We start from the raw sequence: 574,188 nt of genomic DNA on the forward strand, positions 1-574,188 counted from the left end.
GAGAGTGGAGAACAGGTAGTTTCCCAAAGTAAAAGTAAGGGTTGGTTACCAAAATAAGGAGGAAGGGATTCTGGGCAAACCAGAACCACCATTATCCAGATAGGCTCCGAAGAGTTTATCTCATGGACAGACTCTAAGCAGCTAAGCCTGGGATTCGAAGCGAAGGAGTGATTCTAGGTGCAGTGTAAGGGCTAGACCTTGGGCTCACCTCAGATGACCTTGCCCATGTCCACTCACCCTGAGGAGGAACAGGCTGTGAGTATAACATGGACAGTCGTCTCTCCAAGCACAGCGCCATGTCATGCCACCAGCAGCTCACTGGGGTGACCTCCACTAGTACGTGCCCCAAAGGCAGGAGCCCTCCCCTCCTTAGCTGCTGGGCCAACCCGTTACCGTGCAGATGGAAATCTGGTGGTCAGGGTGACCAAAGGCCCTGCTCCTCAGCATGGGCAGGACCAGCAGGGCTTAGAATCAAGCACCATCCCAGAAGAGGCCCCAAAACGGGCTGTGGAAGCCACATGCACTTTGGGACAGATGTATGTGTGCACACGTGAAGCCCCGGATACAGTCAGAAACATTTGACAAACCAGCAAACTCAGGCAGGAGTAGTAATAACTATAATCCACCTTGCCCCAGGCACCACGCTGGGCAACCTGACAACAGCCCCACAAGAATCATGACCTTTCACAGATGAGGACACTGAGGTTCAAAGGCATTACTTCACTTTCCCAAAGTCAAACAACCAGAGCTGGGATTCGAACCCAGCTCTTCTTGGCCACAAAGTTGTGCTCTCACTTGGTTATGTCACCCACTCCCCAGTCAAACGCTTCATACACATCCACTGGGGCGGGGGGGGGGGGCAGACCATCCAGGTTACAGAGAAAATAAAGAAACATCCACAGTCCAAAAGCAGACATTTCACCGATGGGGGCTGACATTTAGATCCTGGCTGCACCTGATCTGAGCTGTTGGCATTTAACAGCTCACTTAAGTCTCTCCGAGCTGCTTTTGTTTTAAGGTGGCTCCACACCCAGCGTGGAGCCCAGTGTGGGGCTTGAACTCACAACCCTGAGATCAAGAGCTGGAAGCTTAATGGACTGAGCCCCCCGGGTGCCCATCTCCAAGTGGCTCTATCACCCATACCAAGGGGATGATAATCCCTTGGTGATCCCATAGGGCGCCGCATGATAGCGCATGTGGTGTGCTTGCAGGCCGAGGAGCGCCGCCCAGAGCAAGTACCCGGAACAACACCCCGCGAGGAGGAGGCCCCGGCTAATGTGCGAAATGCTTCTGAGGGAGGAGATGGTGTGTGTTGATATCGCCGTACTTTCTCAGCCAGAACAATGCCATCTGCCAGCAAATATTGTGATGTGGGAAGGAAGAAACAATCTTTACCCAATTATCTTCCTTATAAAGAAGTACCAAAGTACAATTAATTCTCTAACTATTCAGTAATATTCTCTTAATTAGCAGTAAAAATAGGCATTTCTTCCCGCTGCCTCTGCCATTATATACTAAACGCTGCTTCCCCGTTCGTAATATGCTAATATACTGGTAATTAAAAGCTTCATGATCCCATTTAATGACTGTGTCCGTTTATTGAGGATAGCTGCGTCTCTTCCAGAGTTCCTAGCTGGAACCTAGGAGCTGGATGGCACAGAGGGATGACGGGGGTCCTGCGCTGCTGAAGGTGGGGACTCCTTCCAGATGTGTCTCTTCTGGACTCTAAGGAGGTGGAAGCTTGGGAGCTTTCCTCTCCTTTCTGGAAGGAGGAGCATCCTCCCTGCAAGAGCATTCGTGCCTTTGGAGGCAACACCTCATTCTTCCCTGATTCCCCACACCCAGCCTACGTGCTGGAGATATCATTGAGCACGGGCCTCCTCAGCCTTGGCACTGCTGTCCTTCTAGGCTAGAACATTCTTTGTTGCAGGTGGCTCTCCCGTGCATCATGGAGTGTTCACCAGCATCCCCGGCCTCTATCTACTAAAAGCCAATAGCACCGCCCTCACCAGTTTGTAACAACCAAAAGTCTCTCCAAATGTTGTCACATGTCGTCTGGGGGAGGCACAAAACCCGGCCTGAGTTGGGGGCCACTCAACTTTAAGAAGATTAAAACTTTTAAAATTCAGATTAAAAACTTTGAGAAGATGAGAAACAATTGAACAATTGTTTTGAGCAATCGCTTAACAAAACAATTTAAAAGTCCATGCGTAGGCAATCTATGGAATAAATCATGGCACGTGCATCCAGTGAAATTTATTCGGCAGGTAAAAATCAGCCCTTTGTGAAAGGACACCGAGCAATCGTCATGCAAGAGAGTCAGGGTGCATAATAGTATATGTAGTAAGCTAATTTCTATGTTCACCTTATTTGCATCGTTGTTATAGATCTATAGGATGTCAGTAGAGGGACACAGGAAATGAACCCTGGTCACCTCCTGGGAGGGTACCTGACCAGCTGGGCATACACGTGGGAGGGATGGTTCACATTTGTGTATGAATTTTGTGCCCTGGTAATGTATTACTTATTTAAAGAGTAAACATAATTTAAAAAATAAACACCTGGCACATTGTCTGGCTGTGAACAGTCTCAATCCATTCCATTCCCACTCCCAACTCCCCTGTCATTCACTCTCAGAGCCTCAGACAGGATATTTCTTTATCGGTTACATTCTGTCTACATGAACATTATCAACCATTCACATCTTGAGAGCAGCTTCCAAGCCCTACAGACCGACACCCCCAGGCAAGGAAGCCATGCCACTCTTCAGTTTTCAGAGACAAAAACTGGTCTCTGAGGCTTGGCAATGTCAGATTCTGGATTCTGAGATGGTTTCTCAAGTCCTCTGAGACCCTTCCAAGCCCGGGCAAATGCAAAAGCTGAAATATGAAATCCAGACATACAAATGATAAACTGGAGGGGGAGGTGGAATCATTGCTTTATTAAAAACAAATATGAAATGAGACTCTTCCAGTGAAACCCTAAGAGAATAAAAATGTGGTTTGCTTCAAAAGGAGTTTGATTTACTTCACCCTTTCTAGGAAAGGCTCTCTCAGCTGACAGACATTTAAGTCCTGGCTCATGTAAGGGTGCTAATTAGGATATGTTAAGCAAAAGGCAAGGCCTCCTCATAAAATGACCTTGGAAAAACTGGATTAAAGGAAATGAGGTTATGTTTCTTTATTGCAGGACTTCTCGGAGCCTTTCTTGAGGATGAAAGAATACTTTAAAAGAAAAATTAATGTGCGGGTTTCTTCCTTCCTACCTTTTCCCAGATCCTTTACCTAGAAGGCTTGGAGACTCATTTGTGCTTCCTGGCCTTGGGGGGTTATTATAGGTGGGAACTGAGGCAGCCTCTAACCAAAGTCCCTTTAGTGAGTCAGGTGAAAGAGCATGGGGATGAACACAAGGGGTCCTCTGGCAGCAGGGAAAGGGCAGTGGGTTTCAAAGGTGTGGACTGAATGTGTCCTCCCTAAGTTCATGTTGAAATTCTCACCTCATCATGATGGAGTTAGGAGGTGGAGGCCTTTGGAAGGTGATTGGGTCATGAGGGTAGACCCCTGGTGAATGGGATTAGTGCTTTTAGAAAAGAAACCCTAGAGAGCCCTCTTGCCCTTTCCCCCATGGAGGATCCAGTGAGAAGACAGCCGTCTATGAACCAGGAAACGGGGCCTCACCAGACACCGAATCTGTTGGTGCACTGACCTTGGACTTTCTGGCCTCCAGAACCATAGGAGATAAATCTGTTGTTAAGCCCCCTGATCTGGAGTATTCTGTTACAGCAGCCCACGTGGAGGAAACAAAAAGCAAGGAGAGAGATGCAAGAATCTGCAAAATGAGGGGCAGATGATGCTCTAGGGCTCCAGTGCCCTACTTGGCAGCAGTCCCTGCCCCCTCCAAGTAGATGGCAAGACCCCAGAGAAGTAGGACCTTTGGCAAAGAATTCTATTCCCTGGAGAGAGCAGAGCTTCCGGCCAAAAGGAGGGATAGTTGGGAAGGAGGTTCACCCTCAAACACAACGGCTTGTTGCTAAGACAGCCTCCCCAGACTCTACGGTACCAGGTGATGCCACCTGCCCAAAGGGACAGCGGCTCAGAGAAGGCATGAGTGGCTTTAAGATACATCAACAACAAGCATGAAATGCAGTATTGAGGGGACACCTCAAGGCTGTGGGCTGGGTTCCAGTTCTGACAAGGGCTAAACGGCAGAGTGAATCTCCTAGGTGGATGGTGATACACGGCTTCCCAAACCCCCTCCCTTTCTGCCTACAGAGCAGTTGTCATGAGGATTCCAGGAGGCCGAAGAAGGACAAGAGGACGCTGGGCGGTGCTCACAGAACACCCAGTGGGTGCCCAGCCCTGCAGGACTCCTAGGAGGAGACAGAGAAGACATCAGATCCTCTACCACCCTTTGGGAGCAAGATGAAACTGCTTAGACCATGCCCAAGAACTGGGGGTAATTCAGCATTGGTATCAAGAGACTCAAAAAAGTGTGTGTGCCTTTGGACTACGAATTTTTCTTCTGGGAACCTGTGATAGTTATGTAGTATAAAACACCGGGGAGATATTGATGTAAAACAAATTCTTCATCATCGGGGAAGAGAAGGAAGGATGTAAAATAAAGTCCAGGAATGGGAGAAGGGACAATGACAATACCCCCATCAGGTGAACTATCGGCAGGTGTCAGAAGTGAGGTTTGTGAAGACCTCAGCATGTGAGAATACTTCATGGAAGGAACAAAGCGGGATACACACTCATACATTTTGTGCATCTCAACTTTGTGACTAAAATGCAGAGAAAAAGAACTGAAAGGAAATACACTAAAATGGTAGCTGGGGGTGGAGGTGACAAAGCCAGGGACGACGACTGTGTAACAATCCAAGGGAACACATGAGGGGCAGGGGGGTACTCTGTGCGTTATAACCTCATTTCTTAAGAGCCCACCCGAAAAGGCTGGAAGGAGAGAATGAGTAGATGTCATGGTGAAGGTCCTTTCCCGGATTCTGGATTGGGACCCTGGGTTAGTTTTCCGTGGCTGCCACAACAAATGCCACAGACATTATGGCTTAAAACAACACAGATTTATTATCTCATAGTCTGCGATGGTCAGAAGTCCAGGTGGGCTGGACGGGGTCCTCCCCTTAGGGTCTCAAAGATCAAAATCAAGTTGGGAGCAGGGAAGCATTCCTTACCGAAAGCTCTGGATAAGAATCCACTTCCAAGTTCATTCAGGTTGCTGCCTGAATTCAGTTCCCTGTGGTTGTAGGACTGAGGTCCCCATTTCCTGCTGGCCGTCACCCAGCTGGCCCGTGCTCCTTACATCCTTCTCATGGCTGCCACATGGGCTCTCCATCAATGGCAGCTCGAGCCCCCTCATGTTTCAACTCTTACTGAACGCACCTTCCGCTGCGTCTGACCTGACTCCAGTTGGAGAAATTTCTCCACTTTCAAGGGCTCACGTGATTAGATTGGGTCCACCTGCCTAAATCTAGGCTACTGTCCCTATTTTAAGATCTATAACCTTAATAATATCTGCAAAGTCCCTTTTGCCAAGTAGCATAATGTACTGACAGATTCCAGAGATTAGGATGTGGATGTCTTTGCAGGGCCATTCTGCCTAACAGAGACCCGAGACTCTTTCCTCTTAATTTCAAAACTTCTTGACCTTTCTTTTTTTTTTTTTTTTTTAAAGATTTTATTCATTTGAGACACACAGAGATAGGCAGAGGCAGAGGGAGAAGCAGGCTTCCTGCAGGGAGACCGATGTGAGACTCGATCCCAGGACCCCGGGATCACACCCTGGGCCGACGGCAGGTGCTAAACCGCTGAGCCACCCAGGCATCCATTGATCTCCCTTCTTGATCACCTGACTCCACACATCAGAGTGGGCCTGTTAGTCCACATCCAATCCAGATGAGTCCCAGCTGTCCCAACTCCAAACGTTTGCTTGGAGATGAACACACCCACCAATTCCAGCCTCCTGAATTGGGATCCATACAGAGGTGTTCGCTTGTTTTTGCCACAAGAAAACTGCATTCACAGAGGATTTCAGTGTGTTTTTATGCAGCCAACACTAAGCAGCCTGCAACTACCCAGAGAAAACATTAATCAAGTGGCTGTGGGAGGGGAAAAAAATGTGTCTTTCACATTTCATCTGCCATCCTCATTTCCCTGCCAAACTTTTCCAGCGGGGATGAGTGTGTCCCAGATGTGATCCTAGAAGGCATCTGGAAGGCTGATTCCTGGGGCCTCACCCAGTCCTGCTGAATCAGACCCTCTGGGCATTCAGGCCTTTGAATCTGGCTTTTAAATGCATCTGCCCCTCCCTCGGGTGATTCTCCTGCACACTATTTAAAGGGGTGTCTATCTCCCACTTTAAAGCCTGAAGGTAACAGATGAGAAAGGCTTGCATGCCTGTGTGAAGGGAGTCAGAGAGTGCTCTCCTCTGAGCTCTGAAGCTAATCGGGCAGCACTAGCTGAAGAGCAGGATTGCTGGCGAAAAGATAGAGAGGCCAGTGCTACAAGGCAAGACAGATGGGGTAGGGCTGAGCAGGGATCTGTGCTCAGGGGCCAGGGGGAGGGGGAGGCCCTTCTGAGTGGCAGTGATGGCTGTGCGGCTGGCTGATAGGATACCCCGAAGGAGAGCCATGGTGACAGGGAGCACAGCACCGTGCCCCAGAGCCCAGGTCCAGAGGCCAGCCTGACCCAGGTTCACCAAGGTCACCAGTCTTACCCCGGGAAATAGTGTGGAGATTGTTTCCTCATCTGTAAAATGGGGCCAGTAGATAAAATAGTCCTTTCTTCATAGAGCGCTTGGGTAGGTTAAGGGGGTGTTTTACATAAGGCTGTTTGGCTTATAAGTGCTTATATCAGCTAAGAATCCTTTTGGTGACAAGTAACAAACAGAAAACCTCTGTTAAAAAACTTCCAGGGGCACTCTGGTCACTCAGTCATTTAAACAAACACCTGACTCTTGATTTGGCTCAGGTCATGATCTCAGGGTTGTGAGACCCAGCCCTGCGTTGGGCTCTGGGCTAGGAGCAGAGCCTGCTTCAGATTCTCTCTCTCTCCCTCTTAAAAACAAAACCAACCAACCAAACAAACAAAAAACCCAGAAGTTGGTTCTTACTGGCAATGATTCAGCAACACCTTCAAGACAGAGCTCTTTGTGGGACTCTCTAGGAGGGCTTCCCAAACCCCAGGGTGCACACAGATCACCTGGAGATCCTATTAAAATGGAGATTTGGATTCAGGAGATGTGAAGTGGAGTCAGATCCTGCCTTTGTAACAATCTGGCCCTGAGGCCACACTTCCAATGACAAGATACTTAGCCTTTCTCTTGTGGCTACAAAGTGGCTGCTCCAGCTCCAGCCATCACATTTGCAAGCTAGGGACTGAGCATGACAGAGGGCTGTGCCAGTCATATCGGCTTCTTTCACCTAAGAAAAATGAAGCTTTCTCAAGAGCCACCAGCACAGACCTCTGCATAAGTTTCACTGGTCTACAACAGTCCTCGAAGCCTTTCACAGATTCCTAGGAAGCTGGGGTGGGGGTGGGGGGAGTGAGGGGTGATGAGAAACAGGGTTGTGAGGATGGGCCTAAAATTTAAGCCTTAAAACAATCATGATTTCCCCCAGAGCTGGGCATGTGGCCCCCCAGCAGGAGATGGGGTCTAGTTAGCAGGCAAGGAAAGGATGGACATTGGGAAGCAACTAGCAACGTGGCAGCAACACTCCACACTGTTATATAACACTTAACACAGAGTGAACTCCCAGCCTGGGTAGCAGTTTTCTCATCAGCATCTCATGAATATGTGATGAGAGGACACCATGCAGCTTCCCTGCCACGCTCTGTCATCCGGAAGCCACACAACCCCACGTGGAACGGGGCTGGCGGCAGCTTGCCAGGGGCACAGGCCCTTGTGCCCAACCAGAGCTGGTCTTCTGAGCTGAGCATCCAGGGCCGTGGGAACTGCTTCCTACAGCTCAAGGAAAGCGTTTACACTCCCCAATCCCTACGCTTCCCCGAACTGAGCAGTTAGTCCCAGAGTAAGTGGCCTGGTTGCCTCGGCTCCTCTGTTGCTCACAGCAACCTACCTGAGCAGGTGGATTTTCAACTTCATCGGTTGACCTTGTGCTTGACTCCAGCCGAAAACTCAATAAAAGGCAACATGGGGCCCCTCCTTGAGGCTGCTGCCTTCTTCTGAGTTGTATAAAAGAGACAGTACCCAGCAGATGTACTTTGTGCGTGAACTTAGCTGAGAAGAGAGAGCAGCTTCTTGCAAAGGGAGTCTGAGTTGATTCCCTTTTTCAGGGTCAAAACAAGGACAACCGGGGAACCTGGAAACTCTGGAATCTGAACTTCAATGCCCGGCTGCTTTTTAGGACATTCCCAGTTTTCCTATGGAAAATCAGCTGACCTTCCAGGGCCCAGGGGACAGTGGCCTGGTTGCTTCTGACCTCCCTGCAGATTGTCATTTCAGATTGGTTTGGAGCTGAGCTCCTGCCCCGAGCAATGTCGTGTCATGGTTTTGATCACAAAGACGATTCTACGGAGAGAGGGAAATGCAGAGGACCAGGAAGGTAGGTTCGAAAAGTTTGGGAGTCCTCCGACTGTGGAGGACTTTGTATCTAGGTCTAGTTGACGCTATAAACAGTTTTTGCAAATAATGAACACCTGTCACAACACAACCATGGAGCATAAAGAAAATTCAACAAGATTTGGAGTCCGAAGTCCTGAGTTTCAATCCTGGGTTTTTTCCACTTGGCAGTTCTGGGGTGAAACCAAGCCAGTTTTGCTGACTTGGTCTATTTGGATATTGGTGAAGAAAAACGTAATCATAATAACGAACATAAGAGAGTGCCTAGGAGACACTGTTCTGATTGCTTTAGATGTATTAACTCATTTTGCAGCAATTGTAAGGCAAGTAAATAACATTATCACCCTCGTTCTTTTCAGATGGGATGATGGGGGCTCAGAGAGATTAAGTAATTTGCCCAAGGTCACACAGCGGCTAAACAGCAGAGCTAAGATGCCAACCCAGGCACTTGGGCCCTTCAGCCCAAGCTCATTTCCACTCCACACTACTGCACTTTGCAACCTTTAAAGTGCAAGGCCACTTGGGGTATAATTTTGATATTTAAGTATTATTATCCCCATCTTGCACAGAAAGGTCTTACCCAGGGCGCCTGGATAGCTCAGTCGGTGAAGCACCTGCCATTGGCTCAGGTCATGATCTCAGGTCCTGGGATTGAGCCTCACATTAGGCTCCCTCCTCAGCGGGGAGTCTGCTTCTCCCTCTCCCTCTGCCCCTCCTTCCCACCCCCCTTCATTCTCTTTCTCGCTCTCAAATAAAATATTTAAGAAAAAAAAAGATCTTATCCAAAGGCACAGAGACCAGCTACCGTCTGAGCCAAGGGACTCACAAGAAAGCATCTCCTCTGAGCTTCCTTCTGCCTCCCTCCACCTCTGCAGCCCAAGTCCCCACAAAGGCCCCCACAATGGAGCCATCCGTCTCCAGTCCTCAGGGTCTCCACTGGAGCTGCGCACAGTCCCTACAGCACTGACCTCAACTCAAGAGCACAGGCATCCATTCATCCCACTGGCAGGAAAACCGTCTAAACATTTGGCTATTTTTATTTCTGCCAAGCCATAGGGGTTTTGCAAAGAACAATTTTTTTCTCTTTTTTGTTTTTTTTGCATTTAATAATACGTAATTACCTTCCCTCAATCATCCTGTTGGGATGTGTGCTTTTCAATCCAACACCGAGGCTTTTTAAAAAATGGGGTGGGGAGTGGGTGAGACATATCTTCAATGTCCAGAAAGAACCTCCCGTGGTCCCTGGAGGGGCGAGTGAGCAGAGACAGTTGTCATGTTTGTGTTACTGATTGCTGTTCCTCGTGAAAGACAGTCATGAATAAAAAATACGAGGCAGGGGGTGGGGTAGGGAGGAGGTAGACTGGGCCGTATGGCTGCTTGCTCTTCACCCTCTATGAAACCACTGGCCTGAGAAGCAGCCTCGGGTACCCTAATTAATCCATCCCGTGAGTACGGGGCATTTGATGCCAAAACCCAAGTGTTCCAGCTGCTCTTGCCCAACATGTTTATTGCTATTCAGGTCTTCGTTCTAAAATGATGCAAGTATACATAATCCACAGGAAGAGGGGGAAAAGCACACAGAACAAATATTCCCCAGTGGACTTAGCATGGCACATCTGATGGGCGCCAGCCTGCAAAGCTGAATCTCAATTGAAGGAGGGTTTTCTTTAAAGGGCCCCAATGGGAGATTTATGAAAAAGGAGCGAGAGAAGCATGCCTACACAATGTAGGTTATAAAATAACAAGATTAGTGGTTCAGAAATCTGTGTAGGAACTATGCGAGAAGGAATATAATAGTGGTGAGGATTAAGTGAGAAAATGTGCACATCACACTCGGCGCACACCTGGCTGCGTGTTAACTATTTCGGCCACAGCTCTGCCCCCAGCCCGTTCATAGGGATGTAAGTTATTGTACCACAGTGGAGTTGAGCCTTTCTACCCCTACCTAACATTTATCCGAGGGTTACGATGTTACAAGCACTGCAGGAGTCCTGACTTCGTTCCCGGTTCCAACAACCCCAAGAGCTAGGCACTATGGCTGTCTCTGATTTGGCCGATGAGGAAACTGAGGCATGGACAGCTGCATTACTTGCCCAGGTGACTCCACTAGAAGATGGCAGATTCTAACCCAAGGACACTGACTTCAGAGGCCACAGGTTCTGTAATGATCACAACAGCAGGCATTAGGACAGTGGCTGCAAGGACAAGCTCTGGGGTCAGGCCTCCCCGGATGCACAGGCCAGGTTCGTAACTCTCAATTCTGCTACAGAATCACAGTATTTAAATCCTTGGTAAGTGCTGGAGACGGTCTATTTAAACTCTTTGATTTCATAAGTACAGACCCTTGGGAGCATGAGGGAAACTCCTGCCTCGGCTCTCACAGCTAGACCTCTGATGTCTGCCTGGGGATTGAATGGGTTCCCCATGATCATCCCTGGCTCACCTGTCTGGGGGACTCGGGGGAGGAGAGCCCTCAGCCCCAATGCACCTGCTCTTCAGTGATTCTGCAGCCTGACTGTCCCCAGATCTGGAAAAGGGTGCTGGGGTGCAGGAGGCTGAGCAGGACCTGGGACTTCATGAGCATCACAGCAGCTGCTTAGGGCCCAAGGAATCTGCAGTTATCTGGTGTCTCCCTGAGAGCCTCCCCAACCAAACCCCAGGGGCTCCTCTCCAGATGACACTCCCTACTCCTGGGTTAACCCAACAGGCTCCATTTCCGGTTCTTGGTTTGAGCAATACCATGTAGCCAAGTAGGAAATGTGAAACAAAGTTACTCACAGCTCAAAGAATTCCTTAAATTTTTATCTTTTTTTTTAAAGATTTTATTTATTTATTTATGAGAGATGCAGAGAAAGAGACAGAGACATAGGCAGAGGGAGAAGCAGGTGGGGAGCCCAATGTGGGACTCGATCCCAGGACCCCGGGATCACGACCTGAGCCCAAGGCAGATGCTCAACCACTGAGCTGCCCGAGTGTCCCAAAAGTTTGATCTTTTAACTAAAACAAAACAAAACAAAACTGACTATTCCCCTCCTCGTTTCCTCATTGGCCCAAAGGACATCACAATAATATCTACTTCACAGGCTCATTGGGAGAAAGAAATGAAATAAAGATTTATTCTTCTAAGGGCCTAGTAAACATATCTTAACCCTCACAACACATCTATAGTGAAGCTTAATTCCTTCTCCTCTCCCCATTTTGCAGCTGTGAGAACTAAAGCACAAACAGGTTAAGTCACTTGCCTGAGGTCCAGCAGCTGGCAGGCTGCAAGCCGGGATGTGAACCCAGGTATTCTGGCTGCAGAGCCCAGGAGTGTAACCACGGTACACACTACCTCTCACGGCCCCCAAAACCACCAGTCAGTGATGCCTGCATCCCAGCCGTGCCCACCACCCTCAAAGCCTCCTCCTGCCACCCTGATTCCCTAATTCCTCTTTGTTTTCATTATTTCATTTGTTTTCCTTATGATTTTTAGAGGAGGAAAAAAAAATCAATCCTGAATGAAACCAAGTTTAGTTGCAAATGAAACTGAATTGTCCACAACCAAAGCGTATAATTAGAGAATGTTAATCTCAGGGCGGTTCTCCACCCCCTACCCCAGCCCCAAAATACACTAACACTTGCAAAAGAGAATTCATCTTTACCTAAAACTATAATTAAGCGGCTGCTGGCGGTTACCTTGGTGACATTAAAAAAAAAAATCTTCCACGACAGCTCCCCACACTGGATAATACTAACTAGGCAGCCAAATAAGTCAACAGGTTGTCCTAGAAACTGTTTCCTTGACAACCAGGAAGATGGAGGGAAGTGGAGAGTTGGGGAAATGTCAGAGCAACAATGCTACATTAAAGAAGAAAAAAAGCCCCTTTGGCATGACTGAGCAGATCCCCGACTTGTACTGAGCTGCAGAGCACGGAACGAAAATGACTCCTCGTTTACACCAAAAAAGGAGACTGGGGGGTAATGTCAGAACCCAAGCTCGCTCTGGTTGCTCACCCACTGGATGGGTTTCCTCTTCGGGGCATGGAGTCTGACTTTGCAAAGAAAAAGCACCATGCACGCTCTCGCTCACCAAACGTTTATTGAGCACTTACTATGCACCAGCACCGTCCGCATCTCCTGGCTCTGGTCTTGCATGGATTCTCCATGCTTGGCAAGCTTGGCCAGGTGGACCAAGAATTCTGGACTCGACCGATAGAACGCAGGACCTTTTTTTGAAATTTTAATGCCTGGGTTTTGGCCGACGTATTCACTTTCCCGTCCCCCGTTCCAGCAAAGTCAGTTCTGTGCCGGCTTGTCTGGGCTGTGCGGAGAAAAGAAGATGGGGAGTTTGTAGGAGCATAGAAGCTAGAATGGTCTGGAAGGCGATCTCATCACTAGCTTGGTTTGTAAAGGACAAATAACCCTTGGTTGAGATTCAGCCATGTATCCTGGAAAACCAGGAGAGGACACGAGCACCCTGAAAGAATGCAAAAGGGGAGAGGGAGGGAGGACCCCAGGGCACAAAGAGTTTCCTGGAGGCTGTGGGCCTTTAAGAAGGGGTCCGGGACCCGGGCCCTGGGCTGTGCTACAGGTGCATGGAGGAGTGTCGTGTCCTTGGAAAGGACAGATTGGTCCTCAATCTGACAAAGAATGGCCAGGACATGGGAACATCTGGGTGATACCCATCTCCAAAGTGACCAGTGTGAACAAATGACCACAGGGCCTGGCCTGGGCTTTGAGGCTACATCCCTCAAACCCCCCTTCGCCCTGGGGCGATGGTGGTGCAGGGAGTCCCAAGAACAAGGAGGAGGGCCTGAAGCAGACTTAAGAAAATAAAGAAATGTTCTATTTCTTGTCCTCCTGAGTGCCTGGACAAAGAGCCATACTTGCCAAGTATAATTTTCAGTGCTGCATTTTCCCAAACTACTTGAGAAGTTCCTGCAGCTGAATTCTGCAGGGAAGAGAAGGGAGGTAGGAGGGGCGATCCAGAGGCATCTCCACCTGGAAATCCCAAATCTATTTTCCCTTCCACAAAACCCTCTCACCGCTGGCTGCATTGCTCCTTATCCAAATATGCCTTTGATCAGATCATTTCCTGGGACGCCTGGGTGGCTCAGTGGTTAAGCATCTGCCTTCAGCTCAGGTGGTGATCCCAGGGTCCTGGGATCGAGTTCCACATCAGGCTCCCCAGAGGGAGCCTGCTTCTCCCTCTGCCTTTCTCTGTGGCTCTCATGAATAAATAAATAAAATCTTTAAAAATATATTTTTTACAGGGAATTAGTATTAGGGAATTAAAAAAAAGAAAAAATCAGATTATTTCGGGATTATAAATGAGAATGCCATGATATACTCCTAATCCTCACAGAGTGGACAAGAGTAGCCTCTTTGTTCACCCAAATGACTTGGACAAAGATAACCGATCTGACTCCATGTGCACATTGTTAACACTCAGGCAGAAATTAGAATTATAAAAAAAAAGAAAAGAAATTAGAATTATGAGGATCTGGGGCACCTGGGTGGCTCAGTCAGTTAAGCATCTGACTCTTGGTTTCAACTCAAGTCATGATCTCATGATCTTGTGAAATCGAGCCCCACATCAGGCTCCTCACTCAGTGGGGAGTTGGCTTGAGATTCTTTCTCTCTCTCCCTCTCCCCTGCCCACCCTCTCTCCCTGTCTCCAAAATAAATAAATTAAAAAAAAAAGAATTATGTGGATCTGCAGTACACTTTCCCTACTCGCTATTCATGTGCTCCATACAACAAACCTTGTGTGCCAGATGCCCATTCTACAGATGAGAAAACCAAGGCACAAAAAAGATGAAGACTTACCTAGGGTGCCCACAGCCAATTCAGTCTTGGGGTGGAGCCCCAAGGCCAGGTCTCCTGAGCCCCGCTCTGCCTTTACCTGTCTCCCTCTGTGCTCACACCTCACCTTTCCTCTATTTGGGTTTCTCTCCTATCTTCCTCTTTCACCTTTCCGTACTGGTTTTCTTCCACTTCTTTTTTACCTCCTCAAATGCTCCAGTGATCCTCAGCTATGGGTGATTGCCACCCCCAGGAGACATTTGGTGATGTCTGCAGACCCTTGCGGTTGTCATGAGGGGAGTGGGTGCAGTAGGGCTGGTGACACCATCAGCATCAGGACAGCCACATGCAACAAAGAGTTGTCTGCCCCAAATATCAACAGTGCCCAAACCGAGAAACCCTGCCATCTCGGAAGATAAAAAGTTTGTTCATGTAAAGTACATGGAAGGCTGCCTCCCTTATTATTATTATAATAATAAGGAGCTATTATTATTATAAGGGAGCTATTATTATTTTGGAGAATAATGTTGTTCACACACTCTTGCAACTGGGGGGTCAGAGTTATTGACAATAAGAAGAAAAGGCACCAGGAGCATCCTTGCGCCTAGTCCCAAAGTTTATTCATTTAACAAATATTCACTGACTTCCCTCCACGGGAAGGGCCTGCAGTCCACAGAGAAGAGAAACATCCTGTTCGAAGGCCAAGGTCAAGCCCTGGTCTCTCTCTCTCTCTCTTTTTTAAGATTTTATTTACTCTTTCATGGGAGAGAGAGAGAGAGAAGCAGAGACACAGGCAGAGGGAGAAGCAGGCTCCATGCAGGGAGACTCGACGTGGGACTCGACGTGGGACTTGATGTGGGACTCAGCGTGGGATTTAATGTGGGATTTGATCCCAGGTCTCCAGGATCACACCCTGGGCTGAAGGCGGTGCTAAACCCCTGGGCCACCGGGGCTGCCCCAAGCCCTGGTCTTTAAGCCTGAATATACCACCCGGGATGTAATCCCCAAGGGCACTGGGATGAGGGTCCCTGAAGGCCTTTTATGGGTCTTGAGATGGGCCTAGGACTGGGTCTTTCTCTTACTGTGGGATCCATTAGAATTTTGCTGAAATTCTTTCTTTCCAAATATCCACAGAATTCACTGCCCCCCCCCCAAAAAAAAAGCCTCCAGGAAACGTGCATTCACCTACAAGGCACCGCTTACAAATAGAAAGACTCTCGGTCTCAAACACAACCAATGCTAAATTATTTTGCCCACCACATTTTTCTTCTTCACACCTGCCACTGAGGAACAAAGAAAAAGTCTGAAAGGTGAGGGCCAGCGAACGTGATTTGCATGTTTAAACAGCCCCAAGGAAGGTGAAAGAACAGAAGCAGAGATTATCACGTGAGAAGCGTCCTGGGGGTGGGGAGTGCTTTCTGAGGCTGGGGAGCTAAAAATAGCCCCCCCACGTGTCATTTATAAATTAAAAGGGCTGTTTAGACAATTCTATGATCAGATGGCAATTGATGCCTATACCCCCCCTTTGCCCCCTCCCGCCTCTACCCCCCCCCCCCGGGATTAAACCCAGCCTGATTTTTAAGTACCAAACAGCAGCCTCCAGGTTTGTCTGGAAAAATCACTCATTCATTTCTATATTTGATTGGCGCACCAGGGGGTCCCAATCACAGCTCCTTGACTCGGTGCCTGAAATCAGATGATATTTGACGGTGGGAAGGGGCAGCTGAGAGGAGGCAGGGGACTAGGAGAGCAAAAGCTTTCACCAGAAGGGCTTCTAATCAGAGGCAAAGAGGGTACCAGTGCTCCCCACTTGCCTCCTTTCTCCAAAAACCAGGAAAGATGTGCGAGGAGACAGAGCCAGGCAACAAAATGAGAAGGGCCCGTGGCCCTGGAAATAATTAAATTGTCTCCCTTCACACTGGGGGCAGGGGACAGAATAAATGGCTCCGGAGAATCAGGCGATGCTTCCTGGGATTGGACAAGGTGTCAATGAATGTGGACAAAAGACTCCTGCTCCACGGTGCCCACACGTCCCCAGGCGGCTGGGCCGAGGCTGGTTTCTGTGCCAGCCGAGAGAGCCGTCCAGTGTCTCTTGAGTTTCTTTGGGGGGGCCTCTGGGTTTTCTTTTTAGGGTGATGGGAAGGTTCTAAAATTAGACAAGGATGATGTTTGCACTGCTCTGTGAATATATTAAAAATCCAGTTGCACACTTGAAAAGGAATTTTATGTATGTAAATTTAATTTCAATAAACGGCTATAAAAAAAAGGAATAAAGAACACCAGGAAATTAAGTAAATGGGCTTTTTCCTGTAAAAAACAACAACAAAACCAGTGGGGGGTTTTGCAGCTATGACACTCACTTAAGTCTCCCTGGATCTCAATTGTCCCATCTGTAAAATGGGAATAGTAAAAGTGTACTTCCTTCACAGGGCTGCTGTGAGGGATTAAGTGAGGTGCTATCTGTGAGGACCCTGGTCCATGGCAAGGGCTCTGAGCTCAGCAGGACAAGATGAATAAATGATGTGTATGTAAAAAGCTGGGTGCCCGGGAGGGGCCTGAGCAGGAAATGGGGTGAGCCAACAACTTTCAGAGGACAGGGACCGGGTAACCCTGGGGTGTGAGTGTGTCTACACACACCCTCGCACCATCAGTTGAGCAAGCGATGTAGCATGAATAACAACAGCTGGTGGTCCTTCATGAGCACTTTCCACGTAGGAAACACCTCATACCCATGATCTCTTTTAATCTTTGTTTCAGGTACTATTTTATCCCCATTTTACAGATGAGGCACAAGAATCACAGACGTAGTCAGAGGCAGAGCTGGTTCCAATCCAGGCAGTCTGATACCCGAGCTGGGCCAGGGTGAGCTGGAGCTGGCTCTTACCTGCTTGAGAAAGCCAGCTGTTCGATACCCAGGAATCCAGTCACTGCTCATGCAAGAATTTTACAAGCGGGTTATGAAATCATTGGTGGCAACCGTGGTGGAAATCAGCAGTGATGTGAGGATTTGCACCAAGGAAATCTGCAACTGTTATAAAGCTGGGCTCTTTCTCCCTTCCTCCCAACCTCACAGCACCCCACCCACGGCCATCATCAACTACTAGACGAGGAGGGTCCATCAGGCCCTCCTTCCTACCCATAATGATAAGAAACCCTGACATTTTCATCGCACTTTAGGGTTCACACCATGCTTTTAAATCCATCAAAATCCAACAAAACTGTGAAATAAAAATTTATTTGCACTGAGGACGATGAAAATAGGCTCCAGAGAGTGAGGAGCCTCAGGGACGGGGTGAGCCATGGACCTTCCGAGCACTAGCCAGGCCCTTCTGTCGTGAAAGGCGGCGGCCCCTGAAATGGGGTGCAGGTAGGGTCTCCTAAAGCTACCTAGCATCTCCATGGCAACAGGCAATGATGCCCCATGGGCTTTGGGAAGTGGACCCTCCTCCTCCCCACTCCACGGATTACGACTCCACGGGCCCTCTAGCTCCCCCAGAAGAGTGAGCAAAAGCTTTTCACAGTTTCCACATGGAGACGGTCTGGAGGTGGAATTTAAGTGGGTGTGAATCTTGCAGCAAGTGAAACGTCCAAGTAAAGTCTGACAGAGCCTGGTGCTTTGCATAAAAGAAAGACAATTAATGTTTCATGAATGAATGAGTGACTGAGTGAATGAATGTAAGAGTCCTCCCTATCCTCAGAGATTTATAGACGCAGCCTCAAGCTCTAAGTCAGGGCCGTGCTGTCGACTGGTCTTCCCAGGGGCCCCAGTGACAGGCCTCCCCGCATCCGGACCCTGTGTTCCAACTCTGCTGTCCCTCCCTCTGCTGGGCTTGGGCGTATGACTTGCTATGGCCTGTGGGATACGTTAGCGAATGTGATCCAAGCAAAGCTTGAGAAGCAGGTGGAGATTCCTGCCTGTCCTCCTCCGTGGCCACCTCGCAGACCACGGCCACCACCATGAGAACACGCCTGGACTGTGAGGAACATGGAAATACGCGCAGGAAAGCTGAGCTATCCCAGCCGAGGCCACGCTAGATCGCCCGGCCAACCCGCCTGCTGACCACAGACACGTGAGAGGGTCCAGCTGAGATCGGCGAACCTGTGCAGCTTACCCTTGAACATGTGAGAAGTAAGAAAAGGTTGTTGCATCAATCCACTAAGTTTTGGGGTGGTTTGTTACCCAGCACAAGCTACCTGATACAGCCTGCCCGCTGTGCGATTCTCCAGAAAGCTCAGAGGGGCCTTCTTCTTTCTCTCCTCCAAATCTGCCACTTCATTGAGAATTCTGATGAAATTCTTCAGCGTGGTTCTTATCCAACATGTCAGATACAAGATCATCCCCCAGTGAGGAGCACAGAGAAATCTGCCTTTAGCGAAACGAAAGGAGACATTACTGAATATCACCTCTCCCCCGGGGAACACAGTCCCCTCAGTTAAGAAAGATTCTTAAGGAAATTCTGAAGGAACAACAGGCTTCATTTCCATCCGTGCTTTGAAAGATGAGTGTTGCCTGAATCATCACTGATCTGTCCTCTCTCTCTCTCTCTCTCTCTCTCTCTCTCTCTCTCTCTCTCGCTCTCTGTCTCGCCTTGCAGCCTCATCCTCTGCCAGGATCAGAACATCATCTAGCGCCTCCGATTTAGACAGCGTCTGGGCCTAGCCCTTCGTATGGGATTTCTCTTCCAGGTGTGACGTCAAGTTCCAAGCCAGAGCCAGCCCTGCTGAAGACCGGCAGATGCCAAAATATGATTTTTCAGGCTCTTTCCCAGTGGAGGTGAAACGAAGATGCGGCCTACCATCTCCCTGCTCCAAGTGTGGCCCACAGACCAGCAGCACGGGGACCAGCCGGGAGTTGGCTACAGACCCAACCAGCCCAGGCACCCAACCCGGGCACCAACCAGCCCAGAGCGACTGCATCAGAACATGCATTTGAACAAGATGAGATGCCTTGTTCAAGGTGACGTGATGCGCTCCAGGTTGGGAAGCACTGCTCTACAACACTGGTGCCCCAATCTCCATGTGCATCTCAGCCCCTCCTGAGGTCAAGGCCTCTGGAGTGGCCGCACAGGGGTGCTCTAAAGCCAGACGTCAACCTTCCATCCAGCAACAGAACGCAGACAACTCCTCCCACGTGGCGCCCATAAGCACACTTTCCACAACCAGGCTTGTCAAAGTCCCTCATTTCTGACCCCATCTTGAAAGGTTTTCTCTTCCGAAGCCCAAGGTTTATCTTAAAGGGCTCCTCAAACAACCCACAGAGAGCCCAGGATTCATTCACGAGAAACACTTAGTCTTGCCAGGAGATTAAAGGTTTCAGATGATTGCCTTTTGATCCCAACACGACAGCTCCTTGCTCAAAACATAAGAGCTTCGCTCAGAGTAATCTCCATGGAAATCAGTAACCCAGTTTATTAAGAAGGAAAAAAATTCCTAAGGATATTTTAAACTTTCAAATATCTGTGCAAGCTAACAACCATGAAAACAAGGCGTTCTTACAGCGAACGAGCGCCAATCGCAGAAATTAAATTTGAACTAAAACGCTCTCTGAATTTTAACAATCCGATTTTAAGCTCTTAATAAGCCCTGGACATCCAGTTAATTTAAATTACTGGCCGCACACCAACACGCTCCCTGAAATAATTCACACCTTCAATCATCTCAGGGAATATTTTTTTTCTGAAAAAAAAAAACTATATTTGGTTGTCTATGGGCTGTTTCTGCTGACACATGGTTTTCTAGAAATCTCTGAACTTTGGGATGAAAAGACAATTGAAAAACAGACCTCGGCTGTGTTTCCCAATGATTTTTTTTGTCCCCTGTTCAGAATAACCTTTTCAAAGAGGAACTGCTGAGGCTGAAGGTGACTGTAATTATAGAAATACCAGCACAGAAAAGAAAAGACTGTGCAGTGACAAAGATAAGACACGGGTTTAAAATGTTTTAGGTAACATGCAAATGTATTCTGATTTTTTTTCAACTCCCTTCAGAAGAAAAAAAAAACTCGTTTGAAAAATGTTCTTGAGGTGGAGCTGGTTGCGGATTAATTAGAAAAATGAAATGGGAAGGGAAAACAGAGCTCTCTCTGCCCAAGCTGGGAGGAAGCAGCTTTTAAGGGCCAAGGCTCTAATTCTAGAATGTGGTCAGATGGGTGACTGGCCAGTGCCGGGATCATACCTCTCCCCCATTTTTCTATTGCTGCCTACTGATTTTCCTCTATGGAAATTATTCCTTCCCGCCCTGTCTGTGGAGGCTGGGAGTTGCTGACCTCACCTCTGACCCCAAAGGTGAGCATCTTATCCAGGCCTGGTCCATCCATCATGTCATTCCCCAAGGTTCCCAGTGATTTATCCATGTGGCCAAGGTCAGTCCCATTAGTGTTATCCCCAGGAAGGTACCTAGAACTGTTAGGAAAAGGGTACTTTCCTTCCACCAAAGATGCTTAGTTAGAAGCTGCAGAGGATAAGGCTGGAAACTACTTCATGAGATGAGTCAATACAGAGAATGAAGAAGAACACAGTGGAATGGAGCCAACATGGTGGAAAGCTAAGCTCTCATGAGCCCTGGATCCAGCCATACCTGAAACCTCCAGACTTCTAAAATAGAAGAACTAATATATCCCACTCCTCCTTTTTTTGTTTTCTGTTTTTTGTTTTTTTCTTAACCAGTTTTGAGTTAGATTTCTGTCACTTGTAACCAAAATCACCTATTTGGTTCTAGTAAGAAACCCTCGTGGTTTTCACGGGCAACTAGAGGGAAACCACAAATCCCTGCACCAAAAATCTGAAGAGACCATCTAGTCCATCCCCTTGTATCTGAGCATACAAGCGAACTAAAATTTTTAAATGCTATATTCCCAGTAAAGACTTGAAGCTCTATAACCTCCACCCAGAGCCCATATGACAACACACTATGAGATGAAAATTTGAGCCTAAAGATGCAACATACGTCTGTAGGTGGCCTGGGAAATATTCTTCTGGCTGACAAAAAAAAAAAAAAATCCACCAACAAAACCAAAATCCTAATATTAGATTTCATGTGCTACCAAGTAAACTTTTCTCTTATAGAACGAATTGTTTCTATAGAAACGAATGCTTTTCTAGCAACCCAATCTCTATTAAGGTTGCTATAGGAACTGTCGAGAAATTGGAAAAATGGAGAAAAAAGTAAATGACTGTTCAATGTCTTCCCCGCCCCACCCCGGAATCCCACAGAGGGCAAATGCCCTTTTAATTTGAAATACTTTGGACCTTGGAGCAGGCTCTGGGGACACTTGGGAGTATAATTCTACTTCTGCTGCACTCTCGTTCTCCGGGAAGGGTTTCATCAAGTCGTCAAAATGTAATTCAGAATATGGCAAGTTTTACATTTCATTTTCAAAGACCAGGGGGTATGAAATAAGAAGGTACGGGGCTATGGATGTAAAAATGCCATAATAAGTGCTGTTAGCTACACATGTGCTACAGATATACTGTCTTTTGAGAGAAACCCTTCATTTGGAGCAATACAAGTGCACACGTTTTTCTGCAAGCTCTGTTGTACGCAGGAAGCCCATGCGGCGTGCTGCCCGGGCCTTATGGTGCACGTGACCTACACGCAAGTGAATGTTTTCCTTTCTTTACTGGTGAGTGGGAAGAGAATCCGAACAGAACTCTCGGTTACTCTGTTTCTGGAATGATCTACTTACAAGTAGGGTATGACATCTGTCTGATGAAGGGAGAATTCTCTCTCAAGTCTCACTAACTACAAAAGGCAGTAGATTGGAGAGAGATTTGAAACCAGAGAGTCATAATCAACAGCTAAAACCACGTGGCCTTAGGTTAGTCATTTCGCCACCCTGAGCCAGCTTATTTGGCCCCATCTATAAAATGGGGTTAACAAGATCTGTATAACACAGATTCCAGCCGGTGCAAAGTGGAATTAGCAACAGCACTTCACGGTAGCCGCGTGTGTCTTCTTCAGAAACCGCGTAACGTCAACAGGTGGAACTGGCAGCGTGTGAAAGGCGATAGAGAGCAGTGGGGTCTGTGGCAAAAAACAGTGGCTCAAGCTCCTGTAAAGGAAGTTCAAATATTTTGAACTCCTTGTCCGTAGGCTAGTTTCACCTTGAACCCTGCCACTGGGCCCCCACATCTGCATCCACTAAGAACTTGGGGGGTTGAGCCTTGTCCACAATGGGATTAACACAGCTAGACCTCTGATGGAGTGGAGCTTCTCACGTGGAAACCAAGAGGGCATATATGGCACCACTAAAAAGGCTCTCAGGGTGAAAAGCGAAAAGACTGTCATGTCAAGCCAAACTGCAACTCCTCACCTCGCCCTCTGCCTCTACCTTGGTCCAAGCCATGGTCATCTCTCACCAGAAAGGAACCAATAGAATATATAGTGATATATGGGAAGGGATTCTGAGGGATTGGCTCATGCTCTTATGGATGGACATCTGCCGTCCACAAGTCCTAGGCCCACTGAAGCCGGCGGCACAGATCTGATCCAAACCTGAGGGCCTGAGAACAGGGAGGCTGACAGAGTAAGTCCTGGTCCAGGTCTGAAAGTGCAAAACCCAGGAGCATCATTGTGCAAAGGCAGGAGAAGGCGGATGTATCAGCTCCAGTAACAGCAGATTCGCTCTTCCTCTGCCTTTTTGTTCTATTCAGGCCCTCGGTGGATAGACGGTGCCCACCTGCGCCGGTGAGGGCGGTCTTCTTTCTCAATCCACCAGTTCAAAGCCTGATCTTCTCCAGAGGCACACTCAGAAATAATGTTTCACCAGCCTTCTGGGCATCCCTTAGCCCAGCCAAGTTGACATACAGACTTGACCTTCAGAAGGCAGTAGTTCCTCACCCATGTCCCTGCTTATACTCTCACCCCACACAGCCAATCCACAACACACAGCCAGAGGAATCCTTTTACAAGTCAAATCACGCCCCATCTCTTCTCCAAACTCTCCAATGGCTTCCCATCGCCGTCAGAATACAAACTAAAGTTCTGACAGTGATCTCACAGGCCCTCTTGTTGTTCTCCTGCTCCTGAGGCCTTAGGGCCTTTGCACTTACTGTTCCCGCTGCCTGGAACATTTTTAATCTAGATGTCCACGGCTGGCCCCCAGCTCCTTCAGGTCTTTGCTGCACTCTTACCACTTCAGTGTGAAGCCTCCCTTTGGCCACTCTATATAAATGACAACACGCCAGTCCCAGAACTTAGCCCCCTCCCTGCTTTGGTTTGCTCCCCACTATGGATCATCAGCTGACATATATATTTGTGTCCCTCCCCTCATTAGAAGATAAACTCCATGAGAGTAGGGTTGTTGGTTTTTTGTGTGGTTTTTTTGTGGGTTTTTTTGGCTTCTTTGCTTCCTGCTGGATTCCTGGTGCCCAGGACAGCAACCCAGCACAGAGTAGGTTCTCAACAACCCTCTGCCGAATGACTGTTAATGAAGCCAGACAGCTAAGGTGCATAGAGCAGAATGTGAGAGCCGGGAGGAGGTACCAGAGCCCATGCTCGTCCAACCTCCCCGTGGCTGCTATTCATACATGAGGTCACTCATTCAACACGCAGGGGCGCCCACCACCTGCCAGGCATGAAATGCTGCGGATGCTGGAGACAGGATGCCAGGAGACAGAGGGACAAGGAAGTTCCTGCCTCCCCTACAGCTTACACGGTAGCAGGGGAGACAGACAATAGTCAGGAGAGCTACAGGCAGTGAGATGTGCTTAACGGGGAAAATAGCCCAAGGAGAGTAAAAGTGGGGCAGAAGGAAAGGAGGCTGGATGTCTAGATCCAGGGATCAGGGCAGCTTTTCTAAGGAAAGACTAACTTGTACAGAGACACCCGGTACTGTGAGGAAAACAGGTGTATGGGACACAGGATGCACAAAGCTGCTAGATCCCCTCCATCCCTTCCCTCATGACCCTCTCGCTTGATCAGAGCCCCATGTGTGCAGGGATGACCCACCCCTTTCAGACCTGGATGAAGCTCCACACCCCAGGTGAGGGACCTGCAGGGGGACTCTGTCCACCCAGCTGGCTCCTATCTCCCTCTTGCTCAACGTGTTCGCCGTAGAGAAAGCTACGGCCTCCTTCCTTCTACGTTGCGCGCCCTGGCCCTATGCTTCCCTTCCTTGGTATAAACTCACCTCTTATCTGGAAAGGCAATGCATCCGACCAAAACACATTTCCTGCAACCTCCCCCTCCCACTGCCCCCCCCCCCCGCACCTTGTAGCTAACCTGTGGCCTTGAGACCACAAATTTGGTGTGCAAAAATTCTTTGGATATTCCTCAAAGGGAGCTGTCCGAGCTGAGAAGTGGGTTCCTTTTGCCCTTTGCCCCTTCTTCCTTCCTGATGCCTGGAACACAGACATGATGCCTAACACTTAGCAGCCATTTGGGGCCATGAGGCAAATTTGAGGGAGGTGCTGCAGAAAAATAAAACTCCAAGGCCTTGAAGACCAAGCAGTTGCTAAACCAACCTCAGTTTGCTGACTTCTGGACTTCTTTTACATGAGAGAAAAGTAAACTTCCATTTGTTGAAGCTATTGCTATTGGGTAATCTAATCCCAGCTATTACACACCAGGCCTGCCTTATGATCTTTATGGATCCTGGACACATTTGCCTTCATGAGCTCCTTCCTTCATTAAAAAAATATTGAAAATTATGTTTTATGATTATGTTGATAGAAGGACAAATGTAACCTGGGCTACATATATTATTATGTATTCATTATTCTATTCATATTTTTCGTCTGATTTTAAAAAAATTAAAATGGAAACATTTTTGTAGGTCCCTAAAAGGATTATGGGTCCTAGATCCTGTGCTATCTGTGCCTAAGGAAGACAACCACCCTGATACTCATGCCTTCCTTTGCTTTGCCCCTGATAGAACTTGACGGGGCAGGTAACATTATCCTTCCCATTTTTCAGATCGGGAAACTGAATCCAGAGAGGTTGAGTGGCTTGCCCAGATCTGAATCCCAGTACATGCAACTCCAAAGTCTATGCTCTTAGCTTCTGAACCCTAGGAAAGGAGCTATTACAACCACCCAAAGGCAATTCTTGGTAGAGCTATTAATTATTAGTAATACAAACAGCCCTGACTACTTAAGAAAATAGATCTGATAGATGGTAACAAAGTATATTGGACACAACAACTTTCTGGTAGCTCCTAGTTATTTAAATCCACAAGATAAACCCAACTACGAGCCTCGTGTCTGCAGGAATGGTCTTAAATCCCTATTTTTTAGGGACTGGATTTACTCGTCCACCTCCAGAAAGAAAATAACTCCACTTAGCTTGACAGACTCCACAATGAAAAGTAAATTATTTTTCTGGAAATGACCCTAAAAATAGCTTGGAATGAATCTGCTTACAGATACCAGAGGCAATAAGACTGAATATGTTAGTTTTAAGAACACAAATATGTTTTGAAACACAGAGACTCTTCTGTGGGCTCGGGGGGAAAAAATTGATTTTCTAGATAGCACAATAAATCACTCGGGGAAACAACTCGGGAGTAAAACCAGCGTGAACTTTGAGAGGATGGCAGAGTGCTCCATCCATCTTGCACGCCTTGCCCCCGATGGGAGCCAAGAAGTCTTTCCTCACCTCATGGCTTTGTTTAATTCTTTTCACGTCCTCTTACCACAGATTAACACAGGGAAATGTTGAGGAAGCAGAGACCTAGGGATTGTTTATGCCTTGCAACCCGCTGCCTCACAGGCAGACGTGCAAATGGTTGGCTTTTTTTTTTTTTTAATTTTTTTTAAATGGTTGGCTTCTTGAAAATAACTACAAACTATTGCCCTTTGTGTAGCTTTTTCTCCCCAAGCCAGGATCTGAGTAGACAATTTATGCCTCAGACAATGGCATTTTGTTTTGTCGTTTATCCATCCAGCATTTATTAGGCGCCTTCTGGATGCCCTGTGCCATATCTGACACCAAAGACCACTACGAGATCCCACTTTTGGAAAGTAGAATTGGCATTCGGTGAGGGCTTGGAATATACAGAGGAACCAAGTGCTCGATACTTTCCCAGGCAAAAGGAGAGGAGTCGGGATGCTGGAGCGAGGTGGCCTCAGATTCAAATCCTGCCTCCACCACCTGCAGAAACAATTTGGGCAAATTAACCTAAGCCTTGATAACCTCGTCTGTAAAATGGGGACAAGGAGAGTAGCGTTCTCTTAGAATAAGTGGGGAGATGAAGTGAGATGATGCATATAAAGCGTGGAGTGCCCAGCAGACGGTCTCTGATTAGCCACATGCTGTATGCACAGTACATGGAAAGGAGAAGAATAGGGAAGGGCTTCTGAGTTTGGGGGGGGCTTGTCGGGTGCTAGAATGCTCGACTCCCAGTCCAGGCACTGATTACACATGAGTGTGTTCACTTTGTGGAAAATTCATTAACCTGTACATTCATGACTTACTTTCTGTTCGTACGGGAATAAAAAGTTTACCTTCAACAGGATGCCTAATATTCAGCAGAAAATCGTTGGACTTTGGGCCACAGAACCCACCTCCTCACCTTCCCCTGAACTTCCTGTGTGCACAAATGTCTGGGGTGAGCGGGTGCCATCCAGTGGGCCTGCTCCATCCCACTTGAGTCAACTGCGTGGGGAGCAGGAGCAGCAGGACCACCAGCCAGGAGAGCCAGAACAGCCCAACTCAAGAAGTGAGGGCCTCCAGGGACGTCTCTGGAACCTTGGGCAGTGCTGGCCCCCAGCATAAAATGAGGCTTGAGACAAACTCTAACTAGACCTTGAAAGATGGGTTCACCGCAGCTGAGGGCAGAGACACCATAGGCAAGAGCTGAGCTTTGCCACGTGCCCAGGACAGGCAGTGGGCAGAGCAGCCGCCGGACCCATGTGGGGTCGACTTGGGGAAGGCGGTAGCCTGCTCTCCCAGCACAAAGCACAGACTCAGATTCCTGGTAGACCCTGGGTCAAATGCCATTTCTGCAGTTTACTCCACAGATGACCTTGGGCAAGTCCTGATCACCTTCCGGCCTCAGTTTTCCCATCTGTAAAATGGAGCCTAGCAAAACACACTGTGCAGGCGAGAATCACAGAGAGCGTCTGGCGTGCAGGAGTGAGGCCAGCAAAGGGAGCTATTATTGTTGAACTCAGTTCGATCTGGCGGGAAGACAGCTCCGTGGGAACATGGCAAGGCTGGGGCCTGTTGAAACCACTTTGCTCCTTTCCTACATTTCTGGCGGAAATGTCCACCAGCTAAGAAAGACATGACCTTTACGTGAGTAGCTCAAGAAGAGCGGCTATTCCCACGCGGACAGCCCCGCGGTCCTCCCGGGAAGCCGGCTGTGGCAAAGGGGACGGGCTAACCCGGGGCCCGGCGCTGCAGGAGCTGGGGTGCACCGGGGTGGATAATGGAAACACGGATATAATTAAGAGGTGGTTCATTTGCAGTAATTATGCACTGGTTGGTTAATTCTTTCAAGATGCTAAACAGCCCTTCCCTGGAGCTAGAGTAATTGACTCTGTCAACGGCATTGCACACCGCCGTCTAGAGACTTCTGCTTGGACAACCTGCTGACTCATTTTAACGCATGCACACACACACAAGCTCACTTTCTTTGCTCAGTAAAGGACAGGTGTGAGCGGGAGCACGGGGGGGGCCCCCAGGTTCTGCCTGGGAGGAGCGGGGAGGAGGAGAGGTCTGGGGACAGGCTGGGCGGGGAAGAAGTGCTGTCCTCAGGGAGAGCCAGGGAGGGAGAGAGGGGAGCTCCCATGCCGAGCTCAGACTGGATTCAGAGCTGCTTCCATGGCTCACCAGCTGTATGACCTCGAAACAAATCCTTTCAGCTCTCGGAGCCTCAACTCTTCATCTGTGAAATGGGGATAAATACGTTCACTTGGAATGGGTAGTTGCAAGGATTGGAGATGACGTGATGGCCAGTGGCTGGCACCGTGAGGGTGTTTAATAAACACTGGCTGTTTTGCTGGCACGAGGGCATAGGCTGAGCAATGATCATGTACCTGGGAGAAAGTCAGCAGAGCTTGCAGCTGGTCCAGGAGAACCAGCTCGGCCTTTGCCTGTTGCAGGGGGACTCTGCTATGTGACCTTAGGCAAGGTCCTTAATCTCTCTCTGCCTCAGGGTCTCCTTTGGAAATTAAAAAAATAACACTTCGCTGAGGGCCCTGGGAGGCTCAGCGATTGAGCATCTGCTTTCAGCCCAGGTTGTGATCCTGTGGTCTTGGGATGGAGGCCCACATCGGGCTCCCCACAGCGAGCCTGCTTCTCCCTCTGCCTATGCCTCTGCCTCTCTGTGTGTGTCTCTCATGAATAAATAAATGAAATCTTTAAAAAATAAATTAAAATAACACTTCCCTGGGAGGGTTGCATAAGGATTAAACAAGAGGGCTCCTGGCACATAACAGATCCTCAAGAAATGGGGGATCCATGACTTTGTCTACCTTCAAGTTAGGCTCCACTTGAAAGCCTGTCCTCCAGGCACCATTGGGCAGGCAGCTGCTGACTGTGGAGTTCACAGGTAGTAAAACTAGCAGTTCATTCCCCACAGAGCCCAGCTTACCTTGATTTTTTTTTTTAATCAACTCCATTGATTGCCCTTTCTGGTTCCATCCTGCACTTCTCCTAAACTGCTTCGACCTATCTTAGACCCAGATAGGGGAGCAGAGCCTCAGTCAGGAGGAGCCCTCACATCTGGTGGGAGGAAGAGGAGACATCTCCCAGTGGCCCCCACCCGGGCACCGAGATGACAGCTAAGGTGATGGGAACGTCCCCTCACGATGCACGCTGATGCTGGCTCCGCTTCCTCCCGCCGTCCCTCCCAGTGGAGCTGGGCTGGTGTAAGGGTGGCCACCACCCTCCCTCTTCCTGCACTAGGAGTTAGAGGTAAGGATGGGAAGCAGCCTTCCAGACATTTCCCAGTGAGCGCTAATATCCTCCCAGCCCAGGGACGCCTGGGTGGCTCAGTGGTGGAGCGTCTGCCTTTGGCTCAGGGCATGATCCTGGGGCCCTGGGATCGAGTCCCACATCAGTTCCCCACAAGGAGCCTGCTTCTCCCTCTGCCTGTGTCTCTGCCTCTCTCTCTCTCTGTGTGTGTGTTTCTCATGAATAAATAAATAAAATCTTTTTAAAAAAAAAATCCTCCCAGCCCAGGCTCCTCTCTTGATTCCTGCCCCTCCTAGCCACCAAATATGCCAGTCATATTTCTACAGCACAAATTCCACCCTCTCACCCACCTGCTCACAAACACCCAGTAGCTTCCAATGACCTTCAGGGTAAAGCCCACAACCAAGCACACAGCTCACGAGGTGCTTTGCACTGATCTTGGCCGACCCTCCTCGGACTCACTGACAGCACTCTCTGCCCTAACACCTTTCCCCAGACTTACTGCACAAATTGCTCTACAAGCACGTTGTTCTCTTCCATGCCCTCAGGCATTTGCACATGCTCCTCATTCTTCCTGCAAACCCCCCTCCTTCTCCATTTGAAAAATTCCTACCCAGCCCTTAGTATCCAACTGACATCCCCTCCTCCTGTGACTCTCCTGCCCCTCCCCAGAGTCAGCTACTCCCTCTGCATTTCCATTATGCTTGTGAATCTTTTTTTTTTAATTTATTTATTTATGATAGTCACAGAGAGAGAGAGAGAGAGGCAGAGACATAGGCAGAGGGAGAAGCAGGCTCCATGCACCGGGAACCCGATATGGGATTCGATCCCGGGTCTCCAGGATCGCGCCCTGAGCCAAAGGCAGGCGCCAAACCGCTGCGCCACCCAGGGATCCCAATGCTTGTGAATCTTCAGTCATTCTTTCTCTATATATTTGTTGAGCCCCTGCCATGTGCCAGCCACTGAGCTAGACCCTGAAGTCAGAGAACGAAAAAAGACCAGCCCTGTGCCACGAAGCCCTGGTGTGGCTGCTGGAGGAGACTAGCAGAAAAGACGGGTATATCAGTAAGTCATCAGGGTGCGTGGTGGTGATGATGGAGACATGCAGGGCTTTAGGAAAGCCTGGGAGGAGGGTCTCAGCCTAATTTGGGGAGCAGCAACCCCCTACCCCAAGGATGTGCTGTTTTAACTAAAACATATGGAATGAATGAGCACCAGCCAGAGAAAGAAGAGGAAGGAGGGAAAGAGCTCCAGGCAGAAAGAAAATCAAGGTGAAGCCCCATGATGAGGCAGGAGAGACGCTGGCCCCTCCTGGAAGGGCGGGAGGCTGGAGCCCAAATAGTCCAGGGAGGAAGGAGGGCGCAATGGGGTGGGAGGAGTGCTACAGGCCACAGGCAAGGGATGGAGGGCGCCTAGGGCCAAGCACAGGATCCTGTCCTAAAGGCAATAGGAAGCCAGGAGGGTTTTTTAAATGCAGAGAAGAGAGTTGCTCGACATGCATGTGAGTTGAGGTCATTCTCACTGCTGAGGGCGCAGGAAGAGCAGTGGGAGCACAGCTAACAGCCCATCCTGGCCATCAGGGCAGCTCAGAGAGGGTAGCAGTGCTGGAGGTGGAGCACAGTGCCTGGGCCTGCTGGAGACAGGAGAGGAAACATCTGCTGGACCCCACAAGGCGCCCCCCCTCCCCCGGTGGAAGAGGGCGAGGTGGGAAGTGAGGAGGACGCCCCAGCACCTGTCTGAGCTACCTGGTGCCCGGTGATGTTCACTGAGATGGGGACGGCCAGGGAGGATCAGGCTGCCCGGTCCTGTGTTCGGGCTTTGGGTTTTGTGCACTGGGCACTTGCTGTGCCCGTGGGTGTCCCAGGGAGAGTCCAGCAGCCCCTACACACACTGGATAGAGGAGACTTTGCATATATTTTTGTGGCACTTACCTGGATGCTCACCAGCCAGAAAGAGAGGGGGGCTTCAGTGCTGCTTCGACTTGCCGGTTCTCCTTTCCAGCACAGCTGCCACCTCCCGTCCCCAGCCACCCCACAGTTAACGCCAGCAGCCACCTCTGTGTCCCACACAGCAAGGAGGGAGAAAGGCCCCTCCTCAACCACTATTGAACAAGCCACTGAAGCTTCAGGTGTCTTGAACCCTAAGTATCCCAAAATGGCCCCTTTAGCTGGGACCTCTAACTTCTCTCTACCAAAGAGACTCTCAGGCCAGCTGGGAAGCAGAAGCCATTGGTTACCCAACAGTCATGTCTCTTTCCTCCTTGGTGATCGAATGTTGATTTTGTTCACGTAGCAGTGTGCCCAGCACCAATGTAAGCCCATCATGGTAGTCCTTTCCCACTTTGCCAGTGAAGGGTCCAGGCTGGGCATATGACCTGCTTCTAGCCAGTGAGCTATAAAGGGAGATCTGTGAGAGGTTTCTCGGAGAGATTGCTCCCCCAGTAAAAGGGAGAGGCACAGGAGGAGAAAAGCTTTTGTTGCCCTTCTTACCTTTCCCTCTGGGATCATCGACATAGGTAGATGCAATGCCTGGAGCTACAGCAGCTATTCTGTGACCATGAAGCAACAAGCCTAAGGATGAAAAGGCACCCCACCAAGAGAGGTATAGCTGAAGTATACCAGGACCTCGGTGGCCTCATTGAGTTGTAAAGCATAGGACCATCTATCCTAGCAAATAATGGCTGATTTATGATTTCAGCTGCTCTTGGTTGGGTGTTCTCTTACTTTTAGCTGAAAGCCTGCCCACATCCAAGTCTCCTTTTATCCATCTGTATCCATGGATCTCCTTCACCATCCTTCACCATTTATCCATCACTTCACAGACTAGAATATCAGATCCTTGAGAAGGGATTTTGTCTGTTGTGTGCCTCATGCTAGAACAGTGCCTGGAACCTACAGGGCACTCGGGAAGTGTCCAGTGGATGGGTGTTCTCTGGACCCATGCCTGGTCACCAGTCTCCAGCCACGTTCATTTGGAAAACCAACACCGTAAGCACATCAGCTCATGTGGGTACAACAGGACTGCCACTTACTGAATGCTGATCATGCACTAGGACGGTGCTAACCTTTTATTTGTGCCACCTCTTTGAATCCTCACGATGGACATAGGAGATAGGTCCTATCGTTATCTTCATTCCACCAAGAGGGAAACTGAGACTCCACGAGGACAGGCGACATACCCAAAGGCATCAAGCCAGAAGAGCTGGGATTCAAACCCCAGGCCATTCACTCCACATCTTGTGCGCTGACCTGTCATGCTACATGGCCTGCCCAGTCAGTGACAGCCACGAGCCACCTGGGGCAGCTGAGACACAGAGTCGAGGGGAGGCACAGGGTGGAGGCCCAGAAGGGAGGAAGGAGCGTGCCTTACTCCAAAAGAGTATAGTCACTGGAAGGAGGCGGTGGTCAATATCATTCATTAATAGGCAGTTGGGGATTAAGGGAAAGCAATGAGACCCTGAGGTGTGGGAGAAACAGAGGGAAGGCAAAGGCCCCACAGTGTAGACTCCAGGCTGGCCGCTGCCTCCTTTTACCCATGCCTGCCCTGCCCTGCCCTGCTAGGGGGTCTTCAGGGTTAGAGTCCCATGGCATCCCTGACATATCCATTCTACCCCCCACTCTGGCCAGGTTTTCATTGATTTGGGGTTAAATCATGATCAGGGCAGAAAGGTGAGGAGGTCTAAGCTCTTACTTACAATGGAGTGGAGCAAACAGACATGGGCAATAGGGGGGAGTGAAAGCTCTGCACCCTACATCTGCATCCTATGGGTGCTGTTTAACCAGCCCAGGCACAAAGCTTGAGTTAAATAAACAATGTCACCAGTATTTTTAAACCCGCCTTGGCGACGTGATGCATGGCACGTCGTAGGGACGGCTCATCACAGCCTGGGCGGCATCTGAACAAGATGGGATCTGTCAGCCAAAATGTTCAAACTAGTTAGATTTATGTCACGGAATCAGATAAACAGACCAAGGTTTACACTGTGATAAACTTGGAATCAGTGCAAATAATGACCTCTGCACACTTGCCTTCCTTGGCGGCCGAGCTCATTGACCTCTGAATTATTTAACAAGGAAAGAGTTGGTACGATGTGTCTTGGTGTCGCTGGGAAACAGTTCACTGGAGGTTTTCTGAGGCCAAAGGCAAAGTCTAACTCAGTTTCAAAGGAACAACAGAAACGCCGCTGCTCTGCCCCAACCGCTCTTCCCAAACGTCCTTTAACACAAACAGCTACTCCCAGGCCCCACCGGCTCCTTCCATCTCCGGGTCCTCAAGGTGCTTCCAAAAACAAGGGAGGCTTCCACACCACAGTTCCCACTGCTTCGATTTACTCTTCCCGTGGACATGCACTCAAAGGAGAGAGGCGTGAGGTTCAACGTGAGTCTGGGCAGCTCGCTGTCCAGCTGGGATCCCTCGCTCCCTGCTCCTCATGGGTTTCACCTACCGCTGCGGTGGGTTCCCTTCTGGGCTGCCCATGACACTCACTTGCCCCCGATGGAGCCCTGTGGCATCAGACATATTACCCTAGCCACGGCCCCCCCACCCAACTCCATTCCTGTTGAACTTTCTAGAGGAGAGAAAGCTTCTTTTTTTTTTTTTTTTTTTTTTGAGAAAGCTTCTTTCAGGGAGGAAGGGAGAGAAGGGAACTAACACAGGGTGAGTGTCTACTAGAAGGTCCCACTGGCAGACATCCTCATTTAATGACCATAGTGAACCCAAGAGGGAGACAGAGTCATTCCTCCTTCTGTGCTGCACAGACTTAGAAATGAGGCTCAGAGAAAGGAATTCTTTTTTTTTTTTTTTTTGAGAAAGGAATTCTTTAACTGGGTTATAATCCTGGGTTTGCATTCTAACACCTGAACTCATTCTTTTTCTCATTCTCCAGGGTGCCTCTTATGACCACGAGCTGAGCACTTTGCCCTCTGCATGCTGTCCCGGGATTAACAGAACACAGATAAAGATCCTTAACTGGGAATTTAACAGGGACAGTGGATGTAACACTACCAGCGGCCAGATAAATAATGGGTTCAGGTACCAGAGAAAAATGACTATATCAGCATTTTGTATTTAATACTGCTATTTTATCAAAAAGTGTATGGAATTAATAAAATTATTTCATCTTATTTATTTTAGAGACAGAAAGAATGAGCACAAGCAGGGGGAGCGGCAGGTAGAAGGAGAGAGAGGAGCAAGCCCTGCACTAAGCAAGGAGCCTGATGCAGAGCTCGATCGCAGGATCCTGGAATGGTGACCTGAGCTGAAGGCAGACATTTAACAAACTGAGCCACCCCAGTGCCCAATAAAATTATTTTAAGTCTCTGCAATGAATCATCCAATATGTTTTGAATGCATACATTTATAAACACTACAAATGCTAAGCCCTACAAGGAACATATAAAATATAAGTGGTACACATTACACATGTAATACAAATTACAAACAGGTAAAATTTGATAAGGCATGACAAACATAACAAATTCAATATTGAGTACAAATAAAAAGAATTCTTAAAAACTGGGACTTTTTAAATGAAAATTATTTGATTCTTTAAGTGCGATCATTAAAGATAAAAGTGTACATAATGATGTCACAATTGAGTCCCAAACATTTTATTGTGGACATTTTTCCAGCTATTAAAAAAATGCTTGTGGAGCACCTGGGTGGCTCAGTTGGTTCAGCGTCTGACTCTTGATTTCAGCTTATGATTTCAGGGTTGTGAGGTCAAGCTCCACACTGGGCTCTGCACTAGGCGTGGAGTCTGCTTAAGATTCTCTCTCTCCCCCTCTCCCTCTGTCCACCCCTACTTTTTTCTCTCCCTAAAAAAAAAAAAAAAAAAAAAAAAAACTTGGGGAAAAATTTTTTGGAAAAAAAAATGTTTGTACCCACATAAGATCAGAGGAATGGAGAGAAGAGATCTAGCTAATCCAAACGTCCTCCTTTGACAGCCTCATACTCAACTAACTTTGAGAGCTCTTGGAATAAGTCATTTCTTCACTGGGAATGTAATTTTTATTGATAGAAGACTGGGGTTTTTGTTTTAAGGAAATTGCTACCAATTCACGTTCCTTCATTTTGTCACTACGGTCACAGAATCACGCACGTCAGCTGCAGCAGAGGTACCTGTATCCATCTCAAGACTGTCATATGCACATCCCACTGACAGGGAGAATTTTCATTAGTATGATCTTTGCAACACAAGCTTTGCCTTGTCCAATATAACTCCTTTCTTTCTCTTGAGGATAGAGGAGATGAGAAAGATATTTTCTAAATGATCTTTTGTTCAATTAGAATTTTTAATGCAGCAAAAATTCTCTTGGAATGTCTCAAGATATAAATGATTCAGCTTTAAGACTTCTTAAAATACCACAATAACAGTATTACATTTTTAAAAAACGGTATTTCGATCCTTAAAAATAGCATAGTATACTGAAATACAAAAAAAAAAATTTAACTGCAATCATTAGCCCAGTTGCTAGGAAACCTGTGAATAAAACTAAAGCTAAGGTACAGGTAGGGAAAAGGGTGCTTCTTCTAGCAAAATAGGAAAAGCCAGAATTAATTTTAGCAACCACAGGTAATAAAGCATGCAAGATGATGGAATGCTACTCAATTGTCTTAGGGGTTTGTGTTCCTTTAGAACATGCTCTTAATTCCATCGCCCACTGAGTAAGCATGCAAATATTAATCACTAGAAATAATTAGATATGCTTGTTTTCCTTCTTTTTTAAAGATTTATTTATTTATTTATTTAAGAGAGAGTACGCAAGTGCATGAGCAGGGGGAGTAGAGGGAGAGGGATAGAAAAAAATCTCAAGCAGACTCCCCGCTGAGCACAGAGCCTGATGTGGGGCTTGATCCCAAGTCCCTGAGACCATAAGCTGAGCGGAAACCAAAAGTCAGATGCTCAACCGACTGAGCCACCCAGATGTCCCACATGCTTGTTATTCTTTTAAATATCATCCTTATTTTCACACAGCACAGTGACGTTCTCATTTTCCGTGGCTAAATAAAAACTCTATGGTTGGGTCCAACCACACAGAAAAGGCCCCATGGATCTAAGAACAGCTACCCAAGCTGCACTTTGTAGGTGACAGCTATGGGCAACCTGACCAATAACATATGACAAGTGAACAAGGAGCCAGTTCTTAATGAAGAGGGAAAAACTGAAAATGTCTTTAAAGGATTGATAATTGAGTTCTGCTTATTTTTTTTAAGATTTTTTTAAATTTGAGAGAGAGAGAGAGAGAGAGAGAAAGAGAGAGCATGAGCAGGGGGAAAGGCAGAGGGAGAAGCAGAGTTCCTGCGGGGAGCCAATGCAGGACTCGATCCCAGGGCCCTGGGATCATGACCTGAGCTTAAGGCAGACACTCAGCCACTGAGCCCTTCAGGTGCCCCTGCAGTTCTGCTTATCGTGGAGTAAGCTCCTATTGGACTGGTCTCCCCACAAATAGCAGCTACACACTTAGAGGGCAGAGGGCACAGCTACATGAAGGCCCTGGAAAGTCAGCCGGAACAGGCAGATTGAAGGAAGGAGGTGACATCTGGAGGAAAGGACTGGCAGGAGGTTAATTCCTGGCATTTTGTGTTTTTCAGCCTGAGGTCAGACCACAGTCAGTGCTGCATGGACAACTAAAACTGATTAAAAACCCACAATCTTTCTGGCCTGAACAACCAGCAGGCAGAGTTCAGAACAAGCACAGCCATTGGAAAGTGAAGCGTAGAATGAAATTCGGAAAGAAGAGATGCAGAGGGAAGACCCTCAAATTCTGTATGCAACCTCTGCACAAATCTCCATCTCATCTAACCACTGAATTACATGGAGAAGATTCCAAGGAGCCTTGATATGGTTAAAAACAAAACAAACAAACAAAAAACCTGAACTGAGATATTAGCTGCCACGCAGGAGATAAACTTTGCAGTTTGGGTTCAACCAAGTTAATTGCCTGCTTAAAAAGCAACAACAACAATAACAACATTCTGGGGCACCTGGGTGTCTCAGTTGGTTAAGCATCTGCCTTTGGTCCAGGTCATGATCTCCAGGGTCCTAGGATCAAGCCCCGAGTTGGGCTACCTACTCAGCGGGGAGTCTGCTTCTCCCTCTGCCTCTCCCCTCTGCTCATGCTCTGTGTGTGTGTGTGTGTGTGTGTGTGTGTGTGTGTGTGTGTCAAATAAATATATAAAATCTTTTTAAAAAATCAACATTCTTTGGAAAAGTAGAAGAATCTAAGTTCCATGATATAATATTCATAATATACGGTATAAACCAAAATTACTCATCATACAAAGAAATGGGAAAATGTAACCCATTCTCAAGAACTACTAAAACTGCTTGAAGATATAAAGGAAAATATGCTCATGGCAATAAAAAGATAGGAAAAGGAAAAAATGCAAAAGAAATAGAAACTATCGAACCAAAAAATATATGAAATAAACTCAGTGGACAAGTTTAACAGCTGGATAGAAATAACAGAGGGAAGAGTGACTTACTTTGTGAGGCTAGGTCAAGAGAAATGATCCAATCTAAAAATGAGAGAAAAAAATGATTTCTAAAAGAAGAAAATCAACAGAACTTACAAAACTTTCAGAACAATGTTAAGAGGTCTAAGAAGATCACTCAGGCAGCAGAGGGTCAAAAAATCTGGCGTCCAGAGAATGGATCTCACAGCCATGTGGGCACAATGCCTAAGATGTTACTCATGCATCTGTATAAAGGAAACACCAGATTCAAGAAACATGAGGAAAAAGAAAACATCAAATTTGATAATTCATTGAATGAACACATGCGAAAGAATGAGAAATCTCAAAATTAGCCTTAGAGTTCATGAGACTGTGAAAACCATGAATCAAAATGAGGAAATTAAAATTATGCTCAACTTTACTTATAATAAGGGAAATGCAGATTAAAACTATACTCCCTTGGGGGCACCTGCGTGTCTCAGTCTGTTAAGTGTCTGCCTTCAGCTCAGGTCATGATCCCGGGGTCCTGGGATTCAGCCCCACTTTGGGCTCCCTGTTCAGTTGGGAAGTCTGTTTCTCTCTTTCCCTCTTCCCCTCCTCCATCTCTCTCAAGTGCCTCCCTCTTCTGCCTCTCAAATGAATAAAAACAAAACAAAACAAAAAAAAAAAACACACTCCCCTTGGCAAGTTCAAACCTTAACAGCAAATTCTGAGGGCAAATCTGCAGGGAAATAGGTACTTTGTATATTGCTAGTAGTTGTCCATAATGCTACCATCCCTAGGAAAGGAACTTGGGCAGTGTCTAACAAAATGACACATAATTTACTCTTTGAAAAAATGTTTAAAAAAAAAAAAAGGGATCCCTGGATGGCGCAGCGGTTTGGCGCCTGCCTTTGGCCCAGGGCGCGATCCTGGAGACCCGGGATCGAATCCCACGTCGGGCTCCCAGTGCGTGGAGCCTGCTTCTCCCTCTGCCTGTGTCTCTGCCTCTCTCTCTCTCTCTCTCTCTCTCTCTCTCTCTCTCTGTGTGTGTGTGTGACTATCATAAATAAATTTAAAAAATGTTTAAAAAAAAAATTTACTCTTTGACCCAGAAATCCCAATTCCTAATCTGACCCACCAATTCCTTCATTTCTTCACACAGGACTATCAGCTAATAAATGTGAAAGGAACGACAAAATGAGATGATTGTAACTACCAGTGTTATCATTGATTCAGGTAAGGATACTTGAGTAGACATTAAAACCACTGAGGAGGGATCCCTGGGTGGCACAGTGGTTTGGCGCCTGCCTTTGGCCCAGGGCGCGATCCTGGAGATCGGGGATCGAATCCCACATCGGGCTCCCGGTGCATGGAGCCTGCTTCTCCCTCTGCCTGTGTCTCTGCCTCTCTCTCTCTCTCTCTCTGTGACTATCATAAAAAAAAAACCCCACTGAGGAAAGGCCTTTGGGAACAGAATAGTCACATGGCCTCAACTGTCCATTAGAAAAGGAAAGAAGTACCTTTACAGGGAGAGATGGAGCAGACCTCAGTGCTCAAATGCAACATTACCAATAATGGATCATGACTGACATTCTGAGCCTCCCCATGTGACATGGAGGGAAGTAAAAACCACTCCCTGTCCCTGTGTTCACTTGCCAGAAAGGCTTATCCTCAATCTAATCAAAAGAAATAACCAGACAAACCCAAGCCACTGGACATTCTAGAAGGCAATTGGCTGGCTCTTCAAAAATGCCAATGTCATGAGAGACAGAAAGAACAAAGGCTAGGGGAGGAAGATGTGGTGAGCATTCTAGATTAAAGAAACCAAGGAGACATGACAACTAAATGCAATCTGGGATCCTTGACTGGATACCCAATCAAAAAAGAAAAAAAAAAAAAGCAGCTGCAAAGGACAATAGTGAGATAATTGAGAAAATTTGAATATAAACTCTACCTCAGAGAAAATTATAATATCCATTATTAAATTTTGGAGCCTGATAATGGTATTGTGGTGATATAGGAGAATGCCCTCGTTCTCAGGGGCGGCAGAGTGCAGTATTTGGAGGTGAAGGATCATAACGTCTGCAATCCACTTTCAAATAGTCTGGGAAAAAAATGAAAAACATGGCAAAAATGTCAAATTGCCATGATGAGTCTAAATGAAAGCTATAAAGAGGGGTATTATACTATTCTTTTACCTTTCCTATAGATTTGAAACGTGTCGAAATTAAAGTTGGGGGAAATGACGAATTGGGCCTAAAAACCCATTTATGTTTGTGGATAAAGGGAGCCCTCTTTCATCAGTAGGTGTGAGCACTGTTAGAATAACAACAGGTAAATTGTTAATGGCTCAGTTGTGAAAAACTGATTACTCAGCAGCATCAGGGGAAAATGCCCTGTTGGTTTGTTTGGAGGAGTGGAGAAGCAGGAAAGAAAACAATGCTCGACCAAGTTATGCAATAAAACTCCAGCAGTTCCTACTCAGAAAATAAAAACTAGACCTTACTGCTGTTTGATTTCTGCGAAGCCAATTGGCAGAATTTTTCAAAGCTTTTGTCCGTGATTATCTGCTATCAGCCTGGTTCTTGAAACATAGATGACTCAACCAAAGCTTGTGAAGGCTGGCACAGCTGTCATTTGTGTCTTTAAAACGTGCTAAACGACCAAGGCACAGAATAGAGAGTATAGTTTGCTGACATTTGTCTATACAGATACATTGCGTGCACACACAATATTTGTGGAAAGAACTGAAAGAAATTACTAACTTTTTTTCTGGGGAGGAAAACCAAGTCACTAAAGTATGGGGTTTATGTTTTATCCTTTTGTTCTATTTTAATTTTTTGCATGTGAGTGTGTTAACTACTCCAAATTTTTTAAATTAATGTTAGGGAAGAGATGGGAAGATGGATGGATGGATGGATGGATGGATGGATGGATGGATGGATGATGAGTAGATGGATGGGTGGGTGGGTGGGTGGATGGATATTTGGATAATGGATAGTTGAACAGGTAGATAGAAAAATGAGTTTATGAACAACTTGCATTCCAAACATTTGCTTCATGCTGCTTCCCCTTTTCCACACCACAATTACAAGGATGGGCTGCTCCCAGGTTCATCTCTGATTTGAGGCTCTGTACCCTTTTGGGGTCGTTAGCTTATGAGACACAACTTCTCTCAGTTCCACATCTCCTCTGTTTCCAAGGGCTCTCCCCCGCCCCCTAACAGCCCTGAGATGTTTCTTCTCACCCTCTGCTGTTACATCCCTAGCTAAAGGGACTTCATCTGTCAAATTCTAACACCCATCCACTTTATCTGCAAGGACAGAACGGAATTGCAGCAAATCTTGTAGACAGGACTTGCTCAACCTCTAGCACAAAGAAGAATTCTATTCACACCCCCTGAGAAGCCTTCTGATGAGTTGCCAAGGCCCCCTACTTCCCTAGGGACTGCTTGGTGACATCCATTTCTCTGTCTTTGTGGTAATGTGCTTTTTACAGCTATTTCGCTCACATCAAGCAGCCCCCAGGATCTCATCTCTCTGGCCTCTGCACGGGCAATATTTCTGGCTGCTTTTATTTCTAGCAGAGGGCAAGAAGGACTGTGCAAAGGGCGGAGACACCTTTTCTGCTGCCCGACACTGCCAGGGCTGTGGAAATAAAGAAAAATCAACTCCAAGTGGAGGACACCACTGAGAGGGCAGAACTGATCAATAAGCCGGCTACTACCTCCATCACGGGCCACAATCTTACAAGAGTTTCATAGAAACAGCAAGTGCCGCCATACCTCAATCTTTTAGGAATGAAAAGGAGGTGTTGACGGTCTTGTTGGGGCCCACCCAGATCCCCTTCGCCAGGCATGTACTCATCCCCACCTACTGTGGATGTGCAGGGATTGGCTTCTAATGGCTCCTACCTGTCCCCTTCCCCAGCAAAGTGCCTTCTTCCATGAGAGTCCTCCAACTTTTATCCCAAGAGGCAGCCCAGGAGCAACAACAGGCTGACAGGGTTACAAAGGCTAGTCCCTTGCCTCAAGGTGGAACCGGCTCTATGCATGTCACAAGTGCAATTCACGCTCCAGAGCCCCACCCGCCTACCCACCAGTGGATTCAGGCTTTTCCCCTGTCCCATCCCGTCTCCCTCACTCCCTTTATCATGAGAGCGCACCCTCAGTAAACCACAGGTACTGCCATCCCCTGAGGGCTCTGTCTTTTGAGGGCCCAGGAAGGGACAGCATTCTCTTCTCACTGCCAGCATCAATACTATTTGTTGAGCTCACACTGGGCACCTGACACCCTGCAAAGCTTTAAGAGCATTATCACAATAATCCTGTGATGTAGGGACAATTATTGAGCCCATTTTACAGATGAGGGCACAAAGGTGAGGGAGGTGAACCCACTTGCCCAGAGGCATATGGTCCATGGTGGTAGAGCTAACCCAGCTCTTAGAGCCAGGAAGGAGCTCTTGACCCTGGCTACTCATTTTACGTGCAGAGAAACTGAAAGAATAGGATAGAATGTCTGACAGCCTCCAGCCAGACGTTTAGATTCCCACTACAGTGCCCTTTCCATCATATTACATCTTTTAGCTTCTAGTCAGAATTGTATCTTTAAGCACAAAATAAGGCATGCGTGTGCGCACACACACACACACACACTCACACGACACACGAATCAGATTGGGTCTTTCATTTTTTTTTTAAACAGTAAGATTCTTTTTTTAATTATTTATTTATGATAGTCACACAGAGAGAGAGAGAGAGGCAGAGACACAGGCAGAGGGAGAAGCAGGCTGCATGCACCGGGAGCCCGACGTGGGATTCGATCCCGGGTCTCCAGGATCGCACCCTGGGCCAAAGGCAGGCGCCAAACCACTGCGCCACCCAGGGATCAGATTGGGTCTTTCATTTCAAACAATCCAGGACAAATAGATAGCAGTCTGCAGTCTCCTTAATCTCCAAGCATAGGTTCTACAAACCTGGATCCCCTGGGACATTTCACACATTTTAATAACCACCAATTAATATTACCCATCATGGAGAGCAAGCAGGACAGCACTGTTCCCATTTTTAAGGAGGCCCAAGGGTTGGCATTCCTGGGAGGACATCCTGCCATTCAGGAAAGCAAAGTGAGACCCATGGGCATGATCCCAGAGGATCACAGGGCTTCCCCTATTTCATCATCCCCAACTGCCCCCTACCCCAGTCCCCACTAGTATCAATATCTTGCTGAAAATGTTAGATTGCTTAGTGTATACGCCAGGCACTGTGCCAAGTGCTTTCCCAGCATCATCCCTGTTAATCCTTACGACCACCTGCTCAGTAGGTACGACCATTTGACAGGTCCAAAAACCAAAGCTCAGAAAAATCAGGTAACTGCCCAGGTTCTTGCAACTAGAAGATTCCAGCACCAAATCCTAATTCTGATGTCCGGTCTTGCCTAGCTCTGCACAATCCCTCTGCAACGGACCTCAGATATGTTCTAGCAAAATGGCCCCAGGAAGCAAAAGAAATGGAGAGAGCAGATGGTACCATTGGGCCCATGCAGAAATGTGAAACCAAATCAAAACTCTCAGCCTGTGAAGTGGGTCCCTTTGCATCCCCGTGGCAGAAATATAGAGGCGAAATAAACAGAGCCAAGGCTGTTCGCAAACCTGTCAGCTATTTCCATTCGAAGAGGAAGATACTGAAGGGAGCAAGGCTATTTTTATTATTTTTTCCCCTTTTTCTGGAAAGCCATTGGTGGATGCTTCTGCCCTTGCTGGCGATAGAGTGTTCCTTTAATTATCAGTTTGGGGCTGAGGCCAGAAAGCTATTTTCTTCCACTGTTGTCACAGGGAAATGAAAGGCATCAGCCTCCCAAGAGGCTCATTTGGGGCCACATGTGGTCGCAGATATGCTGCCCGTGCAGGAGAGTGGGCTGTGTGTTGTGATCAAGCCCGCTGCAGGGACCGTCCAAGCTCAGATCACACCACCGTCCTGCCTGTTACTATCACAGAACACAGCGCCAGGGCCTTGCGTCGGCCTTCTACTCCACCTTGCCTTCCCTCTGGACCTCACGCCTCTTCAGAAAACCATGATGGGAAAGAGACCAATGGGGGATTGATTTTTCCACCTTTGGCTCTCAGCTCTCAGCAGCTCCTAAGAGTATTCCAAGGTCTCGCCAGCGTGATCCAGATGCCCCAAGCCCCCAGGCTAGCCATTGAGGGCTGGAGTCTCAGGAGGACGCGGCCTTTCCCTTACCCCACATCACCCCCAGAAACTTTCAGTGGCTTGCTAATGCTTTCCTGAAAGGGGCCATCCTCCTGCAGCCAGCATCTTAGGTGACTGTCGTCTAGACTCTCGAGGCACAAAGGTGGTGATAAAGAAGGTTGAGCTGAGGGGGTTCACACACCGGCTTTGGAATCTTAGCCGTGTGGCCTTCACCAAGTCTCTTCATGAGCTACTCTGGTCCTGAAGTAGTCATCTATTGCTGCATTCCAAAACTACCCCCCAAAGTTAGATGCTTAAAACAACACATTTGTTATCTTGCACTTTTGGTGGGGCAGGAATCCAGGCGTGGCTTCTCTGACTCCTCTACTCTAGATCTTTCCAGACCACAGTCCAGGTGTGAGCCCAAGTTGTGGTCTTACCTGAAGGCTCAGCTGGGAAGGGATCCATGTCAAAACTCACTCTTGTGGTGAGAACAGGATCCAGATCCTCAGAGGCAATTGGACTGAGGACCTCACTGCCCTGCTGACACCTGACACATGGGTCTCTCCTGCTTGCTTCAACAGAGCAACTTCAGGAGAAGACCCAGAAAGTGCCAGAAGAGAGTGCCATTTACACGAGTAGGTTATAAACAAAATCTATCTTTATAACCTAGTCAAAGAAGTGATATCTCATACCCTCTGCCATATTCCATTTATTAGAAGCTGGTCACAAGATCCAGCCCACATTCAAGGGGAGGGACATAAACACCAGAGGATGGGGATCGTGGGGGGCCATCTCAGTTTTCTTCTCCCTAAAATGCAGACAATAGATACAGGGTTGTTACAAGTTTGAGTGATAGGATATATACAAAACGCTCAACACTTTAGCATGAAACACTTGTAGTCTGATAGGTTATAAGTAGTCAATATATGTTTCTCTGACTTCTCTAGACCAATATATCTTGACTTCTCTTTATTGTCACCCCCAGCCCAAGGATACTGTTGGGCAGTTTTTTCCTAATCAACTGAGATTCTCCTCATGAAAATTAAACAGGAGGGATATATTGTACAGGGTTGAGTTCTGTAGGACCATAAATCACTGTAAAATCTAAGATTTTTCCCTCCCCACAAGAACCAATTTGTCTCCCTGTTGGTGATATCACCCATATGACAAATGCATGCTCTAGATTTATCTCTCTTTTCTCATGTCTCCCTATAACCACAGATGTGTGCACGTGGGTGCATGTAACCATGAACACACACACACAATCTCTATGCCAGCCACATAGGACACTGCTTTCCCCCCTGCAGCATGTGTTCTAAACCTGTGCTTCTGCTCACCTGGTTCTCTACCTAAGAGCTACACTCTTGTGACTCTTATTCACCTGATTAACTCCCGGTCCCCTGTAAAGGCTCAGCTGAAGAATCCATGTGACAAGCAGCCTCTAGGTTGGCTTTCAGAGATCCCACTTCCTGGTATTCACACCCTTGTGTCATTGCCTCCCCTGGAGGGTAGGCTGGACCCACTGACTCACTTCTAACAAATGGAATATAGCAAAAGTGATGTGATGTTACTTCTAAAATTAGGTTATAAAGACTGGCCTCCACCTTGCTCTTTCTGCTTTGCCCTTGCTAGCTCATTTGCTCCATTGGAAGCCAGCTGCTGGGGCACCTGCGTGGCTTAGTGGTTGAACATCTGCTTTTGGCTCAGGGTGTGATCCCAGGGTCCTGGGATCGAATCCTACATCAGGCTCCCTGCTGGAGCCTGTTTCTCCCTCTGCCTGTCTCTGCCTCTCTCTGTGTGTCTTTCACAGATAATTTTTTTTTAAAAGGAAGCCAGTTACCATGGTATGAGATGTCCCACAGAGAAGTTCACATGACAAGAAATTGAAGGTGGGCTCAGTCCTATGGCCCACAAGAACTAAGTCCTGCTCGTAACCACGTTAAATGAGCATGGAAGCAGAATCTTCCCCAGTTGAGCCTTCAGATGAGATCCGCAGGCTTGATGGTGGCCTTGTCCGAAATGGGGTGGGTTCAACCAGCTAAGCCTTGATTTCTGACCCATAGAAACTGTGAGATAACAAATGTTTGCAGTTTGAGGCCACTCCATCTCATTCTTTGTGACCCAGCAACACATAATTAAAACAATCAGCTCCTCCTTTAGGAAGACTTTCTGAACACTACCATTTAGCCACAAACAGACGCAGACCAACACACACTCATTTAAACACACATACTCACACATGCATACCTGCATATGTATTCCTACCCCTACCTTCTCATACACATACACTCTCTCATCCCCATGAATGCCCGTGTACCCACACACACTTTCTCACAGACACACAATCACACATGCATGCCTACTCATACTTCCTCATAACCATGAATGCCTACATACTCATACACTTTCCCACATCCACACACTCTCACATATACTTACACACACAGGAGTACTCACATATCATGAGTATAAGAAATCCTTTCTCTGTAATGACTTGACCTTAGAATTTTTAAAAAGACTTTACTTATCTATTCATGAGAGACAGAGAGAGAGAGGGGCAGAGACACAGGCAGAGGGAGAAGTAGGCTCCCTGCAAGGAGCCTAATGTGGGACTCTATCCCGGATCATGGGATCACACCCTGAGCCAAAGGCAGTTGCTCAACCGCTGAGCCACCCAGGCATCCCATTGACCTTAGAATTTATTATACTTTCTCATCACCATGTTTTTACTTCCCAGTCCCCTTCAACTGTGAGCCCTTGAGATCAGGGACTGTGTCTTTGTCTGCCTATCTTTAGAGTCTGACACCAATATGTATCAATACATTTTCAATAATTTAATGTTAATCATCAGTCCCTTTTGAAGGTGAGGGTCAATGACTCATTCTGCTTCTTGAGTTAGCTATGTCTCCTTTCTTCTTTTACATAAACAGAAAGACTGTCTTTATAAGTCTTTTTCCACCAGCTTGCTTCCATTGATGGCAGGAAATTACTTACCCTCTTTCCTGGAAAATAGCCTGCAGATTTACTCAGAGAGAATAATGAGGCAATGACAAGAAATGTTATCCAAGCACCTGCTCTGTGCCTAAAACATTAGCAGAGGAAAAGCCATAGTGCTCTTGAGAAGGGCATCAACTTGTTGACATTAGAGACAATGCCAGGTGGTTTATGATGATGTGACAAAGTGAAGAGTTCAGACAGCCACATGGCAAGGGCAGGAAGTGGATGGTGTCAGTTTCAAGATCCCCCAGTCCAACTGCTTGAGCTTGGCACCAATCCTGCCATTGGACAGCATGGTACATTGGGGCAAGTTACTTTGCCTCTCTGTGCCTGTTCCTTCCCTTATAAAATGTAAATAACCATACTGTATGCCTCACAGGGCTTTTGTAAGAATTGTGGGGTTTTTTTGAGAATATTGATTTATTTATTTGAGAGAGAGAGAGGGAGAGAATGTGGTGGGGGAGGGGCAGAGGAAGAGAATCCCCAAGTAGACGCCCTGCTGAGCACAGAACCCATTGTAGGGCTCAATCTCACAACCCATGAGATCATGACCTGAGCCAAAGCCAAGAGTCAGAGGCTAAACTGACTGAGCCACCCAGGCACCCCACTTTTGTAAGAATTTTGTCAGAATATATGGCACCTAATACAGGACTCGATAAACAACTATCATTTATTTTTATCATCATTATTACAAGTTCAGAAAAGGGAGAGATAAGAATAGGTAGGAGTAAGCAGAGAAGGCTTCCTAGAAGAGTAGAACCAAAGCAGGAATAACTTGATGGATGAGATTGATTCATCAGAAACTACTGTGGACATGAATCTGGTAGAAGAAACTGCACAAACTAAAAGGAGGAATAACCATTGGGTTGCTGGCACCCATGACTAAAAGAGAGGACTTCACAAGAGACATGAATGATGGCACTTGAGTGTTACTCTTGCAAAATAGCCCTACGATGGGCAAAGAAAGCTGAAGCTCAGCTTGCAGGGACTGCATTTCTGTCCCTCAGTGGGTGAGAGAGAGAGGTGGGTGTGCCGTGGTCTATGGGGAGTCGCTGCCCACAGCTAAAGCGATAGAAGATAAGATCATGGGTGATCCCACGGGGGACCAATCCTTAGTCCAGTGAAATTAAACATATTAATCAAGACTATCCCCAACCCCAGAGCATTGATTTGATCAGTGTTTACCTCAGGTAAACAGTTCTGTGAGTCCACAGAGACGTGTCCAAAGACAGTCACTGCAGCACTGATTGCAGGTGAAACCAAATGGAATGGAATACTATACAAAAGTGTAAAAGGATGAGAAAAGGAAAACAGTATGGAGACTCTCCAACAGATTAAACACAGAACTACCCCATGATGCAGCAATTGTACTTCCAAATATATACTCCCAAGGGGTGAAAGCAGGAACATGAACAGAGGTGTGTTCACCCATGTTCATAGCAGCATTCAACGCAAGAGCCAAAAGGTAGAAGCAACTCAACCCATTCTAAATGGAATATATAATATTCCATTGTGTGTGTGTGCATGTGTATAGTACACATATATACTGCATATGTGTGTATGTGTGTGTGATACACATGCACAAGGGATATTATTCAGCCTTAAAAAAAGAATAAGAATCAGACACATGCTACAATATAAATGAACCCTAAGGACGTTATGCTAAGAGAAATGAGTCAGACACAAAAGAACAAGTAGTGTTATGATTCCATTTATATGAGGTACCTACAGTAGTCAAATTCATAGAGACAAGGGCACCTGGGTGGCTCAGTCGGTTAAGCGTCTGCCTTCGGCTCAGGTCATGATCCCAGGTTCACAGATCGAGTCCTGCAATGGGCCCCTGCTCAGAAGGGAGCCTGCTTCTCCCTCTTCCCCTCCCCAGTGGTCGTGGGCTCTCTCTTTCTCTCTCTCTCTCTCTTGCTCTGGGTCTCTCTCAAATAAATAAATAAAATCTTTTTAAAAAATTCATAGAGACAGAGGGTTGAATGGTGGTTGCCAGGGGCTGGGAGAGGGGGTAGGTGATTGGAAATTATTGTTTATTGGGTACAAAGTTTCAATTTAGGGAAATGAGAAAGTTCTGGAGATGGAGGATGGTAATCGTTATGGAACAGTATGAATATAATGTCCCTGAATTGTACACTTAAAAATGGTTAAAATGGGACTTACTATGAAGACAATAAAACTGATTAAAAAACAATAATGGTTGAGATGGTAAATTTTACGTTCTATGTATTTTACTACCACAGCACAAAAAAAGAATGGGATGGATCTTTGTGTGCTAACATGTAAATATTTTTTAAAGAGAAAGGTAGAGAAAAATAGGTAGTATATGATACTACTGTCTGGGCTTCTACATTATAACACACACACACACAGGCATACAGTTGGAGGGCCTGGAAACAAATATCTTTGTCTGACAAAAGGCATTATCTCGGGGGAAGGGACTAATTTGATGAGTATGGGGCCGGATGAGCCGAGGGCACAGGCTTTCAAGCCACACTGTCTAGATTCAAAGCCCTCTGAGTGACCTTCACCTCTCTGTGCCCTTTTGTTTCTTCATCTGTTAAAAAGGGAATAGTAATAGACCTATCTATGAGCTGCTGGGATTGTTAAATAAATTAAAACCTATAAAGGCCTTTAAATAGTACTAGGCCCATAATCCCTTAATAAAAATTAGCTTATTAATCTAATTATTATTAGCCCGAGTGCTGAACAGTAGGAAGAATAAAGAAAGCTATTTCAGGGGTGCCTGGGTGGCCCAGTCTGTGAAGCGTCTGCCTTCGGCTCAGGTCATGATCTCGGGGTCCTGGGATCAAGCCCTTCATCAGGTTCCCTGCTCATCGGGGAGCCTGCTTCTGCCTCTCCCTCTGCCTACAGCTCCCCTTGCTTGTGTGCTCTCTCTCTCTCTCTCTCTCTCTCTCTCTCTTTCTCTCTCTCTCCCTCTATCTCTCTGTCAAATAAATAAATAAAATATTTTTAAAATAAAAACTTAAAAAAAATGTTTTAAAAGAAAGCTGTTCCAGGAGATGGGGTTTGCTTGGAAGAGGGGCAGGTGCTGTAGGTCCCCGAAGGCCAGGCTTGCAGGCGATTCCTCTGCAATGGGAAGAGGGGCAGGTGGTTCCCTGTGATCGCCTGCCTGCCCATCCCCCCGTGGGACAGCAGGGACCCCAGATCCCACTTTGTGGTCTCCCTCTCCAGCCTCATCATTCATTCTCACGTTGCTGTCACTTTGTTCACACTTCAAGACCCACCAATGGGGCTTAATCGTGTTTACCTTGCTTTTCCTCATCCTCTTATCTGCCAGGCTCTCTGCTTCCCCGACTGTTTCAACAAACCTGATGAATCCAGATGGACTAAGTCACTCTCGGAAGCACCAGACCCAGAAAGAGAGCCCATAATGGAGCTTAAACCAACACAAAGATGGCCTTGCATGTGGGCTCTGTTCCCAACCAGCGGTGGCATCTGGGGTGTGACTTTCCATTCCTCGCGGTTCAGTCTTATCTCCAACGTGGGGACTTATCACCAGCCCTGCTTACCGTGCAGCACCGTGTCAAGGTTACGATAAGGCAAGCCTGTGAAAGCACTCTGAAAAGAGCCACAAAAGCAGAGCGCAGTGTCAGAGGCTGTCCTGCAGGTGTGGTGGCCGAGCGACTTGGCTCTGGTCTCCGACCCTGGCTTCAAACCCTGTCCCGGCACCACACAAGCCACGTCTGTCACCTTGCTGGGGTCCCTTCGCCCCTCCAGCATAAGAGTAGTGCCTGCTTCAAGGGGCTGAGAGCAGCACATTCCCCTGAAGGACCTAGAACCAGGCTTGGCCCAGGGCAAGCACTCCATAACTGGGACAGCTATCATGCCTGCTAAATTCAGTCATTTGGGTGACAGGAGACACCAACAAACCAGTGGTTCACACCACAGACACAGTAGCTTGTGGGGTGAGCTGGTTTTCATTTCAGAGCTGGTGGATGTACAGCTGTTCACTCACTAATGTACTTTGGGGGTAGGTTCCAGGCCAGGACGTCAAGAGCATCAGATTAGAGACTGCACGCCAAATGTGGCCCATTCTATGAGGTTTCACAAAAGCACTCTGATTTCAGGCTTCTCTTGGAAAAACAGAAGCTCTGGCAGCCCAGGGCTGGGTTCTCTCGTGGCAACAATCTTCTAGCTCTCCACAGCTCCCTGTCATATCTCAGCCAGACCCTTCCCCACTCACAGCTCCCTGTGGTCATGCGGATTTGTCACTCCTAGAATCACGGCAAGATATGCAGAAATGAGTCACAGGTGCCTCGTGTACCCGAGAAGCCTGGAAATCAGCCAGAGAAATACTCAGAAGTACACAGATGGTAACAGCGCAGTGTAGCAGCTGACCAGCTTGATCAAAAGCAGCAAACAGACAAGGAGTTCAGGGGTCTCCCTGCAGGAGGTCACTATTCAAGGGGACCTGGCAGGATGGACAAGATTGAGAGGGGAGGGTCTGGGATGAAGGAGTGACAAGGACAAAGGCCGGAAACAAGAAAGTGGAGCTGTGCGCAGAGAGCAGTCACGTTTGGTCAACAGCCACGTGCAAAAGACCCAAGGGGGCTAAGGTTGGGGGGGTGACTTAGGACCGCGTGGAGACCCGCAGGTGCTAAACTGAGCCCAGACTGCCTTCAGACAGAAATGCAGAGTCCAAGCTGCAATGTGGGGAGAAGGATCTGACCACGTCGTGAAGAATGCATTTGATCCCGGGTGGGAGGCAATCAGGGAAGCAATTGCAACAACCCAACAACATGCTCAGGAGCCCGAATGTGTGGGGAGCTAGAGTAACAGAGAGGCAAGCCCCCAAATCCCAGGGAGGTCTTTTAAACCCAGACAGTGTGCCAACCATAACGGGGACGACGTCCTCACTGTTTGAAGGAGGCATTGCCTCCTAGCCCTGACTCCTCAAAGGAATGAGCTTTCTAACTTGAAAGCATTCTGAAATCTAATTTCCTAGCTTCCCCGAGCATCGAAGACACAGCTGGCCTATTGATGTCACACCTGCCCAAGGGTGCAGAAGGCAGCTCTGGCCGACCCAGACCCAGACGTGAACCCTTCCATCACACCTTCCTCACGCCCCAGCTGAGCAGAGGGAAGGCGCTTTCCTGCAGAGTAACGGACATGCCTCTGGTCTGTAACCATAAAGCAGAGTCATCTTTTCTCCAATATTCAAGGTTTACTGACCCTAAGCCATCGCTTGTGCACATTGGCAGGGAGGTCAGTAATTTCCCGAGGGAGGGACCCCCCTCCAAGTTCTTTTTGTTTGTAATTGTGGTAAAATACACATAACATAAAATTTACCATCTTGGCCATTTGTAAGTGTATGGAGTTAAATATATTCACGTTGTTGTGCAACCCATCTCCAGAACTCTTTTTACCTGGCAACTCTGAAATTCTATATCCAGCCCCTGGTGACCACTATGAATTTGATGGCTCTAGGGGCCTGATCTACGTGGGATCTACAATATTTGTCCCTTTGTGACTGGTTTATTTCCCTTAGCATAAGGTCCTCAGGGTTCATCTATGTGGTAGCCTGGGTCATTTCCCTCCTTTTGAAGGCTGAACTATATTCCATTGTATGGATAGACTACATTTTGTTTATCCATTCATCAATGGCCACTTGGAATGTGATGGGTGGACATTTGGGTTGCTTCCATCTTTCAGCTATTATGAATAATGCTGCTATAATATGGGTGTGCAAATATCTTTTCTAAACCTCGCTTTCAAGTCCTTTGGGCATGTACCCAGAAGTACAATTGCTGGATCATATGTTAATTCTTTGTTTAATTTTCTGAGGACTCATCATACTGTTTTCCACAGTGTCTGCACCATTTTATATTCCCACGAACAGTGCACAAGGGTTCCAATTGCTCCACATTCTTGCCAACACTTGACATTTTATGGGCTTTGGCAGTAGCCATCTTAATGGGTGTGAGGTATATCTTATTGCAATTTTGATTTGCATTTTCCTTGTGATTAGTGATGTTGAGCATCTTTTCATATGCTTGTTGGCCACTTGCGTATCGTCTTTGGAGAAAGTTGTTTGCTCATTTTTAAATTAGGCTGTCCTTTTAGTTGTTGAGTTGTAGGAGTTCTTTATGTAGATATTAACCCTTTTTTCAGTTATATGATTTGCAAATATTTTCTCTCATTCCATAGGTTGCCTGACCCCACCACATTTTTAAGGACCACCATCCCCAAGTTGTCTATATCAATCCTTAAATCATACCTATTTCCAAAGTTGCTCTTTCTGAACAGCTCCCAACCTCATTATCAGCTCTTCTCCTAGGACAACTGATAATGAGAGTGTCTATTCCCTTCAAAAGATCTTACTCCTACCTACCATGACAATCACAAAATAATCCAAAGACAAGATAATTCCCATAGGCTGATTGATTCAGGTTCAGATTTATTCAAGGGCAATTTATTATACATATGTCTTTGAAATTGTGCATGTGAGTTGGGTGGTAGGGGTGTGAATTTTGGTCAACAATTTGAAAAGTATTGAATTTTATGCCATATTTTGCACAAAATGCAGCACTAAGAAACTGCAGCATTAAGAGTTTTCCAGAACAAGAAAGAAAAAACAATTTATAACTCTGGATGTAAACAGACTGGTTCAGTAGCATTGATTTTTCGGAAAGTCCATAACTTGCACAAGTTAAGTAATTGTGAATGCTGACCACAGAGCAGATTAGTGTTGAAAGGTATTACTGGATCCCTACATGCACTGAGAAATATTTGGGGGATTATGATAAAGAGATGTTAATAAAAATTCATAAAAAGGGGGGAAATGTTGTTAACCAGAAAGTCACACTATATTTCATAGCAATGTTCCTGTAAGTAAGCATGATAAACTGTTGAGGAATAATTAAGTATAATAATCATTTATGTCTCACTCCTATGTCAAGACTCACTACAGCATTTATGAATCTTAGGTAGTTTTCAACTTTAAATTTTTTTTACCAAGTATGATTATTCTCTTCAGTATTCCATTAAGTACAGTAAAAGTACAGCTGCATGAAAGATGATTTTAGGTAGGACACAAAAAATTATTTTATTTTAATTTAGCAATACTAGGTAATCTTGTATTGCATTTGTATTTTGGCTATGTTGGGGCACCTAGATGGCTTAGCGGTTGAGCATCTGCCTTTGGCTTAGGTCATGATCCCAGGGTCCTAGAATCAAGTCCCACATCCGGCTCCCCACAGGGAGCCTGCTTCTCCCTTTGCCTTTGTCTCTGCCTCTCTCAGTCTCTCATGAATAAATAAAAATAAAATCTTATATTTTGGTTATTTTTTTTATTCATGTCAAGTGATTTTGATTTTCCATTTACCACATTGATGTAAAGTTTCTGTTTAAAATAAAGCTATTAATCAAAAAGAGTAAGTTGGTTTAAAGAAAAACTTTAAGCCAATAATAGTACAGGTGTTGTATTACAGCATGGATGTGATAAATGGATGTGGCAAACATAAAGACAGAAGGCAGAAAACTAAAATTTGCAAAATATTGCTCTTCAATGAAAGGGAATTTTGATGACATCTAAGATAACTTCTTGAGGATTGTTTCCCTCTAATTGTGTTCTTTTCAAATAATTTCCTACCATTGCACTGTTTTGGCATGGCAGGCTTTAATGCATATTTGTTGGGAAATTGAGTGAACAATCAATCAGTAGAAGAAACTTACTGGAAGACCCACAATATCATTCCTAATTAATTCCATTCATAGGGACAGTAACAAATAGGGACAGTAACAAAAACATTTACAATACATTAAATATTTATTATGTGCCAACACTTTGACAAATTTTTACATATATCATCTCATTAAATATCCACAAAAAATGTATTCAGTATTTATTCCCCCCTTCTTACACAGAGTAAGACAGAAACCTCTTGCCCAAGTGTTTCTTTTTTTTTTTTCAAAGATTTTATTTATTTATTCATGACAGAGAGAGAGAGAGAGAGAGAGGCAGAGACACAGGCAGGGAGAAGCAGGCGCCATGCAGGGAACCCAATGTGGGACTCGATCCTGGGTCTCCAGGATCACACCCTGGGCCGAAGGGCCGAAGGTGGCGCTAAACCGCTGGGCCACCGGGGCTGCCCTTGCCCAACTGTTTCAACTGTGGTCTAAATCTTTAGGACATTTGTGGCTTATTTAACCACCTGTAGGTGGATGGTTCTGGGTTCATTCAGCGGCTCACAGAGGTCAGACATCTGTAGGATTCTCCTGACTTACCTCATGGTTGCAAGAGGGCTGCCACAGGCCCACACATCACATCCTCCCCATGAGTGCTCCTGGAGGGGATGCTATGGGGGTTGGCACCAGCCAGCTCTCCTCTCCAGAACACCTTACTCAAGGAGCAAGTTCTTTTCCAGAAGCCCCTAGCACATTTCCCCGTACATCTCATTGGCCAGAGAACTGTGTCACGTGGTAGCTCCTAGCTGCAAGAGAAGCTGGGAAAAGGCTAATATCTAGCATTGGCTTGTGGGCCTCAGGAATCACAGATCATGTCTGTTAAAGACTGAGCTCTTGGCAGGGTAAGGTACCCTAGACACTAACAGGAATGAAGACGAAAGTTACATTCAAAACAACATGAGAGGAAAGGAAAAGTGGCCCCCGGCCTAGGAAGTGGTCAGAGCTGGTGAGGAAGAGTTTTGTGACTCTCTAAAGGCAGCGTTTCTCAATCCAAGCACAACTGACATTTGGGGAAGGATAACCCTTTGTTTTGTGTGGGGCTGTCCTGTGACTGGAGGATGGTTAGCAGCATGCATGGCATTGCCCCCAGCTGAGGACCAGTGTCCTAAGATAGTGCAGTGGGATGCCCACTCTTGTGAAGGAACCTGTGCCCCAAACATGGGATAGAAACAAGGGTGTTCTCGCTGTTTTGGTGATTGTGGGGGAGATAGAGAACCCCATTAATGACTGACACTGAATTTACCACCAGCCAGAAGTGCATGCCCAGGTTTTATGGGCTAAGATTTATACCTACTGCAAAGAGACCCCTGAGAAATCAAGGAGAGACACCTGCCGAATTCCCTGGGCCTGCTGGGGGCCCCATACGATCCCACGCGAATGATCCAACAATCCCTCTGACCACCCATCACAGATGCCCTGTTTGAAAGTCTGATCACATCAGTGCCTCATTGTCCTGCCTGCCTCTGAGTTTGGCCAAAGCAGCTCTTCTCATTCAGGTGACATGGACCGGGTCCCAAATTGTGAATCCAGGTGCAAGCAGCACAACCGGACACAGGCCTGTGTGCGGACAAATCTCGGCTGGGAATGTTACACTACAGGATTATACTCATAATGGTGTGATTAATATTCCATGTGTGTTGAGTGGGAGACAAGAAGGGTTTTCTTCCCTCCTGTCAACCATTTGAAAGGTGTTGGAATCTTGTGCTGAATTTTGCAGGAAGCTGTCACATGAGGAGTTTTCCAGAACAAGAAAAAGAGAAGATACTTTATAGCTCTGGACATAAACAGCCTGGCTCAGTAACACTGATTTTTCAGGAAGTCTATAACCTGCAAAAGCTAAGTAAATGTGAATGCTGAATGCAGGGTAAATTACCGTTGACAGGCATAATAATAATGATTATTATTATTACCATAACTAATAATTAATGTAATTATTATGTGGAGGTTTTCCTAACCTCATCTGGGCATGTTGGGGTTCTTGGCCAATCCAAGACACATGTAACTCTATTATGCAGACCCAGTCATGAAAATTTTTCAGGGTTTGTGTTGGGGGCCGCTCAGCAGATCTCAGGGTTTCCCTTGGGTCTTCAGAAGAAGGTAGGAGGCTAGCACCAAGAGGGAGTCCAGGAGCAGGCAGGGAGGCACAGCCCAGTCCAGAACACCAGGGCCAGCTGCACGGGCACCTATCCTGTGGGCCCCTCTTCGGAAGGGCCCTGCGCCTTGTTGAATGTTCTGCTGTTGCCATCTCAAATTTCTTAATATTTTTTTTAACAAAGGCCCTGTATTTTCATTTTGCCCTGGACCCTGAAATTACATAGCCAGTCCAGAAGACCTCCCACCACAAGGGGCAACGTCCTTTGCGTGGCCAGGTCTGGTTCACCGCCCTCCAGGTGAGGCCCAGCGTGTGGTGTGCAGAATTAGTTACGGAGAGCAAAGCAGGTGAGCACCTTGGCTTGCGAAGCAATTTGCCTGGGTTCATTTCCTGCCTCTGCCGCTCAGCAGATAGGAGACCTTGAACCCTTACTAACCTCTGTCCCTCATTTTACTAGTTTGAGCGAGAACAGTGATCATGGCATTACCTCATAGCAGTTCTGGGAGGAACACGTGGGATAGTACGTAAAATCACATAGCCCCAGGCCTCTTATACTAGGAATCGGGAAGCGATGACACTTATCAGCTGCCGGGTAAACACTTCACAAATATAATCTCACCAATGTTGCTGAAGATACAATTACCCTCATTTTGCACATAGCATCTAAGACACACAAGCAGATTAAAGGACTCACCCAAGTCCTCCAAGCTGAGTGAGTGGCAGAGCCAGGATTCAAACCCAGGGCACCAGGCTCAAAGCCAGTCATCTTTCTGCCATGGCTCATTCCCTCTGGGCTCTTCTCATCCTTTCCAACAAGTCCCATTCTGGAATGCAAAGACCCAGATCAGGCTTGTGGGTAGAGAACAGACACAGGAATCTCCAGATAGATTTGCAGCAGCAGGGGTGGGGTGGGGTGGGCTGGTCTCAGCCGAGGCTGCGGCTGCTACAGATGTGTCTCGGGGGCGTCCATCCCAACATGCAGCTGCTGCTCAGCTTCCCAACCCTAGCCCTCACAGCAGACCTCGGCATATCAAGTTTGCTCATACTCACAAGCCTGCTCTTGCTGTTACCTTTATCGAATTGAAGGGAAATACTATCAGATTTGACTTCACCTGATAAAAATTAATGTTTACCAAGCACTAGCACTGGGTGTCTGTTGAAGTGGTCGTGGCTGGGAAACAAAGAAATAGCAGACTGCCTCAAAGAGCCCATCTTCTTCCTGGAAATTCTGATCTATTCACTCATTCACTCATTCATTCATTCACACACCTGTTCAGCTTATTCACTACAAACTTTATTAAACAATTCATAAAAAGATATGCAAATGCTTATTAGCCATACAAAAAGATGCTCAACCTCACTTAGAGTAAGAAAAATGTAAATTAAAACCACACTGGTAACCCACCTCTCTCTATCAGATTGGCTAAATTCTAAAGATCTGAAAATGTGTGGCTTTGGCCAAGTTTAGGGGGAGCTGGCGCTCTTGAACATTGTGGGTGGTGATGCAAAATGTGACAACCCTATGAAGGACATTGATCATATCTACAAAATTATGTATCACTTACTCTTTGAGTTCAGCATCTATCCTAAAGATACACGGGCAAAAGTAAGAGAAGACATACACACTGCAGTCCTATTTGCAGGAATAAGACACTAGAAGTAACACAATGTTCATCAAAAGGAGAACAACAAATAAAATACAGTACCGCAACACAATGGAATTCTAGACAGCAGTAAAAGAGAATGAAAAATATCTACATGCTTCTGTGGAGCTACCTCTACAATATATGGTTAGTGAAAGAAACAAGAGAAAGAGCATGTATAAAATGCTATTAATCTAAGAAAAGGACACATATATATGCAGTTGGTTATATATTTGTGGTTGATAATACATATATTTGATTTTTTTCTTTTTTTACTTTTTAAAGAATTTATTTGAGAGGGATGCCTGGGTGGCTCAGTGGTTGAGTATCTGCCTTAGGCTCAGGACATGATCCTGGGATCCTGGGATCAAGTTCTGCATCGGGCTCCCCACAAGGAGCCTGCTTCTTCCTCTGCCTGGGTCTCTGCCTCTCTCTGTGTCTCTCATAAATAAATAAATAAAATCTTTATTTTAAAAAAAACATATATTTCTCCTCCTACAGTTCTGGTGGTCAAAAGTCTAAAATGGGTTTTAGTCACTGGGCTAAAATCAAGGGACTAGCAGGGCTTTGTTCCTTCCGGAGGCACCAGGGGAGAGAGGCTCCTGGACCGTACCAGCCTCCAGAGGCTGCCTGCATCCCTTGGCTGGCAGCTCCATCTCCACCTTCAAAGCTGGCAGTGTAGCAAACACTCCTTCTCCTCTCTGAGCTCTGCTTGCATTATTTCCTCGTTGACTTCAGCACTCCTGCTTCCCTCTTATAAGGGCCTCTATGTTTCCATTAGGTCTTATCGAGGTGATATCTGAAATTGCACTATCACTCATGCGGTTACATGAATATTGTCCCCTCTCCCCAGGCCCTCTGTAGAATATGGGCTTTGCATGGGCAGGGATAGGCCTGTCTTATTCAATTTTATATCCCCAATGTCTGACACATCCTGGGTAATCGATCGATCAATCAGTTGATCTATCAATATGTAAACAGTAACTAATAATGATAACAAGTTACCCTCCAGAGTAATACTCAGGGGAACTATTTTCCACAACTCACAATACCTTCAGCCTACACCCAAAATCAGTAGTTCTTTACGTGGCACAAATTCGCTCTCTGAGGCATCTTTGTCTTTATTTCCTACCGGAGTAGTTTTGATTTGTCGTAACTTTTGGGGTGGGGGCCGCCAGCATCTAGTGGGTAGAGACCAGGGATGCTGCTAAACGCCCTAAGTGTCCAGAATCCGCTCCCGACTAAGAATGATCCTGCCCCAAATGTCGATATTGCCAGGTGGAGAAACCCTCCCTACAACCACAACATTTTCTAATTGGAAGAAACGTCTCATGCCAAGTATAGGTTCCTCATCTGACTAACAGGCAAACTGGGGCCCAGAAAATGAAGCAACTTGTCCAAAGATATGGGATAAGGAGGCAGCAAAGCAGGCCGCTGAGCCACAGGATCCCATGGCGGGGAAATGAGAATGTTTTCAAAGCTGCCATACAGAGAAAATGAAGGCCTCTTTCCCCATCCCCAATAACAAACATGGTTCTGACTCGTTAGCAAAGCCAGAGACTGGCAGCAGGCAGCAGGGGCTGGCTACGAACCGCCTCTAACCCTCGCATTTGGCACAATGTGCTGTACTCCGCACTGAATGCCAAATCACAGCAATTAGCCGCGGCGTGCCCACTAGCCGACTTCACACTGGGCCAGTGGCCCAGACTGCTAAAGAGACATGCCCTCTGCAGCTAAATGCCTTGGCACCCCCGGACAGTGTTCTTGCTGTCCCTGGAGCCGGGACCACAGGGGTCTGCCTGTGGGGTGTCTCCTACCTGCTGCTGAACGGCCCCTGGGCCCCTGAACCAAGAAGGGAGGATTTAGTTTTCCCTGCTTGCTCTTCCTGAAGCTTTGTAGGGAGCACACAGCCCTGCCCACCACCCTACCATCTTCCCTCACCCCCAGAGAGGTGCTCCCTTTGGCTTGAAAGAGGGAGGAATGAGGGATGGGAACCGGTCACTGCTTGAAGCATTTATCAAGCTGGAACAGAGATCTTGTCTGTAGGCCCCCAGCAAAAACAGAGTCTCTTACATACTGGTGGGTAACAGGACTGCTAGCCACACCTGGGATCTTAAGAATTTTGTGGATTTTTTTTCATCAGAAACCAATGTCAGTGGACCAGTTGCACTGAAAACATCGGTCACTCCCAGGTCCTCATAGCGACCAGTAACACATTTTGCATCGCGACGTGGAATTTCTGAGTCAACGGTGGAAGCGTGCTCTGGCAGCTGAGATGAAAACAATCAATTCCGTCCAAGATCCTGCCATTTGCAAAGCACTCCCACATCCTGAATTGTACAGAATCTTCACAACCATCCAGAAAGGGATGCAGAGCAGGGATTGTTAGCTGCAGTTAACTAAGATGAGTATCTGGGCTCAGAGGGCACCTTGTGTTGTCCAAAGTCACAGTTCTGCTTATTGGGAGAGCTGAAGTTCAAATTCAGGCCTTGTAATTCTCTGTCTTCTCTTCATCACACACATACTGGTGGAAATGTTGGTGGCCAAAGTCCAGTACTTTGGGTCACCCATTTGCCCACCGTGATGTCCCCAAAACTCTTTAGCAAACCCCTGGTGGCTCCAAATAAGAGTTTGTTAGATCAATTTCTCCCAGCTTCTCCATGCCCTTGGAGACTGGAAGACACTTGTCTCCATCTTCTGATTGGGCCTGGCCAAGTGGGAGCCTCAGCAAGATCAGAGGGAGGAGGGGAATGGGGTTACATCAGGCTGCCTGGGACCCTCAACAGAGGGTCACTGGTCCACTCAAGACAGCTCTCTCTGTCCCCACAGCATTCTTCCTCTAGATTCCGGTTAACTGCTGCCTCTTCTAATCACTTCTGACCTAAGGTAGTAACCACTAATCAAAATACAGTTTATTAAGTGGTGACAAAAAGCTAAGGAGGAAAGGAAAACAGAATAGAGGATGGAGATGTCTAGAGTGGAGGTAGGATTATTGGGAGGCCAGGAAAGGCTTCACCAAGAATGTGACATTTGAGCAAAGACTTAAATACAAGTGAGTAATCAAGCCATGCAGATATCTTGGGGAAGAACTTTCCAGATGCCTGGTATGGTAGAACAAGGGCAGCTGGAACAGATGCGCAAGGGGTGGCCCAGGGCACGAGAGGATCGAGGGATCCAGCTGAGGGATGGAATTTGGGGGAATGCAGGCAGGGCAGGAGCCAACGAGAATGGGGTAAGGGTGACCATGGCCCAGCACAGGGAGTCTCTCAGTAGCAGGAAAAGAACACAAAGCACATGCGACATGGATGCAGCATCCATGACAGAGCTCTGAGCCCTTCAAGAAATGCTGAGTGGGTTAAGCAGCACTTTCCCAGAGCTTGCCCATATCACTCACCTGGGATACATTTCTGCTCTTCGTGTATCATTATCTGTCACAGATTCATTTACTTGTTTAAAGTTTTTTGTTTAATATTTAAAGTACATGAAACAGGGACCTTAGACCTTACCTATCGTAGCCAAAGCCATAGCCTCAAGATCCAGTAGAAGACTTGGCACATAGCAGTGCTCAATGAATGTTTGTTTCAAGATGAATGTGTGGATCGATGACCATGCAAGCTATTTCTACTGCTGATGGCTAATTTTTTTTCTCCAGATTTTTCATTCCAGCCCACACGAATAGAAACACAAGAACCACAGCTTTACCACTGAGAAGAAAGTGTATCTTTTAAGCACTCAAGGTCCATGCATCAACAAAGCATTTGGCATACAATAGGTACTCAATAAACACACACGGACTTGACCAGGGATGTCACCTGGAAGCCATAATTCAGCCCCAAACCCATCCCACAATTCCTGAATGCCACAGTGTCCTATCTTAAATATGAACATTTATGTTTTTGTTGCCTTCTCTGCCCACCTTTCCCATGGAGACTCTGCCCCAATAAGTCAGAGGGACCCACATTGTGTGGAAGAGAATAAAAGCTGTTTCTGCAGAAATAAAAGGAGAAATTGGTAAGTTTCCTTTGGGTTTTTTTTTTCTTACTTCAAAAGGAAGCTCTTGAAAATAAATGGGAGGCCTCAAGGGGAACAAGGCATAAAGCATATGTCATAATAATGTTATGAAAAGAGAACAGAGAAATTGCCAGAGACCGCCATCACGGGGCAGCTGGAAGAGATTCCATCAGCCTGGGAGCCTTAGGGGACCAGACCTAAAAGAAGCAAGAATAGGATTCAAGTCAGCATTGTGAGAGTCTGGGAAGACAGGTCTACCCTGCACACCACCCACTGCCAGTGAAGTGTCCTACACAGAGCCAGGCAAGGGCCTTCCATTGACAGTTGCTCAGAGGCTCCCAAGGATCCTATTGAGTATTAACTGAACTACTGTGGGTCAACCTTCTTGTCAACAGTTTGAGATACTTCTACACTCCACCCCCAACCAGCCCTCTTGATGTTCAAAGGGCCACCAGTGGTCTATGGGAACAAAAGTCCCAGAGCTTGGACCTACCAGGGACTGGACAGTGAGTGGCCAAACCCAGGGTAAGGGCTACCTGAGACCTTTACCTCCATGAGCCTCTGTTTCCTCTCCTGTAAAATGGAGAGGGTTAAACTTGACCATCACAAGCCAAACAGCTGGCAGATTGAGAGAAGTGGGCCCTTCCTTCCCTGGAAGGGCCTTCCATAGTATTTTGTGCAGGAGGAGCTTGGGGGGGAAGAGACAAGAGCCAGCCAGGCACAAAGCAAAGATGGTTCCCCAGGAGCTTGCCTCCAAAGAGCTGGGAGAGTAAGCCAGGCTGCCTGTTCCAGAAGCACTTTTCTTGAAGAAAAGACAGTGGGATCAAGGCAACCAGCATTCATTCACCCAACTCTCCAGTCATTCATCCTACAAGTATTTATTGAGCATCTCTTATGTGCCAAGTGCACCGTGTGACCCTGAGAATAAAGCTCTGAAGAAGGGAGCATAGAGTTTGTGAGGTAGACTAAAGTACCTAAAGATACTTAAAGATACATCATAAACTTTAGTTTTAAAATGTGCTGGAAGGAAAAACAAGAGATTACTATTCTCTAGAAGGATGAAAGTTCTGAGATTTACGCTACTTGCAGCTGGCAAGTCAGCCTGTTGCAGCTTGAGGGATGCTGGCAGAAGACAGGAGACCCCTGGGTCGGAGACGAGGGACAGTTTATTATTCACGGCCCAGCAATAACCAGAGTATTAGCATTTTCCTTCTTCAGTTCCCCAAGTTGCAAAGATGTGCAATGAGTCACCTTACAGGACAGGATAGGATAGGATTTCTGAGCTTAGGAAACCCAAAGTGTGTGTGTGCGTGTGGGTGGAAGGGGAAAACACAGAACATAAAATTTACTATCTTAGCCTTTTTTTCTTTTTTTTAAGATTTATTTATTTATTTATTTTAGAAATAGAACCAGCAGTAGGGAGGGGCAGAGCAGGAGGGAGAGAGTCTCAAGCAGACTCTGCACTGAGCATGGAGCCCAATGCAGGGCTTGATCTCATGACCCTGAGATCATGACCTGAGCCGAAACCAAGAGTCGGATGCTTAACCAGCTGCACCACCCAGGCATCCCTATCTTAACCATTTCTAAGTGTACGGTTCAGTAGTGTTAAATATATTCTTATTGTTGTGCAACAGGTCTCCAGAGCGCTTCCTTCTTGTAAAACTGAAACTCCACACCCATTCAATGACAACTCCCCATTTGCCCTTCCCCCAGGTTCTGTCGACTATCCCTCTACTTTCTATCTCTCTGAATTTGACTACTCTAGAGACCTCAGGTAAGTGGAATCATACAGTATGTCTTTCTTGTGACTAGCTTGTTTCACTTAATGAAACATAATGTCCTCAAGGTTCATGCATGTTGTCACCTGTGTCAACAGAAGAATTCCCTTCCTTTTTCCGTCTGAATAGTATTTGGGAACTCAAATCTTTTTTTTTTTTTAAGATTTTACTTATATATTCATGAGAAACACAGAAAGAAAGGCAGAGACACAGGCAGAGGGAGAAGCAGGTTCCCTGTGGGGAGCCCAATGTGGGACTCGATCCCAGGATCCCAGGATCCCACCCTGGGCCAAAGGCAGTAAGCCACCCAGGTCCCCTAGGAACCCAAATCTTTTATAGTGGACAGTAAACATGCCTACCTTCTGCTCTGGAGGAGGATACTATCTCTATCTATTACTACACAAACAACCTCTAAAATACAGTGTAGAAGGAAAGTGGTTAGTAATTCTGCTTGTGAGATATGCATAAATTTAAGACACCATGGAGAATTGTCTCCAAACGACTCTCAATCCAAAACAGATTCAGCCCTCATCGATGCTGGGTATGGACCAGCTACCAAACACAGTGCTTCGGATTACAGTAGTCTGGGCCCTCACACAGTTCACATCCGGTCTTTGGTCACATCTACAGACAGAAGCCTCCAGCACAGAGGGGTGGTCTCTCATTACTATTGAGGACACAGGATTTTTCTCACCTACATTCTGCAAGTTCTCTCCTAGGAATTTATTAAAAATGAGTGCACATGTCCACAAAAAGACTCACATACAAATGTTCACAGCAGTTCTATTCACGAAGCCCATAACTGGAAACAACCGAAGTGTCTGCCAACCGATAAATAGAAAAACAAAATGTGGCGTGTCTGTACAATGGCACACTGCTCGGCATAGAGTAATAGGGGATGAACTGCTGACACTTGCAACAACGTGGACGCTGAATACCAAACTCAATGCTGAGCAAAGGAAGGCAGACACAAGAGGGTACAATGTGTATGATTCCATCTCCATGATTCCAGAAGACACAAAGCTAATGGTGAAAGAAACTGGGATAGTGTTTGCCCTCTGGGATGGCAGGGCAGGGTAAGGCAAGCTTGCCTGGAAGTGGGCACGAGGGAACTTTCTGGAGTAATGGAGATGTTCTATTCCTTGACAGGTGTGAGTTATTACACAGGTGTATGCATTTGTCAAAACTGGTCAAACCATACACATAAGATCTGCTCATTTCACTGTATATAAATTACACAATGATTTTTTGAAGATTTTATTTATTTATTCATGAGAGACACAGAGAGAGAGGCAGAGACACCAGCAGAGAGAGAAGCAGGCTCCCTATGGGTAGCCTGATAGGGACTCGGTCCCAGGACCCCGGGATCACAACCTGAGCCGAAGGCAGACGCTCAACCCCTGAGCCACCCAGGTTCCCCACACAATAATTTTTCAAGTAGTTTCAAAGGACTGTGGGCTTTGGAATCAAGCAGACCAGCAGACCAACCCCTAGACTTTTTCAACCACGTGACCCAGTGGATTCTCCTTTGTGTTTAAGCCAATTTGAGAGGATTCCTGGTGAACCCCAGCCTCTTCTCGTCTGTGCACAGCCAGCCCCCCTCACAGAGCACACAGCATGGCCCCCAAGCTTAGCAAATGGTGTCAAATGCCCCAATCAATGGCCCTGGGGCATTTTTAGGGGTGGACTTTGTTTCCACAAATAAAACCTTATCTAAAGCAAATGAAGGTGATTCTGCAGATGTTTCCATTTTCATTGCTTACTGAAAACTGTTTCCTTGTTTAAGGGCCATTTGAAGTCCCCAAAATCTACCTGGCTAGGTTTTTCCTGCATCCCACACACGGTTGTGGAGCCTCTCCAGTGCCAGGTGCTTGAGAAAGAACAGTGAATAAGCCAGCCTGCAGTCCTGCCCCCATGGGGCTTGAGTTCTGGTGGCAGAGATCATAAAAATGTAAATTAGACTTTGATAGGAGATCATTTCTGGTGCTGATCAGAGCTCTGAGGACAAAAAGTGGTGGATGTGAGAGAACGTGGCAGAGGGTGGCACTGGGGGGCATTGGGCTGCCTCTCTGAGGAGGGAACCTCTCTGAGATAACAGACTGGAAGAAGGAGCAGCCTCTTAGACAGTTGGCGGAAGAGCATGCCAGGTGGCTGGTGCATAGGGAGGGGGGTCCTTGAGGCTTGGCCTTCTGAGATCCTAAAGAGGCAGCTGGGGCCGGAGCTGCCGGTTGTGCTCTGCCTCATTTGCTGTGCAAACCCCACATCTCTCACCCTCTCTGAGCCTTGTTTGATTATCTGAGCCCTGAGACAAGGTCCAACACCACCATCTCTACGTGCCATTCCAACTGAGAGATCCAGGAGGGTTTGACAGGACACTTGCAGAGCACAGGCCACACTTTCTTAAGATTTGGAGTCCCCAGGGGCAGAAGACCGAGGGACAGAATCCACCAAGGCAGTGTCCTCTGAGGCAAAGGGGATAGAGCCGAGACTCGAAAGCTCTGACAGCTTTGCTGCTCCAAAATGAAGATGTTCTCCTGTCTCCCATCCCTGTCTGCAGGAACAAAACAAGGTGGCAAAAACCCAGAGTGCTCGGCTTAGCTGTCGGCAGCCCTCCGACTGGCTGCAGCCTTGGAGATAAATGGTCCCGTCAGCTGCCGAGGAGGGTGAGCTCAGGATTTCAGATGGAAATGAAATAAGAGGGAACGCAGCCCAGAAGCAATGCAAAGTAACGACAAGGGTACTAAAATCTTCCACTGCAGCAAGACGGATGCTCAGCGGGGCACTGACCTCAGACCTGGGGACACCGGCAATGAGCTCATGCCCAGGGGCTGTTGGTGGGCCCTGTGCTTTGGGGATCCATGGGCTGTCTAAGGGGACCTGGCCCGGGCTGGGGGGCGAGGGGCACTGCTTTCTGGCCTCACCCGCACCCTGTGCTCCCCTTGCTGAAGCCTTTTTCCCCTGCTTGTCTCCGGATCTAACAGACCTGCGGGCCGGCTCATTCAACCTGGTGCCAAGGAAGGAATGCCCCAAACCTGACAGGAGGGAGATAGGCTGCATCCCCAGAAAATGAGGCAACAACCCCAGCCAGAGAAAACAACAATAACGAATCCATCATCTATCGGTGCCTCCAATCCTGCCAAATTCGAGATCCCGGGTCATTCCGGCTGTGCTGCAATTGCAGCCTCACGCTTCCTGGCTGCATAATCCTGCACAAGTTACCAACCTGGGTCTCCGTTCCCCTGCTCTAAAATGGGGGAAATAATAGTACTGCCCGCAGAGGGTGAGAAATTTATGCGGACATCTGAGAACAGTAGGCTCTCAATAAGTTAATTTTAATTTTTTAAATGGATTGTTTTATATTCACATTAAATACATCTCTGCACGTACAGATAAAGCAAAATGGTACCAGCCAGGTTCAAACCCCCATGTGAGTTCATTGATCCTAAGAATCTATGGACTGGATTCATAGCAAGCACCCTCCTGGCTTTCCCCTCCCTCGTCTACCCAGCAAATCTTCAGCAATCATGGCCAGACCATGCTAAGCATCTGCTGGGACAGAGCGCTCTGATGAGCTGTCTCTTTTTAAAGAAAAATGCTGAAAGCAGGGGTTAAAATCTCAAATGCCTATGGGGGTCAAAACAGTAAACCGGATGAATAAAGGGAGCCCTCTGTTAGACATGAAGGAGTAGTGGGGACTCTGGCAAATCAGAGAATGAAAATTCCATCTAAAGGAAAAAGTTGTCACCAGCTCTAGCCAATTTTGGCCAGGGAGGAATATGAGGTTCGGGGTTGGCACATCTTCTGTGTTTTCAAGGGAAGCCAGAAACCCAGATTTTTATGTGAGATCCTATTTACAAATATTGCCACATAATTCATTATTTTTAAAACATGGAAGCCCTAGCAAGGTGCACCTGTTTGCATCCTGGGAGCTAAAGGACAGAGCCTCCACAGCTGTTACTGACTAGCAGACAAGTAACCTCTCCCTGCAAAACCCAGAACGCCCGGCTGCACTAGAGCAAAAGGAACTCGAGACAAATATTAATTAAACTCCAGGCAGAGAGCCTATTAGTTGATAAAGGCTTTGGACAAGAGTGAGGGAGAGTCCCCTGAGGGCTGGGGCAGTGGAGGAAAGCCAAAGAAAGTGGTGGACTTTGAGACAGGCTTTGAGGGCCATCAGGACTAGGAAAAACCACAATCTAGAGGAGGGATGGAGGGAGAAGGAGAGTTAGAAGGAACTGGAAGCTCTGACTCAGGGCTCTGCCCATTCAAACATGGATCCGAAATCCTGCAGCACTCTCGAGGAGATTCTATTAGGAAGGCGATCATAAGCTGCTCTGGGCTGATGGCATTTGGAGATAGCAGGTTGTAGGGTCCTCACAGGAGAAAGGACAGGGCCCAGTTCCCTGCATGGCCGGAAGTCCTCTACCTCATGCAGATTGCTCGAAGCACACAGATCTGCTTATGTGCAGTCTCCCTCAGTAGAATGTAAGCTCTTCTAGGGCTGGAAATGTGTCTTGTATCGCGAGTGCTTGCTGGGTGCTTGGCCTATAGAAGGTTCTTAAAGAATGTGTGTCACGTGATCCGATGAATGAAACCAAAGAATAAAAAGTAAGACATCAAAGAAGACGGTGTATGATCACACTTCCAAAACAGGAAATTTCCCCCAGGACAGGGAAAATAAGCCAGAAAATCAATGCTCATTGCTCACAGTAGCAACAAAGATGCAGTGTTTGCACAGAGGAACACCTCCCTTGGGGTGCCCAGAGAGGACGGTGGTGTCTCATAATGACCAGAGTCGGTAAGGCCTAAAAGAGCCCCAAAGCCCCCAGGAGATGGACACAACGCACAATCCATCAGCTCTACTGGGTATCTTGGAGGGCTCTGGAACTAGCGTCAGATACCACCCCTTCCCTGGATAGATGGTACAGCCGAGAGGCGCAGGGCACCACCGAGAGGACTCGTGTCCATTCACCCACCTTGTCTGGTAGCACAACCTGAACCAGAACCCAGCTCTCCTGACTGCCAGTCCCGAGCACCCTGGACGAGGAGCCAATCTGGGGCACTCAGCTGGGATGCAGAATTTCAGGAAGCACTACAAAGCTCAGCAGTCAAGATAAATAACATCTTGATGCAATATTTTTTTAAAAAATCAAAATTGAGTCCAAAACAAATCCACGATGAACAAAACACCAACTTTGAAAATAAAGACTTGACTACAGCCGTGCCCTTGCACTCCCCAACCTCACCCTCTGCACCCTGATCTGGGCCAGTAGGCCCGCAGGACCAGGTGAGATGGGGAGGACTAGTTATATGGAAAGCTTAGGGCGGGTCACTCCATGTAAAAGGACGGAGCTCTTGCTTGGGGGTGTCCAAGGCACACAAAGAGTGCCTGGGGCAGAGTGATGGGAGGTGTCAGAGGTGGCCGTGAAGCCATCCCCACCCCACCACCACTCCCAGAGCAGCACTCTTCCCACTGGGTGTGCACTCCTCAGACACCCAGTCACATCCCTGCCAGGAGCCAAGGGAGAAAATCCCATCTCCCCATGGCCCCCCTCTCCAGGATCCTTTCCTAACTCTTGCCAGTTATCTTGCAAATTGAAGCCCTCCCATCTCAAGGAGAAGGTTGCATTAAAAAAAGCTTGGACAGCTCTGGATAACCCTTCACACCATGGAAAAATGACCTGGAACTTTATGACTTACTGACAGTTGGTTATGAATGGGAAGGAAAGCATATGCTTAAACTGCTGGCAGTAAATCCCTTTTAAGGTATTTCTGAGGACCAGTGAGGCCGCATCCTCCTCCTGCCCCCATACTAATAGCAGCTTCCTTCCCATGACAGGCTTGGGCTTTTATAGGTCAGACGAGCCTGGATTCGGATCCAGCTCTGCCATCTACCGTGTGCCCCCAGACAATCCGCCAAGACGAGAGGTCAGCGATTCATGCTTCCAGGGGCCCTGCAGTCGTGCAAAAGACATGACGTGGGCTCAGGGGCTGAGGTGAAGGGGTGTCCCCAGCCCAGCACCAGTGCATGGCTCACTGGAGGGACATCAGCCAGATCTCTCCATGTTTCTAAAGAAAAAATACCATGTGAAATCTCCCCATTTTTAAAGGTTGGCAACTAATTTGCAATTTTTTAAAAAATTAATCCAGCAGAGCCAAAGAAAACAGGTCTTAGAGCCAGAGCCAGAACCCATTTTGTGCCTCTGATGCCTACAAACCACCCGGCAACCTGCCTGGCACCTAGTAGGTGCTCAGCAAGCATCGATGGTTCATCTTTCCAGAAAACCTTCCCCGGCATCGTCAACGTGCACTTCCACACAACAGCTTGGGAAGGAATGCTTCTCAGGAGGGAAATGAAGATATGATGAGACGAGCTGAAAATCTGGAAAGCTCTAAAGGGAGGGAGGAATTGCAAAGAGGGAATTCCTTAAAAGGATTTAAAAGAATTTTATTGGACATAGTTTAGCACAAGTCAGGGATAAGATCAGGCCGTAATTCAACTCCTGGGCACAGCAAGTGAGTCTGTGTATGTGGGTGGATTGGGGGGTGCGGGAGGAAAGGACTGTCCCTACTGATGGTTTCCAACCAGCGTTTCAGGGTCCTCTGTCCACAGATCACCCTAATATTTGTCTCTGGCACATAGTGTTCTGGGTGACCCAGCCCCCAGGGACAATACTCCTCTCCCAGGAGTGGTCATAAGGGTGTAGGGTCCCAGCTGACCCTACACCCCAGTGAATCCAGTAGACCATGAGGGCTCTGAAGTCAGACCCAGCTGGGATAGGCTTCAGTCTTCAACATCGATGGTTCTTTTTTTTTTTTTTTTTTGAAGATTTTATTTATTCATGAGAGACAGAGAGGGAGAGGCAGAGACACAGGCAGAGGGAGAAGCAGGCTCCACGCAGGGAGCCCAACATGGGACTTGATCCCATGTCTCACCCTGGGCTGAAGGCAGCGCTAAACCACTGAGCTACCGGGGCTGCCCCAACATCAATGGTTCTCAAAGTCCCAGACCAAGAGCATCAGAATGACCAGAGAACTTAGGAGAAGGGTCCCACCCCAAACTACTGACTCAGAAATGGGAGGGGGGGCACTTCTGCATCTTCATCCTGTGCTCTTCAGCAAGCCCTATATCTCCCTGGGACCATCACATCGACCCCTAAAAGATGGTCTTGAGTGTTCCCCCCAACAATTAATTCAGAAACCTGGTCTGTCTGTGCCTGGCAGTGTGGAAGATGCCGGAGGGAGCGCACATAGTCCCAGCCCTGATGGAGCCCGATGTCTAGTGGGGAGAGGGACAACAAGGGACAGACAACAAAGGAAAAGAAGATACAAATGCCAACTTTCAGACAGGAGAGGAAGGCAGGGGCCCACTGCATAGGGCCTTATTTCTCAAAGTGTGCTCCAGGGGCCACCTGATGCCAAAGCTCACACAGCTAGGAAGACCCTCCCCAGTACGTCCCTCTGGTGTCCCTGCGGTCCCTCAAACAGGCCTCCCTCTCCTTCCTGCTTCACAGGTCATTGCCTTTACTGGGCCGCCCACCTGGAAAGCTCTCTTAGGAGATCTTCCTTGTTTGGGGCTGTGTGAATGTCCCCGCCTCAAAGGTCTATGGAAAGTGCTCTCCCCCTCACTCTGCACCCCCCCACCCCTGCTCTGGCTTCTTCCCTGCCCCCCTCAGGGACTGCAGTCTTGCTCCCTAGCTAGCGGTTTCCTGGTTCAGCCTCTCCGTGAGCAGGTGAGTTCTTGGGGACAAGTCCTCTGTTTGCGGTCACCTCTGCGGCACCAGTAAACCACCTGCTGCCGAACGAACCCTCTTTCTCTTCAAGTCCCAGGAAACTGCGGAGCCCGCTCCCCACCCCCGAGGGTCTCGGCCCCGCCTACAGCGAGGTGCCTCCCCTGATGGCAGAAGGAGGCCCTGGAGGCTGGAAGGGGGGGGGGCGAGGCAAGCGACCCTAGGAGGCGGGCTCTGCGGGGGCGCGGGTTCAGGAAGAGCCGCCTAACCCGCCCGGCGCTAAAGGGCAACTCCTACCGACTCCCAAGCGAGGCCCGACGGGCTGCCTACGCACGGGGTGCTGGACCCCGGGACCCCAGGCCCGGTGTGAGCGCCCCGCGTCGGGCCGGGCGTGCAGGCGGCAGGGCCCCGCGGTCCGAGGGCAGGGCGCCTGGCGCGGCAGGTGCGATCCCTGAGAACTTGACGCTGCCGGGCCCGTGCGGTCCCTGCAGTGGCACCGGGGCACTCGGACCTCGCGGGAACAGCACACGACGGGCGGCAGGTGGCCCCGGGACGCGGAGCGGGGGGGGGGGCTTCACGTGGCACGTGGAGGACCCGCGGGGGGCACCCGGGCGGCGGGGGAACGCAGGTGACCAGGCGCGACCCCGGGGGGGGGGGCGCACGGACGGCCCGGGGGCAGCGAGCGCGGGGAGCGCGGGGAAGCGCGGAGGGCCGGGGGCGCGAGGGGGCGCGGGGGGGTGCGGAGGGGGTGCGGGGCGCTGGGTCCCGGCCGGAGCCCGGGGGGCGCTGGGGGTCCCGGGGAGGCGCGAGGGGTGCGCGGGGCGCGGGTTCCGGCCGGAGCGCGAAGTGGGGCGTGGGGCGCGGCGGGGGGCGCGGGGTACCGGCTGGAGCGCGCGGAGGTGCGGGGGGGACGCGGGTCCCGGCCGGAGCGCGGCCCACCCGACGCGCGGGCCCCCGGGGCGGGGGGCGAGGCCGACGCCGCGCTCCCCGCCGCGCGCCCCCTCTCCCCGCCCCGCGCGCCCCCTCTCCCCGCCCCGCGCGCAGTCCCTCCCTCCGTCCCGCCTCCTGCCCCGCTCCCTCCCTCCCTCCCTCCCTCCCTCCCTCCCTCCCTCCCTCCCTCCCTCCCCTCGGCGGCTGCGGCGCTGCGCTCCCGGCGCACTCGGCGCGCGGCGGGGACCGGGAGGCGGAGGCGGAGGCGGGGCGGCCCTGGGTCCGAGTGCGGAGCGGAGCCGGGCCCGGGGACCGAAGTTGGCCCGCGGCTCCGGGAGGCGGCCCGGGCGGCTCCCCGCCCCTGCGCGCGCCCTCGCCCGGGACCCGCCGGCCGCCCGGGGGGACGGCAGCCTCCGCCGGGCCAACTCCGCCGCGGAGCCGCCGTGACGGGAACTTGAGGTGGGAACTTTGCGCGCGGCAGCCTCGCCGGCGGCCCCCGGCGCCCGCACACTCGGCGGGGCTCGGGGCGGGGGCTGCCCGGGGCGGGGAGGCGGGGGCGACCGGGGCGACCGGGGCGGGGGGCGGCGGCGGGGGGCGCGCTCGCCACCGCCACGGCGCGGGTCCGGCTCCGGCTGACCCCGGCGGGCCCCGGGGCGAAGGGCCGGCCGTGCCTCGCCGCGGGGCCGGGGCGGGGGGCGCATCCTGGCCGCCGCGGCGGCTTCTGGATGCCGGGAGGAGGGAGAGGTGGGGGGAGGTGGAACAGGGGCCCCGGCTCTGGCTTGTTCGCGCCGCCTTGGGCAGGGACGGAGCATCTCCACCGGCGGGCTTTACTAAGTCAGTCATTTACTCAGCTTTTATGGAGCGCCCAGTGTGTGCCCGGCGCTGGGGACTCCGAGACCGCTGTGGTCACCGGAGGCTCTAGCATCTCATAGGAAAAGTGGGGGGTCGCCTCCTCAGCCTCAGGGACTCCATACACCCCCCCCCCCAGGGGCTCTGCCTGGATGGACGGGAATCTTTGGGTAAGGCAGGAAAGGAGAGAAGTTCGTGCATTCATGAATTGGACAAAGATGGGTTGAGTGAGCACCTACTAGGCGCAGGTCACCATGCCAGGTGCTGGACATGCATTATTTCATTCAACAAACAGTTCCTGAGCTGGGACATGAGGGACTCTGAAGGAGAGGGATGGGGTGGGATGGAAGCATCCTGCAGCTTGGAGCGAAGTAGGGATTAAGCCCCAGCCCTTGCCTAGAGGAGGCCCAGCCTGCGGGGGTGGCTGACTGCCGCAGCCCCCATGTCTATAGGGAGAAGCAGAAGGCCCTTCCTTGGTTCCTGTAATGCAGTCATTCTCAAAGAGAGCGGGAAAACTGAAATAGGTTCTTGAATAGGAAGAAAATGTCCTCAAAAAGCTCCTTAGGGGAGGCTGATCATGGCGGGAGGGAAGAGGGGTGGCGCGGTGTTGGGAAATACTGGCCTAACGTTCCGGATGAATGCAGGCTCGACCGATAACGGTTTATTAAAGTTGTCTGTTCAGCAGGCATTTTCTTAAGCACGTAAAGGGTGCCCGGCACCAAAGTCACCCAGAGGATGAGAGGACACAGACTTCCTTCACTGATACCTTGAGATAAGTGCTGGGGTGGGGGGCGGCCAGGAGGAAGCAGGAACTGCTCTGATTCACTGGGGGGGGGGGGGGCTCCTGCCTGTATGAATCTGAAGAGGTTTATGCACTAGGGTGATACCCACACACATGACTGCAGTCAGAGTCACTCCCGAGGAACGAGTCTCCAAGGGAAGGTCGGCATGCTGGAGACCCAACGCCAGTGCTGGGGCCAGGGCACGCTGTCTTTCTTGAGTGGATTTCTTGGGTTCTCCCAGACCTGAGCTTGACCCTGGTGTCCTCTGTCTTGGACCCCTGCAGAGGCCCCTGTGGAGTGGGGAATGAGGGAAAGGTGTGTTTGAGAGACAGGGTACGATGGCCTCTGGGGATGGCCCTTATGAGTCACTCCCTAACGCTGCCCATTCCAGTGGAAAGATGTCTGTTGTGGGACATGCCCCAAACCCATGGGGGGCGGAAACAAGGCAGCCTTGATCCCCGTCCCAAAGTTTGGGAACCCAGGCCGGGGGCACCCTGGAGCCTAGCCAGGACAGATCTGGGAGCCCGGCTCCATTCCCACTACCACTTTGAATTCTCTGCATCAGACACACAGCTGGGCCCCAGTGAGAGGCTCAATTGATGCCCCCAGGGAGCATGAGAGCAGAGAAATGTGTTCTGGATGCAGGGCTAAGACACTCAAACTAAGGAATTAATCCCCTGGACCCCTAAAAAGTGTGTTGACTGGGCTTTCTCCACCTCCCCTTTCTGAATACATGATAAAGAGTCAGCATTTCCGGTTGCCAAAGACACAGGGGTCTGGGAATCTACTCCCGGGTGATTTATTAAACCCAGAAAATGTAGTCCCTGGGTGGAAAATGGTGGCTGGAAAAGCCACTCTAAATAGAATGAATAAGAACAGAGAGGCAGGAAAGTCTAGCCTGCAAGCACTCAATCACCCTTGGCCATTTTTATTATGTAGCAGACAGTATGTGGTTAATAAAATCAGAACACAAAGTAGCATGCCACACACCGGATCTGAGCGTTTTGCCTCAGACTTGTCCCTGCTCTGTGGTGACTGTGCCTCACACCTGCGTGTCCCCAGGCAGGCATGTACAACCAGGCTCTCCCTCGTTCCTCAGTGGCCCGCCACAGCCACCAGGTGCTGCAGCCTTAACACTTATTAAGGAGAAAGAATGGAGGGACTGTGTATGCAGCTGTCCCCTTCCTGCTGCCCAACGTCCCGGCTACCGCCCCCCCCCCTCCCCGCCACCAGCCTCTTCCTCTGCCTATGCCTGTGCTCCCAGTTTTCAGGCTGCAAGGAGGCAAATAGAAAAGGACTTTTGGCTCCCCTACCCCACCCCAAAACACATCCTGGTAGAAGGCAAATGTGCATTTGGTGTTATTTTGCCACAAGCAGGATAAGGAGGCTCCAGAGGCCCCTTGGTCTTTTCCATGGTGGGAGAGGTGGACTCTGGCACGCTTACCTTGGGGAAGCAGGTAGAGATGGAGGGAAGAGCCCAGCTCCCAGCAAATACTTCACTATCACCAGTGTCTTGGGCCCAGCTCCCAAGCTGTGGGACTGAGATCCATCCGGTGTGGTTGCGTGGTGATGAGGACGGACAGCAGGTAACTAAGAAAGACAGACTCTCCATGTGGGTGCCGCATCTCGAGGTGGTCCAGCAGGCTGGGACCTGGGCCAGCCTACTGGCAGGATCCATTTTGATTAACATTTTAATTGGGAATTAATGCAGCATGACCCGCCTCTGAGTCACCCCAGCCAGGAGCCCTAACCCTGACAGATGAAGCCCCTGGCAGGGGAAGGGCAGCGTGGAGAGATCTCAGGGGAGGGACTAGCCCAGGTTGAGAATCATGATGTGAGAGGAAAAAAAACAAAGCCCAAGTTGCCCAGGAGAGAAATGCTCTTCCTTTAGAAAGTTGCATTTGAGGTTGTGTTAGTTCCCTCCTGCCACATATTACCACCAATTTAGTGGCTTAAAGCAACACGAATTTAGTATCTTACAGATTGGGGGATCAGAAGTCGAAAATGGGTCTCATTGACCTAAAACCAAGGGGTTTGCAGGGCTGTGTTCCTCGTGGCGGGGAGTGGGGGGGGGGTTGGGAATCCCACTTCCCTGCCCTGGATTTCCAGCTTCTAGAACCTGCCCACACCCTTGGCTCCTGGCCCCACATCACTCCGACCTCTGCTTTCACCATCCCATCTGCCTCTCTGGCTCTGACCCTCCTGCCTCCTCTTTAAGGATCGCTTATAATTCGATGTGGCCCCACCTGGATAATACAGGCTCATCTCTCCGCCTCAATTAAATCTCATCAATTTAATTAATCACACCAGCAAAATCTCTTTTGCCACGTAAGGGCCCATATCCTCAGGGTCTGGGGATTAGGACATAGCCCTCTTTTGGGGGACCATTACGCTGCCTACTTTAGGGGCATGCCTCATCGGTTTATGTTACAGATGGGGAAACTGAGGCCCACCAGAGTGAGTGATGTCGTGCCAGGTGAGAGGAGAGTCAGCACTGAAGCCTCCCTTCTGGAAAATGTTTTCGGCTTCACATTCCTCCTCTGAGAAAGGAAATGTTAAGGGAGGTGCCAAGCTTGCTTCACAAAAGCCATTCTAGCAAACGCAGAGCCCTAACATGTGCAGACACAGCTCCGAGCACCTACAAGGAAGTATGATAATGACCCAGGTTTATAGCTGAGAATGCTCAGGCACAGAGAGGTGAGGTTATTTTCGTCAAGGTGCACAGCTAGAAGTGGTGACACAGGCATCCCGGCCCAGAGGCCACACCGTCACCTCTGGCTGGTACCTATTCCCGGCACAGGAGGGCTCTTCCTTCAGAGGCCAAAATGGCAACTCAGAATTTGACACCACCAGGAGTTTTGTTGACTCCTTCCCCTGCTCTTATGCAAATATACAATAGGAACAAATGTGTTTCCCCCAGCCGTGGGCAACTGCCTGCTTCTCGCCATCACAGAAGACTTTCCAAAAGTGTGTCTATAGAGAGATGGGAGATCCAGTCCCTGGCTTGCTACAGGTAGTTCCCCCTGGGAACCAGTAATCCAGGGAGACAGTCAAAGAGGTCAATACCAATACCAAGGTCAAAGAGGTTTGCCTTGGAGTCCTACAGACGTAGATTGATTGTGGCCTCAACGCTCATATCCCCAGAGTCCTGAGTTTTTATTGTCAAAGCCTCAGTTTCATCATCTATGAAATGAGGGTGTTAGTGGTAGCAGCCTGGCACAGCGCCTAGCACTTTGTGTGCAATCAAGGGTGGCCATGGCTGTTGTCATTAGAGCACCGTGCGCGTCCAGCCCTCTCTTTGCCTCCCCCTCCGACTCAGAAGAGGAGCCGAGAACTCCGTCCCAGTGGAGGGGCTCAGGACTGGAAGGACAGAGTCAGGAGAGAGCGGTGGTTTGGTAAAAATACCAGGAGGTATTGTAGCAGTTAGGATCAGTGCATCACAGTTTATGGAACCCCGTTCATGACCTTGATGGGAGGTGAGCGTTCTGGCGACACTGCTAATTCCTGCAGCAAACCTCCATTCACTGGGTCATCACAGCAGCCCTCTGCATGAGCATGCTTCTCCCTCCTTTATAGGGAGAAAAGAGGCGTAGAGAGGGCAGGTGACTCGGTGGGTGCAGATGACCATCTCAGGCCAGAGGGTCATGAGCAGAAGCAGCTGTGGTGGCCGGGCAAAGCCTGACTTTGTCCCACCCCGCTATCCCCTCCTACCCTGCACCCCCGTGTCTAGCACCTCCATTTGCAGCAGACACTGACCACAGAGCGGCCTCTGCCTCAGAACTCCTTTCAGGGTCAGTGACCATTTCTCTTTGGAAATGAGTACTCAGCCCTCCGTCAGAGCTTGGGCACCTCATCATTCTCCCAGGAGGAAGGAAAAGAAGCTGCATGGGAAGTTTCAGCAAATCTGGGGGCTCCCAAAGGGGAATTGGACCAAGGCAGCCTCAGTGCAGAGGTTTTTCCCTCGAAGCAGAAGGGTTTCGACTTCTCCAGGGAAGTTCCCCAAGATTGGGACCCACAGAGCTTTCCAGAACCCCCAAAGAGATGGAGGAGTGGGTCAGGAGGCTCCCCACCAATATCCAGAGCTTCTTGCAGCCCCCAGCCCCTGGGGTATGGACTCCAGGTATTCAAGGCACCCTCTCTTTTTATCCCTTTTGAACTTGAGCGTACATGAGAATCTGTGAGGGAGCCTGTCAAAAATGCCAATTCTTGTCCCCCCCCCCCCCCCCGCCTCCTTCAGGGATTCTGACCAAGAAGATCTGGGGATGGTCCTAAGAATCTGTCTCCACTGAGCACTCAGTGCAATTCAGAACCTGGTGGCTTGGTTGGTTTTGTGTTCTTCATTTTCCTTTACCTGGATTAAATCCCAGAGCTGTGTTAACCACGCTCTTCACTTCATGCCACTATCCATCACTGGCCTGTGCCAGCCTGCCTTACCCCTTGTTCCCACATTCCACACCACCCTCCTGCTTATCCCCTTCCCCTGTCCTGCCAGGCACCCTCCCTGTAGTTGATATAGATTCTTCCATGTGCTTGAGTCTTTGTCAAATATGTAACGTGTGTGTGTGTGTGTGTGTGTTCATTTACATAAATAGCATAGTGCTATAAACTTCTGTTTCTTTTCCACTCGGCATCATGCTTTTAAGATCTAAATGTGTTGCTAAACCTACATCTAGTTCAATGCTTCTAATTCCTGTGCAGTGTATAGGAGTCCACCATCTGTGTCTACCACGACTCACTTGGCCCGCCCCCCAGCCCCAGGATGGACACCAGGGGACCGCAGGCAACGCAGGGCACGCATTCTTATACCTGGTTCCTCCCTTGGGTCTGATTCCCCAGAAGCAGACCCTGAGTCAAGAATCTGAGTATAGATAATATCCTACTGTGTGCCACAACCCCTGTGGACCCTGGGAAATACACCCAGGACTGGGATTCCCGGGTCAGACAGCAGCAACACCCTTCACTTCCCTCAGCACCCCTGATGGCTTTTCCTGAGGCTCTTCCAGACTGTACTTCCTCCAGCAGGGAGCTCTGGGGGTCCGACAAATGCTGCGTTCAAATCCCACTGGATCGGGTCAAGAGAGGAGTCACCCTTGGCTGGTGGAGAGAAAGATAAAAAACCACCCTCATAGCTAACAGTACAGCAGGTGTCTGTTGAGGGTTCACTGTGTGTCAGGCATTGGGCCAAGCATATCACCCATGTCATCTGCCTTAGTCTTCACCATAACTTGGGGAGGTAGGAGCTATTCATGCCCCCATTTTACAGACGAGGATAGTCTCAGAGGTACGGTGCGACTTGCCCAGAGTCAGCGTAACTGGCCTTGAACACAGGTCTCCTGGTTCCAGAGCCCATGGGCTCTTCTGCTTCCCCAGACTGGCCTGGGGGAGCTGTTCCCAAGCTGGAATAGGACCTGCTTTTTGTCAACATCCCTGTGTTACTCTCTCCTATTGCTGCTGTAACTGAGTACCCCAAACTGACTGGCTGAAAACAATACAAACTTCTTACCTCACATTTTGGAAGACAGAAGTCTCAAATGGGCCTTACAGGGAGGACTAAGATCAAGGGGTCAGCAGGCTGCATTCCTTTCTGGAGAGCCCAGGGGAGAGTCAGGTCTTGTCTTTTTCCAGCTTCTAGAGGCTGCTGCTGTCATCAGCCTGTCGCCCCTTTGACCTTCAAAGCCAGCGGTGGCCAGCCGAGTCTTCCTCACGCCGTATTGCACCCCTCTTTCCTGCCTCTTTCTTCCATCTCTTAAGGACCCTTGGGATGGCTTGGGCCCCTGGAGAATCCAGGATCGTCTTCCCATCTCACAGGCAGCTGATTAACAACCTTAATTCCTCCTCTTATGTAGTCTAACTTATTCACAGGTTCCAGGGATTAGGATTAGGGCATGTGGGTGGGAGCACAGCACTCTGCCTAAACATCTCCCCCAGTGGCGTCCACCTGCCTTAACCAGGCCTGGTGTGGAGTATGGCTTCTATGGGAGAAGTGGGTGCTGGGTGCTGGGCACGGGGAGCAAGCACCTTGGCCTCTGGGCTCTGCTCTTTCTCTGCTAGCCTGGCCCTCCTGCCCTCTACAGCCTAGCGCGGTCAGATAGCTGATACTATCTGGTTGGTTTTGTGCTCTTCATTTTCCTTTAATGAAACTCACCCACCCCCAACACACACACAATCATCAGGACAGCTTTGGTGTGGTCTGACTCCATCCATCCATCCATCCATCCATGCAAGCCACCCTCATCCCTACTGTCTCTCCCTGCTTTGCCCATCTGCCCTCCTGTCCATCATCCTACAGGCAGCAAATGCTGCCCGCTATGCAAGGCTCATCATAATGCCACCTAGTGTCGCCTCAGTGAATGGCACTACTGGAATCCATTCTCTTTCCCCCTTACCACACTCCCCTCCCCAATCAAGTCCTGGCAGCAGTTCCTTCAAAGTCTATCTGGAACACAGCCAGTTCTCCAGTCTCCTCCACTGGTCCAAGCTTTAGTTGACTCTTTTGAGAATGACTGCAGAGAATTCCAGCCTGGTGTGCCCGGCCTGCCTGTAATCTACTCCTGAGGACCCCCCTCCTCCATCCCATGGAGAATGAACCCCAGCCCCCTGTCATGGCTTGCTAGACTCTGTTCCATCTGGTGTCTGCTGACTCCCACACTCAGCTTCTCCCACCTTCCCCTCATTCCCTGCACCCCACCACTTGGCCTTCTTTGGCTTGACCACCCAAGCCCACCCCCAGGTCAAGGAGCAAGCTCTTCCCATTCCCTCAGCGCTAGACACCCTCCTCCAGGGCCTTATAGGGTGGATTCCTTCCCACCCAACCTCAGCCCCGAGGCTCCCTCCTCCTAGAAGCCCTCCTAGACCCTTCCAGCTCATGTTGCCATCATTTTCTTGCTCTCTTTCCTGAAATGATCTATGTACTTACTTAGAGACCACCTTCACCATTGGAATGTCCACTCCTTGAGGACAAGGGCTGGGTCTGTCATGGTCTCTGTCATGCCCATAGACCTGGCACAGGCCCAACGTGTGGAAAATGTTGAATGCCAGCCCAGGACTCCTCATCGTCCTCATCATCCTCAGTATCACAGCCCCCTTCTTGAATAGCTTTCCCTTCCTAAGCATCCATAGACCCTCAGAGACAAAATCACTAAAATCCATCATGCTTTGGACGGACAGACCTAACGCTGTAGAGAAATCTTAAAAGACCAAACTTCTCATGAGGGTATCAGGCTGGGTAGAAAGTGGCATTGCTTTCCAGAAGCAGGATTTGGGGGCCTGTTTGGTTTATGAACTTCACTGGAGACTAGAGTCTAGCATGCAGAGCCATCTCCCTACAGACCCATCAGGCTGGGTATCCCCAAGACCAAAGGCCCAGGAGAAGTGTGCCCATTCCTCCTCATTTAGCAAATCCCAGCATCTAGCCTTCCATGTACAAGCAGCTTGCATGAAGCAAGGTTTTTTTCCTTCTCCATGCCAAACAGTGTGCTGAGACAGGATAACTTTCCACATAGGATGCTGAAGCTTTAACTCACAACTGACATGGGTCATGAGAGAAAGAAATGAGGGATTGCTAATTGGGGGAGCTTTGTGCCAGAGGGAGAGCTGGGAGCTTGAAAGAAGACATTCTGTAAGAGGTGATTACAGCCAAGGGGGTTTCACAAGGGCTCTTTAGGACCTGCAGGACAAGAGGAAGGTTCCTTTTCCTCTGTCGTCATTCTTGCCAAACAGAATGTCACTTTTCCTCTTGTCTTCTGTGACAAAGATGAAACAGGGGAGCTGAAAAGCGGTACCACTAACGTGAAGTGCCTGAAAGGGATTATTCTCACTCCTCCAAGGGAGTCTGGCAGGCTGCGCCTGAGGAGATGGGTTCCAATTTTAGGTGAAGTTCAGAAACGTTCTCAACACTCTAAAATCTAATCATTTTCATTTCAAACACAGGTGTACCTAGTTTTCCAGAACCCAATCTCTGAACCTGTAGCTCTCCCCAAAGATAAATGAGTGGAGCAACGATTTGCTTTCTGTAAAAGAATTTCTGGTAGGAAGGATTCTCTTTCAAATGGAACCTCCCCTGGCTCCTGTTGAACACTTTCGTGTCCACAAAGGTGTGTATGTGCGTGCGTGTGTGCGTGTATGTGCGTTTCCCCTGAGCGTGTGTGTAACACAGATCGACGCTCAGGTATTGGAAATGGGTTTCCATCAGAATTGGTAGACCGCTGGTACCACTTTCTTCCATGGGGGACTGGGCTGGAGGGAGGGCTGGTGATTTTATAAAGCAGAGTATTAGACTCTTACTTCTTTCCTATGGATCAGCCTAATTCTGGACAGCTCTACTGCTATAATCTGGGGCTCTCAAACTCAAATGCCTACGGGAAGCCAGGAAGGAAACATACATGTGAAAGAGAATGGGTACAAGGAAGGTCCCAGGGAACAGGGGGACTGTGGTAGATTGTAACATGTACGCCCTGCCTACAGCGGGCAGTCATTTCTCAGCTGGAATTCAGGCCAAATGTTGCCAAATAGTCTTTTTTTTTTTTTTTTTTTTAAGATTTCTTCATTCATGAGAGACATAGAGGGAGAAGCAGGCTCCCTCTGGGGAGCCCAATGTGGGTCTTGATCCCAGAATGCCAAGATCGTGACCTGAGCCAAAGGCAGGTGCTCAACCACTGAGCCCCCCAGGCGCCCCAATAGTCTGACTTTTCAAGAGAAACCAAGAATATAAATTTTTACACAAAATTCTTCAATTTTCAATATCTTCTCCAAGCCAGGCATATTACGTGTGAACCAAATTCAGCCCATGAGCTATGAATGAATAAGCAGTGTCATTCTAGTAGCACACACCTTTAGTTAGCTGTGAGCACTGGGAAGGGAGGAGCCTGTGTAAGTGGACACTTTGACCTCAGGTTCTCAGAAGTGCCTTCCTCGTGTTGGCCTCATTCCGCAACTACTTCTTTGAGCTCTTACGCTGCTGGACACAGAGATGCAGAGCTGCGTAAAGCCCAGTTCTTGCCCCACAGAGCGAGCAGCCTTATAAAGGAGCCAGGCTTGCACACAGAGTAAGGATAATGCTGCAGGCACAGGGGTGAGAGGACTCACCCCTGGGAGTGAACCAAGGAAGAACCAAGGAGAGGCTTCCTGGAGAAGTGGACGTGCCTGTCCAGCTCACCCCTATAACCTCAAAGTATCACTGTTGTGATACTTAGGCATTTCTTTGGACATTGCCTCTTACTTATGGCCATTGATAATGGGCTTTCCACTTATGGAAGCAATACAAGGTGTCTCTTTAAGGTAAACACAAATAGTAATAATGGACAGCAATGATTGAGTACCTACTGTGTGCCAGGCATTGTGTTACTAAGTGTTCTTAGGCACGGGATTCATTGAATCTTCTCTAATCCTATGAAGTAGGTCAAATGGTTTTACCCACTCTCCAGATGAGGAAATTGAAACAGATCAAGGCTGAGTAGCGTGCCCAGGCCGTGAGGCTCCAGAGTCTGTGCTTGTCCCCACAAGTGCTTGGAAGTCAAGGTTCAGGGTGCCCACGTGGTTGGCTTCTGGTGAGGACTCTTCCTGGCTTGTAGGTGTCTGTCTTCTCGCTGTGTCCTCACCTGGTGGAGAGAGAGGGAGCTCTGGTGTCTCTTCCTCTTCGCACAAGGGTCCTGATGGCTTGGGCTAACCGTAATCACCCCCCACCCCAGGCTCTGCCCCCTAATACTGGCCCACAGGGGTCAGGGCTTCCACAGAGAATCTGGGGGCAGGAGCAGAGGTGGGGGTGACACAGTTCGGTCCCTAACAGCGAGTGTCTGCAGAATCAGCACTGTCGGCCGAGACTCCGGCGTCACTGAGGGTCTGTCCTCCCTTCTCCACCCCAGGCCCAAGGGCGATGTGAAGGCCCAACATGACCCTCCTACCGGGAGACAACTCTGACTACGACTACAGCGCCCTGAGCTGTGCCTCGGACGCCTCCTTCCACCCGGCCTTCTTCCCGCAGGGCCAGTCCCTCAAGGGCGTCTTCTACCGCCGGGCGCAGCGGCTGCGGCCCCGGCCCCCCGACGCACCCCGCCAGGCCGGCCAGCCCGAGGATCGGCGGCGCCAGATCATCATCAACGTGGGCGGCATCAAGTACTCGCTGCCCTGGACCACGCTCGAGGAGTTCCCGCTGACGCGCCTGGGCCAGCTCAAGGCCTGCACCAACTTCGACGACATCCTCAACGTGTGCGATGACTACGACGTGACCTGCAACGAGTTCTTCTTCGACCGCCACCCGGGCGCCTTCGGCACCATCCTGACCTTCCTGCGGGCCGGCAAGCTGCGGCTGCTGCGGGAGATGTGCGCCCTGTCCTTCCAGGAGGAGCTGCTGTACTGGGGCATCGCCGAGGACCGCCTGGACGGCTGCTGCAAGCGCCGCTACCTGCAGAAGATCGAGGAGTTCGCCGACGTGGTGGAGCGGGACGACGACGACGACGAGCCGCTGTCCAGCGAGGACCCGGGCAGCGAGGGCCCGGCCGAGGGCGAGGGTCACCTGGGCCGCTGCATGCGGAGACTGCGCGACATGGTGGAGAGGCCGCACTCGGGGCTGCCCGGCAAGGTGTTCGCCTGCCTCTCGGTGCTCTTCGTCACCGTCACGGCCATCAACCTGTCCATCAGCACCCTGCCCAGCCTGCGGGAGGAGGAGGAGCAGGTAAGAGCCACAGCTGCACGCATGGGGAGGCTCACTGCAGTGAGGGAGGGTCTCTAAGCTCAGGAAACAGAGCAGTCTGCAACCCCCTCCCCAAAATCCACATCCTTCACACAAGCGTGGTCACCTCCACCAGGAGGCCTTCCCTGACTGCGCTGGCCGAGCAGCATCTCCAGTCCCTTTCTGACAGCCTGTTTACATGTGTTGTCCACCTCCACGTTCAGAAACGAGTTCCGTGCCTGTCCTCATCTGCCCGTGCCCCCAGGGTCTAGGACAGTGTCTGCATGGACAAGGCACTTGGCCACTCTGTGGAAGGAACGAATGAGCGAGTACATGAATGATGCGATTTATGGTGTGCCTGCCCTGAGCTAAACACATGTCATCAACCTTTATTTCACCCACATGAGCCCTATCTCAACCTCCCTAATTCCCTCGTTTAAAACCCAGAACCATTTTGTAGGTCCGGCATCTAATTTTTATCGATAGTTATGCGTGCGTGCACTTGTGCTCCGATAGGGAGCATCTCTGTGTTAAACAAGAGAATGCGTGTAGCGTTTGCTCCGTGGCCTGACCGAGGTGTGTGCCCGGTTCTCAGGGGCAGCACGCGGCACGCAGTTAGCAGCAGCCAGTTCTGTCTACAGCTTAGCATTCTCGGTGACTCTTCCAGCAACCCTGTACATGAGGCGTTCTCATACCCAGCTGACAGACGAGAACAGTGAGGCGGGGCAGCTTGCCCAGACCCAGGTCTGACTGAGTCTGAATTCTACATTCTTGTCCCACCTGGCAGCCCAGGACTTCATGTAACCCCACAGAAGTGCGTGACTGGCCCACACTGTGCTCCCTAAAAATTCTACTCGGTTATCAGCATTTCAAAGTGAAGTGTTTTGCATTTAAAAATTCAAACTCTCAGCTTCTCAAAATATATACAGTCCCAGCCCCCTGGCCTGCAGTCCACACAGCAGCTGTGGGTGGCAGCTGAGTCTATGCAAAGTGCGCGTTCCCCCGTCCAGCTTCCTAATGTATGAGATCTCTGGGTTTTTTAATGGGGACCCTCTCCCCCATAGTGGGGAGCAGGGTGGGGAGGTTTCTAGAAGCATGAAAGCATACCAAAACATTTAGGCAAGTACAGATTGTACAGGCAATGGAGAAATAGGTTTGGCTGTGTGAACTCAACACAAACATCGTGCCGGCCAGCATTTATTGAGCACTGGCTGTGTACCCCGCACGTGCTAAGTGCTTCACATGAAGTGTCTGATGGAAAATCGGAACTACTCACGACACAAGGGTTTTTCTGCATAAGGGAGGAGGTAGCGATGGCTTTTGCATTTATAATACATGGGGCGGGGATGTTTCTGGCACTTTTTAATACACTGAATTTTTAAAGCAAATATTAAAAAAATGACACTCAACCAGTAAAATTAATTTTTGATCAGCAGAAGAGGGAGTGATGACAAGGGCAGGGCTAGAGCCCAGTGGCCTGAATTTGAATGCCAGTGCATCCACTCTGGCTGCGCATCTGTAGATCAGTTGCTTAACCTTGCTGTGCCTCAGTTTCCTCACGCATCCAAGGGGGCTGTGCACAGGCTCAACTTCATTGTGTTGAAAGGATTCAGTGAGTGAGTCCAAGGGAAGTGATTGGAATAGTGCCGGGCGCTTGAGCATGCGGGAAGCGCTAACTATAAGGATTACACACACCTGCCAAAGAGAGAGAGAGAGAAAGAATGCTCACCATTTGAGAACTGTCTGGAAGTACCTGCACATGGTATAAATTTTTTCTTGGCTCCAACATATGCAATCCTGATTTTATCAGGAAAATACTCATAAAGCAACTGTTTTATTCAACTTCTGACATTTACTTTTTTTTTTTTAATAATACCTGGACTTTTTCTTGATTCAGTGAAAATGCGGTTCTTTGACTTCATTCTGGAGGCCAGTGGGGTTCCCTGTTTCACTTGCTCCTTGAGCACACATTTGAGCACCTACTGTATTCAGGCATCACCAGGCATGCAGGGGGGCCAGAATGAGAATGCCAGCTACAAGGACTTCAGGTCTGGTGGAGGAGGGAAAGTGACACCCCTGTGACCATAAGTGTGAGACATAAGCCAACGGGGCTGTTAGGAAAGGCCCATCAACTGTGCTGGGGATACTTGGAGGAGGCACACTCCAGGAAGGCTTCCTAGAGGAGAGGGCTTCCTATCCCAGAGGTCTGAGACCTCAGAACCCCACCAAGTACTAGTTCATTTGTCTCCAGTCTCTAACATATTCCTAGAGAGAGAGCTGCTAGTACAGGACTCCTAGAGCCCAGCTGTGCCCAGGAATGACAGATGCCCCGGGCTAAAACCATGTGTGCCTTCCCACTCTGTCACAGGCCCCTTTGAGGTTGAGGCCCTAAGTCACTGGGGACAGTCTACTGTCCACTTCCGTTGCAGACCAGAAACAAGCTGGCAGCCTGCATGCCAAATGCAGTACACAGATGTGTTAGAGTGGTCCACAGAGTGTTTGCTTTGTATTGAATTATCACAACATTTAAAACCCAGGAGATTTCATGCAAAACTCCACATTTCCAGCCTCCAGCCTGAATTGTCCTGGCACGGCAATCAGGAGCCACTTAGCAGGACAGCTGTGCTCTCTGACCGGCCTCCACCCCGCCTGGCCCAGCTTCCTCGGGTTCCCTGTGCCCACCTGGCCTTGAGTTGGCACCCTCATTTAACACCAGTCCCACGGGCTTCCATCCACCCCAGTGACAGACATGAATTTGTCACTTGTCAGGTGCTGGGCTGTTCCAGGTACTGGGGTCCTGAGAGTGGATGATGCACAAGCTACCCCTCCCTGTGGGGCCATGATCTGCTGGGCAGGGGAGGGGGAGGGTGGATACAGATAATCAACATGACCAATAAGTAACTTATAAATCATTTTAAGAGATGATGAGTCCTCTGAACAAATAAAGCAGGAAAGGAAGAATCAGGATAGAGGACAGAGGGAGGGGGGACATTGAACTGAGGGGGTCATGAGCCAGAGGAGGGGAGGGCAGAGCCATGTGGGTGTTGAAGAGGACTCCTGCAGGGGGAGCAGAAAGTCAAGGCCTGACTTGGGGGCACGGGGGTGCGGGGAGGAGCCTGGGGTGTAGGCTGGAGCACAGGAACAAGGCAGGCAGGGGACTGGGAAGTGGGAGAGGCAGCAGCCAGGCCCTGTGCACCCCCGGAGCTATCTCTCTGAGCCGTGGAGGGTGCTGACCAGAGCACACAAGGGACCTGATTCACGCTCTCAGATCCCTCTGGCTGTGTGTGCAAAATGAACTGTAGGGACCAGGGATTCCAGGAAGGAAGTGGCTGCAACTGTCCAGGCAAGAGATGATGGTGGCTGGACCAAGGTGAGGGCAGCGGACACATGAGAAGTGGTTAGATTTCTGGAATCATTTTAAATGAAGAACCGATGGGATTTCCTGAGGACTGTATGAGAGGTGTCAGAATGAGGCCTAGTCTCCCATCCTGAGCAACTGGAAAGGTAGGATTGCTAAGAAGGGAAAGCACTGGTGGGCGGGTGTGCAGGAGAAATCAAGAGCCCGAAAAGGCTAATTGTTTCCACCCCAGAAAAAGAAATGATAATTACCTGGCATGACATGATAAAGGTGTTAGCTTAAGGCTATGGTGGTAATCCTATTGCAATATGTAGATGAATCAAATCAACATGTTGTACACCCAAAACTGACACAATATTGTATGTCAGTTATATCTCAATAAAAAGAATTTTAAAAAGGAATCAGCAGTCCAGTTTGGGATGTGAGACGCCCCTCAGACACCCTGGGGGAGCAGTCCAGGAGGCAGCCCCTTCTGGGGTCTGGAATCCAGGGCCAAGGTCTGGGCTGGGGAGGAAGATGAAGAGTGGTCGTTGTAGGTGCTTCAAGCCCTAGGCCTGGCCAGGGTCCCCGGGGAAGTGAGCTTAGCCGGGGACCGGGTGGGACCAGGGCCAAGCCCGCGGCCTTGCAGGTGGGACCACTGACGTCTCCCCTGACCTCCTTCCCCCCCACCCCCCCGCCTCGCAGGGCCAGTGCTCACAGATGTGCCACAACGTCTTCATTGTGGAGTCGGTGTGCGTGGGCTGGTTCTCCCTCGAGTTCCTCCTGCGGCTCATCCAGGCGCCCAGCAAGTTCGCCTTCCTGCGGAGCCCGCTGACGCTGATCGACATGGTGGCCATCCTGCCCTACTACATCACCCTGCTGGTGGACGGCGCGGCCGCGGGCCGCCGCAAGTCGGGCGCGGGCAACAGCTACCTGGACAAGGTGGGGCTGGTGCTGCGGGTCCTGCGGGCGCTGCGCATCCTGTACGTCATGCGGCTGGCCCGCCACTCACTGGGGCTGCAGACGCTGGGGCTCACGGCCCGTCGCTGCACCCGCGAGTTCGGGCTCCTGCTGCTCTTCCTCTGCGTGGCCATCGCCCTCTTTGCCCCCCTCCTCTACGTCATCGAGAACGAGATGGCCGATAGCCCCGAGTTCACCAGCATCCCCGCCTGCTACTGGTGGGCCGTCATCACCATGACAACTGTGGGCTATGGAGACATGGTCCCCAGGAGCACGCCGGGCCAGGTGGTGGCACTCAGCAGCATCCTCAGTGGCATCCTGCTCATGGCCTTCCCGGTGACCTCCATCTTCCACACCTTCTCCCGCTCCTACCTGGAGCTCAAGCAGGAGCAGGAGAGGGTGATGTTCCGCAGGGCCCAGTTCCTCATCAAGACCAAGTCACAGCTGAGCACCATGTCCCACGACAGTGACATCTTGTTTGGAAGTGCCTCCTCGGACACCAGAGACAACAACTGAACCCAGAGGACGTGCCCCGCTGCCGCCGCCGCCGCCACCACCACCACCGCCACCGCCAGGACACCCCCAGCCCTGCCTGCCCTCCGCGGCTTGAAGCCATCGCCGTCACTACAAGAAGCCTTCAAAGGCACGTGCTGCTCTGAGCGCGGCCCTGGCGCAGGACCCGCGCCAACCACACCCCGAGAAGGAAGGCTGGGACATCCACAGAGGGGTCCCTACCCTCCGCCCCCACAAGTGGGGCAGAAGCCGGTCAAGAGCCCAGCACACACCTATGACAGTCCCCCCCTGCCCCCCCAGCTCCCACATCTGTTTCCCCCCAACAAGGAGATGGCTTTGTCCTTTCCACCATGTAAATAACATGCCCGGCAAAGACTTGCATTATGGGTCCGCCCGGAGGGAAAAAAGACAAATTCCAGCAGCAGCGTGTCTGTGTTTAGCGTGGACCGTGTGCAGTTAAAGCAAAGCGATGAAAAAGGGAGAAGATGCCTTCCGTGGGGCTCTGAAGAGAGGACGCTGCTCTCCAGCAAAGCCAGCCATCGCGGGTACCGGGAGGCCGGGGCCTGTTTCCTTGGCTCGTTCAGGCCTGGCCGGGCCCGGCAGGGTTTGGGGAACAGGGAGAGAACAGATACCTTTGGGGAAATTGCCAGTAAATACTGCATTCTCTCCTGTTTTTCTTTGATTCCTCCTACCTCCTGGCCTCGCTTCCTCCCCTTTCCTTCTCCTCCATCCTCTGTTCTCCTGTTTTGTACCTTCAGGTTCTCAAACCTTTCCCCCAAGGCACCCCAGTGGTTAAGTGGACACGGAGGGGCCCGTCGGCATCGCCGACTATGGAAGTGAAATCGTTTCATTTTATCTTTTAAAAATACTGTGGACTTTCTTCTCTACTCCACGTGTATTGTAACAGTCTAACCAAAAAAAAAAAAGTGATTTAATCACTTACCTGAATCTAAATCTAAATCCAGAGTGGGATTGATGCTTTGGGAAGGTGGGCCGTGGTCCCCCGGGGAGTCTGAGAAGCACTGTCTGGAGCCTGCCGAGGCCTCCCTGTGCCCTCCAGAGGCCTGCAGAGCACCCACCCGGCTGGGTACTGCTCCCGATGTCACATAGCGCGGGTGAAGCCCCCGGCCAGCCAACAGACTGACCTAGTTCGAGGGCATCAGAGCCCCTCAGTGCTTCATCCCCCGGGGACAGCCACAGCCTGGCTTCACCCTCACAGGTACGACAACATTGCTGTCTTCATCCCAAACCCGCTGCTGCCCTGGCCGCGGCCGCTCCCCTGGGCTGACCGCAGGAAGCACGCTCTGACACAGATCTGACCACCTCACTGTCCTCCCTGAGTCCATTGGGGGCCATCCCCTACATTGAGAATAAAACCCTAATGCCCTGAGTGACTCAAGGGCCCTGTCCTCCCTCCAGCCTCCATCCCGCACCTCTCTCTGCTTTGCTCACTGCACCTGGCCACGGGGCCCTCCAGCCCGTTCCCATCTCAGGCCTGTGGATCCCTCTGCCTGGAATGCCCTTCCCGAAGAACCCTGCATGGCTGCCCCTTCCCTCACCTCCCTGACCACCTCTCTAAAGAAGGCACACCAGCACCTCCACCTAACTCCCTCCTACCCTGCTTGATCTTGACCGGCCTGTCCACCTGCCACGTTGTCCCATGTCTTCCCTGCCACTCGATTACTGTCTCTCTCCTGCCCAAGGAGACCAACACTCCTCTCGCGCTGTGAGTCCCTACTGAGTAATGAAGCTCGCTGCTGACTCCCAGCACCTAGCACAGGGCCTGGCACCTGGTAGGTGCTCCCGAAACGTCTGTGGAGTGAATGAATGAAGGGAAACGGGAAAGACGGCCAGAAAGTAGAAACGCCTTTGAGCATGTCATGTCTCTATCTTGGGGGGGGTGGGGAGGCATGGCCATCTCGGCATGGGGTACACACAGTGAGGCAGAGTGGAAATATCACTTGAGTCACGAGGACCTTGTGAAAGCCTCCCCTGACACCTGCTTCCCATGACTCACACCTGAAAAGTAAGTTTTCCGACTAATTATCTCTACTTTCCCCAGCCTGGTGGGTGTCACAGCCAATCAGGCATTGCTGTCATGGTAATAATACCCTAGATTTATGGAATGACCTTTAATTCTGCTCCCCCCCCCCAGAGGCTGTGAGAGACAGGAGATCACTGAAGATGCTAAATAGACAGGAACGTGACACAGAGAGGTATGCAATGGAGCCGTTTAAAACTCAATGGAGTGGATAGCAAATACCATGTGGGGTGGAGAAGCCCCAAATGGGACAGCACCTGGTGGGGGAGGACAGACTCTAGGGTCATAGAGGAAGAGCTGGGGTCTCGCACAGATTCTGATCTGCACTGGTGGCCGAGATAAAGGCCCAGAGTTAGGCACCTCTCCAGACCTCCCCTGAGGGACAGAGGGGCTCCAGACACTGACCTGCACATACAGAGGGAGCTTAGGGTCTTTGGCCCTAATAAGACTTAGGAGGCCTTGGAACTTCTAACCAGCTGCTTCTAGAGTAGAAGTGACCAACTTTACGATGGTGGCTCTTCTACTTTTTTTTTCTGGCAATGTGCAATCTGATGCAGAAAGCCCAACTATAAATCACACTGAAAGATAATGCTTCTCATTGAAGCGTGGAGGCAAATTCACGCTTCCTAGTGGGGCTAGTGGGGCTTCCCTTTTGACCGTGCTACAGGCAACTGGCCCCGTATAGCTGGGAGACGGTATGCGAAAGTCACTGTCCTAGGAGAAACAGGAAAGCAAGCCTTGCCCAATTTGTTTTCTTTCTTAGGTCACATGGTTACCCTCCATCTCCAGCTTAACTCAGAGCTCCTGTAAGACTCACAGCGGGGGTTTGGGAAAGCACATTTAACATACAGATTCTCAGGCCCCACCTCTGAGCAGGTTCAGGACTTCTCGCCTTGAACACAAAATTTAGAAGCCAAGAAAGACTCAGTAATCAAAATCAACCATATTTTAATGCAGTGTTTTGTTTTGTTTTGTTTAATCAAAATTAGGGACATCTGGGTGACTCAGTGGTTGAACGTCTGCCTTCAGCCCAGGGCATGATCCTGGAGTCCCAGGATCTAGTCCCGCATCGGGCTCCGTGCAGGAAGCCTGCTTCTCCCTCTGCCTGTGTCTCTGCCTCTGTATGTGTGTGTGTGTGTGTGTGTGTGTGTGTCTCATGAATAAATAAATAAACTCTTTATAAAAAAATAAAAATAAATAAAAATTAGGGATGCCTGGCTGCCTCAGTTGGTGAAACATGCAACTCTTGATCTTGGGGTTGTAGGTTTGAACTCCACGCTGGCTGTAGAGATTACTTAAAAAAATGAAATATTTAAGAAAGAAAAAAATCAAAATTAAGACCCTAAATCCAGAATGAACAAAATATCAGAATTTTAAGTAAAGACAGGATCTGCCTTTTCACTTAGAGACTTGGCCCCACTTGCCCCGTCACCCACCCCTCTGTTCTGATCCTGCCCCACCCCCTGGCATATCCTGCAAACCAGCTCCAATTAGCCAAGGGTCAGCCTCCCAAGAAGTGCAGGTGGGAGCCTTTAGCACCTGGCACCCACAGCTGCTGGGGCCTGAGCACCCATCCCACCGAGGGGGCTGAGAGCAGGCATGAAGACCATGTCCCACCGCAGAGCAGGGCCCACACAGCAGGCTGTGTGAACTGAAGGCGATCACTTCTGATGTGGGTAAGCACAGAGTGACCTGGCAAGGAGTGACTGGGACCAGCAAGAGGAGAGCAGCCCACCTGAGAAGATCAGGGAAGGGGCCACCTCGCTGACTCAGGGAGAGGAACCTGTGCCTCTCGACCTTGGGGTTGTGAGTTTGAGTCCCACATTGGATGTAGACATTACTTGAATTGTTTAAAAAAAAAAAAAAAGGTCAGGGCAGGACTCTCTAAGGAGGCGGCAATTAAGAGGGGACCTGGAGGAGGGGGGTGGACAGCAATCTAAGCACCGAGGGGACAGCCAGCGCAAAGGCCAAGAGGTGGGGAAGACAGAGACATTCCAGCAGGTGTCGAGGGAGCACGTGGGCATGGAAACACGTCCCTGCTGGGGACACCCTTCCTCCCAAGGAGAAACCTCAGATGCAAAGTAGATGCTCTGAGCAAACATTTCCAGAGAACTGACCCTGAAACAGGCCCTATCACAGCAGCTGGGGACCAAACAGAACAGAACCAGACTTGGTCCCTGCCCCAGAGGTGCTGATAATCTGATGGAGAAAAAGACATGGGAACAAGGTGTTTCCAAACCTATGGAATGAATGACAGGGGTGCGGGCACGGGGGCGGTAGGAGCACGTCAGTCAAAGAAAGCGTGGTTTTCACTCGTTTCCACTTGCTAAAACGGCTCCACGTATGTTTTCCTTCAGAAGCAAATAAAGCGCTCCTCCTAACGCAGGTCCTGTGGCTCCCACTGTCAAAGCTCTCCCCACCCAGGCCTGCCAGCTTATAGCAGGGACCCGTCCACTGGCTCCTCCGGTGGTGCAGCCCTCAGCCTCGCCCCCCTGGGTTGTTGCCAGAGCCTCATCCCCGGTCCCCCTGCTCTCCCGCCTCCCCTCTCACCCCTCCTCCACACGGCAGCGGAGGGGCCCCATGAGAACCCAAGTCAGCTCATGCTCATCCTCTGCTCAAAGCACCCCGCCTCCCGCAACCTGGGGACATCCCACCCCGTGCACAGTACCAGCCAGAGTCTCTCAGCCCTACCTCCCTGAGCAGCTTGGACAGACCAAATCCGGTCCCACCTCAGGGCCTTTGCACTTGCAGTTCCCTCCTCCTGCAAGACTCTTCCCTAGGATATAGCTGTTCGCTCCCTCTCTTCATTCAGTTCTCTGCTCAAATGTCACTTACACAGAGAGACTTACCTGACCTCTTCCCCCAGCCTGTGTAAAGGCCACATTCCCAGAACACCCCCGGCATATTAACTTTGTCTCTTATTGTCTGTATTCTGATGCTTTGATATCTGAGGACTCGCAGACAGTAGGGGGACTGCCCCTCCCAGGATTAACCATTTCCCAGAGATGACGAGCAATGCACCCACAAATGTGCTCTTCACATACAAAGCAATCCAGAGCCCACACCGAACCACCTCCTTTTTTCAGGCTCTCACGCACTAGGATGCTCTCCACCTGCACTAATCACCCGGGGTCAGATACCAGAGAGCCAGGAGCAGCCCTCATGCCCGGAGCCGCTGAAATCATTCAACTAGACAATCCTAAGCCTGCTTGCCCGGCTTCACCTCTTCCTTCCCTCAGAGATCACAACAAAACCTCTTGCCACGGATCTCCCCACTGCCACCTCTGTCTCTGACCAGCCCTGGGCCCCCCAATTTTGTGGTGTGCCCCCTCTTCTTGGGAACTGTATGACAAACTAGCTTTTTTTTTTTAAGATTTTATTTATTTATCCATAAGAGACACAGAGAGAGAAAGGCAGAGACACAGGCAGAGGGAGAAGCAGGCTCCATGCAGGGAGCCCAAAGGCAAGACTCGATCCCGGGACTCCAGGATCACGCCCTGGGCCAAAAGCAGATGCTGACCCACCCAGGCGTCCCCAAACTAGCTTTTTAATGGCAGGTTCTTCTGATCTTTTGGCCTCGCCATACCTGAATGATAATAAAATCTATGTTCTAAGGCACCCAGCCCCCTTACCCTGCTTCATCCTTCTCCAAAACCCTTATTATCATCTAACATGTTGTGTATTTATTTACTCGTGGTCTTTTTTTTCTCCACTAGATATTCAGTTCCATAAGGGCAGGGACTTTCACAGGAGTATCCCTGGTCTAGGACATCAGCTGGTACATAGTAGATGCTCAATAAATATTTGCTGGGTCAACGAATCCATGAATCCCTCACTTCTACACGGAGTTCTACAAAATATATGCACATATTGGGCATATCTGTTCATGCACATGGTGACATGAATCTCATTAAAATCTATTCCTATGAATTGACACCACATTTATGGCAGGCAGAAAACCTGCACCCTCCACTTCCAGGTCACCTGATGGTTTCTGCTTGGAAACAAAGTGTACTGTGTGAGTTTAGTCTTCCACCAACATCCTTATATTTCAGATTAAACGTATGAAAACATACTGTGGGATTTTGTTTGCAACCGTAAAACGGAGGCTGAAGGATTTTTTTCATTTCCTTTTCTGGAACGAATGTGCCACGTATGCAAAGGACCCATAAAATCCAAATAAATGAATTTCTTGAATAAATTTAAAGCCATCAACTGGCCTTGCTTTCAGAAATAAGGAGGGGTGGGGGGAATGTAATAGGACTAGATCCTAGGTCTCAGTTACTGGTTATTAGGTTATTATTATATACACATGGGACCCAAGAAAAAGTAATTAGAATCATTCTGTAAATGACAAGTGCATTTAATAGGCGGCCAGAATTGCTGCTAAATGGACAGAAACTGTTCCTCCGTGAAGTCGATTAAATAGGAACTGCCTCCTCACCTTAGAAGCTCAGAGGTCTTTTGCAATTGGCATAAAAATTACTCAGCAGCGACAGTCAATCACGGTATCTGGGGACAGTTGTGGGAAAGAGAGGAGAGCCTGCAGAAAAGAAGCGGTATCTTTCTCTATTCTCTTGCCCTCTACTATTCAATTTTATCCCGTCAGGGGCTGCTGGGCTATGTTTCAAAGGAGAATAAATCGGGAGGCCTCCCCCCAAAAGCACATCCCCAAATGCTGAAACTAATGGTCTGCTAGCAAGGACTCAGAGTGGGCCCTCCAGCCTCCTCCTCGTGCATAAAGCAAGAGCATGCGCCCTTCCCATGAATTGCAGGGCAGGGTAGGGTCTGGGACAGTTAGGAGGGGACAGGGTCTAACATATTTGCCTGCAGCAACCACAGAATGATCTAGAGGGGAAACGACACCACTTGTGTCTGTGATTGATTGGAAGCAGACCCTGCTGGTTGCCTACGTGAAAGCCATTCCCCCAGCTTTCCCACCAGGAGGTCGGGTGTTTGCCCTGTCCCAGGGTTCATGCCAACCGTGGTCATCCCATCCCATCACGTGAGTCCTGGGGGTGGGCACACGACCAGCCCCGGCCAACGGCACCCCAGAAGAAGCAGGCCTGAGGTTGCCGCAGCTGTCTTTCCTCTGATGAGAGAAAGCCCTGCTCTCCTCTTCCCTCCCTTCTGTCCTGGATGCTGTTGAACGGGGTCATGGGACAAAGATGCTGTGGGGGCCCAGCCCCAGCTTCTGTGTGCCGTCATGCTTCGTGGCTGCCTCCTCTCCAGGGAATCGCAGCATGCAGAGAGGTCACCCAGGCAGCTCACAGCCAGCGACCGGGCGGACCCAGGCATGCAAGTCCTCGGGGAGAACGTGTCCCGTGTTGGGGTGCGTGGCGTGCACCCCAGCTCCCCATGGGGTCAGGCTGAAACCCAGCTCCAGTTGAAACCACATCTTCACTTGTCCTCCTCCCCACCCAGTCCTGCTTCCCTCCTGCCCCCTGGTGTGCTTGGAGAGCACACCTGGAAAATCACAGCACCTCACTCCCAATCTCAGCCCATGGCTTCTGCAGCTCGGGAGCCCAAGCTCAGACAGTGGGTGCCGGAGCTGGGTGGCCACGCTCAGGACAGTGGGCTGGAGGAAGGAAACCCAGCCTGTGAAGAAGGTGGGGCTGAAAATCGCAAAGAACCTGCAGGACCCACGCAAGCGATGCCTATCCCCAAACAATAAAGGTCTTTCTGGTTTAAGTTACTGCTACTGGGATAACAACTCCTGGTTTGTCCAGCCCCGGGGGCGGTTCCTGGGATGCCGTGTTCAATTCTGACCCCGGGAAAGCTCCCGGAAAACCCAGATAATTCGGTCACCCTAGTGCTCGTCAGGCATTCTCTGCTTGCAGCCAGAAGCATATCCAGTGGATGTGATGCTCATCCCCATTTTATAGTTGAAGACACTGAGACACGAGAGGGAAAATGATGTGTATGTGATCACACAGCCAGTTAGTGGCAGAGCTGGGATTAGCGATCACGAATTTACAGCCACTATTCCAGACCTCTTTCTAAAATACCCATTTCAATGAGGAGGAACTATACGACCCCAGCACAACACCACCTGCCAACGTTAGTGGACACCTGTAGTTCTTCTCCCCACCAGCACCTGGCAATGGCCACTGAGACACTCTAGCTGCACATCCAACATCCACACTCCCCTTCTTTCTTACTAATGTCGGGATGAAATCCTACCAGTTTGGGGCAGCCCCGGTGGCGCAGCAGTTTAGCGCCACCTGCAGCCCAGGACGTGATCCTGGAGACCCAGGATCAAGCCCCACGTCGGGCTCCCTGCATGGACTGCTTCTCCCTCTGCCTGTGTCTCTGCCTCTCTCTCTCTGTGTCTCTATGAATAAATAAATAAAATCTTTAAAAAAAAAAATCCTACAAGTTGATCCAGACACACTGTCATTGAGAATGGGGATTATGTTTCCTAGCCGCCCCCCACTTGCAGCTAGATGTGGCCAAATGGAAAAGTTCTGGCCTATAAGACATAGTCTTGTGGGGAACTTTTTTTTTTAAGATTTATTTATGATAGACAGAGAGAGAGAGAGAGAGAGAGGCAGAGACACAGGAGGAGGGAGAAGCAGAATCCATGCTGGGAGCCCAATGTGGGACTTGATCCTGGGACTCCAGGATCGCGCCCTGGCCCAAAGGCAGGTGCTAAACCGCTGAGCCACCCAGGGATCCCCTCTTGTGGGGAACTTTGAGAAGGTTCTTTAAAAAGGTAAGAGTTGGTACCTCTCTTCTTCCCGTCCCTGGATCATACATGTGATTGCTGGATCTCTAACAGCCCTCTTGGACCATGAGGTGACCAAAAAGATACAAGTCAAATGCTGAGGGTGGTAGAACAAGAAGATGGGAATCTGGGTCCTTGAGGATACCTTAGAGCTGTCACCTTCCTGGACTCCATGCTCTAAATGGATGTTAGGATTCGATTCCCTACCCTCAAAGATCCCTCTTGCTCACTGAATATAAACCTGAGTGGTATACAGATGAGAGCCTGAGAGTGGAGCCAACACAGAGGAAAGAGATCCAAGGGATGGAGAGAGTGAAACTAAGTTCTAGTCAATGATGAGTCTCTGGAACCAGCCGTACCTGAAGCTATCTCTTCTCCTGGAGTTTTTTTTTTTTTTTTTTCATATGATTCAATAAATTGGGTTTCTGTCATTTTCAACCCATGGTATGTACCTGAGTCTGAATCAGAAGTTCAGGAAGGATCCTATGAACTTTAGCATCTACCAAAACAAGCTTAACAAGAAGACCGTCTTAAAGTTCAACTTAGGGGGCACCTGGGTGGCTCAGTGAGTTGAGAGTCTGGATCTTGATTTCATCTCAGGTCATGGTCTCAGGGTCCTGGGATCGAACCCCACATCAGGCTCCATGCTCAGCAGAGAGTCGGCTTGAGGATTATCTCTGCCCTTTCCCCAGTGCTCGCTTGTGTTCTCTCTCTCTCAAATAAAAATAAGTAAATCTTTAAAGCTGAATTTAGCACTCTAGCCACACTTAGGCACACTTGCCTTTGGAAGAGTCAATCCACACAATTTTCTTAATTAAACCACCCCATACCAATACATGAGTGGGATGAGCTGGAGTAGCAAACGGTGGTGCATGGACCAGAACAGAAAGGAGGATCTCGGGCTTTGGAGCCAAGGAATCTCCAGTTCGACTCCCTGACAAGCTACTGCCTTGCTGTGTGTCCCCGGGTGCGTTACTACACCTCTCATTTGTCCTCTGTGAATAAGTAATAATAATACCCATCATCCTGGAGCGTTGGGAGGATTGAGTGAAACAAAGCATATAAAGCCCCAAGAACAGAATCTGGCCCATGGTAAGTGTTCAATAAATAGTAGCTAGTGCTATTATTGTTCATTACTCGCCAAGAACTCAACTAGCAACAATGAAAAGAGTCTGGTAAATTAATAGCATACGAGATAACTAGGGTATGCGTTAGCCTGCTTTTTTATAACATTTCAGGGGACTTTCACACATTTCTCATTTGCCTGCACGGCGGCGGCTGCTAATTACAAATGCATGTTCGCGCTTTGTTCCAACAGATTTGGCAGAAGCACAATTCGGAGATCTTTTCATTAGCAGTTAGGTAATGAACGTGGGAGAGCTGCATTGTTGTACAATTACTCAGGGATCCAGATTTCGCCCCTGCCTCCCCCCTGGGACCAGGGTGTCCTCCCCTGGCTGCGATGCACGGCTCAGGCCACTTGCGAAGGCGGACAGCCAGCTTCCCTCTGCTGGGAGGCAGCCTGGGGCTCTGTCCTGCCTCTACCACTGACTAGCTGGGTGGCCTTGAGCTGCTTACCTGGCTACTCTGAGCATTGTTTTCTTTTTTCTTTTTCTTTTTTTTTTTTTAGATTTTATTTAGTTATTTGAGAGAGAGATAGAAAGCCCATACACAAGCAGCGGGGAGGGGCAGAGGAAGAGGGAGAAGCAGACTCCCCACTGAGCCCCAACACGGGACTCCATCCTAGGACCCCAAGATCATGACCTAAGCCAGAGTCAGATGCTTAACCGACTGAGCCACCTAGACACCTGAGCACTGTTCTTCTTCATCTGGGAGGGAATAATAATAATAATAACTTTCCCCAAGGCTGTTTGGGATGGGGATGGGGATGGAGAAAGGATCCCATGACATCATGCAGTCGAGTGCTTGGTGAGGGGGAGATATTTAGTCATAGTATTTTCCTACAGCCATTGTGTAAGAATTAAATGGATATTATATCAGGGAGGATTATTATATTTCTAAACAGCAGAAAACCCAACTCAAACTGGCTTAAGTGCCAGGCAGGGCCAGGGAGCGGGGTGGTGGTTATTGGTGGAGGAAGAGGTGTAGAGAAAGAACATTCATAGGTTCACATAACTGAGAAGTCCAAGTTCCTGCCAGGCTCAGGTGCAGCTCAATGTCAGGAGGAGTCACTTTCTTTCCATCTTAGAGTCTCCACCCGGTCGGCTTCACTCTCTGCTTCCACCTGGCAGCTCAAGACTCTCCCAAGTGGTGACAACGTGGCTGCACCTGCCTTGCCTCTCATCTCCCCAGATTCAAGTCCAACAAGCAAGAGCAAGGCACCTCTTGGGTAGCTCCTGCCAGAAGCTCTGAGATTCACCCTGACTCTGTGTCAATCAGGGAGGCCAGCAGAGCCTCTGGCCTGCTGATGGGCCAGGCCTGGGGACAGGCTCCACCTGATGGGGCTGAGAGGGTGCAAAGGATGAAAACCGCAGAGCCAGCTGTGGCCCTCCGGCGCCGTCTACTGATAGAGCCTGACATTGCACGCATTGCACAGGAGAGATGCTTAAGCAACCCTGGGCATGTCACAGAACAGCTAGTCCTGAAGGACGAATTTGGAGCTGAGAGGCAAAATATGCTGGTAATTGGAACACATCCTCAGGCCTGGAGCTAGAGAGGCATCTGCCCAGCAGAGAGAAATACACAGCTTCAGGCCAGAGCAGGGAGGAAACAGGTAATAAATAAATCCCCCCAGCACCCACCTCCTGCCAGTGCCTCTCTTTGCAAACCCAACCAGACTCCAGAAGGCAGGATGTCAGAGTGATGCGGTTTCTGACGGTCAGTCCCCGAGGGGCAGGGAATGGGTCTGGGGAGCAAACAAGGAATGCCCAGCTCAGAAGGCCCAGTCGCTATCCCCACATTACAGGTGGGGTAAGAATGTCACCAAGGTCACGCCCCACCCAGCTCCCCCATGCTCAGCTGCCCTGCCATCGGAGCCATCCTATGTAAGCAATAGTGCAAGGGGGGCAGAGGCGATGGGAGTGGGGCCAGGGGCTCTAACAGGCTCCTGCTCTTGGAAACAACATTTCTAGAACTCGAATATCATTGTTGTCACCTCCAGCAATTTCAACAAACCTGCCTCTACTTGCTCAGGACGGGGGTGGGGGGGTGGGGAAGAAAATCTTTATTTCAATCACTCTCCGGCAGGCAGCGCAGCAAGTGTTCTCATCTTCCCTGGGATTGGCCTCATTGGCACATGGCCCCAGGCTCCTGTGGGGTGAAAAGTAGGTGAGCTACAAGGAGGAGAAAGGAGAAGAGGTTGCCAAATGCAACCCCGCTGCATCCGGTTAGAAAGCAAAGCAAGTCAATGGTGCCTGTGAGGGGCCTTGTCTGTGAGTGGTGTGCATGGATTTTAAACTGAAATACGTTCAGCAACTGAGCTGCACTGCAAATCTGAGGCCAGAGCGACCCAGTGGAAATACCGGTGTGTTGTTTGGATGAGCAAAGCCTCTATCTCCCTCCCCTAGTTGGTTTGCAATGAGCCTACGTGTACTTTTAGCCCTTGTTACTGAAGCAATGGTGCGTGGACCAGTGGCACCCACGCCTCTCGAAGCCTGTTCAAAATGCAGATTCTCAGGTCCCATCCCAGATGTAGAATCAGTCTGCATTTCAACCAGAGTCCAGGAGCTGATGTACATGGTGAGGTTGGAAAAACACCTGTCTCAACCCACACTGGCGGGACCCAGAGCAGGCCAGGATGAAGGTGCAGGGACGCTTAGCTTCCGCTAGAATGACCACCTGTCTCTGGTTTGCCTGGGGCTTTCCTGGTTCGGCATCCTGTGCAAACCGAACAGTTGGTCACCCAGCTGCTACCCCAGCCATGTTTACCAGCTTCTGGGCCCTACATGCTTTAAAACAAAAACAAAAACAAAAAAAAAAAAAAACAGAGGAAACATCTCAGCCCTCAAGCTAACATCTAAGAGGCCTCAGGCCATCTTGAGTCATCAGCTGGCCAGGCCCCAGCTCCCCTCCCCATCCTCCTCCTTCTCTACTTGTCCTTCCTCTCTTGGAAGCTCCAGGAGGGGTCTGCAACCAGGCCATGGGCATGAAGAGGACAGGAGGCTCGGGCGCAGGCAGGCTGCAGTCGATGGCTAAGAGTTCATGTCAAACTTTTCAGGTCCTCTCGCTGCCACCTCGCCGAGCTCGCTACCTGGGAGGCCCTTCCAGCCTGCCTTCTCCTCATGCCCTGCCCCCCTGCCCAGCCCCACTGTGAGCAGCTGTGTCTCTCCCCTCCTTCACCGCGGCATCCCAGCACCGACCTGGGGCCTGCCCATCCAGCGAGTGGACGGTGTGTAAAGAGGACTCATCCCGCTGCGCTGGGACGAGATTGTTTCTGAAGGTATCCAGAGGGTCTCAGCCATGCTCCCCAGAATCTTCTAGGGGCTCTTTAAAAAATTATTGATACTGGAGGTTCTGGTCAGGAACCACTAAGATAAATCTGCAAGACACCCCCAGCCCCCATTCCTGCCCCAAAGGTCTCAGGGAACTGGGCAGGGGTTGGAAACTCAAATGTAGAACTACAGGACTCAGACCAAAGACTTGCATGTGGAAATCGGGAGCCGTGTCAGATAACAGAGAGTGGCAGGGCTGGTGAGGTACACGACCCACTCAAAGGCTGTCAACGTGGCAGCCCAAGCAGGGCACAGTCAATGAATGGCATTGACTTTTCTCAGACTTAGTTTCCTCATCTGTAAAATGGGTATGCTAAGGATAATATCTATCTCACAGGGTTGCTGTGAGGATAAAATAAGTTACTGCACAAAAAGTGCTTAGAATACTGCTTGGCACACGATGAATATTCAATTAGTCTTGCTGTAATTACTATTATCCACCAACAACCACAGCCTCCTGCCTATGCGCTGCCAGAAGTTGGCACCCACCGAGCAGCCAGGTTTATGTTAGGGTGTGTAGTAAACTTATTTTTGTTTTGTTTTGTTTTGTTTTTGTTTTGTCTTCCAAACTTCCTTCCAGTTTTGAGGAAGCCCCAACTTTACGGTGCAAAGCCAGCCCCCTACCATTAGACCCACTTTCCCAGCCTCCCTCGCCACAGGGCACAGGCACCTGACAGGATCCAGCAATGAGAGGCAGGGGCCCAGGGGTGGCCCAGAAAAGGCAGGGACTGTGCAGGATTCCTCCCATGCCTGCTCTGGGCCTGGGCCCGTCTTTGGCAGCAATAACAGGGACCTGCCAGTGTTCCATTGAACTGGGAAGGCTGCAGGGACTTTTAGGAGAATCTTTCTAAATAGGCCCAGCCATTTACACCAACACTTCTGTTACCATTTCTAGGCACGAGCATAATGGTTGGGGGCAGAGGCTCCATGTCACTCAAATCCAGGCTCTGACTTTCTACGTAGGTGACCTGAGCCAAGTAACTTTTCGGATCTTCAGTTCTATCCTCTGCAAAAAGGAAGTGCTAACAACAGCACCAGCTTCAAAAAGCTGTTGTGAAAAAGATATATAAATATAATTATATATGTAAAAGCTCGTAAGGGGGCACCTGGTTGGCTTAATCGGTAGAGCATGCAGCTTTTAATCTCAGGGCCGTGGGTTCAAGCCCTACTTTGGGCATGGAGCCTACTTAAAAAACAAACTAACAAAATAAATAAATAAGCTGTTTTGAAAGTTAAGTAAGGCAGGGCATATATGCTGCACTAAAAACCCAGGCCCTTAACCATTTTGTGCCAAGGACACCTACTCAGAACATTGCTTTTTTTTTTTTAAGATTTTTAATCTATATATTCTTGAGAGATACAGAGAGAGAGGGAGAGAGGCAGAGACACAGACAGAGGGAGAAGCAGGCTCCACCCAGGGAGCCCGTCGCGGGACTCGATCCCAGGACTCCAGGATCACGCCCTGGACCGAAGGCAGCACTAAACCGTTGAGCCACCGGAGCTGCCCAGAACATTGCTTTTCAATTCAGAAAATAAAATGCATACTATTGCAATAGAAACCCATTGTAATGAAATACAGTTACCAAAATACTTTTTTCAAACAAATTGGTGGTACAATAATACATGAGCTGGGAACTTTCCAGAAGGCTCGGTGAGACACAGAGGAGCAGTGGCTGCCTGAGCTGTGCCCAGCAACGTGCTCTTTCCCACTCCCCCAGACTGGCCTCCGTCCTCTCACCGGCTATAGAAAATGGTGAAAGAAACCACTTACTATGATGTTTTGGGGTCAAACCCAATGCCACCCTGGAGGAATTGAAAAAGGCTTATAGGAAACTGGCCTCGAAGTACTACCCTGATAAGAATCCAAATGAAGGAGACAAGTTTAAACAGATTTCTCAAGCTTATGAAGTGCTCTCTGATGCAAAGAAAAGGGAATTACGTGACGAAGGAGAACAGGCAATTAAAGGTGGAGCTGGTGGTGGTTTTGGCTCCCCCATGGACATCTTTGATATGTTTTTTGGAGGAGGAGGCAGGATGCAGAGAGAAAGGAGAGGTAAAAATGTTGTACATCAGCTCTCAGTAACCTTAGAAGATTTATATAATGGTGCAACAAGAAAACTAGCTCTGCCAAAGAATGTGATTTGTGATAAATGTGAAGGCCGAGGTGGTAAGAAAGGAGCAGTCGAATGCTGTCCCAATTGCCGAGGTACTGGAATGCAAACAAGAATTCATCAGATAGGACCTGGAATGGTTCAGCAAATTCAATCTGTGTGCATGGAGTGCCAGGGTCGTGGGGAGCGGATCAGTCCTAAAGATAGATGTAAAAGGACTGGAACCAGGAGATATTATCATTGTTTTAGATCAGAAGGACCATGCTGTTTTGAGTCCACGAGGAGAAGATCTTTACATGAGTATGGATATACAGCTGGTTGAAGCCCTGTGTGGCTTTCAAAAGCCAGTATCTACTCTTGACAACCGAACCATCGTCATCACCTCTCATCCAGGTCAGATGGTCAAGCATGGGGATATCAAGTGTGTGCTAAACGGAGGCATGCCAATTTATTGTAGACCATATGAGAAGGGTCGCCTAATCATCGGATTTAAGGTAAACGTCCCCGAGAATGGCTTTCTCTCTCCTGATAGACTTTATTTGCTGGAAAAACTCCTACCTGAGAGGAAGGAAGTAGAGGAGACTGATGAAATGGACCAGGTGGAACTGGTGGACTTTGATTCCGAACAGGAAAGATGGTGCCATTACAATGGGGAAGCATAGGAGGATGACGAACATCATCCTGGGGGGGTGTTCAGTGTCAGACCTTTTAATGGGGCACGAATAACCCTGCTGGCATTTTATATACAGTAGTGAATGAGTGAAGGACCATAATCATAGCTCACTGCTTGCTATTGTTTTTGTTTTAATATTCAACTATAGTAGTGTTTTAAAAGTTAAATGAAGAATAAACTCAAATATAAAAGAAAAAAAACAATAATACATGAGCTTCTTTATTCACCCATTAACAAGATAGAGCAGTGTTTCGAATTAAGCATAATTTGGAGATAACATGGAACATAAAGAATATTTCAAGATATCTGCAGCACGTGTAAAGAATTATGAAGAGATCTGAGATTTTATCAGTGATCCATGTAGGAGAGGAAAAAAAATCTCTTTCCTCCTACCTTCTGGGTTCTCAGCTGGGTTGTGGAACAAAAGATAGATTAACAAGAGAGAAAGCACAAAAACTTACTTAAGGGGCACCTGGGTGGCTCAGTCAGTTGAGTGTCAGACTCTTGGTCTCAGCTCAGGTCATGATCTTGGTAGTGAGATCGAGCCCCAGGTCGGGTTCCAAACTCGGTGGGGAGTCTGCTTAGGATCCTCTCTCCCCCTCTCCTCTGCCCCTCGCCCCCACTTGCTCTCTCTCTCTCTCTCTCTCAAATAAATCTTTGAAAAATTATTTAATAAGTTTTATGCGACACCAGAGCCCTCATAAGGAAGTGAAGACCCAAGAAATGGCAAGGCCTTGGCACTACACTGAGTTGAACAAAGCATAAAAATTATGGAAAAGTGACTAAAATATACGGGAAGGCTAAAGGAAGACAAGTTATTTCAACAAACTTTGTGCAGATTTTTCTCAGCCAAGGCCCCCCTGTCTCTGGCGATAAGAATGTTGCTCTCCTCCTGCTGCAGGGAGGAGACATCTTTCACGTTGGAATTTGTCCTCTGCTTTCAAAAAAAAAAAAAGGAAGGGAGGTCAGAGTGCCCTTTTTTTGCACCTGCTGTTTTTCCAGTGCCTTCCACCCAAAATAATCAATATGTCAAAGCAGCACCTTTGGATGCGGCAGGTCTAGAATTCCTTCCCGGGTCCTTAACTCCACCAGGGGCCAAGGGCACTACTCAGGCTGTGGAGGGTCGTTGCTGCGTACACGTACACGGTGGGAGAAGGTGCTAATTTCAGTTAGAGGTTAGTGAAATAAAGATGGGGTTGTTTTTCCCAAGTTCATTAAGGAAAGAAGTTCATTTGGTTCATTCCCCAAGTTCAAGCACCCTCTGAATTCTAGCTCTGAACCCTTGGCCCAACAAAGTAACACTTAACTATTAGCTAACCCCTTAGCATCAATTACTGGCCTCCCCGCCTCCGCTGAGGTTTAGTTGGCTTGAGTGAGATTAAAGTGTTGGCTCAGCCACTTACGAGGTGTAGGATTTGGCCACGTTCCTTATGAACTCTGGGCCTATTTTGCTCATTCTTAATGTACCCAGAAGTGCTCAAAGTGGTCACGGGACCTACAGCATCAGCCTCGCCTGGGATCCTGTATAAATGCAGATTCTCAGGCCCCGCCAATGACAAACTGCATCAGAAACTGCGTTTTAGGAGCTCTCCAGGTGACTGGTGTGCACCCGAAGCCTTGAGGTGATGCACAAAGGCCGTCTCAACACAAGAGGGGAGGGGAATCCCAGTCTGATTTCCCCCACCCCCAGTGGCTTTCTCTCTCTCTCTCTCTCTTTTTTTATTGTAGTAAAATACACACAATATAAGGTTTACCATCAGCAACAATCAGCACATTCACAATATTGAGCAGCCATCATTACGGCCACGTAGTTCCAGAACATTTTCATCACCCCAGACAGAAACCCCATCCCCATGAAGCATCACCCCCCATTCTCTCTCCTCCGGGCCCCTGGCAACCACGAATCTGTTTTCTGTCTCTATGGATTTGCCAACCCAGGACATTTCATAGAAATGGAATCACACGATTCAGGGCTTTTGTGTCTGGCTTCTTCCACTTGACATCATGTTCTGAAGGCACATCCATGTTGCTACATGTGTCAGAACTTCATTCCTTTTTATGACCGAGGAACATTCCATTGTGAGGGAGAGACCTCATTTGGTTTATCCACTCACCAGTTGATGGACATCTGGGCCATTTTCACCCCCCAGCTATTCTGAATAGTGCCGCTGTGAGGCAGACGAATTTCAAGTGGATGATTTCCCAATGTCCGGTCACCAACTTCTGAAGGAGGCAGTACGGTCCGGCTTCCAACTCTGCTTTGCCTCTCATTAACTAAGCAACCCCAGGCTTGAGCTTATCAGCCTACTCAGAATGGCCACTTCGTAGAGTGGATAAGACAGTAACATGAGGTGACAGGCACCAAGTCTCCTCCCAGGCACCCGGTGACACTTGCCAGGGCTCCCTTCTTCCTCTAGTCAAGAGACTAATAACAACTCTTTCCAGAGGTGGAAAACTAGTGGCATGGAGAACGCCTTTAGCCCGTGGAAGTGATCAATTTGGGCTACACACTGTATTGTGAGTCGCTAACATCTTAAAACCTGGAGCTTTTACATAATAATCTAGATTCCTGGCTTCTCTACAAAATTTGAACCTCTGGAAGCACCAGGCCTGAATTCTTGCCAAGCAGGCACTCAGGTGCAGCTGAGTAACAGGCATCCCCTTCGGATGGGCAGGTGTTGTCCTTTGGCTCAGACAGGCAGACCAGTCACGCCTGACCTCCCGCCAGAGGGCCTGTTGCTTCTCTGAAGCCTATCGTGTTTCTTATAATAGGAAAATCTTTCTCAGTGCTTGTGATGCCTACCCAAAATGGAGAAATGAAGACATCACAAAAGAGCATGAGTTTCTCACACCCCATGCCTTATCCACTCATCTACATTCCCTGCATGATCCCTGGCTTATACAGCAGTGGGAAGGAAGAGGGAGATGCTTGCATGCAAATAACCTGGAGGTGCCTCGACCCATAACAGGTGCTACATAGGCCTCCTCTGACTTGCCTCCTGTGGAGCTCGTGCACACTCAGTCATACTAATGGAGCAGAAGCTGCTATTCGTATGCAGTACTTTCCGCTGGATGCAGGGCGTGATTGGCTCAAGGGGACCTGCAACTGTCCCGATGCTGCCGTTTTGTCTGTTCCCGATCCTTCAGCCCCGCCTACAGGCCTTTCTAGGGACTACAGCCTTCAGGACCATCAAGGTCCAGACTGAGCTCTCCCCCACTGACCTTGCTTGTAAAGTATCCAGGTTTGCAAAACTCCATAAAGAAGGGAAGAACCCCAAAATATCTATGCTTCTGGAAGAAGTTCTCTCCAAATACCCCCTCCATGTCCCCCATGCTCCTCTGGACCCTTCCATAGGATTGCAGGGAGCAATCCTTCAGGCTGTCTCTATCGTGCGCTCTCTGTCACGTGGAGGCACTTGGTAGACTGTCTTCAGGATGGTTTTATGGTTTCCACCTCAGATGAGACGTCAATCCCAAAACTTGGATAATGTAAGCACCAGAGGAATACACATGCCTGCCTACTTCTGTCCTCAGACCTCAAACTCCAAGATCACCCACTCTATAGGATTACCCAGACTTTTTGTATGAAGCCACCATTCACCTGCCCACCCAGTCAAGCCCTCTTTTCACATCACCAGGAATTATTTCCTTCATAGCTAAACAAACTTATTTGTCATTTGTTTTCTATCTGCCCATAATCTGTTGACCCCAATAGAACGTAAGCACCCTTCCTACTCGAGGTACGTTATAAAAGTGCCAGTACCAGTTGCCACAATGGGACCCAGGGCAAGTCCGGCAACCTCGGCCTTGATTTCTCCATCTGTAAAGTGAGAGTAATGTTAGTACTCACCTCATAAGGTTGTCGTGTGGTTTAAATGAGGCCGTATTTATAAAGCTGTTAGAACAATGCCTGGCTCACAGGACGTGCTCTCTAAAGATTGTGGTGGTTAGGATGTATTTATTTTCACATATATTAGTCTCAGTCTCAAACTGAGACTAGAGTCTCTTTTTAATTTTAGTCTAATTTGCCCCCCCACCCTTTAGGACTAATATTATTTTTATAATATCCCCTTTTTAAATGTAAAGGCAGTGCTTTCTCCTGGTAGAAAATTGAGATCTTTGCCCCAGCCATTGCATGTCTAGAGAACTGTCCTACAGAAATAAGTAGGTATGTGTACAGGATGTTCATTGCAGCTGGGAACTGGGACCTAGACAGGGGTCCTTATTGCAGGGTCCAGACTCAACGTGCCCATGGAGAGAATTTCTATACACTGTGATCGGTTTCTCTTATACTCTTGTATATTTTTCTGTATGCACAAAAAAAAAATGTTTGTTTGTTTGTTTGTTTTGTCCTGAGAAAACGTTTGTAGGTTTCAGTGAACTGCCAGAGGGAACTATGGCCCAAGAAAGGATGATCCTTTGATCCTTCATCAAAAGAGATTGGTTAGGGGTGTCTGGGTGGCTCAGTCAGTTAAGCATCTGCCTTCGGCTCAGGTCATAATCCCAGGGTCCTGGGATGGAGCCCCGCATCTGGCTCCCTGCTCAGCGAGGAGCCTGCTTCTCCCTCTCCCTCTGCCTGCTGCTCCCTCTGCTTGTGCTCTGTCAAATAATAAATAAATAAAATCTTTTTTAAAAAGAGAAATTGGGGATCCCTGAGTGGCTCAGCAGTTTGGTGCCTGCCTTTGGCCCAGGGTGCGATCCTGGAGTCCCGGGATCGAGTTCCACGTCAGGGTCCTGGCATGGAGCCTGCTTCTCCTTCCTCCTGTGTCTCTACCTGTCTCTCTCTCTGTGCCTATTAAATAAATAAATAAATAAATAAATAAATAGATAGATAGACAAATAAATAAATAAATATATTTTATAAATAAATAAATAGAGAGATTGGTTAATGTGATTGTGGTGTGTGCATACAATGAAATTGTAATGGAACAGTTAAAATGAATTTGGCTTATGTACATGTGATGATCTGGAACCATCTCAAAAGTTCATTTGCTAAGTGAAAAAAAGCAAGGTGCAGAATGGTGTGTAGAGTGTGCTCACATGTGTAGTTAAGAGGAGGAGGCTTTCCTATGCTCACTTGGGCACACACACGAGCCATCTCAGGAAGCAGACACACAAGCCTGTTAACTGTGGCTGCTCTAGGGCATGAATGCGGGGGTCTGGTGGGGGGCTGGGGGAACAGGTACTTACTTTTTTTTTTTACTCTTTTTGTACTGTTTTTTCTTTTCTTTAAACAATGCAAGGCATCTCTTTTTAAAGAGTTATATTTGGAAAGTATAAATAAATCTGAAGCTTAATCCTTGAAGCCACAGCATTTAATAGAATCTCATTACATTTGTTGGGGAAAAGGTAAATACATACACACATGATGAAGAGACTACGTTTGTTTGTTGGTTTGTTTGTTTGTTTGTTTTAGGGCATGCTAGATCACATTCATGGTCCACCCTGCTCAGAATCCTCTCCCAAACAAGGGCCCTTGGAGTGACACCAGGAGGGCATGGATATCACACCACCAGGCCGTGAAATCTACCACTCACACCTTTCTTTTTTTTTTTAAGATTTATTTATTTATTTATGATAGAGAGAGAGAGAGAGAAGAGAGGCAGAGACACAGGCAGAGGGAGAAGCAGGCTCCATGCCGGGAGCCCGACGTGGGACTCGATCCCGGGACTCCAGGATCGCGCCCTGGGCCAAAGGCAGGCGCCAAACCGCTGAGCCACCCAGGGATCCCCCACACCTTTCTTTCTATAGTCCTTGAACGTTTCATGTCAAGGTTTTGCATTGGAAAAGATATATTCTTTATTTTGCATTGCACAATATCTAAATGGCTGGACCTCCAATAAGAAAAAAGTTTATTCTACTTCTTAAAAAATGTTCAATGGAGGCCAAAAAAAATTTACCATCTGAACCCTTTTATCTGTACAGTTCAGGAGTGTTCAGTATATTCACATTGTTATGCAACAGATCTCCACAACTTTTTCATCTTGCAAAACTGAAATTCTGAATCCATTGAACAGGCCCCCAGACCCCCTCCACCACAGCCCCTGGCAAACCACCATCCGACCCTCTGTTTCTATGGTTTTGCCTACTGGAGGTACGTCATAAAGGTGCCAGTACCAGTTGCCACAATGGGACCCAGGGCGAGTCTGGCAACCTCTGCCTCGACTTCTCCACCTGTAAAGTGAGGGTAATAATAGGACTCACCTCATAAGGTTGTCGTGTGGATTAAATGGGGCCATATTTACAAAGCTGTTAGAACAATGCCTGGCTCACAGGACGTGCTCTATAAAGATTGTGGTGGTTAGGATGTCTTTATTTTCACATGTATTAGGGAAAAGATTAGCTGGGACAGAAAATCAATGATTTCATGGATGTTATTTCTCAAACTGAGACTAGAGTCTGTTTTTAATTTTTAAAAGTTGATTTTATTTTATTTTTTTAAGTTGATTTTTAAAAAATAAAAAATAAAAGTTGATTTAAAGAACGTTACAATTTTTTAGGAGCCATCCTGACACTTTTTAAAGTGACCTAGCGCCCCCTCCTGGTGCCAAAGCGGCAGCTATCTGGCTGAGCCTCTGGTTCAGCAGCAGAAAATCAGAAAGGCGGAAGGTGTGGTGTTCTGGATGGCCAGCCCCAAGGAATGGGGCCCTTGCAGCGTTGATGCAGCTTATCATGAACCCACCTTCCACGCCGCTGTCATCCAACAGTAATTAAGGGCTCAAAGTGGCCCAGGCTGGAAGGTGACTGAGACTCAGCCAATCGCCCTGCACTTACCCAGGATCCCTCTCTGGTTTCCCAGTCTGGCCTGCCCTGGACAATGGTTTTCTCCAGGGAAAGTCTGCAGGCTTGAGGAAGCCCAAGGGAAGGCCTACCAGGTGGTCCTCCCCACTCCAGCAGGGGTCTGGGCCCCTCCAGCTAAGACCCATCAGGATGAACTCACCTTTGCTGCCCTTTTGCTCTTTATACATCATGACATTTCCTTGGTAGGTCCTTAACACATGAATTCCCCACTGGGCTCTCCAGTCCCCACATCCTCTGACCCTGACCTCATCCCACTCCCTCTCTCTCCCCAAGGCAGCACACTGGCCTCTGCCTTCCAGGGTAGGGAGCTTCTTCCCATCTTAGAGCTAGTACTCGTGCTGATTCCTCCATCCAGATTTTCACACGCTCTGTCCCTGCCTACAGGTCTCTCCTTGCTGCCATTCCCTCCTAAAGGCCCCACTAACTCTGGCCCCCAACCCAGATCACCCCCTCAGCTCTCTATGACTCTGTCCCGTTCTAGTCCATTCCTGACATTCTCAATAGGGCAGTTATTGTCTTTCTTTCCTTCCCTGTTTGTCACTATTTGTCTCACCAACTGTGAGCTCTGAGGAAACAGGTGCCCACCTGGCTGGCTCACCCGCCATCTCCAGCTCCTACATCATGGTCAATAAATATCGGTTTCCTGAATGAACGTTACACACAAGGAAACTTGGAGAAGTGGAGTGACCTCCCAGGTAGTTAGAAGTATCCCAGAAGTTCATGCCTTTGACTTAAGCCACATTGCCCAGGTCTGGCATGGCCACACCAGAGTTGGGTCAGACATCTCCAGCTGAAGTTGCTTTTTTCCCTTTCGGTGGGGAGTGGGACTGTGAGTCTGGTGACATCACATGGGGGAGATTTAGTCATCGAGCCAGCTCACTGGCCAACTCCATGGTACAATCCTCAGCCCCGTGATTCATCCCCACTGACATTTTCAAAGAATGTGTAGACACAGTATCAATGGAACTTTTCACTCACAGGCAAGAGCAATAGATTACTCATTCCCTCGGGCACCAAACTGGCAAGTGAACTGCCTCTGGGGCCATGGACAGAAGGGGAACCCTTGTGCATACTCAAAACTCAGACACATCAAGCAGATTAAAAAAAAAAAAGAGTCATTGGCTATTCCAAGCCCTTATTCAGACTGTAAGGTGGTTGCCCGGGTGATTTGATCAATCATTTGACAAATATTTATTGAGCACCTACTGTGTTCTAGGCACTGGGATACAGCAGGAAACACAACAGACACAAGTCCCCACCTTTGCAGAGCTGACACTCTAGAGACAGATGGTAAACAAATAAACAAGGGAAGCATATGGTACAGCAGAGGGTGACACACTATGGAGAAAAACAAAGCAGGAAAGCCCAAAAGGAGATGCAATTTGAAATTGCATTTTTCATTTTAAATTATTTAAATTAGCTAATTAGGGAGGACTTCCCTGAAAAGTGACATGTGGGCAAGGCAGCAACAGCCAGTGCAAAGGCCCTGAGGCACACATCTGGTGTGTTGAGGCACAGCAGTGAGGCGGTGTGACTGGGGCTGAGTGAGCAGGAGATGGGAGGAGAGCAGATGGCAGTCCTCTGGGCAATTTGGTTTTTGCTCTGAGTGAGATGGGAGCCAGCCAGGACCTCCTTAGACCTGCTATAGAGCACAGGTGTGACAGGACACCACCTAGGCTTCACAGGTTCCCTGTGGCTGCTGAGGTTGAGGTGGGCGAGGTGAAACAGGGATTCCAGGGGGCCTAGAGATGGTAATGCCTGGACTAACAGAGGCAGTGAGAAACGGGCTGGTTCTGGCTGTATTTTGAAGGGAGAGCCAACAGGGTCTGATGACAGGTGGGATGTGGGGAAAAGAGAAAGACAGGGGACAAGGGTGAGTCCCAGGTCTGTGGCCTCAGAGCCTGGGAGGATGGTGGTGGCTCTTTCAAAGCTGAGACTGCTGGAGGAGGGGCCGGTTGGGGAGATCAGTTAGCAAACCAAACTTCTTTGGGTCCAGAAAGCTCAAAATGATCCCAAACCAACCCCTCACAAAAACCCCACCATCAGGCCAGCGCCAGGGCGGCTGCTCAGCTCAGGCACTTTGTGCTAAAGGCAGAGAAAACCCGTTGAACGTGGGTGTGCAGATGCTCCTGCTGGCATCCGATGAGGAACAAAAGGAGCGGCTAAAGCCCGGGGGAGGATGAAGGTTGAGCACAAAGGCCTCCTGCGGGAGTTGGGTGGCACCAAGCCCTCTCCCCACGCGGAATCCAGGCCCCCATCCTGATGTGACAACCACAACACCGCCAAGGACGGGGCTTCGGATCTGCAGCTTCTGATGAACGCCAGGCTCCCTGGGGAAGGATCTCAGTAAGGAACGAGGCAGGAACAAAAGGGGGCAAGACCCCTTAACATGCGACGTGTCTCAAAACCTGCCAGTCTCCTCCCAGCAGCACCCTTCAGAGTGGCAGCTGCCCCGCCGCGTGTCTCTCACTTCGCCCAACGCCCACGTCTCTCAGGTGACTCCCACTCCCCTCAACGCCTGAAGACAAACATCTTAAATGGCTCAGATCACCCCCTCGCTCCCGGCGACAGCAGGCACAGTTTCTGGATGGCTGTGAATAAAGCAGGAGGGGCTGGTGCCAGGGGAGGTGAGAACTGCAGCCACTGTCAGCTTTTAAACTGACAGTGGTCCCGAATGGAGCGCAGTGGCAGGTGCACCCAGGGGCCCGTGACCTGGGGCGCAGAAGCCTGGGGAAGACCCGGACCCTCCATCAGACCCAAGGAGGGCTAACCAGGGGGCCCCGGGTGCAGGGATCCCCATCGACAGGGAGAGATGGCCCTTCCTGGGGAATGAGGGTAGAGAAAAGAGGAGAGCCGGGCTCTAATTTGGGGTCAGAAGCGGCTAGAACTGCATTTCTGTAACGTGCATCTTTTGTTTCTGCCTGCCCGGCACCTGTGTCTACTTCTGCCCACAGAAACTGGATTTTTATTTGGAGAGCTGTATTAGTTATGTCTTTTCATTATGTATTTTTTATGCCTTGCTGGCCATGGAGGGGCTGCTCTAAGTTAACCAGTTCCTAGAAAGCTTCTCTGCCCCGGAGCGCACTTTTCATATGCAGATCAACCAATCCTGAGCCGCATCCCCAACCTTCTCCTCCATCTCCTCTTATCTTCCAGGTGGCTATGCACCTGCCCTAAACCCCAGCGCCAGGTACCAAGCAGCTAGGGACAGTCCCCCTGCCCCTAAAGCCCAGGGAAATGACTCAAATTAGCCAATCCTGAGGCTGCTTACCCTGTCTCCCTGTTCCTTCTCACAGAAACCACAAGAAAGGCACTTGTCCACGTTCCCCCCACCCCCACACTTTGCCCAATTCCAGTGCTTCCCCATGTGGCTCCCCCTCCCCCATGGCATGACCCCTCCGCTTGGGAGCTGTGGGTATAAAACCATCTTATCAACAGCAGTCGTCTCCTGATCTGCTGACCTCCCCATTCCTGAATAGTAATAAACCCTGCATTAGCCAGAGCCACCTTGCAGTCCATGGCATTAGGTGGAGCTTCCCCCCTCCTAGCCCAGTTCCAGGGCAGCATAGGTAACCAGACCTGGCCAGTCAGGGCATCCCATCGCTGCTTCCCACAGTTAAATGCCCAGTGAGAGTCTGTCTTGAGGTTTGAGTTAGCGCAATGGGAAAAGTGCTTCAGAAGATGATCTCAGGTGTCTACTTTGCTCATCTGCTCACTTCTCAAGCAGACTTTCCCCCGTGGGCGGCCGGACCCCACTTGCCAGAACAGCAGCAACCAGCACATCGGTGTTTTCTCCAGTGGTGTTGAGCTGCACACGTGCAGGAGTAGACCAGAGTCTGGAGTTAGTTAGCTCTGGGATTTTGCCAACAGCACATATAACACAGCAGGAGGAGCAAGGGTGTGGAGTATGGCAGAAAGTGCTGATACTGATAGAATCTAAAATGGGTTAGAGGGAAGTGAAATTATGGGTCGGGGTACAGCGAGAAGGCTATAGGATCATGGATTTGTAGGGCCCCAGGGTCGAGGCATGGCTGGGATTGAGGCACTAGAGAAAGTGAGCTGAAAGGTAAAAACAGGGTGGATCCAGGCCTGAGGAGCCCAATGCTCATATAATCTGGGGATCATCATTAAGAAAAAAAATTACAAAATTCTAACTACAAAATTAGTAGGATCCCATCCAGGGCCTTGAAAAAGGATTCAAAGCTTCAGCTTCATTAGCTTCATGGTGAATTGGTCACTGGCTAGGGCATACCTTGACATTTGATTATGGAGGACACATGATTAATTATTGGTACTAATCAGGTCTGGGTCCAGGCTGTGATTAGGTTGGAAGCGACCACCTTCCGGTTCTAGTAAAGCTTCACCTACTAAGAGACTGAGTTTTGATAACAATGGTTGCTGATTTTATTGTGGCTTCCAGCCCAGTCTGCAGGCTAGACTTTTCAACCACATTACAGAGAGTCTGGCTTTAAATAATTGCTGCCAGGCCCACATTGGTTCTGCTTAATTGGCTGCCCCAAATTTTATGACTATTTTTGAGGGAATTACTGTTTTTAATACTTCCCTCGAAAATAGTCATAAAATTTGGGTTCTGCCTGGAGCTCTGCTTCCCAAAGTCAGATCTGATCAGGGAATTGAGGAGGAACGGAGATGGTCCAAAACCTATGAGCTTTGTTCCTAACATCAGAGCAGAAATAGTAGGAAAATGAAAACTAATATGGGTCACTCAAGTTTTTGCAACTCCAGGTGAACATATTCTTGTAGACCATGAAGGGCAGCTAACATCACAGAGAGGCACTCAGACATTATGAACCTCCTGCTGGAGGAACGTACCATCACCTATGAAAATGTTTTGTCTAAAGAAATTAGTCCTAAATCTGATTCAGCCACTAGATCTAACTACCAATTTATAGGAAACACAGAAGATAGAAGAACATTTTAAACTATAGTGCAGGGCTGCAATCAGCAAAACCCGGACTGCAGGAAACCCTACAGGACACACCTCCCAGTGTGTTCAACAAACACACTGCCAGGGAGAAGGGAAAGGTGGAGCACGAAGTCTATAGATTAAAAAATACATAAAACATATATCAATCAACTAGAATATGTGAACATTATTTAAATCTTCATTCAATTTTTAATGCTAATATTTAGGAGACAATTAGAAATTTGAATATTTACTGGATATCTATTGATGTTCACATCCAATTAATATCCAGTTAATATCCAATAATAGTTAGAATCATTATTTTTAAGATACAATAGTGGGGGCACCTGGGTGGCTCAGCCTGTTAAATGTCCCTGCTCAGTGGAAGCCTGCTTCTCCTTCTCCCCCTGCTATTCCCTCTGCTTGTGCTCTCTCTCTCGGTCAAATAAATACAATCTTTTATTTAAAAAAAAAAGATACAGGGCACCTGGGTGGCTCAGCGGTTGAGCATCTGCCTTTGGCTCAGGGAGTGATCCCAGGGTCCTGGGATCGAGTCCCACATCGGGCTCCCCGTGGGGAGCCTGCTTCTCCTTCTGCCTATGTCTCTGTGTCTCTCATGAATAAATAAGATATTTAATTTAAAAATAAATAAAAATTAAAAATTAAAAAAAAGATACAGTAGGGACACCTGGGTGGCTCAGAGGTTGAGCATCTAGTTTTGGCTCAGGTCGTGATCCCAAGGTCCTGGGATCAAATCCCTCATTGGTCTCCCCGCAGATAGCCTTCTTCTCTCTCTACCTATGTCTCTGACTCTCTCTCTCTCTCTCTCTCTCTCTCTCTCTCTCTCATGAATAAATAAATAAAATCAATCAATCAATAAATAAATAAATAAATAAATAAATAAATCCAAATGAGCCTTTCCTATGGGATAAGACTAGCAGGAGAAATCTGACTGCAGATGTTCTTAAGCTAGGTCCATAGACTTCTAGAAACACCTAAGGTGTCTCTGAACTTGGATCAGGAAAAAAAACAAAACTACTTTATTCTCACTAACCTTTAACCAACATACTATGTTTCAGTACTAGCAGATTAACAGTACCTAGGACTTGGTCACCAGCAGAAATCATAGGTATTTTTATGATGCATTAGAGTTGTTGCAAGTATTTCAAAATACTGCTTCTGCTCAGAGTTGGGGCGGTTGACTTGCCATCCGATTGCTATCCAAGGCATCAATAACACGAAAACCACAAAAAGCACAAATATCCCTACCTCACAAATTTGTCTCTATAAAAGGTAACCGTGTTTCCCTTAAGTCATACAGAGACTTACAAAGGAAACCAGTTGGATATTCTGAGAATGGATTCATGGGCAGCCCTAATCTGCCAAAGGCACTAGGGCATGCCCTCCCCCAAAATTAAGAACCCTTGTGAGCCAAGTGTAGCTCACTCCCACAGAAGAAAAAGGAGGCCAGAACGTCCAGGCCTTTTTTTTTTTTAAGATTTTATTTATTTATTCATGAGAGACACAGAGAGAAGCAGAGACAGGCCTAGGGAGAAGCAGGCTCCCTGTGAGGAGCCCAACACAGAACTCAATCCCAGGACCCTGGGATCACGACCTGAGCCACAGGCAGATGCTCAACCACTGAGCCACCCAGGTGCCCCAAGGGCCAGTCCTTGACATAGGTTCTCACCAAAAACCCATGCCTGCTTTTCGTAAAGGCCCTGGAAACACAGGCTCTCAGGGGAAGCAAACTTAGGCTTTGGACCAACTCAGGCTGCCTGGATTCAAATCCTGTCTTTACCACTACCCCCTCAGTTGTGTAGACTCGGATCCAGTTATCTAATTGCTATACAGTAGTTTCCTTCCCTGTAAAACTAGAATAATAACAGAATCTGCCTAATGAGTTCTCATGAAGATCAAATAAGTAAATATGTATAAGACATTCAAATCTGTGCAGGACACAGTGACCTGAATTGGATCATTATTTGCTGTAGATGATTATACTATGTGGGAAGGAAAAGAGCTCAAATAAGATCCTATTTTAAAGCTTGGCAAAAAAGATAGAAACAATTTAAGTGCTACTCTAAGAGGAAGAGAGTCCCATGAGTTCATGGATTTTCACCCTAGGTAGGGTAAATGGCTAGCACCAAAAGTAACTTTTTGGTGGGAGATTGCTCCCAATTAAAGGATTGGCCAATCACAGCCCACCACCTGGTTTTGTAAATAAAGTTTTATTGCCACACAGTCACACCCTTTAGCTGAATACCGTCTGTAGCTGCTTTCACGCTACAGTGGCCAAGTTGAGTAGTTGCAAGGGAGACCATATGTTTGGCAAAGCCAAAAATATTTACTTTCTGGCCCTTTACAGAACAAGCTTTCTGATTCTTTTTCCAACTGGATTTATGTTTACTAGCCGTGGGCATGTGGAAATTCAGCCTGGCTGCGTTGCATCCTGAGGAAGTTGGTATTGTCTGGTCTTGTCCTTAGCAATAATAATGTGGGCCTGGGCGATATCAGGAGGAGGGTTGTGACACAATCATTTTGCTTGAAGAGCTGCTCGGAGTGGGAATTGGCTTCCTCGGAAAATGTTGTGGGCATGGGGCTGGTGCTGCCATATGCTGGTTTCACTTTCTCTCTTTCAGCCCTGGAAGCAGGGGCCCCGGGAGACTGATTTAACCTCTGAGATCCTGTAGGAACTACACCTGTTCAGGAGGAAGCAGCCCAGACCACTGTTCCTGAAGGACTCCCAGCTCTACCTGTCATAGTAATGAGACCCTTCATGGCTCAGACTGAGCTGAGTAAGGAACTAGGGAAAATGAATTTGGAGCCTAATTGCTTTGATCCTATAACTTACAAGGCAAGTGGATTGGAGCTCAGCCTTTAGTTCCTTTGGACTTCCATTTATTTGCACTTTCAGTTACAAGGAATCTTTGGACATTAATTCATCTCAGGGAATATAATAAAGACTTTATATTCAAAGGCGGGGGAACACACTATTGGCTTTTATTCTGAGAGTATATATAATCTCATTACTGAACCCTTAATGAGCCACATTAGATAACAAGGCTGGGCATCATTTGAGGTAGGAAAATAAATAGGGGATTCATTTTCAGTGAAGAGTACTGAGTAGGTTTTGTGTGGTTTTAAAGACCAGGCTTTTCCCAGCCCACTGCTGAGCCAATCAGTCCAGGAGGATCATCAAGGAACACTAGCTGATATTGGGGTCCAGGAAGGCAGGCCCAAGTTGGGCCAGAGGGACTGCTATCCCCCACGGGGACAGCCCAACACTGGTTGTCCGCAGGCTTAATAGTTAATGCTTAATGGGTAAAGACAACCAAAGGAAGGAAAATGTGGGAGGACAACCATTTCCTACGCTTCCTGCATCCTTGGTTCAATGCGGCTCAAACTTGCCTGCAGGTGGAAATCTTCTGGAATCACAGGGTTGCCAGATTGAGCAAATCAAAAAATGAGATGCCTAGTTAACTTTGTGTTTCAGATGAACAACACACGCATTTGTATTATAAGCATGTCCCATGCAATCTTTGGGATATATTTGAACTAAAAAAAATGTATGGGTTTTTTTTATCTGAAAATTGACTGGGCATCCTGTGGGTTTTCTGACAACCCTGGGAGGGAGAACTTAAAAAAAAAAGAAATCAGTGCCCGACCCCTTAAATTCTGGCTTCATTGGGCTAGAATGCTGCCCTGGCAACAGGGCTTTTCAAAGGTCTCCAGGTTATTTTACTCAGCATCCACAGCGGGGAACACTGCCCTGGAGCAGAAGTCTGTCTTCCCTCGATCCTCACTTACCCTCTCACGCCCTGGGTCGGGGGACAACTGACCCAGCCGGTGAGTTGCAAGGGGTTGGGGGGGAAGTACTGGGCATATACTGGGCAATCTCCTCTTTTGGAGATTGGTGGGGGCTGTACTGTGGTGCAGAGCAGAGCAGCTTTGTCCCTCGGGGTGAGGCCCCCGGCTGGCACAATGAGTGCATGGCCAGGACAACATATTAGCAAGTGTGGTCACACCTGCGCACAGTCCCCAAGTAGCTTTTTTAGTTATAAAGATGGAAGTGTCACTTTTGTCCACCTAAATCCTATGTCTCTTCCTTGCTTGGTTTTGAACCACCATAGGGATGAAAAGGATGCTAAAAATTCACCTCCCACATAGGGCTCCCCCTCCCCCAGACCTCACCAGCTGACATCTCCCCTCCTGCTTGGCTCATTCATACCCATTCTTTGTGTCTCAATTTAAAGGGCCTTCCTCCAAGAAGCCTTCCCCAGACTAAGGGAGGTCTCCTGGCTGTATGCTTTCATAAAATCCTCTGAGTTTTTTTTTTTTTCTGGCACCTATTAAAACTGTCATTGAGGGGCACCTGGATGGCTCAATCGGTTAAGGGTCTGCCTTCGGCTCAGGTCATGATCCCGGGGTCCTGGGATTGAGGCCCACACTGGACTTCAGTTCAGTGGGGAGTCTGCTTCTCCCTCTCCCCCCTGCTTGTGCTCTCATAAATAAAATCTTTTAAAAAATTAAAATAAAAATCAAACTGTCATTGACTGAAGCAGGATATCTCAATGTTGATACAACTGAAATTTGGGGTCAGACGAATCATTGTTATAAGTCTGTCCTGTGCATTGCAGGATGTTTAGCAGCATCCCTGACCTCCATTCACTGGGGGCCAATACCCCACGCCCCTGCCCATCCCCAGCTGTGACATCACCAAATATCCTACATGCTGTAATTGTGCTCAAGGCCAGCTGCAACTGTACTCACAGAGTCCCACATATGGTCTAATGCTCTGCTGCCCCCATCATGAAATTTTCAGCAGTGTTTGAATAAGGGGTCCCCTAAATTATAGAGCTGGTTCTAGTTCTGTGCCTGGGTCTTTTTTTTTTAATGCTTCTCTCCCGCTACAACAAGAGCTTTAAGAGTGAAGAGCGTGTCTGCCTCATTTACTGCTGTTACCCCAGTGCTGGCACAGAGAAAGTGCTCAAAAAATATTTGAAGGAGACAAGGAGCAGGGGAGAAACTGAATCAAGGCCCTGCAGCCTCTCCTGGCAAAGAAACAGAAAGGAAATATAACCTCAGCCAACCCGCTGAAGTCGCTCTATTCAATAGCCTTCCTTCCCAAGGCTGCCGGAACATTCTTCCAAACTCCTCATGCGTGTCGAGCGGCAAGTGTACCCTGTGTGGCCCTCCATATGCCATGTCAGCTGGACTGATCAGTAATCCCCAGATGTAAGAAGACAGGGCCAGGGCGAGAGTCCTCACACTGAATTTCTAAACTCTGCCCGTTGAAAGCAGGCTTTCACTTTGCATTAATTCTGGCCAGTTTAGCTTGCGCCCCCATCCAAAAATCTGGGTCCACCAGGCTGCAATACTTAGAGCCAGACGAGCTACAGAGAGCAGGCCCTAGCTAGGCAAGGAGGACTAGCACCAGAAAAAAAAAATAATAATAATAAAAAGCCTGTTAATGGTAAATCGACTTAAAAGGGAGGCCCAAATTTCAGAGTAAATAGTGGAGGGGAAGAAATTATATTGGGGCTTTATCTTGAAAAATGAAAGCAAAATGTATTTTTAAAAATAAATCTATTTCTGTTCACAGCAGCTGTCTTCAGAAATGGCCCCAGACTGGAAATAACCAGACAAACGATGAAACAAGCCACTGTGCCCTTCGCACCATGGACCCCACTCAGCAATGAAAGGGACCCTCATAACAGCTTGGGTGGGGTTTCCATCAATTCCCTAGGACTGCTGTAACCAATTAGCATGAATTTAGTGGCTTTAAAAAGGAATTTGGGGACGCCTGGGTGGCTCAGCGGTTGGGCATCTGCCTTCGGCTCAGGACATGATCCTGGAGGCCCAGGATTGAGTCCCACATCGGGGTCCCTGCAGGGAGCCTGCTTCTCCTTCTGCCTATGTCTCTGCCTCTCTGTGTGTGTTTCTCATGAATAAATAAACAAAATCTTCAAAAAAAGGGGGGGGGATTTATCCTTGTAGCTCGGGAGGCCAGAAACCCAACACAAGGTTGGGCAGGGTTGGTTCCTACCGGAGGCTCTGAGGGGGCATCTGTTCCAGATCTGTGTCCCAGCTCCTGGGGGCTGCCAGCAATTCTTAGCATTTGGCCCTGTGGCTGAATCAGGCCAATCTCTGCCTCCGCCTCCACGTGGCCTTCCCTCTGTGTGTTTCCTTGTCTCCCCTCTCTCCTTTTCTCTTGTAAGGACCCCAATCGTAGGACTGAGGGCCCAGCATATATCTAGCATAATTTCATTGCAAGATCTTTAAATTAATTTCATCTGCAAAGACTCCATTTCCACCTAAGGTCACATTGGTAGGTTCCAAGGGTTAGGACTTAGAACTATCTGTTGTGGAGAAACTATTCAACCCACTGGTGACCTCAGGGAAATTATTCTGGGTGAAAAAGAGCCAATTGCTAAAGGTTATACACTATACAATTCTGTGTATATAACATTCTTGAAATCACAAAATTATTAGTGGCTGCCAACGCTTGGGAATAGGGGGAGGTGGGTGTGGCTATGAAGGGTTAGCTGGGCGGATGCTGGTGGTAATTGAATAGGCTTGTATCTTTGCAGCTAAGAATCTACACCTGATAAAATTGCAAAGCCACACACAAATGAATGCACATATCTGGTGAATCTGAATGAACCCTGGATTGTAATAATATTATCTCCCCAGTTTTGATATTGTTGCATAGTTATTTATGCAAGATAAAACTTGGGAGGGACGCCTGGGTGGCTCAGTGGTTGAGCATCTGCTTTTGGCTCAGGTCGTGAACCTGGGGTCCTGGGATTGAGTCCCGCATCGGGCTCCCTGCAGGGAGCCTGCTTCTGCCTCTCTCTCTCTCTCTTTCTCATGGATAAATAAATAAAATCTTTAAAAGAAAAAAAAGATAAAAACTTGGGAAACTACAGAAGGGTACATGGACTTCTTGTACATTTTCTGCAACTTCATATGCATCTATAATTACTCTAAAATAAAAATAATTTTTTGAGTAATTTGACTTAATAAGTTAGGTTATTGCAGACTATGACCTTGTTTTTAGAACAAAGGCTAGAACAGATCAGGAATAGATTTTTTTTTTTTGTAACTTTTCAACAAAAACCATTCCATGGCCCAACAAACATCCACTTTCACAGCCCAAACAGGAGGGTTATTAGTTTCTGGAATATAATTTCTGGACACTCATGGAAATTACATGAAGTTTCACTGATGTTCTAAATAACTCTCTTCATTGTTTTCATATCATTCTCCTAAAGGAGTGCCACTTGGACCATCATCCATGTGGATTTCCTCTTTGCTGTTGTCTTCCAAATCCTCATGTATCACCTTTGGGAGTTTCAAGAAGTTTTCCAACATCACCTTTATTAGCCTTCTGAAATCCTGCATCTTTTGTGAGATTTGCAATAGATTTGATTCACTGGGTGACTGTGACTGTCATTGGTCAGTCTCTTAGGGACTATCAGATGTCCCCAGCACCCAGCCAAGCAAATCTGCTAGTTTGGAGCAGCGATGGGCATGAGGAGGCATTTGTTTCTGCCTGGTCATTTCATTAGTGAAGAATCCAGTGATAGGACAGCTCTTGCCTCCTCATGCAACCTTCTGGCCGGGGGGCCTACACCAGGTGTCGGGGTAGGGGAGGCCCCAGCAGAAGTCCCTTTCGTATGCTTCCTAAAGGCCCCAGGAATAAAGTTCCAGAGAAGAAGTTTCAGTACCTGGCATGTAAAAGAAACCAGAGTATTTGTGGTGTGCATAAAATGTAATGCAGTCCATTTAGGTAAAATCCAGTATGAACCAAGACAAATATACTCTCTAGTCCTCCTTTTAAAAAGTAAGTCAAAACCAAAACAAGAAATGAAATCCTAAGCTTCCATGTCGGTCTTTCTCTATATACTTCAGCTTCCAGAGGCATTGTTCAAAGGCTTTCTGGATACCTGCTGAGTGTCAGGTCCCAGGAGAGTGTTCAGTGAGAGAAGCGGTCCTGAGACAAGAATCTGGGTGAAGCCATCCTTATGGGAGGAGATCCCAGGAAGCTCTAGTAGTGCAATGGAGGAGTGAGACCAAGGATTTGGAAAAGTGGTAAGTGCTAAAACCATTATCCCTGTATATCCTGCTTTCAGAAATTCAACCAGTGAGAACTAGTTCCCATGATATGTTTGTTTTCAAGTCAAGAACCTCAAGTGTGAAATTAGATCATAAATATGTACACAGGGAATCTTAAATAGTATATGCAACCCATGCATTGGAAATAAAGAATGTGTGTCAGAAATATCTGAGCTTAGCTTACGATCTAGGTGTCCCAAGTGCCTTGACCTCAACCATTTCCTCTTAAATTAAGACACAAGATGGCACTGACCCCATCAAGAAGCCATCAACAATGGACCAACAGGACACAAGCCTCATTACAGTGGCATTCGTTGCTTACGATGACCCACCGTGGCTCCAAGAAAAAGGTTTTCTGATGACAGGACACATAAAACACTTGGGAACACCTAAAAAGAATTCACCCAGGCTACAGTAAAATCTTTTCTAAAATGCTGTACAGGGACAAGAGAGGCTGACCTCACTAGTGATGGAAGGGTTCCACTTTGAGAATCAGGCTCCCCACCAACTAAGTTATTTCAAGGAAATCTATTACTGGTAAGAACACATAAGAGGAAACTCTGAATAAGAGTTGGTTCTCTGTATCTCAGATAAAGGACTAAATCCCTGTTGAAGAATTAGAGGAAATAATGTAGGTGGCAAAGGCTCTGTAAATTACACGTATAAAGTTGTAAAATGAAAAAATAAATAAATAAATAAATAAATAAAAATAAAAAAAAAGTTGTAAAATGAGATACAAACACATGGAAGGCAAGCTTTACATCCTAATTATCTCGTATCCAGAATGTGACCAGTGCCCAGTACATAGTAGACTTTCAATATAAATCTGCAAAATGAATTCATTCAAAACTGTTTTGCTAAGGAATATAGACTTTCTCCTCCAAGTGGTCTTTCTTAATTATATATCTCAGGGACGCCTGGGTGGCTCAGTGGTTGAGCAGAGTCTGCCTTCGATTCAGGGTGTGATCCTGGAGTCCTGGAATCGAGTTCCACATCGGGCTTTCTGCATGGAGCCTGCTTCTCCCTCTGCCCGTTTCTCTGCCTCTCTCTCTCATGAATAAATAAATAAAATCTGAAAGAAAGAAAGAAAGAAAGAAAGAAAGAAAGAAAGAAAGAAAGAAAGAAAGAAAGGTTGCTGCCTGTGTTCTCCTCTAGGATTTTGATGGATTCCTGTTTCACATTCAGGTCTTTCATCCTTTCATATTGAGTCTATTTTTGTGTATGGTATGAGAAAATGGTCCAGTTTCATTTTTCTGCATATGACTGTCCAATTTTCTCAACACCATTTGTTGAAGAGACTGTCTTTTTTTTTCTTTTCTTTTCTTTTTTGAGACTGTCTTTTCTATTGCATATTCTTTCTTGCTTTGTCAAAGATTAGTTGACCATAGAGTTAGGGGTCCATTTCTGGGTTTTCTATTCTGTTTCACTGATCTATGTGTCTGTTTTGGTGCCAGTACCATACTGTCTTCATGATGAAAGCTTGGTAATAGAGGTTGAAGTCCAGAATTGTGATGCTGCCAGTTGGGATTTTCTTTTTAACATTCCTCTGGCTATTTGGGGTCTTTTGTGGTTCCATACAAATTTTAGGTTTATTTGTTCTAGCTCTGTGAAATAAGTAGAAGGTATTTTGATAGGTATTGCATTGAATGTATAGATTGTTCTAGTAGCACAGACATTTTAACAATATTTGTTCTTCCAATCCATGAGCATAGAATGTTTTTCTATTTCTTTGTGTCTTCCTCAACTTCTTTCAGGGTGTTCTATAGTTTTCTGAGTACAGATATATTTTGTTCTTTGGTTAAGTTTATTCCTAGGTATCTTATGGTTTGGGGTGCAATTATAAATGGGGTATACTCCTTAATTTCTCTTTCTTCTGTCTTACTGTTAGTGTATAGAAATGCAACTGATTTCAGTGCATTAATTTTATATCCTGCCACTTTGCTGAATTGCTATACGAGTTCTAGCAATTTTGGGGTCAAGTCTTTTGGGTTTTCCGTATAGATTATCATGTCATCTGATAATGAATGAAAGTTTGACTTCTTTGCTGATTCAGATGCCTTTTATTTCTTTTTTGTTGTCTGATTGCTGAAGCTAGGACTTCTAGTACTCCTATGTTGAACAACAGTGGTGAGAGTGGGCATCCCAATCATGTTCCTGGCCTTAGGGGAAAAGCTCTCATTTTTTCCCCATTCAGAATGATATTCACTGTGGGCCTTTTGTATATGGCTTTTATGATAATGAGGTATGTTTCCTCCATCCCTCCACTGTGAAGAGTTTTAAGAAAGGATGCTATACTTTGTCAAATTGCTTTTTCTGCATCAAGGGGATAATATGGTTCTTGTCCTTTCTTTTATTAATGTGGTGTATTACATTGATTGATTTGTGGATGTTGAACCACCCTTGCAGCCCGGGAATAAATCCCATCTGGTCATGGTGAATAATCCTTTTAAATACTATTAGATCCTACTGGCTAGTATTTTGGTGAGAATTTTGGCATCCACATTCACCAAGGGTTTTGGTCTCTAATTCTCCTTTTTGGTGGGGTCTTTGTCTGGTTTTGGGATCAAGTTAATGCTGGCCTCACAGAAAGAGTTTGGAAGTTTTCCTTCCATTTCCATTTTTTGAAACAGTAGAATAGGTATTAATTCTTTAAATGTTTGGTAGCATTCCCCTGGGAAGCCATCTGGCCCTATACTCTTGTTGGTTGGGAGGGTTTTGATTATTGCTTCAATTTCCTTGCTGGTTATGGGTCTGTTCAGATTTTTTATTTCTTCCTGTTTCAGTTTTGGTAATTTATACACCTCTAAGAATGCATCCATTTCTTGCAGATTGCCTAATTTGTTGGCAAATAATTGCTCATAATATATTCTTAAAATTGTATTTCTTTGCTATTGGTTGTGATCTCTCCTCTTTCATTCATGATTTTATTTGTTTGGGTCCTTTCTTTTCCTTTTTTGATAAGTCTGACTAGGGGGTTATCAATCTTATTAATTCTTTCAAAGAACCAGCTCTTAGTTTCATTGATCTGTTCTACTGTTCTTTTGTTTTTTATTTCATTGATTTTGCTCTAATCTTTATTGTGTCTCTTCTCCTGCTGGGTTTAGGCCTTATTTGCTGTTCTTTCTCCAGCTCCTTTAGGTGTAATGTTAGGTTGTATATTTAAGACTTTTCTTGTTTTTGAGAAAGAAACATATACCTCCCTCTTAGGAATGTCTTTGCTGCATCCCAAATGTTTTTGAACAGCTGTGCTTTCATTGTCATTTGTTTCCATGAATTTTTAAAATTCTTCCATATAATACCCTGGTTGACCCATGCATTCTTTAGTAGGATGATCTTTAACCTCCATGTATTTGAATTATTTCCAAATTTCTTCTTGTGATTGAGTTCTAGTTTCAAAGCAGTGTAGCCCTGAAAATGTGCAGGGAATAATCCCAATCAGGTTGAGACCTAATTTGTAACCCAATATGTGATCTATTCTGGAGAAGTTCCATGTGCAATTGAGAAGAATGTGTATTCTGTTGTTTTAGGATGGAGTGCTCTGAATATATCTGTGAAGCCCATCTGGTCCAGTATATACCATTCAAAGCCCTTGTTTTCTGTTTAGATTATCTGTCCATTGCAGTGAATGAGGTATTAAAGACCTCTACTATTATTGTATTATTATCAATGTGTTTCTTTAAATTTTTTATTAATTGGCTTATATAACTGGCTGCTCCCAAATTAGGGGCATAAATATTTACAATTGTTAAATCTTTTGTTAAATAAACCCTTTAATTATGATGTCCTATTATGGTGTCCTTTTTCATCTCTTATTACAGTCTTTGGCTTAAAATCTAAATTGGTATAAGAATTTGACAAAAAGGATCACCATCCCAGCTTTCTTTAGATGTCCATTAGCATGATCAATGGTTTTCCACCACTTTACTTTAAATCTGGATGTGTCTTTGGGTCCAAAATGAGTCTCTTGCAGATAGCATATTGATGAGTCTTGCTTTTTTTTTTCTCTTTTACAGATTTTATTTATCCATTTGACAGAGAGAGAGAAAGTACAAGCAGGGGAAGCAGCAGTCAGAAGGATAGGGAGAAACAGGCTCCCTGCTGAGCAAAGAGCCCCATGTGGGGCTCAATCCCAGGACCCAAGGACCATGACCTGATCCAAAGGCACTCAACCAACTGAGCCACCCAGGCACCCCAGGTCTTGCTTTTTTTTTTATCCAACCTGATACCCTGTGTTTTTTAACTGGGGCATTTAGCCCATTTACACTCAAAGTAACTAATTGAAAGATATGGATTTAGTGCCATTGCATTTCCAGTAAAGTCACTGTTTCTGTATATTGTCTCTGTTCCTTTCTGGTTTATGTTACTTTTTGGGCTCTCTGTTTGCTTAAAGAATCCCTTTTAATATTTCTTGTAGGGCTGGTTTAGTTATCACAAATTCTTTTAGTGTGTTTTTCCTAGAAGCCCTTTATCTCTCCTTTTATTTTGAATAAGGTCCTAACTGGATAAAATATTCTTGGCATCATATATTTCTCACTTAGCACCCTGAATATATCACGCTAGTCCTTTCTGGCCTGCCACGTCTCTGTGGATGGGTCTGCTGCCAGTCTAATGTTTCTACACTTGTAGGTTACAGACCTCTTGTCCCAGGCTGCTTTCAGGCTTTTCTCTTTGAGATTTGTAAGTTTCACTATTATGTGTTGGGGTGTTGACCTATTTTTACTGATTATGAGGGGGAGTTCTCTGTGCCTCCTGGACTTTGATTCCTGTTTCCTTCCCCAAATTAGGGAAGTTCTCTGCTATAATTTGCTCTGATAGACCTTCTGTCCCTCTCTCTTTCCTCTTCTTCAGGGATCCCAATTATTCTAATATTGTTTTGCTTTATGGTATCACTTATCTATTTCTTTCCTGGTGATCCACTAGTTGTTTATCTCTCTTTTTCTCAGCTTCTTTATTCTCCAACATTTTGTCTTCTACATCACAAATTCTCTCTTCTGCCTCATTTATCCTAGCCATTAGAGCCTCTATTTTTTATGCATCTCATTAATAGCCTTTTTTATTTTGACTTGATTAGGTTTTACTTTTATTTATCCAGAAAGGGATTCTCTAGTGTCTCCTACGCTTTTTTAAAAGCCCTGCTAGCATCTTTATAATCATTATTCTGAACTCTAGTTCCTACATCTTACTTATGTCTATAATGATTAGGTCCCTGGCAGTCAGTACTGCCCCTTGTTCTCTTCTTCGAGGCAAGTTTTTCTGTCTTGTCCTTCTACCCAGAGAAGAATAGATGGATGAGAGAACAAAATACTGAAATGGCAACAATGACCCCAGAGAAATATACATTAAACAAATCCAAAGAGACCTAAAACTGAAGAGAGAGAGAGAGAGAAAGAGAGAGAGAGAGAGAGAGAGAATATAATCAAAGAGGTGAACAGAATAGACCAATTATACTGGATCCTGTGTATATTTTGGTCTGTTTCTTATAAAACTAGATTACAAACTTGTAATGAAAGAAAAACTTATATGTATAAAAAAATTAAGTACAATGAAAGGAAAGAATATGACTGTAAAAATGAAAAATAAAAAAAGAGGGAAAATAAACAAGTGAACAGAACAGAGCAACACACTATATTCTGAGTGTACTTTGGTTGGTTAGAAGAAACCATATCTCAAAATTGTAAAGAAAGAAAAACATATGAACAAAAATAAAATTAAATACATTGAAAGGATAGAATGTAACTATAAAGATGAAAATTTAAAAAGACTTAAAAAAAACAAAGAAGAAAGTGAATATGATCAAACAGGTGAAGGGACTAGAGCCATATACTAGATTCTGGGTGCATTTTGGTCTGTTAGAAGAAACTACATCCCAAAATTGTAAAGAAAGAAAAACTTGGGGCACCTGGGTGGCTCAGTTGGTTTGGCGTCTGCCTTCAGCTCAGGTGATGATGTCAGGGTCCTGGGATCAAGTCCCACATGGGGCTCTCTGCTTCTCCCTCTGCCTCTGCCCCCTGTTCATGCTGTGTCTCTCTGTGTCAAATATTTTTTAAAAAGAAAAGAAAAATATATATATGTGTGTATATTAGATAAAACCAACGAGTCTAATGTAACTAAAAATGAAAATTAAAACATATTTTTTAAAAGTTGATAAAATAAGAAGTTGGTTGAAAAAGGAAAGAGAAAAAAATTAAAATGGAAAGACTAATGAATTGTGTGTTTGGGGGGAATCCTTGAATTCTCTATGCTATATGCCCCTGGCACTGGAGTTTTGCAGGTCTCAATGTTTGGTAGACTTGGTCTTGGCTGGATGGTCTTGCTGGTCTTCTGGGAGAGGGACCTGTTGCACTGATTCTCAGGTGCCTTTGCCCCCAGGTGGATTTACGCCACCCTTGCCAGGGGGCTAGGCTAAGCAGTCTGCCCCAGATTGCTCTAGGTGGCTTTTGTTCCCTAAAGGCTTCTGGAGCTGTATTAGAGGATGAGAGTGAGAATGGTGGCTTCCCAACCTCCAGCGCCCACGAGCTTTCAGCTCCTCAGTGCACCCTCAGTGCTCAGTGCACCCCCAGGGAAAAGCAGTCCATCACTCCTGTCTCCCTGGTTGCCCACCGCACTCAGTGCTCACCCAGCCTGTGACCTAGCATTTCTTTTTCAGGCACAACACCCCTTTTCGAGTCTCCAAACCCTGCAGGCTGCTGCTGCTTGCTGGGGCACTGCTCCTCCGTGGGGAGGAAGGGAGGGTCCCCTGGTTTCACCACTTGCTGGGTCCCGCTCAGAGAGTGATTACACTGAATGCACCCGGTTCACAGTCTATGGCCACCCCCAACTGAGAGCCCGCTGCTTGGCTTGCTGATTGCAGCCCACTTCCCCACTCCCATGCCTGGAATCTCTGCCGCACTTAGGCACCCCCGGTCTCCCTGTGACCCCTGCGGATCCTGAGACCACACTGTCCCACCTGGAATTCCACCCCTGCTTGGCCACCTGTGCACCTTTCAGACAGGGATGAAAGCAAATTTCTCACCAGAGCAAATTTCTAAAAGTTCCAATTTTGTGCTCTGCTGCTCTACTTTCTGGTGCCCTTCCCTGTCTGTGGTTTATCTTCTTTTAGATCACCTCAGATTCACTTCTCTATGCCTCCTACCTTGCAGAAAGTGGTCACTTTTCTATTTGTAGAGTTGCAGCTATTCTTTTCTCTCTCCGGTTGAGAGGCACCTGGGTGGTTCAGTGGTTGAGTGTCTGCCTTTGGCTCAGGTCATGATCCCGGGGTCCTGGGATCATTCCCACATCAGGCTCCCTGCACAGGGAGCCTGCGTCTCCCTCTGCCTGTGTCTCTGCCTCTCTGTGTGTCTCTCATGAATAAATAAATAAAATCTTAAAAAAAAAAAGATCTCCGCTTGAGTTCGCAGGTGTTCAGGATTATTTCATAGATATCTAGCTGAATTCCTGCGAACTAAGGTCTCCTACTCCTCTGCCATCTTGGTCAGCTCCCCAACTTTTCAGTCTTTGAAAAATATCAGTCTTGGGATCCCTGGGTGGCTCAGCGGTTTAGCACCTGCCTTCAGCCCAGGGCGTGATCCTGGAGTCCCGGGATCGAGTCCCATATCAGGTTCCCTGCATGGAGCCTGCTTCTCCCTCTGCCTCTGTCTCTGCCTCTCTCTCTCTCTGTGTCTCTCAGGAATAAATAAATAAAATCTTACAAAAAAAGAGAAAAATATCAATCTTATACCACCATATGCGACACTCAATTTACATGGCATGAAAACAAAGAAAGAAATATAATTTCCTTCAAAACTTTAACAACCTAAGGTGATCAGCTTATAAATACGGTATAAATGAAAAGCACAAAATACAGGTGTTCAATTGTTAAACTGCTTTAAGCTATCCCCAACACTCAACTCTGTGTCCACCAAATTAAATAAGACCTAAAGCATGTCTTGTTTTGTTTTGTTTTTATTTAAACCTAAAGGCTTTATCCAGCCTATAAGTATGTTTCAACTGCTAAACAGTTTTGAAATTTTAAAATTCATCTTTAACATTTCATTTTATTTTTTTTAAGATTTATTTTAGAGAGAGACAGAGAGCACAAGTGGGAGGGGCAGGGAGAGGGAGAGAGAATTTCAAGCAGACCCCATGCTAAGTGCAGAACCCAATGTAGGGCTGGATCTCACGACCCTGAGATCAGGACCTGAGCTGAGACCAGGAGGCAGATGCTTACCTGACTGCACCAACCAGGCACCCCGTCAACATTTTAAAAAAAGAAGATTTCACAGAAAATTCCAAGGATCACATTTCAGATCTACAAATGTCCAGGTTTTTCCTTAATACAGAAAGATTTGGGAATACCCAATCCACATTCCCGCATGGCAAAGTTGGCTAAAGCTGTATTGTGGCTTTAGATGCGCTTCGTGTTCCTAGTCTACCACATTCCCTTGGTGGCCACTTTAACTGTAGTTAGCAGTTTACAAATCCCTTTAAGCTCTGTGCAAAATTGATATTTATTGTTCATTATGTCAAACGAAACTTGTGATCTTAAAGTCCTATTTTCCTTTACAGCTCTCAAGACTACTAATAAGGACACTTACGTTAACATAAATTTGAGGCTGTGGTCCCTGTACAAAGGTACCTTTTTTATTATCTTAGGACCTAAGATCTATAGCACTCTTGGTACTCAACAGTGCAATTGATGGTGTGTGTGTGTTCCTAAAAAGTTACACATTTGATGGAGAGATGGCTTGACTAGAGTGGCAGCCATGGAGATAGTGAGAAGTGAACGGATTTGAACGTATTTGATGGAAGAAATTGTTTAGAAGGGCAGTTTTTTTCAAAAACTGCAAGAGAGGCTAAGAAAGGATGTTCCAGCCCTGCCAGTGAGGAGGAAAGTGAGAGTGGGGAGGTTGTTGGATAGACAACACAGAGTTTACCCCCAGGGGATGATTAAGGCAAGATTGTAAAATACTACTTCCCTTTGTTCATACATAAAGCAAGCCTTGCTTGGGAGTTTTACTGTTTCAACACATCTGAACTTTGGGCAGCTAAATCCTACTTCATTTCTGGTCTCCCTTATCTAGAAGCATTGGGTAAAGAAAACACTGTTAATTTTTAAATATGCCCAAAATATCTTCCATCAATGTCACCCTACTCTGGCACTTTTTTAAACCAAGGTGCCACCAAGAAGGGAAATTTTAAGACAGAAGACTTTACTCTTTCCTTATCTTCAGCAGCCTGTCCAACAAATGGCATTAAGAGTTAGGAATGGGGGGATCCCTGGGTGGCGCAGTGGTTTGGCGCCTGCATTTGGCCCAGGGCGCGACCCTGGAGACCCGGGATCAAATCCCACGTCAGGCTCCCGGTGCATGGAGCCTGCTTCTCCCTCTGCCTGTGTCTCTGCCTCTCTCTCTCTCTCTCTCTCTCTCTCTCTCTCTCTCTCTCTCTGAGACTATCATAAATAAATAATTTTAAAAAAGAGTTAGGAATGGAACACCTGAACAATTCAAATTCATTGTTTTGGCTTTCTTTCTTTTTTTTTTTTTTAAACATCCTGAGTAATTGGGCTGGAGATTAAAAGCCAGAACCAGTATCACAACATAGCACATCATAATATATGGTACCCTATTTATCACCCAATTCTGGTCTGGTTAATTAGCTTTTCTCTCACATCCTCATCGAAGGTATGGATGAACCTTTTTTTTTACGATTTGCACAATACTTTACCCACCCCTGCACCATTTTTTCCCTAATATTCCAAACTGACTCCAGAATGATCCTGAATCTTAAGGCAGGTGCATGATTTCAAGTGAGATTTTACTCTTACCTGGACAGGACTACCTCATGTTACATATGGAATTCTGAGAAGATACAATCTATAAAAGCAAAGAAATTTTCTCCTGGGTAAACAGGGCTACATACCTGACCTCAGGCTCTGAGGGACCCCTCTGCTGCTGTGGGAAGGAGCAGCTAATTAAAAATAAACAACCTTGAAAAAAAAATTAATTGCTCCTCCCTCATGGGAACAGTCTCAAGAGACTTCCTGCCCCTTTTTGATCTCCTCCTTGGCAACCCTTCTATTTACCAGCTGTGACTCACGTTGAGACCTTATTTCTCAATTTCCTTGACTAAAGTGGCTCATTATTAACTGGACATTACCTAGGTGACACGCTGGTGTCAGAGGGCTCCCAGGGATTACCCTCAGGATTTCCTTCCCTAGAGAGAAGTCTGCAAGAGAAGTGTGTCAGAGTACGTTTCTTCTGCATCTGAAATCCAAGCTCTTCCCATTCTGATTCTTAGGGCATGGATTGTTTTTCAAAATTGAAAACATGTAAAACAAGTACAAAGTTCTCACTGAGAGTCAGTGTAGCATATTGCCTTGAACACGGGCTCTTCAGCCAGACCATCTGTGTTCAAATTCCAAATCATATAGTTAAGTGCCCAGTGAATGTTAGCTGTTATTTTGCTTGGAATAAAAACCAAACTTCTAGTCTACATCCTACTTGATGTGTTTCCAACCTCCATAAATCTCGCCTTGTTCTACTTTCCTCAACTGTTCACAACCCACTCGCCTCTTCAGTATCTTGAACATTTTAAGTTTAATTGCCTTAGGGTCTTCCCACTGGTTTTTCTCCCAGTCAGGGATGTTCTCCCAAATCTAACTGGCTCTTTATCACCATTTAGGTTTTGGGTTTCATGTCAAACCCTCTGCAAAGAGCTTTCCTCTAATTCATCTACCCAACATAGATCCTCCTTCACCACCCCCAATACACCAGTTTCGTGTCTTTTATGACTCTTAATGCTACTTCGTTGATTTGGCTCCCCCCATTTACATGTAAATTCCAAAATGGGAAGTCTCTTGTTTATCTTTATCCCAGAGTTTAGAATAGTAACTGGTACACTTGATGTTTGTTAAATGAAAAGGGGGAGGGGGGAGGAATCAAGTTAAAAATCCCATCTGAATGTAAAAAAAAATTGGCTATGATATCCAGAGAAAACAAAACTTCAAAGAATTAAAAAAAAAAAATCTGGGTCCTGTAACAGACACTAGTCATATCAACAGCCCAACTTTTGAAAAAATCTTTCACTAATTTGAGAAGACACCAGATTGTGTCCCAATTGCAGACCTCAGAACTCAAATACCCAGCCATTTTTGCAGCTGGGATGGAAGCATGGGACTAGGCCCTCCCCACCAGATGCACCTCAGGAGATTGACTCAGAAGAGCAATCCATGTCAAGTGATTCTGCTTCCTGTCCCCTGAGCAGTGGCCAAAGTGCTGGGCTCTCTGGAAGAGCAGTGAGGCTATTCTAGCAGTTTCCTCTAGAGCTAGATGGGGCAGCATAGCAAAGAAAGTGTTCTCAGGTCAGATCTGTGCATGGTTTGGGGCATCACTCTTGGAACTACAGCTTCAAGGCTGTCCCCAAGATTCTCAGAAGCACCTCATCTTATTTTCATAAGCCCCTTTCCTACTTAAGCAGCAAGAATCACCTGCTGTTGTTACCTGTCCTATAGAGAACCAAGTTTGGGATGCCCGGGTGGCTCAGCGGTTGAGCATCTGCCTTCTGCCCAGGGCATGATCCTAAAACCGTGGGATTAAGTCCCGCATCGGGCTCCCTGCATGAAGCCTGCTTCTCCCTCTGCCTCTCTTTGTGTCTCTCATAAATAAATAAATTAAATCTTAAAAAAAAAAAAAAAAAGAGAACCAAGTTTGCAGGAACTACCAGAATTGTTTAGGAAGTCAATCTTTAGAACAAGCAATAGTGCCCATGTTTGTCCACTTTCTTGTTTCTTGGTATTTAGCAGAAACAGCTTTTGTCCTGGAAGTAAGAAGCTGAGACACGGGCCAGCCATCTTTACTCTGCTCTCCTGGTCTCAGTTATATATTTCCACAACTCCTTGGGAAAAAGTCACAAAAAACCTGCTCCATCTTTACAAAAAAGGTTGAGGCATACCCATTCAAAACATGGGTTACAAAAACAAAACAAAACAAAACAAAAAACAAAAAACCATGGGTTACAATGTTTCACAGTTAAAAGTAAGGATTATCCTAATTTTTAATTTGATGGTTAAATAATACCATCCTTTTATGTTAAGAGTCTATGTCAGAGGTTACAAACTGATGAGTAAATCTGACCTGCAAGGGCTTTGTCTGATCCACAAGCTGTTAAACTTAAAAAAATTATAGCCAGAGATACAAAGATTTCACATTGGGGCAGCCCACGTGGCTCAGCGGTTTAGCGCCAGCCCAGGGCGTGATCCTGAAGACCTGGGATCAAATCCCACGTCAGGCTCCGTGCATGGAGCCTGCTTCTCCCTCTGCTTCTATCTGTCCCTCTCTATGTCTCTCAAGAATGAATAAAATCTTTTAAAAAAAAAAACAAAAAAAAACAAAGATTTCACATTTACATCTGTCATTTCTCAGGAATATAGACCTGGATGCGACAATCAGCTGGAGAGCAGAGACCCTTTTGACAAGGCATGTATTCTTCAACTTACCACAGATACCGACCAAATCTTTTTTTTTTTTTTTAAGATTTTATTTATTCATGAGAGACACAGAGAAAGAGGCAGAGACACAGACAGAGGGAGGAGCAGGCTCCATGCAGGGAGCCCGACGTGGGACTCGATCCCGGGACTCCAGGATCATGCCTCAGGCCGAAGGCAAGCACTCAACTGCTGAGCCATCCAGGGATCCCCCCAAACCTTTCAATTTTGTATATAGAAGTTAGGCAGACTACCTGTCATTTTAAGAAAATATTGTTTAGTAAGTAAACATAAAAACACCTACATTTTGTGCTATTATGAAATACTGGTATAAAATAGATTAAATCAAAATAGAAAAGGCAAACTGAAGGGGAGAGATGAGTAACTGTTTGGTGGTGTAACGTTTCAGCCATGCAGGATAGGGGGTTCTGGGATGTGTTACACGGCATGTGCATGTGGTTGACAGTACGTACTGTACACTTGGAAGTTAATGAGAGGGTGAAAGCTGTGTGTTTTGCCACCATAAGTAGAATCAATATTAATTGATGTTAATCACTGCATTAACCCAAGTTGAAAAAACAGGACAAAATAACGCAGAAAAAGGACTTGATGAATTCAGCAAAAACTTACCAAACTATAAAAAGAAGGAAACTTCTTTAATCTGATAAAGAGTAGCTACAGTAAAGTAACAAGTAATATTGGTCAAATAGTCAAAAGTTTTTCACCTTAGATAATGAAGGAGATAAAAATGCTTACTATTCCACTTTAATTCAAAACTGTATTTGGCATCCTTGGCCAGTAAGAAAGTAAAAGAACAAACTGGATAAGGAAGAAAGGACAAAGGAGGGCAGGAGGTTGAGGCTCAGGCTTGAAGATTCCAAAGCAAGCCAAACCACAGTAAGACAGAGTACAATCACTGCAAGAAAAAAAAAGTCTTTTTAAGCCAGCAATTTATGAGAAAACTGACAGAATGCTAAGGTAGTTTCCTTTACCTTACTAGAAATATCTTTGATATTAATTTGAAGTATTCAATAGAATGACCCTTTCCCATATAATTAAACTAATTTACATTTTTAGACATTTCTGTAGAATATATGCTATCATTTGAAGTAGAGAGAAGACCCAGTGTCTTAGTAAATAAACTGTCCTTAAGTGTATCACCTGTGATCAATTCAGGAAGACTAAGTTTACTACAACTTGCCAAGCATTAAAATAGACGATTTAACATATTTTTTGAGGGACACCTGGGTGGCTTAATCGGTTAAGTGTCTGCCTTTGACTCAGGTTGTGATCCCGGGGTCCTGGGATCGAGTCCCACATCAGGCTCCCTGCTCCATGGGAATCCTGCTTCTGCCTCTCTGTCTTTCATGGATAAATAAACAAAATCTTAAAAAAAAAAAAAAAAAAAAGTATTTTTGTTGGGGGAGGTGGAGAAAAAAAGCAGAACAGAGAAATGACCTGTCAAAACACAAAATCCTGTCACTTAACATTAAAATTCACATGTTCACAAAAACAAAAAAATAAAATTCACATGTTCAAAACAGCTTCCAAATGCTGAAAACACAAGCCACTTCTCAGAAACTGTATTAAAATCCATTAATAACTACAACATCCAATACATTACAACAGAAAAGCCCCTTATAAAAAGGAGTCCATGTATTCAGTTATTGGACAATCCCAGTCTCTCTTCCACGCATTCCTGAGGGGGAAAAAAAAAAAAAAAAAAAAAAAAAAACAAGGAACAAATGTATCTTTTGGGTAACACAGGGCAATCAATCCACATCTGGCTCCGGTCAGGCTCTACCATCCACTTCAGTACTGAGGAAATGTTCCATCGATTTTGGCAGCCCAGGCCATGAGGCCCCCCACAACATCCTGAACTGCTAAAGATTCTAACTCCTGGACTGCTGTCAAAGACTGCAGGATCTTCACGGCTCTCTGGGAGTCATTGCCCAGTTTGCAAATCACATAAACTGGGAAAGCTGCCCCTGCCTGGGCGCCCTGCTTCCCTTCCCGGATTGCGTCTCCTAAGAGTTTCAGGCTCTCCGCGTCCCTCCGCTCCAAGTGTTTCAAGGGAACGTGCAGGGCATGAGGCAAACGACAGATGTCCACCTCCACTTGAGGTCTGACGTCCAGCAGCAGGTGGGGTGAGCCTGAGTCCAGAAGTCGCTTATAGTCGGCGACCGAAACTCGCTCCTCGGGGCTCAGCAACTGCAGGGAGCGGCACTTATCGGTGGCCGAGGAGCCGCAGAAGGCTTCGTAGTCCTGCAGGGCAGTCACAGTGGGCCGCTCGCCGCAAGCCGCGCAGTCGAGCCTGCGGCTCCGAAGCTGAATACAGCGAAATTGGCCCCTGAGGGCATCAAAGATTAACAGGCTGCGACTGTAAGACGGACCCAGACCTGCTGCGATCTTCAAAACTTCCAGCGCCTGCAGGCAGCCCAGGACCCCGGTTACGACACCGAGCACCCCGCCGTCCGCGCAGCTGGTCACAGTCTCCGCTGGGGGCGGCTGGGGGAACACGCAGCGATAGCAAGGCCCGCCGTCGTAGTGGTACACGGTGACTTGGCCCTCCCAGCGCAGGGCGCTGGCGGACACGAGAGGCCGGCCGGCTAGCACACACGCGTCACTGACCAGATAGCGAGTGGGCGCGTTGTCAGAGCAGTCGGCCACCACGTCGTAGCGGCGGACTAGGCCTAGCGCCGTGGCCGGCGTCAGCGCTTGCGCATAGGGCACGCACTCTACCGCCGAATTGAGGCGGCGCAGCGACGCAGCGGCCGAGAAGGCCTTAGCCTGCCCGGCCAGCGCCTCGCCGTGCAGCACCTGCCGCGCCAAGTTGCTCATTTCTACTACGTCGTAGTCCACAAGGCCAAGGCGGCCTACGCCGGCCGCGGCCAGGTACTGCGCCAGCGGGCAGCCGAGCCCACCGCAGCCCACGACGAGCACCGACGCGGCGGCCAGGCGCAGCTGTCCGCGCACTCCCAGCTCCGGGAGCACCAGCTGCCGGCTATAACGCAAAATCTCCTCCCGAGACAGAGCGGCCTTCGGCGGCAGGGGTGACGCCGGGACCAGCCGCTCTGGCGCCTGCTCCGCCAAAAGAGCCGCTGCCAGTCTCTGCTTCAAGGAACTCAGCTCCTCCTCACGCCGGGCAACCTCTGCCTGCAGAGCGAGCACCTCCTCCCGGGAAGCCATGGCGCCACTCCTGGAAGCCGTCCTGAAAGGCATTTCCGCTTCCGGCCTGCCGTCTCCTAGCGACTGGAATAAACTAAAGCGCGGCCCCGGAGTTTGGGGGGAAAAGTGAGAAGTAGACATGAACCTCACGAAGAAACGCTCAGGTTCAACATTTATGTTTCACAGTTCCTGAATACTTCCAATGGAGCCACGAAGAGAGCTTTAGGAGAACTAGAACCCTTCCCCTAAACACACACACACACACAGAGCCCGCTTCCCCCCCTCTTTCCGGATTTGGTACGGTCCGACCCGTCCCCTTCCCGCGCCGCGTTGACGTCATTCCGCTTCCGGCGACTCGCGCAGTTCCGCGATGGCCTCCGAGGAAGCGAGCGGTAGCCCTCGTAGGTCTCGGCGGGAGCCGGAGGGACGCGCCCCGCGACAGGACAAGTATTCGGTGCTGTTGCCTACCTACAACGAGCGCGAGAACCTACCGCTCATCGTGTGGCTGCTGGTGAAAAGCTTCTCCGAGAGGTAGCGTGCCCGGCCTCCCTCCCCGAGGAGTGAGACGAGCTGGCGTGGCCGGCCCGGGTGTCGGCGGTTGGCTGCGCGAGGCGGCTCTGCGCGGCCTGCCTTCGGCTCTCGAGGGAAGCCCTGGAGAGGAGGCCACCCTTGGGGCGAGCAGACGCGGATGCTTCTGGGGTTGTCTCGGGGTCTCATGCCTGCCCTTGGGTGTTGTGAGACACCCCGTTTATTGTACACTCCCGTCCCCCTCCCCCTCCCCCTTCCCCCGTGTGCTTTCTCTTGTTTTCTTTCTTTTTTTTTTTTTTTGGTCGGGTTGGGCACCCTTTGGTTTGCAGCGAGGTTGAAAGCTTGACCTCCCTCTTTTACTCCTAGGTGGTCAGGATGCGGCAGGAGCCGGGAGTCTAAATGAGCACGCTCACTCCCGCCCCCGTGCCGAGTGCTTATGTAAGCATGAGGTTTGATCTCTGTGGGTTAGGGAGCTGCTGCTGCTGCTGCTGCTGGGCTGGGCAACTTCGTTGGTCACTCGTGGATGTCTGATAACGGTCGTTAGAAACTGGAGCTTTTAGAGTTTGAATTTGAAAGCGTTATACGATATATTTTAAAAAAAAAAATTTTTTTTTTCCCCCAGAAAAACCCTGGTATCGGTAGAGAAGTAACTTGTTTTAGGGTTGCACCAGCGGGATCATGGGTGGGACGGATGGATCTCTGAAGGCCTTTCCATTATCAACACGGACCAACTTAGGAAATTAACTTTTGAAAATGAGACCATATTCCACATGACTGTGTTGTAACGTAACCGGGTCATCCCTGGACGCAGATTATTTCTAGGACTTTTTTGTTTTCCCCTTGTTGACGTGTGCTTTACAAATGAAAACAGGGGCTTTGTTCACACGGTATTTTCCAGCATTTAGATAAGGGCTCAGCACATGGTGGGGGCTTATCTATTAGAAGAATGTTGCAACAAATAACACCCATACTTTGACTAGTGTACTGGGGATAAAGTCTTCAGGATAGAATTGCTGGGTCAACAGATGTGCTTAAAATTGACAGTTATTGGGATCCCTGGGTGGCTCAGCGGTTTAGCACCTGCCTTCCACCCAGGGCGTGATCCTGAAGACCCGGGATCGAGTCCCACGTCCAGCTCTCTGCATGGAGCCTGCTTCTCCCTCTGCCTGTGTGTCTGCCTCTGTGTGTGTGTGTGCGTGTCTCTCTCATGAATAAGTAAGTAAAATCTTAAAAAAAAAATTGACAGTTATTATACAATTGCTTACCCCCCCTCCCTCCAAAAAAAGGTTGTACCGACTTAGGCCTGTCATTGGAAGAGTGCCTGTTTCCCCACTAACCAGTCAACCCAAGCTTTAGTGAACTTAACGTTTTTGGAAATGCTACTCTCCAAACATTGCTGTTTTGACTATAATTATTTCATTGGCATAATTATCTCAATGTGCCTGGCTCCTCATAGTTTTTTTTTTTTTAATTCATACCTTTTCTCCTCTTTTTAATTATCTTTTTATTTTGGTTTCTATAAGCACTTTCCACAGAGAAATTGTCATATCGTCAGTCTTGTTCAATGTGTCTTCTGAGTCTCACATATTTTTTTGCCTTAATCAGAGATGTTTAATGAAGGAAACAATTTTCATTTCAGATGAAGTCAAATTCCTTTAACTACCTTACCCTCAGGTGGTCTGGGCACCTTGAAGTGAAAGTATAATTTGCTAACAAATGACTTCATTTGTTTATGAAATTTGGCTCTTTCAACATAACAACTAGAGTCAACATCTTACATATTTCTGCTTGTAAAGCAATTGCCCAAAATAAAGCCCCTCGAGCAACTGAAGTCCTGGTATTTACTCTTAACCCATAGGCTGGGGTTGAGTTTAGCTTTCTTCCTAGTTTGTTAGGGCTGATTTTTTTTAAAGCATTTAACTGTGGAATGTGTTTTCTGGTCAGTTTTCTTACATGTTTTTAGTATGGACCAAGAGGAAACAGTGTTGCAGGAGTTTGGTGCGCTTCGCTTCCTATAGTTTCCCCGTAAGTTTCCCAATAAAGTAATTAAAAAAAAAAATCTTCTAAAACAGGGTAGGGGAAAAAATAGTGATCACATGTACAACCAAGTATTGTGTTGGCTTGTTTTTAGAATAGAAACTATAACATAAAGTGAATGGAAAGCCCAGAGAGAGATGTTTATTTTGAAGCACATTGAAATCTTATGTAATTCTGTGTTTTTGTATTTAATAGTGTGAGATAATGGGTACAGCTATTTGAAATAATGGTGTAAAAGATTGACACCATTTTATTTTATTTTTTAAAGATTTTATTTATTTATTCATGAAAGAGAGAGGCAGAGACACAGGCAGAGGAGGAAGCAGGCTCCATGCAAGGAGCCCGATGCAGGACTCTGTCCTAAGACCCCGGGATTACGACCTGAGCCAAAGACAGATGCTCGACTGCTGAGCCACCCAGACAACCCTATGTCACCATTTTAAAGAGGGTTTTTTTTTTTATTTAATTATTATTATTTATTTATGACAATCACACAGATAGAGAGAGAGAGGCAGAGACACAGGCAGAGGGAGAAGCAGGCTCCATGCACCGGGAGCCTGACGTGGGATTCGATCCCGGGTCTCCAGGATCGCGCCCTGGGCCAAAGGCAGGCGCTAAACCGCTGCGCCACCCAGGGATCCCGAGGGTTTTTTTTTTTTTTAATGGTGAAATGAAATCATATTTGTTCCTCATTATGTTATTTAAATCTATTTCGGATTAAGTTTAAGAGAATATTCACTCAGCTCAATCAACTTGAGATATCTTCTAAATGTACTTTTGAAATATTTTTTATAACTAAGATTTGATATTAAGGTTATACAATTCTATTTCTAAAGTCTGTAAGTAAAACTGTGATATTATATATATAATTGCTCTGAGTTTTTAAACTAAAGAGTATGTTTTCTGAGAATTTTTTTTAATATCTCAGGACTTCATCATAGCATTTTTCAGCAACATGCTGAGTTTGGAGGTGAAATACTAAATGCTTGACATTTATTTCATTTGGTAATTGAAGTTTTCCTTAGTGATTACTCTGACAAATTCCCCTTATGCTCGTAAGAATAAAGAATTAGTAATTTAAAAATATTTTTTAATTTGAGAATGTTGTCTCCACAAACAATACAAACTTTCACTTTTTTTAATTTTAGTGGAATCAATTATGAAATTATAATCATAGATGATGGAAGCCCAGATGGAACAAGGGACGTTGCTGAACAGCTGGAGAAGATCTATGGGTCAGACAAAATTGTAAGTCGTGAACATTTTTTTTATATCACTTGTGTTTGTCTAGGGGAAAGATGAGAAATGTCAATGCTTAAATTCAATCTATTTTTTTTGGAAACTGAAACAATAGAAAGCATTTTATATACTTGGAATTCAGATGCATTTTCATTGTGCTTATTAAAGTTTTATATGCCTTTGGTTGTTGGGTCAGTCGTAATTTTACAGCAAAGTAGTCAACCTTTGTTTTTTTGTTTTTAAAGATTTTATTTATTTATTCATGAAAGACACAGAGAGAGAGAGGCAGAGACACAGGCAGAGGGAGAAGCAGGCTCCATGCAGGAAGCTGGATGTGGGACTCGAGCCCGGTACTGTGGGATCACACCCTGAGCCAAAGGCAGACGCTCAACCGCTGAGCCACCCAGGTGCCCCAAGTCAACCTTTAAATAAACTGTTTTTATAACTTACTCTGCAGATAAGTTTCCTTGAAGGGCAAAATTAAAGCATGATACTGAATTGATAAGGAATGTTACTGAACTAGATTGCAATTAGTAATGCATGTCTTGATCTTTCTGGCTCCCTTTTTCGGAACTATAAAACCTTGTTAGCTGGGAAGGGTGATTGTTTTCATGTGGAATTTGGCATTTCTATTTTTCAGAGCACTTGCCATCTTTCTTTTTATCTGTAGAACAGTTTTACCAGAGTGGATTGACTTTCTAAGTCTTAAATTTTAGATTTTCCCACAGTACTTTAAAGGATGTTGTTTTTCTACTGGAGTAACTTAGATGTAGAATTCATTTTATAATGGCTTTATAATTTTTGTTTTTGATCACTGGTTTATTTTTATAATGGTTTGTATTTATAAGTGTTTGAATATACTTGTGAGCTCAGCTTTAGATAATTCTTAGGCTAAAAGCATTCAATTAAGTCCAGATTTAATTAGAAAACACATGCTAGGCATTGGGTATTTTACACATAGAGTTTTTCAGTCTTGGCACTATTGACATTTGGGACCTAATTCTTTGCCTTGGATGGGGGGTAGGGGCTGTAATAGGACATTTATTTATTTTTTATTATTTTTTTAAAAAGAGATTCATGAGAGAAAGAGAGGCAGAAATACAGGCTGAGGGAGAAGCAGGCTCCCTGTGAGGAGCCTGCTGTGGGACTCAGTCAGGACCCCGGGATCACACCCTGAGCTGAAGGCAGACATTTAACCACTGAGCCACCCAGGCATCCCTGTAATTGAACATTTAAATCATCCCTGGACTCTACCCACTAGATGCCATTAGCAGCCCTTCTCCCCAAGGTGGCAACCAAAATGTCTCTTGAGTAGCATCAAATGACCCCTTTTGGGCAAAATTGTCCCTTCCTCCCAAAAGAGAACCATCAGTATAGACATACACAAAAATCTCTTGGAGAACCTTTATTGATATTTGCATTTTAAGAAAAGGCAATTAAGCATTATAAAAAGCTTTCACTGGGTACACATGTTCTTACTTAATCCTGACAGTGAAATAATTTTTGTTCAGTTGGATGAGGTGGTGGTCAGTGGGAGCAGTTTAAAGGAAAGATGTTGACTCTTATACACGTGATAATAAATCTCTTCTATGCTAGTTATTATTTCCATATCACACATGGGTAACTCAAAGATCTATCACACCTCCAATCGTCTGAATATCTCCTGATGTACAGGAGGAGATTAAAAATTGACAGATTTTCAGCCTTCTAGTAGTAACAGGTTCATTTTTTGGTTAACAGTTCCCCAGTTTTTCTTTAGAGACTGTGAACCAATGCACTAAATCACATTTGTTATTATATAGAATACTCTGAGTTATATGTTATTTAATCTGGGAGCATCAACCTGACAGTATTTTGAATACTTTTGTCAGAGAACTTCATTCAGCCTTGAGTTGTAATTGATTGGTTGATCCTAGGGTATGTCTACTAAATTGAGCTTTTTAAATTCTAAAACAATGTGACCCTCAAAAAGTTCCATTTTTCCCATCAAGCCCATAAAATTCAAAATAATGAGGAAAAAATTGTATCAGGATTAGGATTTTCCTGTATTACCAGGGAAATCCCGTTCCTTCATTATTTTATTACTGACCTTTGAATCATTTAAACTAGAAAATTATTCCCCCCAACAATATCAAGCCATGCTGTGGATGGTGCTTACTTGCTTTTAGGTGTGTGTGTTTAGTTGGGAGAGGAGATGGAGAAAAATTATTGAAGATTTCTTAGAATATCAAAATATTCAGCATGGATGCTTTGTTCGCTAGTCTTTCAAACTGGTTAAAATGAATATTTCAGAAAACAAAGTTGTTTTTTCCCTTTAACCTAAACTGAGATGAGAGTTTGTCACTTTCCAAGGTTACACAGCTAACAGTGAAGATGGGACCCTAGAAAAATTGAAGGTACATATCCTGTATTGTTAACCAGGGTTACTGGGCAGGAGGGTCTGAGATTAGGCTTCAGCCTTTCCTTGTTGAGCGCATCTGTTACACCTGATTTAGGTCATCTGTTTCAGCCTCCAACTTGAGATTAGTTTAAGTCACCTATGTTATTTCATAGTTTAGTATTTTTACAAATTGTTATTTTAACAAAATGTAATATATGTTCATTAATTTAAAATGTCTAACACAACTGTGGGATTGAAAGATTGATTTCTGTTGTTTATCCCTAAGTACCAAAATATTATCTAACAGAAAGATCAGTGCCTTAATGTACAAAAACAGCCTTTCTTAGCTGAAGATTTGTTTTTCTTTTCATTCTTCCTTTCAACTTTTTGAATTTGAGAGTGTGGTCCACTCAAATACTGTGTGATCCTAGGTTTTCTAAAGTGTCATCAAGATTTTTTATGACAAGTACTTTATACAAAATAATTTTTTTGTTAAATTATAGCATCACATGAAGTATCTCATAAGCAGTTGTGGTAAGCATTCTTCAAAGTATGTCTTGTGCATACTTTCTGTGAGCTCACAATGGTTCTCCTTATGGTGCGTTTCACTACTTTATGCCATCCTCATTAACCTGAAGGGGTGGAAAAGGGAGGGGATGAAACTAAGGATTGGAAAGTAAAGCAGTGAAACAATGGGAACTTTTTATTGCATAATAAATGAAAAACTACATTCTTGTTATAAAATGAAAAAGTTACTGATAGAACTGAAGTTGCCTTTGATGAGCATTTTTGTGATCCACCTCCTAGTCCCTTCTCCAGGGGAGACCCCAGTCAGCAAGTTGGTGTGGGTTGCCTCAAACCTTTGTGCATATATGTATGTGTGTCTACATTTGTAGAACTAGGCAATGTAGTGCTTTTTGTTTTTAAACATAAATGCAATCTGCCTCTATCATTCTGTTGATTTTTAATTGTAGCTGAGAGATTTTTTTTTAATTTTTTTAAATTTATTTATGATAGTCACACAGAGAGAGAGAGAGAGAGAGGCAGAGACACAGGCAGAGGGAGAAGCAGGCTCCATGCACTGGGAGCCCGACGTGGGATTCGATCCCGGGTCTCCAGGATCACGCCCTGGGCCAAAGGCAGGCGCCAAACCGCTGCGCCACCCAGGGATCCCGAGATTTTTTATCACTAAATTATCTCATTCTTTTAACTCTTCCATAATACTCTATCATATACAACATGATTTATATTTTATAAAAACTTGAGAAAAAATTTTTCCAGTAGGAAAAATCTAAGAAAAGGATTATAGAAAATCTAAGGTGAACTTTAATGGATTTGTTTTCTTTAAGGCAGATACCAGGTCAATATTTTGTCAGTAACTATCAATCAAAATCAAAACCTAACATAACTTTTTTGATTTTATTCACTGAATGTCTAGTTTTCTATATAAGAGCTAATTGAGCAGGAGTGTATTTTATCTGCGTTCCTCCCCAAGACCTACAGGAGTTTGCATGAAGTTAAAAAAAAGAAATTAACTGGTTGAATTGAACAGAAAATACTTTGTTTAGAGATTTGCAGTCTGAGGTAGCCCTCTTATACCCTGGCATACGCAGAAGGGGACAAGATAGGCTCGGGAGTGAGTTTGTTTGAGCCCCGTACCTCAGAAACTTAGAGTCAAAATCTTGGCATTCTACTTTTTCATAAATTTCCAGACAAAAGAAAAAAGCTAAACAAGTAAGTCAAGATTTATATATGAAGCAAAATAATAATAATAATAATAATAGACTAAGTGATTGACAAACAGTAAGAAAAGAAAAAATATTAGTTTTCTTGTTAGGCATCTAATTCTTAAAGTCATGTCATTGGGCCAGTAGAGAATGTAATGAGGTCTCCAAGCATAAAGTCAGGATAAGTTGATGCAGTGATGGCAGCATTTAAAATCATAATAGGAATTCAAAGAAATAAGTGTGCATACTCTTGCATCCAGTGATTCCGCTTTTATCATGCCAATTACAGAAATAACAGGATTTCTGCAAAAGGATATATGTACAAGTATCTTTATTGTAGCAATATTTATTTATTTATTCATTCATTCATTCATTCATGAGAGACACGGCGGGCGGGGGGGGGGGGGCAGAGACACAGGCAGAGGGAGAAGCAGGCTCCATGCAGGAAACCCGACGTGGGACTCCAGGATCAGGCCCTGGGCTGAAGGCGGTGCTAAACTGCTGAGCCTCCCGGGCTGCCCTATAGCAATATTTATAATAGCAAATACCTGGAACCAACCTGACTACCATTAAATACTGACCATATATTGTCTGCCTTGTAACCTTAAGCCAAAGAAAAAAGAAATCAACATAAATAAAATCACAACAGGAATTGAGAAAACAAACGTGGCTATCAAGTACTCCAAGAAGTTATAGGATAAATGAGTTAACGGGATGCCTGGGTGGCTCAGTGGTTGAGTGTCGGCCTTTGGCTCGGGGCGTGATCCCGGGGTTCCAGGATGAGTCCCACATCAGGCTCCCTGCATGAAGCCTGCTTCTCCCTCTGCCTCTCTCATGAATAAATAAATAAAATCTTAAAAAAAAAAAAAAAAGAACAAATGAGTTAAATCCTTGGTTTTCTTGGGGAAAGAATCAACAGATAATGTTCAAAATGATAAATCAAGTAATAGACATAACATTGTTTATATACTATTTTCTGGTGGATAGCTCCAGAAAAAATGTTCAGAATATGACCTGCAGAATTAAAGTGAAAGAATGTTGTTTTTCCAAGCTGTTAAACTATTTGATTTGTTACTAAATATTTTTTTGCTTTGGCAAAAAATGTTAAGCATACTTGGCTGTAAGGTCTAATAAGTGCACCTATATTTTAATTTAAAGGAATAAACACCTATAATAAAGGTTTTTTTGTTTTCTTGGGTTTTTTTGTTTTAGTGTTTGTGTTAAAATGCCATTTCTTATTCTTGCAGCTTCTGAGACCACGGGAGAAAAAGTTAGGCCTAGGTAAGTAGAACCTCTTACCCCTCATACCTGCTCCTTGCCTTGGTTAAGATTTTCCAGTGTGTATTTTCCTAATTTGGAACAAGGCCAAAATACAGTGACCTCCTGTGATGGTTTTTAATGATCTTAATGACATCTAAATAGTTTCACTGGAGTTGCCTGTATCAGTCAAGGTCCACTTGGGAAAACAGAAACCACTGTCAGTCTTTCAGTACAGGGAATTTAATACGAAGAATCTGGTTACATAGGTGAAGGAATGCTGAGAAGCCAAATGGAACAGTGAGGCTACTCACTAGTAATAGCCAGAGGTTGCTTCCATCCTAAGAATGGAGCAACAGTTGGAAGAGATGGTGTTTTTGGAGCCCAGGAACCTAGGCTGTTTAGAAGGGGGGACAATGATGAAGTGGGGGATCCCTGGCGGAGCTAGTGCCATGGAGGATATCCAGTCATTGCTGGGAGGCAGGGTAAGGAGCATGGGGGCACATTTAGACTTTTCCTTTTCTCTCTCCTAGAAACTATCCCCTCCTGCCTCCCAAAACTATCCAGTTGAGCCAATTGAAGACACCACCTGGGAACTGTATTTCCATCAATGTAGAGCAGATTAGGGAAGGGCCAGAGAAGGTATCTGAGTGGAAATGTTTTGGACCAGCACACCACTTTAGCCATTAATCTTTGAAAATTTCTTAATAAGTTGCAAAAAGTTGTTCTTTATTTTTAAAAACTTTTCTAGTTTTTAAACAGGGCTATAGAAAGTCTCAGATGAACTAAGTCATTCTGAGATGAATATCTCAGTGCCTTGATTTCTGTTGTTGGTTACAGTTGCTTATGTTGAGAAGTGGTATAATTTCACTGAAAAATTGGAAGCACAGTTCTTAAAAATTGAGTATTTGCTGTCTTGAAGACCATCAGTTCTCATGTATCATCAGGTGTTCTGAGTATCTGAACCCAGAGGTTCTTTGAGATTGAAATTATCTGGGACCTGCCATGAAAGCAACCAAGAATTCCTGACCAGTCAGAGGAAATCCAAAAAGCTGTGATCCTCACTTTTTACCAAAAGAAATTAGAAGAGTTCAGCCTTGTTATACTGTGGTGGTTTGGAACTAGAGAATGCGGGAAGCCCCAAATCCCCACTTATCCTTATCTGCCAGGTCCCTGGGGACCTTTTAGGCAAGGAGGTGGCTAAGTAATTGCAGGCTGCGCCTTTGACCCCAAATACCAGGCCAGGGCTCTAGTGTACTAGGCTTACAGTGTAGATGACACTCAGTGGGTAGCTTTTGTGGAAATCGGCCAGGAGTGATGGGAAAAGCAGAAGCAGGGAAATACTTGTTAGCTGGGGATCCAAGCATCAGAAGGTGGTGCTTGGGACTAAGGTGAGGTTGGAGATGAAAGAATGGAACAGAGAAGTGTAGTTAATAGAGAATAAATAAAGATTTAATTATAGTTTAGTATTGCCTTTAAGGAACTAATGATGCTTTTCAGATGCTTAATTTCTTCCCTGTTCAGGTATATATTTAAGCATTTCTGACAGTTTTCTTTAATGGATATATATTCATTTTTAGGAACTGCGTATATTCATGGAATGAAACATGCCACAGGAAACTACATAATTATTATGGATGCTGATCTCTCACATCATGTAAGTGGTATCTTTCTTTATTAGTTATTCATCATAGTCTAAGCCTGCTTTACTCATCTAATGTTTATTTTTTCTAAATTTCAGCCAAAATTTATTCCTGAATTCATTAGGTAGGTATTTTTAATATTTGAAAGAATTATAATTCAAATCATTTATGTTAATTTTGGACTTATTTTCATTTTTTACTAATTAAGAATGCACATGCTATTTTAAGTTTGCTGTCGGAAATGAAACCAACATGTAGATCTGAGGCTCATAACTAGAGATATGTGACTAAATGAAATATTTTCGGGATAGTCAACAGATAATTCCTTTATTATCTAATCTAAATTCTCCCAGACTACAGGAAAAGATGGCAGGTGACTTCCCTATTAAGGGAAATTTAGCCCTGTATCAAAGGGTAAAACACCATGAATAAATAGGGTTTATTCCAAGAATGCCAGAATGGTTCATCATTAAGAATTCATCCATATAACTTATTTGTCACATTAACAAAGCAGTATGGTTAAGTCTATAGATAGTAAAAGGTGTAATTCAATAACTGTATTTGCCACTTCTAATAAAACCTTGAAAATAGAAATAAAAGGAAACCACCTAAATTTGATAAAGACAGCCCACTCCTAACACAGCCATCTTACTAAATGATGAAATGTTGAATCGTTAATAAATGCATCAAGGTAGACATACCAGCTGTTACTATATATCATGTAGACATTTTAAGTGATGTGAGAACAAGAATTTAGTGTAAACCTTAATAAAGCATACAAAATTGTATTTTGCAAGCAATGTAGTTGTATTAGAAAATCCAAGACATTGGGATCCCTGGGTGGCGCAGCGGTTTAGCGCCTGCCTTTGGCCCAGGGCGCGATCCTGGAGACCTGGGATCGAATCCCACGTCGGGCTCCCGGTGCATGGAGCCTGCTTCTCCCTCTGCCTGTGTCTCTGCCTGCCTCCCTCTCTCTCTCTCTCTCTCTCTCTCTCTCTCTGTGACTATCATAAATAAAATAAATAAAAAATAAAAAAAAAATCCAAGACAACTTGAAACCACTCAGAATAAGAATTTAGAAACTGTTGTATATTGAACTAAATATACTAAAACAATTAGGTAATGTTACTCTCCTATTTCAGTTACTTCAGCAAGATCTCATTAACAGATGGGAAGAAACTCATTCTTTTCCTTGCCCATTAAACCGCTATGTAATCTGGCCCTTGCCTCCCTTTCTGAGCTCATCATTGTGCTCTTCCCCTCCACTCGCTGCTTCGGGCATACTCCTTCCATTGCTGTGTCACACAGGGTGCTATGTTTTTTTGCCTTAATATGCTCTTACCCTGGGATCCCTGGGTGGCTCAGAGGTTTTAGCACCTGCCTTTGGCCCAGGGCATGATCCTGGGCTCCCGGGATTGAGTTCCGCGTCAGGCTCCCAGCGTGAAGCCTGCTTCTCCCTCTGCCTGTCTCTGCCTCTCTCTCTCTCTCCCCGCCTCTATGTCTATCATGAACAAATAAATCTTTTAAAAATAATAAATAAAATGCCCTTACCCTGCTCCTTAATAGCCAGCTACTTCTCATCCTTTGATCTCTGCATAAAGTCACCTCAGAGACATCTTCTCTGCCTGTATAATCTAATTCCCAAGAGCCCCTTTGACCTGAGAAGGAAATGGAACCAGGGGAATAGAAAATGTGTGGAAGATACAAAGAGGCCATATGTAGAAGAAAGACCAATGGCTAATAAACCTGAGGGAAGACACCCTGGGATGTTGTCAGGGAAACACGAACCGAGATAACTGTGGCTGTATTTTATAACCTGTTAGTTTATCATAATTACAAACTTAAAGAGCAGCGCATCTAGCACAGATAAAATGGCAGGAAATGGACACACACAACTATTGCTGGAGGAAGCATGAGTTGCTACAACCTTTTTGGAAAGTAATTTCTGGTGATAACTGTTCAAAATACTTGGAACATTTGTTTCCACTTTGGGTTGTATAAGCACCAGGATAGATATTTGTAAGAATGTTGCCACACGCTATTCATTGTGGTTGTGGTGTTGGGGGGTGAGAAGACCCACCATGAAAACAGCCATACAAGTATATGGGTCCAGTGTTCTCTGGGATATTTTTGCAGCTATTAGAAAGAATGTCTTTGTGGACCTATAGGATATCCATGATTTCCATTATGTATATTGTTAACTGACAAAAGGCAGAATGTACCTTTTGGGGTTCCAGTTTTGTTAAACATCCAGAATCCCTGGGGTTTATATGTATCTTCATTTCTCTGGAAGGGGAAAGGTATGGCGAGTTACCAGGCTGTTTTAGCACTGTTTACTTAATGGAGCCAAGAACAGAATGGAGGGGGATTACGTTTTAGGATGGTTTCACATGGTGCAATCAGCAAATACGACTATTTTTTAGTTTTAGGAATTAATAAAGGAAAACAGGTTTGAAAAATCTTACTTTGAAAGATTTCTCAGTGATATAGTTCATCTGTTTTCTTGGCATTGTTTTTCTTGGCAAATCTTAAAAGTTCTTGTGTAGCTCAAGAAAATAACTATTGAAAGGTCAATAGCTTTTTCTAATTGACAGCTAATTTATTTTTTTTCAACAGGAAGCAGAAGGAGGGTAATTTTGACATTGTCTCTGGAACTCGCTACAAAGGAAATGGAGGTGTATACGGCTGGGATTTGAAAAGAAAAATAATCAGGTATATACACATGCTGCAGTTTCTATAGTTTTTAGTGTAACTATTGGAAATTTGTTTTTGACGGGCATTTGAATTACATTACCATGCTCCCTTGGGATTTCTGGGATCAGATAGTAAACTTCCAATATGGACTCCCAGATAGCTCCTTATGTACAATTTTTCCCATGATTCAAGTATTTTATTTTGGATATTTTTCACTAAGGAAAGTCAGCATAAATCTTTGAACCTTTGTTAGAAATGGACTAATTAAACAAAATTAATTTTACTGGACCTTCAGCTTTAAGTGAACCTATTTGTATTTTCAGACTAAATAAGTGGTCTTTTTATATTTATGTGCACACGTGTGTGTGTATGTGTGTATAATCATTTTAAATGAATGAGACACTTTATGATTTCAATTTTTACTAAGCAGCATAAAGTAGGGAGGCTTCGAGGTTAGACCTGGATTAAAATCCTGACTGTCATTTAATTCCTGTGTCACTTAGCATAATATATTGTACCTTTTCTGGCTTTACTTCCCTCAACATAAAATGGAAACAGAAAACAGTTTCAGTTTCTATTATTATATCAAACTATGTTAAAGTTTAGTGACTTAAAACAAGTATTTTCTCTCAAGTCTGTGGCTTGGCTAGTGGCTCTCTGGGTTTCACCTGGGCTCGTCCATGCAGCTTCTTAAGCTGGAGGGTCAGCTGAGCTGGAAGATTCAAAATGTCCTCATTCACATATCTAGTAGTTGGATCTGGTTGTTGTCTGGAGCATCTCAGTTCTCTTGCACCTTCTGGAAAGCTAGACCAGCTTCCTTACATGGCATTCTAAGGGCAGCATCTAAGAGTACCAAGGCTGCAGCAGCAAGACCTCTTGAGTCTTAGGCTCCAGGGCTAACAGCATTATTGTCTTGGCCAAGGCAAGCCCATAATCAAGGGATGGGGAAAGGAGAATCGAAAGACCCACAAAGAATTTCTGACCATATTTAACCTATAGCACCTTTTTGTAGTTGTTGGGAAGATGAGATCTATTTTAGCCTATAAGGGATCTATGTCGCTTACTACTTAATATATGACAGCATACCTTTATATGTATTCTTACTAGTATTAGTGCTTTTTATTACTCTTTTCATTCTTATGGAAGATCCTGTTAATCTCAGTTCTGACTGTTTTAACTGTGGAACCTTGGGCAAGTCTTTGAAGACCTGTAAGAGTCTCAATCTTCAGTGAAATGAAGGGGTTGGATAAAACTGGTTTTTAATCCTGCTGAATATTGGAATCACATAGAGAGAAAGTCATACATGACTGTTCCTTGTCATTTTCCCATTCTCATGCACACACTGTAGACTGGATCTGTCCCATTCTCATTCACACACTGTGTGAATGGATCTCCATGGGCGGGGCAAAACAGTATTTTTCACAGGCTCTCTGTATGATTTTGTTGTGCGGCCAATGTTGAGACCAACAAGTGAGTGATCTCTTAGGCGCTCTGAATTTGGTCATTGCAGCTCTTATTTAAAATTAGGGAGTCCCAGTCAGAGACCCTTTACAATTTTTAGTTGGATTATTAAGTTGTATTGAGTAGCGTTTGTCATTAGTTGTTAATGTCTACTCTGACTTAGAGTATATACTCCTGAGAAAGATTATGTAATCACTTGCCCACAAACTCATTTGTGTAGACTAGAATTTGAATCCAAGCCTGTTTGACTCTTGCTGCATTTTAATGTTAAAAACCCCAATTTAAAAATACATTCGCTTGATAGAGGTACAAATATATATGTATACGTACACCTATATATACATATGCTCACTTTCCTTTGACTAAACCCATTTTGAGGGGTAAGCTGTATCCTAGAATTATTGTTATTGGAAGCAACTTGAAAGGGAAAATGTTTTTGTTAGCCATTATCTCAGCTATATCCCTAACCATGTTATCTGTATAGAAATAATCTTTCCTAGGGAGGCCCTTGGTAGTTACCTAGGCTTTGGAGAGAAGCTCTTCTTTCCAGTCTGCCCCAGAAAACTTTTTTTCCCTGAATTAGAGCTCACTAAAATACCTGTAATATGAAAGTCACTTTTTCCAAGAGTATTTCAGATCTTTTTGAAATGTTAATAATAGCTATTAGTAATAGCTTGAAATTGATACTTAGTTGTGTTTGAAGTACATATGCTGTCATTGTTATAGACTGGATGTCTGCTAAAATGTATGTGTTAAAATACCTTACCTTCAAAGTGTTGGTATTTGAGGGTGGGGTCTTTGGGAATAATTAAATTTAGTGACCGTGGGGCACTCATAGTGGGATTATTGCCCTTTCAAGAAGAGACCAGAGAGCTTGGCTTCTGTTGCCCTCCTCCCCACTGTGAGCACATTGTGGGGAAGGCAGCCTCTGTAAGCCAGGAAGAGGGTTTTCACCAGAAGCCAGGTCGGCTACACCTTCATCTTGGACTTCCTAGCCCTCAGGACTTGAGAGAAAGAAATATCTGTTGTATTAGCTACCCAGTCTCTAGTATTTTGTTATAGTGGCCCAAGTAGACTGAAACAGTCTCAGAATGAACCTTTGTTCAATTTCCAGAGTGCCAGAAACCAAAACCCTTTCCCACTTACATACCTTCTTTTTTTTAAAAAGTGCCATTTTTATGCAGACTGACCTGTTGCCTGATTGAAACCCATGATCCTTTGTGCTTATTAGAATCTGAAAAGGAGACTCCAAATCCCTGGTCCCTTTTGCTGTCTGAAAGATGTTCATAGTTCTAAATGAGGACTGTTGGCAAACATGCAAGTTGAATTAAAAATCTGTTATCTTTCTTACCTAAAGCTTAAAAGAATGATTGTTTTATAGGTGCTCTCTAAATGTCCATTCAAAGGATAAAAGTCCCTATTTTCTCAAAAATGAGAATATCAGATCTTTTACTGGCTAAACTTTGTCTTCTATAAAATTGACATTTTTGTGAAATAGTGTTGCATGTGTGAATTAGTGTAGCAGTTTTAGCACTTTGATCTTCAATGTGTTTCTCTTTGTTTCGAAAATTATTTTATTTTTTTTTCGAAAATTATTTTATAAAGAAAATCTAATTGTTTTATTTAAACAGCCGCGGGGCCAATTTTTTAACTCAGATTTTGCTCAGACCAGGAGCATCTGACTTAACAGGAAGTTTCAGGTACAGTAAAAACTTGTGGGTTTATATTTTCAATTATTTCCAACTTCTTGTCTAAATTTCTTCATATACAATGACTTATTTTTAGAAACGCTTTTCATTTCTACCCTATTTTTGTTTTGGAACACACCGAAAAAGGCAGACTGAAGTTTCTTAAAAGTTGCTAATGAGGACTGAGCATCTTCTTAAGGAAAAATGTACTTTCTAAAGAGCATCAAAGACAGGGCTTAGGTTAGTATGCTTGTTAACATTCACATTGGTGCTCAGCCCTTAGCGGGGGACCCAGGGAGCCAAGGTGGCTACCCATTGCTTATTCAGAACATTGCTATCACTGGTAATATGCTCCAAAAGACAGCACGTCTTCCAGCAATTTTCTGCAATTTCTATGAATATTTATAGCACTGTCCACAGAGTTTAAAATGCTAATGTTTTGGGTGTTTTCAGTTACCTTGATCTCCAAATGTTTTTTGTTTTTTAAGATTTTATTTATTCAGGAGAGACACAGAAAGGCAAATATGTAGGCGGAGGGAGAAGCAGGCTCCCTGTGGGGACCCCGATGTGAGACTCGATCCCAGGACCCTGGGATCACGACCTGAGCCAAAGGCAAACACTCAACCACTGAGCCACCCGGATACTCCTCTATATGTTTTTAATTTTAAAAAGAAATTCTTGTTTAACTGGAACAAAGCCTCCTTCCAGGTTGGGGGGAGGGTAATTTATCTCTGAAACTGCATGTTGCCTGTCCAAACTTCATGCATTAGTTGATAATTTATATTACTTGGCATTTGCTTTTTTCCATTAAGTAATGTTAATTCTTTTGTCCTTTGTTAAAATTGACTAGGTTAAGATAGGAACCTAGGGGGAATCCCTGGGTGGTTCAGTGGTTTAGCGCCTGCCCTTGGCCCAGGGCGTGATCCTGGAGTCTTGGGATTGAGTCCTGTGTCGGGCTCCCTGCATGGAGCCTGCTTCTCCCTCTGCCTGTGTCTCTGTGTCTCTGCCTCTCTCTCTCTCTCTCTCTCTCTCTCTCTCTCTCTCTCTCTCTCATAAATAAATTAAATAAATCTTAAAAAAAAAAAAAGATAGGAACCTATGCATTGCAGGATTGAGGCGATCCTGGGAGGATACAGCTGTTACCATTTGAGGTCACAGTTAGACACCTGTCATGGGCAGATGTGCCGCCCCACTTTAGATGGGCTGCACGCCAAACATAGCCCATCAGATTTACAAAGAGAGAGCAGCTGGGAAGTCCTGTGGGTGAACCTAGTCACTTTCTTCAGGAGCTCCCTGTTATTAAGTCCCCTAAAGGGACTTTGTTTATCCCAGGTTAATTTATTTAGTAGATGTTGGGAAATAGAAACTGCTCAGACATTTATGAGGAAACACCTGTTAATTACTGGGTTTGCTCTTGTCATCTCCTTTATATTGTTGATCAATCATCATCTATCAACTCTATTGTTACAATATTTGAAACCAGTTTTCTTCAGTCAACTTTAAAAATAAATTTTAAAATTTAAAGCTAAAACCAGTGGGTGGTTCTGCTTCAAATGATTCACTTTGCTGTATTTTTACAATTTCTGGTAGTATGGTAGAAAAAAAATTTCCTAAAAGATACTAAAAATTCATTTTCAAAATTATTCTAAATTATTTACTAAATATTTCATGACTGTTCCAGTTCAGGACAAATGTATCATAATCATAAGCCGTGACAGTTTTTCTGCATACAAATGACTAATGAAAGTTTTAGGTTTATAAATAACCAGTGAACTTTCAAAAAGTCAAGATACCTGTAAACAAGTATATATCTAGGTGTTCACGTATATTTTAATTTCTCACAGGTTATATCGAAGAGAAGTTCTACAGAAATTGATAGAAAAATGTGTTTCTAAAGGCTACGTCTTCCAGATGGAGATGATTGTTCGGGCAAGACAGTTGAATTATACTATTGGCGAGGTAGGCAGACTGATGGTAAATAGTATGTTGTATTCCTCATAAAGAAACAGGTTTAGACTTCTAGTAAAAAGTTTAACTTGCATGACTATTAAATATATGAAGTCTTCTAGTTGTTTAGAATATCCATGCACCAAAGGGTGAAAAGTCACTTTCAAATTAAGTACATTTGACCTACCGAGATTTAAAACATTAATAGAAGGCACCATTCCCTTTTAAAGAACTAAAAGTTGCCGGTACCTTCTGCATCTTGCTTGCCCTTTCTTCTGACCACTCAGCATTGTGGGATGAATGTGTTTGCTCCTTTTCTTTTTCCCATAGCCAGGAGCCACTCAAATCATGAATCCATTTGCCATTTTCTATGAGTAAGTGAAGAGGACAGGAATTATGGGGACAGGAAGTGGTCAGTAATATTTACAGCTAGCTAGTGAGCTCTTAGGAAAGGCTCTTCTCTTTAACCCTGATGCCTTACTCATAGCAAGAAAATAACTAGAATGTCGTATGTCTCTTGTGGAAGTGTTAAGATTTATAACTTAACACTAAAACATAGTGACAGATTTAATGGACTACTGAAAAAATTAAGTGAAAGGCCATTTTACTTTTGGAGTATAATTTTTTCTCAAAATACAGGTTAAAACTTTGTCAACAGCTTAATATTCAGGATCATTGCTTTTCATATGGGTGTAGATTTGGTTCATATGACTTATTTTTAGGTAATGAAATGTTTAAAGATTTGGAGGTACAGTTTGCTGTAAGTATCATGTAATTCTGAACCACCTTGAAGGACTTACTATCATAAGACAAATCTTATTTGTATTGTATTGTCGTATGCATGCTGTGTTTTCTTTATGGTATTTTTGAAGACTGACTTAACGTATATATTTTTTTTTTTTTACTAGGTTCCAATATCATTTGTGGATCGAGTTTATGGTGAATCCAAGTTGGGAGGAAATGAAATAGTCTCTTTCTTGAAAGGATTATTGACTCTCTTTGCTACTACATAAAAGAAAGTTATTCATTATACTTATCATGTTGAGTTCATTTAAACATAAAAGAAGCCTGGTTGCTGATTTTTATAAAATGTACTCTTAGAGCATAAATCATAAGGTAAGGTAAATTTCATACGAATCTTTTTTTCTGAGGAAACTCCATTTTATATGTCAAATTAAATTAGAAAAATGAGCAGTGTTTTCAATTTTCATTTACATTTTGCTGTATTATTAAGACTTGTAAATAAATGTATTCGGTTTTTCAGAAAATACTGAGCTTTCATTAGAGTATGTGAGTGCAGAATTTCTTACATGGCAAAGACTTTGAAGTATATTAAAAAACTGGATTCATAGCTCATTGTAATAGATAACAGAAGTAAGAAGAATGTTAATTATATTCATGAAATATATATGGCTGTTTCTGTACATATGAAGAAGTAGACACCTCTGCCCCTTCTTTAAAAATGTATCTCAAATTTCTTAAACTAGATAAAACAATATGTTTAGGCCACAATTTCATCTGTCAAAGCAAGTTTATTTAAAATACATATTGTGAATTGGAAACTTGACATCCGTTGATTGCATAGCTACTTTTTTTTTCTATCTTCAGCAGTGCCTTCTATCAGTAGGAAAAAATATTGATGACATTGAGGCATCAGTAGTCTTGATGACTTCAATACTTAGCTGCTATAGTATTTTTAAACATCTTACTAAGCTTTAAGTGTTCCACCAGTGAGTGCACTGTTAAGTTGTTCATTAAAGCCAACACACATGTTCTGTTTATCTACCTTCTCTAAGCTAAATGTTTCAAAAAAAAATTTTAACTGTAGCATAGCTTATGGAACACATGGTATCTTTTAAATTTGTGGGAAGGCATACTTTGAGCAAATAAGCTTAAGAGCAATTTGACTTTCCTTTGCAAGGAAGAGACATCTCTAAGTTATTTAATAAGCATATTTATTGAACAGTATTCCTAATTACATTTTCCTGGCTTAATTTGACTGAAATTTAAAGAAATTTAAAATCTGATTTTTCAATTGCATTTCTAACATATCGTAATCAGAAATTAATATCAGACTATAAAACCTTTGGTGTCATTTTGAACATTACCTACTCCCATAGTTGAATCCATGGGACACATTCCAAAAGGGCCTCTACTATTCTGTGTCCCTTTTTACACAGAGCTGTTTAGCTATCCACACCAGGGACCCACCTTCCTTGGGGAAGTGACATCTCTCATCATTAATAACTAGAAAATTCATCACTGTTTAATGTAGAATTAACCTAATGTAACAGAAATACAATACTCTTTTCTGTTGAGTGTTTAGATTCTCCTCTTTTTCATCTAAACCCAAAGATTTTATTGTCAAGTATATGGAGCAGAGATTAACTACCTCAGAGAACTCATTATAAATTATTGCCTTCTCAGACCTCACTAGAGTAGATAGCTATCTTATGCCTTTTTAATCTTTTAATCTTACTCCCATAGTCACAACACTGTCACTACTAGAATTTATAGTAAAGAAAGTATTTAAGCAGTGAAGACTTTTATCATGTAGAAGTTATTTAGAAAAGAATCTGGACTATTTAGATGAATTTCTGTAAGATATCTGATGATTTAAACACTAAAATCTCAAACATTTATATGTGAACCTAGCTAGCATCTCTTTTTACTTTGTAAATTAGTCCAAGGATAAAATCCAGATGTTTTCCCTTTGTATTACAGTTCACTGTATGAACTCTATACCTAAGGAAAACTAAACTTGAGATAAATGGTTTTGCTGATTTCATAGTAGATTTTGCCTGTCTTCTGTAACATGTAATTAGATTCTTCATCTTTGTTTCTCTAAATCAAATGCTTGTGCCACCCTCTCTCTCACACACACACACACACACACACACACACACCTTTTTTTTTTTTTTTTTTTTTTTTAACTTTCCCAGCTCTTGTTTTCCTTTGAAATACTGATTTGGCTTTTAAAGATTTATCTTATCACAATTTCAGGAACTAATGGAATTCTGTATTGGTTCAAATGGCTTGTTTAAACCTGCTAAGTGAAGTCTTAGACATTGAGCTATATGTAACCACAATCTGTACTATTTTCAGTTTAGTCAGAATCTTTGAGATGTTAAGTACTGTTTGAAACTGTTTTAACTTGAAATTTAGAGAAACGGCCAAAGATCAGTGTATTTACAGAGCACACCTTAGGAAAACAGGCTTGGTTAATGCTTCATGATGGTGTTCCTTACTCTTCAGTATGTTTAGCCAATGACATACTCTTAGATACAGTCTACTCCAAAAGGTGGGTTCAAAGGTGTTGAGACAACGTGTTGGTTGGGATTGACCTAAATTTACACGAGCTGTCCATGTGCTGCCTTGTGACATCCACATTGTGGTAAGGCTAGAATGACTGTCCTTGGGACCACAGTTGAAGTGTAGTTTTTGAGCATCTTCTGGAGGCCCATCAGCAGCACCCTTTCTCCTCTTCAGGCTTCACCGGTCCAGAGGCCCCCAAACGCTAGGCTCCCATTTGTTTTCTTCAGGCCAAAGAGAAGAGCCCATCTTTGACTTGGAAGACAGTCAGCCCCTGTCCACCGGGTGACCCACCCGCCGGGAAGGAACCGGGGCTCCGTGGGCTCGTGTCCCATCCCCAGTCGGTGTGTGAAGCACGAGGCCCTCACACCTCTTTTAAGGCAGGAGGCATCGCGCTCGAGCGGCCAGGTGCCCCTGCCCTTCCCGCTGCGGCCCGGCCAGGCCCGGCCCGGCCCGTGAGAGCGCAGGCCTCCCAGCACGTGGAGCCGCCGGGCTGCCCACACGCCCCCTCCCGCCAGATGTAGTCCAGGCCCAGCTGGGCCCGCGCAGGGATCCCCGGCACGGCCACCTGACTGAGTGCAGGGCGTGCTGCGGCCCGCCGCTGGTGCCTCCGCCGCCGGCGCTGCGGCCAGAGGAAGGCGCCCGCCGTGCACACGGGCCTTGGAAGCGCACTGCGGCCATTATCCGCGGCGCCTCCTAGTGGGTCAATGGCAAATCCTCTTGGTTCTCGCGAGAGCTCCCCCTCAGTGGGGATTATATAATTTCCCTTAGGCAGGGGTGCTGGTGCCCCCCTCCCTCCCAAAAAGTTAGGTGCAAGCCCAGGTGGGAGTGAGAGAGTGGTCCCTGGGGGACAAGGGGGGAAGGGGTGCTGTCCCCCACTGCCCCCCCTACTTAGCTGGACAATGAGTCCTCTTATGCTAATGAGGTATTTACGTCACTTCCGCTCTTTCTCGGCCGCCATTTTGGCTAGGGCAGGTTCGGGGACTCGCTCCGAGGCGCTTGTATTGTCTGCTGAGGGGAGACGCGGGATCAGCCCCCTCCCCCGCCCGTTGCCGCCGCCGCCTCCGCCGGCCCGGTCTCCCCTCCGCCGCCCGCCGGGATCCATGAGCTGAACTCCCGCCCCCCCCCCCCCCGGCCGCCGCCATCTTGTGCCCCCTCCCCCTCCCGCGGGCAGCGCTAAGGGGGATTTTGGCGTCTCCTCAGACACAGCTCCCTCTCTCGGTCCCCGCTGCTGAGGAGCGAGAGGAGCGAGAGGAGCGCGGCCGCCGCCGCCCGCCCGCCCGCGCCGGTGAAGCCGCCTCTCCCACACCCTCCGTCTCCTCCCTCCGCCCCTCCTTTGTCTGCACCGCTCGACGACGCTGCCGCCGCCGCCCGCGCGGGGACTGGAGGGAGCCGCTCGCGCCGCCGCCGCCGCCCGCCGCTCTGCTGCGCCCGCCGCGCCCCCCGGCAGCAGCCGCGGCCGCGGCGCGAGCCGGAGCCCGCCGAGCCAGCGCGCGACGAGGCCCCGGGCGCGCCCTCGCCGCCGCCGCCGCCGCCGCCGCCACCGCCACCGCCACCGCCACCGCCGTGCCGCCGCCATCCGCCCGCCGCCGCCGCCGCCGCCGCCGCCCGGCCCCCGAGCACGCCGGCCCCGCGCGCGCCTCGAGGCCGAGTCAAGGTAAGCCCGCGGCCGCCGCGCGCCCACCCCGCGGCCCGGCCCGGCCCGGCCCCGCTCCCGCCTCCCGCCTCCCGCTCCCGGCCCCGGCCCCGCTCCCGCTCCCGCTCCCGCTCCCGCCGAGCCGGCCCGCGGGCGCATTGTTGTGCCGACTGCCTGCGCTCCGGCCACACACGCTCCTCTGCACGCTCCGGTGCTGACGGAGCGCCCGCCCCGCCGCGGACCGCTACCCGGGCTCCGCTCCGGGGGCCAGGCGCCTCCTCCTGCAGCCCGACCCCCCTCCCCGCCCCGCGAGCCCGCCGAGGCCGGCAGCCAGCCCGGCCCCGGAGCCTGTGCCGCTGATGGCATCTCCCTCCACCCCGCCCCCAGCGAGCGCCGAGCTGCTCCCATCCCTGGAACGGAGCCCTTCCTCCCGAAAGGAGCCCCCCACGCACACCCCCGGTGCCTGGGACGAGCCCGCTGCCACCTCTGCCCACCCTCGGCTGGGGGAGGGGGACACTGGGGGGCGGGGAGCGTGCATGGCACGGAGTGGAAAGTCTTTGCCTCCGCCGTGCAGCCCTTCCTCCCCAGCACGCCAGCTCCCCTCCTGTCCTAGCCACCGAGTCCACCACCACCCCCTTTCCCCAGGCGCAGCTGCCTGGTCAGCACGACCTCTTAGGAACATTCTGAGCCCCAACTTTGCAATGAGACGGTAAAAAAAAAAAGAAAGAAAAAAAAGAAAGAAAGAAATCCAGAAAGCTGCGAAAAGATTTTTTTTTTTTTTTTAATGCAATGAATGGGGAGGAGTTCTTTGAGCACCCTTTTATTCACCTCTCTTTCCTCTGGGCCGCCTGCCTGCCCTCCCCTCCCCCTCAACCTGGATGCCTGTCTGCTGGAAAAGGCGCGATTGCTTCTCTTCCTCTTCTGCCCAAGACCAGGCGCTAAGGTCTAATATCCTTTTTGGCCACACATGGACCCACACTAAGTCTTCTTGATGTTCTTGCATTCACCCAATTCCTCTGGGCAGTTCTTGCTATAACCCCATTTCTCAGACAAAGGCTTAGGAGGGAAAAAGAACCAAACTGTTTCCTGTGTTTGCCATTTTAATGCTGTCCATCCCCACACACCCAGTTCCTATCCCTGATGCTTCTCGTACCAGTGTCTTGAACCTTCAAAATGAAAAAAAACAAAAAAACAAAAACAAAAAAACAGAAATCTCCTGAGTGGCTTGATACAGTTTCTTTATAAATCTGCATTGTTGCTTCTGGTTTATGGCCATGAAGAAAATACCAGCCCCCACCCAAAATGCACCGCAGCCAAGTCGGCTAAAGGCGATGAGTGTTGGAGTCAGTAGGGGGCGCATTCCCTGCACTGGGTAAGGCTGCAGAGGGGGGAAGGGCCCCAGAGCTAGAACAGGATGTGCTTCACAGCGCCTTCTACAGACCATGGGAAAATGGACCCAGCAAGACACACTCTCGCACTCTTAGTTGGTGAGCTGACAGCAACATGGCGAAGGATTAAGGGAGTCAAGAGCGGTGATTTTATTTCTTTTAAAGAACCCACCCTGCATTTTAAAAGTTCTCTCTTTTTACTTTTTCAAAACTGTTGACCCTCAGACAATCCACATTTGTTCTTGGCACATCATTGGTACACAGATTTTCTATTCTCTGGAATTATGGAATTCTTCCACCTTAAGCTTTGAATGAGTCACCATGTCTTTCCAAGGTCAGATGGTAAAGGGGAAAGTGTGAAACCTGAGAGTAACGCATTGGTTTGGGGGTATTGCTGATTGCCTCCTTTCTTCATGGCCCAAATCTTTCCAACTCTTTGAGAGTTAAAAATCATTCTTGAAGGATGTTGTTAGAATGTTAGTGGGGTAGTAATTCTCATAAGCATGTAGATGGGTGTCATGATTTGCAAAGCCTTGTTGGTAAACATCAAACCCGTGTTGAATTCTTCATTGTCAAACTCAACAGAGTTGATTGTAAAATTTTGTTGCCTTCCAACTTTGGACTTGTAATTGCCGCCATTCATTATCTCAGTAGCCAACCACCAACCACCTTTGCAAAAGTGTTGACACCGGTCTTCTGTGAGCACCCACCTTCTTAGGGTGTGTTGATTTCTATAGATTTTACTCCTCTTGTTATTTCCATAGGTGTGAGATGCACAATGCGAAACCTAGGCCCCAGCTTTTGCACCATGATGCACAGGGTTGTACTTTTTGTACTGAACTGATAGGTGGCCTAGTGGTTATGCCCTGTACTGCCATTTTGAGGATCTGGACTCCGTTCCTGCCTTGCTCTTTGGACCACATTGTCAATTCACACCGGTGGGTATATTCATTTTGGAGGGTGGGAACTGCAGCAACAGGGAAGCCAGAGACTTCTTCCTCCTTGGTCACCACCAAAGCCAACACTTCCAAAATTTCAGCCTAGCCACATTCCTCAAGGAACCGGTTAGAGCTGGTTGCAGTGGAGGGTTCTGAACAGAGAAATGACTTGATGGCTTGTTTAAGAGAAAATTTTGAAGTTGCTAATGCTGTTTTAATCATTTGCATTCTGCACTCTTGTGTATAAAGTATGTTAAGTTCTTCATTATTGTTATCTTGATGACCCAGGCTCAAGAGTTGCTGTAGTTTCTATAAACCTTACAGATTCTCTGATCAGAACAGGCCCTTCCATGAACCTGTCCTTGTTACCAATGATTGTCAGTGGTTGTTGATAATCAAGGGTACTTTTAAGACTTTGTTGCAAGTATGTTACATAGATAGACCAAGATAAGTTTATGGGGAAACTTATGAATGGGTGTATTCTTTGATACATAGTTAACCAGTTGGTGCTTAAGAGAGTTTTCATGGGACATTTGCTGCCAAGTAAGGTTTTGGTGAGTGAAAAGGAAGGAGGCAGCTTGGTTCAGTTATTCCATTGGAGACTTAACTATATTGCTTTTGCAATATTTTAGTAGCCACAAGAATCAGATATTAAATCTAATAGTGATATTTATAATTTTTAAATACTGATCAGTATTTGTTAAACAGCTATAATTTTGACCTGTACTTCGTCTTTGATAGATAGTTATATGAGTTTTTAAAGGAGTAGTTTGAAAACCACTTCGTATTTGAGGGTATGTTTGAGGTGAGGTTTGTGAAGGTGCTTTTATTTGACTTGACAAATTACACATAAGATGCAGTGTTAACTGATATCCTTAGTGGTAATAGCCATTCTCCTCCTACGGGAGAACTTGCTATGAGCTCTTAGAAAGCATGTATTCTGCAGTTTTTCAAGGTTTCCTGGTTTGAGCATTCTAAATTAAATTAAATTTAATTTAAAAATTAAAAAAAAATAGATAGTAAGGCTATTGGGCTTGAAGGCTGGAATTTAGGTAAACTGAGGGTTTGTTAAAAGTACAGGGTGGGGGAAGGGAGCCTCAATTAACCGGAAGGTGGGAATGGGTATTCTGTTTAATTGAGCTTTAAGTAGAAATTCCTTCTTTACTTAGCCTTTGTTGAAATTTCCTAAAGTTACCATATTAGAGGCTACTGTACATTGAACTAAGCCTTTGATTTTGATTTTTATAGTCTCTGTTTAGAAAATATAGGAGATTGGGCTTTGAATCTCTAAAAGACCTCTGGCCCTGCCTATCCTGGAAGTCATTGGTTGTAAACATACCCACTGTGAATTTGTTTTGCTTAAATTTCTCTTTTTTTTCCTTAAACCAGAGTGCAGGAAAAGTTCTAATACTATTTATATTAAAAATAAAACGTCACCATGTTGAACAGATTAAGTGTCAAGTAAGTTCTCAATTATTGTTATTTTGATGACCCAATCTCAAGAGTTGCTAAACTTTTAAAAGCCTTAAAGATTCTCTGATCAGAATAGGCCTTTTCCTGAACATGTAGTTGCTACCAGATAACCAGCTAATAGGCTTTTACCAAGTAAAAATGATTTTTGCTTCTTGTTACAACATATATGCACACGTTTGTTTAATTACTCCAATTTGATTAAATAAGGTGCACTATGTGTTAAATTGTTGGCTTTCCTTGTAACTGTTCACAGAATTTGAAAAACGTCTACTCAACACAATTTTTAGTATTTTGAAATTTTAAATATTCAGCAGTCTTTTGGTTGATTGCATTTATGATGTGCACATGCTGGCTACATGTTTAATGATGGAAATTAAAGAAGATAGAGCTGATCAGTTACAAAGGCTCAAATAGGGATCAGTACTTGAGTAGAGAGAGAGAGAAAAGAAAAAATTCACAATTTCAGTAATATTTTTGTCTTTTGGGAACTATAACAAAATTGCATAAGTTGTAATAGACCTTGGCAGGTTGATTTCGTCAATTGGTGTGAGTGTGTATATACCCAAAATACAACTCGTTTCTTTTAGAGTTGGAAATAACTGTCGTATTATCAAATACAAAATCCGAGCATTAGAGATATAATTGGGAAACAGTACATTTAACTACAGAAAAAGATTTTGGGATTAGACATTGTAATTTTTGGAAAAATAATCTATTAAAATCATAGTGAGATTAATTTAGGTGAAAGTACCCAAAAGGAAATTTTTATAAGAATAGAAGTCAATTTGTAGTTTACACCAACATGCCCGATACTATTGTGTAATAATCTGCATGTTCATCCTGGACTTCCAAGGGGCTTATCGTTAGATTCACAGAGCTTGATGTGTTTCTAGCATCATGCAGACTTTTAGTTTTGTAAGAGCTTGTGGCATTAGGTCTGGAACAAATGTCCTATTTTGCTGATGTGCATCACTGTCAGTTATGTATTTTATGTTGATAGTTTGAAAACTTGGCATTTGAAATTGGTGAGAACCAAACCCCCACCCACACTAACTGAATTGATACTTTGAATGTAGAAACTGTTTCTTGTTTACTCATTGGCACTTTCTTCTGCCCTAATGGTTGAGATACTTTACAAAAGAAGGCATCCTTGTTTTGCACAGTATGAGTGGCCATGGTTCCATCATGACTTCATGATTTTATCTTGTTCTGTTTGCCTGACCCTGTTAATTACAAAGCGAGGGGAAGGATGATTGTGCTCCTTCAGTCTCTTTCCATGTCTTAGTACTCTTCAGACCTGTGTTTTGGTTGTGACCTACCTTTGATATCTGGCAGTTAATGAGTCGGCTTAAATGAGAGTCTATATTCTGCTTCACTGGAAGAAGGCTATCCTCATTTATTATCAGGCTTCTCAAATTGGGATATATGTATATCAACTTGATTATGTTGTGATGCATGAGTCTATTATTAGGAAGTCACACTTCCTAATAGTGTGCCAACTATATACAGGAACTGATGTGATTTGAGGGCACACATTTCCTAATCAGTGTAAAATGTAAAGTTCTTTTTACTATTTCAGTTCTTGGTTCTCTGGTCTCCATGTACGCATTCACTTGTCCTCTGCCTGTAATTCTTTCTATTTCAGACTCACAAGCTTCCTTGCTTTTATTGATGCATGGCTTAGTTCTAAGATAGCAGCTAGAGAAATAATGAAATTTCTAGAAATAAAGGTACTAAGGAAGACTGCCCTGAACATGTACTGCAGTTTAAGAGTTAAGGTTTAAGTCAAAAAGCATGCACGTAATCTGTAGGAGTCTCGTGCATTGTTTGACCATCATCACTTAGAATTAAAAATAAATCCCTACACATCCTAATTCACTGTCCAGTAAGGGTATCGATTTGTAACTGAGTCACTCAGCTGTGGGTTGTTTCTGTTTATGTGTCACTTGTCATATGACTTGCTTGATGTCTTGAAGAAGGGTGAGCTGTGAGTGTAAAGGCCTCTTTGCTGGCCTTTAGGGTAATATTAATGGCGTGCCCATTTTATTTGCCAAGCATTTTATAAACCTGAGGTTCTCAGTTCTCAGGATTTTCCTTGTTTCACAAGTGGGGAAATCAAGGCACTGCAATGTGCTTAGTTGAAGTGAGCCACAGAATGAATGTGTCCATGCCAGGCCTGTCTTGGAACACAGGCTTTATAGGGTTCCCAAGTTTTGTTGTGTTTTTGTTTTTGTCTCATGAAGGCTCACAGGAATGCTTCATAACTGGGTAGTGCTCCTCTTTGCTTGTGTGTCAGTGAATATACCCAAGGATCCTATATAGGCTTGACAAGAGAGGCTGGCCATACCCCCAGCAAGAGAGTACCAGCGATAATTGTGCTGGGGGTGACTAGTTGAAGCAGCACATGTCTGGTTTGAAGTTGCCTGTACAAGGATCTAAAAAGAAAGTTTGTTTACGGTCCTGTTGCTTTTCCCAATGTTTTGGTTTAGGGCACCCTTGTTCTTTCTCTCCTCTGAACAGTTATTTTTGCTTAGATAATTACTGGCTTTTGGCCCTTCTGCCTTTCCTTTTTTCTGAACTCCTCTGCTCCATTTCAGAATTTGTGGAAGCCTGTGCTTCCCTTAAAACTCGCACCTTTTTCTGTTGGGAACTGGCAACAAATGATAACCTGTATGAGTGGTTTCTTTTGAAATCCAGTATATCTGAAGAAACTTCACTCTAGTGAAAATATGGAAGAGTTCATTAAAATCTTAAAGTGGGCATTGTCAATGTGTCAACATTTAGAATTCTTGCTCTTGTGAAAGGGTGAACTGGAACTGGGAAGTGGAACTATGCAGTCGGCTCAAAGTCCTGATTCAGTCAGGTAGGCCTAAAAACAACACCAAGAAAAACTTCTGCAGAAAGCGTAAGGGTCGAGCCACCAAGTGGCAAAGGCCTGCTACACAAATAATGCTCCTGCTACAAAGAAATCTTTGCCCTTTAGGCCTTGACTCCTAGGAGATGGCTCAGAAAAACTTGAGGTGATTCAAATAAATTATTCTGTTATTCATGAATGAGGAGAAAAGTACTTTTCCCTTACTCTGGGAAAATTATTTCTGAGTAGTTTTGATAGAGCATGAAAATTTTCTCATTAAAGAATTAAAAATAACCTACTTTTGTCTTAGGCCATTTATATGAGCAGACCAGTGACATGCTCCTGGATTGACTATAGGTGGATGTGTCTGGATGTCTGCTTAGGGCTACTTGTGAATTGATTTCTTATGTTCACATTTCTCTTCAGCCAGGCTGTCCACCTGTATTGACAGCAACAGCGCTCAGCTGTGGAGTTCTTCTGTAGGCAGCAAGGTATTGCAGTCATTCCCCATGGTGTGATCCTGCCTTGCCTGGAATTCTATTTAAAATGGAATAAATTGACGGACACTGAGGGGGGCACTTGACGGGATGAGCACCGGGTGTTATAATTGAACACCAATAAAAAATAAATTTATTACTTAAAAAAAGAAAAAGAAAATGGAATAAATTGGGACGCCTCGATGGCTCAGTGGTTGAGCATCTGCCTTTGGCTTAGGTCATGATCCTGGGGTCCTGGGATCAAGTCCCCATTTCTCCCCTCTGCCTGTGTCTCTGCACCTCATGAATAAATAAATAAAATCTTTAAAAATAGGGCAACCCAGGTGGCTCAGCGGTTTAGTGCACCCTTCAGTCCCGGGCGTGATCCTGGCTCCCTGCAAGGGACCCTGCTTCTCCCCCTGCCTGTCTCTGCCCCGCCCCCCATGAATAAATAAATGAAATCTTTTTTTAAAAAAAATCTTTGAAAATAAATAAAATGGAGTAAATTGGGAAATTCTCCCCATCTCATACTCCCTACAGCTAGATAAAGGTATTAGAGATATTCTCAATCTTTTTTTTTCTTTTTTTGATAAGCTGTGAGGCATCTTTCTCCCTTTTATTTTTGTTTATTTATTTATTTATTTATTTTTTTATGATAGTCACAGAGAGAGAGAGAGAGAGGCAGAGACAGAAGCAGGCTCCATGCATCGGGAGCCCGACGTGGGATTTGATCCCGGGTCACGCCCTGGGCCAAAGGCAGGCGCTAAACCGCTGCGCCACCCAGGGATCCCCTCTTTCTCCCTTTTAAATAAAATTCTTCCTGAGGGACGCCTGGGTGGCTCAGCAGTTAAGTGTCTGCCTTTGGCTCAGGGCGTGATCCTGGAGTCCCAGGGTCGATTCTCACATCAGGCTTCCTGCATGGAGCCTGCTTCTCCCTCTGCCTGTGTCTCTGCTTCTCTCTGTGTTCTCTCATGAATAAATAAATAAAATCTTAAAAAAAAAATTTGTGAACTTCAATATTTCAATCAATAGTTAGGGAGCAAACCTTCAGTTGCTCAGCTTTCATTTTGTCCTTCCAGTTCCGTCTTCTCTTCCATCCATGTATTGTGTCATAGTCTCGGCACATTCTCAAAACACCCTGAAAGCCGTTGGTTCCATTGGTGTTCTGGGTGGTCACAGTTAGGATTCTCATCTGAAATCTAAATACTCCCAAGTAACAGGATAAACCAAAACATAATAGTTTCCAGTTGTAGGCAACTAGTCTTTTAGTCTGAAAGTCTTCTTTAAAGAGAAGTGGGGGATCCCTGGGTGGCTCAGCGGTTTAGCGCCTCCCTTCGGCCCAGGGCATTCATTGTCCTGGAGTCCCGGGATTGAGTCCCACATCAGGCTCCCTGCGTGGAGCCTGCTTCTCCCTCTGCCTGTGTCTCTGCCTCTCTCGTGTGTCTCTCATGAATAAATAAATGAAATCTTAAAAAAAAGAGAAGTGTTTTTTAAAAAATAAATATGCAAAACCTAGATCATACCTTTATGTTTTTATGTGACTGTAAGTCACCTAGGTTTATTGTGGGTACTTGCAGATGTTTTAAATGCCACAGAGTTTGTAAAGTTAAGAATATGCTAACTCTTTAACATGACCCTCTCACACAAATGCAAAGTATTGTGTGAAAACACAATTATGTGTGTAAATGTGCAATTTGATGTATCTAGGGACAGATACATGGCAACCACATCTGATTCTCAGGAATAGTCCCACATTTTTGAAAAGATATGCCACAGTGTGAGCTCATGATTTTCGAAGTGACTATTCCAGACTCTGGTTTAAGACAATAATGATAACTACTTTAAGTGTTAACAGGTATCATCTCATTTAATCCTTCTGGCACTTGAACAATGGAGTAGTGTCCTGGTTATACCATAAGGAAACAGACCTCCAGAGGTTGAGTAACATTTTTAGGTTCACAAAGCTAGTAAGTGGCAAAGTAAGGATTAAGTAATGATACAGATCAGCCCAACTCTCGAACTTTTTTTTTTTTTTTTAAGATTTTTATTTTACAGAGCAAGCATAAGCAGGGGAGGGGCAAAGGAAGAGGGAGAAGCAGGCTCCCTGCTGAGCTGGGAGCCAGACATTAAGGCTCAATCCCAGAACCCTGGGATCATACATGACCTGCACCGAAGCAGACACACTAAACCAACTGAGCCACCCGGGCTCCCCTGGAGCTATATTCTTAATAGCTGTGTCGTACCATCTTTCTTTTGAGCAGAGGAAAGCTTTACTGTGTTGTCACCCTACTTGTTACCGAAATTTGAAGTTGTGAGGTAAAAATTTTACGTGTCTGATAGGTCAGCTAAATTTTTATTTATGAAAACAATATAGTTTTACTGGGAAACAAATGTTGATGTAGGCTATAGGCTTCATCCTTGAACTTCATCTTCTTTTTGCCATCACTTCAGTCAGTATCTTATTAACTTATACCTAAGGCTCTGGTGATTTTTTTTTTAGACCTTTCAGATCCTGTAGGTCTGAGATGGGTGTAAGCACCCTCAGGTGATTCTGAGGGTTGCCTAGGGTCTGGTATTTTTACTCTGCATAGACTTCCTCTAGGCCTTTTGTAATGGATCCTGCCAAGTGGGCCAGATTAATTCTCTTAAAGCTCCATTAGAATTATATCCTTTCTCTGCCTCAATGTCAGCGGCACCTCCTCAGTGGCTACCAGACACAGCAACAGACTCTAGTTTCACACTCAAGGCTTCTATCCTATCTCCAACCTACCTTCCCAACCCTGTCATTCATTATTACTCAGAAGTTTGACATAGCAGCCATTCTGGACTCTCTACAGTAGTTCCTAGAACTTGCTGTCCCACCTCTGGAACTGTGCCGACAAGGTGGTTTGTTTGAGGGGTTTTTTTTGTTTTGTTTTGTTTGTTGTTGTTTTGTGGTTTTTTTTTTTTTTTTTTTTTTTTTTTGGTGTTTTGTTTTGTTTGCAGTGAATGCAGGTCCTTAACTAACCTGGTGGCCCCCAGCTTAGCATCTACTTTCACTCTCCTGCTCCCTCCTGAGAATGAATTTTCCCTCTTATGAAATGTTAGAGCATTTAATTTGTGACACACCTGACACTTGGCCTCTTTTCCTATAGATATTTATGGGGTATCATCTCTGTAAGTCCTTTCTAGGCAGGAGCTGTTTGTTCATTCTACATATATTGAGTGTCTGCTCCGTGTCAGCCACACAGTAGATTCTTGATCTCTAGCAGGGGGAAGAAAAAAAAACAAGAATCTTTTTTAATAGATTTTCTTTGCTTTGAATAGTGAGATGGCACCCTTGTCTTCCTACATATTTTAAGGGTTCATAAGTCCATCAGATGAGGTCAGGAAAATCAGTCTCCACTGAAAAAAATGATTCATAGTGGTTATAATTTATAGATATAAATAACTATCAATTATAATTTCAGGTCATACTTTTCTAAATCTGAAATCACCTGTGATGAGCATTTACAGCAAATTTTAAGTCACAATGTAACTGTAACTTTGGAGATTGATAATGTGAATGGGGATGCTTATTTCCCATTAGATTCTTGGTTTGATATTAATGAGCCACAACACGTGAAAGAAAACAAAGTTTGCTAAATCTCAATTTTCATTATTGTGTTATCTTTGAAAAGGCTTCCTAATTTATTTTTCCTAGGACCTCTCCCTTTTTGCAGTTCTATCTTTTTAACTGTTTGAAAGAAACTTAAGGTTATTTAAAAATTTAATACATGAATATTCTTTGGAAATCCTTTTTTGTACTGCTACATGCTCTAGAATCATTCCACTTTAGCAAAACTAAAAAAAAGTTGAACTTATTAAAGTAACTCCAACTGGATTAAATCTGTTAGTTAAGGCAGAGTGAATTGGAGCCTTTGACATTGACAGAAGTGATATATTCCTCTATTCCTAGCCTCTGGGAGTAAAGCAAATTTGCCAGGAAAGTGAGTTCTGAGGTTTTTTTTTTTTTAAATAACAGTTTGGGAGCCATTAATAATGTCATTCATAGAGTCATTCATTTAATATTGTCCAAACTGGTCTGGAAATCTGTAAAGGTCCTTATAAAGTTCCTATATTACATCCAGAACTTGCTCTAGAGGATCTGTCCTGTTCAAAGCAATCTTAACAGATGCTTAATATTTATAGTTTTGGCAGAGACTCATCAATGATAAATGCCTTTAATTTTCAACCCAGACTATCCTCATAAAATTATGAACAAACCTTGTTTGGCTCCATATTTTCAGTACTGTCGCTTTAAATTTTCTAGTCACACTTTGAAAAAATATGTATATGTATATGTGTATATGTATCTATGTACATATATATGGTAAAATATACCATAAAATTTATCATTTTAATGATTTTTAAGTGTAAAGTTCTTTTTTTGTTAAATATCCTCACGTTGTCATGTAACCATTACCACTATCCATCTCCAGAACTTTTTTCATCTTACAAATTTGAACCGTATATCCATTAAACACCAAGTCCCCATTCTCCTCTCCACCTAGCCCTTGGCAACCACCTTCTTCTTTCTGTGTGAATTTCAGTGTCTCATATTTGTCCTTTTGTGACCAGCTTATTTCAGTTAGCATAATATCTTCAGTTTCCACTGGCCACATTTTAACATTTAATTTCATTTAATGTTAACATTTAATTTAAAGATGAAATTAATTTTAATGTATTTTTAATCTGGTACATCCAAAGTATTGTTTCAACATGTTAGTATTTTTGAAAATGTATTAATAAGATAATTTGCACTTTTTAATTCTAAGCCCTGCAAATCCCAAGTATATTTTACATGTGAAAAAAAGCTTATCTCAAACGGGCAAAGGACTTGAATAGACCTTTCTCCAAAGAAGACATACAAGTGGCCAATAAGCAAATGAAAAGATACTCAGTATTACTAATCATTAGGGAAATGCACATCACACCTACAATGAAATATAGTACCTCATACATATTAAGATAGCTATTATAAAAAAACATTAGCAAGTGTTGGTGAGGATGGGGAGAAATACGAAGCGTTGGTGTTGTGCACAGTTGGGTATGTAAATGGTAGAAGTGCTGTGGAAACAAATTACCGTGTGAAGAGATACTTGTACACCCATGTTCATAGCAGTATTCACCATAGCTAAAAGGTGAAAGCAACCCAAGTGTCCCATCATTTGCAAAATGTGTATATATGTAGCATGGAATATTATTCAGCCTTTAAAAGGAGAATTTTTTTTAAAGGTTTTATTTATTCCTGAGAGACAGACAGAGAGAGGCAGGCTCCTATGGGGAGCCCCATGTGGGACTCGATCCCAGGACCTCGGGATCACACCCTGAGCCAAAGGCAGATGCTCAACCACTGAAACACCCAGGTGTCCCAAGAGGAGGAGAATTCTGACATAGGCTCCAACATGAATAAACCTTGAGGACATGATGCTAAGTAAAATAAGCCAGTCACAAAAAGACCAGTACTTTGTGATTCCACTTACATGAAGTACTTAGAGTAGTCAGAGTCCTGGAGACAGAATTCTGGTTGCCTAGTGCAGAGGGGAAGGGAGAAATGGGGAGTTACTGTTTAATGTAGAGAATTTCAGTTCGCAACATGAAAAGAGTTCTGGAGATGGGTAGGTACATGGTGGTGGTGATGGTAGCATGATATTATGATGAAGTACCGCTGAACTGTATACTTAAAAATTGTCAAAGGTGGTAAATCTTATGTATATTTTACCACAATATAAATAAACTAATTAATTTAAAAGTTTATCTCCATTCAGTTCAGACTAGCCACATTTTACCTGATGAATAGTTGTTTGTGGCTAGCATCTACCTTTTTGGAAGGAAGACACTTAAAAATTAAAAACTTTTCAGGCAGCATTGGTTTTTCTGCTGCATGACTAAATGCTGAGATACATAAGATTCATTTCCTTTTAAAAGAAAAATTGCATGTGCATAAAAATCTGGAAGGATAAGTATACCCAGTGCTAACTCTTGTCTTTATAATTATTTGTATTCCTTGCCTTTATATTTGTTCTATTAGGTCCAGTTGCCTTTTTCTTTTGTAACATCTTTACTGAGATGTAATTCATATATCATACAGTTCACCCCCTTTAAAGTGTACAATTTAATGTTTTTTTTAGTATATTCATAGAGTTGTGCAGCTATCACTATGATCAATTTTAGAGTATTTTCATCAACCCACAAAGAACCCAGTCCCTATGAGCAGTTGCCCTCTACTGTCCCCCAATTCCTCTAGCCTTTGGCAGCTTTATTCTTTCTATCTCTGTAGATTTGCCTGTTCTTCACCTTTTATATAAATGGAATCATATAGTAAGTAGCCTTTTGTGACTTTCACTGAGTATAATTTTTCATGGTTCATCCATGTTGGAGCATATATCAGTACTTCTTTTTTACTTCTTTTTTTTTAGTAGCTGAATCCTATTTCACTGTATGAATATACCACATTTTATTTGTCCATTTAATAGTTCATGGAAATTTGGGTTGTTTCTCCTTGGGGTATTAATGACTACTGGGAGACCATTCGTGTACAGGTTTTTCTGGTGTTTTTATTGTTTAAAGATTGTTTTTATTTAATTTTTATTAGATTTATTTTTTTTATTTTATTTATTTATTCATATAGACACAGGGAGAGAGGGGCAGAGGAACAGGCAGAGGGAGAAGCAGGCTCCATGCAGGGAGCCCGACGTGGGACTCCATCCAGGGTCCCCAGGATCATACCCCAGGCTGCAGGTGGTGCTAAACCGCTGCACCACTGGGGCTGCCCTATTTATTTATTTACTATGAGAGACACTGTGAGAGAAGCAGAGACACGGGCAGAGGGAGAAGCAGGGTCCATGCGGGTGCCCAGTGTGAGATTCCATCCGGGGACTCCAGGATCACTCCCTGAGCCAGAAGGTAGATGCTTAACTGCTGAGCCACCCAGGTGTCTCAAGATTGTATTTCTTTTAGAGAGGGTGAGAGGCAGAGAGAGATGGAGAGAATCTCAAGCTGACTCTAAGCTGAGGGCAGAGCCCATCTCGGGGTTCAGTCTCACAACCCTGAGATCACAACCAAAATCAAGAGTCAGACACTTAACTGTGAGCCACTCATACCCTTTGTGTACAGGTTTTGTGTGGATGTATGTTTTCATTTCCCAGTTGCTTTTGTAATAAAAACGAATAGAACTTTATTTGCAAAAAGGAGCCTGAGAGGTAGTTGAAAGCAGATTAGCATCCTGCCTAACCCTGCTCTTCAGAAAAAGAACAAATCACCAAGGCCTCTGCTTTCCCAAGCAATTTTTGGAATAGCATGGTTTGAGTATTAATAATGGGAATTGATAAAGGAGAAACAGAATACATCTGTTTTTGAAAAGCTGTCATTAAAAAATAAATAAAAATAAATGAAAAGCTGTCATTTTATTTTAGGGATGCTAAGGTTGTAGTTTTCATTTTGCAAAGGACACAATTTGGGTATCTTTCTGGTGTGACTATCTAATGACTGCTGGCATCCAGGTGATGATAAGAGCACTTTTGGGCAGGTGGTTTCAGAGCTAAGTTGTTTCAGTTCTTCTCTGGATCTGACGGGACCATCTGACCTGAGATGTCTGTGTATTCTTAATCTCTGTTTTATCACCTGAGCTCATTTGGTTGAACTTGTTTAAGTTCATCTCAACCTTGAGTATGAAGTTCTGGCACTTTCAGATATATATATTTAACATGCTTTTGTTTACCTTTGTCTGAGATCAGAGAGCTTCATCCACGAGGGTGATGAGTAGAGCACTACATCCTAGATCTGGAGATGACCTTGAGACCCAGGTCTGTCACTGACAAGCTGATCACCCTTTAGCCAGTTGCTTCACCTCAGTTGCTCATCTGTAAAATGAGAAGAGTTTAGATTAGGCAATCCTTAGGTTCTTCCACTGATACACAGTGCTACATTTTGGAATCAAAATGTTTATGCACTTTTAATTAACATATTAAAGACTTGATAGTTATTTCTCTTCTAACCAGACATGGATTCAGTACAGAAAATTTTTGTTCTCACCAACTGAACCACCTAATACTGAAAACGCAGCACATATTAAAAAAAAAATCTTGGTTGATTGTTGTCATGTGTAAAGTGGCTGCCACCAATACAGTACACCTTTTAGGAGCATTAATTTAAGAATAATATCCAGGTCATGGCTGACTGGCTCAGTCAGTGAAGCATGTGACTTGTGATCTCTGGGTCATGAGTTCAAGCCCCATGTTGGGCATAAGGATTACTTTAAAAAATAAAAACTTTAAGGGCATCTGCGTGGCTCAGTCAGTTAAGTCCTTGACTCTTGATTTTAGCTTAGGTCATGATCTCAGGGTCTAGGATTGAGTGTGCAGCATTGGGCCCCATATCAGGTACAGCACCTGCTTGGGATTCTCTCTCTCCCTTCCCCCATTCGCCCATGCTCTCTCTCTTTCTCTCTAAACATAATAATAAATTTTTTTTAAAAAATCATACTCAGAACTAGGGAAGTATTGCCCTGCTTGTCACATCTGGAGTAAGTTTATTCAGGGCACCAAAGAGTGACAGAGGAGCGCATCCACTGGAGATTGGCTCCTGTGATAACAGAAGTAAAGGTGCGCACATCTACTGGAGATCAGCTCCTGTGATAACAGAAGTAAAGGTGAAAAGAACTGAGCATGGTACTTAGAGAAGGGGAAAAGACTTAAGAGGTAATGAGGAAGGTCCTTAAAAAAATGAAAGGCTGCTCTGTGGCTAGGGAATTAGATTTCTGTGGCTGAAGTCAGGACCAGGCTTGTGAACAAGCAGCCTAGAGGGGTTTGTGCTCCTTTCAGTGGAAGTGGTCAGGCAGAGGGATAGTCTTAAAGCAGGGCTGCTTGTGGCCGGGAGTCACGCATTGTTTGTAGACAGTGGCCAACAGAGTATTCCTATGACCAAGCATTGTTGTACTGAATGCTTTATTTAGGTAAGTGCATGCATTTTGCCTTTCATAAATGACAATCTATTTACACCCCCCCCCCAAACAGTATGATAGCTTAAGGAATTTAATCACTATTGGTTAAAAACCTGAAGAAAACCAAAGTCTTTTTTTCTGGAGGCAGTTTTGTATTTGACACAATTATATCCATTGGGATTTTTTATCATTAGAGAATGGTAAAAGTCAATGCAGTTAGTAGATAAGAATAGGAGAAAACAGAAGTTGGTTACATTTCCTGCCTGTTTCTTGTCTCTGTTGACAGTGTTCTAGTATGATTAAGCTAAGCAAAATAATTGGTGTACAGTATTCACATTTAGCTTTTGGTACAGTGTGTCTTCATTTGCAAAGTATTTTTCCTGATGATCCTCCTGGACTTTCCAAGCCCCCTTTTTAGCCTCAACACTACAGCACGTTTTCCATTAATTTAAGGAGAAAGGAGCCTAAACTTTCTTTTCTTACCACTGTCATACTGCCCAGTTTTATCTGCTAATCCAGAAGGGCATTTTGTCACTGGATTGTCAGTTTCTTGTTCTGTGGTATTTGGGAATTAGAGAGGAGGAGGGGGATCCCTGGGTGGCTCAGCAGTTTAGCCTCTGCCTTCGGCCCAGGGCATGATCCTGGAGTCTGGGATCAAGTCCCACGTCAGGCTGCCTACATGGAGCCTGCTTCTCCCTCTGCCTGTGTCTCTGCCTCTCCCTCCCCCCCACCCCTGTCTCTGTCTCATTAATAAATAAATAAAATCTTTAAAAAAAAAAAAAAGACAATTAGAGCTGCCTTTCTATGAAGAACCTCTGGCATCTGCAAGATCTTTGCCTTTTGCCCTTTGCCCAAGCTTAATAGGAAATTGAAAGATTAGCTGCTTCTGTTCAGGACTGTCATTTTTTGTTTTGTTGTTGTTTTTAAGTATTGAGTAGGATGATTGCTTTCAGACCAAATGTAGACTCTGAGCTCTCAACATGCTCACTCATTGGAGGGTTGTTCTAGAAAGCCTTTACAGGGTTTATTTTTCAAAATACAAACATACAAACCTTTTTACAACAGGTTTAATTTAAATGTCGGACTTATTGACACCCATAAAAGCAAATAAGGGGTCTCTGTTCACTGCTTCTGATCTCAGAATAGTCAGGAAAGATAAGCACTTACTGATTATAAAAAGAAAGTGTTTTACAATGACCACAGTTTTACTCAGTGATATTGACAGGTATTAAATATGTTGCTGAGGGGGTGGTAGGAGGAAAAGTGAGCACATAAATATGGAAATGATATTTTCTTTCTGCCTAGTTTTTATTTTAATGGGTCCTAAATGTTTCCACGGAGACATCACAAAATCTGTTGGAAAAAAAAAGTACCATCGTGGGTAGCATGAAGATGTATGAGAATCTTAAAATGTCCGTGCCTCCTAAAAAATACATATATTTTTTTTAGTTAGTGGTTTTAAGAAACTTCAACTATAGCTAACTCTTAAACCCCAGTGCAGATTATAAGATCTGTATAAATATTTGTATCTGTGTAACATTGGAATACTTTTTTTTGTTGTTTAATACTTTGTTTTCTTAATTCAATATCAAGGGTCTGAATTTCATCTTACCTGTTAATTTGGATTGATGTTACCAAAAAAGAAACTGTTTTTATTGTAGTAGTTTGAATGTCTTCTTAATTTTTATTAACTTAGAAAATACAGCTGTTATTTTTCTTCACTAGTAATGGCATTATTTCCAATCTTTGATCCCACCCCCACCCGCAATAAAGTTTTTTCCTCAGACACGTGTTTTTATTTACAGTTTAGTGTAGACATGTTTAAAAGACAACCCCAAAGTATAAACTGTATTCTTTTTTTTTTTTAAGATTTTATTTATTCATGAGAGACCCACAGAGAGAGAGAAGCAGGCTCCATGCAGGGAGCCTGATGTGGGACCCAATCCCAGGACTCCAGGATCACGCCCTGGGCCAAAGGCAGACCTCTGAGCCACCCAGGGATCCCCTATAAACTGTATTCTAATCCTTAAGTTTACTATGGGCTTCTGATAACCATATTCTGATCAGACTGTAATTTTATTAGGGGGAGATTTTCAATAAACCTTTGGGATTCTGCTATAGCCATCAAAGTTCCTGCTTTGGTTGATTGTTCACTAGGTCCCAATTCTACATTTCAGAAGACTGTCACCTTGGCATAAATTTGCATTAGAAACTTAGACAAGGGGATCCCTGGGTGGCGCAGCGGTTTAGCGCCTGCCTTTGGCCCAGGGTGCGATCCTGGAGTCCCGGGATCGATTCCCACGTTGGGCTCCTGGTGCATGGAGCCTGCTTCTCCCTCTGCCTGTGTCTCTACCTCTCTCTCTCTCTCTCTCTGTGTGACTATCATAAATAAATAAAAATTTAAAAAAAAAAGAAACTTAGACAAGTAATTATTTCAAGGGGATACTTAGGAACAGAGAACTTATCCTTCTTCCTCTTTGCATTGCAACCTCTGAGCCCCTCCACTTTTTATCTTTTTTATAATTCAGCTAAGATTTGTTTAGAAACAAGCGTTTCCTCTTTAAAAGGGAGTTGGTGGGTGTTGAAAACCATTGATTTAGCCTAAGCAGCTTATGTTTAGGTGTTACCAGGAAGAGGTAACCATTCCTGTCTAGCTTTTAATGCAGTGTTAGAAATATTTTCTGGTACAGTTGATACATTAGTTGTCATTCTGGTGTATGTTCAGATTTTCCCAGATAAGAAAAAGTTGCAGTTATACTTGCAGGTGATGGAAATTAGGTCATGCTATCATATTTACTTCTGTATTTTCTGGCATGTTAAATTAGTACCATATGTTCTTATTAAGAATTTGGGAAACCTAAGAATGCACATAAAAATATGAAGAATTATATCTTGAAAAATGACATTACATCCACACTTTGCAATAGCTTAAAATATAATCTGAAAAAGTTTGATCTGGAAGCTTTTTTTTCTCCTGGCTTGTTTGATTAACTGTGCCTGGTCAAAGGTTTAAGGTTGGGTTTTATGGGGTATTTTGTTTTTTTGTTTTGTTTTAAGAGAATTTTTTTTAGGCTTTTATTTATTTATGATAGTCACACAGGTTGAGAGAGAGAGACAGAGACATAGGCAGAGGCAGAGGCTCCATGTATCGGGTCTCCAGGATCGTGCCCTGGGCCAAAGGCAGGCGCTAAACCGCTGCACCACCCAGGGATCCCGGTTTTTTGTTTTTTTGATTTAACTTTCTGTGGGCAGAGTTAGGTTTTTCTGCTTTTTTCCTACCCCTAAAAACAGACTAAATGATGCCATTTTGATCTGGTAGCTTTGCAAGGGACCTTATCACAAACATAGATAAGCCTCATGGGCTCTTGGTACATCAGGTCCTGTAAACCTTGCCTTGAACCACTAAACTAGCACTGTCTGTTATTGGGTTCCCCTTGTCTTCCTGACCCAGAATAGCCTGAATACACCACTTGACTTGATTCAAGCCTTTTGGCAATGATTATAATTTTTTTTTAAGATTTTATTTATTTATTAATAGAGACACAGAGAGAGAGAGGCAGAGACACAGGCAGAGGAAGAAACAGGCTCCATGCAGGGAGCCCGATGCGGGACTCGATCCCAGGTCTCCTGGATCACACCCTGGGCTGAAGGCGGCACTAAACCGCTGTGCCACCAGGGCTGCCCTATAAATGATTATAATTATGTTTCTCAGATAATGACTTCTTTGCCTAAGTGAGGTTACCGGTCATTGAGGTTCTGTCATCCTTCCCCTGAACAGATCCAGCCTATAGATATTTCCTTCCTGAGACAGACTCACTCTGCCTCGTTTATTCTTTTGGTATATGACGTAAAGGAGTAGTTTTGGTTTTGGTGTTTGGAGAGAAAAGAGAAATGTGTGTTTGATCGTTTTTCTATATGTTTTAGTTCATCTGTAGCCTAGGGCTACAGATCTACAGATTTTCATTTCTGCCATCTGACTCTTGCTTTCTAAGAAAGCATATGAGTAGGAGTTTGGCCAGGATTATTAGTAAAACTTTAGTATTTTGGACCCAATCAGTAGATGTGGGTATAATTTGCAAAGATCAATAGGAAGGAATGTGACTGAATCATTCAGCAGTGAATTTAAATCATTCTCAAAATTGATATTTTAAGCCTAGTTCATCAGGTGGCATATGCTTACCCAAACGCTACTTATTTTCAGTTTTTAATAAAATACTTGAAAATGTTAACTCTGTTATTAATAGGTCATTGAGCTTTGCCCCACATCCTTTAATGGTTCAATGTTTGGTTCATTCTTTCGTTCTTCTTTTCTTAGACAGAGAGGGAGTGGGGGAGGGGCAGAGTGAGGTTGAGAACCTTGAGCAGGCTCTGCACAGTGCACAAGCCTGCTTGGGATTCTCTTCCTCTGCCCCTCCTCCCACACCTGTCTCCTTGTCTCCCCCCCCCCCTTCTCTTAACAACAACAACAACAAAAAAAAAAACTGCGTTTGACTCTCTTCAAACTATGTGCCCATTTTTGTTTCTGATTAATGAAACCAAGCATCTTTTAGAATAACTATGTTTTCCTAGCAAACTGGTACTCTTCCTACTAGACCTAATTCACAAGTGTAATTACTTGGTTTAAAGCCCTCCATCTTTTCTCTTGTTCTTCCTCTTCTGTGTCCCACTGCCCGGTGGGTCTACGTAAGATTTTTGGTTGCAAAGAACATGAGCCAAAGCTTAAGCAGAAGTGGTCAGGTCCTGAGTCCTCTTCAGCATCGCCCTCAGCCTTGTTTGGGGTATACATCCAGTGTCTGTAGAGGTGGAATACTCTAATTGGTGGGCCTGAGTCTCACATCCTCTGCTCTAGTGAAAGAAAGACCTCCTAATAACACATCGTTTGCACCAATGATGGCTCCAAGAGGCAGTTTGGCAGGCAAAAAACATCCATCTTTATTCCATTGTGCTCTGGGTCCTGTCCCTTAGACATGATGGACTGTTGGAGGAAAGAACTGTGTCCTATTCATCAGCACACTGACAAAGTATAGGTTCTCCAAAAATGACTGAATAGGTGAACAGTGGTTCCATCCTATTAAATTGGGTATTCTCCCCCTTATTTTGCCATGAGCTGAAAGGTCTATAGTTTGGCTGAAGGGAGCTCTCCTTGGGATATTGGGATAGGGGTGCTGACCTAGTGAAAATGGCCATCCTGATAGCCAAGGAGGCTCGGAAAAAGGACTAGTCACCTGGGGACAAATCTGGAGAGAAAGTAAGCCCATCTCTAGACAATTTTTGATGTTCTTGTTGAGGCATCTTCCTCCCTAAGAGTAATTATTGTAAATATTTTGTTTTTAGCTCATTCTCTTCAAAAGGAAACAGTCCTTAATCCATCCTAGACGGTTGATTTCCTATTTACTCTGTTCCTGTACCACAGTTAGTCACTTAGAGTTTGGGCCCCTTGTGTAGGTTTCTCATTCAAAGGATTTTTGAGGGGTGCAGAGGAGGCCAGGAGTAATTCTTGTAAAAGTTTTTAAGTATAAATCAAATAGATAACATTGATGAACCCTGAAGCCACCTATTGATACGAAGTTGTTTCTTAATAGCAACAATAAACAACAACAGGAGGTCCTTGAGTTCTTTAATCTTGTTATCCATGATAATCCTAACATTCACAGAATCTTTTGGAGATGTTGTTTCAAGGAATCTTTGGCTTGTTGCAGACCTAGAAAAGCTTGACATTGTCACAGTGGCCCCTTTTAGAAGGGGAGCTCCATGGCTGGAGGATAGGAGTGGGAGGGAGCCTTCTTTGCTTATATTCTTACACTGTGTGCCTGTTTTGTAAAGAATGCTTTACTTAAAAAAAAAACAAGAGTCTTTGTAAATGCTTTTGATGATGCTAACACATATGAATGAATGTGTTATTCTAGCTCCAGATGGACAAAATCTTGTTAAGTGACCTCCATAAGCAATACATAGAGGATACCTCCATCTGGGAAGGAGGGCAGATAGAATTTCCCAAATTCATTTCCAATACCAGTAATCTTAACTCAGAGTATTCTACATCTTTCAGTATAAACTTTAACTTAGGTTCCTCCTATTGCCAATCACAAAAAAAAAAAAAAAAATTGTACAGCATTTTCTGCTATTCACTATTTATATGTCTGTTTAATTCAGCCTAAGTAAACTTGAGATTTACCCTATGGCTGAAATACCACGTTTTATAAATTACAAGTTTCTTGTAACTGAGCTCCTTTATGAGCATACTCACTTTTTCAGAACTGCAGGTGTATAAATTGGGTACCTACCATGCAGTGAGGTGCTTCAGCTGGAGGTCTTAAAACAGCTTGGTTAGCCATGAGTGGTGGGCACTTAACAATGCGTGATGTATTGTTCGTTAGGAGAATGCGTTTTCCTTTATCCTCAGCTGCAGTTTAACTCCCCGGGTGTTTTCTGTATAGACTGGTAGCTTCAGTGGTGGTGACATTTCCAAATCATTGTGTATTTGTTTTTGCTGAGATGTTGAGCTGCTTATACCCAGGAGGCGGGGAAAACGAGTAATGGCTGCCTTCTGGGCTCATCTCTCCTCAGAAGTGAAGGACAGACTTGGGAAGTTCCAAAAGAAATGCTGGACTTGGGCCCACAGAGAGTTTATGAAATAAATGAATGGAGAAACAAGATGTCTCTTCTCAGATTTGGGCGTTTGTGGGCATCTGTTTTGATGCCTGGTCTCAGAATTAGCCTGTAACTTTTTCTGTATTTCTGAAACATTGATATCAGGTGGTTCTCTCTAAATGACCTGGTTGTGGGAATAGTTTTATTAAGCAATTGATTAAAAATTTTCAAAAAGATGGTTTAGAACAATTTAGCAATAGAATTTCCACAAGAAGTAATGGATTTAGCTTTGAATTGCATATTAATTTGTAACCAAAGTGACTTCTGAGTCCACTATTAAGTAATATGCAGATTGCTGGATGGCAGAGTGTGTGGAGGACACACAGTCGTGCTTCTTAGCTGCTGAGGATGGGAAAGCTGATCAATGTTTTTTAGTGAAATGTGTTTCTTTTTTGGCTTCAGTTATACTTTGTACTTCATGTAGAGTATTTTGAAACTTCTAAGTTCTGATGACATACCGAAATTCAGAATTTGTAGGAGTTGTTTGTTTGGGTAGGCTTCACTCTTTTCCATTTTTCATAGTTAATATTGATTTTTGGATTAGAATAATAAATGAGGTAACATGATACTGTATTACATTTGGATTAGTTGATTATGGTTGTACTTACAAATGGTAGTGGTGTTATAGAGTAACAGCCTTTATTAATTAGAACACCAGATTTGCATGTATTAAACTTTAATTTCTGTTGCTTTGGCTTTTGGGTTTGCCTCTGGTTTTGGTTTTTGGAACTATTTTATATCCTACAAAATTATTTGGATTATTACATTGATGATAAATTCTTACCATATTTTATAGGAAACATTTATGGTCACATGGAAGCCATACAAATAACTAATTTTATTTTAACTTTTGTTTTTTAAGGAACTTGGGGAAGTGGATCTAAATTTCTGCTTTAATGTATTAGGTCATTTAAATAATTTTTCAGTCCCTTCACACATACATATAAGCTTTTCATTTTTCAAGAGGATCCCCTAAAGTCTGTAACACAGTTATCATCTGCCCTGATGCTGAGTACCTTTGTCCAGGTGTGGTGCTGGCTGGGGGGTGAGCTGCACAACCATTGAGACCATTAGTGTCTTTAGTTTAGATAGTATTTGGAAGCATTGAAAGATATTTAAGAATGTTATAGCAATGTGCAGGACAGTTCCCAGAAAACAAAAACTTCTTTTCCCTGGCACTCAAAATTATATGGTAATGATGCTGAAACGGTGAAAATTTTTCTGTTTTCAGAGGCTCAACATCACAAGGAGAAAAGCACTCACACTTGATTTTTAAGATAATCGGTTGGTATTTTTAACCTAATTCTCAACTTTAAAAAAAAAAAGATGATGAACTTAAATTCTAATTAGAAATGTGCCAGATTAGACTCATAGTTGATCTATAACATAAAATGTCCTGTTAAAAATAGAAAAGATCAGAGAGCACTTACTTTGCCTGCCTGCTTTAAGTAATCAGAACATATTAGATAAGGATATCTACTCACCTTCTTTGTCAGCGGGCCAAGGTTTGTGGTCCTACCATCAGTGGAACTAGGAAATATTACAAGTTGTACGTGTTTTGACTTGACTTAAATTTTTTTTTCCAATAGAAACTATGTTCCAACTTCCTGTCAACAATCTTGGCAGTTTAAGAAAAGCCCGGAAAACTGTGAAAAAAATACTTAGTGACATTGGGTTGGAATACTGTAAAGAACACATAGAAGTAAGTAGCATGCCATTTTTTAATTTTAACATGACTCAGCTTCTGATCCATTACTTTGTGTCAGCAGTCGGGATGGTTAATTCTTAGTTGTGATTCTGAATTGTAACTGCAGCATTAGCTTCACCAGAGCTTTCTCAGTTGGCTTTAACTTGTTTCCTTCTCCCTAAAATGGGCTTTTTCATCTTTGCATCATGAAGCAAAAGCAGTTTCACTGGTGAGGATGTGTAACTAGGTGCTTTAAAATTGTTTCTAAATTCAGATCTTTAGAACAACCCCTGGGGGGAGATATAGGAATTCTTATCTCCAATTTACAATGAAGAACTGGTAAAGATAGAGGTCCACCTCACAGCTGAGCTTATGGCAGGGTCTGTCTGCAGGAGTCCAGAGCCTGTTCTCATTCTGATGTGCCTGAGTGTTCTGGTTCACCTTCTGATTGTTGAGGCATGGTAGTTTGGGTGCTTGTTGTCTCTTTCCTTAGGATTTGAGCATTTTGTTGGCCCTTTTGACCCATCATACATATTATCTTCCCCTTGTGTAACAGTTTGGACTTTTGCAAACTGTTTTTCTAACTTTTTTTTCTATGAGCTTTTTAACAGCCCTGTGGGATAGCCAATGTACTAGTCTCCTCCTTTTCCAGATCTCATTGCTCCAGGTCTTGTGGTTTAGTTGGTCAAAGCCTCCGGTTGAAATATTTAAAGCTGTTTTCCCCACTAGCCTTTAAGTTACAACTGGCCAGGGACCATAACCATACTTGTCCATCCATGTATAACCAGCACCTTGTACAGTGCTGGGTACATAATAGGCATTCATGAAATGTTTGGATGGAATTGAAAGTTAAAAAAGCAATTTCCTTCATGTAACAGGTTTTCTGTTCCTGATTCCCATGAATAATACTGGGGGGTGGGGGGGTATATCGTGAAGACTGAAGCTTCTCAAAAGTGGGCTTCTCTAGTTTTGTTGTCCCCAGTGTGGAAGTCCAGCCCCTCAAATTCAGGTGGATCTACCCATTGAAACAGTCCATCCACTTCCACTTTGCACTCAGTGGAGTAATCCGCACAAGAATAAATAATGCAAATGATAAGGTATCTTTTCTATCCTGCATTTGATGTGTTCCTCCCATTACACCCTCTGGAATTTATAAATACTTGATTTTCCCACACTGAACTGTGAACCTTTTAGAAGCCAAGGGGAATTTTCTCCTAAGACTTTGTATCTTCCTGGCCTGGAGAAAAACAGACCATAAAATTTTTACATAAGTATAAATTTAACATAATACTACTGAACTCTCTTCAAATAGCCTTCTTTCTTCCTTTTGTGGGCTCAGAAATCCCAAGTTTTCTTCCCCGTCCATTTCTACCCCCTTTTCCCCTGAGAAACAGAATATCATCACATCCATGCTGCTCTGAGCAAATGTTGCTAGCTTATACTCCATTCTAATACTACAACTGATGAGTTACAACACTCTAATGAAAGGAGCTTTGGTATTAATATGTGGCTGAATTTTTTTTTACTTAATTAGAACTTCCAGTGGTTTCCTTGGAAACCTGGCTGACCATTAGGGGAATGTTTGGTTGTTAGAAAATGTCGAGTGCGACTTCCATATGCCTTTTTGTATTTCCTAAGAGCCTTATCATCCTAGTTTAGTTCTTGCTGGGGTCGGTTTTTCTGTCTCCCCAGCTATAGCTGAGAGATGGGATTTATAAGTAAGATTGGGCTAGAGTTGATATCACTGTGTTTTTGTAAACTTCTTTCACTGTTTTCTAGGATTTTAAACAGTTTGAACCTAATGACTTTTATTTGAAAAACACTACATGGGAGGATGTAGGACTATGGGACCCTTCACTTACAAAAAATCAGGTAAGTAGCACCAAGGACTTCCCCAAATGGCAACATCCTTGGTGCACTGCACTCCCTTTTTAGCTCTAAGCCTTACATAGTGATGCATTGATTTGTGGGCAGCAGCCTAGTATGGAAAATGTCAAAATTATTTCATATTTTCCTAAGTGGCAGGGAAAACTGGGAAGAATTTGTCTTTTTTGTCGTTGGACCAGAACTTTAAGTCTAAAACAAACAGGAAATTTTGTTACTTAAATGTTCTAAGGTCCTACTGTATATCAACACTATGTCAGCAGTACTTTGGCTCTTCTATTTCTAAAATGTCCCCTCCAACATTCTGTTCATCCAAGCCATCCATCATTTTTTTGTGTGTCACAGTTTGTGTTATTTCTGGAGAGGGTGTTTTTTTCTGTGTTGGTGTCATCCAACCTCTCTGGGGCAGGGGCTCTGGGGTTGCTAAGCCAGCACATAGGGAAGGGGATGGGTACCTTTGTCTGATAGAGGTGTAACTTAAGTTTTTACAATTTGGGATTAAAAACACTGTTAGGTAGTCCAAGGCACCAGTGATAGCAAGTGTCAGCAGGTGAAGATGTGACAGAAAAAAAGGTGGTACAGGTGGGATTTCTTGTTCCATAGGGAGAAATGATTGTCACTGCAGACTTTACCATTACCTAGTTCTGTAGTGGTTGTAGTTCTATAGTTATTGATATGTTTATTGGAATATACCAAGGCAGGGATTTTAAACTTTTAAACTCTGCCTCAGACATTTGAGAGTATAGGGCAGCCCTGGTGGCTCAGCAGTTTGGCACCACTTTCGGCCCAGGTTGTGATCCTGGAGGCCTGGGATCGAGTCCCACGTCGGGCTCCCTACATGGAGCCTGCCTCTCCCTCTGCTTGTGTCTCTGCCTCTCTCTGTGTGTGTCTCTCATGAATAAATAATAAAATCTTAAAAAAAAAAAAAAGAAATTTGAGTATAGTTTTGTGGTTTTTTTCCTGTCTGTGCCCCAGAAAAAATTACATTAACCAGAAGTCTTCAAATGTAAAGGCTTTCCAGTGGGATGTGTCACTTAATTCGGTTTTATGAATCCCAAAGTTTCACATTCTAACACTAAATAAGGATTGAGCTTTAAGGAGACGTGGAGTATTTTACTTTGCGTCAAGCCAGTTATCTGAAGCAAAGTAGGTTTCTAGGAAGGAAGGATAATCTCTTGCCCAGCTTGTGTTTCACCAGTCTTCAAAGGACAAACTGTACAAGTGCTAATGAGCATAATTTTGGAAGTTACTCTTTGATATCAGTATATTCTGCAATACTTTATTGGCTTTTTAACACCACGCACTCCTTATAGTCTATAGGAAATTTTTATTATAACTTCTTAATTTGAATCAAAGCAGCTATCACTTCATTAGTTCTTTTGAAGCTGCTCTTACTTGAGAAGAGAGAGCATGGCTTATAAAAGAAAGCCGACTTTTCAAATCAGTAGCTTTTTGATTAGTAATGAAATCTAAATACTACACTGTACTTCGATCAGAGGGAAAAAGTGTTTTGAGATTTTTGAAGATTTTGCATGATGGAAAGGATAAAAGGTGCATCTTGGTACCTTACTGCCTAATTGCACTACAGCCTTCTGGGCCCTGAGTTTTACTGAATAGTAAATATGAAACCTTTAGCAACTTACTGTTTCATGGAGTGAGATTGATTTCACAGTGTTGATTCTTGTTGTTTCTAACTGTAAAATGTTTATCTTTGAAACCATTTGTCTTCGGCTTCTCTAAAACCAATCAGCAAACGTGACCTTGATCTTTTCTAAACACTGAGGGGAAACTTAGAGTTGAGTTTTTTATTTATACTCTGGAACCGAAACAGCTTTCTCATTTGGGTTTATATTTTATAAATTAATTTTACAAAAGGAAAAAAATTAGATCAATGCATTCCAGGTTTGTTCTAAAAATAGCATTCTATCTCTATTAAAAATAGAGAACATCTGGGGAATAAAATCTAGAACCTGTTACTACCTATCTTAAATTGCATTCTAATGACAGTTTTTGTCTTTTCTTTAGGACTACCGGACGAAACCTTTTTGCTGCAGTGCTTGTCCATTTTCTTCAAAATTCTTCTCTGCCTACAAAAGTCATTTCCGGAATGTCCATAGTGAAGACTTTGAAAATAGGATTCTCCTTAATTGCCCCTACTGTACCTTCAATGCAGACAAAAAGACTTTGGAAACACACATTAAAATATTTCACGCTCCAAACGCCAGCGCACCAAGTAGCAGCCTCAGCACTTTCAAAGATAAAAGCAAAAATGATGGCCTTAAACCTAAGCAGGCTGACAGTGTAGAACAAGCTGTTTATTACTGTAAGAAGTGCACTTACCGAGATCCTCTTTATGAAATCGTTAGGAAGCACATTTACAGGGAACATTTTCAGCACGTGGCAGCGCCTTACATAGCAAAGGCAGGTGAGAAGTCGCTCAACGGTGCAGTCCCTTTAGGTTCAAATGCCCGGGAAGAGAGTAGTATTCACTGCAAGAGATGCCTTTTCATGCCAAAGTCCTATGAAGCTTTGGTACAACATGTCATCGAAGACCACGAACGCATAGGCTATCAGGTCACTGCCATGATTGGGCACACAAATGTGGTGGTTCCCCGATCCAAACCCTTGATGCTAATTGCTCCCAAACCTCAAGATAAGAAGGGCATGGGACTCCAATCAAGAATTGGTTCCCTTGCTTCTGGAAATGTCCGGTCTTTGCCATCACAGCAGATGGTAAATCGACTCTCAATACCAAAGCCTAACTTAAATTCTACAGGAGTCAACATGATGTCCAATGTTCACCTACAGCAGAATAACTATGGAGTCAAATCTGTAGGCCAGGGCTATGGCGTTGGTCAGTCAATGAGACTGGGGCTAGGTGGCAACGCACCAGTTTCCATCCCTCAGCAGTCTCAATCTGTGAAGCAGTTACTTCCAAGTGGAAATGGAAGATCTTACGGGCTTGGGTCAGACCAAAGGTCCCAGGCACCAGCAAGATACTCCCTGCAGTCTGCTAATGCCTCTTCTCTCTCATCAGGCCAGTTAAAGTCTCCCTCCCTCTCCCAGTCACAGGCATCCAGAGTATTAGGTCAGTCCAGTTCCAAACCTACTGCAGCTGCCACGGGCCCTCCCCCAGCCAATACTTCCTCAACTCAAAAGTGGAAAATATGTACAATCTGTAATGAGCTTTTTCCTGAAAATGTGTATAGTGTGCACTTCGAAAAAGAACATAAAGCTGAGAAAGTCCCAGCAGTAGCCAACTACATTATGAAAATACACAATTTTACTAGCAAATGCCTCTACTGTAATCGTTATTTGCCCACAGATACCCTGCTCAACCATATGTTAATTCATGGTCTGTCTTGTCCATACTGCCGCTCAACTTTCAATGATGTGGAAAAGATGGCGGCACACATGCGGATGGTTCACATTGATGAAGAGATGGGACCTAAAACAGATTCTACTTTGAGTTTTGATTTGACATTGCAGCAGGGTAGTCACACTAATATCCATCTCCTTGTAACAACATACAACCTAAGGGATGCCCCAGCTGAATCTGTTGCTTACCATGCCCAAAATAACCCTCCGGTCCCTCCAAAGCCACAGCCAAAAGTTCAGGAAAAGGCAGATATCCCTGTTAAAAGTTCACCTCAAGCTGCAGTGCCCTATAAAAAAGATGTTGGGAAAACCCTTTGCCCTCTTTGCTTTTCAATCCTAAAAGGACCCATATCTGATGCACTTGCACATCACCTACGAGAGAGGCACCAAGTTATTCAGACGGTTCATCCCGTGGAAAAAAAGCTCACCTACAAATGCATCCATTGCCTTGGTGTATACACCAGCAACATGACCGCCTCGACTATCACTCTGCATCTAGTTCACTGCAGGGGTGTTGGAAAGACCCAGAATGGCCAGGATAAGACAAATGCACCCTCTCGGCTTAATCAGTCACCGGGCCTGGCACCTGTCAAGCGCACTTATGAGCAAGTGGAATTTCCCTTGCTGAAAAAGCGAAAGTTAGACGATGATAGCGATTCACCCAGCTTCTTTGAAGAGAAGCCTGAGGAGCCTGTTGTTTTAGCTTTAGACCCCAAGGGTCATGAAGATGATTCCTATGAAGCCAGGAAAAGCTTCCTAACAAAGTATTTCAACAAACAACCCTATCCCACCAGGAGAGAAATTGAGAAGCTAGCTGCCAGTTTGTGGTTGTGGAAGAGTGATATTGCTTCCCATTTTAGTAACAAGAGGAAGAAGTGTGTCCGAGACTGTGAAAAGTATAAGCCCGGTGTGTTACTGGGCTTCAACATGAAAGAACTCAATAAAGTTAAGCACGAGATGGATTTTGATGCTGAGTGGCTGTTTGAGAATCATGACGAGAAGGATTCCAGAGTCAATGCTAGTAAAACTGCCGACAAAAAGCTCAGCCTTGGGAAGGAAGAGGACAGCTCCTCAGACAGTTTTGAAAATTTGGAAGAAGAATCCAATGGAAGTGGTAGCCCTTTTGACCCTGTGTTTGAAGTTGAGCCTAAAATCCCTAATGATAACCCAGAGGAACACCTACCGAAGGTCATTTCTGAGGATGCTTTAGAATCTGAGGAGAAGCTAGACCAAAAAGAGGAGGATGGTTCAAAATATGAAACTATTCATTTGACTGAAGAACCAACCAAACTAATGCACGATGCTTCTGACAGTGAGGTTGACCAAGACGATGTTGTTGAGTGGAAAGATGGTGCTTCTCCATCCGAGAGTGGCCCTGGTTCCCAACAGGTGTCAGACTTTGAGGACAACACATGTGAAATGAAAGCAGGAACCTGGTCTGATGAGTCTTCCCAGAGTGAAGATGCAAGAAGCAGTAAGCCAGCTGCCAAAAAAAAGGCTACCATGCAAGGTGACAGAGAGCAGTTGAAGTGGAAGAATAGTTCCTATGGAAAAGTTGAAGGGTTTTGGTCCAAGGACCAGTCACAGTGGAAGAACGCATCTGAAAGTGATGAGCGCTTATCCAACCCACAGATTGAGTGGCAGAGTAGCACAATGGACAGTGAGGACGGGGAGCAGTTTGACAGCATGACTGACGGGGTCGCTGAGCCCATGCATGGCAGCCTGACCGGAGTGAAACTGAGCAGCCAGCAGGCTTAAGTGCCAGCTCCTCTGGCCTCTGGGACTCGGCGCCCCCTGCGGCGGGACTGCAAAGCTCTGTTCTAACTGGTACTGCCTCGAGCACTGCCTCATTGGGCTGTGGGGAGGTGTGGCCGCTGCTAACCCCAGTGGTTATTTCTGAGTCTATGACACATGATTGGCTGATCTCACTTCAGAACTTGCTGTGACAGAGTAAATAAATGTGAAAAACCAATAAGCTGGTGGCTCACGAACGCACATGAGGAAAAGCAAAGGTTTATTTTATCTGCCTTCTCAACATTTCTTTCCCTCTGTAAAATGTTTGGTGGGATGTTCTTGGGAGGCGTTATCCTGATTCACATGGTAGTATAGGGCCAACATACAAGCTACCAGTCCAATGTGTATAGTAGACTTTGGGGGAAATCAATTTTTTTTCATGTATTCATTCTGAATAGTTGAAATGTATATTTGTACAGTCTTTTAGACCTATTCAAGTGATGCCTATGATATTGTTATTGTGTACCCATCCTAGATTTGTTTCTTTTTTTAGTGTTGCCCTTGCTGTGTAATAAACGCTATATCTAGTTTACCTAGCAAAAGCTTGAAACTGCGCTAGTATGGACTTTTGGACAGACTTAGTTTTTGCACATAACCTTGTACAATCTTGCAACAGAGGCCAGCCACATAAGATATATATCTGGACTCTCTTGTATCATAGAATTTTTCTTGTTCTGAATATCCTTGACATTACAGCTGACAGAAACAAAAACTGGTATTTCAGATCTGTTTTCTGAAATCTTTTAAGCTAAAAATCACATGCAAGAATTGACTTTGCAGCTACTAATTTTGACACCTTTTAGACCTGTATGAAAGTGTGTTGTGTTGAAGCAGCAAACCAATGAGTGCTGCATTTTGAATATTTAGTTTTATCTTTAGTTAAACACCACCCGGTGTATTCATTTATACCATCTAATATATGACACACTGTTGTAGTATGTATAATTTTGTGATCTTTATTTCCCTTTGTATTCATTTTAAGCATCTAAATAAATTGCTGTATTGTGCTTAATGTAAATATTTGCTTTATTACACATTACAGTCCTATGTGTCCATTAGGTCTTGTGCCAGCAGATGCCATGGCTCACTTTCAGCAGAGGCGGAAGCCACGGCCACCAAGGAAACTTACAGAGAAGACAAGCAAGATGTGCCATTGGCATTAAGAATGCTTTCTCTCAAGGCACCTGTTACAAAGTCTTTTGGTTTTGTTTTGTCTTTTTCCTTTTTAACTGCAAAAATAAACATCCTTGAGTTTTTCAGTTCCCCTTTTGTTAAGGAGTGGAGCCTGCTTATATATGTAAATGTGTCAATGATAAAAGGATGTAAACAAATTGGCATTAATTTGCAAGCAGAATATTAATGCCCTGGCGTTCTTTCTTCTAAAGGAAGTAAATGTTAGTTTTCACCTTATAACGGGCACAGTTGTACTAAACAGGCAACTACTCTCTGCTTTTGTTGTAATTCTCTTGACCATCTTGCCATTAAAAAGGCTTTGGAGATCACACACTTTAAAGGGCTGTTACGATGGAAGGAGCTAGAATATTTACTACCTGGGTTCCCAAGAGCAGCTCAGACTAAAGATTGGAAGGGTACAAGGAGGCAGTATTAAGCCCCATTTTTTCTTAGTTACAAAACCCATGGACACCTCCAATCCATGCAGAGGGCAGAAGCCTAGCAAACACTTCTCGGGGACATGGGTCTAAATAAAGAGTTCTTAAGTGGCTGGCTTCCATAATTTCTAAGACTCCTTCCAAAAGACAGCTATAACAACATTAACAAGACCAAAGAAAGTTGACCGACCTCCTCCTAAAATGTTAATGTCCTGCTTCTCAAAAACTACAGGAGAAAGTACAATAGCCCAGAACCTTTAGGGCAGTCGGGGGCTAGCATGGAGTTATTTTAAGTCTGTTCTACAAGAGATTATAAATTCTATAGACAACAAGCTAATGATATTTAAGACAGGGTGTCCACAACTAAGATGCCACAGATTATCAAATCAGAAGAACTGGCACTGAGAAAGCTGGTCTCTTAAAAGATAGTAATAGCAGCTGACTTGAAGCCCTCTCCACCCCTGGTTTCAAATAGTCTGCCTAACAAATGAACAGGGAAGGACGAAGCCTGGGTTTGTGAGGCCTACGTGAAGTTCTAAAGAGACGCATAGAATAGGGGAGGGAATAAGTTCCTGGTTGGACACTTGAGCAGGGACAGATGAACATGCTTCCTCACTAAGGTGGTGGGAACGGGCATTCTTGATACTCAAAAAAGAATTTAGCTACCTAAGAATTGGAAATAAAGAAGATCCCCAACTAACGATGTTGCAGAAGCCCTAAAAGTGTTTCAATAAAAGCCATTTTAAAAGAATGTTGTTGCTACTGTTTGCTTTTGGAAAAATCTGGAAATAAAAGCCGTGGCAATCTGCCACCTTCTAATTAGGGAATGTAACTGTAGACTGAACAATTCTGTAAATTTTCTTCCCAGGGAACTTTATGTCCTGATTTTCTTGTGGCCCTGAGTTTCGGAGTCAGCCTGACTAGCAGCATGATTTCTCTCCCTTTTCAGCACATTGAGGCACTTCTCCCATCGTTGGTCTCCATCAAATAGCTCTTTGTCCTCTCAAGGTGTAAGCAGAAAAGGATCTACCCCTTTGATTGCCCCATAGTTGTGTATCCAGTCCCAACGCCTGCCCATTTGTAAAGACGGATACTTTTTTCAGAAGAGAACAAAACAAGCGCCAGATTTGAAAATGATCTTTCAGAGATTGGGGGATGCCCCAAGTGAACCACCACTGGAAGCGATTAAACTTGCTTTTGTCCAGTGAGCACTGCTATGGTGGTTTCCCTACCTCAACCCCAGACTGCCAGTATCAAACCCTCAAGATGGAGACCCCAAAATCCTAAGGGATTCTATGCCACGAAAGCTTGAGAATCACTTAGTTTGCGTGATGGAAAATACTAATGAAATCAAGTAGAATATATTAAATACAGACTCAGAGCATCAGGTCAGCCTTTTGCCCCTTCCTCAGGCAATGGTCTTTTCTATCCATTGTGATCCTTATTTCTAACCTATCGTGTTGCTCACTGGGTTGGCACCAACTGCAAACATGTTTCACCGAAGTGTTGAGCCCCCAGAAGACGAAATAAAGGGAAGAGGCTGCTTGCACCGTTCTGAAATGGCATTCCAACATACCAGTGGTCAGTTGGCCACCACGAGGTGTGCTGTAGAAAAAGCTTGATAAACTCTTGGTGGTGTATCCACTTAAAGGATCTCTCATTTTCTGTCAATGACTACTAGGTTAGCTTAAAACCGATCCAAACTTGCACCAAACGGGGGTCCCCATTTGCATCCTGCTACTTCCCATCAACATACTCCATACTCCAAATAACTTTTAACATTCACTAGGACTTGAATCTAAGTGGAATTGCAAATTAGGTGGGAGCTGTGTTCCAAAAAATCAGCATATAAGATGAAAGTTGCGTGTGCTGGAAATCATCCAGTCCTGATTTCAAAGTGTTCCAAATAAGAGGACGGAGGAAGGAAGGTCTGGAAGGCCCATAGTCTCTTCCAGGGCAGATGATCTATGAAGGGAATCAAGCGCAGAATCTTCACTACAGCTATTTAAATGAGTTTTTGCCGCTGTGTGTTTTTCAGGATACAATGTTCTTGCATCGGATGCAGACCAAGCGCCACCGCCTGTCCTGCTCACCATCAGGCCTTAGAGGTGTGATGCCATTTGAACCTCAGCGGGCTTTTGCAAGAGTCTTGCTGGACATTTATTAAGGTCTCATTATAGAGGCAAAATGGATATCCTAGTAAGCCAACTGTTCACCTTTTGGAAACTGATAAAGCAAGAGTAAAAACAAAAGGGCTTTCCCAGTGTAGTCGTAAGCTCCGTGGTGGCTGGGACTTGGACTAGACCAGAGTGTGACCGCTCCACTGTACGGACGGTGCATGTGAGGCCACCATACCAGAGAGCCTAGGGATCAATGGTCCTGGCCCTGCACGACTTGCTGGCGGCTGCCTCTGCCTGCAGGACTAGCTAAATAGGGTTTCCCGGGAAGAGGGATCCAAGAGAGGCTCAAACACAGAGCCTTGTCCTCCGAGGACCCCTCCTCCTTCAGGCCAGGGGCATGACCACACCTTTCCTAGGAGCTCAGTACATTGCCAGTCTTGACTCAAGTACTTTCCAGACATCCCTGAAGTGTTCCTGGGACTAGTTGTAGGGTACTAAATTCCAAGATAATTTGAATCCTCAAATAGTCCTGCCCTAGTGCCCCAGTACCCACCCACCTGTAACCAAAACCAAAAATCCTGTGAAGGGAATATCAGCTCCAGGTTTGAGAAGCTAACTTGTCCCCACATTCCAGCTGACTCGGACCCAGGACATCTGAGTCCACAGACACTAGCATTCCCACTGCACCACAAAGCCTTGATCTTGGCTAAAAACTAGCCTCATAAAGGCTTTCTCTGCTATGAATGCAGACACATGAGCCTCGTCTATAAACCAGTACATCATGCTTTCCCTGGCGCAGCATCTCCCTCACTACTCATTCGCACTGTCATCTTGGTCATCTGCAGAACAACTGCCCTTTCCTTTTAAAAAGGAAAACTTGGGGGATGCCTGGGTGGCTTAGCGGTTTAGCACTTGTTTTGGCCTAGGGCCTGATCCTGGAGACCCAGGATGGAGTTCCCCGTCGGGCTCCCTGCATGGGGCCTGCTTCTCCCTCTGCTTGTGTCTCTGCCTCTCTGTATGTGTGTGTCTCTCATGAATAAATAAAATCTTTAAAAAAATAAATAAAAAGGAAAACTTGGTCTCTGCAAGAAAGGATAACCAGGATTTGCCACTAATAAAGATGTCCATAAAAATACAAAACATTAGACTAAAACTTTGCCACCTGTTACTGCTCGCTGAGGGCTCTGGCTCTGTTTGTTAAGAAGGAAAATCAGAGGGATTCACGGCACACCAGTACCAAAATGAGACTTCTTCCTTGGCCCAGGCAAGACAAAGAATCGGGGGAGCCTCATGTCTTGGGGTGACTTATGTTGCCTAATGCATGCCGAGGGGCACTGAAGAGCCCAGAGGGGCTCTGGCTCAGAGTGCTTCCCAGAAAGCCTTTACCCATCAGTGATGGCCTAACTCTCCGTCCCCAGTTGCAGACTCCTTTCTTATGAGACGGGACTCTCACTGGCAGGGAACAGGAAGGCCACCTCAGAGCGCTGGATAAAGGGGACACACAGGTAATGACTATGCTCAGTGGTGTGGGCAGGGGCTCAGGTCCTCTCTCCTTCCCTCCTGCCCCCCACGTGGCCACCGTCGTCCTAGGCAGGCACCCTGGTGTCCTAGGGTGCTTCCCTCACTATGGAGCAGGAGGCCTGACCTTGGAGCCAACTGGACCTTTCCAGAGCTTATCTCTGTGGCTGGTGGGCCTCGGTCAGAGCTGTCTCCTCGAGTCCCTGGGAGCCAGCATGACCCTGATTGGCTCAGATCAGTCAGCACCCGTCTCTGCAGCTGGGATGAACTCAGTTCAACACAAACCAGAAACCAACTCAAACCCAGTTCCAAACCACGCTCAGGAAGGTGGGAGGTGGACGTGGAGCCCCCTGTGCCTTTCCATCGAAAGCTCTCGTGCAGAATGTAAAACCAAAGGTGTGGTGGCTGCGAGGCAGGTCATCGCTGCAGATCTCCTGACTGCTCTTCCCCCAAAGCTCCAACGCAGGTTGAAAGCCCCTGGGGGGCTCCAGGAGGCGCCCTCCCTACCCCAGGGCTTCTGATGTGCGTGGTCCCGGGCTGGCCCAGCTGACTCCCCTGTGCGGCCCAGCCCGAGAAGCCGTGTTTTAAAGACACACACGTGAACGGGGCCTACAGCCCGGGCCGTCCCCGGAGTTACACGCTTGCCACCTGCGGCTTCCAGTGTACACCATTTATTCGCTTTCTCTGCGTTCAACAAACACCAGCTGCACAGCCTAAGAACCCTCATCTCTACACTCATAGAAGTGACCTGTGTGTAGGAACCAACTTTTTTAAATTGTTTTTAAATTATCCCTACACCCAATATGGGGCTCGAACTCACAACCCTGAGATCAAGAGTCACACACTCCACCCACTGAGCCAGCCAGGAGCCCCCACCTTTTTAAAGTAACTTCCACACCCAAAGTGGGGCTCGAACTCATGACCCTGAGACCAACAACCAGATGCCCCACCCACTGAGCCGGCCAGGTGGCCCTGCAGAACCCCGTGTGACACGTGCAAGCAAACACCTGGGCTTCTGGGCTCACGGTGGGGCAGTGAGGACGCCGTGGGCCGAGAGGGACAGCCCTCGGTCCCCGGGTGCGGCACCCACCTCGCTCTCCGGGCGCCGCCGGGTCAGCTCCCTCTCCTCCGCCTCGGGCCTGGCTCTATGTGTCCCCGATGGGCCCCCCAACGCCTTCCTCAGGCCGCGCCCGCGTGTCGCCAGTGGGGCACCCCGGCCGCAAGTCCCAGCCGCGGAGGTGGGGTGGCCTCGGAGCCACGGCCACCGCCCGGCCGCTCGCAAGCCCGAGCTGCGTCCAGCTGGCGACCCGGTAGGAGCCTGGCGGCCTTGGAGGCCACAGCCAGCCCGCAGGCCCCAGAGGGAATTCTGGGAAAGCTGCCCCCAGGCAGAAGTGCTCTGAGCTCTTCCAAAGCCAACGAGGTTGTGCACTTGACGGAAAGACAAAGAGGGCCGAGCACATCTGGAAGCCTCCCAGAGCCCGGCCGCCTTCCAGGGCCCCTCCGCCAGCCCCTGGCATCAGAGGTTTTGCCTCAGCCTCTCTCTGCCTCCACTAGGCAGCGTTGTTTTTTTTATTTTTATTTTTATTTTTTTAAGTAACTCCTACACCCCACATGGGGCTTGAACTCACGACCCGAGATCAGGAGTTGCATGCTTTACTGAGCCAGCCAGGTGCCCCCCGCACGCAGCTTTTTAAGCAGTTTTTTCAGGCCTCATTCAAGCTGTGGACCAACTGGAAACAATAAAGCTTCTGTAGAAGAGAAAAAAAAAAAAGATTAAGTGGGATTTTGCTTTAAGATGGGGAGATAGGGCGGCCTGGGTGGCTCAGCGGTTTAAGCGCCTGCCTTTGTCCCAGAGTGTGATCCTGGGGTCCCGGGATTGAGTCCCATGTCAGGCTCCCTGCATGGAGCCTGTTTCTCCCTCTGCCTGTGTCTCTGCTTCTCTCTCTCTCTCATGATAAATAAATAAAATCTTTTAAAAAAAAAGATGGGGAGATAAGTGCCCTGATGCGCTCCAGCTGCCTAGGTCAACAAATCATCCCCAGAGAGCCGGTAACCCTAGCAGTAGACACCTTTGGGGTGTCTACCCAGCCTCTAACCTGCTCTCTGAGAACTCCGCTTTACGCCCCAAGAAGGAGAGCTTTTACCACGAACGGCTGTTCGATTTTTGGCAGATGCTTTTTCTCTGCATCCATGGAAAGGACTGCGTGGGTTTTGAACTTTATTAATACGGTGTGTCGTATCGATTGATTTTCAGATGTTAAACCGACCTTGCATTCCTGGGAGAGATCCCACTTGGTCACGGTGTATAATCCGTTTTCTACCTTGCTGGGTTCAGTCTGCTAATATTTTGGTTGAGAACTTTTGCATCTATATTCGTGACAGATATTGCTCTCTAGTTTTCTTAGATCTTTGTCTGGCTCGGCATCAGTCACTTCCAAAAGGAGGGCCGTGGAAAGCACACATTTTCTATAGTAAGATCGCGTCCCCTCATCCCCAGGTTGCTGGGAACTGGGCACAGAGAGGCTTGCCACCTGGCCAGTTCCTTGAACTACAGCGGCTGCGCAGCTGTCGCTTCCCCCAGCTGCATTTCTTCACAGACCCCATATTCTTGGAGCAAATTCTCCATGGTCCAAGGGCCTCTGGTTCTAAGGCTCTCCCATGCAAATACCCACAGGGGCCAGGAGATAAAATATATTAGCGAAACAACTTGGATACAAGAGCAACCTGGAAGAGCAGGTCCCTATGAAGTGACCCGGCTTTTGCTCATTGTTTCTGGCAACAACGTGAGCCCACGATGGCCAGATACTCCAGTTCTGGAAGAGGGGCTGGACGTCCAGTTCTTTCTGTGGACTGATTTTTAATTGCTGGCAACAGATTTTAGTTAATATTTTTTGTTTATTATTATATTTTAAAGAATTCTTTATTTATTCATGAGAGACACAGACAGAGGGAGAAGAAGGCTCCCTGCAGGGAGCCCAATGCGGGACTCGATCCTGGATCCCATGAGCTGAAGGCAGACACTCAACCGCTGAGCCACCCAGGCGTCCCTAGTTAATTTTTTTTTTAATAAGTAAACACCCAATATCCAAATATATATAAAAACCCAAACCCTGAAACATGGAAAGTCTACTTCTCACTCAAGACAGATATTCCCTGTTCTCAAATTTTTGTTTATCCTTCCAGGGAATGTTAATGCCTTTCTCACACAGATGGTAGCGTATCATGTGCTTTTCTCTGCACCTTGGCTTTCGTATCTCGGTGACATTTCCATACCAACTCATAAAGAACTCCTAATCCATTTTTGCAATTTCATAGGATTCCATCCATCTGTGTGCGTGTGGATGTACTAGAACCAAACCAATCCCATTATTGATGGACACTTAGGTGCCTTCCAATCTTGGGCTATTTCAACATGTGAAGACTAACTATGTGCTTTTATCATTTCTCTCCTGTGGGTGTCTATTGGGATGCGGGATCCCTAGAGGTGGAATTACCAGGTCCCGGGGCATACACATTTCTAATTCAGATGGGTACTGCCCACCGACCTCCACAAGCATGGTATCTCACCAGCCATGCTTGAAAATGTTTGTTCTTCACAATTTTCACTGACAGGGACACCTGGGTGGCTCAGCGGTTGAGCATCTGCCTTTGGCTCAGGGCGTGATCCTAGAGTCCCGGGATCGAGTCCCAGGTCGGGCTCCCTCTGAGGAGCCTGCTTCTCCCTCTGCCTGTGTCTCTGCCTCTCTCTGTGTGTCTCTCATGAATAAGTGAAATCTTTTTTTTTTTTAATAAGTGAAATCTTTAAAAAAAAAATTTCACTGACAAACAGTGTCATCAAAAACATTTCGTGTTTGCCAGCCTAAAATACTGAAAACGGAATAATTTCTATAGTCTTTCATACTTACCGGTAGAGATTATCTTTTCATGTGTTTAAAATGCCTTTTACGTTTTCTTTTCTGTGAGATGCCTGTTCATATCCTTTGCCCATTTTTCTACTTTTTCTCTTATTTTAGGAGCTGTTTATATGTTAGGGAGATTATCCCTTTATAAAATATATTTATATATATATATACATATATATGTATATATACATATATTTTTCTCAAATTGTCACTTGTCGTTTTGGTCATTCGTCTTTCGAATTTGCTTTAGATTTCTTGTTTTTTTGGATTTTTTTTTTTTTGGTTGAGTTTTCAATTTGTTTTTGCCATGCAAAGGATTAACATTTTTTATATAATCAAATTTATCTTTAAGGCTTCTGGATGTTGAATGATTCTCCAACGTTTCTGCCTTCTTATATAAATTCATTTTATACATCTAACTCATCCTTAATCCATTTGGAATTTTGGAAATGTTCCTGGTGTACAGAGTGAGGTATGGAACTTGCTTTATTTTTTCCAGATGGTTACCCAGTTGTCTCAACACGAAAACATTTTTAAACAGTTCAGGGTAAACCACACATTTCTGCCAATGCGTGGGCCACCTTCTTGAAACCTCTTGCTTTGACAGACATGAAGTTCACATCCACTGGGAAAGCAGGGAGGTGGTTGACCAAAGAGCCTTGCTCTCATGAAAATGTGCAGTGTCCTTTCTACTGGCGTTCCACAAAAGAACATTTTCCTAGGCTGCAAAGTGACCCTGGCAAGGGCTGTGGGCTCTGCTTGAGCCAGCAGTCAAGCCTTTCCTTTACCTGACAGGTCATCAGGTCACCTGGCACAAGGACAGTGCTTCCAGAACACCAGCAAAGGACTGAGGTCAGAATCGCTGGCAGGCTCTGTGTCCTTGCCTTCCCTCCCTCCGGGTGTCCCCAGGTGTCCCTCAAAGTTCACTGTTTGGCATTAGGACTCCCAGCAAACTTGGAATGGCCAATCCTAGTTCATTGGTCAGCTTTCCCTACCGACGTTCCCATGCAACCTCTCCCCTCCTTGCTGACTTGGGGTCAGTGGGTGTCCTGACAAAGATCCAAGGACAGTGAAATGCAGAGAGGGCTAGTGGGACTTGTGGCAGCTCTCACTCCTCCACCTGTTCTTACTCCAAAATTTAAGGGTGGTCCCTAAGTCACTCGCTGTTGATGCTCCTGGATGCCACTGATCAACTGAGAAATAGCACACAGTTGGCATTTTTCCTGCTGGGCCAATCACCCACCTGCAGACAGTGCCCGTTGCCAGCCCTGTGGCCAGCGCTCACACAGGTCCCCTCATTTTGTCACACAAACACCCCCCAATGGGCAGGTGCCATTGTTTGCTGCATTCTTATTGAGGAGGAAGCTGGGCTCAGAAAGGGTAAGCAACTAGCCCGAGGCCACACAGCTGAGGTGTGCAGGAGAAGATGGTGCCACCCAGGCAGGCTGACCTCAGAGCTAGAAGCTCTCAGCCACAGTCCAGTGAGTCTCTATTTTAGGACATTCACGATGCTATAGCTTGATCACATGACATTCCCTTTCACCTTTCCCTGGCCCCTGCTTCAGGCCCTGAAAGTTGAAAGAGGCCTGGGTATCTGCAGCAAGCCACACACACTCGGCCTTCTGGAAACTGATGTCCTCACCGCTTGTCTGAAAAATTAACTTTCCATCAAATCTATGTTCTTCCTGAGTGGACACACTGGGGCCCAGTGAGTATCAGGGCTTCCTTCATTAAAAACAGTCCCGATCAATACAGCACAGAAACAATCTGCGGCTACCTGTTGTGACAGTGTCAGCCAGGGAAGCCAGACACACGGAAGGCACCACGTGGGCTCCGTCCACAAAACTACAGATGCCAGCGGCACCCGTCTGTACTGACAGATGTCAGGATGAGCCCAGGGTGGGGTTATTATTTAAAATAAAACTAAATAAATAAATAAATAAATAAATAAATAAATAAATAAATAAATAAATAAATAAAGTAGGGGATCCCTGGGTGGCTCAGCGGTTTGTTGCCTGCCTTTGGCTCAGAGTGCGATCCTGGAGTCCCGGGATCGGGTCTCGTGTCAGGCTCCCGGCATGGAGCCTGCTTCTCCCTCTGCCTGTGTCTCCTGCCTCTCTCTCTCTCTATGTCTATCATAAATAAAAAAATAAATCTTTAAAAAAAAATAATGTATACGAGTTTTTTTACTAAAAAAATGACCTCCACAGGAAAATGCTGGCTCTTCTTGAAACAAGGTGTCCACCTATATATTATTCTTCTTAAGATATATTTATTTTAGAAAAAGAGAGAGGGGCAGCCCCGGTAGCGCAGCGGTTTAGCGCCGCCTGCAGCCCAGGGCGTGATCCTGGAGACCCTGGATCAAGTCCCACATCAGGCTCTCTGTATGATGCCTGCTTCTCCCTCTGCCTGTGTCTCTGCTTCTCTCTCTGTCTCTATGAATAAATAAATAAAATCTTTAAAAAAAAAAAAGAAAGAAAGAAAAAGAGAGAGCACATACACTCAAGAGCAGGGAGAGGGAGAGAGAATCCCAAGCAGACTCCATACTGAGCGGGGAGCCCGATGCGGAATTCGATCCCATGACCCACGTGATCACAAGCTGAGCTGAAATCAAGAGTTGGTATTCAATCAACTTGTGCCTGCTGGCTTGTTGAGCCATCCGGGTGCCCCTGACCTGTATTTTCAATCCCAAAAACTTGTCCTAAAATGTCAAGATCCAGCTTTTTCCTTACTTTTGTACTGCTCTCTCTCTCCTGATTCATTACGTTAGATTTCCCTGAAATTGTAACACAGGTCTGCAGTTCAGTTGTGTGTGTATGTATACGTGTGTGTGTTTTCTTGGCTCTGTGAGGAATTTCAAAACAACGCAGAATTATTCATCACCAAGGTGAGAAATCCAGAATTCCCGGACAAGAGCAGGAAAAGTGTCTGCATGCAATGAAACGAAGGCAGAGCCACCTCTGAAGAGCCCTGGAATCCTAACAACCTCTCGGTTCTTGCTGGGGATCCGCAGGTTGGAGGTGAGGGGCTTCCTGATGTGCAGATTCGGGGGGTTGGGCTCGCCTCAGTGCAGGAGCTCTCCCAGAGAAAACATTCCCACCCATACCATACGTGACCTCTCGACACCTTTATTGAGCGGATTCACAAGCCAGCAGGCACAAGGGTTGGGGACAAAGCACCCACCATAGGAGGACCTGGAGCCATGCACCTGGTGGTGGCACGGAGCAGAGGCCCCCACAAAGCCCATGCCAGGCCCATCACAGAGACATGGGGAAACCCGGGTCCCTGGGGGCCTGAAGCCTTGGTGGCTCCTCAGACCCACTCACCGCAGCCCCGGGGACACCAGGCTGGCCCCCCGAGTGGGAGGGACTTGCCTCCTCCAGCTCAGTGCTGGGCTCGGCCACACATGCACCCCAAACCCATCTCCGAGGCCCGGGGTTTCAGTGAAGCGAGGGAGGGGGCTCAGGAATGCAGGAAGCGGTCGGGAAGCCCCCTGCGGGGAACTGGTGGACCCTCTCCCTGCCCATGGCAGGTGCAACCCTCACAGGCGGCAGGTGCAATGCTCCCAGGCGGCAGGGGCCACGCTCCCAGGTGGCAGGTGCAGTGCTCCCAGGCAGCAGGTGCAGAGCTCCCAGGTGGCAGGTGCTGCGCTCACAGGCGCCGGCGCGGGTGGCCCGGGGTGCGCAGAGCGGCCTGGCCGGTGGCCCCGGGGAAGTGGTCCTCTGTCCGGTAGAGCGCAGGCAGCTCGTAGGGCGGGGGCGCCGGCGCCCACAGCTTCTGCAATGACAGAAAACCAGGTGCACCGTCAGCCCCTGTGAGTCACTCGCGCAGTGGCCCGAGGATGCCGGTGTAGGACTGAGGGCAGCCCGCAGGGAGCGCGGCCTGCGTGACAAAGGCTCCATGCACGGTCCTTGGGTGGCACTGCCTGGGAGAGCCAGCGCCGCCCCACCCCAGGGAGACGGGTCATCAGCACCGATGTTCCTCGTCCTGGGCGGAGCACGGCCGGCATGGGGACACGGGGATGTAGGGACAGGCAGGGCCTGACAGGGGGACTGAGGAGCCAGGTGTCCCTCATAACTGCATGTGCATGTGTGTGCACACGCACGTGGACTCCTCGGGGGGCCCCGGAGCCCCGGCACAGGGCCTGCTGCTGGGCAACTGGGGGGCGGGCTCAGTGTTCTGTCACCGGGTCCCCCATCTGTGCTGCCTCGAGTCGGTGCCATATAAATGTGTTACTTTTTCAAAAAAAAAAAACACTCAAACCATTTTAAGAAGTGCTCACTTATATTTGCTGCGGATCTTTGTTGAGAAGGGTGGGAAAAAGAGATTTTCCATCAAGCAGTCCTCCCCAAGCTCTGGTTGGTGAGACCCTTTCTCCAGGAGAAACTGGTTTCACAGAGGACAGTGTCCAACCGTGCTTCTCACATGTGGCTGTGCGGTGGCACCTCCCCCCCCCCCGCCTCCCCCCTACCCTGGGCCTGAGGACACTGGTCTGGGGTGTGGCCCAGCACCGGGGTATTTCAAAGTCACCAGTTGATTCTCATGTGGAGCCTGGGCTGATCCCAAAGACGGTAGCCCCTTGGGAAGAGGGGGGTTGGGCCCTACTGGGAGATGGGCAGGAATGTGGGGCTCAGGGGTGCAAAGGAATGAGGTCCTTCTGCACATCTCCATCAGGGGTCCCTCTCGCCACCCTCCCCGTTTCCATGCATCTCCCTGACTGTCCCACCTCCTGGGCTCCCCCAGCTGAGACCCAGCACCACCCGGTGCAGGTGCCAGGGCAGGGGTGGCGGCTCTGGACCACAATCAGCAACAGCTCTCCCAAAGCCTGGGTCCTCCTCGGGCCCCGCACTGCACCCACACGTGCATACTCGGCCTCCCCGCACAGTTGTTCCCCCCAGTGACGCCCTGACCACCATCCTCATCGTGGAGGCGGGGAAACCAAGGCTGGGGGGGGGTGCCTTACCCAGGTCCCACGTATTCCGAGTGCCTGCCCACTCCACCACCACGTCCTGAGCGCCCACACCAGCCCAGGCCCATCTACGCACAAGACAGTAGCCCCAGCCACCCTGGGCTCCCTGGCGGGGTGAGACGGAGTAACCAACAGAGCAATTCCGCCAGGTGATGGCTAATGGTGGGGAGACACAGGGAGCTGTAGGCCTGGAGGAGGCCCAACTCCCCTGGGCGGTAGGGGAGGGGGCATCAGGGAGGTTTCTGGAGGCTTGAGCCATTGGGGGCCTCCACCGCCCAGCTGACAGGGCTTGCCTCCAGACTGAGTGGCATGTCACAGTGCCGTGGTGAGGAGGGAGGGGCACCTGGGGACACCAGCAGCTCAGTCTGGAGTGGGGCCAGATCACCATGTGGACAGAGATGAGGCTATAAACCAGGGCCCGATCACATGGGCTCTCGGAGGCTGTGCTAAGAACATCCCAAGAGACCAGGGAGCCACTGAAGTCTCTAATCAGGAGTATGTGGCATTAGGTGTTTTATTTTATTTTTAAGATTTATTTATTTGAGAGAGAGAGAAAGAGAGAGAGAGCACGAGAGCAGGAGGAGAGGTAGAGGGAAAAGCAGGCTCCCCACTGAGCAGGGAGTCTAATGGGACTCGATCCCAGGACCCCAGGAATCACAACCTGATCGAAGGCAGATGCTTGACTGACTGAGCCACCCAGGTGCCCTAGGTGTTTTAGAAAGAGCAAAATTGAGGGGAAAGAGGGGAACAGGGAGGAGGCTGTGATCAGTATCCCCTAAAGGGGAGCAGCCAGGTTTTTAGGGCAGGAGTGGATAGATTCTCAGGTCTGAGCCCCGAAGCCCTGAACTTTCCTCCACAGAAGGAAACCCATCAAAGTATTTCAAGTCAGAACGTGCTCAGGTGTCAGGACTACCTATCTCCCTGTGTCACCATCCTGGAAAACCAGGATGAGCCATTCACCTTGGCCAAGGGCCAGCCTCACGAAATGAAAGTCAATAGAACATTCCATCTGTCAACCCTGGGTCAGCCATTCTTGGCTCAGCCTACCTGGGGGTAGTTGGGGCCCAGGCCTATGACCTGCCCCCTTGTTCTAGCACCTTCCTGGGCTGCCCCCTGCCCCCATGGATGGGATGCAAGGCCTCCAACAGCTCCATGACCAGCACACGACTGGGAAACGAGCCATGAGATACGTCTCACAGCCTGAGGGATGCAATCCAGGGGTAGCCCATAGACTTAGAATATCCTCCCCCCTTTTCCCCTGAAACCTGGGCATCGTGGTCTCTAGAAAATGCAACTTTCAAACACATAATAACCACTCAAAGACCAGCTCCCTTGTCCCAACACATGGCGGTCAAAGAACATTCTGTAATCCTGAAAAGATACATCTCTTCTCCTGACCCTCAGGTCCCAGGCCAGGAGCCCACGAGGGGCCAGTGGCCAGGCTGGAGCCAGTGTCCTGCCCCAGTCATGTGGCCTCATGCTGATCCCGTTCCTTCTGAAGTAGTTCTATTCAAAACGGGGTGCCTCTGAATGGGTAAGGCACCTCCCCCCCCCCCCCCCCGCCGAGGGATGGGAAAGGATTCCCATTCTGCCTCCTCCTTCAAGGAGAGAATCTTTCAAAAAGGGGACAAAATCAATATGATTATGACAGGACCAAGGAGGAGTCATCCTGCAAGCCTCCTCGCAGGACTGGACCAAACCCTGGCCAGCATCCTGGAGCACGTGAGGCAATGTGGGATGGTGACTCATAGCTGGTTGGAGAGCTGAGCCTGAAGGCCAGCCAGGAAGGGGTGACCTAGGAGGAGCCACACGGGCTCCAGAGTGGCCTCAAGGGTACATATACTGCTCTTAGAGACTGGGTGGATGTGAAGCGGACACGGGCCCGTCTAGCCTCCACTGCCCGCTGGGATCGGCATCCTGATCTTCTTGCAGGGTCACTCGTCTGTGCCCGACCTGGCCACTGTCCCTACCTGCTGCGGCTCAGGTGGGGTTGGTGGGAGGGAGGCCTGACCCACCCGAGCTATGACTGGTCCAAGGCTGAGCCTGTGACCCGAGCTGAGCCAATGGGAATCAGCCTTGGGACTCTCACCACTGAGACAGGGATGCCACCCCCAGGTTCCCAAGTGGATGGGCCACGAGCCTGAGGGCCACCTCTGCCACCAATCCCAGGGCCTGCCTGGGATTGAAGCCAACACAGGGAAGCAGAGCTGGGAGGCAGTGAGACAAAGTCGGGCCGATATGATCTGAGAAGCTGAATCCATTATTCCTGAGGCGGGAGTTACCCTGGGCCGTTTCCTGTCTGTGAGCCATGGACTTCTCTTGTTTGCTTCAGCCAAGTTGACCTGGGCTGCTGTCACTTGCAACCAGGCGTCCTAAAACAATTAACCCACAGTGGAGCCAGGGAGTACTTGCAAACCAGCGGCTCCAATCAGCAGGTAAGGGCTGGTGTGCGAGGCTGAAAATAGCCAGATGCTCCAGCGGCTGCTGGGAAGAACAGACCACATCCTGCAGGCCAGGCCCCCATCGCAGGCACACCACGACGCCATGGAAACCCAGTCCTCTGCACCCACTCTCTCCCGGGCTCTCCCAGCAACGTGCAAAACTGGGGTCATCGCGGTGTCTCAGAAGCGGCAGGAGCCAGGCGACCCAGGAGCTGGCGTCCACCAAGCTCGAAGCCCAGCCTTTGCAGACCGGGCAGCAAACCCAAGCCCCTGGGAATCTCGCAGGGGGCTTCAGAGATCCCTTCCTCTTTCTCGGCCTTCTCCGGATCCCCCTCTGGACGGGGCTGCCGGGTAAGCAAGGAGGAGTGTCCCCAACTCCGAGCTCCCCAGCTCCCAGCCTGCAGACTGTTCCAGCCGCCTGGGACTGGTTAGGAGATGGGGAAATGTGACCCTGCAGGTCCCGGACTCGGCCACTCTGCGTCGGGGGTCTCTCTTCCCCGTCCCTGCCGCCCCCAGCCCCCAGTCACCTGCTGGCCCCCCGGCGGCGCTGGGCCTGGCCTGCTCTCCCCAGTCTACACACATTCCCACATCCTCGGCTCCACCCTGCGCACCCCAGCTCTCAAACCTGCAGCCCACACATCAGACGGGTGTGCTTGGTCTGCTTCATGATTTCTAAAAAATGGAATTAATTGCAAACATGTAACAGGAGATTTCTCATAAAAACCAGACTACCAGCTTCTCTTGGAAAATCAGATGATATGACAGTTCCAGGCTCGTGGCTCCTTGGCTCCTCGTTGGCTCGGGGGGGTGGGGGTGGGAGGGCAGAGCTGAGGGGCAGGAGGTGCTCTCCTCTCGGCCACTTCACCGTATCTGTGACCTGCTGCAGCACACACTTCACGGCTGGCCACCCGGGCAGTCTGTGCCACTGGGCAGCTTCTTGTCTGACGAGCCCCCACGTGGCCGTTGCAGCGCTGGGTTCCGGGCAGATCACTGTCTCCTAAAGGGAAGCTCACCCACCTCAGGGTCTTGGCTTGCCCTGGGCCACCTGCCCACTTGTTTCCAGAAGTCCCCACTGCCCCTTGGGAGTCCCGGCCTGCCTGGTGTCTGTCTCTCTCTTGGGAAGCCCTAAAACTGCACATCCCTAATCGTGGTCTGCTTTCCGTTCGGGTCAGGGTTTGCAAACTTGTTCTCTGAAGGGCCACATGGTAAATACTTTAGGCCTTTGTCGCAACGATTCAACTCTGCCTTCACAGGCCCACGGCCACAGATAAATACGTAAACTGACGGCATGGTGGTGCGCTAAGAAACTTTAGATCAGGACAACAAATCCTTCCCTGAACCTCCCATAGAATGGGCACTGAGTGGAAGGTCACCAGACCCAGGATGGAGGACTCAGGGCCCGGTGCACCTTGCTGGCAGTCCCAGGCCTGGGTGCTATTTGGTGGGTGGCTCCTGGACCATCATTCTGGCTCCAGCCTGTCCTACCTCACCCAGCCTCCTCCCTGCCAGAAGCAGGCCCCACAGCAGCGCCACTCATGGGCTGGGTTCTGAGGTCCACAGATCAGCCCCAGAGCCTGGTCAACCCCTGGGGGCCTGAGACCCTAGGCCAATCCTGTGCAGGGGAGCTGGGGTGCCCAGAGGCCCACACTCCTCCCGGAGGTCACCAGGCTCCTCCCACTACAGTCACTACCCCTACTGTGCTCCAGTCCCTGTGACCCTCCCAAGTCCTCTTTCATGTAGGGTTTTCTCTGCCCCATAAGCCTCACGGGTGCTTCACTGCCCCTCCCCGTGTTGGGGCTTCCAAAGAGCAGAACATGAAAAGGGAAAGGAACTGCTGAGGAGGAACCTGGCAAACACCACCCCGGTCAGGTGGTCAAGGTCAACAGCAGCAGAGTCACATCTCGCTGACAACCCGGGCCCTGGGTGTGACGTGGTGAGAAGGCACTCCACCTCTGCGGTCTTCCTCCCAAAACCCGTAGCCCCGGTCTAACCACGAGAAAAACAGCAGATCGGCCCTAAGAGAGGAGTATTGTACAAAATATCTAACCGCTTTTCCTCCAAACTGTCAAGGTCATCAAAATCAAGGAAAGTCTGAGAAGCCGTCATAGACCAGAGGCGGCTAGGGAGGCATGAGCTAAAGAGAATATGGTTGGGGTCTTGGATGCAAACTTGGAACAGAGAACGACAGTAGAGGAAACTACCAGAATCCAAATAAACCGTGGTGTTTCGTTATCAGCGATCCATCAAGGCTGGTTCTTCGGCTGTGACAACGCACCACGGTAAATAAATATGATAGTAACAATGGGGGAAGCCCGGTGAGGGACACATGGGAACTCAACGTATACTCACAGCGACCACCTGTCTCCAATTCTAAAATTTTTAAAAATGTATTTGGGGGGGAAGAAAAGCAACAGAAGAGACAGCTCTATCTGCAAGACCAAGCCCCCAGCCTCCCCACAACCACAGTGACTGAGCACTGAGCACTTTCCGAGCACCCTGCCCATGACGGGCCTCGAGCGTTCACAGCCCATCTGTTCTCACAGCTGCTGAGGGAGGCAGGTATCCTTAACCCCAATTTACAGAAGAAGAAACCGAGGATCAGAAAGGTAAACTTGCCCAAGATCACCCAGTTGGGAACTAGCAGAGCAGGATTTGAACCCAGGGCCACCCAGCTCCAGCACCAAGCCAGGACCCAGGAAGCCCTGGGGCTGTGTGAGGCTGGGGGTGCTCTCAGTGCAGGACTCGGGATGTCCCTTCATCATCTGCTTTCTAACCTTACAGACATCAGGAACCCCCACCCCACCCCCTTCCAGCCGGCTCAGAGATTGCAAACTGGTGGCCTTTGGTTAGCATCTGGCCCGCAGACATGACTGGTTTGGCTCATGCAAATTTAAAAACGAGTTAGCTGCCAGCATGGAAGAATTGGGATGTTTCAAATAAATACTGAGTTCCTACTTCTCCTGAAAGGAGCGATCTGGCCACTCTGGGCCCGCATTCCTGTGGGGTGCAGTGAGCTGGCCCCTCTAGACAGGGCATGTGCTGTCCGGTTTGCCGCGGTCCCCACCCGGCCTGACTCACTCGTCCACAGGACCTGCGAGCCCCATGGGCATCTGGGCTGGCAGGGGCTCCCGGCTCCGTCACGTCACTCAGACATGGGGTTGTCGAGGAGCCGGATGGAGAAGGCGTCGCTTCCAGTCCCTCGCCCTGGGCCCCACAGGCTGGGAACCGCCAGCCTGGGGCGACCGCCAAGACCAGCGGCTGCTCCCTTGCCCACTGTCGCCCCGAGTGCTCCAAGAGCCCGAGGCAGCCACTCGCATGAGACGGAGCCCGTTTGGGGGAGGACAAAGCAGGCTTGGAGAGGAGAGGGTAGGTCCCATGGCCGGGGTCACCCAGCTGGGGAAAGGCCGAGCTAGGAACCAAAGTGGGTCCTCCTGAGCTCTGGACCCCGGTCCTGCCGCAGCCAGCCCACAGGACCTGCCCCTGGTCCCAGCCTCCCGGCTCCGTCCTGGCCCAGGGCTTTCTGCACCCCGGGCCACGCCTGGTTATTCCGCCTGCAACGTTCTGTGTCTGCTCCAGGGCCCCAAGTCTTCCAGAAGGCTCGGACAGCTGCGAGCAGAGCTCCTCCCACTCCTCTGTGAGCAGCCCCTGCGTGTCCAATCCTGCCTGAAGCGCCGGACTGGCCAACCTCACGGCGCCTGCCGAAAGCTGTCCCCCTTCCTCCCAGAGCACTCCCTCCCAGCTGGGCCACCAGCCCCAACCTCTGCCAGCCCAGTGACCGGAGCAGCTGGTGGCCGGGGCAGGCTGCTGAGGCTCTAGGGACGGAGGAACAGGGCTGGAAGCTCCCGCGGTCCAGAAGGACCCTGGCAGCAGGGACAAGCTGGTGCAGTCTCGCTCGAGGTGATGCTGACCCTGGGCAGCCGCTCTAGAAGGTTTGTGGATCCCCGAGGATTGTTTCAGCTGGAGGAAAAGCGTTAACATGGAAACTAGCAGAGGAGGAGCCCCTAGAAGTCCTGCTAAGAGCCTGGCTACTAAATCCAAACCCTCACGCGGTCTGGGAGGGAAGACAGGACAGCCGGGTGGGTGGAGTCATGTCTCAGGCCTCCTCCAGAGCGAGACCCTCCTGGCCCCCCCCCCCCAGCTCCTGGCCCCGAGTCCCACCTCCCCACCCTTGACCTGCACTCTGCTGCACACTCGGGCCCTCCTCCCTCGGAGCCCTCGTCCTGGAGTCCCGGCTCCCGCCCCAGCTGAGCCCCTGGAGTCCTCCTATTTGAGCACCGAGGCCCTTGGGCTTTGCTTCTTATCCCATGGCCGCCGGTGGAACTGTCTGACGGCCAGGTATGACACCTGTGTTTTTAATTGAGCACCTGCTATGTTCCTGAGACCCAAGTCCGCAGAGGTTTCACAAAGCCCCTCTACAGCTGAGCAAACTGAGGCTTCCTGTGGTTACGTGGCTCCCTGTGGGGCCCACCCCCGCTGCCCAAGCTGGATTCCCACATCCCCCCGTCCTTGATCCCTTCTGCTAATTCTCCCCATCACCACTGTTGTCCCACTAGTGCCACCTCTCAGCTGCTGCTCCTGCCCTTGACCCATTCTCCACATGGCAATCCAAGGGATCGTCTTAAGAGACAAATTGGATCCTCTTTTAAGTACGGTACTTAGATTGGGCAGCCCGGGTGGCTCGGAGGTTTAGCGCGGCCTTCAGCCCAGGGCGTGATCCTGGGGTCCCGGGATCAAGTCCCACATCGGGCTCCCTGCATGGAGCCTGCTTCTCCCTCTGCCTGTGTCTCTGCCCCTCTCTCCCTGTGTGTCTCTCATGAATAAATAAATAAAATATTAAAGAAAAAAACAATACTTAGAGCAAAACACAATTCTTCACCGTCATCATCAGGTCCTGCCGCTGAGGTCACTAACCAGCACTTGTCCGGCCAAACCCAGACCACAGGTGTGTCCCACTTGGCTTCCACTGGGCTGAGCGTCTTTGTGAGTACTGTTGCTTTTGTTTGGTCCTTTGTGTTCTCTTTTTGAATGAAATGCCTCTTCTCTTTAAAAGATGGATTTCAAGCTTCTTGTTTAAAGAATCCAAAGCTCTGCTGCATTGAGTTGTGACGACAAGCTGGTGCTGAGCTGTGGCCACCCCCTTTTAGAGGGGACATGGGCTCTCACCTCAGCCACCTGCGTGGCCCCTTAGAGCTGGGGTTTTCTTTTTTCTTTTTTTTTTTTTTTACATTTTAATTGTTTTTTTTTTTTAATTTTATTTATTTATGATAGGCACACAGTGAGAGAGAGAATGGCAGAGACACAGGCAGAGGTAGAAGCAGGCTCCATGCACTGAGAGCCCGACGTGGGATTCGATCACGGGTCTCCAGGATTGCGCCCTGGGCCAAAGGCAGGTGCTAAACCGCTGCGCCACCCAGGGATCCCCGAGCTGGGGTTTTCAACCCCAGAACCTATGACCCAGCCTGACTCTAAACTTGGTCTGTCACCTCCTGTCACTCATAACCCTCCAGCCTGGAAATCTGTTCCCGGACCTCCCCAAGGGTCTGGCCTGACTTGGACCTTTGCACCTGCTGTTCTCCCTCAAGGCTTTGGCACTAGATCTTCCCATGCTGCTTTCTTCCTTGAGACCCTCCTAGGGGACCCCCAATTTCACCGGTCACCTTCCCTCCACCACTGCACCACAAAGTTGCGTATCCTGTCTATCTCCTTCCTCAGTCTCCCCATTGGCTGAGCTCCACAGGGATGGGACCTGTGTCAGTCTTCAGGGCCGCAGCGCCAGCAGCAGCCAGAGCTGGCCCACAGGAGACACTCAGGTGATGAGAAATGAATGAACTTGAATGCATTTGACACCTGAGGCAGACCAGGAAGGGCTGGCCTCTTGCCAAGTCAGGGCTCAGAAGCCCAAGACCAACGATGACAAACATCATCTCCAGGCGGGGACACCTGCTGGGCCCCGTTCTGGAGTCACCGGGTAGCCCAAGGCTGGCATCCCTGCCCTGCCAGGTCTGTGACCCACTATTGGAGACACGAGGTCATGTTAAAAATAAAACACACTCAAAGCAATGCACTGTCTTGGATGGGAGCCTGGAACAGAAAACGGTTGTCTACGAAAAACCTGGTGAAATCCAAGCCAAGCCGGAAGTTTAGCGAATAGTACTGGACCGACATTGGTGTGGTTTTTTTTTTTTTTTTTTGACAACGGTGCCTTCGTGCTGTGAGATGACAGTGCAGGAAAATGATTCAGGGGTGGACGGGACTTCTGTATTGTCTTTACGAGCTTCCAGCAAATCTAAAATTATCCAAAATAGAAAGTGATTTGAGGGATGCCTGGGTGGCTCAGCGGTTCAGTGTCTCGGCTCAGGATGTGTTCCCAGGGTCCTGGGATCGAGTCCCGCATCGGGCTCCCACATGGAGCCTGCTCCTCCCTCTGCCTGTATCTCTGCCTTTCTCTGTGTCTCTCATGAACAAATAAATGAAATATTTTAAAAAAAGAAAAAAAGCGATTTGAAAATAAATATATACAGCATACCCGTGGCAGCATATGCAGAGCACTGAGCAAACAACATAGATAAGAGCTATTAAATAATAACGCCAATGTCATTAGTAATAATAACAGCTGCTAAACCTTACATTATTCGAACGACTGCTCAGGACGATCCCATGCAGAGGATCTAACTGTAAATCCTGCTACACAGGTGTGGGGACTGAGACTCAGCAGGCTCACGACCTCACTCAGGGTGTGACACTTGCAGGTGACAGACCAGGCTGGCCTCCTGGGCATGCAGTTGACAGGCCCTGGACTTGTTCTGATGTTCCACTGTCACTGCCTTGGAATTCTTTTTTGTTTTTTAAATTTATTTATTCATCAGAGACACAGAGAGGCAGAGACACAGGCAGAGGGAGAAGCAGACTCCCTGTGAGGAGCCCGCTGTGGGACTCAATCCCAGGACCCCGGGATCACAACCTGAACCGAAGGCAGACACTCAATCACTGAGCCACCAGGTGCCCCAACTGCCTTGAAATTCTTTTTTTTTTTTTAAAGATTTATTTATTTATTTGTTCGAGAGAGAGAGAGAGAGAGAGAGAGAGAGAGAGAGAGAGAGAAAGGCAGAGACACAGGCAGAGGGAGAAGCAGGCTCCATGCCAGGAGCCTGACGTGGGACTCGATCCCGGGACTCCAGGATCGCACCCTGGGCCAAAGGCAGGTGCCAAACCGCTGAGCCACCCAGGGATCCCCTGCCTTGAAATTCTTAATAAGCTTTGACAAAGGGGCCCTGTGAATTCCATGGCCAGTCCTTGGATATCTGGGCTCCCTGGGTAGTGCTCGTGTCTCAGAAAGGTCACCCATGGGTGGCTGCATGGGTAGCACGGGGCTAGTGCTCCTGGCCAGGAAAATACCACAGGGCAGGGGGTGGTGGCCAGCATGTTGGTGAATCTGATGGGGGGTAGGTACATGGGTGGAGGGATTTGGTCAGAGCCAGGACTGACTCACTCTTGGCACAAAGCAAGGAAAGGAAGGTTCTTTCCCAGCCCAGAGCATCAAACCAGCTACCCCCTCCCAGGGGTCTGCTCAGTTCACACCTTGTCAAACAGATTCTCCACTTCCCCGCAGGAGGCATGGTTATGCCCAGATTCCAGCCACGGGTGGTCCACCTCCAGACGTGTGGCCATGGCCTCTATCAACAGCTGGCTAAGGTCCCCAGCTGGCTACTGTCATGCGGGAACGGTACATTTCTCACTCTGATGCTGGTTATCAATAGAATCCTTGGAGGTTTTGTTGGCTGGCCTCAAAGGTGGTTGGCTCCACAAAAGAATGTTGAAAATAGCACCAATTAGCTCTGGGAAGCAGAAAGCAAACACAGACTCCATCAACCATTCTGTCAGGGTCCCTAACGTGGGCAGCTGTTCTCCATCAAATAAACAAGCTATTAGGGCAAGAACAGAGGCGTCCACCAGAACCAGCAGGTGTTAAGGAGTGACCTACCTGCCTGCCCCATGCCCCTGCCCAGCCTGGAGAAAGACTCTTCCCCTGGGGGCTGAGCAGCCACCTCCGGGGAGCCGAAGGAACCTGCCACAGAGGCGCGGCCCAGACTGTCACCTGTGCCATTTCTCCCTTGTCCCGGGCATCCAGGCAGCCTTGGGAGCCTCCTATCAATCCATCCTTTCTTCAACCCTGGTGCCCTCAGAGCTACCATCTGGGCTTACAAACCTCCTCCTCCAAGTGGGCAGCCCGGGCTGTGGCCACGGCATCGGCATCGATGCCATCTCCGAGGCCCCAGCACTCGCTTCCTTTCCCAGGAGCTCACCACTCCTCCCCCACCACGCTGTCTGGGTCTGATTAAGACATTTTATCCACCAGGCCCCTCCTTGAGAGTGACAAGGGATGATTTTCAAGGTCTGGAAAATAACATCTGAGAGTGAGAGAAAGGAAGAGAGCAGGAAGGAGATGGGGAGAGCAGGGGTAACCAGGGATGGGGACAGAGACACAGACCACGGGAGGGAGAGCCAGAAGGTGGAGAGATGCACACACATGAGAGAGAGAGAGCTGTGGAACCAAGATGGGAGGCTCAGAAAAAGTAGAAGCTGATGGAAGGGAGGAGGGAGGTGGGGGAAATGGGGAGAGAGCGATGCTGTTGAGAAGTAAGATGGAATAGGAGAGGGAAGCATGGGGACCAGGGAGGAAAGTGAGGCACACCAGAGAGGTGGTGGTGGGGGCAGGCTGGGAACGTGGCCCGGGGGGAGGAGATGGTGGTGGGATCCCGCCAGCCAGTCTGTGCACACAGGACCTCTCCAGACCCCAGCCTGGTCACTGCGCCAGAAGCAGCAAGGAAAGCCCCTCTGGCCACCCCAGCACCCCAGCCCCAATCCTCTGTCAAAGAAATAATAGTCCCAAAGGACAGATGCCAGTCTTTGCGGGAGGGACTCCATCTCACCTTAGGGGCAACATTTTGCTCCTTTCCCATGTTGCTTAGGACTTCTGGAAACCCTGGTCTAAACCCTGCACCACAGAGCCCAGCCAGTGACCTCTCAGGGGTCCAGGCCTCTGGCTGCACAGACAGAAAAGGGAGGAAGGGAGAAATCCTGAGCACACTCCCTCTCTCACACCCACCCCAGACACCCAGCCCCGAGGCACCCCTACCCCACCTACAGGGACCTCATCTGCCTGTCTGTCTGTCTAGGCTGGCTATATCCCTGTGCCTGGTGCACTTGGATGCTTCATCAGTTGGTGCTCGGGCATCCACCTGGACCCTCTCTGCCCCCCTGCATGATCTCATTCGGCCTCAGGGCTAAAGCCACTTGCTCCATGCTGGACACCTCCAGCCCTGAGCCCCCACACTTGTACCTTCGAGGGGGGCCCTACCTGCAAACGCATCCACACGAACTCTTGAGTCACATGGCAACTTGGATGAATCTCCAGGGAACGATGCTGAGCGAGAAAAGCCAATCCTGAAAGGTTACACGGTGTAGGATTCCATTTATAGAACATTTTTGAAATAGCAAAATTTTAGAAACGGAGGCCAGATTAGTGGCTGTCGGGGATGGAGCAGGGGTGAAGGTGGTCACAAAAGGACAGCGTGAGATCCCTACAATGTTGGAAACGTTCAGCATCTTGACCAGAGAGCCAGAGACGGAAACCTAAAGGATGTAAAAATGTATAGAACCAATAATACAACTGTAGAGAAGCTGAAGAGCCCTCACCGACGAGCGCAAGTAAAACTGGGAGACCTAAGACCGGTGTCAGCACCTGGCCAGGATACTGTGCTCCAGTCTTGCAAAATGTTACCTACCACTGGGGAAAAATGGGCAAAGCACACAGGGCTTTGTGTTATTTCTTGACTGCGTGTGAATCTATAATTGTCTCAATAAGGAAGTTCAATTAAACGCCCTGCCTCCCACACGCACAAAGAAGAGGCGCTGTCACCCCAGCCCCAGCTGGTCCACCCTGGTCCAGGCCAACAGCAGCATCTCTCCCTGGACCATCCCAGCGGCTCAGACCTCGGGCACGCAGGCCGGATGCAGGCCCGTCTCAAACCCTCTGGAGCGGAGTCCCAGCACCCGGCCCACATCTGCTCCCTCCGCTCCCTCCACCTTCACCTCTGGCTCCCGCAGGCTGCCCGCCCAGGTCTCCGGGCTCCCTCAGCTGCCCAAGACGCCTGCACACTCCCTTCCCCGGCTCCGTCACTGCACCTGCTCCTCACCGCCTCAGGGAGGCCTTCCCTGACCACCTCCTGCCCTCAGACACACATCTCCATCCCCTGGGACACTAGACTGTGGGCTGCCGGTGGGGGGTGGGGGGGCATGGATAGAGTCTGTCCTTCCCGGGTTCGGAGGATCCAAAAGACCGACCAGCTCATTCAGGTGGGTGGCTGAGTATTTGCTGAATGAACGAATGAAGAAATGAATGTACGAATGAACAGAAGAACAGAGGGGAGGTCCGTGGAGATCTGGCATCACAGGAGTTAAGTGGGGGATCCCTGGATGGCTCAGCGGTTTAGTGCCACCTTCGGCCCAGGGTGTGGTCCCAGAGGGATCGAGTCCTGCATCAGGCTCCCTGCATGGAGGCTGCTTCTCCCTCTGCTTGTGTCTCTGCCTCTCTCTCTCTCTGTGTATGTCTCATGAATAAATAAATATTTTTAAAAAAGGAGTTAAGTCTGGCCCAGGGGCTGGGGCAGGAGGGGGTGAAGGGCTGGGGTCCTGGAGCAGCCGAGGAGGACTTACAGGGGAATGTGGGGGAGGAAGAGACCAGTGGCTGCCTCAGCACAGAGGGGGATGGGCAGGGCCGGCTGCAAGAGCAGAAGCCCAAGGTACAAGGGAGAGAAGCCCAGGAGGATGCGCTGCAGGCGGGCCACGCTGCACCCCAACACACACCCCAACACACTCTCGAGAAAACCAGTAACAGGGTTTGGGCGGAGGCTGAGCTCACTTTCTGGGGCCTCCTGGGGATCTAGGGGCCAGTCTAAGGGGCTTCCTACCATCTGCCCACTTCCTCCAAAGTGGTTCATGCTCCTTGGGGAACGAGTGTGCAAGTGGAGGTTGGGGCAGGGGGAGGGCATCACAGAGGGCCTTGGATTTGCCCTGTGACACGCTCTCCGAAGCCCCCGTGAAGGTGCCAGCGCTGAGAGCAGGCCCCTTCATCCAGCCCAGGAAACTGTCCACCCACGCCCAAATCCCTTGGACGGCAGTGGGCCCCCTGCCCAGCTGTGTGATCTTGGCCAAGTTACTTGACATCTCTGTGCCTCAGTTTTCTCACCTGGTAACAGGGCCAATACTAGTGTCTACTTTACCGGGTGTTATGCCCCATATAACTGCAAAGCGCTTAGAAAGCAGTAAGTGCCCAATGGTTGCCGAACCAATTTCATCATTATGGCCCCCCCGAATTCATAGTCTTTTTAAAATACCGTCAGCAGCTTAGAAAGAGCCCAAGCGAACAATTTCATAACATTGCATTTTTAGTATTAAATGCATTCAGTTTCAAAACATGAACATTTAAACTAAATCACAGTTGTGGGAGCCAATTCTAGTACAGTGTAAAAGTGACTTTTAATAATAAGGGGCCTCAAAAATTCTAAGTGTGAGGACATCTCCCAGCCACCAAAGGCATGGTTCATTTATCAACCAAGGCAGCTGGCTCATAGTATATACTCAATAAATGCCTGCTGGCCAGTGACAGGCGACAGGAGGCCACTACCAGGCACCAGGACGCTGGCAGCCAGCCCCAAGAGCAGCCAGCGGCCTCCCATTTCTCTCAAACCAATGACCGATGCCATCTGAGCCACTCCTACCCACCCTCTCTGTCCCCCACACTCCTTAGGGTATCGCGAGGGCTCTGGAGCCAGGTCTAAGCCAGCTAAGAGGTGCCAGGCACAGGAGGGGAGGAGGTGGTGCCCAGGCCGCAGCGCCCAGGTTCCCACCCCAGATCCCGGTGGGCACCTCCCCACCAGGCCTGGAAACAGCCCCTCTCTGCTCCTCACTAAAGCCAGCAATCACCCCCTTCCGACTGAGGTTGCCAGGTTAATTATTAGGACTCTCCAAGTAACGGGAACTTTGGCCTCGACTTTAGGTCTGGCAGCAAGACCAGGTGCGATGGTATCAGCCGCAACAGGCACCTGGATGAATTTACTGCTTAATGAGACGTGGTTTATTTTCTCAGAAGAAAGCTGACCATGATCAGAGCCAAGTTCAAGCGCTTCCCCGGCTCCTGAGGCATCAAAGGGATCACACTCCCTCCAGACGCCCCAAGCCCAGCAGTGGGGCATCAGCGGCATCCAAGCCAGGGAAGGGCTCACCTGCACGCACCACGTCCCTCAGAACCTGGGGGGCTGAGGGCGGCGGCCCACCCTCGCCCAGGAGCACCGTGCCACCCCACACCCAGCCAGGCCTTCCCTCTCCCGTGGCAGCCACTCCCCTGACCTCTCAGTCCTCCTCCGCCACGGGTGGCAGTCGGAGGCATGCAGCGCCCCTCAGATTTATCCGCTCATAGCACCTGCCCTGGAGCTTTACCTTCTGGGGAGACCTTGAGCTGGGACAGGGACCTGGTTTCATCATTCTGTCATCCTCTGGAGCTTGGGTCACAGCTGTCCCTCACTACTAATGGCTTCCAGGTACCCTGTGTCACTGCAGGACTCCCTCTTACGGTGACCCTACGTCCCCAAGGACGCCAGGGTTCTGAGAGGGGCAGCAGGCGTCATGCAGCCCAGTCCATGGATGCAGAACCAGATTCAGACCTGGTGACCCTTCCACTCCCCCGTCTTTCTGCCTGAGGAGGGAAGGGTGACAGGGAGTGGGGGGCAAGGGGCACAGTGAGGCTTTGTGTTGTGCATGTGCCCAAGAAGAGAGACATGGAGAGAGGCAGAGACGAGCAGATGAATGACTCAGCGACGGGGATCCAGATGGACATGGAACCTGACAGGGGCTGACCTCTCCACATGGTGGCCAGAAAGGCCCCCAGTGTGTCCAATGTGGTGGGGACTCAGGGGGGACCTCAGATGCCCCTGGTCCCTGTCCCCCAAGGACCCAGCCTCACCTGGGACATGTCCTCAGGCCAGGCCAGTGCCAAGGAGCCTGCTCTGAGCCTCCACCTCGGCCAGGTCGGCCCTGGGGGGAAGTGGCTCGGGGAAGAGGGGGCTGCTCCATTCAATCCCAGTGGCGGGATGGGTGGCAGCTTAGCACAAGCTTGTGGGGTGCCAATGGGATCCTGAGTCGCTCAAAAAAGGAAGTTTCTGCAAAACAGATCCCAGCAGGGCAGCCCGGGTGGCTCAGTGGTTTGGCACCTGCCTTCAGCCCAGGGTGTGATCCTGGAGTCCGGGGATCAAGTCCCATGTCGGGCTCCCTGCTCCTCCCTCTGCCCCCCCCCTCTCTCTCTCTCTCTCTCTTTCTCTCAAGAATAAATAAATAAAATCTTAAAAACAAAACAAAACAAAACAGATCCCAGCAGCCCACGCTCACAGAGCAGCAGCCAGGCGCTGGCCCGTGCTGAGGGCCGCACACAGGAGTCCTGATTCCCCGAGGCTCAGTGCAATGCCGCAGGTGCTCTGGAGCCAGACGGCTGGGGGCATCGGGGCCGCTTCTCTACCCTCCTCCGCTGACTGCAGCCAAGCGGCTCCACCTCTCCCTGCCTCAGTTGCTCTTCTATAAAATGGGCCAGTGATGGCTGCCCACCTCCCTACAGCAAGCAGGAACTGAGGCCCGAGTTCAGTCCAGAGCACCTAGCACAGTGTCTGCCATGCAAGAGTCCTCACCTGGCTCCTCTCCTAGTGATTTAGGAGCCTCAGCACCCAAACAGTGCTCACGTCACAGCAGGTGCCCGATAGAAATCTGCCAAGTAAAGAGGGAATCCTGCACGCTGAAACCCTCAACCCGATTCCACGAGGTTTGAGCACTGCTCCCCCATCTCACAGAGGGGAAAGGTGAGACCCTGTTCCAAGACCCTGTTTCTGCCAAAGCACAAACCCAGGGCTCTTGGGCTCTAGAACCCATGCTTTCGCTTTTAAACTCATTTTGGGGGTGCCTGGGTGGCTCAGTCAGTGAAGCAACTGCCTTCAACTCAAGTCATGATCCCGGGGTCCAGGGATGGAGCCCTGCATTGGGCTCCCTGCTCAGTGGGGAGTCTGCTTCTCCTTCTCTCTGCCCCTCCCCACCACTCATGCTCTCTCTCTCCCTAATAAATAAAAAAAAATCTTAAAAAAAAATAAACTCCTTATTTTGGAAATTTTCCATATTTACAGGAAACACAAGAAAGCAAAGATGGGGTGATGATTTTGAGCCCTACATACTATCATCTGGTTCTGAGAACTGTCATTCATCTGAGCCAGAGATTCTGAACTCAGGGCAATTTTGCTTCCAGGGACTTTTACAATTTCTGAACTTTTATGATGGTCATAAAGGGAGGCATCTGTTGGGCAGAGACAAGTGCCACTGCTAAGATCATATGAGCTATGGGACAGCCCCACAGCAGAGAAGGACCTGGCCCCAAATGTCAGTAGTGCCAAGCATGTGAAACCCTGGTCTGAACCCATGCTCTCAACTACCCCCCTCCAAGTACCCAGGAGTTTGGTCTACACTCTTGGGGCGAGGGGTGCATTAACACATGGGAACCAGGAGGGCAGAAGCTCTCTATGAAGGGTGACCTTGAGGGGGACACTCCCACTCCTCAGTAAACAGGCATTGATGCCACAGCAGGCCTCGCTCCAGGAGGCCTGGGAGCCAAGAGGTCCCCTGAGATTTCTTTGAGCCTCATTAGTTTTCAAAATCAATCGATTTCACATAAAAATCTGTATTCCCAACCTCTCTTTAAAAAAAAAAAAAAAAAGAAGAAGAAGAAGAAGGCGGCCAAGGTCAGGCCACTCAGAGCCTTAGTTCCTGGCTGGAGTTGAGGGCCCCCGCCTCTCACTGGGCAGTCTCTGCCCACCCCCTGTAAAACACTTAGGGCCACCTGATCCCAGGGTCTGAATTTCGACCTCTGGAGCATGAAAATCATGGGGCTCCAGGACCAATTCCTGGTTAGGTCAAAATGTTTTAACTGTCCTGAGCCTCAGTTTCCTCATCTGTAAAGCGGAAATGGTAACAGCCTCTATGTAACAGGTGGGCAAGAGGATGAACCCAGCCAGGGCAGGTAAAGTGCTGGCTTCCGCTGGCCCAAAGGAGAGCCCAGAGAGCTCTGGCTTTTCACTACTAAGTCAAAGATAGGACAGTCCCTATCCTTGAGGAACTCTCAGTCTGGGGGAACAACAGGTGAAAATACAGAGGACACCCCTAGCTGCTAGGACACCAGGGGAATGGACAGGAAATTGGGAGCCCCAAGGAATGCTGCCTGGGGGTACACAGGTAGCTTCCCAGAGGCGGTAACATTCGACTTGGCCTTGGAATAAACATCACCAGGCAGGGTGCAGGGAGGGTATTGTAGAGGACGCACTGTGTGCCACCTGCCAGGGAGCAGTTGGAATGCTCCCACTTAGGCTTCATCGAACAGCCCCTCACAAAATAGAAACCCCTCCTTGTTGAGAGGAACCTTCTTCTCAGTCACCCTCAAAAATTTAACAGGAATGCAATGCTTAAAAAAAAAATCTTGTTTGCAAACCAGCCTGCCAGGAGCCCTCTGTCCCTCCCTGGCACACATGCCACCAAATATCTGGAGTCACACAGATCCATGAACGTGTGAGCCTGTAGCTCACTGAGGCCCGGTTTGGTGGGGTGGGGGTGGGGGGCTGGGGACCGAGCAAGCGCCACTCAGCCCTCCATTGTTGCGTTAATATTTGCCATCTGCTCATGTTGTATTTCCACCGCAAGGGATGATGGGGCAGAAGGAGAAGAAGAGGCCAGTTCAGGGCCGGGGAGAAGGAGCCTTGGAGTCTCCTCTGCCTTTTTTGTGTTGGTGCCTGGCTCGGCCTCCACTGCCAGATAAAGCCCCAGCCAAGCCATGCCTCCTTCCGGGAGTCACCCCTCCAGGGGGATTGGGCCGAGGGAGGGGGAGGGGGAGGGGGAGGCGCCCCAGCCAGCCAGAGCCTCCCCCCTCCTCCCTCCCTCCCTCTGCTGGGCTGGGTGGGGAGGGAGCTGGGGGTGCACAGAGCAGGGAGCAGGGAGGGAGGAGACACCGAGCCTGGCACTGCTGACTCCTACAGGCCAGCCCGGGCAGGGCTGCTCCGCCCACAGCCTCCATTACCTCTAGGAAAGCCCAAGAGGCTGCCGGGCTGCAGTGGAGAGGGGCAGGCGGGGACACCTGCTCTGCTCTGCCTGGAGACCGCCTCCAGAGAAATCGGGGGAGGCCCTCAAGGGCCATGGGAGCCTGGAGAGCATCCACTGATTAATATTTACTGAACACCTACTATGTGCTCCACGTGCATGGGCAACTCAAAGGCCCACAGGCAGGGACCCAGCAGGGGTGACTTGGGCCAGAGGGTGGTGCGGCTGGGATGCTGCTTGGGAGCCCAGACCTCAGCTTTTTCTAGAGAAAACAAGTACAGATTCTTATGTGAAATGTGGGTTTTGAATGCTGGCAACTCATTCAAACTGAACACTCACACACACACACACACACACACACACACACACACACAGACACACACACCCCAGGCTGGGCAAAGAACGTGCGTTGATAGGGCAGATTTGACCTAAGGCTCTTCATTGTACAGCCACAGCCACTGAGGCTGGGGTCCTGGTCCTTAGAAAGAACCCACAGAGAGGGGACAGATCCACCGAACAAGGAACAAGGTCAAAGCTGGATCAAATCCTGGCTTCGCCACTTACGCTCCTCGACCTGGGCAAGTATACAGACCCCCCTGAACCTCAGGTTCCTGCTCCATGAACAGGAGTAACAACGGCTCCCTCTGGGGTTGTCAGGGGAAGCTGAGACAGGGTGCGGAGAGCCCTTCACAGGTGCGCTCAGTACAACTCTAGTAGTTGGAGCAAGTAGATGCTCACTGAAACCGCCGGCTGTGAGTCACGCTGCTACTCAAGATTGGAGGGCCCCGGCTGTGGCTGGTGCAGAGAAGTTAACTTGACGCCTCTTCACTCTTCCCTGGTTCCAAAGCCTCTAGGAGGTACGGGCCCTCAGCCTGAAATCCAGAGCCGGGGAGCATGCTGGACACGACCCGCAGGTGCCACAGCTCTCTCCCAGGGGACTTACCATGTAGAAAAATTAGTTGCTGACTTTTAGACATCAGAAGGTTCGCGTAAGACCCTCGTCGTCCAGCTTTCTCTCCAACACGGGAAAATCCGGCCATCCTTGGCCGCTTCATTCCAGCCAGGATGCCGGTGAGCCGCTGGACAACCTCTCCGCTTTAGAGGAGGCGTGGGCGCTGCGATCTGCCCCAGTCCCCACTACTCCTTACTGTGTCGCAGCCCGCGACCCCCTCCCGTACGCTGCCGGGTGGCCCCGTGGGCTTTTCTAGGGTGAGGAGGTGGGCCAGGCAGGCCAGGCCAGGCTGCAGGCCGCCCGGGCAGCCTCTGGCTCCGTGTGGGTGTCGGGACTTGGTCCCAAGTGGTTTCGCTATTAGCCAAAGAGATTTCCTTGGAAAGCATCACACTCTTATCCACCAGAAAATTAATCAAAATGACACCTCCTGAACAAGATGTTTTGGCTCGACAGAAAACAAAACAAACAAATTAGGGAGGCTGCTCGGCACCTCGGGGCACAAGCACAGAGAGGAGGGCCCCGTGTGGTCTGCAGGACAGCAGGGGTGGCCACTGGCCGTGACTGGGCCTGGGCCAAGGGGACACGCAACAACACTTGACATGGGCTTCCCTGCCCTTCCGGGCCTGTGTCCCTGTGTCTTCAGTTCCACGCCCCCTTCCAGTTCCACACATGCCTAGAAAGATCCCCAGGTGTGTGGGGCCCTCTGTGCTGACCTGAGCTGAGGGCCGCCTGTTTAGGCGGGGTCTCTGGAACCCAGACACTCGTCCGGGAGACCTGGATCCCCCACCTGGAGCCTCTGCTCTTTCTTCCAACTGCACAGAGGCCCCGAGGCCCAGGGAGGTAAGGACCCCGGCGAGCTCAGGGCACAGCATGTGACGTTTCTAGGCTGAGGACACCCACTCCTCAGCCTGCACTCTGGAGCTCAGAGAACTCACCCCACTCAGTTCTCACACGACATTGCTCAGGTCTCAACACGACGCTGCCGACCCCGGACGCCAGCCCTGGCTCAGGGTAGAGAAGGAGGCCTGGTGGTTCCCCAAGTGAACCAGACTTACCATGTCGCCCCCACTGCTATGAACCCTTCCGTGGCTCCCCATTGCCCTCAGAATAGTGTTAAGCTCCTCTGGGTGACCCGAGACCCTGCCTAATCTGGCCCTGACCTCACGTCCCCCAACTCTCCCCTTTGTTCACCCAGCCAACCACACTGTCCTTCGTGCCACTGCTCTGCACCGCGAGCTGTCCCACCTGAGCCTTTCTTTGTGTTCAGAGTCCCCTCTGCCAGGAGCACCCTTCTCCAAGGTCCCCTTTTGAAACGACTCGGTGCTGAATTTTCTTAGGATTTGGTCACTGCCTGTATTCTCACACTAGACACAAGCTTTCTGGGGGAAGAAATCACAGCTCTCTCCCAAGGCAAGGGAGGACGAGTTAAGAAAATGGGTTCATATCCTGATGCCGAGCTATGTAACCTTGGGCAAGTAACTTAACCTCTCTGGGCCTTAGTTTGCTCACTTGTGCAATGGGGATAAAAGTAGCACCCCCACACACCTTCTGGGGTGTCAACCAGCTGAGAATGGTGCGTGCCACCGCAGGGCTGGCTCTGGGTTAGCGTGGCCACGATACCTGCGTACCACTGAGCAGTCACAGTCTGTCCTGGGTGGCTCCGTTATTTCCAGACAAAGCTGGCTTTTCGGATTGGCCGATGCTCAGAATCAGAACCATCCTTCTGAGAGTTCTGGAGTTTTTCTCTTGCTTTCTATTCCCACTGCTTTGGTGAGGCCTTTGTCATTTTGCATCAAACACCAAACTAGCTTCCCAGCAAGCAGAGCTTTCCTGGTTGAGCCTCCGTCAGTGAGGCAGCAGTGGAGCGGTCTGACGCTCACAGAGGCTAAGTGACTTGTCCGCAGACACACGGCCAAACAGGCCAGAGATGGGGCCTAGCGACAGTGAGAGAGAAGTACCATGCTTATAAGGGCTACATGTTAAAAATCTTGGAATGTTGTAAGCATCACCACAAAAGTACAATGAGAAACTTTCACGAACAGCATGAAGATGTAGACTGTTGTGACCATAAAAACATGTGCGTCAGCATCCAAATCCTAGCACGGACCATGTACGTTTCTGAACCTGGGCACAGAAGGGCCGGGGTGCCAGGCCAGCCCGCATCGTCTGCGGACCCATGGCCTGCTTCTCCGGCAGCTCGGTCAGAGGTGAAAGGCCTGGGTTTCCGGGGAGCTGTGATGAGGTGGTATCCTCAGGCTGGCACACCCAGGCCCCCTCAGGCCAGCCCAGGCCACAGCCAGCACCAAGTCAGATGAGCAGGGGTGGTTCTAGGTCCCTGGTGCTGGGCGCAGAGGGACCATTCCTGGCCCTGTTCCTGGTGTGCCGGGAGACCCCGGCCCCGCTGCCCTAACCCTCCTTGGGCCTCCCACTACATCTACAAAGGAGGAAGGAGGGAGGAGGAGGAGTGTGGGAAGAAGGGAAGGGAGTGCTGGCCAAGCTAATAAAAACAAGAACCAATTTTCTCTCTGTGCCCCTCTGCCCTCCCCAAGAACCCCTGTTCCAGCTCATGGAATAGCAGGAAGGGTGAAAAACATACCCCAAAAAGCCCCTGCCCAGCTGCAGGGGTGAAAGCAGAGTGCCCACCCTCCTTGGCCCCATGAGGAGGTCCCCAGCCCTCCTCTGACCCCAGAGGGGTCACGGCGGGCAGTGATGGATGGTGGGCTTGCAGGGGAGTGCTACGGCTCACCCTACAGGGATGGGACCCCTGCCAGCATTCCCATGGGGCCAAGTGGGACCTGAAAGCCCCTGCCCTACCCTTCACTCCATGGGGCTCTCGGGGACCCTTGGAGGGAGTCTGAAGAGGGTGAGGAAGGGCAGGAGATGGAATTTGGGGCCGTGAAGGGTGCTTTCACACTGTGCGGGGAGGAAGGCCTGGTGTGGACTTACTGAGGGGAACCAGCTTGAGCCGGTGTGGAATCCTGGCTTTGGGAGAATCCATCCTGGCGCTCCATGAGAAACCTCATGGCCCAGACGGTGGTCCCAGTAGAGAAGGGGGCACAGGGAGGGTGCAGGGCCAAGCTGTACAGATTACCTGCCCTGGACCCAGGCCTCACTCGCAGATCTGAAACCCGGCTTCACTACTTTTTGGGTGGATAAGCAATTCTGGTGCCTCAGTTTCCTCCTCTGTAAAATAGGGACAATGACTGGAACTACCTCACAGGGTGGGATGTCTGCTGCCTGCAGAGTCAGGGCCCCAACACAGCTGTGGTAACCATTATTTTAGAAGGGCTTCCCCTGCTCTCATTCTGGATGCAGGTGCAGCCCTGAAAGTCCTTGGGTCCGTGCACACACGTACACACACACACACACACACACACCCATGCGCGCATGCACACACTGCATCACCTGCCCCAGACAAAGCCCTCCCGGGGCCAAGATTAACATGCAGGGTTGCTGAATGACTCACCACCCCTGGCTGGAATGTACTTCCTGGAACAAGTCAGCACAGGTAGGCCTGGGGAGCCCCCCTCCTCCAGTCTGGTAGAGATGAGAGGCTGCAGGTCCCAGCATGCCCAGCCACACCCATGCGGGAATGCGGGATCCTGCTGCAGGAGTGGGCAGGGGAACCCCAGTTTCAGAGGCCTGCAGGCCTGAGTTCTAACCCCAGCACTGAGCTCAGATACGGGACTCTCCGTCTCTAAGCCTTGGCCTCCGCCTCTACATGAGGACCCTAGTGCCAACCTCATGGGGACGACTGCAGATCACAGAAAAAGTCTGGAAAGTGCTACGGCCAAGGGCCCAGCAGGCCTCACTGTGAGGATACTTGCTGGAGGCCACGGGCAGTCAAGGTCCTCTTGATTCCCGGCCCCTCATGTGTTTCTAAGCCATCAGTGGGCAGAGCACTGCGTGACTGGGCGGGTCCCCGCTTACCAAAGAACAGTCACCATAGCTCAAGGGAGAGGAGGACAGAGAAGCAGCTCTGCCTCCATCATCATTGGAAGGCCGAAAGACTGCATTTGTCTGGAGAATGGGGCAATCCCAGAGAGCTTCCGCAAGGAGGTGGCATTAGCTTGGGCTCTGAAGGATCAACAGGAGTTTCTAGACCATGAGACCTGTGAGGCCACTGTCTAGCTGTTACTGGCCTTGGGCAAGCTACTCACCTGGAGGCGGGCAAGTGAACAGCACATGCCTTGGGCAGCTTTAGGACAAGACTGGGCAATGGGGTCCTGGCAGGGACTGGTCAGCGAAGCCCGGTCAGGCATCCCAAGTCACGCTGTTTAAATAACACTGCCTGGCCACACAGAACGAGTGCACCAGCTCCGTGCTGTCATGGGCTGCAAGACCGCAACCCCGAAGCCTTCCAAACTTCCACTTTGTCTATCAAATCGGAATCCTGTTGATGCCCAGTGCACATGACGGACGGGAAAGGTAAATGAACCAGCATGCACGGAATGCCTGGTGCGGTGCCTGGAACACGGTCAACGAAGTGGAGCTGTGCGGACAGGCAGAGGGACGGAGGAGTGGAGGGGGGACCCCAGGAACAGTGAGAGACCCCCTGAGGGGCAGGACAGGGCAGCTGGCTGAGGCGTGAAGGGGAAGGCCCTGGACAGGTCAACCCGGGTCCAATCCAGTCTTGTCACATCAGGCTGTGTGGCCCCCGACAAATCCCTTCAACTTCCCAGAGCCTCAGTCTCCCCATCTGTAAAATGGGGGCGATGGTAAAGCTCCTTCCTCCAAAGACTAGTGTGAGAATAAGGTGCCAGAGGAGCCAGCGGACCTCTCGCTTCGAAAAGACGGGACAGAAACCATTGCTACGACGACAGAGGGCCGCCTGGGGCGGGGTTTCTCAGACGCAGCACTACTGACACGCGGAGCTAGATCTGTCTGTCGTGGGGGGCTGCCCTGTGCATTCACAGCACCCCCGGTTTCTACCAATTAGATGCCAGCAGCCCCCCTCACGTCCAGCTCACAACCAGGGTGTCTCCAGACACTGCCCAGCATCCCCTGGGCCAGGGGAGCAAAGAAGAGACGCTGCAAACACAGAGGCGTCTTCCACACCGAAGGTCTCCACTGCAGAACTAGTCCAGCCTCAGTGTTTCCATCAATAAAAGGGATACAAGGATCCTTTCTCTGGGGTGGCAGGGAGGATCCCAGGGAAGCAGAGATGCGGAGTGAAGATACGGAGGGCTACGTGCAGGCTGGCCCTCAGTCCCTGGCCCTCCACTGTCCCTGGCCTTCCACTGTCCTTGGCCCTTCACCGTCCCCGGCCCTCCACCGTCCCCACACCTCTGGAGGTCGACTCGTGCCTCCAGAAGGATGACCCACACTGAGTTCTGAATGTCACCCTGAGCCTGTCCTTAGGTGTACAAGGACAGGACAGGAGGGCAGGGGCTGTCCCTGCTCACTACTGTAACCCCAGAGGGACCACAGGGCCCAGCATACAGCAGGCGCTCAATAAATGGTGGATGAATAAGCAAGTGGTCACAGCACTGAAGCTCAAAGCTCAGGGCAAGAAGAGGCGCCTGAGGGAGGGACCGAGCCCCTCCAGCCACCTGGGCCAGCACTCCCTCGGCCCGCCAGCCAGACACCATTTCCTGTCTGTGGAAGTGAGACGTGCCCTTTGAACTCTCACATCCTGAGTCCCTCTCCCCACGCTGGGGTCTGGGAGGAGGCGGGAGGTGGGGAGATACTCACGTTCCCAAAGGAGGGAAGGCCCGTGGAGCCCAGCCATCTCCGTAGAGCCCGCGAGAAGGCCCCGTGGTCCCGCTCGGCCTGAAGCACTTGGGCCTCTAGGAGGGAGACGTGGTGCCCAACCATCTTGACGAAGGCCTGGCAGGGAGAAGGGAGAGCCGGGAGGGCTGGGGATGCCACACCTGCCACGGACTGCAGCCCGGTCCGGCCACACCGCCCCAGCCTGCGGACGTCACCCAGGGCCTGCTCGGTGGGGACACCCTCACGTACCCTGACCTACCCTGGCCGTAAGGGTAATGGCCTCCCTACTGTGTCCTCTCACCTTCTCCCCATGGAGACCCCAGCTTTAGCCTCTATTTTACAGAGGAGGGAAACCGAGGCTCAGGGTGGGCGGCCTGACCGAAGTCATGCTGCTGGCCAAGGGCAGAGCAGGGACTCAGGTGCTCATCCATCAGCCTGCAAAGCCTTCTTTGTTAAAAACAAGCATTTTAGAAATTGCCAAAATGTTCACTTTAATAGAAGGATATGAGAGAGTCTCAAACTCAGAGGCTGCTAAGGGGCAGGCAGGTGACCAGCACGGGAAGGGGGGCTGAGTGGAGATGAGGATGGCCCAGGAAGCTGGGCCCAGGCCCAGGGGGGCCACTCTGCTCCAGGCCTCTGATGAGAATGTCCCAGTTGCAGAGAGAGAGAGAGAGAGAGAGAGAGAGAGAATGAGAACATTCTGGGGTCAGACTCCGTGGATTAGAATCCAGGTTGCGCCACTTACTAGTTGTGCGTCGTCTGGCAACTTACTTAATTTCTGCAAGCCTCAATTTTCTTTTCTATTGGTTGATAATAATGATGACAGCATTTTATTGAACACGAACAGTACCAACTCTGCTAAGCCCTCAAGTGCTTAGTACATACTGAGTTCAATAAATGCCAGGTATCATTTTGGAAAAAAAAAACAAAACAAAAAAACAACTATAGATTTTATGAAAAGTCCCCAGTTTCTATCAATATTAGCAATAAATCCACAATTAAAAGAAAAATATTGTGCAGGCCGAGAAAAATTCAACCCACTCATCTGCATCCTTTTTTGTGGTATCTTCTCATGCCTTTCTCTACACTCAGCACACGTGTGTCTGTGTGATGCTTATGCATGTGTGTATCTAAGCATGTTCACGTGTGTGCCTGGGTGTTCATATGCACATGTATTTAACATGTGTGCGTCTTATGTGCATAGATGGCTAAGGTGACGCTGGTGCCGCCTCAGAAAAGCCTCACCTCTGTGGGCCACCCTTGCTCCCACAGTGACTGGAAGGGAGTTTCTCTCACCAGGAAGAGGAAGGAGGACATCTCGGGGCTGGGCCCTCCCAGGGAGCCTCCCTTTGCTAGAAGGAACCTCATGCCCCCCCACCAAGGCCTACAGGGAGCCCGCCATCCAGCCCTGCCCTCTCCTCCTCCCACACACCAGGCAACACAGGCCTCCCTCGGGTTCCCTGAAAAGGCCAGGCCCCACTCACCACAGGGCCCTGCCGCCTGCTCTCTCCCTGCCGCCCTGCTCTGTCCTTGATGGGAAGGGGTGGGGAGTGCTGCCCATCTTTCAGGCCCTGAACCGATTGTCCCCTCCAGAGAGGCCTTCCCTCTCTGCCTAATCTACCACGGCCCCCGTCATCGTGGAGAACCCCAGTTCCCTGTCTTCTCACCCCTCTTCACCCTCCGAACCTCCTGTCATCATGGAGAACCCCAGTTCCCTGTCTTCTCACCTGTCTGCTTATTCAGAGTCTGGCCTCCAGAGTGGAGGTCCTGAAAGATCCGGTGTGGTGTCGGGGATGTTCACAAGGCCAACACCAGAGCCTGGGGCCTCGCAGGGGCTCGGCCGGAAGTGGGCACATGGGTGTGAGCACACGGGAACGCATGCAACCTGAGCAAAGAGGTACGGGACAGCCTGGATGGCAGCACCGGGGCACCCCACCTTGATCCTAGGACCCTGGGATCAGGGCCTGAGCTGAAGGCAGACACTTCACTGACTGAACCACCCAGGCACCCTGTATTCATTTTTAATACAAAAACTGAGAGAAGCCCAAGTGCCTGCCTGAGAGGTCCCCAAGCCCCTCCTGGCAGGTGGCACAGATCTGAGAGCAAGGTGGTGCTGGGCTCCCTGGAAGCCCCCTGACCCTCCAGACAGGCGGGGGTCCATGGCCAGCTGGGCGGAGCAGCAAGCGGCCGTCCCAGACAGACTCACCTCTCAGCCTGTGGCAACAGCCACCAGCACAGCAGTGTCCTCACCGAGCACCTGAATGTGCCAGCTGCTGGCCTAACACCCTCATGACGTCTCCGTCAGGATGGAAGGCAGATTCCCATTACAGAGGAAGTCATGGATGCCCGGAGGAGGACAGAGCTACACGAGGGACAGATCTAAGGCCAGGGCCATAGGGCTCTAGAATTCACCTGCCTGGATACAACGTTAGAGTCTCCTAAGGTCTCATAGTGGGAAATAGGTATTTTTCCCATTGGCTTCAAATCCATGACCCTCTTAGACCAGCTTAGTTTGTCCTCCTTTTATTTTTAATTTTTATTTTTTTAAAAGATTGTATTTATTTATTCATGAGAGATAGAGAGAGGCAGAGACACAGGCAGAGGGAGAAGCAGGCTCCATGCAGGGAGCCCGACGTGGGACTCGATCCCAGGTCTCCAGGATCACACCCTGGGCCAAAGGCAGTGCTAAACCGCTGAGCCACCTGGGCTGCCCAGTTTGTCCTCCTTTTAATAGAGGCCCAGTTACAGAGAAATATCTCTATTCTAAGGAAAGCAACAGCCCAGAGGAGGTCGACATGAGGCAAACGCCTCTTGGCCTCCATGTTGGGGACACTCCAGGGCAGAGTGGGGACTGTGGCAGCCTGGAGATTCATATCCCATTGAAGGGGGCAGCTGCTGCTCAGCTCCAGCTGTTGGAAGTAATAGGGGCAGGGGCCTTGGGGTTGGTCATCTAGCACCTGGCCACACAGCACGGTCCTGGACCCTGCTGGCACCTGACTTTGTGATTTCCATCTAAACCTTGTAGTAGGGATCCCTGGGTGGCGCAGCGGTTTGGCGCCTGCCTTTGGCCCAGGGCGCGATCCTGGACACCCGGGATCGAATCCCATGTCGGGCTTCCGGTGCATGGAGCCTGCTTCTCCCTCTGCCTGTGTCTCTGCCTCTCTCTCTCTGTGACTATCATAAATAAATAAAAAAAAATTAAAAAAAAAATTTAAACCTTGTAGTAGTTGCTGGCCTAAGTGTAAAAAACGCTAGAGTCACTTTGGAACACGAGTGGCAGTTCCCAAAGAGAGTTCCAGTATGGCCTAGCCATTCCACTCCTAGGTTTTCACCTGAGAGAAATGAAGACATACATTCACACAAAACTGAGACAAGAATGCTCACAGCAGCATAATTCTTAAAAGCCAAAAAGGGGAAAGGACCCAGGTACCCTTCCACTGATGAAGGATAACACAATGTGGTGTATCCATCCACACACTAGAATATTATTTTCAGCCATGATAATGAATGAAGTTCAGGGGCACCTGGATGGCTAAGTCTGTTGGGCATCTGACTCCTGACTTCAGCTCAGGTCATGATCCCACGGTCTTGGGATCGAGCCCCATATCGAGCTCCCTGCTGAATGGGGAGTCTGCATCTCCCTCTCCCTCTGCCCCTCCTCTCATTCGTGCTCTCTCTCTTGCTCACTCTCTCATAAATAAAATCTTAAGAAAAAAAAAAAAACAAGTGAATTAAGTTCAGACACGTACTACAACAATATGAATGAATCCCCAAAACATTATCCTGAGCGAAGTAAGCCAGACATTGTAGGCCACAAGTTATATGATTCCATTAACACGAAACATCCAGAAGAGGCAAATCGGTAGAGCCAGAAAATGCATAAGTGGCTGCCAGGGGCTTGGGGTGAGGAGCAACGGCTGACGGGTGTGGAGTTTCTTCAGGACAATGATGAAAATTAGGAACTAGGTAGTAATGGTGATTGTACAAGCTCATAGATACACTGCGTTCTTAGCATATTTTCACTGTTCCATGCATTCTGAATGGAATGCTTCAAGAAAATCATTTTGGGGGGCATCTGGGTGGCTCAGCTGTTGAGTGTCTGCCTTTGGCTCAGGTCGTGATCCTGGGGTCCTGGGATTAAGTCCCACATCGGGCTCCCTGCAGGAAGCCTGTGTCTCTGTCTCTCTCTTCCTGTGTCTTTCATGAATAAATAAAATCTTAAAAAAAAAAAAAGAAAAAAGGAAAAGAAAATCATTTTGGACTTTTGTAGGGGGAGAAATAGTAATTGTGATCCCTTTGAAGGGTCCTGTCTTTCTCAGCACAGGGCCCAACTCCATGACCTGGCCCGACATGGTCAGTCTGTGCCTGCCACTGCACGCTCACCTCTGACCTTGAGCTCTACAACCCCCACAACCGGCTGACGGGCCCTGTTTCTGGCAGCCTTGGGTCCTCTGTCTCCCACCGGCCACTAGCAGGGGACAAGGAATCTCGCGCCCATCTCAGGGTAGCTCAGAATGAGCGTTCAACACACGCTGGCCGAGTAAATACTAGTAAGAGTTAGGCTCACGGGCCTCACTGCTGTCACTCCATTTTACAGGGGAGCAGAGGCTTGGGATTTGCTGGGGTTCACATTCATCAGGATTTGAACCCAGGCAGTGAGGCTCTAGAGCCAGGGGCGGGGGGAGCTACTGGTATGCCATGGGTGGAGACCAGGGAAGCCACTACACATTGTATAATGCACAGGAGAACCGCACAGCAGAGAATGTCAGGCCCCCAATGTCAGCAGCGCCAAGGCAGGGATACCCTGCTCTAGGGGCTCTCCCGTCTCCTCTGTGGCTTCCCATCCCTCGGGATGAAGGCCAAAATCCTGACCTTGGATCTCATGACTTGAACAACAGGGCTCCTGCTGCCAACTTTCTGCAGGCCCACTCTGGTCACATTCCCATACTCTGGCCATCCCAGGTTCCTTCCAATGTCCCCCTCTCCTCCTGCCCCAAAGCTAAGCTCCCTTCCTGCCTCTGAGCCTCTGCTTGAGCAGTGCCCCCTGCCCATCTCTCCCAGCCAACGCCACTCCTCTCCCCCTCTTCCTCCAGGGACCTGAGAAGCCACTTCCTTCCAGAGCACCCGCCTCTCTGCAAATCAGCCTTGGCCACTGTGGTCAACAGAATGGTCCCCAAAGAGGTCCATGACCTCATTCCCAGAACCTATGAATATATTACCTTACAGGGCAAGAGGGCAAGAGGGATTGTGCAGATGGGATTCAAGATCCTGCAACGGGGAGATGATGCTGGATTATCCAGGTGGGCCCCAGGTAATCACAGGGTCCTCGTCGGAGAGAAGCAGGAGGGTCAGAGTAAAAGAGAATCTGGGAGAAGCTGCGAGAAGTAGCTAAGTAAGGAAGTAGAGGCAGGGCCATGAGCTGAGAAATGCAGGGGAAGCTAAGACACGGAGGCTCCCCTAGAGCCTCCAGAAGGAACCAGCCCTGCTGACACCTCAATTTTAGCCTGTAAGACACATTTTGGACTTCCAACCCCAGGAGCTGTAAGATAGAAATCCATGTTGTGTTAAGCCACTAAGTCTGGTTATTGATGACGGTTAGAGAAGTGCTCTGTGGTCGGGTCTCTCCCGCTGAAGCACGGCCACGGATGGCACCTGTCTTTCTCACTGGGGGGGCCCCGCCGTGGCACACAGTAGGCCCTCAGTAAGAATGAGTGGACTGATGGCCACGGGAAGAGCTGGGCCTGAGAGCCGGGCCAGCCCAACGAGGCCAAAAATCTTCACGTTTTCTTTCCTCTGTCAAACGTGTGGAATAAAATTCAAATGAATCAGCTATTCCAAGGGCAAAGTTTTAATTATATTCCTGCCTCATTCTCTGCTGACAAGAATGTTAACTCTCTGCTAACTCCAGCGTTGGCTGTCATGCTCCTTTCCTCCGTGGCTCGGGGGGGCTCACATCCTCTCTGTCCAGGCGGGCACGATTATAAATGGCAAGTTCCTCCAAGCCTCCTGGTCTCTTCCCTGTGTAAGGAGCCTGGATCCCAAGCTGAGGGCCCCCCCCCATACAATTAAGAGCTGGGGCCCCCGTGGATGCCAGCTCAAGTCCCAGCTTCAAGGCATTGGCTGTATGACCCCGGGAAAGTGGCTTACCTCCTGGGAGTCTATGCTCCTCCTCTGGGAGCTGGGGCAACAAAGGTACTGACTTTGTAGTGCAAGGAGAAAAATGAGACACCCCACAGCTTAGCCTGGTGCTCACACAAATAAGATGTAGGTGAGGTAGGTCAGCAGAGAGGCGACAGGGCATGGTGGGGATTGTGGCAAGCAGCAGAACACGAGCGACCCCATCCAAGGGGCAGCTGCCACTGGCCCCATAAAATACAGCCCAGGCCTTGCAAATGTTCTAACTTCTCAATTTGGGTCATGCTCATATGGGAGTTCGTATAAAAATTCCCTGAGCCGTACACTTACGATGTGTATATTTTATGTATTTATACCTTGAGAAATAAATCTTGAGATTAATGTATTTAAGGTATTTAAAGAAATGTGGGTTAAGTGCTATCGAAGCTTCTGAATTTCCAAAAGCGGCTTAAAAGTCAGATTTTTATAAAAAGCACCCTAAGTATTATGTGGGGTACTTTATATAAATTCCTATTTGTCATATTTTTAAAAATACCACGTACGCATAGACCCCCTCCTGCCACCGACCCCCTGCACTGGGTCTAACGCCCGACACTCTCGAGGCCAGATCAGCATTTTGGAAGAGAGGATGAAAGAGCCAGAACAAGCCCACAGATCTTGCAAAGAACGCTCATGGTCCTGGACACACCTCTAGCTGGTCCACTCTGGCATAGATGCCACGCATCTCCGTCACTTTGGCCTGGAGGAGTGGGATGTTTTCCTCCAAGATCTGTGAAGTGTCGCTTCTGATCTGCAAGAAACAAAGCAGCTCATCAGGCCCCCTGCCCTGGTACCCCAGCCTCCTGCCTGCCTCTCGGGTCGCCCAGGGTCCGCAGAGCCCTCGTGGATGGCCAAGATGCCGAGCGGCACCCTGCATGGGGATGGGCTGGGAATAGCCCAGAGCCCCTGGGGGGTGGGGGGACCCAGACCGGCTCCGGTGTTACTTACCAAACCACTAATGGTTTCCCCCACAAAATTTACCTGACAATACCAGTCCCAAACGAACGAGCCCCATTTTCCAAACCACCTCACTGGAGCAAACGGAAATAATCGAAATCTCTCCTCTAAACCCAGGTTGAGATAAGTTTTCACTGCACTGAAATTAATCATACTAATAAGTTTATAATAATCACTAACGTTCATAATAATGTGAATGAAAACCACAGCTGTCACGTATCCAAGTGCACCCTGCGTGTCGACACCGCACTCATTTCCCACACACCGCATCTCATTTAAGTTTCAATTTCTTCTGCTTGGAAGGGCTCCAAAAGTGGCTATGACCTTTATGAAGCCACATCCTTCCCTTGATCACTGAAATCGGTCACCTATGTCTCTATTTTCTTTAAGGGCCCAAGGACCAAGCCTAGCCCCTCACACCCGTTGCGTGATCCCCTCCCCTGGACTGTGAACTGGCCCTGGCCACCCACTTCTAACAGAGAGGACTCAGCCCAAAAGGAGAGATGTCACTCTGGAGACAGGGTTACAGAGGACTGTCCCCCCAGCTTACTGGCATTCTGTCTCTCTTGCTCACACACACATTGCTCCCTCCATCTTTCTCACCTGGCCTCTCCAGGCCTCTCTCCCAAATAAATAAATTTTTTTAAAAATAAAATATTCAAAAAATAAATAAAATATTCAAGTGATTGAAAATTTGCAACGTGTCTTACAAGTCAGCACCTCTGGCCTACGTCTCCCAGGCACGGAAGGCTGAGCTGAGCAGTGGCTGCTCCCCTAGGTGGGGCATGAGCTCTCTGGTGATGCAGTTGCCACCCCTCCCTAATGCCCCACCCCTGCCCCCTCCACTCAGGTCCAGATCCTGCCTGGCTCCTGCAGGTACCTGCATTTTTTACCCTTGACAGGATAAAGCCCTCGATATCTTCCCTTTTTCTGCCAAGGCCCAATTTCGAGAGACATACCCATCCCTCACAAGAGTAAGCTCTGGAGAAATCACCAAGGTGCAGTGATACAACAAAGAGCAGATAACTCACGGCAAGGTCAGAACACAGTGAATCAAACACGAATCTTTTCTTTCTGCTAGTTTTTTTTTTTTTAAGATTTTATTCATTTATTTGACAGAGAGAGAGAGAGAGAGAGAGAGAGTACCAGCAGGGGGAGGGGCAGAGGGAGAGGGAGAAGCAGGCTCCCCACTGACCCACTGAGCAGGGAGTCCAATGTGGGGCCTGATTCCAGGACCCTGAGATCATCACCTGAGGTGAAGGCAGACGGTTAACTGTGTGGGCCACCCAGGCAACCCCTTTCTGCTAATTTCTAAAGAAACAAATAGGACCAGAACAAGGAAAATCAGGAGGGTCTGGTCCCAGCGACCCACTGGAGTGAAGGGAAGGCTGAGAGAGGAGGTTCACAGAGTGCGCCCTTCCCTTCCTCTAGCTCTGAAGGACCCCAAGGAAGAGGGGGTCTGGGGCCGGGTAAGAAGACCCCTCTCCGAAGACGCCTCTACTGGGGGCTCCAGGGAGCTATTACACCTGCTCGGGTGGCAGGCTGCATGTGCCTGGGGGGGGGGGCGGAATAGAGAGTAATCCTTGGGGGTCTGAAAGGCCCCCAACCCTTTCTTGTGGTTCCACCAGGAGCTGGGAACTGGAGGTGAAGTAAGGGTGGGAGGGGCATGATGCCAGCACTCGGGGCACCCTCGCCTGCAGAAAACAGGCCCTGTGAATCAGAAACTACCTCGTCTTCAACCTTTCGTGGCTGAGGACACTGAGCAAAGACAGAAAAAGGAAATGAGGCGGCCCAAGGTCACACAGCTACCTGGTGGGAGCTAGAAGGTTCCAATCCAGGTTGGTCTGAGGCTCCCGGTGGCACCAGAGGTCTTCACATGTGCCTGCATCACATCTGAAAAACCAAAGCACGCCCAAGCGAGGCGCCACAATCTAAAACTAAGGATATTTCCCTTAGAAGCCCAGATTTCTAGCTTCTGGTGAAACAGCAGGTGTCCTGGCCACCTGGGAGTCCACGTCCCACGTGACAGCAGTCGGCTGGAGCTGGGCCACAGCTGCCCCTTTGGTTAACGAGAGTGCCTACCGCACCCTAGAGCCTCCCCAACACGTTTCTTTGCTCACACCCGCTTCACGGGGTCACGTCACAGGCTGAGGTAGCACGTCCTCATACGCGGCTGAGAAGAGCAAGGAGAGGTCAGGGAAGAATCAACGCTGTCTGGGCCTCTGCAGGGACAAAGCCTCAGCTGGGTTTATGGCCTGGGGTCCCCGCAGAGCCTTCCCCGGCCTGGCCTCCCACCTCCCCAGAGCCAGCCAGGCAGCGGATGTGGGGTTATCTCCGAGCAAAGACGACTGTCCAGGATGATTCAGGGCCCCCAGGAAGAGGAGCCAAATGCACTTGACCCAAGCACACACATCAGTGCCAAATGCAAGTGCTGGCCCAAGGCCAGCAAGGAACTTTCTCCATCCATGTGGGCGAAGTAGGAGTCTGCTGCTCCCTGCCAGGGGTGGGGTTCTGCGGGCCCGGACAGGCTGCCCAAACTCCAGAGAACACGCTCATCGGCGTCATGACCTCCTGGTGCTTTGGTCATGATGATGGTGACCCCAGGAGCCGCCATCACGGGTCACTTCATACAGAGCTGGCACCCTGCTAAGCAATTATTTTTAATTGAATGTAAATGACAGCAAAGTGCTCAGGCCCTGAGCGGACAGCTGGGTGAATCTGTACGTGTGTTCGCATCGCCCAGACCTATGCGTAGAACACCCCATCACCCCAGAAGGTTCCCTCGTGCCTCTCTCCGGTCACAACCACCCTCCCCAAGCAAACCACCATTTGACTTCCCCCACCCTGTGTTCTGTGTCTGGCTCCTTCCACAGGGCTTCATGTGAGAGGCATCCAAGAGGCGGTGTGCACTCTGTTCCTATGCATTTGGGTTGCTTCCGGTTTGGGGCATCATGAACGAAGCTGCTCCGAGCATCTGCGTACGAATCTTTGTGGACTCTCGTCTTCCTCTCTTGGGTAATTATCTGGTAGTGGAATTGCTGGGATGTAGGGCCAGTGCATGTTTGCCTTTATAAGCATCTGCCCAACTGTTTCCAAAGTGGCTGTGCCTTTCTGCATTTCCACCAGCAAGTGAACAAGCGTTTCTGCTGCTCCACGTCCCCACCCACACTTGGTACTGTCGGTCTTTTTCATGGTGGTCAGTACAGACGACGTAGAGGGCACATCCTCGCTCATGGAGTCCGCACCGTAACTCTTTGGAGGAGGTTACCATCATCTGCGGTAGATGAAAGAGGGGTTTCCATTCCTTCCATGAACACATGGGGCTAATGTCCTCTCCCCTTGGATCTGGGTGCACTATGTGACTATTTGAACCAATACAATATGACAGAGGTGACACTGTGTCAATATTCATACCAAGCCTCCAGAGGTCTGGCGGTTTCCACTTCCCGTCTGTTGGAACGGTTGCTCCGGGAGGCCAGATGCCACGCCACGGAAGCCTAAGCTAGCCCTGAGGAGAGGCTGCACAGGGAGATTACACCATCCAGTCCCCGGCCAACCCAGCCCAGACGTCAACAAGCGAGAGGTGGAGCCACACTGGGCATCTCTGCCCCAGCAACCGGCACATGGCTCTGATGAACCATCCCCTCTGTGCCCTGCCCTGGCCCACATTATACATTGGTTGTTGTTCGACACCACTAAGTTTTGGGGTAGTCTGATGCAGCCACGGACAATCAGGACCATTATCTCCATTTTGCAGAAGAGAAAAGAAAGGAACAGAGAGGTGAGGTGCTGTGCCCAAAGACCTACAGCAGGAAGAGTCAGAGCTCAAAGTGGCAGCAACGGGCATGACATCTAAGGTCTAAACAGGTGGCAGGCGCATGCAGGGTAGTGAATCCCAGTCACATAGAGTGATCAAGGACAGGCTGGCAGTGGAGTTAATGCATCAGACAGGAAGCTGGACTCTCGTTCCTAATGGCCTGATGTTACCAGAAATGGAGCAGCTTCTCTCTGGACTGTGCACCAGGGAGCCTGGCCTCTCTCAGATCAGATCTCTAACTTGGTCAGTGTTTCCAAAGGCCAAAGCAGGGACACGGGGGACAATGTCCATGGTGTGACGTCACCTGCTCCTCAGAGGCCCCCACTCATCCCTATCTCGGATCAAAAGATAAACGAAGGTCCTGAGTCGAGGCTGAGAGCTGGACACCGCTCTCTGAGCCATGTGTGCAAACACGCCAGGTAAACTAAGCATCAGCTGTTGGGGCAGGAGGATTTCCACAACCTAAATGGCATCAGCACTGACCATTGTGGCAGAGGCCACGAAAGCATCGCCCTAGACACGTTATATTAAGTCAGGCAACACTCGTTTCTATATAAACTCATGAAATGGTCCTCGCTCCCATAGGAAACCCACTCTCTTCCCTTTCTTGAAACACAGGACCCTCTGGGTCTGGTTATATTTGCCTGCTTTCAGCAGGGCTCAAAGTACAGAGAAACATACTCTGCCATAAAACACACAAGCACGTGATGGACGTACCTGGCTGGTGGCCAAGGAGTCAGGGAGCCCCCCAAGGGAGCAGTGGATGGTGACAGGCTGGCGAGCTCACATGCTGTCTGCAGTGGGGTGGCCACTATGCAACGCTGGCCGATGCTGGCCAGGCAGGAGCAAGCACCCAAGGGGAGCTTTCCTTCCAAAAGAAGCCAGAAAGCCTGAGTTTTTGCATGATGTTCTATAAATGTCAGCAGCAAATTCCGTTTTCTTTTCCTTCCAGAAACATCCAACATATCTGCAGGCAGGCCTGAGTCCATGGGTCACATGCATGATCTCAGTATTAAAATCTTTGCATAAATGCATCTCCAGGCTTCTAGTTAGAGGAGGCTGCCTAACACCTTGGCCTCTCCAGGTGACACACACACAGGTACCCCCACCACCACCACCACCACAGGAAGCCTTGACAGTTCCTAAGGTAGGGTGGCTGGGGCCCTCTCCCCATCCAGGCTGGCTCCCATCCCAAGCTCCCCCCTCAGGCAGATAGTGGGTCTCCAGGATGGCTGAAACATAAGAACAAAATGTCCCTGGGTGACCAGTCCACCCCTCTTCCAAACCTGCCCCCTACCTCTGGGCCCCCACAGTCTACACTGTGCCCAGTACACCATACCCACAGGTCAGAGCCTCTGCCTGGACGCCCGCCCTCCCCAGCGGCTGAATTCCTTCTCTTCCTCCTTCAAGCCCCAAATTAATCACCACCTGTTCTGCAAAGCCTTCCCGATTTCCCAGGCAGAATGTAACGCCTCTGCTCTTCATTTTTTTTTTTTTAAACAAATTAAGTCTTAGGATCATGTGCCCAGTTCTTTCTAGACCCCCTCTCTCTCTTCAAAACCTCTGCAGTCTCTCTTTGCACCTTGAATACACCTTCAGGCTGGTGCTTCAACGCCGGATGACAGCCCTGACCGTAGGCAGTGGCGTGTGTGTGTGTGTGTGTGTGTGTGTGTGTGTGTGTGAGAGAGAGAGAGAGAGAGAGAGAGACAGAGACGGAGCAGACTCTGCATCCTCAGGCTCACCGTGGCACCCAGTCAGGGAAGGTGCCCAATGGCTGGTGATGAAGAAAGGATGAGCTGTTCAAAGTCTGTCTCGTTACTCGGCTCCCACCTGGACTCACACCCACACTAGAAAATGGGTTCTCAAGAGAAAAACACACACAGGTCCTGCTGGGGACATTTCTGTCCTGTTCACTGTTGGGTCCCCAGAGGATGGATGACACGAGATAGGTCCGTCTGTTAAATGAATGGGGAGGACACGGCACCCATCGTGTTGCGCTGCTTCAAGGAGAAATGAGGTGATATGGAAAACACGCCTCACGCTGTGCCTGGTGCCAAGTAGGTGTTCAATAAACGTCCAGGGCTGCCGTTACTGTTACTCCCTTGGGCTCTCACAAACACTTCTCCAGACATGTGCTTCACAGGGGCACAAATCTACCCCTCTGGGTCCCAGCTGGGCTTCCTCGGCTCCGAGGCAGGGCCTGATCACAACATGGAGCTCTACCCTTTGGGCCTTTGAGCAGAAGCCTTAAACCCAGGTGGCTGAGAGCTTCCAGAAAATTCTATCACTGCTCCTCAGGGCCCCACGCCTGGCTGGCTACCATCCTGGGCACACAAAGATCTAGAGAAGGTTTTTACATAATTTGGAGTGGAGACCTTGTCTTCTGAGCGCCTAAGGAACCATCTTCCATCTTCTTCTCAGCCCAGCCAAGGGGATTTGATCCAACAAAATGGAGTGGGAGGCAGAAACGGGAGAGCAAAAGGATTGGAGAAGGAGCCTGATGCCCAACCCTGCCTCAGGCTACAGCCTGGGAAGAGGCTCCACCTAGGCCCTGCAGGCCCGAAGCCATTTCCTGGCTGTCTCCATGTTTGCCTGGCGGACCTTGCAGAGCTGAGGAAAGTTAAATATAGTCTTAGCATCCCCGCTGAACGGCTCCCCACATCGGTGCCCGAGAGTGCCACCTGGTGGCCCACTCCGGGCTCCTCGGTAGAATAAGAGCCATCTGGGGGGGATGGGCGCCACCAAGATGGCCGCCTCAGGAAGCCTTGGTGTTGAGAGAGCGAGAGTGTGAGAGAGAGTGTGCACGCGGTTTGCCTCTCACCGCTGGCTGCTGCCCCATTCCTTCTGGTTGCTAAATCACCACCAAAATAAAATGGCTTCCCCAGAAAACTCCAGGATGGGCCTGGAGTCTGGCCTGGGCCTACACCCACACCTCCCGGGCAGGCACTCACCATGTCAGTCAGGCTGCAAAACTCTTCCAGCCTGAGGAGCATCCCCTCGATGGTCTCCTCCACCTCCTTCGCCTGGAAAGAGACAATATTCTGGAGATTAGCAAGTGGTTTCCAGGGAGACAAACGCCCTTCACTTTTTTTTTTTTTTTAAAAAAGCAAACTAAATCTTAGGATTATCTGCCCAGTTCCCTTCAGACCTCCTTTCCCTTTTCAAAACCTGTCCTAGCATCACTTAAAATAGTGATAAGCTGGCCACGACCTTGATGCCTGTGGACCATCCACTCCATGCAGCTTTTCACCAGAGAGGAGATAAGCGAACACTAGCAGGAAACAGGACAAAGCTACCCTAATCATCCCGTCATGGTCCTCGTCCAGATGAGGGAACCGAAGCTCCGGGGTGAGGCAAGCCTGCTGGAGATCACACAGCTAGCAAGGGGTAGGGCCAGGGTCGCCACGCCCACAGCCCCAAAGCCTGCTCTTACCAACTTCGAGAAGTGTCCCCTGACACACACAGTGGACAGTTAATGCAAGAGGCAGAAGACCTAAGAATGGACGCGGTTTAACAGAAAGGCCTGGAACCACGCAGACCAAACTAACAGCTAGGGGACGTACTTACACTAAACAATTATTCAGTCTAACATTTAGATTTAACTGGGTGTCCTGTGGTTCACCTGGCAAATCTATCAGTAGTGCTGCTTGGCCCTGGAGAGTAGGAATTGGGGGACAGGGTCTGACCAGGGAGACGTGAATGCTTTACTCAGTCCAAAACTCTAGGTTGCAGGGCTGGGCGGTAACGTAATGAGGGTCATAAATGAGCAAAGCAGGCTGCCGGGGCTCATGGTCATCTGCCCAAATCTACTAGAACAGCCAGCCTCCAGCAGCCATCAGTAAACACAGACTCGGGGCTGCCAGGGCCTTCCATGTTTCAAGAGGAGCCAGAAATTTTAATTTTATGGAAAATGTCCCAATTTTTAAGTGGTAGCACAGATTCATGAGCTACCAAGCACGGGCCAAGCCAAACATGACCGGGAAAGGGTCTGCCAATTTACAACCCCATTTAAATCGCTTGTGCAAAAATTACTTAGGACCTCATTTCCCCTCAAGTATGTACCACTTTTCATGACTTCTAAAATACCTGTGTTTTGTCTTGTTGCTGTAATGACCAGGCATCTAGGAAGAGAGTTTGCCTAGCACGTGAGCCACTTGCTCTGGCTTACCCCAGGCCAGACGGTTCTGCTCCAGGGAGGCGACACCAGACGTTTCTGGGCAGGCCCGGTACCCGCGGCCCGACACCTGAAGGCTCCCCTCTTCACCCACTTGTCCCGGGAGAGATGTTTACTCAGGGCCAGGGCCTGCTGCTTGCGGCAGGAGCCGTCGCTACCACAACAAAATAAACGGCTGTGCAAAAAAACATCTTTCCGGCTGGAGTAAAAATAGTACCGAGTTGCAATTTTAAACTCTGGAACCTTCATCTCACAGCTGGGACTATTTCTGGGCCTGCACGGGGGAGGCTTGACGGTGAAGGGGACCACAGCGGAGGCAGGCCTGAGAGACACACAGGAAGTTCTCTCCACCTCCAAAAAGTAAGATCACAGTAAAAAAAAAAAAAAAAAAAAAAAAAAATGCCCTTCGAGCACTAAGGAGGGAAGACAGAGCCCAGAAGCCACAGAGATGGGAGACAGGAAGGCTGGTGGCTTCCTTCTGATGGCAGAAGGGATGAGACAGGAGAATAGTAGAGGGGCAGGGAAGACTCCCTCCAGGGTGCAGACGTAGGCGCCCCACCCTGGACCTGGTCCCAACACGCTCAGGAAGGCCAAAGCTGCGGGGAGACACAGAAGCCCACACCCACCCTGGATGGGCTACCCCCTCCCCAGCGGGGCCTGAGGCTCTTTGCCCAGAGGAAGCACATCTCAACCTACTGGGCAGGGCAGCCCTGGTGGCGTGTTTAGCGCTGCTTATAGCCCGGGGTGTGATCCTGGAGACCCGGGATCGAGTCCCAAGTCGGGCTTCCTGCATGGAGCCTGCTTCTCCCTCTCCCTGTGTCTCTGCCTCTGTCTTGCTCTCTCTGAGTAAATAAATAAATCTTAAAAAAAAAAAAAAAAACCTACCGGGCAGGTTCAGAAAGGAGGCCTGTCAGTCCTGGGTTCAAATCCCATCTTATCTTTTGCCAACCGTGGGACCTTCATTCAAGGGCTTGACTTCTGCCTTTTGGATGGCTCCCCCCGTGACAGCAACAGCCACATGCATGTGGCAGGGCTGTTAGGAGGTTACCTTCATAGGACACCCAGTGGCTCAGTGGTTGAGCGTCTGCCTTCGGCCCAGGGCATGACCCCAGGGTCCTGGGATCGAGTCCCGCATCAGGCCCACTGCAGAGTGTGCCTGCTTCTCCCTCTGCCTGTGTCTCTGCCTCTCTCTCTCTCTCTCTATGAATAAATAAGTTAAAAAAAAAGAGAGAGAGGTTAACCTCACATAATGAATGTGGTTAAATCACTTAATGGACACACAGTAGGCGCATAATAAGCAGTTCCCTTACGCATCTCTCTCTCTCTAGGTAATAAAAACAATGGGCCATCACTATGTTTGGATTATCTCTTTCGATTCTCCCAAGAACTCCATCCAGCAGGTGCTGTGATTTCCCCCTATGTACGGACTGAGAAACAGGACCAGAGAGCTTACGTCACTCGCTCAAGGTCACACAGCTAACAAACACTGAAGCCACGTCTGACCCTGAGCACTGGGAGTCTGAAGTCTGCAACTACCAGGAGGCTCTTTGGAGAAGGAACTACTGTCAGCTACAGTCTCCATCCTCACCTGTCCCCCTCACCCAACCTTCCAGGGCAGTGCCCCCAAAGCTGGAGAGAGCAGAGAAAGCATCTGCTGACTGGCCAGCTAAGGAGGAACAACCCCGAGACATTCCCAACCAACAGGAAGGAGCTCGGGATTAGCCAACCCGCCATGCCCACAAATCATTCACAGGACAATTTTCTCTCAAGATAATCCCCTAAGTGGCCTCAGAAATGAGAGTCCTGCAGGCTGCAGCCCACACGCCTTTTTAACCAGCCCATAAGCAAAATGAATGCCCTCGCCATCCTGTGCAACTCCCTGGGCATAAATTGTCCTGCTCCAAGGGGAATAAAGCAAATGGCTCACCTAGAGGGACATTCAGGGCACTGCCGGTGGGGACGGCAGGAGGGCATTTTCAACACATGGCATCTACTTTCTTCTTACATAAATCTCCCAAAGTGCCAATCCAAGCTTCCCAGCTGGGCGTGCCAGAAAGCCAAAATGGGACAGCCCCTGCCCCTAAGTGACAGGCACCAAAAAAACCCCACAAACAGACCCTCCGCCACGGTCTTCTCCAGCTCAACAGGTGGAAACTCCATCGTCTGTTGCTCAGGCCAGATACCTGGGAGCATCCTCGACGCACCTTCCCTTCTCGGCCCACCCCAGCCAGTGTGTCTGCAAATCCTCTCTGTTCTGCCTTCAGAATTAGCCTGAAGACAACCTCTTCTGTCCACCTGCCTGGCCACCACCCCGGCACCAGGCACCGTCCTCGCTCACTGCTCCTTGCTTCCTCTTTGGCCCCCACTGCAGTCCACTCCCCTGGAAGGCCCTGTCAAAACCTAAGCCCTCCTCACCTGGCAAGCTTCCACCATCCTGCCTCACCGCCACCAGTATGGCCACAGCCACAAAAATGGAAGATGACAAGTGTCGTTGAGCATGTGGAACCCTCGCACACCGCTGCTGGGAGCGTGACAATGAGCAGCTGCTTTGGAAACCAGTCTGGGCACTTTTTCTTTTCTTTTCTTTCTTTCTTTCTTTTTTTTTTTTTAAGATTTATTTATTCATGAGACCCAGAGAGAGAGAGGCAGAGACACAAAGAGAGGGTGAAGCAGGCTTCCTGCGTGGAGCCCAATGTGGGACTTGATCCCAGGACCCCGGGATCATGTTCCAAGCCAATGGCAGATGCTCAACTGTTGAGCCGCCCAGGCGTCCGTGGGCATTTTTTCAAAAGGTTAAATGCAGAGTTACCCTGTGACCCAGCAATATAGCCCAGAGAACTGAAAACATGAGGTTCTTACAAAAGCTTGTAAGAAAGCATTATTCATGATAGTCAAAAAGTAGAAATAACTCAAGGTCCATTGGGTGATGAACGAACAAACAAAATGTGCCACGTCCACACAGTGGAAATATTATGTGGCCATAAAAAGGAACGTCGGTCTGATACATGTTATAGCGTGGATAATCCTCGAAAATATGAAGCTGAGTGAAAGAAGCCAGACACAAGAGGCCAAGCACTACATGATTCCTTTCAGGGGAAATATTCAGAAGAGGCAAGTCCACGGACAGAAAGTAGATCACGGGTTGGGGCTGATGGGGAGAGGGAGAATGAAAGGAGCAGTGCTAATGGTCATGGGGTTTCTTTCTTAGGGGACAGAAATGCTCTGGAACTAAGTCATGGTGATATTCACACAACATAGTAAATGTACTAAAAACCACTGAACTGTACACTTTAAAATGGTAAGTTTTTTGCGTTACATGAATTATATCCTAATTAGAAAAAGAAAAGTCCTCCCTTGTCCTCAACAAACACCTAATAGAGGCCTCGCCTACACCATCTGGGCCCTCCATCTGCTCTCCAACCGCACTGCCCACAGCTCACTCCCCACAAAACATACCAACCATTGTCCTCACCCCAGGGCCTTTGCATCTGCTTTTCCCATCCCTGACAAAGCTCTCTACACACTTCCTTCAGGCTTTGCTCAACTGTCTCTTCTCAGTGAGGCCTTCCTTGGCCTTGCAGTCCCCACCGCTCCCTGTCTTACACCAATTTATTTCTCTCTTCAGCCTCCATCACCAACGTCTTATATACTTTACCTGTTTCCTGTCATCTTCCCCCACCAGAACGAAAGCCCCTAGAGGGCAGGGATCTTAGAGCCTTTCACTTACCCTTCCTTACCCCAGGATCTGGCCCAACCCATGTCTTGCTCTGACCAACAGAATGGGTGGGAACAATGCCTTGTGACATGAAGAGACCTTGCAGCCTCTGATTCACCCTCTTGGAAGACCATGGCCATGCGAATTAGTCCAGGCAATGCTGCTGGAGAAGCCAGAGGACAAGGGTGGCCGCGTGGAGAACTGAGACGCCCCAGCTGGCACCAAGTGCCCGACCCAAATGAGGCCATGCTGCAGCGCAGCCAACCCTCCAGCTGCATGCAGCCCCCTGCCCAAGCCCAGCCAGCATTTCGGGAACAGAACCGCTCAGATGAGCTCCGCAGACCTGCAAAATCCTGCGCCACAATATGGTGGTTGATTTCAACCACAGAGATGTGGGGTGGTGGGTTACCCAGCAACTGGTACCTGATTCAGTGCCCCCAGGAAATATTTGTTGCAGGAAAGGAAGGAAGGAGGAGCAGGGAAGGAAAAAAAAGTGAGCAAGGGAAGGAGGAAGAAATGCGCCCTCCCAGTGGGGCCTAGATGGTTCTCCAGTCTCACCCTTGCATGTTATGCTGTGTGTTCCTAACTACACGCTGACATCTCTCTGCACCTTGGTTTCCCATTTGAAAATTGGGGAAAAACAATCCTCTGAGTCTGTCTTGAGATGGAAGCTGAGAAGTGTCAATGAAGTAATTTCTCTGGGTTACTCTCGGTGGGATGCCACAGCCCTACAAAAGATGGCAGTAACTGGGACCCTACCAAGGTCTCCACATTCAAATGCAAAGGACACAGAAGCCAGGCAGGAAGTGAATACGAGGGAATGTGTTTTGTGCACGCTGCTCATTTTCAGTTTCTCACTTTTGGAAGAGACCTTCTACTTTTCTCTAAGAAACACAGTAGCACAAGCAGGATAACGAACAGCAGCTAATGCTAAGATTCCAGGCAGAGAGACAACAGGGAGAGGTGGGGATTGTGGCTAAGAGGAGACCCCTCCTCCCTCTAAAGGAGGCAGCTGCTACTTGACCCCAGCAGAGTGAACCAGGGGAAATGTGCCAAACCTGTTTTTTTGAGACAGAGAGTGATGCAGGTATTTATGCAAACTTCCCAGTTTGAGAATTCAAACCCCGCCCCCCCCCAAATAAAACACAGTAGGACAGACAGATAAACCTGTCTGCAGGCTGAATGTGGCCTTGAAACTTCTGCTCTATCTGTGCCTTCAGAACACAAGGCTATATGGGGCACCTGGGTGGCTCAGCTGGGTGAGCATCAGACTCTTGGTTTCAGCTCAGGTCATGATCTCAAGGTTGGAGGATGGAGCCCAGCATGGAGCTCCATGCTCAGCGGGGAGTCCGCTTCTCCTTCTCCCTCTGCCCCTTCCCCCACTCATGCTCTCTTTCTAAAATAAATAGATCTTTTTTAAAAAATTAAAAAAACAAAACCAAGCACATATGAATTATCCAGAACAGGTAAATTCAGCGACAGAAAGTAGACCAATGAGGGGCATTGGGGAGGAGGAGCTAAAGCGTATGGGGTTGCTTCTGGGGGTAATGAAAATGTCCTAAAACTGATTTGGGTTGATGGTTGCAAAACTCTGTGGATAAACAACAACAACCACAAAAAAAAAAAAAAAAAAAAACATAAAATTGTACACCTTGATTGTATGGTATATGTATTATACCATAATAATGCTGTTTACACATACACACGCACACACACACACACGGGAGTCCTCCTAGGAAACCACAAGGTCCATTCAGCTCTAGGCCAGGAACAGAGCCACTGAAGACCTAGACCTCCTGTTGCAACATTTTGAGAGAAGCCAGACATTGGATTTTTTATGAGAAAGCTCCCACTTTTTAGAATTTGGCAACTACTTAGCATTTTTCAAATCAAATCACAGTGCCAGCCAGAGGACACCCACTTGCAGCCACATTGAGTTCCAGGGAGGGTTTTCCGGCTTTCACTGACACCAAGCCTGCGTCTGCCCATGTCCCCGGCATCCTATGGCCAGGCGGGGCTGGGGTCCCCCAGTACACAACAGGGGCAAAAATTAACTGGCCCAAGGACTGTAGGGCCTGCCCTCACCCTGGGCACGCAAACAAGAATGTCACCTCTTCTCCCAAAGCGGTCCTGGTGGCCCCTTCAGATGACAGCAAAGTAAAGGTCTCCCACTACCCTGACAGGAGGCAGAAAAAGCAGCCCCATCTCCATGCCCTAGATGGAAGGACTGGAGTGACAGTAGGAAGCCCCCGGGAGCTGGGGGCCAACAGGAGCAAGGGCCATGGAGAGCAGGGGGGCGATTCTCTAGACAGTGCTTGGTGGAACTGCAAACCATGAAGGACCCGGCACATTAGGTGACAACCCCCTACCCCAAGAGGGGACATGGGAACTCCTTCCTCTCAGGCCCCAGCCAGCCGACAAGAGCTCCCATCCAGCCCTCGAGGCCCCCTTGACCTGGAGGTTTGAGTGTCCAGAAAGGGCTGCCACTCTACCCTATAATTGCCCTGACCCCAGTCTCCAAAAGGGTTTATTTGGCAACAGCGACCAAAATTTAAAACACAGGTACCCCTGGACCCAGGAATTCCCCCATTAGCTATTTACCCTGCAGACGTATTTGCACAAGTGCAAAATGATGTGTGTACAGATACTCTTGCAACAGACTCTGTAAGAGGAAAAAAAATCCATGTAACCTATAGGCCCATCAATAGAGGAATGGCTGCCTGAATTGTAATCCAGACAATGCAATTCTGCTTAGCAGCTAAAAATAAGCAAGCAGCTCTCTATGTATTCATATGGAAAGATCTCCAAGACGTACTGAGTGAAAAAAAGCACGATACGCAAATGGCATGTTACAGGTGGGGATGGGGAAGGGGCCACAGACAGGAACGGAGCCGCAAAGGGACCGGGAACTCATTGCGAGGGAGCTCCCTCACCACTCCCTGGCCACTGGGACCTTGGGATTTTGTGACATGCTCACATACTTTTTTTTTTTTTTTTTAAAGTTTTTATTTATTTATGTATGATAGACACAGAGAGAAAGAGGCAGAGACACAGGCAGAGGGAGAAGCAGGCTCCATGCACCGGGAGCCCGATGTGGGACTCGATCCCGGGTCTCCAGGATCGCGCCCTGGGCCAAAGGCAGGCGCTAAACCGCTGCGCCACCCAGGGATCCCTCACATACTTTTTTTTTTAAAAAAAACTTATTTTATTTTATTTTCTAAAAATATTTTATTTATTTATTTGTGAGAGATACAGGCAGAGAGAGGAACAGGCTCCCTGCAGGGAGCCCGATGTGGGACTCGATCCCGGGTCTCCAGGATCAGGCCCTGGGCTGAAGGCGGCACTAAACCGCTGAGCCACCCGGGCTGCCCAACAAAACTTATTTTAAAAGCAAAACCAACTCCAATTTACTTTGAAAGAACCCGCAGGCCAAATTTCCATCACACTGGCACCAAGGAATAAATTCAGAACCCAGGGTGGCTCGTGCAGATCGTGTGCTCAGCCACTGTGTTCTGCAAACCAAAAACTGGAACCTAGGCTGGGCTCACGAACGCGGGTCACAGAGTGAACCCCAGATTTCTAGGCCCAAGCGAGGCCCTGCTGGCCGAGGGAAAACTCATGATCTTCAGCACAAGGGAAGGGCTGGATAGGGCTGAAATCCCCACCGCCGAACACAGTACAGAACAATTAGCGTGCGTCAACCCCCACACCTGCTCTGTCCCTAAGGACAAAAGCGTCTCCCATGTATCCTCCCTCCCAGCACCTGGCACCCTGTCTGCACCCAGTACCTGCTCAATAAACGTCTGGAGAATGAGTGAACAAGCGTAGCTGACGCTCCCAGCCTGCCAACCACGGGCCAGACCCCGTGCCCCACGCTGCCTGTGGATTAGTTCATCCAAACCCACAACCACCCTGAGATGAGCGGACAAGGCACAGGGGGCTCCGAGCATAGGGCCAAGGTCCGACCCCAGGCCGAGCGGCTTCAGAACCTGCGTCCCCCCACCTCTAGGCCTGAGCAGGAGCAGGATTGGGGGAGTCCACACAGCCATAAAGGATGTTTCTTTAACTGATACACATGAAGTCACTCAGTGCGGTGGACAAAGCAGCGGGCAGGACAGACAGGGTCCCTCATGGGGCGGCCGCTGGAAGCAGGGCCTTCACAAAAGGGGAGCAGGTGCCACTGCCGCTGGTAGGAGGTGTGTGGCCCCAACCAGGCTGGCCGTCAGAATCCCCGGCGGAGCGTTTATCAGTCCAGGCCCCCAGCCCTGGGTCTCACTCAGAGGTGCCCCCCACAATCAGCAACCACACTGATTTTCCAACACACCGATCAGTCTAGGTCATCCCGGCCTTAAAAGCCCGCTGGAGAGCTTTCAGGATCCCAGTGTCTGGGGGGCGCCCATGCCAGTGACGTGAGAATACCCGGGGCAGTGGTGGTACAGGCAGCGGGCACCAGAATTATTATTATTTTTTTAAAGATTTTATTTATTTATTCATGAGGGTACAGAGAGAGAGAGAGAAAGAGAGGCAGAGACACAGGCAGAGGGAGAAGCAGGCTCCATGCAGGGAGCCTGATGTGGGACTTGATCCTGGGACTCCAGGATCACGACCTGAGCCAAAGGCAGGCGCTAAACCGCTGAGCCACCCAGGGATCCCCAGAATTATTTTTTGAAGATCCCCAGATGACTCCAATCTTGGGCAAAGTTTGGGTACCATGCCCTCTACCACCGCTCTCAACCTTGGCTATGCCCCACCCCAGGCCAGGAGGCGGCTTTGGCTTCATCTTCTATTTAGAGATGCGTGAAAGAGGCGTGGTTTCCTCGCCCTTTGAGTTGCTGCAGGAGACACACACACACACACACACACACACACACGCCCCCGTGCACCTTGCCCCTCTCCCCTGGGGCCACGCGCTGCAGGTGGCTACGAACGGCCCCTCGGAGCCCACTCACTCTGCAGCCGTCGCCTGTCCACGGCGCAGAAGCATCCAGAAGCATCGCTGTCAACCAGCCTGTGTCACAGGCACTGAGCTCATTGCCCATCTCTGTGACCCCCTCTGTTTTAAAGCTTCTCGGTTGGTGCCAAGGCTCCCGGCTGACCCTCCCCCAAAGCACATCCTAGGAGAAGAGGCTGTTCAGACCCAGGGATGGTTCCTCCCACAGCCCGGGCGGTCTGCGGGGACACAGGTCTTCTGAGTAGCCACCTTGGCCTGGGCTCCTCACACCCCGGGAAGGTCCTGATTCAGGAACGTGGCCCACTCAGTCCATCCACATGGACGGCCACATCTGTGGGCCCTGCTGCCGCTCCAGCCCTTCCAGCTCCAGCCCCTCCAAGCATTCGGGCCCTGCAGCCATGAGGCCAAAATCTGATCACCCCTACTGTGGCCTGCTCACCCCTGCTCCCGGCCAGGAGCCCAGGATCGAATCCAGAGTCCTCCCCCTGGCCCAGCTCTGCTCACCCTGGCCCTTGGCCGCTGAGGCCCACCCACTCCCTGTTCCTCCGTCTGCCCCTCGGGCCACGCGCACACTGCTGGATCTCGGCCTGGTGGTCCCTCCCAACCCAACCTGTGTGTCTCCATCAGAGTCCCTCTGCTGTGTCCCTCGCGGCACTGCTTGAGCACTACTGGTCTGCTCATCTCCCTGTCTGCAACACCAGTCCTGGAGGACAGGCCCCCCTCTGCCTCGCAGGCCTCTCCCCGGACCCAGGACAGTGCCCAGCACACAGCAGGTTCACCGTAATGACCTGGGGAATAAATGAATACAGAGCTACATCTTGAGACAGGGCATCTGAACCTCCCCCACTTGAATGCTGAAAGCAGACCAGCAGGTCACAGGGGCAGGGCACATGCTGGGGGTGGGGGGGCTCCCCCATAAGCACATGGTGTTTGCAGGTTGGACATAAGAGAATATCCTTTGCTTTCACAAAGGAACAGCCTCCTCTATGTTTTTTTCATGAAACCCAAGGGCATCTCTGGCTGGTTTGTGTTGCCCTACATTAGTCCAAACACAAAGTTTGGAGAATTCATTTTGTTTTTATCCCTACACGACGACAGAAAAATCAAAGGTTCAAGCCCAAGGGTAAAGGGTACCTGATACTAGCTTCAGTGCGGGGAATACAACGGAGGGGGTGGGCGGTGGTGGTGGGGACTGCGGTAAACAGGAGGGCCACATCTAGGAAACGTGAACCCAGACCGACCATACCTGCTAATATTTTATTTTATTTTTTTAAAAGTAGCCTCTTTGCCCAATGTGGGCCTTGAACTCATGACCCTGAGATCAAGAGTCACCTGCTCTACTGATGGAAGGGTGCCTGGGTGGCTCAGTCAGTGGTACACGTGACTCTTAATCTCGGGGTCGTGAGCTCAAGCCCCACGTTGGGCATAGAGCCTACTTAAAAACAAAACAGTCTAATATTTTAAATAAGCAAGAAACTCAGAGTTTTTCATGAGAATCCTCCATTTAAAAAATTATATTGATAGATCCAGTCACATCAGAGGGCTGGACTCAGCACTCTGGGCCACCAGTTTGCAACCCCTGATCTAATCCACTTGCGGTTAAAAGACCCAGGTGTCTTCTCTGCTATCGTCCTCTGCTCACTCAAACAGAGACCTCAGGCCTGAGAAAGTGCTGGCTTGACTTCTTCCCATCTAGGCCATGAGCCTCATCTGCGGGCCAAGCCTGTCCTGTGTGCCAGCAGAGGAACCAAACAGGATCCTGAAAGAACCTGGCCAGGAATTCACCTGTGCATGGGTATAAGTGCTCAGCCATTCGGGAGGGCCCTTGAGCGCCCTTCCCTCCTGAATCAGAGGGGCACCAAGAGGCCAACACCTCTCTCTCTCTCTCTCTCTCTGCCATCTTGAAGCAGCTTCTGGAGACCGCCCTGAAACTTCCCCCAAAAGAGGAAGTTCAAATCAGAAAAAGAGAGAAAGTAAAAAAAAAAAAACACAAAAAACTTGTTGAACAGAATACCCCAAAGACACTGAAAAACAGTAAAACACTCGCACCTGCCAACCAATGCCAAAATGCCAGCCCGCAGCAGCTCCTCCATCCCAGGACACAGAGCACGGTCCGGGGTGCAGCTTCTGTCCTCCTCACGAGCCACACCTCCCACTGCTCCCCCTTCCACCTGCTGCTCTTCCATCCTGAAGGGCACCCTGCTTCATTCCACCCCAGGGCTTTTGCGGGTTTTGTTCCCTCTGCCTGGGTTATTTTTCTCCTCTTAGCCTGGCCGGCTCTCATTCACACTACAGGCCTCAGCCTAAAATACTGCTGCCTCAGGAAGCCCTCCCTGACTGTACCCCAAAAAGTCAGGTCCCTGTGCTTCCTCTTTCTTGCACACTCCTCGGTGGGTACCACTCAGGTCTCAGCTTCCCTGGAGAGACCTTCTCCGCCCCCTGTTGTCTTGCTGACTCACACAGACACCCTCTACAGCACCACCGCCTCTTTGTTCCCAGTGCCACCATCACCATCTAGAGATTTTGTGTGTTCCGCATCTATTGTCTGGCAGTGTCCTGAAAGCAGGGTCCCTGCGTGTTTCACTGCTGTCCCCGGCCCCTGGCACATCGTAGGGGGTTCAAGGTGTCGAATGCAGCCCCATCTCACTAGGGACCCCAGGACACCCCTAGGACTGGAGTTAGCTGGTCTGGGGACCCCTACTGTTCCATCTAAAAGCCCCAAGCTGCCCCAAGAGAAGGGCCCAGCTGTCCAGGCCAGTTCCCAGACCAGATCTCCCTTTGCAAGCTCACTGGCCCATCTGTAAACAGCCCCAGAGAGGGGACCTGCTAATGAATTAAGCTTTAAGTAGAGGTTGCAAGTGACTCTGCTCTGGCAGTTTCTGTGTCTTCTGGTAAATAAACTTCAGTGAGCCCTCTAAGTGGGTTCATCGCCGCGCAGAGCTACAGGGAGTTGGGCTCTTCATTACATCCCTTACAAATGAGCGTGAGCCAGCCCGTGTCTGAGTTAAAGAGAGCCCTGAGCGAGAAAATGAAGTTAATACACACAGTTTCTCTTGAAGGCTGTCCCTAATAGAGACAAAATGAAGCTGATGTTTAGCCGCTGGGCACAATGACATCTCTGCTGAGAGCAAGGGAGAGAAGGAACAAGAAAGGTGCCCACGTTTCCTTAAACCAGTGAAAAACTAGAGACAACCCAAACACCCATCTCCGGGGGCAGGATTCACAAATTATAGCACCTCCAGCGGGCCTCACCGATCCCACGAGGGCCTCAGGTTTCTCAGCTATAAGATTGACCCACAAACCTCCGGGCCACTGGGTCACCGGGAACAGGGTTCGGCACACCGCTAGCACATAGGATGTGCCCAGGAAATAGGAGTAATTGTTATTTCATTGTGGGATACTAGGAAGCCAAAGAATGGTGGAGACCTGCTGGAAGCCACCAGCCTCATGTGACAACTGAACACGGAGAATGTGGCCGGTCCAAACTGAGATGTGTCCTAAATTCAACATAAAAGCCTGATTTGGGGGCGCCTGGGTGGCTTAGTCCATCAGGCATCCAACTCTTGATTTTGGCTCAGGTCACGATCTCAGAACCCCGAGATCAAGACCCAAGAGGGGCCCCCCACTAGGAGAGGAGGAATCTGCTTAAGATTCTCCCTCGCTCTCTGCCCTCTGCTCCTACCTCTCTCTTTCTCTCTCAAAAGTTAAACCCTGATTTTGAAAACCTAGCACAGGGCAGCCCCGGTGGTGCAGCGGTTTGGCACTGCCTGAAGCCTGGGGTGTGATCCTGGAGACCCAGGATCGAGTCCCGTGTCGGGCTCCCTGCATGGAGCCTGCTTCTCCCTCTGTCTGTGTCTCTGCCCACCCCCTCTGTCTATGAATAAATAAATAAAATCTTAAAAAAAAAAAAAAGAAAACCTAGCACAAAAGAAAGATTTTTAAATCTCATTGATTCTTTTTTTTACATTGATAGCATGTTAAAATGATTGACATTTTGGAGGCACTGTTATTTTAAATACATCGAGACTAATTTCACCTGTTCGTCTTTTCCTTTTTTATGTGGTTCCCATTTCAAATTACATGAATGGCTCACATTCGCGGCTCAGGATGCATTTCTATTGGACAGCTCTTATGGATACATTCCGACACGAAAATACGGCGGTGCTATTTTGTAAAACTGAGGTGCCATTCACGTACCATTAAAGTTCACCCTTCAAAAGTGTGCGATGCTGCGGTTTTCAGAATATTCACAACGTCGTTGCAGCCCTCACCGCTAACTCGGGAACATCTTCATCACCCTGAAAAGCCCCGTACCTTATCATTAGCAGTCACTCCCCATTTGTCCATGGTATTTTGAGTAGAAAACAAAACAAAACAAAAAAGCAATTCGCAGAAGAGTATTACAGCATCAAGTGGGGCTTTATAAAAACCAACACATAGTATTAAAAATATAGATACAGGGATCCCTGGGTGGCTCACCGGTTTGGCGCCTGCCTTCAGCCCAGGGTGTGATCCTGGAGTCCCGGGATCGAGTCCCACATCAGGCTCCCTGCAAGGAGCCTGCTTCTCCCTCTGCCTGTGTCTCTGCCTCTCTCTCTCTCTCTCTCTCTCTCTGTGACTATCATAAAAAATAATAATAAATAAATAAAAATATAGATACAGATCCGCATGTACGAATACATTTTTTTTAAGTGTCTGGAATGAAGTAACACGCACCACATTGCGAAGTGGAGTTGGGGACACGGTGTGTGTGTGTGGGGGGGTGCTCACCCTTTATCTGATGTGCTTCTGTCCTGCTTTTGAGATTTAAAAAGAGAGTGAGTTGAATTCCAGCCCTAAATAACTCCTGGCGGACTTGGACACAGAACTTTTCCACGGCGCTGCTACCAGACTGGCTTCAGCTGCGAGGTGCAGGGCCTAGTTTCAGATCTACTTTTTATTCTGTGCTTTTAAAATAGAAAGTGCAGCTAGAGACGAGGTATTTTCCCTCTTAGCAACAGCAGGGCCGGGGCCGGGGCTTCCCCGCACCGACGCAGCCCGCGAGCCTCTGAGCGCAGGGGCGCGGGGCGCGGGCGCGGGCGCGCGCGGCCGGCGGGGCAGCGGCTCCGAGGCCCGGGCGGGATGCGGCGCGGGGCTGGGCTGGGCTGGGCGCCCGCGGGCCTCCGCTGCAGGACGGAGCGGCGCCCCCGCCGCGCATCTCCCTCCGAGCCGCGCCGGCATCGCCCATCCGCGGAGGAGGGGGCGCCCCAGGCCCCTGCGCGGGGCGCGGGAGGAGCGGCGGGACGCCAAGGGTTCGGGTCCCCGCGCGCCCGAGGCCGCCCCCACCCTCTCCTGCCCCGGGGTGCAGCCCCCCCGCCTCCCCCACCTGCGTCCCGCGCCTGCCCTACCTCGGCCCCGGGCTCCGGGGTCAGGAAGAGCGCGAGCTCGCGCGCCCCGCTGCGCACGGGCTCCGGCCGGTCGGCGTCCACCAGCAGCATCAGGAGCGCGGCGGGGTCCAGCGGGCGGCGGCTGCGGGGGAGCCGGCCTCGGAGCCCCGCCCCCGCCCCGCTGCATGCCCCGCGGCCCGCCTGGAGGAGGCGGGGCAGGTGCGCGCCCTCGGCGAGCGCCGGGCCGAGCGCGCAGCGCCACCCAGTGGCGGCGCGCGGTGTGCGCGCCGGCCCTCGCTCCACCTGGCAGAGGCGGAGCTGCTCGGACGCCCGCCGCCGCAGCACCTGGGGCCCTTGCAACTTCCAGAGCCCCGCGCGCGCACGGGCCCCGGGGCGGCACCTGGGCACCTGCAGCTTTTGAAGCTCGCGGGGCGATTCGCGCGTGCCCCCGAGCGCGGGACCCGCCGGCAGAGCCCCCCCCGCCCCTCCCCGTCGGGATGAGGGCGGAGCCACGGGCCGCTCCAGCCCGAATCCCCGAATCCCCGGGGGTGGGGCCCGGGCCTCGGGACGGAGCGCGGCCGTGCGGGGGGTCCTCTCGCTTGCAGCCCAAAGCCCCCGCCCCCAGGGCCGCCCTAACTCCAGCATCTCGCGTGCGCCAGGCGGACAGTCCTGCAAATTAGGGAACCCGGGTGCAGCGGTCCTTATCGTCCCATGGGCGGCTTCTAAAATAAACTCCCCAGGGAAGTCTCAAGCGCTCCAAGTGTGTCACCACCGACCCCCGACCCCCGCAAACACACCCCTGGGAGGCTTGTGTAGACCCTCTGGAGGCTGAAGACGGCGGGGTGCATCCCCCAAAACAATGCTAATAAGGAAAATCCTAAAAACAGTGAAAAGGTATAGGGAAGTCTAGAGTTCTTATTTTTCCCATGGCATTTTTTTTTTTTATGTTGCATTCGTGTAACAACATCAGGCTGGGCTGAGGGTTGTAAATAAATATAAGCGGTAACACCCCCCCACCCCCCCACCCCCGCTTAAATCTAAATGTAGAGTTTAGCCGATAACCCGAGGCAGGGGGGTCATGCTCGACCCGTCCTGTGGGTGATCCGTCGCTGCACGAGGCCCACTTCCACGTCTGCGTCCTGCTAATTTCTCCACATCTCTGCCCAAACAGGCCTCTAGGTCACCGTCGCTTTCTGGAAAAAAAATCCTGGCAAAGATTTAGGCCACAGGTGGCTGGTTAAAGGATTTGATAGGAACCTAGGGAACCTGAACTTGGCCACTCATGACTGTCATGATTTCCCTTTCTCTCATCACACAGACACCCAGGAACCAAGGCCAGACCCTCAGCCCCGCAGGTGGGCTGGGACCCTCCCTCAGAAAAGTCCAGATCTGACTTCAGATGAGCCGAACAGGCCCCGAGCACAGCAAACTTCCCCTGGTGGATGAGCCTCATAAACATAATGCTAAGAAGAAAAAAAAAGAAAAGAAAAAAAAAAAAAAAGACAAGTTGCAGAAGGCTCCGTAGGGCATGCTGCCATTAACATAAAGTTTTAAAAACATGCAAAACCACACTCTATATTGTGTATGGATACAGCCATATGGAGTAAAAGTATAAAGCTGCGCCTGGGAACATCGCAGACTGCGTTCAGGAAAGTTGGGGGGCGGGGGGGCGGGGGGGCGGGGGGGGTGATGAACGGGCTTTCAAAGATATTTGTAACGTTTTCTTTCTTCTGCTGAGGTTTGTTATCATAGTTAAACCTATTGAATGCCCAAAATGACTCATGAAAAGCAAGACAAAGGAAAGGCCTGGGATATTATCTCAAGGTGCAGATTGCTCAGACCCCCTTGCCCTGGAGATGGGGTGCCTGGGGAAGGATCTGTGCTCTTCACCAGCGTCTCTTCCCTGGGCTCAGCAGGCTAGCCAACAGTCATTTTGCTGTCAGGTTGGGTTTTTTTGTTTTTTTTTTTTTCCCCTTAAATGTGTGATTATGCCTTAGAAACATTTTGCTAAAAATACAGATGCCCGGAGCCCTCCCCCAACTTTCTGAATCAGAATCTCTGGGGAGCTAGGCATCTGCCTCTTAACAGCTCAGCAGTTGATTCCGATGCATACCAAAGTCTGAGAACGACCCCCACTTAGGGGCTCCCACTTGCTGTGGGCATTACCCAGGGACCCCCGTAGGAGGCCACATCCATGGTTTTGAACAAAGAGGATTGAATGTGTAAAAATCTCCTGGCCTCTCTGTGGCGTTTGGCTGTGCCCCAGCGCCCTGCCCCCAGTCTCCAGCTCTTGGGGAGACCCAGGGGCAGGCAGCAAGCCTAAGGCCTGGCATGCAGCCTGCCAGGGCCGCACCCTGCCCAAACCAGTTTGAACCAGCTGCAGGGATGGAGCTGTGGCGTGTCCCCACGAGCTCCCTCTGGTGCCCAAGCTGGGCTCAGAGCTGCGGCTCAGGTCTCCTGCTCCGGAGGCCTCCGCGGGTGCAGGCAGCGGGCTCTCTCCGGCCTGGGGGTGGGGGTGCCAGTGGCTGCCAGGGGGGGCAAGGCCCCCTGGAGCCAGAGTAGCAGCCCCTAGCTGGGCCCCGAGGTCACATAGTCTTCCACCCCCCACCCCCATCGGGCTTCACCTCCAGCTACAAAATGGTTGCCTGTGTGTGTCTTTCCAAGGTCAATTCTCCCAGTTCAGGCCTCAGGCATACAAAGTTCTAGATTAGCAATGGTTCCCAAGCTTGGCTGCACATTGGAAACTCCTGGGAAGCTTCCAGAAAATACTGATGCCCAGTCCCCACCCCCAGAGATTGTGATTTGATTGGTCTGGGGTGAGGCCTTGGTTTGGAGATGTTTAAAGGAGCCCCCCCACCCCACCCCGAGTGATTCTAATCTGTATTGTTCCGGGGCTTGCTTCACTCTGTGGGCGCTGGTGACCCTAGGGTCCCTCCGTATTGATGACAGTCCTCACGTGCCTACTGTGTCTTAAGCGCTTACCATGTGCCAGGCCCTGTTCACAGAGGTGGCCTTGCTGAACCTCCACCACACCCTGGGAGGCAGGCAGGCCTTGCTGGGAGCCCATTTTACGGATGAAGAGACTGATAGAGACAGAGGGGTTAAATTGCTATTGTTTGCCCAACATCATAACCACATGCAAGAGCCAGGATGTAAACTGGGGCAGCCTGATTCCAGAACCCAACTCCCAACCTGCTTCTCACACCCTACTGCCTCCTACGAGATAACCCTTTTTGCTTTCTGTGGAGGCCTCCGTACCTGTAGCCTGGCCTACCAAGAAAGCCTTGCCACCCTGCCCCTGTGCTAACCCACCCTCTTCACGGCCCTCTCACTAGAGCACATTCTAGTCATCTCCATTCTTGCTCATAAACCTTCAGTGGCTCTCCAGTGCCCACCGAGTGAAGTTTTTGAACCACACCCCCTGGCCTTACTTTGCCAGTCTGTTTTCACTTCTTTTCTCTTTGAGCCCTAAATTACAAATGGGAGCCCTTCGAGTGGGGCCAGGACTCGGATGAGGCAAGAGAGGCAGGTGGAGTACAAACTATAAGGGGACCTCACTCTCAGGGCCTCCGCACAGTGTGTGCCCTGGGCGTCTTGCTTGCCTCACCTGAGTCACGGCCCTGCCATGTAGCTTGCTGCTGCTATAGACTGAATGTGTCCCTCCCCAAATTCTTTCGTTGAACCTAACCCCTAAGGTTGGGAGGTGGGGCCTCAGGGAGGTGATCAGGTCATGAGAATAGAGTCCTTGTGAATGGGATTAGTGCCCTTATAAAAGAGGCCCCAGAAAGCTCCCCTGCCCCTTCCACCACATGAGGACACAGTGAGAAGTTGACAGTCCACAACCTGGAACCAGGCTATCACCAGACGCCAAGTCTGCTGGTGCCTTGATCTTGGACTTTCCAGCCTCCAGAACCATGAGAAATAAATGTTTATAAGTCACAGATGTGGGATTTGTTACAGCAGCCTGAATGCACGAAGATGTGTGCAGTGTGTTTGGTTTGGATAACATCACATTTAAATATGTGTTATCTTTTAATATGGTAGACTTTTATTTTTTTAAGATGTATTTATTTATTTGAGAGAGTGTGAGTGCAGAGAGGAGGGGCAGAGAGAGAGGGAGAGAGAGAGAGAGAGAGGCCCAAGCAGACTCTATGCTGAGCACGGAGCGCAACGTGGGGCTCGATCCCAGGCCCAAAGCTCACCATCAGAGCCAAAACCAGGAGTCGGATACCTCACCGACTGTGCCACCCAGGCGCCCCAATGGTGATCTTTTATAGTTCACATGGACATGCATCCTGGCTTCTCTGGAAGAGAAAGGAAGGATCAGGAAACCATGAACCTGCACTGAGGCTTGGCAATACTTGGTGAGCAAAGGAGCTGCCCAGCCTGCCAGTCTTCTGAGCCCAACCCCAGGCTCTTACTGACCTGTTGGTCCCTGCAGGTGTCTGGGTTTCAGACCCCGGGGTCCCCTGGACATGCCACCATGGCTGCTAGGCCCCATATGTACATCCAGCATTTCCAGTCTGCAATGCCCTAGCTGCCCTGAGCTGTTCCCCTGCCCTCCGCCAGCCGCCAAGGGCCCTTCAAGCAGACGTGCCCTTTCCGCTTGCCTTCTGAGGCCTTCTACCTTCTAAGCTGCTGTAAATCTACCCCAGACAGCAAGTCCCCGGAAGGCAGAGAATATGTCTCATGCATTTCTTTTCCTTTTCTTTCTCTTTCTTTCCTTCCTTCCTTCCTTCCTTCCTTCCTTTCTTCCTTTCTTCTTTTTTTTTTTTTCTGTAGGGGTCCAGCAGGCTGGCTTTGCACATAGGAAGTCCTCAGTAACCACATATATCTAAAATTTGAAGTCACTCTCCTGCTTAGCATCTGTGTTTCCCACTAGCAAAATAACTTAGAGCACGACCCCTCTTCAAAGAAGCACAGTGAAAAACCAGTTTTTGAAATTCTCTCTCTAGAGTGGCAGGAAACAGCAGCAGCACATTCCCATTCTTTCCCTGCAGAGGAAAGCTTCTAATTCTCAGCAGTAATTTGATAGGGTCTCCCCCCCACCCACTACTACCTCTTTCCCTTCCAGAACACAGCTACACAAAGGGTCTCACAGCTTTGGAGGCAAGGGTCAGAGTTCAAACTGCTCCGTGCATGTCAACATGGAGCTTTACAGCTGGAACCACTCTGGATTTGAGAAGCCAGAGAATCACGGGTTTGGAGGAGTGAAGAGTTCCCCCGCTTCCAGCTACTGAGATGGGGGTCCCGGGTCGTTTTCTACGCCTCCATCTCAACAGGAGAGGATGCAGGATGCGGCCCGGTGCAAGGAGGTCCAAAGTGCAGGACTTGGGTCCCTGAGGTGTGACCTGTGACTTCTCATCCAGTGCTCACAGCCTCGGGAGCACTCCAGCTATTACAGCCCCACCGCCCACCTGGGTGCTAAAGCCCCAGGGCGTCAGGATGAGCTCTCGGTGGGTTTCAGGATGCTAACGCAGAGCACATCCAACATCTCAGGTAGCGACTCCAAGGCGACCTGGGGCAGCACCCAGTTGTCACACTTGGTATTTCTCAGCAAAATGTGTGAATCTTCACCTCAAGTGAGCTGAATAAAGGCCTTAAATAAACCTCATGTCAGTTCAGCTCAGGTTTTGGCTGATTTGGGGGACTGATTTGGGGGCAGGAGTGGAGGGGAGAGCTCATGGTTTTTAGAGTTTCTTGGATTTCAAAATTACAAAACAGGGACCGTGGACTCATTTTCCTATTTCACATTTGGGGAAACTGAGGCTCAATGGCCCTGGCCCATGCGTGTCATGGTGAAGTGGAGCTGCGGTTTGGACACTCAGGCTTTCTCGGATGGCACGTGGAGATGGATCAGAATACAGCAGATGTTAGAAAGTTAAGTGCCCTGGCAAAAACAGTATCCCTTAGACTATTTGGGACATCTGAATATATTTGCTTTTCTGTGTCAGGAACGTGTATCTCTGTTCAGTAGGATTCAAAGGTCCCTTTCTGTCCTTGGAGTACGTGGCACAGCATTGTGCATACAGTAGGTACTCCATAAAGGAGATGCTGTGCATACAGTAGGTACTCCAAAGGGAGTTTCTATACGAAACTGAAGTCGTTTCAGCAGCAAACAAAAAAGCTGAAAGGGGTGGGGGGTGGGGGCTCTGGTTTTAACAAGGGCCAAAGGTAAAGACAATAAAATTTCAGGGGGAAAAGGCACATTTCTTTTAGTGACCACGTGGGAAACCCTGTCTTCAGGAGCTCACATGACAAACAGGGATTTTTTTTTTTAATTAACTTGGAGTTTAACTTAAGGCAGTGAAATAACACACCTGCTAAAAAGCAAATGAGAAAGAGGATGCTTTTCTGAAAAATGCAAAGCGAATAGCTAAAAGTGGAATATCCTCTGGCTCCCGGAGGGCCCTGCTGGGTGGGGGGGAGCGATGCATGGTGGCTCACTGCACAGCCCTCAGAGGCAAACTGTCCGGCCTCAAATGCTGGGTCCCCACATAAAAGCTGTGTGACCTCGTGGAGTTTCTTAACTCCTCTGTGCTGGAGTTTCCTCCTCAGCAGAGGGGCACGCTACAACTTCCCACTGCTGCAAAGATTCAATGAGCTCATCTATGAAAACTGCTTCAGGGTCTGGCATGCAGTAAACACTCAATAAATGCTACACTGTAAGCAGAACTAAGGTCTTTAAACCAGGGTGTTTCCAAGGGAGGGCAAGGGATATGGGCAGATAACCACCAAGCAAGGTGTTTGTCACCGCAGGCCCTTGATAAATCTTGCTTGAGACAACCCAAATAGAAAGTCCTGTCATGTGATGCCAGTAGAAGGAGCTGGAGCTGTTTTGCCCGGAGAAAGCCTGGATTAGCAAGAGGAAGATCACGTGGAAGGAATCGGTGGAGGCCAGAGAGACACAAAGCCAGAGGAACCCCACCCGCGGGGCTGCAAAGCACTGGGCCGCCACCGTGTCAACGGCGCCCTCTGGTGCTGGCACTGCGCAGCAGCCGCGGGAGGCTGAGCCCCGGGTCGGCCCCAAGGCTCCAAGGCTCCCAAGGCTCCCAAGGCTCCCAAGGCTCCCGGCCGGCCGCAGGTGTCTGCACCCTGGGTGATCCCCACGCGTGGGTGGGATCGGTGCAAACCATGGGCTAGCACTCCTGTGGCTAGGCCACTGATTGGTTGGCCTTGAGTTCATCAAAGGGAGATTATCCTGGGTGGGCCTGCCCTAATCAGGAGGGTCCCATAGGAGAATTTATTTATTTTTATTATTTTCTTTTAATTATTTTTTTAATATTTTATTTATTTATTCATGAGAAACAGAGAGAGAGAGAGAGAGAGAGAGAGAGAGAGAGAGAGAGGCAGAGACACAGGCAGAGGGAGAAGCAGGCTCCATGCAGGGAGCCCGATGTGGGACTCGATCCCAGGTCTCCAGGATTATGCCCTGGGCCCAAGGCAGAGCTAAACCGCTGAGTCACCCAGCCTGCCCTATTTATTTATTTATTTTAAAAATATTTTTATTTATTTATTCTTGAGAGAGACACACATACACACACAGAGAGAGGCAGAGGGAGAAGCAGGCTCCTTGCAGGAAGCCCGATTTGGGACTCGATCCCCGGGCCCGGGATCACGCCCTGAGCCAAAGGCAGACCCTCAACCGCTGAGCCAGTCAGGTGTCCCATGTAGGAGAGTTTAGAGGTCAGAGATGAGAGAGGCAGGAGAGAGAGGCTCCTGCTGACCTGGAAGAAGGCAAGCAGCCATGCTGCACAGGGCCTGTCGAGGCCAGGGGGCAGGGGACTGCAGGGGCCCCTAGAAGGCCAGCACTCTAGACCTGTGACTGCGGGCACTACAGCCTGAATGCACTCGGATGCCGACCCAAGCTCCAGAGAGCCTGAGTCAAGGACCCAGGTAACCCCTCTATTCTGACTCCTGCCCCACGGAAAGTGAGATAACCCATGTGTGTTGTTTCAAGCCTCTATGATTGTGGGGATTTGTCATGGAGCAGTAGGAGACAAGGGCCGGGAGGCGGGGGGGACCGGCTCCACTCGAAAATGGGAGGAGAAGTTTCTAAAAGTGGGGCTTACCTAAATGATTTGGCCGGTTCTCCAAGTAGTGAGTCCCCACCAATGGGGCCATTCAAACCGTGGGACTGCCACCTCCCTGCCCCTGTCCCTGGCACTTAGGGATAGTATAGATGGGGTTTCTGCTTTGGATAGAGGATTGACATGGCGGTAGTGTAGACGGGCCTTCTGCTTAGGACAAAAGGTCGACCGGTAGATCCATGCTTATCAAACTGGAATGTAGCAGATGAATGACACACCGCCTGGAGATTTTGTTAGAGAGAAGATTAGGAGCAGCAGGTCTGTTCTGTGACCCAGAGACAGCTACTCGTCAAACCACATGAACTAGAAGCCCACAGGATTTCTGATGGTCTCAAAATGTTTCTTCTTTCAAGCATTTTCTTTTAACTTTTCCCCCAAGGATGTAGTGTGATATCAAGTCCACTAGAATATTTAGCTCCATGAGGACAGGAACCACATTTTCTTGTTCACTGCTATGACCTCGCCACCTGCCATGAAGTCCGTATTGTAGACAGTTGATACATTTTTTTAAAGATTTATTTATTTATTTATGATAGACATAGAGAGAGAGAGAGAGAGAGACAGGCAGAGACACAGGAAGAGGGAGAAGCAGGTTCCATGCCGGGAGCCCGACGTGGGACTCGATCCCGGGACTCCAGGATCGCGCCCTGGGCCAAAGGCAGGCGCTAAACCGCTGAGCCACCCAGGGATCCCCAGTTGATACATTTTGAATGAATGAGGTTTGTGAATCACTTTTTAATAGCTTTATTGAGCTATAACTTGCATACCGTTCCATTCATGTATTTAAAGAGTACAAATGGTATATACTAAATTCATTGGTATATGGTATATACTAAAGTAGATTTACAGAGTTGTGTGACCATCACCAGAATTGATTTTAGGACATTTTCATCACCCAAAGAAGAAGCCCCACACTCCTGAGCTGCCACTTGTCAGTCCTCCCATCTCTCCGCAACAGCCCCACCCCCACCCCCAGCAACCACCAGTCTACTTCCTGTCCCTCTGGATTTGTCTGTTCTGGACCTTCCATGGAAATTCATCAATACACTATGTGGCCTTTTGTGTCTGAGAGCTTCCACATGGCACAACGTCTTCACAAATCCTCCCTGTCATGGCATCTATCTATTTTTTATTCCTTTATGTGGCCCAGTCCTACTCCACTGTATGGATGTCCCACCAGTTGCTTATGTATCCCTCTGTGATGGCCATCTGGGCTAGTGAGGGATCGCTTTTTATTTATTTTTATTTATTATTTTTTTTGGATCGCTTTTTAATGACTGCCAATGATTACCAATGAGTAGGCTGCCTCTATACTATATTCACGTTTGTCTCCATTCTTACCTTTTCTCATCATCTGTTGCTACTCATCAAAATCTCACCATATTAAAAGATATTTTTTTAATTTTTAAAAGATTTTATTTTTATTTTTTTTATTCATGAGAGACACACACAGAGAGAGAGGCAGAGACACAGGCAGAGGGAGAAGCAGGCTCCATGCAGGGAGCCCGACTTGGGACTCAATTCCGAGTCTCCAGGATCACACCCTGGGCTGAAGGCGGCGCTAAATCACTGACCCACCCAGGCTGCCCTTTTTTAAACAACAAACAAACAAACAAACAAACAAACCAGCAAACAGCCTTTCACATGCTTATAAAAGACTGAGAAAGGACAATGTCTGGTGTTGGTCGGAATATGGAGAAGTATACCTACATCATCCAGCAGAATATAAACTCAGAACGATTTACCTGGAGAGAAATCTGACAATCCATATCAAACATTTTATTTTTATTTTTTTTAAGATTTTATTTATTTATTCATGAGAGATACAGAAAGAGAGAGGCAGAGACACAGGCAAATGGAGAAGCAGGCTCCATGCAGGGAGCCCTATGTGGGACTCGATCCCAAGTCTCCAGGATCACACCCTGTGGGACTCGATCCTGAGACTCCAGGATCATGCTCTGGGCCAAAGGCAGGCACCAAACGGCTGAGCCACCCAGGTGCCATTTCAAACATTTTATAATTTGTGCCCAACCCTAGATCCAGAGATTCCAATTCTAAGAACTTTTTTAAGAAAATAATCATGGTTGTGTGCAAATCCTTGAAGAGTTACAATAGGAGAAAATTAGAAATAGTGTAAATGGCTAACAACAGGGGCACTCATAAGATAAATCAGGCAATGTCCATATAAGGACCTTGTGCGGCCATAAAAGAGGAGTTGTAGAATATTTAATGAGGTGAAGAACTGTTTGCAATATGTTGAGTAAAAAAAGCAAGTTGTAGGACTATCCAGTTGGATCTCACTTTTGTTAAAGAGAAAACTCTGGATACACACCACACAAGGCTAACAGGGGCTATTTCCAAGTGGTGGTAATGCAGTGATTTTAATTTTCTTCTCTGTTTTGCCTGCCATGAACACAGATTAAATTTGCAATGAGAAAAATAAATGTTTTATTTAAAGAAGTTATTCTTGGGACACCTGACTGGCTCAGCTGGAGGAGCATGTGACTCTTGATCTCGGGGTTGTGAGTTTAACCCCTCATTGGGTGTAGAGGTGACTTAAATAATTAGAGTTTAAATGAAACAAAAAAAAAAAAAGAAAAGAAAAGAAAAGAAAAAGAAAAAAGAAAAAAGTTATTCTTAACCATGAAATACTGGTGACATTTTTCTAAAAGGAAGCATCATCACTGTATTACCCTTCTGGAAGGATTATCCAATTAGAAGTAGTGAGCAAGCTATTTGTTAAATAACTTTATACCAAAACAAACAAACAACAAAAGATAACCAACAATAACTAGTTAGAAATATAATGGTTGCAGTAACTCCTTCCTAAGAGAACAAAGAACAATACCTAGGGGGACACCTGGGTGGCTCAGTGGTTGAGTGTCTGCCTTTAGCTCGGTCGTGATCCCAGGGTCCTGGGATCGAGTCCTAAATCAGGCTCCCCATGGGGAGCCTGCTTCTCCCTCTGCCTATGCCTCTGCCTTTCTCTGTGTGTCTCTCATGAATAAATAAATAGAATCTTAAAAAAAAAAAAAAAAGAACAATACCTGGGAAGGTACTTAACAGAAAATGTGCAGGGGCCTGAAGAAGGACACTGTAAAACTCTAGGAAAGAATATGGAAGAGGAAGCAAATAAATGGTGAGGAGGAGAATCCACATCATAAAACAATTCTCTCCTAAAATAATCTGTACGTTTAACAAAACCCCAATCTAGGCCTGCAGTGGAATTTCTTTGAAACAGAGCAGAAAGATCCCAACATTCAGCTGTGAGAGTAAACATACAATTTTTTTTGATCCTCAAGCACACTTTTTATTCACACTTTAACATTTTTGAGACCAAGATGCATCTGAGATCAAGTGAACTAAGATGTCAAGATTAACCAGCAAAGTTTTGAAAAGAGTAGTTAAAATTTCCAAATTATATTAATTACCCTTCTCATTCCACAGCAGGTCAAGTAGACAGAAATAAGTAAGAAGGCGGAAGAATGTAAAAGATCAAAGTCCCAAAAATATTTGTGCTCACATTTGACATTTAAAATGTGAAAACCTGGATATGATGGACAATTTCCTAGGAAAATATAACTTGGAAAAATGCCAAAAAAAAAATCTAAACAGACCAATTTCCCCAAGAGACACAGAGATAGTTATCAAAGATTTATGCCCCCATGAGCGCCAAGTACAAATGGTTTCCCAAGGGAATCCTACAAAATCTTTAAGGAATAAAAAATTCCAACATTATTTGAATTCTTAAGAGCACATAAAAATTTCTCTTCCTTCAAATGATCTTTTTTAAAAAAAAAAAAAGATTTTATTTATTTATTCATGAGAGACACAGAAAGAGGTAGAGACATAGCAGAGGGAGAAGCAGGCTCCCTGTGAGGAACCTGATACGGGACTCGATCCCAGAACCCCAGGGCCACGCCCTGAGCCAAAGGCAGACAGACACTCAACCACTGAACCACACAGGCATCCTTCAAATGATCTTCAAAAGTAAGTGTAACACTGATGCCAAAGCTGGATAAAAGCTACACAAAAAGGAAACGAAAATTTTCTCTTATGAATATTTATGCAAAAACCTTACGTTAGGAAATAGAATCCAGTAACACATTAACAAATAATAATATAGCATAACCAAATGAGGCTTATTCCAGGAAGGCTAGTTCAATATTAGAAAATTTCTTAGACAAGGGAGCGCCTGGGCGGCTCAGTCAGTTAAACATTTGTCTTCAGCTCAGGTCATGATTCCAGGGTCCTGGGATGAAGCCCCACCATGGGCTCCCTGCTAGGTGGGAAGTCTGCTTCTCCCTCTCCCTCTGCTGCTCCCCCTGCTTGTGCTTTCCCTCTGTCAAACAAATAAAATCTTTTTTTCCAAAAAGAAAATCACTTAATATAATTAATCATTTTAATGGATCCAAAGAGAAAAAAATCATGATTTTTTTTTAATGCTGAAAAGACATTTGATAAGACTTGGCACTTGCTTGATTAAAACATGCCCCCAGTGCCCAAATACACACACCCTATAGAAGGTATTGATGAAGTTTTAAAAACTTTTTATTATGGAGAATTTCAAACATAAATAAAAGTATTCTATTTTATTTTTAAAAAGGTTTTATTTATTTATTCATGAGAGATAGAGAGGCAGAGGCACAGGCAGAGGGAGAAGCAGGCTCCATGCAGGGAGCCTGATGCAGGACTCGATCCCAGGACCCCAGGATCGCAACCTGAACCGAAGGCAGACGCTCAACCATTGAGCCACCCAGATGCCGCTAAAGTATTTTAAACGAAGTAAAAAGTGCTGAAAATTGCCAGTTGTTTCATCTATACCCACACACTCTCTCTCTCTCGTATCCAGAAATAAAATGGTTTACTTACATGCAAACAACAACCAGCGAGAAGACACAGTGTGAGATAAAAACACCCAGGAAGGGATCCCTGGGTGGCACAGCGGTTTGGCGCCTGCCTTTGGCCCAGGGCGCGATCCTGGAGACCCGGGATCGAATCCCACGTCGGGCTCCCGGTGCATGGAGCCTGCTTCTCCCTCTGCCTGTGTCTCTGCCTCTCTCTCTCTCTCTGTGTGTGTGACTATCATAAATAAATAAAATAAATAAAAATAAAAACACCCAGGAACATGCCCAACAAGAGAGGATGGAGATGTACCTGAGGAAAACTGCACACTCTGGAGGACAGGAATCTACAGCAGAAAATGCGTGTCCCGTCTTGGCGTGGGTAACTCAGGATTGAGAGGATGCTAGTCTCCCTAAATTAACGCAGAGATTTCATGCAACCCCAAGGACAACCTCAACAGCTTTTTGTTTCCGCTTTTAACTAGCCAGAGTAATTCTCCCATTGAAATGAAAACCTAATGAGCAAAAATAGGAAAACCCAGAGGGGGGGGGAAGCGATGAGGGGGATGTGGTAGTCTGATCCCCCCAACGATGTCCCCTAATCCCCAGAGCCTGTGAATAGTTTATTGTCTGAGAAGAAGAAATTAAGGTTGCAGATGGAAGGTTGCTAATCAGTTGATGTTGATGTGGGGAGATTATCCTAGATTATCTGGTAGGGCGCACCATAACCACAACGGTCCTTAAAAATGAAAGAGGGGAGGCAGGGGTGGGGGGCAAGAGGGGTCATTGTCAGTAAGAAACTCAACTCACCATTGCTGGCTCTGGAGCTGGAGGACGGAATCATGAGGGGAGGAATGCAGGAGCCTCCAGAAGCTGGAATCCTCCAGAAATGTCTCCAGAAAGGAACATAGCCCCACCAACGCCTTGATGGTCACCCCCTGAGACCCATTTCAGACTTATGACCTCCGGAACTATAAAATAATAAATCTGTGTTGTTTTAAGCCACCAAGTAGGTGGCAATTTGTTACAGAAACAATAGGGAACTAATGCAGAGGAATAGGGCTATCAAATATTAAAACTTGTCATAAATCCTCAATAATTAAAATAGTATGGAAATGAGGGGTACCTGACTGGTTCATGGGAGGGTTGTGCGTATGACTCCTTATCCTGGGGTAGTGAGTTCAAGTGCCATGTTGAGTGTAGAGATGACTAAAAAAAGAAATAAACTTGGGGCACCTGGGAGGCTCAGTTGGTTAAGCGTCTGCCTTTGGTTCAGGTCATGATCTCGGGGTCATGGGATGGAGCCCCACGTTGGGCTCCCTGCTCAATGGGGAGTCTGCTTCTCCCTCCCCTCCTCTGCCCTCCCCCACACCCTGCTCATTCTCTCTCTTTCAAATTAATAAAATCTTTAAAAATAAATAAATAAATAAACTTAGAAAAAAAACAGTATAGAAATTATTGAAGAAACAGAACCAAAGAGCAGACTACAAAGTCCAGAAATGGATTTGAAGATGCAGACTTTCAGGATATGATAAAAGTGACACATGTCAAGCAGTGGGTGGTGGGGAGGTGTGGGGAAACAACCAGTTGTTTACAGAGGGCAGGGATAACTGATTAGACATTAGATCTACACCTCACACCTGTCTCAGGCTATTCTGCAAATAGACCAAAGATCAAAATATATAAAAAAAATGAAGGCACAAATATACTAGAAGTAAAGAATGAATAATTATTTTACAACCTCAGAGTGTGAAAGCATTCATCTCTTATTATGGCACAAAATTCAGAAGCCATAAAAAAAGCTTCAACTATAGAAAAATGAGAAGCTTCTGTATGGCAAAACTACTATAAGCATATTCTAAAATAATATAAGGGCCTTAGAAATAAATATTCTATATCTCAACTGTGGTGGGGGTTATATGGATGTATTATATCTGTTGCAAGTCATTGAACTGCATGTTCAAAGTACATTTTATTGAAATTCATTATACCTCAATGAAGTTGGTGGTTAGGAAAAATAATATGACAAGCTGGGAAAAATTATTTGTCCCTGCATATCATAGTCAAAGGTACTTTCCATCATATACAAAGAGCTTCTGGAAATTGATAAGAAAAACTCCAAATGGGCAAAGTATATGAAAAGAGAGTTGGAAAAAAAGTTAATTCAAAAGTTCATGGTCATATGAAAAGAGGTTCAATCTTCATGAATGTAAATAAGGTACTTTCTTCAACCATTAGATTGGTGAAATTCACAGGATTAGCAAGGCTCTGGGGAAATAGGTGCTGATACCTTTTGTTGATTGGAGTATAAATTGAGGGACCCCCAAGAAGGACAAACCAGCCATATGTCTCAAAATCACAGGTGCATGTGCTTTTTCCCTCCATAATTCCTCTTCTAGGAATTTACTTTATCAATATATTTCCATATATGCAAAATGACCTATGAGTCCAATTATTGATTGCTACATAGCTGTCGTGGCAAAAGCATTTGATAAAGACTAAAGGCCCGCTACTAGGGGATTGTTTAATGTATGAAAGTGGTTACATATTATGGAGTGAATGGGGATTAAATGCAAGGTGGTTTCCCAGATTGGATCCTGGAACAGACATTTGTGGAAAACTGGTAAAATCCAAATAAAGTCTAAAGTTTAGGCAATAGTAATGCTGTATGGATGGGTATATATGTGTCTCTCCCCAGCCCCACCCCAATCATATGTTGAAGACCTAACCCCCAGTGTGTGGGACCCTGATCCCATAAGAGTAGTGTCTTTAGTGTCCTGGTAAGAAGACATGCCAGAGATGGGGATGACAGGTGGGTGAACTGGGGACAAAGAAAAGAGAAAGTGTTTTCACTATGTACCTAAAAAATTTTTTTTTGTTGTTTGAGCCACACCAATTTATTTACCATTCTAACAATGAATTCTGTAGGAAGTAAAGAAGGATTGGGAGGAAAAAGGGGATTTGCTCTGTAGAGGCTAAAATGTATTGTAAAGCTTCAATCATCAAAAACAGTATGGAATGCTTCCAAAGTAGACAGAGAGATCAATAAGGCAGAATGATCTGGCCAAAACAAGCCCAAGAACATCTAAGAAGTGAATCCATGATCAAGATGAAATTTCAATTCCGTGAGAAAATAAGGTCTTATTCAATATATTATGTTAGAGTAACTAACAGAGCATGGAAAAACCAGACCTTTTTCTTTCACCTGACAAATAATTTTCAGTTGGATTAAATATTTATTTTTTTAATTTGTTTTTAAAACATTTTATTTATTCATGAGAGAGACAGAGACAGACAGAAGGACAGAGGCAGAGGAAGAACCTGACACAGGACTTGATCCCAGGACCAGAGATCATGACCTGAGCCAATGGCAGACGCTTAACCAACGAGTCACCCAAGTGCCTTCAATTAAATATTTAAATGTAAAAACAAAATCATAAAAATGCTATAACATGGGACGCCTGGGTGGCTCAGCGGTTGAACATCTGCCTTCGGCTCAGGGCTTGATCCCAGGATCCTGGATCGAGTCCCATATTGGACTCCCTGCATGGAGCCTGCTTCTCCCTCTACCTGTGTCTCTGCCTCTCTCTGTGTCTCTCATAATTAAATAAATAAAATCTTTAAACAAAAAAAAATGCTATAACACTTGGGATACAATCTGGGTAAATATTTATATAATTGGAATGAAATTATAAGAGGAAACAATAAAGGAAATTTAAAAAAGGTTCCTACGCAGTAAATACAAAAACCAAGGATAGACATAGTAAGAAGCAAATGACTAATTAGGAAAAAATGAGAGGCAAAATGTTGACTTCCTGAATATATAAAACACTTCTATATATCAAGTAAAGGTCAGGGGCGCTTGGCTGGCTCAGTGGGTTGAGCACGTGACTCTTGATCTCAGGGTCCATATTGGGTGCGGAGCCTACTTAAAAAAAAAGGCCAATACTTCAATTTGTTAAATGCCATGCAAACACCCAAATAAAGAAGATAATAAATACAAATAACTACTTAAAACAAACCATAAACACTTAAAAAAAAAAAGCCCAATACAAAAAAAGGCCAATACTTCAACTTGTTAAATGCCATGCAAACTCCCAAATAAATAAGATAATAAATACAAATAACTACTTAAAAAAACATAAACACTTAAAAAAAAAAAAAGCCCTTGTCCTACTAATCAAAGATCTGCAATGTAAAATACCAGAATGTTTTTTTCCCCTACTTAAAAGGCAGAGCATAAGAACAACAAATCCGGTGTTTTGGAGGAAAAAAGACATACATACCCCGGCAAGGATGTAAAGGAAAGCAACTTTTCTGGAAGAAAAGTGGAAATTTCTTGAGCCAGGTCCTCTCCTTTTCCAAAAAACATGTGCTTTGACTTGATGATTGCTCTTCTGGAGATTTATCCAAAGGAAATAATCAAACAGAACAAAAAAGTGTATTTACAAGGCTGTTGAGAAAAAATGGGGGCACCTGGGTGGCTCAGTCGGTTGGGACTCTTGGTTCTGGCTCAGGGTCCTGGGATCGAGCCCCGTGTCCTGCTCGGGGCTCAGCGGGGAGTCTGCTTGTCCCTCTGCCCCCTGCGCTCCCCCAACGCCCCCCCCGTCTGTCTTTCTCTCAAATAAATACATAAATAAAATCTTTATAATCGAGAAAAAATGAAAGCGGTTAACAATAGAGAATTGGTTTTACAAAAACGATGGCTCATCTATACAATGAAATACGATGAAACCATTATAAATGATGCAGAACTATTTTGACAGAGCAGAAGCATTCACAATATATTGTCCTCCGAAGAAAGCAAACTACAGAATAATTTATATGTTGCTATGATCCTGTTTTTGTCAAAATACACATTAGGTGATTTATATTGATGTTCATATGTACTGAAGAACTTAAGAGTGGTTATCTCTGCAAAGTGATTTTGGGGAGAGGTGACTGTTTTATACATGTACTTTTTCCCCTAAAACTTCTCCTGAAATCCGGGGCCCTGGGGTGGCTCAGTTGGTTAAGCATCTGCTTGGGCTCAAGCTGTGATCCCGGGGTCCTGGGATCGAGCCATGGGTCGTGGGGCTCCTTGGTCCCCGCGGGAGCCTGCTTCTCCCTCTCCCTCTGCCTGCTGCTCCCCTGCTGGTGCTCCCTCTCTGTCAAGCAAGTAAATGAAATCTACAAAATAAAATAAAATAAATACAATACAATACAATTCCTCCTGAAATCCTCTATCACTTCAGCAGACACTTCGCTTCCTTAGACTAAGTCTCATAAGCAATAGCTATATCCACAAATACATTTTTCTCCTTCCCGGGTAGAAGACGCTCTGAGTAAACCCCGCGGCCCAGAAATGAACATTACAAAAAACCCTTGCCTTCAATTTTTACTTTTGTTTCCAGTTGATGGGAACGACATCTAGGAATGAGTACGTCCACAAGAAAAATGTGAAAACAATTAGCCTTAGGAAGAAAGGAGTAAAAAATAAGCAGAATGTCGATTTGCCAAGGAGACAGTGGTTTGATGTTCTGAGAAGCCCTAATTGAGAGCCAACCACTGGGCTGGAAATGAGCATCCACTCAGGAATAAATTATGCATGACCACTGTTAAATATTTCATCCGTCCTTAACCATTATTTGTCTTCGCATGGCTAAAAGAGGAAAGACGGCACAAGCAGTATGAGCCCGGTCATCCATCCTCCCTCCTAGGGCGGCCACCAACATTCAAACACAGGCCCTTCTGGAGAGGAAACGCTCTAACCATGATTAAAATAAGAGATGACTTGGCAGGTCCAACTCGACTTCACGGCTTGATGAAGGGGGGTTCAAGGTGACCTCCCTTTGTGTGTTGTCATCCGCCCAAATCATGAACGTTTTGCTCTACTTAGCATGCTGTTTAGAAGGCGAATGTATGCGAATTCTTGGCGGTGCCCAGGCTGAGGGTTTTGTGGGGTTTTGTGTTTCCCTGGTATCCACGCAGCCGGATAAAGGACGAGAAAGATATTCGAGGAGTTGTCAGGAGCTGATGCAGCCCATTCAGCTCTTTGCTGTTTGGCCAGCTCCCCAGCGGCTCTGCCTCCCGTCCTGGCCTGTTCCTCCCTTTCCCCTGGCCCTTGGCTGCTGGAGGCACATGCCAGCCCCACTGGGCATCGGCCCTCTGAACGCGGGCCAAGACACCCTGAGGGTGCAGGAAGGACGGCCAGGCCAGCTCACTAGAAAAATCCTCTTGTGTCACAACTGAATTGCCAAGGTTTTACTGTTGCCTTCCATGGGGGCCTGGAAGAGGAGGACGATGGCCACTTTTGGGTCAAGTTTCTTTGGAGTCCAGTCTTGTCTGGGCCTCTGTGTACGTGGGTGCCAGAAGTTTAACTTCACCTTCAGGCAGACCAGGTGTGTGTGTGTGTGTGTGTGTGTGTGTGTGTGTGTGTACATGCATATACGAGACTTGCAATCAACTAGTCCAAAGTTGTCTGTGTTTTTAAGTCAAGAAGGCTTTTGCGCATTTTTCTGCTTTACTAAAGCCAGGAATTCAAACAAATGAGATCTTCGTCTCTGCACATGCAGTCTCTATAATCCTCGTGGGTTGTTGCTTCTCCGAGTGACCGACTAGAGGCTCTTTCTGACTCCGGGGGATTGTAAGGTCGGTCTCTGGCCCACCTGAGCGGTTCAGCAGCGCTGCTGTGCCTCCTGCGGCCATCCTGTTGGCATTACTGGAAGACCCACATTCTAGAGCCCTCTCTGGGCTTCCTTTACCCACGCTCTGCAGGCATTTACCAAGTTAATGATTTAATTTCTGAGTCACTAAGCATACAGATTTCTGTCTGAGTCACCGCGGGTACATACCTGAGACAGCAGCTGAAGGCCTCTGGGAATGTTGGAGAAAACCTGATTTGCAACTCATTCACTCTCATAGATTGAGGGCTAGCACGCCTGGCAGGGGCAGAAGGCCGGGGAACAGAACCCCGATGTCGTCTAAGAACAGCGCCGTGTCTTGTTGGAGGATAACCTGTTCTAGGTCTGAGTCAGAAACAACAGGTGAATGCCATTTCCTTGTCATTCGTGCTTTGCTGGACACCAAACGGGCAAGGAATGCTGCACAGACACAATCAGTGGGTCCCATCATGAATCAAATTCCAGCCTTTCTCGTCCTTTCTTTCAGCAGGTTGCCCAGCACAGAAGTCCAGCCTGGGGTTCTCAGAGGCTTCATCTCTGCACACCTGTAATGGTCTGTGGGGGGAGTTAAGGGCCTTCCATCAAAACTGCAGTTCTGGGATCCCTGGGTGGCACAGCGGTTTGGCGCCTGCCTTTGGCCCAGGGCGCGATCCTAGAGACCCAGGATCGAATCCCACATCGGGCTCCTGGTGCATGGAGCCTGCTTCTCCCTCTGCCTATGTCTCTGCGCCTCTCTCTCTCTCTCCCTCTGTGACTATCATAAATAAATAAATAAAATTAAAAAAAAAAACTGCAGTTCTGATAGGGCAGGTTGTCCTCACCTAGGAGGTGGGATCCTCTGCAGAGGGTGCGGCAGCCTGAAGCTTCTTTTGCCAAGTGAGCGAACCGTGCAATGTGCACAGGAGGGAATGAAGGCTTTTCCTCATTTTTATGAATTTTAGATGAAGTGTGAGCCACGCCCATGAAAACAGTGCTACTAAGCATGAAGGAGAGGGAGAGAGGGAAGCAGCTGGATTCCAGAGCTCTCCAGACTTGAAGATGCTCAGGAAGCATCTGGGGAGATGGTGTTGAAATGCATGACCCTGGGTCCCCCCCAGTGGGGGTTCTAGCCAGTAGAACTAAGGGGGCCCGAGCACCTGCATTTCTAACACGTGCCTAGGTGATGCCAATGCTGGTGTCCTGGGGCCACACTCTGGACTCATACCGAACTAGGAGGCTGCCTAGGGCCACCCACTCGGCCGATTCTCTGGGCCTCAGCCATCTCCCTGAGAAATGGACACAACAGCTCACATTGCCTGAGTGTGTCTTAGCCCTCAGGAGTTGTTCTAGATCCTTTGTGCACCTTACCTGCTTCACTCCTCACCGTGACCTTCAAGGGAATGGGGAGACAGCGGAGGGAACAGAGCCAGGGGTAGTCTGGTCGCCGAGCCTTCTGCGACAGGGCTGGCAAACCCGCAGCCCGTCCCGTGATAGTTTTAAAAACCTGATCCCTGGGTGGCTCAGTGGTTCAGTGCCTGCCTTCGGCCCGGGGAGTGATCCTGGAAACCCAGGATCAAGTCCCACTTTGGGCTCCCTGCGTGGAGCCTGCTTCTCCCTCTCTCTCTGTCTCTCTGTCTCTCTCTCTCTGTGTGTTTATCATAAATAAATATTATTTAAAAAAAAAAACAAAAAAACACCTGACAGTCTCATGTGAACTTCTGGCTTTCTGGCATATTCTGAAGAATTCAAAGAGCTGGCAACAGCAGGGCCACACATACCCACTTGGCAACTACGGAGTGTTTTCTCTGTTGTGTATGCGCGTGTGTGCACACACACATGTAAAAGGGGACTATGAGGTACCAGCCCACCTGCCCTGCCCCACCCTGGCCCCTTGGGCATGTGAATTTACCCATTGCTCTAAGACCATAATTCTCTCATTACTATATTTCAAGCATAATAAAATTTGAAGTTTCTGTCACTTCTGATGGAAGTTTCTACAGGATTTATGTATTCTTTCTATATTAGATTTATATCAGATTTAAATCAAATCAACTCAAACCATAGTGTCTGAAAACACAATTCCAGATGCTGTCATTATTAGATTTAAATTTGTCCTTCAAATTCACAGCTCTGCTGCTGTTAGACCCCAAATTCGAATTTCACCTTTACCGTTCCCTTCGCTGGAGGACTGCTGTCCCCATTCACCTTTGCAAAGTACTTTCTGCTTTTGACTCTCTCCCTTATAAAACCCAAATACCGGGATCCCTGGGTGGCGCAGCGGTTTGGCGCCTGCCTTTGGCCCAGGGCGCGATCCTGGAGACCCGGGATCGAATCCCACATCAGGCTCCCAGTGCATGGAGCCTGCTTCTCCCTCTGCCTGTGTCTCTGCCTCTCTCTCCCTCTCTCTGTGACTATCATAAATAAAATAAAAAAAAAACCAAATACCCCAAGGCTTTATAAATGAAGCTGCAAGGGGTAACTGCTGTGCTCACAGCACCCAGATTCCTTCCCTAATTCTTCTTTGAGGAACCACCACCAACAACTGAGGTCGGATTTGCACCCATGACCCAGCCAGGGCTGGAGAAAGTCAGCTCCGGTAGTGATCAGCGGGGAGGAGAGGCTCCCTTCCGGGTGAGCTGCTCAGATGACAGCATGTACACTGAAGTCGCTGGAGGCCACTTTTGCCACCAGAAGTGCGTCATTTGCCTGGGAAAGGAGCAAAGCCAAGCAAGAAATGGAGAGAGCTCCTAGCCTGTGCTGTAAAATACGGTACCCACCAGCTAGCTCCATGTGGCTCCGCGTAAATGACGTGAACTTAAAAACTCAGCCTCTCTGCTGCATTCAGCACATCTCAAATATGTACTAGCCACATGTGGGCTAGGGATGACTGCTTGGAATGAGCAAATATAGGGCATTCCCATCATTGCAGAGAGTTTTACCGGACAGCACTGCTGGATAGAAGCTGTGCCGAAGAGTTCTAGCCTTGGGTTTTCAGCTACGAGCCAATAAAGCTTTGTATTTCAGCGGTTGGAGTTGGTTTTATTCATAATCCACAGAATCCAAAGGAGAAGCTTCAGTTAGCACTCTCCGGGCGTGGTCGTGCACATGCTCTAGGATTCACTGGGGTGTTTTCCTTCCTTGGAGGCAGCGTGCCAGAAAAAAATCCTCCGGGTCCAGAAACATAGTTAGGCAAATGCCACTCAGGAACACTCAGGCCGCGTCACTGTTCCTATCACTCCTTCAATTAGAGGAGAGGGAAGATGTAGAACAGATGGATGTTGGACACAGATGTCTTTCCTAAACACCCGTCTGTGTTTATCAGTCTAAGAATAATTAGAATTGTGGATAAATTAAGAACACAAGCAGCTTCCCCCATTAGCAAGTGTTTTGGGGAACCTGGCTGGCTCAGTTCGAAGAGCATGCGACTCAGTCTCGGGGTTGTGAGTTCGAGTCCCATGTTGGGTATAGAGATTACGAAAAAAAACCAACATTAAAAAATGTGTTTTGGGGGGCAGCCCCTGTGGCTCAGTGGTTTAGCGCTGCCTTCAGCCCAGGGCTTGATCCTGGAGACCCAGGATCGAGTCCCATGTCAGGCTTCCTGCATGGAGCCTGTTTCTCTCTCTACCTGTGTCTCTGACTCTCTCTGTGTCTCTCATGAATAAATAAAAATAAAATCTTAAAAAAATGTGTTTTGGGGCCCCTGGATGGCTCAGTCAGTTAAGGGTCTGACTCTTGGTTTTGGTTTGGGTCGTGATCTCAGGGTTGTGGGATCGAGCCCCGCGTCAGGCTCTGTGCTCAGCATCAAGTCTGCTTGTCCCCCTCCCTCTTTTCCTTCCCCAGCTCTCTCAAATAAAAACAATTTAAAAATTTTTTAATTTAATTTTTTAAAAGATTTTTAAATTTATTTATGAGAGACACACAGAAAGAGGCAGAGACATAGGCAGAAGGAGAAGCAGGCTCCATACAGGAAGCCCGATGTGGGACTCAGTTCTGGGTCTCCAGGATCACACCCTGGGCTGAAGGCAGGTGCTAAACCACTGAGCCACCCAGGCATCCCAAAACTTAGATTTTTTTAAAGGTTGTTTTTGCATCAGCATGTTGAAATAAACTGACGTGCTATGCTTCCTCACATGGTACAAGGAAGATATAACATCATATATGTGGTATTCTTGGCCTAAAGGTGTAACTTGAATCTGATTATGAAGAAACAAACCCAAATTGAGGGACAGTCTGCAAAAAAGTTTTACTTTTCAAAAATGTCAGGATTATGAAAGACAAAGTAAAGTTGAGGAACTGTTTTTGGACGAAAGGAGAGCAATGACACATCGACATCTAGGGGCGATACCTGGTTCTCGGCTGGATCCTGATCAGGGGAAATTTCCTGTAAAGGACATTTGGGGGACAATTGGTGAGATTCTAGTATGGCTTGTATATTAGATATTATTTTATCACTGTTACATCGTTCAAATCTGATGAAGGAACTTCCGTGTATGAAGGAATGTGTAAGAGAATATCCATGTTCTTAGGAAATGTGCACTTGTCTTTAGGGGGTTAGGGGCAGTGATCTCTGTAACCAATTCTCCAACGTTTCAGGACCAACTACAGAGAGATAAAGCAAATGTGGGTATAATCTGGGTGAAAGGTATAAGACAAACTCTTCATGCAGCTCTTTCTCACGTCTGAAGTGATTTCAAAATCTAAAAGCATGTGGGCAACACAGTGCTTCTCCCATCTCTTTTGAGAAGAAAATACTAGTGTTTTCTATGGCAAATCTCTCAAGCAGAAAGCAAAGTGCTTCACAAGTGTTCTTCAAATAGTGCCTCCTGAAATTGTTTTGGGATGTCCCAGTAAACTTTTTATTTTTTTTAAAGAATTTATTTACTCAAGAGAGACACACAGAGAAGGGCAGAGACACAGGCAGAGGGAGAAGCAGGCTCCACTCAGGGAACCCGACGTGGGACTTGATCCCGGGTCCCCGGAATCACGCCCTGGACTGAAGGCGGCGCCAAACTGCCGAACCACCGGGGCTGCCCCCCAGTAAACATTTTAAAGAAAGGAATAGAAAAGCAGAGCATTTTTCACGTAATAAAGTTTCACTTTGTGACTTGCTATTACACATATGCATGTATGTGTTATGTTTGTGTGTATATGCACACATCACACATCTGTGTCCTGGATCACTTTTCTTACTGTGGGTTAAAGAAAATGTTTGAAAGCCTTTATATATAACATCTTTAATAGGTTGACGCACGTTACAATTTACCTGAGACACTTTCAGTTCATGCCTACTTACTTGTCCTGTCCATAGAATAGTCACTCAAAAGTGTCAAGGTTTGATTATAAATTAGTCATTCTTACTTTAAATGCTTCAACTTCTTCTAACAAAGTACAGTATACATAAGTACACTTGGTGGCCAAAAGAAATTTACCTTTTTTTTTTTTAAATAAGAAGAATTTACATAGTATTTGTATAACTGGAAAAAAAGCTCAGTTACCTTTACTAATACTGTATTAAGTAACTTTGTTATCCAACCGTTGGGATTATGATGAACTAGTTAATTATAATAAACTAGAAAAATAATGATTTCCTATTACATGAAGAACACTGTTACTGTTACTCTTTCCAGAAGAGCTTCTTAAAATGTGAAAACTAAATACAGATTGTAAAGAAAACACAAATTTCACTGCATTTTAATATCAATTTATAAAATACACAGATTTAGGAAAAAGATCTTTTAAGATTTAAAGATTATTTAAATCTTACATGGCTTTTAGGGAACTAAAAACTGTATACTGAGGACTTTGAAACTATTAAATCTAACAAATTAATTTCCTTTATATCTTCTAGTAGCCAGACATCCACCCAATTACACTGCCTAATGACATATAGGAGGCATCAGGTTTCTGTGCTCTATCCTACAGGTAACAGCCACCATCACTAAGTAATATGCTGTCCCAAATACAAAATCAAGACTTTTTTTTTTAATTTTATTTATTTATTCATGAGAGAGAGGGAGAGACACAGACAGATGGAGAAGCAGGCTCCATGCAGGGAGCCTGATGTGGGACTCGATTCCGGGACTCCAGGATCACGCCCTGGGTCCAAGGCAGGTGCCAAACTGCTGAGCCACCCAGGTATTCCCCCCCCCCTTTTTTTTTCAAAGTCAAGACTTTCAACGTCTATAAGGCCCTCCAAAACCTCTGTTTAGAAGCTTAGCTGACAAATCACCAGCAGACACACTCTTAATCGCCCCCAGTTAAACTCTCATCAATCCAGAGGATGGGAAAATCAAACAATCAATTGTTGCTAACCATTAGTTCGAGCACTTTAAGGCATACAGAGGGGAGGGTTAATTTTTTCCTGCAAACATGTTTTTTTACCCAAAATCAACTCTTTACCCAGAACTAGAAACTTGGAAGCAGCAGGGATTTAAGATACAAACAATATCGAGGTCATATTTTAGGGGGTGAAAGGGATGCTTTTGTTCCACACCATTGTTTCATGGACCCTGAAAACCCAGAGATAAATACCAGGTATTGAATGCAACAGTCTGTACCAATCAATGATGTAAAGAGTTCTTTGTACACGATGTTGAATTTTTTTTTTTTTACAATGTTGAATTTTTACTCAGAGGATTGCCAATCTGTTTTTAAATTGGGGGAGGGAATTAGAAGGATTATCCCTCCTCCACCCTGGCTAGCAGTTAGTGCAGGGATCAGCTAAGCCAATGACAGTGATGAATTTGGGATTAGAAATGGCTCAGTAGGAGGGTCTGATCTATCTCAGGGCTTTCCCATTGTCCAGTATAAACCGAACCCAATCTGTACAGGCAATGCCACATAGGGTAGTAATAAATAACGTAACTAAGTGAATTTGAATCTCAGAAGATAAACTTTCCCATTACAAACGACTTTAGTCTTGTTCCAAATCCCCTTACTGCAAATGATAACTCTGCATGGATATCACACATAATCTCTCACACAATCAGAATAACTACATTTTAAATGCTATCTTCCTATATGATAATCATATGCTCACAGTTGCCGGCAATGTATATACAACTTGGTGTTTATCTTTTAAAAATCAAAAGGAGGCCAGGATGTCGTTTTTTTTTTTTTTTTTTTAAAGTTGTAGGCATTTTTTGGTCAAGATTTTATTTATTCATGAGAGACAGAGAGAGAGAGAGAGAGAGAGAGAGAGAGAGAGGCAGAGACACAGGCAGAGGGAGACGCAGGCTCCATGCAGGGAGCCCGACATGGGACTCGATCCTGGGTCTCCAGCATCACGCCCTGGGCTGAAGGCGGTGCTAAACCGCTGAGCTACCAGGGCTGCCCCAGGATGTCGTTATAACTTGGCAATTTTCTTCCTACTCATTTATTTATTTATTTGTTTGCTTATTTATTTTCTTTCCTATTCATTTTATATAATGAGTGCTCGGTAAATATCTGTTGGGTGACTTCATATATTTGCAAACAAGAAAGTAGCCTTTATACAAGTCTATTTTTATTTGTAAAAAATAATATACAACTAAAGCTAATTTGATTTTTAAAATCAAAGTTCATTTAGTGATAATGTACATTTTATAATAAAATTGTAGTAAAATACTGACATTTGATAGTTTAAACAAAGTATCATTCATGTAAAAATCATGTCGCATGTAAAATTTAATTAGAAAATTCATAGTTCACAAAAGTACATATATTTTGTTGATAGCTCATGAGAACATTATCTTATATTTACTCAAGATACAGAACAAAATTCACAGTTAGGCTTGACATTTAGTACTATAAAATTTTATGCTTAATCCTCTGTTAATAAGGTACACTTGAAATAACTGATTCAGGCTACCAACGAACTGACATTTTACTGCATAACCAAGATCTATTGGTTTTACAATATGTCTAGCAATCAATAATTTCACCAATAATTTAAATGAGAAATCTAGTTTTTAAACACCATTGACATATACCCTTAGCAGGATAATTAAAATAAAAAGCACTAGCAGCTTTGATTTACATTTTCATGAAGACATACAAGACAAATCTGTACTTAATAGTTAAAATTGGTACAAAAAGTCAAGCCCTGAAGTATTTTTCCAAGAGAAGAGTTCTGATGTTAAAACTTTGTTTAAAAAAAGAGAGAGAGAGAGAGAGAGAGAGGTAGTGTGTGAAAGGATTTTTACTTAAAAGGTTGAACCCCTGCACCGCTCATAATATAAATGAAATTTAACCTACATGTTAACATTTTGCCATTCAAGAGTCAAATTTCTAGAACTCACAGGTTACGGCTGGAATGCCGTCAAAAAATAGTGGTATACAAGTGGAAGAGTTTGGTGAATTCAACAAAAAAAAGTACATTGCGTTACATAGTGTTGTGCAGTTAATAGTTTAGTGATAATCCGTTTAGTGGTAACATGAGCAAAATACATGGAGTATTCTGAGTCAAGTGACCTTCCTTCAGTCCAAGACTTCTTCATGTATCTTTACCATAGAGAGAAAATATCCTTCAAAACGGAGTCGCTTAATTCTTCATTGTATCCATAGCACGCAACTGTTACAAAGGTACCCATTCTAGCCCTACCATAAAATTAATTAATAAATAACTCAGAGAAATAGCCATAAGCCCCAGGGAACTTATGGACCTCACACTATTCTTGGTTTCTATATACAGGCATACTGCAGTGCTTGTGCACGTTGTACAATGGAATCAGGTGAGGAATGGAAGTTAGCAGCCTTACCCTTCACTTGTTCTAAGTGGATGCGTTGGAAAGTAATAAATAGCCTCATAAAATTAACAGCAATAAACTCTACCTGTCTGAGGTGAATACTCTATATTTTTTTCCATAAAGTGTAGACAGTGTTCCTAGAAATCCCATGAAGGAAAAACCAAATATCTCATATAAAAAAAGTGCACAAGTTTGTCCTGTGTGTAAAAATCTCTGAAGTTGGGTGCATTTTTTAAAATCCAAAATGATTCATACTACTTGAATATATTAAAAGTGTATGAAAGCACACCAACAAAACACGCATAAACAACAAAAGGAATGATTTCCAATGAGATAGGAATGAGGATGAGATTAAGGAGTCTCATGTGCTACCACCGTTGAATGGAACTGCCTTTTACCATGTTAAGTTACATGCATATGGAATGAGCATGTAAATATGAAACTTACAGGATGAATATGCTTTGAACTTGAACAACTGTTACAGTTTCTTAATTCAGGAACATGGCTTCAATGTTTTATAACATAGGAGGGAACTCCCAAAAATAGGCAATTGGTTTGATTTCTTAGATACTAGAAGAAAAAAAACATTTGAAAAAATTACTTGTAACAATTAGCAACAAAGGAACAGACATTAGAAAATCAACATAAAATACAAGGAACATAGAAGCTGAGGTCGCCAAGATACCAAAGGACAGAATCAGATTTCTTCACATTAGAATTTAAAAAAATATACTTAAAGAAAAAGCTAACTGGGCTCTGCACAGCAGGTTAAATATGCAACCACTTCGAACGGAAATGATCTGGTCCTCTCCTAGTTCTGAAAATGTGCTCTAACATCCAGTTCTCTATAGACAAAATAGCAAAAAGCATATAATTTCATTAGCAAAGGCCCCTTTCTGACTTAAACTCACCTCTGACAAACTGAAGTTTATATTAACAATTATCAAACTACTATTTTAATAACATTTTAAGCTTGCAATATTATTTTTCTCATGCCTACTCCAGGTCACTGGTTCAGAGGTATATATGCTTTAAACTAGCCAAATTTACAAGTCCCTATGGTGTCCTCACTCCGAAGACATTCAGACAAAGGTTTCATAGTGTTATAATTGTTCCATCTTCTTCTAAGAGTTTTTGATCCGGAGCACGTGTTTCTGTGTTTGTGCCACTTGCTATGGGGGCTAAGCTCACTTCATTTGAAGGAATAAAACCATTCTGTCCAGACTCAAAACTGAGTTCTATTTGTGTTAACGATTCGAGGCTCTCGGTATTAGGAACAGCTTTAGGAATCTGCTGGGGCACTCCGTTATCTTCAATAATGATGTCATCTTCATCACTGTCTTCATCCTCTGGCTCAAAGCTTGGTTCTACCTGCTGGGGATAGCCCAGGAGGCTGTTATCCGTGGACTGGCCAGAGCTGCCAGAAGTCCGACTGTTCCGAACAACATTATTCCTCTGGTTTGCTGGTCTCACTGTTATGATGAGGTTGCGGCTGTTTGCGATCATCATGTCTGTTACTTGATCAAGACTCTTCCCTGAAACTTCTATGCCGTTAACCTCTAAAACTTCATCATTAACAGCTAATAGTCCTGTGCTTTGGGCCAGGCCTCCTGGGACAAGTCTGGATATAAAGATCCCTGGAACCTTCTCTAAGCCATGCGGTGTGACCCTGACACTGGAGCCATCCCGGATGTAGAATCCTAAAGGTTTCTCAGTGCCGTATTTGTAAAGACGAACCCTACGATGTGTTTCTGGGAGAATATCCACGTCTATGATAGAAGACACAGGTCTGAAGTCTTGGGGCATACTAATGACTATATGTGGCTTTTTTCTGTGGTTGTCAGGACGTAATACATTGGTCAAAACATTTTTCTTCTTTATTAGTGTGTCTGTACCAAAGGCACTGTAGTCTGCTTCTTCTGTTTAAAAATAAAATAAAATAAAATTACAGAAATGCTGTAAAAACACAGTTGAATCTATATAGAAGGGATAACTCACATGTGTTGGTACATAAACAATTTAAATATTAGCTTGTTTTTAATCATCAAAATACAGTGCAGCAGTTAGATCTGCTGAACCAACACGCAACCACTAGGGGGCCCTCTCAAACACACGTCATAAAATCCCAAATGCTGAATTTGATAAACCTCAAGGATGATTAAATAAAATTGAGGGGAAAATGAAATTCTGATAAGCCTTACGAACGCATTCTGAAACATCATTTCAAATGAGTTGCTTAAAACGTATTTTCCCTTCATTTGTTTTTTAAGAAACTCCAGGCTGGCTATCTCTTACTCAACTCAAATGATCTAAAATGGGACACTTATGATTCCCAAGGTAAATCAAGAGAACGAACCTACACCACAGGCTAGCTGGGCAGATAATGTAATTAAATGAAACAGTATGCAATGTAATTAGATGAATGTATATCTAGAACTTAGGAATTTTGGTTTTCTGCAAATAAATGTTCTCCCTCAATTTTCTGGGGGGAGTTCTTCATTTTCATTTCCTTACTTTGGAAAGAGGCTGAAGTATAAGATTTAACTTTTTTCTTTACTGTGTGAAAAACAATGAAATGCAAAGGAATCTGTCTCGGCGGTAGTGGCGGCAGCGCAGACAACACAGAGTGGGAGGACTGGCAAACTGGAGCGCATGGCCTCCTGGAATGGCACAGTGGTCCCTTGCTCCTGGCAGTCTTTGACTATAGCAATCTGTGTGGCCAAATCCAATTTGCCACGGAGCCTTGTTTTTTAAGTGAAAATTTTCTCATTTTTAAATGCTGACACCCAATTAAATAACAACAAAACCCAGTTTGAGTCAAATAACATCTGCGAGTTGAATTCATTCTTCCAGCCAGCAGCCTATAATCTCTGATGTAAACTAAGGGAAAACTGGGCACCTAAACCCAGATACACATTCTTAAATCACACTGCTGCAGGAAAAGACCTACAAACAAAACACCTCATCAGAGAATGAGAGGTAGAAAAGGAAATGAAATCATCAGGCATAAAACTTGAAATTATGTTTCAAATATAACAAAGAAGAAACTTAAAAGTCAGAATCTTCAAGGGTAAAAATATATTTCATAAGAACAAAGGAGACAAAAGCCCCCTCCCACAAGGAGCTAATTCAAAACCCTAGTCTCAGCTACTGCTCCAGACAACAGTACTCTCAAACTGAACTGTGGTTGGACAGGGTTCAGTTTACATGCTTTCCCTTGACTCTCACACTCTATTGACAATTATAATCATCTTTCCTCTCTAAACCAGGAAATTAAGGGTACAAAATAATGATTAAGAGTACAAAATACAGAGAAAAGACTGGATCTTAGTTTTCTTGGTGGGCCAATACCTTACTCATGTACAAACGAGTATTAAGTGTCAGGTGTGTGTCTGAGTATGGAGAACTTTGGTATTTTTTCTTGTGCTTCTTCAACATTCTTCAAAAGCTAGTTGCAGAGAAACATACAAGACTAAGGGTACCTTAATTTTTGGCATTTTTCCCTTCTGGGGATAACTGTCTTCATTTATAAAGTATGTACACTGTGTTCTCAGAGACAAATTTATTTATAATTCGGCTTTGGAAATTAACCCAATGACACGAGAATCTTTTTGGCAACATTTAACCAAGAGCCTATCAATGGTAGTCTTCTACTTAATGTGTTTTCTCAAAAGTATACGTTTTCATTTTAAAACAATTAAGAAAACTCACATAATATTTATAAGGAAAATTCGAGACCATACACACTGAGAACAAAATTAAGTTGCCTGCATGGGAAACCCGATGAAAAAAAAAGAGAAAACCACCCCAAATCTGCATAATTTGGCAGCGCATCCAGACTGTTTGAATGCTCTCTGCTAAATTCTCAAAAGCAATATGCCCCAGTACAAAGGCACCTTTGTTCTCCCATCTAGCTAATCAGTTTCCAGCCACTGGGAAAAGAAATATTTTGGCAGAAAGCCAGGGTGCAGAGTGTTAAAGTGTAAAGGTGACTGTCCACAGGGAACCAGGAGTTCACTTTCTACCTGAGTCTGTGTATCAAAGCACTAAGCGGAGAAGAAGATGGAAAGTTTGCAAACCGGGTTCACAGCAACCTCCCTGCTGTAAAAACCCAGGCTTATGCAACAGAACATGATACAGGCTTATACAGCAATCCCTCCCTCATCCCAAGCCTGTCCCTCAGCCACAATCTCGGCTGACTACAATCAACAAGGATCCACTTGGAATGCCTCTGAGTAGCCAAACTGCATGTTTCACTTCCTTACATGCAGAAAGCACAGTCCTGTGCTTTACTTATAGAGGGACCTTGTGGGCACTCCCTCTAGACCTCTTACTCTTTAAACAGTTAATTCCGAAAAGCCTGGTTATCTCATTCCTTAACTCCCAGAGAGTTCCAAGTCACAGATTCAGAGCAGGGGGGTCAGGGTCTAGTAGTGGTAGGCACAGATACACAAAATAAAAGCCTACAGTGTTAAAGCAAACATGGGGGGGGGACCAAAACCCAAACCCTCAAATAAACCCCATCATCATCCCTGTACAGTAACAAAACAGTAACAGTTCATGGTAGGGTCATCAAGAAAGTTCAAGATTATGACCCATTTGAAGTTCAGTGAGAAGACAGGGAAGAATGAAGTAATTTTTGTAATTCTTCTATTCCAAGGTTGACAACCTTCTCCCCTGAAAAGCTGTATGTAAGTACTTTAGGTACTACAGGTCATACAGTTGCTGCTTCAAGACCAGCCATAGCCAATACATAAAGGAATGAGCGTGGCTATGTTCCAAGAAAACTTTATTTACAAAAACAACCAGCAAGCCTTGTTTGCCAACCCTTGTTCTAATCCAAAATGGTTAAATGAACTAGATCTGACAACTTTAAATGGATTAAACATCACCTAAAGCAATATTCAAACTAAGCAAATCCCTCCCCTTCCTAATATAAGAATAACCAATCACCAAACATTTCAGAACCATTGCAATGAGGCCAAGCTTTGTGTCCTACGCTGCAGATTCAGCAAACAAAAGAGTTAAGGTGGGTGCTTGCTTTCATGGTGCTTACTTACAGTCGACAAGAGGAGATGGCAATTAGCAATTACAAACAAGTTATTACAAAAGGAGCTAAGAGCAGTGGGGTAGGAGCCTAACCTGGCTTGCAGGGTGAGGCAAGGCTTCTTCTTCTTCTTCTTCTTTTTTTAAAGATTTTATTTATTTATTCATGAGAGACCCAGAGAGAGACACAGGCAGAGACACAGGCAGAGGGAGAAGCAGGCTCCATGCAGGGAGCCCGATGTGGGACTCGATCCCGGGACTCCATGATCACGCCCTGAGCCACCCAGGAATCCCTGAGGCAAGGCTTCTCCAGGGAATTGACGTTTGTGCTGAGATCGGAAAAGAAGCCAGTAGCTAATCAGGTAGAGAGAAGGAAGAATGTTCTAGGCGTAGGATCTAACAAATATAGAGAAGGGCAGGATGAAGTAGACAAAGAAATCCAATAGGGAGAAGGAGGGGAGGGAGGAGGAGGAGCCAAGAGCCCAGTTAGAGGTAGCCAGAGGCCAAGCAGACAAGCCCCCACCCCCCCCCCAGGGATTATGGATTTCAGCCTAAGGGCAATGGGAAGATAGGAGGTTACTGCTATCATTTTGGATGGTGCCTGGCCTGGAGCAGAGGCAGTGCTGATGGGGAAACAAATCCCCAAAATAATTAGAACCATTGTAATAGGCTTGGTGACAGACTGAACAACAGGTATGTGTCATAGGTGACACCCAGGTTTCTGTCGTGAGCAACGAGTATCATATACTCTTCTTAATACAGCTTACAATTAAGATGCATATCTCTTAGAGCATTTCTAAATCAAACTGAATTCATTAAAAAGTAACCTGAAAGTACACCTACAAACTAATGTCCACTGCACAGTTCTCAGAGAGGGCTAAGTGCCTGCCAGGGTGTCTGGGCCACGAAGCCATGTCTTAAGCGTGACAATACATAAAGCAAGTAAGGCCTTTCTAGTGTCCCCAACTCTTGAATAAATCCAAGGTGTAAATGCATTTGTCTGAGGTCATACAAACACAGGTGCTAGCACAGCAAGAAGTTGTGGTGAGGAAATCCTGATCAGATCTGGTGAGGAGTCTGTGCTCATCCAGACCCCATGACTGGCTGGGAAGCCTTTAAACTCCAACAGGGGATGGGGGTGGCAAAAGATCTGGGAATCCTCTTTGTGAACAAAACTCTTCAGATAGCAGGAGTTTTGTTTTCTTTTGTTTCTGCTTCCACGTTAATAGCCCTAGAGTAGGGAGTTTTTCTTTTAAAATAAACTTTTAGGGGAATCTGGGTGGCTCAGAGGTTGAGCATCTGCCTTTGGTTCAGGTCATGATCTCAGGGTCCTGGGATCGAGTCCTGCATCCGGCTCCCCACAGGGAGTCTGCTTCTCCCTCTGCCTGTATCTGTCTCCCTCTGTGTGTCTCATGAATAAATAGATGAAATCTTTAAAAATAAATAAGTAAATAAATAAATAATTTTTTATGGAACATAAAACCTTTCAAGATATGCAATGATACAATCTTTGAATTCACACTATATAGTTTATGCATTCAACTCTGAGCTTTCACTTCAAAGAAACTTCTAGTAGATGCATCAGATTTTAAAAGATCACAATCTTTAAAATTTAAATTTTAAAATTAAAAAAATTTAAAATCTAAGCTTTAAAAAATGGTTTTAAAGCTTGCTTCTTAAAAAATCACTTGGTGCCATACAACTGCTGCCCTGTTGATTCCTAAACTGGAGCCAACAAGCCAAGAAAACAGAAAACGTATTGTAATTAAGTAGTAAAATATTACTATACTTAATGTTATGCTTTATATTAATTTCCTGAATTTAATGTCCATTAAAGTTTACCTAAAATCAGCTTTCTGCTCAAGCATCTGTTGTTTTGTTTTTTAAGATTTATTTATTTATTCATGACAGAGAGAGAGAGAGGTAGAGACACTGGCAGAGAGAAGCAATGCAGGGAGCCCGATGTGGGACTCGATCCCCAGACCCAGGACTATGCCCTGAGCCAAAGGCAGACGCTCAACCGCTGAGCCACCCAGGTGTCCCAGCATCTGGTGAGCTTTAAAAGAAAAAAAAGTATCACTGTGAATCACAGGGTGCCATGTAAGTCTGTAAGACAGACAATAAACAAGATAACTCATATATATGAGGTAATTCCAGGTCTGATAAAGATTGCAGGGTCAGGGGGCTTTGGCTAGGGTGGTCCAAAGAGACCCCTCCGAGAAAGTTATTTGTGGTAACATCTGAAGAACGAGGAGGAAGCCACAGAGAAGCAAGGAGAAAAGCAAGCACAAACGCAGAGGCACAGCAACAACCTTTCCCAGTTTGAGAAAGCAAGCCAGCCAGCCTGGTCAGCTACAATGAGGGAGTGGGGGAATGGAGAAGGATGACGTTGTGAAGTCCAAAGCAGGAAGGGTTTATTCTGGATGCTGTGGGAAGCAGCTGGGGGTAGGGGGATGGGCATTAAACAGGAATAACTTGACCAGCTTACTTTTATGCTTTCCTTAAGTCATACTTGTATTACATTTATATTCTTAAAAATAAAAATGCTGTTGAATGCACTGCCTATTTCTAAATAAAACTTTTTTTTTTAAGAGGGAAGGGAGGGGGAGAGGGAGAGAGAATCCTAAGCAGGCTCTCCACACCCAGTGCAAAGCTGAACCAGGCTCAACGTCACAACCCTAAATCATGACCCGAGCCAAAACCAAGAATCGGACACTTAACCCAATGAGCCACTCAGGCGCCCCCTTCTAAATCAAATTCTAAGGGCTGTTTACTATATTGTACATTTATTTCTAGGACATAGAAAACTTCTGTTCACATGTAAATGTATCTAAAATGCAAACAGAAGAACATAACCATCCTTAACAGATGTGAGGATTAATCCCACAATCATTAAGTGTTACAACGCCAGTAATAGAAACATATAGGGGGATAATACAACTATCATCTAACAAAAAGGATAATCCAACACAATTTTGTCAGATGGCAGTAGTTTAAAAATAGTCACTCCACATTTGAATACACCTTCCAAACAGCAGTGAAGTTTTTAATGAAAGTTATTGCTAACAAGAATGGCCTACTTATCAATAGTTATTGACATTATTCTCCTTGAAATGACAAGTTTCACTTGAATGCTTTATCTTCTCTTCTCTACTGATGGTGTCTCCAACAGTCTATACACAGTCTATCCCTGGTCTTCATCCCTGTGAGGCCTTATCTCCTGAGAATTTCAACTATCACTTTTCCACAGATTTTCAGTCTTCCCTGACTGGGCCTCTAGATTTTTTTTTTTTAAATACAGATTTTATTTACTTATTTGACAGAGAAAGAGAGAGAGAGAGAGAACACAAGCAGGGGTCTGGCAGGCAGAGGCTGAAGTGGGCTCCCTGCTCAGCAGGGAGCCCAATGTGGGGCTGGATCCTGGGACTCAGGAATCATGACCTAAGCCTAAGGCAGCTGCTTACCCCACTGGGCCACCAAGGCACCTCAAGGGGCTCTAGATTTTTTTTTTTTTAAAGATTTATTTATTCATTCAGTCAGAGAGAGTGAGAGAGAGGCAGTGACACAGGCAGAGGGAGAAGCAGGCTCCATGCAGGAAGCCCGATGTGGGACTCAATCCCGGGTCTCCAGGATCACACCCTGGGCTGCAGGCGGTGCTAAACCCGCTGCGCCACCAGGGCTGCCCAGGGCTCTAGATTTTGATCCAAGTTTCCTGTCTACCATTTCCAGATGTGCAGTGGTTAAAACTCACCGGCCTAAATATCCTAAAACCAAACCCATTTTCTTTCCAAGTTAATCTCCCTCTTCCAAATTGTTTGTTTATGGCACCATCCCAGCCATAAGACCCAGACCCAGAAAGCTATGGGACTCCTCTTCAACTCCCTGCCCTCCAGTGGGGAGCACAGCGGAGAGCACAGTGACTCTCAGATTATCAGATAAGCCCTCTTTATCTGACACTCCTACTTCGTCACTTGCCTCCTCCACTGGGGCAGCTTCTGAGCTATCCCTTCACCGCCAGCTCCTTGTTCTCTCCTCTTAAGACCACTGCTCATTCCAACTCAACCCCCCAAAAAACAAATCAATCTCCCTAGATTAACACGCTAATTGTACCACGCCATTGTTAAGTATCTATGAAATCCACCTCAGGGGTCTCTGGGAAAATTAATTTGTGTTTCTAAGTACTTTGTAAATAGTCAAGTGATATGGACATGTTACCGTTGGAGGTTTATTTTGTTGGTGGACTTTAGTTCCTCCAAACCCAGAAACACGAAGCTACATAATCAGTGGAATTTCAAAGCCCTGGGAGTGGTCCAAGACTTATCAACTGATTGGAAATAAAGTTTCACCTTCAAGGTTAATTCCTACCCATTCTCTCAAACTGCTTTCTGGGTTGGTTTATAAACATGGTAAGGCTTTCATTATCCCACCAATACTGAGCTTGCTGCTGTCACTTGGGCTTTCTAAACCTCTTTGCTTACCAAAGAAAAAAGAAATAAATGGCACACATCAGGTCTACGTAGGGGCAGGCAGATACAGACACAGAGAAGGCCACAAAGTTAAAAAAAAAAAAAAAAAGTTATGAAACTCAAAATACTTTTGAAAATGCTTGTCATACAGAATGGTTATTTCAAATGTTCTTTTGCAAGATTAGTATCAGCGTTTACATTCCTCCAAAATAATGACCTGCTATCTAATTTTCCAGATAATTAACCAACTTTATTTGTGACAGGTTATCTATCAAGTGGCAAATACAGCACTTGAAAGTTGGCTGCCACCAAAAAACTGGAATCTTTCTCTGATTTCAAAGTCATAGTCTATCTTTCTGGAATGGACAAAATTCTATTCAACAAAGTAGAGGATTCAATGCATATCCTATCAATGAGGAAAATAAAGTACTTTTATTTCTAAAACAATTTTTTTACCCAGGGGTACTTACCCTTTTTTTGTATAAAAATCCTAAGCAGTGGATTGGCCGTTGAAACAGCTTTGTGATAATTATCATCATTATTTATAGGTAGTAAGTCTCCATGGATGTCTGCATAGCCTACTAAAACGTCAACATTGGGTATCTTATGAACATGTTGCAGTAATCCATAAAACTCCTCAAATTTTCCAGGTTTTGATCTTTCCAGTGAAAACCGACGAAATTCAGCTCCAAACTACAAATACAATAAACATATTAATTAACAACAAAGCAAAGCAAGAGTAACAGGACCCAATCTGAAAATGCATTCCATAGGCAAATTAACAGCCATACCATTTACCTTAATAAAAAAGATAGTTGCAGTGACACAGTCTATTATCAGAAATCTCATTATCTGGAGATAAAACAGCATAAGAGAGATACAGGAATGTGCCTCTAACTGCTACGTCTCTGAAGGGCATTCCCTTCAAGAGATGCAGGCTCCACTCAATCCCTGGGGTACCCGGGCCTCACTGGGGACTGTCCTGCAAGAGTGACTCAGCTCAAACCCTGTCTGAAGTCCAGATCCTGACAGCAGTCGTCTTCCCACTCAGGCCATGGGGTAAAAACGCTGTGACCAAATCTTTATTTTGGCTATTAGCAAAAAGCACCTAAATTTCTTCCTCTATAAAAGGGATTATGATTTCATATGAAGTGGCAAAAATTAATAACAACATATAAAAAAGGGACTTTGAACTTCTTGGCATTAATAAGGTACAATACACACGGGAGGTGTATCATATAAGAAATAGGTCTAGAGATAAGGAGCATCTTCCATATGAGAACGCCGGAAAAAAGAAGCTTCATTAATACATAAAATATATACCCTACAACCATCCAATTAACGCAATAAGTGTTTATGTGCTTGGCATAGTGTCTGAGCCCTACAGATGGAAAGGCTCAGGCCAGCAGCAGGAGCTCACTCATGAGTGCATAAAGAGGACAAAGACATCAGAGAGGTATTAAGGGACCAGAGAAACACCTCTATCATGCCCAATTCTGATTCTTACCCTAGAATCACACCTCTGCTCTCCAAATGCCAGCTTATTAAAGTGGCTGTTATTCAGCACTCAGGACTGGCTTCATCTGGTCCCTGATAAACAGGATCTATGACTTACTATGGGCCCAGCGTGGCATTTCCTCCATGTGGAAACCTAGGTAAGGTTAATCAGCCTTCCTCTAAAAGTGTCCCAGTCACAAAAGTTTAGAAAATGCTACAAACCTATAATCACACTCTTAGGAATCACTGTGGAAACTAAATATTAAAGATTCAGTTTGGTCCTACAGTTAGGTTTTTTTTTTTTTTTTTAATTTTAAACAAATGTTTGCCAAATGTGTTCAACCACTGAAATCATTTTTCCTCTAAATACCTACTATTAACAAGAAATACTAATGTATCCTAACGTGATGTAGTACTAACACAGCCTTAAGCATCATGCAGAGAAAGTCCCCATCAGGATAATTTGAGCAGGTTACAAATGTGTTAATTCATCTTCGCAAGGACCTATGACATAGCTGGAGTCACTGTATCTGTTACACTGAAGAAGTTCATCAGTACTAATATTACTCATTAGTATTAAATTAAAACCTCGCTAAAACCACCTCTTACTTCTAATAAATAAAAGTTTCCAAAACACATTCCTGAAAATAAACATCAACATTTGTCAAGAACACAAGGTGACTCATACCTAAAACTCTCAAAAAGTTTAGTCACACCTTCATGTTTCAAAGTAAATAAAAACTCGGCAACACCCTTCATATCAGAGCTAGTCTTATGATGTTATCAAAAGTCACAGTTTCTCCTTCATGTTCTTTATTCTGGTATCACAATGCAAAGCTCCTAGTGCTTTCTGATTCATGCCAGGGTTTATCACTTCTCCAGGTACGTGAATGAAAGTTAACATCTAACAATTGAACATCGCAGGGCTCCAGCGTCTTTGTTAAAGCTTTTGGGTGAAAATCCTTTGCTCAACATGTTTTTCTCTTCCTTATAGGTTATGATAAAAACAATGAAAAACTGTATGGCTTCATAGCAGATGTGCCCTTTTGCAAATGTTAGCAGAAAACAAAACCAAACGAGAAACTGTTATGCTTCTTGCAGAGAAACAATAGGATTGAGAGAACGTTTTACTACATGAAGAAAAATACTAAGAGATAAAATTAAGACCGAGTCAACAACTTTTCACTACATGAACCATTTATAACTCTTTAGGCCAGTCTAGTTTGTCCTGGCCACCCAGGATGTGGCCTTCTCCCAGCATCTGTTGGTACATTCGAGAAATGCAAAGTTAATTTTAATACTGTTTGCCTATGAATAATAAGTAGAAAATGTACGGCCCAAAGACTGTTCCAAGGTTACTGAGGGATATCACCCTCATTATTTTTTTTTCATTTTTTTTTCACCTTCATTATTAAGAACTTCCCCAGCTCTGCTCAGACGATACAGTTGACACTGTTTTCTATGCAGAAGAAAAAGAGATCTTGAAATGTGGATCTGCACGTTACCTGGCTGTGGTTACAACTTCCCGACAATCAGTTTTGAAAAAAGCTGTGATATCACCAAGGCAGGGACAAAGAGAAATACTGTTTCAAACATCTGTCTAAATACTTTTTAAGTGATAAAGATGACAAGTGTTTCATTTAATCCACTAAAAATAAATGTCTCAACAATATCTATTTAAAACAGTGTCACAGATGCTAAAAACAGTATCTAATATTGTGTCTATTCAGCAAGATCTAGAACAACAAGAGGAACCACACCTCATTTGGTGCAGGTCCTCAGAATGCCTTGATTCTATTTAAGAGACATGGTTCACTACCAGTGCAGCATGGCAGCTCAAACATACAACGTGTAGTATAGATGTAAGTGTGGGAAAGATTCACAGGTCAGTTGGGAGAAGAGAAAGGGCAGAAAGCCTGAAATTCCAGTCCCAAAAGTGCTCCAGGTTTCTAGTCCGGGAGATAAATTACCATTTGATTGTATTTATCGGTGCACCTAGAATCTCTACTCACTTTTTTCCTACGAGAAAAAGTTAAAGACTTGTTACCAAGATTAGGACCACAAACTGAATTTTAAGATTATGCAATATCATAAGTGTTTTTCTTTTCTTAACCTCAACCCCCACAGACGCAAACTAGATTTATGGCAGAAATGCCTGAGAAAGTTCAACCAGTGGGCACAGAACCACTACCGCTGCTATACCGCTCGAGGAAAAATCCTGTATATTTGGAGTCATCTTAACCCTTAGCTCAAGCCATGTCCCTTCAATTTGCTCTGGTGATTCCGTGCAGGGCACAGGAAAGAAAAACCACAGTCCTTAAATTGCTATAATTACATTTCTATTCTTATTAAGCAGAACGGTTTCTGTGAACCCACTTGCCTATCCTGCTCCAGAGGTCACAAATAACATTTTCAAACGATGTTCAAAATGAATGTAGATACTCTTGATGTGAAGATCTCAGTTCCCAGCAACTCAGAGAACTTTGCTTATCAGCTCTAGATAAAACCATTCCACCCCCAGGCTCCGGGGAGCTTTTCTTACTCCACTTCACTCAAAACCACTCCCAGATTTTGGATTTGGCCTCTGTAGTCTTACACTCAATGGTGTTTCGTTATTTTTGAAGCTGATGTGCTCGCACTGTTCTCCCATTCTTGCGCCTTGGTTTTCTTAACTGTTTTTAATGTTCTCAAAAACACGTTTGTTCTACAGAGTCTAGGAGTTATCTGTAAAAAGCCTTCCAGGTTTTGTCATAAAAGCAGAGCCTGGCGAAGTCATAACCTTTCTGACCCCTCCGTTTTCTCAAGAGAATCAAACTGGATTATCTGAGCTCCTCTGGCTCTGCAACTCACAAAATGCTTGCTGAAAATGCTGCTGTGGTTGCCGATCACCTTCAAATTCCAGCTCAAAACCCCCTTTGGAAAGCATTCTCTAACTAATCCCTACAGACTCCCCTGCTCGGGGAGCCTTGCAATTTAGGAATTCAGTGGATATGGACGGAATTTTCAGCAGGCTGGCATACCGTCGGTCAGGAAGGAAAACACCTGATGTGAAAAGGCAGCACGATGGAATGAAGAGAGCATCCAGCCTCAAACTGTAAAGGGCTACTCAAACGAAAGGCGATAGTGTTAATTCTTATAAACAGGACGCATACCAAAGGGAGTGCTGGAAAAATCCCTAGCAGGAAGCAAAGCTAACTTTCAAAGGGCTCTTCAGGGCCCTGGGCTCTCCCTCTCACCGCTCGATGCACCCCTGGACCACGGGAAGGGGTAACATTTTGTGACCACGCGTGTTTCGAATACCTGCTACTCACAGGCCGGGAGCTACAACGTCCCCAAAGCCTTCGCCCACACTGCGCTCAGACGCCTGCATCCCCGACCGGGGCTGAGACCCCAGGAGGCAAGGGCTCCGCGGGCCTTCCCACCTGGGCCAGGAGCAAGCGCAAGGCCCCACCCTCGCCCGCTTCTCGGCGAGTGCACCGGGCAGCCCCGCACGCCCCGCCGCTGCAGCCAGCGGGCAGCCCCCGCCGGCAGCCCCCGCCCCCGCCCCCGCCGGCCCCGGGCCCGCGCACCTTGCTCTTCACCTCCATGGTGCCCAGGCAGCCGCTGCCCGCCCCGTGCCGGTGGCTGCGGTTCATGCTGAGGCCGGGCCCCGCGGCGGCCTCCTGCGGCCGGGCCGCCCCTCGGGAGCGCAGGGAGTCGCGGCCGGCGGGCCGGGGCCGGGGACGCGGCTGCGGCCCGGGCGCCTCCGCACCGGCACCTGCAGAGCGGCGGCCGCGACTCGGCTTCTCGGCGCGGAGCTCCGCTCGGCTGGCTGCTCGCGGCGGGACCGAGGGTCCGACTGGCTGCGCGGCGGGCGGGGACGCGACTCCCTCCCTCCGGGCCTCGGCGGCGGCCGCGACGGCGAAGGGGGCGGAGCAGAGGCGACGGGCGCCGCGAGCTCGCTCCCGGCCGCCTCCCCCGCCGGCCCGCGCGCGCGCACCCGAGCCCGGGAGGGAGCCGCGGCGCGCGCGCGCTCACCTGCAGCCTCGGCAGCAGCCTCGGCGGCTCGCGCTCCGCCCACACCCAATAGGAAGCGCGCACCTGCGCCCGCGCCGCCAGCCAATCGAAACCCGCCTCGCGAAGCGTGTGGGCGGGCCGCCTTCGCGAAGATCCCGCCTACCGCCTCGCGATTGGTCCCGCGCCGCGAGGGAGGGGCGGGATCACCTGAAGCCTTGGGCCCCGCTCCCCGGACCTAGCAGGAGAGCTGGAAGGCGCATGCGCGGGCTCTGGCGTTTCCGCCTCGGGAAGGCCGGCCGGAAGCGCGAGCGCACCTGGAGAGGCGCTGGGGCGGGTGCGTTTTGCGCAAGCGCAGGCGCGCGCCTGCGGGCCGGGTCGGGCGAGGGCGCGCCGGGCTGGGGGTGGGACCGCGCTGCCCCGCGAGGCCCTGGGGCGCGGGGGGCGGCTGGCTTCGCGCCCGCCCCCGCCGCAGTCCGCTTTGGGGTGCTGCTGCAGCTTGCAGAGGCTGCAGCTTGCAGAGCTGGGCGCTTCAGGAGTCCGTCTGCAACTCTGGCTACAAAATAAAAGTTTTCCCGCCTCTGCAACAGTTACCAGGGCAGAGCATCGGGGCTCCGCGGGCTCGGTTTCGTCCGTGGGTCCCAGGGGGTCGAGAGGGCGCCGCGAGGCAGGGGAAGTGGGCGGAGGCCCAGGATGGATGGCCCCGCGCAGGACTTCGGGATCGGCCTTCAGGGCTTGCGTTAGGCTCTGCTCGTGAAGTCTTCTCCCTCCTCCAGCCGTTTCTTCGCCGTTGGCTGTTTCCACCAACGGCAGCCTCTGGATAATGTTCTTTTCTCCGTGGGGCGACAGAACTCCGTCCTTGATAAAAGACAACCCTCTGTTTTAAATGCCCCAGAGCCCGGTTTCTCCTCGCAGGGAGGCTGTTTAAAACAGTATTGGCCGCGCCAGGGAAGTGAGGAGGAGACCCTCCAGTGCCCCCACCCCCCTGCAGAGGGGCCGGCCTGACCTGGGGGTGCTGGCGTGTGTGGAGGTGGGGGGCGGTTCATTCCACCGCAGTGCAGTCCTCGGGGCCTTGCGCTCATCTGCCTACTCCAAATCCCTCCTGACTCCTCGTACATCCTTCCCAGCATGTGGGTGACAAGCTTCAGTTTTTTCATGTTCTTGGACTCCTCTGCCTCTGCCCTAGAATGAAAGCGCCGAGGAGTCAGGACCACATCATCTCGCTGTTGAGCAGGTGGCATGGTACCTGACTCCGGGCAGGTACTCGGATAATGGCTTTGCTGGGCGCTGGTGCCCAGGGAGTGTGGTTTCTCCGTGCTAACTTTGCCCCACCTGGGCTCAAAGGTGAGAAGCCCATCTTTCCCCCTGGGGCTTTTCAGTTCACCAAGTGTTTATGGGGGAATTTCAGGTCTTTCCTGGCCATTTTGAGTGGAAGTACAGATGAAAAGGATTCCATCTCGGGCAGCCTGGGTGGCTCAGCGGTTTAAGCGCCTGCCTTCGGCCCAGGGCATGATCCTGGAGTCCCAGGATCGAGTCCCACATCACACTCCCTGCATGGAGACTGCTTCTCCCTCTGCCTGGGTCTCTGCCTCTCTCTATCACGAATAAATAAATAAAATCTTAAAAAAAAAAAAAAAAGGATTCCATCTCAAACTGAATAAGGCTGTGGCCTTCCACCCCCTGTTCAAAAGCACCTGCTGTTATGTGACTCAAGCTGTGCTGGACACAAAGTGTGGTGTTGTGATGGGGCAGCTTCACAGTTTGATCTCCAGACCCCTTAATACCCTTAAAGATTATGGAGGGCCCCTGAGTATTGTTTGTGTATGCTATGTCTTTTTAATATTCATTATATGAGAATTAAAACTGAGGATGCTGAAACACAAGAACACACAAACACACAGTCCAGGAGTCATCAGGGTGATATCATCACATATGTCCTTTCTGGAAACCACCACTGGATACCTGTGAGACAATGGGGATGAGAAAAACAAGTGACATGTTCAGTATTAGGAAAATAGTTTTAGCTTTGAGAATCCCCTAAAAAAGGGATGCTTGGGTGGCTCAGTGGTTGAGCATCTGCCTTTGGTCGTGATCCCGGGGTCCCGGAATCGAGTCCCGCATCATGTTCCCTGCGGGGAGCCTGTTTCTTCCTCTGCCTGTGTCTCTAGCTCTCTCTGTGTCTCTCATGAATAAATAAAAGTCTTTAAAAAATATATTAAAAAAGAGAATCCCCTAAAAAGATCTCAGGGCCCCCACTTTAAGGACCGCTGAGTAGAAAACTTGTCACAGCCTTTAGGAACCTTTATTCTCAGCTGTCACTCTCCCCTTCCCAGTTGCCAGGGCCCCAGTTCAACATAAGCCACTGACTGCCGGGTGGTTGAGCTTTATTACTGTTATCCATACTGATTTATCAGGCCCTTTTCAAAAGGAAGTTCATGGATGCCAACACACCTGCGTGGGCCCTGCATTCCTGGAGGTGTTGTCATGTCCTCTCTCCCCTCCTCCGGGTGTGGTATCCCTCTTGGACTTTCTTTTCTAGACGGGAGGGACAGGCCAGAGCTTCCTGGATCTCCTGAGTGGAATTTGCTCTGAGGCTTGCGTCACAGGTGCGCCCGAGCTGTGTAAGGAAGAAATGTGGAAAACAGTTTGAATTTGATAAAGGTGTTGTGGAGGAGGGGAACCCTTTCATTCTGGGAGGTGTTGTGGCCACAAGTTTGTTGGCAGGGCCTGAATTTCAGACTTCCTTGAGAAGCACGGAGCCCAGAGACACAACACAGAGGAGGTCTTATATTTCTGTTTCTTTAGTTCCCAGGCTGAACCCTAATCTCATTTCTCTCTGTCACCCCTCCCCACCCCCAAATCCTCAGGCCAAAGCTGATCAAGGCCTTAGTGTGGAATGAAAAGCTACTCTCATGCTTGGGAGAATTAGTACCCAGTGAGTTCGTGAGATAAGTAAGGTGAGTATGACACGGGCTTGATAAATTATAGGTTCTCAAAATCATTAGTTGGGAATGGGCTACCCCTGATTATCACACCCACACACCGTCAGGTCCTTCCAGCCTGTCTCCGTCCTCGTCCTCTGAAAAAGCCAGTGGGGGTTACATTTGTGCTGTATCCTCCTCTATACTTTCTGTCTTTAAGTTCTACAACTTAACACGACTTTTGTGTTCGTTTGGAATCGATCTTGTGAAGTGGAAAGAGTCTAATTTTTCACATTGTTTTATTGATTCATGTCTTATCCAATAATACTTTTCTTTCCTTCCTCCTCTAACGCATAGAAAAGAAAGAAAAAAAAAAAAGCTAGAGGTGCCAAGAAGTCATATATACTGGTGGCGAGATTTTATTCAAGACATTTCTCTTGCCAGCTCTTTTTTCTCCTTGATTGCTCAAGTTCCAGTTTTGATGGAGCTGGTTAATAATTCTTTGAGAAAGAGCTGAAGTGTGTATTTATGAATCTCAGACTACTCACCAAAGCATTTTTAAGCCCTTTAGCAGAGGTGGAATTAAGTCATATGACTGGTTTTCTGGTTAATAGCTTATAACACTTTGGTACTTTGTGTGGGGGTGAGGTGGAGGTGCTCAAAGCTCAGGAAACTCATGAATTACCTCCTGTAGCCTTTAAGAAGCTAGATGCCCTTTCAGGTAAAAGCCCATCTTCGTGGGAGGCGATATGTGCCAGGCACAGTGCATGAGCCCTGCCCTCGATAAGTGTGCCCTCTGACCTCTTCCCACTCGAGGACTCAATTTCTCCATCTGTGAATGCAGCCACTGGATGAGCTCATCTCCACAATCTCTTCCAGCTCTTAACATTCTATGGTTCCCCAGGGATAATGGAGATTGATCATTATTTCAACATTACGAGGGATGAACTAGAATGAAAAGGGTAATCTTTCCATCATGTTCAACAGACAGGCTGCAGTCATCAGCTAAAATATTCCAGTTCCTGGAGGTGTTGATGAAGATGATGATACTTAACAAATATGAGGGTCCTACCTGGCTCCATGAGCTGTGGCAAGGGCTTTCTTGTGGATTATTTTATTTACTTTTAAGTGACATGAAAGAGACTTAGTTTGGAAACACTCATCTTAATTTTTTTTAAGAGTTTATTTATTTGAGAGAGAGAGATAGAGAACATGAGTAGGGGGCAGGGGAAAGGGAGAAGCAGGCTCTCCACCTCGCAGAGTGCCTCATGTGGGGCCTGATCCCAGGACCCTGGGATCATGACCTGAGCTGAAGGCAGATGCTTAACCAATTGACCAGCCTAGGCTCCCTAAGATCTCAATTTTTTGTCAAGTGACAGATGTTAACTTGAGCCCTTGCTCTGCTCCTCACTGGCTGGATGACCTTGACCTTGTTCCTTTACCCACTCAGAACCTCAGATTCCTCTTTCATGAGAGGAGACATAAGTGGTCACCTCATCACATTGTTGCAGGGATCAGATGAGAAACTACATGAAGCTGCACTGCCAACCATCAAATGCAATATGCATACTAGTGGTTATTATTTAGCAAGTAATATTGCCTACCAAAGCCTTTGGCAGAATTTCAAGAAATCCCTTGAAAGAAAACAGAAATGTGTAATAAACCATTCTTGTTTCCACACAGGGTGGCCTTTTAATGGACATCTCTTAGCTGAGATGCAGCCCATAGCAGTTAAGAATGTGACTCTCAGGTGCCTACGTTCAAATCCTGCCTCTGCTATTTCCTGGCTGTGTGACTTCGGGCGAGCTCTTAACTTCTCTGAGGTTCCATTTCATCATCTGTAAAATGAGGACAGTAAGAGAGTTAATCGTCCTCCTTCATGTACAGAGCATTTAAAAGGTCCTAGTGCAGAGTAAGGACTTTGTAAATGTGAGCTATTATTGTCATTATGGCTAATTATTTTTATTACCTATTGCCATAACAGAATTCGTTAATAAGTATCTAAAGCCTCAACTATGTATGTAACACTGTTTTTCGCATGGAGACAGAGGGTAAAAAGTGAAGATACCATGTCTACTTCAGTTTACACTGTAGATAGGTTCGGCAAATATCCATGAGCACCTACTGTGGCTCACAGAGGGAAACGCAAATCTAAATACAATAGAGTCCTTGCTTCCAAGGAACCCAGGGCTAGCTGAGAAATCAGTCAGGGAGAGACGTCTTCAGGAAGTGGTGGCCACTAAAGTTAAGGGTGGTGGTGGGATCTCTGGGACAATCCAGAGATCACATTTGACTCTACTACCACCACCTGTGGGATACATCTTAAGAGTAATAATAGCTAGTCTCTTTGAGTTAATAAGTATTTATTGTCTATTATGTGCCAGGTGCAATTCTAGATGGTGAAGAGGACATGACAAAAATCCCTGCCCTTCCGGAACAGACATTCCACCAGGTAGAGACAATACACAAGAGAATTAATCAAAATGTATATAGTGTGCTAGTGACAGAAGTCCTGGAGAAAAATAAAGCAGGGAGGGGAGATGGGGAGGCCTGATGGGGGGAGGCAAGATGCGGAAGGAGAAAGAAAATTCAACATAAGTTGGCAGAGGCAGGCTCTCAGGGAAGCTGGAGGTGAGACAGAGATCCTCCTGTGTCTCTGTGTGTTGGGTGGGTTGTAGGGGATCCTGAGCGGGGAGGGAAGGCTTCCTTCCAGGCAGGGGCTCAGCGTGAGTGTGAGGATTAAAGGCGATAAAGCTCACTCTGTGCCTGGCACACAGCAAGTACTCAGAAGACACCAGCTGCTATTTTGAGCCATTACTCAGTGCTGAGGCCATGGTATGAAAGGGGGGGGGGGAGGTGGGAGCAGAAAAGAGAGAATGACTAAGTCAGCCTGGAGGGGGGGTCTGGAGTGTTTCACAGTGCAGTGACTCTGGTTAGCGCTAGGGCAGAAGAATGAGTAGGAGTTTGCTAGAGGCATGGCAGGGAGTGGGACGGGGGAGGAGGCATTCCAGGGAAAGCCAGCTTTGCAGCAGAGGTGTGGGGGCGGGGAAAGAACATGGTGTGTTCCCCAAGCCATGGCGTGGTTGCGTGGGTGTGCCGGGTGAGGACCCTCTCTGGAGGTGGGGGCTGGAGGAGTAGGTGGAAACCAGATGAGAAGGGCCTCAGATGCCCTCGTGGCGAGTTTATGCTTTCCCCAATTGGTGCTCGGAGACTCCTCAAATGTTTACAACTGGGCAATGAAAGGATCAGATTTATATTGTCATAAGCTCTACGGAGGAGGGAGGCACTGGAGGCAGCAAGTTAGTTAAGTGTTGCGGGGAAGGGTGTAATTAAAAGGCAAAATGAATGGTATGGCTTATGGGACACAGTGAGGAGGCAGGACATCCCATCCATCCATCCATCCATCCATCCATCCAATTCATGTTTAGTGGGGTCCAGCTATGCACCCAGCACAGGAGAGATGCTGGGGTTGCACTGGGGACCAAAGCCATCGCTCTCTATGAGGCAGATGATAAGTGAACCCAACTTGGGAGGGGGGCAAGGCAGTGTCACAAACATGGCTGTTTATGGCCCAGGCAGGTAACTGAAGGGAATGGAGAGGCTGGGCGGGGCCTGCAGAGAATTCCTGCTCCAGGACAGGGCTCACCTCCAGCCTGTGAGGCTGTGGGAGAATGCGGGCTTTGTAGTGGCAGGTCTGCTGATTCTTTAAGAGGCTGGACATTTTTATGTGAAACTTCCTGATTTTTAAATGTTGGCAACTGATCAGAGTGTGGTGACTGAGAATAAGTGTGAGTGTGAGTGTGTGTGTGTGTGTGTGTGTTTTCTACTAAGGATGGGTTGTAAGAAAAGCTCTGAGGACATGATATTTATAAGGTGTTGGTGGTGTGGAGAGAGAAGGGCATGCGCCAAAGATCCAGGCGGGGAAAAACTTGGTTTGGGGAATTAAAGGAAAGCCTCTGCCTGGAACTTCAAGAACAGTTCCAAAAGAGACCCATTGTGAGAGGTGGACACGGTTAGGACAGGTAGGGTCTTTGCAGGTCCTGGTGTAGGGTTTGGGTTTTATTCTGAGTTCACAGAAAGGCTATCACTGAATAATCAGAGGCAACTTTCAGGTCTATGGGATCATTCAGATTCTGGATTCTAGATGTAGAAGAGGGACGAAGGAAGAACAGTTCTAGGGACAAAAATGGTGAAAGCAGAGCAGTTCTCAAAGTACATCAGCATCTTTGTGTAAAAAGGATGTGCAAGCTGAAGGACTACGAGGAAGGCAGCACCGTGGGATGGATTCTGAGGTCCTGGAAAACCTTGGGAAGTGACATTTGAAAAGGAGGTTGGTGCCATGGTATGGAAATCACTGAACCAAGGGCCTTGGTCTCTTCTGGATCTCATCTTGTGGGCCAGAGTGCCCCCAATGTGCCTAATCATCTTGGGTGCTTATTAAAAATGCAGAATCCAAGGCTCCCCTTCTGCAAGCCCATCTCTGGAGGTCTGGAACCCGGCCAGGAACCTATCATTTTAACCATTGTCTGTGGGATTCTCATGTCGAGTAAGTTTGGGAAGTGCTGATGTAGGCGCTGGGGATCATGGGGTGTCTCTGACCTGGGAGTCAGAAGCTGGTGTTTTAAGGCTGACTTGAGGGAAGACAGATGGCAGGCAGACCAGTGAGGAGGCCCTTGCATTTGTCAGGACACAAGACTTGTGACGGTCTTGTGAAAGGGGCTCTACTCAGTTCCTAGGGCTGCTGTAATGAAAGTACGACCTAAACCAACAGAAATCTGCCCTCTCACAGGTCTGAGGCCGTAATTCCAAAATCAAGGTGTTGCCAGAGTTGGTTCCTTCTGGAAGCTGTAAGGGAGAAGGTCCCAGGCCTCTCTCCTTAGCTTCTGGGGGTTGCAGGCAATCATTGGCGTTCCTGGCATGTAGGCATGCCACTCAGCATCACACGGATTTTTTCTATTTTAACCTTTAAGTTAGATGCTACCTGAAGGTTGAGGGAGATAAGGAGGGAAAAGACTACAAGATTTGTTGAAGAGCTGTTTGCCTGGCATAGAACAGATTCTCCGGAAACTTGTTCTATAAACGGCAAGAAATATTTCCTGGGGACTTTGGGGGTGTCAGTTTAGTGGTGTAAGGATGAAAGACACACAGAAGGCCCTGTAGAATGGACACTAAATAAACGAGGACCACGGCAACCAACGGCAAGGAATAAGATGGTTGCTGGAAGGAGCTGTGAATAATAGCAGCTAAGACTATGGAGTAGCAAAATGTGCAGAGACTGTTCCTAAAGCATTTACACTGTACTCTAGTTTCATCTTAGGGTGATTGACTCGTCCTGGTTTGCCTGGGACCTTCCCAGTTTTATCCCTGAGGGTTCTGGGACAATCCTTCAGTCTCTGGCAAACTCACTTTTGTCTTCACAAAAACATAAGGATTTAGGTGCTATTATCACCTGCATTTTACAGAGGAGGGAACTGAGGCTCAGAGATGTCAAGCAACTTGCCCAGGGCCACACAGGTAAGGGGTCGAACTGGTACTAAAACCTAAGTAGTTGGGCTCCAGGGCTCTCACCATTTTGTGTTGCCTTTTACAGAGTTAAGTGAATTTCAATTGTTGGTTTAAAAATATTCCTTCCTTTACAAAGTACATAATTTTGTTTGGAAGCAGAAAGCATGCCTATGTCCTTTTCCCCTTGCCCTGAGACAATCCAACAGGTAAGAAGGCAGTTAAGAGTCAGGTTGCAAGACTTGTTGCCTTCTAGGAGCCTTCTAGAAACATGATACCCTCCAGGGGATGTGCCCCACAGCCCCGGCATCTGATCAGAATTCCTCATGGGATTTTTTTCAGCGGAGGGAGTGTGGTTCACTATGGAGAGGAGTTTCCAAAATGAAAATAAACCAACAAACAACCCAACTTGTTAGTGCAGATCCAATGACTTAGCCTTATTAAATTCAACATTAGGGAGAAAAGAACTAAATCATTTATAGAAACCTTTCTTTTCCCTCCTCAGGGGACATTTAAGAACCAAATGTATTTTTTTTTTTTAATTTAAGGGAATGCCAAGTTTTTGAAAAATCATACCAGTGATGAAGGCTTAAGAACAACAACAAAGCCAGCCAAAGCTGATGCCCATGATCTCATGCTCTCTCTTGGGAAACACAGAAGAAAGCAAGACCCAGGAAGCCAAGAGGGTGAGAGAGGTGGGTAAGGGGAGCACAGCAGGGGAGCCTGGTTCAGTTCCTGGCATGGTTGCCTCTGTACTGAGCTGGACAGGGGACCTTACCTCTCCGAGTCCTGTGTCTAAAAGGGGCTGAGTAACTACCTCACAGGTTGTACCAAGAATCCCACCAGATTATAAATGTGTCCCTTAACACTGTTTCTGGCACATGCCACGTGTTGAATTAATGGTACCTATCACTGCTCAAGATTCCTTTGGGCTTGCACTTTGGTCTATGATTACGAAGAGCCCCGAGCTAGCGTTTGTGGGAGGCTCATGCCACGTCAGGTCAAGCCTGAGCTAAGTGTGCTATGCACATTCTCATATTCACTCCTCACATTAACTTGGTCCTGTTGTTATCCCACTTGTAGTGTGGGGACTGGGGTGAGCCAGGGAGGACGAATGGCACACAGTGGGTAGGGCTTTGTACTCAGGTCCATTCCAACCCTGCTTTCTATGACACTTTACAGGGAAGCTTAAAAACAAAAAAGGGCAGTCATTTTTCTAGTTTTGGGTCTCTTTAGGTATAATGAGGATCTATTTGTTTCTGGAAAGTGCCTAGGGCAAATTGCAAAATGGAGCAAGGTATGCCCAGCAGCCTTCTGGATCAAGGAGTTTTTGCACAAGTTCTGAGGCAGAAACTTCAGGCTGGAGTTGTTTCTCTCACGGTTGAACCTGTGCCCCACAGTGGGACCCTGCCCACTCCTCAGTTTCTTCACCCTGAGGCAAATGGTCCAAAAGCTTCCTCTTAAATAGCAGTGCTTAAAATAAGAGCTTTGTGCATGTGCCCTGTGTTTTCTGTTCCTTGTTCAGGCTGGTAAGGAGAATGTTTATCTTAGTCTGCTATCTTTGTCTGACTTTGTAATCATGAGCAGTGAATGTTGCTTTTTATTTGTGTGTGGCCCTCACCTCACTGTTCCCTGGGCATCTCCATGACTCGGGGGAAAGATCTCCCAGCTTCGTCTTCAAAATCAGGAAGAGAGATCACTGATGGATGCTCCTATCAAGTCTGGCCGTGACACTGAAGTCCTCAGCTCTTGCCCTTTGCATGGCCTGAATGATAAACTGAGATTCTGGGCACCCCCCCCCACCCCATGCCTTACTCTTGCTCATTCACACAGTCATTCAGATGCCAAACATGGGATGCCTGCCGCAATGTGGATGACTCTCTTCTCTCCAGCATCTCGGTGCTTCTCAGAGATACTGCTGAAGGACCAGTTGTTAAAGAATTTTCCAATCATTGCAGGTGCCTATCTTTGTAAAACATAACAAAAACGAACTGCTAGGGGGAAAAAAACATTAAATAAATCCCAAAGACCTATCAAATGCAGGCCCTGCTTTTTTAGTTAAGGCTCAGCAGACCTCATTTTGAACAGTATTGTGCTTGAGCCCACAATTACGATACAGCACGCTAAGTGTCCCCTTAGGGATGAGGTCCCAAAAGATAGGAAGAGAAATAGGTTTGTAGGAACCCAGAGGAGGTAATCTTGTGTACAGTAGAAATAGCCTCGAAAAACTCGTCTGGAACCTCCATTTCCCACTTGCCAAACAGACCACCCCACAGGCTGGCACGTGTAGCTGATGCAGAAAGCACTAGACACACCCGAATCTAAGAATCACTGCAAATCTCTCATCATTGGGTTTTCGTAGTTCAAGAACTCAAACTGCTTAGATGAGACCCATATAGATCTACCTTATATTACTCCACAGATTAAAATCTTTTGAAGTAATTTTTATTATAAAAGTAAAGCATTTTGTAGGGGAAGACTAAGTTTCCCCTACACCCTTCCTCGAGATCTTTTGTTATATATATAACGAAAATTGTATTATATACATATATATGTTTATATATATTTGTTTGTATATAAAATACAGCAATGTGCATATACCATGCAGGTATTTTTTATTGGACAAATCTTGCTTGTTTCACTCAAGAATATATCATAGTGGGGGCACCTGGATGGCACAGTCAGGTAAGCCTCAGACTCTTGATTTTGGCTCATGTCATGATCTCAGGGTTGCAAGATCCAAACCCCATCTCAAGCTCTGAGCTGGGTGTGGAGCCTGCTTATGAATCTCTCTCTCCCTCTCTCTGCCCCACCCCCTACCACTGCACATGCTAAGGAAAAAAAAATCACGGTGATACTTCCACTTTACTACTTACATTCTTCATTCTTTTCTCCAGGCTACCTTGCTTTCCAAGGTATAGGTATGCAGTAACTTATTTAGATAGTCTTGTGATGGTGGACATTTAAGTCATCACTACTCAGTGTTTCAGTGAACATCCTGCGCATCTGTCTTGTGCACTCCTGTTTTCCTCTAGTCCTAGTCTAAGAAATCAGCGGGTGTGCACATTTAAATGTATAGGTACCGCCAAAGCTGTCTTCCTGAGGGGCAGTGCCAGTCATCAGCAGAGTTTAAAGTTGGAAAGTGCGCCATTGAACTTATGCCTCCTTCTGCCAATCGACAGGCAGAACAGGGGAAGAACTTGATGGAAGTCACATGCGAGTTCAAGACACAGCCAAGAACATAGCCTCCTGACTCCCTGTCCAGGGAGGTCCCTGTGTTTTTATCAACCTCTAACAGTGCTATGGTCATTTACCTTGACTGCTCTGGTGCCCTGCCCAGAACCAAGAGCAAAGGCTTTGAATAAGCACATTCATGTCATATTTGAACCTCGGTCCTTAAGATCGTGTCTTAAGTTGCTTAAGAAAGGGGACTCTGATTTGGGTGCCTTGGGAGCCCCTTTGTGGGGGGACATCTGGTCCTTTTTTTTGTTTTGTTTTTTAAGATTTTATTTATTTATTCTGAGAGACACATAGAGAGAGAGAGAGACAGAGACACAGGCAGAGGGAGAAGCAGGCTCCATGTAGGGAGCCTGACGTGGGACTCCATCCCGGGTCTCCAGGATCAGGCCCTGGGCTGAAGGCGGCCCAGTAAAATGGTAATTGTATGGGAAGGGTTGGGAGGCTCTCTGGGTGTTTGCTTTCCTTCTCTTGTGGAGTTTAAGGACTGGGATGTGGGGCTGAGACATCCAACAGAGGGCAGTCTGAGCTGAAAGTGCGGTTCTTCACACTTGGATTTGCAAGATGCTCTGATGGTGCTAATTTGTTCCCAACATTGAGATTTAATTGAGGTCAGAGTCCTTTACACTTATCGCTAGTGAGCTGCTCTGAAGAGGGGATTTAAGGACAAGAAGTGGCCACATCCCAAAATTCCTCAGACACTCCCTTTGCTCTCATTTCTCTCTGAATTCGTCGTCTTCTAAATATTATCATCTGTCTTCACTTCTCTGTCTTCAGCACACTCCATTTCCGTTCATGCATGGCTTCACTAGCTCTCTGGCCATCCAGGACCATAACAACTCCACTGTGAACCCTGAACCCCCTCACTGCCCATAGCCACCCAGTTGCCCCATTCAGGAGGAGGAGCTAGTAGTGCCCTGGGCCTTCTCTTTGGCCATGCAGCAGCACCACCAGGGCAGACCTTCCTGCCAGCCTGCCAGCGGGAAGCATCACATCCAGGCAGGTCTGGGAGGGTCCACGCTGAGTGCTAAGGCTGGAGTAACCTGATCTGCTCCTGCCTGGGTGGCACCTTCACACAACACCAGGGCTCTCCCGCCCGCCGCCTGGCCCAACCCTCTGCCTTCCCTTCCACAGTAATGGTGGCCCTTTAGGGAGAGAGGTGACTGTGGGAAGCCACGGCCTTCAGAGGTCTGATGTCATACACTTTGCAGGAGATAGATAGGAACAGTCAGCGTCTCCTGTTTATGGTTGGAGAAACTCAGAGCCTGCCGAGTGTAATGACTTGCTTACAGTCACACAGCTGGGGAGTGGTGACAGAGATCTGACACCTTATGTGTCTTAACTGTTTCCCAAACAGATGAGTGGCCCTCATCCTGCTTAGGAGCGTGTTAAGAGGGTCTCATGAAATGTCAGAAATGCCAATGGCTTCTGTCTCAATTTCTATTTTAAAAAGATGAGTAATTATGTTTGAGTTTCCCTTAAAAGACCAGTCGGTGCGAGAGCTTCCACTTGAGCTGTGAGCACAGAAGCAAGGAGCACGCTGCGTTTCAGTGACGCTCGAGCACCAGCACTGTGTGGCTGTACAGTATGAGGCAGTCTGCATTCTCACACCTAGCTTGCTTCATTTCCACCACAGCAGAACACTGCTGTCGTCATGTGACTAGTTAATGAGGGTCCTGTGTCACTGAAAAACCAACATTACAAACATAGCAATTGATTCTCTACAACATACCTGTACTCTGTCAGTGGAGCAGTGCTCACAAAAATCTGGAATGCTCTCTTCTCATGTCTTAGGAACAGACACAAAAATTGAGAAAATAAACTTTTAAAAGCACTAACTGTCAGGAATCCAAGAGAAGTAAGACTGCAAAAAGGTCGCAGTTAGGACAGTGGTCCCTTTGCTAGAAGAGAGGCTCCTGAGGCTGGGGGTTGTGTCGACTTTTACTGTCGGTAACCAGTGCCTGGCACATAGAAGGTTCCTGGGAAATGTCTGTGGAATAAATGAGTGCCAGTGATACAGTCCGACCTAGGATGAATGTGGATTTCTGGACGTGACTCTCTAGGAAGAACTAAGTGATCACCAAGATTTTCTGCCCTTTGTGGTTTGCGGCCCTTTCCCATCCTCACCTCACCGGATCCTTCCCTCACCTCATGCCGTGGCTGGGGAGGAGGTCGCGAGTGGTGAGATGGGGCACTCAGGGTCCCACAGGAGAAAGTTCAGATTCCGCATCTGCCAAGTGAGGTTGTGACTGGTCCCCATTTCTAAAGGTTGAGACTTTCAGGCCTGGGTCCCAGACCTCTTCTATGACTCCTTCTCCAGGTTACAGTCTTCATTGTCATGGCTTTATTATTTACTTTTATTTAAAGATTTCATCTATTTATTTAAGAGTGAGAAAGAGACAAAACCAGTTGCGGGGAGGGCAGAGGGAACAGGAGAAGCAGACTCCCCGCTGAGCAGGAAGCATGACCTAAGTCAAAGGCAGACAGGTACCTGACTGAGCCACCCAGGTGCCCCATTATCATGGCTTTAACTACTACCTACATGCTGATGGTCTTCACACTGCTATCTCCTGCCCCAATCTCTCCTCTGAACCCATACATATATTAACTTGCCTACTCAGCCCCTTCATTATTTCTATCTACTAGGCATCTCAAACTGAATGCAGTCCAAACCGAATCCCTGATCTCTCCACCCACCTTCTCATCAAGCTTTTTCCATTCATGCGGTTGTAGCTCCCAGGTGACTCCTGCTGGAATCATCCTGGACTCCTCTGCTTCTCTCACACCCACATCCCATCCTATTGGCTTGGCCTCCAAAATATATCCAGAATCCAACTGCTTCTCACCACTTCCATATCTTCTAAGTCACCGCCATCTCTTGCAGAGGCCCCCTCCCTGGTTTCTCTCCTACTTGCCCCTCTACAGTTTATTCCTGACTCCAAGCTAGAAGGCTTCCAGTAAAACCTAAGTGAGATCAGGTCCCTCCTCTGCTTGAAGCCCTCTGAAAGCTTCTTATCTCACTCAGTCAATGCAAAATCCTCTCAATAGCTTCAGATAGACTCTGTCTGTTCCCTTTTTCCTAACCTTATCTACCATGATCCTTCCCCTCAATTGGGGCCTTTGAGGTTCCCTCTGGCACTCCCTTACTGTTTCCAGCTCTGCTTCCAGTCAGAAAGGATGGGATTCTGGGCATATCTATTGGCTCTCTTTATTATTTCCATCCCCTATGATGACATGAGCTCCATGTAGGCATGGGTTTTGTTTTCCCCACTTGATTTCCAGAACCTAGAACAGTTCTGGCCCAGAGTCAATGCCTGTGTGTAAATGAGGGTGATCAACCAAAGTCTATGTAGAGTTGACCCTTGAACAATGAGGGACTTGGAGGGCAGTGGCCCTGGACAGTTGAAAATCCATGTATGGTTCTGACTCTGAAAAACTGAACTACTAATAACCTACTGTTGAGTGGAAGCCTTACCAATAACATAAACAGTAGATTAACACATATTTTTGCATGTTATATGTGCTACATATTGTATTCTTACAATGAAGTAAGCTTAAGAAAGTGGTATTAAGAAAGCCATAAGGAAGTATTTGTAGTATTGTGCTGTATTTATTGAAAAAAAATCCATGTGTGAGTGGACCCAAGCATGTGTCACTGAAGGGCCAGCTACAGATCTAAAAGGCAGTGACCATCTTAGACTGAACCCAAAGGCAGTAGAACTCTACTCCCTCTGGTGAAGGGTAAGCTGATACAATAGCACAGGCGATGTCACCACAACATAAAACAGGTGTAGTACATCACTGAAGGTTGGATCAAGATGCAGATGGGCTCTGCAGAGGTTACTACCAGTGGCCGCCTCTTGAGACTGAGGCTAGAGCGGGTGGTTTTATAGCTTTGTGCCTTACCTGGAACAGAATACAGGAGGTAAGCAGGTAATGGCTATCCAGTGTGGTTCAGGTCCCGGCATGCTGCAGAGCTCCTCACCTGAATGCCCTGATTAAATCCTCACACAACCCTGAGGCTGGGCTCTCTTATCACCATTTCAAGATGAAGAAATGGATGCCTGTGTGAGTTAAGTAACTTGCCCATAATCACTCAACTTGCCATGTTTCTTGGACACTCTATTTCACTGGGTTTGGGGTGAGGCCCTTAAACCTATCTTTCTTATGATGATTTTAATTTATTTTATTTTTTTTAAGATTTTACTTACTTGAGAGCAAGAGTGAGCGAGAGAGCGAGAGGCAGCAAACTAGCAGGGGAACATGAGCCGCGGGGGGTGGGGGGGGAGCTGCAGAGGGAGAGGGAGGTGCAGACTCCCCACTGAGAAGGGAGCCTGCCCTGTGGGGCTCCATCCCAGGACCCTGGGATCATGACCAGAGCCAAAGGCAGATGCTTAACCAACTAAGCCACCCGGGCACCCCTAAACATTTTAAGTAATCTCTATATCCAAAGTGGGGCCCAAACTCACAATCCTAAGATCAAGCATTGCACGCTCTACTGACTGGGCCAGCCAGGTGCTCCACACCTGCTTTCCTAAAGCACCAGTGGCTGTTTTTGCCCTGAGGCAAGTAAGGAAACACTGAACTTCCTGGAAATGTGCAGACTGACTTTGGAAGTCAATTCGGCTGTTCTTAAGGCTGTCACCCCCTTGTCCACTGCAGCACCCAGAAGGCCCAGGGTCACTCCTGCCCCACAAACAGGCTCCCTCTAGGTCCCAGACTGCATAAACGCCAGAAGGAAAGCGAGCTGGTGGCACGTGCTGGGCGTTCTTCCCAGTTCACTTTCCTCCCCTTCAGAAGTCCCATTTGCCTCCGACTAGGTTGGTTTGTGCTGGCTCCTAAGTTTCGATAACTGTATCTTTTATCTCTGTCCCCTCCCTCCTGCCCTACCTCTTTCCCTTTGAAAATATTTCAAGACTTTTTCCGTGGCTGTTAAACCATAAGGTAAAGATTCAAGTACCTTTTTTAAAAAAATGCATTACTTACAAGAAATGATTATATCTCAACAACTGGAATCCAAACAGAACAAAACAAACCTTCAACAAATATGTATTTGTTTTTGGCACTTACTGCTTAGAGCAAAGCCGGGGAGTTTGAGTGGCAGAAAGAATCCACGTCTCTCTCTCATTTATTACTGGGCAGCTGTCAAAGGCCCACTGGTGTTATATCCCTGGGTTATGGTTTCTCTGACACTTAAACACTTTACCTCCCCACATCTAGGTAGATGTCTGGAGTCCTCGAGCATCTCCAGTGCAAGAGTGGATCACATTTTCCAAATGACAAGCACAATTTCTCCCTGAAGGAAACATGTTATCGAGAGAATTGAGGGACTGGAATGTGTAATACAAAACAGATATGCAAGGACAACTGAGTTTTGGGACTCAAGATGAGAAAGAATGACTTTATTGACTATAAAATAAAGTCCACATGCTACAAGTTGGCTTGAACCCACCTTGGGCAACTTTTTTTCCCAAACAGATCTGAGATGAAAAATCTGCCAGCTCTTTCATAGCTGCAGGACCTGAGGGATATGGCGCCGTTTAAATCTGTCTTCTGTGGGACGCCTGGGTGGCTCAGCGGTTGAGCGTCTGGCTTCAGCTCAGGGCGTGATTCCGGGACTCAGGATCGAGTCCTGCATCGGGGTCCCTGCATGGAGCCTGCTTCTCCCTCTGCCTGTGTCTCTGCCTCTCTCTCTCTCTGTGTGTGTGTCTCTCATGAATAAATAAAATAAAAAATCTAAAAAAAAAATCTGTCTTCTGTGAGGAGGGGCCAATGCCTCCCCCAGGAAGTTGGGGGATGTGGGAGGACACACTCTGTTGGCCAGTGTTCCTGTGTTGTGCCTTCGATAGTGGTATCATGTTAGACAGAATTGGAACTTAAGTCATTGTCTCTGTTAGGAAATCAAGAATAGTTTAAGAAGATGCATATGGCTGTCAGGTTGATATGGCGCAGACCTGTGATAATAGATTTTTACGTCAGCTTGATGGGATGAGGGACACCCAGAGAGCTGGTAAAACATTATTTCTGAGTGTGTCTGTTTGGAGGTTTCTGGAAGAGATGAGGATTTGAATCACAGTGAGTAAAGAAGGCTGCCTTCACCAGTGCAGATGGGCATCATCCAATCTGTTGAGGGCCTGAACAGAACAGTAAGGCAAAGGAAGGGCAAATCTGTTCTCTGCTTGAGCTGGGACACCCATCTTCTGTCCTCCATCGGCTCCCCTGGTTCTCAGGTCTCAGACTCAGACTGAACCACACCACAGGCTTTCCTGGTTCTCCAGCTTACAGAGAGCAGATTGTGGGACTTCCATAACCTCATGCTTCAGTTCCTGTATTAAATCTCCTCCTATATGCGTTTTTATATATCTGATTGGATCTGTTTTCCTAGAGGACCCGAATACATTACCACAGTTTTTGTTTCCCTTCCTACTTGGCCAAATGGAACCACAGTAAACCTTTGCTCATTTGATTCCTTATTCCTGGAGTGTCCCTTGAATCTTTGGATGCCAACCAACCCCACAAAGTTCTGTTCAGATGCCTCCTCTTCCAAAACATCCTCCCAGATGCTATCATCAGAGGCTGTTTCTCCCAGCACGCCTCTTCCTGTGACAGTCGTCCCCACAAACTGCATTCAGCGCGGCTGCCCTCCTGCTCCAGCCTGAAGCTGGGTGTTGGTTCACACACTCGCTCTTCCTTGCCATTTGAAACCATATGTTGTATCCGTCTCCAGGCCATGATTCAAGGAGATCCTTCTCAAATGCAAACCTGTGCTGCCACGTTGGTGCCCAACACCTTCCACGGCTCCCATTAGTCTGAGGCTGAAGATAAAAACTCAGCGTAGGCCATGGCATCCTGCATGGTGTGGCCCCATCTAGTTCTTCAGCTTCATCTTTTTGTTTTGCTTGAAACAAAACTCAAATGCCCTAAAATTCACCCTTTTGAAGTATACAATTTAGGGGGCTTCTGGTTGGCCCAGTCAGTAGAGTGACTCTCGATCTCCGGGTTGTGACTTCAAGCCCCATGCGGAGTTCAGAAATTACTTAAAAATAAAATCTTTTAAAAAAGTATATAATTTAGGGATGCCTAGGTAGTTCAACAGTTTAGAGCCTGCCTTCAACCCAGGGCGTGATCCTGGAGTCCGGGGATCAAATCCCACATCAGGCTCCCTGCATGGAGCCTGCTTCTCCCTCTGCCTCTGCCTCTGCCTCTGTCTTTCATGAATAAATAAAATCTTTAAAAAATAAAAAAGTATACAGTTTAGTGGTTTTTAATATATATACTTGGGGGGAGGGGCAGAGGGAGAGAATTTTTTTAAAGATTTATTTATTTGAGAGAACACACGTGCAGGCAGAGGGAGAGGGAGAAATAATCTCCCCGCGGAGCAGGAAACCCAATGCAGGCTCAATCCCAGGACCCTGGGATCATGACCTGAGCTGAAAGCAGATACTTAACCTACTGAGCCACCCAGGTGCCACCAGGGTACCACAGCGCTGAGCCACCCAGGTGCTCCTCCCTACTGGTTTTTAATATATAAAGACTTATGCAACAATCAGCACTATTTAATTCCAGAATATTTTCATTACCCATGAAAGAAACCCCATATGTATGACTAGTCGCTCTCCGACCCTGCTCCGTCCACCTTTGCCAGTCCCAGGTAGCCACGGATCTGCTGTCTCTATGGATTTGCCTATTCTGGACATTTCATATAAATGGAATCTTATGTGACCTTTTGTGTCTAGATTCTTTCACTTAGCATCATGTTTTCTAGATTCATCCACGTTGTAGCATGTGTCAGTACTTCATTCCTTTTCATGGCTGAATAATATTCCATTGTAAGAACAGACCACATTTTGTTTATCCAGTCACCAGTTGACAGACACCCTGGTTATTTCTCCTTTTTTGGCCATTATAAATAATGCTGTTTGTGTTCAAGTTTTTGTGTGAACATATATTTTCCTTTTTTCTTGGCAATGTGCCTAGGAGTAGACTTGCTGATTCTGATGGTATCCTATGTTTAGCCTTTGAGAAACTGCCAGACTGTTGTCTATGGCAACTGTACCATTTCACATCTGCCCCAGCACTGTATGAGGATCCAGTGTCCCCATGTCCTCCTCTGGCCTCATCTTGTACCACACTGTCCCTAGCTCTCTGGGCTCTAACCCCATACCCTCTGTTAGCTCTTACACTGGCCCGACTCCCTGTCCCCCAGCAGAAGGAGGGTCTTGAAGATGCCTGCAGTTTTTCTTCTTTTTAAAAAATTTTTAAAATTTATTTTAGAAAGAGACAACATAAGTGGGAGGGCAGAGGAAGAGAGAGAATCTCAAGCAGACTCCATGCTGAGGGTGAAGCCTAATGTAGGCTTGATCCCAAGACCCTGAGATCATGACCTGAGCCGAAACCAAGAGTCAGATACTTAACCAACTACTGCAGCCCAGGTGCCCCAAAGCCTCTGGTTCTAACCTTATCAGAGCCAACACCTCTTCATCAACCATGAAATGAAATTCCTCAGTAATGTAACCTACCTACTTATATAAGAAAACAATGTATATGTAATCCTCAAACTGTGTAATAAAGGAGAGTAAAAAGTAATTTATAATAAAATCATCTGTATTATAATGCTGGAAGGCATAGTAAAGTCTCCAGGTGCTTGAGCTTACAGGTAAAAAGATGAAAGCTTCAAGTGCAGGCGGACCACCCACGTGCTTCAAGCACACGGAGTTTGTTGCCAGAGCTGTTCCTCCAGAATAGCAACCAAGGAGAATTCCCAAGCAAAGTTCAGTCTTCTCTCAATTTATATGGTCCTGGCATTCCAGGGGAGTTCAGTATATATAAAAAACAGGTAGAAAACATTCTGTGTTTGTATGTAAAACAAAGCTGGGCTCCAGGTTGACCTAACTGACCCAGCGAACGTTCCAGACCTCCTCTCACCAGGTGAATTCTCTTTCTGGGCACCCTGTGCTGCTTCTTCATAGCACTGGACACCATTTGTGGTCACATGTTCATGTCTTCTTTTTTATTTTTATTTTTAAAGATTTATTTATTTGAGAGAGAGAGAGAGAGAGAGAGAGAGAGAGAGGAGAGCGCAGCAGGGGAAGGGGCAGAATGAGAGGATATCCAAGCAGACTCCCACTGAGCACAGAGCCCAATGGAGAGCTCGACCTCACGACCCATGAGATCAGGACCTGAGCTGAAACCAAGAGACAGATGCCTAACTGAGTGAGCCACTCAGGTGCCCTGTCTTCTTTTTATTGAAGTCCCGGTCCCCCACCAGACAAAGACCCTATGAGGTCTGCATTTGTGACCTTTCCATCTTTGTATTTCTAGCCCTGAAAGTGGTGCCTGGTACTCGGACATTCCCTGAACGAATTCCTGCCTAGAAGCATTCTTGTCACTTCCTCTCTTATCCCGGGAGTTCTTAGCATACTATACCAAATTTATCTGTGTCCCTAGTGCTAATGACAGTTCCTTTTTCATATGGAAAATAATGGTCATATATTTAATAAGTGAACAGAAGCAAAATTACCATTGGGCTACCAGTGTCCTCATAAAAGGGCTAAGGACACATTATGACACATGCTTCCACAAATCCTCCAGAAACTGCTGTGCTGGAGAAGCAGTCATATGGCAATACTCTTTACAGCTGTGGTTTCAGCAGAGAACCTTCATTTTAACTGTGTTAACAATGATTTCCACTCTAGCTGCTGTGTAGCAAACTACCCCAAAACTTAGTAGCTTAAAGCAATGACAAGTGGGTCATTTCTCACCGTTCTGTGGGGTAGCAGTCTGGGCAGTAGTCCTGTTGGCCTTCCTGGGCTCACTAGTGGGGCTACAGTCATCGGACAACTTATCTAGGGCTGGAGGGTCTAAGGGGGCCTCATCCATACACCCAGCAGGGGTCTGGCTGTCAGCAGAGGTGCCTTGGTTCCGTTCCCCATGTATGTCTGGTCTCCTGGGTGGCTACCCCAGGCCTCTTCACTATTTGTGGTCTTGAAACTCCCAGTGAAATTAAAGGCAGAAAGCGCAGATTGAAGGCTTGGTTCCAAAGCTGGCAGACCACTGCTTCCACCTCACTCTGTCAAAGCAAGTCATAGTGCCACCAGATTCAAGTGGGTGGAGACATACGCTTTCAGAAGGAGCTGGATTAGCACACTGCAAAGGGCAGTGAACCCAGGGAGGACACTCAGTAGGGGCCCTTACTGTCATGACCTGCCACAGCAACCTCCCTGAAGTACACTCTTCTGGCTCCTGCTTCTGGAATTGGAAGGGTAGTGCTGGCTCCTTATTATTGATGGAGGTTCTCTGGGACCCTGGGTCTCCCCCTGGGACTTGCATCTCCTTCTCTGGCCCTGAAGATGGAGGTGCAGAAGGTAGAGGTCGAATGTGTTGTTTTCTAGATTTTGTGTCATTTAATTTGGAGAGTGGGACCTCATTTTTGCTTTAAGTCCTGATATCTTATTATTGTCTCGCTATTTGCCTGGTTTCTTTTCCAACTCAACTGCAATAAAAAATTAAGTTAATGGAGCATTCTGGCTACGGGGTCAGTAGATTTTACTACAGAAGTACCTAAGGGTTGAGAGCACTGATTCTGGCGCAAGACTATTTGAGTCTGAATCCTGACTCAATTACTTGCTTGCTATGGGACCTGGGGAAAGTGACTTCACCTTCCAATGCCTCAGTTTCCTCCTCCGTAACATGGGGATTATGACACCACGGATGAGGCTATTGGAGGGATGGAGTGAGGTGGGCACTGCAAGCCACTGGAGCAACGCGTGGAACAGCTGGGAAAGTGCCAGATCAGGGCACTTGCACACAGGCCAGGCAGTCTACAGTTTCCGCCATAGATGGTCTTTCTTTTGGGGCAGGGGGTAGGCAGAGGGAGATGGTGGCTTAATTAAAAAGCAGTCTGTAATCTCCCGTAGTATGTCCATGAAACAGCAAAGCCAACATGTGCATGCCTCCTGCTCATAACTGTGTCTCATTTTAGCCCTATTACGAGGTATTTGTGCTTTCGGTATAAATTATAAATCTAAACACATGCAGGGTTTGTTTTTCCCCCAAAGCAGATTCCAACCAGCATGAAACCAGCCAACCCAAATAAATTGTGCACTTAAGTCCATTGTTTCCAGCAACATGTAAACTGTTGGGTTGTAGAGAACTGCTTTGAAGAGGGCTCCCCATTAGTGTTCCGAGCATCAGGGTTCAATTTAGGCAGTGCATATTTGAAGAGTTTACTAGAAGTTTGTGGCAAAGAAAGACACGCATGCTCGGGGAGGGGGGCAAAGGGCTCTTATCAAATTGTACAGGATACATTTAGGCGGTGTTGTCATAAAAGCACGAAATAAAGCAATAGCCCTGAACTCAAGGGGACTCGCAGAATTCCTCAGCTGGGGAAGTCATTCTGGGAATGCAAAGATCGCTTTCAATGTTATGTTTGTAAGGAAATGACAGTCACCAAGTGGAGAATGTCAGGTCCTCGGAGAAACCCTGTGGGCACTCACGTGCAGAGAACTATTTACTTAACTGGAGTTGGTTCTGAAAATATTTGACTCTGGAGGGTCCCAAGGGGAGTGTGGAGGGTGTCTGGGATTTTCTCTCAGGTCGGGACTCGGCCTTTGCTAATCCCCTTAGCTGATAAAGCTCCAGTCTTCGGAGCAGATTCATTCCTCTGCTGAACCAAGGTTTATAGCCCTGGCAGACGCCAGAGCAGGGACCTGTCCTTCTAAAGGTTTCCCCAGCGAAACAGAGCCTTCTTCTATCTGATGAACTGGTAGCTTGTCACAGGAGCAGAGGTGCCTGGAGTGAGGCTGGGTCAAGAGGAGTGTGGAGGAGAGGTCTGGGGATGAAGGATCTGGGTATTTATCTCCAGGAAGAACCCAGCAATGTGACATTCTCAGCAGGACTGAGGGTGGACAGAATCGACAGAGGAGGGGAATATTGATGTCACTAGCAGAAGAACGATGGATTTTACCAAGTAGGCTGAGTTTGGGGGTTTGTTCTTTCTGTTAAGTTCACAGGCCCTTTCACCACCCCAGACTTTGTCCCCACCATCTTGTAGGATGCTGGGCATTCATGGCAGCAATGAGTCCAAAAAGCCAGAAGTGAGGCCATCTGGGTCCCAGTCTGGCTTCTCCATGAGAACTGGACAAATGAGGGAATTTAGCCCTTAATTACGGAGCACTTACTCTGCTCTGGGTTACTAAGCATGCAGTGGCACACAGGGCTGTCCTGGTCAGGATGGACCAGGTGGAGAAGAATGAGGAAACAGGCAATCTCAAGGGATGACACAAAGATGATGATGATGATAACGGCTATTTAAGAGGAGCCAGGCAAGGTCTGCACACTTTCCACATAATGTCTTGTGCTTGTCAAGTTTAGCAGCATCCATGCGCATCACTTTGGGATCCTGATAAAATACAGGATCTAGTCTGGGAGGCCTGGGGTTGGATCTGTGACTCCACTAACAAGCTCCAGTCTACTGGTCCCCAGACTGCATGTTAAGCAGGAAGGTATATTTCATCCAATCCTCAGACCATACCACTGAGGCACTATAGGTATTCCCATTTTACAGACAAAAAAAATGGAAGCCTGGAAAGGTTAAGTGACTTGCCTAAGGTAATACAGCTGGGACAGATAGGCTAGGACCGGACTCCAGGGTCTGGGTGCTTACACAGCTCTACATGATAAGGTATTGAGGATGGCGCCAAGAGGGGCACCGTGCCCAGAGTAGGGGCTCAGAGAGCTCTGGGAGAATGTGCTTCTTGGTAGGCTGCCAGCAGGTTAAGGGTTAAGGTATTAACCAAGTGAGAGCCAAGCAAGGTGCTGAGAGAAGCCCCAGGGTAGAGAATTCCTAGCTGAGGGGCTAGGGGAACCGGAAGGACAGGCTGTGCACAGTAAGAGCACTCGGGTTGTTTGTTCAGGCGAGGGAGCAAAGCAGGAAAACGGGCAGAGACCAAGGTTCTGCAGGGCATAAAAGCTGCCATTTTGGCCTTACCCTGAGGGCCTGAGAAGGAAGGTTCTCTGGAAAGATCACATAACCTTTCTGTTTACTCATCCTTCCCTGGTGACACCCTTCCTTGGGACATTCCCTTCATTCTCAAAGGTGCTGCCCCACCCAGCACTTACTATCTGGCCTGAAATGAGCATTTGGCACTGTGGGTCTCTGTTTACCCGTCTGTCTCCTGCTAGAACATTTCCTCCTTATTCATCTCCATCCCCGAAATGCCCAGCCTGGCCTGTGGGATGACAGCACCTGCCTTGCTTACACCATGAGGATGCTGTGAGGGGAGCCTGGGTGGAGATGGTAAAAGAGTTTGAAAGTACTGGATATGCTGTACCATTTGGAAAGTGTGTGCTCGTGGAAGCTGGGGCTCGTAAGTGGGTTCTGGGGCGATGGGTAGTGAGATCTCCCTGCCAGACCACCTAGTGTCCCCCAAATGCCAGTAACTCAGGCACCACTGTGACAACTCTGGCCATATTCATCCCCAAGGGCTCTCCTATACTTAAGATTTTTCTGTAAACTGATTTACTTCCCGCCCCCCCCCCCGACTTAACTGTAAGAAATCTCAAACCTGCACAGAAGTTGAGTGAAGAGCATCAAGAACACCCATATGTCCCTCCTCTATATCCACCAATTGTCAACATTTTTGCCACAATTGGCTTTCTCCATTTCTCTCCGGTTCTACATGTTAAAAAACAGCATGGGCCTATTTTTATCCGAGTTCATTACAAATATTTAAATAAACTTTAAAATTTAGTCTCATTTTTTTACAAAAAACCTGCAAAGAAAGTACAGGGAACTCTTCTATACCCTGCCCCTGACTTCCAGCCATCGTTGACATCCTATGTTACTATGGTACATCTGCCATGATCAATGAACCACTATGAATATGTTATTGTTAACTCTACTCCATGTCCTATTAGGATTTTGTTCATTCTCCCCTTATCTGGTGGACTTACTTTTAAACTTTAAAATATTAAGAACAGGAAAGTATCAATGGAAAAACCATCATCACTTGCCAGACACCGTCATAGCTAGACACTGTTGGTTGCTGAATGATTGAAGCCTGAGGCCTGCTTTCTCTTTGTTAAACAGATTAGTAAATGCTGGAAAGGTGGTCAGATCAGATGGGTATAAAGCTGAGACTTCCTCACAGGCCAAATGGGATTGAAAGAGCAGCACATCGGGAATATGAGGGCTTTCCACCGGGAGGTTCAGCATTGTGTTGGGCCCAGTCTGTGCAGCAACTAAAGTCGCCTTGGGCACTGACCCTGTGTAAGCCCTGGGCATGGTCTCTCTCTGCCCCATGTTCTGACAACTGGACACCCCACATCTGAGACAGCGTGTCTCCAAACCTGGAGCTTCCTTCCACGCTGGAGGACGTCACTTGTCTTCTCGCTCCCCTAGCTCAGTTCTGGAAGCCAACAGGCATGCGACATGTGAAGAATCCCATCAATAGCACAGGAGGGGCACCTTGCATGGAACACAAGGTTGAGTGCCCATTGTGTCTCTCATGTCATCAGTGATGGGGGAGCAGACAATCTAAACTGTTCAGTAAGCCCTTTCTCTCTGTGAGGCCTGAACTTGTTCATACTCAACCCTGGCAAGCATTTCAAAATGATTTTCATGTTTTATAAGTTAGAGTAGGTGACACGGTTTCCTGAAATCAAGTCAGCACTATTTAAAACTTTCCTTTCTGATATGTATCTACTGTCCTCATTTCCAGGAGACCTAAGCTCCCGACAGAGTCACCAGGACCACTCTCCTGCTCTTGAGGGATTTCTGCTCTGTGACAAGTCCCTGCTGGCTCAGGGGTCCCACATCTGAGTGGAGGTGATCACACTTGAGTGTCTGTAGAATTTCTGGGTTCTCCCTTCAGCATGACTGTTGATTTCTCAGTGGACATATTGTAGAACTCTTTGAATTAGTCTAAGCAGGTGCATGCTTGGATGAAAGTTTCTCCACACCTGGGTGCAGAGGAGGAAGCTGCTTGGGACACAGGCAATAGATGAATCCATTTTCATTTTTCAAAATGAAACTGTTACAGGGAAGAGCACCATCCTTAAACTGTTTTGCCCCCCTTCTTCCCAGAGGTAATGGCCCAGTTTGGTTTAAATCCTTTAAGACTTTTCAGGCTTGATACATGTTTCCGTAGTATCTCATTCCTTTTGTGTGTACGAAGCAAGGGGTGGGGGGTTTACACAGTCAGGATTATGCCAAATGTATCATCTTGACCCCCTTTTCACTCAGTAATATGTCTTGGGAGACTGACTTCTTTTTTTTTTTTTTGGAGACTGACTTCTCTTGTTACCTACCAACTTAGCTCATTCTTGTTAAGCTGCTGCCCACTGAGCCACAGCATGACTCTTCCGCATTCTGTGTGATTGTTTTTTGATGGATGTTTACATTATTTTCAATTGTTTTCTATGATAAACTTTTTTTTTTTTTTTAAGCAGACCTGTGTGTGCAAGCCTCCTTGGGCACATGCATAAGTTATGTTCTGGGTGGCAGGCATATATACTCATTTCTGGTTTTCAAAGGTTTTGCCAAATTACCCTTCAGAGTATACACATACACATACACATACACATACACATACTCTGTGTGTTTGTGGGGAGGAGTGTCAGTTACTATTCTTTGGGGCTGCTTATTTCTGGTTTCTTGTCTCCAGTGGCTGTAGGGTGGAAGGGAGCCAAGGAGAGGGAGAGAGAAATTCATCTCTAGGTGTTACAGGCTGGTTGGTTCCATGGAGCCAGGCCTCTCTGCGGTGGTGGTCAATGAGGGCTTTGTTCCTGGGTCCATCCCTGAGCAGAATCTGAAAGCTGCTGTGCCAAGGTGACGAAGGGAGCCCTTCATGTGTCATGCCTAGGCCCCACCCCCTGACTGAGACACATCAAGTCTGTAGGAGTCATACATACAAATGTAGCAGGGGCAGTGGGAGTTGGGGGAAGAGCCTAAAAAAATTAGGTTGGAAATCAAGGAAAAAAGGCAGTAAAAAAAGCTGACCACTAGCTCTAAAGACGTAAAGGGAAGATGCCAAGCTAATTCACATCCCAAGAGAAGTGGGAGGTGCAGAGGGGACGATGGGGCTGAAGGAAACCAGGACCACAGGATGGGGTGTGTGGAGCATCAGATCCGGGCAGACAGAGGGGGACCCATGGGGGAGAGGGAAGAGAGGAGGAGAAGGAGGAGGAGTGAGGAGAGGACATGAAAGTGGCAAGGTAAGAAGAAGAGGCGGAGGCAGAGGAGAGAGGGCGAGGCTGTGTCCCTGTCTGTTTGTGATTAGCACACAGCCCGGCGCAGAATGGAGTAAACAGAAACTTCCAGGCGTCCCCACACCCCCCTCTGAGGCGAAGCAGAAATCAGATGCTCCGTGATTAATCGTAGAGAGTTCAGGACACAACCACAAGCGCTGTGCGGACTTGAAATTAGCTGCCTTTTCCCGTCCCATTGCCAAGATGGGAGTGGGGGGTGGGACGTGAAGCGGTGGGGGCCCCGCCTGCTGGGGGCCAGCATGGAACTCTCCCTGGCAGAGCTCAGTGACACTGACGGGCAATCGGCCGCGGCCAGAGCAGCAGGCAGCATCCGGGGAGAGCGGGCCGGCCGGCGGGGGGCCCCAAGCAGGCTTCCTAGAACCCCGGCTCCACGGCTGCCTGCGCCCTGACACAGGCCAGATAACAGCCGGGTTGCGCTATCAGAGCCCGGCAGTGCGCTGTCCCCGCCCGTCCCTCCGCTCCGCAACGAAGACTGGGGGACAGTGGGCTCCTTGGAAGCAACCTCCGGAGAGAGTGGCTAGTCGGGAAGGGCTTCCCGGAGTCTGAGCTCAACTCTTGCAGTGGATGGGAGTCGACGCTCACCTCGGCGCCAGAGGAAGCCAGGCTGCCGGCAGGAGGACGTGTGACCCAGCCTGAATGCCCATACCTGCTAGATGGTGAGTGAGGCTGGTGTGTGGACCAGACGCTAGAGGGAGGTGAGGGGTGAGGAGGACAGCACTTGCTCACACTCTACCCTGGAACTCCACCACAGAAGGGAGCCTGAGAGGAGGCAGGATGGGCTTGCTGTGTGGCTTTGGGCAAGTTCTCTCCCCTTCCTGGGCCTCCATCTGTCCATCTCTGAAATTGAGTGGTTGGAATAGTTAATCTTTAAGGAGCTTTTACTATGACTGTGTTTCTTGAGTACCTGCCATATGCCAAGTACTGTGCTAGGCATTTACGAAGCTCTGATAGCTCATGGATACCCACAAGCCTCCCATGGGGCAAGTATTATTACCCTCCTGGTACACTGAACAGAGGCTCAGAGAAGTCAAGTAACTTGCCCAAGGTCACACAGCTGACCAGTAGCAGAGGTCAGCATCAGATCTTGGTCTTTCTGACTTGACTTGCACTGAATTCTCCACTTCCAGTAGTCTGTATTCTGTTCTATGATTCCGTGATCTCCCCATGAATGAGGGGTCCAGGAGGAGAGAGTGTCAAAGGGAGGATTACCTGTAGGAGGCAGGCAGAGAGGTCAGGACAGAGGCAGCCCCGGGGTGAGCAGCCTTCACCTCTGGACCGGTGGGGGCACGCATCCTGGGCAGGGGCTCCCGACTGGAAAGAAGAGTGCCCGATGCCGTGTGTTGTGTGGGCCACGCTGCTATAGGAGGCTCCTGGGGGTGGGAGAGGAGGGTTAACATCAGGCAGGGGTGGAGAAAGCTGGGCGTGGGACGAGTGGCACATGCCTCCACTAGGTTTTGTTCCAATTTTATTTTGCTTTTCCAAAAATCTGTTTCAAATCATTTTGGGCCCCCACTGCTCCTCTGGACGAAACAGAATTGTGAAACACATACAGAGCTTTCCACACGCCTCCCTTGGGAGGGATCACGTATTAATATTATCAGAGGCTATTTACATATACATCCCCACAGCTGTGGCAGCAGCAGCAGCCAGAGAGATATGATGCAGATCAAGTCAGTGAGTGTCTCCCTAGCACTAAGGAGGAGGATGCCCATTACACCCAAGAGCCTGAGAAAATGAGAGCAGGGTGAGGCAGGTGGGAAATCTCTCGGGGCCAGGCATCTGGGCAGAGATGGAGATCCCAGCACCCAGATGCAGCCTCTTCTTTTCTCTCCTCTTGGAAAATTCTACCCTGCAGCAGCTCTGTTCTGACTCAGACCTCCCTTCCTTTTGGGGATTGACTCAGGCCCTCTGACTTGGGCTCAAGTAGAGACCTGAGTGGGGGTCCCGGGCAATACCCCCAGTCCCAGGCACACCAGGATGACTGGTCATCCCACTCACTTCTGCTCTTGATTTTTCTTGTAACCTTGAACAAGACACCTCCCCCCTTTAGGCCTCTGTTTCCTCATCTGTAAAACGAAAGGATTATTTTAGGAAATCTCTCAAATCTCTTTGCAATTCTAAAATTCTGTGAGTCTGGTTGGAGGGCACTTAAGTTCTCAACAAGCTGAGAGAAGATGAAGGTCTCCCACAAGCCTGCCCCCAGGGAGGGTGCTGGAGGAGGTGGCAGGAAGGTAGGCTTGAAGAAGGGACTGATGACCTGCAGTGCCTTGTTACGGACACTGCGAGCTTCTGAGGAGCTGAATGGATTGCCTTCATGGGGAGTGACTGAACCCAGATGCATGCTGGCTGTAAGCCCTTACCTTCTCTGCATCAGCTCAGCACTGCTCCAGGGTCCCCCAGTTCTCTCTAGGGAGCAGCAAAGGGGTGTCCCACATGTGCCCCCAAACTGGGCTCTTGCCCTGCTTGTCCTCCCTTGCAACTCTCAAAGCCCCCGCCCTTTCAGTACCTGAGCTGCTCTGGGTTCTGGGTAGAGGGAGGGACTAACTTCCTCCCCACCTTGTGACCCTCTTGGCCACGTGGTCCCTACACAGTGGTGTGCTGGAGCCAGCTTGTACCAGCTCTTGAAAGCCAATGGTCAGATTTTCAGAAATTTGGTGAACTGTTGCTACACAGAGCCACTACTAAAAATTAAATTTCACAGACCTGCAATTAAATAAATGGTGTTATAAAGGTAACAAATACTCACTGCTCATCACTTTCCATGTCTGAAAGGACATTTGCTGCTCTGTGGGCTCCTGAGGTTATTTTCGTCCACATTGTCTGTCTGGTGGAAGCTCTGGCAGTGAGCTGTTACACATCTCTTCCCAAGTCCGCATATAGTGGTTTCAGGTTGGTGGCCTGGGAAATCGGCCACAATGGGAGTCGTTACACCGTGGGAACTGGTAACGGTCCAACTCAGGGCTCAGTTTAATGTTGTGCTGATCATCTAGATTGAAGGAAGGAGACAGGAAAAGTTAATGATGCAGAGAGAGTGCCATCTCGCCTCTGTGGCTGTTACATTGTCAATAGCACGAAAATGAAGGCACTTGCTCACTTCGTGGATACACTTCATTGTATCACTTTTGTCTGACTCCTTAAACCAAAGAAAATATCAACCAGCCTGGAACTACCCTCACTCATCACTTGGAAGTGTAGGCTGACTACAGACACAAAGGTTGGGGGCAAAAATCAACAAACCCCTTCTGTGTGACTCAGTTGAATATATGAAACTTATAAAAGGGGGGACTGCAAATTTTATTTTTATTTGTAAACTATGTGATGCACATTCTTTACTTCAGCACCATCCATAATAAACCTAAGTGTGGGGGCAGCCCCGGTGGCTCAGCGGTTTAGCGTTGCCTTCAGCCCAAGGCATGATCCTGGAGACCTGGGATCGAGTCTCACGTCAGGCTCCCTTCCCTGCATGAAGCCTGCTTCTCCCTCTGCCTGCGTCTCTGCCTCTCTTCTCTCTCAATGTGTCTCTCATGAATAAAATAAAATCTAAAAAAAAAAAAACCTAAGCGTGTGTCTATGTGCATGTGCACATGTGTACGTGCATATATTTGTATGTACACACCGTGTGCACATGCATGCACACATGCACACACAGAATGTTATCTTCCCTGGAGCACCAATCGCTAGCCTTTACCAGCATACTACTGGCCCCACAGCACCTATGCTTGTGCCCAGGGTCTCAGAAATCCTGGCATGGACCATCCTCAGCCCTTACCCAAAGGGAGTCAAACTCCAGGCACAGCCTGGACACAAACACCTCAGCTTCCTCCTCTTGCCTAAAATGTACCAACAGCCCAACTCCTTACTCCTGTTCTGAGCATTGGAAGGGAAGCAGAGACAGGGCTGGGTAGGCGGTGTTGTCTGCACAGGCCACATCTGGGACCCAGCGCAGGCGGCGGCGGCCCTGGGCTCCTCACTGCATTCACTGGCTCTGCGTGCAGGGGCATTGCTGGCGATCCATCCGGGCAGCTCCCTGTTAATTCCATCTGCTTACAGGCTTGCTCCCGCCGTACTTCATTTTCATGTGCAAAGCATGATTCTCTAATAGAAACGGCATCTTGGAACAAGTAGAAGGAACAGCTAAGCCAAACCTATAGGAAAGTTAAGACAACTTTCTATTTTTAGAAACCCTGGGAGCCAGGTGGGCCCTTTCCAGTTCTCCCAAGCCAGCGAGCAGGAGAGGAAAGTATTTCTCATTCCTGAGTTCCGTCTCTTACAGTCGAGGCCGAGGAGGAGGCCTAGGTGGGGACGCTGGCTAAGAGAAGCTCAGCTATGATGGCAAGAGTGGAGCCAGGCTCACAGCAATTTTCAAAATAATTTAAAATGGGTTTTATAATTATTATATTCTGTGCGCTTGGAAGGGCAATCCTGAGTTTTGGTGTCAGTGGCTCCCACTCTAGGCAGCCACGTTAAGTCAGGTGTCTATTCTTCCAGACTATTCATTCACTCATTTTCACACCTTCCTTTTTTTGTAATTTTAATTTTTTAAAAATATTTTATTTATTCATTCATGATAGACATAGAGAGAGAGAGAGGCAGAGACACAGGCAGAGGGAGAAGCGGGCTCCATGCAGGGAGCCCGATGTGGGACTCGATCCCGGGACTCCAGGATCGCGCCCTGGGCCAAAGGCAGGTACTAAACTGGTGAGCCACCCAGGGATCCCTGTAATTTTAATTTTCAAAAATGGGATTACTCTATACATCCTATACATTTTATTCTGCATCTTCCTGTTTCCACTTGACAATATATCCTGGGTGTTCATCTGCATGGAGACCTAAAACATTCCTTTCAATGCCTGCCTATCAGAAATCCCAGGAGGCTGGAAGAAGGGACCTATTTTGGTAACCATATCTCTACTTTCTAACCAGGTCTCAAACTTTCCTGACCCCGAAACATACAGGTAGAACCCAGCTGCTTCCACTTCTCAGTAAAAAGAAATTCTATTGGCTTTCCCTTCAACCTGTATCTGGAAGCTGACGGCTTCCTGTCACCTCCCCTGCCTTCAGCCTGGTCCAATAGGCCATTTCTCTCTGGGCTATTATAGTTGTCTCTCCACTGGTGTCTGCTTCTCTTGTGTCTCTGACAGTCTGTTCTCTATCTGGAGGCAGCAGGATCCTGTTAAAATAAAATCAGATCCTGTCCTACCTCTGTTCAGAACACTCTCCTGCCCTCAGTCCTGGGCCCACCTCATCCAGAGGCCAAGTCCTGACCATGCCTGTAAGGCCTTGTAGGTCCTGGACCTCATCTCCCCTGCTCTCCCTCTTGCCACACTTACTGTTCTCAATTATGCCAGGCACAGTCCTGCCTCAGGACCTTTGTACTTGCTTTCCTCTCTGCCTGGGACACTGATTCTCCAGATCTCCACACAGCTCCTCCCTTACCACTTACCACCATCGAGCATACTATATATTTTTCTTTTCTTAGATGTCCCCTACTGGCATAGGAGTTTCCTGAGGGTACAGATTTTTTTTTTTTTGGCCAATTTTGTGCAGTGTTATATTCCATAGTAGGCACTCAATAAACTTGTGGAAATACCTGCTTTGCTATGTTGAGTGACAAGGCCTTCTGGGAGAACCAGGAATTAGGGTCTCCAGGAATGTGGCTAGAGAGCCACATACTACATTTCACTTTTGAATACCACATTTTAATAGCCTCTGTCAACTCACACTGTGGCTGTTCATTTGCATAACAATCAGAGTCACTGTAGCCATACATCATCAGATGCACTGTCAAACAACCCAGGCACAGATTCTGGACTCCTCACATGGCTCCTGCACTCACCTGTCTCATCTGTCTCAGGCTTTGAGGGCCCTATAAACATCATCTCCCACATCTGATTTCAGATACACTGGGAGTCAGAGAGGTTATGGGGACTTTGTTTTTTTTAAGATTTTATTTATTCATGAGAGATGCAGAAAGAGAGAGGCAGAGACACAGGCAGAGGGAGAAGCAGGCTCTATGCAGGGAGCCAGATGTGGGACTCGATCCTGGGACTCCAGGATCACGCCCTGGGTTGAAGGCAGACACTCAACCACTGAGCTACCCAGGCATCCTGGGGACTCTGCTATAGGATTCTGTTGTGGCCAGGTGGCTGCTACTGTGCTGTCCCTTGAACTGAACCCGCCACCCCCGCTCCACCCCTGCTCCTCTGAGGAGAACACCCAGCACTGCCTTCCAAATGAGTAAGGGAAGGGGAAGACCCTACAGATGGGAGTATGTGGAGGAGGGCATACATGTGCCCTCCAAATGAACCACTGGATGCCCCCTTCCCCTTCACCAGGGACCAGACAGTCCTATGCCTGATTAATAGCAGACGGAATGGCCAAAGGCCTTGTGCACTTGCCCAGAAACCTCCATTATATCCCTGGTCCCCAAATCCTAGTCAAGAAGGCCTTCCTCCATACTCAAAAAAATCAATCTTAGGTGGAAATGAATGAATCATAACCTCTTTAGGACACAGTGAAAGAGGCTCCTGAACTGCCCTGCCCTATTCACCCTTCCACCCAGCAGTCTAACTATATTTATAAAATAAAACCCCCCATATAGCCACCACCCAGTCTGGGAACTAAAACTTTGACAACAATCTATACCTACTTACATGTTCTTTCCCACCATAGTAGCTAAGATCTTGAATTTTGCGTTAATCTTTTTATGGCTTTTTATTTATTCTTAGTTTTTTTTGATGGGGGGAGGGAAGAGGGAGAGAGAATCTCAAGTGAGCTCCATGCACAGCACAGAGCCTGACACCGGGCTCTATCCCCGGACCCTGAGATCATGACCTGAGACAAAATCAAGAGCTGGATGCTTAACCGATGGGAGCCTTTCCATGGCTTTTTTAAAAACCGTGGTAAAAGATACATATAAAAAGATATATTGTTGTCTTGTGCCACTGTTTTCATAAACCAGATTTTCAAAATTTGTCACTAAAATTTATCCACGTGGTTGCCCCTGGCTCCTTGCCTCTTCATTTCCCACCGCTGTATGCTATCACGTGGCATACCATGACTGGTTTCCCTTGTCTACTGGCAAGTGGGTTGTTTCCCACCGTGTGCCTGCTATCAGAAGAGGGTACTGCTCTGAGCATCCTTGCACCTGTCCCAGGGCACACATGTTGGCGCGTGTCTCACGGGTATACCCAGACGCAGAACTGCTGGGCTGCAGGGAATATGAAATGATGCACCCAACTATTTTCCACTGTGGCTCTGCCAAGTCACATGCGCCCTCGACCATGTGGCATTTGTCTGATGGCTTACTTTTTGCCACTTGAATGAGTGGAATTTCCCCTGGATCTCGACCACCACCACCATGGACAGGCTTGGTGGCTATTAACTGTGTATCTCCAGGTTTAAGAATAGCCAAAAGCCTTGAATGGACCGCAGGTTTGTGATGTCCCCCATCTTTGTGGTAGAGCCGCTCCTGAAGGGAACGGAGCCTGAAAGCAACACTACAGGAAGGAAAATGTGGAGAAGGGATTCTAGACCTTGCCCTTCCCTCCACCTGCCTTTACTTATTCTGGTACTTTTTTTTTTTTTTAAGATTTTATTTGAGAAAGGGAAAGAACACGAGTGAGGGTGAGGGGCAGATCCACCACTGAGTCCCAGGACCCTGGGATCATGACCTGAACAGAAGGCAAATGCCCAACCCACTGAGCCACCCAGGGGCGCCTATTTAGTCTGGTTCTCATCATGTGTGGGACACGGAATGAGGAGGATAGGGACAAATCCTCACTCAGGACTGGTACTATTGCTCACTCTACCTGTATTGCTGTTAATCCATTCAACCTCTCAGATCCCACAAATGGAGGTGCCCTCATAGGCCCCACTTCACAGATATGGAAACTGAGGAGCAGAGAGGTTAACTTTTTTTTTTTTTTTTTAAGATTTTGTATTTATTTGAGAGAGCGAGAGAGACCATATGTGAGGTGGGAGACGCAGAGGCAGGAGGAGAAAATCTGAAGCAAACTCCACACTGAGCACTGAGCTGAACACGGGGCTGGATCCCACCACCACGAGATGATGACCTGAGCCAAAACCAAGAGCTGGATGCTTAACTTAACTGACTGAGCCACCCAGGTGCCCTGAGAGGTTAAGTAACTTGCTTAAAATCACACAGGCAGTAAATGGTGGATGGGTTTGAATCCGGTTTGTCTGGCTTCCTCCACAGGTTATGCCACTCTTTGCAGAGCCTGGAAGCAAAATGGCACAAATTCTTCAATCCTACAGACTTGGATTCATGTCCTAGATCCCCTACTACCATGCTGTGTGACTCTGGGCAAGTTACTTCAGCCTCTCTGCACCTCTAAAATTGCAAGAGCTCTCTTTTATAGAAGTTTCATTAGATATTATTTCTTATGCCTTACTGTTTCTTGTTGGGTTGTATGCCTATTCCTCAAATTTTCCTGGAATATGCTTATTGGCTTATACCTGCCAGGGCTCATCCCTGGGGCTGAGAGATGAATTTCCCCCAAACCAGTGTCTGTGGATCAGGGAAGGCACAGGGTATCCCAAAGCCAATGGCTGTTTCTAGGAGGGAAGTGGTGCTGGGCAACGAGAGAGCAAAATGTCCACCCCAGGCTCAGCTGCTTTAGGTCACTGACCTCTGTGACCATACTATTGCAAAAAAGGCCAACCTGGCTGAGTGGTACCTCCACAGGCTGCCTCTGGCCTCGCCTGTGTGAGGTGGACGGCTGTGCGCGGGCAGTTGCACACAGCATGTCTGGAATACCTATTCCAAAGGGTAATTCCCAGGGATAAAGCGTGTTTATACTTTTTTGGGGGAAAAATTCCATTTCTGTTGCCAATTAGTTCTGCTTGAGAACAGCTTTTCTCAACACCAACACATTGGCTGCCCAGCCTTGAGTTCTGTTGATTAGCTCCAAAGTGGGGAAAAAAGTAATTTCTTTCTTTCCTTCCTCCACCCCCAACCGTGAAACCCGGCTGTTCGTGATGAAAGGGGTCCTGTGGATCGTTTAGTTTTCCTTGTCATGACTCCAGGAAAGGCTATAAAAATAATCAGTGGGCCCCGCTGGCCGTAATTGACTGTAGAGAGAAGTTGGCTACCACAGCGTCTGAGTTATCAGAATCTGTTGCAGACGCAGGAGGTTTCAGTCAAGCTCCTCTGATTACACCTGCTCCCCCCGGGGCCAGTGAGGGCCGGGAAGTGCTGGAGGTTGTCTGTGAGCTTCTCTTCTTTCCCAGGTTCTGGGGAGTTCCTGGCGGAGGGACCCCGGGCCAGAGGGAGAAGCTGGGAGGCCTTGCTGCAGGGTGGTTCTGACATGCTCTGCCTGCATCAAGCCCCAGCTCCATCGTGTATAGCCATGAGCCTTGCACCAGGGACTTGACCTCTGGGTGCCTGTTTCCTCATTTTAAAGTGATGATAATGGTCCCTCCTCCTGGGACTGATGTAGGATCAAATGAGTTAATGCACGTGGGAGAGGTTCAAATCCTTCATAAATGTCAGCTTTTATTACTCAAATCCCTCCCGCTCTTCCCCCTTTGACACCTGAGTCGTATGTGGTTGTGCCAAAGTACCTCAACCTAGTCCCCTGCTGATGGATGTGAGGTTGGTTCCAATCTTTTGTGACAGCAAATAATGCTGTACTGAATAGCCTGTGGCTCTGTGTGCCCGGCCCTCTCCTAAGGTATGTGACCCCCATGATAACCTTGGCTCTGGACTTTCCTTCCTGGGGCCTGGAGAATGAGAGATGTGCGGGTGAAGGGCCAGCCCTGGCCTGGCATGCAGACAGGCCTGTGGGAAGGCGGGGTCAGGCCCTCCCAAGCCTGGCAGGACAGATTCCTCCCGTGTCCCTCAGGGGAGTAAGGCGCCAAGCGGTGAGTTTCAAAAGATTGGGGCTGGGGCCATTCTGCTCCCAGGTTCCTCGCAAATGCCCTGAGGTGGTCTGGAGAAAGGGATCTGTGCCATGCAGGTTCTGCCCATCCTCTGTCATGCTCTTCCTCCAAGAAACCTCCTGGGGATCTGGACTCCAACAACCTTGGCTGTCTCTGCACGTATTAAGCACCGATGGTATCTAGCACCCTTTCGGGAGCAAAATGTGCGGTGACTGAGAATCTTAGATGTGAAAGGCAGCTGGATTTGGTCCTAATTTCTTAATACGCCCATCCATGTAACCCCCTGCCCTTCTGTGTCCTCCTTTGTTTAGGAGAGATAATGATCCTAGGGATGGCAACAACTCAGGAAGGTCTTGGAGGTCGCAGTGATTGTTTACCTGCTTGTAACACTAAGGAGTGTCTGACACTATGTCAGCCATGGGAAATATAAGCCTGTGTTAGCAACGCCTTGGTTTGGGAGGCCCTGGGTCTCACCACACTGGGTTGTGGGTCCTTGCAGGCAGAATGTCTCATCTGGAAGCAGAGTACAAAGGGAATCTAAACTCACTGTGTGGCCTTGAGCAAGTTGGGCCTTGGCCCTCTGAACGGAGTTTTCTATCAAAAATGGGGTTCTGATGACATTACCTAACGGACGCGTCACGACGACTAAGAGGCAAAGCACACAATGCTCAGCAGTGCTAACAGTTGTAAACAGCCTTCCAGAAACCGGCACGGCATTGTGCACACTGCTGGTGCTTAGTGAATACAAATGAACTGAGCAACAGGGTCAAGTCTGCTTGTTATAAAGTGGGGTCTGGGAGAGGCATAGTTAGAGGGACTCATTTCTCATGTTGCTGACCCCGTCAGAACAAAGGGAAGAGCCCAATAGGACCGTACCTGCAGTTGTGACATGTTATTCTTAACTCTGTGAGCTGAAGGACCAGGCATCAGGCATCATCACCCCCATTTTACAAACCAGAATCCAGGCCCCAGAGAAAGGGGAGCTTCACCGGCTCCCCACGACATGCACACAGCAGTACTCACTTGTCCTGTCTCTCTGTGCAGTGGTCTTCACCCTGACCCTCAAAGTCTCACACAGGAAATGGACCTCGGGGGCAAGATACAGTGTCCCTCTGTGGCCGGAGCCCTTGTACATTTCTGACATTTTTGTGTCCTGGGACAAAGGGTGAACAAACTCACATGAACTGTTCTTGTTTCCTGGTGGAAAAATACTCCTGACCCGGGGTAGGGGATCTTTGCTATCGCACTGTGCTGTGATGTGTGGTTCTGCCTGTATTCTGCCCCTCTCTGCCCTACCCTAACGATTTAGCGGCAGCGATTATAGCAAATCTAGATCGTGCAAATCCAGGGATAGCCTTAGGAACTGTTTGTGGGTACTGAACGGGCCAGGGGGCTTCCTGCATCACAGCTGCTGGCCTTGGGTGCCAGTCATGGATGCTGTTGGACTTGCCCTCAGTAGGTGAACAAATGAATCAGCAGATATTCGCTGCCTTCACATAACCTTTTTCCTCCTATAAGGACACCAGTCATTGGATTTAGGGCCACCCCAACCCCGTGTGACCTCATCTTAACCAGTTATGTCAGTAAAGACTATTTCCAAATAAGGTCACATTCCAAGTCTCTGGGTAGGCTTGGATTTTTCAGGGGCCACCATACCTACTAAACAGTAGCTATCACTAATGTGCCGCTCACTGCAGTCTGTGCAGCACAGCTGATGTGCTGGGCACTTTTCTGTGCTCCTTTCATTCCCTCCCCCCTTAGCCCTCTCTACAACCTCATGAAATGAGTTCTAGGATCATCTCTGTTTGAGGCCAGAGAGGTGAACTGACTTGCTCGAGGTCACACAGCTGGTAAATAGCAAAGCTGGGAGGAAACCTCTCCTCTCTGACTCTACAGCTGGCAGGGTTCTGAGACCCTCCAATCCCATTCCAAGGGCTTGGAGTCATTGTACTTTCTCTCCCAGAATCCCAGCCATGCGAACTATTCTGTCTCCTGGCCCACACCTCTCTCCACTCTCTCCAGACACATCTTCCCCAAAGAGGCTATAAAAAGGCGGGGGCGAGTGGGGTTGGATCTTGTCTTCACAAGGGCAAACATGATGTTGTGTTGTCTGGGATCACTGGTGCCCAGCTCTCCTGTGGGTGGGAAGCACGTGACCCTCACATATGTAAGAGCATGCCAGACGCATATATTTCATCTTTGACAGCTGGTACCATTTTAGGAGCCTTGACTAGGGCTTACAAATTGAAAAATGGTCCATTAACATGTAATTTCTTTGTCATCAAGACATTGCTGTTGAATGCTTACAAAGGGATTCACTTGGTCGGGTCCACAAACCCCGACTTCTTGGCCCAGGCCTGGCAAAGGCCTTTGCAGGCAGGATGAAGCTGTTTCTCTGACAGCAGAGAGCAGGGGCCTGGTGGGGCCGGAACAGGGCCTGACAGAGACAAATGAGTATGTTGCCAGATGATGTATGGCAGTTTACCTTTTAACACGCCTGTGTCGCGGCCATGGAAAGAACTTGCTTCGGCTAATGGGAGATGTATGCAATCAGGAGTCTCTCAAAGCCACAAGCTCAGAGACATGAGGAAGGATTGTACTGGGGCTTTGGGGCCAGGAAATAGCTGCTCTGTCAGCACAGCGAGGCTGGAGCCTTTTCCTAGCCAGTAAGCAAGTTGGAAGCCCCTGGGCAGATCAGGGGCTCCCCAAGAACAAGCCGGCCTGCAGAACTTTGCCCCCTGGGAGGGGGGGGGTGTTAGGAGTTGGGAGAGTGGCTAGCCAAGTGTGTAGGAGCCAGCCACACCACAGAGAGCACTGCCCCAAAGCCAGACTGCCTGGGTTCAAATCCTGCCTCCCCCACAGACTAGCCAGGCCTTAGACAGCCCCTCTGTAAAACAGGGATTATAACAGAACCTACCTTGGGGGCTTCTGGGGATTTCCTGAGCTAATGGCACAGAAAGAGTTCTCATGAACGTTATGATGATACGGCGTAGCACTGATGGGGTACAGAGAAGAGCCAAAGTCAGGACAAGAGAGAACTTGTGCTGTGCCTTCTGGCTGTGGGTCTAGCGGCAGCTCCTAACTGGCTGCACGCACACCATGCAGGAGCCTCCTCCCAGTCCCTGCCCCTCAGGGCAATTGGGAGACCAGTGCCAATGTTGGCTGTCACCCTGCTTGGCCAGAATCCAAAAAGTGGGATTAGCTTGATTGGGGAGGATCCATGAGGAGGGCTGGGGTTACCACAAGCCACTACCTCCCTTACAGGTGGGCTGCCCAGGGGCTGGCAACCACTCTGCATGCCTGTGGACATCAAAGGTCTGATTCACATCCTCAGCTCAGAAGCAAAAGCAGGACAGACAAGGGCTGTGTGGTCCCCATGGCCCTTCTGCCTAAGTGGCTCCAGCCCCAAATGAGATGACGGGGTAGATGCATTGGTGTGCATCTCTGGGCCCTCAAAACTGGGGTGGTAGTTCAGAGGTGGGCAGCACAGCGGGTCCAGCTCAGGTTTGGGGATCACACAGACATAGGGCAGGGAGGGCTGGACGTGCATCCAAGCCAAAAATCTGTTCTGACTTGGAATCAGGCATCGTTACATGTGAAGGCTGAAGCCTGACCCCTCCGCTCTATCCCTGTCTCCCCCAGGACTGACTGCTCGGGAGCTGTGGCCAGCTCATGGTACTCATGCCAGCTGGCTGTGGCTCTCCCACGAGGGTCAGTTTCTAGAGCTATCAGATGCTGTGGCTATTGGCTTGCTTGTCTCCATGGCACCAAGCCTGGCCAGCTTTTGGGCAACAGCGGCCCCGTGGGGAACGTATAATCCGTGAAGAAGGGATAGCAGAACCTAGCGTAGGGATGTCCGGGTGGAGAGCAGAGAGTGCCTTTGGGCACCCTGACCGTGCGCAGGTAGCTCTGAGCATTGGTCCTTTGTTTTAATTTTTAGGTAATCTCTACACCCAATATGGGGCTCGAATTTATGACCCCGGGATCAAGAGCTGCACGCTCCACTGACTGAGCCAGCCAGACGCCGCTGAGCACTGGTCCTTTAGAGCCTTAGGAGAAAGTCCAGGTGATGAGGTGAGGGTGGAGGTGGTGGTGGTGGTGGGGCTCCAGCTGGGCACCTGGCCTTGTGGCAGCTACCCAGTGAGGGCTCTTTACAGCTTCACCCTGCCCTGCCTCCGCCCTCCCGCACCCCCACCCCGGGAGGCGGGGGGTGGGGGGGGTGGGGGGGGTGGGGTGGGCTTCACTTCCTGATTCTCTAATCCTCCTGCTCCAGCCAGCTGTCCCATTCACATTCATTCATATGTCCCTTTTCTCGGGCCTGGTCCTCGCAATGACCCCGTGAGGTGGGGGTGCAGCTACTATGCGCCCCTTTTTTTGAGATCACGGAACACACACGAATGTGAAGCAGCTGAGCTGACAGAGGGGGCACAGAGCTGACGAGGGGGCTGGATTAGTCACCCAGCGCTGAGTAACACATGGCCCCATCGCTCAGCGCCTGAAAACAACACCTGTCCAAGATCTTACGGTTTCTGCAGGTCAGGGTGCAGGCGTGGTGGCCGGGCCCTCGGCGTCAGGCTGTCACAGGCGCGCCCAGGTGTCCGGGGGCGGAGGGGGCTCCGCTCGCCTCAAGGGGCAGGGGCAGGGGGGGCTTCTCCTCGGGGAGGGACGGGGGGCGTCCCGGGGCCCCCAGCACGGGGCCCTCTCCCTCGCGGCGGCTTGCCTTCTCAAAGCGATGCAGCCTGGACGGCGCATGCGTGCGCATGCGTGTGGACATACGTGTGGACGTGCACGCGCGGGCGGGGGGTGCACGTATGTGCGTGCGTGCGCGGTGCAGGCGTGTGTGCGCAGGCGCGTGGGCAGGCACCTGCGTGCGCAGGAGGGCAGGAGCCAGCGGCCAATGGCAGCGGTGGCGGCGCGTCCCTCTTGGCCCCTTGCGTGGCTTTCTCCCAGTGGGAGGCAGGCGGTGGGGCCCGCTCACGCTGAAGAGGAGCGCGAAGGCCCGGCGGGCGGCCCCCCTGTGTGCCCCCGGCCCCGGACACGGGCCACCTGTCGGCCGCCACTCAGCATCGAATGGCGCCCTCGCCTGCTGGGGGGGGCCGGGAGCCCCCGGGGAGCCCCCTCGCGCTTCGGGCAGGTGCGGTGCCGCCCCGGAAGCCGCACGCTGGTGGCGTTTTTACCCACCATCACGTGCCTCTGCAGCAAAAAGAAAGAAATGCCTTTTCATTGTTTCCTGTAACTGAGCTGGGATTGCTCACAAACCCAGGGCGACGAGGAGGAACACGAGATTTCGTCCGATCTGGCCAATTTAATCCGATCCAGTGCTGTAGGTCTTCAGGTAATGTTCAGTCTCAGATTTCCTTCTGCTCCATCCTCAACCCCCCCCTTCCCCCAGGTGGCGTGGGGTCCGGAGCCCCCCGGAGGCTCCCGGGTGGTGGGGAGGACGCGGGGCGTCCAGCCACGTCCATGGCCCGGGACCACTGCTGGCCTTTCTGGCGCTGGCGGCTGGAGGAACACGTGCTCTGGGCCCGGAGCCCTGCCTGGCTGACTTGTCTGTCTCTTCCTTGGCTCAGAGCCCTCAACTCCGCTGCGTCTGGCCCCCGCTGGGGCTGTCCACCATCTTCACACAGTGTCCCCTAGGAAAAGGGATGTCCCTTAGGTGGAAGACCCTGTGGAGCCCGGAAAAGTGCAACACCGGGCAAGGCTTCCTTCCTTCCATCCAACCTGGGGCATTTGCATGGTCACCCCAACTTAAACTGGTGAGCAGTGATCTCAATCCAGCTTCCTCCTTGAGCCTCCAGAGGGTCAGTGCAAATCCCTGCCTTGTAGCTGGCTCTTGTACTAAACAAACGAATGAAATAAATAAATAACAAAGTAGAAGTAGCTGATACTTAGAAAACACCTGAATCTACACTAAACATCTCACGCACTAACTCGTTCAACACTCGTAGCAACTCTGTGAGGAAGTACTGAGTCCCATTTTACAGATGAGGAGACTGAGGCACAGAGACGTGACATAACTGGCTCCCAGTCACAGAACTCTTAAGTGGCAGAGCTGGGATTTGAACCCAGGTAGCTCTTGGGTCCCTACTTTGCACCAGCACCCTCTTGTATGCCCCTTTGCTTTCTGGGCTGGAGCCAAGAGAGGGATAGAGGGATGTCCTCTCTTCTATGCATGTGGTCCTTCTGCCAAAGATAGCAGGCCTGGGGGCATGGGTGAAGGGAGACCTATTTTCTTGACAGTGTGGGAAAGTGCTATGCCTTTGCTATGTTTGTTGGCACCTAAAGGACTTTTATTTTTTATTTATTTATTTTTTTGAAGATTTTATTTATCTATTCTTGAGAGACACACACACACAGAGAGAGAGAGAGAGAGAGAGAGAGAGAAGCAGAGACACAGGCAGAGGGAGAAGCAGGCTCCATGCAGGGAGCCCGAAGGCAGGACTCGATCTCAGTACCCTGGGATCACGCCCTGGGCCGAAGGCAGAGCTAAACCGCGGGCTGCCCCCTAAAGGACTTTTAAAAAATGTTTTCTCACAGTGGTGACTTTTAAGTCCGCTGTCTTGTGGCAAAATCTGCTTTGACTACGAGGAACTGAACATCGCCACCATCCTGCCTTTCGTTCCTCTGTGTGAATGCACGTCTTCCCCAGGCAGATGGATATCTGAGGACCAAGGGGAAGGACTGTTTACCTAAAGAGGCAAAGGGGAAAGCACAGTCGTGTTTTTTAAACCATTACTTGTTACAGAAATGATCGCACACTTAGAGTTGTGGTGAATGTGCTGAAGGAGAAACATTCAGAGCAGTGAGTGTATAACAGTGGTCTCAGTCTGTTCAGGTGCTGTGACAAAGCGCCATGGCGTCGGGAGGCTGAGAGCCTCTGTCACTGCCCAGTCCCTGTCTGCAGACTCTGGGACCTGGGTAGAGGGTCAGCCTCAGACTGCCCTCCCTGGGGAAGAAAAATCAATCCCTCCCCTCTGAAAGGATAAAGCAGACAGATCTTCAGAGGGTGGCCAGGCATGCTGACAAGGGACGGTCTCCAACTAGGGCGGCTGAGAGCGAGGGTCATGACCTCTATGGCTGAATGATGCAGAAATCCCGAGGTTGCTTGCTCTCAATCTCTCTCTTCTCTATCCTCTTTCCTTCCTGCCCTGGTCTAAGCCGATCTAAATGAGAAAACCACGAGTGCTAATACTATAACTACCATGGACTACGTCCGGCAAGCGTTAGAATATTGAATTCTCAGAACTGGCCCAACACAGTGGGTGGTATTATCATCCGCATTTTATAGAAAGTTGGGACTCAGAGAGGTGAAGCAACTTGTCCAGGATGACACAGCAAGAATTTGGCAGACTGGGTTTTGTCCCCAGGTCTATCCCACATCAAAGCCTTCCCTATGCTCCAGTTGCTGCTGGGCCTTTCAGGTTCCCGAATGGGGGTGGGAGGTGGGGGGCGGGGCAGAGGAGAATTTGCCCCAGAAAAAAACTTCAAGAGCCAGACTCCAGAAATGCTCAGAGCTGTTAGTTCCCTGTGGTGGTCCCTGCCTGCCCCTCATTGCAGAGGAGTCGGGCCAGGAAGCTGAGCTGTGTGGTGATATGTGAAAACTTACAGCAGAAGCCCATTCTGAAACGTTCTAGGACAGGCAGGAAAGGTTCCTCCCGGACAAGGTGGAGAGGTTCCAGTCCATTTAACTGTAGGAGACGGGGTGGGTGGGGCGGAGGGACGCTAATGTTGCTAGTTGATGGTTAATGTTCTCTCCCAAGGGTATTTATGATTGATGCCCACATTTTTAAACAAAATTCAGCCAAGCTAGATTCAGTACGTCAGGAAGCTAAGGAGAAAGCATTCATGAAAACTGCATTTTGAAAGGGATAAAAAGATATTCCAGACAACTCGCCCCCTTTTAGGTTCTACTTGTCAAAAGAGAGGCTATCTTACCACAGGGACCCCTCAGCAGGTGTCTCCCAGGTCTCTGCATTCTAGGCCTCTTGCCTTGGCTGGATCACACGGAAACAGAAACAAAGGCCCAAATGTTCTCACTGTCATACTAGCCAAACCCTTTTTTGGTCTTTAATTTGGGGCCTGTGAAGAAGAAAGAATCTGTGCATAGGACTCCATGAGTTATAAGTGGTGAAAGCCCAATTCATGCTGCTAAAGCAAAAAAGAAGAAGAAGAAGGAAAAAAAGAATGCTTTGGCTCCTACAACTCAAAAATTTAGAATTAGGTTTAGTGTCAGGTATGGCTGGATCCAGTCAGGTGGGAGGGAGTAGAGGATCATAGGGCTGATTTTCAGTGACCTGGCCTGGCGCAGATCCTCTTGGCTGAACCCGTCGTGGTGGCAAGAAGGATGTGGCGGTTTGAATGGGCCTTAACGGTGGGCAGTGCAAAGTGGTAAGGGAGTGTTCACCATGAGAAGCCCGTGGCGCTATTAGAATAAAGGTCAAACCAACAGAGAGATCTTCTTAAGTTTTGTATGATCCTATGAGACCTTAGGACTCTGAGCCATTTCAAGCTTTGAGGAACCTTACAGAGCACCTGGGTTGGGGTGGCAACTATGTGACGCCAAATATACCATCCTTCCCACCCTTCAGTTTGTGGAAGACATGGCTAATCCACCTCAACGCCGTTTCCTAGTGAGCCCAAACACGGCCTCAGAATCTCAACGCCACGCCAGAAGCAACCTGTGTCCACCGTTGGTGTTAGAACATGAGCCAAGGTCTATCTGCAAGTTCTCTTCTCAGCCCACGGAGATAAGAAAACAGAAGCTCTGAGGTTTGGTTCCCCAGTGGCGTGTAGGAACTCGGTGACCAGCCCTCCTGACTCGGGCAGCCGCCTTTCCTGTGGCATTCTCCTGCTTCTAGCACAGAGACGAGGTCTGTCCCTTAGTGGAGATTTCCACTGCAGACAGCTGCTGAACATGAAAAACAAACAGACGTGAGGTCAGAGGAAAGCCAGAGAGCTTAGCCGCTGACCTCTCTTGCTGAGCGCTGTCTGGAGCTGAGTGCGGCCCTGCGGGCAGCCGGGCAGGGTGAGGCGCGGGGAACCCACCAGTCAAACAGCAGGTCCATCCACAGACATCTCAGTGGGCTTTTGCATGGTCTACCTTAAATGTGGTAAAACTGGGAAACATGCCCTCCTAGGCTCACATTCTCAAATGGGGGTGATGCTGAAGGTACCCCTTTTGGGGTTGGGTGCAGGGTTGTCTTGGAGGGGAAGACAAAGCCTGGCCAGCAGGCTAGGGAAGCCAGGAAGCAGGGAGAAAGCCCCAACAAGCTATCACTCACCCAACTCCGCTACATCCAATCGGAGGAGGAAGAGGTGCCCCAAACAACCTGATGATTTGACTGGAGGAAGGGAAGGGGTGTCCTGACCCCAAGGAGCCTTTTGCGACGTATATGATATATGGACCTAATAATTGTAGTGGGCTGACATGGGGGTGGCGGTGTGCCTCTCACAAAGCCACGAGCTTTGCACATGTTATCTTAATTCAGATTCACAGGACAGTTATTCCCCAGGAACAGATAGGACCAGAGGCCATGGCCACACTTGAGTAAGGGTGGAGCTGGGCTCAAGGCCAGGTCCGCCTGACCCCAGTTCTGACTGAGCTGCCTCCATGGGCTGGTGGCTATCGTGAAAAGGAACAGAACAGAGTGTGTGAGTCATTTGAGAACCTTTCTGTAGATCGTTCCCAACAGCAGCTTCATGCAAGGTGCTGGGTGGGAACAGAGAGGCAGGTGGGGTTCCTGCCCTCTGCTCATTCCCAGAAACGATGGGGTGTGCACTTGGGAAATTGTCACCGTGGAGCCTGAGTAGCATAAATGAATGTCGTGACTGTCACGACTCCCTCTGTTGAGCTCATGGCCCAAGACAGGTGCAGTCGACAGTCTGCAAACTTCTGGGCTAAGACAAGCCCCCAGCCCAATGTACAGGTGAAAACTGAACCTCAAAAAGGATTGAATGCCCCCCCACCCCGAGGCACAGCCAGTGAAGAGGTGGGTGAGAACTCCAGTCAATACCGGGTCTCGGTGTAGCTGAGTACTCTGGGGATCCATGAAAACCAGTAGGAACCTCCTGGTGGAAGTGATGGGGCGTCTGAGAGGAGGATCCTGGGTGGACCCTGGAAGGGGAACCACCCACGGGTGCTGGGCCTCGATGCATACAGCAGTTCCCCCAGGACCGGGGCAACACCTACGACGTCCACCACGTGGGCTTAAACTGAGGCCTGGTGACTCCCTGGCCCTTGAGAAGCACCCGATTTCACAGATGTGGCCAATGATCATTGCTTCTTTCCTTTTGGAAATTTAATTTCTCTGGCTCTTCCCTTCTTCGGGGGGGGGGGGGTCTGGTCCTCATCAAGGCAGCCCTGTCTGATGACAAAAGCAGATGGTCCCAGGTGGGCTGGACACACCCACGCCTCCGGTGGGTGGGACAGAGGCCGGAGGGAGAGTCGAGTCTGTGGCTGATCCTTTTCCTCATAGCCGTCAGGCTCTGTCTGAGGGAGGCTCTGGAGGGGCCGCTGATGGCAGAACCAGCTGGAGGGGAAATGTGAGGGCAGATGTGGCCACTACTGAAGCCTGAGTTGCTGGAGCTTCGCTGCGGTGACTCGGAAATGGTGCCACCCTCCGAGCCATGGGACGCCTGACCAGGCCCAGTGCGGGCACTCACTGCTAGGCCCCTCGGCCTCGATGAGCCTCAGCTTGTCTCCGGCAGCGCCTTTAGCCCTGGTTGCTCCCTATCCCCTGAATGCCGCTTGTCCCCAGGGCTGGCTAACCCCCTGTGGCCAACAGCTGTGCTGCAGAGGCCCACGGGAAACGGAAGACCTAGGTCTGCCCCAGCCCCAGCCTGCCCCTTCTCTCCCAGGCTCCGGACCTGCCCTCAGCCTCAGGAGTTCCTGGCTTCACCCTTTGTCCAGGACCTTCAGAAAGATTCTGGTAACAGTAGTTCTGAGGCTGAGAAGGGGTCGTCGTGAGGACAGCATGTCCCTGCAGCAAAGTTCTAACCTTCTCGCTCCTCCTCCCAGGGCTTCAGACCAGAGAAGGGGAACTTGCGTCACTTGGGATGCGCGGGGACACTGCTTTGAATCCTAAACTCTGCCAAAGTGCTTCTGCCTGCTTTGGTGTGGTCTGTTGGGTTCTCTGTCGCACATCTAACTCTTGACGGTTTCAGGTAAAAATGGGACATGTTAGGAGGTTATAGAGATGTTCCTTTTGGTCATAAAAAAATAAAAAAAAAAAACAGAAAACCTAACAAAAGTAATTTGAAGAAAGATTTTTTTGGCTCATGTAATGGAAAAGTCAGTGGTAGGGTGGGTTTCAGATAAAGTTTGATCCAGCCACTCAGTGCTTTCACTGGGATCCAGAGTGCCATAGCACCTACCCCTTTTCTACATACATCTGTGTGCTTATGCCCCTGGAATGGCCACCCCAACCCCAAATATCCAGTCTTTCAGCTCAAGTATCTGTTCCAACTGGAACGCTCTTCCATTGTCTCTTGGTTCATATTCCTGTGGGAGGGAATCTGATGTCCAGATTCATCCTTTTGAGTCAAGCACCAGAAGTCTTGTTTCTGGCCAGTGAGTGAATGTTCTCTCCAGGGTCTAGTGTCCAACATTTGTTCAGATATCGGCGGCCAGACCACAAGGATCACATGTCTGTTCCACCTCAATAGATGCAGGGTATCTGACAAGGGGTCATGGACAGGCAGCCCGAAACCTCCCAGAGAAGTGGGGACAACCCTTGCAAATTCCTCCCTGTACTGGAGGCTATCCGAAGAGTGTTATTTTGTTCTTAATTAATAACTTCAGGAAAACTTTAAGTTTGGTTCTGGTTAGCATTTTTTTGCCTCGCTATTTCCTGAGACTCCGTTTCTGATTCATTCAGGAGGAGACATTGTTACTCAGGCTCTGCTGTGTGTCTCCACTCTTTAGCGAGTCCGGGTTACTCTCCGAGGGCAGCTGACAGGCGGCAAGGTGGCTTCTCCAAACAAATCTGCATGATTTTATTTTCATACCAGGAAAGAGGTTTGATCTTCAAAACAATGCACTCACGTCATCGATTAAGCTGGAAGAACTTGTTTGGCCAAATTTAGCACCCACAAGAAGGTCAGAGAACAAATTTAGAACTGAACTCTGAGGGATCCCTGGGTGGCGCAGCGGTTTGGCGCCTGCCTTTGGCCCAGGGCGCGATCCTGGAGACCCAGGATCGAATCCCACATCGGGCTCCTGGTGCATGGAGCCTGCTTCTCCCTCTGCCTATGTCTCTGCCTCTCTCTCTCTCTCTGTGTGTGTAACTATCATAAATAAATAAAAATTATTAAAAAAAAAAAAAAAGAACTGAACTCTGAACCTTGAGGGCTAGTCTGGTGCTGCTAACTCTGCCTGCCATGTTGCCTTGGGTTGGTTTCCTTCTGACTCCACAGAATTCTTACAGCACAACGTGGGCTTGGAGAGTAAGCCCTGGCACCTAGGCCTGTCTCTACTGCTTCTAAGCCGGGTGACTCTGGGAATGCGTTTGACCTCTCTGAGCCTTTGTTTCATTATCTTTTAAAGAATGGAGGTGTGGGGGGCGGTGGTTAATAAAAACATCTACCTTAAGTAGATTGACCAAAGCTTTTTTGTTCTGGTAAAATATACATAACGTAAAATTCACCACATTATGTGTTTTTAAGTGTATGGTTCTGTGGCATTCGGCACATTCACGTTGCTGTGCAACCATCACCACCATCCACCTCCAGAACTTTGTCATTTCCCCCAACGGAAACTCTGTCCCCATTTACCACTAACTCCTCAATCCCCCTCCCTGGCTCCCACCTTTCTACTTTCTTTCTTTTTTTAAGATTGATTGATTGATTGATTGATTGATTATAAGAGAGAGAGAGGGCGCGTGTACTTGTGCACACATGCGTGCGAGCAGGGGAAGGGGCAGAGGGAGAGGGAGAGAGAGAATCTCAAACACGCTCCCTGCTCAGCGCTGAACCTGACAAGAGGCTTGATCTCATGACCCTGAGATCACAACTTGAGCCGAAACCAAGAGTCAGACACCTAACTGACTGAACCACCCAGGCGCCCCCCCATCCCCCACCACCGCCATCCTATTTTCTGTCTCTATGACTTTGACTGCTCTAGGGACCCCATACAGGAGGAATCATACAGCATGTGTCCTTTTATGACGGGCCTATTTCACTTTGCATTATGGCCTCAAGGTTTATTCATGTTGTAGCCTGTATCAGAACTCCCTTTTTAAGGCAGAACAGTATTCCATTGTGCAGATAGACCACATTTTGTTTATCTGTTCATCTGTTGATGGACACTTGGGTTGCTCCACCTTTGGGCTATTGTGAGTAATGCTGCTGTGAACATGGGTGTATAAATATCTGTTCAAGTCTGGGTATAAACCAGAAGTGAGATGAAAATATTTTATGGAGACCCTTAGCCCGTGCTTGGCATACAGTAAACATTCAACAGTTAGCTAATAAAACCAGTGTTAGGAAAATAGTGGGTGAAAAAAATTTTTTAATGCAAATTAAAGAATGGGATGACAAATTAGCAATGACTAAAAAGTAACATTTGTCAGTGCAGTTGGGGTATAGTGAGATGTGTAATAATGTACAAATTCCTCCTATAAAATAGGTACCGTTTATGGATCATTTACTATATGCCAGAAACTCTGCTAAGCTCTGTATCTATTCTCGCTCACTTATTCCTCCTAACAACTTAAAGGTCTATTATTACTCCATCTTAGAAAGAGAAAACAGAGGCCCCATGGCTCTCCAGGTTGCATAGCCAGCAAGTGGCAGACCTGGGATTCAAATCCAGGCCCTCAGCTCTAAGAGTAGAAAAGCAATGGGAAATATTGCACTAAAGGCTGATTCTGGCACCTCGGAAGGATGGGAATACCTATTCTCCTCCTTGAATTGGTCTGTATTTTTTCTCTAAGCCAGAAAAAAAAAAGAGCATGTTCGATTTAAAAAGAAAGAAAAAAGCAGTTGCTTCTTGCAAGCAGGCATCTTTGATGATAAAACATGCATGTCTTGTGTCTCATGCCACGAACTCAGTTTGCATCCATTTTTTTTCCAGTTGAAGAAGAGCAGAGTGTCCTGGCTGTGTCTTTTGGCTGATTGCTTAATGATCATGGACACACACACACACACACACACACACGCAGGGCCCAACACAGGAGGGGAGACAAAGCCAGCAGTAGCCAAAACTCTGCTAGATCGATGTGGACGGTTACAGGCACAGCTTTCCAAAAAAGCAGAGCTCAGTGAAATAAATATTTTTCCTGTGAGAAGAGGCTTAAGTCGGCGATCTTAACAACCCTCCAATTCATTCCAGACCCGCTCAGAGTGGCTGGCGTCAGGGCGCCCATCTTGATGTACTTAGGATCATTTAGTGACTGCAGCGGGCCTGCGTGTCTGGCTGGCTTCTCCCACGCGGCAGTGCGCCAGGGGTGCTGGCCAGGGCGGGCAAGAAGGAGTTTGTCTCTGGAGGATGCTCTCCCCACGCCTCCTGAGCTCCCACAATTTCTGAGGGTCCCTAACTTGGTTATCCTGGGAAACCAGCTCTATTTGCTCTCGACTGGAGGCCTGAGAATTCAGCCCCTTTTCTTGGCAAAGGCTCCGTTCTTTCGGTCCTGGAGACAGTCTGCAGGAAGAATTTAGTATCAGAGTCTTCGGAAACATAGACACATGGAGAAGCCTGGGTTATCTCAAAAAAACAAAAACAAAACTGGGAGCTTCACTACCCAGGCAAAACTTCATTCATTCACTCAGTTGCACACTCAACAATCGTTTGTAGGGCTGCCTCCCAAGGGTTAAGTTTTGGTACGAAGCTAGCGTAAGACAGTATGAAGTCTCTGGAGGCACGGAACCCATTGTCATCTCTGCAGCCATTCATTCATTCAGTAGGTATTTACCCTGGGGAGAGCTGGTCTGTTAGGGGAATGGAATGCCTTCTAGCTGGGGGAACAGAAGACAAGATGTAGTGAATAGGATGTAAAAGCTAAAAAGAAAGATAAAACAGAGACGGGGAATTGGGAAAATGGTGGGGGGCAGGGCTGGTGCCTCTTGGATGGGGGGCCAGGAAAAGCCTCATAAGGAGGTGATATTTTAGTCACAGGCTGCAGGAGAGGAGGGAGGACGATTCAGGAGGGGCAGGTGTTAATAACAATGACTCACGGATCACGTAAGTCCTCTTTCAATGACCTCTCAGTCCCGATTATGCCAAGGAGAAAGTCTTTGTTGTTGTTAGCATGGTCTTTAATGCCTCGCTAAGAGTACTAATCTCCCCCACCTCGAAAGAACAGGCTTCGCAGGCAACGTGCCTACCTGCACTTGGACATGGCTGTGCGTTCAGTGCGATTATCTCCCAGTTGCTTACATTCTTACTGATGGAGAATGATGCTGGCTTTTCGTTTACAGTAGTGATAACATTGTCCTTCCAAAATATGCTTATTTGGGGGGCACCAGGGTGGAGATGCTGGTTAAGCATCTGCTTTCAGCTCGAGTCATGATCCCACGATCCTGGGATCGAGCCCCACGTTGGGCTCCCAACTCAGCACGGGGCCCACTTCTCCTCCCTCTGCCTGCCGCCCCTCCTGCTTGTGCTCTCTCTCCCTGTCAAATAAATAAATTAAAACTTTAAAAGTATATGTATGCTTATTTTTTTGATAAGCGAGTTGATTTACAGAAAAGCATTCAGTAACTTGTAACACAGGTGGTACTCCAGTGCGGGGACATGGGGAAGTCGGGAAGGCGATACATGCATGAAGTTTGGGATGCGCTTCACACAAGAAAATAAGACATGATCCTCCTCATGTTGCTCAGAGCCTGGCTCAAGAAAAGAAACCTTTTGGGTGGGGGATCCCGGGGTGGCGCAGCGGTTTAGCGCCTGCCTTTGGCCCAGGGCGCGATCCTGGAGACCCAGCATCGAATCCCACGTCGGGCTCCTGGTGCATGGAGCCTGCTTCTCCCTCTGCCTGTGTCTCTGCCTCTCTCTCTCTCTGTGTGACTATCATAAATAAATAAAAATTTTTTTAAAAATTAAAAAAAAAAGAAACCTTTTGGGTGGGACTCAGCCTGCCACCAGTGACTCCCTTTAGGGGCCTCTGGAAGAGGATGGTGCTCCCCGTCGCTAGGGTGGATCGGGGCAGGGGGCCCAGGAGAGGGGCTGCTGGGGACACAGCTGAAGGCAAGGGCAAGCCTGCACCTGCCCATGAAGGACATGCAGGGTGTTATAGGGAACAGCGGGAACATCAGGCGGCATGTGAATAATAAGGGAGCAGAGTCGCTGGACGAGGGAGCCTTGGGAAACCACCCCAAATTTATGCTAGTCCAGTGACTAATCCTAACACAAGTTCTTTTTTTTTTAATATTTTATTTATTCATGAGAGACAGAGAGAGAGAGAGAGGCAGAGACACAGGCAGAGGGAGAAGCAGGCTCCATGCAGGGAGCCTGATGTGGGACTCAATCCCGGGACCCCAGGATCATGCCCTGAGCTGAAGGCGGCGCTAAACTGCTGAGCCACCCAGGAATCCCCCCTAACACAAGTTCTAAAGCTTCCCTTCGTTGGGGCACTGCTTTCTCGTATCTTCTCATGTAACCTCAGCAGAGCTGCGAGGTAGCACTGTTGTTATGGTCCCATTCTACAGATGGGGACATTCGGGGCTCAGGCCAAGTCACCTGGCAAGGTCATGCAGCCTGCAAGAAGCCATCAAGACTTTTATCAACCTATTTTTTAAAATGCAGATATAACCAATATGCCATAAAATTCACATTTTTATTTTTTAAATTATTTTTAAAGATTCTATTTATTTACTTAGAACATGAGCAGCGGGGAGGGGCAGAGGGAGAGGGAGAAGCAGATACCCCACAGAGCAGGGAGCCCCATACAGTTCTGGGATCACAACCTGAGCCGAAGGCAGATGTTTAACCGACCGAGCCACTCAGGGCCCCCTAAAATTCGCACTTTTAAAGTGTACAGTTAAGCCTATTCACAAAGTTGTGCAACCATCACTACCATCTAATTCCAGAACATACATACATACATATATATAAATAAATAAATAAATAAATAAATCCAGAACACTTCTGCTGCTCCCCCCACCCCACAAAACCCTGTCACCTGCCCCCCAATCCTTCTCTGCTCCCAGCTTCTGGCAGCCACTAATCTATGTTCTGTCTCTATGGATTTGCCTATTCTGGACATTCCATAGAAATGGAATCATATAATACATGGCCTTCTGTGTCTGGCTTCTTTCACTCAGCATCATGTTTTCAAGATTCATCTATAGTGCGACATAGATGACTGCTTCATTTCCTTACATGACTGACTAATATCCCGTCATATGGATACACCACGTTTCATTATCCCCTTGTCGGCTGATGAACGTTTGGGTAGTTTTAGCTTCTTGGCCGTGGAGAGTAATGCTGCTATGAGCACTTGCGTGCAGGTCTTGTGTGGACAGATGTTTTCATTTCTCCCTGGTGTACGTCGAGGAGTGGAATTGCCCAGCCAACTTGTAACTCTGTGCTCCACACTAGAGGGATGGCCAAACTGTCTTCCAAGGTGGCCTGCACGTCCTACATCCTCACCGGCGGTGGCTGAGGCTCCAATCTCTCCACATCCTCGCTGGTGCTTGTTGTCTGTGGCTCAGGTCATGGTCATCCAAGTGGGGGTGAAAGGGCATCTTGTTGTGGATTTGATTTGCTGGGAAAGCAGTCTAGTGGCATTTAATTAGAAATGTATGGTCTCCACTGCCTGGCATTGCCAAACCGGGGTCCAAGGGAACAGAGAGGCGGGAGGACTGATTTAGTCTGGGTGTGTGGGTGGGTGGCCCAGGCTTGGGACTGCGCTGAGGTTGGGGGAGAACCACAGGAGCAGTCGGTGGGGCTGTGGGACTCAGAGTCTGGGAGAGTTTGGGGGTGCAGTGGGGTTGGCGAGGGCACCTGACAGCAATAGAACTGGGAGACTGGACTTCCCCCACCCCCATCCTCTCTGGGTCCAGGGTCAGCCTCTTCCAAAGATAAGGCATTGGCCTCGGGCTTCCCTTGGACAGAATGAGACTGAGGCTGAGCCGCAGAATTCCTCCTCAGAAAAGCCAGTGCAAAGGGGATCTTGAGGAGGGAACGACACTACGGCTCTCTGTATCCGCCAAGGATATTGTGCAGCATCACCTATTGTGTGTCCAAAGTTGTGGCTTTCAGGGTCCTGATTCCCCAAGGGCCCTGTAACTCCCAGGACACTGGGTCAAGGCTCATTCCCATGTCCTGTGTGGCTCTGAAGACCACAGGTGCACTATTGTTAGCTATCAGCTGGTTTGTAATCGTGAACACGTCCCACAGATCGTGTTTCTTGAGCATTTACTACGTGCTCTTATGACATACCGTGCTCCAATGCTTGATGCACATTTAATTTCCATCCCCGTTTTACAGATGAGGGAACAGGTTCTGGGAGGTGAGGGAGGTAGTGCAGCCAACATCACACAGCCCGTGAGCTGTACGGTCAGGATCTGAACCTCGTCTCCCACCACTGGGCACCCTGGGAGCTTTCCATTTTAAGGTTCCTTGACGGAGCATGTTGGTTTTCTCGTGCTGTGTAACAGATCGCCACAACCCAGCTGCTTAACACAATCCCCATTTATGAGCTCGCAGTTCTAGAGGGCAGAAGATGGTGTGGCTGTGGCCTCTGCCGAGGGCACTTACAAGGCTGGATTCAAAACATCATTCAGGCTGAGTTCTCGTCCAGAGGGTCTGGGGACAGATCCACTTTCAAGATCACTCTTGTGGGTGTCATTTGGTTCCATGTAGCTCTAGGACTGAGGTCTCTGCTTCCTTACTAGCTGCCAGCTAGGGCCCCTCTCAGCTCTTAGAGGCCTCGGTATTCCTTGCCACATGCCTCCCACCCCACTCCCACCCACCCCCATCTTCAAAGCCAGCAAGGGAGACTCTCCCTCACGCGGAATCCTTCTTCTACTTTAAAGCTCTTTTGACTGGAAGAATCAATCCTGTTTAAGGGCTCACCTGATAAGGCCAGGCCCATCCAAGATAGTCTCCCTTCTGCCTTAGAAGGTGACACAATCACTGGAGGCACATCCCATTATAGTCACAGGTTCCATCCACACTCAAAGAAGAAAGGACTCTGCAAGGTCAGAGGTCACTGGGCGTCATCTTCATTTTCCACCTGCCATGGAAGATCTTTGGTTCTAATAACAGTGATCACAATAGCTACAGTAATACTGGTGCCTCCTCTCATTTGGTAGAGCTTCGTGGTTTTCAGACTGACTCTACATCTGTAATCCCGTTGGAGCCCAGCAGCAATGCTGTGAGGTATGTGCTTCATCCCCATTTTGCCCATGAGAGAGAGGAGAACGCCTACCTAGCCCAGCGAGGGCTGAAGTCCTGACCCCCAGCCCAGGGCTCCTGGCGCCCACAGTACCCCTGCCTCCCATTAGGATCCTCAGACCTCATCACCATCCTTGGAAGGGGTGAAGCATTATTCCCAGCCAGCCCAGCCTTCAGGGAGTGCTTCCCTGTAAACTTGCCACACTGGGTCATCGAAACTCTGGCTTTTACAGGAATTGCCACTGGGCTGGGCGAACCTCACCTCATTTAGCAGGAAAAACCAATAAAGCCTGAAGGGTGCAGAATCAAAACAGCATGTGTGCAGGAAGGGCCCAGCTTGGCAGTGGCCCAGCCTCGCAGCGGGGGAGGCAGTTTGGCTGAGGCTGTGATGCGCTGGCCAAAAGCGAGGGGCCCCGAGCTCCAGGGGGCAATGTGTCAGGTAGCCGTCACCATTGTCCTGTGTCAGTGGGCGCCAGGCATTCGGATGCCCCGAGTGTCAGCGCCCCATGCCTATATCTTCTAGATTTCCCATGGGGTACCTACCCCTCCTTTAATATTTAAACCAAGGCCTGAGACTCCAGTTAGAAACCCAGGACCATGGCCCCCACGATCTCTTCAAGGTTTTAACATTGCTTCTAGATAGCTCTGTGCTGACACGTTAATTTTTTTTTTTTTTAAATTCTCTGCTCTTCTAAAATTGCTGTCTTTTTTCTTTTTATCCCGTGCTGGATGCTGCTCCAATTCTTTCATTTTTCCTAAAGTATTGCTGACACAAGCCTACTGGGAGGTAGACTCTAGAGATATCTGCTGTGAGCCCATGTAAAATAATCTGGCTTATTGGAGCAGAGGGGGTCTCCCAGAAGGGAGGCCTGGAAATGTACCCAAACCAACAGCTCCAGAACCCAAGGTGGGCTCACGGCAGACATTCCCTTTGGGGCTCCACTGAGCCGGGATGAACGAGATCCAGCATGTTCTCTCTCCTGTCCTCCTGCCCCCAGGTTCCTTTTCCTGGTAGGCTGTGTCTGCTTAGCCTGGCATGGCTCTCATGCTTGTCCTTGCTGAGGGAGCTGTGGGGCTCCTGGGCCGGGCCCCGCAGACCTACAGCAGATGGGCAAAAAACTAAGTCCTCAAGGGGAAAACGGGGTGCCGTCAGGAAGAGAGAGAGAGTACAGAATTTGGGGTAATGGGCAACCGGTGGGGTATACTTGGAAGTAAATTTAAGAATCCCCATCCTAGGGGCACCTGGGTGGTTCAGTGGTTAAGCATCTGCCTTCGGCTCAGGTCATGATCTCAGGGTCCTGGATAGAATCTTGCTTCTCCCTCTCCCTCTCTCCCCCACACCTCTCATGCTTTCTCTATCTCAAATAAATAAACCCTTTAACAACAACAAAGAATCCCCATCCTAAAATTTCATTGCCTGGAGAATTTCCTGTGTTGTCCCCTCCCATCCCCCAAAGCCCTCCCCCTGTTCCAGTTGTCAATCATCAACGAGCACATTTTAGTGCTTTTGTATGGAACTAATGTCTTCTCTCCCGCCCACCTGCTAGTGCTTGGGGCCCACCTTGACACATTCATAAGCTGCTGAGTGAAACAAAATGTGTTCTACCTGTGATGGGCTGAATCGTGTCCCCCCAAAAGATCTCCTATCCCCTTGTACCTGTGACTGTGACCTTATTTGGAAATAGGGCCTTTGCAGATGTAATCAAATTAAGATGAGGTCACTAGGGTGGGTCCCAGTCCAGGGAGCAACACCTTGTGAAGGCAGAGACCACGGGGAGGAGGCCACGTGACCCCAGAGTCAGAGACTTGGAGAGGGGCGACTGCCAGCCCAGAGGCACGGAGGACTGTCAGCCACCCCCGGAAGCCAGGAGAGGCAAGGAGAGACCCTTTCCTAAAGCTTTTAGAGGGGATCTGGCCCTGCTGACACCTTGATGCTGGACTTCTAGCTTCTAGAAGTGTAAGACAAGACATTTCTGTTGCTTTCAGCCACCCGATGTATGGTATTTTGTTACAGCAGCCACAGAAAGCTGATACACTTCCTCAGGTCTCTAACACTGGGGGCACAAAGCAGTTAACAAAGCTATACATTATGGGTAAGTTTTTTTCAACAAAGAGAAAAAAGCCACCTTCTTGCGACTGTAAAGTGAGTCACGGAGGGTAATGTCAATGATCCCTATTTTACAGATGGAGAAATTGAGGCTCAGAAGATTAAGTGACTCATCTAAGTCATAGAGTTAGGAAGAGGCAAAGAAGTCTGGACTTGAACTTGTTTTTGGTGTTTTCTTTTCTTTCTTTCTTTTTTTTTTTTTTTTTTTTTTGACCTCAAGGCTTACACTCCTCACCTTCCCCGTGAATCTGCAGATGTGTAGCTCCCAGATCACTGCAGAGTCCCCATGTCCTAGTCCCCAGATGTCCCCTTCCTTATTACATGAGCTCGGAACTTGGTACTAGCCTCGTCCTTATGGGAACCACCTGTTCCAGCTACATCTTCCGTAACATGAGCCTCTGCAAAGTGAACCCTCTTTCCCTGGTGATTTTCATTACAAAATCAAAGATACATTCCCACCAAGCTCATCTCCCAGTAGGCCAAGTAAGAATGTTTGGCAAAGAAGGAATTAATTGATAAACAGCTTGTAGTACACAAACTCCGGAGTCTGCCTGGAGTGTTTTGCAACACTTTTTGGAAACTCCAGAATTGCAATTCCAGCACAAACTGTTTATTTCAGGCCGTTAAGCCACACACATATCCTGCATGCCTAGGAATCCACTGGCTTCGCTGTGAACATCCAGAACGGAGCCTCTGACTGCCTTCCATGCAGGCATTTGTAGTGGCTGCTAGAGCAGGGCTGCAATACCTGGGGAGACCAGTAGGGGGTATTCTTCCAAAAGGAAGTGGATTTCAGGCTGAAGAGTCTGGAAATTCAAGGCATTAGGTTCTAGGAAATAAAGCTGTTCCTTGGGGAGGAAATCCACTCTCCGTACAATGTGAGTTAACCATCTGGCAGAGGATCACTCAGTCCTGAGGATGGGGCAAGAAAAGTTGTGAAAAACTGACTTTTCCCGCCTCGTCCCCCATGCCCCCCCTCCCCTGCCCCCAGGATGGCACAGGAGCAGGGGTCAGGGTGCCCGGGACAGCCTCCGTCTCTGCAGTTGGCACCAGGAGGGAAAGGAAATGGCACATCATATGGTTGAAAGAAAAACCGAAACAGCAGCCTGGCTTGGTTTGTCTCTTGTAAACTGTTTACCTTGGGATGACCAGATGGCTCATCTCTGGGTGAACCCTTGACCATTTCCGGTGCTGTAAACAGCCTCCATCAGCAAACAAACCTCATCAACCGGCACACGTGCCAAGGCGGGAGTCCCAGGGCCTGCTGGCAGGGGACCTCGGGCGTTCCAGGAGGCTGACCCGGCACCACTGGGCCACGGATCCTCATCCAGACATGGGGGCCACGCTGGGCAACCCTGGGTTGTGGACAGGAAGGCTCTTGAGCACCTGCGGTGGGTGGGCCTGAAATATTAATACCCTCTGGGCTCCCCAGTTACAGCCCTAGCCCGTCACTGGCCCAGGGTCCTCCAGTCAGGTCCCTGTTCAGCCTGTCGCCTCACCTCTCACTACTCAAGCGCTCAAAATATGTCTGAATGCCTGTATTTCCCTCCCGCCCGCCCCCTACCCACTCCCATCCCGGCTGTGTGAGTGTGGAAAAACCACTTGTCCTCTCTGAGTCACAGCTCTTCAGCTGTAAACAGGGTGAGGGGGTGACCCCCTCTTCCTGCCTGCCTTACAGGCTGGGTGCAAATGGGTGGAAATAGGATGGATAGTGTGAAGACTCTGGGAGTCCGCCCCAGCCCCATCCCACCCACCCCCTGCCCTCACTAGGACAAGACCCAGTTGTGATTAATATTTTCAGGTCAGAAAGGGGCACAAGAGGAGCTCTTGTCTTTCTAGGCAGTGGATAGGGAGCTCTTGACCATCCCAGTCTGGGTTCCCTCCTGAGACACCCCTAGATAGGGCCTCTCTGCAGGCGGGTGCTTCTTCAGAGCCTTCCGGGGACAGTTCCAGGGGGTGAGATTTTAGTTCTAGGGGCATCCAGAAGCTGCAAGCCTGGGGAGGGGTGTCGGAAACCTGTTGGATGCTTTTAAAAGCTCATTCTGGTCTTCAGATTGGGGCAGAGGACCAGGTGGAAGCAGAGAGGCCAGTGAAGACCAGAGAGGTGATGGGGGCTTGACCCTGGGGGCAGGGGATTCAAAGGAGGGGACAGATTCAGGGTGTTTCTGAGCAGCAGAGCAGACTGAAATCTCTTGGCTGAGGCCCCCTACGGAAGAGGGAGATACTTTTGGGGACTTTACAGCCTGGACGGGAAGATGAAATTCTCACCCAGGGAGCTGGACTTCACTGGTCAGAGCAGAAACTTAATCTTAGAGGGGGCGAAAGCAGGTTCCAAACTCTTAAAACATAGGACAATTTTGGCAGATCTGGTCACATAAATACTTGAAGCTCCTGTTACACACACACACACGCACACGTCATTTAGGACAATTTATAAGGTGAGTAAGGGGCTGGGACTAAACTAGAAGTCACTGGGAAAAAGCTAGGTAGTTAGGACAAAAGAATATGAACTGGTTAGTCCCAGAAGAGGAGCTTCTAAAGATAATGAACCTACAGAAATACTGTCGAGCTCACGAGGACCCAGGGAACGGAGGGCGAACAAGCCCACTTGCCCACGCCCCATAGAACAGCACGGAGTGAGGTGGGCCGAGGAAGGGATCCAACCCTCCCAGAAGAGGTGAATCTAAGCAGCGCTCAGTGGGAGACCAGGGGCAGGGGTGGCTAGAAGGCTCAGTGACATCAGCAGATTCCAGAAACCTGGCAGCGAAGGCCTGTGGTAAAGAGGCTGACCTGGAAGCCAGGCTGCCTGGGTTTGAACTTCTCGATCCTAAGGCCAGAACAGGACAAAGTGCAACATTTTGGTGAGGGTCAAGAGTGTATTCAGGCCAAGCTAGGCTGGCACAGGGAGGGGAGGTTGAATGGGGGTGGGGGGGTAAGGCCAGATAGGTTTGCTCAATCAGAATAGGAAAGGTGTGGGTGGGGAAGGAGCTGGAGAGGGAGTCTGTGGGTGAGAGGTGGCACGGATTGTTCTGGAGGCAGACAGATTCAAGGGAGCGCCAGCAGAGGGCAAAGGGCAGGGCCCCTGCTGACTTTCTTGAGCTCCTGCACCTTGGCCTTTGCAGGACTCTTCCTCCCTAGTGTACGTTACGGCTGAATTGGTATAAGGATGGATAAATTATATAATAAAATGCATGCTATTGATATATAAATAATAACATACAATATCATATAATAAAGCATTCTGTTTAACCTAAAAGTTCATTTCTTATCTCCTGATTTTAAAAGTAATCCAGCCATTTGCGTGGGGCCCGTGCCCAAGCCCCTGTGCCCTGTGCCGACAGCCTCTTCCGGAGGCAGCAGTGGAGAGTGGCAGCAGTGGAGAGTGCTCAGGCCCCTGGCGGGTTAGGCCTAGGGGAGGCTGCTCTCCTGTCAGGCTGTGTGGGTGAGCCGGGGGGACACTCTGTGTCCCTGATTATGGAGAATTCGGGTAGTTCCCTCAGTGGGGAGAGGATGGTCCAGGGGGTGGCCCTCGGGTTTGAATTCGAATCCTGCCTCTGTTGAGTGGCCCCAAACCAGTGTGTGTTCACCCAATGGTCAGGCTCTTTTGGTTAAAACGAGTAGGTTGGCTTTGGGTCTCTCTTCGCTGCCGATGGGGGTGGCAAAGAAGGCGGGTGTCACGCAGAGCTCTGACGGTGCAGCAAACACCCTGAGGAGGCCACCAAGCTCTTCTCCAAACGCAAGCTGCTGCTCACCTTCCTGGCGTGAGTGTGCAGGTGCACGCATGTGGGGGGAGGGTGGTAGAGGCCCAATGGGAGCTGCAGCCCCAGGGCCCCTTCTGACGATATCGGGCTGCTGCCCCCCCCCCCCCGCCCCAGATTCCCACACCCTACTCATGTGGGCGTGGAAAGGCTTAAATTTTTGTAGCCAGGGGAATACGGTGCCTTCACACCATCACCCACAGCCGTGAGAATGACCTCTAACACCCACACTGCTCACTCGCCAGTCCTCGAGAGCAGAGCCGAAGCGCTGCCTCTAACCCGGTGGTTCCCACTGGAGGGGTTTCCGCCTCCCGGGGAACAACACGTGACAGTGTCTGCAGACATGCTCGGTTGTCACCACTGGACAGGGCAGTGCTCCTGGTATCTGGTGGCGAGACGTACACAGGACAACCCCCGTGGCAAAGAATGATGTGGCCCCAAGTGTCAATGGAGCCGAGCCTGAGACCCTCCCATACCCATTCCGGAGTGAGGGCTTCTGGTTAGGGTCCCACATGTGTTGCTTTGTCACCCCTAGGACGTGGATGCAATGTCCCCCACCTGGGGGGGGACACTCGTGTTTGAAGGTGAATCATTGATGATGTGACGCTGCCACGTGCTGGTTCCGACCACTTCGGCTCTCCAAGCCTCAGTTTCCCAGCCTGTAAAACAGGGGTGGCAACAGCACCTGCCTCAGAGGGGTGTTGTGGGGAGATGCTGCGTGTCCAGCTCTCAGTCCAGTGTCCAGGATACAGTAAGGGGGTGCCGCTCAGCGGGCCCAGAGTGCAGTCTGAGGCCAGACTTCCCGGGTACCAGGAATGAAATGAGTTAATTCTCAGAACAGGACCTTGGTTCTCACCAGCGATATTACTGCTTTTGAGTTTTTGACATCACACAGAGGCGCTTGGCCAAGAACAGTGACCACTGCTTGGCCTCACCCCGACCTGCCAATGAGGTCAGTGCCAGGAGGGGTCTGTCTCCAGCACCCCTCCATCTCCGGCCCTCCCGGCCAGCCTCTTTCTTTCTTTCTTTCTTTCTTTCTTTCTTTCTTTCTTTCTTTCTTTCTTTCTTTCTTTCTTTCTTTCTTTTCTTTCTTTCTTTTCTTTCTTTCTTTCTTTCTTTCTTTCTTTCTTTCTTTCTTTCTTTCTTTCTTTTCTTTCTTTCTTTTCTTTCTTTCTTTCTTTCTTTCTTTCTTTCTTTCTTTCTTTCTTTTTTTAAGATTTTATTTATTTCTTTATGAGAGACACACAGACAGAGAGGCAGAGACACACACAGGCAGAGGGGGAAGCAGGATCCACGCGGGGAGCCCGACGTAGGACCCGATCTCGGGTCTCTAGAATCAGGCCCTGGGCCAAAGGCAGGTGCCAAACCGCTGAGCCACCCGGGTGTCCCCCAGCCAGCCTCTTTCTATAGCTGCCCTATGGCCACTGACCAGTGTGGAGGCAGCATTCGAGAGGGGATTCAGCTCCTGTGCCCCCAGAGGGTCAGCTTTTGTCGTCCCCTCTCTGTCATCTTGCATCCAGCCTCTTTCCCAGCCATGTGCCTCTAGCTCCACGCACACCCCCACCCCCACCGAGGCCCCAGGAAGCTCCTTCACCCCCAAAGTTGCTGTCTTTTCCAGGTGACCCCAGCCCACCTGGTGACAGGAGCATGGGATGGGAGCATGTACGTGGTGATGGGAGCAGTGAGGGGGCCATTTAAATCAAAACACCCTCTGGATATTTCACAGAAATTCATGAGTCATCTCTACCTCGTAAAAGCCCAGTGGAGTTAGCTGGGAGCGGAGATAATATTTGTGGGCCTTTAAACAGAGTTTGTTTTTCTTTCCTTTTTCTATCTTCTTTTTTTTTTTTTTTAAGAGGAAAGTTTCTCCTATGACCCCAGGCTCATCCTGAAAAGCAACATTCTCTAGGTCAGAGGATAAGCAGTCAGCCCTGCAGCTTCATTACTATGCGACCAAGGACAGAGTAACCACGCTTTCGGTTTTCTTTAAAGTAACATTTTTTTCACCTAATTATGAGGGCATGCATGTCCACTGTGGGACATGGGTAAGGCATCGTTTCAAAAAGAAAACCGAGACCGTGTTGTGTATCGTTTACATCTTGGCTCTTGGCTCAGCGTCAGAAAATCTTCTATTTTCTCAAGCCATTATTCCTCAAAATCATACTCCCAATTCTTTCTTTCTTTTTTTTCTTTTAAGATTTAACTTATTGAGGGATCCCTGGGTGGCGCAGCGGTTTGGCGCCTGCCTTTGGCCCAGGGCGCAATCCTGGAGACCCGGGATCGAGTCCCACGTCAGGCTCCCGGTGCATGGAGCCTCCTTCTCCCTCTGCCTGTGTCTCTGCCTCTCTCTCTCTCTCTCTGTGTGTGTGTGACTATCATAAATAAATAAAAATAAAAAAAAAAGATTTAACTTAGTGATTCATGAGAGACACAGAGAGGGAGGCAGAGACATAGGCAGAGGGAGAAGTAGGCTCCCTGCAGGAGCCCGACACAGGACTCGATCCCAGGACTCTAGTATCACACCCTGAGCTGAAGGCAGGTGCTCAATCGCTGAGCCACCCAGGTGTCCCCATATTCCCAATTCTTACGGCCACATACAATTCGTCCGAGTGGCTGAGGCATCTGGGCTACTGAACCTTTCCCTCGCACTTGTCCGTTTGTGGCCTCACCTGGGGCTTTCATTTGTGGGATGGTCACAGGTGCGCTGTGAAGCAGCCCCAGGAGGTGGCCTACCTGTCCACCCAGGACCAGGTGACTGGTCTCTTTGAGCCTCTGGGCTGGAGCTGGAGCCCGGCTGCCCTGGGCAGGAAGCTCATGGGAGTGCTGTGGACTGTGTGATAAACTGAGGGAAGGGATCCTCTTGGATTCTGGGTCCTGACTCCCATGCCTGGTCCTGAGCCATCAGGAAGTTTCCATTTGGGACACCTGGGTGGCTCAGTGGTTGAGCATCTGTCTTTGGCTCAGGGAGTGATCCTAGGGTCCTGGGATCGAGTCCTGCATCGGGCTCCCCGCATGGAGCCTGCTTCTCCCTCTGCCTGTGTCTCTGCCTCTCTCTCTCTGTCTCTCATGAATAAATAAAATATATTTTTTATTTTTTTTTAAAGGGGAGTTTCCATTTGCCTTGCAGCCCTGGGACAATGAGCTCTGGGGGGGACAGTTAGGGCGCCCCAAGGAGTCGCTGCTGCTTTTCTTACACGAGAAACCCGTGCTGTCTGCACATCGGGCTCTCCACAGGGCCATCAGCAGAGACACGCCTGCGTTCCCTGTCCCCCACCCCTCCTAGTCTCGCTTCCACACAGGGACCCAGAAATGTGAGCTGCCAAGAAGCTGGGTTCCTATCTGCTCTACTTAAACCGAGTGTCCTGCAAATCCATTACTCTTCATGTAAATACACTATTATTTAAAAAAACAAAACAGTATATCATACAGAAGTCAGTTTGCTCTAAATAGAAGGTTACCTCAAAAGAAATTCACCAAAACACCTGATTAAATCTGAGCCTCTCCCTTGGCCTGCCCATCACCCTGTGCCTGCAGCCAGCTCCGCACTGGGCTCAACAGGGGGGTGACCAGTGGCAGATTGCTGGGGAGGACAGGGTAGGAAGAGGGAGGACTACGGCAAGCGAGTGATGCCCCATATTCCTCCCTTGGCCCCGAGTGGCCTACGCTGGGGGAGCCTGAGTTCTAGCCCGACCCCCCCACTTGACGGACAGGGAGACAGAGGCTCAGAGGGAGGGAACTGATTCACGATCACATGTAGACACCCCCCCTCTCCCCAGCCCCGGGCATGTTTTCCTGGCCCAGGAGACATGAGCAGGGAGAGAGGCGGGGAGAGAGGCGTCTGAAAGCACCCGGCAGGAACAAGGCCCACTGGGCTCAGCAAAGGAAGGGAGCCCAAGCTGGCGGGCGTCAGGGCTAACACGGCCTCTGGCCTCTGCGGGTTGGCTGTGGGCCTTTCCCTCTCAGGGACTATCAAATGCCTGGGTCTTGTCTGTGGGGGAAGCAAGGGGTGGGTGGGTCAGGGGTCGACTGCAGAGGGCAGAGACCGGGCAGGCCGGTGGGGGCCATATGGGGTGTCCGAGCCTCCCCAAGGGTGGTGCTGTGTGCTGGCCCAGGAGACACGGACCTTGGGTCCAAGGGGCAGAGGCCTCCCCCGTGGGACTGCTCCCAGCCCCTGGATGGAGGTGCCACGTTCAGAGGCCTGGCCTGCGGTAGACACTCGGTCATTGTCTCCTCAGGTGCAGCGGCGTTGTCTGGCCAGATGTGCAGGGCAAACTGAGGAGGTAAATCAACTCCCCACCCAGGGGGTGCTGGAGGCCTGGCCCGCCTGTGTCTCCCTGGATGCAGCTTAAGCCCCTACTCCCACGAAGTGGGGTCCCCACCTAGCCCCTCAGGGACCCTCGATGATCCAGCCACATACACTGAACTAAGTTCATCGAATGGATCCTATCTCTTGCCTCTGAGCCTTCGTACACGCTGTTCCTACCACCTGGCACACTCTTCCATCCCACTTCTCTCTGCCAATTCCTTCTCTTCCTTTAGACTTCAACGTACCGCTTTCCCAGGGGGTCTCCCCAGTCACTCCCCCTTGGCTGGGGTAGGGGTCCTTGTCAGCTCCCCATCATGGTCTGGCCTCATTACCTCATGTCCTCATCCCTGTCTCCCCCCAGACTAGATCACAGCCACATGCCCGGTGCCTGCATTCAGTAGGCACTCAACACATGTGCGCTGAAGGAACAGATCAAGTGAAGGAATCCGGGACACAGTTCTGAAGAGACGTCCTTCAATTGTCCATTTACTCAGGCAGTGACTTCTGAACCAGTACTTACGGGGTGTGAGGTCCTAGACACACATCTGTGAGCAGGACCCAGAGGTCCCCACCCCGTGGAGCTGGGACTCACAGGAGGGCCACGAAGCTACCAAGCAGACCGACACGACAATTTGGGATGGTGACGGGTTGTCTGAAGCACTTGAAACAGGGTGAGGAGTGAGGCCACCATAGCCAGGGGCGCCAGGGAGGGCTTCTTTGAGGAGGTGACCTCTCTGCTGGGACCTAAAGGCTGAGAGGGAGCCTCATGGGAGGCGTGCGGGAAGAGCATGCCAGGGAGGGAGAGGGCACGGCCAGGGTGGCTGGGGACCGAGCTGGCAGCGGAGGAGCATGGATTCCTCTGGCCCTTCCGTGCTCCTCTGGGCCACCCGGGCACATCAGGTGGCCACCCTGGGCCCTGGGCATGCTCACCGGTGAAATGAGAGAGTCGGCCTCCCATCTGGCGCAGACAGGCTGGTCCCCAGACTGGTTCCCTCCTCCGGTCGTCCGTCCCTCTTAGGTATAAACTCAACATTCCTCATCCTGGGCTATTTTGCCATTTCCTTTCGTGCTAAACCAAAGGGTCTATTTTGGAAACTCCTATAAGCAAACTAAGCCCTGCCTGGCATCTGAGTGGATATAAAAGAGCCCTAAGTGAGGGACTCAGGCTTAAAAGCCACCCAGCCCTGAGAGCCCACGCTGCTAAATTTAGAAGCATCACCTCCAAATGAGGTGAAATTGTAGGTTCCCTGGGCCGGCGGGCGGCTCTGGGCAGCAGTGAGCTGGACAGATTTAGCGAGTGGGCTCAGGCTCCTCCAGGCCCGCCGCCTCGGGGTGGAGGCCCAGGACTCTGGCTGGGGTTCCGGGGTTCGGGGAGCAGCTGGCCGTGTGAGAAGCGCCTCCAGCTGTGTCCAGGCCATCCATCTAAGGAGCGTGCCCAGCGCAGGGCCCAGAGAGGCAGCGAGGGACGCGGGGGAAGAGGCAGTCCCGTCTGCCGTCAAAGGTTTGGCACCTGCACGACCTCCGTGCCTCTCTCCTCTGCCCAGGGCCCAGCGAGGTCTCCGGCTTGTCTCTCATGCCCTGGGCGGGCCGGCTGCCCAGAGCTGCCCTGAGCCTCTGAGTGTCCCTCCCGGGGACTTCTCCGACCTGCCCACCATCTAGCGGCTAAAGGGTTAAGGCCAGCCACGGCGTGGGGAGGGGGAGGAGCGGGGTCTGTTCTGAGTGGTCAGGGCGCCTGTGAGTCAATGATTAAACATTAGGGATATCAGCCTTAGTCGGATGTGGCCAGCACTCCTGGGGGCTTGTCAGGAGCTACCCACCAAAGGCTCCTGCGATTCCAGGGGTCTCAGCCTGGCCACCCCACCCGCAGTCCACCAGAAGGGAAATGCTTTTGCAGCCAGAAACCCAGCTGGGCGAGATTGCAGCTGGCCACCTGGGCAAACACCAGGATTAGCCCTGGGGGGAGGGCTGCTGGCCCCACTTGGGGGGCAGCTGAGCTGACTAGGAGCTGATGCTCATCCCAAAAGGCCCACAGGGACTTGGGTTCCCACAACCTGAAGCTTGCAGGAGATGGGGCTTGATTTTTCTTGGGCACCCCCGATGCTATGTTTGTAGCTTGCAGGTCCCTTTCATGACCTGCTTCCATTCTGGGGCCCCCTTGTCTGCCCTTCAGCCCAACCCATGGGTCGGGCTCATGCGTAGGAGCATGTCTGCTGCACAGCCCCCCCCCCCCCCCGGGATGGGGGAGCAGGGGCAACCTAACACGAAGTGGCCAGGCTTTTATGACCTGTCACGCCCAGGTCCAGATCCCAACTCTGGCATCTCCTAACCTATGTGACCTTGGCCAAGTCCTTTCCTCTCCGTTCTGAGCCTCGATTTCTTTATCTGCAGATGGGGGATATGAAGAGTACTTACTTCATATAATCTGGGGGGAAGTAAATGAGATTTTAAGCCCTTAGAGCAGGCGGCAGGAGGACCACTGGCTGCCAGGGGCCAGAGGTAGTGTTGGCCACTCAGGGGTCGCTTAGTAAGAGCTGCGGCTGTTGTAAGTACCGTTGCATGAGAACAGAGCCATGCTCATCACTTACATGGTGCCTGTGGCTGCTTTTGCTTTAAAACGAGAGAGTCGAATGTGCTCTTCTGTGACAAAGAGTCTATGGCCTGCAAAGCCAAAAACTTTAGTATCTGGTCCTTTACAGAAAATGTTTGTCAGCCCCTGCCTTGGAGTCTAGCACTTAGTGGAAATTCTTATCCTTATCCTTATTTTTCCACTTATCTGGCACCATGGGCTGCACAGCCTGGTACAGTGGGGGCAGCAGCCCAGCCTGTCAGGCCTTGTTCTCTGGACCCGTAAGGATGGGCCGTGAATCTTTCCAGCACCAGGGAACACTCCAGCCCCGCCTGCAAGTCGCTCTCCATCTAGTGGGGGAGACTGAGAAGTCAGCATTCACAGTCCACTGTAACTGGGGGGGGGGGGGTTATGGGAAGGGCGTTCCAGCCCCCTAGCCCCCAGCTCCCAGCTCCCAGCTCGGGGCCAGAGTACTGGTCCCAACCAGTGACCTTGCAGATCTGCCTCCCTGCCCACCCCTACCCTGGTCAGTTCCCCTGCCCAGCTCAGCTGGGGGCCTTCAGGAGTCTGAGAAGGTTCCCAGTGCCACCCTGAGCAGGTACTGACAGTGGTGGGGCAATGCTGTGCTGATAAATGTTTAACAACCTGCAGAGAAAAACAAAAACAACAAAACCCCAAACCCAAGCTTGCAGCATTTGCCAACATCCAGGGTGCAAATATTCCTACTGTGACTGATTTCAAGCTACCAAAATTTCAGAGAACGTAACAACGGACGCTTGTGTGCTGGTCCGGGCTGGCAGCAGCCCAGCACAGGTGGGGACAGTGGGGACCTCCTCGTGGGGCTGGGGCCTCGCCTAGAGCGGGGACGTCTGACTGCACGTAGGAAGAAGCGCTGGCGTCGGCAATCCATCGCACTCCACTTCCGTACGTGTCTCTGTTGTTTCCAGGCCAGTCCTGTCCCCTCAGTTCCTCCTCTGTCAGGGCAGGTCAGCGATAGCTCCCTCTGCCTCAGCCGGTGTGTAGATTTAATAAGACACTTTCCACAAGGCATTTTGAGCACACGGCCGGCTGCATAAGGAGCCCTCATAATGCTCCCAGCAGGGCTGGTGTTCGTGGACCCTGGTGCTGGGGCTTGCCACACAGTGGGTGCTCAGCAAACGCTCGCCGGAGCCCCACCCCCCGCACCCCTCCGTCCAGGGCTGGAGCTTCCATCAGCCAATTGCACAGAGACAACCAACTCTTTCCAAGTGTCCGCCTTGCATTATGTGTCCTCAGCACCTTGTCTCCTTGGTCCTTTTCTGACTTTCCATTTTGCAAATGTGACCACTGAGGCCCAGAGCCGGTGAGGGGCACCAGGGATTTTGAACCTGTAGCACACGTTGGGTGGGTGGGAGGTGAATGGGGGAAAAAGAAGGTTTGTGGGGGCCACACAGATCCGCCAGGGGGGCTCAGAAGCCTATGGCAGGGGCTGACCACATGCAAAATGCAGGATGGGACACTGGATAGACGTGGCTCGAAAGAGATTTTTATTCCCGGGGTGGGGGCCAGGGGAGGCCCTGGTGTGAGCAAAGGTGTGGACACTGGACTCAGCCGGCCAGAGAAGGGATGTTGGAACGCAGGGGCCTTACCCCGCAGGGAGATGAGGGAGCTGGCGCAGTGGAGCTTTTGCAGGTGAGGCTTGGGCAGTGGGGTCCCTGGCATCCTTGCACTGCCTCCACCCCGGCTGAGGAGCAAGGAATGAAACTGTAGCTGCAGAGATTTAGGTTAGATACGGAGAATCTTCCGCTTGTTGGTGCTGGAAGACACTGGGCCATATTCCCAAGGGATGTGGTGGCATTCTTCCAATCTAGAGGTGGTTTGGAAAAAAGAAAAGACAGTCAGGGTTCTAGGCTGGCCTCACTGCAGCCTGGGGCAGAAACTGGGCGATGGAGCCGGGGATTCTGGATCCCTGGGTTGCCAGCAGCCTGGCCTCATGTGGGTTGGGCTTTGTCAGCCCCCACTCAAAACCTCATGGCTCCTAGTCACCCTGGCCCAACGGCAAGGCCAAACCCTTTCCTGGGGTTACCGAGGCCTCCCCATGACCTGCACTCTGCGGGCCTCTCCAGCCCCGCCGGGGGTCATGCCCCCACCCAGCGCACTGCTTTCTGTTTCCGGATGACACCATGTCCTCTGCACTCCCAGGCCTTTGCCTGTGCTGTTCCCTCTGCCTTTACCCTTCCCTCCCCTCCTCAGCCTTTTGTTCTCTGCACTTGGTCACCTCCTCCATGGCGAGGTCAGGTAGGCCCTGGGCTCCCCTGTCTCTTCACTAGAGGCTTCCTACTGTAACCAGTAGCTCATCAGCCTCCCCGCCAGACTGGGAGCCCTGGAGGGACCTTGCCTGTCTTGCCCAGTGCGTGTCCCCAGCGTCGCGTTTGGCACACAGCGCTCACTGAGGGTTTGTGGAGGGAGGGGAGGGTTACCGGCTGAGAGGAGGTCAGAAGGTCTGGTTTCAGGAGGAGCTGACTCCCCCCTGCTGGAGGGCTCAGCATTGCTCCGGCATTAAGAACCTGAGCACAGAGTAGAGACCTGGGTTCGAATTTTGCTCCTGCCACCAGCCCCCAGCAGGGTCCCTAACCTCAGTAAGCCTCAGTTTTCTCATCTGTCAGCTGGGGACAGGACAGTCGCCCCCTCTCTGTGGCTCTTGTGAGGCCTCTGGGGGCCGTGGTTGGGGGCGGGGGGTGCGGGCCGCCGTCTGCGCTCAGCAGGTGGCGGCACGAGGCTGACCCTCCTGTCCTCTCCCCATCTAGGTGACTGGCCATGTCGGTGAGGCTGCGGTTCCTGTCCTCCGGGGACGCGGGGGCCGTGGGGGTCGTGGGCCGGAGCGCCTCCTTCGCGGGCTTCAGCAGCGCACAGAGCCGGAGGATCGCGTAAGTTCTGCCCTGGGGGAGGGGGCCGGCCGCTTGGCCGGGACCCCGAAGCTCGCTCTCATGCGGAGTCTCGGGCCTGGCATGGCACGTGTGCACACCTGGCACAGGGGGGACCCTGTAACTTCTTGGGGACCCACTGGGATCATCTCAGTTGGTCCTGGAAGTCCGATCCGCCTGAGTGCATCAGGCCCACCGGCAGATCAGAAAGCAGGCGCAGAGAGGTGGAGCTGCTCAGCCTGGGTCACACAGCAGGACTGGTTCAGAACTGGAACCTGGTCTCCCGGGGGTGGGGTTAGGATGGAACGTTTTTCCTGTTTGACACAACCGGGACTTGGGGCCACCTATCCCAGCTCCGCGATCTGGGCCAGTGACTTCACCCCTGAGTCTCGGTTTCCTCATCTGTGAAATGGGGATCATGAGTGTCCCTCCCCCACAGAGCGGTCATGAGAGTACAATGAGGTGACACATGGCAAGCAGCCGGCACGCGGTAGGTGCTGGGGAGAAGTTTTCAAAGGAGGAGGAGCAGCCTCTGCAGAGATGGGCCTGGGGTCAGTGCGGGGCCTCTAGACACCAGTTAATGGCTGCTGTGAGTTTCCGTTCCTGGGGGGCCACTGCCTGGTCCTGGGCTTCCTGCCAGGCACCGGGCAAGCCTGGGGGGTTGCTGCCCGCTGGCAGGCCTGGGGGCTGGGGTGGTCTCTCGGGCACCCTGAGGGGCCCACACATCTGCTGGTGTCAGTGAATGTGGGAGATAAGCAGGACTCCCAGCCCAGCAGGACCCCGCACCGTTGGTCAGTGAGTCAGTCAACAACCAAATCTCCTCCAGAGACTGGCATCCACCTAGAATACAATGCAGTCCCCTCTCGTGGCCTAACGAGTGGCCCCCTGGGATCTGGCTGGCCAGCCTCCTTTTGAAATCCTCTGCTTTTGCCACATTGACCTCTCTCCCCTCCAGGCCTCTTCCCTCTTCTCACTCCTGTTTTCCTGGCCAGTTGCTGCTTAACCACCCTGGGCCCTCCTCTGGCTCATCCCTGGGGTTTAATAGCTGCATGTTCGACGCCCAGGGATGCCTGGCCCCTGAGGTCAGGCTCTCCCAGCTCGCCCACTCGGCTCCCGGTGGCTCAGTTCCAGTATGTGCCTGGGAGGAGTGGCATCTCAGGGCTGAAACCCTCGAGCGTCCCAGGTGGAAGCACCCTTAGGAATCCCTAATTCATCCCACAAATATTTATGGAGCATCTACTCTGCCCAGGCCCCACCCCAGGCTCTGGGGACAGACCCAGGCCCCACCCCTCCTGTCAGAGCAGCGAGCAAGAAGCCAACTGTAATCAAGATGGATTCAGCTGGCGGCAAGTGCTGTGAGGGAATTAAGACAGGGGGCTGGGGGAGGCGGCAGGGGTCTCAGAGGAGGCCCTCAGTGAGGCAGTGGCACGTTTGAGGCCAGAGAGAAGCTGCCTGTTTCCTGCAGGCAACCAGCGGGGCTGAGGAAGTCTTCCAGGTGGAGGGGGCAGCCAGTGCAAAGGTCTTGAGGTGGGGATGAGGTTCGAGGCCCCAGAGGGAGTGAGCACCCCATCCCCTCTGACTCCCAGCCTCCAAGAGGAGAAAGTGTGGATGCCACTGTGAGGAAGGCATACAGTAGGCACTCCATAAGTGATGCTGAGAGGGGCTAAATAAGTAAACTGGCCAGGGAATGATGATGTTCCTCGATGGAACCACTTCCCAGCTGCCTCTGCTGGGCTTCATCAGAGCCCCCACCCCGCGGGGTCTGTAATTGGGGCTGCTAAGGACAGTTGTGCGGGTCACCCAGCCAAGGGGACCATCCAGCCACGTAACCCTCCCGAGCCGTGTGCCCTGGCATGGGTCCGGTCCACTCAGTGGGTGCCTTCTCTAATTCACATGTGGTGATGTGGGGACTTTGTTCCCCTGGTCTGGCCGGGAAGGGCGGGGGGCCTCCCCAGACCCTGCAGCCAAGGCCAGCTGCATGAGTGTGCAATGTGTGTGCTCAAGGATCCCGGCTCAGGTGTAATGCTCTGTTGTTGCCATCTTGCAATTCTTAACATGTTTTGAAAAATGGGGTCCTGCATTTTCTTTTGTGCTGGGTCTCGTGAATTCTGTGCCTGGTCCTGCCGACAGCTCTCCTCCTGCCGGGCCTTTGGGGGCCTCTGGACCTCCTGCATCCACGGGAACGTTCCCGCAGGCCCCAGCCAGGACCTCTGCCCAGATAGTGTCCCAAGGTGTGCCCCTGGCCTCCTGCTGCCCCAGGGATTCCTGGGTGGTGGTGGGGGGGAGAGGACAGAGGGGATCAGACCCTGTTCCACTAGGGCTCACTGGCCATCAGCAAGGACAAGATCACGCCCTGCAAGGTCTGCATCCTGATCCGAGAAAGATGACTCTGATGGCTGGACCTCCCCTGGGGGCTCCTTCTCCTGGGGGATCCCCCGCTCAAGGGAATTCAGAAGAGCTCCCAGCCTGGATGGGTTCTGAGGTCCCTGAGTGACCACCATCTGGCCCCGGTCGCTCCCGTCCCCTTGTCCACAGTGAGGAAGAAGTACCCATGAGGACAGGGAAGCAGTACATCTATTTTTAACTTCCTGCCTCTGCCCGACTCCCAGGAGTCTGGACCCTGGGCCCTGTGGCTGGACGGCCTAGATCGGGTTTCAGAGCTCACCTTCTGGCCTTATTTCTCAGGTAATGCAACCAGGTTGAGGCACAGCCACATTGCCAAGGCCCTCAGTGGTGGGGGCTGGGCAGGCAAAAAAAACCTCAGACAGGAGAGCAGGAGATGGAGGCTCACGGATCCCCCTTTGTCCTCAACCCCTTCCCCTGTCCTGGCACCTGAAACCCCTTTGCCTCTGGCTGTGGCTTTTCATTCCTTAATCAAAGAATCCACTTGGGGAAGTGATCTATCTGGTGGGGAAATTTTACACTAAGGTGTGAATGATTGCCACAATAAGGCCACATCTAACAGCCATATATAATAAGATGGGGAGATGAAGAGGGCCAGATCTGCCCCGATTCATAGGCTTGGCTGCTCTTAACCCCTTCCTGCCACTCCTCAGCCTGGTCCACTTCCCCCCAGGCAGTCAGGAGGGCGGCCTCCCGAGTAGGAGCCACTGCCCTGTCCTGGCCACGGCGGGAGCCCCTCTGTTGGTTGGGGTGGCTGGGAAATGCGGAGGTGAAAACGGAGCAGTAGCCTCTGATTTTCAAGGAGAGGAGACTGGAGAAAGAGGACATGGTGGTGGTGCTCACACTGCCCTGTGCCAGGGGAGCAGCCGGGGGCGCAGATCTGGGGCCACGGGCAGCCACCGAACCTGTTTCCTTGACCGTAGAGAGGGCGACGCCTCGGAGACACGTGGAAGGACGGGCTAGCCCACGTGAGGCACCCGGAGCAAGCCCGACCTGCGCGCGGGCCCCGTGCGTGTTACTCACCCCCCACCCCCACCCATGCCGCCAGGCGCAGGAGGAAAGGGTGCAGTGGTGGGCAGTGGGTCCTCATCTGAACCGTGTCCTGTAATGGCCCCGTGGCCACTCCCAGCCCCGCCCGCCTGCAGATCCTGCACCCGCAGCAACCACGCACCGGGCCGACGACACCAGGCAGCGAGACTTGTCCCGGGGGCCCCGGGGTGCATGTGCCCATCTGGAAGCTGGTCTGACGTGCCAGAGGCTGTTTAATATTTACTGAGTCCTCCCAGAGCTGGTAAAACATCCGCCCCCGGAGGCCGCTCCCTCCCCTGGCAGTTGTGTCACTGGGCCGGACACGCAGCCTGATTTCGCCATCCCAAGGATGCACGCGTCGCCTTCCCGGGCCGCGCCAGCCTCCGAGCGGCCGCCACGCCCGCCCTGTTAGACCTCAGACCCGAGCACTGGACTCGGAGCCTCCCCGGGAGCCAGGCTCAGCGGCGGCAGCGACGCCAGGAGGTCTCCGGGTAGATGGAAGCGGGGCCCGGCCGAGGGCACCCACCCCCCGGGGACTGTGGACCCCCGGGAGCTGGCAGGTGAGCAGGGCTCCTGCAACCCCACCTGAGGGGCTTGCCCCCCCCCGCCTGCCTGAGAGCCGCCTCTCTGAGGGCTGCAGCCCTGCCAGCTTTGTGGGGGGCCCTGTTCCAAGAGGTGGGTGATGTGGCCTCAGGCAGGTGAGGGAGGAGGGAGCGCAGCCCCGTGGCGGACTTGACAGACATGAATAACAGCAGGAGCACTAGGGGATGAGCACGGATGGACCAGGCTTTGTGCCCAGTGCTGGTCGGGGGGGCCTTCCCTGTTCACCCCCAGGCAGACGTATCATCCTGCGTCTATTCTTCCCCCCGGCACCGCGGGCTGGCTGGTATCTATTATTACCTCATTTAGCTCTGATGCATCCATAGCACTTACCCCTTTGCCGGGCAACTCGCCTGCAGCAACACTTTCTCGGATCCCCATTTTATGGATAAGAAAACTGAGGCACGGGGGGGGGGGTCCTGGTCACACAGCTCTAAGTGGGGTTACCGCAGAGACCCTGACATCTAGCTCCAGAGCCTGTGCTGGCTGCCCCGTGGCCTCCCCCAGCTGGCCTGGCGGCTCACAGGGACACGGGTCTGGTCTGTCTTGGTCACTGTTTTTCCTGTAGCCCCGAGATGGCGTTCGGCGTGCAGTTCGGGCTCAGCAGATATTTGTTGAATGAATGGTTGTCTCATGACAGCACCATGGGGTAGGCGCTCTTTTTTTTTTCTTTTTTTAAAGATTTTATTTATTTATTAGAGACAACACAGGGAGAGAGAGAGAGAGAGAGAGAGAGAGAGAGAGAGAGAGAGAGAAAGGCAGAGACACAGGCAGAGGGAGAAGCAGGCCCCGTGCGGGAGCCGATGCGGGACTCGATCCAGGGTCTCCAGGATCACGCCCCCGGCTGAAGGCGGCGCTAAACCGCTGAGCCACCGGGGCTGCCCTGTAGGTGCTCTTCTCACCCCCTTTTTACAAATCAGGAAACTGAGGCTCCAGTGGGTTAAGTACCTGTGACCTCCGGGGCTGGGACTGGAACCCGGGTGGCTGAGCAGGAGCTCGTGTCTCACGAGACCATACAGGCTCCTGGGGTGGGGGGCGAGGCCCCCGCTCCTCCCAGGTCCTTCCTTGCCTCAGTATCCCCCGGGAGCCAGCTGTGAGTCCGAGCGCGCAGGCAGGCCTGACACCTCTATTTCCCGCGTGTTGGTTTGTGGTGTGGCCGCGCGGCCTGTGGCGGGAGCCCAGCTGGAGGGGTGGCCCCGACGGCTGCCCTCGGCTCCGCAGCAGGTGTGCGCGTCCGAGTGCGGAACGTGCGGCGGCGTCTGGCTGGGCTGGGTCTGCGGCCTGGCCGCCCGCTGGGCCTCCTGGGGCGCCGGCAGCTTCTCCCAGCCCTGCCGAGGGAGCCGGAGCTGTGTCCTGCTTGCAGACCGCAATCCCCCCTCTTCCCGCGGACCCAAGCCTTCGAGGGTGGACCCCAGCCCCGTCGCTCCCCCCATGGGGCCTAACTCAGGGAAAACCCCGCTCTCTGAGCGTCGGAATGAGCCAGTGAGTCCGGTTTCCTTGATTTTAGGTCTCAAAACCAGAGCAAACCCTAAAGGGCTCCCCCAGAGAGGTGCATCCCTGGGGTGGATGGAGGAGGAGGATGTCCTCTGGGGTGGAGCCGAAAGAGTGAATCCCCTAAGACAGTGGTCCTCAATGTGGTCCTCGGACCAGCGGGATTGGCAGCACCTTGGAACATGCTAGATTAGAAATGCAGATTCTCAGGCCTCCCCCCGGCCCTGGTGACCTGGAAGCTGTGGTCGGGGGAGGGCTCCGCGATCTGAGTCTAGGTCCTCCAGATGCTGCTGAGGACCCCGAGGGAGTCCTGCTCCCACATGGGTGCTGCACATCCCGGCTGGGAATCTGCCCACATGTGGGTTTGGGTCCCAGCTTTGCCACCAGCATGACCTGGGGGCAAGTGACTTATCCGAGCCTCAGTTTCCCTACCTTGCAACAGGGTTAAAAATCGATATTTATATAAAACCCTTAGTGGGTGCGGGAAGCAACAGACACTGAGCATCTTCTGTCCTTGCATCATCATTACGCTCCCTCGTCATCCTCCAGGTCTTTGAAGCTCCCCCTCACCTCCTTCCCTCTCTCCCCCTCCCCTTCCCTCTCCCCCACCTCTCTCTCCCCCTCCTCTCCTTCTTTCCCCCTCACCCCTTCCCCCTCACCCCCTCTCTCTCCCCCTCCTCTTTCTCCACCCCCACCTCTCTCTCCCCCTCCCCTCCTTCCTCCCCCCTCCCCACTTCCCCCTCACCCCATTTCTCTCCCTCTCCCCTTCCCCCCACCTCTCTCTCTCCTGCTCCTCCTGCCCCCTCCCCTGCACCTCTCTCTTTCCTCACCCCCCCCACCATTGTCCCACCCCCACCCCTGCTCCCCCTGGACCTCAGAGCAAGCCTGAAGCTGGCTCCTTAGCACACCTGAGAGGAAGTCGGGGAGGAAGTTGGGAAGAAAGGCTAGCAGCTCCTTTAAGAAACTGACCCAGATGTCGGTTTGAGTGTCATTTCCACTCTTGTTTCTTCTGTGGGAAGGTAGTCGTGAAGCCCCACCTGGTGCAGGGGCATCTGGGAAACCGTGTCTTTAGAGGGTGAGCCTCTAGCGGATGGACTGAATCACACCTGGGGGTCAGTGTGTCAGCCACCCTCGTCTCATGCCTAGTGGACAAGACATAGGATCATAGGACTCCAGAAGGGGCTCAGATGCCAGCGAAACCAGCCCTGTCCTGTAATGAGGGTACCATCCCCTGTACGGCTGTAGTCAACCCCGAAACACTGGTGTATCCCTCGAGGGCTGAGACACACAGCTGTCGCTGCCGGGAGACATCAGTTCTTAGGGTCCCTCAGTCCACACCCCCAACTCCAATAGGCTGAAGCAAAAAAAAAGAGAACCAACTGGCTCATGTAACTGAAATTCCATGGGCAGGGCAGGGCCAGCTTCAGGCATAGCTGGATCCAGGAACCCATCATGGTGTGGATTTGGTCTGCCTCCATCCGCTCCTCCCCGCATCGGTTCCTTGGGAGCGGCTGGCAGTTCCAGGTGTATGTTTCCCCAAAAGAGCGATGCCAGAAGAGAGACCCCTTCTCCTGCCCATGAATGTGGAGCCAAACTCCAAACTGGCAGGGTTGTGTCCCATGACTCTCCCTGAGCCCGGGGACGGAAGTATGTTGACTAACCCAGGCCTGGGACACACGTTTGCCTCAGAAGGCCTGTGTATGTGTGTGCAGGTGCGTGTGTGTGGTGATACGTCAGGCCACCTCCCTCCAACCACACATGTAAAGAGCACGTCCTGCTACATGACCTTGGGGAGGTGCCCCAGAGGAAACCAAGGCTCTTCCCAGAGGGAGCGGCGTGGGTCCTGACCCCGAGATCGGGTCTCTGGGGCTGTTGGCCTGCACGAGCACACCGAGCAGGAGGCACTGGCACTTGGGCCGCTTCTGTGTATTTCTCACTGTGTTCGTTTCTCACGTCAGGCTCTTCTTCATCCGTTTTTAATCCTCAGATGCAAGCCCTCGTTTGGGCAGATGTGGAAACTGAGGCCCCAAGAGTCTTGGCAGCTTGCCCGAGACTGCGTGGCTTGGTGGCGACTGGGTGGGGCTCGGCCAGGCGTCCTGACAGCCGAGGCTTGGACCACCGGTCCCAAGGGGCCTGCCCCGGGGGGCCTCTGTCCCGATCCCTGCTCTGACCCGCGTCCCCTCTCACAGAAAGTCCATCCACGGGAACTCCGCGAGGTCTCGAATGCCTGCCAAACCCTCCAGGACGTACGGCACGCTGCGGAAGGGCTCCGTCTGCCCGGCCCCCAAGCCACAGCAAGTGAAGAAGATCTTCGAAGCTCTCAAGAGAGGCCTCAAGTAAGGACCCCGTTTGTCACCCTCAACACGTGCCTTCTCTGTCGCGCCTGCTCGTGCTCTCTGTCCTCCCCGAAGGGCACCCGGCCCGTCCTTGGGACAGGTCCTGTCGGCCACACATGGAGCTCGCTCCTGCTCATTTGCTTTGCCAACACGCCTGTCCTGGGGGCAGGGGGACCCCGGCTCATGGAGCTTGGGGTGTGTGGGGGACAGCAATGAGGGAGCGACACGATCGGTAACGGAACTTCCACCAGCCTTGGGCGCGGTGAAGGAGGGTGACGGAGAGGCCGCGCTTGGACGGCCTATGACACGGGGTGGCCGGGGACACCAGCGAGGAGACGGGATGGTCGTGCTGGCCTCTGGGAGAGAAGCATCCCGGGCGGAGGGAACAGCACAGGCCAAGGCCCTGAGGCAGGAGCAGGGTGGGAGGCCAGCGTGGCTGGATTTGAGAGCAGGAGAGCCGGGCTGGTTAGCCGGGCAGAGGCTGGAACAAGAAGCCTGTCACCCACTCCACACATTTTGGTTGAGGGCTGATGAAGTGCGAGATACGGGGTGCGGGAGTGGACACAGCACGGAAATCCCGACCCCCGTGGAGCTTCCTGATGGGAGACACACAGACCATGAACAAAGTATAGAGCATGTCGGATGGTGGTGAATACGGGGCAGGAAAACAAATCAGGGTAAGAATCAAATCAGCGTGGGGCTGATTTTAAATAAGGGGATCAAAGAAGTTCTCACTAAGGAGGTGACATTTGAGCAAAAACCCGAAGGGGTGAAGGAGTGAGCCCAGTAGACAATGGAAAGAGAACATTCTAGGCCACACGTGCAAAGGCCCTGGGGCAGGAGCATGATGAGATCATTAGGGACAGAGTGCGCTGGCTGGCGCGAGAGCTGAGAGAGGGAAGGAGGGGTGAGGAGGTCCGAGGGGCAATGGGGACCAGATGATATGGGGCCTTGTGAGCACTGAGGATTCACTCCAGCTGAGCTGGGAGCCCTGGAGGCTTCCACCTGGGGGAAGGACGTGATCTGGGTCTACACGTGGAGCATGGGCTGCAGTGGGGCTGAAGTGGGGAGGCCGGCGAGACGGTAACTGCAGGGTCGCGGTGGGAGATGACAGGGGACTTGAGCAGGGGGTAGCCGGCGGGGCAGGGGACGGGATGGGTTTCAGGGTGCCGTTGAGGATTTACTGAGGGAGGGGTGGAGGTGAAGCGAGGGGAGCCCAGCCTCGTGGAGGTGACAGAGGGAGTTGGGGCACGAGCCTGAGGCTCATGGAGGAGGTCGGGGCTGCCCCTCCGTGTTCCTCGAGCCCAGGCGCCCAGTTCAGGGCTTCCCCTCTCCCAGCAGCCACCCCATGTGCCCCGCCGCCCCTGCTGTGCTCAGGGCTCTCCCATGGCTCCCTATTACCCTCGGGAGGCCATTCGGGGTCCTTCCTCTGAACTTGAACCTTTCTAGACTCTTCTAGTCTCCACGCCCCGTCCTCGCTGGCTCCCCGAACGTGCCATCTTCCTTCACATGCCCGAGGCCCGGCTCTCGCGGGGCGGCTGCTGGGCAGTGGGGGCCTCCGCGGCTGCCGCTCACCCGTGTCCCCGTGCAGCACACACTTCAGGAGTCGCACGCTGGTCCCCCTCCTCCTGTGATCCTCCTCTCGTTCCTCACTAATGACAGCGGCAGCTCCGGCTGGTTGGGGGCTTCGCACACGCCGCGTCCTCCTCGAATCCCTGGAGGATGCTGCCAGAGGGCCTCTGGGCCTCCTTCGAGCCTCAAGAGAGGAAACTGAGTCCCAAAAAGGGGAAGCATGTCGTCTAGGGTCCCACAGCCAGGAAGCAGGGAGTGGGGCTCCAGGGCTGACCTGCCCTTTGTCCCCCCACCTCACCCCGGGCTCAGGGTAAATGTCATGTACCCCCCTTGCCAGGTCCTGACTCCCAGCCCCGGGGGCATCCATCACCCTCTGCCCAGGATGTGGGCCCCGCACTGGTGCCCAGTGGGCTGGGGCATGTGCCTGGAGCTTGTCTTCGAGGGGCTCGTCTCTTGGGGCGGCTTCTGGTGATTCCTCTAAGGATCACACATTTGGGACTTGTCTGGGTTCACTCAACAGCATCCCCTTCTTTCTGGGGAGCCCAACCCCTAAGGCAGTGGTGGCCTGGCAGATGGTGGTGGAAGTGGGCCCGGACAGGGTGAGTCACCTTCCTGGGGTGGCCCAGTAGATCTACGCTGAGGCAGGGTGCGGCCTCACCCCAGCCCCCAAGTCCAGACATTCACGTTTAAGGCTCTTGAGCTGGGAAGGAACCCAGCTTTCTCTGTGCTTCCCAGAATGGGTCTTCCAGCCCCTCTCAGTCCTTGGTCCTGCACATGCAGACGGCAGGATGGCCTGGCTTTGTCGGGGAGGGTGGCATGCTCTTGCTGACCTCCCCGTGGGTCGGGGTGAAGACAGAGGCTTCTGGAGGCCACTGCCTGGTTTCAGCCTCTTCCCTGCTGTGACTCGGGGCTGAGTTTCTTGCTTATTCTGAGGGTCAGTTTGCCCATCCTTAAAATGGGTATAATAACTGTAGACCTTGTTTGTGCAGCTTTTTGGGGAATTGATGGAGCAATTTCCTGTTTTGCACAGCCCTGGGCACACGGGCCTTGGGGTGTGGGGTCTGGAGGCTGAGCGAGCTGGGGCCAGGCCGCTGGTGGGTGGGATGGCGCTGTTCCCCGACTGCCCAGCTGGCCAAGAATGGTTCATGCTGGCGGCTGTGGCTGCCTCCGCTCTGGAACACTGGTCGTCTGGTCGTTTCTGTTCCTCTTCGTGTTCCTTGGCAAACTCCTCTCCCTCGTTCTCTTCCTAGGGAGTATCTGTGCATCCAGCAGGCCGAGCTGGATTACCTGTCAGGTCGCCACAAGGACACCCGCAGGAATTCGAGGCTGGTGAGACCTCTCCCTGCCCCTCTCCTCCTGGAGCAGCCTCGGTGGGTGAAGGATGGGCTCTCCCTCACCCCCTGCCTGCAGCGCGGGTGTCCATCAGTCTCGGAGCTCAGAGGCCTCAGGAATGCACTGTCTTGATCTTGTGATGAGCTCTCCTCACTTGGCCCCTGAGGGATTTAACCTCACAGGCTGTTAGGATCCACCCCCCCAATCCCCGCCCAACCAGGGTCCGGTCCAGCAGTTCACAGTCTCCATTCTCTGGCTCTAGAAGTAACTATAAGGTAGGCAAGTGTCCGAAGGCTCCCACATTCTAGCTGCTTCCATGTCATAGGTGTGCACAGTGAGGCGAGGGAAGGGGTGGCCATGCTGGGGCCACAGGACGGGCTGATGGACGTGGGGTCCTGCCTCCCTTGGACGCTGCTGCTTCTCGGCTTCCTGTGCACTTACTTTTCCTTCCAAAGGCTTGAGAACTTTTCCATTTCTTTATAGCTCGGGTGGAGTTTTAGTTCCATAAGTGCACAAGTACAATTTCTCAGAAATGCCTACCTGGGAAGGCACCCGCAGGTCCTGGGATCCTGGGGTCCTGGGATGGAGTCCCACATCGGGCTCCCTGCATGGAGCCTGCTTCTCCCTCTGCCTGTGTCTCTGCCTTTCTCTGTGTCTCTCATGAAGAAAGAAATAAATAAAATCTTTTTAAAAAAAAGAAAAGAAAGTTTGGTCAACGGTCGCCTTCTAAAAACGCAGTCACAGTTCATCCCCTGTCCCAGCTCTTGCTTTTGCTCAGTAGTGAATCTCTGACCTCATACAAATTCCTCCTGGCTCACACAGGGTGACTTAAGCTACGTGGGCAAACCAGGGCCTATTTGGAAATAAAGTTTATCTGCACGTGGCCACGCCTGTCACTGACCTGTTGTGTGCGGCTGCGTCAGGACCACATGGCCCCCAAGGCCGAAAGTAGTGACTGGCCTTTATACGAAGATCTGCCCAATCAGTAGGCTCATTCATTTGTCCTTCCTTGCTTCCTTCCTTTTTTTTTTTTTTTTTTTTATTTTACTCATTTGTCAGAGAGAGACAGAGAGAGCACAAGCAGGAACGGCAGGCAGGAGAGGGAGAAACAGGCTTTCTGCAGAGCAGGGAGCCCAATGTGGGATCGATCCCAGGACCCCGGGCCTGAGCCACCCAGGCACCCCTCCATGTGGGTTTTTTTTTTAAGATTTTATTTATTTATTCATGAGAGAGACGGGGGTGGTGCAGAGACACAGGCAGAGGGAGAAGCAGGCTCCATGCACCGGGAGCCTGACGTGGGACTCGATCCCGGGTCTCCAGTATCACACCCTGGGCCAAAGGCAGCGCTAAACCGCTGAGCCACCCGGGCTGCCCTCCATGTGGTCTTCATATTGGCCGCCCCAGGCCCTGAAGCCTGAAACCCCTGGAGTGGGGGTGCTGGCTGCCTCACCACCCCCTCCCTCCCTTCTGGCCATGGCTGAAATCAGCCCCTTGAACTGTCACACTGCAATGGTCCCCTTTTGTCGAGGGCTTGCCATGTCCTCTACTCTTCACGGCAACCCTATGGGGCAGGTGCTACGTGCTACAAGGACCCCCATTTTACACGAGGAGATAGAGGCTCAGGGATGTTGAGAAGCTGGCCTGGGACACACAGCTCGGAAACAGAGCCAGGCCGACAGGTGCCCCAGGCCCATGTGTTTATCACTCTTCCCACTTGGCCTGGCCCAGGCCACCGGCTGCAGGCTGCGGAGGAGAGAGTGGCTGCTGGCTTTCGTTTGACTTCTGGTGTCCCTGGGATGCAGCCTCACGGGTGTTGGAGGAGCACCACGGGCTCTGACACCTCGTCCCCTCCCCTCTTTTCTCCCCCACAGGCTTTCTATTACGACCTGGACAAGGTGAGGGAGACTTGCTGTCTGTTGGGCTGTAAGCAAGGTGGGCCCAGGCTGGGCCCTGCCCGATGAGGGGACCAATGTCGTTGTCACACTTCATCCCTCAGGCCAGCCTGCAAGAGGGATACCTGAGTTTCCTCCCCATTTTTCAAATGGGGAAATGGGTTCAGCGATGAGCCATCCTTGAGGATGGTGAGGGGCTGGCCTGGCTCCGAGGCTAGTTCTGGGTGTTAGGACCTGGGGCAGGGGGCTGGGGGCGAGGGCTGGGGGGTGGTCCAGGCTCTTCTAAAGCACCTTCTCTTTCTCTGGGAGAAGCAAACGCGCTCCGTGGAAAGGCACATCCGGAAGATGGAGTTTCATATCAGCAAGGTCAGCCTGCCTCCTGGAGGTCACGGGCAGTGGGGGGTGTGGTGGGGGGCTGGGTTAGCAGGGGAGAGGCCGAGGAGGAGCAGGGACTGCAGGGGCTCGGCCGAGGTCTTAGATGGGAAGACCTCATGCTTCACCTTACAGGGCGAGAAGGTGGAGTCTAACGGCCCCACTGCAGAGATAGGACAGTAGAGGCTCAGGAAGGGATAAGAACAGGCCCAAAGTCCCCCAGCAAGTCCTTTAAGCTTTCCACTCTGCAGCTCTTCCGTGTCCTCGCTGGATTCTCCCGGCAGCCGGGTGGCGGATAGGATAGCACAGACCCCCCCCTTTACAGTCCAAGGGTTGGGGGGGCAGTGAGGCATCCGCTCTGGGGCCTGGCCCAGTGGGGCGCTGGCTGTGTGCAGGCGGCTGCCAGGCGCTGGAGATACGGAGCAGGTGGGCGACGTGGTCCCGGCCCCGGGCTCCCATTCCACAGGGCAGGGCGCCCAGGACGGCTGCGGCACGGAGCAGGGCTGCGTGGCCTCTCCCAGAGGGTGGGGGGGGGGGCAGGCAGGCCTGGGCCCCCGCGCCTCGGCGTGGCCGGTGCCAGCAGCCGGTGCCTCCGCAGGTGGACGAGCTCTACGAGGGCTACTGCATCCAGTGCCGCCTGCGGGACGGGGCCTCCAACATGCAGAGGGCCTTCTCCGCCGGCCCGCCCAGCCGCGCCTCCCGGGAGAGCCTGCAGGAGCTGGGCCGCAGCCTGCAGGAATGCACCGAGGTGGGGCGGCGGGCGGTGGGCGCCCCGGGGAGCAGCCCTGTGTGCACCCCCCACCTCACCCCAGGGCTGGCGGGGCCTGCGTGCCCCCCTCCTCCCTCCTCACCTGGCCCCGGGCTGGGGGTTCTCTGCAGGACATGTGGCTCATCGAGGGGGCCCTGGAGGTTCACCTGGGGGAGTTCCACGTCAGGATGAAAGGTAACAGGGCCGAGAGCCGGTGCGGCAGCAGGCCCGGGACTTCTGCCGAGGGTGGGCTTCTGGTCAGAATCCGGGGCTCCCCGCACAACTTTGGGTTTCCACTCACGCGACTTGGGGCCTGAGCCGAGCCCCGTCCCCGAGGTGGGCATAGGGCCCAGGCCTGCCCACTGTCCCTCGGGATGGTTTATCCCTCCCTGAGGTTGATGCCCACCCTTGGGCAGCGGCTCCCCAGTGAGGGCCCGTGGTCCTCGGGGCGGGCCACCCGCAGGGGAGACCAGCCCCCCTCTGTGTTCCAGGCTTGGTGGGCTACGCGCGCCTCTGTCCCGGAGACCAGTACGAGGTAGGGCCAACTCCGCTTCGGGCCTGGGGGCTGGGAGTGCTGAGAGCCAGGGTCCCACCCCCACCTGGCCAGCAGGGAGGGCCCCGGCAGGTGGCCCAGGGGGCGGGGACCTACCGGGCACCCCTTCTTGGCCGCGCCCGCAGGTGCTCATGCGCCTGGGCCGCCAGCGCTGGAAGCTCAAGGGCCGGATCGAGTCGGACGACAGCCAGACCTGGGAGGAGGAGGAGAAGGCCTTCATCCCCACGCTGCACGAGAACTTCGAGATCAAGGTGGGTGGGGCCTGGGGACGGGGCCAGGGCGCCCAGGGGCTCGGCTGGACACCATCTGCAACTACCCCCCCCCCGCTCCCCCCAGGTGACGGAGCTGAGGGGCCTGAGTTCACTGGCAGTGGGCACAGTAACCTGCGACATCACTGACTTCTTCACGACCAGGCCGCAGGTGGTCGTGGTGGACATCACAGAGCTGGGTACCATCAAGCTGCAGCTGGAGGTGCTGTGGAAGTGAGTGGGCCCTCCCCGAGGCCAGCCCCAAACCCACGGGGACTCCACCCAGAGCCCAGGTGGGGCCTCGCTGGCTCCCCCTGCTGGCCTGGCCACACCCTAGCACCCACGAGTGGGCGCCCCTGCCGTCCGCCGGCCCCCAGGCAGGCTGGAGCCCAGACTCTTCTTTGTAGCCCCTGCCCACCCCCCCTTCCCCCCACTTCTCAGTTTTAACTCCCTTCTTACAACTGAAAGACCCGTGCTGGCCAGGACCCCTTCCAGGGCCTCCCGGCCTGGTTCCATGGAGGAGCCGCTCTGCTGCCCAGGAGGGCCCTCCTTGCTGCTCCACTGCCTCATTCCAGCAGGCACAGGCTGAGCACTTAGCCCCTGGACCACAGGCCCCATGGATGGGGACACTCATGAAAACAACCCCTGCCCAGGGTGGGGGCTCTCCATCAGGCACTGCAGGGGGCAAGGGGGAGAGCTGGTCTGGGGCAGCTGTCTCATCATCTTCTTGGGCCGTTCAGTGACCCCCAGGCTTGGTGTCTTGGGGGTAGGGCTCTCTTCCCAGTGTTTCAAGAGAATTCTCTTCAGTTTATTACCCAAGGCAGGTGCCCCAGGAGCTAAGGGATGGAGGCCTGCTTCCTCTGTTCTGGCACTGGCTCTGACCAGTTGGGGCCAGTCTCTCCAGTCTCCTTCCTGGGGTGGGCATCTGAGCCTGGGGTCACTAGATGGTGCTTTCTTCCCAGTGAGCTGGGTGGATTGGGGCAAGGGGGCACCCCCAGGCTCGGTGTCTTCATCTAGTCTAGTGGGGTCTGAGCGCACGTACTTCCCAGGAGGCCCCTCAAGTCTATAGGGTGGTGGGCAGCCCAGCGCCATCCAACTGGAGGCCAGGCGAACCCAAGGATTCTAGCATCCTGCTAGCCCACAGCTGCCCTGGGTGGCCAGGGAAGGCTCCCCGCGAGGGGCCTGCAGTGTCTGGGCCCCACACAGCAAGAGCCAGGCCTGTGTGCCCAGGTTTCCGTGAGGCGGGCAGGTTACCTGGCCCTCCTGGCTCCCAGGGCAGGCTCAGCGATTTCCAGCCTTACCTGTGACTTGGGCTGACGGAGGTCCTTTAAGAGATCATAGTTCCCCTTTTACAGATGAAGATGAGAGGGATGGTGACATCGTTTACCCAGAAAATGGCAGCACTGAGAGTCCACGGTGCCTCTGCTGAGCTTCCGAGGGGACCACTAACAGAGGCACCACTCACATGCGTGGTGGCCCATGGCTGCCCCTCGCCACCTGGCTAAGGGTCCTCGGGGTGGTGGGAGTGTGAGATGTTCCCAAGGGGGTTGAGAATGGGCACCTGGAGTCCCCAGGCTGTACCCATGACCCCCCATGACCCCACCAAGCCTGCATTCCCTCTAATAAGTCCCCCGGGCCTGGTCTGTGCTTGTGTCCCCCCCGGGCACTGAGGACACCCTGGCCTTCTCTTCTGTCCTCCAGCCCGTTTGATACTGAGAGCTTCCTGATGTCACCCAGCCCCACGGGCAAGTTCTCCATGGGCAGCAGGAAGGGCTCCTTGTACAACTGGACACCCCCAAGTACCCCCAGCTTCCGAGAGAGGTATTACCTGGTGAGTGAGCCTCCCCAGGATGGGGATGCCGTGGTCACCCCGGAATTGCGGCTGGGGCAGCTCCCTGGGGGCCAGCCAGCACACGGGGCTGGGCTGAGCACCTGGTGCTTCCGGGGGTAGCAAGCTCTGGACTCAGCCTCTCTTGTTTTGGGGTCATCCTGAGTGGTTCTCAGTATTTTTTCTTCCTCGCTGTCAGCCCTCCATTCTGGGGGCCTCTGGACTTGGCTCCGGACTTGGCTGGTTCTCCTGGAAGCCTGGAATGTGGTTCTCTGGATGGTTCTATCACTCCAGCCATAGCCTCAGCCTCCAATTTATTTGTTTTAAAATTAAATATATGTTTCTGGTAGGCAATACCTTGACAGAGCGTATAGTAAAACACCTCTTTCCCGTGACCCCCAGAGATCTGGGTCCCTTCCTTAGCGCCGACTATCGTTGTCCACTTCTTCCATATTCTGGCCAGGGTGGGCCCAGCATACTTCAGTTAAAAAAAAAAAATCATATCTGGTCCAGAGTATGGACTCTGGAGCCAGGTGGGCTGGGTTCAAATTCTGTTTATGCCTCTCACCTGCTGTGTGACCTTGGGCAAGTCACTCCACCTCTCTGGCCGTCAGTTTCTGTATCGAGAACTGAAAACGACAGCAGCGCTCTGGTGGGGGTTTGCAAGGATGAAATGAGTGGATTGATGAGAAGTGCTGACGAAGACAGGTGGTGCTGTAGGAACACGGAGTGTTGCTAGGGGTCTGCCTAGGGGTCGGGGAAGGGGAGCGGCGGAGGGGCAAGTGTGGGCCCATTCGCTTCATTCATTGAGAACTCCGTGGCGGGGTGAGGACGGTGCCCTCAGGGAGCACTGCCTACCCCAGGGGGTAAGGCCCATGGGCACGTGAGCCAGGAAGGGGGAGGGCACTGATGGGGCAAGGTGGGAGTTATCACCTAAAATAGGGCGCCCAGGGGAAGGACCCCAGGAAAGGTGCCACGTGAGGAAGGACCTGGGGGGATGGGGGTGTAACCACAATGGCCTAGGGGGGAGGAATGTTCTGGGAAGAGAGCACAGTCACTGCAAAGGCCTTGGGACAGGAAGGCAGGGAGAGCCCGGAGGACGTGGTGGCCGCAGGGCCTGGAAAGGAGGGAGAGGGAAGGACGAGGCGGATGGGGGCAGAGGCTGCAGGGGCCCATCTGCACCTCCAGGCGCCAATCACTCGTGGGGACAGTGTGGGTATTTGGCGCAAGCGTTTGGGGAGGGCAGCCCCGCTGGGGGCCTTGCCCCGGTCCCTGGTGTGGCAGTAAGGCTGGTCCTGTGTCCCCCTCCCCAGTCTGTCCTGCAGCAGCCAGCACCGCAGGCTTTGCTGCTGGGTGGGCCGAGGGCCACCTCCATCCTCAGCTACCTGTCTGACAGGGACCTTCGGGGCCCTGGCCTGCGGAGCCAGAGTCAGGAGCTGCCTGAGATGGACTCCTTCAGCTCCGAGGACCCCCGAGACGCCGAGACCAGCACATCAGCATCCACCTCGGACGTGGGCTTCCTGCCCTTGGCCATCGGCCCCAACACCTCCATTGAAGAGGAGGCCCAGGAGGACCCCCGACCCCTGGGCCTCCTGCCGGAGATGGCCCAGCAGGCGGGAGGCCCATTTGTGGAGCAGCCTGGCTGGAGGAATTTGGGAATAGAGGGCCCCAGCCCGCCACGGGGTTCCCCTTTCCACAACCACACAGATCCGGGCAGCCAGACAGACCACGATGAAGGAGAAACCGAGGACGGAGTGGATGGGCCTGGGGTGGCCCTCGAGAGGCCCCTGCAAGAGGTCCTGGATTTACTGAGGTCCGCGGACCCCACCCAGCCCCAGCTGCGGGAGCTGGAGTTCCAGGTTCTCGGCTTCAGGGACCGGCTGAAGGTAGGTTTATTCATCGAGGGGCGGCAGCCCTGCTCTACTAGTGCCTAACGAGTGGCAGTGGTCCCTGGGGGCAGCCAGCCTGGGCCGGCACCCTGGCCTCACCCCCGTGTGACCCAGCTGGGCAACGTCTCCCCTCTGGGCCTCAGTCTGCTCATCTGTCCAGTGGGGAGAACAGTCGCCCTCACTGGCTGGGAGGAGGATAATAAGAGGAAGTCGGGCATCGGGGCAGATAACCTGCTCCACGTCTGGCCAAGAACCTGGGCCCATCAGACATCTTCTGACCCCGGGCAGGTGGGGCTGTTCAGTTCCCAAATCTGGGGTGTGTTCAGGGTCAGAGTCGGGGCTGCAGAAGACCCCGCGCAGCTGCACACCCTTCCCTGAACCTGCTCCTCGCAGGGCCTGTGGCAAGGGCCGTCCTCGGGTGCTGGCCCGGGCGGATTATTGGATTTTTCCTGATTACACAACTTCAAACGCATGGATGATAAAATGTGTAACGCCAGTACCTACTTCACATCATCTGATTTATGAAACTACCGTCTTTTGTGTAGGACACGCTGGCACTGAAATAGTTTCCTGGCTCTCTTTAAAAATTATGTGGGGGCATTTCAGGGTTTAAAATGGGCCCAGGGATCCCTGGGTGGCGCAGCGGTTTGGCGCCTGCCTTTGGCCCAGGGCGCGATCCTGGAGACCCGGGATCGAATCCCATGTCGGGCTCCCGGTGCATGGAGCCTGCTTCTCCCTCTGCCTGTGTCTCTGCCTCTCTCTCTCTCTCTCTCTCTCTCTCTCTCTGTGACTATCATAAATAAAAAAATTTTTTTTTAAATAAAAAAAAATAAAATGGGCCCAGCTGCCGTGTTGAAGCGCAGTCTAGTGCTCCCGAGTGCAGGGAGGCTGTGCTGGGCCTCTCGGAGAGGACGCATGTGTGAGCTCAGCGTGGTTCAGGCGCGGGTGACAGCGCTGTGGGGGCCTGAGGTCAGTGCCAGTGAATCATCCGTGTAAATCCAGTAAAGTGTCTTCAAACAGAAACACACATAAAACAAGCTTCTGTGTTGATGGGCTGATGAAAATGTCGTGACCAGGGGCTCAATCTCTGCACTTCTAGGAGTGACGGTTTGGCACATCTCGAATAATGAGGAACCACCTCCGTGTGTGTGTGCGCGTGTGTGAGTGTGTGTGCATGTGTATGTGCAGATATATGCAGACACACTTTTTTTTTTTCTATCAGGCAAGGCGTAACTGGCCTTGTTATTTTCTTGTAACTCAAGACTTCCTTTTTTTTTTTTTAAAGATTTTTAAAATTTTATTTATTCATAAGACACAGAGAGAGGCAGAGACACAGGCAGAGGGAGAAGCAGCCTCCACGCAGGGAGCCTGATGCGGGACTCGATCCCAGGACCCCGGGATCCCGACCAGAGCCAAAGGCAGACGCTCAACCACTGAGCCACCCAGATGCCCCAACTCAAGCCTTTCTTGAGTGGGCTCGACTCTTGGGAGCCTAGTTCTGGCTTTCGAGGCAGTGTCTGCTCAGGCAGTGCCCTGCGTGCACTTTGTTTGGGATGAGGCCTGGGTGTGCCGGGATGGGGACTGGGTGAGCCCTGGAGTCCTGCCATGTACTGAGGAGGCCAAAATCTCCAGGAGTAGATTTCTAGATGCCGAGGAAGGGACCTGCCCTTGGGAGACCTGACCAGTGGCAGGAGCTGTGGCACCACCACGCTCTCCCACCCCTGCCAGTCAGGAGGCGCCTCCAATGTCTTCTCCTTCCTGCATTTCCCTGGGAGAAGACACTTGGGGGTGCCTGGGGGGCCCAGTCGGTGAAGCCAAGCATCTGCCTTCACCTCTAGTCATGATCCCAGAGTCCTGGGATCGAGTCCCACATCAGGCTCCCTGCTCAGCCGTCTGCTTCTCCCTCTGCCCCTCCCCTGCTCTTGCTCTCTCTCTCTCAAATGAATAAGCAAAAAAAATTTTTTTTTTTAAAGAATACTTGAAATCCAGAGGCTCATCTGGCAGCCTCTGAGCCTCCTAAAGAGATGTTTGGTCTGGCCCATACCATCTTTTTTTTTTCAATACCATTTAAAAAAAAATAATTTGGAATTAGCTGTCAATATTTAAAAACTGGCAGCTTTCCACAAAAATCTAGGTTTCCAGCTTTTTTTTTTTTTTTTTTTTTTTTTTAGAAAATTGAGGGGATCCCTGGGTGGCTTAGTGGCTTAGTGCCTGCCTTTGGCCCAGGGTGTGATCCTGGGGTCCTGGGATCGAGTCCCACATCAGGCTCCTGCATGGAGCCTGCTTCTCCCTCTGCCGGTGTTTCCACCTCTCTCTCTCTCTCTCTCTCTCTCTCTCTCTCTCTCTCTCTCTCTAATGAATAAATAAAATCTTTTTTTAAAAATTGAACTATCTAGCAACACTCAAGTGACAGGTGTCCGCTGGAGCAGAGCAGCAGCCTGGCTTCTTGGGGGAGGGCACACGTTCTCCTGCTCCCCACCCGGGGTCACTTGCTCACTCCTGTTTCTTGCCCTGTCCCTGTGGGTGTCTGTGAGCTGGGTGAGGCCCTTCAGATCTGTGTCCCTGTGCTCTCGAGCCATACCTTGTCACAGGCTAATTGGGAGGGACCTCAAGGAGCGCCGCACCCCGTGCCCAGCCTGGACTTGAGTGATTGCACTTGGGCAGCCGAGGCTCGCACCCTGCCCGTGAGCCGGAGCCTGTTAAGGTCCGGTGGGCTGCCTGCCCTGAGGTCTCCCCGCTCTGTCCACAGCCCCGCGGAGCCCGCCAGGAGCACGCCTCTGCCGAGAGCCTGATGGAGTGCATCCTGGAGAGCTTCGCCTTCCTCAACGCTGACCTCGCCCCACAGGAGCTGTCCCTGTTTGGGGGCTGCCAGGGTCTCCGGTAAGTGCACCCTCCTCCCAGCACTGACCCTGGGGACCAGCCTTAGTCCATGCCTCCTATTGCCTCCTGGCCTATGGCTTCCCCTGCCCTGGGCCCCATCTGTCCTGCCCCCTCACCCCTGCATGCCCACTGCCCGGCACAGCAGGCCTCTATTGGCCACCGAGTGAAGGACAGTCCCCCAGCAGGGTCCTGAGCTTTGAGCAATGTGCTGTTTTTGTTTTTATCTTAAAAAATGATAAGGTCCACGGTAGGACCTCTGTACTCTTGCCTCACCAATGGGCAGCAGTGAGCCGTGCTCCCTATTCTTCTGCACAACCTCACCTCCGACACCAACTTCCTTCTTGGCTAAGCATCCCCCGCCTGCCCCACTCACGCCTGGCTCTGGTACCGAATCTCAGCAGCCGCCAGAGGATAAACAGTACACTGTCTCCTCCTCTCACGATGCCATGGGGAGGGGGTGGCTCTCCCACCCGACATTCCAGGGTCCCAGTGTCCTCAGGCCTCAGGCTCAGCTCCTACCATGAAGCCAACATGATGCCAGGCATTCTGGCTGGCAGGGTCACACTTACACGTCACTGCCCTGAGCTCGGTATTCCTCTCCCCACTTTACAGATGAGTAAACTGAGGCGGGGGGGGGCAGACCTGTCCCAAAGTGATGGAGCTCAGGATTAGTTTGAACTTCTGACTTCAGATCGGCCACCTGGGGAGGTTTCTTCCGCTCCCCCCATCCCAGCACTTGTTCTGAGTTGGCTTTTGCTGCTTTTTCTCTTGGTTTTCTCCTTGGTATAACTCTGTCTCCCTGGGGCCTGCAGCAGGCCTCCCTGACCAGCTCTCTCCAAGGAGGGAGGGTTTCTTCTACTCTCGGAGGGAGCTGAGCTAACTGGAATAGTCACCTGCTTCTTTTTAATCCAACTCAGAAAGGACAGGACCCCGCCCCCACCGCCATCTCGGAAGGTGTCATCCAGGGAGCTCACAGCCGGCACCCCGGAGCTGGACAGGTTGCTCATGGCCCACCTCCAAGTCTGCAAAGCTCTGCTGCAGGTGGTTAAGGGATGTGGGGGGGGGCAGTTTGCTGGGAAGCCAGGTTGCAGGTTGGGGGTTTTTGGCTCACAGAATTGAAAGGCTTAGGGGCAGGCTTCAGGCCCAGCTGGATCTGGGGTTTCAAATGTCATCATAACTGGGTCTCTCTCTCTCTCAGCTCTGCTTTCCTGTGTTGGCTGGCTCCACTTCTAGGCAGGCTAGCCTTTTCTGGTGGCAAAGGTGGCCCCAGGCCACAGCCTGCATCCTAGCATCTCACCTTGGCGAATTGGGAATCCCCAGATGACAGTCAGGGAACAACCATCAGCATAGAAAGGATGGGCCAGGGGGAGGGTGGTGGCTAGGTGGGAGCTGCAGTCGTGACTGTCGACCTCAGAGGGCACCTTCTGCCCTAACCTGGAGCATCGTGGGCTGCTTTCCAGAAACTGGCCTCTCCTAATTTGTCGAGGATGGTCCAGGAATGCCTTCTAGAAGAAGCTGCCCAGCAAAAGCAGGTTCTGGAGATGCTTTCTGTGCTGGATTTTGAGAAGGCCAGCAAAGCAACATCCATTGAAGAAAGTAAGTAACCGCCCAGCACCCATGGGCTGCTCTTGGAATGGCATCAAGTGATGGGCTTCGAAGCCCTGGGGAGCCTCATCTTCCTTCCTCGGGTCCAAAGTTAACTGGAGCCCAGGGGGGTACGAGCTGGGGCGGTGGCTGGGCTGTGCCCTGACACACACACTGTGGGGCCGGCAAGGGAGGCCACAGAGCCTTGGAGTCAGTGGCACACGCTCTTTGGGCCTTCCCAGCTGCCGTGACGACTGGGGGGAGAGGCCCAGGGCATGCACGCACAGCTGAAGCTGCCTGTCCTGCGGGCCCCTGGACATGGGAGGGGAAGCTGTCACCCCTCACCCCCCCACCTCCCAGGCCTTAGCGTGGGAGGAGCTCTTTGGGCCTCCCCCACCTCCAGTCGGGTCCTGCCCCCGGCTTTCTAGTCGTTGCGCAGGCCGCTCGGAGGAAGGGGTGCCTGAGGCTGTGGAGAGGGTGCACGGAGCCCGGCAGGGTGCTGTCCTGCCCCGCCACGACGCTGCTGAACCAGCTCAAGAAAACGTTCCTGCACAGAGTCCGCGGGAAGTACCCGGGACAGCTGGAAATAGGTACCCCCGCGCCCCCCGCTTTCTGCCCTGCCTGCGCCCCCATGTCTCATGCACCGGAGGGGGGACAGGAAGGGTCTGCGAAGCCCCGAGGCCGCCCACGTTAGCCGGCTGGGCCGCTTCTGGGCAGGCAGACAGCGCAGCTCCCACCAGAAGCTTATAGGGGTTCGGGCAGCACGTTGGGGATGGTAGGCCGGACTCCCCCTCGGAACACAGAGCGGCTTCCTCTGCCGACAACCGAGGGGGACACCTGTACACCCTCGCCGTGGCTCTGGAACGCGTGCAGCTCCACGCAGCGCCCGGCTGCTGCTCGGCCGGAGGGTTCCCCAGCCCCGGGCCCCGAGAACCCCCGATGCAGCCTGCTCCGGCGGGCAGAGGTGGCTCCAGCGGGGCTCCCCCCACGCCCGTCGAGAGCCTTTACCTGACCCAGCCGCGCCGGGCCGAGAAGCCCCTCGGGGCTCCGGGGGGCTGTCTCTAGAGCTCACGGCCTCCTCCCGTGTCTGCCAGCGTGCAGAAGGCTCCTGGAGCAGGTGCTCAGCTGCGGCGGGCTGCTCCCCGCAGCCGGGCCTCCCGAGGAACAGACGGTCACCTGGTTCCAGTTCCACGGCTACCTGCAGAGGCACAGTGTCTCTGACCTGGAGAAGCACTTCGCCCAGCTCACCAAGGAAGGTAGGGGCTGGGACGGTGGCCTCAGAGCAACGTCGTGAGCACGAAGGGCTATCCGTCCGTGGGGCCATCCCCTGGCTCTCTGGAAGCCAGTTTCTCGGAGCCACTGCTCCTTTCCCCTCTGGCTGTTCTTTCGAGAACCCAGATTTAATGAGATGGCATGTTCAGCCCATGTAGTGAAATCAGCTCCCAGGGAAGGCTTTACAAAGCACGGGGGTGAGAGCTGGATAGGAGGGTGACGCACGGCTGGCCAGAGTCCTTGCAGCATGGGCTGAGGTTTTATTAATTTTCAGGGTGTATTTGATCCCTTGCTAGGCCTTCTAGGGAGTCCAGGAGGCCCCTTTGGAAGCAATCCAGACTGAGCCTTGGTGATCGCACCGGCTTGCTCTGGGATTTGCTTCCCCCTGGCTCCTGGCAGTGGCCAAAAAGACCAGACCGCAATCGGAGGGACCCCACGCCCACTTCTCTCTTCCAGTAACACTCGTCGAGGAGCTGCAGTGTGCGGGGCAGGGCAAGGCGGTCAGGAAACTGCAGGGGAAGCGGCTGGGCCAGCTCCAGCCCCTGCCCCAGACATTGAGGGCCTGGGCGCTGCTCCAACTGGACGGGACCCCACGAGTGTGCAGGGCAGCCAGCGCTCGCCTGGCCAGTGCAGCCAGGAACAAGAGCTTTCGGGAAAAGGTATGGCGTGAGGACGGGAAGGGACAGCCCCCTGGCCACATGTGTGAGTTTTGGGGCAGTAGGTTTTCTCAGAAAAATACAAAGGAGTGAGGGATGTTTTGAAGGGGGCTGCATGCACTGCAAGGGCTTATTGTTTTTTTTTAAGATTTTGGTTTTTTAAGTAATCTCTATATCCACTCTGACTTACAACCCTGAGATCAAGCGTTGCATGCTTTACCAACTGAGCCGGCCAGGCACCCCAAGAGGTTTTGGTTTAGGGATGCTCCAGTGGCATGAACACCGCCCTTCTCCCACCGCGGCCCTGGGCAATACCAGCCCCGGGAGGGATCCGGGCTGGGCTGGGGCTGCCAGGCCACCGCTCGAGGAGCCCACAGAACCTCCCGCCACAGCCTGACCACCTCCTTCATCCTGGTGCTTCCAGCACAACATATCTGTTTGGTCTGAGATGTCAGTTGTGTGTAGAACGTTTCTTTTTTCGGATTCTCATGGTCATCTTCATTTACTTTCAACTAATGTGTGTCGATCTGCAAACCAAGAAATTGGACCCCTATGCCTCTTAGGTTTCTGGAGCTGTGAATTAAGGTGGAGAAGGGCAATACTGAGGCCTTACTACGGTCTCTTGGGTCACCCCACGGCCAAGTGCATCCTCACGTGCTTCCCAATAAGCCTGTACAATGCTGTGAAGCCGGTGCCAGCTCTCTCCCAGCTGAGGGGGCCGAGGGGACAGGGCTGTCGCTGTGACTGGGAAATGGTGTTCCCAGGGCCGCCTCCCTCTGTGCACCCAATTCTTCGGCTGGCCCTGGCCAGACATCTGATTTCTCTGATGCAGTGTTTTATCTAGATTTGGGAAATACTATTAGACAAAAAGAGCTTTCTTCACTTTGATTAGCATCAGCCCAGGGACCAGTGTTTTTAGAGAGAAACCTAAACACTGCGGCAGATACTCTGAGACGGGGTGCACCTGGCCCAGAGATGAATAGATCAGGGCCTGATTTTTGTTTAGAGAAAGGTAAGCAGGGCGTGACTTCCTGCCAGCACCGGGAGGACTGGCCATGGGCACTGTGGACTTGGCTGGCCCAGCCCCCCCCTTCACAGCCACCTTATTCCCCAGGCTTTGCTCTTCTACACTAACGCCCTGACCGAGAACGATGCAAAACTCCAGCAGGCCGCGTGTGTGGCACTCAAACACCTCAGGGTGAGTCTAACCTTCCTTGCAGGGGATGGAAAGAAGCCTGCTTGTGGTTAATGTCAAAGTTAATTAAAAAAAAAAAATTCATTCCAAAATTATTCCACTGGGACTCCCCCCCCCCTAAAAAAAAGGTCCCCGAAGAACTCGTTTTAGAGGAGCAGACGTCAAATTTACCAGCAGAGGCCCCTCAACAGTTGTCAAGGAGCATTTGCTTGGGCTCTGCTTGAATAAGCAGGTAGCCCCAGGGACACCTTCTGAGGTCTTGGTTTCTACGTTTGACTATCCTCAATTTAAAAATCTCTTAAAGCACAATTAGCTCATTGTAGGAAAAAAAAAGTGTAAAATACAGGAACATAACAGTTACCCATCATCCTGATACTTAGCAGAAACTACTGTTGGCGTTTTGCTGTTATTTCTTTAGTTTGTGGGTGTGTGTGTGAGCATTTAAAATTGTTAGTCATGCTAATAAATACAATTTAAAAATAGTGGGCAAAAATAGGAACTCTTAGCGGCAGACTGGCAGTTCTTTAGAAGTCTCTATGAAGGGGCTTAGTTAATTGATTCCCCCACTCTCGTGGTAGAAAACTGAGGTTCATCGTCCTTTTTTTTTTTTTTTATTGTGGTGCCATTATGAACATCGTTGTGCACAAAGCCTTTACAAAATATATGGAGCTCTGAATGATTTCCTTAGGCTGAACCCTCTACAAAGTGTGCCTCTAGGCCAGAGAATACGAAACTTTTGGAGACTCCTGATACAGCTCACCCACTTACACTCCCAAAAACAGATGTGAGAGGATGTCCACCTTGCCTCAACCTCACTTGCATCTGGAACTCTCATTTAAAAAAAAAAACAACCCACTGCCAATTTGCTAGATGAAAAAGAGATTACACTCATCCCATTCATTCTGGGAAGAACCAAAGGGAAATTCTAGGAGGACCATCTGGTTATACTCAAACCACCAGAAAGGCGGGTAGAGGTGGGTGCCCTTGTAGAGGAAGCTGAAGTGCACTCTAGTCCTTGGCCCTGGAGGAGAGAGCAACGAGTGTCAGCTGCACCCACATCTGGGTGCTGACTGATGCTCTCAGTCTGACCAGGAGGGGAGGGTTAGGAGAGAAAGGACGATTTAAGAAGGTCCAGAGGGAAGCAGGTCTGGTTTTTAAGATAGGCCGGCTCACTAGCAGGTGGCAGGATTGAAAAGGAGAGGCACTTCTGATGAATTTAAGGCCATGTAAGAAAACTGTAAGCCTTTAGAAAAGGAAGGGGCTGAGGCCCCAGAGAGCATGCCAGGGCTGGTGCCTTGCAAGAGCTTATAAAAGTAGGTTCCACCTGCTACTTAAAACGTCCCCTAATGGTTCCTCTTTGCCCCCACCTCAAACAGGGCATCGAAAGCATCGATCAGATCGCCAGCCTGTGCCAGTCCAACCTGGAGGCCGTACGAACAGCAGCCCGGGAAGCGACACTGTCATTTGGTAAAGTACAGCATCAGAGGTCATGTGCGGTACAGTGGCGTGCCCGAGGATCTCTGGAAGGTTGTGCTAGCGAGGCCTCGGCCAGCCCTCCAAGATACAAAATAGCACAGGGGCTGGGCGCTGTAGGGGCCCATTTAACTGCATTTGGCCAAGACAGGTTTCCTTCATGGTTGAGATGGCAAGATGTGCTTTATTTCCCTCTTAAACTTCAGTTTAGGATCCAGGGGAATGAGAGCCAGATGCAAGGCAGGAATACAGTTCAGCAAATTGTGTCTTGAACATAGGGGCGAGGCACTGGGTCCATGCGAGGGGCAGGCAAGAGCTCCCCAATGCTCCCGCCTCTGCCCCTCACAGTAGCACCCAGGACCCCAGCATGAGTCAGCACCAATGCTGTCTTGGCTCAGCAGAGCAGGAACACTGAGGTGGGGACAATCCAGTGACCGATCACCTTAATCTTTCAGGTGAGAAAGGACGCTTAGCTTTTGAGAAGATGGACAAACTCTGCTTGGAACAAAGAGAAGAGGCCTTTTGCCAGGAGGCGGATGTTGAAATCACGATATTTTAGGCCTCAGAGGACGGGCGCAGATCTGGCTTCTCTGTTTTCACTGCTTACCAGCCTTGACACAGGGATGAGCTTGGGGTGGGGCTACGCCGTGTGCCGCCCCTGGAAGCGTGAGCTGGCCGGAGCTGCTCCTCCATCTCCAGACCAGTTACAAAGCCCAGGGGGCACAAATGAGGGTTTTCATACAGAAGCAGAAGGGGATGCTGTAGGGTTTTAATCACATGGTCGGTTTTGTTCTGAGAACTGGCCTCACCTTCCTCAGCCAGCCGCACTACGAAGGGGCCAAGGTCAGACAGGCTGAGGCCTGGAGCAAAAGGCTCCTAGAGGGACAGACGGCACTTGGGGTCTCCCTGCGGGGCAGCCCGCTCAGCGCTTCTGTTTCAATGACGACTGGGAGTGAACTGGCCAGCGGGCTGACGGTCTTGAGGACGCGGTGGGTCAGGTCAGCAGCAGCCAGCTGTCACCCCGGCAAGCTGGGGACGGTGGGAAGACACAGAGCCAGGGATTCACGATTCACCTTCTTAACCCGGGCTGCAGCCCAGTGGCCACGGTGGAGCCTGCTGACCACGGGTCTCATTCTCATCGTGCTCAGCAGCACATTGAGAATGGCCAAGAAACCTTGAGTGTCACATCAGGAAAAGCATTCACTTTGACCTCAACTCATCAAAATGGAATGAAACCTTTGAAGCAAGTCAACGTCAGGCCTAGTAAATTGCTTTGCAAGCCATAAAGCTGGTTTCAAAAAAAGATTTCCTGAAGAACATGTTCAAAGAAAGAAAATGAGTTTCCTACTTAAGTCTTTTAAAAACTCTCAAACATGCCCCGAACTGTACTTGTGATGAGCTGTGGAGACAGCCTGGGGTAGGAAGGTGATTCCTGACAATGGCGCTGGGGACTCTGTGACTGGAACCTTCTCCTGTAAACGTTCTGTATATACATTCTGTGCTTTTCAGTTGAACTTGGTATATTTATTTGCCTTGTCCCTGAATTCCATTTTTTGAAATTTTGATTAAAATGATTTTTATTGGTGTTTCCCTTTACCTGAAAAAAATAGAGAGCAGTGGCAGTTTGCCCCAGCCTCCCAGGGAGGGAAACGATAGCCCCTGGTGTCCCGAAGGTGCTCTCAGGCCTGCTGCTCAGTTAGGCGGGTTCTCACACACACACTCGGGGGTCACGCAGGACAGCTGCGGACTGAGTGCCCTTGATGCTCCCCGTTCTCATGGAAGGTTCCCCAAGTGCCTACTCCTAACAGATACTGAGCAGCATGGCCTCTCCTTATCTAGCCCTTGGCCTCATCTGATTTATTACAGATTCAGCTTTTTTTCTCCCACATTGGCATGCCACCTCTTCGTGAAAGCTTAGATGCCATTTTTGTATCTGAAACAAAGACTGAAGTGACAGAGGGTGGGACACCACCATCCCTTGGCCACAGTCCTCCGTGGGTGCTCCAGGGTCACATGACCATAGCCTGTGTACCCTTCTGGTTCTGTGGATCCTGCCAAGAGGCCACAGCACTGACCATTCACTCTTTACTCAGTGGCTGGTCATACAACCCTAGAGGATGTAAGGGAATTCTTTGTACAAATATTTTTGCAATGTTTTAGAAATCAGAAATTATTTCAGAACAAAAAGTCAACAAATCACTTTAGAGAAGATTTAACTATCCAAGAAGGAAGAGTACATAAACATTTTATCATGTCACTTCTCCATCAAGGGTGGCTCAACAGAGCTCCTGAGTAGTGGCAACCATAGTGTCTTCTTACAGGCAGCTGGCTAGGCACCCATTCTAAGCAGCCCTCCAAGCAACTTGTGTAGGTTTGCTAAGGTACCCAAGGGCCCTGGACAATTTGGAAGGTGGGTTTTGTCGTGGTCCAAGAAGCTGGGTTGAGGTATGACGTGTCAAACTTACCGGGAAGGGCAAGTTCCCCTGGCTCAAAGGCGCACACAACCCCAGAAGGTGCCCGTCCGGCTTTAGGCCCATTAAACAAAAGGCATGGGAGGTACCCCAAATCCATGTTCTTTAGAAAAAATTTTTATTGTTGCAACTAAAATGCAAACCCATCATTTATATGGCAAGTTGGAAAACTGTACAGTTTGACAGTTCTGTGAGGTCACAGAAGACCCTGAGACGCGCCCCCCCACCCCCCATCATGCATCCATGTATACACACACCTGAAAAGGTATTATACCAAAACACCTCGCTTTTTTTGTTTATTTTTATTTTTGTAAAAATGGTTTATTCCACGGCCATTGTAAAAAATAATGACCTATTGAGTAAATATTGGCTTAAGGCATATAGCAGAGCAGCTCGCTACTTCTCTAACATACGTGTAACAAGATGGAGAGCCATCTGTTTTCCAAGGATAGGAGGTTAAACCAGTATATCCATTTTGAAATGCTACTATATATACACACCCAAACTACTACATACATATACAGGACTTCAAAAAACAAACAAACAAGCCCAACTCAAAAATGCTTACAGCCTGGCACCTCAGCCTCATCCACACCTCACCAAGGTTCTGCAGAGCGATGCCTCAAACGTTCCCACCACAGAATTTCTCTGCACGGGCTTCTAACATGTGAAAGGCAAAATGTGAAAATGCTGGCAAAAGAGCAGCTCGTGAGCTACAGCTGCCTTGTTTTTTTTTTTTCTTGTTAAAAAAGCCACTGAATGTGGAGGTCTTAAGTTCCCTTGCAGGAAGAGTCGTGAGCACCATCAATCCCCCAGAGTTCAAGGGCGGGGGCAGACGTGGCTCTCAGCAAGGCCCCCGGAAGGGGACGGCGGGAGGTGGACTCCGAGGGACTGTCACCCAGATTGCTTCAGGACGTGTGGTTTCCAGCAGTAGCCTTGGTTCCCAATCACAGTCTGCTCGCGAAGAGCGTGAACTTCTGACCGTGGAGTCTGATCCCCAAGGTGTTGGGGGGGACCCTGCTTGCCTGAATGTCCAGAGCGTGAGGTGTGACTACGGCTTCCCATACCCTTGGAATGTCTGAGTTGCAGTGGGACCCAGCTGGACAAGGACAGGCTGGGCCTCACCAGGAAGTCACCAGAGTGTCATACCAGGAATTCGGCAAATATCTCTTACTGGAAAACATCACTCCATTGCTGAATGGCGATGATTTCAGCAAGTCTTAGGAACCACAGCCATGTAATGATCAGATCATGCAAAGGTAGATTGGACTCATACATGGGCACATTAATAAGCAGAGAGCTAAGTATTTCAAGCACGTGGTATTTGATCGGGACACAAGAAGACCATACATGCATTCTAATACACACAGGGGAGGCAGTGATCGAGAGCAAGATTCTAGCAGATAACCAGGAGGGGGTAACTGGGACAAAGTAATCTCACATCATGTATCTTAAATATCCAAGCGTTCAGTATATATTATCCCATGTTCTATAAACATATGCCAAACTTCTTCTCACGTTACCCACAATGTCGAAATAATGACTGCTTACAACCGTCCTCCTTCCTAGTACTGGTCTGACGCAGCAGGCTCATGGCAAAGTCTTAACGTTCCCAGCACTACCTGAGGGTTTATTATTGTACTTTTTGATAAAGCCCTTGATGCAAGGCTGACATCAAAAATTTTTAATACATTATTGGTTTAAGAAAATGCTAGTGCACTATGGATGCCTTTGGGGAAAAAAAAAACAAAACCAAAAATAAATATGGAGTGGAGAGGCTCACTACACACAGTCTCTGTGGAGGTCCGGGGGAGGACACCGTGCACTGCCCACCGGGATGTGCTGGGCCGCACTGAGAGGGAGCCCTGGGCAGGGTGAGCCTCACGCTGGGCGCAGGCTGCCAGCACCATACTCTCCTCTGTTCTCCTCAAAAAATGGGTTGTGGATTTGGTACCCGAAGGAAAAGGAGGGGGAACAAAGTCGAAAGGAGTCAGAACCAACAGCCTGGGGAGGGTGGTTTTAGTGCAGAACAAACGTCCGTCCAGGTCACGGCTGGCTACGCTGTCCTCGGCCCTTACCTACCACAGCATGCCTGCTAGGCGGGCGCGGGCTCTACGAGCAGAGGCGGACAGTGGGGTGGAGGTGGAGTGGAGGTGGGTCAGATTATGTGCTGCTGCTGAACAGGAACTGGAATGAAACCAAACATTTTCAGATGAGCCCAGACCCACCCCAGCAGAGCTGCAGACTCCTGCACTTCCCCCAGCCCCCCGCCTCCCCAGCCACTCCAGCCTCCAGGGAAGGGGGGTTTCATTTTTCTTTTACAACAGCCGTCCTTCCCAAAAATCACCCCAAAGGAAAAAATTGTTTACGTGTTGCTAAACCATCTGATGAACTCAAAGATGGTCACTAGGAGAAAGTATTTAAAACGATTTCTAAAAAGTCTTGTGAGGTGATTTCCACGACCAGAATTTTGAGGCTAATCCTCCTCCTTCCCCTCACTTGAACAGCAACACACTTCTAACGTGTGGTTTTCTGAAACAGCATTTATGTTCCAAAGGAAGTAGAAATCGTTCGCTCTGGACCTCAATGGCAGGGTGAAAAGCTGCTGTCCACCCTGCCGTGACCTCTGACCCTGAGGCAGGGACCTGGAGGAGCCCCGTTTGTGGAGGGGGGGGGATGGGGGCAGAGCCTGACCCGGATGGCCACAATGAGAAGGGACTGGAGAAATGAGCAATGGGAAACCGGCAGGGACACCCTGAGCAGAAGCAGAAGCCGGGTTTTGTTTTCTAGAGATGGCCTTTTGTTGTTTCTTTTCTATAAACGGGGAAGCTCACAGGCACTGTCCAAGCTCAGAATGCGCACAGCAGAGGAAGCCGCTGAGCAGGACCGCACCCTAAACCCTTAAACCCTCTTCTCCAAAGGAGTTTACATTCGTAAAAGCGTGGGAGTCTTTCCCTGGGAAATCAAAAATAAACTGTGTATCTGGTAACACCACCTAGGGGTACAAGAAAGGTTCGTAAGTGCCTAGTCTCTTTTTTTTTTTTTTCCAGAAATAACAAAACCTGCTTTTTATAAAGATTAAAAACAACAATGTGTTGTAATTCTATTATTTTTTTTCAAAAACAAATAACAATAACAAAAAAAAAAAAAAGAAAGAAAGAAAAGAGAGAGAGAGAGAGACACATATTTGGCATTTTCTCTACTTACTCCTGAATAGGTTAAGGCCCTGAGATTAGACTCATATATATTCTTGGGACCACAGGGCTCCTTAAAACCCCAGTGCATCAATCCTCAATTCTCTCTTGTTAGCCCTTCACAGTTCCAGACTTTAAAAAACCTTTACTCTGTTTCTTCTGAGACTGGCTCAGATCCTTCCACAGCACTGAATGCTAACGCCGGGCTGTCGGCCAGTGCTTTCTGTACACGCGGTCCTGCCAGCACGTCCGTCAGTGGAAACATACCCTGTAGCAGAGGTACGCGCCGGCCGTGAGGACCGTGGCCATGCACATGTTGACCAGGAAGGGCTTCCAGGGAGTCAGCGCCTGGTCCTGCTCCTCCTTGGGTGGCGATGGCTCCCCCTGGGCAGGACCTGCCCCCAGGGCCCGCCTTCTGACTTCAGTGTCTGGACTCGTGCTGAGGGATGAGAGGCACAGAGATGGGTTACTCGTTTTGGAGAAAACGGTGAGGATGCTATTATTACAGTTGGAATACTACTAGACGGTGATGGAGAGCTGGGGAGACGCTGAGGAGACATATAGGCGCTGGTGCAGACAGCTACTAATTTGCCTTGGGGTTTGCTTGGAGAACGTTTCCCTTCAGATCAAGGAGGGCAATGGTGGGGCCCATAATATGCTACCACTCCTTACCCAGGCCCCCTACGTAAGAGCCTGTGTTGCTGCTGACATGAGGACATCATTCCCTCTTGTCCCTTAGCCCACCATGTTCCAGGTTTGAGACCCCAGCATCAATCCAATCCTGCCAGTAGGACCGTTTCTCAGGCATCATGTGTACATACCCTAGCTGGCCTCCTGGTGGCAAGCCAGAGCACCCCCGCGCGGATGACATGCCCTGCTCTCGTTCCAGGCCTGTCTCAGGAGAGGCCAGCTGAGGCCCTTCCTTTCCCTGCCACTTGCCCCAGGCCTTGGCCTCACCTCCCTTGCCTCCCGCCGCCCTTGCCCCCATCAGAGACCCAGACCACAGACGTCCTGCTTCTCATGTGTATCTACGCCAGCAGCATCTTATGTAATGGTCAGGGCTACCCTGAGGCACCACCTTCCCAGGAGACAGGAGAAGGTGGCACAAAGCACCTGCTTTTTGGTGCCCTGCATGACACCCTGGTGGCAGGGCTGAGGCCCGTGTGCACACAGGTGCCCACTGGTGTCCTGAGGCACTTATGTTCTTGGTACAACTCCACTTTCCCTTGGAACTCTCTGGCTTTTAGCTTCCTAAATCCACACACTCTTCCTCACCACTTTCACACACACACACACACACACACTGAAAAGCACCCCTCTCTCCACCACAGTCCTAACGAAAACAGAAAAGAACGGGTGACAGAGTGGACCCAGTCACGTGCCAGCTCTCACCTCTCTTACCCTCGACTCTTGGCAGGCCCTCAGAGCACACTGGCTCACCCTGAGAACATCACCAGAGGTCCTGGGAAGAAGTTAGGCACAGTCTCCCTCAAGCCCTAGAACTAGATGCAATGCTGCTGTGATAGGGACTCAGCTGCATGGGTCAGGGCTGGGGCCTGGCACTCAGCGTTTGGCAAAGAGGCCAGGTAAGATCCTGCTGTTCACAGCAGAAGGACCACTCAGGCACAAACAATGTATAACGGGCTTTGCTAAGTACTACAATTCCAATGTCTGGCCACACCGGTGTACCCCAATCCTGTCCTTTAATGGCTCCAGAATATCCCAAGGTAGGGAGAAAGCATTGATTTACTTCATCCCTAGGTATATAATCAGCTCATTTCTAATTGTTCACCACTCCAAATGATGCCACAATGAACACTTCTACCTATAGATCTTTGGATGTCTGTTTGTGAGCAGGAGGCTGCAAACCAAATTTCTAGATGTGTACAAATGCTGGGTCATGGCATATGCTTATCCAGAAAGCAGGAACCAGGCCCTGTCTCCACAGGCTCAGGCTCACTCCCACTCATTAAGTTTCCATGCCGCATGCAGGCAGCCTTCCTTGAGCACCTCAGGAGGGGAGAGTATCTCTTCCCAAAGGATGACCGCTGCAGAGTGCACCTCTACCTCCTTATCATCTATAGGCTCCCATTCATCACCCACTGCCCCGTCCCAACAAGATGGTCTAGAACGCAGACCAGGGGCCATGTTCCAGCGATCTCAGTATTTCACATACGTCAACAGGTGCTCAATAATCTTTGCTAAATGGCATTAAACTAATCAAGACTACACGAAAAGGTTAAATTCCCAGAAGGACCATTCTATGGGTAAAAGCACCAGATCTAACCTGGATATCCTGTTTCAAGACTGGCTGGAAGCCTGGGGGAGGGCATGGTCATCTCTGGGCAGGACGAAGTTACAGGAATCCCTGATTCCAACGGGCACCACAAGATGGTGCTAGAACCCCGCTGAAGTAGATCCCTTCCCTCGGCCTGCCTGCAGCCAGGGGAGGGGCAGGGATAATCCAGGGGTCCCATGCCCCAAAGACACAGAAGCCATGCTTGCCAGGAGGAGGCCGTGTCCTCAGGGTTTCCATATCAATGTGTTTCTGGATCGGTAAGGGTCAGTCCCCCTTACCCCCAACACGCCAGGCCCCTCTGGCCTTACCTTTCCACACTACAAGGGACGTTTAAGGGAGTTCTGGTTTCTTCCTTGATGGAGCAGGCTTCTTTATCCTCCCCAGGTTCATCCTTTACCCACTGGTGGTTGGGGAAGAATTCCTTGCACTTCCCATTGTGTGGCTCCAGGATTCGTTTGGGCGGTCGGGGAGGAGGGGGGACGTGTTCGGGTGGGGGCTCCAGGTCCTCGTGGGAGAGCTCCTTCCATTGCTCCTGGAGAAAGCAGTACGAGAAAGTCCCATTAGTATCCACACTGGGCTGATGTGTCAGGAAATATGCTCCCCTTTAAGTACGCAGAGGCAAGGAGGTGCTCTCTGCTTCCTGGGTCTACAACATATACTTGGAAGGTGAAATCTTTTGAAAATAAAGTCTATTCTCCCTATCAACATTCTCTACATCAGCAAGTCAAATGCGGAAGTTGGATCATGGTGAACATTTCCACAACTTTCTAGCTATTTAGCCATGGAAGAGAGCGGTTTCTTCTGACATATGGTAGAGTATTTGCACTTTTACAACTGACAGCCTCCTTCTTCGGAGCCCAAAATTCAAAATCAACACACCCGGATGCAAGCAGAAGCAATGCTTACCTGCACTGAGGAGTCTCCCATGATGAATTTGGCACCTTCGATCACAGCTAGGTAGGAGAAACGGAGCTGGTCTGCTGTCTGGATCAGTCCCATCCGGAACTTCCTCATTTCTAACAGAACTTTCTTGATATCGACAGAAGAAGGGTCTTTCCTCTTGTCCATCTGAAAGCCAGAGAGGAGACCCAATTCAGCCAGCTCCAACTGCCAAGTACAATGTGATTTTCAACGTTCTGGAGGAGTGCTCCAATTTCCACTCGGGAAAAATCAAAGCGGGGAGGAAGAATTCTAGTAAATGTGAGAAAATGCAGCATAATTGGGACCAACGGAGCACAGAGGAAAGAATAAGAGAAAGGGATGCTTTGGATCTTCCCAGATTCCAATTTCCAATTAGGATTATCCCTCTGAACAAAGCTACTTGGAGTATAGCTACTTGCACAGGAGGAAAACTGTTAAAAATTGAAGATCAACGCTAGTTTACTGCAGAGACAATGACAGAGCAGCTGGGAAGCCACAGGGGGCTGAGACAGGCTTCTTTCTCTTCCCAGGGCCTGCAGGGGCCTCCTTACCAGCAAGAGGCAGGTGTCAGCCAGACAGAAGGTCCCAGACCTGCCGATTCCAGCGCTGCAGTGCACCACGATAGGGCCATGCTCCGTGCTGAGCGATCCCGACTCACGAACTTTAAAAAGAAAGTTCAGGAACGAAGCTGGTGATTCGGGGACTCCAAAGTCAGGCCACGTGGTATAGTGGAAATGTAAGATCTCTCGAGTTTCTTGAGACTTGAAAAAGAAAACACAAAAACAAAAAAACCCCACTCATGATGATTCTGAGAGACCTGCCTATACAAAAATCACTACGTCCGAGTAAGTGCAGAGTGTGCCCACCCCCACCCCCCCATCTACTTCTAAGAACAGCTTTTACTTCTCAGATTTCCTCCTGTCTGCTCACCCAGTCAAGAAAAACCAAACACTGGGGTGCCTGCCACTGGACCCAAAAGCTCCTCCTGCATCGACTTCCTTTCTTTTAGCATGGAACGTTCTCGCCCACATCCCTCCTCCAGTGCCCTATCATCTCTGCTGTCTTCACAGGTACAAGTGATTTCTCTCCACCCCACAAGTCACAATGACGCTATGAGGCCGCCCACAGCAATCCTGTCCTAAAAGCACTGTGAGGTTTCCCATGAAAGAGTAAAAACGTAACTGCATGTGTGTGGCACCAGCTCTTGATAACTCAGGGCTTTACAAGAGTATCTGGAAGTCTCAGAGAACTGTCATTGTAGAGAAAAAAGTAACTCAGTCTCCAAAGACTGGCGGCTGCCATGTGTGGCTCAACACCCAGCTGGCTGACGAGGAAGGTGTCAACAACACTGCGTTCTTGCACTGGACACATCAGGTCACCCAATTCTCGTACTGACCCTTCGAGGCATGTATTCCCATTATTCCCCTTTTCTCAACTAGGAGACTGAGGCTTGGGGGCCAGTCCTCCATTCAGTGAGGAAGCAGAGGTTTAAACCTAAGTTTGCTTGACTTCAGGGCCCATGTTCAGAGCCCGCAGTAGGAACTTCTGAAACGAGGGCTCTGGCTCTTGTCCCCAAGTGTTTTTCCTGCCCGCCTGGTCTGCTCCAGTGGAACAGAAAGCCTTCTTTGGCCTCTGGTGCCATTTCCAGCTCTACTCCTTCCTCTGAACCTATGAAGAGTCCATTCCCAGGGTGGACACCTGGTCTCCAGCAGCAATGATCAAAATGTAGTTCTCACTGGGGGGAGAGCGCTGAAGATTTTCCTACACTAAGAGCACACAGTAAATGGGAGCCAGTCTTACTACAGAGTAAGCAAGCCCTCCAGCCAGTGAGTGACGGTGTGCACAGGAAGAAGGCGTACAGACAGGAATCACGCCGCCTCAAGCATCTGCCTGCTGCGTGCTGCCAAGAGCCATGTCAGTCCCTAACGTCACCTAGGAGCAAAATGCTTTGGGACAGAGGTCTGCTTACTGACAATGTCTCCCTTTACTTAGCAAGATGTCCACAATGTGTCTACCATGTGCCAGCCACCGTGCCTGGCATGATAAGGTAAAGACGCTGCCCCTGCCCTTCCAGAGCTTCCAGCTTTAGTTGTAACAACCTCCCCAGGCCCAGTGTGATGATAACTTGTGAAAGAAACAAAGATAAACACCAACGAACTAACCTCAGCAAAGAATACAAGTATGTAACCCAGAGCACCAGCTCTGACACATGGGTATCCTTCTGCAGATGACAAACATGGCATTGGGATCATTTACAGAGCCACACAAAGCAATGCCATTTTTTTCCTCCTTAGAAAATGGTCTCCTCCTCATATGGCTCAAAATGAGAGATGCCTTTTCAACTTTTTAAGGAAAGAAAAACACTTAAAAATAGATTTTAAAAACAGATTAAGAAGAAAACATACCAAACGCAAGTTCCTTCTTTGAATCATTAAAAAGGTGTAGGTTGTCTCCTGTTAACACCCTCCCTCACACCTGCCCACCTCTTTCTTGAGGAATCTGCTCTAGACCTGTGCCTGAACAGATACACGTCTGGGAAAAGAACTTTTAAGAACAAAGTCTGTTAGAGCAAACAGCCTCCAACATCAAAACCTCCACCCTGCTGCATGTGCTCTGCCATGCAAGTAGCTCAAACTCCTCTTGCTCCGTCTGAGTTCCATTTCCCTCAACAAGCAGGAGAAATTTTCTCAAGAGTTTACCAGAAGTCACTCTTAACATCAGGCTTGCAAATTTTAAAAAGCATGAAAAAGAACGTCTACTACATAATCCTCCAGGCACATTCCAACACGCTGCCAACAGTATTCCTGAAAATCCTCTGTCAAACCCCTCCATAAATCACAGCCTCAGAGCCCTGTGTGTGGGGCTGCAGCAGGCTCGTAGCTGCAGAGCACTTGCATGGAGACATGCGCTCAGGAACTGCACCGCCGCATTCCGCAGAAGCCACGCGACTTACTTCCCTCTGCTGCATGTTAACCTGTGCTATGTTCTAGATCTTACTTTAGTTAGTAATTCAACAACAGGAGTCATGTGGGCTGGCAAGTAGTCAGCTGAAAACTAACATGTGAACATAACTCTCAGGGGCAGGCCCCCAGCAAGCTCCCACCCGAGTCAGTACTGCTCCCGCCTTCCCTTCAGCTTGCGGGTGGGTACTGCTCCCTGGGTAACCCCGTTACTTCAACCCCACAGAACCTGCTAATCCTTCCTATAGATTACCTTCTGAAGCCTCACAAAACCCCCATCTGAAAGAAAAGGAAACTGAGACACAGTGAGACAGGATGCCCCTCGCCCAAAGTCTGACAGTTTGATATGGTAGAGCCAGGATTCCATCCCAGGGAGTGGGCCAGAAGGTAGTGGCTGACTGCCATGCCCGAGGACGTCCCTAGGAGCTGCTGTGAGCTCCCACCTGCTGCTGCCAGTACTAGCACAGGGTCCTCAAGTGATGGCTGCTGGTGAATTATTTAGAATCGCCATGGGCAGGGCGTTCTGCTTTTTAGCACTGTGTCTTGACCTGTTCCAAGACCATCTTCCAAGGAGAGCCAGCAGCTGGTGTTGTAAGTTCTTCCCATGACAAATAAGCCCAAGACCTCAGTTAGGAAACATACAATGATTATATGATCTTGGGAGTCAGCCCTAGAAGGGCCCTTCTTCTCTTGCTTCAAGCTAAAAAGACTCTGGACAACAAAAGAGGCAGTGGCTGCTAAGTAACTTGCAACTACCACTTCAGTCTCACTGCAGCTGCAAAGATAGGAACAGAGAAGTTTTAGGTGAGAAACTCCTTTTTCCCAAGAAACTGTGATGAACCAGTGTTACAGTTTAGGGAGAGAGCTCTGTAGACAAGGAGGGACCTAAGGACCCCCAGGACTCACCATCCCCACACCTAGCTCCCCTGGTCACCTGGTATGTAAGCAGGTAGGCTCTGCTTAGCATAGTGCTAAGATCACATCTTGCTCAGAGTGTACAAACTCAGGAAAGCTGGCATTAGGTAGTATCACAAGTGAAAAAATACCTCAACCAGTGGCCACTGGAAGTGCGGAAGTACATGCCATACTCACTGCAAGGTTCTCCAATTCCAGCTGCCGTACTGTGTAATACGACTTAATATCTTCAGAGATCAAGGTTAATTTCAAATTTGTGTCTTCAAAGATCATTTCTCTTTCTTCTTTTTGTGGCCAGTACTGCGCACATTTTAACTAGGAGAGAACATGATAAATTACTGTAAGCAATGGACTGTTTTCCTATGAAGGGAGGTATGGAGTACCTTTCATGAGCTTTAGGATAACCCTAAGGAAAACCGGGGGTTTTCTGACCTTGGAGGTCACTGCCAGTGTAACCTACCTGCCCCCTGGGGAGATGGGGGGAGGGCGGTGAAGACCCACAGCTGGTTGGGCAGAGAGGGCTCAGACCTCCAAACACAGCCACCCCCTGGTTCTCCCCATATAGGGAGGTGCTTCAGGGGCCTGGCCCTTCCAGACCATCAATGAGGTGAAGCCAGACTGTACAAAAGCTTTCATCTCTCACAGACGACTTTGGTAGCCATTTCAAAGATTTTAGTGCTGTTGGCACAACGCAGACCCCCTACCCTGGGGACAATAACCCAGTCTAGAGGAGACTGGAGCACCGTGAACAGGTGGTCAAGCCCCAAGTTAGACTCCCTCTCCCTGCTCATGCATGTGAGCTCCATCAAATAAATAAATAGAAGTCTTTAAAAAAAAAAAAAGGCCTCTGACAGAGGCGTGCTGGGAGGGATGACTAGGATTTCCTACGCAGTGACTGCCCAGAAGCCAGTCTCAGGGGAACAGCATGGGACAGCGTCAAGGGAGGACCAGACTGCAGTGACTCTGGTGCAGGTCCAGGAATCCACGTTGTCACCTGGGCAATGAAGAGCCAGGAGGCTCCTGAGCAGAGTGGAGACCAAATCAGGAAGGCCTACCAGTCCTGCTCTAAGGAAGCTGTATGCTGCCCAAACAACAACAGAAAAAGAAGAAACAAACCAAGAAACACCAGATTGTGATGCCAACAGAGCATCAAAACATCAGAAGACCAACAGGACTTTCTAAAGAGCCTGGACCAGGCCTGTTTGAAACACTTAGCCAGTTTCACCCATGTCACTTCCCTAACACTGATGAAGAGTTGCCAAAGATGAACCCCTGGACAATCCTGCCCCTCAGGACTAGAAAGCATCAGTGACATGGCAAGGTCCCCTGCTTGGCCAAAGGGGGTGGGGCAGCTGAAAGGAGGACTTGAGCAGACATATCAAAGATGCACTTCTTCCCACACTTCCAGTAATTAGACCCATGCAATTCCTGAAGACCCCAGAGGCAGAGAGACTGTGACAGGCTCGATGACACATGTGCTGCAGCGTGCACCCAATGCCACGAGCACAGAAGCATAAATGCAGAATGGCCAGGCACTTCCAAGGAAAAGGCCAATGCTTTTGGGTCTCACGGGCAGGGAATAAGAGGCTCTTATATCTCATCTCCACACAGCAAACACTTTTAAAACTCAATATAAAGCCTAATGAATCTGTGATCTGGGTAAAGACCACTACTGCACAATTCTGGGGCACAGTGTCAATCAAGCATCATTTATTTTTTTAAAGAGCTCTCAGGCATTTACAGTAACATGCCATGCTCTGCTTGCTGTCATTTCCTGTAGAAATCGTTTTAACACAAAATAAAACAAAAAAACAAGCATGAGAGCACTACTTCCTGCTCTTCTATTAAACTGATATTGAAAGAGACTTATTTTATTAGAAAGCAGTCCTTCATGAAGATTCAAATTGTGCCACATCCTCGGTCGGCACCAAATGGCAGCGCCCTTACCACATTGAAGCTGGATGTAAGACAGGCCTTGGGGCCTTCCAAAACAGCTAGGCAGTCTTCAGAAAAATCCATGAACATCACCTGGGGTGACCCCATGATGGATGATTTGGCTTTCCCAAGGAACAACAAACCAGAGAGCTAACCAAGCAGCAAACGGATGAAGCCTGAAGTTCCCACAACACAAATCCAGAGTCTCATCGTGCACCATAGCAGTGAAATCAAACAGCACCTTTAGCCGGGGTTTTGGGAGAGAGGGGAAGGCGACGTTCCTGGTTAAACATCGCCTTATTTACTTCCCCTCCCTAAACAACAACCGCTGCCCTTATACATAGACGCACTCTTCATGGACGTGTCTCAACTCAATCTTTGAATCAAACCCACAAGAACTTGGGCGGCTTGGATGAGCCCTAACACACATAATCATTTTCTACACCACTGTTTTCCAGGAAGCACAAGGTCTCAAAAGGTAACAGGCAGGTCTGTGAAAACTAAGGGGCACATCCTACACTAATCAGAGAAGGAAGGAAATCAGAAAACAAATATGCATTGCATGGCAACGCTCTGGGAGCAGGTTCTTACTGCGGGCTGTATGCAGAATTACATCAGCTGAATAAATAAGACACTTCAACTTCTTAGAATTGTCCCCAGTCAGCTGTATTGGGGAAGATAATGTTAGTGCCGAACTGAAATTGTTGATCCCAAGAAACTTTAAGAATCTCAAGCCATGGGGATCCCTGGGTGGCTCAGCAGTTTAGCACCTGCCTTTTGGCCCAGGGTGGGATCCTGGAGTCCAGGGATCAAGTCCCACATGGGGCTCCCTGCATGGAGCCTGCTTCTCCCTCTGCCTGTGTCTCTGCCTCTCTCTCTCTCTCTCTGTCCCTCATGAATAAATAAATAAAATCTTTAAAAATAAAAAGAATCTCAAACCACGCCAGTGTGCATGCCTGAATGACCCTGAGCAGAAAGGATAGTTACACAGGAAAATAGAGATCATGTGTCATGTGATCACAGTAAATAAACTACATGAAAACCAACAAGCCAGGTTTCCTTTTTTTGTTTTTAATGGCCAAGGGGAGAAGTTGTCACAGTGGACAGATGGTCCATTCACAGTCAGCCTTGAATGGCACGTGACCAAGCGCAGGCCTACTGGTCAGCATGCATCTACAGTGCCAGGTTAGCGACTCCCTCGTCGGGGCCAATGGCAAAGAGGTTTCCCTAAATCTTTAGTAACAAACGAATAAAAAGGAAAATCTACCGTATCCGATGATTTCTGAATAAATAACTCAATTTAAAATTCCCAAGTCCGGGGCAGCCCCGGTGGCTCAGCGGTTTGGCGCCGCCTTCGGTCCAGGGCATGATCCTGGAGACCCGGGATCAAGTTCCATGTCGGGCTCCCTGCATGGAGCCTGCTTCTCCCTCTGCCTGTGTCTCTGCCTCTCTCTCTCTCTCTGTGTGTCTCTCATGAATAAATAAATAAAATCTTTAAAAATAAAATAAAATTCCCAAGCTCTCAACACCATCTAGAATGGCGCTTCTCAACAGGGGGAATTTTGCATCCCAGGGGACCCTGGACAATGTCAGGAGAATTTCTGATTGCCACACGTGGGGTGAGGGTGCCTGTGGCATCTCACGGGTGGAGACCAGGGGCATTGCTACTGGCCTCCAATGCAGAGGAAAGCCCCCGTGAGCAGCACTGAGGCCTGGATGCTATTCGGAGCTGAATACTGGCTGGGGTCCCCGGGTCTCACTTTCCTTTGCGGGGTGTGTGTGCTGTGGGAACCTCAAGTTTGTTTCTTTTATTCAAAATTGCTGACAAGAGTGGTGATGGGTGGGAGCTGGCTTTGCCTTTGTAACTTCACATTTTACTAATCAAACCACTGAAGCAGAAAACATTAAAAAAAACACTTTCGCTGAAAAAAAATTTCTCAGAAACATTCCATTTTTTGAACACTCAGGTAAGCTCTTCGGCTGTTATTATCATGCGAACAAATGCTTCAAGAAAAGGGGGTGGCAAAAAGCAAGAATTCAAACTCATGCTGGCATAAGAGGACAGGACAGGAGGCTCTGCTGTAACTAAGACTGTCGCTTCACTTCCAGTGGGGGGAGGGGAGGAGCTTTGTGGTGAGTGCTTCCCGTTTCACCACTGACGTTTCCTTTGATGTGTTACTTCTCTGCACTTGTATTTTTACCCTGTAGGGCCATGACTGTGCTTTCTTTGAAGGGGCGGCTTCTCCAGAGTGTTCTCTGGGTGAGCCAGGTCCTGAGGCAGCCAGGCGCAGCCGTGAGAGCAGTGGCCCAGCTGGGCCGGAGCGCACAGTGCCAGCCCTGCCAGGCCTGCGCACATGCGGTTCTGCATATCTGGCCGCTCACTCCTGTTGGTGTCCACAATCCTCAGCCTACCTTCTCCCAGGACCTCCTCCTCTGAGGCTGGAGGGCCCCAAGTGGTGCTGGTTATGGTGGGAGAGGAGGGTAAGAGCCAGGGTCACAGGGGTGTGGTGTCTATTCACTATGTTGATACCACGCTGTGCCCTGGACACCATATTGCCTTCCACGGGAGACAGGCCTCTAACAGGCAGGCTGCAGAGTGAGACTGGGGAGAGCACGAGCTGTGGCCGATCTGAGGGAAGCACCTGGAGATACCTACGAGGAGGTGGGGCTGGGCACAGACTCAGACTGTTAGGCCAGAGAACCTGGCAAGAATCTAAGAACGGAAGTGTGTTCTGCCTGGAGTTTGGGGATGGAGGTGCGAGGCTGGGGTCCAGGTTAACTAGGTCCGTGGCCACATTATGCACATCCCAGGAGGCAACGGGGGCCACACAAGGGTTTTCAGCTGGGAAGAGGTGTGGTTTCAGCTGGTTTTGAAAGACCGTTCTGGACACCGGGGGTAGGACACATTGCAATCAAGTGGAGAGGCCACGGTGGGGACTAAGGGACAGATGCACGCGCGCAGGGTGCTGCCCAAACCGTCACACACCTCCAGTCCACATGCTATCCCAGGAGAGGTTTTAAGAGTCACAGACAACTCAGAAGAAAAGCTAACACAAATCCTGCAGTACACGCACAAGCACACAAGGTCCATATTAGAGAGGTGGCCAGGGGTCAGGTGGCCGGGTGTCTGACAGGCCAATTCTGAGCCCGGCTGCTCCCGCAGCTCACTCAGTGGGAGGCTACTTGTACCAGCTAGGAAAGCAGTGATGAAAAAGAAGGAAGAGAAGCTTGCTTTTCTCAAGGAAGCTCCGCTCACACGGCTCCAGAGAGGAGCAGCAGCAGCACTCCTGGGTGGAGTAAAGCAGAACATGCACAGGCACTCTGGCGAGAGACCAACTGACGGGGGAAGGAGTCAAGGGCAATTGGGCTTTTCCCTCTCTTTTTAAATTATTTACTCTCTTGACTCATTAATAAACATGTATTTATACTGCTTCTGTAAATTTTTCTAATAAAAAAGATACCGCGTTAGGAGAAATACAAAGGCAGCTTAAAGAAAGAAACTCTCACAGACAGGTACACATAGGACAGTGAGGTGAGCAGTAGATGAATCCATGACTTACCGATCCTTTCTCCATCACTCTGTTGAGCATGACAACGCCCCTGCTTTTCTGCTCCCACACCATCTCCCAAAAGTGACCACATGTGTTAGGCAAAGGGCCCTGCAAATACACAATCCACAAAGCGTATACCATTTTACACACTGACACGCTCCAATGCGAGCACACCACTGGCGGTTTAGCAGACAACAGCGCCCCGAGGCAGAGTGGTGGTTGGGGTTGGGACAGGGACCGCCCTCCCTGCCTAGTGGTCAATAACCGCAATTCTATTTTCTGCCACGCGGTGAAAGGTTATTTCTGCTTCTCAGGGCTGCTTCAGGGCTGACCAGCAGAGGAGAGAAAAGGCTGAGTCTGCTTTCTGGTTTGAGTTGACTGGTGGAGGGGCTCCACTGAGGTCCTTCGTGAGGCAGAGGCTGGGTGGAATACGGAGTGAAGCCAGTGGGTATAGGCAAGAGGCAGTATGGGAAAGCGATCATTAGTGACACTTCTGATGGCTCGAGTCTAGGCTTTAATCACTTATCATCTGTGTGACCTTGGACAAGTGGCTCCACATCTCCATGCCTCAGTTTCTCCACCCATCACACTCAGCTAATCAGTCCTTATTTACAGGGTTGTGAAAGTTTATATGTTTATACATATAAAGGCCTTACCATAGCACTGTGTTCCACAGTCAACAACCAGTAAAATGTTAACTGCTATCACTACTAATTATTACTATTACTAATGACGGACCTGATAATGGCCTGCCTTTATCCTTAGAACAGGAACGTAAGAGATGTAGACACAAATGATCACTCGGTGGTCCAAGGGGGTTCAGTGTGGGACTGGGACACAGTGGGGTGTTTGCCAACCCGGGAATGGGCACAGATGTTTGCTGGATACAAGAGTACAAATGCCTCCAGTTTGTGGCAAATGTTAGCACTATCTGGAAGGGACATCACTTCTTACCTCCATGACAGAGCCTGTCACCTATGCCAGCACCACATCTAGAATGGCTTCCAGTCTCATCTGTTCTCATCCAAATTCTCCTGATTCTCTGCATTCTTTCCCTTCAAGTCCCACTACACCTTCCTTACCTGACCACATGAGCCCTTAGTGCCACTCACTCTCTTGAACTCAGCTGCTTCTGGCTGCCTAAACAGGACACATACGTGCTCCAGAGGGAGCCTCCGACACCAGCAGATGCATAACCCTTTCCGGTCAATTAATAGAAAAATGGCTCCTAGAAGACAGGAGTCCTGGGGCCTCTGGACAGGCCACCATACTTTTCATCCTGCAGTCTGGGCACAAGGACCAGGTCTCACAGCTGTGGCTCTCACCCGTTACCAGCCTGTCATTGTCCCTACTTTCCATCACCCTAGTTTTGGATGGGGTTCAGAGATTAAAAATCATGTAAGATCTGAAAGGAGACACACCAGACTTAGCCAACACTTCATTGTGGAGGTGACAGAGGGCACCTTTGACATTATTCTCTACACTTCCATACCACTGCCTTTTAAAAAGAAAAGGGGGGGGGGACTATAAACTGGTGCTATTTGCACAATGAACAATATTGTAAATTTACAAAATGGGCAGGATTTTCTTGGTTTTGTGGCTCGGAAAATGTGTACCTCCAACTGTCTAGAGGCACAACTCTGGGGTCAGGCTATTTCAATTCCTTTTATAAATCCCAGGGCAAAGGGTGACCATGCAGGCAGATAGATTTATCCATGTTACCAACCTGACAAAAAAAGAGACCATCAGATGTGCCAAGTAATTGCTAGGGTATGGGGGTGGGGAAGAGGGTGGTATAACAGTTTCCATGGTGATATCTTAGTGCTCCATTTGACTTTATACCCCTATCTATCTTTGCGCTGGACTTCCTAACTCCACACCAAAGCTGAATGGCTAAAATCAGTAAGTAAGAAACCTGACTTCTTCTAAAAAGAGAAGTTGCCAAGAAGCCACCTTTCCCTCAACCTCTTCTTGCCAGCCTGCCACTACCAGGATTTCCCTCCTTCTCACTCTACCACAACCACCCTGAAGATGTTGGGAAGATCACAGGCTGAGGCCTGGTAAAAGGCCTGCCCCTGACACACAGATCAAGAACATCCTCAATGGCCCCAGGACACAGCATAGCTGATGTCCCATACACTGGGAGGCACTTGGGCTGATATTTCTCATGGACAGAGCAGAAACGGGACAGAACAAGATGGGGCAGGAAAGAAGAGCCATGGGCAGTATGCCCTGATCTGGCTCCCTGCTCCAAGACAGCCTTTGCTCATGCACTTTTCTAGCTTTGCTGTCATTTTAATCCCCCAGTATTAAACAGATGTACAATGTTCAAAATCACCTTATACCCTAAAGCCATACAGAACACTGATAAATGGATATGGAATGAGAAGGCAAAAGCTATGACTAAAAAGTTAGAGTGACTTACAGGTAACAGACTAAGACTTGAGAAAATGAATTAAAAAGGAACTTCTCGGGTTCCCTGGGTGGCGCAGCGGTTTGGCGCCTGTCTTTGGCTCGGGGCGCGATCCTGGAGACCCGGGATCGAATCCCACATCGGGCTCCCAGTGCATGGAGCCTGCTTCTCCCTCTGCCTGTGTCTCTGCCTCTCTCTCTCTCTGTGACTATCGTAAGTAAATAAAAAAAAATAAAAAATAAAATAAATAAAGTTCAACATTTAAAAAAAAAAAAAAAAAGGAACTTCTCTATCCTCTTTCCCAGATACCCATGGTCTTGGGGTCATATGCCAGGAAGTGTTTCTACAAGAAGGTTAAATATTAAATCACTCTTATGATTTTTTTTTTCCATAAGGATGCCAAAAGCCAGTGGGAATTTTAAATGATTTTCCATGCTTGTCCACATAATCTAAGGATGCTTTTTTTCTGAGCCAAAGAATGAGGACCAAGCTGAGGAATTCTGAGCGGACACCCGGACAAAGATTACGGGTCTACTGCTAACCCTCTTTGATTTCTGTGAGCAGCACTCGATACTCTGAAGTTGAGTTAGGAAACCAACACAGGAACGGGCCCTTCTCTTGCCACAGCTCTGCTGCCTCTGTCAGTGGACCACAGGCAATTCGGGCATTTCATGCTGTTTTCTGTAAGCCCAGCAGCAGTATACTTCCCAGAAAAGATGCATGTTACAACCAAACTGAATCTCTGAAGGAAGATTTTTCCTTCCTCGTTGTTCTTTTGGATTGTGGAAAACCTGACCTTCTAAAAGATGTAGCAGGTTTTATTTGAAGTACAGATGACAGCACTCTAAAATTCTTAAGTTGACATCAAGTAAGGGCAAAAAGCCACTAAAAAAATTTTGGACAATTCATTTACCTGGGTAAGAATGTAACTCCTTTGGGCTTCTTCCATCTTTATCAAACTGGCGTTGATGTAGTCATTATCTTCTTGATGTAGTTTAATCCGACTATGGTCAACTGAAAGGCAAGTCAGAACTCGAAGGTTAGTCCTGGATGACCAAAGTGTCCACACAGGCAGTGCACCCCATGGGGAAAGCAAAAAAGGTGAGTCGGTGGCATTAAGGGCATTTGCATGTTTAATTGAGATTAGTCATCAATATAAGGATGACTTAGTATTTTCAGAAAAGTTTCTGGAAGTGTTTGAAACTTCTGCTAAATAGCAAGAGACAAATTACACTAAAACATGGGTTCTTTCCTAACTGGATAAGCTGTTTTTAGGTCCCACACTTATCACTGCCCCATAACTCAGGAGGCTGTGAGGAGGGGTTGTCAAGGGATCTGTTTTCAGATGCCTAGTATATACTTTCATATGGTAAAAAAAAATACAGTGGCTTCAATCTTTAAAAGGGGGAAAAAATACAACAAAAATTTCACCCAGTCCTTAAAGCTCTAGTTGGTACAATGAACCACCATAGGTAGGATTTATGATCATCTCTCCATCTAACCTATGTCTAATGATTTGATGATGAAATGACCTAAGTAGATAGTGGTGTGGAAAGGGATACCTCGAATTCCTTTATGTCAGTTTTTTGGTTTCTTTTTAAGTTTTGAGTGTAAAACACTTAAATGATTCTAATCTATGAATTAAATTCAACTAGAATTGAATTCTAATATTTCAAATTCAGAAACTGTCATGATCAAAGACATTTAAAAGATACTTAACTGGAAAAAATTAACTCTGAATCCAAAATACTGGAAGTACACTTAAACGTAACTTTCAGAAGTTTTTAAAATTTAACTCTCATTTGGAAGGTCTGCACCAGGTTACTGAAAATGCATAGCCACTTTTTTTTTTTTCCTTTCACCATGACTTGGTCACAAAAGCAGTGGTTCCCTGGGGGCCACTTTCCTTACTCTGCTCATGTAGCAAACAAGAACAGGTGGGTATTTTTATTTCTGGTACAATGCAAGGAATGATGAACCCAGGTGACCATTCATAAATACTATCTTCTCTTCTCGAGCCCAATGGGAAAGAAGTTAAGGGGGGACACATGGTTTGGGGCCTTTTGTTCTAAAGGATTCCAAGGAAATGTTTTTAAAAATTCGTCACCATTTGGAATAGTGTTTCTCATCTCAGAGGATTAATACGAATTCAAATACTTGGGTAATATTTAAGTAGTAGACATTAAAGATCTCAAAAAAGATGATGAGACCATATAACCCATTGATGGGTTACATGAATGGGTTCAAACAGCACCTGAACAGAGTTCAAGATGGGTGACCTTGGACAAGCAATTCTGAGCCCTGGGCTTCTTATTTGCCAAATGGAAGACAAGACAACAAAATCACTTTCTACCTTCAATCATTCTCCCCATGTTCCCTGTGACCCTAAGAGCAAATTCTCTGTTGCTGGACAGTGGAGTTGGGGGAAAACAAGAGAAACAGAAGTGAGATTAGGGGTGAAAAGGTTTGGGAACTGTTTCCTGGAAGAGTATTTTAAATGCTTTATTTCCTCTGTAAAACTGGCTCATAAAAACATTTAGATGAGCACTGATGAAAAATGTAGAAAACGATGTATTAAGACATTACTGACTAGTGCAGAGGAAGGATGGCAAGGGGGTCTCTCCTGGCTCTGCATGAAAGATGCCAACAGTGACTGTTCATTGAAGCTCAGAGTAGCTGGCCAGGACCTCACAACAGAATCACCTGAGGAAAGCTTTGTTTTATTGATAAAACCTACTAAGTGCCACAGCCTAGACATGCTAAATCAAGGTGCTGGGGTGCAATAACGTGCCACTTGATGGCCTAGCACTACACTTCAGATGTGTCTGGTGTACGCCTTTAGTTAATAGCCACTGTTGGTTAATCTCAACCACAGTGAATATTTATGAGCAAGATACTGAGCTAAGTGGCTTATGTTATTTTATTTCATCTTCACACAATCCTGAGATCTGCATGGCGACTCTCCTGCGGACACCACCAAATGCTAGCACCCACAGGAGTGGCGTGACTTAGGCATGCAGGAAGGGCCTGCGCAAGGGAGAACTGATGGAGACTTCTATATTCCTGGCAGATGGAAGGCATTGCCACGGGAGATGCTGGCAGCTACAGTCCTCTCTGATGGACAGGGTCTAACATCCTGGGAGGTGATTTATTTTTATTTTTTTTAAAGATTTTATTTATTTATTCATGGACACACACACACACACACAGAGAGAGAGAGAGAGAGAGAGAGAGAGAGAGAGAGAGAGAGAGAGAGAGGCAGAGACACAGGCAGAGGAAGAAGCAGGCTCCATGCAGGGAGCCTGATGTGGGATTCAATCCCAGGTCTCCAGGATCACGCCCTGGGCTGAAGGCAGCATTAAACCGCTGAGCCACCTGGGCTGCCCCCTGGGAGGGGATTTAAAAGGTCCTCCGTGGCCTCGGTTCTCCATGGCCTAGAGGAGATGGCAAAGTTCATGCTCTTTACTTGGCTCCAGTTTTTCTTGCTTTACATAAATTCTAACATGTTTAGTTCTTGACTTTTGAGATTTCAGCAGATTCAGAGCCAATTACTCAAAAGGCAGAGGAGGCGGTCAGAGGCCAGAAGGCACACTGAAAGATAACAGCAAGAAACAGCTAAAGAATGAGGATGGCAGTGGAGGGTAGGGTGGGTGGGGGTGGAACAAGCAGAGCTGTCTTTAGTGTGTGGGGGGTGCACCACTCCTACTCCTTAATGGCTGTGCAGGGCATCATTACAGTTCAATACGATGCTCAGGGTCTAATAATACTGTTGCTGAGTCATCCAGAAAAGGTTATATTATGCCTACTATACTCTGCTTCAGCTGGTAGGAAAATGATTCATCATAAAAATAGTCAAAACTAAAAAAAGTGCTTTGAACTTAGCTGAATTTTCCAGAAACTGAAACCTCATTCCTTCTACAATCATGGAAAAAACGAACCGTTCCTCTCCGTCTCTGATGCCTTTATTATAGGAAACCACCAAGTCATAGACCTGTACAGACCTGTACTACTATCGATTTATTAGTAAAGCCCATGGGCTCAAGGGGTGCCGGCGGAGAAGGCTGCGGCTGAGCACCCAACAGAAACAGTGAGACTGGTAACGGTGATGTGAATACTTACAGGGACTGACATCTCTGTACCTGTTTCGGTTTTTGTTCTTAGGGAGCTTGGCCACTCTACACGGAAAGTCACTGGCTTCATGTCGGATATCCTACCAAAAAAAAAAAAAAGGATAAAGAGTTCTCTTTTGAAGTCTCTGGCATCAGGAATCCATCCAGACATATAAGTATGCACCATGGACTATATTGCAGGCACTGAGAGGACTTGGGACAGAAACACACATCAAACAGAGCGAGGCAGTGTGGGAAATCCAAGGTGATAACTCAGAGGCATGTGCAAGGTCATGAAGGGAAACCAGATGATGAACCACCACATGCCTGCAGTGGAAGGAAGGCACGGGGCTGAAGCTGGGAGACGGAAAGGGGGGGGCTCTTCCAGGAATACCCAGCACAGCAAAGGCAGGACAGTGAGTGGGCTGCCAGGAGCAAGGACAGGCAGCTGGAGCACACAGGTGGGCAGGCAAGATCTCGGAGAGCCTTGAACATCACGCCTGGGAGCTCCATCTGTAACCCTGGACAAAGCTACAGTTATTGAGAGCAGATAAAATGCTCTTTTATGCCAAGAATTACTCAGCTGCTTTCCAAGGAGATGGTAGACAAATCCCATTACACCAAACTGTCAGAAAGAGGAAGCACCTGGGAACAGAAGACCCAAACTATGCCTCCTGCTAGACTGATCGCATGCATCTAATTTTGCTTTTCTAAAACCCCATGATAATCCCATTTAAAAATATTTTCTTTCTAATTTTCTAATTATTAAAAGATAAATCCATACAACAATGTAAATGTATGTACTGCCCCTAAGCTATATATCTAAAAATGGTTACAACAGTAAACTTTGGTATTTTTTAAACTACATTTAAAAGAAAAAGACAAACTCACAGGAGAGGGCAGAACAGGAGAAGACAGCAGCAACAGAAATTTTGGAAGCTGGAAATCTTATTAGTAGTTGGCAGGTCTGAGAAGGCTCAATTACAAGCCAACAGTGGGGAAAGCTGAGAACCATCTGATTTCCACCATAGAATTCTACGGAGGCTCAGGAAGTACTGTTTTTTGGAGGGAGCAGTGGGATTCATTGCAAGGGACAGGGCTGGAACTATCTGTGAAGAAACAGGTCTCCCCATCGCCCCCCTTTCCATGCTGCTGGGTGCTGCTAGGTGACTGCCACCCCACACCACAGAACTCTGGACAATGTAAATCAGGAGGAGAGTGCTTTCTATGCGATCTGAGCAGACAAGAGGAAAGACCACAAGATACTATTATTAGGATGTGCAAGGAACAGCCTAGCTAGTGCTGTTGAGCTGATGAGCCCCTTCCACCTTCTCAGAGCTTTCAATCTGCCTTGTGAGCCCCAACTCTTCATCACACATGGACAACCACTGATGCTAAGATGTGAGAAGAAAGCCTCTAATTTATAAAAAGATTTACAAGAAAAACAAAACAGGACTAAAGCTCCTTGGAAGAAATAAACTACAGAGAAAAGAAAGTTTTAAAAAATATATCATTAATATACTCAGATAAGAAAAGATATTGTATCCATAAATTAAGAACAAGATGTTAGGTAAAGGTAGAAGAAATCCTCCCAGAAAGTAAAGCACTTCCATCCCCAAAAAGCCACAATAGAAAATTAGGGAAACAAACAAACAAACAAACAAGGAAAGAAAACATTAAAAAAAAAAAAATCAAGAAACTCTTCCAGACCCATCAAATGCTCATCATAATGATAAAAACAGACCTATACTAAGGCATATTGGTATGTGATTCCAGAATCCTTCAAAGAAAATATTCTGGGGGCACCCGGGTGGCTCAGTTGGTTGAGTGCTGGGCTTCTTGGTTTTGGTTCAGGTCATGATCTCAGGGTCCTGGGACTGAACCCTTCATTGGGCTCCATGCTCAGCAGGGAGTCTGTTAAAGATTCTCTCTTTCTCTCTGCCCCTCCCTCCCATGCACTCTTGCTCTCTAAAATAAATAAATCTTTTAAAAAAAAGAAAAGAAAGAAAAAAACCCTTTAAGTTCCTAGAAAGAATATAGTTCACATTCAAAGGATAAGGTCATTAAAATGGCCTTAGACTCTGTGAGAACATTGAAAGGTAGACAGCAATGGAGCAATGCTTTTAGAATCTGAAGCAAAATGATCTCCAACCTAGAATTCTACATCCAACCCAATTATCAGCAAGTGAGAAGGGGCAATGAATTAACACTGCAGAGAGGCAAGAACTCAACACTTTACCATACCTAAATTCCCATCCTCAGCAATCCACTGAGCCTGTCTTCTTCTACCCAAGGGAAGAAATAAACCAAGAAAGAGAAAAATATAAGCTATAGTAAGGAAAAAAAAACATCTGACACAAGACCAAAGGAAACTTCCACTCAAACTGTGGAGGGAGGAGCTCCCAGATGCCCAGATTTAGGAGCAAGCAGGCCAGACTGGAGCAGTAGGACTCAAGAGACAGATGTGTCAGTGACATGCCTTTGTCCACCATACCCACTGTGACTGAAAGAAACCACCAGAAGGAAATGAGAAGACCTGAAATCCCAGAAATGGGGAATCCAATCAAGAAAAATAGAGGAAGTTTCAAGGATGAAAGCTGCCTCTGCCAGGCCTACAGACCAAGCAAGCCAGAAAAAAGGAGAAGAGAGGTCTTTAGAACAGATGATGCCTCTAAAACAAAAACTGAAACCGAGAAATCACCTGAAATTGCTCCAACACAGCAGCCACTACCCATATGCAGCTACTGAGAGCACATGAGAGGTGGCCAGTCTGAAAAGAGTGTAGAACTGCCCATCAGATTCTGATTACAGTACTAAAAGAGCAAAGTAAAATATCTCAAACATTTTCAGTAATGTTTCAGTAATGCTGAAATAATATTTTGAACATATTGGAGTGAATACACTACTATTAATCTCATCTGCTTCTTTTTACCTTTTTTCCTGTGGCCACTAGGAAAGGTGAAAGTAGGCAGGGTGCACTGTATTCCTACTGGCCAGTGCTGACTGACCTTGTGGAAACCTGTCTGAGAGGCTCTAGGAGGTATGGGATGAGGTAGCAACAGGCAGAAAGAAGCCTTTGCAAATCAAAGTATACAAGGCGATTATTAACTATGGGAAAACTTTAAAAAGGAAACTATGGTAGGACTCCCATCTGTGACTATGTGCACAGGGAAACAATGTAAATGGTGGATATTGTTTTAATCAAAAGGTGTAACAGACTGGGAGAACAGGGAAAATGCAAGCAAAGGAAGGCTGTTCAAGAAAATGAAATCCTCCACCCGTGTAGAGGTTCAAATTAATAATCAGAAAATAAACATTCTCCTTAGAAATATAGCGATCTGTACAAGCAAGAATCAGCAGCTCAAAGAATTGAAAATGGCTATGGCCAGAGAGGCTGTGGCAAAAGTCTGAGGTGTGGAGAGCACAGCCTCTGGCTTGTATCATCAAACTATCACAGTCCTCTTTCACTTCTCAAACCATGTGCAGATTCGACGTGAATTTTTTTTAGAATTGCCACATTCTGCTAGTCTAATTACTTAAAAGTGGCAAAACAGTAGGGAGGTCTTTTGGACTCACACTAGAGATGAGCTAATAATTTAAAAGCATGTTTACCCAGGGGCACCTGCAGCTCAGTTGTTTAAGCGTCTGCCTTCGGCTCAGGTCATGATTCCAGGGTCCTGGGATTGAGTCCCGCCCCGGGCTCCCAGCTCAGGGGGAGCCTGCTTCTCCCTCTCCCTCTGCCACTCCTCTGCTTGTGCTCTCTCTCTCTCTGTTGAATAAATAAATAAAATCCTTAAGAAAAAAAAAAAAGCCAAAAGCCCTTAAGTAAAACAAAAGCATGCTTATAAACTGATCTGAGATAAGCAAAAAAAATCCAGCATAACACACTCATCACATCATCTGTGGATGAGATTAAGCTTTCAGGGAAATGTTATACAACACAGAAAAATAACTTGAAGGAATAAAAATCTAAGTCTTCTATTTGATTGGAAGCACTTAGTAACAAGTACGAATTCTGCCTTGGGAGGTGAAACAGTCTGGTCAATCCCGCTGGTGTGACTGAATAGAGACGGAAGAAATCATTGATATGGTTAAACCACTGAACCAACAAATATTCACTCTGGGGAAATAAGGTCCAAAGTATCAGTAACTGTGGGCAATTGACTTTATTCAGCCAAAGGATTATATTAATATGTACTTTATTTGTTGTGCTCCTGGCCCCCGCCAAAAAGAGAAAGGGAAAGAAAATAAAATTTGGAGATGTCCGTTAGTAAAGATAATGAGGAAATAAGTGGTATTCACAAAATACTTTTTAAAAATTGATTTTTAAACGACGGTAAACTCAGTAAAATGCACAGACTTTAAAGTGCAATAAGCTTTTCTAACCAACTTTAACCTACAAGTAATAAACTATACATTTAAACGTTTCTCTACATTATAGTAGCAGGGGGAAATATAGGCATGCTCTGAATACAAGTATTTTTATTTCATTTAGTAAAATAAAGTGCCAGGTTTACAGGCTTGAACTGGAGGAGTGATACAGTACCTTTAAAGTTAAAGGTAACTACTAACAGTAGTTTGGAAGTAAAATGTACTAGATCAAAAACCTTTACAGAATTACAGCAAAACAAAATCTCTACATTATGAGACTGTAACAAAGGTAAGCTAACTTTCCAAAGGCTGTAGAAAAAGCAGATTACTGACTAATGAACAAGTTTAAGGAGACTTCTATCACCAGCATAAAATATCCCTAGATCATTTATTTTATTTTTAATTCATGAAAGACAGAGAGAAAGAGAGAGAGAGGCAGAGACACAGGCAGAGGGAGAAGCAGGCTCCATGCGGGGAGCCCGACGTGGGACTTGATCCCAGGGTCTCCAGGATCACACCCTGGGCCAAAGGCGGTGCTAAACCCCTGAGCCACCCAGGCTGCCCCCCTAGATCATTTATTATGCCAATCAAGATGAAATAATCTAACAAGTGTGTAGAATTTCCACCCAGAGAAAGTAAAACAAATAATAAATAAAATAAAATAAAATAAAATAAAATAAAATGCCTTAAAGGTAATGATGAGAAGATGAATGCAGGGTAAATCTGGGAGCCAAGGCAAAAAGGAAATGATGAACTTGCCATCATACAAGTTCCCAGAAGCATCCCTTAAAGAGACACCAACATGCCCAGATCAAAGTGTACCTCAGCATTTTGTGGATAGAATCTCATTAAATGAAAAATTATACTGATAAGAAATGAAATATACCAAGGTGTAACAGATTTTTTTTTTACCTACCTGGTCCTTCTCTTAGCCAGTTCTTTACTGGCTTTTTAAGAGCCTACTTCCTATTTTTTTTGTGTGTATAGATTTTAGAAATGTGACAGAATAAAATGTGGACTAGATGTCTTAGTGCTAAAGTGATAATGTGCTACTGAAAGGGGCTCAGTTTGGTCAAAGCTTACAAGTAAATGACTGAAATTATAGTGTATCATTTTATATGGCACTGGCCACTCAAATGAGCTGAATTATCTCTAGAGGGAACTATTGTTATGAGAGAAAAAATTACAGTTTTCTAAAATTATGACTTAACTGGGCTGGAAAGTTGTGCTACCAATGCTTGATAAATCATAAATAAAACATCTGAACTGGAAATTTTGAAAGAGGCAAGGAAGCAAATAGGACTTAAATAACATTACAGGTAATGACATTACCTAAATAATTTCTAAAGCTGGTTCTTGATTCCCATCCTGCCCCACTTTTTTTTTTTTTTTTTTAAGGATTTCATTTATTTATTTGAGAAAGAGAGAGAAACTGAGTGAGAGAGTGCAAGGATGCATACACTCTTGAGCTAGGCTAGGGGCAGAGGGAGAGGGGAGAGAAACAGACTCACTACTGAGCGCAGGGCCCACAGGGCTTGATCTCAAGACCCTGAGACCTGGACCTCAACCAAAATGAAAAGTCGAATGCTTAACCACCCCATCCTGCTCCACTCATTTAAAAAGGTAACAGTTAACTCTTCCCAGTGAATACAAAGGGGTATCATACTTAGAAAAAAGCTCCGGTACCAGAATGAATTAGGGCCCAGAGTGAATTCATTTCTGTACACATTCAGGAAAACTCATTATCCATTATTCAAATACCTTCCAAATCCAAGTAGGCAAAGTAAAACTTGGGTCCGGGATTCCCAGTAAAAACTGGGTGGAAAAAAAAACTTATTTTTTGAGATTTCTACTTTTTTGTTTGTTTTAAACACACACAGGCATAAAAGCCAGTCCAGCCTTGCAGAAATATTTTGTTTATAGTAAGCACATCGTTAAGTATAGCAATTTTGGTTTTCACACCCTTTCTCTTCAGTTCCACAACGAGGTGAATGTCCCTTATTGACTCCGTGGTAAAATGCATTAGTCACTTTTTAACTGTTGGACACGTGTCAAGGTAGACAGCATGGCAGCCGTCAGCAGCTGGGAGTCTAACAGAAGTGCCTGGGCCCTCGCCTCTCCACCTCTCCTAGCACAGGCCCAGGCACAGGCCCAGAAGACACAGTCAGACTCTGGTGATGAATTAATGGATGGTCCCAAAGGCTCCCCAAACTCAGGGTCCTTACCTCTATATACCAAACACTCCATTTCGTGAGACAGAAATGCTCTGAAAGGGAGGGAGTATGTTTAAGCATATGTCTGATCTGATCCTATTCTCTCAATTATCTATTACAAAATGGAAGTTATTGGTATAATAAATATCATTAGTATTTTGCTTTGCAATTGGGAAAGAGGGTCTCATGACAAGATAGTTACCAAAATAGCTACTAATACATGGATTCAAAGCAGAAAGGGTTATTTTCTAATGGTTCCAACAGTGGTTTGTTTTAAAAAGTCTAAAGGGAGAAAAAACTCCAAGGGTACTCTGCATTTGCCAGGATTGAGGTGAACTACATACAAAGTCCCTTTGCACCTTCAACATCTATACTCTTTCCAACCCTGTTCTACAAATGGTGACCTAATTTGATTATTCAAGCTGTTACCTAGTACTTTATGGAGGTCCTGGCTCTCAGAAATGGACACAGCAAGCTAGATTGAAGGGAAGTGCTGAAGTACAGTAAAGGCAGTAATTTAAAATGCAGTAAGTGAGCATAGAGGGGTGTACATTTCCTGGAACTCTCAGGGCAGTTGCCAGCTGAACGGGGATATATTTATATAGGAGGGGGGTGCTAGCCTAAAATTCTAAAGACCAGATCTTCAAAGTAACATGTTACAAATTTTGTTAATCATAAATCTCCTTATAAAGGTGAACACAAAATTTCTGTATAACAAAGTATTGTATGTCTGTATATACTCTAAGTATAAGAAATATATTCTAAGAAATATAAAATATAAAAATCATCCAAGTCAGAGGTTTAAAAGCCTTTAAAAGCTGAAAGCAATACTGTGTCCTTTATATACAGAAATAAGTAGAATATAATTTACTATAAAAACTGTAGGAAAATATTTTTATTATACACATATCTTTACATAATCAACTAGCAAGAGATCATATATTCATGTTAAGTTTTAAAATGATCTACAATGTTGAGATAATAAAAGAGCTTAAAATTTAATCAAATTAAGCCTGTTTCGGTTTAAGTTTTAAAATGACTGTGTATTAAATAAAAAGAGAGGCTGAAAAAAATCCGAAGCACCTAAGAATCTTCTATGGTGGCTGAAAGACAGGGAAAAGAGGGAAAACCGGTCAGCATTTAAAAGGCAGCAGGCTGTACAATCATTGTCCCTGCCAGAATCTGAGAAAGTGTTGGATCTTCTTGTATACTGGTCTGGGGTGAGGTTAAGATAAAGGAATTACAAATCACTAACAGAACAAGTATGTCCATGTGGGAAATGACATGGAAAAAAGCATAATCAAACTGCTTTACATATTCCCCACGTGTGGGAGGAGGAGGGATTGGGGTGGGGATATGGATGCCCTTCATGAAATTGGCAAAGGGAACATCTGGTGGAGACGGGTGGAACCAATTCCACGCTTTGATGTACACTCTCTGCTTGGAACACAGAACAATGGCCAATTAAATATAGAGAAAAGCACAAAGGCATAGCTAGGCTCAAAACCAGAATGAGAATGAATGCAAAGGAAACAAAAGCCCTCCCACTCAAAATGGCCTGTAAACACAGTATCAAAAACAGAGCAGATGACTAGTTCTGAAAAAGATAGCCAACTAGGGAAAAAATCCATTACACGTGAAATGTATTATACACCCTGTCAGGCACTTTCAAGATAAATATATTCAAGATCAGGGATAAATGAAGGCAACATTTTAAAAAAAAGATGTTGTGAATAAGAACAGTGAGAAATGAAACCAGAATAAGTAGATAGGAAAGAACAAGTGAGAAATCTTAGAAACGAAATTTAAAAACAAAAACAAAACATAAAACCTCAACAGTGAGGATAAATGCTAGATTGAACACCGTCAAGGGAGGAGTAAACTGAAAGTTAGACTGGATGAATAGAGCATGAGGAATAGGACACAGAGGAGAGAGGCCACAACACATACTCAAATAAGTCAGTACCCAGACACACCAAGGTAAGGGTTAAGCTGCAAAATATTAAGGATAAAGAATCTCCAAAGGGCAGCCCGGGTAGCTCAGCGGTTCAGCGCCACCTTCAGCGCAGGGCATGATCCTGGAGACTCAGGATGGAGTCCCACATCGGGCTCCCTGCATGGAGCCTGCTTCTCCCTCTGCCTCTGTCTCTGCCTCTCTCTCTCTCTCTCACTCTGTGTCTCTCATGAATAAATAAATAAAATCTTAAAAAAAAAATCTCCAAAACAAATTACAGTACTTTTTGGAAGCTTAACAGAGCTTTAACATTACCAATTTTTAAGAACTCTATGGTTACACAGCCATTTAAAGTAAAAAAAAAAAAACTCTTTACAATATAGAAAGGGCCCACTGTCATTGATGATGACCCTAAATCATTTATAAGAACAAAGCCACTTTATGTATTTATAGTTAACAGCTTTTTTTGATTCCCTAAGGTCTTGTGGAGTTTCAGAAGTGAAAATTATGTTCCAGCTGCAGTAATAGGACTCAATTAGAAATGGAGGATCTTATCTTTAAGAAAACTTTGTGATTAGTGAAAGCATATTGATATGGTCTTCTACTACTGAAAAACCTTGATGCAGACAAAATTAACTTGGAAACAGCATTCTGCGTTCATTATAGTAAGCTACTGCAACCTTTAATTATTTGTATACAAAGTAGAACAATTAACAAAGAGGTATAAAAACTGCTTTTTCAAGTGTCACTGATATTAAACCTTATTTTTAGAGTCCTTAGTAGTATATGTTTTTTTTTAATCACTTATGTTTTCTGTTAAATGTCATGACTTTCACCTTGGGCAGAAATCAATAGGCAGAAAATGAATCAGACTTACAGTAATTGATGTCAATAAAACACACTGGAACCAGTATCTTTTTAAATGCTGAGAACCACAAAGCCATTCCTGTAAGAGAACAGTCTCAAAAACGGAATCTACTTTCACTTCTGTTTTGTTGACCTTCTGCTTTCCATAAGGACTAGCTAAGTACTTCAGGCCCTGGGGTTCTGGCACTTTGCTGGAGGACAGTGCAGTTGACTAAGGACACAAGTAGCTGGCAGACATGAAAGTGGAAGGCTTATACCTTCCTTTACAAAGAACCAGACTGCCAACCACCAGCTTCCTCCATCCACGGTTAATTTCCCTAAGCTCAGCAGTCACAGGGAGGGCCCTTAAGAACCCACATGATATTCCCACACAATGTTCCCTCTGAAATAACTGAGAACCATGCTTATAAAATTGATATGATACTTCTGGAAATAATTTAGGAGTATGAATGGGAGGGAAACACGATGTCCAAATGAAAGTAGCTTTGGTTAAGAATTTCTTAAATATTGCGAGGCAGTACAAGATTCTGATGCCTTAACCAAGGCTTTTTTGTATTATTATCATCAAACAAGTATGTTTTCTAAATACTTTCTAGATGTAATTTGCTTTTCTATGCATACACCACTTAGGGGATCAGAGACAAAGAAGAAAGACATTACCAATGCCTCAAAGCATTATAATGTGATTAATTTTTCAGTGAGGCCACAAGAATAAAGTGATAATCTGGGGAAGAGAAGAAGCAGGTGACCAAGCTATTCCATATGGCTTTCCAAAGAACTCTGTATATGGATTAAAGAAGCAAAGCTTAAATTCAATATGAGTCCCTTCAACTCATCTAAGTATCTATTGAGCACTGACCCTATGGCATGCACTAGGGATATGAAGATGAGCAACAAAGACAAAAGTCCTGCCTCCACGGACCTTGCATTCCACTTGGAAAGACAGACCAGATGCTAAATTCTGAGCTAGATGCTGTCATGTGTAACTCTCACAAACACATCCACAACTATTCATCAGGGTTACACAGCATTAACAATAAAACAGACAGATGAAGGCCCGCAAGCAAGTGGACGTTCTACCTCCACCCCTACCCCACTGTTAGGGTCTTAATCACTCTTGGAAAGGCAGAGTGAGTGGTTCAAAAGCCCCAACTTCTATGGGCACCTGCACCTTTCTTTTTGCTTCTTCCTGTGGATTAAATTTAGGATTCCAGCACCAACACCAAAACTGCCTAAGAATAGTACCAGGTTGTATACATAAAACCACATGCATCAGACATAACAGGCAGTTTAAGGATAATCTGGCCTAAACACATTTTTCTTTTTTAGACCCTAATCCATGAGTGAGATGCAACTTTACAGACATACAGCTAGTTTAGGATGTTGCCACATGATCAGCAAAGGTCCTAAAAACTTTATAGAGTTTCAGCAGCAAAATCTCCTCAGGCCAATCTGGTGAGAGAGGACTTCTTGACAAAACCTAAAATCGTCAGTTTAGTGTACACTTACTATTGCCATGCCAAGACAAGCTAGTCTTATCATGAAGTTACAAGACACAAAACCCATGTGAGTTCATAGCCTATGGCTTTGTTTCTCCATAAAGTCATGGAATACTCAAGGTTACTTAAGGTTGCTAGAGAAAGCAAGCCAGCATTTGCTGAATGCAGCAAGTGAAAGTAACATCATGGAAATGACTTTACAGCCACTCTAATTTAGTTATTTTAAAGTAATTCATTACATCATCATTGAAAAATTATTAACTGGTGGCATGTGTCACATGCACCTGCTCATAAGACATCTGGACAAGGAGCCACACTAGCACAAGATACCACTGCTACAGGCCACAGGAACCCTTGAAGAGTTTTGGAAAAAGGCTCTCTCTTTGTTTTGTAAATTCTATGAATTTTGATAAATCTATAATGACATGTATCCGCCATTACAATATTAAAGAGAATATTCTCACTGCCCTAAAATCCCTTGTGCTCTACCTATTCATCCCTGTCTCTCTCCTCACAAATCCCTGGCAACCACTAATCTTGTTAGTGTCTCCGTAGTTTTGCCTTTTCCAGAAATGTCAAAGTTAGAATGATACTATATATAGCCTTTGTCCATTTTTTCTATAAGGTTGACTTTTTTGTAATATGCAGTGTTCCTTACATACTCTGGGCACAAGTCTCTTGGTGGTCATATATACAGCAAATACCTTCCTCTGTATCATTTAGCTTTTGCTGTATATAAAATCATCCCAAAACATAATGCTAACAACAACTGCTTATTTGTTCATGATTCTTGAGGTTGGCCATCTGAGCTGAGATGGCTTGTCTCTGTTCCATGTGTGGTTGACTGGGCTTGAATATGCACTATGGTCAGCTGGTGGCCCAATGGCCTCACTCACACACATACCTGATGCGTGGCTGGCTGCTGACAAGGGTGATGGTAGTCATTTTAAGCCACAAGTCCTTCATCAACCAACAGGTTAGCCTGGGTTTGTAAACAGGGTAGTGATTGTAGAATTCTCAAAACTAGCAAGAAAGGGCATGGCTCAGTATGCAAGCAAGTACTTTTTCAGGCCACTGCTTGTGTTATGATCACCAATATTCCATAGGCCAAAGCAAATCACATAGCCAAACACAAATTCAAAACTGGTTCTCTACCTCTTTAGGAGAATCACACTCAGAGGGGCAGGAGAAATCTAGGGCTACTTCTGCAAACAACCTAATGGTATCTTTTGATGAACGTAAGTTCTTAATGTCACCGTAGCTCAATTTATCAATTTTTTCTTTTTTATGGTTTGCTTTCTGGGGTCGTCTTGTTTAACAAATATTTGCCCATCTCAAATTCATAAATACATTCTCCTACCCTGCTTTTTTAAAAATTAACTAAAGAAGAAAAATGTTTTCCACACATTTAAACTTACAGCCTGATTATGTTTCAGAATACTGGAATAGAACATACAGACAACAAGGTCACAGGTCTATCCCTTCCCACAGATTTTCGTGTGCGCAGGAAGTGCAGCTTTCATAAAGAAGCCTAACTTGGCGCAGAGTGTCCACTGGATGATGTACACACAGTGATCTCTTCTTATCCTTTGCCTATCAATCTTTGAGAATATTAGTATCTTTCTTATTCATATAGCCTCTTTCTCTTTACATATTTTAATACCACCGATTCTGTCTCTGCTGGAAACCACTTTTCCAATTTCTTTGTTAGTACGTTTTAAAACTTTTATGTATGGGAAATTAAATTTAAGTGTGGGAGGATGATCATAAACCATCAATATATAAACAATGGGGTGGCTACTGATAGTTGGCAAGGTAATCAGTGGTTTTTTATTTTCTAGTGCTTTCCAATATTTCCTACAAGGAACATGCATTGCCTGTGTAATTAAAAGTTTAAAAGTAGTTTTAAATTTGTATGCATTCCAAACTATTGACCTTTTCCTGTGCAATTTCCTCTACTGCTCCTAGCAGTAGAAAGTCTTTCTTCCTCAATATAGTAATACCACTTTTTAAAAAAGCATTTAATTTTAATCTATCTGGAGTTTGTTTTCCAGTTACAATTTTCAGCTATGCTCATCATTAGCCTTTAAGCCTCACACTGTGCTTCTGATTCCATCAGTTTACCAGGTCAGTCCCATCCCACTCAGTGCCATCTTTGTGCTTGTATATTACAGGAGTTCAAACTGTCTATTACAGAGAGCTCTTCCTCCCTCCAGGTTGAAATAGTAACAAAATAAAGCTGCATCTGATCATTCTGATGTCAGAATGAACAAATCACTATTTTCCAAAGATAGACCATTATAATCAGGTAGAGTTGTTTTTTAAAGATGATGATGCAGCCTACTCATTTTTTGCAACTATTTGGCAAATTAAAAATCAACAGGAACATAAGAGATTAAAATATAGGGAATTTTTAAAGCCTACAATAGTAGTTCTGTAGTTAAAATGAATACTGTTACTTTATTCTTATGTAAGGAAAGAATGGGCAGGATGGCTCTGATACTAAAATCTCCTCCCATATTTATCTAGTATGTATTACTATGTAGAAACTTGTATTGAAATATAAGAATTAAAAACACTAATTTCTATTCACCATGTTCATAGCAGTTCCGTTAAAAAAAAAAGGCAAAGCACTGTTCACTGTGTCAGCTGACTTCCAACTTTGAACAAAGCAAGTTTCACTTCATTAAGTATATTTAATTAAAAAGCAACTTTTAGATAATATCCAGGTAGCAGTTTCTCAACAAATTAAATTAGTACATTCTCCCACCTTGCCAACATATTTCAGTAGGAGGAGATTTTCTTACAGGCTCTATTCCTTCCTCCTCTCAACTCCTGCCTTGGGCTTTTGGTCTTCTGCTTTCTTTGAGCTGAATACATGAAGAGCACATTCTCTACACAATGTAAAGAGGCAGTAAACCTTGGCTAATAACATAGGATCAATTTTTAGAAGCTTTTTAAGGCTGATGGATGCTGAATCCTTCCTCAAGAGGGTATGCTCAATATCTCAATGCCACAACTAAAACTATATAGGAACCAAAATCCATATACATATACTGCTAGATACAAACTTGGGTCACTACTGCTACATAAATAACTGAAGCTACTGGAGAGTAAGATCCTTTAAAGATATTATAATTAGCTCTTCTTCCTCCCAAGGCTCACTAAATTACTAGCAGGAAAACGAATCCTAAGAACCAAATAAAACATTTTGCAAAAATCAGGATAAATAACTTTAGGAAGCACTAAATCTAGGGCCATTTTCATGTAACAGTGATATATAAACTGAAAAAAAAAAATCACTAGTCGAAAGTCTGGTTTCCCTACTGTGCTGAAAAGCAATCTTCACAAAATTACTCAGAGTGAACAGTATAAAATTTCCCTAAGATATATTCATTAGAGAACAGGATGGTTAAAAAGCCAGAATTGTAATATTCCTTAAAGGTAACTGGTTTTGCCTCCCAAACATATTCCTGAAAGCAAATTCTTACACAAGATGCAAAGGCGAGTTTTGACAATGACCTTCAGAATCAAAACCACAATGTATCATTGTACTTGCAGCCAATTTTCGCCCTTGCATTTTAAGTTGTGCCAAGTGTTGATGAGGCAGGTAGTTAGGTCATGGTCCCCGTTCTCAATGAGTTCCCACTTAGTCGGGGAAGACCACCTGTGGCCACAAACAAATACTGTAGGAAGTACTGATCAGAAGGAAAATCTATTCCACAGGAAAAGGGGAATGGCACCAAAGTTAGCTAGTAAAAATGGGAATAGTAAATTCAGCAGTAACTAACTGCAGAGCAGCCATGTCTGGTACAGACCAAAGAGATCTTCCTGACCCTACTGACCAGTCGCTTCTCCTACCAGACTATGACCAACGTCAATGGCAAGAAACAAATCAGACATAGTATGTCCAAGCTGTCTTGCTCAGGCCATCCTGGCACTGAAAGCCTGGCATGGAGGCCTGGGTGCAGAAGAGATGGCATTCTTCCTCACGGCCACCTCAGAAACCTGCTGCTTGGCCCATTGGCTAAGCCCCAATCGGCACACTGAGGTCAGAAAGGAGAGTGGGCCCGCACCCCCTACAGTGGCCTATGCCCCATTTTGGTGTACCCAGACCCCTCGGGATGCCCAGCATACACAGAACATTTCCTAAACTTCCTACCTCCAATCAATAGGGCTGGACAGGGTTTCTGGAAAAGAGGATAGAGTGTCTCCTACTCAAAGGAGCAGACATTCACCAGGTCTAGCTTGTTCAGCAGTGCGACCCAATTCCTGCAGTGGGCCCTCAGTAAGGATTTACAAAGGGGTGTGCTAAGAAACAGGGCAGAAAGCAAGGGAGAGCTAGGAATCTGGAATTAAGAGCTACAGCATGAGGAAGACAGTGGATGCAAAATAAGGACTGCAATAAGAAAGTACTGACAACTGAACTAACTTTGAGAATTCTGTTCTTTGACCTCAACATGAGGCTCACGGGTGATTTTCCAGTAATGAGTAATTTCCTGCCTAGGATACCCAGGGAATGGCTGGGTGTGAGAGAAACATTTCTTGGAAGGATATGCCTCTCCCCCAGCCCCCACCCCTTCCCCTGTAGGCAGAGCCATTTTCTGATGTGATACATTCCTGGAGAAGGCAACATTCCATCCCAATGTACATCCTCCCTACAAATCTGGGATGGAGCAGGCCAACGGCTGGGATATCAGGAAGGATTTTATATGGAGCTGCCAAGGGAGGCAGAGGAACGACTCAAGTTTAGTACAAAGCCCTCCCACGTTACAACATATTCGGACTCTCTGCAAACAATATTCAGGCAGGAACAGCAAGCGCTGTCTTGCTAACTCCTTGTGCCCAGCAGAGCTTGCTACAATGACCAGGTCCTGAGAAGCTATACTGATTGTACTTCCAGGTTGATGGGCACCTCAGCCCAAACCCTGGATGGTATCATCTCCTTTCCTTGCTATTTCAGCCTTCTCTCCAAGTCCAAAGTCCTGAGAAGCTATACTGATTGTACTCCAATCAGTCTCTCCAAGTCTCTCCAAGTCCTGAGAAGCTATACTGATTGTACTTCCAGGTTGATGGGCACCTCAGCCCAAACCCTGGATGGTATCATCTCCTTTCCTTGCTATTTCAGCCTTCTCTCCAAGTCCAAAGCTTCAAGGCTTTTCTGATGCTGGAGCATTCAAAAATTTTTTTTCTTCTTTGAAAAAAGTATTTGTTGTGATGCTAGGATTTACTTCAAAACAAAACAGAGGTAGGAGAGGCTCATAGGGTGGGGGTGTGCGGAGTTCAGATGAAAGAAGATGGACCTTGAGTTTGTAATTTTTGAAACTAGGTGATGGATATATAAGGGTCGTTATACTAATCTAATTCTGTATGTTTGAAAGTTTTCTTGAAGGAGAGTCTTGAAAGCTCAGTTTTTCAAAGTAAGGGGAGGAGATATCATGAGATGCATGTTTCTGAATGATTACCCTGGTTTTAGGATTGGGATTGTGGTGGCAGCAATGGCAGTTTTTCCCTTCCCCCTGAGTTCCTACAAGTAAGTAAACAGAGTGACAAGGATAGATGACTAACTCAGACAACTAAAACAAAACCAGGAACAAGACACCTGGGTGGTTCAGTGGTTGAGCATCTGCTTTTGACTCAGGGTGATCCCGGGGTCTGGGATCGAGTCCCACATTGGGCTCCTTGCGGGAAGCCTGCTTCTCCCTCTGCCTATGTCTCTGCCTGTCTCTCTCTCTCTGTGTCTCTCATTAATAAGTAAATAAAATCTTTAAAAAAAAACACACACACCCAAAAAGAAAACGAAACCAGGAACAAGGCATCCTTATGACCCGGAAAGTATAAGGACATGGGGGCAAGCCACTCACTGAGACCCACATGGCATCAGCATTTGTGGGAGAGGAAGGTAAATCAATACCACAGGTAAGATTCTGACAACAAAAATCCGTAGAACCCCCAGATCACCAGCAGGTGCTCACTGCGAAGTGTGGTAGCCAGCTGTGTTAGCAACCAAACTGGGAACAGATTCTGCAGGCTCCAGTTCACACGCCGTGCCAGGCTCTCTCTCTACCTAAGCTAGTAGGGTGTTCCAGGCCCTATAGACTCTCAAAACTGAGCACGGAAAGGCCCTTCTAGGACAATGCCTTGCACTGAGGAGAAACTTCTAGTAGAACAAATTGAGCAAATAGGGGCTAAGGAAAGAGCAGGCTGTGATGAACTAAGACTGATGGGAGGAACAGGGAAAGCAGATCTTAGAAAGTACAAGGTCATTTTAAAATAACTTCACAAAGACATCTAAAGAGGGAGCTGGAGAGCCCTAAGCTAGAATATCTATCTGACCCACCCCTTCCTTCCTAAAACTATGAGAAAAATCTTCACTTAAAAATGATGCAGGGGATCCCTGGGTGGCTCAGCGGTTCAGCGCCTGCCTTTGATCCTGGAGTCCCGGGATTGAGTTCCCTGTTGGGCTCCCGGCAGGGGCCTGCTTCTCCCTCTGCCTGTATCTCTGCCTCTCTGTCTGTCATGAATAAATAAATAAAATCTTAAAAAAAAAAAAAAAAGATGCGAAGACAAAGAGCACTTGAGTTCCACACAGCATTATCATACGAAAGACAGTAAGGGACATAGCAGTATCTCTACGGAAAATAAAAGCCAGCTAAAATGATGCCCAAAACAGATGAAAACTAATCCAGCCAGCAAACAGAAATTAAGAAAGTGGCAGAACCTATGGAAGAATACAGACAAGAATAAGAAATCAAGAATCAAAGTGATTGAAAAAAGAATGATGTGCAAAGAAAAGTAAAAGAAATCAGGAAAGAATGAAAAATATATTTTCAGAAATGAAGACAAAACAAGGAGGGCCATGAGTGCAAATAAACATATTTAATGCCTTAGAAAAATTAGGGGGAGTTAAATTTTTTTTTAAATACAAATACATTCCGGGATCCCTGGGTGGCACAGCGGTTTGGCGCCTGCCTTTGGCTCAGGGCACGATTCTGGAGTCCCGGGATCGAATCCCACGTCGGGCTCCCGGTGCATGGAGCCTGCTTCTCCCTCTGCCTGTGTCTCTGCCTCTCTCACTCTCCCTGTGACTATCATAAATAAATAAAAATTTTTTAAAAAAATAAATAAATAAATACAAATACATTCCTTGTACTATTACAATTTTTCTGTAAAATTTTTTGAAATTAATTTAATTTTTTTTTCAATTGAAAGACTTATTTATTTGGGAGAGAGAGAGACAGTACAAGCAGGAGAGAGAGAGGGAGAGGGAGAGAGGATCTTAAGCAGACTCCATACTGAGTTCTGGGCCTGATCTCAGGACCCTGAGACCATGCCCTGAGCCAAAACCAAGAGTCAGATGCTTAACCAACTGTGCCTCCAGGTGCCCCATACTTTAAAAAATTAAGTTATATTTAATTATATATATATATATATATATATATATATATATATATATTTTTTAGTAATCTCTACCCCATCATGGGACTTGAACTCATGATCCTGAGATCAAGAGTTGCATGCTCTACTGACTGAGCCAGCCAAGTGCCCAGTAATTTTTTTTTTTACATAAAAGAAAGACTTTAAAATTTTTGAGAGAAAGTGAAAGAAAGAGGTGACAGGCAAGGAAGATCTAACACAGACATAATAGGCAGAGCCCCTGAAAAAGTAAACCAAAGCAATGTAACAAAAGAAATACTGAAAACTCTAATTAAAGACTTTACTACGGTCAAAAAAGTTTAACCTTTTTTTACTATACACTGAAAGACTACAATGATTTTTGGAGGAGAGTGACTGATAATGGCCACCACGGTATAGTTTAGTAAATGATCAGACTGAAATAAAAGGTTAAAAAATCCTTTGAGAATCTAGCAAAAAGACTCACTACTCAGTGACTTTTAAGGGAAAGATAATTAGGTTGTCAAACATCCACAGCAATGCTTTGCACCAAAAGATAATGGAATAACATATTTAAATTACTTAAGGAAAAAAAAATGTGCTCCAAAGATTTTTATATTCTGGCAAAGTAGACTTTAAAGACCATAGACATACTGTAAAGAACACGCACCAACAATTCACAGATCATAGTTCCACATCTGGTGGAGAATGAACATCAGGCAACCACAATGATGAGGGAACTTGGGGAAGAATGGATAGTTAGTTGGCATTAGTATTTGCTAGCAGATTTAAGCCATAAGGATTGTGGTAAGGGAGACAATGCAGTGTATAATAATGTAGAGTACAACTATTGAAAGGGAGTATGGGAGGCAGAACAGGAAGAGTTATCTTGGTGATAAAAGTTTTTTTTAAAGATTTTATTTATTTATTCGCAAGAGACACAGACACAAGAGAGAGGCAGAGACATAGGCAGAGGAAGAAGCAGGCTCCCTGTGGGGATTCTGATGCAGGACTGAATCCCAAGACCGGAGGGATCACGACCTGGGGCGAAGGCAGACACTTAACCAACCACTGAGCCACCCAGGCGTCCCTACTCCATTTTGTTTAAAACTAGGTTTTCTAAGTATATCAATCACATTAGCAAATATACTAAATATGCCTCTACCAGTATTTGAGCAATAATTTAATTTTCTTATCTTACTACTTTACCTAGAACCTCCAAAATAATGTTCAACGAAAGCTAGATAAGTTAAAAATAACTTGAGCAGGACGCCTGGATGGCTCAGCAGTTGAGTGTCTGCCTTTGGCCCAGGGCATGATCCTGAGGTACCAGGATTGGGTCCTGCATCAGGCTCCCTGCATGGAGCCTGCTTCCCCTTCTGCCTGTGTCTCTGCTTCTCTCTCTGAGTCTCTCATGAATAAATACAGTATTTAAAAAAAAAAAAAAAAGCTTCAGCATTTTATCAGTTAGGTTTGAGATCTAGGATCTCCTGCGTAAGCAGCTTCCTTCTAATATTATTACATGCTAATTGTTAGGAGCCGCTAAATAAGGCCGGCTGGAACTCCACAGCTAAGTTTTTACCACCCAGATGCTGTTCTGGACAGAAAGAGCTCCCTGCCTTCTAGCACAGCCCAAACTCTAACCTCACTTTTTCTTCAGGGCTTTTCCATTTCCCTGGATAAAGTCCCTCAGTAATCATCTCCTGCTTTTACGTTTTCTCCAGTTGACTAACTGCTTGACTTGCTTTCGAGCTACTCCAGGCAGTTAACTGAACAAGCAGTATTGACCATCCTAGCTGCTCTCCTGCTCTCTTCGTGATTTCTGAACTCCACCATTCTAAAACAACTTTCTTTTCACACATCTGTTTCTTTCCTTTTATATCCCAACATGGAAAAGTTCTCATTTAAAAAACCCAAGCTACACTGAAAACCAGATCACACATAAAAATCCTATGACCACTGAAAATCAACTCCCACATGTGTAACAACCACGATGGTGCTTATCTTCAATTTGGTTATTTGTCCCACAGAGCTGTAGTCATGGATAGCCAGATGGTCTGTTACCACCTGAGAATATTCACCGAAGAGTAAGTGCAAAGATCTCAAAGCCTCCTTTGTTACTGGCATTTTCTCTGTATGTTTACTCTTCTACTTACTCTGCTTTTTTAAAATTATGGGCAATGTGACATTTATATCATTGTCAGGCCTTTTTCAGCACTGTTGATACTTAAGTCCATTCTGAATCGCACTGAGTAGTTCTCTCTTGGTTAGAAACAATCCAGAGTATCTTTTAGCAGTCAGGTCAAAAACTATAAACTAGCTAAACAGTCGATAAATAACCAGTAGAGGGCAGCCCCAGTGGCGCAGTGGTTTAGCGCCGCCTGCGGCCCAGGGCATGATCCTGGAGACTCGGATGAGTCCCACATCGGGCTCCCCGCATGGAGCCTGCTTCTCCCTCTGCCTGTGTCTCTGCCTCTCTCTCTCTCTGTGTGTCTCTATGAATAAATAAATAAATCTTAAAAAAAAAATAACCAGTAGACTGGTATTGTACATTCAGACTGACAATTCTGCTTTCAATCTATTTCTTACAGGTAGATAAATGCTTTCTTAAACAGGTTTAGAGAAAATATACAGGGGCATGATGGGGATATATATGATTAGGGGAAGGGACGCTTCTTAAGGGCAGAATAAAAAAACCCTATAATTAAAGCATCAAAAATAACATTACTAATACAAGAGTCTTTGGAAAGCGAACAATACAAATGAACACAAGTAAAACTGAGGAAATCTGAATAAGATGGGCAAACTGTACAATGTCACCATCCCGGTTGTGATATTGTACTAGTTTTGCATAATGTTACCATGAGGGGCACTAGACAAAGTGTACAATGGATTACTGTATTATCTCTTGCAGCTGCATATGAATCTACAATTATTTCTATAAAAATGTCAATGAAAAACATAATTGACAGGAGTACATGGCTGACTCAGTTGGCAGAACACGACTCTTGAATTCAGGGTTGTAAATTTGAGCCCTACATTGTATGTAAAGATCACTTAAAAATGAAATCTCCGAAGGGTGCATGGGTGGATAAGTTAGTTTAAGCATCTGCCTTCAGCTCAGGTCATGATCTCAGGGTCCTGGGATCCAGCCCCACATCGGGTTCCCTGCTCAGCATGGACTCTGCTTCCTCCTCTTCCTCTGTCCTCCCTCCCACTCATGCATGCACTCTCTCTCAACTAAATAATCTTAAAAAAAATAAATAAAATCTTTAAAAATGATTGGCAGAATATAGACAAAATGTTTTTGTTTTTAAAGATTCTATTCATCTACTTATTTGACAGAGACAGAGAGAACACGAGCAGGGGAAGCAGCAGAGGCAGAGGGAGAACCAGGCTCCCCGCCAAGCAGGGAACCCAACACGGTGCTAGATCCCAGGACCCTGAGATCATGACCTGAGCCTGAGACAGACACTTAACCGAATGAGCCACCCAGGCACCCCAGACAAAATGTTTACAGTACTTGTATACTAATAGGGATAAAGCAAATTATTCTTTGTTTTCACTTTACAATGAAATAAAATATAAATTAGAAGTATAAGAATTCTTAACAAGGTTGAAAGGATATAATCAAAACTTTGGACATTTAAAAAATATTTTATAAAATCTCAAGGAATAGGAGGAGAGTAAATACAGGACTGGTCAACAAATCATAGGATTCTACTATAAAACAAATTCTTAATTTTTAAAATCTGTTTAATCAAAGGGGAAGTACTACTTTCTAGCAATAAATAAACTTCCAGGAGTCATTATTTAAAGAGGTGACATTCTCTAGAGACCAATGACCTGACCACGCATGCCTTCCCTGCGTTCCTGAAAACTGCTAAGCCAATTTTAACCAAAGGCTTGCCCACTCTCTTTCAGGCTTTGCATATGCCTTCAGTGATCCCTTCAAACCAGCTTAAAGCCCAATCTTCAACACTCTCCTGGCACCTCTTATGCTTCTCTCACAGCACTTCCTCCATAAGATTAATCATTTGTGCACTGGTTTCACACTGCCTCCCTCCTATGACCATGAAAAAGACTGCAGGTCTATGTTCTGGGTCACTTCTGTCCTTGTTGGTCCCTAGCACATTGGCGTCCAATAAAGTTGAGATGAAGTATGTGCCAGCATGACTTATATGAAGTTATGGATTGCCGTCATAATGGTTTATAGGGAAAATTAGAGGACTCTTCTGTTCAAGAATAATTGTTAGGTAGATTACTTCTTAAGTGCTGAGTCCTTCATATGGTTCATTTAATTCCACAAGCATTTCTGAAGGATTGACAGAATCCAATCCGATACGGCAACTAAGTTCTATAGTTATAGCGAGAAGCAAACTGCACGCAATGAAGATTAGCCCTGGGAAAAATACCTTCAACTGCCAGCAGAGAAACCTCCGTTATTTAGAAGCCTAGATATTAACCTCTTGTTTCTCTTTCAACTGTAGCCTCCGTTTCCCTACAGAGGACACCACAGTGTGGAGGATAATGTGGTTATTTAAAGGAATGTCTCTTTTTGTTTACTGGGGGGAGGATGACACTATGCCCAGTTTAGCTTGGGAAGGTTCAGTGTGTGCTCGATGCAAGTCCACACGGCAATGCTGGTCCAGACACTATAGTGCTTCAGGTACTGAGGACACAAAGATGTGAAAGACATGATCCATATTCTCAGAGGGTTCATGTGCCAGCTAAGAAGAAAATAAACACACATAAGGAGTAAAAATATTACTTCATATAAAATGCTCTAAGTATTAAAAAGGCATAGCATGCTGCAAAAAAACACAGTTTGGCATGTCAGAAGCTGACGGATATTCTTTCTAGTCGCTTTCCATAACCAAATCCTGATTTCCCCATAGGCAAAGGATTCCTCCAATGGACCAGGGCCAAGAGAGGGAAGCAGCTGAAGGCAACTGTAAAAGGCCAGAGACCAGGAGGGCCTGGACGCCAGCAAGGGAAGAGATCAGGAGGAAAGGGAAGCAGTTCAGGCATACAACCGAGGATGAAGGCAGAGGACCTGAACATCAGCTGGATGTAAAAGGTAAATCAGAGAGTTGAAGGTTAGGTTTTGAGTTAGTGCAACTATGGACAGACACGTAAATGTAAGTATCCACTGATTTTATAATTACCCAATGGATTTCTCGAAGCAGAAAAAATAATGCTTACTGGTTTAAAAAAAAAAATCAAGCTTACAAGATAAAGCAGTGGTCTATGTCACAAAACACATTCTCAAAAAAGCATGCAAAAGTCTACAGAAACCTATTTAATACAAAAAGAGTGTAGTAGAAAATATATAAAATCTTTTAGATTATCCTACTGCTGATCCCATTTTAAAAGAATATAGCATACTTGCATAGGTTAAAAAAAGACTTAAGAGCTTAAGTGATTTTCTGGAAAAAATAATTACACATTTTCAGAAGAAATGTTAGTAAATTAGAGAAAAATCTCAACTCTCATTTGGGTAAGAATTTGCTAAAAAGCCAGACCCACTGTTTGTGACAGCTTCTATGACCAGACACACCCCCACGCCCCTTCTGTGCCCATGATTATTAAGGGGAAAAAATGCCAGAAACTTCCATCATACTATGCCAGAATGCACTTGTGGAGCAATCTGTAGCTCTGGGGAGCTGCCACGTTCCTCCTTCAGCTCCACCTGACCCATCTTCCTGATTACAATGATGCCAGACTGAACCCTTCAGAAGCAGTAAGTCAAACCTGCCCAAAAGGGAAACAGCAGCCATCAAGTCAGGGACAAAAAGCTGGCTATGAATAAGCAGGGTACCTCCAGCTCTCCAATCTGCATGAGCCAGTTTAGAAGTGTGAGCTGCTAAAGTGGACCACTCAGGCCTGCTCTCTCCATCAGCTAACAGTCCAATGTCCTGGCATTTTAGTAGTGTTTGGTGGAGGATAAAAATGAGGTTCAGGCTTAAGTATCAATGTGTTCATGGAGAGGGATGTAATATCTGCAGGAGAGGACAGTCCTGGAGCAAACACTTTTCTACCACACTGCCAGGGCCAAGCCCTGCTGTGCCATCTAGTCCTCTTCCAGGTCCCGTTTGCTAGACTGCCTTATGCTGCCAGTCCTTACCCAAAAAGACAGACTGTCTTTGTACCATATGAAACAGGAGTCAAGCCATAAGAGATCACAGTCAAGACCTACCCCAAGGTTTATCCTGTCTCCTGGCAGAAGACATCTTGGACTCTGAAAAACTGCAGCAGACAGTTTTAGAAGATGTAAGTAGGAAGTGCACTATATAATGTCATGTACTGTCATGGAAAGATCTTCTCTGAAAACGAATCAAAAATCAGAAAGACAACCAAGGCAGGCGATGTTAAATAAAAGTTATTTTCTGCAATGGTATCTACAATAGAGGAGGACACTGAAATACATTTGGTTTATAAAGTTTAGTCATCTGGGATTCTATAATTTCTCACAGCAAAAATAACATGTGATAACTCTGCTGCAACATTTAATTTAGAAAACCTCAAAAAGACTATATATATTTTTCAAAAGCAAGAGATGGGTAGGGTACTCAGTTATAGACCAGAGACAAAGACCCTACTCAGAAGCAAAAAAAAAAAAAAAAAAAAAAAAAAAGGCAACAAAGGAAAAAACAGGCCAATGCCTGGGGACCCCAGAAGAACACAAAAAGGCATAAGAAAAAGATAGCCAGGCCCAAAAGAGTCCGTAGGAGCTATCATTGCTCTTCAGCCTCAGAAACTCTGGCCTAACCATGTACCTCTCGGCTCTCATCTACCCCCTGTATTCCTGAATCTGGCCTGCCTCCAAAATCCATGGGAGTCTATACTTACATGGAAACCAGGAGAAAAATCACTTTGACTGCCAGTGTTGCATGGACAAGGGGATACATTAATACATACCCATACCCACTCTCCCCACATACACATACCTATTACCCCCTAGACAGAATCCAGAATGGTTATTTGCAAAATCACTATCATGTGTAATATTAATCATTATCACATACACCAATTTTATGGGGGAAATTACTTATTATTTTAATAGGAATATTTCAGGTGTACTGCAGATTAAAAAGTTTCCATGGGTGAGCTTGAACTTAACCACTATCATAACACTGATCCTATAGAAAAATATGTTCTAAGTCCCAGACAACCAACTTTCAAACGTTTGAAGCAGACACATTTGTGTATTAGGGACTGTCTGTACTTTCATGCTTGGTTACCATTTTGACTCTATGCCAGCCAGAAACATCCATCTGAACATAGTTACTGTGAACTGACCCAAATAAGATTTAAAGGGATGCTTTGGATAGTAATAAATTTTGAGGTACTCCATGGCACAGAGGACTGGCCATGGCTTTTACTCAGGCCGGTTGATTTAAAAAGGGCTATATTAAAAAAACAAAAAGCAAAACTCATGAACACAAAATTTTGCCACCAACTGACCCTGTCTATTCTACAGACATCCTGTAGTTAAGCTGTTTATTAGCATCTCTCCCAACATACTTAAGCCTGTGCTTGCTTCAAGCATCCATCCTTCTCAACTGGCACTGGCAGCTCATCGATGCACCCTAAATGCAGAGGCAGCGATCAACGACAGATGGATCAGACAGCAGAAGAGGCAGAGTTTATTGCTAGTCTGCAGTCCCGTCAAACGTCACGAGGTACACAGGAGAGAACCCACAGAGATTGGTTACCATGTCTATAGCCAACACCACATGCCCTGTATCCTTATAGGGAAGCAACCTCAAGATCCAACATGTTGGTAATTGCTAGTGGTGGTTGCGGTAGCCATGGGGGGAGGGGGGTTTGGGGAGTGGTGAGGAGGGGAAAAGGGGGACAACTAGACAAAAAGAGTATGATTGTGGGTGGGGACTCAGTAACCCACAGACTGCAACACAGGGACTGAATAAATATGCTTGAACCCAACACACTGGAACACAAATGCTTATTGCTTCCCACACAATCTTCAACACATTTTATAAGACTTCTAAAAAAAAAAAAAAAAAAAGACTTCTGCCTGCAGCCCTGTCTTTAAAGCTACTTCCTACTCTGTTCTTAACTCTTCTACCTCTGGCCTTCAACCTCATTTACAGGCATTTTTATGTTTAAAAAAAATCTTGGTAAATGGGGGCGCCTGGCTAGCTCAGTCAGTAGAGTAGGTGACTCTTGATATCAGAGTTGTGAGTTCAAGCCCCATACTGGGTGTAAAGATTACTTAAAAAAAAAAAAAAACAACCAAACAATCAATTTGGTAAGTAACACTGAGGATTCAGATCTGCTGCTCTAATTGATATAAGCAGAATGAAGGCAGGCCAAGTGCTATAATCCAACAGAAAATCTCTACTCCATTTAGACTTAGTTACTCTGACAAAAGGAAATCCTGGGGCTCCAGGGAAGTAACACATCTGGAGGAAAGGCCGCTGGACCAGGAAGAACAGGATTCCCTTCGGGTCAGAGGTCCACTCTGCGACCACTGAATCACATTGGGTCTCAGTTCACTTTTAAAACAATCCTCGTCCCAAGTCGTTTACCATAATGTCTGTGTTTTAAAATAGGTGCTCTGCAAAAAGTGCTCTGCAAATGATAAAATTAAGTGTTTCTATTCTAAATTTGGTTACATTCACATAAAAATTCCAGTTTAAAAGACAAACCTAAGGGGAAAAAAATCAAGTAAGAAGCCAAACCAACCGTAAGTATCCCTTTAGCAGACTAGATGTGTCAGTCTGCTCCAAGCTATAAAGCTGAGCTTGCCCAGGCAAGAAAGAAGGCTTTCACATTTATTTTTATTCTTCTCCTCCTCTTCTCCATTCAAATAATACTGCTTGTTTCATAAGACCCAGAAGATGAGGGAAAGGTTAAAATCCACAAATAATAGAATAATCTTCAGGGCTGAACCAAGGATAATATGTTAAGAAACAAGTTAAAAACAAAAACAGTGATTTCATCTCAGATGCAAATGCTCCACCTGCCCAGACTTTTTTTTTTTTGCTATGAACTCTCTGGCAAGATCCAAATCTCAGGAAATTCCAAACAAATGAAACTCTAAAGGCAATTTACTTAGGAAAAAGGATCTAACTTTAGAGACCCAAGCACACAGCCCCCATTCTTGCCTAGTTCTTAACTTTTACAGAGTTGCACCAAACCAACCACAAAATCATAGGCTAACAAGAGCTTTGCTTCCTGCAAGTTGACAACTCTCTGGCTTTTAATAAATGCCTCTATTTCCTGTCAGCATTGGTCAGTCCCGGCTACCAAACCCATGAAGTTTGAGCAAGAGAGACTTTCATACCACGGCCGTCTCTCATACTTGGCCAGCATGCTGGAACACAACAGCTAATTAGCCACAGGGAAATCGCTCCTCCAGAGTGGCATGGTCTGTGCATGGTAGAGAGGCAGGGCCAGCTGAGGAAGACAAGGAAAGACTACAGATGGGACTTTGTTCTGTTAAGTATAGTATGTATATATGTGTATGTATAAATCTATCTGCGTTCAGGCCCAACAAAATTAAGTCTGAGGACATATAAGGCACTGTGAGGGAGATTACACATGGTTGTCACTCAGAAGCAATTTCCAATCTCACTGGGGGAGGTAGGGTATGTCAGACACAGAAAATTAATATAAAGCATATAGAGAAAACAGTGTGTGCTATATTGATGGTGGGTCAGAAACACATGGTTCCTACAATACTATAAACTTGATCCCTCCTTATCAAGCAGTTCATGGACTTTCTTTTTTGGGAGGCAGGGAGGAGCATAGGGATAGGGAGAGAGAGAACTCCCTGAACTCAGACTCCCCTGAACCCAGAGCCCGACACCAGATTTGATCTCACGACCCTGGATCATGACCTGAGCTGAAACCAAGACTCGGATGCCTAACGGATGGAGCCACCCAGGCACCCCAATTCTTGAACATTCTAAATAGCATGGCTCATCTACTCATTCAGGAATGACTGACTGGGTATTTTCTATGTGCCAGGTGCTACAGTGGGTACTGAGAGATACAAATGACTGAGACAAAAGCAGCCCTGACTCTTTAAAAGACTTGACAGATGACTTGGAAATTGGTCAGTATATAGGCAATTAAAGAATAGTGGGTAGGACTACAGTACAACCACACAACATGCTATGAAAAGGGAAATATGAGGGCCATGGGAAGACCTGTAAGAGGTACCTAACTTGGATCTGGGGAAACCAGAGAAAGTATTCTAAAAGCGGATGCCTAAAATGTAACTGAAAGGAAGAACTAGAAGGTTCTAAGCAGAGAAAACAGTACATGTAAAGGCTCTGTGAGAGACAGAGAGCATCATCATTTCAGGAACTAAAAGTGTTTTGAAAGCTGCACCAGAGTGCAAGAATGTGTACATGCATGCTCTGAATTCAAGGGCCATTACAACTTCCTGAGTGAATAGCTGAGACAGCCCCGGAAGAACAAAGAGTCAGATTAAAAGGAGCAGTGTGGGGGGACCCCTGAGGAACTTCCCCACAAGAGGATCAGAGAAGAAGCCCAAGAGGGAGAGTGAGGATTAGCTAGAGAAACAGATGCTATAAAAAGAAAGAAAAAGGAAGTAAGAGCAAGTTATGGAAACAGGGTTAGAGAAAATTCAAGAAGCAAAGGGAGGTCAGCCATGTTAAACGGTCCTATGATAAGGATGCAAAGAATCCGTTGTATCAGCAACACATAAGCTTAACAGTGACCTTCCCCAGAATTATTTTAGTGGTTTGGTAGGGTGGAGCCTAACTTCCCTGAGTCAAAGTGGCTGGAAGGTGAACAATGGACACAGTGACCTATTTATTTCAAACATTTCAAATGGAGAAGGAAACTAAACAGCAGTGGCCAGAGGGAGAGCCACAGCTAAAGGAAGCCTGAGAATGTCTAACTGGTTCAAGTAAGAGGACGAGAGAGAGGGAGGGTTAAGGACACATACCTAAAAGATCACTAACCTGTTACGGCAAGATGCCTTGAACAGGTGAGATGAGAAGGGGTCAAGAGTACAGACATAAGGACTGCCCGAGATGGGAACAAAGGGTCCCTTCTCCTTGTGAGAGAGATAAGAAGGAAGGCTGACCGCAGGGTTTCAGAGCTGACAGCCAGGAGCTGAGGGAGACAGATCTAGATTCCTAATGGCTTAACCTGTAAGACTGGGGGATTTTCTCCACTTAGAAGATTGTTTTCCCTTAGCACTCAGGAACCTAGGTGCAGGAAGAGAAAGGCTGATGACGTATGCTGATGGTAAGCAGATGAGCGAAAGGTTAAGAATATCAGAGAGACAGCGTTTCAAGCCATGACCACTGTCATGAAGAGGAGAGGACTTGGGGCCGAGAAAGAAGCAGCTGGAAATCTGGACATGGAGAAAACCCAGAGGTGGAAAAGTGACTGAGTGAGGGGAGTGTAGTAGCATAAGAGGCTATGACCACAGAGTGCAGGGTCTGAGTTTGATGAGGTGTCTAATGCAGAGAAGCTTGCAAGGACCAACACTTGCCTACGGGAGGAAGGCAGCAAAAGAAGAGGGCCATGCAATTTCCAAGCACTAGGTGAGGATGCTGGCTGGACTGCCCAAATGAACATGGACATAGCCCAGGGGTGACAGCAGTCTTGGAACAGGAGATACACTGTGAGCCAGCTAAATTAAGATGAGCAGGTAGGGATGCAGGTGGACTCCTGAAAAATACAACTAGCATAATACAGGCAAGTAATTAAACGTTTCTCTAATATCGCAATTTGGAGAATTGGAGAATCCAATTTATTGACTAGGAGGAAAGCTTGATCCAGGTTCCTAAGATTAAGATTCACACACCCCTTATGTACGTCTCTCCTCCAACCCCAAGTGTTTTCACTTTTTTTTTTTTTTAAAGATTTTATTTTATTTATTCATGAGACAGACAGAGAGAGAGAGGCAGAGACACAGGCAGAGGGAGAAGCAGGCTCCATGCAGGGAGCCCAACGTGGGACTCGATCCCAGGTCTCCAGGATCATGCCCTGGGCCGAAGGCAGTGCTAAACCGCTGAGCCACCCGGGCTGCCCTGCTTTCACTTTCCTTAGTAAAGTGAAGACAAAGCAGCATCAATGAACCAGGGGTCTTACCCAGAGTCTGAACTTTATAAAAGAATGCCTTTTTATAATTCTTTCTTATTCACTTCCACCTTAAAAAAGGTTGCTTCTGCCACTATCTTCTGCAATATTTTGGCCATTTAATAGCTATGTTTTAGTGATTCTGTTTAGAGGCTTATGAACTATTCTTTTTCTATTCCATATATCTATTCTACTATGTTCTAAAGACACAGACATAATATCAAAATAAAACCAGAAGAATACATGCACACACACCTAATCATCCCACTCACTATTAAAGGAGAAATAGGGCAGCCCAGGTAGCTCAGTGGTTTACCGCCGCCTTTGGCCCAGGGCATGATCCTGGAGACCCAGGATCGAGTCCCATGTCGGGCTCCTTGTATGGAGCCTGCTTCTCCCTCTGCCTGTGTCTCTGCCTCTCTCTCTCTCTCTCTCTCTCTCTCTCTCTCTCTGTGTGTGTCTCTCATGAATAAATAAATAAAATCTTTTTAAAAAATAAAGGAGAAATAGTCAAAATGTCTTTTATTCTCATCATCTAAGGATAAGAAAAAACTCTCCTTTTCAAATCTTTAAGTAATCAGTAATCAATGACTACTTTTTCTTATCACATCCAGGACAACTTCTGTACACAGTTAGAAGAGGACTCACAACCTTAATGGTTCGCAGACAGCAATTCTGACCGTTTCCACAGCAAGGAAGGCATGGTAAGCATGTGAATGAGAATCAGGCAGCAACTGGTAAATCCCTCAGAATTTCTCAAGATCATCATTTTTGTGTTTAAACTTAAGCAATCATAGACTCAGAATATGTAATCATATCCCAAGTGTTTAAATGCCTAAAAATTAAAGCCTCTAAGCCATTTAAAAGGATAATTATCAGCAAATTTAAGTTATTTTATAAGGTACTTGAAAGAATCACTCAAACAAAGCCATCTGTGTACCATAACCTGCTAATAAACAGACCACATAATGGGATAAACCAGCCAACGCCATTAAAAATATCCTTTAAAATTCACAATGAATAATTGAGACCTTTATTCTCATAGTGTCAGCTGCAAATCAGGGGTCTAACCACATATTTTCAATTTATTCTTAGTGAATCAGGCTTATACTTAAAGATTCTTTTAAAGAATCTTTTTTTTTTTTGCCTATTAAAATATATAATATGAGCGGCCCAGGTGGCTCAGTAGTTTAGCACTGCCTTCGGCCCAGGGTGTGATCCTGGAGACCAGGGATCGAGTCCCACATTGGGCTCCCTACACGGAGCCTGCTTCTCCCTCTGCCTGTGTCTCTGCCCCTTTCTCTCTCTCACATGAATAAATAAATAAAATCTTAAAAATATATATATACAATAGTTTTGCTTTTTGTATAGACCGTAGAGGATCTGCATAAACTATTTACACCAAAGTTATCAGTCATAGCAATGAATACTACATTTATTTGCCTACTAAGTGCAGTCCACTATGGTTGGTGCTCTCAGGCTGTAAGGTGATGGCACACAAACCTCCTGAACACATCTACACAGATGACTTCATTGCAAGGTGGGGATGGTCAAGGGCATAATGTAACCTCCACTATGCCATCCTATTAGAAGGGTTCAGAGGCCATTAGCGCAGTTAAGGTTAAGAAGTAATGGCACAGGAAACAGAAAAGAAAGGAAAAAGGAAATATATATGGGGGAGGTATACAATGCATATGAATTTGTGCTAGAGATGGAAGGAGAAAGGTTAAAAGCAAAGACGAAGAAAGTTAAATATGTTCCCATGCTTTCACAAAATGCTGGTAATGTAACAGGGCTCACTCCTGCTTTGCTCTTCGGATCTCCAATTAGACGTCTATTATTTTTATATATTATCCTTCCTGGACAGCTCTTCCATCTGTTTTTCCTGCTTTCAATCCCAACTGACTACCTCTATCTGGATGTGCCCTGGGCCTAGCATGAGCTCTGGGACTGTGAGAGCTCTTATCACTCTGAACTAGAACTATCTCCATTCAGCTCCTTTGCTGGCTGGACTGTGAAGCTTCTTAGGGCGAGGACCAAGGGTGTCTCACTCACCACTTATCCTCACCATCTAGTGAGGCCCTAGCACTCAATAGCTGTCCATGTATCTGCTGAATGACTGAATGAATGGACTTTGCCTGCAAGAAGCTTAAAATCTAGAACAGAGAGGAAATGAGGGTGGATGAAAAGCTTCACAGAGAAATTGGTCTTTAGGTCACTGATTTTGATTTCACTGTACAAAAAAAGTATAAAATGGCTAATGCCATCCCATACATGATTTAGGGCTACTAAACACTGAGCTGGTTTTGGGATTCCCTTCTGGGATTCAACTTAGAATGAAGACCTTGACTGTTTTCTAATGGTAAAGAATTTTCTTTATCTATTCCTTGCTCTGAATTGTCAATAGAATATACCTCTATGGAATAGATGCTCAAGAAGGATCAAAGAAAAAGAATGACCTACAATATAGTATCTCCCTCTGTAGCTAAACAGAGATTTAACAACACACGTTCTTTGTAACCTGAATGTATATTTATTTATTTTACTTATATCATGGACACCACTTATTTCATCCCTTGAAAGAGTAAGAAGAGAAACTATCTAATCATGAGCTCAAGACACATGAAAATGGTACCATACCTAACCAAGTCACAAGTCATTAAAACACCACTACTTCGGTTTCTCAATGCAAGCATATTTGGGCAACTCATTCTTTATATCAAATCCCAATTTAATTTCCAAGTTGGTCATCAAAAATAGTTCATGGAAATAACTGAACATGGGACAAAAATACTTACATTCAGTCACCCAAGGTGGAAAAAATGGTGGCAGTTTCCAACTTCCTCAAAATAGCAGAGGGGGTTAAAGATGAAGAGGGAAAGGGGAAGGGCAGGAAGAAGCACCTGGTTTAAGATTTCATCCTGGATTTTAATATCAAGGGCACTCTCACAGGCATTTTCACACTAGCAATCAAACTATCTCTGGCTAGTCCTCCCTTGCTTTGATCTTCCATAACAGCATACCAGCTACTTAGAGCAAGGCTAAACATCTTTTAAAAATCATCTTAATTCTAATACTAGGGGCACCTGGGTGGCTCAGTGGTTGAGCATCTGCCTTTGGCTCAGGTTGTAATCCTAGGGTCCTGGAATGGAGTCCCACATCGGGCTCCCCATAGGGAGCCTGCTTCTCCCTCTGCCTAGGTCTCTGCCTCTGTGTGTGTCTCATGAATAAATAAATAAAATCTTTTTAAAAAATTCTAATACTAGTATCAAATGCCAAGGAAAAAAACCAACTTGGACTACAGGCTGCAAACTCAAGCGCATCCAAGGGGTGGGTGGTTCGTGTAAGGGAGGGCAGCGTGACCTGCCATGAAGCTGTGCTAAACTGAAGAACACACACACGTCTGTCCAGCACGAGTGATGCCCCTCAGCCTAGCAGACCACTGCCAAGGTGAACTCAGACAGCATAGTCTTCAGATTTTTCAAGAGAAGACCAGAAATCCAGATTTGTATATGACTTCTCCTGATTTAGAAACAATGGCAAAAATTTATACTCCTCTTTAAAAAAACAAAAAAAAAACAAAAACCCACTGCGCAGACCAAGTGAAGTAGGACCATGGGTGGCCAGTTTGTGATATCTAGGGAAAAGGACAGAAAACTGGGTAAAGGTCTAAATCTACAAATTATCTCTTCTATGACCTATTAAATCAGGAGACTTTAGTTATTAGCACAATTCTTTGTCTCTCTTTGCAGTTGGGCACCAGTGTGAGCATGGCCACAATGCCACTGTCAAGCTGGATTCAGGACACAGGAGATCTGAAGCAGAGAACATCATCAAGGCTCTGACACCTAATTGTCCTCCTAAAGTATTTCCTGTTACTAAAGAACAATTTATGGTGTATAATACATGGTACTGCATGTAAAGCACTTTGCACAGCGCCTAGAGCATAGAGAATTCAATAAACATTAGCCATTTACTGGAATTTATTACGAAAGAGGGTAGAACATGGATCAGACTGCATTTCTTCCTTGAATGGGAGATATTAGTCCAATTACAAAACCCGAATCCTTTTTAGACATAAAAAGGATTTTCTAAGGAAAAAGTTTCTAAGGAAATGACATTCACCAATGTGGTATGCAGTAGTTTTATAAAATAATCTGATTTGTGGCCTCACTGAGCATTTTTATTATTTTTAAGGACATAATAATGGATTCTTAAAGTTTTAAGTTAATATGAAAATTTAAAGACCCATCTCCCTCTTAGATAAGGGAGAATCACGTAACATCATATAAAGCTACCAAATCTAGCAAGAGAGGACACAAACCCTCAAGTTTTCCAGAAATGGTGCCCCATTCTCCTGGCTCCTCATGTGACCCCGCAGTTGTAGAATGTTAGCTTCGAGTCATGCTATACAGCTCTCGTCTCATCACCATCTTGCATGTAACTCTTTCAAGGTCCCACAACAGTCAAGGCCAACTGAGAACCCGAACCCAGCCGTCTTTTTCCATTACCTCACAAATCCCCAGAGAGATGTCTGTTCAGCATGGTTAAGGGTGGTAGCAAGGCAGCCTGAGACCAAAGCCTAGAAACACAACTGTCCTGTGTGAAACTAATCAGCACCAGAGAGGGATGTAAGACCTAGCCCCTGGGAGCAAAAGGCCCTATCAACCAAGGAGACAGGGTGGAGAAGGTTTCTGATACACAGCCAATCAAACCCTCGCTTCAGTAGTACATCTCAGGGTCAGTTATGCTCTTCTAAAAATCCTCTAATATTAACTGTGCCCTTTTAGCCACCAGCTTGGAGCAAGAGTTCCAAGCCTTTATGAAATAATCTAATTCACTCACTGGAAAAGTAGAGACATCACCAAGCAAAGGAATTAACGATTTCAAAAGAATGTTACTATGCTTCAAACTGTCCAACTTCCAAAATACCAAGAAAATATTTTGTGAAATGCAGGACAGTGGAGAATATAGAGTGTGTCCTACATTCAAAATCTGTCTTTCTAGAAAGCATGTTTTAATTTCAAAGGATATAAAGCAAGCTGTGAACAGCAGACTAAAATTAGCTCAAACCACAAATAACCTAACATACTTATCACTTCCTTAAGATCAACCTACAAAAATCAACATTAAAGGCATTTACAAAACTAACGGTGTGATGCCAATTTATGCCTTTAACTTCAGCTGTATCCTTTCTTCCTTCTAAAACAGGCCCAACGTGTAAACATTACCAAAAAATGACATTTTATTAATCTGAAGGCAAGTACAAGGCAAACCATTAGAGCTAAGTTTTGCCCTGTAAGTAAAATAGCACGTACCATGCAGTTCAGTTCTTAAGTGGTTAGAACAGTAACCACCTCCCCAAACTGAAGATAGGAAATTTTAGAGGACAGACCGCACCCATCTCCAGCTGCGTTTCACACCAAGAACTAGGGACACACCAGACTCCTACTCCAAACCGAAGCTTGCCCCCATCTCCTAAAACCATTTATTTCCTACTTTCAAAAACAACAGATTCCAACAAACAAAGTCTGTTGGGAAACAAAAGTTTCTTGTCATCAAGTAGGGGAACAAGTTGCAAAAGGAAACTCAGTTGACAAATACAGGTTCATTAAAAAAAAAAAAAGTACTAGGTTTGTTAACCTTTTGCAGTGATTCTCTCTGCATGATGATGATGTTTGGATAAGTTTTCTGGAGGAAATACAAGCTCACAAAGGACAAACAAGTGGTTCATCAAAGGTGAGTGTAGAACCTGCCAACTGCCTCTGTGTGCTCAGGACTGTCACTCAGAAGCATTCTGACAGGCAGACAGATAATGGAGTATAGTAGACCTGGGTGCTGTGGCTAGAACGATGAAATAAAAAACCACATATGACACTAATAATTCCTGGGTACAATAAGAAAAACTGGTAGTGGGAGGTGAAGGAACATTTACTATACTTAGAGATGGCACCATGAGAGGTGCATAAAGGATCCATTAAAACCCAGCACCACAGGGATGTGGCTTCTCAAGGACTGCCTAAAAGATGGGACCAGCTATCCACTGGTGTAGCTGAATCACCTGTACACTGGGGACGGTTCCAGAAATGTGGCTCTGGGCTTGTAAACCTGATGTGGTTTAATGCAACTTCCTGATTTTGCACCATTCCGCTGTACCCCTTCACCCCACCCCTGAGGATGACCCAAAAGACCCTGGCAACAGAGATGTTGTATCCAGGTAGTGGAGAACAATAACAGCTATGCTCCTAGATGCTCCCAACTCTCAGCTGCCTTTACAATACAGTGCCAAACAGAGGGAAAACAAAGCCAAAGGGCCACAACAAAGAAATACGAAACAGAATATCCCCCCACAGAAGACACAAAGTATCTTTTAAGAGGCGCCTCCTCTCCCTGCAAAAGGGTGCCCCACAAATATTTATGACCTAGTGAAGGCATTTCTTTCCCTTGCCCTTGCAGAAGCAAAACTAACCCTATTTGAATAATGAAGCAGGACAAAATCTAAAAGAGATAAACATAACGGTGACAAATGTTTAACCATCAAGAGAATTTAAAGCTAATTTACCACATTATGTTAAATGCAGTTCTGTCTATTTGTTCTCTTGAGTGAAGTTATATTCAGAAGTTATTTCATCCGCAGGCACTTTTAAGTATACTCTTGTTCTTAAGAGAGCTCCAACTATTTGGAGTAATTACTTGATGTTCGCTTTCCTGTAAGCAATTCACCATAGTGTATAATTTTCTGAGTAATCAGGACTCAGAATAAAATCTTGCTAGGCTGTTCAGTGAAACTTAGTGTGGCAATTTTAAAATGAGATTCCTCAAAAGGAAGAAATGCACCAAGGAGGAATACATTAAGTAAGAAAAAAAAGTCAGGGGAGAAACATTTCATGAGAATAACAGGTCAGGAAGATGTTTTCCTTCTCTGGATCACTAACTAATACATTTTAAAAACATGATTTGGAAACCTAGTTTTGCTATGCTCATCTTATCTTTGCAAGTGGTGTCACTTGCCCACAAAAGCCACAAACACAGCCGAGGTTTTTCCTTCTTCATCTGTAGAAGAAAACATGCCTCACTCAGTCTTCGGGAAGAAGCCTGTGCATCTAAAAGAGAAGGAGCCCAAGACACAAGTCCCCTTTGGCCCAAAGGTTTATTACTTCAACAAGCAGTAACCCCTAAGTTAGGATCGAGAATTTCCCAGCATGGTATCAAATTAAGAGTAGTAAACAATGCATGTAGGTTCCAGAGAAAATACAGACCTTAAGTGTCACTTTGCTAACCAGCCATGTTTACTTTATGAGTCCATATGGCAGAAGTAACTTCTTGAAGCATCAGCTCTATCTTAATTACTATGGACTACGTGCAAAACGGACTGCCTTGCTAGAATCTTAAGCGTTTGGAACCATAAACTGAATTAGGTCACCTTTTTTCTTTTTTTAAGGCCAAAAATCATTTGTTATTAGCTGCTATTTATTCTGTCTGCAGTGTGACTCGTATCACATCCCCTCAATGGACTTGGGGGGACTAGACTCTTCCTTGGCTATTCATCTTGGGGGGAAAAGAATCTTCCACATGAAATGGTCTTGTTTCCAGTTTTCAGACATTCAAAATTTAAAAACTGTTAGAAAGATACTCATGTTTATGTCAAGCTGCCTAGCTAAAAGGGTAGCAGCTCGTGAACTATGAAGCCCACTTCTACAAAGTATTATTTCTAAAGTGCTGGAGACTTAGGTACTTTCTTCCCAAACATGGCAGCTGTGTAAACTATCACACTATTCAAATGAAGTTTAGACCAGATGTAGGTTTCTTTCTAAAATTACATCACAAAGGGCAGCTACTCTTCGGGTACCTAGCTGGGGTTGAATCTTTCGTAAATTCTCAAGAATCAGTTCCTCTATCTTTTACAGGAAAAACCACCCAATTGCTACTTAGAGAAAAACTGCAAGCATATCTCGTATGTCAGTGCTACTCATTTTCCCACATTAGTAAATCAAATGAACTCTACTTATTAAAAATGTTTAATACTTCTTGGAAAAAGGACTCAATTCTTTTGAACCGTTAACAATACTCACAAAACTCCTATGCATTTTTGAGCCTAACTGTACTCGTGGACACCCACACACCTTACAAAACGGCGTAACCACTACAGTGTTCACGAGGATTACTTCAGGAACATTAAATTCTCTGTGTTTACATTAAAGACTTTTATTACTTGACGTGAACTTCATCATCAGTTAGGCCAGGATCATTTTTACAAAGGAAGGGGCCCATTTAGCATGCTTCATGACGGAGCTGGGACCAAACAAAATGCAAAAAATTAAACTACTCTCCCCTGCCCCGAAGTTTGGTCTGATCAAAGACCAAAACATCTGCCTTTACTTTTAATACTTTGCAAGGGGGGGGGGGGGATCACAGTCTTTGTAAGGGTTGCTACTTTATGGAGAACCATATTTTATATCCCATAATCAAAATATTTTATAAGCCAACTATACGCAAAGCCCTTCTAGAAGGCATGTGAGAACAAGTCAACAGGGATGAGGACAGAGTAATTTGGTAATTCTTAGACAGATATAGCACCTCCAATTTTCCTATTAAGTTCGCCTCAATCCAAGTACAAATTTGTTATTAAACGTAAAGTTCCTATAAAACTGGTGGTATCAGCTCCTACTTGGTAAGAATTCAAGCCTTTCTTCCAAGCCACCACAGCAGGTGGTACTAAATTGCCTCAGCAGGCTATACCTTAAAACGTGGCGATTTTCTTCAAGAGTGACCTCTGCTATCAGGACTAATGCAGGCTAATCTAACTGTTTCTATCATTCCTTCCCCACCTAGAATGGGAACTGGGAAATAGGTCTTGTTCATCTCTCTACTGGCAGGGTGCTGCCAACCAATTTCATCCCCAGATTACTCAGGCACCTTGTGCCAGGTGCGGACAGCACCAAGAGAACGAGGGAAGAAAAGCTGACCTCCACAGCTCGGACTCCAGAGGACACAGGCCCTGATGGAAAGAAACACAGCCTTTAAGAGCAGGGGTGCAGACGAGATAGGTATGAAGCTGTCTGGAAACGCACATAGGAGAAAGAGCAAAATCCAAAGTGAGGAGATGCACACTTGAGCAGGGAGCCACAAGCCAGACTGTGGGAAAGGCAGCCTGGACAAAGTGCTAAGGCAAGACCCAAGACTGAAAGCTAAGGATGAGCCTGGAGGACCCTGCACCTTCTAGTGCAGTCAGAAGAGAAGGCACCACAGGAGGGGATGGCTGGAACCTGGCTGCCAGGCTAAGGAGTTAGGACCTTACAGGTACTATGGAAACACTAGAAGGAGTTCGACAGAAGGACAGGCTCAGGTCTGTTTTTAACACAATTATTCCCAGGATAATGCCAAGAATATACATGGTGAGACTGTGACGGGACCGTATTAATTTGTTACAGGTTTACCTCATTTCTGTGGTGTGAAACTAAAAACAAGAGTCTCACAGGCAAAACTGGAGGACCCAGACCCTGAGTGGTAGAAAGGATGCCATGGTGGCCAATCAATGAAATGTGGTAGAGGGAATCAGGACTAGCCCCGGCAGTCATGGACATTCAAGATGTGCACATCTAATGACTGGTACCAAACTACATCATCTTGGAAACAGCTAGGCCCACCTAGGACTTCCCATTTTCCCTGAACATGGTTCCTAGGAAGAACCCAGCCTGTTTGTCAGTATTAGCTCGTTAAAAATTAACCAACGAATTAACACACTGACAAAGTAATAAGAATGAACAAATTAACAAACACTAGAGATGAATAGTAGCTTGTGCAAAATATGCAAGGCTCGCAGGCAGGTTTACAAAAAAGACCTGCAATTAAACAAACGGCATAAGACAAAAATTGCCAAAAGGATTCTCTCATCTAAAGATCAGAAAATAGGGATCCCTGGGTGGCGCAGTGGTTTGGCGCCTGCCTTTGGCTCAGGGCGCGATCCTGGAGACCCGGGATCGAGTCCCATATCGGGCTCCCGGTGCATGGAGCCTGCTTCTCCCTCTGCCTATGTCTCTGCCTCTCTCTCTCTTTCTGTGACTATCATAAATAAATAAATTAAAAAAAAAATAAAGATCAGAAAATAGACAACTTAAAAAGGGGCAGGGAGGAGGGGACAAAAAGAAGAGGCACAATTATTTCAGCGGTTTATAGTCTGAAAAACCCTACGGGGCATTTTTTAAATGTATTTCTATCACAAAATTCAGTATACATTCAGTGACATTATTCAATACCAGGTATTTGGGGATCCTTGGGTGGCTCAGAGGTTCAGCGCCTGCCTTTGGCCCAGGGCGCAATCCTGGGGTCCCGGGATTGAGTCCCGAGTCGGGTTCCCAGCATGGAGCCTGCTTCTCCCTCCTCCTGTGTCTCTGTCTCTGTCTCTCTCTCTCTCTCTCATGAATAAATAAATAAGTAAATAAATCTTAAAAAAAAAATACCAGGTATTTTTTATAGATTTTGGGGAGCCATCCATGCTAAAATGCAAACACAGGAAGGAAGGCCTGGAGCCCAATGGTAGGTCACTGGCAACTGAAAATCGTTCACATTACCATTATCCCCTGGCTGACTTTTCAGAGCCAACTGATTGATCTTATACAGCTTACATACTTCCAAAAGTACCAAAGTATAAATATGCCAGGGATGCCAAAGAAATAATAAGAGCAAAAATACTTCCCCTCCACTATTTCTACTTGTGCTCCCAGTTAATCTGAGTCCAGACAATCACAGAGGTCTTCACACCATTTCCAAAGTGGTGATCAGACACCTAAATTTAGTTCACTCAAACCAGGGCTACACGAGAACATTTAGATCTAATGGGTCACTCAAGATGACTAGAACTTCCCAATGTCTCCATGTCATTTCCGTTTGTCTTTTTTTTTTAAGTGAAGTGAGTCATAGTGTATAGATCTTTCTCCTCTGCATAAAGCAGTTTTTTGTCTGAAAAGAATGATACTTCTAAATTATTAGGAAATTTTCATATTCATCTTCTTGGACTGTAACAATATAAGCTGCATACAGCAGTAAGGAATTTGAGTGAACTGTTAGAACATGGTTTTAACCTAAGTCAAGCATTCGATCATATTTCATAATGCAAGTAGCTATAAAAACAAATGTCAATTGGAAGAGTGGCCCACTTTACAAAGCCTGCCTCTAACATGGAATAAATCTTGACTTCAAGTCACGAGCTATTGTTGCAATCTCCTTTATCTGAAACAATCACATCATTCACAGTGAAAAATAGTGAACAGTGCAGAGAATCAAAGAACTGGAGATGAGACAAACAGCAAAACACCTGACCCAAATCTGAAACTACAATCGGAGGGCAGCTCATTAGCTATCTTCATTCATTTCAGCCCTCTTCTCTCTCATATCAGCTCCGAAAAAAACAATCCCTCTCCCCTGTCTGGAATCTCTCTCCTCTTCTCCACAGCCAGACCAACTCAAACTTCAGGCTCAGTGTTACTAGCACTTTTCAAAACAGGCACACAATTGCTTAAATGACAGAAAATTTTTAAAACCATCTACATATGCTATCGAAGCTGACTTCTTATATAAATGCTAATTAGTATCTACACGATTAGGGTTATTAAAAACACAGTTATGCTCACTTTATCAAATTGAGCTAGCACAGAATCTTAGCACAGAATCTTCGCCTGAGATATTTGTTTCCTAAGCCACCATATTCTACGGCATGGCATTCGAGTCTACTTCACTACTTCACCCTTTGTTCTTCTCCCAATTGTTTCCAAGGTCTTGCATCTTTTTGTTTTAGTTAGGAAAGAAATATGGTAAGAAATAACTGCACTGTCTCATTTACAAAATTTTAAGCCAAAATTATATATCACGTTTCTAATCACAATAAACTACACAAGCTCCAAATATCTTTATATAAGGCTGCCCTCACTGTGACATGTAATAAGGCACGAATTTTTTTACTTCTATATTCTACCAACAATAAACACGTTTCTTTGAATTCTTGAAAAATAATGGTTTTGGCAAACTGACACACTTTGGGGAAATTTGCCACTTTGGACTCAAGGTCGTTTGAACTCTACGTTTTTAAAACTGCCACAGTTGCCCCATAAAGAGCCACTTTTAAACTTAAAACTGAGAGGAGATTCTGATTTCAATTTTAGAAAAGAAAAACATCTGTACGGAATAGGTGAGAAAGCCTACAGTGGACAATTCTTTAAAATAAAAAGAAGCCACCTTCTTTTGTGGATCTGCAATCCACTAAGAAGCTGGGGAAATCTCAACACATTGCAATGTGACTAACTTCTGGTATTCAAATGTGACAGACAAACATAAGAACAGCAAGGGAAATCAACTGAAAACCAACATGCTTCATGCTGGTGGTTATGCCTAACACAGTCTTAACAATGCTTGGGTGATGGGTTTCCCCACTCTGCCCTAAAACAGTAGTAAAATTCAACCAAGAACTGGTTTTTGTTTTTCCCAAGAACTTTTTAGAATATGAATTTGTTGTTTGCCAACTTAGTTTCAGTACAGAAGATGTTCCCCAAAGCTTCCTGGGGGCCACCTCCACTTGTGATGGGGCACATATTCTAATCAACACTTTGAGCCAACAATCTCTTCATTTAAAGCCACTGAGACACTACTGCATTAAATTTGATGCAGAAAATTTGCCTACACGTTCTCAAAGTCACTAGTGGAATTCATTCAATTACCTCAGACTAGAGAGAATACAAATTTCACATATTGATTCAGCACACTTATACTGATTACAGTGGTTACAAATATTAGTCTATCAAGAAGTTACTATCCATTACAGTTCTAGTAAGAAGAATCCTGTCAAAATAAGCTTGATGCAAATCCGCATGAAGCCAAGCCTGCCAAAAAAAGGCTTTTGTTAGGCAAGCATACCAAAAGAACTGCTTAAAGCTTTTTTCCTTTTTAAGTGGAGCTCAAAATAGACTTTAATTCTACCAGCTGATGGATCTCACAATTTGCCTTTTGGGCCCATAAGCCGAAAACAGAATAAACTGCATTCTCCCTTTACACGAGTAACAAAATCTCCCTACTCCCTCCGTCGCTTATTTAAAATACCGAGTGTGGTTGTGGTTAATCCTCACAGCCCCCGCAATGACATTTAATCGGGAGCCCGTGTTTTCTTTAGAGGATTTAGCTGCTTATGAAAGCAGACCTTTTCGTGTTGTTCATCTGATGCTGCAGATAGGTGAGAAACCCTACCTTCCTAACTTTTTATTTATGAACCACGTAACCCACAGGGAGATGGAGGACTGGGAGAGAGGGCTCAATCATCTCAGCCAGGACAAAAAGGAGAAGATGCTCACGGGGGGGAAAAGAAGCTATTTTAGAGAAGGGGTGGGGGACAGACAGACAAACAGACAAACAAAAAACGTTAACGGTGACATTTTGGCCCCAGACTAGTGGGAATCGCGGGCCTTCTGGCTGAAAAGCGCTCTGGCCGGACCATGTCGGGGCTCCCCATTCAGCTCACAGCGCGGTCGTCTCTTCCTCTGACAGATCCTCCCTGATCCCCCTGGAGGTGGCCCACCTTCCAGGCAGCGACTCTACCCCGTCAGGATGTCTTGTTTTCTTCACTGCACTTGTCACAGCCTCAAAGGGCTCGCTCGTGTTTCTGACTGCCCCACTCGACTCTAAGCTTTGGCGAGAAAAAGAGGGTCCTGCCCGTCTTCCAGCGCCGTGCCCAGCACGGAGTGGGCACGCCGATTCATGTTCACTCAACGAATGAGCAGGAAGGGGGGGAAGGGGGCTGTCATCCTTGGGACTTGACACACACCGGCACGAGGGGAAAGGAAATGGGACGGAGGGAGGGGGGGAGTAACCCTTTCCCCCCAGGGAGACAAAGGAAGAGCGTCTGAGGTGGTCCAGGCTAGAAAAGGAAGTAGTGGGGGGGGGGGGAGCGTGTGTTCCATCAACCCCCGGGGGACAAAGAGTGGATAAGCAGGGGGGCGGGGTCAGGGGGCGAGGGCCCCGCGCGGAGAGCACCGACGGGAGGCCTCCAGGCTTGAGAGCTCACCCGGGCTGGAGGATACGAGGTGGGGGGGGGGGGGGTCCAAGGGGTCCGAGAGTCCCCGGAGAGACGCAGGCCCACCCGGGGGACAAAGAGACAGGAGGCCGCCCGGTGCCGCCGGCGGATCGAATCCTCACGCAGCGGGGCGGAAGCGCAGGGCGAGACCCAGAGGCAGCACCGGGCCCGGGGGTCTGAGGGAAGGTTCACGCGGCCTAAGCGAGGGGCCTGCCGCGCTCCGGGGCGCTACCCCACCTGGTAAATGGCCGCCCAGCTCCCGGCCTTGTCGATCTGCTCGAACTCCTTTTCCATCTCCATGACGGGCCAGGGCGGCTGCCGCGCCTCCTCCTGGGCCCACTGTACCGCCTGCCGCTCTAGGCCGCGCCGCGCTCTCAGCCCGGAGCCCCGCCGCAAGCCTCAACTCCCGCCGCTACTGCCGCCCTAGCCGCCGCCGCTGCTTCTTCATGTCAACCCGGCAGCCGGAAGTACGCACGGCGCTGCCGCAGGCTCCGCCCCCCGCGTGAGAGAACCAATCAGCGCCCGAGACTGTCGGCAAGCACTTCCGCGGGGCGGAGCCCGGGGGAGGAGCTGGGGGAAATGGCCTCGGCCCCGCGAGACGTCAGGCAGCGTGCGCTCCCTTCTCCCCCCGGCCTGGGGCTCGGGGCTTGGGCGTGGCGCGCGCCCGTTGCCTAGGCGACCCCGGGAGCCCCGCCCACGCAGCGTGGGTTTGCATGGCCCCAGGGGGATCTTAGGTTCGAGCCTCCACGCAGCCCTTGGAGTCGCTGAGTGACCTTGAAGTAGCCGTGAATCTTTCCCGCAGCGCTGAGGCCCCGGCCTCAGTGCTGCCAGCTGGAGTATGGGCCGAGGGCTGCGTGCCTGCTGCCCCTCAGGCCAAACGTCTGCCCCCTTTTCGTGGGTACTGTCCTTGTATGAAACGCAAGATTTCGGCTTGAGGTCACCTGTCCTGGGCACTGCAGGAATGAATGGATCGGGGTCTTGGAATGATTTTCAGTATTTCTCAGAGTAGCAAGGAAATGCTGCCCAGACGACTCGGTGGAGCACAGATTGCATGGTACATTCATCTATTGGATAATGCAGATTTCTGGAACCACTTTAAAAGGATTCAGGTGCCCAGGAATCAGTATTTTTTACCAGCTACCATACTTGGGGTCTTTAAAGCACATACGAGAAAGGCTGGTCAGGTCGCCTTCTACCTGAAGCCATTCATTTCTGGGCCTGGCATATTATATGGAGATTGTGAACTCCATGGGGTCAGAGGACCTAGAGAATGGAATCATCTCTTGTTCATTGTTCCCATCTCAAGCCTGCCCTAGAGGAGAAGCTTCCTGATACCACTGGTTGAATTCTAGCTCATTCCTTGAGTGGCAGGCACTGTGCCTTGTGCTCCACCTACACATTCTCATTTAATTTCTACAACAACCCTGCAATACAGGCACGATTGTTATTCCTGTTTTATAGATGAGGAAGCTGAGGTGCACGGTGGCAAAATCACGTGTCCTTAGTAGCATTGCACATTGGCATGGAAGCCAAGATTTTCACCAAGTCTCCAAGGAGAATGCTTGCTTCGGAGGCGGGCTGCCTAGGTCCAAATTTCAGCTCTACTAAATGCTAGATGTGCAACTTTGAGCAAATTATCTACCCTCTCTCTGCTTCAGCTCCCTCCTTCGTAAAATGAGGATAATAAAAGTACCTACCCCATAGAGGTGGTGTGAAGATTGAATGATTTTGTGTATTGCTATGGATCTCGCTTTTAGTATAGTGAGTGGATCAACAAATATTCACCCACGTTATTATATACTTTCAAATAATAGCAAATGGGAAGGTAAATGAGTGATTATTGAGTAAATGCAGTTGGATTGATAGCCAAAATCCTTAGGAACTCAATATTCCGTGGGGAAAATTAATAGAAGATGCCTATTCTGGCAAAAAGTTTGGAAACCCCTATACTTGGAAGCTGCCTGATTCAAGTCTCAGCCATTTAAGTGACTCTTCAGGTTCTTGCACTCTTCTTACCCTTGTTTATCTGGGTGCTAAATTGTCTGGAACTCACAGAACTGAGAGGTCCTTGGAGGAACAGAGAACAGGGCTGGTTCATTCCTGTCCTCTTGAACTGAGCTAAGTAAGTAAATAAAGCTAATGTCTCTCTGGAGCTCAGGTGGCTGGCCCTCATGCCTGCAGGGAGTGCCACCCAGTGACCGCCACAGCCTCAGAGTGGATCCGAAGCTATGCACAGGTTCTTGGGGGCTGCAGGAGGCTGGTGCAGGGTCTGAGTTTGGGCTGTTTCGTGGCCGTATTAATTTCCTAGAGCTGCCGTAACAAGTTGTCACCAACTTGGTAGTTTGAAACAACAGAAATTTGTGTTCAAACAGTTGTGGAGGCCAGAAGTCTGAAATCAAGGTGCAGCAGGGCCGTGCTCCTTCCAAAGGCTCTAGGGGAGAATGCTTCCTTGCCTCTTGCAGCTCCTAGTGCCTTCAGTCATTCCGTGACCTGTGGTGTATCGCTCCAGTCTCTTGTCTTCATCGCTAAGCTGGTTTTCTTCTCTCCATCTTCTCCTTGTCTGTCTGTCTAATCTCCCCTGCCTCACTCTAAGGGTACCTGTCACTGGATTTAGGACCTAACCTAATCTAGGATGATTTGGCAATCCCAGGTAATCCAAGGTGATTTCATTTTGACATCCTTAAATTAATTACATCAGAAAATTTTCTGAAAAAGATCGTATTCTAGATTCCGGGGGTTTGAACTTGGACTTTTTTTTTTTTTTTTTTTTTTTGGAGACACCCAACCTATTACCGTGTCAGAGGGTGAAAATTGTCACAGCTATTGATCTTGAATAAAATCCCTAATTTCAGGTATCTGCTAATCCCGTTGTATGCATTCTTCACATAGCAGTAGAGCTTTTAATATTTGGATCATGGGACTCTAGTATATAAAATCCTCCAATAGTTCCCCATCCTTCTTAGAATGAAACCCAAATAAATCCTAACCCTAGCCCACAAGATGGGCTCCTGCCTACTTCCCTAACCTCTTCCCTCTTCTCATACTCCACTCCATCCCAGTCCTTAATACGTTGAACTAGTTTCCACCTCAGGACCTTTGCCCAGCTGTAACTTCTGCACCACTCTTCTTAGAGATCTTCTCACCCTTCAGGTCTCAGGTCATATGTCACCTCCGTAGACAGGTCTTTTCTGACCACTCTCTGACACAGAGCTTGTTTCGTGCACCATGGCATTCACCTCTGTCTAAAATTCCCCTTCTTACTTATTTGTTGGCTTGCTTCCCTCTCCTGCCCCCGCCCCCCACTGTAATGTTCAGTGGGAGCAGGAACCTTGATTTCTTGTCTGTGTCCCAAGCATCTGATATTTAGTGGAGAGGAGGGACCCAAAGTCTTCTGAGGCTCTCTGAGGCTTTGGATTTCATCAGTAAAGTCCTGCCAGTTCCTGCCAAGGCCTGGCCTAGAACCAGCCAAGCCCTGGGATCCCTCAGAGATTTGATGGTGATGATTGGGACTCTTTTAGTGATGACTGTTTAGAAAGTAAACAAATGACCCTGTGTCATGATAGCTAAAAACTTTTCCTGGCAGGCATGCCTGAGGAATAGGCTCATGCAGTTTATTGGGCCGTTCCTTCATGGATTTAGCTAATGAAGGAAATCAATGACCCATTAAACTTTTTAAAAAGTCCTAAAGATCTGTCAGTAGAGAAGGATGGCTGTTTACCAAGCCTCCAACAGATCATCTGCTCCTAACTTAGCAGTGTCAGCAAGTTTCCTGATGATCTGTCCTGGCCATTTTTCTGGGAAATAGCCCAGGTTAAGAGCTCGGGATTCAGACTGAGACCCAATTGGTCTCTGATGAAATGTTGCTTCCTCAGAGAGGCCCTGTCTGATGCCTTCCAATCAACAGCATCCCATCACTCTATCCCTTTTCCCTCTTAGCACTTAGCAGGCATTTAAGGACTCATTTTCTCCCGTCTGTTAACATGTGGTATCACATTCTATATTTGTTTTATGTGTCTATCATCCATCGCCACCGCTAAATGTAAAAATCATAAAAGGAAAGAGACTAAGTTGATTTAGTTCAATGCTGTCTTCCTAGAATCATGTCATTCCCACATGAGCACAGTAGTCCTCGGAAGCTTCCAGAAACCAGGATGATGGGGTTTCTTTCTACCTCACAGACTCAGAGTTCAAGGGTCATCAGAGTCATCTAGCTACCTTTGTCCACCCGTGAGGACACATGGCCAGGAAAAGAAGTGGCCCTGCTGTCTGAGAGTCACACATGTTCTCCTAACATAGTCTGGCACCTTGATTTGGATGGCTTGCTGGTTTGGGGGCAGCCAAAGACCTCCCTGAGATGGAATAACTAACTGGGGACAGAGCCAACGCCCACAGTGCTGGAGACTAGATGCACAGCGTTTCAGTCTCCAGCCACAGACTGCACTAGGTAACAGTATGGGCTTACATTTCATACTTCCCAACAGCCCAGCAAGCCCCATGTTATCCCATTTTGCAGGTGAGAAAATGGCTGTTCAGAGAGCATAAAGAGGTCAAATCAGTAATACCCAAATACAGGATGCTGGCTTGAGAACAGTGGGGTAGGAAGCTTTTAAATCTTGCATCTGCTTCTTACTTGCTTTCAGACCTTGGGCAAGTTGCTTAAACCCCTGGTGTCAGCCTGGATGCTTTCCAGTGAGAAAAACCCAACTGAAAGTGGCTTTCACGAAATGGGGAATTTACTGGCTCATGAAACTGGGAAGTCCAAAGGCGGCTTGCTTCAGGCACAGCGCTATCCAGGAGCTCAAACAATATTGTCTTGACTCTCTCTCCGGCTCTTTTCTGCTGCCCCTGTGTTAACTTCACATTCGGGCAGGCTCTCCCCCTGAGGTCACCAGGATGGCCCCAGTGGCTCTAGGCTCACACCCTGCCAACACAGCAATCCCAATGGGAAGAGTGCTTCTTTTCCCCTGGTATTCTCAGTACAAATCTGGGCCTTGAATCCTATTGGTCAACTGAGTCTTACATCTCTACACCAATCTCTCTGTCCAAGGGAAATATTGGCAAAAGAAGACACAGAGGCCCAGAAAGGTCAACTTCTTAACCAAGATCACATAGCTATAGGTAGTGAAGTGGGATTTAAATATAGGCAGTCTGGTTTTAGCACCTGTGCTCTCAGCCATGATGCTGTACAGTCTCTCCAAGGACCCCCATAACCACTAAACAAATAATAACAATGAAGAGATAATAATAATGATAATAATTGTCACTTACAATAACACGGTAGAGTCTGTATTACTTTCCTTCGTTTGAACTGAGGCACAGAAAGGTTAAGCAACTTGCTTATGGTCACACAGCTAAGAAAGGGTGGAATCAGGACTTGAACACGGGTTAGCGCTAGATGCTGCTCCCAGTTCTGGAATTCTCTCTGTAGGTATAACTTCTGTGTTTCAGAATTCTGAGCAAGGTTTGCAGTCCAGAAGCTCCTCATGTATGTCCTTACTGGACCCCCCTCACCTACTTCTTCACTCCCAGAAAATATTTTAAATTACTTCAAACCATTAAAAAGAAAAAAAATAAATGTATATCTCTAATCTGGAGCTGCCTGTACTGAAGGGTGGCTGCCCAGTGGGGGGAGGACTGCTCAGGGGGAAGGAACTAGGGGAATCACGTGGGTTCTGAGAAAGAAGGGTTAGAGGCATGGGGGAAGGTTCTAGAAGGGAAGTTAGACCCAAGGATGGAAACTAGACCAGGGCCCATGCTTTCAGCAAAGGAGGAGCCCAGGAGGGTTTCCAGAGGCCACTGTAACTTCCCCTACCCTCCAGTTTAGAGGGTTGAAGGTTAGGGGACACTTTCATTGCACATGTAGTGATTCTGGGCACAGGTTCTGGAACCCAGCTGACTTGGGCTTGGGTGCCCTTGGATAAGTTTCTCACCCTCTGCAAATTTTGGTTTTCAGTCTACTTCCATCAAGGCAGGGATGTGATGGTCAGACGAAATGGTGTCCAGCTTGGTCTCCAGTTCACAGTAACGAATTAATACACGTGGCTGCTGTCATTCTGACTGCGTAGGCTGGTGAGTGGAAAAAGCAGGCAGCCACATGCTTCCAGATGTTTCTATAGTATATGTTGTAACCAGCTGTCTACCATCTCTAATTTTTGTCCTGCTGGTGGAGGTGAGCAGGGCCAGCTTTGTGGGCATGTGTGCAATCCGTGCACATCCTTGTGAAGATTTTGAACTTCTTAATAATTTTTGTACAAGGGACCCTGTGTATTTATTTGAACTATGTAGCTAGTCCTAGAGGTGAGATCTTGATTTTCAAATTCTTGAAGTGGGTTAGAAGCTATTTCTGTTTTTGAAAATGGAAATGGTCTCTCCCCTTTATTCTGGGAGGAGCCACTGCTCTTGGGGGGAAGTCCTAAAACAGTGACATTATCCAGATACAGATTCCCTATATTAGATTGTATACTATTGTTCAGTAACAGAAATTAGAATATCTACATGTATTGGGTGGTAACTCTAGGCCAGGCTCTGTGCTAAGCGAGTACTTTGTCTCTCCATCACCTCTTCAGATCTTCCCAACAAACCTGTGAGAGGGGCTGTCATTAACCTCATTTCAAGATGAGGAAACAGAGTGGTTATGTAACTTGTCCACTGTCACACAGCAGTGTTGGCATAATGAGTTCAGTGGGTCTAAAGATAGCAGCCTTTTAGAGAAAATGAATTACGTTCCAAGATTACATTTAGATTGAAATGTTCTGGGAATCCTTGGGAGAGATGTGTGTCTTTTTGATCAAGTATCTGCTCGAGTAGCTTTTTGTGTTTGAGGATGAAAATAGCCTTTTGTTTGAGACTGGGCTGTGCAGAGAAACAGTGCCTGGCCCCAAATTTTCTTGCCCTTATGCAGGAGACAGACATGTGGAGGGGACCCCGCACTTGGAGTGACCTAAAGCAGAGGGACCCAGACTAGGAGGAATGTGCTTACACCTCTGAGGCTGGCCTCCCCTGGGCTGTGGGGACCACACAGTGGATGGAGTTCCCCCACTGCCCATATCTGGGGTAAGTAAGGAAGAGAAGGGTTCTAAATTCTAGAGAGAAAGGGTCAGGAAGCCTCCCTCCACGAGAGGTAGGCTGACTCCCACATCCTGGTGGCAGGCTGGAGAGAAAGGAGGGCAAAGACCAGCACCAGAGAAAGCATGCCACAGCTATGTGGGCTCTAGGAGCTATTTGTTTACAATTTCATTTTGTGTGTTTCTTTTCCACAATTTAACTCCGCCTGTTATCTCCAAGGCTTCAATAAAATTTTGTTCCCTGCTAGGGACTCACCTTAGCATTGGGGTCAGATGTTAATTGTCACCAATATCAAAACTCCTCTTTTTTTCATAGAAACAGGATTGCAGCCAGGCAAATGGCTGCCCAGCAAGAGACATTTCCCAGCTTCCCTTGCAGCTAGATAGATACACCAGGTGACTACATACTGGCCAATAGGATGAGGATGGAAGTGATGTAATCTACCTCTAATTCACACCCTCAAAGACTCAGGTGGTGTTGGGGGTCGGGGGCAGGGGAAGTTCTTTCGTTCATATTTTCATCCATCCTGCTGCCTGAAATGTGGTCATAGAGGCCTTCAACCTGACCTGTGCATTGAATGCAAAGCAACAATGCAAGGGGAACAGGATAACAAGGTACAAGGAGCCTGGCACCCTGACTTGGAGAAACTGCCCCATCCTCCCCAAAGTGATCACACACAGATTGTTACATGAGAGAGTTATAAAAAAGGGCTGCTATTCACCTGATAGGTGTGGGTCCAGTTGATTACAGACATCATTCTGATTGTTCGAAATGAATGGCTTTTTTTAAGCTGATGTTAGTGGTAGTCTTAATTATGATATGTGAACCTATATTCTAATGAACCCAGGGTTCTTAAGGAAGAGGGCTGGGTACCATTGCCAGGTCAAGATGGTGTAAGGGACAGGAGCAGTTAAAACCTGTCAGACAAAGACAGTAAAGCCTGAGAGAGATGGCTCACTATGGTTGCCAGGCAGCTCCAAGGACAGGCCATGGGACATGTAAACATCCTGCCAGAGATTCTGAGTAATATCCTGCAGAAAGAACCTGATAAAAAATTCAGTCTTCTTATAGTCATGGCATCTTCTTGGAAATTTGGGGGACAGCTAGAGTAATAAATCGTGTGTAGCTAATGTTAATTCCCTTTTGAGGTAGATATTTTTGGTTGTCTATCTACCCATCACTCTCTTCCCCTTTCCTCTTGGTTGATAGAGACCACCTGTTATAACAGAGGCTGAAAAAGTGAGATGTCCTTTTACAAGTCACCTTTGCAGTCAGAGCATGGACATATGACTCCATCCCAGCCAATGGGATGTGAGGCAAAGTCTGCCCAGGAGCTTCTGGGAAAGGTTTCTTCCTTTTTCTAAGAGAGACACATGAAAGAAAGTGTGCCTTTTTTTTTTTTTCCAGGCAAAGGCTGGAGGAGCAGAGAGATAGACAGCACATGGGTCTTTGGTAACATCATTGGGTTGTTGAACCGTCCCTGTAACCACCTAGGTCTAGTCTTCTTTGTAAAGATCATAAATGTTTTTGTTGCTAAAGTCATTTTGGGTTGGCTTTTTTGTTACTCGCAGCCCAAAACATGCTAACTGATCCACTGCCTTTGTCTTCTTTCTCTACCTTCTTCCAGTCCTATGGGTCTCGAGTTTAACCACATGCCTTCTCCAGAGCACCAGCTGCTTTGGAAGTCAAGATCTCTTGGAAACCACCTGCATCAACTTGTCACCACTGTCCTAAATAAGAACCTCCTTGTCACTCCGTGCTTCTTCATTTCAGGAGTGAGATCTATATCTGGGTAGGGTGAAAGCAGAACTTCAGCCTTTGTGCAAACTTCTATTTTGGCATGGATCAATCCTCTAGTATGGGTCTTATCAGGCCACCTCTGTGTCTCCCTCTGCTGACTAGGAGCCCCTCACAGGCATGGAATGTGTAGTATTCATCCTGGCACATCCCCAGGGTAACTCAGGACCTGGGCAAGAGGAGGTGCTCCCTGAGTGCTTGTTGAATGAATACATGAAGTAATGAATCATCTAAACCCAGTGTTATCATCTCCCTAAACAGAGCAGATTTCCCTCCCCATTGTCCTCCTACGCTACTCTAGGACAAGCCAGTTCTTGCAGAAATAGAGCCAGGAAGAAAAAGTTAATCCAACTCTCTTTGCAAAGCAGCTCCTAATCCTCTCCTTAAAATCCCTTTAACCCACCTGCTATCAGCCTCAGCTCTGGTTCAGCACCCAGCCAGTTCTGACCCAGATCTTCTCAGAAAAGGGAAAAGGGGAGGGGGGAGAGGAGGACAGAAACTGTATTTAAGACACTTCCAGAAATGTGGAAAAAGTAAAGATGGAAGAAATCCAGAGTGGGCATTCTCTCCACTCAGAGTTGTAAGTTCCTGCATTGAAGGCAGGGCATTTTAATTTTTCTCAGTTCTTTTTCTAATCACAAAAAGGAATACACTTTTAATGAAGAAATCTTGGAAAGTGCAAGTGAGAGAGAGAGAGAACACTTATTTTTTTTTTGAGAGAACACTTAGCTTCTTTGTCTCACTGCTTACGATGTTCACTGTTAACATTTTGATTCGTGTGTTTTCACATCTCTTGAGTTCCTGCCTCTTCCTCTCTACCTCCATCTCCCCCTACCTCAGCCCCGCTCTTCTCTTCCACTATGTCTGCCTCTCTCGGTCTTAAACTCCTTTGCTCCTTCTCTCTCTATCAAACTCAACTGTTTCCAAGTTCTTCACCCTTCAGAGAGGGTCATTCCTCCCTTTAAGAACCCATCCATGTGTTCTAATTCCCATTTTATGAAACAGTTGGGAATCCAGTCACTTTCCCTTTACAGTGCTTTCTAGAAACCAAATACAGTGTCCTCTAACTCTGGCTGTTGCAGCCTCTCCTTGCTGTAAATTGTTGCTTCAGGCTCTTCTCCAGCCATTCCCTCTCCCGCCCCTGGCCCCAGCTCTTCATTTATCGGTGCCGAATGCTTTGGGCTACAAAGAACATTTGATCTGACTACTGGAAGCCTGAGGAGGTCAGAGTTTATTTTCTCCACAGAAGAAGTCTGGGGAGATGTGTTCTCTCGTCATGCTGATGACCTGCCCGCATTTCCTCAGTGCACAGTGTTCACATCTGCAGCTCTCTGGCTGGCCATAGGAGTGGGCTCAGCTCACCTCAGGGCCTGGCCAGGAGTGCTGGGAAGTTAGTGTCTTCAGAAGCAGTTACTCAATCAGTAACAGAGGCAAGTTGGTGAATAAGTACCCCAGCAATGTGTTCCTCAGGTGGGGCAACTCAGAGGAACCTTCTACAGATTCTCCCAGTGGTGCCCAATGAGAGGGAGTCCCGTTTGCTCAAAGTGGCAATCTGCGCATGAATGCCCCTTCCCTTCTCCATCTCATTTCCCCACTTCTGAACTGACATCTCCAATCTCTTGTAGACAAGTTACTTATATTCAAATCCTTGCCTCAGAATTTGCTCCTGGAGAAAATCAGCCTAAGACAGCACACTTTTGGCTTTTCCATTTGTCTAACTCAAAGGTTCAAATAGAAGTGATTCTTTGACCACCCATGGCCCCACAAACTTCTAGCATCTTTAAAAATGCACTGCATCCAACTTCTAGTCCTCAAGACATCAAAAATACTGAGTTTCCATCCAGGAGCCTCTATTATACCTGCTTTGTACCAGGCACCTCACACACACACAATAAAGTGATGTTTGGAGTCCTCTGAATCATTCAGCTAAGTTCAGAGGTCATCCAGTAATTGAAGACACTCATCTTACTTCAGGGCTCACCACGAATGGAATGGAATGGAATGGCTCCTGATCCCACTCCTATCTCACTGCCCCCACCCCCAATTCCAAGTTCCTAGAGCTATGAATCTAGCTTGAACTAGGGAAGGGAAGGATGGTATAAAAGAAACTCTGAATTGAATCTGAGACTGAAATTATTCAAAATTACATTTACATTACATTCAAATTACATTTGAAATTATTCAAAATTACAAAAATTACATTTTTATTGAAATATAACACATATACAGGAAAATAAATGTGTTGTAAGTACACAGCTGAAAGAATTGCCACAAACTGAACATACTTTTGTACCTGATATCCAGATAAAGATACAGAACTCTTCCAGCCCACTAGAAAGCCACCTTGTATTCCTTCTCATCACTTCCCTGGCTCAAGGCCTATCATCACCCTGACATCTAACACCCTGGATCAGTTTTGCCTGTCTCCTTTCTTTCTCTCTTTCTTTCTTTCTTTTCTTTTCTTTTCTTTTTTCTTTTTCTTCTTTCTTTCTTTCTTTCTTTCTTCATTCTTTCTAAGATTTTATTTATCTATTCATGACACACACACACACACACACACAGAGAGAGAGAGAGAGAGAGAGAGACACAGGCAGAGGGAGAAGCAGGCTCCGATGCAGGACTCAATCCCGGGTCTGCAGGATCAGGCCCTGGCTGAAGACAGCGCTAAACTGCTGGGCCACCGGGGATGCCCAGTTTTGCCTGTTTTCAAACTTTGCATCAATGGAATCATGCAGTGTACATGGCAGAAAGGTAGGTTAAGAAAATCCACCCCTAAAGAACTGCATGGTTTGGGGCTTCTTATTTCTCTGTTCCTATACAATGGAAATAATATGGGTTCCTGCCTCCCAAGGCTATTTTGAGGATTTAGGGAGCTAACATAGCTGAGGTGTTTAAGGCAGTGCCTGATGCATAGGGAGTACTCTGTGAGGGCGTCCCACTAACTCTACTGCTGTCTCTACTACTAATACTACTAATACTACCACTACTCAATGGTTTTTATTATTACCCAGAGGGGAAAGGGAGGTTTCAACAGAGAATATTTGGTTGTAGTTGTTACAAAAATAAAAACGATTTCATAGTTACATCTCAACAAGTTGAGACATATCGCTAAACCGGTTAGACGTGTGTCACCTCAGCTAAAGTGCATGTCAAACTTGAGAAACTAATATGATAATGCTCATTTGACAGATGAGACAGCAGAGGCTCAGAGGGAGAGGCAACTCCCTTCAAGTCACAGACCGGGTGGGTGGTGGAGCTAGGGTCTTTCTGACCACCGAATCCTGCTCTTCTCTTTGTCCCTCAACACGATTCTCATCCCTTGCTGAATCCAACAGTCTTTAGGATGCACTGGGGTGACTTTGCTGGGCTGCTTTTGGCACGAGCCCCGTACAGTGTTGTCTTTAGAACTTAACAGACTGTTTTCCCTGTTTATTTTCCCATCAACTTGACCACACAAGGCTCAGTCATTCTTGTAGGCCTCCAGGAATTTGTGAATTACTGGTGAATGGATCATACTCAGCAGACACATTCTAAGGTGGTAGTATGGTGGCAGGGAATGTAGGGGGTTTGGGGCTGAAATTAGTCAATGACAGTAATAGAATTCTCCCACTATATATCATGAAATTGGTTCTGGCTAACAGGAACAGAAGAGGAATTTGTTAGAAGGACGCAAATCACTCTATAGAAATAGAGAGAAAGAACTTTCTAGAGTGAAAGCTCTGGAAGCAAGTTTGAAAAGGGTTGGAAACAGGATGCCCTGAGGGGTCTTGGCTGCTTAATCTGGCTAGTGTTCTCTTCAACTCTGATGGTGTATCACTTAGGATGTTTTGGCTGCAAGCAACAGAAAACTCAACTCAAACTGGCTTAAGTAGGGAGTTGTTAGGTAGGGCAATTCCAGCGTTGGTTGACTCAGAGGATCAAGAATGTACTTGAGAACCCAGGTCCTCTTGCTTTCTTCCTCTACCATCCACTTATTAGCTACATTTGAAAGCTTGTTCCCTCTCTGGCTGGAAAGTGGCTCCCAGTAGTAATGAGGCTATAACATTGTTAACACCCAGCGAGGGAAGAAAGAGAGAAAAAGTCTTCACCTGGCTCTCTCCTCTTGTTTTATCTAAAGATTTATTTATTTATTTGAGAGAGAGCATGTGCGAGTGGGGTGGGGGTGAGTGAGGAGAAGGGACGGAGGGGAAGAGGGAGAGGGTGAGAAAGAATCTCAGGCAGACTCCCCACTGAGGGCAGAGCCCAATGCAGGGCTCTATTCACAACCCTGAGATTGTGACCTGAGCCAAAATCAAGAGTTGGAGGCTTAACTGACTGAGCCACCCTGACAGGTGCCCCTCCTCTGACTCTCTCTGAAGAGTAAGGAGGAATTGCTGCCAGAAACCTCCCAGAAATCTGTTCAGAAGTCTCAGTGACCCAACTGGCTTGGGCCTGTTTTCCCCTGAACCAGTCATCAGGTGGTGTGAGTCTTGGCTCCCAGAGGACATTTGGCAATGTTGGGAGATGTTCTTGGGTATCACAACTAGGGAAGGGTTAGTAGCATCTCATGGGTGGAAGTCAGGGATGCAGATAAATATCTTACAATGCCCAGGACAGACCCTCCCCCTCTCCACACACTACAGAAAATGATCTGTTCCAAATGCCAACATGCAGAGGTTGGGAAACCCTGAATTAGACTAATCATGCCCTCCCTGTCCCTGGGGCTTAATAGCTGGTAGGGAGTCACCTATAGTGTCAATTGCAAATTTTTTTCAGAATTTTTTTTTGTCATTCCATTTGAGATGAAAATTTCAGAGAGGGTTTGTTTGTTGTGGCTTGGGTCACTTGCCCATTTCAAAGGCTAATAGAGTGCAAGGCACCCTGCGGGTGGTTGACCACTAGTTCCCTTACTGGAAGACTGGGATCCTAGGACAGGAAGTGGGAAGGGATGTTGAACAAGCAAAACAAAGCAAAAAAGCCCACCTCAATTTCTCAAAGAATCTTTAGCTCTTGATGCTCCTGGAGGGGACAAGTTTCATGTCTTATCTGGAACCCCAGAAAACTGTGATGCATTTCCTCAGTGGTACTCCCCGCTAAGAAGAAAAGGGAGACATCCCAGAATGATATGGGAGGGGGAAAGCATGTAACAGCCCAGGATGATATGGGGTAAGGGTAGGTAGAGGAAGAGTAAAATTAACTTGATTTCAAAGATGGCTACCATCAAGTTCCTCTCTTAAGGTATAGGGTCTACTCTTCCTTGAATCTGGACTGGCCTTGACCTTGTGTCTGTTTTGACCAATACCACATGGTAGAATTGATACTGGGCCATCTCTGGACTTCCTGTCTCATCTTATCACCCTGAGCCACCATGGAAGGAGTGAGAGAGCCCTGAGACATCATCTTGGATGGCCAGCCAAGTCAAGATGCTGTCAACTCCAGGTGCCATCAGCCTGCAACTGCGTGAGAGACCCCAAGTAAGAACCACTCGGCTGAACCCTGTCAACCCACAGAAATGTGACTGATAATAACAAATTATTGTGGATTTTTTTTGTGGCAACGTTTTATTTTTATTTTTTTTAATTTTATTATTTTTAAATTTTTTATTGGAGTTCAATTTGCCAACATTTAGCATAACACCCAGTGCTCATCCCAAGTGCCCCCCCCTCAGTGCCCATCACCCAGTCACCCCAACCCCCCGCCCACCTCCCTTTCCACTACCCCTTGTTCGTTTCCCAGAGTTAGGAGTCTCTCATGTTCTGTCTCCCTCACTGATATTTTCACTCATTTCCTCTCCTTTCCCTTTATTCCCTTTCACTATAAATTATTGTTTTTAAGCAACTGTGTGTTGAGGTGGTTTGTCCAGCATCCATTGATAGCCAAAACAACATATAAATACATACAAATATAAAATAAATACATATAATTAAGATTTTTCTGTTTTAATATTCACTGATATTAGATCAGAAGATGCCATGCTGTTGGTTTTGGAGATGGAGGATGTGCCATGAGCCAAGAAATTCAGCTGGTCTGTAGTAGCCAGAAAAAGCAAGGGAATAGAGTCTCCCCAAGAGCCTCTAGAAGGATGCTGTCTTGCCACCACCTGGATTTTAGTTCCATAAGACCCATTTTTTGGACTTCCGACATCCAGAACTATAAGATAATAATTTTGTGTTGCTTTAAGCCACTAAAGCTGTGCTAATTTGTTAGAGCAGGCCGTAGGCAACTACTGCATCGCTGTACTGAGCATCTTTCACACGGGGTCTAAGGGCATTCTCCCAACCCCCTATGAGGCAGGTCCTATGACCATCTCCATTTTAGAATTGAGGAAGCTGGTAGTCAGAGGGATGAAGGGACTTCCTCAGGCCACACAGCTATTAAATGGCAGAGCCAGGGACATATGTTGGCCCTGCCATTTATGGTTATGCTCACAAATACCGCTAGTATAGGATTTATGTGGACTTACGTGAACATCCAGACATCAGTCTATGCCTCGGCCATGTTGCCATCCCTTTTTTTAGTTGTTTGTTCCAGTGTTAACAGTGTGACTGCTGTGGCAGTCCCCAGCAGCCATAAGATGAAAACTGTAGTTTTGAAATGACAAGGGTCACTGACTCATTAGTCTTTATTGTTATTGGCACCCAAGTGTCTCATTTAATTAGATGACTTTCCCTTGGGACTTGGGGGGGCCAAATGTAAACCTGAGCTGGGATTCCAGCACTGCCATGCTACCAAGAACAAGTCCCGTTCCCTGGCTGAACCCACTTTCTCATCTGTAAAATGGGAATTATAAAAAGACGATTGAGTGTGCTAATGGATGACAGGTGTCCTGTACTTTGTAAATGTTGGTTTTGCACCTTTCACCCCTTTCCCTTCTTGTCTTGAGTTTTCCAGCCAGCACCAGTGCCCATTGTCATCTTCTTCAGCCCACCATGGAGGACTGCCTGTGGTTTGGTGGATAGTTCCCTACATGCCTATGGCTTCCCATCTCCAGCATTTACACCGCTCCCGACAGCCTGTGTGCTGAGGGTGCGTGCAGCAGGGGAGTGCCTGAGAGTTGAGGACACTGGCCACCACCTTCCATCACTGAGAGATGGCCATTGTTCTTAAGTGACCTGGCTTCCTCGTTCCTGCACTAGAGAGACAGTTCTGAAGGGTACTCCGCATCATTTCCCAGAGGTTCCCCACTGGGACTGGGCCCCCAGGTGCCCGTAAAGGGAACCAACTCATTGATATGCCCTTTAATGGGGGTCCTTACTTCCCCACCTCACTTTCCCAAGTTCTTCCTGAGATCGGCTCCCAAGTCCACCACTTGCATCTGGGGACAGCAACCACTTGCAGTTGTTGTCCGCAGTTCCTGGGTATTACCATTTGCCCAGTCTCGTCTGCCCACCTTCCAGTTGCTAGCATCTGCCTTGTTCTGCATGAGTTTGTGTCTGTTTTCCCTCTGGTTGTTGGAGTTAAGCAGACTAGAAGTGCTGGAGAATTCATGCTCCCCCCCACCCCCCGGCAGCCATCACCCACTTCCTGGGAGAAGATGCTGAATGGGATACCCCCTCTCCCTGGTCCCTCGCATGGGATAACTCTGAGGCATGTGTTCCACACTGACGGGATTAAGTTCCAGTTGCCCACGGTAGTAATTGTCTTGATAACTTGGTTGATTTCGGTTGCCCTCCATTCCTCAGCTCACTTTCCTCTTCCCTATGGGGGTGTGTTTCATCTTCCAAATAAATGATTTGTCCTGGAATCTTTGTCTCAGGGTCTGCCTCTGGGGAAACCCCAACCAAGATACAAGCTCTGCTGTTGGGGGTTTCCAAACTAAGATACGGATTAGATCCCATCACTGTTTTGCCTTAAATCTCCCCACAGAACAGGGTGGAACAAACTGCTCTTCAATGAAACAGCAGTCCTGTAGTGACCGCATTTGGAGCCGAAGCTGGTGACTCTTATCCCCTGGGTGGAGGGACCTCATCTTTCCCGTGGCATTAAAAAGCCTCACACCCTACCCTTGGGCACATCATCGCCCCCCGTATTTCGTGTGAACTCCTTTGTTGCATTTCACTAAGTTACAGAAACACAGAGGAGGCTCTGTTGGTAGTTTTGGAAATGTCCCTTGGGTCTTTAGCCAGGGGCATCTCCTGTAACTATTTAGTTCCTTTCTCGGATAGTCCCACACATTTCAATGTTGGCAGGGAAGAGCCAGGCTGGTTCAATGCTTTCACTTGCCAAAAAGAAATCTTGCAGAGTTGGCTGATGGGAAATCCCACAGCAACTACCCCCGACCACGACACTTATTTTCTAAATTTTCTAAATGTTATAAATGTTCCTTCTTGCCTACTGGTGAGTATGGGGGATGTTTGCTAGTTGGGGCCCTCCTGCGTCTACTGCAATCTCCTCTGTCCCCAGCACCCTGCGTTCCCAGTGTGCAACCACCCAATCCTTAAATTGTCCCCATCCAGGAGGCTGCTGCGACACCCCACCCCGCAGAGCATGTGATTTAGCACCAGCCAACCAGAGAAGCTGAATACACTGGCCAGCACGGTTGGCTCAGGGAGGGGCCTGCAGTACATCCGTGCAAGCCGAGCTCATCCAAGGATTTGTTTGATAGCTACCAGGAGGCAGCTCTCTTGCTCCCTTTGTGAGCTTGGAGTGTTTGGGACACTGACAAGTGAGGTTGACTTACTGAACATCTGAATTCGAAAGGAGCTATTTTTTTTTCCTTCACCAAATACTGCCCCCTACTGTGTTATGTTGCATTTCCCTGGAGAGCAGATTCCTTAACAGTATTTTATTTGGTTTGTTTTATTTTTATTTTTTAAAAGTAGGCTCCACACCCAGTGTGGTGCCTGAACCCATGACCCTGAGATGGTGACCTGAGCCGAGATCAAGAGCCGGATGTTCAACCAACTGAGCCACTCAGAAGCCCCTCCTTATGGTATTTTTGAGCAGAGTCTGTAACTTTCCCATCACTTCTTGTTTTAAAAAAGCTCAGCCTAAAATAGTTCGAAAATCTGAGCAAATCCCTGATTTAAACCTTGTACTGCTCAGGATATCAGTTCAGCTGCTTTAATAGAAGCCAAAATAACTGGCTTGAACAAAATAAAAGCTTGATCCTCTCTCATGGAACAGTCCATGGCTTAGTGTCGGGTAGGCCATGGTGGGCCTACCTTGTCTGGGATTCAGATTCTTGCTATTTTATTGCTTAGCACCTTAACATGTGACTTCCACTTCGTGGACTAACAGTGCCACTGGAGCTCCTGCCATCATATCCATATTCCATCTTTTGAGTGAGAAAAGGAGAGGGAGAGGGCACATCTGTGCCTTCTTATTGCACAACCCAGAAGCTTGCAGTCACTGAGTAGGGGATGCAAACTCTGGTCTCCATCCTCCTCCTCCAGCCTGACAACTCTGCTCTGTGACCTGTGTAGACAGCATCAAAGGGCTCTCCTGCCTGCTGGCTTCTGATTGGGTTTGACCAGTGAGAGACACTGGCAGGAGATGGGAAGAAGGAAGCAGACTAGGTCTGGGTATTGAATCCCCAACTGTCCTGTTGGGCCACCAGGGGCTACGGTGTCCCTCAACTGAAGGTCACAGGTCCCTCGGAGTGCCTCTCCAGGGGGCCTCTTCTCTGCAGATTGGACACACCACTTCCTTCTTTGCCCCTTTGGGCCTAGGTGAGAACACCTCCTATTTCTGTCTTAGGGGCTGGAATGCCCCCCGTTACTACCTGGTGGTAACACACCCCCTGTTACTAGCCTGGGGGTATTGTGGCAGCCCCGTGGGTTCCCTACCCCCCAGCCACACCTTTATAAACAGTTTGTTCCTAAAATTCTACCCCCGCTGGGGGAATCACCCCTGGCTGATGTGAGTCCTCTTTTTTTTTTTTTTTTTAAAGATTTATTTATTTATTTACGATAGACAGAGAGAGAGAGAGGCAGAGACACAGGCAGAAGGAGAAGCAGGCCCCGTGCTGGGAGCCCGACGTGGGACCCGATCCCGGGACCCCAGGATCGTGCCCTCGGCCAAAGGCAGGCGCTAAACCGCCGAGCCACCCAGGGATCCCCTGATGTGAGTCCTCTTAACAATCCCAAGCAATAGATGCTTCTATCATCATCCCGATGTTACAGATGAGACATGAGGGACCGAGAGGTTAAGTGAGCCATGTAAGTCACAGAGCCACTCAATGGTGCCAGTGTTCGAACCAAGGCAGCCTGGCTCCAGAAACCACATTCTTCCCCCTTTCATGAGACTTGGCTTCTTGGAAACGTGAGAAGGACCAGGTTGTGAATTAGCCCTCGGCCATGATTAACCTGCTAAGGGCCTCTGTTCCTCATATTTTTGGTGAAGGGGTCCGACCGGCCCAGGAGCTGCAAACCCAAATGCCTGCGAGGATCCCAAAAGTGACACCCACAGAGAAGTGGGCTGGGTTGTTGCCTTTTTTACTTTAAATGTTTGGCCCTCGGGGCAGCCCGGGTGGCTCAGTGGTTTAGTGCTGCCTTTGGCCCAGGGCCTGATCCTGGAGACCCAGGATCGAGTCCCACGTCAGGCTCCCTGCATGGAGCCTGTTTCTCTCTCTCTCTCTCTCTCTCTCTCCCTCTCTGTGTGTCTCTCATGAATAAATAAATAAAATCTTTAAAAATAAAAAAAATAAAGGTTTGGCCCTCTTGTCTAACTTTCCTTTCCCTGCTAGCATAGAAAACCAGGCACAGAGATAAATCATTTAGATGCTGCACGTGGCTGACGGTAACAGAGGCTTGACTCCAGTGGCTTAGACAAATTAGAGATGTATTTTTCTTACATAAAACCAGTCCGGAGGTCAGCATTCAAAGGGGTGGGGGGGGTACCTTCATGATGTTGTCGGGGATTCCGTTCCCTTCCATCTTTAGCACAGAACTTCCCTCCTCGGGGTCACAAAACGGCTACTTGTGCTCCAGCCATGTTTGCAATTACAAGGAAAATGAAGGAGAGTAGCAAGACACCAAAGGCCTTTCTTGGAAGTCCCACCATCCACTGCAGTTTCTAACACGTGTGACCACTTGACTGCAGCTCTCAGCACTATGGACGTTCTGGATGGAATAATTGTCTTCTGTTAACAGGGGGGAGGCTTGTCCTGAGCCTTGGAGGATGTTTTGCAGCATCCCTGCCTCTACCCACTAGGTGTCAGTAGCACTCCCCCTCCCTAGGTGTGACGACCAAAAATCATCCCTAATGCAGAAACACTGGGACACTCACAGATTCCAGAGAAGCTGGAGCTGGGAAATGTGATTTTTTAAATATATCACCACCTCCCCATGTAAGAGTTTCTATTTGTGAGAAAAAAGAGGAGATTAGACATTTGGATGGTAAATAACTGTCTTTGCTCCAAGAGAACTTGTTCACTTTCCTCTTATTTCTACTAAAAGAGAAACCATCACCTAAGAGTGATGATTGGAGTCAGGGATGGGTGGGGCAAACTGAGAACAAAGACCCCAACTAAAGGGGGGGGGGGTTCTTGCAGCTTTGTTATCGAAAGGGCCTATGGGACCAGAGTCACAAAAGATTCTGATGTTTTCAAGAAAAGCTGAACGTCCAGATTTTTCCATGCAAGCTCCCATTTGTAGGTATCGGCAACCAGTTCAATTTTTATAAAGATTTTTACGAGTGCGTTTGCCAGGATAATAGTTTGCAGTGACTGGTATACCTGACTTAAAATGCATGGAAATATCAAACATATGCAAAAATTGAATCACGTAACATCTCCGTATCCATCTTCAACAATTATCGATGTTTTACCAATCTCCTTTTTTAAAAAATGATTTATTTATTCATGAAAGACACAAAGAGTGAAAGGCAGAGACACAGGCAGAGGGAGAAGCAGGCTCCCTGTGGGGAACCTGATGTGGGACTCGATCCCAGGGTCCTGAGCCAAAGGCAGACGCTCAACCACGGAACTACCCAGGCGTCCCTGCCAATTTCTTTTTTTAAACGATTTTATTTTTAAGTAATCTCTCTACCCAGCATGGGGCTCGAACTCATGACCCCGCGATCATCATGATCAAGAGTGCTCTCTTCTGACTGATCCAGCCAGGCGCTCCTCATTTTTATTCTCCCTCCCCTCAACTTACTCTTTCTTTGCTCAAGTATTTTAAAGCAAATCGCAGGGCTCTTGTCATTTAATCAGAAAATATTTGATGATCACTTTTTTTTTTATGATCACATTTTTTAATGAAATCACCACACTGTTATCACACCTACCAAAGTCAACAACGGGATCTCAGTGTAGACCAGACGATTTTATTTTTTATTTACTCATTAATTTTTTGTGTATTTTTTTTATTGGAGTTCGATTTGCCAACATATAGTATAACACCCGGCGCTCCTCCCGTCAAGTGCCCCCCTCAGTGCCTGTCACCCAGTCACCCCATCCCCCTGCCCTACGCCAGATGATTATATTTATTTGTTTTTAAAGATTTTATTTATTTATTCACAAGAGACAGAGAGAGAGACACACACAGAGGGAGAGAGAGAGAGAGAGAGGCACAGACATAGGCAGAGGGAGAAGCAGGCTCCATGCAGGGAGCCCCCACGTGGGACTCGATCCTGGGTCTCCAGGATCAGGCCCTGGGCCAAGGCAGTGCTGAACCTCTGGGCCACCGGACTGCCTAGACCAGACTAGACGATTTCAAGGGCCTTCTAGCTTTGCCATCCTACGCTTTAGTAACCCATCTCTTCCTTGTCTCCTGATCCCTCTCCCTCTTCTCCCTCTGCCCCTCCTCTTACACAGACACACAGACATACCTAGAAACACACCGGAGCACACAGCCAAACGCGAACACAGAAATACCACACAGACATCGCAGCACACACACACACACACACACACACACACACACACACACACACACACCCTCCTCTGCCACTTCTTGGGGAATAAAGCACACATCCTGGATTTAGACCCGCAAGCCCTTTAAACTGGGCTACAATCAGTGTCTGCCGGATTCCTACCCACATCCTGCCGTCTCCCTCTGTGCTGACAATTTTTCGACTCTGGTTCGCTCACCCAGGCCTTCATTCTCTTTTGAGCAAAATGAGGAAAACGATTCCAACTTGCCTCCGATGATGCGGGGAAGGACGTCGTGGAGGGCTCGCACCCTCCTGGTGCAAGTCTTAAGGTGCTTACTAACCACAGCGACGGAGCAGCGGTGCGGAGGTGGTTAAGCCAAGAGGCCCAGGGAGGCCTGGCTGGTCTTCACCTCCTGATTCCAGATCATCTCAGACCCACGGCCCTCCCGTCTCCGCAGCCTCACGCTTGCTGTCTATTAGTACATGAAGATGTTTTGGCCGCCTGGCAGGGAAGAGGTTCAAAATCTAAATTCCCAACTCGGGCCATTAAGGGAGACAGATATGTTGCAGCCCGGTTCCTAAATTAGAAGATGATTTCTGGGTGTTTAAATATCTCCCTTTATCTCTGTACCATTTCTGCTGCTGCTGACACAGCTCTGGGGCCCGGATGGCCTGGGTCAAGGGGAGGCCGGGCGATACATTCTTTAGGTGCGTCCCTGGAGATGTCCACAGAGGCCCCTGGCTCGTGCGGTGCTCTGCCCAGGACACTCCCAAAATATCCAGGGGACAGATGCTATTTCTGAGGAGGCCTCGTGGCCCCCACGTAATCTGGTTTCACTTTGAGCTTGCTTTTAAACAGCGCCTGTCTTGCCTTTCATTCTTCCAGGAAACTTGGTTTCTCTTGGGGTTGCTTGAGTAAAATGTGAATTAGCTTCAGTTCTTCTGGCCTTTTCTGGAGAACCAAACCCTATTTTGATGTTTTGTTTTTTTTTTTAAGTTTTCTCTTTTTTTTTTTTTTTTTACCCTTTGCTGTTTCTTTCCTATTTATTGAGCAGAGAGGACGATAGCTAGGTGCTTGAGATAAAAACTTTAGATGCCAGCTTTCAAAATCCTGTTCTTCCTGAGAGGGTATGAATTTATCATGCCCAAAGGTCGGTTTCTGGCCTGGAGTCAACAGAAAATGAGGCATTTTTGTTCCTGTTGTTCTGCTGTCTTAAAGACATATTAGAATTCGACACCCTTTTACACCTGAAAAAATAATTTCATCTGTAAAATATCCTGAAGTTAAGAAGTGGCTGTTTGTATTTCCGAGGAGAGAGCGAGATAATAGCGAGGATGATGGTGATGATAGTAGGACTGTGTGCCTGGCACTATGCTGAGCTTGCACTGGCAAATACCACTTAATTATCTCCACGCTCCTGTGTACGATTGTTATCCCCACGATGAGGATCTCCACCTCTTCCAGGAAGCCCTCCCTGACTCCAGCCCCGTGCCCTTACTCTGTCCTTTGGGCCATTGGGGTGAGTGTTCTTGCCATGCTCTTTGAAATGACTTGATTTCATATCCTTGAGAGCAGAGCCCACGTCTTTCTTTTCTTTCTTTCTTTTTTTTTTAAGATTTTATTTATTTATTCATGAGAGACACACACACACAGAGAGAGAGAGAGAGAGAGAGAGAGAGGCAAAGACACAGGGAGAGGGAGAAGCAGGCTCCCTGCAGGGAGCCCAATGTGGGACTCAATCCCCAGATCCTGGGATCATGGCCTGAGCCAAAGGCAGACCCTCAACCACTGAGCCACCCAGGCATCTCCGGAGCCCAGGTCTTATTCGGCGTTTGTATCCTAAGGGACCAGCACATAGTAGGCGTATAGTTAATACTTGAATGAATCGAGTAAGACCCTGGGCAAATTAGCTAATTTCTCTGAGCTTCACATTTCTCCTCTCTAACACCGGGCTAACAACAACAATAATAATAGTGAACATTTATTGAGACTTCATGTGACAGAGATGGCTGACTCTTCTCCCAATCCATTTCTTGCTAACAGACCCTGAATTTGTCCTGGGAAATAATGTGTCCCCCATACAGCTAAGGGAGAAGCAAGCAGAAATTGTTGGGTGGAGCGGATGGCAGGAATACACCTTGCTTCCTTCTTCATTCTGCCTGGGATGTGGCCCTGATGGCTGGCACTCTGGCAGCTATTTTGGTTCATTTGGCAATCTTGATGCTGGTGGAGCAAAAAGGGTGTAGTCTAGGACTCTGATGACTGTTCATCATTCTAACTCGGGATACCACACCTTTTAATTTCTTAAGTACGTGCACAGGGACAGGGAGGGAGAGATGAAGCTCTATCTTGTTTAAGTCACTTACTTGGGTTTTCTGAGAGATTGAGAGGCAGAGACACAGGCAGAGGGAGAAGCAGGCTCCATGCAGGGAGCCCGATGTGGGACTCAATCCCGGGACCCCAGGATCACACCCCTGACCAAAGGCAGGCGCTAAATCGCCGAGCCACCCAGGGATCTCCTATATAGTCAAATCTAATTCTAACTGACAAGACTGGGTCAGGCCCCTGTTAAATGCTTATTATGCTTTCAGTTAATCCTCACAATGGCACTTTTAGGCAGGTGTCATTCTTATCACGTTTATTTTATAGATGAAGGGACAGAGGCTCAAAGGGATTTGAAGTAGGCTTTCTGCCTCCGGAGCCTGGATTTGTGGCTCCTCCATTAAGCTACTGATGTTCCTAAGACCTTGTGATGGCTGTGGGAGTGCTGTGGATGCTGTAAATCACTGAACTCCTATTCACTCTCTCCCTCATCTACTCATTCACATATTAATTTCTTTATTTAGTCAACATTTACAGGGAGCCAACTCAATAGAGGTATGTCAGACTTGGGTGACATGAAACACGGAGATGGTTGTCTGCCCTCCAGGAGCTCCTCAGTGTGAGGTTCTATTATTATTACCTTCCAGGAACAGAGAGCAGGCCAGGGTCCCCTATATAGTGATGCGCTGAACCACCCATCAGGGACCATCTACATAAGCCATAACATAAAACCATATCATTCCCCTTAGAGTTGGGCGGTCTGTGACTTGCACAATTGTATGTGGCAGCCCTGCTAGTGACGAAATTGGGATATAATTCCTAGTCCCTGGGCTCCTATCGGGATGCCTTTGCATTGGCTCCCTGCAATATCTTGGTTTATTCCCAGACCCCTTTTACTGTTTGTTGATGTTGGTCTGTCTTTCATGCTAGAGGCGTTTCTCAGATATCAGGGACTCGTTGGACCTCTATTCATTTTTGAGAAGGAGGCACTAAAAACTGTTTGGAAACTCCATGTGTTTTGCTGTAATGTGGCTGGGCTGTGAGCCAGCTTCTTCATCCTGGGACCCGAATGTCATTATCTATCAGTCTTTTTGCTGAGAGGTCCACTTCCACCTCTCCATAGAGGATTCTCTGGGGTTCCTGCTGGAGCCCGGCTGCCTGTGTTCTGGAAGCAGAATGAGGGAAGGGAGCTGGGTCTGACCATTTTGTTTCTAGCTCCTGGCCTCATTCCTAGCTTCCGCAATGTCTGACATCCCTAATGCCCACCTCCTCTCTATCCCAAAGTCTCCAGAAGGTAGTCCCCAGACCTCTGCCAGGGGAGGGGCAGTCACCTGGCTGCATAGCTGGCAGAGGGGACCAAGAGCCTTCTTACGTCAACTTCCAGCTAGGCTCCTATGTTCAGTCCCGTCCTTCAGAGGCATCTGGTGCCACCAAGACATTTTTTTAAATGGAAGACGTGAGTTATTAAATACAACATTTAAATGCAATTTGACATTCATTTAGTAGGAGCAAAAGAAATGACCATGAAAGAATGTTCAAAATTCAAATAAAAAAAATTTTTATCCCTAAAAGTATTTCATTTTTTTCTAAGCTTAAGGAAAAATGATTATATAGATAATAAGGTAATTGAAGCCTTAATTTTTATATTACTTATTTCTCTTTTTAGTTTTTATATTACTTATTTCTCTTTTTAATTTTTATTTATTTTTTAAAGATTTTATGTATGTATGTATGTATGTATTTATTTATTTATTTTAAGATTTTACTTATTTATTCATGAGAGACACACAGAGAGAGGTAGAGACATAGGCAGAGGGAGAAGCAGGCTCCACGCAGGGAGCCTGATGCGGAACTCGATCCCAGAACTCTGGGAACATGACCTGAGCCAAAGGCAGACACACAGCCACGGAGCCACCCATGACTCTGAGTAGGCATGGGGCCCCAACTTGGAATCCATGTGGGATCTGTCCTTGTTATTCTGTGTAAGTCATGTCACTTCTTCCTGGCTGCCCCCAATACAGACTCAAGAGCCCAACTGCATACTTGACGTTGCCAGATAGATGTTTTACTGACCCCTCAACCTTAACATGCCCTCCTCTGGAATGCACCTCCATCCCAAGCCAACCCTAGGACCCTTCCCTAGGCTTCCCAGCAAAGTCACCACTGTCACCACCTGTACGTGAGCCAGAGATCAGGCTCCCGTCTTCCCTTGACTTCACTGCCTCTTCTGGTGCCACATCCAACCCATAGATTCCAACCTGGAACTGTCTTTGAAGCCTGCTTGCTCCTCACCAGCTCCACCACTAGTTCCAGGTCCAGCCCACCTTCTCTCTCCTGTAGCTCACTGCCCAGCCTCCTAATTGGTCTCCATGTTTCCATCTTGCTTTCCTCCAACAAAATTCTCCAAATGGTAGCAAGATGTTCTTAAAATGTGAATTGGATCATGTTCTCCTTTTGAATGTCTTCCCGCTGCATTTGGACTCGAGACCAGACTCCTAAACGGTGGTCGACAAGGCTCTGTAGCATCTGGCCACCACCTGTCCCATGTCGTCTTTTCCAGGCACACTTGGAATCCACCCCCTCAACTTTTTTTTTTTTTTTTTTTTTACCTTGGGGCCTTTTGTATGTGCCGTTTCCTCCAGCAATGGGTTACTCAACCCCTGCAGATCCTTCTAATGTATTTTTTGCATATTGGAGCGAAGACTACCTATATTCTTTTCCCCTCCACCCTCCTAAAATGTTACAGATGAGTACATGCTATACACATGGTTCTGCACGTTGTTTTGTTTTCTTAGGAAACCCAGGCATGAGTTTTATTTGCCAGTTCACACACAGCCACCTCTTTCTTTTATATCAGGGAACACTATATTATGCAGATGGACTGTCATTTTTTTCTACCTTTTTTTCGATAGATTGTCCCTCCCTTCTTTGCTATTAAAAACAACATATAGTGAATAATATATATATGTCATTTAGCATATGTATGAATAAACCTGTAATTTCAGTTCCTAAAAGCAGGTGGGTGGCTCAGTGGTTGAGCATCTCCCTTCGGCTCAGGTCGTGATCCCAGGTCCTGCTTCTCCCTCTGCCTGTGTCTCTGCCTCTCTCTCTGTGTCTCTCATGAATAAATAAATAAATAATTTTTTTAAAATTAAAAAATAAATTCCCAAAAGCAGAATTGCTAGTGTAGCAGGTAAGGGCATTTTAAATTTAATGAATACTGCCACTTTTTTTTTTTAAGGGGAATTGCTGATTTTCTGATACCAATACTGTGGATTGTCAAACTAGGATTTTTGTTAATCTAATGGCTGGGGGTGTGGGGGTGGGTGGGAACGATATCTCATTTCTCTCATAATGCATGAAATTAAACATCTTTTCATATGCTTACAGCCATTCATTTTTCCTTCTCTGTGAATAATCTTATTTGCCCATTTTCCTACCAAGTTGTTCATTTTATTCTTATTTATTGGAACACTTTGTATATTAAGTAAATTAGCCCTTTGTAATTAGCCCAAATTAGCCCAATTTCTCTCTTGGCATTTAATCTAGTAAGTTTATTTTTAGCCATAAAGATCATTTTTTAAACATTCTTATGCTGTTAAATTTATCTATTTTTCATTTTAGGACATTTGGGCTTTGTTTCGTTATTAAAAAGGTCTCTTACAGTCTGAAGTTATAAAAGACTTATACCAGTTTTATATTACTACATTTGTGGTTTCACTTTATATGTTTAAGTCTATGATCTACTGGGAGTTGGTCCTGGTTTAGGTGTGAAGTAGGGATTCACCTTTATTTATTTATTTATTTATTTATTTAGTCCCTTAGGACTATATAACTGTTTCTTATCCTTCCTTCTTGGTTTAAATGTCACTTCCTCTCTGACCATCCTAGTCAAAGTATTTTCCATCTCAGCCCATTGTCTGTGGCTTTTACAAAATTTACTGTAATTTGTAGTTTTAAAAACATTTCTTCTTCTCCTTCTCCTTCTTCCTCTCTCTAAGATGTCAGCTCCTTGAGGAGCAGTCTTGTTCACCAACACATCCCCAGCAGCTTGCATAGTAGGTGTTTGTGGTGGTTGTGATGTTTTTGCCTTCCAGCATCTGTTGTTTCTTCTTCTGGCATTATCACCCCAGTTATCCTTTGGGCAGAACCACACCTCCACTGTTTCTCGTCCGCCTGGTTTGGGAGTGGAGATTCCACCTCTGGCTTCAGGGAGTGGGTGTGAGCAATCAGAGGTCCCCTCCCTGGCAACAGTGATTGGCTGAGGTGGCCACGTGACCCCAACTCAACCAATGAGATAAAACCTCGCGACTGACAGGCATTATTAAGAGGGAAGCATCATCACCAGAAAATTCCTACCAGTGTTTCCTGCTGCCTTTGACTTTATGGGACAAAGGCAGCAGCCTCCTCACCCGGAAAAAAAAAAAAAAAAAAAAAAAAAAAAAGAAAAAGAAAAAAAGAAAAAAAAAAAAAGAAAAAAGAAAATTAAAGGAAAAATCCTATGCAAGGCAACTTTGGTCTCTCTTCTGTTGATCTTAAAAAACAAAAGAATATTGTAATTCCACATCTGGAGGGCCTTTGGTGGTTTAAAGAGAAGTGTTCATTTCTTTAACCCAACAAATTTTCTTGAGCACTTAAAAAGTGCAAGACTTGACCTAAATTCTGGGACTGGCCTCAATTCCTGATGGTGATTTTCTGCAGATACAATGTGCTTCTAAAAACTTTTTTGAAAATAACATACATTAGGGACGCCTACCCAGGGATGCCTTATTCAATAGCTGAGCATCTGTCTTTAGCTCAGGTCGTGATCCCAGGGTCCTGGGATCCAGTCCTGCACCTGGGTCCCCGCGGGGAGCCTGCTTCTCCCTCTCTCTGTCTCTGCCTCTCTCTGTGTGTCTCTCATAAATAAATATCTTTAAAAAAATAACATACATTAGCTTTTTAAAATAGAAGAGAATATAAAGGCAAAAAAAGAAAGTTCAAATAATCCTTACTGAGATTTAAAAAATAATACGAGCAATATGTATACATGGTTAGAAAAGTGACATCATTCAAAAAGGCTCAAAAAAAATAGCACTCGGGTGTAAACATCCTCAAATTCAGGGAATTAAAACAATTTAAAATAATTAACCTTTTTAAGGCTCATAGATTAAAAAAATATGGCACCAAATCGATTCCCTTATTAACAGTTTCCTGTGGCTGCCTGTAGAAAACTTTTATGCATATATAAGAACATTTATGTGTATATGCCAAAATATTGCTTTGCTTTTTTTTAAGATTTTATTTATTTATTCATGAGAGAGAGAGAGAGAGAGAGAAAAGCAGGCTCCCCGCATGGAGCCCCATGTGGGACTTGATCCCTGGACAGGGATCATGCCCTGAACCCTGAGCCAAAGGCAGACGCTCAACCACTGAGCCACCCAGGCATCCCACTTTGCTTTTAATTTACAAAAGTCATTACAATGTTCATTCTGTTCTGCTCCTTCGTTTTTTTCATTTAATAATGTGGGTAGAAAAATGGACAAGGGATATGCACACACAGTTCATGGAGAAGGAAATACAAATTGCTCATAAACATATGAAAGGATGTTCAACTTCCTTTATAATAAGAAAAACGCAAATTAAAAGTACACAGAGAGATCGTTTCTCACCTATCAGATTGGCAAAAATCCAAAAGTCAGGTAACCCTTGTGCTGGCAAGACTGTAGGACAAACAGCGCTCCTGTACCTGTTGGTGGAAGTGGAAATTGGCACAATCCTATGGCAATTGGACCATATCTATCAAAGTGACAAATGCATATATCTTCTGAAAATGTATCCTTCAGATAATCTTGCTCAAGTACAAAATGACATAGGCTGGGATTGTGTTTAGAATAGAAGTTTTTATAAGGGAAGCCCCGTGAGGGCAGGGATCCTCTTGCTCTTGCTCACCCCTGTGTGAGCTCTGACAACAGTCCCTTGAAAAGAGCAGATATTACAGAGACAACGCTCACTCAACATCCCTATGATCTCTGCCTTCCCCAGCCTCCCTTGCAATTAGGTTCAAACTGTGTGGCTCATTTCTGCCTAATGGGATGTACAGAAGTGATGTAAGCCACTCCCAGCCTAGAGTTTAAAAACTGCCACGAGACCTCTAGCTCTCTTTGCCTGCTGTGTCCATCTCCAAGACCACCTGTTCCAGATGGCAGAGCAACAAGGTGAAGGGTAGTCAGTCTGCATCATAATATGAAAGCAAGAATAAACCTTTGCTGTATGGAGTCACTGTGATTTGGGAGTCTGCTGCTGCAGCCTATCCTATTCCATCCTGACTAAACTGTGGGTGCTCAGTACACACTCATAGAGTAAGTGTGTGCTACAATGAGTGCACTTGCACACAGAGCTGGACTGATGAGAGTAATTGTAGGCTGAGTTTTCAACCATGTTGTTGGGTCTTAAAGTACATATTTACCATCTTGGTAGGTAGTGCAAATGGTCCTTCAGAATGTTTGCCCCAATTTACACTCTTGCCAATGGGTGTAAAGGTAAGTAACACATGTAGTTCCTACTCTGTTCTGGGTGCTATAGCAGGTGTTTTGTACAAAACATGACATAAACTTGCCCTCACCACAGCCCTACGGTGGCAGGTGCTATTACTGATAGCATTTAACTGATAAGGAAACGGCAGCACCAGGAAGCTAAATAACTTGCCCAAGGCCACACAGTGAGATGGGGAGTGTTTTTAAAATGACAAATTCCTAATATTCTACTTCTTCAAATTAACTGGCCAAGGCCCAGGAATCTGCATTTATAAAATACTACCCATATGCAATCACAGCCAGCTTGAGGAATCAGAGCCCGGAGAACTTATGTGAAAGGTGCCAAAAAAGGGTGCTTGGGTGGCTCAGTTGGTGGGTGTCCAACTCCTGATCATGACGCAGGTCTTGATCTCAGGGTCTAGAGTGCAAGCCCTGCTTTGGGGTCTACCCTGGGCATGAAGCTTACTTGAAAAAAAAAAAAAAGGTGCCAAAGAATGGTTTTGTGAAAGTAGCTATGTTACAAGGGCACCCAGGGCAAGGTATCTTCCTTTAGTTGGTTTTAAGTATATATTGAAAGTAGGCATTAAGCATGTTTGTATTGAAAAGGAATAACCTGATATAAGTGAATCAAAGCTGTGTACTTCTATGTGTTCTTCTTTTTTTTAAATGATTTATTCCAAGTATATATTTTATGGACTTTTCCAAGACAGACCAATTTCTTTAGAGGTATGAATATAATTTGAATATAATTTCATCTGTGTGGTCCAGAGACATGAGACAGAAATACAAGGTTCATTTTCCCACAGAAGCCTGAGTTAAGGTGGTGGCTCTACATCATTGCAGAGCCTTGGGTCAGAGGCTTGGGTCCCTAACTTATTGCTCCTTCAGCAGCCAGCATGTTATTCCCAACCCCAAAAACCAAATGGCTGACCACCATGTTTGTTTTCCCAGGTTCTGCTCACATCTCATTGGCCATACCCCAGTCACATGCCCACTTTGCTGAAAAGGAGGCTGGGAAATGTAGTCTTCATTCTGAGAGCCATGGGCTTCTGTCATTATAAAAGGGCTAAACTGATCTTGGGGGACAACTCTCAGACTCTACCACTGGAGGTATTATTAAAGAGTTCCGGATTTCGATTATTTCTACCAAGTAGATTACTCATTCCCAATAACAGCACTATGCCATATGGTTTCAGAATTTCAGCTGACCATGACTGCCAATTTCAGGAGGCCTCACTTGGCTGGTTGTGGGGTTTGTGGTATGCCTTATGGTCGTATCATGCAATAAGCACATGTGGGTTCTCAAACTAATCAACAGTAACAGATTAGAGCCAACAATGTTTATTTTTAAAATCTTTCCTCAAGGGTGTCATCCTCAGTGTCAGAAGAGAGCTTAATATTTGCTGATTATGTAAGAAGCTGCACACAGAAAATTAAGATTACTTTTGGTTCCCAATTTATCATCTCTTTCAACAATGTTTTAATGTCATGGATATATTGCTCTAGTATTAACAGAGTTCCTTCCCCCATCCACACCCCCTCCCCAACCTGAATACAACTTTATCCCAAATAAGGCTCCTTACTAAGTCCTAGGGACTCAGCTGGGTGCGTAATTTACCTGTTTGTTTTTGCCTACCTAGCATCCCTTTCCTCCTTCTCTGATAATAGGATCAGTTTTCTTAATTAGAGAGGAAGATAAACCATGAGCAACTCCTAACTCTGGGAACTAAACAAAGGATTGCAGAAGGGGAGGCAGGTGGGGGGGATAGGGTAACTGGGTGACCAGCACTAAGGAGCATTTGATGGGATGAGCTCTGAGTGTTATACTATATGTTGACAAATTGAATTCAAATAAAAAAAAAAGCACAAACAAAAAGCACCACAGTTTTCTAATAAAGCACTCTTCCTTCTTCTTCAGTCCACACACAGAGATTAGATGGAGCTCAGCCCACTTCTGGACTTAAATATGGGCATGGGATCTATGGCTGGCCAATTAGTGTATTCCATCCTCCCAGGCCACAGTGATTGGGTCAGGGAGAGACATGTGATATGTGGCAGCCAATGAGACTCAATTCTGACCCATTGGCAGGAGGAGTTCTTTAGCAGCTGGATTTGAAGCTAGTGCACCTGGGTTTAGAGCTGCTGGTGTCCACCTTTGTCATCTTTTATTCATTCCTGCATTCAGCAAGTACTTTGAGCACCTACTACCTGCTCAGCGGTGTTCTAGGCCTTGAGGCTACAACAGTAAACAAACAAACAAAAATATCAGATAAATGCTTGCCTTCAAGGAGCTAATATTCTAATGGGGGATACAGACAATAAAGAAATATGTAGGGGGCACCTGGGTGGCTCAGTGGTTGAGGGTCTGCCTTTGGCTCAGGGCATGATCCCAGGGTCCTGGGATCCAGTCCCACACTGGGCTCCCCACAGGGAGCCTGCTACTCCCTCTGCCTATGTCTCTGCCTCTCTCTGTGTGTCTCTCATGAATAAATAAATAAAATCTTAAAAAAAAAGCAGTAATATGTTCGAGGGTAATAGGTGATAAGGAGAAAAAAATGCAGGATGAGGGGACAGGAGAATGAAGAACTGCTATTTTATATGGGATGGTCTGGGAAGAACTCCTTGAGTAAGTAATATTTAAGCAGACACCTTGGGGAGTGTGCAAGTGTGCAAACTACTATGTTTCTATCTCCAGGAAGGGCATCACAGGTGGAGAGAATGGCAAGTGGGAAGTCCCTCAGGCAGGAGCTGTGTTTGAAGAATAACAGAAATCATTGTGGCTAGAGCAGGGAGCGCAAGAGGTCAAGAGAAGAAGGAGATGACTATGACAGGCCTGGTGGGTCAGGACAAAGATCGAAGACTTATCTGGGACCCACAAGGGACCCATCGAAGAAGTGAGAGCAGGAGAGGAAACTGAAGAGATGTGCACTTCAGAAAACTCACTCTGGCTACATAGTGGGAGGCAGATGGGGGTTTGAAATGTCAGTTGGGAGGTGCCTTGGGGGGAGGCTCTGAAATGAGCCATCTGCATGGTGTATGTCCCCTGCTGCCTGCACCTTGTCTACTGAATGTTTTTCTTTAAATGAGCACATTAATTTTACCTAAGTGTGTTTAGTTTCAATGGAAACATTTTAACTCTACTGAATCAGCCAACTCAGGTAAGGGTCTGCTGCAATACCCCCCCCTTCCCCCCAATCTCCCTGGGCTGTTAAAAACACAGGTTTATTTCTCATGCATGTTTCACGTTGGTTGCAAGTTGGGGGCAGCTGGGCTGCAGCTCTGGTGCACCTGTCCTCTTTACCCTGGGATTTGGGTGGCGGCAGCAGCCAGCCCATCCCTGGCCCATCCCCACATGGCTGGCTGTCAGAGCTTCTGCTTGGAAGCTCACCTCCCATTCTGTCGGTCAAAGGATGTCACACAGCCAAACCTGAGGTCAGGGAGAGTCACCAGGGAACTGCTGGTAGGAAGAACTAATACCTATTGACAATAATACAATCTACCGCATCTATTATAAATGGGAAACCAACAACACTTGCCCTCAGTAGAAGGTGGCCACAAGAAAATAAATATTATGAAAACATTTACTTTATTAAATTGTGGCCAAATAACCTTGCCATCTGAAGGCTCTAAGGCTTGCTCCCCTTTCCTTAGAAAGGGAGATGGGCAAGCCCTAGAAAGGCATTAAAGACCCAGCAGCGTCAATGGGACACCGTTGCCTCAAGATAATCAGAAAGATCGAAAGAAAATATACCCATTAAAATCCTCCCGTGAAGCATGGTTCCTACTTGGTCCACACTTTGGGAGACTCTACTTTAGAATAACCCCGGGGGGATGGAGGTGGTGGAAGGAGACACGCGGCTCGAGGGAGGGATGATAATGAAAGCCACGCGCTTGTGTGTGGGGGGGGGGGGGCGGGGGGGTGCGCTTGCTGTGTTGCACAATTTCATGTATGGCCTCCCACCCCCGGCCCCACCTGAAATTGTGCAACCTAACGGGCCTGGAGACGATTTCCGTGGGTTACCTCACTTAATCCTCACCTGCGCTCTGCCGGGTGGGCAGCATCATCTCCCTTTTCCAGCTGAGAAAACTGGGATCCCGAGAGGCTCAGCCCTCGCTCAAGGCCTCAAGGCCGCAGCTGGAGTGGACCAGGACCTGCGGCTCCCAGGCGCCTGCAGTACCGGCGGCCTGACGTGTAGTTTCAGGGTTGGCCACTTGGTGTCACTCTGTCCAAACCGTGGGAAGACGGCCCGGCGGTGCGGGGCGATGTGCTGGGGACTCGATGGAGCAGGGGGCAAACTGATCCCGGGGTCGGGAGGGCCCCCCATCCCGACCCCCCTCCTGTCGCTCTTGCGTGTGCAGAATTCCTTCCTGTTCTGTGTGTGCCCGTCGCGCGTGGAGAAAGAACTGGGTCCCGCTGGGTACACCCCGAGCTAAGAGCTTGCCGGGCATCATCTCCCACAAGCCTGCTGGCACCCTTATGGTCTTCCCATCTCAGATCGCAGGGAGCGCAGGCGGAGAGAGTTGGAACACGTGCTCAGCTGGGCAGCGGCCCAATGCAACTTGATTTGAACCCATATCTGGGTTAGAAGCTTAGGGTTTTGATGCCTAGCGAGTGCATGGTAGGAGGGGCTGTAGTCATTCTCACTTTCTCATGGACTGTGTTTCCAACCAGCAGACCTCAGACTCCATCATGTTTTTGGCAATGAAAACCATCTGACTATTCAGGGGCTTGCATGTTTTGGGGGGGGGTTTTGTTGTTGTTTGATGTAGAAGTTAGTTTTCCTCTGACTACTACCAAAACAAAAAACAAAACAAAACCCCAAAAACCAATAAAAAAAAAAACCCCAACCCACTGAGGATGTACTTTTAAAGAATTTTTAAACTTTTAAAAGAATTTTTAAAATTTTTAAATTTTACTTTTAAATTTTTAAACAAATATTCTAATTATTTTTAAACATCATAAAGCCATCTGTGTAAAAAGGAGAAAAGAAACGTCACTCCTAGGTCACATCAGCCACCCAGAGATAAACGCTGCTGACACTTTGAAGCACATCCTTCCAGACATTTCTTTCTCTCACCAATCAATGCATTAAACATGTTTAAAAATAAATTTAAAAGATATTCACATGAGAAATAATTTAAAGGGTACTGGAAGATTTAAAGTGGGTAATCTTCTAGTCCCCAGCCTCCCTGTTCCCCAGCTCCAAAACTCCAAGCTCCCTCCCCAGAAGCCATCCTGGTTTTGTTTCTTGGGGATCATTACAGAGATTTACAGAATGTAGATAAGCAAATAGGTACATGGATTCTTGTAGTTGTTTCTTTAAATAGAAGCATACGACACACCCTGTTCTGCACTAGTTTTCTTTCTTTCTTTTTTTTTTTTTAAACTTAACAATATACCTTGGAGATCTTTCCAGATCAGCAGTGGGAGAGCATTCTTCACATATCCCATTGTCTGAATATAATCATTTATCTAACCAGCCCCTGGTGATAGTCATGTTGGCGATTCCAGTCTCTTGCTGAGGCAAACAATGTGGCAATTAGTATTCCTTTCACAGGAGCCTTTCCATGTATGTGGATCTATTTCTGCAAGATAAATCCTTAGTCACTGATCAACCCAGTCATAGGGCAAGTGCATTTTAAAATTTTGACACTTATTGTCTAAATGCTTACTAAGATCATACCTACCAATTGACATTCAGATCAGCAACCTACGTGAGCACTGGTTTCCCCACACTCTAGCCAAGGCCAACGATTATCAGACTTCTTCATCTTTGCCTTGCAGATGGGGATGAAGGTATTCAAGAAGTTCTAATCTGCACGGTCTTTCCTTTTATGTTCAATTCAAAATTTAAAAATATATCTAAAGGCCATTTGTATTTATTCTCTGGTAGCAAAGCATTCATGTCCTTTGCCTGTCTTTCTGTCTTTATTCATCTGCAAGAGCTCTTTATACACTAAGAAAATTGAGGTCTTTGTTTCCCTATAGGTTACAAATGTAGATTTATCACACTGAAAGGGGATCCCACTGTGCACAATGTTTTTGAGGCCTGTGGTTATCTGACAATATATTGTGGATCCCTTTCCATATCAGTAAATACGCCATGGCAACACAATTATTTGATACTTCTTTAAATTTCGCCCTGGGTGCATTGGAAGCTCACCGAACATAAAAGACTACGGATTTATGTGAACACAAGTGTCAGAGAGGAGGATTACAAAGCATCCAGTATGCACCATCTATTTATGTCTGTTACTTAATTTTAATCTTCCGTGGTGAAGTAACATCATTCCTGACTTACAGATGGGGACCTGAGGTCCATAAGGGGTGTGGGATTTATCTAAGGTCTCCCTGCTGGTCTGTGGAGGAGCTAGGGTTCAAATCCATGTCAGTTTGTCTCCTGGGCCTTGTCTGCCACCTTCCATTTCCTTCAATCCCTACATCCTCAACCAGCCTTGAGGAAGGTGGCTCTGGGACAAGTGTCCATCCTCCCTCCCACAGTTCCTGGCAGGGGAGTATCATGCAGTTTAGGGACGAGGCCACCGGGAGGCGCCAGGGACACATCACTTGGTTAGTGCGTGTGGTGCTGGGAACAGGCTGGGTCCAGGCATCCTGGAATGGGACAGTCCTGGAAGCTGGGGTGGCTCAGAGCCAGAGGGAATGTCTCCTGCCACCCCCAAGGCAGTGTCCTCAGCCTTGATCTCCCTCGAGGGAACCAGGGCTGGCAGCCCCAGGGCCTCCCACATGTCTGGCCTCAACTCAGCCCCTCTGGGAGTTTGGATTCCTGTTGACCAGAAATCCTGCATAATAATCCTTTGCTGTGGGGGGTCTGTCCTGTGTGTTGGAGGATGTTTAACAGCATCCCTGGCCTCTACCTACTAGAGGCCACATAATGGTGGCACCTCCCCTCAAGTTGTGACAGACCGAAATATCTCTAGATATTGCCAAATCTAGACATTGCCAAATGGCCCTTGGTTGTAAACCCCTGCTGTGGACCCACGGGGCCCAAGCAGGTCACACCAGTGACCGAAGCCGGTAAGAATAGTTCCCGTGCAGAGAGCTGACATGTAGGAACTTATTAATGTCCTGGAAGGTGGGGACTGATACCATCTCTGCTTTGCGGAGGAGGAAACTGAGGCCCAGAGAGATTTAGTGACTTGCCCTAGGCCACACAACCCGTAGATACTGGAACCAGGGCTTGAATCCAGGTCGTCTGTCTCTGGCCTCTGTGCCCTGAACCACTGTACTTTCTACTGCATTGCTCATGGGTCAGATTTGCAGGAATATCCTCTACTTTCACAAAGAAAGACCTCTTATCCTTGTTTCTTCTTTACCTATTTTCATTTTCCCACTTTTGATGGAGACTCACATACAAGAGATTTTTCATTCTCCTTGTGATCGTACTATGAGAAAAACACCAGCGCAAATTGTAATGATATCTGGCAGCTGACACCCAACCTCAATATCAGGGATGCATTGGAGAGTAAGGGGGCTGAGGTGTCCCAGAGGTTGCAGCCCCATCAGTCCTGGTGCTTGGTTTCCTAGTACATGCACTGGCCTAATTTTTTAAAGGAAGCCAGAAATCTAGATTTCTAACATGGACTTTTCTAAGTTTTATATAATGGCAATTAATTTAAAATACTTAAACCCCTGTAACAGCCAGACAAAACATGTCAGAAGCCTGATTTGGCCCGAGAGCTGCCAATTGCAACCTTTCTGAAGGCCATATTCAAAGTACTTTCATTCTCTTAGAGTCTTCTGCCTTTCATTATCATTTATGTAATTAATCCTTTTTCATATTCAGCCATACATTCATTCCATGCATGCACTTCCACCCATCCACTCATCCATCCATCATCCATCCATCTATCCATCTACCATTCATCCATCATCCATCCATCCTTTCATTCATGCATTTCACCTACCCACCTCACCCACCCATCCATCCATCTACCCATCCATCCATGCATCCATCTGTCACCTGCAGGTTTGTTAGTTGATTTACTCAACCATTACCATTAGGCCCTCATTGTGTGCTAGACCCCAGGCCAGGCCTTGGGGACATAGTGAAAACGGTGACCCAATTCCTTTCCTCCAAAAACTCATCATCTCTTTCTTAGTAAAAATGAGAAGGAAGTCAATATAGACAAGGATGGAACCAAATGGTGTTAAACTCATTGCCCACTCTACCAGTAGGGCAACCTTGGGCAAAGTGTTAAATCTTTTGAGCCTCAGTTTCTCCCTCTGTGGAATGTGGCTAATAGCAGTACCTACCACTTGCTCACAGGCGGGTGTCAGGACTAGGTTAGGTTAGGCAATGCATGTGGAGGGGGGCACACAGCAAGCCCTTTACAGGCAGTGATGTGCAACACGTGAAGCTGCAGGGTGGTGGTCGGCAGGGTGGTTACCCCATGTAGGGAGGCTTTGTGGGGATAGTGGTGTCCAGAATGTCCCACCATGCCCCATGTCGGGAGAGGGGTTGCTTTGTCATTATTCCGCACAACTTCCTCCTGGTCGGCTGACACCCTCGCCACCCTGAAGGAGCTGGTTTTCCCGCTCTTGCTTCACTTCTAAAGGGCAGCTCTTTCTCGGACCGCCCTGCCCCACCCCACCCTGCCCCGCCCCAGTTTGTGGGAAAACTGTATGGAACAGAAAGGGCTTGCGGGCTCCCTCTTCTCCGGATTTGTTGTTATTTTTTCTCATTTAAATTGAAAACATGCTTATTAAAGAAGATGGGAAAAAAAAAACACATCAAACGAGAAAGAAGAAAAATTATTCTTTGTCCTATCCTTCCAATTCAACCACACTGAACATTCTGGTTTTTTTCTCTCTCCTAAGCCAGTGTGTGTGTGTGTGTGTGTGTGTGTGTGTGTGTGTTTGCATAGTTATAAGTCATACTGCTCAACTATTTAGTGTTGTGTTTTTAAAAACTTTTCCATTATATCACAAGTATTTTCCCCCATTGCTCATCTTCATAAACATATTTGAAGGACTGCATTCATTTATGCAGCAAATGTTAAGTGAGCATCTACTATGGTCTGCGGAGAGACAGTGTAATGATAGAGCCGACCTTTACTGGGTGCGAACTGTGCCAGACACCATCCTCATCGCTTGCATTAAGTCCCTTCTTCCTCACAACAACCCTATGAGGTACGCCTTACCATCATGCTCATTTTTCCAGATGAGAAAACTGTGGCCCAGCATGGCACAGGTGAGAGGGGCAGCCAGCATTTGCATTCAGGTGGACAGGTCACAGAACCTAGACTTTGGTCATGCTGGACTACTTTGTCAACCACAAATAGGTGACCCCAGTCCAGAGTGACCTGAGCTGGAACAGGGAATGTACGGGAACATGTGACAGCTCTGAGGAGGCTACAGATCCATGCAGGTGCATCAGGGAAGTCTTCCTGGAGGAGATAACATTCTGGCTGAGGAGGTAGGAGGTGAGGGCGCTGCAGGTAGAGGGAGCTGTTTGATGAGGATCTGAGGTAGGAGCGGGCATGGAAGGTTGACAAGCTGATGGCACTGAAACTGGTTGGAGAGGTGGGCAGGGCTAGATCATGCGGGAATTATGGGCCCTGGGAACCCCGGGGAGCCCCAGAGGGGTGTGAAGCTGGAATATGGCATGACTGGGAGACCTTCCCCCACTTGCTCTGGCCCCCCACAGCCAGTCTGTCCCCCATGGCAGTGCCCAGCATCCTGGGCACTTCTTGCCTGTATGTCGCCTGTCTGTTGTTCTAGATTGAAGAAAGTCCTGGAAGACGGAACCTGGAGTGATGTATTCACTTTTGTGACCCAGGACCAAGATCTATGCTGGGCAGGTGAGATGCTTGGAATGAGATAATGGTGCACAGCTTGGGGTGATGCTGGGTCAAGACTGTGCCCATGTTGTCTGCCATGGCAGGGGAGACAGGGCCCCTTCTGTGGTCCTCTCAGGCCCCTGAGGGTGCAAGGCCTCTTTAGGATGTGCCTGGGTCTTGAGGTATGCCAAGACTCTGCTCTAACTTGCCCACAGTGTCTTGTTTGGTTTAGGAGATGCCCTGGAGAATGAGCCAACCCTCGCTGGGCCCTCTCAACGCTGTTCTCGAAGGCCGCAGGGAAGGGGTGAGGAGCAGGCCGGTGTGCAGACACCTCCCCACCCCTCCCCTGCCCCTTCCGCAGCCTTCCTGGCACCCGGCAAGGCTTTGCCCTCCTCCTGTCCACGCCACCCACCGCTGGAGGTGGGGAGAGACTCTGGGGGCCGCGGCCCCTTCCTGCACAGGCTGAGGGCCTCCAAGGTAAGTATTTATTCCCGTCCCCCTCAGCCAAGCGCGCTATCTTATCAGCTCAAACACTTCAGAGTTCAGGCCAAGAAGCCAAAGTCAATTTTGAAAAAGTCTTTAAAAGGCCAAACACAAACAGTGGGGAGGGAGTTTGCAGGGGGGAGGAGATGAGGTGAGGAAGGGCTCCTTCCTTCTTAACAGGCCGCAAAGGGCGCCACTCGGGCCCAGAGATGCATATGCCCCAGGACACCCGTTGGAGCTGGTGGCCCCTGGTGGCCCCGAGCAGAGCTGCCCTCAGGAGAACGGATCAATAAATAATGAAGTGCGTGCAGCCTTCAGAAAGAACAGACCACTTCACAGGCAGTGACGTGGAAAGAGGTTGTAGAGTGGAAAAAAGAAAAAGCAAAGCTATTCCGTGGTGTGTATAATCAGATCTTTTTTGTATAAACAGAAAAGGTGGGCATGTATATCTCTGCATGCCTGTTTATGTAGAGGAAATTTCTAGAAGCGTTCACTGGGTATCTGGAAGTGTTAGCTGCCTCTGGGGCAGGAGTCAGAGGGAGACAGACTTCTCATTATCCACTCTTTGTGCCTTTTGAATTACTTTATACCATGTCAACGTAATAGTATGTACATAAATAAATTGAATAAGAGCATTAGTGATTTTGTTCTAGGCGAATGGCCAGTAACACAAAAGATGGAGGGAGGAATGTTTGCAGAAGGCATAGAGACTTTCAGCACAGATCAGTTTATTGAAGGTCTAGCTCAAGGGGAAACCTAAGCCTATTTAGATTCTCTCAGTGGTGGTGACCACATTCAAACAAAGCTTTCAAAGTTCTCTGATGTTTTATAAACCTGACTACTTTCAAAACACCATCTCATTGAACCTCTTGAGGGTTCTATAAAAGTAGAATCAGATCACTGTGTAGAATGACTAATTAATTCAACGAATATTTATTGTTTTAGGTGACGAGGATATAGCGAAGACTAAGGTAATCAAGATAACTGATCTTTTGGAGTCGATGGGTTTAGAGAGAGTACTGAACAAATAACAAGTAGATCAAATAGCCACACAAGGAACATATATGACAATTTCAGATCATTAGAAAAACTGAGAAGAAAATGAGCCCAGGGAATGAAGTTGAGGATGGCTGGTGTGAGGAATGGTCAGTGGGGGCTCTCTGAGAAGGTGATGTTTGAACTGAGACAGGAAGGAGAAAAACGAATCATTCACAGGAGAATCAGGGAGAGGGTAATTCCAGTGCAAAGGCCCTGAGATTACCCTAAGCTTTGCTTGTGGGAGGAACAGAATGATGGCCAATGTAACTGGAGCTTAGAGAAAGAGAGCAAGAGAGAGTTGGGGGATCCAGTTGGGGGGTTGGCCAGAGGCTGAGCCTGTGGGCCTTGTGGGCGTGGTAAGACATCCAGAAGAAGGAACCAAGGCTCAGAGTGGTTAAGTAATTGGCCCAAGTTGACATGTTTAACAGTGGCTGAATCAGAATTCAGACTGGGCTTTCCCAACTCCATATCCAGTCCTCTAACCATTCACATATGTCTTTACGTGGCAAAAACATGAAGCATGTATTTCCACATAGTACAGCCTATATTCTGAGAACACCATGGTGGGTTTTTTTCCCCCAAATTGCACAGAAAAGTGCACACATCGTACAGTGAATTCTCACCAGGCTGACAAACTCATGTAATCAGCACCCAGATGAAGAAACAGAGCATTCCAGAAGCCCCCTTCATGTCCCTTCCCCGTAAATCTCCCCCACAGTTAACCACTGTGCTTCATTCTAACCCCATATATTAATTTTATTGCTTTTGAACTTTATGTAGAGGGAATCACACAATATGTGCTCTTTCCTGCCTGGTTTCTTTCACTCAACATCACGGTGGGGGAGATTCATGGTATTCCAGTAGACTTTTACTGTGTTCCAGGACAGACCAAGTTAGCATGTGAACCCCCAAAGCTTCCTTCCTTACAAAGGCCAGGAGAAAGTAGCTAATAAAGGGAGCAATTCAAAGTACATCTTTACAGGGAAAAAACAGGTACGAAATACATATAAAGCAATCCCCTATTTCTCGGTGGGAGGTGTGGGGGAGGTCTCTTTTTGTAGAGTCAAAGTGGTCCTGGAAAATATGTTAAATTTTCTCTTGACCATAGTGTACTATGAACTCCAAGCAAATCAAACTAGCCAGTGGATGGAGGGGCTGTCCTGTGTTTGGAAACACACTGAGCAAAAGACAGGCTTCGCCAGCTGGACTCACCTGTACTATTTCTCCCTCCCTCTTCCTCTTACCATCCCACCCCCGTGTTAGCTCCGCGTACCTGGTGACGTGTAAATTAAATGCCTGTATGTTATGATTCTACCATCGAGTCAAGTGTTTCATGGAGATTCTCCCTGTATAGTGAGGATGACAGGTGGACTTTATTTTTCCTAATTTGTTTATGCTGTATTTTCTACAATGAATAGAAATTCTTGTGTTTTGAATAACAAGCACGGTGGCAGCAACAAGCTGACACACGAAAGACCTTTCTGGTCAGCTTGAGAAAGAGGATGTCTGTCACCAGACTCACTGGGTACAGGGCAGGGGGCATTGACTCCCTCTTGGAGGCCTGAGATGCAGAGCAGCCCCCATGAGGTCACCAGCCCTTAGGTGGTTAAAGGGGTGGCCCCCAGGGCAGATAGATTGGGAATGGAATTCTGACCTTGCCCCTCCCCAAAAGTTAGTTGGCCTAAAAGTTATTCTATTCTCATGAATTTGTAGGTCTCAGATTCTGTGGGTAAGGAATTCAGACAAGGCACAGCGAGATGGCTTGTCTCTCCTCCAGGAGGTCTGGAGTCTCAGTGGGAAGACTTGAAGGCTGGGGATGACTTGGTGGCTGAGCGCTGGCATCATCTGAAGTCTTTACTTGTATGACTGGCAGCTGGTTCCTTGCCTGGGCCAGACACCCTCTATGTGACTTCTCCACGTGGCCTCTTCACTTGGGCTAATTTGGGCTTCCTCACAACATGGCGGCTGGGTTCCCAGGGCAAGCATTCCAAAAGAGCAGGATGGAAGTCCAGGGTATGTTTACAGTCTGGTCTCAGAAGTCACGTTGGATCATTTCCATTGCACTCTGTTGGCTGATACAGTCATAAAGATCACCGAAATTCAAGGGGCGAGGATAGGGAGGGAGGGAGGGAGGGAGAGACCTCACCACTCAATGGGAGGAGTGTCAAGATCACTTTGTAAGAACTGCTGGAGAAGGCTGTGGTGAGCCTGGAATGTCACACACTGCCAGTGGGACTTTAAAGTGGTGCAGCCACTCTGGAAAACAGTCTGGCATTTTTCTATAAAGGCTAAACATGGAGTTACCACATGACTTGGCAATTCCATTTGTAGGAATACACACACGTGTGTGCGTGCACGTGCAAGAGAAAGGAAATGTACATCACACAGAAACAAATGAATGGAAAACCAAAATGTGGCAGGTCCATAGAGCTGAGTATTATTCAGCCATAAAAAGGAAAATGGTACTGATCCATGCCACAACATGGATGAGCCTCAAAGACATGCTAAGTGGAAGAAGCCAGTCACAGAAAACCACGTATCATGTGATATGTCTACAACAGGCAAAGCCATAGGCACAGAAAGTCAATTCATGGTTGCTGGAGTCTGGAGAGGGGGAAATGGGAAGGGACTGCTAAGGGGCATAGGGTTTCTTTTCAGGGTGATGACAATGTTCTAAAATTAGATCATGGTGATGGATGCACAACTCTGTGAATATGCCAAACCCGCTGAACTGTATACTTTACAAGGATGAATTTTGTGGTATGTGAATTATATCACAATAAAGCTATTTAAAAAGAAATGAAGAATATCAAGAGGGGTGGGAGATACACGAATCTCTTTAGAAAATACACTATATGTACAGGAGCAATCTTCCTATGCCTCAGTTTCCTCCTCTGTAAAATGGGACTATTTAATAATCAAATGAACTCATAGGGTCTTTAGGGGATTAAAGGCTGCATCGTGCAAGGACAATGTGGCTGGAACAGAGTCAGTGAGGGAAGTTCTGACAAAGGCCAAAAGGAGCCAGGCGGGAAATACAGTATGTCCAGAATCCACCTTCTTCTCCCCACCTCCAACATCTTGTGCCTGGACTATTGCAGATTGCAGTAGATCCTCACTGGTCTCCCTGCTTCTGTTCTTGTCCTCCACCCTGCCCTCTACACACACACACACACACACACACACACAGACGCATGCACGCACGCATGCACACACAGAGTCCATTCACCTCATGCAGCCAGGGGAAGTCTGTCAAAATCTAAGTCCAACCATGTCCCTCTGCTCAGAACCCTCCATGGCTCCACCTCAGAGTAAAAGTTGAAGATCGTATGAGGCCCTTCAAGAATCAGACCCCTGTCGCCTCCCTGACTTCATCTCTCTCATTTGCCTTCTCTCCTCCTCCTGCCAGGGTGCACTGGCCTCCTGACTCCTCCTCAGATACACAAGGAAGTCTTTTGCACTTGTTACTCTCTGTTGCCAGAGCATGCTTCCCACAGATGTCCTCGAGGCTTGCCTCCTCATCTGCTTCAGGTCTTTGCTCAAATGTCACCCTCCCGGTAAGGCCTTGCAAGGCTCCTCTCCACCTTGGTTGCATTATTTTTCTCCACAGAATTTATCACTCTTTCACATTATCTCTACTGTTTGTCTTTCATCTCCTTCTTCCTTTTAAAAAGATTTTGCTTATTTATTTATTTGAGAAAGAGAGAGTGTGTGCGCACAAGCAGGGGGAGGGAGAGGGACCAGCAGATTCTGTGCTGAGTGTAGAACCCAAGGCAGGGCTTGATCCCATAACCCCAAGATCCTCAAGATCCCATAATCTGAGCCAGAATCAAGAGTCCAAGAGTTGGACACTGAACCAACTGAGCCATCCAGATGCCCCGGTTTCTTCTTTTTTTGTTTAATACACTGCCTGTCTTCCCTTTCTGTCTGTTCTTCAACTGGAATAGAAGTTCCATTAAGTGGGGGAATTTTTGTTCTGTTCATATCTTTAACCCTAGTGCCTGACACATCGTAAGTACTAAGTACAGGTTCAGTGAATGAAGTATCAATAAAAAGGGAGCAATGAAGCAGCTCTGATGCAGGGTGACAGGGACTGGTGGGGATTGTGGCAAATTGGGCCCCTGCCCCATCTGGAAGGTACAACTAACTACCCCTTGGCTATAGCCTAAGGTCTCCATGTGGGGGGATGTGGGCTCAGTTAGCTGAGCTCTGTTTCAAGGGAAGCCAGAAACTTCTATATTTATGTGAAATCTCTTGATTTTGAATCCATTGCCATATCTGTTGCTTACCTAAGTCGGAGGCTGCCCTTTGTGGTCTCAGGTAGGTCAAAATGCTTGTTTCAGAGAACCCCAAATTTCTGGGGAAGCTGACTGCAGTTACAAGATAGGGTGCTGAATGAACAGACTTGGCCTTGAAGTGTTGTTTTGTGTGTGAAACAAATGGCGTTTTCATATTTAGGTTCTTGAGATGATCCTATTTCAGGGTGAGTTCCTTTCTCTTTTCAAAACTCGCAATTCCACCCTCATATTTATGCTGGGCCTGGGCATCTTTCCTCCACTCTGGAGCAAAGATCAGAAGTAAATATTGGCAGAACATTAATTTTTCTGTGGCCCAGATAAGGAACAGCATGAAACGGAAATAGAGATTTTACTGCTCCTCCTACAACTTCCACCCCAACCCGACTCCCACAATATTTGCTTATTAACTTTACTTGGTACAAATTCTTGGTGTTAATTTTGTTGCCAACAGAGCCACCACACAGGGTGGGCTCTGCAGAAGTCTGATGGCTCCATTCTAGGAGTGACCCCCCCCCCAGAGTGGCGCCCCCTGGAGTTGTGCCCTGGTGGCCTATGTATGTGTCTATCTGGATCACCTCATTCTCATTGGCTGCTGCAGAGGAATCCCTTTTGGGATTGGCAAATTCTTTCTGCTTTTACAGGTGACCAGGCACATGGAGAAAAATTCAAACCATAGAAAAGGGCTGAGGTCTTTTCAGCCTTCATCTGGCCTTACTGAGATCCTCTCTTAAGAAGCACTTAACTGAAAAAAATAAAATAAAATAAAATAAAATAAAATAAAATAAAATAAAATAAGCACTTAACTGTTGCCAGTTTCTTGTGTGTCCTTAGATATACAAACACATCTCTCTTCTCTTTTCCTCCAAACACATATGCACAATACACATATATGTCATGCAAGCTAGCACTCTACTTTTCCTGCATTTCTCTATCATTTCTTTTTGCACCAAAAAAGGTTTATATGAGGGACCAGTAGACATGACAGTCCTCAGGCCAAATCTGTCCCCCTGTCTGCTTCTGTACAGCCTGCAAGCTAAGAACAGTTTTTACATTTTCTTCCATTTTTAATGTTGCAACAAATCAAAAGAAGAATAATAGTACTTTATGACACAGGACAATTATATGAGATTAAAATCTCAGTGTTCACAAATAAAGTTTTATTGGCACACAGTCCCGTCCGTGGGCTTATGCGCTATCTGCAGCTACTTCTGGGTTGTGATGGCATACTTGAGTAGCGGCAACACGGACCGTATGGCCTGCAAAGCCCAAAGTATGTACAATGCGGCTGTTTCTAGAAAAAGTTTCTGACTCTTGGTTTAAGCTGTGTGTATCGGTCTGCTTTTTTTCATATAACCGTAGGTCCTGGAAGGCCCTTGATATCAGTACAAATTGATACACCTCATTCATTTTAACAAAGGCTCCTGCATATCTCATTGTCTTGCTGGGCTGTAATTTATCTATAAATTAAATCTATCTATAAATAAATGTATCCTGTTCTTACCATGGACCCTCGAATTCTCCTTTAAATGAACCGAGTTTATGTTGTGGGAAAACTTGACAATTCCTGACAAGGACAAGAAATCTCAGGTGGTCAATCTGTTTATTATTTGTATCTTGTTCTTTCAGAAATAGGATTTGCAGCAGCTTACAACAGGAGGGGCTAACCCAGTAAAACTGTAAACCCAGTAAGGCAGAGGTGAAATACCAGGAAGGGATTGGAGTCAAGAAGCCTGCCCTTCCCGGCGGAGGAAGCCTGGATTATATTTGAGCTAGAGGCTTATTTGAATCATATTTGCAGATGATGCAAAAATCTTTGTGGGTGTTTATTTTCCTCAAGAGGGAGGTTGAAGGCAGAAGGCCTCTGAGAAGCTGGAAAAAATGCCAAGCAGGATAACATAGAACAGTGTTTCCTACCCTTATAACTGCCAAATCTTGAAGTAAATGAACTATTATTTACTTAGCATTTCTCTTTACCTCACATATATATTTAAAATACAGTTAAATACAGTTGTTTCATCTGGAGAAATAATATCCATGAATTCATGATTCTGACGAGTTAGCCATATATGTATTTTTTCAAATGTTCATAAATACTTAATAAAGGCTAAAATTAAACACACATACACACACAACTTTATCCATGTACCACCTACAATTGCAAACCAAGAGCGGTGACTGTGTTAAATATTTTTAAATGCTGGGGTATCGGACACAGGGGGTTGCCTTGCCAACTGCCATTTCCCCCCTCCTTCCTGCTGACAGAGCTCCGAGGAAGGTTTTTCCCAGCGCTGGGAAGTAAGCCACATTTGGTTGAAGCCAACCATGGCCGATCTATTCTCTGAGACCTGAGATTGGTCTAGGGGTGGTCATACGACCCAGTTCTGGACAAAGGGAAACTCTGCTGGGGACTTCTGGGAAAGAATTTCCTCTCCGATAAGAAAAGAGCAAAATGAAGAAAGACCCTCCTTTCCTTTCCTTCCTGCTTTGGATATTGGTGTGTGAAGAGGTGATGAGTGAGCTGTGGCAGTCATCTTGTGACATTAGGTCACCACCTAAGGACAAGTGGCTGACTTACTGTGTGAAATGGGGGTAGAAGGAGGGTGCAAAGATCCTTAGTCCTTTACGACAACTTTAAAATAGCAAGTACGCCCTCGAGCCTCCAATTTCCATAGGTCTTTTAGATAAACAATATTATTACAGTCTGAACTGCTGTAGTGAAGGGTCTGAAACTGTCCTAATGGATCCAGTTGGCTTTGCCCTTTAGAACTAAACTCCAGGGTTGAGTACACTCATGGTCATAGCTCAGTTTCACCAGATCCTCCTACCTCTGTTACCTTGGGCAAGTGACTTACCTTTTCGAAGCCTGTGTTTTCTTGTCCGTTAAAAACAAAAACAAAAACAAAACTGTAACATTACTTAGCGATTTTTGAGGGAAAAAAATTTAATTAATTGAAAGTTTTTCAGTACAGTAATTTGCTGTTGTTATTAACATTATCTATTCACTTCTTTAGGATTCATGTGATCCTCTAAAAACAGGGGAAAGGCAACACGAGCAAAAGGCAGAGAGTTGGCAGCACCTAATTAAAGGCCACCAGCTGGGCACAAGAAGAGCAGAAGATGATCTGAGCGTCAGAGCTGACCGCAAGCTGCGGATGAGTCAGTGCTTCAGAGAACAAGCTCCGTGGAAGCCTGGGGGCCTGGGCTGCCAGTGTGATTGGCAGACTCCTAGCCGTGAACCTTCTGATCCATGATTCATGACTCACACCTTTCCAAGAGCATAGACTCTACATTCGGTCATCTCATCTTTTTAAAGGAAGTGGGAAGCTGTCCCGGGCCCAAAGGCACGGAGACAGTGGCCTGGGGGCTATTGATGTAAGAGACTGGAAGGATTCAAGAGCAAGGGCATCTCTGCCTTCTGTTTACTTTACAAGGCAGCTGTTGGTCATGTCTATAGCGGCCTGAATGGAAGGCAACAGAACGGGAGGAGCGGCATGAGCCGAAGGAGCACTAGATGGTGAGTCAGTGGACTTGTGACTCCACCATGTGACCCGGGCGAGCTTTCTCTCCGCCGCAGACCACAGGCTCTCCGGGCCGGCTGCGGGGATGCGGGCTGACCCCGAGCCCTGCCCGGATGGCTGTGACCGACGGAAATGCATTTGGCTGCAAGTAACTGGAAACCCAGCAGACGCCGGCTCGGGCAAGCAAAGGTTTACTTCCCTCACCTAATGAAAAGCTCAGAGGGAGGCGGTTGTAGGTCTTGGTTTAGTGGCTCAAGAAAACGAGGGCTCTCGCTGGCGTGTCTGCAACTGCCACGGCTTCTCCTCTTGGCTTCGGGTCACAGGCTTCGGTTCTTCTCCGCGTAGGAAGGAGGCGGCCGGACGGCGCCAGCCATATTGGCCCCCGCGCCCCTTAACCCGGAAGTGAAAGCTTTCCCACGCCCTCCGGAGAGCTCCCCTCACGTCTCATTGGGCAGAGCGGGTCACATGACCCATCACATGGCCGCCTCCGCGGCAAGGGATGCTGGGAGAGGGAGGATGTGGGCGCCAGCGGGAAAGGTGACAGGGACGGGGTAGTGGCCGTTGGGGGGCTGGTGCCCACGGGGTTCCGGGGCAGCAAACCCTAAATCCTGCCCCCGCCGTCGTCCAGCCGTGGGCCTCCCGGTTCCAGCGTGAGATGGGAGGACGAGACCTGAGTTCGAATCCCGACCCGGGCCTGGAGCTGGAAGCCGTCTGCTGACCTGTGGCCCTGAGCCCGCCTGGCGGAGCCGCGGGGCCTTCCTTGGAAAGGGCAGTGGGTGGCACGTCCCCCTGCCGACGTCGTTTTTGCCCTCGGATACCCATCTGCCATCTTTTGGTGACACATTTTGGGGCAAAACCTCAGGATGTCGGCCGTAAGGAAATGAGGCATCGCAGCAGAGGGGTGAAAAGCTTGGGTTTTGGAGTCGGCGCTTCGTCATTTTGCTGGGTGGCTTTGAGCAAGTCACTTCACCTGTCTGAGCCTCCGTTTTATGTAAAATGAGCACAACAGGCCCTGCGTCTCGGTGCTGTGTGTGGATGAACAGGCCGGGGAAAGGCTCCGCGGGGCCTGATGCCTGGGAATCCGTTCGGCAAAGGGTCGTCGTTATTAGAATATCAAAACTCCGGATGGACCATAAACTTCTTTTGTGGGAAGAAAACAAAAGGCTGTGTCTTCCCTGAAGCCAATTCTAGTTTTCTCTCCTTATAACCCCCAGGGCACTCTCCATGAATTTCTCATGGTCTGTTTTTGTTGTAGCTATTTGTTTTCTGGTCCGGAAATAGCTATTTATCTACTTATATAGTCTGGGTCTTTTGGTTGAAAGTGACAGAAGCAAACCAAACTCAAAAGTGGCTTAAGAAAAAAAAGAGAGAGAGAGAGAGAGAGAAAAGTGTGTATGTGAATGCATTGGTTTACATAAATGAAAAGTTTTGAGATGGGTTCAGCTTCAGGAATGGCTGGATCCGAATGTCTACCTATTGTTTAGGAATCGTGATCTCCCCAAATCTCAGCGCTGTTTTCTTTTGTGTCAGTTAGGGTCACCCCATAGGGTGGCAGAGATAGTCCCCAGCATTCCTCAGGCTTCCGTTCTCCCATTCTGGATAGAAGCAGACTTTTCTGTGTAGCCCCAGCACGTGCCTGGGGGTTGGCTCTGGTTGGCCCGATTTGGGTCACAGGCCCATCCCAGAACCAATCTCTGAGGCTGGGGAATGCAGTGTGCTCATTGCCCAGGCCTGATCCGTCTACAGCTCTTGTTGGGAAGATAGCCTACTTCCTCTTGCCACGTGGAGTGATAGTGGGGGAGGAGTGGTTCTCCAAAGGAAAACCAGGGTGCTGCTACCAGAAGGTGGGGGTGGGGGGATGGACAGTGACCAGGTACAAACAACATTTGGCAGTGGAATAACCCCCCACCCCCCCATTGGCCAATTATCTCCACTCCCAGGCCTTGTTTGGACATGCTTGGTGCTCAGTGTTTGTTAAAAGAATGAGTGATGGTACAAGTAAACTACTAAAATAAAAAAAAAAAAAAAGTCCATCTGATTTATCAGGAGGGGCATGCTCTTAGAGATAAGTTCCTAGGAGGAGCAAGGCACCTACTGATTTCCCGTGTCCTGCCTATTTTTCTTCTAAACGCGCAGGTTGGCATCCTTCCCAACCGCCAAGCCTTGACTTGGCCTGCCAGGCTGCAGAGTGCTGCTGCTACATGGCCAGGTCCCACAGTGGGTCCCCGCCCGCCGCAGGCCCGGACAGAGAACGCTGAATCAGGAGTGGCTCACTCTGTCCCGTGGAAAGCGCACAAGAGCCTCTAGCCCAAGGAGGTGATGAGCAGGGTCTGAGAGAGGCAGCCGTCACTGGGTCTCTTTCCTCCTCGTTTTCCTTCTCACGCTTCCGCCCCATTCTTTCCACATCAGGAACTTCTGAAGAATCCTCTTCATGCCTGAGTCACGCACAGGGATCCGGCAGGTGGTACCTGGAGGGCAGGCGGGCTCAGGGGCTGGCAGACAGGAGCGCCCGTGCTTGGTGTAAGGGGGCCCCTGGGCTCGGCTGCAGCCTGCTGTGGCCCCGTGAAGGTGTGGGCGCAGGGTAGCCAGACCTTCTGATGGTGTTAGATGGACTTCACCTTTTAGAGAGTTTTACATTCACAGAGAAATTGAGTGGAAGGTACCAAGTTCCCATACACCCCCTGCCACCCCATGTGCACAGCCACCCCCCCCCATCGACATCCCCTGTCAGAGGGTACATTTCTTAAAATCGATGGACCCACCTGGACACGTCATTATCACCCAGAGTCCCTCATTCACGTCAGGGGCCACTCTTGCTGTTGGACCAATGTACAATGACATGGCTCTATCACTGTGGTACCATACAGAGTAGCTTCACGGCCTGTTCATCCCCCTCTCCCCTTTAACCCTTAGCCACCATTGATCTTTTTATTGTCTCCATAGTTTTGCCTTCTCTAGACCTTTTGATTTTTTTTTTTTTATTATTGCTTTTCCTTGCAACATCCATGGCTGCGACTCTGAGCAGCTGATGCCCAGGCCAGTCTGGTTAAATATTTTGAATATTATTCCTGGAAATAACCCTCTCTTTAAATGCTGATGATAAATTCTAATTTTATGAAAATGCCATGTATGCAAATCAAAGTCTGCAGGCCCCACATTTGGCTCATGGGCCACCAGGTTGAGATGACAGATGTGGGGATTAAGAAGAGAGGGGTTGGAGCCTGGTAGATCTATTCCAGCCCTACCACTTCCTGGCTGTGTGACCTTGGGCTAGTCCCTTTGCCTCCCTAAACCCATCTGTCAGGGGAAGGCCTTGAGTATGTGATTACCAAGGGGGACCCACCCAGTGCCAGTGGCTGAGGTTTGATGTCCTGGCATTTTCACAAGTTCCCTTGGATCACAGTACATGCAACAAACCACAACGTAGATGTAGTGCTCTTGTAAAATTCAAAAACAATAAAAATATCAAAAATCCTCAGAAATATGCAGACTTTTGGGGGTAGAGAGAAAACAAAGACCAATTGAGACTTGACGCCTGTCTGGTTGGGCAAAGGGAAAACCAGTTTCTCTGCATCCCAGAAACCCAGCATGACAACAGCCACTTTGACGAGGGCTCGTGTTGTTGACTCAGGGTTAGGAGCCAGGTTCTGGAATCCCGGTTGTACTATGTATTAGCTGTGCGACCTTGAGCAAGTAACTCAACCTCTCTGCGCATCAGAGCTTCAGGGGTGCTGTTCTTATCATGGTCTGTGTGACTGGTGCCCCCTGAGATGGGCAGTGCCTGGCTGTCCCTGGCGACCCTGAGGTTTTCGTCTGGAAAATGAGGATAATGTTTTTGAGGATTAAGTAAGTTAACACATACAACATGTTTGAAGCGGTGCCTGGTGCAAGGCAGCAGCTTCCTAAGTGTCTGGCAAGAGAAGTATTATTATTTGTGCTCTGTGCCACCTGCTTTACCTGCATCTAGCGCTGCTGTGCTATGATCATTCCATTTTAAGGAAAAGAAAACTCGGCTTAGAGAGGGGCAGGAACTCACCCAGTGTCAACCAGCTAGTAAGTAGTAACAACAATGAAAGCAACAAGGTGGAAAGGCCTGGAACGTCTGACACTGATTGAGCGCTGGAGCTGTCACATGCTGGGCCTAGCCCTTGGAGTGTGGGCGTTCTCTCTCCAGCCTGACTCCTGGCTCCAGCACCCTTGCCCACTACCCCCCCTTCTCCCCCCCCTCCCACCCCCAGAGGGTCAGAGTTCAGTGGCAGCTGGGTTCCCAGCGGGCACCCTGGCCCTGTGACCAGAGCTTCACCCCTTCTTCCCTTTTATCCTCAGATTTCAAAGCACTTTACACTCACACTCTAATTAGAGAAGACACCTTCCTGCGCTCCCGAGAGGCAAGTATTTATAATTAACTGCCTCTGTGAGGCTGCAGGGCATGGGGCTACAAACACTACTAATTCCAGGATATACTCACAGGATGTGGCCAGGACAGCCTTGACCGCCACCTACTCAGAGGCCCTCCCAGACTACCTGATTCAAAGTCGTTTCCTCCTCTCCCTCTCCAACCCCCACCCCTCTCTCACCTGCTTTGCTTCTGTGCACCACTTGCCAGGTTTTTAAAAGTCATATATTTATTTAATACCACTTTGACTTACAATGATAGCAGCAGCAACATGTATAGAGCATCTACTCTGTGCTGGTCCTCCACTTCAATCCTGGGGGCACAGAGAGAGGTTAAATAACCTCTGCAAGGTCACATAGCTAGTGAGGAAGTTGTACTCGATTGCTTCTTTGTTTATTCATTTGTCTGAGTGTTTACTGTTTGTCTCCTCCACTCATCCATCCATCTGTCCAGCCAGCCCTCTGTCTATCCATTTATTTAGTACATTAATTTAACAAAAACTGTATACCTGGCTGGGCTTTGGGCCCTGAGGACACAGAGTGATCTTGTTCACTGCTGCATCCCCAATGCCCAGAACAATGCCTGCATGTAGTAGGTGCTGGATAAATATTTGTGGGTTGAATGGATTCAGGATCCTGGGCTCAGCCTGTGTGAGAGGACTGTCTCTGTGTAAATATAGGCATCTCTTCCTGTGCCCAAGCGAGAAGGAAAACCACAGTGACTCTTCCCTAATTCTCCACACTCCTTCGGATCTCCATGCCTTTGCTTGGGCTTTTCCCTCTGCTGGCCTTTCCTTTCCCCTCATGTAGATCAGGGGTTGGTAAAGTATGGCCTGGGGGCCGAATGTGGCCCGTCACCTATTTTTGTAAATAAAGTTTTACTGGAACCCAGCCACATCTGTTTGTCTAAGTATTACCTATGGCTGCATTTGATCTATAACAGGATTGAGTAGTTGCAACAGAGATCCATGGAGTCTGAATATTTATTCTCTGGCCCTTTACAAAAAAGTTTTGATGACTCCTGATTTAGCTAATTTTTCCATATCCTTTAAGAATGAGTTGAGGGGCACCTGGGTGGTGCAGGCAGTTAAGTGCTGCCTCTTGATTTTGGCTCAGGTCATGATCTTAAGGTTGTGAGATGGAGCCCTGCATGGGACTCCGTGCTCAGCATACAGTCTGCATAAGATTCTTTCTCCCTTTCACTCTGCACCTCTTGCTTATGCTCTCTCGCTCTCTCTCAAATAATTTTTTTTTTTTTTTAAAGAAGGAGTTGAAATGCTTCCTTCTCTGGGAAGCATTCTGTGATTTCTCAGGCTGGGTTAAGAGCCCCTACTATGTGCTCCCATAGCCCCACGCTTCCCTCTAAAATAGTGTTTCTCAGCCTACCTGCATTCCAGGAGCCCTTTAATCTTTTTTTTCCTAATAGCCTATTCTTCTCCACCAGTGAAATTTTAATATACAGATAAGTGGTATATCTATTTATGTACTGTTCCCTTTGGAGGGCCATTGTAATATCCCCAATTTAACCATTGTAATATCCCTAATTTTTTTGTCCCTGTTGAGAGCACATGCTAACTCTTATTGCCTTGTATTCATTCGGTTGTATGGAATGCATTGTGCACCTACTATGTGCTGAGCCTTGTCCTAGGCACAGAGGACACATGGTATACATACCAGACACAGTCCCTGGGTCTAATCATCTGTTCATGAGAATCATCCCTCATTCTGAGCAACATGGAGTCAGGGACTCAGGTAATTAAACTTTACATCAGAATTGTTTCTCAGGGCCTGGCACATAGTAGGTATTTAGCAAGTTCAACAACTGGTGAACGTAAGTAGTTATGGAAATGTAAAGGCACAGGATTGACGGGATGATTGGAAAAAGTAGAGTCGCACTGGAATAGAGACAGGGATTGTTGGACTGATGGTCCCCCCCCCCTTTTTTTTTTTGATGGTCCCATTTTGGAGATTTTCAGTGAGCCCAGTCAGTCAGTCAACAAACACTGATTCATCACATAATCTCATCTGGTAGACCACGGTGGGGTGCCATCCTTCCCAAGGCTGTGATACAAATGTCGCGAACTGCCCGTTCCAACTATGGGTGTGTATTTTTAGTTGCTCTTCACAGTGTTAAAGAATAACACACAGAAATTAGATGGGTTGCCAACCTTTAGAAATTGGGAGACTTCATATAAAAATCTGAATTTCTGTCTTCTCTGGAACAAAAGGGAATGATCTGACAGCCTTGGACCTGCACTCCTCACTGGCAGGAAACAGATGGGACATACATTCACCAGTTTGCCCCAGTCTCTACACCTCCCTGCTGTCTGCTCCACCTTGAGCCAAGAGTCTGTTGCTTCCTGTATACCTGGCCCCTTTCCCTCTTGCCAGGCTCCTAAAGGCTTTTGAGTTTTTGATCCCCAGGGTCTGTTGGTAATAAGATCATAGTTACCCCTTATGTACCCCAGGGGCACATCTATGGCAGGCCCTGCCCTCTGACTTCTTCTGGAGTCTGGCCTGGAGAGGTGGCATTGAGGGTGGGTGGGGAGAGAAAAACCAGGGTATTCCTCCCCACTCATGCCTCAGGCATTAGACATGCTCCTTGGTGGCTGCAAACCGTCCTGGCCTAGCCCTACCTGGCCAGCTGGATGGTGGGATTCAGTCCCGTCTTCTGTCTACAGCCCCAGAGCTAGCAGCAGCTCCCTCGCCCCTCTGTTGTTTCTCCACCACACATAACTGGCCCCCTTCTCTGGTGAAGGTCCTGAATATGTGGAGGCAAGTGACTCTTCCTCTCTCGGAGACAAAAGAATGTCAGGTTCAATGGTCTCAGAGGCCTCTGGTCACTGCCAGTTGCTGAGGATCCTAGGGAAGAGATGGCATGTTGGATCTCTAGCCCTCCCTTCTCCCACCCCAGCCATAGGCAGACTCCATAGGAGGCCCTGGTGAGGCAGGAAGGCAAGTTCCTTCTGGAGTTGCTGGTACACTTGGGTGAAATGGGGCCAGGGAGTGAGATCAGTACTTCTGTGGCCACACGGGAGGAGAGGGGAGGCCAGAGTGTGCAGCTGGAGCCTTCTCCTGGCTGCTAGGAGGGGCAGGACATGGGCTCCGAGGTGAGAAGCCAGGAGATGGAGCCTGGCATCTTCTCAGCTCTCCATCTAGAACCCATTAGGTGACTGGGCCTTGCCAAACCAGAGGACGGAGTTGGGGAGAATATCTGTGGGTTTATCTGCTGGAATATAAACGGTGTGGCCCTGTTTCATTGTTTTGTTGAACTCAGGAAATTGCAACCCTGTGCTCATGGTGATCACATTGGTGGAGGATGATTAGGTAAAGATCAAAGAACAAAAGAAACTATACCAAATGTCTTTTATGCTTCCTTTCGATGAGGGAGTTCAGGGAGTTCTTCATTTGTTGTGTGTGTGTGTGCTTATGCGCACGTGTGTGTGTGTTATGTGTGCTTCTATACTGCATCTAGCTGGGTCTTTTAGTAAATGGGAGTCTACAGTCTGATGTAACTCTGCAGGGCAGCTCGATCTTTGGGAATAAACATCTTCCTAGCTGTTTGGTTGTCTGTCCTCCCCACCACATTGGTTCCTCTAACGGAAAAGCAATAGACCTACTTTGCTTTCCATGAACTCATGTGCATAGGTGTGAAAGTATTAAAGAAAGTCTTGGTACAGCATACATGAAAAGTGACTCCAATGGATTAAACACTTGAGCGTAAGACCCAAACCCACAAAATTCCCAGAAAGAAATTCAGGCGGTGAGCTTCTTGACATCAGTCTAGGCAATGATGTTTCAGATTTGACATCGAAAGCAAAGGCATCAAAAGTAAAAATATGTATGCAACTAATGAATTATTGAACACTACATCTGAAACTAATGATGTACTATATCTTGGCTACTTGAATCTAAAAAAAAAAAAAAAGTAAAAATAATCAAGTGAGACTCTGTCAAACTAAAAAGCTTCTGAACAGTGAAGAAAGCTACCAAATGAAAAGGCGGCCTACTGAATGGGAGAAAATATTTGCAAATCATATATTTGAAAAGGAGCTAATATCCAAAGTACATAAAACCTTATATAACTCAAAAACAATTGATTAAAAATGGGCAGAGGATTTAAATAGACATTTTTCAAAAGAATATGTACAGATGGCCAATGAAAAGGTACTTAACATCACCAACTATCAGCAAATCAGCAGCACAATGAGGTATCGCCTCACACCTGTCAGAATGGCAATTATCCCAAAGATTAGAAACAACAAATATTGGGGAGAATTTGAAGAAAATGGAACCCTTGTGCACTGTTAGGGGGAATGCAAACTGGTACAGCCACTGTGGCAAACACTGTGGAGATTCCTCAAGAAATTAAAAGTACAACTAACATATGATCCAGCAATTCCACTTTTGGGTATTTATCCAAAGAAAATAAAAACACTAATTAGAAAAGATACCTGCACTCCCATGGGCATTGCAGCATCATTTACAATTGCCAAGACATGGAAGCAGCCTGATGATCTACCAATGGATAAATGGGATACAGAAGATCTGATATACATCAGAATATTACTCAGCCATAAAAAGAAGGAAATCTTGCCATTTGTGACAACATGAATGGACCTAGAAGACATAATGCAAAGTGAAATAAGTCAGAGAAAGGCAAATGCCATATGATCTCACATGTGGAATCTAAAAAAAAAGTCCATAGATATAGAGAACAGATTGGTGGTTGCCAGCAGCAGGGGGTAGGGGTGAAGGGGTGAAGGGGGTCAAAAGGTATAAACTTCCAGTTATAAAATAAGTAAGTCATGGGGATGTAATGTACAGCATGGTGACTACAGCTAATAATATTGTGTTGCATATTGCAGAGTTGCTGAGAGTAGATCTTTTAAGATTTCCTGGCAAGAACAAAATTCTGTGACTATGCATGGTGATGGATGTTAACTAGACTTACGTGGTGATCATTTTGTAGTATATATATATCAAATCATTATGTTGCACAACTGAAACTAAGATGTTATATGTCGATTATACCTTAGTGAAAAGAAAAAAGAAAAAAGGAAGTGTCTTGAGTTACAGTTGGTTTGTTGCCCTGCACGGTTCTGACGTCACCTCTGAGATCGCCTCTGGGCATTTGCACACACTGCTTCCTCTGCCTGGACAGCTTTTCCAGCCTCTTTGGCCCAGTTAATACCTTATCCCAATTCATATCTCAGCTCCAGTGTCATCTCCTCAGGAAAACCTTCCCTGGTTTTCCAGACAAGATTCAGTCCCCTTGTCAAATGTTCTTACATCATCCATTCATTCATTCATTGTTTCTTTCCATCATTATCCAATAAATAGCACCTACTCTACTCTAGGCACTGGGGACATAAACTTTGCCCTCACTGAGCTCACATTTAGGGATTATTCAATAAACAAGCAAACAGACATGTGCTATGAAAGAAACAAATAGGGTGATGCTGTGAGAATGACTGGTGGGAGGGGGTGGAGGCCTCTCTAAGGAGGTGGTGTCTGGATCAAGATTTGAATCAAGAAGCATCAGCTGGCCATGGGAAGATCTGGAGAAAGCATACCAGTGAGAGAGAACAGTGAGTGCAAAGGCCCTGAGGCAGGAATATGCCCAGCACATTGAGAAACAACTAGGAGGTCACTGTGGCTGGACCACAGTGGGGAGAGGTGAGCCCAGAGAGGTAAGGTGGTAGCAGGCTGTGCAGGGGCTTGAGGCCTCAAGGAGAACTCTGCATTTTGACCTGGAGCACAGGGCAGCCATCAGAGGGTTTTCACAACAAGGTCTTGTGCTCCTTCATAATTCCAACATTCACCATCGTTTGTAATTCTACTTCTGCGTGACTACTGGAGTGTTGTCTGGCTCTCCTTCTGAGTTCCCAGAGGGGACAGCCACGTCCCTTCGGATCCCCAAAATCACTGTGTCGGACTCATAGCACATGTAGGTCCCAGGCTGGGTGCCCCCCTGGAAACAGACACCGAGACAAGGATTCAAGTTGTTTAGGAGGTGATCCCGGGAAGTAAGGGAGTGGGGACAGGAGACAGGGAAGGGAATACACGGTACCTTTTGAACAGGTTACTGCTGGGAAACTTTATCCCACTGGGGAACCGTGGGGCCCGTGTGAACATGTCTCCACGGTATTCCCACCAAGAGGGGAGGAAACAGAGGTTTCTCTCCACCACTTCTCATAGGCATGAACCCTTGGGCACTTCTGACTCTCCCACATGGGCCGGGTGGGTTGTGGAGGCCGGAGAGAAGCCTCGGCAGAGAGACGCAGGCACTGGCGACGGGGAGCCACTGGGTCGGCGCGCAGAGGGGTGCAGTCTATATTTAAGTAAATAAATGACTGCTTACTGGTAGAAGAGCCGAGAAGAGGGCCTCTGAGCACATTAGCGTGGGCACCACTTCCTCTTGAGTTTTCAGCAAATCCTCAGAGTTCCTTGGCGGGGGGGGGGGGGTGGTTTGTGCTCTAGTCTCTTGGTTTTTGTGTGGTTGGAATGGAAGTTTCTGGAAGCCTGCCCTGCCATCCCATGAGGCTGGGCTCACCACATCCTGGGAAACCAGGGAGAGGAAATCTGGATTTTTCTCTAGGAAGCAGATCCCTCAACAGTTGGCAAGACTTTATCAGCATCAGGCCCTCGCTTACTTGGGTGGGCAGCCCTGATGGTGGTGGGCCCTGCGTTCCAGGAGCGAAGCCCTGCGCTCCTTCCCCTGCCTGGGAATGCAGTCCAGCCACCTGCCCACCACCTGGAAGCTGGCCTGGCTGGCAACAGGCAGATGGGCAGGAAGGCAGCGGGTTGGACGTGCCCCTCACCACCTCGGGAGGGAGGGTAGTGGCAGGGATCTCATCACTGCAGAAACGTGATGAGGTCACAGTCCCTTGGGGTGTCGCCCTGGTCTTGTGGTGCAAGACCCCTGGACCTCACATCCACATTCCAGCCAGCGGGAAAAGGAAAGGGGGAAAGAGCACTTCCCTCCCCTTTAAAATATTACCCGAAAGTTATCCCCAGAGCTTAGGATCACATCCCACAGGTCACATCTAACTGCAGGGGAAGCTGGGAAATGTAGTCTTTCTGGAGGCAGCCCCGGGATCAGCTACAAGTCCCCTGCCAGGCGACTAGGGGAAGATGGATGCTAAGGGACCAACTAGCAGTCTGGACCACATCCCATTTCACAGATGGGGAAATCAAGGCAGAGAGTGGTTAGTGGCTTCTTCAAGGTCACACTAAGGATATACAGTAAGAACATGTACGTAAGGTGCAGGTGCCCAAAGCCGGCCTCACCCCTTGCCCGTCTTCCCATACATCCTTTTAGTACCATCCATTGCAACTTATCAGTTTTGAGGGTCTCCGGAGGAGGATGCTAGATGTTTCCCCACACCTCCCAGCCTGATGCGTTTTCTTCAGCCTCTGACACCCACACCCTTTAGGTCATCCAGGCGTGACCTCGAAATATCCCAAAGGTTTTCAGGATCATTTCTCAAGCAGCGCGAAGGACCCGTGGCTCTGGCTTTCCTCCCTGCCCACTTAGTAGGACATGTGTCGAGGCAAGTTCTCAGCCAGAAAGACCCCCCTGAACCTCATGGAAAGCCGACTCCCCGCTGAGCGCTGAGGCCTACACAGAACCGAGATGACTCAGACGCCCAACCTCCTGAGCCAGCCCCGGTGCTCCTGTTTGTGTCCTTTTCTGTTTTAACCTTTTTACTGCTGTTAGTGAGCTTTCTGGAAGAAGCTGAGGTCTACACTCAGACTCTTACTTTCTGAAGCAGAACCCTGAATCTGTTCAGGGATGGAAGGTAATAGTTTCATCCGAGGGGAGGGAGAGATTGGGCCAACATAGGGGCACCTGCGTTGCTCAGGTCAGGATCTCAGGGTTCTGGGATGGAGCCCCGAGTCAGATTCTCTGCTCTGCAGGGAGTCTGCTTCTCCCCCTCCCTCTGCCCCTTTCTCTCTCTCTCGATCATGCTCATGCATGCTCTCTCTCTCTCTCTCAAATAAAGTCTTTTAAAAATATTAGGCTCAAACAGTCATATAACCTTTGCTATAATACCTCCGTTTTGCCAAAAGGCACTTCCCAGCCTCCTTTGCAGTGTGGAGCAGACACGTGATCAGTTCGGGTCAATTCGATGTGAAGGGAATCCCTCCAAGAAGATTGTGGGAAAGATTTCCTTTCCAGATTGAAAGGATTGAAAGAGCTCAAGGAGAAAGGACATTCCACCCTTCCCCAGCACTTCTTCCTGTCTCGAACTTTATTAAGAATGTGATGCTTGTGACTGTGGCAACTATCTTGTGACCGTGAGGCAACAAGACTAAAGACAAAGCCAAAACACAGGATGGCCAAGCAGAGGGTTGCTAGTGGCCAGATACTGGATGACACAGATAGATGGCTGATAGAGATGCTGCCTTGACCCTGAAACCATTTGCTTCCAGACTTTTTGTTCTCTGAAAGAATGGAATGCCTTTCCTATTTAAACCACTGTTAGTGGAATATTCCGAAATTTTCAGCTGAGGGCATTCCTAACGGGTACACTTGCGCTCAGTCCACTATATTTTGGCCCTGGAAATTCTACCCAAATCCCAGATGGCAGGACTGTCCCTGACTTCCCTGAGCGGTCACCCCTCTACTGAACCTGGCACCCTTGGAAGCCGATGGAGAGTAGAGCCCGATGAATCTACTGGGATCCTTGCAGGATGGGTGGCCGGAAAGAAACCCACATAATACTCCTTGGGGGAACTCTCCACATTTACTCAACTGCAAAGGGCACACCATTTGCTTATATTTTGAAGCTTGGATTCTTTGAGGCGTTATCGACTCAGAGCTGCAGAGCATTCGGAGAATTTCTGACTTAATGAAAGTGTCGGTAGCGACTAGAACGCTTGGGTGCAGATAAGAGAATCACGATGACTAGCAGCTTTATGTTCAGTACAGCCGGCCGAGGGCTTTAATAAGCCCTTCACTTACTCTAACTCGTTTCATCTTTACAACAACCTCATTAAGGTGATACTTATCTTTTCTCCATTCTTCAGACTGGGAAATTGAGGCACAGAGCTAGTAAGTGACATAACGGGGATGCCAGGTACCCGACTCCAGGTTCATGCTCTTAGCTGCCACTCCATAGGGCCAGTTAGCAGTAGCTTCAGCCATATGCATGGCTATCATTTTCTTTTCTTTTCTTAAGATTTTATATATTTATTCATGAGAGACACACAGAGAGAGGCAGAGACACAGGCAGAGGGAGAAGCAGGCTCCATGCAGGGAGCCGGATAGGGAACTCGATCCCGGACCCTAGGATCACACCCTGGGCCAAAGGCAGATGCTCAGCTGCTGAGCCACCAGGCATCCCTCTATAATTTATTTTAAAAGAAGTTTGGTGTGGTCAGCCCTTGAGTCCTCTGCCCTTGCCCTTTGCCATCCTCAGCACACCGGCCTTGTGCCATCTCACTGGCCCTAGATGGCAGCTAGGGCCAAGCATCCTCTTCTCCCATAGCTGTGTCCAAGGCAGGAAGTGAGGAGCACTGGGCAGCACTGGCAACTGTCCTTAGGGGAGAAAATCTCCCTGCAGCGCCCATGCAGTGAACTCCCCTGGGGTGTCCTACTGGTCAGAACCAGCTGATGTGCTCATCTTGGACCAATCCCTGGCAGACTGGGATAGGTATGTCATGATTGGCTAGATCAATCACATTCATTCCCCAGGGGCAGGGCAAAGTGTGATTAATGCAAATCAGGGTTCAGCTAGCCAAGAAGAAGGGGGTGACCATAGGGTAGACACCAATGATGTCCACAGGAGACTGACACTTACTGAGCAGATACAGAGAGCCAGTTTCTGTCTTAAGCTCTTTGCATATATTATCTCAAGTCCTCATGGTGTTATTTATGACGAACGATTAGAAGCCCAAAGAACTTAAGTGACTTACCCCAAATCACCTCAACAGGACAGGAGGAACCTGGATTCAAATGCAAGCTCCTCATACCCACTGTCAACCCCAGTAGGTAGGGTTACCAGGTAAAATACAGGATGCTCAGTTAAGTTAGAATTTCAGATGAAGAAAGAAAATATTTTAGTACAAGTATGTCTAAATGTTACACGGGACATACTTATCCTAAAAGAAATTTTGTTGTTGATCTCCACTTCAAATTTAACTGAGCATCCTATATTTTTACTTGCTAAATTTCACAATCCTACTAGAGCCCCCAGGAAGGAAATCTAAGTTGGGGTGGGGCTCAGCCATGTTTGGCTGGTATAGTAAACACCAAGGAATAGTCTTCAGTTCCACAAAGATATAAACAAACACTCTCCCATTTTTCAGGACACCTGACCCCCTCTTGGATTATTGTTATCCTCTTTCTGAGAGAAATACGAGTATGGAGAGAATGTCCCTGCTCTCAGGAAAACAGCTGTGTATGCATGGTGATAAATGGCAACTGGGATCTGGCCTGAGGACTAGGGAGGCAGTAGGGAGAGGTGGGGAATGGGGAGAACCAGAGCATCCCTTTCAAACCCTCCCACCCCCCGTTGATTGTTGCCTGGCAGATGGTAGGCCCAGCCCAGTCAAATCCTCCAGTGCTTTAAAGGAGGTAGGGATCTGGATTTTTATGTAAAACATCCCTTGATTTGTGATCATTGGCTCGAATTTTATTGAAATGCCATGTGGGCCAAAGGAAACATATCTGCAGGCTTGTGGACACCCAGGGGGGAAAAAAAAATCTCTGCTGTTAAGCTTTGAAAGAGGAGACCACAAGAGGAGAAGCAGCCCTGGCAGCTGGAGAGTGCAGCCAGACCTACGTTCCAGTCTCTTCCCTTCCAGAGAACTGCTGTGTGACCGTGGGTGGGTTGCACAAGCTCTCTGTTTTCTAAACCGTGTAGAGGATGTGATCACACGCAACCATCTCACTGCGTAGCTGTGAGGCTTCCACGGAACAAGCTGACAGAGGTGAAGTGCCTGGCACCTAGGGAGTGGGTGCAATCCTTTCCCTTCCCTGGGAAGGGCTCACACCAAGTTCATTTCAAAGATGACTTTTTTCCCCAAGTTCTTTCTCCCTTCCTCTCTCCCTCTTCCCCTTCCTCCCTCCCTCCTACTTCCACCCCTTTTCCTCCTCCTCCTTCTTTTTCTGCTTTTTAAATTAAACGGTGTGAAGATTTAGGGCCAGGTGTCAGGAGACCCAGGACCAGGCCCTGGCTCTATTCTAACCTCAGAGTGAGACGTTGGGGGAAGGTCTTCTGTGCCGGGTCTCAGTTTCTCCCTCTGTGAAATGGGCAGCTTTGAGCGGAGATTCAGGTCTTCCGGGTGCCAGGGTCACGCAGTTCTGTGGAGCCTTAGCAAGGAGGCACGAGGGGAGGGCTGGCCTCGGTGGGGATGGGAGGGGTGGCTGAGTCAGAGGCACTCTCCGTGCTGGGAGCAAGGGAACCAAGCAGCAGACGGTGCCCGGTGACCTGTAAGCCACAGGAAGGCAGCAGCCTGTGTCATCAAGGAGCCTGTAAACACCCTCCAAGGAGAGCAAGGTCCCTGCTTGTCTTGGATCCGACCACAGGCCCATCCCAGGGATTTGGGGGCAGAGCTCTTAATAAATCATCCTGCCCAGAACGTGGAAGCCTGGAGCCATCCCCCAGGCTTTCTGAGATCTGACCTCTGCTGACCTCTCCCACCCACCTCCCTCTTGCCAGGCCAGAGATTGGTGAGTTTCTCGAACACACAATCCTCTTCCTGCCTCTTCGGGACTCTGCGCCAGCTGTTCCCTCTCCCCAGACAGTCCTCTCCCTTTCTCCAGGCTTCCCCAACATAATGCTTCCTTGTAGTTCAAATTTCAGCTCAGAGATCACCTCCTTCTCCGTTCTTCTGGCAAATGCAGCCCCACCTATGGTCCTCCCCGCCATCTGCAAGCGGTGTTGAAGGGCTTGTCCGTTTGCTCCCTCTGCCCTCTTCTGGAGGGTGGGGACTGGGAGGGCCACTTCTGCTGGTCCAGCCCATTCACCGAATGAATGAATGCATGAACGAATGAATGAAGCTCTCAGGAGGGTTCCAGGTAAACTTCACTGGCCCCAGGAGCTCAGCGTCCTTTCAAAGGGATATCAATGGCATCAGGTCTCTTTGCTCAGCCTCAATCCTCCAATATCTCTCCATTGTACTTAGAAAAAAAGCCCAGCCTCCATCCTGGGCCTCACAGCTCCCCCTGGGATCCAGGCCGACTGAGTGCTCTGACCCCTTCCCCTCCAGGCCTTTCCCCATCCCCACCCCAGCTCCCGCCACACTGGCCTCCTTTTGTTTCCTCACCACAGCAGGCCTGTTCCTGCCTCAGGGCATGCACTTTCTGTTCCTAGTGCCTAGAATGCTCACCCCCAGGCCCTCCTGCCCTTCACCATTCAGCTGCCTCACCTCAGACGGGCCTTTCCAGCTTCTGGTCTCCCCCTCCTCCCCCACCCTGCTGGGTTCCTCCACAGCACGTACTACTATCTGAAATTATCTCATTTATGTACAGATGTTTGGTCAACCTTTAGCTGAGTTCATGGACATGCAGAATGAAAATGGCTTTCCCCAGCTCCCCTAGAAGGGAGGTGCAGCCATATAACCGAGTTCCAGCCAACGCGTTGTAACAGGGAGCGTTTTTGGCAGTTTCTGAAACCCTTCCTGGAGATTTAGCTATGGCTACCCTTTACCCATCATCTTTCCTTCTTCGTCCTGCTGCCTGAAAGGCAGACGAGAAGGCTGGAGCTGTGGCCTCCACCTTGGATGGTGAGAAGGAGGGTCACACCCTGGGGATGGCCGTCATGAACGAGAAGGAGCCTGGGACAGCACTGAGAGCTTTGGGGAGTCTCCAAACCAGCCATGAACTGCCTACATCTGGACTTCATTCACACAAGTGAAAAACTCTTTTGTTTATTGTTGATTTTTTCAAATTAAGTTTAGTATATTTTATTATGACTACATATGTAGGTCCTAGCGGTACACTCTAATGCAAAATGTCAGCTACAACACATGCTGCATTTTTTTATTTTAAAATGTGTTTGAGGGGCCCTGGGTGGCTCAGGGGTTGCCCATCTGCCTTTGGCCCAGGGCATGATCCTGGGGTCCTGGGATCGAATCTCGCTTCGGGCTCCCCGCAGGGAGCCTGCTTCTCCCTCTGCCTGTGTTTCTGCCTCTCTCTGTGTGTCTCTCATGAATAAATACAATATTTAAAAAGAATAAATAAATAAAATGTGCTTGATATGTCTTTATCTACTTTGTCCAGAATTTCAGCTGCAGGCCAGAGAGGGGGAGTCGCTTTCCTGAGGTTACACAGCAGAGGAAGGGGAGAGCTGGAGTTTGACTGCAGGGCACCAGATCCTAACTCCAACCCTCATTTCTCAGAAGCTCTCAGCTTGAGGTGTTACCAGGCTTTCTCCAGTCTTGGCCAGGACAATGGGTGGTGTGGTCTACATCTACTCTGCATTGTTTCTCAGAGGCCAGACTATACTGGGAAGACCCCAACTGAGGGATTGGGTGGGAGGGGAATCCCAGTTCTGCCACTGGCAAGCTGTGTATCGGGGAAGACCTCAGCCTCTGTGAGCCTCAGTCTCCCTATCTAGTAACACCCTGGGCCAGGTCAGGTGCCCTGTGGGTTCCCTGAGGTGCTCTACTAAAAACATTTGATACCTCAAGGAGAGTAGAGCACCACACCCCACAAAGTGGAAATTCCTGAATTGCAGGCAGTGTCAGCGGTATTAGAAAGTCGGGTGCTTGGTGCAAACTTTGCAATCAGTTCTGGGTTCAAATGCTGACCCCATACCTAGCAGCTGTGTGACCCTGGGAGAGTTACTTCCTTTGCCGCAGCTTTCCTTAGTGTCCTCACTGGAGAACGGGGATTTGTTCATTCCTCACATTTGTTTTTGTTTCTTTCTTTTTCTTTAAAGATTTTATTTATTCAACAGAGACACACACAGAGGCAGAGGCAGAGACACAGGCAGAGGGAGAAGCAGGCTCCCTGCGAGGAGCCTGATGTGGGACTCGATCCCAGGACCCCAGGATCACAGCTTGAGCCGAAGGCAGATACTCAACTGCTGAGCACCCCGCCCCCCCGGTGCTCCATTCCGCACATCTGTGCAGAGCACCCCTCATGCCCCTCTCAGCTTCTGGTGGTCACCTGCGGTCCCTGGCTCATGGCCCCTTCCATGTCTGCTAGGCAAGCCCCTCCAGCCTCTGTTTCTGTCACTGGGTCTCCTCTCTCTGCCTCCTCCTCTTCCCTAATCAAACTCCTCCCTCTACCCCCACCTTCTAAGGATCCTGGGATTGCACCAGGCACACCCAGGTAACTCAGGGTCATCTTCCACCTCAAGTTCCTTAACTAAGTCACAGCTGCCAAGTTCATTTGGCCATAGAAAGTACCTGTCATAGGTTTGGAGGATTCAGAGGTGGGCACTTTGGGGGGGGGGCATCGTTCAGCTGCCCACAGCATCTAACAGGATCCTGCTAGAACCTACATCAGATCCTGTGTCCCTTCTGTTCAAAATCCTCCCTTGGCTCCCGCCCTGCTCTGAGCACCTGCAAAGCCCTGACACATCTCCCACCTCTTCCCCTCCTCCTCTCCTCCTCCCTGCTGTGCCTCAATGGTCCACGTAAGCTCCTGCCTCAGGGCCTTTGCACACACTCTTCCCTGCGCCTAGAACCTTTCACCCTACCTCTTCCTAAGGCTGGTTCCTTGTCATCCCTCAGGCCTCGCCTCCTCAGAAAGGCCCTCTTGGACACCACCCTCTCTAGAACCGTCCTTCTCTCTCCCACGGTCACAGTTCACACAGTCTGAAATCACCCTGATGGTCGTCTTTCTTATTCATTGTCCCCGTCCCCCACTAGAGTGTTAGCTCCTAACGACCCAGGAGGGACTGGGTCTGTCTGGTTCCTGCGTGAAGGACAGGGCCTGGCACATAGTAGGTGCTCAGAAAATACTTGCTGCATGAGTCCATGTGTGGCCAATTTCAAATGTCCCTCAATGCTGCTGTGAATAAAATATAAATTCATTTATTTTTTTTTTAAGATTGATTCATGAGAGACACACAGAGAGAGAGGCCGAGACACAGGCAGAGGGAGAAGCAGGCTTCCCGTGGGGACCCTGATGTGGGACTTGATTCCAGGACCCCGGGATCATGCCCTGAGCCAAAGGCAGATGCTTAACCACTGAGCCACCCAGGTGTCCCAAACACAAATTCATTCAAAGGCGTTCTGACCTTCCCAGTGACTTTTTGGCTTAATTTTCTTAGCCAGAGATTAAAACACTGCCTTCAGATGTAAAAAGCTGGTGAGGCAAGCAAGGACTCAGAAAGGCCCAGAATAGAGCCAGGGGTCTCCTAAGGACAGGAGCCTCCAGGAGTGGCAGTGGGTTCTTCTGGTAAAGAGCAGGAGCATGGAGCGTGGCCACCTGGGCATGAGGTGATTTCTCTCTGTGCCTCAGTTCCTGCATCTGTAAAACGGGGAGCATAACAGGGCTCACCTTGTAGTGGGGACCTCAACGCTATCGACATTTGGGACCAGATAATTCTGTGTTGTTGATGCTGAGCAACATCCCTGGCCTCTACCCACCAGATGCCAGTAGCATGCCCCCCAGTTGGGACAACCCCAAATGTCCTCAGATGGAGCCTAATGTCTCCCGGGGGGCAAGACTGCCCTTGGCTGCCTCATGGGGCCATCCTGGGGGTTGAGAGGTAGGGTGGACATGGCATCTGGCACAGAGCCTGGCGCTCAGCAGCTGGTCAGGGAATGGGAGAGCTGCTGTCTGGTAAAGAGGGTGGCCAGGCTGGAATCCTGGCTCTGCCACTTGCTAGCAGGTGGCCTTGGACAAGGGACTGTAACCCTCCGAGCCCAGTCTCTTCATCTGAAAAATGGGATAATGATAGCGCTCACTTTCTTGGGGCTGTCAGGAGGACTCGAGACCATGCCCGGCCATAGTAGGTGCTCAATAAATGGGAATCCCGATGAAGAGGGGGAGGGATGAGAAAAAGTGGGAGCAAGAGAAAGGGCACTTCCCAATTCTCCCTTGGGGTCTCCAGAGTGTGTGCCCCTGCATTAATGGGGGACACAGAGGCCCAGCTGCCCACACCTGGGAGGCCAGCAGTTCAGCCCCTCAGTGCTACTGGGCCATTTAATAATTAAGCTGGGAAAAGGGGTGATGAGGCTGGAAGGCCCACAGTGACCAGGACCTGGCCTTGTTTGGCTTCGGTGACGTGATGGCCCTGGGATCATGGCCTTCTTGAGCCCATAAACAGGGGGTTGGGCCCCGAGACAGGCAAGGCCAGGCCAAGGTCTGGGCTGGCGGCCTCCTGCGCGAGGCCCAGAGGGGGTGGGAAGGGAGGCGTCCGGCGGCCACAGGGAAAGGGTTGCCGTGGGCCCAGGGCTGTTGCTCACGGGGTCACTGGCCACCCTGCACCATTCCTCTCTCCTTCCCTGCCCAACCCTCTATTGTCACCTCCAATTGATTGTGCACTTACTGTATACAGGGCTCTGCCAAAGCACTTTATAAAGATTGGCTCCCCCGCCCCCATGGTGAAGGGGTGCTCCGTTGCCCCCCACAAGTGGACGAGGCTCCCAGGGCCCACGTGAGCCACCAGAGGCTCCCAGCACTGGAGTCACCGGCCTTCGGAAGGCAGAGCCACAGCCCAGGCGGGTCTGGGTGTCCCCAAGCTAACCCCAGGGCCCAAGGCCACCGCCTCATTACCCCCTGCCGTGTTGTTCCCTCTGGCTTCCTCTCTCTCTGTCTCCCTGTCTCTGTCTCTGCCTCTGTCTCTGTGTGTTTCCCTCTATTCTTGTATTTCTCCTCCTCACTTCTGTCCCTCTGTGTTGTTCTCTCTCCTCTTCTCTCCCCGCCTAGCCCTCTCTCTCTGACCGCCCCGCCTCGCGGCCCTGTCTCCCTGCAGCCAGCCCTTGTCCCGACGCCAGCACATTATGTCCCTGGTCAGACCCTGACGTCAGGCCGGGCCTGGCGGGCGGCCACGGGCTGCTGCCGGGCAGGCGGAGGGAGTGCACGCCTCCCGGTCCCCACCGTAGTGGCCGGCTGCCCAGCTCACAGCACCGGCTCCGGGCCTCCGGCCTGGCCTCGGCTGGCCCGAGAGTGGACGGCACTTGGTGGCCGCCCGGCCTGGGAGCCTGGGGCTGCCGGCCTCGCCTGCCTTCCCCCTTCGCCCAGACCCCGAGGCCACGCAGGACGGCCCCGGCCCTGCCCAGGCCCAAGCAGCACTCCTGGGGCGGGGCGGGGAGGTCCGGAGAGGTGCGACGGGGGCGGTTCTGGGTGACAGATGACCGGGTGGCACAGCTGGGGCTTCAGGGGCAGGGACTTGCCACGGGGGTACGGCCAGGCACGGTGAAGGAGCGCCCCACCTGAAGTACAAACAGTGCCCCTTGCCGAGCTGGTCTTAGGCCCCATTTGAGCTTGAATAAGTGGTTTAAAAAATGTCATATTTCTTGTTTGGTTTGTTTGGCTTTCCCCCTCGGAGTTTCAAAGCCATGCAATTTCCTTGAAGGACATTTTGAAGGGCACCTGAGCATCCTGGTTTAAAAACAGACTGTGGGGTTGGACAGACCTGGCTCAGATCCAGCCCGGGGACCTTGGGCCAGTGGCTTGCCCATTGAGCCTCAGTGTCCTCGTCTGTCAAATGGGGGTAATAAACGTAGACGCCTGGGACGGTAGTGGGGGGGATGAATCAAAACCACATTTCTAGAGGACAGTTGTCTTTTCTCTTGTCTCTTTGATTCTTCTCATGTTAATTCGAGGAATGCAGGAAAGTACTGAGGGAAAAAAAACAAGGTTGCCCAGAGAGAACCACTCTGAGATTTTCGTGGCAGTTCAGCTCAGTGAACATTTTTCTCTTGAGAGCCTACTGTTACCGGCTTTGTCATTTTTCACGAAAATGAAACCTGTGTTGAAGTGTCATTTCAAAAGACTTCGGCTGATTTTATCATCGTTTTTGTGAGGACACACACATTCGAAAGGTTCCGAGGGGGTCTAGTGAGGAGCAAGACTCTTTCCTAACCCAGCCTCTGGCTCCCCTTCCCGGAAGCAAACACAGGCGGCAATTTCTTGTGTGTCCTTCCTTCCTCTTCTGGTGTTAACTCATCTTTAGACACATGATTTCTAACCCCTCTATTCATCTGGGCTTTGTTTGTATTTTTTAATTCACTGCATGATCAAAACATGAGGATAAGCAGACGATCAAAAGGAAGGGGGAACATAAGGAGAGCAAATCACCAAAACCTTGCGACCACCTTCGACATTCTGGAGCATACCCTCACGGGCTTTGCCCATTCCTGGATGTCAGGCCACATTCTTGCAGCTCCAGTCTATTTTCTTCTTAGCGCTGACTTGAGTTTGTGATGATTTACCTCTGTACTGATCTGATCATTATCTGCCTTCCCCGATGGGGACAGGGACAGCCAATGCCTGTGTCCCGCACATGCAGCACTGTGCTGGCACACCGTAGGCCTGCAATGGATATTTTCCAAATGAGTGAAGGAGGGAATGAATTTATGAAAGGGGTTATACACTATATTACACTACCCCGTGACCTTTTATGTATACATATATATATATATTTTTTTTAAATTTTTTATTTTTTCTTAACATATCGGGTACATCTTTCCACATCTCCAGCTAGACAGCAAATCTTCATTTTTCATGTCTACATGGAGGCACCACAATAAACATCTTTTTGATGCTGGCCAGAAGCTTCTGCCCCTAACTGGGAAATTCTTTTTCAAATGCAGATTTGTTAACAAATTCCATATGATCTCCCCGTGCCCCAGCCCTTTGGCGTTTACTTCCAGCCTGACACTTCACTGGTTTTTGTGGGTCCATTGTTTTCTGGGACAAGTCAAGATTTACTGTCTGTCCCTGACATCATGTTTTTCCAGAGAAGCTTAAGAGTAAAGAACTCATCCCACCCCCACCCCACTGTTTCCGACAGTTAAGGGTTCTGTGGATTTGCTGAAGTTGGGAAACTCTGTGTAACCCTTGCCTCCCTGGCTACCTCGTTGCAAATAGCACACACCAAGCTCAGTCCTACCTCAGGGCCTTTGCACTGGCTGTTCCCCTTGCTTCCCACGGATATTTACTTGGCTTACCGACTTCAGGTCTCTGATCAAATGTCACCTTCTCAGAGAGCACTTCTGCAGCCATTTCTTCTAAATTAGCCACTTCTAGTCACTTGCCCAGTTCTGCACTTCTTCATAAAACATTTACCAGTAACTGGTATCATGTTATATTATATTATATTATATTATATTATATTATATTATATTATATTATATCAGTATTTGGGGGGTTTTCTTATTTACTGTTCATTTCCTCTGCTGTGAGGGCAGGGAGTTAGTTTGTCTTCTTTCCTATGGTATCCCTAGGACCTAAGATTCCTCAGGACCTGGAGCATGGTAAATGCTCAGGAAATATTGGCTGTATTGATAAATGCAGGATTCCAAGCTTCCTTCCAAGGCTGAGAACTGACTGCCATCATTCATTCATTCATTCATTCATTCAAGATTTATCCATTGAGCACCTAGCGTGTGCCAGGGCCTGTCTGGGTGCTGGGAGAACTTCAGTGGGTAAGGTGGACAGGTCCTCCTCCTGAAGGATGTGGTCTGGGAGACACACCTACATCAGATAATGACATCCAGGCTGATGTGCCAGTCTTGGGTGGAGGGGCAAGGACGGGGCTTGCTCTCTGCCAGGCGTGGGACCGCAGCTCTAACTCAGCCCTTGCAAAGCTGGGTAAACTGCCAGGATGATGCCAGTGGGAAAGACATCCTTGTCCTCTTTACTTCTGCCTGTTGTTCTTTCAAGGTAAGTAGAGGGTGAATTAAAAAGTGATGCCGGAAAAGCCTTTCTGCACCTCTCCCCAGCCCAGCAGGTCTCTGCTCGGGGAGCTAAGCTTCGCCCCACTTTCTGGCTGCTCCCTGCCTTGCAAACTCACTTCAGGGAAGCTCCTTCCCTAGTGACCACTCTCCTGGAGGGAGATGCCAAAAGACTCACCTTCCCAGCCACTCTTGCAGCTTGGTGCAGGCATGGGGTTTGGGCTTCACCAGGGAGATATGCCTCCCAGAGATGTGTGATTAGAAGGACAGGTGGGGAGGCGTGGAGGAGAACGCACCCCGCTATCATGGATGTAGTGGAAGGGGTCCTCGGCGACAAAGTGGGTTCAGCTCTTCATGGGGCAGCTCTTCCATGAAGCCCGAGCCTTGCTCCTGGTGGCGTATAGCCTCCTGGGATGATGGCTATTAACAGGCATTAAGAAGGTTCATGTTCTTTGACCCCTCCCTAAATCCCTATTCCGGAATTGTGTCCTCAGGAAATTACCACAAATTGTGAAAACGCACAGAGATGTTCACGACAGAATTATTTAGAGTATTTGAGAGTCAGAAACTACCTAAATGCCCACTCACCAGGGAATGGTTGAGCTAATGAGGTAGGAATTCCTAAAAGAATGTTAGAGACAATTCCTCCAGCAAAATATTAGTGCAATACTCAGTGTTAGGTTCATCTCTGAGTCGCTAAAAGCCCCAAATGCCAGGGACTCAAATGAAACTGAAGTTTGTTTCTCTCTTATGTAAAAGAAGTGTGCAAGCGGCTGTCCAGAGCTGGTAAGGTGTTTCTATGAGTTCATCAGGGACTCAAGTGCCTTTTTTCTTATTGCTCCACCGTGGCCCAAAATTGCCACTCAGATTCTGGCCATCACGCCTGCATTCCAGCCAGCAAGCAGGATAGGAAGAAGAGGAAGCACCCTCTCTCTGAGGACACACTTGGAAGTCACTTATGTCTCATTGGCCAGAACTTAGTCACATGGACACATCTGGGAAACGTAGATTTTTTTCTGGGTGGCCACATGCCCAGCTAAAACTTGAGATTTCTATTCTGAAAGAAGAGGGAGAGGTCAGAGACTGGAGGAGAAACTGGGGTCTCGGCCACAATAGGCAATAATTACAAATAACGTCCAAGAGGATTTTGTAATAACATGAAAAAAAACGGTTTTGTAGTTTGGAGGATTTGTATATACAGTGCGATTGCAACTGTGCGACAAAATTTCAAAACAGAGAGAGCTTCTCAGAAGACAATGCTGCTAGAAAGTGGGCCTTTGTGGGAAGTCCAAGAAGAAATCTTATTTTTCCTTTTTATTCATTCTGTATTTTCTAAATTGTCGATAATTGAGCACATTTAACTTCCTGAAAGAAAGAATCCTGTGCAGATTACGGAATCTGCCTGAGCTATAATTCATGTCCTGCAAATCTGTTCTTGAACACGCCAAGGCAGCCAGATGGGAAAGGCAGGAATGAGATTACATCTAGTCACAGACAACACGATTGTGAATGGGGAAAAGTCCAAGGAACCCACAAGCACTAGAAAAAGAGGGACCTGGGGTTTATCAGAGGTTCAAATCACAGCATTGCTGAAACGTCCGCTCTGCAACCTGGACAAACCACTAACCTGCCGTTTCTGCCTCTGCACAGTGCAGTGAGGAACGGCATCCGTCTCCACGTGTGAGGGCCTCTAGGAGGAGCTGGCTTCTGTAAAGTGTGTGCACCTGTGTCCTGCACAGAGCATGCTCTAGACCACAGGTTCTCTGCCGGGGTGGACTTTGTCTCCCAGGGGACATGTGGCAATGTCTGAAGGCATTCTTGGTTGTCACAACAGGGATGGAAGGAATGCTACTGACACCAGGGATGCTGCTAACATTGTACAAGGCACAGGTCAGACTCCCACTTACAGAGAATGATCCAGCCCCAAATGTCAATCATTCTGAGTTGAGAAAGCCTGCCCTAAACACGCACCAGCTGCTACCATTATCAGGCCTGTTTCCTGGCTTTTGCTGTCATGAGCGGCACACATGGAAGTGGTCAGCTGGGTGGCACGCCTGTGGACACGAGTATCTGTGCAGGATGTGCTTCTGGGCAGGAGTTGCTACAGCACCCCTGCTTGGCACTCACACGCTGGAGCCTCCCGAGGGCCCCTGCAGGGTCTTTTGCAGCGTGTCTCGAGCTCTACACTAGGAAACTGGGAACATGTTTGTACTAGGGAAGCTGGGAGAAAGAGCAGGGTAGACACTGGCCCCCAGTCCAGGGACTGACAATGCGTCTGCTGCTGGCACCAGCAGGGCTTGTAGGATGTGTCCCCGGCGCCTTTTATCCATCGGGCACTCTGCTCAGCTCGTTTTGCCCTCTGGAAACCCTGGGGAGTTGGCACTACCACCCACTTCATGTCAGAAGAGAGGAGGCAGGCTGCAAGATGGTGCAGGAGTGAGCTGACCCCAAAGCCAGCACACTTCTCAGAACTCACTGCCCTGCTCAGGGCTTCTCCACCTGGCCGCATATGAGAATCACCTGGGCAGTGCTGAGGAACCCAGACTCCCAGGCATCTGGGCTGGCCCAGTGAGGCTAAGCTTGGTTCTGGAATCCAACAGATCTTGACTTGAATCTTGGCTTCTCTACCTCTTGACTGTATGACCTGGGGTCAGTGACTAGCTCTCTGAGCTTTGGGTTTGTCCTCTAAAAAAAGATTTAGTGGGGTGCCTGGATGGCTCAGTTAGGTAAGCATCTGCCTTTGGCACAGGTCATGATCTCAGGGTCCAGGGACTCCCTGCTCAGTGGGGAGTCTGCTTCTCCCTCTCCCTCTACCCTTACCCCCAACTTGTGCTCACTCTCTCTTTCTATCTCTCAAATAAATAAAATCTTACGAAAAAGATTAGTATTGGTTACCAGCTCAGAGGGTGACTATGAGTTTCAGTGGAATTCCCTACCTCATAGCCTGCACATGGGGCCTGGTATACAGTCAGCACCCATTAAGTGTTGGCTTTTATTTTTATTTTTTTTTTGGAGCAGGACTTGGGCACTTCGTTGTCTGTGTGCATGTGCTGCTTAAGCTCTTTAATGGATTCTGATGTGCCCAGCTAATTATCTATCCATCCAACCATCCATCATCCACCCATCCATCCACTGAATCATCCATCTATTCACCATCCATCATCCATCCATCCATCCACCAAATCATCCATCTATCCATCATCCATCTACCCACTGAATATCATCCATCCATCCATCCATCCACCATCCATCCATCTAATCAGTTATCCATGTATTTATTCAAACATTTGTTTAACACAAACTATGTGCCCAGCTGGGCTTTAGGTCCTGAGGACATAGAAGTGATCAAGGTAAAGACCCACCTCTCATGATGTTGGGTCATCAGTGTTGGGAAAATAAACTAGAAAACAAGTGAATACGTCATTAAAGTCATGTGATATAAAGCGTTGAATAAATAGGTAGGATAGTGGAATACATGGGATAAGCTTCTCTTCCAGATGGGGTGAGGAACAGATGTCCTCTGCCCTTCTAGATCCCCATCACCCTGTTCTGTGTCTTAGAGCAAATCTGCGTAGACAGCACCAACCTCAGGAACCCATGCCTCCCCAAGGTAGAGGCCAGAAAGCCCACTTTGTAGCCTCTCCTGCAGCCTGGGTGCAGCCACGATGGCTGTGCTTGACAAACAGCCAGGCGGCCCGTGAGGTAGACGTGGGGACTGAGCTTCAGACAGGGCGAGGGGTTCGTACGGAATCAGGCAGCCGGCGACTGGAGGAGGCCAGCTTTGAGTCCGGGTGCGCTGGGTCCCTCAATGTGAGCCCCTCACCAGTTGCACTGAGTTGACAGGAAGAGAAGGAGAAGTTGAGAGGGTCAGCCGGTGTCACACCCTGAGGTGCTTGCCCGCCGCCTCCCGTATCCAGACCTGGCTCTGCACTTCACAGGCGTGGACTCACAGCAACCCTCCAAAGCAGGACAGAGTGCATCAGGATTCAGCAAAGTCAAGCAGATTGCTCGAAGTCACGCAGACAAGGAGTCAGCATGCCCCACTTCCAACAGGGAGACCAGCTGAAGGTGTGTGGGCGTACGTCTGACGCTGACCACACCCTGAGCAACCTGGCGTCAGAGTCCCCATCTGAAATGTTTTTCCATTTCCAGACCAAACCCAGGGCACTCCATATGGTAGGCCCACAAGAAATAACACAAACACCGCAGGAAAGCATGACCAATTTACGGGGTTTTGCTTAAAAATTTCAGAGGCTCTTCCTTTTCACATTCTTTTGCTCCTAAATATCTTTCACTGAAAACCCTGAGTTGTTCTTTGGATTCATTTTAATGCTTGTAAAATGGTGGCTTTGTGTGTGTACTGGGGGGAGGGGGAAAGGTATAGAAAGCAACGTTTCCCACATTCTCCACCTGAGCTGTAGAATGTATCGACCCAACCTTCCATTTCTCCATTTAGGTAGCTGCCGTCAATCACCCACACACTTCCATGTACCCATCCTATTCACTCACTCTGTGGAACCTTTTACTCATTCTTCCATTGATTGATGAATCCAATCATCATCTATCTGTCCATCCCTTCATCCACCAATCCATCCACCCACCCACCCATCCACCCATCCACCCACCAATCCATCCATCATCCATCCATCCATCCATCCATCCACCCTTCCATCCCCCATCTATCCATCTATCTATGCCTCCAACCATCCACAAACACCTCCTAAGCATCTCCTTTGCACCAGGCTCTATGCTGGACTCAGAGGCACTAGAAACAAATAAGACTTGGTCCTGGACCTCACAGAGCTCCCAGTACAGTGGGAGAGACAGCTATGAGTGATTGTAGGGAGGGCTTGTTCATTCCATCTGTTCCACACACATTCCATGTTGCCTCCTATGTATCAAGTAGTGTTAGACCCTGGGGAACAAAGATAAAGGAGATGGGGTCCTTGGGCTCCCATCCTAGTGAGAGAGACAGTAAACATGCACCCAGACAGGAAGTGCTTGTTCAACAATAATTTCATTCATCCGCACATGCTTGCTGATGCCTCCTACATGCCCAACCTGGGCTCTGGGGACACCAAGATATAAAAGATTTACTCTTGTCCACTAGGGGCACAGTCCAGCAGGGAGTTTCTGCGGAATATGGTATATCAGCTGCCATCAGGGTATGAGCAGGGGCGCACAGAAACAAGGAAGGTGGCCTGGGGAGCTTCCCAGGGGAGGTGGGGCCTGATCTGAGCTGCAAGGATCCTCTGGAGTCTGCTGTTTGGCCTGGCTTCCTGGGCTCCCCGCAGCCTCCTTTCTTCTCTTCTGCAGACAGCGAAGGTCAGGCTCAGGGGCCCCCAGACATCCCCTCCCTCCCACCCAAGCAGCACTTTTGAGGCTGGGACTCAAACCCCATCTCAGGGCAAGGCCCTGGGCAGCTAGCTGGCCGAACCTTGGAGACCATCCCACAGCGACCAAGGTCCATTGGTGACATTGAGATTGTTTGTGCAAATGTGCTCCATTTTCCTATGCAGTCTTGTTTACAGAAAAAACCAACTCTGCTGACATGACTTACGGTGGGGTGTGAGGGGGTGGCTGAGAATGTCTCCCACATGCGGTACCCTGGGTAACAGAGATATTGGTGCCGGGGGAGGGGAGGGGCAGAGGTCAGGGGCCAGATCACGGAGGACCTCCCAGGCCTTAGGAAGGGCTCCGGGGTTGCTGTGAATGCTAATGGGGAGGATTTGAGCTGGACTCCACTGGGTTAAAACATGATTCAAAACCTCCAGATGGCTCATGATTATTTCATTTGGTCATTCTTTCAACCGATATTTGACTGCCTCCTCGGTTCCAAGCACTGTTCCAGGCATTGGGAATCAAGGGTGAACAGAACAGCCACAGAATTTGCCTTCTTGAGACCAGTGGGGACACAGACCCCAAATCAAATAATCACACAGTGAAATATGGACAGTGACCAGCACTATCAGGGAAGGTTTCTAATACTTCATTCAGCCAGTGCGTCAGGCACTGGGTTGGGTGAGTAGGGCAGAGATACAGGTGAGCAAGGGGGCCCAGTCCCTGCCCTCAGGAGCTGAGTTCCAGTGGGGGAGACACAGCCACAAACAAACAAACAACAGCCCAGTGAGGTAAATGCCAGTTGGGGTCCAGTAGGGGGGCTGTGGAAGCAGAGAGGGCTTCCTGGAGGAAGGGGGATGAACAGGAGTTAGATGAGGGACTGTGTATGGGGGTGAGGGAGGAGCAGGTGGGGTGTCTCTCCCGTGACCTGCTGGACCTGGGGGCAGGGGGAGGCGGGAGCAGATGCCATGGCTTTGGGGGAAGTCCAAAACTCGGTGGTATGAGGGCCAAGGCCACGGACACAGGGAGGCAGAGGGTATCTCGGGGGGCACCCTCTGTCTCGCCATCTCCGTCTCAGGCTCCTCTTTCTGTTTCTCTCGTTATCTCTGTCTCTGGCTTTCACTGTCAGATACTAACAGGTCCTCGGGTTCCTTCTATGTCTCTTGGCCCCCGTCTCTCTCTTTTTTCTACACTCTGGTCACCTTTGCGAGATGTCAGTAAGAGACAAGGATACTGGGAAAAACCCGTGGTGGGTGGGCAGGAAGCGAGGTCGGGGCACAAGGACAGCTGAGCGCAGGGACAGGCGGTGACTGAATGTTCTGTTTTGGAAAGACAGCTCTGGTCAGGGGCGAAGGTGGCTGACCACGAAATCCGATAACCTGGCCGCACTCGGCTCCAGCCAGCCCTCTGGCCAGCAGCCCCGTGACCTGTGGATGCTGCACAGAATTTTCCCAGAGGGAGGGGACAAGGGGGAAATGGCCCACAGGCAGCTTTTCCTCTGCAAGTGGGACCAACAGGGAGGGATGGAAAGAAGGGAAGGGTCGGTGCTCCGCTGAGACCTCCGCGTGCCCTGCTTGTCTCTACTTGCTTTCCAGAGGTTGAACAGCTTCGGACACGTGTCTGTGCACGCCAGGCACCACGTCCCCACTGACCCTCCTAGGCAGAGCATTTGGGTTGGAGACCAGGGACCCTGGAGCCAGACCACTCGAGTCTGGATGCTGGTTTCGCAAATTCTTAGATCTGTGACCCTGGGTGAGTTACGAGCCTCTTTCTTCACGTGTGAAATGGGAAGGACGGAGCACCTGTCTCATACACTGGAGATCAAGTTTAATATTAGCTAACACGTCACAAAGTAAGTGCTCAACAAAATTCGAGTATTATTTCAGCCTTGTGGTTGAAGAGCGAATGCTAAGGAGCCGAGGGAGTCACGTTCCAATCCCTGCTCCACCACTTGCTAGCTCCGTGACCCTGGTTGGGGCTCATAACCTCTCCGGCTGCCTCATGTCTTATGTGTTATGTGAGGATGAGGATGGTCATAGTCCACCTCAGCGGTGGTCGAGAGGTTCTATGTATGGGTCAAGTAGGGAGAGAGCGCTCGTTTCACAGGTGAAGATAAGTCCCAGAGAAGGTCATGGTTTTCCTCCATGTGTCCAGCCAGCTCCAGGGCCTCCGAGCACCCACAACGCACGGGGTCCTATGTGCTTTCTGTTTTGGAAGACAGCAGTGGGCAGCTGGAGAAGGAGCGAGCCCCCTGGGTGCCCAACTTTAGGTCTAACAACAGCCTGCCGATGCAGGCACGATCAACCCATTACACAGAGGTGGAAACTGAGGTCTGGAGAGGTAAGGAGGCTGCCGAGGCCAGAGGTTTGCGAGCACTGGCTCCTGGGGACTGCTCTTGACCTGAACTTCTGTGACAACCCCACCCACCACTTCCTCTGTCATCAGAGGCAACTAGGACCTCCACCTCTCTCGTACACTCGGCTGTGTCCTCCTGCCTTGGCATCTCCAGATGGCCCAGAGCTCACCTCAGAAATGTGGGTTATCCCAGACAGAATCTGCAAGCCTGGAGGGCTGTGCTGTCCCCCGAATTAACCCTCCCCATCCCTGGCCTGCTTCCTTATCCTATGCCAGCCAGCTGGAGGAAAACAGCATGGCCATCAAGCCCTGAGCACTTCCCTCACTACCAGGGCCAGAAGCAGGTGGCAGGTGCAGCAAAGGACACAATGGGGTCTTGGTGTCTGGAGCCCCGGGTCCCCAGGTCCTCATGCCTGGGTGCGTGACTTTGGAATGGCCCTTCCTCTCTCTGAGCATCAGTTTCCTTGTCTGTAGAATGGGCACAATCATCGCACTATCTCCCCCTTCCGTTGACGTGCAGAATAGACAGCGTGGGTACGGCACTAGGCAGGGGGCCGGTGCTCAGGAAGCGACAACTGTCCTTACTATGTGGAAAGGGTGGGCTGAAACCCTCTTGCGTCAAGCCCAGTTTGGCTTCTTATGGCCAGTGGTGAGCTCCTCATGAGGTGAAGGGCATGAGCCCTGGTTCTGACTGCCTGGAGTCTAATCCTGCCTCTGCCACTTGCTGGCCGTGTGATCCCAGCTAAGTGATTTAACCTCTCTGGGCCTTCGTTCCCCATTCCACCTGCCAATAGATGTAATCACCGTCCCCGTCTCTCTGAGTTGTGGTGATGATCAAATGGGTTCACAGATGTAAAGGCTGGCGTCCTGCCAGGCACGCAGTGAGAGCTCTAGAAGCGTTTGCTGCTCTTCAGACATTGAAGGGAGAAGGGACCTGGTGGCTTCTGCACCATTTTCTTTTTTTTTTTTTTAAGATTTTATTTATTTATTCATGAGACACACACACACACACACACACACACACACAGAGATAGAGAGAGAGGCAGAGACACAGGCAGAGGGAGAGGCAGGCTCCATGCAGGGAGCCCCATGTGGGACTTGATCCCGGGTCTCCAGGATCATGTCCTGGGTTGAAGGCGGCGCTAAACTGCTGAGCCACCCGGGCTGCCCTCCTTTTTTTTTTTTTTTTTAAGATTTTATTCATTTTTTCATGAGAGACACAGAGAGAGGCAGAGACACAGGCAGAGGAAGAAGCAGGCTCCATGCAGGGAGCCTGACGCGGGACTCGATCCTGGGACCCCAGGATCAGGCCATGGGCCGAAGGCGGCGCTAAACCACTGAGCCACCCGGGCCGCCCTTCTGCACCATTTTCAAAGGCCTTGGCACCAGATGAGGAGCAGGGAGCTGGGGAAGTCTCCTATCTGAACCACGAGGGGTTTTACAAAGCGGGATCCATCATATTGGCAATGGGCTTTGTGCAGGCCCCTCGCGGCCCCGGGGAGGGCTGCCCCACATCCGTCCTTCTGTGGAGTCCAGCGTAGTATTTGGACTTCTCCATGAGGCGGAAGGCTCATCCTTCCGGTTGCTCAGCCTGGAACCCTGAACTCACCCCTGATTTCTTGATTTCCGTCACAACTGGTAGAACAATGTGTCCTGTCAGTTTTTCTTTCTTTCTTTCCTTCTTTCCTTTTTTTTTTTTTTTTAAAGATTTTATTTATTTGAGAGACAGCTTGCACACAAGCAGGGGGAGTGGCAGAAGGAGAGGAAGCAGCAGGTTCCCCACTGAGCAGGGACCCCAATGCGGGGCTCCATCCCAGGATCACGACCTGGCCCAAAGGCAGATGCTTAACCAACTGAGCCACCCAGGAACCCCTAGGGTGGGGATTCTTAAACGTCTGAACAAATCCAGAATGTGAGACCATAGACTGCCCCCTTGCCCATGTCCACGGGCCTGGTCATCATCTCCCGCAGCCTGGACCACTGCAGACACCTCCTCCACGATTGCTCCCCTTCCCTCCTTTTGCCCCTGACAGTCCAGTGCTCTTTCAGAACCCAGAATCCAGACAATGCCCTCCTCTGCTCAGGGTCCTTCGTGGTTCCCATCTGCTCCAGAGGAAAGCCCGAGTCCCTCCAAAGATGTGCAAGGCTCTGCACCAGCTGGCCCTGCGACCCTCTGCCCTCACTGCCGCCCATGCCCCCCCTCATTCATGCCGCCCGCCCCAGCCACGCTGGCCTTCTCCTCATCGTCATACATGCCAGCCCCAATCTCAGGGCCTTTGCACCTGCTCGTTCCTCTGCAGGGAACGTTTTCCTCCAGGTATCCACCCCCTGCTCCATCCCGCTTCATTTCAACTCTGTCCTCAAATACTTGCTCAGTGAGGCCTCCCCTGGCCCTGCTCCCACTTCAGGATCTGTATCCCTCCGAGACCCTCCAGCCCTCCTTCCATTCTCTACTTTTCTCCTTTATACTTATCACCACCTGAAACACAATAGAAATAATTTACCCACTAACGTGGATCCCATTCTCCACCTCCACCTCCAAAATGTCAGCTCCACAAGGACAGGGTTTGGTTTCTGTGCTTTGTTCACTGCCGCATGTCAACACACATAGGCCACCAAGAGGGGAGCAGGTTTTGATCTGGGATGGGTGAGCTAAGAGCTGACTCAGGGCTTGCTGAGATCCAGCCACCGTTCCAGGGGCCTGGGACCCAGCAGAGTGAAACACCTAGCCCCTGACTTCTTGGCACTTTCTCGTGGCCTTGAATGCCAGAGCTGCCACAAACTTACCAGGAAACCCTGAACCAGTGTGTGGCATCACTGCCTGGCCTCGGTTTTCCCATCTGTAGATGGGAGGACAATCCCTTCCTCCAGAGGCTATGGTGAGACTCAGTGATCTAATGCCTCTGAAGCGCCTGGTACCCGGTGGGCACTTGACCAGAGCTCATTCGTCCCCTGTCCAGCCCCCACGCTGGCTGTCCCCCAGGGGACTGTGCTGCGAGCCTTATTTTTAACTGTGGCTCCAGCAAGCTGGGCAGTGGCTCTGAAGGCCGCGGGAAGACCACAGGGTGAGCAACATCCCGGCTCCCTCGATGCCAGGAGGCCGTGGCGTGGAAACATCAGGGGAGGCCACCCTGGGTCCATGCTCTGCCTGGTAACCCTTTATGTGAAATTATGTCACGTCACCCAGTGCTGTTTATAAACAGCGCTGACCTTTCCCAAGCAGGGTGCTGGGGTGGGGGTGGGGGCCCCCCTGCGGCCCAGTCTCCCCGCCCCTCACCCCCATCCTGAGCTGGTGGGGGCCCCTCCCGTCAGCCCTCATTCACAGAGCAAAGTTGGGGCGGCTGGCCTCTGGCCAGACTTGGCCTGCTTGTTTCAACACCTCTGAGCATTTTGCAGCTGACCAGCCCTGGGGTATTTTTAAACGCTGGCCTCGGCCAACCTCTTTGTCACATTCCAGTCGGGGCTTGGATTTAGTGCATGTCCCAGTTTAGGGTAACCCGGGGCGGATGACAGGGGGGGCGGTGGGACTGGGATTCGTTGACAACAAACATTTAACAAAATTCCAGGACCTGTGGGCCTACTGTGTGTCAGGCCTTGTCGCAGGAATGGAGGCCCGAGGGGACCTAAGTCACAGAGCCCGTTCTCAAAGTGGTCCTAGTCTGGCGAGGACGCGGTGACTGGCGCCAGAATGCAGGCTAAGACGACAGTGACAACGCAGCCGTCTATAGGGCCCAGCGGGTCATATAAATGAGTGAAGGCCCCCCTTCCCCTTGTGAGGTGACAGGGAGAGGGGTTGGGGACTGTAATTCCCCTTTCGGAAAGGGGAGGCTCCTCCTTAGCTCCTGCCTCAGTCATCACAAGAGAATCAGGACCAGTATGCCCAGACCTTCTGACTTTTCAAAAGAAGCTGCAAATCTAGGTTTATGTGGAATTTCCTGCAAACATTTCTTGACTTTTAAATGTTGGCAACAATTTTTTTTTAAATGTTAAAAACATTCTGAGAGCCAAACGAAAACCCGTTTGTGGGCTGGACTCAGCCTACAGAGTCAAGTGGATGGAGGCAAACAGTTTGTGCTTTCTGATGCAAACAGATGCATTAGAAAAAGCTCAACAAACTCTGGGGCTGGGCACCTGCTCTGAGCTCCTTCTAGTCCTCCCGACCCCAGAGACACAGCAGGGGACAGGACTGAGGACATCCCTGTCCTCCACACTTCTAGCCAGTGCTGCGCTGGAGCTGCCTTGTACCGGCTTGTGAATTCTGCAAACTGGTTGTTAGACACAGTCACCGTTAGAAATTATATTATGGGAACTTACCTTTACATAGATTACAATAAAAAAACAAAGGTAACAACTATTCAGGGGCACCTGGGTGGCTCAGTGGCCTGCCCTTGGCCCAGAGCATGATCCTGGAGTCCCAGGATCGAGTCCCACGTCGGGGTCCCTGCATGGAGCCTGCTTCTCCCTCTGCTTATGTCTCTGCCTCTCTCTCTCTGTGTCTCTCATGAATAAATAAATAAAATATTAAAAAAAAAGGTAGCAACTACTCAAACCTATCGCTCTCTAATTGTTTCATGATTGTCTATACTGTCAAGCTTATCCACATCTACTGTATCATATTATATGATACGACATCGGGCTATTTATTATATGATGGAAATAGCGTGTCATGGCAGGCCACCAAAGCTCATCTCTTATCCGCTCCAAGTTCAAGGAATTCACGTTGAAATCGGTCACAGTGGGAGTATTTACACCACAAAAATTGGCAAAAGGTAAAATCAGAGCTCCCCCTTGCTGACAGCCAGTTGTTAAACACTGAGCAGCAAACCAGATCAGGACAAATATACTGATAATATATAATATGTTAGATAGTAACGCCTACAACGAAGGAAAATAAAATAGGTAGAGGGTTTGGTGGTGATGGAGGGGAGTATTTTAGACAGCCAGGCCAGGAGGAGATGATACTTGAGCAGACACCTGAATAAAGTGAGAGAATGAGTCAGATAGATATCTGGCAGAAGGAAGTTCAGGCAAAAGGAACAACGAGTTTCTGCCTGGGGACAGGTACAAGCTTGCTAGTTTGGAACAGGGAGGAGGCAAGTGTGGCAGGAGCAGAGGAAGGGAGGGAGGGAGGGGTGAGGATGAAGCTGGGAGGTAGGCAAAGGTCAGATCATACAAGGTCTTATAGGCCACAGTGAGGAGGACGATTTGTACTTTAAGGGAAATGGGAGTCCTAGAGGGTTTTGAGCAGGGGAATGACAGGACTTAATTTATCTTTTAAACAGTTTCCTCTGACTGTGGTGGGTGGAAGAGAGCAAAGCTGGAAGCTGGGAGACTAGGGAGGAGGCCACTGCCCATTCCTGGCTATAAAGGTGACAACAGGAATATGGATTCAGAATGTGTTTGACAGTCAAGTCAATAGGACTCCTGATGAATGGGATGTGTGGGGCGAGGGGACAGGGAATCAAATATGCTCCCTAGGTTTTGGCCTGAGCACCTGTGCGAGGGGGGCACCATGTCCTGCGGTGAGACTAGCAGGCGGGACCAGGACTTAGGAGGGGAATCGGAGGCTCTGTTTTGTGGTGTTCGAGGGGTCTGTGTGGTACCCACGTGGAGGTGTCAACTGGCCAGCTGGGCAATGGAGTCTGGGGCAAAAGGAAGTTCTGGAAGCAGTATCTTTCTGTTGCTATGGCAACCCCAAGCCAGGGGACATGCTGTTGGGGATTGAGGAAGGTTCTGGAAAGACCTTACCTTGAAGAAGCTGTAAAGTTTAAGGAGAGGCGTCTGGCAGGAAGAGAATGGAGGAACAGCATTTTGAGGGAGGGAACAGCCGTGGCAAAGGCCTGGAAGCTGGGAAAAACAGAGCCTTTTTATAGAATGGTGTGGGAGGGGAGGTAGAGAGGCAGGAGAGCACATCTGGCAGAGGGCTGCTTCTTTTACTGAAGGAGGCCACAGGGTGCCCTCAGGGTGCTGGTGTCAATTGTGAGCAGGTGTGGCCACGAGAACACCCTAGCACGGAGGCCCTGCGTCTACTTCTGCCCTTACGTACATTGCACGGCATTCGGAGCCCCCGTGCCCCGCTCCCAGCATACACAGCAAACCCCCCTCCAAGTCAGCCGGGGCCTTGGCCAACCCAGCCGGTGTCTTGGAGAACTTAAGCCAACGAACCAGGAAAACAAAACAACCCTGAGGAGGAGGAAGGAGGGTTAAAAAAAATATTCTGGAACCTTTGGTTTCTGGATTCCCATCATGTGGAAGGACCAGGAGTTCACTTCCCGGGACTGAGGGATGACCGAGGTGACCACGGCATGGCAGGGAGCTCGGGTGTTTACAGGACCTTTGTAACCACCCTCTGGGAAGAAGTGTGGGGACAAGGGGTCTGGCCCTGGGACGTGGGGCCTGCCGTGTCCCCAGTCTGGGGCTTCAAGGCAGGCTTTTCTGCTGTATATTCACTGTGTGATCTTGGGCAAGTCATCAGTCTTTCTGAGCCTCGATTTCTTGATCCATACAAAAGGCTAATAATGGGACCTGTAACCGTGTCACTCACCTGCCCCAGAAATTACCAGGGATGAAGTTGAGATAACACAGATTGATAGCTGGGCCCAGTGCCTAGCTCATGCGACACCCCATAGGTGTCAGCGGTCAATCAGTATTTGCAATCTAATATTAATTATCGAGTACTTATGCCAGGCTTTGAGCTGCTCGCTCTACCTCATGTAAGCCTCATTCCCTGCCTGGGAGTGAGGATTAGTACCAATTCCATTTCACACGCAGGGAGACAGGGCCCCGGAGAGTGGACCCGGCTTGCCCAACGTGAAATTGCTAGTGTGGGACACGGCTGGGATTTGAACTTACATCTGACCTCAAACTGGTTCTTGTATTCATTCTGGGTTCTGCCTCCCGTGAAGCGAATCAGGCTCCAGAACTTGGGGAGATAGTCGTCTACGAGACCCTCGGCATCCATCCACACCAGTGGGCACCCCTGCCCTTCCCAGAGCCAGCCAGCTCAGACTACACGCTTGTCCTGGGGTCTAGACAGGGCACGACTGATGGCTGCCCCAGGGCAGCAAAGGGCCCGGAGAAGCAGAGCCCTGGGCCAGCCTGAGGCCTTCCTCTCGAATCCGGAGTCCAGCCGGGCACCCGTGTCCCATCAATAAACGTGCCCAAAAATAGCTTGCTGGGCCTGGCCAGGACAAGAGGACCAGGACGTCCTGTTCCCACTGGCTCTAGCCAGAGAGTGACCGTGTACTTGGCCTTCCCCATTGGAGGCTGTTGGAAAGGAGGGCAGAGCTCATCCTGCCTGAGGACTCATGGGAATAAGCCGGGCACCAAACCTTCCGACCTCGACACCGCAGGGCTTCCAGAAGGCATTGCTGGTGAGGGCGATGGCTGCAGGGGGAACTGGGCCTCTTCACTCAGCAGGCGGCTTCCCTGGTAGGTTAAGAGCATGGACGTCCGGGTGATGCTAGGAGTGGAACCCACCTCGACAGCCGTCAGGGTACACTCTGTGCTTTACCTGCATCATCGACTTGGGAGCAAGCTCCCTTGTTACCCCTCTCCAGATGGGAAACCCGGGCTCGTGCACCCAGGGGCACCCTGCCAGTTAAGTGGCCACACCAGGATTCAAACCCGGTTATGTGTCCCATTGCAATAACAACAAACTATGTGAAACTCAGTGGCTTAAAACAACACAAATGTATCCTCTTAGAGTTCTGGAGGTCAGAGGTCAAGCTGGGTCTCACGTGGCTAAAATCCAGGTGTCAGCAGAGCTGTGTTCCTTCTGGAGGCTGTGCTCCTTGCCTGCTCCAGCTCCCGGATGCCACCCACATTCCTTGGCTCTGACCTCTGTTCCATCATCACATCTTCTCTGACTCAGACCCTCATGCCTCCCTCTTAGAAGGACCCTGTGATGACATTGGCCCTATGGGATAACCCGGTTTAGTCTCCCCATCCTGAGACTCTTAACTTTATCCCATCTGCAAAGTCCCCTTTGCTGTGTCAGATCACAGGTTCTTGGGCTCTGGGGATTAGGCCTTGGACATATTCAGGGAACCATCATTCCACCTACCCTGAACCTTGAACCTAGCCTTTCCTGGCTTTGCCTGAGAGCACTCCAGGCTGCAGGACCAAGAATGGGCAGAAGAGATGCAATGTGGTGGTCAGGAGGGGTGGTTGGGAGGGTGGGTACCCTGCTCAGCTCTGAAGTGAGCCTGGGGCCTTTATGGGAGAAGGTTTCTGGGCAGAGAGGGCAGTCCCAGAGATGATGAGGTGGGCCAGCCTGGAGCCCGGGGACTGGGGGGACCCAGAACACTATTCCAGCTCATTGGTGCCAAAGGAGCTGGAGTAGGCCAGAGCTGCCGACTTTCCAAAAGAATCTGGAAATCCTGGTTTTTATGTGACATCTCCAATTTTAAGTGTTAGCAAATGATACAAAATTATGAGGGGGAGGAAGTAGCCCTGGTCCCATGTACATACACACACTGTGTGTGAGGTCACACGGAGCATGTCTGAGGCCAGACGAGGCCCATAGGCTGTGAATGCCTGACCTGAGGCCTGCCAGGGAGAGGGGAGGTGTGTCCTCGCTGAAAGGAGTTGATGCTAGAACATGCGTGGAGGAGCCAGAAGGAGCTCCCTGCCAGCTTGGCCGGATGGGGGAAGTGGGATGGAGGGTAGTGAAGAAAGGGACCGTGGGCTTTGGCAAAGCCAGGGGGGCAGAGCAGGGGCAGACGGAAGCCAGATGAGTTGAGCTCCACCTCCCGCTATGACTCCAGACAGTCGGGGGGGCGGGGGCTGTGTGGCCTGGGACGGGTCATCTGGCCTCTCGGTGCATCACACAGGGTGTCCGGGTTCACACATGCTGGCACAGGCCAGGTGTGCAAAGCAGAGTGAGCACCTGCCTCCCGTGGCCATGGCTGGGCCACTGCTGTGGAATTGAACCTGGGGTTTCCTAAGGAGGATCTCAAAGCCATTCAGTCCCTCCACCGACCCCAGCTCGACCTGCCTTATCCGTGGTGTGAGGCCAACGAAAGACTTTGGCTCATTCATTGAGCACCAACTGAATGTCACGTATCCTATCCTCAAAGCCTATGAGGCCGGTGTCACCCTGGCCCCCGTTTTACAGGTGGAGACGCTGTGGCCAGGACACACAGGTCATGGGAGGAATTGGACTAGGGAGGAATGGACGCGGGAAGGAGCCTCTGCCCCAGAAACTGTTCTCTCGGCTCCTGTGCCTGAACCCTCAGCTCCTTATCAGGCCTGGGGAAGCTCTTGGGGTCAGTGGCCGGGGCAAACTTGTGGGTCACATGGAGGAAGTGGCCTCTGTTTGTCTGCTAAACTTTGTTCTCCACGTGCCTCTTTCCAACTTCAAACAGGTGCCAAGTCCTGACCTTGTTGACCAAAGGCCCTTGGTGCCTGTAGAGATTTCAAACAACTGGTCCTCCTTCAACCTCTCCACCTGAGGCCCAGCGGGGACTCTCTGAGCCATTTAAAAATAACAGTGCCCAACAGCTGGACCCACTGTGCACCAGGCACCCGACAGACATGGGCTCGTCTAACCCTTAGCAGTCCTATGGGGTGGGGGCTAGGACACATCGGGGAACTGAGGCTGGATGGGGGGAAGCCACTTGCCCAGAGTCACACAAACACAAGTAGGATGGGTTGAGAGCTACCCTGGGAATCCCTGGGCCATGTGACTCCTCTCCGCCAGCCACCGGGTGGGGGGAGGCTCCTGCTCTTCACCAACGGCTTCACCCCCTTCCACCACTTCTCTGCCAGGGTGAATGCCAGGGAATTGCAGTTTTCAGTCGTCCCCATTTGGAGGGCTCCTTCCCGGGACCGGGGGGGCCTGGCTGCTAACGTGTTTCGGGGTCCCTTCCCAAGCATCTTCTCTCATCCCATAAGCGGGGTTCCGTGGTGGGGAAATCTTGTCCACTTCCTCTCTCACAGGGTCTCCCCTGTTGGGGAAGGCGAGATGGGAACTGAAGCAGATGCCTGGAATGGAGCAGGCTTTGGGGTCCCCGATTCCAAAGGCTGACAGGAGGTGGGGCAGTTGCCCAATTCTAATTTGGCCTGTTCTTATCAGCTCCAGAGTTCTTCTAGCAGACAGTGGAATCAAAGGAGGCCAGGGTCTGTTTGTTTATTTTATTTCCTCCTTTCTGGCGCAAGGAGATGAAAGCAAATCCTCTGCTCTGCCCACCTTCTCTCCCTCATGAAGCTGAGAACCAAGAACCCCAAAGTCGAGAAGGTTTCCCTGGTGCGGCTTTGCATAGAGCCCTGGGCCGAGCCTGTAGTCAGAACAATGGCACAGATGGTGCAAACGATGAGTGACGGCTCTTACGATCCCCACTGGCAGAGGATGAAACAGAAGCACTGGAGCCACTCTTCAGAGGTGGCTCAAGCCTCCCTGACTCTCAGCTCCACACTCTTCACCCCTCCTTAAGCCACATTCCTCCTCCAGGTTTGTATTTCCGCCTAGAAAGGCCAGTGCAAGGGTAGCTAACAGCAGACATCCAGCTTCAAATGTGCCCTGAACCTCGCTGCTGTGCCCAGGCCCGGGCGTAGGCGCTACAAAATCCAATGACCTCGGTGCCCGGGCAAGACACACAGATGACTGAAGGCGGCCAGGTGGGAGACAGTAGGGAGTGGTGGAGACTCGGGTGAATCAGAAAGCCCCTGACTTTCGAATCCACACCAGCCTGTGGCTATCTCAGGAAAACGAGGGCCTGCTGTTACCAGTGAGTTTTCAGGCAGGTCAGAACTCCAGATGTTTCCTGGGAAATCTCTGGATTTTTAAAATCCCCTGTAAGACCAGATTTTGTTTCACTATAGTAATAAATAAAATAAATTGATAACTGTACTATGCTGGCATCCTGGATTAAATCTTCTATTTCCCAGCGAGTCAAAATACCACCTTTGCCACATAGTCCTTCTCACCATTCTTCTATTTCATACTTTTCTTTGTAAGCCCCAACATGAGTTTATCCAATGAAATGACCCCTTGGACCACTCCTTGAAACTGCATTAAGTTTGTATGTGTTGGCACATTTGTCGTTGTAAGGACATGGAATCGTCCCGTCTTCCATATTCTCATCTTATTTTGTACCCCTGGGGATGATGCTTTAGTTTTCGTCCAAAGTTGATTTTCAAATGATGGCAAAATTCCAAGCTGTTGGAGCTGCACGGGGCCAAGGAACGCCTCCCGTGGGCTGCGTTTGGCCTGGGGGGCTCCCTGTTGCCCCCCTGAGATTCAGGGAGGCCTCACCCCACGTGGGAGACTCAGCACGCTGAGATAACCCTGTCCCAGGCAGAGAGATCTCCAGGGCCAGGCAACTCTGGGTAGCCTGGGCTGAGAAAGGCTGCGATGCTCACCGCCTGACCTACCCTGGGGAAAGGCAAGGCATTCGCTTCCTTCACTCACAGCCAGATAAGCCCGTGGAGGCTACCCTGGCTCATTTTTGACCAACCACTTATAATAACTAATTGAACCTAGCCCAGGTTTTTTTTTTTTTTTTTTTTTTTTTTTTTAAGCAAATTTAGGGGAGCTTGGGTGGCTCAGTCGGTTAAGCATCTGCCTTTGGCTCAGGTCATGATCCCAGGGTCTTGGCTGGGGTTGAGCCCCAAGTCAGGCTTCCTGCTCAGTGGAGAGTCTGCTTTTCCCTCTTTCTCTCCCTCTGTGATCTTTCTGGCTCTCTTTCTCTCTCAAATAAATAAATAATATCTTTTTTTTTTAAAGGCAAATTAAAAAAAATAGAAAATACAGTCCATTGATCAGAGAATTTGTCTCAAGGCCAACTGCCCAAGGAGCTGTGGATGGGGCATGTGGGTCTGGCTCCTGCTTTGTGGGTGTTCTGGGCTAGCAGGGAACACAGATGAGAAACCCAGAGCCACGAAAAGTTAAGTGAGGCCCATCGCAGTGATGACAAATGCATGAAGAGGCAAAGTAAGGTCATGGGATCCAGAGACACCAGAGGACCACTGTAGGCAGGGGCCTGCAGACACCTCTCAGCAGAGGTGACATTTTGCTAAGACCTGAATGATGGAAAAGAAGCAGCTGTGGATCACTGCCTCCGTGGCAGCTGTGACACCCAGGAAAACCACTCTGACATTTAGGGGTCTATCCTGCCAAGTTTTTTACCGAACTATATTTTTACATCTCCAGGATTTTTTTTTTAATGTACTTAATTTCTATTTTACATGTTTACACTTTCTAGAAAAACAAAAGCAGCCTTGTCATGTTCTAGAACCACCTTCTTTTTCCCACTTGGAGCCTCGGTTTCTCTGTCTATAAACCAGAGATCTTCCTAAGTACCCCCACGGGGGTGGGGGCGGGTGGTGATGGTGCCCCTGAGAAAGTGGCCTATGGCACATGCGACTGATCCAAAGACTAGCCATTATTGGTATTTTTAAAAATCACTTTTTAGTGGCAGCTCTGTGAGGTGGGGACTATCGCTTGCGCTCTGCAGGGGGAGAGGGTAAGACTCAGAGGCCCCCGAGCGTGGAAGGCTGAGATGTGACCTGGCTCAGGAGGGGACAGCATGTCAATCCCCGGCCCCCTGGCCCCACACCGAAACCTCAACCAGACATTGCCCCTTCCTCCCCAGAAAGGAAATCGAGACCGAAACCAGGGGCTTCTATTCGGTGGTTGTTTTTCTTTTTTTCTTTTTTTCTTTTTTGCCTCTCCTCGATGTTGTTCATTTTTGTGAACATCGCACTTATCTGATGTCACAGGTTTTGGGAACCCAAACCGCAGACGCAAATACGTGTGTTATTCTTTGAAGGATTGTGCAGCGAGATAAGGGAGCCTGGTGCTGGGGGACATGACTCAGGGCTTGTCTGTGCAGAATCGGGAGTGGCAGGGTAGGTCCTCCGGTTCACGGTCGTCAGCATCTTTGGCCGGAGCTCGGTCACCAGGCCACACGGCGTGTGCTGAGCCTCCGTGCGGTGCCTGGCGCTGTCCACGACGGCCAGGTGGTGGGCACAGGGGCAGCCCGGGGGCACCCCCAACACCCAGCGTGTCCTGAGGATGCTGCAGAAAAGGCTGGTGGCCTGGGGGCCCCAGGGCTCGGGCATGCTGCTAATGTTCCTCTTCTGGCAGATTCTGAGTTAACCCGAAAATCCTGTCTGGTTTTCCTGTGCCATTTGAGAATGGCACTCGCACACCTCGAGTCCCCAATCTGACCTAAGTGTCATCAGGCCTACAAAACTCTGCTTCCTGCTTCCACCCCAGGCCCCTGTGCAAACTGTTATCCACACACAGCCAGAGGGATCCTGTGAAAGCCCGAGTCGGGTCACTTCCCTCCTCAGCTCAAAACCCTCCCGTGGTTCCCTTTTCACTCAGGATCAAAGCCAAGTCCTTCCTGTGGCCTCCCAGGCCTGTGTGTGCCTGGGCTCCCCCTCCCTTGCTCTGCCCTCTCCTCCTTCATCTCTCCCGCACATTGCACTGGCCTCCGCCAAGCCCCTTTGCCTCAGGGCCTTTGCACTTGCTGCCTTCTTACTTCCTTCACTGCAATACCTCTTATCAGAGAGGCCATCCCTAACCCCCATCACAAGTGTCTTTCTCAAAATAACTGTTTTCTCATTCTGCCTAATTTTCCTTCATCGCTCTTTCTTACTGCCCAACGTGTTAGATATTTATTCTTTATTATCATTGAGCCTAAATTCCCGAGGACTTTTGTATTTCTCTGGTGCCTGGAGACTGCCTAGACATTGAGTGACCTCCATAATTACTTTTTTTTTGGTGTGAACCAATGTAAGAATCCCGGGGCCAACCACTTCACACCAAAGGGTTTAGCTCAGGTCACCAGGACAATGAGAATCATAAAGGACTTTTAAATGGGGGACTTGCATGATCAGTTGGTGTGGGAATGACCACTGCAGCTTCTGAGAAAGGCCACATGCCCTGAGTGTGAGGCATGCACCGTGGGTGGGCCACCAGATATGTTGTGGGGAATACAGACGACTTAATATCAGCGCCTTCCTGGTAGGGACATCTCGGGGATTAAACCAGTTGCTTTGCATGTGAGGCTCAGTCCCACACTTGTTGTGTGGTAAGCGCACAGCAAATGGTCACTAGAAGTACCAGCGGCAGCGTGCAGGGGAGCGTGGTGACAAGAAGATTAGCTGACGTCCACGTTCCTGGACTGAGCAATGGCCAGGATGGGAATGCATGAGATCGGAAACAAAGAAGGAGGAATCTGGGGGTGTACTTGAGGTCACAGGTCCCAGGGTCAGAGGGGGACAAAGGGTTGGGGGTTCTGTGAGGTGTCCAAGGGAAGGTATCCAATTTGGGAGGGAGGGCTCAGCGGAGAGGCCGGGGGTGGAGGTACAGATTTGGAGGTTCTCAGTGCAAAGGTGGGGACTGAAGACTCAACAATGGTCCTGAGTCAGAGACGGTGTGCAGAGAAGGAGCAGAGGTGGGGTTGGAACCCTGAGGGACTCCCAATGTCCCTCCTCTGCTCAGGGCTTCCATCCCAAGCCCGGGCTGATCTCCTGAGGCTGGGGTGGGAGCCCCCTCCTTGAGCACACAGGTGGATGGTCCCTCAAATAAAAGCAGGTTCTCTCAGCCAGGAGAAGAGCTGACAGGGCTCGAGGACTCAGCAACATCGGCCAAACCACTCAACCAGGACTCTTCTCTCTGGCCCTGTTCTCTCCTCATCTACCGCCAGTCTCATCTCCAGTCTCACTACATGTATCCATCACCTACGGCTACAGTAATGCTGCGTAACAAACCACCCCTAACCATGTATTCTCTTGAATATGGAACTGCTGCGGGTCAGCTAACCCCGTGAGGGGTTGGCCAGGCAGCTCTGCCGATCTGAGCTGGATCCACTCACAGACCCTGGAGGTCAGCTGACCTGGGCTGGCCTGGCTGGGGTGGCTCTGCTGTGCTTCACACGTCTCTCACCTTCTACCACAACCCGTGGGCCATAGCAGATGTGTCTGGTGACAGAGCAGTGGCAGAGGCACAGGAGCGGGGTGGGAGCATGCAAGCTCTCTTAAAGCCAGGTCTCCAACTGACACACTGTCACTTTCA

The 574,188-nt window shown here is 48.1% G+C and overlaps 9 protein-coding genes, 2 long non-coding RNA genes and 1 pseudogene across 18 annotated transcripts; 6 read left to right on the plus strand and 6 right to left on the minus strand.

Annotated features, from left to right (window-relative positions):
- The first annotated feature begins 73,008 nt into the window (after positions 1 to 73,008).
- On the plus strand, positions 73,009 to 93,059 carry KCNG1 (potassium voltage-gated channel modifier subfamily G member 1). The gene is made up of 3 exons (XM_055307853.1): positions 73,009 to 73,226; positions 84,259 to 85,067; positions 89,107 to 93,059. The coding sequence occupies exons 2-3, from the start codon at positions 84,285 to 84,287 to the stop codon at positions 89,875 to 89,877; spliced, it is 1,554 nt and encodes a 517-aa protein (XP_055163828.1). The 5' UTR covers positions 73,009 to 73,226; positions 84,259 to 84,284; the 3' UTR covers positions 89,878 to 93,059.
- An 11,784-nt stretch (positions 93,060 to 104,843) lies between these two features.
- On the plus strand, positions 104,844 to 105,866 carry LOC129522076 (dnaJ homolog subfamily A member 1-like; annotated as a pseudogene).
- Positions 105,867 to 138,821: 32,955 nt separating this feature from the next.
- Positions 138,822 to 141,383, minus strand: MOCS3 (molybdenum cofactor synthesis 3). Its single transcript, XM_055302302.1, has one exon. It carries the CDS (start codon positions 141,373 to 141,375, stop codon positions 139,999 to 140,001), a length of 1,377 nt encoding a protein of 458 aa, XP_055158277.1. The 5' UTR covers positions 141,376 to 141,383; the 3' UTR covers positions 138,822 to 139,998.
- A 317-nt stretch (positions 141,384 to 141,700) lies between these two features.
- On the plus strand, positions 141,701 to 161,522 carry DPM1 (dolichyl-phosphate mannosyltransferase subunit 1, catalytic). Its single transcript, XM_055302720.1, has 9 exons — positions 141,701 to 141,885; positions 145,068 to 145,167; positions 150,513 to 150,546; positions 152,103 to 152,179; positions 152,264 to 152,289; positions 154,782 to 154,877; positions 157,952 to 158,020; positions 159,853 to 159,967; positions 160,864 to 161,522. The coding sequence occupies exons 1-9, from the start codon at positions 141,725 to 141,727 to the stop codon at positions 160,966 to 160,968; spliced, it is 783 nt and encodes a 260-aa protein (XP_055158695.1). The 5' UTR covers positions 141,701 to 141,724; the 3' UTR covers positions 160,969 to 161,522.
- Positions 161,523 to 164,838: 3,316 nt separating this feature from the next.
- ADNP (activity dependent neuroprotector homeobox) lies at positions 164,839 to 197,647 on the plus strand. 4 transcript variants are annotated; one of them, XM_055300065.1, is made up of 6 exons: positions 164,843 to 164,924; positions 167,056 to 167,229; positions 188,877 to 188,929; positions 189,235 to 189,347; positions 191,112 to 191,204; positions 193,242 to 197,647. In XM_055300065.1, exons 2-6 carry the CDS (start codon positions 167,063 to 167,065, stop codon positions 196,350 to 196,352), a joined length of 3,537 nt encoding a protein of 1,178 aa, XP_055156040.1. In that variant the 5' UTR covers positions 164,843 to 164,924; positions 167,056 to 167,062; the 3' UTR covers positions 196,353 to 197,647. The 4 variants fall into 4 exon arrangements, with proteins under 4 accessions (XP_055156057.1, XP_055156040.1, XP_055156048.1 ...); XM_055300082.1 differs by lacking the exons at positions 167,056 to 167,229; positions 188,877 to 188,929 and having other exon boundaries at positions 164,839 to 164,924; XM_055300073.1 differs by lacking the exons at positions 164,843 to 164,924; positions 188,877 to 188,929 and having other exon boundaries at positions 166,792 to 167,229.
- Positions 197,648 to 208,650: 11,003 nt separating this feature from the next.
- On the minus strand, positions 208,651 to 265,129 carry BCAS4 (breast carcinoma amplified sequence 4). Its single transcript, XM_055343121.1, is given in 6 exon segments — positions 208,651 to 209,315; positions 235,771 to 235,905; positions 242,612 to 242,713; positions 249,688 to 249,759; positions 264,964 to 265,096; positions 265,098 to 265,129. Coding segments are annotated over 6 exon segments (600 nt in total). The 3' UTR covers positions 208,651 to 209,189.
- A 26,856-nt stretch (positions 265,130 to 291,985) lies between these two features.
- Positions 291,986 to 308,136, minus strand: PARD6B (par-6 family cell polarity regulator beta). Its single transcript, XM_055304148.1, has 3 exons — positions 307,822 to 308,136; positions 303,226 to 303,448; positions 291,986 to 295,162 (listed from the first exon to the last, which is right to left on the minus strand). Exons 1-3 carry the CDS (start codon positions 307,885 to 307,887, stop codon positions 294,339 to 294,341), a joined length of 1,113 nt encoding a protein of 370 aa, XP_055160123.1. The 5' UTR covers positions 307,888 to 308,136; the 3' UTR covers positions 291,986 to 294,338.
- Positions 308,137 to 310,077: 1,941 nt separating this feature from the next.
- Positions 310,078 to 350,767, minus strand: LOC129498670 (uncharacterized). Its single transcript, XR_008662172.1, has 5 exons — positions 350,602 to 350,767; positions 338,921 to 339,160; positions 337,384 to 337,544; positions 310,697 to 310,862; positions 310,078 to 310,207 (listed from the first exon to the last, which is right to left on the minus strand). It is a non-coding gene; the product is annotated as an uncharacterized LOC129498670 (long non-coding RNA).
- RIPOR3 (RIPOR family member 3) lies at positions 336,217 to 410,002 on the plus strand. Of its 5 annotated transcripts, XM_055308151.1 has the most exons (24): positions 336,218 to 336,830; positions 350,018 to 350,151; positions 351,341 to 351,412; positions 380,937 to 381,056; positions 388,766 to 388,912; positions 391,735 to 391,813; positions 393,688 to 393,711; positions 394,021 to 394,074; positions 394,679 to 394,828; positions 394,960 to 395,023; positions 395,320 to 395,363; positions 395,507 to 395,632; positions 395,718 to 395,863; positions 397,331 to 397,460; positions 398,771 to 399,343; positions 402,096 to 402,226; positions 403,144 to 403,267; positions 403,687 to 403,822; positions 404,239 to 404,400; positions 404,905 to 405,066; positions 405,539 to 405,741; positions 406,853 to 406,936; positions 408,310 to 408,400; positions 408,862 to 410,002. In XM_055308151.1, the coding sequence occupies exons 4-24, from the start codon at positions 380,947 to 380,949 to the stop codon at positions 408,963 to 408,965; spliced, it is 2,844 nt and encodes a 947-aa protein (XP_055164126.1). In that variant the 5' UTR covers positions 336,218 to 336,830; positions 350,018 to 350,151; positions 351,341 to 351,412; positions 380,937 to 380,946; the 3' UTR covers positions 408,966 to 410,002. The 5 variants fall into 5 exon arrangements, with proteins under 5 accessions (XP_055164108.1, XP_055164126.1, XP_055164116.1 ...); XM_055308133.1 differs by lacking the exons at positions 350,018 to 350,151; positions 351,341 to 351,412 and having other exon boundaries at positions 336,217 to 336,830; positions 393,545 to 393,711; XM_055308141.1 differs by lacking the exons at positions 350,018 to 350,151; positions 351,341 to 351,412.
- Positions 410,003 to 410,974: 972 nt separating this feature from the next.
- Positions 410,975 to 478,063, minus strand: PTPN1 (protein tyrosine phosphatase non-receptor type 1). The gene is made up of 10 exons (XM_055308170.1): positions 477,860 to 478,063; positions 433,185 to 433,275; positions 429,979 to 430,079; positions 426,662 to 426,760; positions 421,344 to 421,481; positions 417,843 to 418,052; positions 417,277 to 417,438; positions 416,679 to 416,902; positions 414,339 to 414,510; positions 410,975 to 413,064 (listed from the first exon to the last, which is right to left on the minus strand). The coding sequence occupies exons 1-10, from the start codon at positions 477,920 to 477,922 to the stop codon at positions 413,041 to 413,043; spliced, it is 1,284 nt and encodes a 427-aa protein (XP_055164145.1). The 5' UTR covers positions 477,923 to 478,063; the 3' UTR covers positions 410,975 to 413,040.
- A 39,260-nt stretch (positions 478,064 to 517,323) lies between these two features.
- Positions 517,324 to 529,228, plus strand: LOC129522079 (uncharacterized). Its single transcript, XM_055344211.1, has 5 exons — positions 517,324 to 517,332; positions 517,424 to 517,557; positions 517,863 to 517,942; positions 518,154 to 518,398; positions 526,752 to 529,228. The coding sequence occupies exons 1-5, from the start codon at positions 517,324 to 517,326 to the stop codon at positions 526,989 to 526,991; spliced, it is 708 nt and encodes a 235-aa protein (XP_055200186.1). The 3' UTR covers positions 526,992 to 529,228.
- Positions 529,229 to 563,907: 34,679 nt separating this feature from the next.
- On the minus strand, positions 563,908 to 566,251 carry LOC129521453 (uncharacterized). The gene is made up of 3 exons (XR_008666808.1): positions 566,013 to 566,251; positions 564,909 to 565,007; positions 563,908 to 564,134 (listed from the first exon to the last, which is right to left on the minus strand). It is a non-coding gene; the product is annotated as an uncharacterized LOC129521453 (long non-coding RNA).
- Between the last annotated feature and the right edge of the window lie 7,937 nt (positions 566,252 to 574,188).

This window comes from Nyctereutes procyonoides, unplaced genomic scaffold (genome assembly GCF_905146905.1).
Source record: "Nyctereutes procyonoides isolate TBG_1078 unplaced genomic scaffold, NYPRO_anot_genome, whole genome shotgun sequence".
Taxonomy (NCBI): domain Eukaryota; kingdom Metazoa; phylum Chordata; class Mammalia; order Carnivora; family Canidae; genus Nyctereutes; species Nyctereutes procyonoides.

Excerpts from the sequence above, each read along its gene's own strand:
- KCNG1 (XM_055307853.1), top strand. The coding sequence starts at position 84,285 with ATGACCCTCCTACCGGGAGACAACTCTGACTACGACTACAGCGCCCTG. Across the intron at positions 85,068-89,106 it reads TGCGGGAGGAGGAGGAGCAG|GGCCAGTGCTCACAGATGTG; the intron begins GTAAGAGCCACA and ends CCCGCCTCGCAG.
- MOCS3 (XM_055302302.1), bottom strand. The coding sequence starts at position 141,375 with ATGGCTTCCCGGGAGGAGGTGCTCGCTCTGCAGGCAGAGGTTGCCCGG.
- DPM1 (XM_055302720.1), top strand. The coding sequence starts at position 141,725 with ATGGCCTCCGAGGAAGCGAGCGGTAGCCCTCGTAGGTCTCGGCGGGAG. Across the intron at positions 152,290-154,781 it reads TTTATTCCTGAATTCATTAG|GAAGCAGAAGGAGGGTAATT; the intron begins GTAGGTATTTTT and ends TTTTTTCAACAG. Across the intron at positions 159,968-160,863 it reads TGAATTATACTATTGGCGAG|GTTCCAATATCATTTGTGGA; the intron begins GTAGGCAGACTG and ends TTTTTTTACTAG.
- ADNP (XM_055300065.1), top strand. The coding sequence starts at position 167,063 with ATGCACAATGCGAAACCTAGGCCCCAGCTTTTGCACCATGATGCACAG. Across the intron at positions 167,230-188,876 it reads CACATTGTCAATTCACACCG|AGGCTCAACATCACAAGGAG; the intron begins GTGGGTATATTC and ends TTCTGTTTTCAG. Across the intron at positions 191,205-193,241 it reads CTTCACTTACAAAAAATCAG|GACTACCGGACGAAACCTTT; the intron begins GTAAGTAGCACC and ends TCTTTTCTTTAG.
- PARD6B (XM_055304148.1), bottom strand. The coding sequence starts at position 307,887 with ATGAACCGCAGCCACCGGCACGGGGCGGGCAGCGGCTGCCTGGGCACC. Across the intron at positions 303,449-307,821 it reads CCATGGAGGTGAAGAGCAAG|TTTGGAGCTGAATTTCGTCG; the intron begins GTGCGCGGGCCC and ends TTGTATTTGTAG. Across the intron at positions 295,163-303,225 it reads GATTTTTATACAAAAAAAGG|AAGAAGCAGACTACAGTGCC; the intron begins GTAAGTACCCCT and ends ATTTTTAAACAG.
- RIPOR3 (XM_055308126.1), top strand. The coding sequence starts at position 375,454 with ATGGAGGTGCCACGTTCAGAGGCCTGGCCTGCGGTAGACACTCGGTCA. Across the intron at positions 391,814-393,544 it reads CCCGCAGGAATTCGAGGCTG|GCCACCGGCTGCAGGCTGCG; the intron begins GTGAGACCTCTC and ends GGCCTGGCCCAG. Across the intron at positions 402,227-403,143 it reads GGGGGCTGCCAGGGTCTCCG|AAAGGACAGGACCCCGCCCC; the intron begins GTAAGTGCACCC and ends AATCCAACTCAG.
- PTPN1 (XM_055308170.1), bottom strand. The coding sequence starts at position 477,922 with ATGGAGATGGAAAAGGAGTTCGAGCAGATCGACAAGGCCGGGAGCTGG. Across the intron at positions 433,276-477,859 it reads GCTGGGCGGCCATTTACCAG|GATATCCGACATGAAGCCAG; the intron begins GTGGGGTAGCGC and ends TTTTTTTGGTAG. Across the intron at positions 426,761-429,978 it reads GGAGTTACATTCTTACCCAG|GGCCCTTTGCCTAACACATG; the intron begins GTAAATGAATTG and ends GTGTATTTGCAG.
- LOC129522079 (XM_055344211.1), top strand. Across the intron at positions 517,558-517,862 it reads ATAACATTCTGGCTGAGGAG|ATTGAAGAAAGTCCTGGAAG; the intron begins GTAGGAGGTGAG and ends CTGTTGTTCTAG. Across the intron at positions 517,943-518,153 it reads CCAAGATCTATGCTGGGCAG|GAGATGCCCTGGAGAATGAG; the intron begins GTGAGATGCTTG and ends TGTTTGGTTTAG.